Source organism: Canis aureus, chromosome 7 (assembly GCF_053574225.1).
Source record: "Canis aureus isolate CA01 chromosome 7, VMU_Caureus_v.1.0, whole genome shotgun sequence".
NCBI lineage: Eukaryota > Metazoa > Chordata > Mammalia > Carnivora > Canidae > Canis > Canis aureus.
Genome location: NC_135617.1, coordinates 63,939,908 through 64,415,587, shown reverse-complemented (window position 1 = coordinate 64,415,587; position 475,680 = coordinate 63,939,908). Strand labels below are relative to the sequence as shown.

Below are 475,680 nucleotides of genomic sequence, written 5' to 3'. Positions count from 1 at the left end.
TCTCTCTCTGTCTCTCATGAATAAATAAATAAAATCTTAAAAAAAAAAAAAAGAATCCAGATGCCCCTGGTGACCCTCAGATGTGGCTGGTACTTCCAGGGGCTCCTGGCTGGGCCTGGGGACCTCAGTGTGATGGGGAGTATGTACCTTAGTAGCAGCTCTAAGTGAGAGACAGAAACATTCGGGGTGAGACACTCTGCAAGTGGAAGTGACCTCTGCAAGCCCTACCTGGCCTAGCAAACTGTGATTAGAGTCTTCAAATGCAATGGTGCAGGGTGAGGCAGAGGAGCTCTCTCGCCAGCCCCCGGCTTTGGTCTGATGTGAGGGAGCCACGGAGCAAGGGTTCGGTAGCCAAACTGGACCGGCTGCTTGCTGGCTGTATTAGTCCTGACAGCGAACAGCAAATCTTTAGTGAGTTTACCTAGAAGGTCTCTGGAGGTGGAGGAGGACAGTCTGTACCTTCCCCCAGTCCTGGGCAAACTCACCTGGGAAGGGAGTGGATTCTCTCTCTGCATATGTTCCAGCCTCAGATGCTGCCTTTGTCTCTGGGTGTGTATGTCGATTAGAATTAGCTGCGGTTGTGAGCGACAGAAAAGCCCAAACTATATTGTAGTAGATAGGGTCGACATTTATTTCTCTCTCCCACAAGTGAAGTCTAGAGGTGTTCAAGTCCAGGATTGTTATGCAACCATCAGGAACCCGGGCTCTTCCTATCTTACTGTGTCACCAATCTTGAACACGGCCTCTTCCTCAGGGTGCAGCACTGCTGCCAATGCTCCAGCCACTATATCAGCATTGCAGCCAGCGAGAAAAAGGAGTAGCGAAGAGGAGCACGTGCCCCCCTACCCCACTGCTACGAAAAATCATGTTCTTAAGTCGCACAGGATACTTCTCTGTGTATTCAGAATTTAAGCATATAGCTGCAAATAGCCTCAAGGGGAGATTTTAAAAAATGTAGTCTTTAGTCTGGATGATCATGTGCCAAGCTTAAAACGAGGGGTCTTGTTGCTGAGGAAGAAGATGGAACACATACTGTAGTATATAACTAGTTGCCCTCTCCACAGCATGAGACCTGAGTAGAGGGTTCTGGGTGCTGGATGATTCCCATAGGCTCCTCCGGAGAGCATCCTGGCTGTGGCGAACGGGGTTCTGCTTCCCCATCCGGGCTCTGCCTCCAGCTTTGGGCCTTGAAGTTCTCTTTGGAGCTGTGGTGATAGGAATACGATCTCCCTGGTGTCTCCAGCAGGGAGAGGATGAGTTTGATGATCAAGGCCAGCCACGCCATCCCAAAGAGGATCCATAGGGACACTGTATTCTTGTACCACAGCGGGTACCTCCGGGAGGGGTCCATCCCTGGGGGAGAGGCAAGGTCAGAGGATGGAGGCCTGGGAAAGTCAAGGCCACTTTCCCAAACAGAAACAGTGACACATGACTTGATACACAGGAGCAGCATATGGGACATTCAAATTGGTCTGAGATGGCTGGCCCTGTGGCCACCTCTGTAGGACTCTAGGAAGCCTCCCTGGCTTGACACCATGGGTTTGGAAGCTCAGTTTCCTATTTGTCTTTCTGAAAGACTCTGTGCTCTATCCCAGTGGTTCTCAAAGTGGGGTCCCTGGACCAGAAGCAGCATCGCCTGAGCATTTGCTAGAAATGCAAACGGTCGGACCCCACTCCAGACCTACCGAATACAAACCCTGGGAGTGGGCCCAGAAATCTGTGTTTTAATAAGCCTTCCAAGAGATTCGAACGCCCTCTCTGTTGTTTGCTTGTCTCCGTGTTTGGTTTCCTCATATCTAAACAGAGGCAACTTGCCAGCAGCTTTAGGAAGAACAGATGGAAACACCGGAGTTTGTATCCTGCCTCCATTCTTCCTAGCTGCGTGACTTGCATCTGTCTGAATGTCCCTCACCTATGAAATGGGGAAAATAATTTCTTTCCAAGTCCTTGCTTGGCTTTTGGGCTGGAGTCATAAAGTTTTATCCCAAGGGCCTTATCTACAACTCCAGCCTCAATTAGCACACCTCTTCCTGCTGAGTGCTGTGCTCCTCACACGGGCTTTCTCCTGTTTATTTTTTCAGCTATCAACGGTCCAGCCCCAGGGCCTTTGTATTTGCTATCCTTTGGGCTCAGAATGCTCTTCATTTCCAATTCCCCTTGGCCTAGTTAACTGCCCCTTGTCCTGCAGATAGATCCCAGCTAGTGTTCACTCCCAGAGATGAGACTGAGACCCTCTGTTACACTCTCTCACAGCCCGTGGGCTTCTGCTGGGTGAGTTACTTATTCTTTCTGGGCCTCAGCTTCCCCATCTATAGAGACAAGAGGTCCACCTTCCAGGACTGTGTTCAAGTATCTAAGTTTCTCAGAAGGCGGCCTGGCTCGTAGCAGGTGCCCAAGACCTGCAGCCTGGTGACTGTCTTAGTTACCACTGGTCCCTCACCTAGTCAGGACTGGACAAGTATTGGCGGAGGGAGGGGACAGATGGAGGTCACTGGGAGGCTTAGCTTGCTCCATAACTTAGTTCTTCCTTCTTTCCTAGGGGTTTATCTTGCCTCCCTCATCAGATTGGGTTTGTTCAAAGGGCAAGATCTGACTTTATATTCCCTCAAAGTCTTTCCCTGTCTTTGTGTCCTGTCCCACCACCTTTCTATCCACCCTCTCACCCTGTGCCTCTGACCCCAAGACAACCTCTCTTCCCTGTCATTCAAGCCTGGGCCCCTCTCCTGGGTCCCAGCTCGGGAATGAGGCTGCTGACCCAGACCCCACCTCGCCGCCTGGCAGGAGCCAGGATTGGATTAGGCTGATTGGGTTACGGGGCCGAGATTCCGCTGGCGGTCCCAAATGAGATCAGCGGTGAGCCAGCTCTCTGGCCCTGCCACCCACCAGTTCTGCTTGCTCCTGGCAATCGAGGGGCGGAGGTGTTCTTCTCCCCTTTTATTTCATTTTTTTTAGCCGAAATCATAAGTGGCGGGAGATCTGGCAGCTGGCAAGGCGCTCCACTGAGTTGCAAATGCAATTGGGGGACGTGGCAGGATGAGGCCGGGGAGGAGCCCAGGGTGCCGCTCTGGCCACGGCCTTGGCCTTCGGGGAAAGAGGAGTGGCCGTGGAGACAACACCTCTGTGATTTCTGACGCTGGGGCAATGGGCACCCCGAGTTCAGGGGGTGGATCTCAGCATTTCCATCCAAGGAGAGAGCTTGACCTCGTCCTCGGAGGGCAGAGAAGGCTGAGAGACACATGAAGATGCGGGAGTGGGGCTTGTCTCCTCTAACTGTGGAAGATCCTGCAACATACGTGTCCTGGCTTGGGAGTCCGTCCTCTCCCTGCTTTTGGCTTGCCTGCTCCATGAGCCAACCTCTCTGGGCCTGTTTCTCCTTGCACATGAGGCACTCAAGTGTGGTCACTTGCCACAAGGCCCTAACCAGAGCAAGTGGCAAATCTCTGGAGATGTGGTGAAGGGGATGGCTTGGCCCAGTGCCCCTTGAGGGGAGTGGTCTGCCCAGAGGGCTTAAAGGGCTCCTCTTGTGGATTTGTTTTTCGTTTTCTAAAAGATTTTATTTATTTATTCATGAAAGACACAGAGAGAGAGGCAGAGACACAGGCAGAGGGAGAAGCCAGCCCCATGCAGGGAGCCCGACGTGGGACTCGATCCTGGGCTTCCAGGATCACGCCCTGGGCCGAAGGCAGATGCCCAACTGCTGGGCCACCCAGGTGCCCTCCTCTTGTGTATTTGAACCAGATCTCCTCAGTCAGGATGTCTGGTGTGGAAGGAGGCTCTGGGAAGTCTTTGCCCTATCTATCTATCTATCTTACTGCCACTCCCCGCAGCAGGGCTTACAGGAAGCAGGGACCCTGATCACTGGTCCTTGCTCCAGCAGTGGGGCTGTGTGGATGGCATTGGCCTTCCCTTGGTGCTGGTAGAGGCATTTCCTCCCTTTTGCACTGTATCCATGTCTAGAGGTCTAGAGAGAGCTGTCCCTCCTCCTGCTCATCCTGCCTCAAGGGACTGTGGTACCTCAGGATGTCCTCACAGAGATTCCCCTGCAATCCCATAGAGGCTTCTAGAAGGCAAGATGCCGGGGGGTGGGGGGTGGGGAGGGACTGCTCTCAGCTATCTCCACCCAGGACTAAACTTTGGGGGACCTGGTGATCAGTGGGCATGAAGAAACTGCAGCTAAGAATCCTATTCCCCCTTTCTTCCACCTCTCCTTGCAATGGACACCCTCAGATAAGCAGGCCTCCTGGGTTTAGGACCACCACTGGGGCAAATCCTGAGTTTCCTGCTCTGAGCTCTGGTTGTTTTGGCAGACTGCACCAGGACCTGTCATATCACACAGGCCTGGGCTGAAGCTGTTACGGTGGAGTCCCTGGTGGCTCGGGTGCAGGGCAGAAGAGAGTGCAGAGTAGAGAGGGAGGCAGGGTTTAGCCACACAGGGGTCTCTCACATGGATTTTGGACTCTATCCTGACTATGGGAAAGCACTGAAGGTTTTCAGAGGAGCTGGGCAGGTGAAAGATAGCACCTGTAAATTTTAAAGATCCTAAGAGCCAAGGTGGGGACAAAGATACAGGCTGCTCAAATCCACGGTACCATTCCACTGTGCTCTGTGTGAAAGGCAACCTCTCAAGGGTTGTCCAGGGCCCGGCTTGTGTAACCAGCCGTATACGACAGCCCGGCCTGGATTCGAGGAGATGGCAGTCGGAACACAGAGGAGAGGAAAGATCCAAGAAGTCATTCTCTGAGCTGTGAGGGGGGCAGATGTGGCCCTTAGAGCCACTGGTCTCAGCTCTCCTCAGACACATCTCTCCACTTTGAGGGTCGGAGCGGGAGCATACCCAGTTGGAGGAAACTTTCTCAAAAATTTCCTTCCAGAGCCACAGGCTCCCTCTCAGGATGGAGAATGTCAGGAAAGGACAGTAGAGGCCCCTGACACAGGGCCCTTCTTCCTAAGGAAAGAGAGGTTCAGGGAAGGGGACCCTGCATACAGGTGAGAAAGCCATCACCAGTCAGCCCTGCAGTCTTGGTCCCACAGAATGTCCCTCCACTGCCACCTGCTGGCCACCTGCCTTGGCTTTACTATGCAAGGCCAGTGGCTTCTGAGCCCCTTGTCTTGCCCACACTGGGTAGTGACTGCTGATTAAACCTCACCCTGGGCCTTCTGGACCACACAGCCCTTCCTCACTGGCACTCAGAGTTTGTCTGCCAATTGTTTTCCAATGGGGACCTAGGGGAGCCTGAGATTTCCTGAGTCTCCCAGACTTTCCTGCCTAGTCCCTGTGGTCTGTGGTGTGGAACACATGGTCCTCGGCCCAGGGACAGTGGGAAGCTTGGCATTTCTTGGGGCAGGGTGAAGTAGGGAGGGGAGACCCTGGGACAAGGAAGGATCAAGGAGGGAGGTCAGAGGCACCCCTAATTTGGGGGAGCACTCATAACAATAGTTGAGCCTTGGACATTCTCACTGCTTGTCAAGAAGGCCAGGAGTGTGACTTAACAGCCAGCTCCAAGAACTGGGGTCAAACTCCAGTTGTTACTTTTTAGCTGGACCTTAGCCCTCTCACACAACAAAGCAGGCTGAACTTGCCAAGGACTGTGTCCTCTGGACTTTGGGCCTCCAAGCCCCCACAGGGCTTGGCACGTAGCAGGTGCCAGCTGATGGAACAGGCAAGTGGAGGCCGGGCAGCTGAGTGTCCAGGCCAGCCCTCCCACCACCTGCAAGGTTCTCTCACCAATCACATAGTCGCCAAAGCCCACGGTGCTGAGGGTGATGAAGGCGAAGTAGAAACTCTCCACGTAGCTCCAGCCCTCCATGTGGCAGAAGAGCAGCGGGGGCAGCAGCAGGAAAAACAGGAGGCCTGAGAGGAGGGTGCTGGAGCCCACCAGCCACCGAGCTTTGGCCGGGTCCTGTGGGTATACATAACAACCCAGCCCACGTTGGCTTCTACCTAGTGCTGGGGAACAGACAGCCTGGGGGCTGCTGAGCTGGAGGCAGGATGACCCCCCCCACCCCAGTAAGAAGGGGCTGCCCTTGGGGCCCCTTCACCTAGTCTGTGTTCTCCAGGTTCCTGGGCAAGACCTTGGCTGGCTCGTACCCTTCCTGTCCGCCAAGTGCCATGGTGTCTCCCCGACTGATACCCCTTTATTGCTAAAGATCCCCATTCCAGGCAGTGGCCTCCAATCCCACCACATCCCCACCAGTAACCTTGATTCCCAGAAGTAACCCCCTCTTCAGGGCCCCCTATTCCCACTACCTCCCTCATCCTAGAAGTAACCCACCCCACCCCTTACTCCAATGGCTCTTTCACCTGCCAGGTGCCCCCCAGCCTGCGGGCACAGCGGTGCATCCCCTGCTGCATGAGATGCCCAAGTCGGTTGAGCACCACGAGGTTGAGCGGGATCCCCACAAGAGCAAAGAAGATGCAGAAGAGGCGGGCGGCCATGGTCCGGGGGCTCAGGTTGCCATAGCCTGAGGCAAGATGGAGGCAGATTAGGGGACCTCACCCCACCCCCCTCCAGACTCGGCAGCTGGTATTCACCGAGGCCTTTCATTCCCATGCCAGTACTGTGCGGGAGGCTACTATTCCTTTCCTCCCTCAGGCCCACCTCATAACCAGCCTTCCAAATGGGGGTGATGCCTCGTGTTTTACAGACTGGAAAAGTGAAGCTCCAGGAGGCTCAGCAGTGTGTGTGAGCTCAAACCTATGAAATGTGTGAGACTCCCTTCTCTCCCTTCATTTCCCCCTCTGTGGACAGACAGAAGGACATGGACAGGGGCATGGAAGGGTGTGGAGCCTCCAGGAACTACCCCTCCTGGATGGACTGCACCATTCCAGCCATCGCATTGCTACCTGCAGGCTCCTGTTGCTGGGCTTGGCCCCCAAGCCAGGCATCCCTGGACAATGCGGCACTCCTAGCGGGCATTGTTGTTTGGGGTTCCCACCGCCTGGCCTAGCTGAGCCTTGCTCAGAGCCACCCTACAGTCTTGGCCTACTCAGGCCCTTCCGTCCCTCTCTGCTTTCTCACGTATCATACCTGCTTGGCAGTCTGGGGCTCTCACCATCTCTCCAGCTCCTTTGTCCTTCAAAAACCTCCCTCCCCTCCCCCGATACATCTCTTGCACATCTGCTTCTGTCTTGATACCTGATTTCCAGAGGGCCCTAACTAGCACATCTGGGCTCCCTCTCAAACCCCTTGGGGGTGAAGGGTGGTAGATGGACAATCAAGTGCCCTAGGGGAGGTGGAGGTTGGCTATCTTCTCTGTCATGAAGATGAGGGATGGGGAGGCTAAGGGGAGGATGAGGCCTTCCTTAAAGGATTCCATTAGCCTCGGCATTCTTTCCTCCATCTTTTCTCTTTACTTCTGTCCCTCTATTTCTGGGTCACCACCTGTGTCTTGTCTTCTGTAAAATGCAAGCCTCATTGTATTGTTTCTCAGGTTATGAGCCGTCATTATTCCTTGAGTCTGCTGAGGAAAGCCCAAAGTCTTATCCAGCCCATCTCCGAGCTCATCTGGGCCCCTACTTTCCCAGTTCTGGCCACACTCCTGCCCTGCTGAACCCCCAGACCCCCTCCCACCTCTGTGGCTTTGAGCATGACTCTCCCTCTACCAAGAGCGTGCTTCCCTCCTCACTGCCTACACTTGGTGGCCCAGGGCTGCAGCTCCTCCAGCATCTGTCAGCTTTGAGGGTAACCCACTGTATAAGAATGATTTGTTTCCAAGTCTGCCATCCTCAAGGGTCATGAGCCCCTCAAGAGCACAGGCTGAATCATAATCAGCTTTATATTCTCACCTCATAGGTTCTTACCTATGAGGTGCTCACCATAGGTGCTCACCTTCATCAGTGAAGATGTGTGTTGAATGAGTTTAAGAACAAAGGAATGAATGAATGAATGAATGAATGAATGAATGGAAAACACAGGAACAAACGTGTGCATGGATGAACAGATGCCTTATACCCTGCCGCATCCCCCCAGACTGGCTCAGCACTCCCACATACCCCATGCTCACTTGTACTGGTGGTTTGCACTCACCCTCACCTTACTGAGGGGTCTCAGAGGGCATAGTCTCAAGAGTGGCCAAAGCATGCACTAGAGCATGGGCTTTGGAATCAGAGGTGCTTCCTGGGTTTGAATCCCAGCTCTGCCCCTTGAAGGCTGTGGGACCTTGGGCAAGTGGCTTGGCCCTTCTGAGCTTCTGTGTCCTTGCCTGTAAGATGGGGATGTGGACATGTACCTCACAGTGTGCTGTGGGACAAAAGGAGGCAATGGGGTGTGTCATAGATGGGGATGAGCACCCTCAAGCATCAGGTATACAGAAGATGCTAAAGGAACATTGGCTTCATGAATGAATGGATGAATGACCCAACTCCTCCTAGACCAGCTTCTGGTGTGAGGACATCAGCAGCCTCCTCTAGAGCCCCATGCATCCTCCACCTTTTGGCCTTTCTAGGTTCTTTCATCTGAAAAAGGAAACCGTCTTTTGGCATCCAGGCATAAGTGTCTCAGTAAGCCTCCCTGTCTGACTCCTCGCCAACCCCTCCTCCTCTAGCTGTGGGTCCTCCCAAGTCCTATCCTTTGTCCCTGGGTGTCTTTTCTAACCTGTGGAATGGTGCCAACATTCCACCTCCAAAGCTGGGAGGAACCCCGTGAAGCTTCTGCCTTTCTCAGACCTCCATTAAGTGAGTTTTCTCCTCCCCATTATTCTCAGCCAGCCATAGGTCAGCACAGTCAGTGGACATCAGTGAAGCCTTCAGTTCAATGCTTGGTGACCATGGCTCCAGTTGGCCGCCCACCATCTACTCTTTCACTTTGCTAGTCCAGCCCTAGGATATCCTGAGAGGGCCTGACCAGGAAGGAAGGCCTTGTGTGATTAGGCTGCTCTGAACCTCCTCCAAAGTCAGCCCTCATTTCCAACTCTTTCCAGTCACCTGGTCCTCCTTTCTACCTCGGGGCCTTTGCACTTGCCTCCCTGCATATTTACATGACTTTCTCCCTTATTTTGTTCATGTCTTTGTTTCAGTGTTACCATATCAGCAAGGCCTTCAATGGACACTCTATATACAATAGCCCCCATCACTATCAGACCCCCTTACCTGCATTATTTTCCTCTAAGCACGTCCCACCCCCTGAATATTGCCTATGTATCTGTTTGTTTGTTGGGTGTCCTCCTTCAGTAGAGCATCAGCCTCCCAAGGGCAGGGACCTGCCAGTTTTGCTCACCATTGTTCCCCCAGAACAGTGGGGCTCCCCCAGCTACTAAGTCTCTTTGTTGAATGAATGCATGACTAGATAACTGAACAAATGAGCAGCCAGGGATGAGCTTCATAGGTGAGGGACAATTTGGGGGCTCAGGCCGGTCTGGCTGGTCTAGAAGTGTTTGAGGGCCTGTCAGACCCTATTTCATTTCAAGGCTTGGAAAGTACAGCCCTTACAGGGTGCTGGACCCAGGCAACAGGGACACCAAGGAGGCAGTCCTCTGCTGGGCCTCTCAGATTACTCCTTTCTTCCCTCTTGGAATGTTCCATAGGTAAGTACCCCATCTCCCGTCTCCACCCTCCTCTTCTCTGCATCCTCTTTGTGTGCACGTGTGCGCACACGTGCGTGCGTGATGTCAGAATGCCAGGGTCATGAGCTTCCCTACTGTTCACCCCAAAATAAGTGGGGTCCTCTCTTTCTTCCTGTTGTTTGGAATTCCCACTCTAAGGTAGAATAAACCTTCTGAAGGTAGGCAGGACTGGAAAGAGAAATATTGTCCCCACTCTGGATATCAAGTTCTAATTCCACTTCTTACTAGTCATGCAACCTTGGGGAAATTGTGCAACACCTGAGTGCCTCAGTTTCCCCCTCTGTAACATGAGAATAATAAGTCCTATCCTTGCAGGTGAGGCCATATGGACGAAATGAAATTTCAATTGTAAACGTGCCCCCCACAGTTGCCTAGTAGAAGCAGACCATGTGTGCAGTGTGGGGCAGGTTCCCCCTTGCTCTGCCCTCCTTCCCTCAGAGAGGGCTGGCTCGGACCAAAATAAAAGGAAGGGATGGGCTGCCAAACTGGAAATTTGCTGGGCCAAAGTCACAGGCCTCGGGCAAAGGATGTCGGAGGCGTTGGGTTTAGAGACTAAAGACCCCTACACCCCTGCAGTGACTGTGCATCAACATCACCTCCTGCCCTGGGACTCAATAAGCGCTGGTGGAATGGGTATTTTGGGAATTAATGAATGTGTCACTGTTTGTTGGGTGCCCGTTGAATGTACTAGGCCCAGGGGGTGTAAAGAGGAATAAATACCATTCTGGCTGGTCCTTCCTGGGTCACAGGGTCCGTGGAGCTCTGAGGGGCATCCCAAGCACGCTGGCCTCAAGGTGGAGGACTGCCCAAGCTCCTGCGTAGCCCTGACACCCGCTTCCAAGAAGCATTTGCTGATTTAAAGCTGGATGGAGACTCCTCTAGATGGAGAGGGGCCCTTGTCTGGCTCCACTCTTGGGAGGGCAGAGGCAGACAGACACCAGATTGCTACTGAAGAGGATCCCAGCGCGAGCTGATGGAGGTGGCCCTGGCCAGCAGTGGTGTCAGCCTGCCACCTGCTGGTAAGTCTGGTGTCGTGCAGGGGCGGGGCGACTCAGAGGGCCGGCGACGGGGCTCTGCACTTGAGTTAGTTCCCGGGTTTCAGAGCTGGAGGGATCTAGGCTGCTCTTCTCCTTCCCTTTCCAGCAGCTCCCAGGCACCTGCCCAGGGCAAGTTCTACCTTTGCTCTCCTGAGGCAGGGCTAGGGACCCGGGAGAGAGACCTGGCTCCAGGGGTCCCTGTGTGAGGGAGGAAGGAGGCTTGGGGAAGGTGGTGAGGGGGTGCAGGGGTGCCTTAGGGAGCTGGGAGAGGCCTCCAGGGGTGGCCACCTTTCCCCAACGCTGAGAACAGGGGGTGGAAAGGCTCTTTGTGAATTTCTGCTCCTCCTTCCTTCCCAGGTTTTCCTCGCCCCCCATGGGCCTCCACCCCGGGCTCCGCGTGGGCTGGGCTTGGCGCGGGACACTTATAAAGCCGAGAAGCGTCCTTACTGCTGCACCGGGCAGACCCTCTGCTTCCTGCAAGGTCGCGTGACGCAGAACCCTCCAGAGCAGCGCTTCTCAAACTTGCACAGAAACCCCCTAGGGGCTCTGGTAAAATGCAGAAAGTGATTCTGCAGATCCCAGGGGAGCCTGCGATCCTGCCCACAGGTGGTGCCCCCTCTGCGGGGCCTGACGACACTCTGGGTCACAGGGCCCTGGTGACCCCTCCCCTCTGAAAGGCATTGGTCCCCTGTCCCCCATCCTTTAGGGGGGAGGCCAGGCTCCTCAGTGCCACCCACTCTGGTCCCACCCTGCTCTTACCAATGGTGGTGACGGTAGACACGGAAAAGAAGAAGGAGCCCACGAACTCCCAGCGCCCCATGCTGGTGGTGTTGCCAAGGACAATGTCCCCACTTTGGTAGGCTTGGATGATGCCCTGGGGGAGAGGTTGCAGTGACCACCAGGCTCTGGGGGGCAACTGGGCCCCTGCACCCAGACACATACACATGTGTGCATGAATATCGTGCACACGTGTGCGTGCAAACACACACACACGTCATGGACAATCCTCACAACCACTCTTTGATCTCAGCCCTTCCAGGGCAAGGAGGCTCTTCCCCTCCATCCAGGACTTCTCCAGGGGGCAGGGACCATGGGGGGCAGGGACCACGGGGGATAGCTCCTCCCCTTCCTTACCCTAGGGCTCAGGTCAGCTCAGGATGTCCCACCAGCTGGAAGAACACCATGCCTTCCCCCCTCCCCTGCTTACTCCTATCCTTGCAACAAGCACTGCCGGGCAGGACGTGTGGTGTTCCAGGGGTCCTGGAGATGTAAAGGACAGGACCTCTGTCCTCAGTAGGACAGAGACAAACTGCGCTAATAGGGTGCGGTCAGTGCAGCTTTGGGCATTAAGGCAGTATGATCCTGGAACAAGATACCCAACTTATCTGTGCCTCAGTTTCCTTATCTGCAAAATGAGAATACTAACAGCACCTACTTCCTAGAGCGGTTGGGTGGGTGAAATGAGGTATTCGGTGTAGACTTAGAACAGTGCCTGGGACATGGTAAATGTTAGCAGCTGCCATCACCATCACTGTTACAGATATAATAATAGGAGCCCGGGAACACAGAGAGGAAGGGTGTTCATTCTGATGGATATAGAGGCAGAAGGCTTCATGGTGGGGGTGATGGTTTAGTTGAGCCTTCTTTGATAGGCAAAAAGGACTGTTTCTACTGGAAGGCCATTTAGGGAGATGGGCCCCGGTGGGCAGAGCCTGTGGGGCAGGACGGGGCCTGGGATCTAGTACAGGGAGACTGAAAGGCAGCCCGGAGCCACGCCATGCTTGGCTCTGCCGTGCCAGGGATGGAGCAGCAGGCCTCTCTGAAGGTCACCCAGCAAAGAGGAGGCAAGATCAGGTTTGTGTTTTCCCTGGCAGCTGGCAGCAAGGTGTTAGCAGACCAGAAGTGGAGAGACTCTTGCAGGGGTGAGTGAGGGAGAGGGCCTGTATCCTGGCCCCAAGTGGTCCAGGAGGAACAGAGAAGAAATGCTCAGAAGCCTAGGCCTCTGGTCCTATTTGGTGGGGGTAGTGAGGGAAGCCTCTAAGAGCACCGTGAGAGTGTGTGGATGCAGGGAATAGGTGGAGGGTCGGGGTTGGGAGGAGGAGGGCTGCTTGCTCCTGACCTTGGGGGAATCTAAGGCTTTTTTTTTTTTTTTTTAATTTATTTATGATACAGAGAGAGAGAGAGAGGCAGAGACACAGGCAGAGGGAGAAGCAGGCTCCATGCACCGGGAGCCCGACGTGGGATTCGATCCTGGGTCTCCAGGATCTCGCCCTGGGCCAAAGGCAGGCGCTAAACCGCTGCGCCACCCAGGGATCCCAAGGAAGTTGCATGTACTCAGGGGGAGGTCTGGGCTGGAGACACCAGACCCTTATCTTGGGCATGCTGGAAGCCACAGCGTGGTTCAGGGAGGTGTGACGTGTGAGTGGAGCACGAGAGGTTGGAAGAGAAGCCTCTGGAGATGAAAGCCCTGCTGGAACTTTGGGGAACACCCTTCTTCCCTCAGATCCCTTCTGAGCCCCATCTTGGTGGTTAACAGGCCCAGCTCCCTGCCTATGCAGCCAGGTCGTTGTATTTAACCTCTTTGAGCCTCAGTTTCTTTATCTCAGAAAATGGGATGATGAAATGGTACCTACCTGTGAGGCAGGTGAGGACAAAATGAGTTAATACAAGTTAATCTCCCCAGAACAATGCTTGACACACAGTGACTGCTCCACAGAAGCACTCATTGCTGTCATTGTCCTCATTGTCATCTTGCCCGGGCGGAGGCTGCGGGAAGGGAGGTTGGCCACCTCTGCGAAGGGGCTGCTGCCCAGCCTCCAGGACCAGGCAGTCCTGTGTATTTGTGAAAGTGTAGAGGTGGGGGTGGGTGGGTGGAGGCGCCACCCCAGGTCCTTAGCAGGGACAGTCCTTCCCCTGCCCCGGCGGCAGGTCCAAGGGCTCAGGACTCTACCGCTGCTCCAGTGCCTGCTCACTTCCCCCCAGAAACATTCGCCTGCTGCCTTCTGGGGATTGCCTTCGGGTGGGCCGCTCTGGGACTCAGACTCCAAGGACTCAGACTCGGCACCGGGACTGCGGGCTGGGGATTTGGGGCCAGGGGTTGGGCTGTGGGGCCCGGGGAACGAGGGGGGTCCCGGGACGTTAAAGCATGCCCGGTTCGGGCGGGCCCCAGTCGGGGGTGGCTTGCGCGAGCCGGGGGCGGGGGGGGGGGGGGGAACCTCCATCCATCTGCTAGCCCCCCCCCCGCGAGCCCCCCAACCCTCCCCCCTCCCCTTGCCCCACGCCCCCCGTGGCCCCCCAGCAATCCCCCCCCCCCCGGCGCCCTCACTGCCCCAGAGCCCCCCCCGCGCCCCCCGCCGCGCTCGCCCCTGACCCGGATCAGCGAGTCCAGCGCCGGGCCGTCCAGGCACGTGAAGTTCCGCAGCAGAGCCCACTTGTCGCGCTGGAACCTCGCGCTGGAGTCGCGCGCCGCGGGGCTCTCCAGCACCCAGAACACGCCGGCGCCCAGGGCCAGGTAGGCCAGGTAGGCGAGCAGCAGCAGCAGCGTGCCCGGCACCGCGCACTCCGGGGCCCTGGGGTCCCGCGCCGCCGCCGCTCGGGCTCGCGGTCCGCACAGCGCCGGGGAGGCGGGGAGCCCGGCGCCTGGAACCATGGACCCGGCGGCGCACAGGGCGGGCGCGCGGGCTCGGCTGCTCCCCTCGCGGCCACCGGCCACCGGCCACCGGCCACCGCCTGCCTGCGCCCCGTCTTCTCAGCCCAGGAGGCTTGCCCGGGAATGGGACAGCCCGGCCCCACCCCGCAGCGGGATCCAATCCCAGGGACAAAACGAGGCCGGAGCTGTGGGCATCTGGCTCCGCCTCGAGTGTGTGTGGAGGGCGCACCCCCCAGGCCCAGCTCGGGGAGAAAGGCCGGGCTGCGGGGTGACCCAGGCCCGAGACCCAGGGGGCCTCAGCTGTCCTACTGCAGCAAGCAGTGGGAGGGACTCCTGGAGACTGCACGCCGCAGGAAGAGAAAGTAAAAGCCAACTTTATTGTCTCAGGGCCCCAGCCTAAGTTCCTGGACCTTGGGACTATCACCAAGGACTTGCCACCTGTCAGGTCCTCCCTGGAGCTCTTGAAACACCCCCCTTCCCCCTGTGTACAAAGTTGAGGGAGCCCAGCTGATCACCACTTGCCTATGAATCTGGGAGGCAAGAGGATCCTTGACCAGTGGGCTTGTCCATTCCCTGCTTCTGAAGAGGCTCCCCACCTCCCTTCCTGGAGGAAGGGTCCAGGGCATGAAGGAGTCCCCTGGGGGATCTTCAGTTTCCCAGGCTTCTTCTCCATATCAGCAAGTCCCGGGGTGTAGATCTTGTCTACAAGAGGTCAGGTCTCTTGCTGCTGTAGATCCTTCCCTGTGCGTCCCATCTCAGCCTCCTCTGCTTTGCGGCCTTGCCTCAGTCCTGTCCAGGGCCTTCCCAGCCATTTGTGGGCCTGCCTTGATGGCAGAGGTAGGGGCAGAGGTCTGGAGTCCTCGATGAGGTTGGGCTTTGGGTGGACTGGTCTCAATCTCTCCTCTCCTTCTGGCCAGAGATGTCACAGTCCCGTAGGAGAAAGGCCAGGGCTGCAGAGCACATTCCCAAAGGAGGCCTGGCCTCCATGGAGCTCGTTTCCTGGGGATCTCTTGGGATCTGCTGGCTCCCTGTCTTCCCAGGGTGTGTTTGGAAAGGCTCTTAAGACAGGTGCTCAGAGGGGGTGATGAGGTCAAGGGGTGTCCTGAGGAATCAGGGGAGGCCACACTCAGGAAAGTAGGTGGGACACCCAGGAGCTCCGCCTTGTTGACGGAGAGCTCTAGACCTCTGGGCAAGGGGAACTGCTTTGAGAAGCAGCTGTCGGCTTCCTGAGGGCGGATAATCCTGTTTGCACGTAGATGCTCCAAAGTCCTTGCCCAGCCTCTCTCCTTGACCTTCCCTGCTAGTCACCCCCATGGGCTCTTGTCAGACCCCTCTACCCCATCATAGCATCTTGGTACCGGGTTGGGACCTCTCTGCTTGTCTAGTCCTTCTGGTGGACGAAACGTGCACGGAGAGCAGGAGCTTTCACTGTTGGGTCTCCCAGAGCCTGGCTCTCTCCACACAGTGGGGTGGGGGCCTGAGCCATCACTTTGTGCTTGTATCAAATGAGCTGAAAATAAAGTCACCCTTTGTTTGCAGACCTGTATGAAGTCTCCTGGGTGGGGGGACACAGGGAGGGCACCACGGAGATTTGGCCAGAGTGATCCATGTCTGGATTCACACTTGGGCGAGGGCCTTTGGGACAGCAACACACGTCTCACTCCACACACATCTGTCATTCATCCTGTCCTCCAACCCCTTGCAGTAACTTGCTTGGACATCCCACCTCCTTTGCTCTCTGGAGAGCTCCTGAGGCCAGCCCTGGCTGGGAAGGGAGTGGGGAAAGACATGGAACAGGAAGTCCAGAAGGCATACAGGGGTGGGGTGGGGGAAGCAGGAGGAGCTCCTGGGGCCACTGGAGACCTCATGCAGAGATGGGGATCTTCTGAGGTCTGGGGAGCCCATCCATCTCGGGGGCTCCTCCGTCCTTGAGGCTGAGTCCCCTGCTGAGAAGCCAGAGCTGGGAGCACCTGTGTAGAAGCAGGGGGCCTAGTGGGAGGATCAGCGCCAGCCATGCCAGGCCCAGGAGGATCCAGATGGCGGCCAGGCTCCGGTACACGGAGATGTAATGCTTGCTGGGGTCCGTGCCTGGCAAGGGAAGGAGACATGATAAATGCCACAGGGGTCCCTGCCGGCATCTCCATACCAAGGATCTGCAGTGGAGGTCCCTGGGGGAGAGGGTCATGGGTCCCGGGGCCACCGATGTCTAAGGATATTGTGATAATCCCCAGAGGCCTCACAAACCATTTGTTGCCCTCAAAGAACCAGGGACTATCATCTGATTCTCACTACTTACCTCCTGCTGACATCTCCCCATCCCCCCCAATCCCTGCGGCCCCTGCCCGGAGATACGTGACCGCCTTGTTCTCACCGACAACATAGTCCCCGAAACCGATGGTGCTGAGAGTGATGAAGGCGAAGTAGAAGCCTTCCCCGAAGCTCCAGCCCTCCACGTGGCTGAAGACCATGGGTGGGCAGATGAGAATGACCAGTGTCCCCAGGGTCAGGAACAGAGCCAGGCCTAGGATCTGCAGCAGCTGGGAACAAGAGAGTCTGTGTCTGAGTCTACTTGGAACGCCCCAGGATGGAGGAGGGGGGAGACAAATCTGGGAGTGGAGCTGGGCCATGGCCACGTTCCCTTTTTTGGCCTGGAGACCTTTGGGCTGGTGGTTGTATTCTGTGTGTGCGCTTTTGCTCAGGCCAGGGAAATATTTGGTCAGAGGGATTTCATGAGTGGGTCAGGTTGGAATTTGGAGACTCCTTTGGGCCTGAGGGTCACATCTGGTCAGGCCTCCTGGGGACTCAGATCTGGGATGGAGGACGGCCATCTGAACTATCCCAGATTCCTCTGCACCTCTGCCCTCCCTTACTGAGCCTGGCTTTGCAAGGGGCTGGCCAAGGGGGTGGGCCCTGGGGGAGTGCTGGGTGGCTTGGAGTTTATTTTCAACGGGGCTGGAGTTCTAGGATGACCACAGAGATGCACCACCCAGATCCCCCTTCAAAGAAGACCTTGTGGACCAGCCGTCAGCCAGTGGCCTCCAGCTCTGAGCATCTTTGAGGCATACCTTGGCTACAGAGAAGTGCCTGGCCCAAGGGCACACCCTTCCCAGGGAGGCCACCCGGTGTGTGATTGAGGCCAGCATATGGCTCTGGCCAGTTCAGCCCCCTTGTGGGACCCCTCTGATGGCCACACACGTGCTGCAGAATGAGGGGCCTGTCCAAGTCTTTGTTCCAGCCTGATCACAATTCAGCTTCTGCTTCCGCGTAACCCTTTCCTCCACAAGTATCTACCCCTCAGACCCTGCCCGCCGAACTGTGGCTCAGTGTCAACTTCTATTTTCACCCCTCAACAGAGCTCATCCCAGCAGGACTGTAAGGAGGAAGGGGCCCTACCTGGGAGCGCCTGGGCTGCTCCTCCCACCTCTCGAGGGTAGCCAGGTGGGCGTGCAGCCCTGCACCCAAGTGGTTGAGGAAGATCGCGTTGAGTGGGATGCCCACCAAGGCGTAGAAGACACAGAAGACCTGGCCTGCCTCCGTGCTGGGTGCCAGGTTGCCATATCCTACAGGGCAAGGAGGAGGGTGCAAATGTGGAGAAGCGAGAGTTCAGAACTGCCTCCCCCACAGACTGTAGCAGAGGGTGGTCTTCTATTACCTCTGGGGGGTAGAGGGGAAGCTCCTCTGTTTCCAAGAACCTTCTTCCCCCCCCCCCCCACTAGAATGATCTCTATTTGTAAGACTCCTGCTTGTCTTGGAGGGCCCATCTCCAATGACACTGCCTCTAGGAAGCCCTCCTGACTGCCACCCTCCTCCTCTCTACTAGAAGTGATTCCCCATAGTGCTTAATGTCATTCCTGTCTAATTGTCTAAGTTGCCCTGTACTATTGTTTTTTGTGTGCTTATCTTATTCCTCTTCATTGGATCAGAGGCTCCTGGAGGTCTGAGCCTGCCTGGGTCTGATCCAACTCCCTCCGCTTCAGTTTTCACCCAAACTCAAGGAAGATGTGTAGAATTGAACTGAATTGAATGGATGGGGAAACCATGAGTATCGGGGGGTCTGGGGGCTTCCTTGGGAGAGGTGGCATGGGTTTTCTAGGTGAGGGGGTGTAGCAGATGCTGTTGGTGATCTGTGCCCTCGGGACACCTGGGATACCACCTGCAGCTTGGGGGGCTGTTCCTGTACACACAGGTGTGGCTCTCCATCCCAAGTCCCTGCATCTCTCTCTCCCTGGGAGTTTGGCTTGGTCTGTGGGCGAGTTTCAAGTACTGGAGAGTTGGCTCATCCAGGATCAGCTCTCAGCCAGCAAGGGCCGGAGTCCGTAGCTAAGTAGCCCCGCTTCCTCGCTCCTCAAGGCACCGTGCTAAGGCTGGGGCTCTGCTTGGCCTCTCAGAGGGTCCCAGGGGGAGCGAGGCCAGTGGCCCGAACTAGGACCCTGCTCATCAGTGTGAACCTCGCTGCCTCTTTTCTTTTCCTGTCCTATGTTCCCACTTTTGACTCGTTCCCGCTTCTCGACTTGCACTTCCTGGAATCATCTCCTAGATAAAACCACATCCTGGTCTCAGTGTCTGCTCTGGGGAGCCCAAAACCAAGACAGGGGCTTTGGGGAGGCCCTTCCCCACCCCGACCCTTTACCTATGGTGGTGACAACCGTGCCTGCAAAGAAGAAACTGCTGCCGAAGTCCCAGTTGCTGGGGTTGGTGGAGTTGCCTTTGGGGTTCACACCCTTCACCCAGGCTTCCATGATGACCTGTGTGAGGGCGGGGTGGGGGGTGCGGGAGGAAGAGGTAGCTGATGGCCCCTGCTGGTGACCAAGCTCTCTGCTGGGTGCTTTCCTCTGATCTCATTTAACTCTATTCTTAGAAGCTCTCATTTCCGTTTAGTAGATAAGGCTATCGGAGTAGCAAAACGATTTGCCCAAGGTCGTTGGGTTCCAGATCCACTGCTTGTTCCATAGGCCAAGGCTGGCTGAGGTGTGGGCTGTAAATGTGGGCTGGGGGAGGGGAAAGGGGCCTAAGGAGGAAGAGGGTGTTGAAAGGGTGAGCCAGGTGGGAGATGCTGCCTATGGCCAGCAGTGGGAGGCGTAGGTGTGTTGTGAGGACAACGGGAAGATTTCAGGTTGGATGCTCCCAGAAGGGCTTCCTGGGGAATGTGGAGTTTGGGGGCCGCAGGGAAGCCATGGGGCTGCCCTCCCACAGGGTGGATGGTAGAGATAGGGAACCCTGTGTTCTCTGAACTGCCTGGTGAGCTGGCTGCTTTGCTTTGCTCTTTGCTATCCCCTGGTGAGGCCCAGTCCAGGCCTATAAGAGAAATTCCATCAGAGGCCAGACCAAAGGTCAGAGGTGTAGCCAGTGTTGATGTGTGGTATGTTGTATGTATGCGATGTGCATGGGTACTCTGTGTTGCATGTGTGCAGGTGTGTTGAGTATGTGTTTACACAACCTGAACCCTTGTGGGCCCAAGCCTAAGCCCCTCTGTCCCTGGGCCCAGCCCTCTTGGAGATGGTTAGGGATCCCTCTCCAGTCTGCTCCCCCAGGGCCCTCTCCTGTCGCCTTGCATTGTCCCAGGCAGCACACAGCCTTGCCACTTGATAGAGCTCCCAAATCAGGAGGAGGCCGTGGGGGAGGGGGCCACTGCAGTTCCTAGTTCCTATGGGAACTGATTCCTCGCTGCCTGGGTGAGTGTGCTCCCTGCCAGGGTGGGGTGGCCCTGGTAGGCTGGGCCTGTCTAGGAGTCATGACACAGGCTGTCTGCTTTTCTTCACTTTGGCAGAACTGGTCCCTTCAGACATGTGGACTTTGGTCTAGCTCCCTTTCCCACACCCCTAGAGAGGCCAGGATGGAACATTCCGGAACATGCTCGCTCTCTCAAGACCCTCACCCTTGGGACTAGCACTTGCCCTAGGGCCACGGTCAACCTGAAGCTCTCCATCCTGCTGAGGAAGGGGCCTTGATTCGGTGAGGGTACTGAGTGTGGGGCCCCCAACGTGACCTTCTAGTTTTCTCTAAGCATCCACATGTGATAGAGAAAGTCAGACATGAGTCCCGTGAAACCAGGCAAGGCTTTTTTCTTATGGAGGAGTCTCTAATACTGCTTCTGGTGCTGTTAGTAGCTTCTTCCTCTTGTACTAGTCTCGTATGTTCTGGAATCCTATCCCAGCATTCTTCCTATTGGCCAGCCATCCCCTGGCCACTGAGGCTCCCCCAAAAGGAGGCTGGGGAGGCCAGGGTTGGGTGTTGTTAATCAGTGGCTGAGGCTGCCATCGTCATCGTTTACAGAGCTAGTTAGATCCCTGCTACCAATCCTTCCCACACCCTCTGGCTCTGGGGTTTCACCTCTGACGCTAGGCTGAGGGAGGAGGAGGTGTCAGGGCCTCCAGGGCAAATGCCTTATTCCGGAGGTCTTGGGAGGCTCCAGAGCCCTTCTCAGCCCCATAGGGGTGCTATGGCCCCAGCCCTCTACTGGCGGAGAGCAAGGAAGCCTCAGTTCCCGGGAGAAAGGGCCTGGACAGGTCTCTCACATCTGCGGAAAATTCTCTCTGACCACCCAGCCCACCCCTCATCTTCTAGGCCAGCTCTTCTCCATCTTGAGGGTATGGGCATGGACTGGAGGGCTTTTTAACGATAGGCTGCTGGCCCTGTCCCCAGACTCCTGGTCTGGAGTGTCCGGGGTGGGGTGCGATCGTTGGCGTTTCTAAGGGACCCCCAGGTGATGTGTTGCAGCCGGTCCACACTTTGAGAGCTGCCACTCTCGGTTGTGTCCTGCCCACCCCCAACCCAGCGCTTCTGCTAATTTGCATGGCGAAGAGCAACTGGCCTGGGGGTGAGTTCTGTCTCTATCACTGACTGGGCAGTCTTGCCAACACTCCACTCCTCTGTGCCTCAGTTTCCATCTGCCAGCAGGAGCCGGTGATAGTAATAGGTTATTATGAGGAAATACACCTAAAAGGTGGCTCCCGAGGATGGATCGTGACTGCTCTGACCCCATCACGGTGACCCCGTTCTCCACTGTTTTAGGCACATCGTAAATGCTCACTAAGTGCCAGTTATCTTTGCGGTGACTCTGCACTCGGCTTGTTCCTTTGTGGTTGGTGTTGTCATTCACAGCCTCCCCTGATCTCAAAGGCGTTCACAACACCCTGGTTTTGCCCTGCTTCTAAGACAGAGGGCGTTGGGGCCTGCTCTGCCACCAGAGAGAGCCCCCTACGCACACCTTGCTGGCCAAGCTGTCGCCCGGGCCACTGCTCACCAGGCACCGGGAGACGACAGAGGATTAGCAGCCCTGGGGGTGCGGGAGGGGGAGGGCAGAGCCTGGGAGAAGGAAATTTGCAAAGTGTTGATAGCACTGACACACAGTCCACGTTTATGCAGCAAGCAGCAGCTTAAAAAGGGCTTTTGATTGGCTGCAAATGTCTGCAGCACATATGGGGTTATTCTCCTCGCCTTCTAGATGGGGGAGATTTGGGACCAGTGAGTGTCAGCGACCTGCTCAATGTCACGCAGCAATCTAGTTCTAGACCTGGGGCCAGAATCCAGCACCAGTCCCCCCCACGCTGCTTCCAAACAGGGCATCAGGCCCCGGGGCGTAGCTCTGGACCTGCCGCAGGAACCCCCATTCCGCCCACCATCCCACACCAGCAGCTCCCCTTCACCTGCACAAACTGCTCCAGGGCCCGCTGGTCCAGGCAGGTGTAGTTCTCCAGGAAGCGCAGCTTCTCGAACTGAAATTGGTCTCTGGACTGAGCCTCCGCCTGCTTCTCCAGCAGCTGGAAGACAGTGGCGCCGAGCAGCAGGTAGCAGACGTAGGCCAGCAGCAGGGGCAGCACCCGGCCGCCCCGGCAGCTGCAGAGCCTGGCTTGGGGCATGGTGTGGCCAGGACTTGCCAGGACCCTGGGGCTGCCTACGGGAGGAGAGGTGGGAAGCCCCCGGGGACCCGTGCCCAGCCTCCTGCCTGCCTCGCCCTCCTCGTCCTCCTCGGCACAGGTGTCTGGAGGCTGCGGAGTCTATTTGAACAGTGCAGCTCAGCTTGGCTGCACTAAGTGGCTCCAGTGCAAACAGGCCTGTCACCCCCAACCAGCCTTTTATTTTTTTTTTTAAACTTTACCATGGAGAGCACCAGTCAGTGGCATGGACCCCTCAAAGAGAGTTACGGGGTGCTCCTGAGGACCATCTTGTCTTACCCTCTGTCTCTAAGTTGGATAGATGTTTCTGGATCAAATCAGATGCTTCTCCTTTGTTCTGCCCAGGCCTGAATGGGTGCCCTCCGCAGCCCCCAGGATTTCACCCATGACGCTTCAGGCTCCCAAACTGGGAAGAAGTCAGGATGGTGGGGAGACCCTGGGTGGCACAGTTGGTTGAGCGGCTGACTCTTGGTTTCAGTTCAGGTCATGATCTCAGGGTCCTGGGTTCGAGCCCTGCATCCAGCTCCAGGCTCAGTGTGGAGTCTACTTGAGATTCTATCTCTCCCTCCTCCTCTACCTCTCCTACTCGTGTGCGCTTTCCTTCTTTAAAATAAATAAATAAAATCTTAAAAAAGAAATCAGAATGGGAGTGAATATGTCTTGTGCCCAGTTGCCCTGGCTACAGAATGGGGCCGGGAGGATTAATCTGCCTATTGGGGGAACCCGAAGATAAGTAAACTGGGTGACAAATCAGAGCAAAGCAAATAGACACACAACAGCCTCCATCAGGAGCAGCACCAGGGTTGACGCTCCTCATCAGTGGGACACATTTGCTTCATAGCTTTTGCTGATAGTTTTCTGTGCTTGAAAGCCTTTGGCAGTTTCCCTTCAGAGCATACTCTATTGGTAAGATGTAGGTGTGGATTAAAAAAAAAAAAAAAAGCTAAAAGTATATCCTGACTTGAGATGTTCACAGTGGCTCGCTCTGGGGAGTGCAATCGAGGATGTTTTCCTCTCTTTCTCTTCTTTGCTTGTGTGTGAATTCGCAATAACTTCATTGAGACATAAGCCACATATCATTCGCACTTTCATTTATTTATTTTTTAAAAGATTTTATGTTTTTGAGACAGAGAGAGAGAGAGAGAGAGAGAGAGAGAACCAACAGGGGCATGGACAGAGGGATGGGGGAAGCAGATTCCCCTCTGAGCAGGGGGCCCAATGTGGGGCTCAATCGCAGGACCCTGAGATCATGACCTGAGCCGAAGGCAGGGCCTTAACCAACTGAGCCACCCACGTGCCCCTCATTCACACTTTTAAAATATACAGTCAAATGGTTTTTAGTATATTCAGAAGCATGCAACTCTCCCCACAATCCCCTATCCCCACAAGCCCTCATCCCCCATCCACCCAGCCTGTCCTCGGGCCTCTGGCAGCATCCATCTGCTGTCTCTGGGTTTCTCTCTTCTGGACATTTCATAGAAATCCAATCGTATTGTATGTAGCCTTTTGTGTCTGGCCTCTTGGTGTAATGTTTTCAAGGTTCATCCATACTATGGTGTGTGTCAGTACTTCATCCTTTTTTTTTTTTCAAGATTTTATTTAGTTATTAATGACACACACACACACACACACACACACACACAGCGGCAGAGACACAGGCAGGCAGAGGGAGAAGCAGGCTCCATACAGGGAGCCCGATGCGGGACCGATCCCAGGGCTCCAGGATCACTCCCTAGGCTAAAGGCTGCTGCTAAACTGCTGAGCCACCCGGGCTGCCCCCTTCATCCTTCTTTATATCTGTGTCATATTTCATTGTATGGATAGTGCAACATTTTATTTACCCATTTATCAGTTGATAGATGTTTGGGTTGTTTCTACTTCTTGGCTATAATGAGCAATGCTGCCACGAATATTCATGCACAAGTTTTGGTGGGGATGTATGTTTTCATGTCTCTAGGAGTGTGGAGTGCTGGTCGCGGGTCACTCTAAATTTTTGAGAGATGCCAGACTGTTTTCCAAGGTGGCCGCACCATTGTACCTTCGCACTGGCAGTGTGTGAAGGATCCAAGTTCTCTGCTCACGTTTTCCTGTGATGAGCTGTGGCTGCAGGACAACACGAGCCGACTGCCTACATCCTTTCCCTCCTTCCTGGCTCACGGAGCCCCACTTGTGTACTTGTCAGCCCCAGGCAATGGAGCGTGATTGGTCTAACCCATCATGATAATCCTGCTCCCCCTGCTCTTAGCTGGGTTCCCAGGGGAGCAGCCCTGAGGGGGGATCTGTGTATGAGCAGCAGAGCAGGGGAAGGCTGAGAAGAATGTGGGGCAAGCGAGGCCAAACAGGGGTCGACAGTCCCAGCTCAGCCTGGTTCCTGGAGACCCCTGATGGGGACTGCACGCCCCGTGAGTCCCAGGTGGAAGCAGGGGAGCGGGGCTTTCGTCATCCCACACCAACTGGTTGTTGAGGCATCTCTGCCTCCACACACCAGTAGGCAAAATAGCTCCAGTAGGCTGTGGGCAGTGCACTGGAGCCCCAGGTCATTGGGAGGCCAGGCCATCGGAAGCAGAAATACTTTAAAGGAGGGGAGAGGGGGACAGAAATGGGGAGGGTATCAGAGGATTGACAGTGCCCCTTGCACCCACCCACGTTCTTGGCTCCCTTGCTGCTGGGGCGGCCGCGTGACCCAGCTCTGGCCAGTTAGAGGTGTGCAGAGCCTGCTGTGGGGGTGTGGGGTAAAGCTCTGCCATCCCCGCCCTGCTGAGGGCTCAGCTGCGGCCCCACCACTCCCCACATGGAGAACCGGCCCTGCCCAACCACCTCGCGTCCTTCAGGGAACGGTCAAGATTGTTGCAAAGACACTCAGCTGATTCCTGCACACACCTCTCCCTGGATCTCAAAAATGTTAGAAACTTAAACCCTGTTTGTTCAAGCCACTGTTAGGTATCCTGTTACTTCCCAATGACTATACACGTTTTGGCCATTGTTGTTGTTAATTGTTCAAGGTTTATTTGAGTTGGAAGACACATGAACACACTGCAGTTATCTTAAGTAATTGAAACAATTTGTGGTAGGAAGCTGGGAGCCGCTGGCGTTCTGGAACGACGGAGCCCGTGTCTTCACTCCTGCTTACTATCAGGCTCTGTCCCCTCTCCTCGTGGGGTGCCCCCCTCACTCGTCCCAGCCAGGCCGGCCATTCCCTCCCTGGCTCTGCCCCAGAATTTCTCTCAAGGCCGGTCCCCTGGCTTCCCCTTGGCGTCAGCCGCTGTTGTCCTCTGCTTCTTTCTCATCATACGTCTTGCTTCAGATCATCTGGGCGAGGCCACATGTCCAAGAGCCCCTTTTCCCATGGGCCACTTCACAGGTGGCGAGCGATCCTTGAGTCAAGTGCCAGCTTCAGCCACTCTGGCCCAGCCAGGGGTGTGAGGGCATCATCCGTGCAGGTGTCACTTGGTGTCACTGTGGGGAAGCTGATACCGTGGCCTGTATGTCCAGGACAAGGGAGGGGAAGAGAGAGACGTAGAAAGTAAAAGCCAGGGGGAGAATTTTACCATTTCAAGTACGGGAATGATAATGTCGTGGGGGTACGGGTATAGTGTCGTGGGGTTCTTGATCTGCTCTACGGCCCAAACCAGAACAACAAATAACGGGGAGCTGGGGTGCAGCAGGATGTGGAGGCTGCACATGGGGACATGCCAGCGCTGTCACCGGCGCTGCCTCTGCGTCCTCCGAAGCACCTCATGTCATCCCTGGGCGTGGCACCTGCCTTCTTTGCCATCTTGCTCCTTCTGGGTTCCTCGAAGCCACCTGGGGCCAAGCTGTCCTGTATGAGGTTCTCCTACACCCAGAGCGTCCCCCCCGACTCGGTGCTGTGCTGGGATGTGGCCTTGCCTTGGAGGAGGAAGGAAGCATCGAGATTCACAAAACTCACCCTTGGCTGGTTTTTCTTTGTGGTCCGGGAAGATGGGGTGACAGAGTGTTGGCCACCATCTTATCATTACAGACTTGCTAGTTCTTGACTTTAAGCTCCGGTTGTAGTTACACCTGCAAGACCAGATAATGATCAAATCCTCTTTTATTGCCCTAGAGAAGCTCAACGTGTGAAGAGTTCTGTCGTGTATCATTTGGAAAGCTCATCCGTTGGCGTCTGCGGGATCTCAGGCAGGTCTTAGCAACCTCTTTAGCCCGAGTGCCCTTGACGGGTCTGGACACCATCCACAGGTAACGGCGGTGGTTCTAAGGTGGAGGGAACTGAAGGGAAGGAGCACACCTGTGTGGGAGAAAGGGGTGGGTGCAGGGGGCCAGAGGTACTTCTCTGGTGTGCTGTGGTGGAGGGAGGGCTGGATGGGCCTTCACTAGAGCCTCCCTCCATCATCTCAGGTCCTGGACAGGCTCACTGGGGGACAAGACACTCCATTCCCTGGTGGCTGACCTACGGAGAATCTTCTGTGTGTCAGCAAATGGTCTTCCCCCTTGCCCGGCTGCTTGCTCTCCCCTTCCGGGTCTCCTTCTTCTGCTTTACTCTGGTGGCACCCACTGCCTGTGTCCTGTTCTCACGCTCACTTTTCAAAAGACACCCAAAGACCTGGCTGGAGTTTAGGATCGAGTCCTCTTCAGGGGCACTTCCAGTACTCAGGAAAGCCCCCAAGAGCATGTAGTGGTCATGCTGCGTGGTCATGTAATGGCGGAGTTGGTGGATGGGGGTCAAGCCAAGAGGCCCACAGAGGCGATCTTCTTTCTCTCTCCCTTGACTCATTCAGCACACACTCATGCTGAGCCCTCTGTGCCTGGACCCCTGTTTCTGCCACTCCCTCTGTTGGTTGAGGCCTCACTCTGTCGGGTTTAGGGGAGAGCCCTCATGGCCATGGGGACCTGCCCTGCTCACCCACTGCTCTGTCCCCTGCTCTACATCTTCTCACGTGGGCACCCGCCGCAGTGAGTGATGGATGGACACGGGGCATGATTTATGATTCCTTCCAGGGAATGATTGCTTGCTAATGGGCAGAGCCAATTTGTGCTCCCCGAGTGGGGAGGGCAAAATCAATTAATGGAGAGTCTAACCTGGCCAGGCCTGATGGCAGAGTGTGGCCTGACATCCGGCCGTGATAAGGGACTTTCTGAGGCTGAACTAATAAAGAGATTGGAGGAAAAAGAAGAAAAACAAAACCCCTCTCAGATCAATTTCGTGTACAATGGGCAGAGAATGCAGAGCAAACAGAGCAGCTGGGCACGGGCCTCTTTCCGTCTGAATGAGCCCCGAGATAAGGAAGAGGACAGGCCGCCACCCCGCCAACCAACATCGGTATTCACTCGGGGACTCACTCGATAGGCACATATCCGCGCAAATGAGAAAGGGCACGTTCCAGACCGGAACTAGAGGGAGAAGATAAGGCTTACCTGCCCCAGGTACGTGCCCTGTGAGTAAAGGGCAAGAGGAGAGAGGGAGCCCTGCTTTCTGACCCTGCCTCCCTGACCCCACCGGATTGGCGGCTGCTCGAGGCCAGAGCAGCAGGTTCTGCATGTGGCCTTCTGGGCTCCTGGATGTGCTCCTGGGTCCCCCCACCATGAAGGGTGTCAGAGAGTGTCCTGGGTGGAGGTGGGTGTGGCATAGGTTTGTTGGGGGCCTCACCCTCTTGGCCAAGAGAGTGATCTCTGGGAGCTCCAGCCCAACTGTGTGGCCAGCAGAGAGGAGGGACAAAGCTGAGGGGTGATTTGAGGGAAAGGCTTAAAACAAACAAACACAGCTGGTATTGACCTTGTTCAGATTTTCCATTGTTTTTTTTTTTTTTTAATTTTAATTTTTGGAGCAGCAGGATTCCTTTCTCACATGCCGTCTTTCCCCGTGCCCCAGTACGTAGTACCATGAAGAGTGGAACTCTAGTTGAAGTTGGAGAGGGGGCTCCCACTTTTACTGGCTCCAAGGCCTTGATGGCAAGAATCCCTCACTCGTGATTTTGAAATAAATGCCCTTGCTTCAGTTGGGCTTACCTCAGATCAGATCCTGAGGCAAAATCTGGGTGGGGGCAGCTCATGTGGGAAGTGATCTCAGGAAATAATCCCAAGATAGTGGGGAAGAGAGACAGGGGGGCGGTCAGTATGAGGTGAGTTATCGAACAGGTGACCTCTGGGAAACTGTGTGGGACACACTTCAGAGTTGTCCCACAGGAAGGCGAAGAAGGTGGGGTTGTTTATCCACCAGCCCCCACCCCTCATTAGTTGGGGATTGTTCCAGGAGGGGTTAACTTCTGCGTTGCTGGCCTGCCCTGCATTGGGGTGGAGAGTGCTCTTGTGGCCAAAGAGAACTTTCAGGTAGGGACAGACAGGTACCTGAGACAGGAGACCCTTGGCATGGATGGGGGCTGTTCACTAAAGCTACATGGGACCTCCAGGTGAGCTGGGGGACATGGGCAGGACACCGCCAGTGTCTATCAGACTCTTAATTCTCTACTCTTTCTTCTGAGTCATTGTGGTTGGTAAGTCCTGCAGGGCAGTAGCTTATCTGTGGAACTTAATGAAGGAGTGGTTCAGCTTGTAAGACAAATGCCCTTGGGAGATGATAGGAATGGAAATGCAAAGGGGTCATTAAGGGATCTATGTCTCCTTACATCTGCATATTATGAAAAACCCAGAGTGGTAAGATGCATTAGAGCAAAATCAGAAATAAGCCCAGGAAGACATGGACCAGGATGTAGGTGTGGAGTGTTGACCAGGTACAGCCCATCTTGGTGGAGCCTCCCTAGGGCCCGGGAGACATAGTGATTGGAGGAACTGGGAGTACAGATAAGGTTAGGGCTGCTCCTGTTTACATAAGCAATTCGATTGAAATTGTGCCAAATTCATGAGTCCACGTGAAGTATCATTGTTTTATTGGTGAAGATTTGGAATGTAGTAGAGAACAGGTACTCATGGATTTGTTTCTTGTCCATTCAATGGGTCCAAAGATCCTTCGTCCTGTGTCTGATATTTTTCCTATGTGAGAGTCACTCAAGTTAGCAGGTCAGCACCATTCTGGTAGTCTAGTCTTGAGCAATGTTGTGAACGGAATGATCTGTTCACCAAGCTGTTCTCCCAGAACCAGGGATTGACCAAGGGGCCCCAGCACAACTCCATAGGCATTAATCCTAGAGTACCTTGGAGCAACTGGTCAACCACCCCATGCAAGAATAACCTGAAGGAAGAAAAGAGAATGAGGTCCACATGAGAATGGTCAGTGATGCTGTTGGCCATGGCAGGTCCCAGCACTAGAGGGAGATTTAGAAGCTTTCTGACAAGGCCCTTCAAAGTGTTGGGTGCTCTGAGGCATGGTTGAGGGCATCTTCTGGCCTGGCTTTAAGGAAAGTCATGGGAAAGGCAAACCCAAAAGATATTTCAGAGGAGAGATGAGAATAGTATCTCACACCTGGGACAGGGAGTGCAGGGGGATGAGGCTGGTCTGGGGAAGAGCTGCCTTCTCAAGACTAGGAGTTGAGTGAAGTAAGAGGGAGGGATCCCTCATCAGCTTCCTGCTTGCTGGTTGCTCTGAGTTTCCCCCAATGTGCATACAATGGGCTCAGCCTTGCTTGCTGGCACTTGGCAATGGAAACCCGAATAGAGCAGCTAACCCTAAAAAAGTTTGCCACTTCCTCCCTTGCCCTTACAGCAGCATCCAGGCCCATAACCACTGGCTACTTTCCACACAGGAGATGGAACCCATGTCAAAGGAAATGCTTTTTCTCCTCCCACATTTTACATGGATATTTTCAACTTCTAACATTCACAGCCAACTTTTCCACATCTCCTGTGCCTTGTTGCCCCAGTAGACCCTTGGACACACATCATGAAATACTCTCCCTCCATATTCTTTGATGGCTCAAATCTCCCAAGTCCCCTTATTTGCCATGCTCCTCATTTCTAATTGACTGCTCAGCCCCAGCCCTCTTCACATCATCAAACCCAACCTGCCATTCTAGCCCTAACCCTGCCTCTTACCCCCCTTGACAGTGAGCCCAGGCCCATCCTATCCCACCCAACTCCTTCTGAGCTCAGATTCCCTTATTTGTTTGTTGTCCATCTCCCTAGTTAGAATATAAGCTGAAGAGGGCTGGCACTTTCTCTGTCCTCATGCTCTGAGTCATTGGAACTCAGTCATTCTTGGTGGCAGATTCCTTGATGAACGTGGAGCCTGACATGGGGCTTGGTCTCACGATTCTGAGCTCGTGAGAGCCGAAACCAAGAGTCAGACACTTAACTGACTGTGCCACAGGGGCCCACCCTTTAAATGTTTTTGACCTTTGTTTAGAAACTCACTGAAAACAGTTTGACTCTCTTGAGGCTTACTTTTTTTTTTTTTTTTTTTTTTTAACATGTTGTCAGGTAGGACCAGAATAGCTTTGATCAATGGCTAATTTGGCCTCACGTCCAAGGCAATACCTTACGGGATTTCTGTTCAATGACTCTTTTGTGAGAAGGTTTCTCAACACTGTGGCTGTTGGGAGTATGAACTATTCCTAAACCTGTGTTATTTCTGGAAATTGTTTTGCTTGCTCCTTTCTGGTGGTTCTTTCCCTGGCCCTGAGCGATTTCCTCCCTGAGCAGCTTGCGCTGCTCAGCCGTGAGCCGAAGCTTTGACAGTACCCTCTGGAGATCTTTGGAGTGTCTGCTCTCAGTCTGCAGCGCTCGCATCTCTGGTACTTGGCCTTGCCCCTGGAGGCCACCTTGGCCTCCTGGGCCACCAACCCTCTCCTTGTTCAACTCAGGAAACCACTTGGCGCCCCCTGGTGGCCTTTCCCTGAACTGGGGCCTAAGCCCCGCACGCGGTACGTTGTAGCAATGGTAGGGCTCACCTCATTGTTTCCCTTCTCTGGCGGGTCAGTGTCCTCTAGTGCCTTTTTCCAGCATCTGAAAGCCATTGCCTTATACGTTTTGTCTAGTTTTCAGTTAATGAAAGCAGGAGGGTAAATCAGGTCTATCTATGGCTCTATCATGGCCATAAGAAGTGTCCTACTTTTTCATACACAGCTAACTCTCAAGGGCATTCCGTAGGCAGCATGGAAGCAGAGTGAACTCTGAGAAATTCCACATCTAGTCATATATTATGAGAACTGTAAGGGCTGGAAGTCGACCACAGAGACTGGACTCTGTCTCTGGATTTCAGTATCTGTGTCTGTTAGCTATTGCTACCATCAATGCTCCATAACAAATCACCCCAAGTCTCAGTGGCTTATGTCACCAAGCATTTCTTCTTATGATATTGGGTCTTTGGGTCAGCCACGGTTCAGCTGATCTGGCCTGGACTTGAAGGGGAAGCTCTGCTCCAGGCTTCAGGTCTGCTGGGCCCGGCCCCAAGCTGTAGGCTGGGCTCAGATCTGCTCTCTGTATGTTCTGGGATGTAGGCTGAAGGGGCAGCTCCTATCCCCGGCATGTTCTTCTCAAGGCAGATCCCTGGAGTGCAAAGAGACAAGCCTGAGCACAAAAGTACATGTCAGGCTTCTGCTTACATCATGTTTGCTAACATCCCATTAACCAAGGCAAGTCACAGGACCAAGCCCAAATTTAAGGGGTTGGAAAGTATACCCTGCTGCCATGAGGCCATGGCAAAGTTTTGGATGTATAATTTTATTACAGGGGTAAAGTCTTAAGACTGGTTATTCATTCTACCAGTTTCTCTATCTGCTTCCTACAAATCCCTTTTAGCAAGATCTGAGCAAGGCCTCCTCCTAACATCTCCTGTCAAGTGACTAGCAGAGCAAATTGAATTCTAGTAGGGACTGGGCTGGAGTCACTGGCCAGGCTGCTTTCCAGAAGATGTTTTGGAGAGCTCCACAGTTTGGCCTGGAGTGAACTCAGACGCTCTACTGAGCTCAGGATTGCTGCTGGATAGTCTTTTTTTGGAGCATTGCATCCATGTCTCCCATTTTAGAGGCCAGTGAATTAAGGGGAAGACACTCCGTGCTGGAGCACGTGTCCATGTCAAAGGCCCAGCTTCCATTGTTGGGGGGCACCTGGAGAGGGAGCTCCCTGTCTGGTTGCTGCACACACTTTGTGTATGGCTCTCTCCCGGCAGGATGCCATGGCCCAGCTATCTGTTTTTCTCTCTTCATTTCCTCTTCTGCCTTTGTGATTACTCCAGGACTGTGGGTTCACACTCTGTGTGGGGCCATACCACACATCTCTGTCAATAGGGCCTTTGGATCCGGAGATAAGTTCTCAGCAGGAGATCCAAAGTCAATAGACTCTAAGCAGCTCTAGAAGGCAGAAGGCACTAAGGTGTGCCGGGTACCCTGGTGCTGTCTCCAAGGGGCTCTGGCCAACTCCACGCTGCCTTCAGCATTCTTGAGAGTGCATGTCTGTTTGCTACATGTGTGCCCTATGGACTCAGAGAGGCTTCTGGGATCAGGCTGTAAGGGCTCTGTTTGACTTTCCTGGGTTCTACATACTTTATGAGGACTTACTATGAGCCACAGAACTATGAGGGCCAGAAGCTGGCCAGAGAGACTGGACTCCGCCTCCATGGGCCTCAGCCTCAGAGCCAGGTTAGAGGTGTGGGACAGATGCGAACCCAAGAAGTAGGAGATCTGGCCACTCATTAATTGAAGGAGTATTTATTCAGTACCAACTTGTTCTGGGAACACAGTGATGAGCAAGACATATAGGTCCTTGTTGTCATGGAGCTTAGAGTCTTGGGGGAGGGGTGGCAGGCCATAAAAAATAAGCAAATAAAACAAGATGATACGTAGTGATGAGGAAAATAAAAAAGAAATGGGGGTGGCTCTAGTTGGACGATCAGGGAAAGGCACCCCCCCGGTAGGGGGCAGGAGGGGACACTTGTTACAAAGGAGTTATTAGAAGCCGGCCCCTCCACTTAGTTTCAGTTTTCTAATATTATCAATGAGGAGTGGATTAGAGGGGCTCTATGGACAGTCTGGCTGTGAGATGTGATCCTCTACCGTCTCCTGCCCGATCCTTTTACCCAGTCCTGGATTGGGGAGAAAATAAGCCAGTTATATGTATTTTCTCTCTGTTCTCTCTCCAGGGTGGCAGGTCCTGTATTTATAGGACAGAGATAGTGGGAGCGGGAGACGAACGCTTTTGTTCACTTAGCTTCATCTCAGGTGCCATTCGTCTCCCCCCTCCACACCCCTCCCCAACTGTCGCTGGCTTGGGATCTTGCCGCCACTGCCCTTACGCAGGCCAGGTGGCAGTTCTCCAAGGGCCTCCTGAGGACTGGCCCACCATCCCCTGGGTCTGTATCATGCAGCCAGGCCCTGGAGTGCTGAAAAGGTTCACTGAGGTAAGCCCCCGGCAGCTCTGTTCCCCTGGTAGGAACGGGAAGTCAGCCCAAATCCTGCAGAGCCCCAAGTGGCTGGGTAAGGATATGAGGCCCATGGTGCCCTCTCAAGCTCTCTGCAGAGCCCCTGGGAGCCGTCTACTGCTCTCGGGGTGCAGCGATGTCCTTGGACCCTGCTGGGTGGGGGGCTCCCTGGAGATAGGCTGATTCGGGTGCTGCCTGTGGGTCATCAGGGCCGTGAGGGTGATGGTGGAAGGTTTGGTTTGGGAGATCAGGACTGACCATCAGGATGCTTTGTATTCCACTGCTTTGTCTTTGGCTCCAGCCCCCTGTCCTGCCTGGCTTGCCCCAGCCATTCCTGGGCCCTAAATCTGGCTGCTAGGTAGTTAAAAATAACGGATTACCCTTTCTCCCACATTCTACCAGCATGAACTTCCCCTGCCACTACACTAACTCATAATATCCCAGTTTTATAACCGACTATGTGAAACACCACGACAAGAGTGAGCAGAAGCCCTTGACCTGCCCCCGGCACCCTGGCACTGTGTGGTCCGGCCAGCAGCTCCAGCACCCACGGCAAGGATGGCGTCAGAAGCCCTAGCCCCAGCCTCGCTGGCAGCCTCCAGGACCCTGTCCTGAAGCAAATGCAGCCCCTCCTGTTGGAACCCAAATCACGAGTTGCGCCCAGCAGCCTACAGATCACGTCTGAAGCCAGGATGAGTGAGAAAAGACACCTTCCTTCACCTGGACTCCCTTCTTGCTGCCACAGTGCACGGCTGGACATCTACTGGAAACCTGCAAGGAGACGGGATGTTCTTGGTGAGGCTGTGCACAGGGGCACTGATTTCTCCCCGGATTGAAGGCATGGGGATGAGGTTCTGGGGCAGTGCGCCTCCCAGGGCTCCGACTCCCAGGGGCTGCACTTCTACCCCCAGCTCTGAAGGACGATGCCTCCTTTGCTCTCTGCAGAGGCTTCATCTCCTGGAGCCAGGACCAATACTCATTGCCCAACCCCACGGTTTTCACAGACGCTCCCTTCCTAGATTCTCCAAGAGATTCTCTTCTTGCTTTTTGCTCCTGATGTTTATTATATTGCAGGGTGGCTCCCCGTGACCTCATGATTGGACATGGAGAAGGGTTCTCTGGCCTAAGAACCAGGGCCCCTGAGTTCTAGCCAGGACAGTCCCCAAGTCCCCAAGCCGCGGTGTAACTGGGCAAATCATGTCAGTTCTCTGGGCCTCACTTTCCGCATAATCCAGACCGATGGAGCTGATGATGTACCTGGGAGAAGAAAGGGAGCGAGCACGGCTCCTTGCTTCTCAGAGTGTGGGTCAGGGCTTCCCCAGGGAACTTGCTGAGAAGCGCAGAACCTTGGCCCCCAAGCCGGATTTACTGGACGACTAAAAATCTACATTTTAACAAAATCCCTAGATTTACTGGCACATTGACATGTGAGAAGAAATGGTATGAGTGACAAGCAGTTAATTTGCTTAAAGTTTGGCTCTCATAGTAAGAGCAAGAAGGCTTGGGAACATAGTGTTTAAAACCACTGCAGCGGGGGCACCTGGGTGGTTCAGTGGTTTAGCGGCTGCCTTTGGCTCAGGGTGTGATCCCAGGGTCCTGGGATCGAGTCCCACATGGGGTCCTCGCAGGGAGCCTGCTTCTCCCTCTGCCTGTGTCTCTGCCTCTCTGTCTCTCTCATGAATAAATAAAATCTTTAAAGATAAAAATAAAATCATTGCAGCCGGCAGAGAGATTGAGGAGTGGCACAACCGCAGTCACGTTGAGCATAGCCACGGGGACCTGGCCCTGGGCGGGGAGTGTAATTCCCCACGACACACTGCATGTGGGAGGTGTCCGGGAGGAAGAGGTTGAAAACAGCTCAAGGCCATGAGCCCTGGGTCCTTTAGATCTAATTCTGAGTGCAAGACCCTAAGCTGTTTAATTAAATGGAGATAGTCCTTATTTTTCGGACATTTCTAGCTGTTCTGAGTCTTGAGGTGGGAAGGAAGGACACCAGGCACCCCAGAGCATAGGCAGGAGATGCGTTCCAGTCACTCTGGACTCCTGCTTCCCAGCAATGCTGCACACTGGAACCCCCTGGTTGTGGGGGTTGGGGGTTGGGGGTGCTTTGGAAATCCCAGTGCCTGGGCCCCTCCCAGGACTGATGAAATCAGACTCTCTAGGGGTGAAAGATGGGGCGGGCAGGTGATACCAATGAGGAGCCAGGGTTGAAGCCCACAGCTCTTGGCTCTCTATTCCGAGGACTGTGAGGGCAGGAACCGGGGGCTTGGCAGCCCGGGCCAGGATTAGTAGGCGTGGCCGTTGGTGAGGGGCAGGGGGTCTGAGCCAGCTCCCACCTCCACCCCAGCACTGTCACGACCTCCCACAGACACTTGCCAGCAGTGGTGACTGGGGCAGGGCTGGGCTGAGGAAGGCCACGGAGCGGGTTCAGAGTGCAGTGCCCCCACAGACACAGGCCTCAACCCCAAGGAGGAAGTGCCATTTATTTACCTGGTGAACCCCAGTCCATGGGCAAGAGGCAAGTGGTGGAGCTGTTGATCTACCCTGGGATTTCGTGACTATAGGATCCCGGACTGGAGGGTATTGCTACAGAGAAGCCATTGAGAGGAGATCACCCTTTGCTGGGCTGGGCCAGTTCTCATCACAAGGGCCAGTTTCCCCGCTGATGGTCCCTGGCACTTGGCTCTTTAGACGGGACTTTCATGGACATTATCTCAGGAGGGGCTGGCCACCCTGACGAAGGCAGATGTGTGAGGGGGCTGGGGGAGATGACCTGCCCCAGGTCACACAGGGCCGAGTGTCACGGGTCACACCGCATTTGGGCCTCCTCCCTCCCAGTTCTAGATTCTTTCCATTTCTTGGGGATGGACCCTGCACAGAGGAGAGCTGGAGGGTTTCTCGGAGTGGGGATGGAGGAGTCCGGGCTGGCAGGGGGCTCTGAGGGCATCTTCCTGGCACCAGTCGGAGACCAGGGCATGGTGGCCGTGGGGGTCACACCAAGGTTCCTGTCCAGATGCAAGTAGCTCCAAGCTCAGGGATCAAGGAAGATTTTTGGTTTTTTGAAGCACTCTAGGAAGGGGTTAACCTAATTTTCTCAGATTTTTAAAGCCGTCCTCGGCAGTTAGAAACAGCAGATTTGACACCGTGGATGACAAACGCCCCGTACGGGGGACATATACCTGTCTACACGTGCTCCTGGCAGGGATTTAAACGTTCCACAGCTTTTCCATGAATCCTAAATCACCTAGATTCATCCTGGCCCTTGGTGCGGCGTAAGAGCCAGCGGGCGAGGCTTACGTTAAATCACCCTCTCCGGGCTCCTGCTCCCAGGCCGAGAGTCACAAATTCCCCATAATGAGGACTCCCGAAGAACCCCAGACAGACAGCGCCACTAAATTAAGAGCAGAGGGAGCCCCGGGCAGGGGAGAGGGAAGTGTTTGCTTTGGCTGACGAAGGTGCCTGGGGCCCGGCCCACGTGTTTGCCTGACAGGGAGGCCTGATAAGTGGGCTGCGTGGTGGGATCAGCCATCTGCCGCACGTCGGGGAGGCCGCACCTGCTGGCCCCTGGTGGGACAGGGACCCCTTGTCACCCTTCTTCCGCTTCCTTTGCAGCCTTGTGGTCACCAAGAGCCCAAGATTATTTTGCTTTCCCTTAAGAACAGAAATTGAACCCTTGAACTTTTGTTGTGAGGAGCTACTTCCAGGCTGCTATTTGTTTGGAGAACAAAGCTCCCCAGCTGCAGGGACGGTGGAGGCCAAGAGGCAAACACCCGACGGACCACCGAGTGGCTTCTCAAGACCGTGTGGCCCTGTGGAGAGAGCGCAGGAAACCTGGGTTATCCTGGCTCTGCCATTTGTTAGCTGGGCAAGTTATTCAAACTTGGTGTGCCTCGGCTTCCCCACCTGTCAAGTGGGGGATCAGACTTGACCCCATACCCTAAGAGGGCCCCGCCTTTCAGCACAGCTTTCTGTACCATCTGGGCACCGAGGTAGCAGGAGGATGCCGTCCCGACGTAGACCTCGGGCTCAGGCCTACTTCTCTGAGAGGGCTGGAAACAACGTCTTTATTATGTGGGCAAAAGCACAGTAAACAGAACTTAAAAATGTTGCTTATGTGTAGACTTCTCGAGGGGACGAATAATGGTTGATTTCTAGGCATTGGTTCCAGGGGAGGGGAGCGTCCCAGCCCCAAACCGCTCCCTCCACCTGGGTCCCGGATGCCATGGCCTCTCGTCCTCTGCAGGCTTGGTTCTCTCTCCCACATCACCCACCTGCCTTGTACTGCACCCCTCCTCCCAGCGCCTAAACACGTCGGTGGAACCACTGCCCCTCCTTAGCCCCAGCCTGCCGGCTGCCCCTTCCCAGCTCAGCCCCTGGGACAGCTGCCCCCACTCCCCTCGCCTGCTCCTGCTCCTTCCTTTCCTTCCTCAACCACCGCACGGGGCCTGTCATCCTCCCGGGCCCCTGCCTACGGGGCGCTTGCCCGGGGCTGCTGGGACATGCACAGCGGCCAGCGGCCAGCGGCCCTTCTGCGCTTCCCCAGCCTCCTAGCGGCCCTGGGCTCTACTGGCCCGTCTCCCCGGACCACGTTCTGCCGCAGGCCTGCCTGAGGCCACCCTCACTGCGCTGCCGGCCCTTCTCTCACCCTCGCCGAGCCCTCCTATAGCTCTGGCTGGATCTTTCTGCTCACCTCCAAATGACGGGGTGCCCAGGGGTCTGTGTCAGCGATTAGAATAACCCTGCTTGCTCTCTTAGGGCTTCTACACAGGACATGGTTCTATACACCCCTCGGACCTTCTGCGGAGCTCCAGACTCAGGTTTAGGGGCCCAGTGATCTCCTTTGGGGTCTCCAAGGGCTTCTGCAACATCAGATGGGCCCACTGGCACTCTGAATTCCCTCAGCAAATTCCCTCTTGTGTCCCCCCCTCCCTGCCTTTCTGCCCGTGGCATCCGCATCCTATTAGCAGCTCAGAGCAGGTGCCCACGAGCCCTCCTAGCTCTCCTCTCCCTCACGACTCACGGCCAGTCTGCCGCTAGGGCCAGGCTCCCGTCGCCCTCACCTGGACCTCCCCAGGAGGTCCTGGGCTTCACAGCCTCTGCTGTGTGCAATGGCCAGAGTGAGCTTGCCAAAGCCTGTCAGACCAGCTCACACCATGGCTTCAATTCTCCAGTGGGTTCCACTGCACCTGGAATAGAAGCTGAGCTCCTTACTCCCTCCCACAAGGCCTTTTGAGCGGGCTCCTGCCCCTTGCTCAGCCCTTCAGTGACTCTGGCCCCCTTCCTTCCCTCTAGGACTGTTCATTTTCTTCTCCTTTTGCATGGAACCCTTGCTCCCAGGACACTGTGTGTCCACTCTATTCTTACTATTTAGCTACTAGTTCAAAGCTCTGCTCTCCAGAGAGCTCCCCACCCCAGCTAACTCTACCCGGCTGCTCTCTACAATGTTACAGATTTTCGCATTTCTGTAGTGCTTACCAGGCCTCAAGTGATCTTAAGTGTTTGTTGGTGACTTCATTGTCTGTCTCTTCCCTACCTCCAGGACATCATGGCCTTGACTCCGTCTTGCTCATGGTTATGGCCCCAGCACTGATACAGTGCCTGGCATACAGAAGGTGCCCAATAAATAATAGTGTTTGCTAACAGATTGGCTGTTTAGTACCATTCAGTGTCTGATATGTATCATTAGAGGATTTGGGGAGTCATGAGGTCTTGGAGATCACAGAATATGAATGTAATTTTTTCTTTTCTTTTTTAAACAAGGAAATTGAGGAGAGAAGGCAAGGTATGGTGGCAGTTGGTGGCAGAAGCTGAACTATCTCAGACGCGACAGTGGTGCTGATCCCAGTGGTGGAGAGAGAACAGTGGGCAGGTTGGTGTCTCAGCAAGGGTCCCTGCTTGGTGAGGATGACGTGGCAAGGACACCCTTTGCTTGAGATGGCCCATCCATGTGCAAACCTTCTAGTGTGTAAACTGCAGAGTTGGACGTGAAACTGGATGGGGGTCTCTTGGGGCAGGTGTCAATCATTAGGGGATCCAAGTCCTCCATTTCGGCCATTAGGATGTTGACACGGGAAAGCAATGCTCAGCCCATCTGGTAGCCTTTGGCTTACTGGGACGAGGTTAAAAGTAGGGCTGGGGTAAAGGGTCCTGGGTCTCATCCCTGTGGGTCTCTGGGCAGATAGGAGTCAGGAGAAGAGAAGGCCTGTCCATAGCTGGGGGGCAGCTGCCAAGAGGAAGATGGGGTGGGGAGTGAGTGACAAAGGCCAGGAAGGGCCTTTGCTTTCTCTTCCTGCCACACCACAGAATTTCTTCTTTAACTGTGAATGGGCCCTTGAGGCCTGAGCCTTTAAATGGTGTCTACATCTGTAGCTCATTGGTAAGAACCAGGATCCAATCAGAGAGTGGTATTTCTAGCCAGGGACTCAAGCCACCAAACCTTCACTCAGCTCCTTCTTGTATGGAGAAGGCTGAGAGGACGAGAACTGGCTTTGGGGACAGAGAACACAAGGAGGTGAGGATCTGCAAGACGGAGGGAGGCTTTCCCAAGCAGGGCGGCAGCTCCCTGGGCCTGCCGCCCTCGGGCCTCTCTTGGTGTTTGTGATGCTGCCTCCTGGAGCCTTTTCCAGGGGGAAGCAGAGGCCAGGCACGTGTGAAGTGACCACAAGTCAGTTCTGTGGTCCCAGGAAGATGCAGGAAGCTTCCTACCTCCTTCTCAGCTCACTTCTTGCTCTGGCCTTTTCCCTCCTGCCCCCAAGGGTTGGTGAGCGGAGTGGGGTGACCTGTGGCCCTGGAGGAGGTGCACTTACATTTCTTCTGCAGAATGCTCTGTCTGGCCTTGATGAATGCCAGGATGTCAGAGTCCGTCTGGCTGTCCCCGGTGAGAGGGACGGATGATGCTGGCCTCTCAGGGACACTGAGGACAACCACATGTCACACATCACTACTGCACTTGGACTCCATGCTTACCTTTCCCAAGTGCTTCCCATGTTCAGCGACCAGATCTCACCCAGGAGGCTGTGAGACCACTGTCTGCCTCCTCACCCCTCTACCAAGTCTGGGCAGAAGCCACAGCAATCCCTTCACATGCAAACGCATCATGCCCTCCCCCTGCACCCCGTCTTAATCCTGTTAGTGGCTTCTCACATCCTTCTTGGAATGGAACTCAGACTCTCCTCCTGTGTGATCTGCTGCCTCCACCCCCCCCCCCCCCCCCCGTACTGTGCTCTGGCCTCTCTGCCATTCTGTTATTCTGTTACTCAATAACATGAGTCCCTTCTGCCCTCAGGTCCTTTGCTTTGGCTGTGTCCTTTCCCTGGACTGCTCTCCTCCAGGACCTTTGCATGGTTGGATGCACTCATCAGCAAATGTGCTCAGCACTTTTGCTGTCCCCCCCCCAAATCCCCACCCCACCTTACCTAAAGCAAGCCCATTCCACCTGGGGCCTGTCTCCTTCAACACATCTGCCTTGTGTGGCCCCATCACCTACCATAGCTTAGCTGCTTGCTCTTGGGGCAGATAACTATTCTCTCCTCTCTTCGTAAAAACATGATAGTTAGCTGAATACGTTGCCATGGCAATATAGAAAAAAATATACTACATTTCCCAGCCTCCTTCGCAGCTATGCCTCCTTTGCAGCTATGTGCAGTCAGGTGACCAGGTTCCAGCCAATGAAACTTGGAAATCCCACAAAGAAGAAGTGTGGGATTTCCAAGAAATTCCCTTAAAAAAGGAAGAATGTATGTGCCTTTCTCCTTCCTCTTTTGCCATCCAATATATGCCCTCTTGGAGAACATTCAAAGCAGTGCCCTCCCAGCCTCCCAGGCCTCCGCTTCATACAGTCACTCCACACAGCAGATGACAGTACCCGCTGTCTTAGAAGACAGTGAGGACAGTACATAATAAAGGGCTGTTCATCATCACAAGTAATTATGTTGGCATCCAGCTGAAACCCTTGAGAAGTGCTCTGGCGGGACTGTGCCGGGCTCTTCTCTCTGTCTGAACTTGGAGTCGGTCTTGGCTGGACCTCACCCTGGGATGGCTTGGGAGGTGAGTAGAGTCTTGCTGGGGGAAGAAGGGTGCTCAAGAGTTCTAGTCAGAGGGCATAGGAGCACTGCTGGGGAGAGGCCTTATCGGCTTTGCTCCGTGACCCGCACATACAGCCTGTTATTCTGTTACTCAATAACATGAATCCCTTCTGGTCTCAGGGCCTTTGCTTTGGCTGTGTCCTTTCCCTAGACTGCTCTCCTCCAAGACTTTTGCTTTTCTCAGAGGGAGAAAACTATGCAGCTTTGGGACTCAGCACCTGTGAGAGACTGCAGGGATTTGCTGGGGTGCCAGGGTGGAGGCCTGCCCTGAGCTCTGTCTGTGCAGCAACCAGGCAAGGGGCTCCTGAGGATGTGGGGTAAGAGAACCACCCCATCCCACCCATGGTGGGGGCCGTCAGGGGCATCAGAGGGAGGAGGAGACAGACCTGCTTTCCAGGGAGGCGCTGGTGCTGTTGTGTTCCTGGCTGTGTGGGATGGGGGAAGGCGAGGGCAAGATTTTCCTGGCATTCACATTGCTGCAAAAGAAAAACGACAAAAGGAAAAGGTATGAGAGGAGATTTACGGGAAAGGAATGTAGGTGCATGTTTAGGAGCTGTATGGATCGAATGTTCGTGTCCTCCCAAATTCATATGCCACAGCCCTAACAACCAAGGCAATGGTGTGTGGAGGTGAAGCCTTTGGGAGGTAGTTAGGTTTTGTTGAGGTCATGAGGGTGGGACCCCCAAGAGGGGATTGGTGCCCTAATGAGAAGAGGAAGAGAGCTCTTTCTCTCTCTACTATGTGAGGACACAGTGAGAACACGGCCTTCTGCAAGCCAAGAATAGGGTCCTTTCCAGCAACTGATTTTGTTGGACCTTGATCTGGGAATTCCAGCCTCCAGAACTATGAGAAATAAATAAGTTCCTATTATTTAAGCCGCCTAGTCTATGGCATTTGGTTACGGCAGCCTGAGCTGATCACAACAGGAGCCAGGAATCCTTTGTCAATGGACAGTGTCATGGGGAGCTCATGGGTGGCTCACACAATGGGAATTTGCCTCTCACAGAGGCTGGGGGTCTGAGATCAGGGTACAGCATGGTCATGTTCTCACATCGGTCCTCTTCCAGTCCTCTTCTGGCAGCCTGACACATTCTCCTTGGGTTCTCATAAGATGGAAAGAGAGTGAGCTAGCTCTCTGCCTCTTCCGACAGAGACACTGGTCCCCTTCTTGAGGGCTCCACCCTTGTGACTTAAAGACCCGCCTCCAAATACCATCACATCTGGGATTAGGCTTCAACAAATGAATTTTTAGAGGATGCATTCTACCCCTACCACCTCCTGGCAAATTCATGTCCTTCTCATTGTGCAAAATACATGCCTTCCATCTCACCAACTCCCAAAGCCTTAATGCGCCTGAGCATCAACTCTAAAGTCCAAAGTCCCATCTAAATCGAATATAGGTGAGACCGGAAGTCGAATCACACTGAGGTGGAATTTCTCACCAGCCGTGAACCTGGGAAACCAGACAAGTTATGTGCTTCCAAAATAAAATGTTGGACGGGCATAGGCTAAACATTCCCATTTCACAAGAGAGAAAGGGGAAAGAAGGAAGGAATGATGGGTTCTAAGCAGGTCTAAAACCTAGCAGTGCAAACTCTGTGAGATCTTAAAGCTTGAAAATAATACTCTCTGGTCCAATGTTCTGCCCACTGGACTCACTGGGGTGATGGTCCTGTCTTCTGGACCCATTGAGTAAAGGGCCTGCTGGGCTCTGTAGGGCCGGGGTCATGCCCTCATGGTTCTGCAGGGAGACCTTGCCCCTACAGCTTTGGGTAGAGGCTGTCTGGTCTGTTGAAAGCAGGCAATTCCCTCCACTTTTGAACTAGAGGAGGCAGCCGGTATCATCTCCCAGTTGCCTTCCAGGCCATTCGTCCCTTAACTTGGAAGAACAGTGCATGTCCACAGAATAGCTGTCATTTACAGACACTGTCTACTCCCCAGATCCTGGAAAGTGCTCTGCAAACATCATGCCATTTGCTCCTGTCAATAGCCTCATTATCTTCATTACAAAGGTGAGGAAATGGAGGCATAGGAAGGGTAAAGAAATTCTACAAGTTACCAGCTGGCTAGTGACGGAATCTGAATCTGCCCCACAACTCTGGGAGGCGTCAGGATCCATGCTCTCAGCCATAATGCTTTATCCGCCAGATTTGGCTCTGTGGTGTTCCGAGGAAGCATGTGCTGGGGATGCGCTGACCAGCCCCTGCTCCCAAGTGGCCAGTCGGACCCAACAGCTCAGGCAGGAGAGGATTTGCCCATTGACCACCTTGCCTTGGATTCTTGGTTGCAAACAGCAGAACCTGACACTGCCCCTTGGGGAGTGAAAAGGCCAAAGCAGCCCCAGGATGCCAGTGATGTGATGGGATTCTCTCTCTTGCTTTGTGATGGTCCTGCCTAGATGCCATATCAGAGCTGGAAGAGACCTAAAAAGTCACCTGGTCGGAGCCCTCCTTAACAGATGGGGACATTGTGGGGGCACCCCACGGCTGCGAAGTGGGCTAGGGTTAGACGGGGGCACTGGCTTTGCCTAGCCTGCACCATCACAGGCCGTGCATCCCTCCACAGGCCGGACAACCTGCTGCCTCACCCACGAGTGCAGCCCCTTGCCCTGCTCCAGCCCTTTGCCTTCTCCCATCTCAGCTAGCCACAGGGCCTTTTTCCCTGGGTCGGCCTCCACAGGTTTGAGACTGTGGCTCAAACAAACAGGAAAGGAAATCAGAGCCTGGGAATCCCCCCCCCACCCGCCCCGCCTATTTCCCTGCACCCCAGAGACTCCATGGGGTGGTCGGTGGTCTGGGGAGAGTAGCATCTGTGCTGTCTGGTCGGGGGTGCTATCAAATTAGAAGCAGCCACAAGGTGGCAGGCTCTGCATGCTTTTCTTTGGAGAACAGTGACCAACGATCAGGGCTCCTTCTGAGTGGTCCTGGGGCAGACTTCCATTCTGCAGGTGCTTTAATTACATTGCATCAAAGTCAGTTTGCAAACTGTAGCAGGTCTTGCAAGATCAGGTCACTGGCACTCAAATGGCTCATTAACTCAGTGGATTCCCTGTGGATTCCCAGTGGATCTTTGTCTAAGATTCCAGTAAGCATCCACAGGTACAAACTGTTGAGGGTTGGTAGTAGGTGGAAGAGGGGTAGAGGTGGATGTGGGCAGGGCAGAAAGGTGTTGTGATCACACCATGGAAAGATGGGGGTATCTGGCACCCTCAGCAGTGGCCGAGATGCCCAACATGTTGCCACGACCATGCAGGAGGATTGCACAATGTGAAGGCTTGGGGGTCCTGAGGGAAATGATTCCTCCAGTCTCAAAGCTGCTCAAGTGTCCCTGGATTTCACAGCTCAGTTTCTTAACCCTCAGGGGTCACACCACAAATTACTTTTGTCTTCTTTCCTGACCAACCAGCCTTTCACACTGCATTCATTTCTCTCATGTTGACATTCCTTCTGGAGAAAGAATACACTAGCCATCAGAATTAACTATCTTTTTCTTAATAAGGATTAATAAGTAGTATTAATAATTGGCCTCCTGGGTTGCCAGTCAGAGTGTCATGATGAATTTAGTGTGATCAGCCCGCAGGCTCTGGGCATCCCTGAGGAAGTGATGAGATCAGGTTTCTTTCAGAACCTGAGGAGCAGAGGACCAGCCCCAGGCCTGCAGTGAGTCCATCTGGAGCAGCCACTCTGGAGCTCGGGTGGAAACAGCCAGCAGACTGTGGCTCTCTCACCCCAGCAGCTCTTCAATGGCACTAGCACGTTTACCTGCTCATGCAACAATAGTGTCAGAGGGACCTTGATGCATCTTAAAGACAAGATGAGGAAATCCACAAGGGGGAAGCTGCCTTGTCTGAGAACCTGCTGCTTGAAAGAACTATAATGAGTTGTTTTAGACATCTTTGTGAAAGTATAAACTGAGGATACTCCTTGCAGGTAACCAATAGCGGTCTGATGCACACTTCTGAAACCCAGTGCTTGGAGCTGCAGGGTTAAGGGTTTCTTGGCAAGCACATCAGGAATCATCTTCAATTGGGATGTCTCAGGAACATCCAGGAATGCCAAGGCTCTACTTCTAACACAGGTGGGTGCTGAGAGGGGAGCATGATTCTTACAGTGATTCCCCAAGAAGATTCTAGGAGGCCCTGCACAGTGGCTGGTTCTTAGGCCTTTTCTATGGTGGACACTCTCTCACAGAAGCTGGCAGGCTAATGCTGGTGGCACAGGGGACAGATGGACAAGCAATACAGAGAGGCAGTCTTGGCTGATAGAGAGCATGGAGGAGGGTCAAGAAGACAAATAAAGAAGAGGGAGAAAGGGAATGTAAGGTGGGAATAAAGATGAGCAGAGCCAGAAGGTGGAAGAAAGGGATGGGGAAGAATGGAGCGCAGGAGTGAAGCAGAGAGAGGAGAGGAGGGAGGGAGCGGGCGGTGGGGAGAGAAATGGGAAGAAAGGAAGTACCACCACTCAGCTTGGAGTCTGAAGTTCAGGATTAAGCTGTAGCTCTCCACAAAATCAACTATGGAGAAATATCCCTTTTCTTGGGACACCTGAGTGGCTCAGTGGTTTAGTGTCTGCCTTCTCCTCAGGTCGTGATCTAATGGTCCTGAGGTTGAGTCCTGCATCAGGCTCCCTGCAGGGAGCCTGCTTCTCCCTCTGCCTGTGTCTTTGCCTCTCTCTCTCTGTGTATTGTGAATAAATAAATAAAATCTAAAAAAAAAAAAAATCCCTTTCCTTTTCCAGGACTCAGTTAGTTAAATGAGGAGATTGAATTCAGGGTTTCTCAAGAGAAGTGGTGGCAGCCAATAGCAGGAAGTTCTGGTTTTCCAATCAGAGGTTGGCTTTGTAAGCAAGTGTAGGTGTATTTGCTGAAAATCCTGGCACAGTTGTATGAAATAGCACAGAATATGGGCTGGAAAATGCCACTTCCTACTAAAGCAACAGAATAGACATGTGTCCCTCAAGGGCAGTCATTGATGTGAAGAGTGAGCACAGTAGCTGGACACTGAGAGGCCTGGGTTCCAATCCTGCCTAGCCACTGATTAGCTGGGAGACCCCCAGCAAGCAGATTGAATTCTCAGAGCCCAAGTGTTCTCATCTGTAAAATGGGGATGATGATATATATATATATTGCACATTTGCTCAGTGCTTGGCCTACAAGGCCCTCGAGAAATGACAGGGTACTATTACTATAAGAGAAGAGAGCTAATGCTATCTCCTTGGGGAATTTAAGGACACCAACAAATAATTCTCAATGCCAGGTATTGGCAGAGAATGTCTGAGAAGCTATGATGTGTCCATCCTGCCTCACCCCTGCTAGAGTCTTGTGAGCTCTTTTCTGCTAGCGTTATAAAGCATGTAGTAGGTGATTTCTTTGTCAGAGGTGAAGCCCCTACTCTTCTCCCTTTCTCTAGTAGGGACCTTTTCCTCTTACCTATTAGAAACTTTCTGACTATAATTCTGGGTATCCAAACTGCTGCATGGAGGGAATTTAGGGGTGCCAACTACTCACAGTTGAAGTGTCTTAGCAAACACTGTTCAGGACGCTTGGTTGGCTCTGCCGAGTTAGAGTCCAACCAGAGCACTAGCTGCCACTGGACATGAACAGCACTCCAAGGCCTATCTGGGCTATCTCCCCAATGGCTCTCTTGCCAGTGGTCACCAAAGGGGCCTGGGCTAGAGTTCTGGGAGCAAGATTTTGAGAAAAGCTCTGATGGCTGATCTGATACACACCTTTGAAATTCAGGGTTCTGAACTTCACTTGGCAGGCTTAGTCTATTCTATCTTATAGCCCTGGAATGTGTGTACTGGGCCTTGACACATACACACAAACACACACACATGCATGTAAATGCATACACACACATGCATGCACACAGTGTATTATCTTTGAAACAAAAGAAAACTTATGAATGGAGTTTCCTATTTGCTGGGCAGGATATTTCTACCAGTAAGGATCTCTGCAAGAGATCTAGAAAAGAGGCTGGGGAAATAATCAGGGGCTCTGAGACTCATAATTGGGAGGAACACGTATGGTTGTGTGGGACACATGAGAGGCTCGGGACTGAGCCAGAGCAATGACCAGGGAAAGCCCTGTGCTTTTGGCCCAGCCATTTAAACATGTTCTGTGTAGTCCAAGAGTTTCAGAGGGAAGCAGGCAGCTATACAAGGGTTGCAAACTCAAGTGTTCCAGAGGTTGGCAGGTACCTGAGTCAATGCCCAGAGAGGACCAGTGTAGGACACTAAGGCTAAGCTACCTGTATTGCCGTAGAGCAAGTCTACTTACACTGCCTTTTTAAAGAATTTAAATTGATAGACCTTTTTTTTTTTTTTTTTGAGAATTTTTAGGTTTACGGAGAATTGAGTAGATGGTACGGAGAGTTTCCATACAACTCCCCTCTCCCACCTTGTAGTTTCCCCCATTATTAGCATCTTGCATTAGTGTTGTACATTTGTTACAACTGATGAATCAATATAGATACATTATTGTTAACTCAAAATCCATAGTTTATCTAGCAGTTCACTCTTTCTGTTGTACAGTTCTAGGAAATTTTAACAAATGCACAATATCATATGCCCATGATTACGTATCATACAGAATAGTTTCACTGCCTTAAAAATCCCCAGTGTTCCCCCATTCATCCTTGCCACCCCTCCTCTCTCACCCTGGCGATCACTAGTCCTTCTACTGACTCCATAGTTTTGCCCTTTCTAGAATGTCATGTTGGAACCACACACTATGTAGCCTTGTCGGATTGGCTTCTTTCACTTAGTAATACGAATTTAAGCTTCCTCTATGTCGTTTTATGGCTTAGTACCTCATTTCTTTTTAGCACTGCAGAATGGTTCATTGTCTGGATGTACCACAGTTGGTTTATCCATTTACCTTTTGAAGGATATTTGGTTGCTTCCAGTTTAGGGCAATTATGAATAAAGCTGCTATAAACATCCATGCATAGGTTTTTGTAAGGAAGTAAGTTTTTAACTCATTTCGGTAAATGCTAAGGAGCATGACCTTTGAATTCTCCGGTAAGAATATGTTTAGGTGAGTAAGAAACCATCAAATTGTTTTCCCAAGGGATCATACCACTTTGCATCCCCACTAGCAAAGACTGAGAATTCCCGTAGATCCACAGCCTCACCAGCATTCGTTGATGTTAGTGTTTTTGGATTTTAGCCAGTCCAGTAGATGGGTAGTGGTGTTTCATCGTTGCTTTAATGTGCAATTCCCTAATGACACATGATATTGAGCATTTTGTCATACACATACATCTGTAAATCTTCTTGGGCGAGGTGGCTGTTTCAGATCTTTTGCCCATTTTTAAATTGGGCTGTTTTCCTTATTTTTTGAATTTTAAGTTTTTATCTATTTTGGATACAAGTCCTTTATCAGATATATGTTTTGAAAATATCTTCTCCATTCTGTGGCTCACCTTTTCCTTTTCTTATCAGTGTCTTTTGCAGAGTGATGTTTTAAGTTTTAATAAAGTCCAGCTTTTTTTTCTTCTTTTATGGATCTACCCCCCTGCCTTTTAAAACTCCAGGCTAACTAAACAGAACATACTTTGCCAGCTGCAGACTCTGGACTTAGGGGCTCAGATAGAAGGTGGAAGTGGAAGTGCTAAAACTAGAACACAAGTGGAAGTGCTGGCACTGAGGGCCACGATGGGAGATGTGCAGAAGTCCAGGGAGAATGTCGATCAAGTGGTGGAGGGCTAACTGGCTGGCTTTTATTTTATTTTATTATTTTATTTCATTTTATTTTATTTTATTTTATTTTATTTTATTTTATTTATTTTATTTTATTTTATTTTTTAAAGAGATGATAGCATAATGTATAGACTTGTGGAATTACTACACTGTATACCTGAACTAATATAACAACGTGTGTCAACTATGCTTAAAAACACCAACAAATGAATAGTTTTAGGTTTACAGAAAAGTTGCAAAGGTAGTACAAAGGGTTACCATGTACCTTATACCCAGTTTCCCTTATTATTCAATCTTACATTGGTAGGGTATATTTGTTGCAACTAATGAAACAATACTGATACATTATTATTAATTAAAATCCATACTTTGTTTGAATTTTCTTAGTTTTTACCTAATGTGTTTTTTTTTCTGACCTAGGATCCTATCCAGGCTAGCACATTATATTTTGTTGTCAAGTCTCCTTAGGCTCCTCTTGTCCGTGACAGTGTTGTTTTTTTTTTTTTTTTTTTACATTTTTCTTGTTTTTGATGGCCTTGATAGTGTTGAGGAGTACTGGTCAGGTATTTTGTAGGATGTCTCCCAGTTGGGACTTATATGATGTTTTCCTGATGATTGGACTGAGGTTATAGGATTTTGAGATCATAGAGGTTGAGTACCTGGGTGGCTCAATCAGTTAAGCATCTGCCTTCGGCTTAGGTCATGATCTCAGGATCCTGGGATCGAGCCCTGCATCAGGCTCCTTGCTCAGGAGGGAGACCGCTTCTCCTTTTCCCTCTGTCCCTCTCCCCAGTCATTCTCTCTCTCAAATAAATAAAATCTTAAAAAAAAAAAAAGACCATAGAGGTCATGTGCCATTCTCATAACATCACATTAAGGGGACTGTCTGGCCTCCCCCCCCTCCACCACTACTACCTCTTTATAAGAGCTCTCTTTCACATTTTCCAACTTGAGAGTTTAGCTCCTATTCAAACCCGGTCAAAGGATTGCTCCTTGGTGGCAGAGGCCAATGTCCCCATCATGCTACCTTGGCCTCTGTCCTGACAGTAGTGGATCTCTTTGGGGGATGGAGGATGGCCGAGGCATGCTTCTTTGGCTTTACCACCTGAGTTGTTCGGTTGGAAAGATAATAACGTGGATGGCATAGAAGGAACCTACCTTCTGAAGGTGGTGTGGGCATGGGGGAAGTGGAGTCCCTCTGGATCATGCCAGCATTCAAGGGAACTGGCTCTGGACTGCCCTTATGTGGAGGCCGTCCTCATAGGAGGCTGCCCACATCTATCCTGAATCTGTTCTAGGACCAAGTCTTTGATCAGAGCTCCTCTGTGTCCTGGTAGGACTACCACACCCTGATCTATCACCAACATCCCCCCTCTGTCCAGTTCCCCTTCTCTCTCCCATGCTACTCTCCCTTCCACCTACTGCCAACCCTTTCTTCCTACACAGGGGGCAGGACCATGGCTTAAGCCATGGCTAAGCCACTTGGCTCTTGGTGTCACAGCAGTAGGTCCGCTGGCAGTCAGAGCCAGGAGAAAAAGGACTAGGAGGTGTGCCCAACACCATTGCTCAAACACACCTCAAAGCCACTGGCTTGAGTATCTACAGCTAATGTAACAGTACAAGTAATTCATCTTCCTGGATCCGGTGGCCCATAGAGACACATTTAGAGTAGCAAGAGGAGAGGTAGGGAAACTTTTCTGCACCCTCACCCTGTTAGCAGAGTTCTCTCCTTACCTTTTGTTTAAGAGAGGCTGAGATGTTTCCTGCTGGAACTCAGGCGTTTGGGGAAAGGGCTTCACGTGACTGAGTGAATTCACTGCTGGAGAATTTACCTGTTGGACCAAGAAGGAGTTTCACAGTGTTACCTCGAATCTACTGACATGGGAAAATGTCCTTGATGTAGTTCTTAAGGTGAAAAAGCTAGCTCTGGAAGTTGTTATATACAACGTGTCGGAGAAAAATTAATCTAGACATTATGATGACTGACTATAATGATGGGCATCAAAATATTCTCCTTGGATGGTAGGATTATGGATCATGTTTGATTTATTCTTTTTCCTTTTCTGTGCTAGAAATTTCTCTATTTTAAAGACAGATTGAGCCTCTGTGGCTTATTTGTAGTGGGGAAAAGGTGTTTAAAATGCAGTCTGACAATTCTCCCGAAGTCCTCTCCGGTTTTGCCTCCCCTTGTCCTAAAGAGATGCTACTGGAGGTAGGAGAAATCCACTGAGCACTTCAGGTAGAGGAATAGCTCCACCGTGGTGCCCTAGCAGCCTTGCCCGTCTCCACACAGGCCTCAATTGCAGCTTCTCTGAGTCTTGGCAGAAGGCCCTATGATTCTCTCAGAATGTGAATAGCTGCTCCAAGGCTGTTTCCCACTTGCCTTCCTATCTCCCCAGGAGGTGATCATGGGACAGTTTCTCATCACCTCCCATGTTCTGATGAAGTTCAAGGCTTTATGCCTTGCTCTACTTAGGGTACATTAGCAGGATAGAAAACTGCCTAGTGGCAGCCTGGAATTCACTCCTCAACAACAGGGTGCCCCATCATCCCTACTGCAGTCATCTGGTCTGTTTTGTTTCAGTGACATCCTGTGGGGCAGAGGACACATGGAGCTGACATCTTTGGCTACTCTAGTTTTCACTGTCTATATGAGCAATACACTGCTCGAATCCAGCAGCCTTGCCTTGACTCTTCCTATGTCACTCACACAGGATGAGTCTCATCATCTACTGTTTGGTGGCTAAACTCCCTTGGGCACCAGCAGGGGCTGATGGCCTCATCACAAAGGGTTCTTCACGGGAGAACAGATAGAACCCAGAGGTACTGGGACCATAGAAGGGAACCAATGACATTTTTAATTTTCCTAATTCCTCCCTGAAATTTAGCATTTCTTTCAACAATATAGCGTAGACAACAAACGATAGCAGTATATGTAATATCAGTGACTTTGTCACCATTTAGAAATCACAGATATTTTCATGTCATATTACATTGTTGCAGAAACCCTGAAATACTGTGCTCACCATCACTTTGAAATTATGTTAAATATTGGGCTCACTCTTTGGGTCTTATCAATACATCTGTAAAGTGGTATACATATTATTATACCATAACTTTGCTTTAAAAATATTTTGATAACTTTATTTCTGTTTTATTGGTCTTATTGGTTCTGTCTTTGTCATCTCGTGTATTAAATTTTATCCAAATATTTTTCTCTATTGTCTGGTAACATGGCTACTTGGTAACATACTGGTTACTGCTTGGCTGTGTGTCATTGGCCAAATAACTTCTTGGGCTCTCAATTTCCTTGTCTTTAAAATAGAGGGATCAGCTGTGCCTCTCTGAGGGTTCTGCTAGTCACACCAGTGATATTATAATACGTATCTCATCACTTCCATTATGCCACAGCTGAGGAGTTACCAGAGGAAAATTTGAACCGGGGTTTGTATTACGCTTCTTAACAAGTCATTTTAGCCTTCATAATATGATAGAGAACTTCCAGGAATCTGTCTAGCAAATACGCAAGCATTTATCTACAAATATGTTTCCAGTGCAAAACTAGAAGCAACCTAGACGTTAAACACAATAGAAGATTAGGCAGATTAAAATAAATTCATATGATGGACGAGTGACAGCCATTAGAATGATGTAGAACAATAACATAGAAGGGTAGTCATGTGATTCAGTGAGGCCCAAAAACAAAAGCCGTTTGTGGTACTTGAAGACTGATATGATTCTATTTTTATAAAAACAATGGAAATATATGCATAGGACAAAAAGATAAAATTATATGACCAACATGCTAATGTTGGTTATCCTTAAATGGTCAGGTTATGGTGATTTTTACATCTTTGTGTTTTTCTCTATTTTCCAAAATTTCTATAACATATATAAATTATAGAAATATATAGTTATGTATACATACACATGTACACACACACACACACACACACACACACACACACACATATATGACTGGTAAAAAACAGTCAATATTGTCAATATGGTATCCCAGAGAACATTACCCAAAGCAACAGTGGCAAATACCTTGGTTTGGGCACAGCTTCCATCCCCCACATTTCTATGCATCAGGTGCCAGAGCACAGAGACAATAAGCCCCCAGCCATTTGCCTTCCTCATTATTAAGATGAGCACTTGCCTTATGAGCCACGGCTGAGAGCTCATGGGCCTATGGGTGGAAGCCCCCACTCTTCTGCCTCTGACAGCCTCTCCCCGCTTGCCCTGACATCGCCCAGGCCACAGGAAGGGGGCAGGCTCTGGGGCAGTGAAGGGGGCAGCTGCTAATACCTGCAGGCTGGTGGCTTCCTCTGTCCACCAGGCTTCAAACTCTTTCTGCAGCTTCACCTTGGCCTTGTCCATGAGCAGCTGCAGGTGCTCGATCTCCACCTTCAGGGCCTTCAGGTGTGTGAACATGGTTTTATACCTACAGTGGAATCAGGGAAGAGTCTTGAAGGTCACCAGCAGGGAGGAAAGGCCATGATGGGAGTGTCGCTGTGGGGCCTGTGCCTCGGAAGGCTGCCTGTGCCGCTGCCACATAAACTCACTCAGCCCTCTACACAGTCCTATGAAGATGATGCTTCACTTTACAGATTCGGAACCTCAGGCGTGGAGAGGTTATGTAACTTGCTCTATGGCACGGGGCCAGTAAACAGAGGGGCCAGGATGTGAAAACCAGCTCTGGAAACCAGTCTAATGCACCTTTCTATTCCACTGGTTCACCTTTGTGTGGAGGACAGAAGTGTCCATACGTTTGTTACTGCCTGTGTAAGTTTGGGCACGACGGAGCAGGAGTTGTCCAACAGGAAACAGTTAAGTGGCCAAACTGCAGACACAGCTTGGCTCCTGAGATAACCTTGAGGTTGGAAATGTGGATCAAGGGGACAACACATGGTGGAATAAAGACACAAGAAAGATGGGTTGGAAGGAAACTGGGAAAAATAAACAGAGTGAGGGAGAAAGAGGATAATGCAGTGCCAAATCCAAGGGTGGAGAGCAAACTGTGGCACATCTGGGAGGGTGGCGCAAGGCTTTCTGGAAGGAGGATAGCTGCAGGACAAGCCCCAGTGCAGTTATGGGGAGAAATCTGAGGGCCAGCTGAATGGGGCTTAATTCTGCTCAAGACTTGGGTAGTTAGGGGTGTGTGAGTGGGGGGTGGGGGTGGGGTTAGGGAGAGGCCAGAGGCCTGGGGTTTGCTCAGGGGGCATGCCTTGCCAGCCCAGGGGTGGCACGTGTAGCATTGCCACCATCAGCTTCTCGAGGGCTAGGGAGGTGACTTGTTTGCTCTCCCCAGAGCCTCTCCATGGCATGCAGGACATAGCAAACATTGGTCGAAGTGTCCATCAATGAATGAACGATGAGCCTGGCCTGGGGCGTGAAGTGAGATTCTGTGCCCATGCTGAGTATCAGTTGTGGCCATGTGTCTGCTCATGCCTGAGGTTCCTCACTCTGTTGGTGAAGTCATCTTGGGATCCTAAATGGCTGCAAAGAGGGTGTGAGGTTCTGAGGACACCCTGCAGGTGAGGAGACTCAGGAGGGAAGCTGAGGCAGAGGCGGTGGGTGGGGGGAGGTGTAGATTGGCAGGAGGGAGACCTCAGCGGTCATATTTCTTGACTCCCCTAGATGGCAGCAGTAGATAAGCCTCATTGCTCCTGAGCTGCAGCCCGGGACCAGGGACCAGGGGCTGGTGAGGATGCCAACAAGCAAACCTCTGCATGGGCTCCCCAGCCCCCTGGGCCTTCTGCTCCTGATTCCAATCTCACTCAGCTTATGGTCCCTGCATCCCATACCCATCTGCTCAAAGGCAGCACACCCTCCAGCTATTTGAGGACCCAGCTACTGGACCCACTTCCCAGAGCAGCTCCAGCCCTGGGTTGGGGAGTGGCCACTCTGCCTAGCCTGCGCAGCTCCAGGTCATCCCTGAGAGCCCAGGAGGCTGGGTGAGGTGAAACGAAAGGGTACCTTCTCTTTTCTTCCTCCAGTTGTGATCGAAGCTTCTCTTCCAGCAAGTCTGGCATCGAAGGCATGGCTATGTTTTCTGAGACGCCTGTAGAAGGAAGAGGCCAATGGGTTACTCCAACAAAGAAGAAAGGTAAAAGGAGAAGTGGGGTACTTAGGGCAGAGGACAGAGTAAAGTGTATCCCAAGACGAAAGGGGACTCTGTGAGTACCTTCCAGGGCCTTCGGGTGGGAGTCTGCTTTGGCCCCCTCCTCTGGACGGCGATCTCTGCTCGGCTGAAAGCCTGTGAGGAGAGGCTTCCACGATTATTCGGCTGTCCCTCCCACAGTCCAACATCTGCCACTGGAAGAGAATTCCTCCTTACATTGCTACTAATCCTTTTACTGTTGAGTTCACTTATTTCCTCTTGAATCCCGAGGGAAGATGCAAAATAGCATTTTCCCATCCTCTGCTGCAGAGCCCCTCACAAACCAGGAAGACATCACTGAACTGTCTCACATTTGTCACATCTGTCTTTGCACCAGTGGAGGTGCTAAGAGTCTCTGGCCTCAGATCATGTTTCCTATTTTTGACTTCCCTCCAAAGCCAAGGTTCCCACGCCTCATTGACCCAAGCAATGCTAACACGCAGCCAGAGCTGAGAACACATTCAGGTGCCCTGCCCGTGAGACAGGGCGACGGGAACGTGCCACGCTCTGGGTGAGGGCTGTGTTCCCACGCATGCCGACCACTGCTACTGGCTGCCTAGCTGCCTGCTTGTCTGGGGCCTGGCCTCTCCCAGCCTGCTGGGTGGGGCCAATTTGTCCCCCCAGGAGTCACTGTGGTTGCTCTGCATTTCCTAGCCTCACAGGGGGCATCTTGGAAGTCACACAGCTCTGCTTTTTGCTCCATGTAGGGGAGAACCCACTTTTGGCCAGGAGCATTCTGGACAAGATCAGACTTCATCCTTCTAGTACTCATTTGAAGCATTGTTGTTCTCATTTTGCAGAGAAGGATACCGAGGTTCAAAGAGGTCAACTTGCCCAAGGCCACCCGGCTAACTTCAGGAATCCGGATCCAAATCTAGCTTTGTTTGGTTGCAAAGAGGCTTGGTTCCAGAAATTCCTTCTATTAACATTTCTGACAGATGGTCATCTGCTTTCTGCCCAAATATTTCCAGGGGGCAGGAGCTCACTACTTTGCACGGTGGCCCATTTCATTGTGGGTAGCTCTGTTTTCTCTTCCTTTGGGCTGAGACCCACCCCACTAACTTCTTTCCACCTCTACTTTGGGTCTTTGGAGCAGCAGAGCATGTCTTCCTTCTTAATTTGATGGTTCTTTAGAGATTTTCACAACAACAACAACAACAACAACAACAACAACAACAACAAAATAGTGTACCAATTATGCATCCGGAGCTTTATTCTCGGGCTAGCTCTGCTTACCTCCCTCATCTAAGGGCTCAGTGACAGGGTTGCTTTCTGACTAGTCTCAAGGATTAGAGTCTAAATCTGGACCTAATACTCCAGATAGGTCTGAAAGGGCCAGGGTAGAGAACGGCCCTCCAACCTCTTAAAAATGCACGTTCTATATTTCTATAGCAGGTAAATTATGAACAGTGACCATTTATTGAATGCCTGCTATCTGCTAGGTTCTCACAAGTTCCTCCAGGCACGGAGCTAGATGCCCTCACCTTATTGCTAATTCTCAAACTAACCCAGCAGGGAGGGTCTTACCATCTCATTTCCGTTAGATTCTGAGGCTCAGAGAGGGTTGTGAATAACCCAGGGTCACACAGCTAATGAGCAGAGTTGGGATTTGAACTCAAACTTTGCTGGTTCCAAAGGACTCAGGGCATATACCAGGCAGCTCCCCTGCCCCCTGCCCCCCAACAAGTGCAGGTATTTTTCAACAGCTTTGTCACTGTCATGGCCATGTCAGTTTGTCACTGGCTTCTATGGAGCTTGGGTTTATTTATTTATTTATTTATTTATTTATTTATTTATTTATTTTTATTTTATGATAGTCACAGAGAGAGAGAAAGAGGCAGAGACACAGGCAGAGGGAGAAGCAGGCTCTATGCACCGGGAGCCCGATGTGGGATTCGATCCCGGGTCTCCAGGATCGCGCCCTGGGCCAAAGGCAGGTGCCAAACAGCTGCGCCACCCAGGGATCCCCGGTTTATTTATTTTTTAAATATTTTATTTATTTATTCATGAGACACACAGAGAGAGGCAGAGACACAGGCAGAGGGAGAAGCAGGCTCCACGCAGGGAACCTGACATGAGGCTCGATCCCGGGTCTCCAGGATCACATCCTGGGCCAAAGGCGGTGCTAAACCGCTGAGCCACCTGGGCTGTCCGAAGTTTGTGTTTAAACACTTGCATATTTTTATGAGTGGCTGTCAAAACACATCCTATTTCAGCGTGATTGTTCTTTGGATCCTAAACGCCACACTTCCCATCTTTTGGGGGTTAAGCCTCAGCCTGTCATGCCTCTACTCTGTGCCTTTTATGTCATTGTCTAACTCACTGCACAATATGCAAAGCAGATTAGGAGTCTCTCCTTTCTCTCAGTCCAGGCACCTGATACTCTCTCTCCTGCGTGTCAAGTGACAGCTGTCTCCCATAAACTGACTGGATGAGTGTGTGATTCCATCACCTGAACACGGGAGATGCAGATACCATTGGATTCGCCAACTGAAGATGCCAGGTCACCCATGCTGGTGCATTTTTTGGCCCTAAGGAGTTGGCTGCCTGGCCACATTGCCACCCCGGCCGCCGCCCCGCCCCCCCCCCCCCCCCCCCCCCCGGCACAGGTACCGGGAGCACCTGGAGAGCAGGGTCTGGTCCTCCTGCTCTTCGCATTTCCCCTGGGCTTTGTTCAGGCTCCCAGTGCAGTGGACACTCAATGCTAAGTGTGTGCATGGCCCTTGCCCTCCCTGAAAAATGTGATAAACTGGAAGGCAGTATCTTCACATCAAACTGATAATGGTAGGACCTGAAATGGACAGAATGTTTCGCGGTCACTTAAGAGGTTCAGAAATGAGCAAATCTATCTTCCAGCCGGTTGAAAAAGGAAAGCTGCGAACCTCCTTCTTTGTTTGAACACTTTTTGGCTCCACGCCAAGGAAGCCCCTGAGAGATGGGGCGAAGGCCCTGATCTGTAGTGGCTGGCTGGGCACCCCGCAGACGCTGGCTGCAGGAGAGACCGCCGGGGCCGCAGCAGGCGTCTCACCCAGCTGGCCGAGGCTGTCCCTAAGGGCTTCACAAGGGGAGGCTGAGGTGACTTGGTTTCCCATCTAAAGGCCGTGGCTGCCCAGCACGAGTGGGGAGGCCCTCTGCGGGAGAGAGTTCTTGCTCCACCCCATCGCTCCACTAGCCCCATGGGGCTAGTGTGTCCCTTGGCTCCCGTCTTCCCCTTGGGCAGGGCATCTTGCAGGCTTCCCTGGCAGATCACAGTGGCAGGTGCCTTGGAGATGCGTGGGTGGCCTCGGGCAGAGAGAGCATTACTCTGAATGCAGCTGACCCAAGAATAGGAGATGATGTCAGCTGCTGTCTGTGGGGCATGCTCTCGGTTCTATTCTCTGTGCTGCCTCATTTATTCCTGTCATTCCGGCTAGCAGATGATATCACCTCTGTTTTGCAGACAAGGAGACCAAAGCTTGGGTGACCAGGAGGCTTGCACCATGCCATAAGCTACCAAATGGAAAAGCCAGCTTTGAATCCAATGGCTGTCATTCATTCACTCATGTAACAAATGGGCTGCCCCCATTGCAGGGGCGGCCTACTGGGGAAGGTGGACACTGAATCCACAAAAAAAGCTGAGTTAACGTAATGTTGAGTTGACATGGGACTGAAGGGCACCATGAGGAGAAAGAGCTGGATAAAGGGTGGAGGGCTGCTATGTTAGGGTTGAGCGGTCGGAGAGGCGTCGCTGAGGAGAGGCCAAAGACCTGAATGAGGGGAGAGAACAAGCATGCAGAAATCAGGATGGAGAGTATAGCAGCGAGTGCAAAGGGCCTGAGGTACATCTGCTCGGGCCTTCTGAGGAACTGCAAGAAAGCTAGTGTGCCTGGGAAGGCTGGTCGGGGAGAGCAGTGGGAGCTGAGGCCAGATCATGTAGGACCTTGTAGGCCCTGGTAAGGATCTCAGCTTTGAGGCTAGAGCATTTTGAGGACAGAAATGGCTTGATCTATTCCTTTGATAACTAAGCCAAGCAGTTCTTTGCCGATCCAGACAAAGCTGCTCCAAACTAAAGAATGGTCCGTGTGAGCTGGCGCCAGGATGCTGTAAGCCTATTGAAAGGATGTGGGAAAGAAAGCTGGGGCAGGGGACCTCGGGCAGCTGGAAGGAGGGCACAACATATCCCCAGGACACAAGCTGTCCACGTTGTCATGGCAACCAATGGGTTATTGCCAAAGGTGATGTTTGCTCAGTGCAATGCATTGTAACCCCCCCAGGAGACAGCCCTGGCTGCTTCTGATGCTTCCTGAGGTGGGGCTTATCAGTCTGGTCTGAAGAGAAAGAGGGGCTGGGGACTGAAAGGGGACCCAACCAAAGCGGCTGAGCAAGAACAGAGGAAGACAGAGTAAGTGAAGGCCACTGGGGCTTTGTAAGTCTCCATGCCCACTGGGACTGTGGCCAGGGACAGGACCTCCAGTCACCTGACAGGAGGCACGGGGGGGCCTGCCTTTCTATCACAGGATTCTGGCTGGGCCAGGAGCACAGGGGGCCAGAGCCCTGAGTGGCCTATGAGGTGACACTGTGACTCCGCTCAGGCGGCTGGCTCCAGAGCAATACAAAAGCAAGAAAGAAGGGTTTCTTTTCAGCAGCTGTAGATATGAATGTCACACAAGGAGGGAGCCCTGAGTGGTCACATAGTATCTGAAACTTCAAACAGGGCACCCTCAGTCCCAGGCTGACCCCACCTCTTGAAGTGTCAGGTATTTGGGAATTAGCAGCATGAGGACAAAAGAGGCCCCTGCTGGGAAGGCTGGCTCCCTGTGGGCCCCTTCCAACCTGGTGGGATTTGGAGACACTGAATAGACCATTATAATTTCTCTTCCTGCTTCCCCATACCCTCCTCTTAAACATAACATCATGTGTGCAGACGCGTGCGCGCGCACACACACACACACACACACACACACCTACACCCTAAAACTCTTCTACAGTCATTCAGTGTCTGAAATGTGCAGGATATTATTTCTTTGGGTCAGTGGCTCTCTACTGGGTGTGCACATGAGATGCTGGTAAAAGCACAGAGATAGCTGGGCCCTGCTCTAGCTCTACTGAGCTAGAGTCTTCCAGTAGGTTCCTTGGGGACTCTGATGATCAGCCCTTGCTAAGAAACACTGCTCAAGGCTCTGCACCCAGTTTCAATGCAAGTACTCTGTGCAGGAGTTACAAGGAGTGCAGAACCCGCAGAGGATTTGATGGGATAGTATATGGGGCTAGTGTGTCCCTTGGCTCCCGTACACTTCCCAGACTTCTGGGAGCCACAGGGGGGAAAAGGGGCCCAGAGGTTTCCAGCAAGGAAGACACACCCCTTGCAGGGCTGGAGCTGCCTGCGCTTGACCTTGTAGACAGTAGACAAAATGTGAGATACCCACCGCAGGGCTGCTCAGATGGGTCAGGTACCTCCTGTGTCTTATTTTAGACAATTTTCACAGCCCCACGACAGATGGGGAAACTGAGCTCAGGGGAAATAGTCTGCCCAGGATCACACTGCCAGTAAAGAGAGCTGGGGTCAGGACCCGCCTCTGTCTCACTTCAAAGCTGGTGTTTTTTCCTCTGGAAGTGATTCTGATAATGAAGGAAGCCCTGGGGCAGATCACTGAAGTCTGTATTGACTTGTCCTCGCATTTGAAGGCAGGCGGTGCCCTTTTTCTGTGAATGCCTTTCAGATCTGGGGCTGGGGCGGAGAGAAAGCCCCAGCCTCTCCCGGAGTGCTGACCTGTGAAGACTGCCCTTTACTAACTGAAACCATGGCCCGAAGCCTGATCCCACTTGGTATTTGCTGCTTGCCTGCTGGGTGTTGAGGAAGCGTCCTTAGGCACTGTCCTTTCCCGAGTCCCGCCGCCCTCGGAATACCCAGGGCCAGCCTGCTCTTCTCCTGGACTCTGTGCTAGGAGCCCTAGGTAAGGCAATATTGAAGTGTCCAACGACGTGCCAGAGCCACGAGGTGCCAGAGCCAAAAGGGCTTCCAGAGGCTTCTGTAGAGCAAAGGTTAAGGGGCCTGACATGGCGGTTGCTGGTCCCCCCAGTGCCCTGAGTGGAAGGAAGCCATGAGTGATATGGCCCTACCAGGGCAGACAAGGCCTCAGGGCCAGGGAGCCACTGCAGCCAGTCTCCTCAGCTATCCAATAATAATTCATTTGCTGAACACCCACTCTGGGCCTTTTGGGGCTAAACTATCTCACAGAGTCATAGATCACTCAGCCTCACCTGTTTGAGAGGTCACCGTGTCTATTCTTAGGGAGATTGATGGTGTCAGTAGCTCAATTACCACAATGGTCAGCAGCTCAGAGGCAAGGATTCCAGCTTTCCAATCAGACCATTTCCTGTTTAATGGCTCAAATTTATTGTCAGCTGGAGTGATCACACGCTGACAGGCACTCAGAGCCACCATCCATCTTGGTGTGGATTTTCTAACACCTTAGCTGCCTGTGGCAGGCTCAGGCTTAAGGGTGTGATGAATACCCTGTGAACACGTGGCTGTGGCCGATAATCTCTCGGGCACACCCCCACAGCCACAGGTCCAGCTGCCGTCCCCCCAGGGAGTGGCCATGCTTTAGTCCAAGCAGAACCGTTGAGTAAGCCTTTGTAGAGCCAAACGCAGACCTGGACACTTCCTATAGAAAGCCATCTGCCGTCTCCTGCTGCCCGAGCAACCTCCCCTGTTCTACCCTGGGCTTCTCTCTGCCCAAAATCACACCCCTGGGAGGGCGGCCCCTCTCCTTCTGCATCTGCCTCTCCTCTTCCTCGGTGTTCCCTCTGGAGGAGGCGAAGAGTGCGGAGGGTCAGCGTGCACAGGGTCCCTGTGGGCTTGCAGGCACACCCCAGGAGCATACTGCAGATGCACGAAAGACATTCCTAGTGCCACTGCTTGCTTCAGCTTGGCACAGGTTCCCCACTGCAGTCACCTCTGTTGACACAGGAACTCTTCTCTCTCTCCATACAACTTTCTGCTGGAGCCCCAGATCCATCTATGGTTTGCAGTCAGTATTCTCTGGTTGTAACCACTCAGATCCTGGCATGGGGACTTTCCTTCAGAGGGTCCAGATGCTGCTCCTGCCTCCTTTCCCTGGCCCATTGAGGCTCCTTCACTCCTCAGAGGCGAGCTCACATTTCTGAACACAAGGTTTCTCTCAAAGCTGGAGTACCCTGGTAAGCCTGTCACTGCAGCCTCACTGACCAGTAGTGACCACAGGCCTCGGTCTGAGTGGCTTTTCAGATGGAAGTTAGCAAGAACCTTGGCATCCCTAAAACCCAGTTACATCTTTGTCACACTGGAACAAGCCATTCTGGAGTGTTCTCAGGACACATGTGACCTTGTGGGAAGGCAGTTTCTCTCGTGCCTGCAAAAGTGAGCATGGGCCTTCCTCTTATAAAAACCCCTAATGGTGATGGTTACTGGGATCTGGTCAATTCTTCCGGCTGGCTTACAAGAGACATTTCAGGACGTTAGGAACTGAGTTGAGGATCCTTAATAAAACCGTCTCCTGCCACTTTTAGAAAACTTATCTGCTACTAGCCAATTTGTAAATCGGTCTGCTCCTTTCAAAAAAATTTTATTACATAGTAGAGTCAAAAGTGAGTTTTGAGACAGGCCACACAGTAGAACTGGCACATTTTCAAAGTGCAATGGCAAGAGCTTGCAAGACAACCAAAATACCCCACATCAAGAAAAGTGCCAAAAGAAATTTTTGAAGGGAATTTCTTTAAACAAAGTTAGCAGTTTATATCTAGCCCATTTTATCCTCTTTACTAGGGGTGATGTATATGGAGGTTCTTCTGCTTCCTTCAAAGGTCTTGAGGGGGTTTGAAGACCACTCAGAAAGGCTTGGTAAGAATCCTTAGAAATTTGTGCATGTGTGTGGGGTGTGTGCCATGTGCGTGTGTGTGTGTGCACACACAGTGGACAGAAATCTGATTCCCACTCAAGAACTCTCAAGCAGGGTATGGGCTGATGTGCCAGGAGCAAGACCAGAGAGTTGTCACTGTGCTCTCATAGAAACAATGTGGAAGTGTAGCTATTCCCATCATGGCTGATTTCAAGCTACCAACATGATGTTCCTAAATCAGCTCTCGAGGCCTCTGTGAGCTGGCGTTGGCATACCACTTACGCCCTCTAGCACTCACTTAGAACACAGATCCTTTTTAATAGGGTCACCCAGAGGGGTGAGGGATCTAAGGAGAGAGAAACCTGGCAGTGGACCACAGGATGCTTGGGGGCTGAGCCCTGTGCTTATCTGTTTTGCACCCCTAAGTGGATCCCCCACACCTGCCCTGTCTTCTACTCTCCTGCTACTTGCCCCAGGAGATGGCTGGTGGAATAACAGGCTTCCTTACTACCCCTTGCCTTCCAGCTGGGCTCAGCCAGTGGTGAGCATGGGCAAGTGACTGGAGGGGTCGAGGGGAGAGAGGCTGAAATGCCATGAGCTGGATGCACTGCTTGACTAAAGGCTGTAGCTCCGATCAGATGGCCTGAGCCTTTCTGCAGAGCCCTTTCTGTCTTCAGGTCCTGGTAACTGCACTTCTTGCCCCCTTGGGTCTAGGGGCAGCAATGCTTCTTGCCCTGCTGTTGTGTCACAACCTCTGTGTTTCCCTGCATTCTGCTAACACCTTTGTCGATAGGCTTTTATTTAACTCTCTTTCCAATACCTAATTTGATTTTTTTTTTTTAAAGAGAGAGAGAGTGAGCAGAGGGGAGAGGCAGAGGAAGAGAGAGAATCATAAGCAGGCTCCACCTCAGGGCACAGCCTTATCTGGGTTCAATCTCATGACCTGAGTTGAAATCAAGAGTCAGACGCTTAACCGACTGAGCCACCCAGGTGCCCCACCTAATTTGAGTAATCTGCTTTGTATTTTGATCCTGAGCCACAAAGGCTCAAAGTGGGTAAACCATTGTCCAAAAAAGGTACACTGCATCAAGGCAAGGGACCTCTAGGGACCCATGAAGTTCCTCAAGTGAGGAAGAGTCAGCTTGGAACATCTCCTGGGCCCAAAGAACTTGCAGACATGTTACAAAGTACCAGTCAAGTGAGATCTTTACCAGCTGCCTTTCCTCCTTCTCTCCAACTCCTTCTTGGAGTCAGGGGAAATTGAGTTCAGTAGGCTGAGAGAGGAAGTGTCTTAGAAAGAGAAGGAGCTCACTCTATCCCTTTCCTCTTTGCAGTTGGCCTCACCCAGGGAAAAGGAGAGAACTCTTAGCTTTGAGTGAAATTTGAATTGTTGAGATTGTAGTTATCAATATAGAATGACCAATATTTTTTGGTTCTTACTTGTTTTGTTTGTAAATAACAGCGAATGAGCATCTGAGTTGCTGAGCTATCCAATTTGCATCCAAGGACGAGGCCAAATTGTCCCCATTGCAAGGACATAAAAAGTGAAAGAACAACAAAAGGTGGCCTTGCAAGCGCCTCCCCTGCATTGTTCATGTGTCAGGCACATCATCTTTAGCTCTTAAGTCCCTCCTAGTGGATACAAGGCACCTAGAGAAGGAACTGAGAAGTGGTAAATTTTCTGTTCTCATTTTTAAGTAAAATGCTCCTGACCCAAACAGTAGTGAGGAAGTGAAGGTTAATCAGAAATGAATCGGGATTTAGTTTTTACGACCACTTCTATCATGGGGATTCCACCACACAGTAATTTTTGTTTGATCTCTGAATCCTTGGAATCTAATCCTTCATCAAGTTCTGGAAATTATTATAAACTATTTCAAACACGAAAAAGTTTAGAGAGTGATATAAATAACACCCACATACAGCCTCCGTATTTTGAAAAATCTCGATAGTGCACCACACGTGCTTTGGTGTGTATGCATGTGTGTTTGAATGAGAACGTTGCAAAGCTGGGGAAGGCCTCCTTAGCATCCCCTTCCATCCACTATCCCTGCCCCCCAAAGGTAACACTGTCCTGATGGTGCTGCAGACCTTCCCTTCCTGCTGGCACATTCTCAGCCTTTATCTCTAACATCCCTTAAAATTACTTCATTACTTAGCTATTTCTTGACCTAAGAGAAGGTGACAGAGGTGTTCTCTTTGTAAGTTTTTGTTGGACTGTACATGTGTATATACGTTTTCTGTACTTATGTTATCTTGCACCATAACACAAAGCTCCCACTCCCCTCCCCTGATACACAGTATTGACGATTTTGGAATTTACATAAATGGCATTATTCCACATATCTTTCAGCGATTGTCTTTCTTGCAATCATCATTGTGTTTCTGAGATTTATTCATATTACTACATGTAGTTCTAGTTTACTCATCTTGAATCCTCTATGGTGTTCTATTTTATGAATATATCATATGATATGAATATATCATAACTATATCTCATTTAATCTGTCTGCCTATCCAGGGGATCTTTGTGTTATCTTTTGTTCTTCTTTTTGTTTGTTTGGCTGTTTGCTATGATAAAAATGATGCTGGTTGTCTGTTGGTAGGTCTTCCCCAAACTCATCATCAATTTCTTTGGGGAAATGAGCTTTTGGGGAAATGAATCTTACTCAGCTCCATTACTCATGCAACAAAATCATTCCTAGGGAACACCAAGATCTGTCCTGGGCTGGCACAAATGGTGATTTTTATTACTTGTGCCAGGTGGAAGGGCCAGCCGGAGGGCCAGCCACAATATGTTTTAGCCTAGCAGATGACATCAAGAGGCCAGAATTTTGTCTTCTAGATATTTGACTGTGTATATGTTCATTATGTTTATTGTATGTTATATATGTTTGTTATATATTTGTATACGATTGTCTTTATATTTGTGTTCCCCAACATTTGTATGTTGAGATCAAATTCCCAATGCAATGGTATTTGGAGGTGAGGCTTTTGGAAGGTAATTAGGTCATGGGGATGGAGCCCTCGTGAAACCCTTATAAAAAGGGGTCAGAGATCTAGCTCACTCCTTTTTTGCTGTGTGAGGACACAATGAGAAGTTGGCACTCTGTGACCCAGTGAGGGCCCCTCACTAGAACCAGCGTACTGTCACCCTAATCTCCAGCCCTAGCCCCTGGAACTTTGAAAAAATTAATTTTTGTTGTTAATCTCGCACCTAGTCTATGGAATGTTGTTATAGCAGCTCCGACTGACTAGGGCATTGATCAAATGCTTAATTCATTCAAAGTAGCATCCACGGTTCTCCACATTTGCATGATGGATAAAATGGCCCTGGCAACTGGTAACAGGATCATCCTTAATTTAGTGCTCAGTGGGAGAGACAGTGGCTGTATTTTTCATGGTAGAGTGATTAGTGGTGCCTGTGAACACCTGTGGGTGGAGAGACAAGGTGAATGTGGAAATGTGGTGACCTCCATGAGTTATGCCAACTGGTGCTGTTGGCCCAGAGCTGTGGCAGGGATCCATGTCTGCTGCATGGGCATCTGGTTGTCTGGTCCTGGTCCTCAAAGTCAGGTTCATGATGATTTGCTGAGCATCTACTCTGTACTTGGCTCCATCATATACACATCTTAACTGGCACTCAGAGCAGCCCTGGGGAGCTGATCTTCTCTTGTGGACAAGGAAATGGAAATTCAAGAAGATTGATGGACCAAGGTCACATGACTAGCAAATGGTAGAGGCACGATTCAAGCAGGGCCCTCCTGATTCCAAGGCAAATGTTCTTTTACTAAACTATAGCTGCAGTTCAAGGCTGATATCCAGAGCCTCCTTCTGTTCTCCAGAATGGCTGGTGAGGAAGTCTGAACTACCCAAAGGGACTTGAGCCTTGGTAAATGGGAACTCAGCAGGGAAATGGGGTAGGGACTCCTCACTTCTAGGCTCCATCTTGAGCCTGGGAATCCGGCCAAATTTGGCCTCATGTCACTGATGCCGGTCCTATATTCATAAGCAGCCATGGATTAGAATTGAATCAGGTGGTGAGACTTTATCACTGGTCTAACAGAGCCAACTGAGTCCTTCTGGAGCCAAATGAGATACCATCTCAGCCTTTGAGGCAGCTGCTTCCTTTACATTCTGTCTTACTCCAGGGGTCAATATTTTGATCACTCCTTTCTGAGAGGATGAAGGCACTTCTAATCCAAGCCCTTATGCATCTCCTCATCAAGTCTACATTTCCTGCATGTCTTAAGGAGGTCTGCATTCACAAAGAGGTAAAATCATGGCACCTGAGGGCTGAGGAGTGTTAGATTCACTTGTTCATTCAACAGGCAATCAGCAAAACGCCAGCTCAGTTTCAGGATGCGCTGGGCACAGGATGTCCCTTGGTACAACTGCTACATTTTATAGATGTTGGAACGTAGGCACAGATCAAACACTTATGGAGGACCTACTGTGTGCCAATTACTGTGCTCAGTGTTGGGGAAATAAAGATCCTCTGTCCAGTGGGGAGAAGATCACATAATTATCATACAATGTGGTGGGTCTTATCCTAGAGGTACAGAGCTCTGTGTGAGTCCAGAGGAAACTCAGCTAGTTCTGGGGAGGGAAGCTGGGAATATGCCTCTGGAAATGTCTTAAAGCCACAAGGTCTGAAGGAAGATGTGCTAAGAGCTGCAGAACCTTTTCTCAAACAAAGGCTTCATGGCAAAAAGAGAAACAAGTTGCTTTGGGTGAATCAGGGTGGGCAAAATCCTGGGGCCCTGCTGCTTGCACACTGGCTCCCCTCACCCTTGCCTCACACTCCCTAACAACACGTAGGTCCCAGAGAACCCATTCTGAAAACCACTGAGCTAGAGAATGCAGTTCTATCCCAATCAGTGGCTCCTCTCCAAAGCCTGGACCTCCTGGTTTCACATACTGTCTGGATCACACTAGGTGTTCGGTGAAGTCTGATAAATGAATGGATGACACTTTGGCCTTTTGCTTTCTCTCAAGTTTGGTGCCCAAGGCGGCAGAATTCTAAAAAGGCAATGCAAGATTCAGTCTTAAAAAACAGATTGGAGAGTAGCAGGGATTGTACCACAGACCACAGTGGGAATTCTATTCAGGAGAAGAGAACCCCTCAGCAGACTCCAAGCTGGAACAACACAGTAGAATTGGCAGCCTCTGGTCTTGGTGGCTCTCCCAACCCTTCTCAAGGCCCCTACTGGGGACATGGAGCTGTCCGTGCCCCATTTTCAGGGTCAACATGGAGCTGTTGCTGCCCCATTTTCAGGGTTAGGTAGTGCATATCACCCAGTGGCAATCCAAAGATCCAGGTGGCACTGCAGCCACAGAGAACTGTTCTTGGGTACTTCGTTGTTCAAAGATCTCTGCTCCTGAGGTGGTGAGAGGGATACAGGAGAGAGGAGAGGAGAACTAGTATTCAAGAGGCTAGTATTGGGGATCCCTGGGTGGCGCAGTGGTTTGGTGCCTGCCTTTGGCGCAGGGCGCGATCCTGGAGACCCGGGATCGAATCCCACGTCGGGCTCCCAGTGCATGGAGCCTGCTTCTCCCTCTGCCTGTGTCTCTGCCTCTCTCTCTCTCTGTGACTATCATAAATAAAAAAAAAAAAAAAAAAAGAGGCTAGTATTGGGGGCGGGTGGGATCTCAGATGCATTTGGAACCTTGGCATGTGGATGTCATGTTCATGGATGTTTATTTATTAATCATTATTGTTTCTATCTTCTGTAACAGTATATAAAAAACATGCCTACAAATAGAGGCAATGAAACATTCTAGTAGGTTATGTTTACACAGAAGTTGGGTCAAGCGGTAAAGGCAGAGAAAGGTGTGGAGTTACCCAACATGGACAGCTTGTGAGCTTCTCAAGGGCACTGATCTCCCCACTTCCATCTATCACAGAACAACAGAATTAACTGACCACCAGCCCACAAGGGGCCAGGCCAGTCTGCATGGCAAGTGATCAGTGTGCAGTTCCCTGGGGCAGCATCATATCTCAGTGGGCAATGTCTGTAGCAGATTTACTCAGACAGCCAGACATTCTGGAGGCCCTCCCTGAGCCTGGGCCAGAAGCATGTGTACCCAGAGGAACAGTCCAGCACAGGGCAAGTGGGCAAGGGATTGAGAGTGGGGTGATACAGATTATGTACTCCTCAGTCAGTTAGAAATGCTGAAGAAGGGATCCCTGGGTGGCGCAGCGGTTTGGCGCCTGCCTTTGGCCCAGGGCGCGATCCTGGAGACCCGGGATCGAATCCCACATCGGGCTCCCGGTGCATGGAGCCTGCTTCTCCCTCTGCCTGTGTCTCTGCCTCTCTCTCTCTGTGACTATCATAAATAAATAAAAATTAAAAAAAAAAAGTTAAAAAAAATAATTATTAAAAAAAAATAAAGAAATTCTGAAGAACTAGAATGACTGCTTTGGGGGCTTTCTTTTCCTAAGAGGCCTCTTTGACCCAAACTTCCTTGTTCAAAAATATTCAGTGGCTCAACTGCCCATAAGATAAATGCTCAGATTCAAGGTGTTCAGTGAACTGGCCCAACTCACCATTTTAGATTTTTCTCTCCACTACTTCAGATAACTGCTCAATAAAGTCCTCTCCCTCTACCCTCCACACACAAAAACACGTACCTCATGTATACCTACCCACACAAAACCTACACATCATGTGTCCCTACATACACAGACTCCCACCTACACCCACACTGACACACCATTCCCACACCATATATACACACACCCCACATATCCCCACACACCCCCCACCAATACCACATACACCCTACATACCCCTGATAAATGAATGGGGCATTCATCACACATGCCCCACATACATCTGACCACCATGCACACATACCACACACACACACAGACACTACCAACTTCCACATGACAACTGCCTCCCCACTCTTCTCTGAGGTTCTGACTCCTGCCCATTCCTCATGGTTCAGCCTAGACTGTGGCCCTGGTGACAAATGTCAGGGGCCACTTCCTCTGGTAAGTTCTCAAAACTCTCACGGCTTGTCTCTCTCACCTGACACATTTCATATACTGATAGTGCCACGTGTCTCTTAAATCTGAATTACAGGCATTTTGTAGAGTTTTGATTGTGAGCAGAACAACAGCCTGTCACTGATCAAATATTGCTCAAAAGAGACAGTTAAGAGAGAGGCAATAGCCCATATTCCCTGCCCCGGCTTCTCTTGGTTTTATTCTTGTTCTGTGAAACCATAAGAAAGCAGAGTACCTGGAGCAGATTACCTCGGCCACTCACATAAATGTTTTCAATGAGTTATGCTTTAATGTCAGGCTTCTTGCTTTTATAGAGGGTCGATAGAAGAATAATCTGGTATAACAACATTTCGGCATCTTTTGTAAGACTGCAGTTGAAGACATCGTTCACTGTGTCACTCAGTGTCTTTTAATAAGAATCTGAACAATAAATTCTGGTTTTTATGTTTAGTTCCAGGAAGAAATTCTATTTCTGTGGATAAATTAGTACGCTTCCTGTTGTCAGAAAATGAAACCTATGTAACTCCGGGTACTTCTCATTTTGCTTGGTGGCTAAATAAGAGACAGCCAAATTTATTGCCTCTGTATTGTAATTGGCTCAGCGGTGGTGTCCAGAAGCACTTACTCCTTCTACTTCTTTTAAATGGACTTATTTTATGTTCAAATGTCTCTTTATACTTTTGCAAGATGTGTGAGTCTGGAAGTTATCTGGGGAAGCATTGATTTGGCCTATTTATTGCCTGCGCTGGCCGGTAGTGGTACAGAGATGAATTTGATTGCACCCAGCTTTCCAGGAGCTCACCTTTCAGCATGGAGAAGATAGCCATGAAAATACACACTACAAAATAAGGCTGGTGCCTTCTGGAGGCATGTGAGGCTGGAGGACAGGCCAGACTTGGGGAGAAGGGGCTAGGTAAGGTTTTACGGCAGAGGCCACGGTTGAGCTGGTTTGGGGCTACAGTAGAAAGAGGGTAGTGAATAGGATAATATATGTAACTAAATCCAAAATTAGGTAAATAATTCCCTTTTAATGTGTATTTCCTCTTATGCTGGCTAGGGTAGAAATCCTTTGAGGGCAGGCATTGGATCTGTGTCCCTCTGTGAACTGAGGTACAGTAGAGGGGTTATGCACGGGCTCTGGACACACGTGTTCATTGCATCCCTGAGCTGAACAAAGTTAGGCAGGTTCACTTAACCCTTTTGGGATTTAACTCTAAAATGAGGATAACAGTAGTATCTCCCTCATGGGGATTCCAGAAGCAATAAAGAAAAAACTACACATAAAGAACTTAGACCCAGGCCTCGCACATGCCAAGTTCTCAAGGATCATTTGCAAATCAAACTTCAATTAAAAAAAAAAAAAGGAAAAAAAAAACATTTGCTGATCAGCCTTATCTGCATTACTGCATTCAGGGCGATACAATAAAGGGGTAAACCATACACAACTAAATGCAGCAAAGTACTCTCAACTCAACCAACTGAATCTAGTTCAATTAATATCGTTTCCAAATGATGTCTCATTAAAAACTGTGTTGTTTTCTTGTTTCCTGAAATGGTGTGTGGGAGTAGGCCCTCCTCTAAGATAGGAGGAACATTTGTTTGTCGATGATATTCATATAACTGGTCATTGACATTTCTCTTAAAGGAACTGAGACTCTGGCTGTTACACCCAGGGGCCCCCTGGGCCGAGGGCTTCTCCTGCCCCACATCTGTCTTCCCTGGTTTCCCTGTCCCCTCACCTTCTAAAAGACCAGGGTTCCCTGGGTAGGCAGTAAATGAAAAGAGAACCATCATCTAGATATTCAGCTAGGAAGAGGAAGAGTCTTCATAAGAGCACACACATATGCACAAAACTGACCTTTCAATGGCACTTATCTGGATGCCCAAGCTATCGTGATAAATGTTGGACAACCAGTTCTCTGGGAAAAAAGCACCCCAATTTATAATAACATTTGTCAACTTCTGTGGTGTAAATAGTCCCAGTGGGCTGGTTTCAAGCTGCCACTGTGATGTCACTGCATGTGGAATCGGGAAGAGATGCACAGTAGTAAACCTTAAGACAGTATTTCCATGATACAAGTATAGTAGTAGTAAGTAACCTCAAGAGCTGTGATAATAATAAAACATAGTAAACAACAGGTGGTCTCCAACTTATGATGGTCTGACTTAGGATTTTTTGGCTTTAGGATGGTGCAAAAGTCATACCCATTTAGGAGGAACCACACTTTGAATTTTGACTTTTGACTTTTTCCCAGGATAGCAATAGGCCGCATGATAGGCTTTTGTGATCCTGGGCAGTGGCAGGGGGCCACAGCCCCTAGGCTGCTATGTAAACAACTAATAGACTCACAACCATCCCGTACCCATACAACCATTCTGTTTTTCACTTTCAATACAGAATTCAATCAATTACACGAGCTACTCAACACATAATTATAAACTGGGCTTAGAGTTAGACAATTTTGCCCAACTGTAGGTTAATGTAAGTATTCTGAGCATGTTTAAAGTAGGCTAGGCTTTTGGTGGGGACTGGTGACTTGGGGACCCTACTCTTCTGCCATCTTGCCCTGCCTCTGCCGGGACACCTGCACCCCAATGTTTATAGCAGCAATGTCCACAATAGCCAAACTGTGGAAGGAGCCTCGGTGTCCATCGAAAGATGAGTGGATAAAAAAGATGTGGTTTATGTATACAATGGAATATTCCTCAGCCATTAGAAATGACAAACACCCACCGTTTGCTTCGATGTGGGTGGAACTGGAGGGTATTATGCTGAGTGAAATAAGTCAATCGGAGAAGGACAAACATTATATGGTCTCATTCATTTGGGGAATATAAAAAATAGTGAAAGGGAATAAAGGGGAAAGGAGAAAAAATGAGTGGGAAATATCAGAAAGGGAGACAGAACATGAGAGACTCCTAACTCTGGGAAACAAACTAGGGGTGGTAGAAAGGGAGGTGGACGGGGGGTGGGGGTGACTGGGTGATGGGCACTGAGGGGGGCATTTGATGGGATGAGCACTGGGTGTTATTCTATATGTTGGCAAATTGAACACCAATAAAAACTAAATTTATAAAAAAATAAAGTAGGCTAGGCTAAGCTAGATGTTTTGTAGGTTAGGTGTATTAAGTGCATTTTCAAATTAACAATATTTTCAACTGATGATGGGGTTATCAGGATGTAACTCCATTGTAAGTTGAGGAAGATCTGTCATTAGGAAGTGATAAATTTTGAGTATTTATTGCCTTTGTTTTTAAATATGATTTATTTAATTATAATTTTCTATAGTTTAATTTTTAAAAGAGATTTATTTATTTACTTGAGAGAGCAAGCGAGCATGTACACCCTCATAGGGAAGGGGCGAGAGGCAAAGGGAGAGGGAGGGAGAATCTTATGCAGATTCCCCACTGAGGCCAGAGCCCTATGCGGGGCTTGACCCCATGACCCTAAGATTATGACCTGAGCCGAAATCAAGAGTTGGATGCTTAACTGGCTGAGCCACCCAGGCACCCTTCTAAAATTTAATTTTTAGCAACAGCTGTGTCTTACCATAGCTTTCCAAATTTCCAAAATGGTAATGGTTGCTCCTCCAATAGGTGTGGAGCTGGCTCCAGCGCATCACTGGATCTGGATTTCCTCCGCCAATCTACAGCCTCTTCCATATGGAAGAGCGTCTCTTCTGTCACCATTAAATCTTTGCTCCTCTGAGATACAAGATTGCTTTTATATATGTTTTCTTGGGCATGCATCCACTCATACACACATAGATCTATTCTTATGCAAAATACACAAATAAACCTCTCCTGCTCAGTACCCCGAACTTAGCCCAGAACAACCAACCAACGTGACCTACACTTTCATGGAAACTCAGGAACATCAAGGCAAAAGAAAGAAACAATACCAAAAGGGAATACTTAAAACGGAGGGAAAGTAGAGAGAAGGAGACAAAGGAAAGAACAGAGAGCAGACAGGGCAAGAGCAAATGTCATCACTGCCCCATTCCTTCGTCAGAAGCCCCAACCACAGAACACCAGGATCTACTCAACACCAAATATACTGAGCTGCTCTGGGTCTCACCGGAGCCCTGCGTCCTGGCCCTCAGCCCCAACGCCAGCCTGAAGGGTGAGGGTTTAGGCAGGAAATGGCTCTATAAACAATCTGATGCAATGAGAGCTTTCCCTCCATGAAAAGAATTCTGAAATGTGGTCGCCAGGGGACACATGAGCGCTGGCGGTTCCAGAGCTCTATCAGAACAAGCTCCAGAGAAGTTTGGACTAAAAACATGGCATTTAAGCTCAAAATGGCAGCTGGGAGATGTTAACACTTCTTCTCTAATTGGGATAGTATGCTTTTAAAATAAATAGGTATTTCAAATGCTCTTAATTAGACTTCCATCCAGAGTGCTTTTCGTTTGAAGTCTGCTGATTACTTCAGGCAAAGCTGAGCCCTGTTGAACCTGACACCTGCTGTAATTCAGGAGAAGGCTCCCTGGGAGATGCGCAGAATTACAGAGAGGACATGCAGCCATTTCCCAAAGGTCCGGGACTGTCTGGGACCGGGGGTCAGAGAGGTTGGAGCATCTCTCATCCTGAAAGCCTCTGAAATTGACCAGGGGCTTCCGGTCATTGTCTCTAGTCACTCAGCATCATGATGCTAGAGAAAAGGCAGACGGCAGCCCTCAGATGCAGGGCATGGTGGCAGTCCTTAGGGATGACGCCCCATCCAGTGACCTACTCGTGAGGCCCGAGGGTCACCTTGGCACAACTGCCCAGCCAGAGGTCTTTATGCCCTTCCCTAGCCCAGTCCCATGAGTTGGGGCCCGGGGGGAGTTCTGGTTGCTTCCTGAGGAGTATCTCAGCTCTGATTCTCTGCCTGCATCTCTGGCAATGGGAGGGCGGGCCTGGCATGTTGATCTGACCTCTGAGTGCCAGGGCCAATGGTGGGAAGCTCAAGCTCGGGTCAGTGTGCCTCAGGCTTCGTGGTTCTATGTTGGATGCAACCAGTGGCTATGTGATGTGATCATTATTATTACTGAAACTAAACAACCCACCTTCCTAATAATCCAAATTACTGGCATTCAGTGGGTCATCTTTATGACCCTAGGGCTCTCCTCCATCTTCCCTCTAGAGGTCCTGGGTGCTAGACTTCTCTAACAGCAGGTCATTGCAGGGGCCAGGCCACCTCAAGGGGAACCCTTTGTGTGGAACACACAAATTGCTTATTTCATCAGATCTCTCTAAGTGCTTGGGCTCAGGCCAACTGGAGAGGAAACAAGGTGGTTGTGCTCTGGACACCTGCCCGATCAGCCTTTCTTGGAGCTGAACTATGGGACTCCCAGGTGATTTCCTTGGGTCCTCTAGCAAAAGGGGGCATTTTCTGGGCATCTGAGTGGCTCAGTGGTTGAGCATCTGCGTTTGGCTCAGGTCGTGATCTGGGATCAAGTTCTGCATCAGGCTCCCTGCAGGGAGCCTGCTTCTCCCTCTGCCTTTGTCTCTGATTCTATCTGTGTGTCTCTCATGAATAAATAAATAAAATCTAAAAAGGGGGGGCATTTTCTACAGCTGTCCATTGCTTGAGAGGTGCCAAGGTCTTCTTTGGGCATCACTGTGTTGATTAGTGTTTGGATTATTAATGTATTAAGTGAGTCCATCATTGTTGGCGGTGAATAGCATGGGGGCTAAGAGCACCAGGTGTGGACTCAGAGACCTGGGTTCAAATCTTAGTTTCAACACTTCCTAGCCATGTGATCCTGGGCAAGTCATTGAATTGCCCTCACCCAGAAACATGCACTCACTTCTTTGGACAGTCACGAGGCAGAAAAGAGACTGTGCACACACTGTAGTGCACGGGGTGGGGGGCGGGGTGTGGTTCAGAAAACAGTAGCTGTTCTCATCACCAATGGTTGCATGAGTATTAGTTGGAGTAGCTCTGGAAAGTTCAGAGTAGAGCCTTGAGGAGCGGGACATGGGGTGAACTCGGGTTGAGGTTAGGGGGAGAGGTCAGGAGGAGGAGGCAACAGCTGGGAGCAAGCACACAGGACGGGGGTAAACTGGCCCCAGAGGGGAGGGGCATCCAAAGGAGGTTTGCACTGACTGCAAATCTTGCCTTCCTTAACATTCTTGAGGGTTCTAGATGGATTATCTTTCAGTGGGGTCTAGGTTTCTGAGACCACACAGCTTGGATTACCTTCACCTTCTTCCTGTGCACTCTGTACCCACCTAGAGCTACTTGCTGCATATGCCTCTGGGTGATTTCTTCCTTCAGGCGACCTGTCAGACACAAAAGAAAGCCACTAGTGAGTTTCCTACAGGCTGGAGGAAGACTTTTCCTCAGAAGCGTGTTGCAAGTATCAAAACAAAACACAACACACACACACACACACACACGCACACAAAACCCAAGGTAGAGTAAGGAAGACAAAAGTGGGCATAGCTTCCAAAATGAGCCCTCCATGCACTGGATGGTGTTGGAAAAATAGGCTGCTGTGCTGGTGCCTTGGCTCATCAATGCAAATATACATTTCACTTTGGGGTTCAATTAATCTTTGGGTTCAGTTATCTTAGTCTGTCACTCATAACCTTCTTTAGGGCCCTGGTCTCTTTAGTAGTTCTATTATTAATGAAAGAGGAGGCAGGATTTGATCTTTTAATAATTTACTGGGTTACTTTTAAATCTACTTTTTTGTCTTAAGTTGTGTGAAACTGTGTCAAGTAAAAAAAATGGTGATTTTAGTCAATGATAACCTTAATATGAACACAGCAGTTCATCATTTACTGTGAAACTTATATTATTTTAGGTTGCACTAATAAAGGTATAGTGTGTAGTTGAAGGGAGGTGATGGTGATGGATGGACTCTGAATATGCATTCTGTGGTGGTTAGACCACAGCTGGCATTTGTTCTGGGAGCGACTCTTCATAAAAAATGTTAGTAAAATAGATATAGGGGATCCCTGGGTGGCTCAGCGGTTTGGTGCCTGCCTTCAGCCCAGGGCGTGGCCCTGGAATCTCGGGATTGAGTCCCATGTCGGGCTCCCTGCGTGGAGCCTGCTTCTCCCTCTGCCTGGGTCTCTGCCTCTCTCTCTCTCTCTCTCTCTCTGAATGAATAAATAAATAAAATCTTAAAAAAATAGATATATGTATAGAAAATGCTGAGGGGTCTAAAACCATGCCATATGAGAAATATTTGAGGTGATCCGAGGTGTTTAGATAGAGAAGAAAAGACATGGAGAGGGAAGAGGCTCAGAGATAATGGCTGTTTACAAATCTGAACAGAGTTGGGGTGCCTGGGTGGCTCAGTTGCCTAAGTGTCTGCCTAGGCTCATGTCATGATCTCAGGGTTCTGGGATTGAACCTCATGTCAAAATCCCTGCTCAGCGGGGAGTCTGCTTCGCCCTCTGCCTCTGCCCCTCCACCCTGTTCATGCGTGTCTTCTCTCTCTTTCTCTCTCTCTCTGTCTCTCTCAAATAAATAAATACAATCTTCATAGAAATTTTTTAAAAATCTGAAAATTGTCATTTGGATGAAAGAACAGATTTATTTTTGACTTACTCCCGGGGGCAGAAGTCAAGTTGAAGACAGACAGACAAGGGGCTCAGTAAGAGGAAGAAATAGTTCACAATGAGGATTGTCTCAACATGGATTAAGTTGTCTCAAGCTGGACTACATTTGCCCGCAGAGCAGGGAGTCCCTTCCCGACAGTGCTCAAGCAGAGGCTGTGTGACAGTGTGTGGAGTGTGAGAGCGAGGACCCTTGCCCCGCGTAGGACTTGAGGCGAAGTGACCTCCAGGGCTCCTCCAGCTCTTTATAATTCTATGATTTCATCCTTGAAGGGGGGGAGTGAAGTCACACCCCCCTGCCCCACCCCCACCCTCACCCCGGGGGCTTGTTTATATCTAAGGGCTCAGCACACTTGCTAAAATGTCAGAGCTGTCTGCGTCACATGTCCCATTTGGGAGATGCGATCCGGCCACTGGGGACCCCGAGAAAGCCTGGGAACTTCACTGCTCCCTTGTCTAATGCATTCCTTTCTTCACATAAAGTACATCTGACACCTCAAAGGCTGAGGTTCTGAAAGATGAGGGGACAATGATGCAGTCACAGGAGACCCTGTCACTCACTGAACCTTCTAGAACACCTCTAGAATGGTATGTATGACTGGGAGGGACTGCAGAGGTCATTCATTTTAACATTCCTGCCCAATTCAGCAACCCCTGTTATTACTTGTATGGCTTGTATGCATCCAGGCTGTGCCACTGATGGAGCTATATATAGGCAATTATTGATGTGATGTTGACATTTGCTTCCCCGTAGCTTCCAGATTTGGACCTCGTCGGTTCTCTGGAACAGCACAGAAGAAGGATCCTCTCTTATTGGCAGTGGGGATCTGGAGATGCCATGATTTCCCCACTTGGACTTGTCCTCTCTGGATTAAAGTTCAGCAGCAACTTCAGTCCCAGTTGGAAGCCACTGTTTTCTGGTGTGCTGGAGTGCAAGTTTGCACCGTGCCTTCCACGTGTCCCCACTGGAGAGGACTGTGCACAGAGAGGAAGCCAGGGATGGGGCATAAGCAGTGCCTATGCACCCTAATTCCAAGTGGGGGAGGGTAAGAATTTAGGGAATGCATTGGGGAAAGGGGAGTGCGAGAAGTGGAAATCTGGCCCAAGGGTGAGAACTGGACCAGCCTGGCACCAACAGTAAAATGACTTGAAACCCAGGTCAGCCACAGCCACAGATGGGGTCTTGTCCCCACTCTGAGCAATATGACCTTTATTATCTACATCAGCAATGGACAGAAGATGGGGGACCGGTGGTGGCGGTGCTGGGCTGAGATTCCAGTCTATGTCCTACACTGCTGAATTGAGTTGTAAAGAAGCATAGCACATGTGTTCTTCAAATAAGAGGAAGTAGTGCTGTGACAAATGCAACACACCATTTAGACATGACTCTTGATTTAGAGGAGGTCATTAAGGGCTTTCTCAAGCCCACAGCAGGGACGGCCAATGCCGCTGTGGTGCCTGGCCTGTGTCCTGGGTATCTGGCATAGGCGCCTTACACGATGAGCCTCTTCTGTGCCTGGCTGCCTCCTTCCTGGTGAGACCAGATGGGGATTTGCTCCTTGGGAGGACACACTGGGCTGCGTTCCTCCTTGAGAAACTATGTCCCCGATGAGACTCCCGACAGCCCGTCTGCCTGACCATGGGCCGCCTCAATGATATGTCTTCTCAACTATGTGCCTCCCAACCTCATACCTTAATCCTGTAGGTTCTCAGTCTCGGATGTCATGATTTTGCCCTGCTCCCATTGGAATGACTCACCGGGCTCCCTTCTCCAAACCCCGGGGAAGCTGTTTTGCAATGCTTAGGGTTAAAGATTCTCCATGGCCCCCAGCTTGGGAAGAGCTGCTCACTAAATAAGGAGGGGGATTTGTCACCAGGAATGCCAGTTCCATAAGCTCCACAAACAAAAATACCTACTCTCAGGACAATGAGCCATCTCGAGGGGACCACAGGCAGGTCTTTATAATGCACATATTGATAAAGGTAGGTTAAGAATGTGTGTATGGATGTTCAGTTTTGGTGAATTGGCTAACGTTGCCTACCACATGATGAGTTTTTTGAGATCTTCCCAAACAAACTTCTAAAAATAGCCTTATGGCTGACACCTTATTGCATTTTCTAACACAGTCATTCTTCATGTGAAGATAACAGTCTCTGCAATCGGCTAGATTTTGCAGTTCTACAGGTTTTGGCAAAAGATGTTGAGGGGAAAAGCAGAATTCACTCAGCATGCAGCTTGCTGTCATTAGCATGGTGATAAATTTGCTGGTTTTGGCCTGGGTTCCTGGACACATCCCCATCCCGAGGTATGGTAAAGAGATGAAACAGAAACAGAGAACTCCCAGCCTGAGGCAGGAGATGGTCAGGGAGGGAAGCCGGGGCACAGGGAGAGGCTCTGCTGGTAGGAGAGTGCTGGTAATTAGTAATTTGGTTTCCAGTAACTCACAACAGCACATGCCAGGAACACCTCCCCCCACCCTTTCTGATTCATTGATTGACAGAGTGGGGGTGTTAGCAGGGGGTGGTGGGGTACTTGGAACCTGCCACCACCCATGGGGAGCTCCAGTGGAGACACATGACCTTAGAAAACGCCACATGTGAGGTAATGTGGTGTAGAGTTTTCCTGTACCAAGTAGTTCATATAAAAATACTATTATCATGCAGAAGCAACAGTTATTTTTTACAATCATAGTCTTTTGTATAAAACAATTTTCCTTAAGCTTCACATTTTATTTTGCATGTCTGTTAGTTTGAAATTGTTCACTAAGTAAAAGCTGCTTGCCTGATCCAGAACAGAGCTCTTCACTTTTGACTCCCCCTCTATGGCCGTCTGCGGGCTGCCTGCACAATTTCTGTGATGCAGTTCCTACTGAGGATGTTGACATCACTTCCAGGCAGTAAATATTCCTTGCTCGTGCACTATATGCTAAGTCCTGTGTTCTAAGTGCTGTGTGAAATATACAAACCTTAACTAAGAAGTCTCTTCTAGTCCAAAAAAGTTAGCATGATACACGGGACCACAAACAGGGGGCCCGCGTGCTCTTCCTTGGAAAAGCTGGACCCATGGCAGACCTTGTTCTTCCCTCATGGATGGTTTGCTTTCCTGCTGAGCCTGAGTTTGGCTCTTCAACACAGCACTTTGGGCAGCTATAACCAGTCACTGGGAGTTGGCCTTGAGATGAAGCAAACCTCTTTGCCATTTTGGTTAAACTGGAAGATAATTACAAACTTGTAGGTCTAGCAGAGTTAAGTCCAAATCCCAAGTCTGCTACTTCTAGTAGGGCAGGTTACTTAACATCTCTAAGCCTCCATTTTATCATTGGAAAAATGGGTTATAATAAAATAACTGGAATTACATGATGAGATGAGCACTCGGTATTATACTATAAGTTGGTAAACTGAATTTAAATAAAAGAAAAAAAGAAAAAAAGAAAAAATAACTGGGATAATATCTGTTTTTACCATGTGTTAGCATATGTGATACACCAGACTGGTTTTGGGCATGAGGGCACTCTCAGACATACTGAAAGGACATTATATTCATAAGATGACAGGACCAAAGGGCAAGTGCCTAATGTTAAATCAGTGGTAGACACAAGTTTAGAGGAGGAAAGGTGGGTTAGTGGCATTAGGAAAGGCATCATTACTAGTGGTGAGCCTTGGGTGGATTCTGAGGAGAGCAGAGGTGTTTAAGGTGAGGGTGGGGAAGGCACCGCAGTCAATGAGAACCGTGGGGGCCACAGGGTGGAGAGGCCAGGCATATACTCGTTTGGGGGAAACATTGGAAGGGAAGGCTTGAATGGAGGAGTAAAGCTGGGGTAAGACTAGAGTCCAGGGTCCTAGGGCCCCAGGTCCATTACTCTGGACTCCAGTGAAAATCTGAAATCTGTCCTTCTATTTGACTATACTACTGTAGTATCTCAGTAAAATCAAATTAAACTTCAGTAGCAGGATTAGGGTGTGGGGAGAGGACACAGAATGATGTTGCCTGCCTGAGGGGCCTCTTTGAAAGGAAGGTCTAGCAAGTGGGTCTGAATTCAGAGTGTGGATTTCAGTGGTGACGTGGATGCCAGTTTCTTTGTACTCTAACACAGACGACTGTGATTACTGAAAGGTTAGACTCCCTAAAGACCGTTTGTAAGGCTATTTGTAAAATTAATGGGCCTAGCATAATTTATGTGTATAATCCTTAGATGAATTTCCAACAAACAGGAGTATGAAAATCCTTTGAAGTCTTAAAATCAGGCACATTCATCTCCTCCTTGCTAATATCCCTTTCATCAGGTTGTATCTAAACTTGTTTGTATGATTTGAAAATCAATTGAGGGAGAACCCACCTCTTCCCACCATAGCAAAGGTGGATAACATGAAGAGAATATTCAGACGACTTGGCTGGATTAGCTTTTGAGACAGATTTCTGAAGACCAGAAGTGGGACAGAAATGCAGAATGGTCAGAAGAGCCTAAGCTTGCAGCAGGCAGGGCTCCAGGGCCAGAAACAGGGAAGTGACTCGAAGTACACCATGCAAGATAGTCTGAAGCTGCAGGGTGGGAAGAGAGTCCCTTGCCACCCCACCTGTGACCAAAAGGGGGCTGAAGAGAAAAAAGGTGTTGCTACATGTTGCCTAGGGCTACGATTCACACCCTACTGCAAGCCCACAGAGGAAGAAGGGAACCAACTCCGCTTCTCTCAGTTGCAACACTGAGTTGCCCACTGAGGCTCTGCCCAGATGGGCCATATCCAAATATCACTGTAGAACAGTTACTCCAAATTGTCTTCCAGATTGGGGGCCAGGATAGAGATAGAGATGGATAAGCACAAATGGACAGAGGGAAAGAGAAAGAAATAAAAATGTGTTTCATTAAAAAGGGACCTGCCCACAAAAATGCCAAAATGTATGAATAAATCTAATGCTAAAAAAAAAGATAGTGAAATTAATAGCTGGAACATGAATTCATTAGAGATGAAAGTAATTTTCTGGATAGACAGATACAGACATTTATTGATGCAGACTCACAAAGGGTTGAATTAGTCTTACTCTTTAGTTAATGGCACATTATCCTTGTCAGTATGGATAAAGCCCTGCACATATGTAGGTGTGTGTGTGTGTGTGTATATCTATGTATGCATATATGTGTGAGTATATATATATGTGTGCATGTGTGTGGGTGTATTTAACCCTATGCCTATATTCCATCTCCAATTCCCTTTCCCTTATGCCTCTAACAGGTGACCATTCTAATCAGTTTGATGTATACTCTTTTATAGTATATATTCTTATAATTCATGTTAAAGTTTTTTGTGCAATTTTTAAGCTATGAAAGCAATACTGTGCTACAGATCCCATTCTGTTTCTTATTTATTTACCAGTACTGTGTTTCTGACATCTACCCATTTTGTTAGTCCTCAATTTCTAACTACTAGATACATCACATAGTGTGTACCCTAACATTTTACTCGCCTTCCCCGAGGGTAGAACAACTGGGCTGCCTCCCACTTCCACTAACACAAGCAGTGTTATAATAGTCATGCTGGAACATGAAGTCTTGCAGGCCCGTGAGAGACACCCCTGCTGGGTCTCAGCAGATCTATATTAATTTGAGGCGCTCCCTCCATAATGATGGTACCACTAGAGACAGACTTCAAAATAAGTATGATAAGAATACTCAAAGAGATTAATGACAGCTTAAGTTTTCTTTAAAAAGAATAAGAAATCATACGACAAATAGGTATGAATAAGAATGAAACAAGAATAGACGGACAGGAAAAATGTTTAGAAATGAAAAATAGAGTCATTGGTACAAACAATCAAGAACATAGAAGGAATGAATAAGGGAATAAACCCCAGACTGGATATGCATATATTTTTAAAATATTTATTTATTTATTTAGAGTGCTAGTGGGGGGAGGGGCAGAAGGAGAGAGAGAGAGAGAGAGAGAGAGAGAGAGAGAGAGAGTCTTAAGCAGGCTCCACACTGAGCATAGAGCTTAATGTAGGGCTCCATTACTTGATCCTGAGATCATAATCTGAGCCAAAATCATGAGTCGGATGCTTAATTGACTGAGCCACCCAGCCCCCCCTAGGCTGGACATATTTTAAAGGTGAATTAGTGATTGAAAAGATAATATGGAAAAGTCACCCCACACCCACCCCAAACATGGAACAGAGAGCAAGACAGAAATGGGAAAAGGCAGTTAAAAGTCCCAGAGGGGAGACTGAGAGGCTTTGTCACATATCTGACAAGAGTTCTAAAAGAAGGGGGGGCTTCTGGGTGACTCAGCTGGTTAAGTGTCTGCCTTTGGCTCAGGTCATGATCTTGGGGTCCTGGGATCAAGCTTAGGCTCCCTGCTCAGCAGGTAGTTCGCTCTCTCTCTCTCTCAAATAAATCTTTGGCTCCCCCCCAAAAAAAAGAGTTCTAGAAGAAGGGAAGTAGGCATGGTAAAGAAGCAGGATTGGAGGAGACAGCAGGTGTGCTTTCCCAGAACTGAAGAAAAATGTAAGCCATTGGGTTGCAAGTGCGCTTGGAGCATGGAGCAGTGCAAATAAAGACAAATCCAGCCCTGGACCCATCACCGTGCAACTGCAGACCTTCAGGGAAGAAGAGCCACTGGCCCCAGCTGCCAGGGGACCTGCAGCAGAACTCCTTGGACAGCAGCCCACATCTCAATCACAGCAAGGGGTGCCAGGACAATGGAGAGAAGCAACTGTCAACCTGAATTTTATACATAGTCCAATTTTCATTCATTGATGAAAGCACAGTAAAGACATTTTCTGTTATAAGAGGACTAAGAGCATTTACCACCCACAGATACCACTCCCCAAAAAGGGGTCAACTGAGAGGCAACCAATCATGGAGATTCAGTACATGGACTCTGGAGCCAGGTGCCCTCATTTACGTACCAGCTGGGTACCAACTGTGCACCATTGTGCAAGCTACTGAATGGCTTGTGCCTCAGTTTCCTCATTTACAAAACAGGGATGGTACTAGTATCTGCTGTGAGGACTGAATTAGGTCAATATGTAATGTGCTTAGAAGAGTGCCTGGGATATAAGAACTGTGTAAGTATAAAAAGCTACTATGATGATCAGCAAGAAGAAAAATTAACATAGAGAAATATGTAGGAAAAAGAACCAGTGATGAGTATAAAAAGAAATAGATATTTAAGTAAGAATACTTAACTGTTGATCATAAAATCTCTCTATGTCTGTATATGAAAACTAAAACTTGAAGCCATAATAACAAGATAGAGATAAGTTGAGGGGATGATCAATGAGGAGGTGGGTAGGTAGAAGGTATATTTGCAATAACTACAGACATTGTTAATAGTTACTTTTAAACTCTAGAAGAATAAATACATACTATAACAACCAAATCAATAGGAGATCAGAAAAAAGGCAGCGGGGAGGACTACAGGCATGGAATGCTAAAATTTTAATAATTCAGTAGAGCAGGAAAGGAGGAAAAGGAAGCAAAGAAGACAATGGGGGAAAAAGGGCATGGATGGTTCTGTGTTTGGTCAAACAGTCGCGAGAGCCTTATATATGTGTGTATATAACTCTGTGTGTGGCACACACACACATGTATGTGGCCATATGAACATGTAGATAATTTTATTTTTAATTAATTAGTTTTTGAGCATACACATGTGGGGTGGGGCAAGGGGCGAGGCAGAGGGTGAAGGAGAGAGAATCCTAAGCAGTCTCTACACTCAGCATGGAGCCTGACTCGGGGTTCCATCTCATTATCCTGAGCCAAAATCAAGAGTCAGGACATCCAACCTATTGAGGCACTCAGGCACCCCTGAGCATGGAGGTATGGTGAATGGACACCTATAAAGCTGTTACAGAGGGTTGCCTGAGGGTGGAGGATGAATCAGGTAGGAGAGGTAGGAGCCAAGCAAGATGAAAGAAAAATGGTACGAATGATTTAGGATTTATGTAAAAGTCTCCTTATGTATATTTATAAAAAGAAATTAAAATTTAAAAACCACTGCAATTTGTTTCCTTGAGAAGGGATGGGATGTTACTACAGCATGCTGACAGTCTCGACTGGGTACCTGTCCTGTGTGCTGATGGAAAACATTCAGGGCCTGAGTCCTGGGCTCAGGCCCTGGGCTACCCCAGGGCTGTAGCGAATGCGGGCTTCCAGCTTATCTGTCAGAAGTCTGTCGTTGCACAGGACTGCGTGCAAGAAAGGTGAGGGTGGAAGGTGGAGAGTCAGAGGAAGCCCAGAATGGGAGCAGTAACCCAAGGGCTTTCCACCGGCTTGGGCTACGGGAGGCCCCAGAGAAGCCTTCAGCACTCCCTGGGATCGGGGAGGACGGATCCTTTCCTGGATTCCCTAAAGAGAAAGGTTCAGTGACAGGGCACTGCGTGGGAGACCAGGAATGGCCTAAATGCCGGGCAAATGTTTTTAAGCCTTCTCATTCCAACATGACATTTCAATTCTCCAGATTCCAAGACTTTTCTTCTACTTGGTAACATTATTAAGTCATGGAGAGAGGAAGAAAAGCAGCTCATCCTTAATATCAATAATTTCAAGACAAACACATTGTAACCTGCCTTGATTTTCCCCACCGGGATTTTCTCAAGAGCCCCCCATCACCTTGGCCCTATCTCTCAGAGGAGGATATGCTCCATAATTGATGAGCATTTCAGCTCAGGATGAAAACACCAGACAGCAGTCTGGGCTTCAAGACAGCTCCTTTCTTATCACCAGGACAGTACATGATGATCACATTTTGGGAGAATGCTCTCATTTATAAAAAATGACCAAATTATACCATGTCTGGGAGACCTGATTCTTTTCCTATGGGACATTCATTCTGGCTACCCAAGTAATTATAATAATCATACGAGATTAGCACATTCTGTCTGAAGCTTAGGCATTTGGCTATTGTATACACTTAATTAAACTAAGGTGCTTATTGATAACACTATTCCAGCATGTGATAATATTCCATAAACATATTCAGAGAATTAAGTAAATAAGCACATTTATGAAAAGCTCAAATATATCTATGTGCAAGTAGGTAAGCATAAGGAAAATTTTCAGCTCAGAAACCAGCACGAATTGTTAAATACTAAACATCTCGGGGAGCTGAGGGCTCATGATTGTGTTGGCATCCATTCAAAAGATGTTACTTTAGATGCTTGGAAGTTCTTATCTCAGTAAGGGAAGAATATAACCAGCTTTCAAGACCTGCCCTGGAGGAGTAGCTACAGATCACAATCCTTCTTTCCATTTGAAGACATGGGTCTGGTTGCCAGGGCTGCTATCTGGGGCCAGGGGAGGGTCCACGCAGCATGGCCTCTGACTTCCAACCAGAAGCTCCAGAAGTAGCCCAGGGGATGCTCCCAGAGGTACCTGGGCACATTCAAGCCTCCTCTGCTCCAGTGTGAGTGGGGCAGGTATAGTCTAGTTAACGCCGTTGCCCTCAGCTCACACTGGAGGCTAGTCTGTACAGGCCCCTCGTTAACTGTGGATGTAGAGGTCAGGTCTACAGGGATATAAAGTAAACCCCAGGCACTAAGGTATTTGATTTGGCAGTGTATTTAGTTTTTAGATGAATTAAAACATGAAATTTTTTTTTTTTTTTTTTTTACAAATAGGGGGCCCCCACATACTAAACCTTTGCCTTCTGATCATTACTCACCCTCAAATTCACTTACTTTCATTAGGAACCGGGTCTTTCATATTCCCTTATATAGTCAAAGATGATTGATTTCTGTAATTGGAAGTAAATGACTTTTTAATAAGCTTGGTTGAAATGCGGGTGGTAATAGTCCTGTTTTCAGAGCCTGGGATGATTCCTACCCTCATCCTTCTATTTTGTTTTTCTTCCAGAAAATAGCACTAGAACTCTTCCTTTTTCTATTTCTGTTATGGCTCAATATTATCAGAGAGGAGAGAGGAAGAAAGAGAGGCAGAGACTCGCCGACCATTTTGTAGAGGATGCTTTACAGAAATGACATGGTTCAGGGAGACTATAGTTTCCCCTCCCTGAACTTGAGTTCTGTCTACATGAAATGCTAGTATGCATGGCTGTATTTCTGTAGGGATTTCTATCCCAGCTGTTCATTTTGGGGGTAAGTGGAGAAGAAGGAAACCAAGGGAGTTAGGACCAGAGAAAGGAGGAAAGCAGACAGCAACACTGCAAGGGAGGTTTTTGCTGTGAAGCTTTGGGAGAGATGGAGGAGGTTGAAGGGGGACGTCCACCCAGCCCAAGAACTACTTTCTTCATTCATTAGAAGGGGCGAGGAGGGGAACTGGGGAGTTGGAACGTGTGGAAACAGGATCGATGGCACAGGTTTCGGTGCTGTGTCTCTGGGGAGTCACTACTCCAAGTGATAAAATCAGGCAGGGAACACTCAGAAGAAAAACAGACACAGAGAAGGAATTGCCATAATATGCAAAGACAAAAATAACTTACAAGCTTCATGTTGAAACTTCTGGGGAGACAGATCCTGCAAAAACGTATGTCAGTGTATTAAAGGAATAATAAGTGGATGTTAAATATACACGAGCCATTATGACAAGCCGAAGATGAATTACATGCTATGATATGTTCTTGAGTGTCTCGGTTCTTGTGTTTTGTTTTGGTGAATATACAAATATTTGTAGGGCATTTCATAAGTTTTCTTGCAAACTCAATCTTGTTTTTTACATAAAGTCTAGATCCTTAATTATGGCTTTTCTTATCACAGGGGTGTTCTGGTCCCTCATGGTTGGGGATAAATGGGCAACTGAACTCTACAAATTAGAAGACAGGACTGGGGATCCCTGGGTGGCGCAGCGGTTTGGCACCTGCCTTTGGCCCAGGGCGCGATCCTGGAGACCCGGGATCGAATCCCACGTCAGGCTCCCGGTGCATGGAGCCTGCTTCTCCCTCCTCCTGTGTCTTGCCTCTCTCTCTCTCTATGTCTATCATGAATAAATAAATAAATCTTTAAAAAAAAAAATAAAAAAAAAAAATAGAAGACAGGACTGGACAGTGTATATCCCAGGGTCCAGCAATTGTTGAGAACTCTGTCAGCAGAAGCTGTTTTTTCGTTCGGCTTGTGGAGTGTGTTGGTCATTAGCTGCCCTAGGGGACTGGCAGGGGCCAGGCCAGCAGACCTTCCCATTCTTTGAACTCGAGGAGGTTAAAATGCTCAGCAATAGGAGCAGCTTCTGCCTCCTACGGGAGAGTCTAGATATCATCTTCAGGGCAAACAGCTCTGCTTGAGATAATCTAATCATTTAATGGACCATTTGAGGTCCGTGTATATATAAGGCTAAGCTCCACTGTTCTTGGGGAAGCTCTAAAAATGAGATAACCAAAATGCAGGGGTTTCAGAAAAGAGTTAGGTGTTCTGTGTTCAGAAATACACCCTGGAGGTATGTTTCTTTAGCAGAACTATGTGCCTACACAGCTAGACATTTTTTTTCCCCCTAAATCTCCATGTAGATTGCCCTATGCCTTAAAAGTACTGTTTGTGCTTAGATCATGTGATTGTTAATTTTCTGGGTCAGTGTGGCTAAGGTATGGTGACCAGATGTTTGGTCTTTGGTCAGACACCAGTGTAGATGTTGCTTTTAGATGTGATTAACATTTTTATCAGCAGAGTTTGAATAAAGCAGACTACTCTCCATAATGTGGATGGGCCTCATCCAATTAGTTGAAAGCTTTAAAAGAAAAAAAAAAGACCCAGGTTCTCTGAGGAAGAAGTAATTCCAGAATGTCTTGGGAGTTGAGTTGGAACAGTAACTCTTCCTTGGGACTCTGGCCTGCAGACTTAGCCTGCAGATTTGCACTTGCCAGCCTCACAATCACAAGAGTAAACTCCTTAAAGCAGTCTCTTCTCTCTCTCTCTCTCTTTCTCTCTCCCCACACACACAGACACAGACACACACACACAGCCCTATTGGCTTTGTCTCTGGAGACCCTAAAACAGGTGGCATGGATGTGTGTTCTTGTCCAAGCACTTGCTCTTGCACTTTGAAAGCAGAGGACAGACCACGGTGAGATAAATGCGCAGGCCTACACTAGTCCTCACCTTGCACATACGTGGAATCTCTTATTTAGGTACCAAATGGTGATCATAATAAAGGGGAAAGACACTACTGGGTATTTAGTGAGTGGCATCCGGTCTTGGATGGTAAAGAACTGCCCATCTCAACAGGTCAATGACATCCCCGCTGAGAAAGGAATGCATGGTGAGGAGCTGGTCACTGGGTGCAGCCCACCTGGACTAGCCAGTTGCTTATGTCCTTTAAGACCAAATAGCCCAGGGGCACCTGGGTGGCTCAATGGTGGAGTGTCTGCCTTTGGCTCAGGTCATGATCCCAGGGTCCTGGGATCGAATCCTGCATCAGGCTCCCTGCATGGAGCCTGCTTCTCCCTCTGCCTGTGTCTCTGTCTCTTTCTCGGTGTCTCTCCTGAATAAGTAAATAAAATCTTAAAAAAAAAAAAAAAAAGGACCAAATAGCCCAGTGTCAGGGAAAACAAAGTACCATGAACTATTGTCAGGGCTATGAGTCCAGACAATGACCTAGAGAGAGCAAATATGTAAAGAGGCAGTTGGGCCTGCTGGCAGTTTGGCCTAGCAGCCAAAGCAGGCTGCTACTCAGGAGGCCTGGCCACTTGGTGATGATGGCCCTCCAAGAGCCTCACTTCCAGAAGTAGCTGTTAGCTCCTGTTAGCTACTCTCCATGAGCCTGAGCCTTTGGTAAGGTCTTATAAAAGTCTTCCTGGCCTAGCCAAATGTGGTAGCCAGGGAAGCAGAATCCCTGGGGCTGGAGCAGTGGCTCGCAGCAATGTCGCCATCAGAGGACAGCAGGCCCCTGCAGTGAGCAGAGAGATGAGGAGGCCAGGGAAGATGAGGGTTCCTGGGCCTGTACCACAGAGCATTCAAGATGTCGTTCTTGGAGATCCTCTCAGAATCAGTCTGGGGACTTGTTTTGAGATGAGTGGACTAATTTTTAACAAGAAAGTCAGTAGGGACTTCAGCCATAATCATTTGGGAATAAAAAGGTGACAGCCCTGTTTGGCTGTCACTGGCTGGTGAGGCCAGGGGTACACGAGACTCCCTGGGAGGAGCTTCCTCTGATGCTGTCCCCTCCAGGAATGAGAACGGAGGGCTTATGCAGGCAGGTGAGAGGTTAGAAGATCATGTGACTGGAATAGGACAGCGTCTTTCAAATATGGCCTGGATGATTCTATTCCTAGCTGGTGCCAATCCGAACTCCAGAACTGCTGAAGAAATGAGATCTGGTTAAATTTGTTCTTTTTTACCCTTCTTAAAAATATCAAAAGCTAATATTTTGCAGACGGTTTTGTGCTGGCCACGCTGGCCAGGCGTCGTGGTGTCCAAGACAAACACACCTGATCCACATTTGGTCAGCATCGGGAGGCCCAAGGAGGCCAAGGAATTAACAGAGGAATCCAAGGATTGTTCCCTATCCTGAAAGGCCTCTGCTTGAAATAGCTCTTGCTTTGGAGGACTTGTGTGAGTGTGTGGCAAGCAGGGGGAGCAGGGCTGTGGGGGAGAAGCTTGTGAATCCATTCAGGTTCATATAAAAGGATTTTGATGCTGATCTGTCATTGGAAACAGATCTGAATCCTTCTTCATGGTGATGAATATTTATAACCTTTCCTCTTCAGAGTCCAGGGTGTCAATGAAGAGTGAATGTGTGTGACATGCAGTTTTTGGTGAGAACTTTGCTCTGGGCCTTAGGATCTTGCCTGCTGCAGACAATATGCTTGAGGTCATAATTTTGTGTACCACAGAATCACAGAAATCTGGTTTTCCACAGGATGACGCGTTAGTGGACTAATGTGAGCGATCCTCTGGGGGTTGTTATTTTAACAATGAGGGGGCGTTTAGTGGGATTGACGGTTTCTACCTGGATCTCAGCAACTCACCAACTATGTCAGTATGACAGATGAATGACGGGCGCATTAAGATCTTGCATGTTCAGCAAGAAAGTGATGGCTGAGCATCTGGATGGCAAGCGGGGCACCCGTAATTCCTGACAGTGTGACATTATCAATCCTGACAGGGGCTTCTAGGAAGTTCTCAAGGGGGCCCGAGGCCTTCCTGCAGTTTCCCAATGCACTTCAGTGCTCTCCAATCCAGCCCACATAGCTTGCTCAGTTTTCTCTGTCTTCCTTCGACCATTTGAGTTGTGAGGACCCCCCATCTTAATGTGGTGTCTTCCAGGAGCAGGCCCCAGGACAAATAGCTTATTCGGGAAGTGAGCCCTGGACAAACTGATGAGAATGAGGGGAAGTGAGATGCCAAGGGAGCAATAGCAGTCCAGCTGCCAGCTGTTCAATCACACTGGGCACCTCTGTAGGACCCACGCCTCCAAGTTGTCCCTCCTGGTGGTGAGGGAGGTGGGGTGTATATGTACCAACTTCCAAAAGACATGGTTTGAGGCCTCCTGTGTGGGCGAGGGGCAGGCTGGGGAAGGTGTTAATTCCCTGGCGCTAGCGTGCCCTAGTGGAACTGACAGTTTCTACCTGGACCTCAGCAACTCACTAATGGCCAGGGAATGCTCTCAGGAAGACTGGAAGGTGCTAGCAGATGAGGCTATGCTAGCGTCCACACACGGTACACAAGGGGATATGGGTGACGCTCCGACAGCATCTGCTCTGGCTTTTACTTCTCGTTCTTCATCCTCCTTGTCTGAGAAGGATCAGAACCTCCTACCGTTAACGTGGTCTCTTACAAACAGAGCTAACTCCCTGGCAACGAAGCCAACAGAGAGAGAGAGAGAGAGAGAGGCAGAAGAAATGACATATCCCAGCCAGTCCATCACCTGATTTCTTATAGGCCTGGCTAGTATTTTGGGGACCAAGTTTCTTTTCTGACCTAGCAGTTAGGAACGCCTGTAGCAGTCACTAGTTTTCTACTGACCATATTTTAATAGAAACCGGATTGCCCAGTCCCTTGGCTCCCATTCTGCATGCCAGGGGAAGCTACTATCTCTCTTACTATCTCTGTTTCCCTTTTGGGGTGACACCTTGGAAATGAAGCTCTGACAACAGGAGCTCCTTAATGCTTTTGCTGACGGATCAGTTTTCGCTCGGTGCAGTGGAAGGAAGGCAGCGACGTGCTGCTATGACGGTGGATGTCACTTTGACCAACCCTGGCAGAGGTGGACACCATCTGGGGGTGTGAGGGACTTAAGCCATTTCAAGGACTCAGGACAATGCAAACAATGCATCCTCCTCGGCCTGGATCCTTGGGCCTGTTTTACTCCACTCCCTGCTATGCCTGGTAGAAACTGGCAGCCATTTAAGAAGTCTGGGAAAGACATCCCTGGCTGTGGGTGTGGGTATGTTGGTGGTGGTGGAGGTGACCTGATGAAATACTGCTCTGTGGATAGAGACTAAAAAATAAGCGACTGTGGTTTAAGTGGGACAGAGATCAAAAAAATCTCCTGAGGCTTGTTTAAGAAACCCACACAATTTGCTGGGTTGAGCATAGTAGGGGGAATTGTATTATTGATGATTATCTCTGATAAGATGTCTTCAAATCTTTGACAGGACACTTATTTGTGGTGACACCAGCAAAGCCAAGCGGAGAAGCCCTCACTGTGTGATATATTAGGGGGCTCTACACAATATCCACAGGGCTCAATCCTAGGAGTCTTTGTCCTACTTCTCAACCAGCTTCTAAGTCCCCTGAGGCTGGGACTCTTGGGATGTGCATGCCTGCCTCCCTCCCCCGCCCCTTCCTCCCATGGCCTTAAACTTAATAGATGCACAATCATTGTCAAATAAATCAATCACAGGACTCAGAGTTTCCGCTGATATTCCCGATCATAGAAGGAAGGCCTCAATTTCCTACTGTTTCCTTCTAATGCCAAATGGCCCAAACTCAGGAAAAACTGTGTTAAGGCTTGGTGTTCAGCAGCCTGAAAAATTCACCACACCTGGAACCTCAACTCACCCACAATTGCCTAAGACCTCCTTCCTCTAGAAAAAAAAATTCTGTTCTCTACCTAAGATTCATTTCAAGATGATAGCTGAGGTACGTTGTTTAATATTGCTTCCTGTCTTCTTTCTTTGGCTGACTCACAGTTTTATTTTTATATTAAATTAACACAGTAAAATTGACTTGGGGGTGTGTGTGTGCGTTTGTGTTCCTGGGCAGCTCTATGAGATTTAACACATACATGGATTTGTATAACCACTATTGCAGTCAGGATTCCCTCAAGTTCTATTGCCCCCAAAAGCCCCTGGTTCCTGCCCAGAGACTGTATAGCTTTATGAGACTGGCTTCATTTACTTGGCACAATGTTTCTGAGGTTAACAAATGATAACATAGGGACGCCTGCCTTTGGCTCAGGGTGTGATCCCGGGGTCTGGAATCGAGTTCCACATCGGGCTCCCTGCATGGAGCCTGCTTCTCCTTCTGCCTGTGTCTCTGTCTCTGTCTCTCTGTGTCTCTCATGAATAAATAAATAAATAATTTTTTAAAAAATGATAACATAAATTATTACTTCTCTAGGCTAAATATTGGTTTGTATGATATGTCTATGTTTAACTTTATAAGAAATTGCCAATTGTTTTCCAAAGCTTCTGTAGCATTTTGTATCCTCACCGGCAATACATAGGTTCTAGTTGCTCCATACCCTTGCTAGAATTTGGTATTGTCAGTTTAGAAAAAAAAAATTAAGCTATTTTAATAGGGGGTATAGTGATATCTCAGCATTGTTTTAAATTATATCTCTCTAATGGCCAATGATGTGGAACATCTTTGCATGTGCTCATTCAACATCTGTACATCCTCTTGAGTGAAGCGTCTGTACACCGGACACTTGAGCCCCCATGACTCCTTTTTTAAAAATAAGTGAGCTGTGGGGCACCTGGGTGCCTCAGTCAGTTAAGTGTCAGACTTTTATCTCAGGTCGGTGAGATGAAGCCCAGTGTCAGGCTCTGTGCTCAGCAGGGGATCTGCTGGAGATTCTCTCTCTCCTTCTGCCCTTACTCCCATTCTCTCTCTCTCTCTAATAAATAATTAAATCTTTAAAAATTTACTTGTTTTCCAAGTATTAAATTTTTGGAGTTTTAATTATTTATTATATTCCGAATATAAGTCCTTCATCAGATGTGGTATTTGAAAATATTTTCTACCAGTCTGTCACTTGTCTTTTTATTCTCTCAACAGCATCCTTCATGGAGCAAAAGTTTTAATGATGATAAATGCAGCTAATTACCTTTTTTTTTCTTTTGTGAACTATGTTTTTGGTATGATATCTAAGAACCCTGGTCATGGAAAGCTTGTCTGATGTTTTCTTCCAAAATTTCATTGTTTTACATTTTACATTCAGATCTCTATTTTGTCTTAAATTTTGTATGTGGTAGGAGAATAGGTTATTGTTTTGCCTATGGATATCCGATTGTACTAACACTGGTTGTCAAAAAGATGATTCTTCCCTCTTGCACTGGCACCTTTATTGAAAATCAGTGGCCTTCAACGTGTGGGTCAGTTTTTGTACTTTCTAACCTGTTCCATTGATCTGCATGTCGATCTATTTGCTAATATCAAAGTTGTCTTGATTACAGTAGCTTCTAGTAAGTCTCAAAATTGGGTGTTGCGAGTCTCCATCATTATATTTTTATAAAGTTGCTCCGACTATTCTAATTTCATAGCCTTTTCGTGTAAGTTTTAGAATCACCTTCTCTGTAACCACCAACAGTCCTACTGGGATTTGATTAGAATTGTATTAAATCTAAAGATGAGTTAAGGAGAATTGACATTTTTTCTGTATGGACTCTTTTAATTTATGAACACAGCATGTCTCCATTTACTTAGGTTTTTTTTTGACTCCTTTTGTTAGAGTTTGGTAGCTTTCCTTCCATATGTTTTACTAGTTTTATATCTATTTCTTTAATTTTTAACCTCTATAAGTTATGTATTAACTAATATATGTGTTATGTAAGTATATATTTTAAAGTATGAAATGAGAAATATTTAGTTTTGGTTGTCAATTATTCATGATTAGTATATAAAGTATGATTAACTTTTGTACATAGACCTTGTATCACGCAACCTTGCTAAATAAACCCCTTTATTGCTTCTTAGAAGTCTCATAGATAGTTGGGATTATCTAAATAGACAAATATGTCATGTGTGAATAGGGACAGTTTTGTTATTTCTTTTCAAATTTTATGCCTTCTTAATATTTTTCTTGTTTAATTGCACTGGCTAGAACTTTTGATATTGTGTTAAATAGGAGTGGTAAGAGTTAACAATCTCAATTGTTGCCAGTTTTAGAGAGAAAAGTGTTGTCATCCACCAGTAAGTATGATGTTAGCCATGAGTTTTTAAGGTTGCCTTTCATCAGGTTGAGGAAAGTCCCTTTTATTTCTAGTTTCTAGACTTTTTATTGTGAATGAATGTTAAATTTTATAAAATATTTTTCTGCTTCAATTGGTATGATCATGTGTTTTTCCTTCCTTAGCTTGGTAATATGGTAGCTTATACTGATTGATTTTTGAATACATCAGAATTGTCTTCCTGAGGTAAACCTCATTTGGCTGCATTTTTTTTTTACGTATTGCTGGATTTGATATGCTGGTATTTTTAATATATATCTATAGGGGATATTAGTCTATAGCTTCCTTGTGATGTTTTTGTCTGATCCGGTATTAAGATAATACTGTCCCCATAAAACATGTTGGGAAATACTCCTTGTATTTTCTGGAAAAGATTGTGTGGAATTGGTATTATTTATTTTTTTAAATATTTGGTGGAATTCTATAGTGAAGCTATCTGGGCTAGAATATTTCCTTTTGGAAGACCTTTAACTATGAATTCAATTTTTAAAATAGATGCAGAAGTATTTAGTAAACTAACTTCCCTTGTGTGAGTTTTGATAGTTTGTGGCTTTCAAAGAATTTGTCCATTTTGTCTCAATTGTGAAATTTGTATGGATTGTTTGCGATATTCCCTTAACCTTTCAATAATGTAATGATACCCCTCTTTCTTTCTTGTTATTGGCTATTTGTGTCTGTTTATTTCTTTGCCAATCTAGGTAGATGTTTATCAATGTTACTGATGTTTTCACAGAACCAGTTTTGGTTTCATTGATTTTCTTGTTTTTCTCTTTTCATTGATTGTTGCTCTTATTTTTATTATTTCCTGTCTTCTGCTTGCTTTTGAATTATTTTGTTCTAGTTTCTTAAAGTGGTAGCTAAGGTTGTTGACTTAGATTTTTTTTGCCAATATATGTGTTTAATGCTATAAATTTTCTCCTAAGTACTGCTTCAACTATAACCCACAAATATCTATGTGTTTTATTTTCATATTCCATCAGTTGAAAATATTTCTAATTTCTCTTGTGAATTTATTTTTGATTTACAGGGTTTTGGGGGGAAGCGTTTAATTTCCAAGCTTTCAAAAGTTTTCCATTATCTTCTGTTACTGATTTCTGGTTTAACTCCATTACTGTAAGAAGACACATGTTAGTATTATTTCACTTCTTTTAATTTTGTTAATGTTTGTTTTATAACCTAGACTGTGGTCTGTTTTGGTGAATACTATACGCACAACTGAAAACAATGTATATTGTACTATTTTGGGGTACTGTGTTCCATAAATGTTATTTATATCTGGTTGGTTATCAAGCTGTTCAGTTATTCTCTATCCTTGTTAATTTTAAGTCTATTTGTTCTACTGATTACTGAGAGAAGAGTATTGACATCTCCGACCATAACTGTGAATTTGTCCAACTCTCAGTTGTACAGTTTTTGCTTCATGTATTTTGAAGTTCTGTTTTTAATATATACACATTTAGAATTGCTAGGACTTCTTGGAGAGTTGTCCTTTTTAGCCTATATCATGTTCTTCTTTATCTTTGTAATTAATTCTAAGTAATTTCTTTGCTTTGTATTTGACCTGAATTTAGTATAGCCATGCAAGATTTCTTTTGATTAGTGTTTGGATGGCATATACTTTTCCATCCCTTACTTTAATCTATCTTATTATTATATTTAAAGTAGGTTCTTGTAAATAGCATATGGTTGGATGTCTTTTAAAATACTTTGCCATTTTCTCCCTTTCAATTGGTATGTCTACACTGTTTATATTTAATGTAATTATTGGTGTGTTTAAATTTAGGTATACCATTTTCTTGTTTTGTTTGTTCTCTGTTTTTCATTCTCTTTTTCCTTTCCTATCTTCTTTTAATTTGAGTGTTTTTAGAATTCTATCTTAATTTATTGATTCAATTTTTGATTATACTTCTATGAATAGTTTTTTAAGTGATTGCTTAGGGGTTACATTATGAATACTTCACTTTTCAAAGTATACTTAGAATTAATGCTTTATCATTTTGAGTGGGACATAGAAACCTTATCAACTGCAAGGAGCAGTGAATCTCTGGTATGTTAAAGGGTTTATGTGTATAAAAGGGCTGGGGCAGTGCAGTGACCAAACAAGCCTGAAAAATGATGGATTAAACAAAAACAGTTGTATGAGGAGATTTCCCAGAGAGACTTTGAGTAAATCTATGCACATTATTACTCTTTAAAGGGGAGGGTAGACCATTTAGCATCTCTCAAGCTTTCTGATCAGAGAACTCCTTGTTTATGGATTTTTCCCCCGAATATACTTTATAGAAGGCTGCCTTCTATGTAGTAGGTGCACCACATTTTTTTGAACTGAATTGGCAAAGGGTAAGTCTTAACATTTTCATTTGTTATTCCTCCACTTATTTGAGGACAGTATGTTTCTCTTTGTTTTTAATTTTCTTTTAACTACTCTCTTTAGACTTTCTTCCCCTGTAATTATCACCATCCTTTCTTATCATTGCTTTATTAAGTCTTTCTGCCTTCCACACTATAAGAAATGGGAAGGCAGGTTCCCCACTTAGCTCCATGGGGCATGTTCATTAACAATCTTTAAGAATTGGGTGTCTGGGGATCCCTGGGTGGCGCAGCGGTTTGGCGCCTGCCTTTGGCCCAGGGCGCGATCCTGGAGACCCGGGATCGAATCCCACGTCAGGCTCCCGGTGCATGGAGCCTGCTTCTCCCTCTGCCTATGTCTCTGCCCCTCTCTCTCTCTCTCTGTATGACTATCATAAATAAAAAAAAAAATAAAAAAAAAGAATTGGGTGTCTGGGTATAAGACTGATAAATCACTGACCCCTACCTCTGAAACCAATAATACATTATATGTTAATTAACTGAATTTAAATAAAAGAAAAAAAGAAAAAAACAAGAATAAGGTCCAGAATGAACCTGCCATGTCAGAGGTGACCCAACCAAGGCACTCCAATGGGTGAGAATGTCACTACTGCCATGTTTTGGATACTGTCTCTCCACCTGCCCAGGATCACATTGGCTTTGCTGACAGCCATCACATGATCCTGCTGACTCAAAGCTGGCAGCCAATTGAGATTCCCTGGCCCTTCTACACAGGGAGTTGCTTCTCCTGATAATCCTGATACTTCTCCCTACTTTTGCATTTTCTTTTTTTTTCGGTAATAGTTTTATTGAGATATAATTTACATAGCAAAAAATTCACCCATTTGAAGGGTATAGTCCAATGAATTTTGGTATAGTCACAATTGTGCAACTCTCTCCACAATTAATTTTAGAACATGTCCATCATGACAAGAGGAAATACTGCACCCTTTAGTTAATACCTCATGGTCCCCCAGCCCTCTGGACCTAGTCCATCACTAATCTACTTTCCTTCTTTATAGCTTTGCCTATTTTGGGCATGTCATATCAACAGAATCATATGTGATCTTTTGTGACTGGCATCTTTCGCCAAGCATAATGTTTTCCAGGCTCATTCATGTTGTAGCATATATCAGTGATTTATGCCTTTTTGAATAATATTTCATTATATGGATAGAGTAGAATTTGTTTATATATTCATCAATTGATGGACATTTGGGTTGTTTCCACTTTCAGCTATTGTAGAGAATGGTGCCGTGAACATTTGTGCACAAGTTTTTATGTGAACATATGTTTTCAATTCCTTTGGGTATACACCTGGGAATGGAATTTCTGGGTCATGTGGTCACTCTGTGTTTACCTTTTTGAGGAACTGCCAGAATGTTTTCTAAAGTGACTACTCAATTTTGCATTCTCACCAGAAGCATACCAGAGTTCCAATTCCTCTACATCCTCTCCAACACTTGACTTTTGGAGAAAAGAGGTCATAGGGAGTATGATGTGGCATCTCATTATAGTTTTGATTTGCTTTTTCCTGACCGCTAATGATGCTGAGTATCTTCATCTACTTATTGGTCATTCATATATCTTCTCTGGAGAAATGTTTATTCAAATCCAATGCCCATTTATTAGCTGGGTTATTTGACTTTTTATTGTTGAGTTAAAGTATTTTTTTTACATTCTGGATACCAGACCTTTCTCAGATATATCATTTGCAAATATTTTCTCCTATTCTGTACATTGTCTTTTTACTTTCTTGGTGGTATCCTTTCAAGCACAAAAGTTTTGAATGCTGGTGAAGTCCAATTTATCTATTTTCTCTTTTTCTGCTTATGTTTTTCATGTCATATCTCAAAACCATTGCCAAATCCAAGATCATGGAGATTTAACCCTATGTTTTCTTTTCAGAATTTTAAAATTTTAACCTTTGATCTATTATGAGCTATTTTTTCCATATGGTGTGAGGTAGGGTTCTAATTTCATTCTTTGTAATGTGAATATCCACTTGTCCCAGTGCCATTTGTTGAAATGACTATCCCTCCTCCCTCATTTAATGGTTCGAGTATCATTGTTGAGAATCAATTGACCATAGATACATAGGTGTATTTCTGGACTTTCAATTCTATTCCATTGGTCTTTATGTCTTATCATTATAGCAGTTCTACATTGTCTTGATTAGTGTAATAAGTTTGAAATTGGGAAATGTGAATCCTCCAACTTTGGTTTTTATTGTTGTTGTTGTCTGTGCTTATTTTTGTTTTGTTTTGTTTTTACTGAAGTTCAGATTTACCAACATGTAGTATAACACCCAGTGCTCATCCCATCAAATGCCCTCCTCAGTGCCCATCACCCAGTTACCCCAACCCCCTGTCCACTTCCCTTTGTTCGTTTTCCAGAGTTAGAAGTCTCTCATGTTTTGTCTCCCTTTCTAATTTTTCCCACTCAGTTCCCCTCCTTTCTCTTATAATTCCTTTCACTATTTCTTATATATATATATCCAACTTTGTTTTTCCTTTTTAAGATTGTTTTGGCTAACTTCATCCCTTGCATTTCCATACAAATTTTAGGATGAGCTTGTCATTTCTACAAAGAAGCCTGCTGGGATTCTGATAGAGATTGTGTTACTTCTGAAGATCAATCTGGTGGGTATTACCATCTTAACAATATTAAGTTTTCTGATTCATAAACACAGGCTATTTATTTAGATGTTTAATTTCTTTCAACAATATTTTATAGTCTTGAGAATATAAGTTTTATACTTCTTTTGTTAAATTTGTTCCTAATATTTTATTCTGGTTGATGAATTAGTTTCTTAATTTTTCTCTGTTCCTTGCAAAGTGTATAGAAATACAATTTGAATTTTGTACATAATCTTGTACCCTGCAGCCTTGATGAACTCTATTAGTTCTAATAGTTTTTTTTTTCTTAGTGAATGCCTTAGAATTTTCTATATATAAGATCATTTTATCCATGAATAAAGATAGCTTTACTACTTCCTTTCCAATCTGGATACTTTTTATGACTTTGACTTCTTAATAATAAAAGCAGAACTTTACATTTATTCTTATCACATTTAATTCTGTTTGTTTTAACCATAGTTCAATTCTTTTAATTTGGATAGTCTTCTAATGCATTTTATTTGCAATTCATCTTTTTATCCCCAGCAGTTGGCACATTGTCTCATGTTTTGCATTCAATAAATGTTTACAAGATTAAGATTATGGTATGAATATTCAGTTTGGCAAGGATATCTTTTCTGTTTTTTATTTACAAATGTTAAACAACAGGGGTACCATTAAAATTTCTGGGGCCCTAGGATATCAACGTGGTGGCAGTGGCATCAGAAGCTGCCCTTTCAGAGTACCAAGAGGTCACACCAGAAGTAGAAACAGCAGTTTCGAGAAGCAATGGAAACATTTATACTGGCCTTGTAGATACTAACTCCGGAAGATAGAGGAGGGGCATTCTCATTTGACTCAGGCAGCAGATGGCACCCAAGAGGTCACTGCAGGAGAAGAGGATAGCAGGCTGCCATTATGTAGGAGGAGAGACCTTGGTCATTTACAAATGTGAAGTGCTTTCTATGGACTCTTAAAATTAATGGAGGGGAATACTCTCAGTGGTCTGGGGATTCCAGAATAAAAAGTAGGGGTGAAAACCAAATGTGAGTCAATTTGTCTCAGGCTGCTGTGGTGTGGGAAAACTTAAGCTACACATGCAAAAATCTCTCTGTAACAAATTATTTCTTTGATTCTTCCTTCTCTTCAAAATGCTGAATGATTTTTCTCTTTTCCCCTCAATATTAAACCCCTATACTTCCTGCTTTGCTTCTTCAAACCCCACACTATCCACAAAACCTTGCTGTTGGCTTCAGTGCTCACCACTGACTAGATGTGACTGTAGCCCCTCAGATTCCACTCTCCCATCACAATCAATTGATATGTTCATTTTTTTTGAAAGTATTTTTCTGTGTTTTTCAGATTAGATAATTTCTATGTTCTTCCTTTAAGTTTGCTAAATCCTCCCTCTTCTCCATTCTTTTCTTGCATCCATTGGTTATTTTATTTTTCATTTATTAAGTCTCCATTTGGTTCTTTTTATATTTTCTGTATTTTTATTGAGACTTCTTGTCTTTCCATTTGTTTCCGGGGGGTGGGGGGGGGGCGGGCAGTGTCTTCCTTAATTCCTGAAACACGGTTTTAGAAGCTGCTTTATGTCTTTGACTTTTAATTCTAACACTATCCAGTTGGGGGTTGGTCTCCATTGATTGATTGTGTTTTTTCTTTTGAGCTAAAAGTTTTTGGTTCTTCTTATGCCAGGTAATTTTCAATCACATCCCGAACATTTTCAGGGTCTTGTTTAAATTCTAAGAAGATCACTGGGTGTTTTTTGTTGTCGTTGTTTCTTTGTTTTAGCAGAAAATCAGCCTTGTTAGGGTCAGGTCATAAATTCCAATAGTCTTCTTTGGGCTGTGGTTCCAGTGTCAGCTCTGTTTTTGAAGGCTTTCCCATGCTATTCAGATTTGGCCCATGTATGTGCCGCTCAGGGGCCAGTATAGGACCTGGGTGTTGGCCTACGTCATAGCAGGATTGTCAAAGCCTTTGGTGTGCTATCTGGATTCATGCACGCTCAGCTTGAAAGTAAGGTCTGTATGTAAACAACTTTATGAAGTCACTGTCTTGATCTTCTTCCTCTCTGGGCTCTACCTAAAACATTATGACTCCTTGAGGTCCACTTGTGGACTCCTCAATTCCGCCATGTAATTCTAATGACTATGTCTACATTTGAGACCAAGTGGTAGAAGGATGGAGACAGGACAAAGCACTGGGGAGTTTCCTCATGTTTTGGTACCACAGCTCCCATAGTTTAAGCAAAGGAGTCTCTCTCCATCAGAGTTTTAGGTTTCTGTTTGTCTGCTTCTGCTGTCACTGCCACCAGAGATTTTCTGGGGGTGGTGACTTGATGGTACTTTGAATTCTGGTCTACTTCCCTAAGTTGCCTGCTATCACTTATTTTTCCCAGTTTTTAGCTAGCTGCTCCATGCATTGTGTCTATGGTTTACAGTTGCTTCCAGTGAGAAAGACAAGATAGAGTGTGATTACTTACCTTCCTAGGAACTGAAATCTAATACTAACTTTTATTATAGGTAAATGTCCATCTCACTGGCCAGTTGTACAGTTGGGTCTAAAAAGTCTCATCTATAACATTTGCTGCATTTCTCTATCTCATCCTATGGACAGACAGACACTATCTCCCTCCTTCACCCAGTTCATTAGCCAATTTAATTAATTAATTAATAGATTTTATTTATTTATTTGACAGAGACGAAGAGAGGGAGAGAGAGCACTCCCACAAGCAGAGGGAGTCGCAGGCAGAGGGAGAGGGAGAAGCAGAGCAGAAAGCCTGACGTGAGGCTCAACCTCAGGACCCTGGGATCATGACTTGAGCCAAAGGCAGATGCTTAACTGACTGAGCCACCACCCAGGCACCCCAGCCAATTTTATTTATATTGCATTTAATTCTTTATCACTCCTCAGACAGTTATGCTTACATGATCTTTGGGCCCACCCACCAGACCAATTCTCAAACACAGAATCTCTCCATTACCTCTCCTGCCTCTGGAGCACTATAGATCTATCTTGTCTCAAATCCACATTACAGAAACTTTAACAGCCCGAATAGGGTGATGTACACAATCCTTACTGTGTTCATATTATGTCTTTTGTCATTCAAAATTATGTAATCTTAAGCCGTTTTCATTTAACTCAGGAACAAGATCAGAGAGGCTATTAATGTTATGAGCTAATAACGATTCAGAGGCTCTAATGAATACAGTAAGATGAGAAAATAAAATACTGAGTGTAAATATTGGAAAACAAATTTTCTTTTGTGATGAACATGACTGCATTTCAGGAAGACCCAAGAAATTATAGCAAGAAAAAGCCCATTAAAATTAAAAAGAGAATGTGGTAAGATGACTAGGTATAGGAAAATATTTTTTTAAAATAGATTTTTCTACCCCTGGAAATAGAAAAAAATATTCCATTCACAAAAGCAGCAAAAAATATAATATACTTAGGAAGAAATCTTACTCCTTGGACTCTTATTCCAAAGACTGGCAAACTGGGGCTGGCAGGCCAATCTGTTCTGTGGTCTGGTTTTCTATGGCTTTGGACTGAGAACTAAGAATGTTTTTTTAAATTTTTATAGGACTCTGAAAAAGAATAAGAAGAATATGCAACAAAGACCTTATGAAGCCCACAACGCCTAAAATATTTACACTCTGGTCCTTTACAGGTAAAGTTTCTTTAGAAGTAGAAGCACCAGTATATAAAGATACATGTGCATACTGCAGCATATTTGATGTGTCAGAAAAATGGAAATAAAGCAAATACTTGTCAGCTGGAAAATGATGGAATATATTACACTACAACCATTCCATAGAATATTATGCAGTCATTAAAAGGAATACGATATAGCCATATATGAAATTGATATAAATGAAATTCATGATGCAGTGAAAAGCAGGATATAGAGAAATTGTACATGTTTATTTTTATCTTTTTTATTATTTTTTTTTGCAAGACAAGCAACCCAATCCCCCATATAAGTAAGTGAATGTTAATATAGTTATGTTAACATGGAGAAAGAATATGAATGTTAGATTAAGGGGCATGAGCATTTTTGTAGGCCTCAGAGGTTTATGAGTGGGAGTGAGGAGGAGAGAGATAGGCTGGAGCTGTGGTTTAGGGATATGAATCTTTATAATGCAATCTTTACTACTTATTACCTGGAATTCTAATATAATGGTGGCCAACTTCCTATTGGCAGACTATTGCCAAACCTGCTATTTTCCTTACCACCAAACAGTCCCCCAGTGTATTTCTTGTTTAGAATCAGCGCCCATGGATTGTTCTTTGGCATTTGAACAGCTTTGTGGCTTTGGCAGCAGTCTGACTCAACCCTGACTCTGAACTCCTTCCTCTGTTGCAATCCATCCTCCCCCTCCTAAGTGACAAAAGCAGAAAGGTATTGCCATTACTGTCTTGTTGAGGACTGCCTGCTTAGGGAGTCCCCATCACACACTGATTAGTGCCTGTTAGGCCAAATGCCTCTCTAATTCAGCTCTGCCCCCCATAGAGATGGTTTATGGCCTCCCAGGTGTTAGACCCCTTTTTGCATATGACACTGCCTCTGTCATGGGAGCTAATAAAGGTTTTGTTCTAGTTATCTCACTGGGAGTAAAGTATAGCTAAACACTCATGCCTCATCCCCATGACATATTTTGTCCATTTTTACGATACTGGGTATTTACTTATGCAGGAGTATATCTTTTCATAACTTTCAAATATAGACCTGCTCTTGCTTTAGGTTATTGCTATAGGTGAAAAATAAACTATATGTCTTTGATATCCTTTGTCTATTAAGTTGACTTGGTACATTACCCATCTCTGGAGTCACTCCTTAACTGTGCTTTTGTCTTCCAACATAAGGGAGTACCCAAGGACCCTACATTCTAATTATTTATTAGGAGGTTTTCTGGACTTCACCATCATCTCACCATATGTTAATAAGTTGTTTTGCAAAATACAATGAAATTTTTAAAATATTCAGGCATCGTTAAAGATAACTTCAATGAAGAATAATTTAATAAAATCAGTCTTCGTTCGCCTCATTACAAAGCTTATGTCTTCAGCAATAAAATCACCAGACTTGTGGTCTGGTAAAAGGTCTAACATTCTGGAGGCAGAAGTCATGTCCTCATGTAGTGTCCAGGGGCTACAAGACAAATGATCGGAAATGGTCATATCCAGTTTTGGCCCATATGTGTTTTGGTGAGTTACCCTGGATTATCTTCTTTGGGGGCAGTGCAATGGGGAGGCAGGGTGACAGATAGCCAGATGACAGTGCAATGGTGAGGCAGGGTGGATAACTCCCAGTTATAGACAGTTTCCAATAAAGAAGAGAGGAAAAACCAGTCTTATCTGAGGCAATTTTTAAAACTTAAGGAAAAGCAACTGTCCTAGAGTTCTTCCAAAAATCTTAAGAGAAAATTAAAACAAGTGGCAGACTGGAAGAAAACATCTGCTACAGACTCCATAGACAAAGGCCCAATATCCAGAGGACACAAAGAGTTCCTACAAATCAAAAAGAGCAATTCAACCAGCCAATGGGCAGAAGATATGAGACACATGAAAAAGCATTCAATTCCACCAGCTGTCAGGGAAATGCAAATTAAGACAATAATAAAATACCATTTTTTGCTCTCCAACTGGCAAAACCTAAAATGACTGATATTATCATGGATAAGCAATGGGGCAGAGGAATGGGTACTGTCACACATTGATGGGCATACAAACTAATGAAACCCTTTTGGGAAGGCAACTGGGAGTCCTCATTAAAATTAAAAATACACATCCACTGTTGTTTTCCCCAATTCTTCTTTGAAGCATCTAACTCAAAGAAACACTCACATTTGTACACAAAAATGCATGCATTGCTTGTGACAGAAAGAAATTGGGAAAAAAGTGAAATGGCTGTTACAAAGGAGTAGTTAAATAGATGATAGTTTATTCATATTTACAAGTAGCCCCATCAAAAATGGTGAGTAGTTGACCCACACTCACTGTTATATGAGAAAAGCAAGGTGCAGAGTAACATGTACATTATGGCCTTATTTATGCAACAAAACAGGGTATCTTCATATGTGTCTGCTGACTGGCTGTGTGTGTGTGTGTGTGTGTGTGTGTGTGTGTGTGTGTTTGTGTGTGTATGTAGTATCTATCTATCTATCTATCTATCATCTATCTATCTATCTATCTATCATCTATCATCTATCTATCTATCTATCTATATATATATATATATCATCTATCTAAAAATGCACAAAAGAGGATGGAAGAACACGCATCAAATTGTTGGAAGTGGTTACCCCTCTCTGGGGAGGGGGAATAGTTGGTATTGTGGAGAAGAAATTAAGAGGGCTGTCAGATTTTGATATGTATCTTCATGTAGTTTTTGAACATTCTACAGTGAAACTGCACCCATGAATCACATGTACAATTAAAAAGAGTCAGAAACTAAATCTCCAAAGAATTTACAACTTTCTAACTGCATATCAGGGGAGACAGCCTAGGAAGGTAGGCCTGCCCTTCCTTCGCTAGCTTAGCCCTTCTCTACCTCGTGCCAATCTCTCTGCCTCCTTCCTTTATTATACTGCTGGAAGGAAAGAGGGGGTAAAAGCTTCCTTCACTGGTTCCTTTTCCTTCTTTTTATCATCAACTTGAACTCAGAGAGAACATGTGCCCTTCCTGGGTACTGATACAACAGGAGCCTAACACCTTTGTTCATAGTTGAGTTGTGAATTTTCCTGCCATCCAAGGGCATTGACCTTGGAGCCCAACAGAAACTGGTTCCAGATCTGGCTCTACCCCTGACTAAGCAATGCATTAATTAGCATGTTTAACCTCCCTGGCTCCAGCTTCTTCATCTTTATTAAATAATAGGTTAATACTTGTATGTCTATCAAAGTTAGTTCTTATGATTAACATGGTGGGGACTTCACCTCTTTGATTCTTGGTAGCCCAAATTCTGTGCTTGGACACTCAATGGCTGGCCTTGAGCTGCTCTGTTTACTCCCAGTCCTTTCAGGCAACCCCAATCTGTCCAAACATGGATACCAAACTTCAGGGAATCCCATTGGCACTCCGGCTCACCCTGCCTGTGGCTGCCCTTCCAGTTTGCTCAGGCAGGTGCCCAGAGTCCTGTTGTTACTATTTTCCCCACACAAACTGCTGGGGCTGGGCTTTTGTTCAGGATATGCTTGACTGGTGATGCAGCCTGAGCATGCTCGGGAGCATCTCTGCTTTTTAAATTTTGTTCAAGAGCTGACATCTACCTGCTGGAAGGGGAGTGCTGAGTCTCTGAGGATGGATAAATGTCTTTGAATGGTATCTGATCCCCTCCTCTACAGGTCTGGGCTTTAACTAGCACATCTTGGCATGGAGCTGCACATGCGTATTTTTAGTCTGGCTTGGGTAAGTTGTGGTGCAGACTATGTGTTAGGGGGTGGGGCTGGTCCACAGGGTCGGGCTACTCTAAGAAGCCAACAGCAAACCCAAGCTATCTCCACCTTGAACAGAATGACCACTGTAGGGGAGGGACAGTCCCACCCTTGTGTGCCCTCTGATTTTGAAAGCTCTTGCTGGTTTTCGGCAGGGAGCTCATCAGTGATTTCAGGGTGGCTGGCAGTAGACACAATAAATCCTCTGCTAGTTTCAGCTCTTCTCTGTACAGCATAATTGACAAAGACCCTACCTACTTCTAAGCCAGGTTTAATTATTCCTCTTGTTTAATTGATATAAGATAATGAAATTCACTTTCTCTCCTTAGAGGTGAAACAACAAATCTTTCTCTGGCAAATCAGTACAGTGACCCAGCTGGTTCTGGGTTTGAAGACAGCCTCCTTCAAAGAGCCTAGATAGATGTCCACTGATAGATGAATGGATAAATAAGATGCAATATGCAGACACACACACACACACGCACTTGTGTCCGCACACACAGTGGAATATTATTCAGCCATCAAAAAGAATGAAATCTTGCCATATGCAATGATGTGGATGGAAGCAGAGGGTATTATGCTAAGTAAAATAAGCAGTCAGAGAAAGACAAATACCATATAATTTCACTTATATGTAGAGTTTAAGAAACAAAGCAGATGAACATAGGGGAAGGAAAGGAAAAGGAAAATGAGACGAAAACAGAGAGGGAGATAGACCTATAGACACTGAACTTCAGGGAACAATTTGGGGTTTGCTGGAGGGGAGGTGGGGGGGAAAGGGCAATGGGGTGATGGGCATTAAGGAGGGCACTTGAAGTAATGAGCACTGGGCATTATATGCAACTGATGAATCACTAAATTCACCCTTGAAACAATACATTAAATGTAACTAAATTGAATTTAAATAAAAAGTTTAGTATATGTGCTGCCGAAGCGAGCACGAATTTAAATAAAAAGTTTAAAAAAAGCCTCCTATTCACAGAGTGCGGAAAGGACCCTCAGCCTGCAGAGATTACCCTTTTACAGATACACGCCTGTCATTCCCCATCCGTGACCTTCCTGGTTTACATAAAAGTTGGCACTCTTCTGCAGGGTTACTCAGATATCCAGATAATCATATCTGCTGGCAAAGTCACTTTTGAAATACTTGTATGAAAATTATCATGTCAAGGATGTACATCACTGCTCTGATGAGATTAGATGCATCAGCTGCCTTCTGAAAGTCTGAAATGACTCTCGTATGAGGGGAAGAAATTTTATTTTAAGGCATTTCATTAAACCAAATAGGTGTTGGGAAGATTGGTTCTTTGCAAAAGATTCTACTCAGGGCCTCAACTGATGCCATATTCCACAATAAAGCCTAAATGAGTTGAGTGGGAAAAATAGACAATAAAAAACTAAAGAAAATTTAGAAAGCTTTAAACAAATACTCAGCAATGAACAACCCATCATTATTATTGTTCCAATGACCCTTTCTAAGCACAAAAGCAATAAAGGAAGTCATAAAAGAAAAGATCAATGGATTTGACTATATAAAAATAACAAAATAGAACCCTATATATTATAATGCACTTTACAAAGATTAGTCACTAGTACTGTTGGCAAAACACAGGCGAAATGGTGTGCTGCTTCCTTTAGACCATGAAAATGAAAGAATTGCTAGAACTTTATAAGAGTTGAATGAACAAAAATCATTAGAGCTCTCTGTAAGCTAAAGCCAAGAGGATACAGGATGTCAATCGCTACCCCAGCAATACCCATTATTCTTTTAAAAGGTAAACCTCCCCTGCTGTCGAGGTGGCCTCTTTCTGAAAAATGAGACCACTTTTCCTCCCCGGCTGCTGGACCAGGAGTGGGTTTCTGACCTCAACACAGTTTTAAGCTGGCCAGCAGGTGCTGTCCTCGAGGCCAAGAAAGAATAGAGTGGGTCACTCAAGTTCTCTCTCTCATAACTCTGAGCGAAGAAATAAGCAAATGATTAGCTCATTAACCTTGGGGATAGAGTGTTAAAGGAGGCTTTCAGGTATAGCTGCGGCAGAATAAAGGCAGGGGCAAAGGCCTACGGTCAGCAGGAGTAACAGGTTGCAGGAGCAAGCATGCATAGAGGTGGCAGGAGGCTCTGAGGGAGGCGTGGGGAAGGTGCACTGGGCTCCAGAGCTACACTGGTTCCTGCCATCCCCCTGGTCCTGGCTCTGGTTTCCATTTCAGCTTGGAGGGGTCTCAGACCTTACTACTGTATATTGATGAAATTCTTGCATCCTAAGCCTGAGCTAGCTCAACTGGGTTTCTATTTCTGAAAATTGAAAGAGCCAAACTAAAAGTGATTGTTTCTGTGACCCAAAGCCCAATTCAGAGTGATATGAGCTTCATCCTTGAGAGGCAGGAATGGGCAATAATTACAGTAAGTAGAAACCCTAATGAATGGTGTTTATGTTTTCTGGAGAACAGGTTCTTTTGCACAGAAGGGGCTGGTTGGCCTGGAGACTGACTCTAATTGCTGTTAGGGGCATTTGCTCACCCTGTGAGCCGTCACCACCCCTGTGAGACCCTGTATCTCAAAGCCCTTGTCTTTGTTTTGATTCTCTTTGTGTCTAGGGCTATTTGCCAGCCTTCCAACAAAAAACTTTGTTTTCTAAGAGAAGATGCCCCATATGGAGGTAGTTTAAGTCTATAAAGGAACATCCTCCATGGTAAATTTAAAACTTGCTTCTCCAGTCTACAGTGAGTTTGATTGGTATGGCTCTCCTGAATCCACCCAGACAAGGCCAGATCCCAGACCCTGGTTCGTATGCTAAGGTAGGACTTCGGGAAAGCAGCCATCCATCTTCGTTGGCTGTCATTCCAAGCAGATCATGGCTTTCTTTTTTATACATGACGATTATTAGTGTTCCCTCTTGTCAGTTAATATACTCTACAGCCCTCTGGCTTGCTCAGATCATTTTTGTTTGTTTGATCTCTAAACTATGACAGCAGAGCACTCAATCAACTCTGTGAAGACATCAGTCATGCTGGTTATAGGCTGTCACTCATATTGCTGCATGTCTTGGAGTTTCAGCATTATAGATTGTTACAGAAGGGACCTCAAGAAGTCAGCTTTGCCTTTTTTGTTTCTACATTCCCTGAGTCATCTCAGAAAGATGTCTATCTATCCTGCTTTTAAAGATTCCTAGAATCTCTAACCATTTCATTACCTTTTGGACACAATATCTTTTCATGTGATTAACTGTATTTGCAATACAACTGAAAATTACTTTATCCTTTTTTTTAAAAAAAGATTTTATTTATTTATTCATGAGAGGCACACAGAGAGAGGCAGAGACACAGGCAGAGGGAGAAGCAGGCTCCCTGCAGGGAGCCCAATGTGGGACTTGATCCAGGACCCCAGGATCACACCCTGTGTCAAAGGCAGATGCTCAATCACTGAGCCATCCAGGTGTCCCACTTTCTCCTTTTTGAAACTCTTTAAAGATGGAATTACAATTTGTTGGTCCCTCTGTATGACATTAAGTCATATACTGTCAGCTCGCTTCAGACTATATTCCTTGGGCAGAAACCAGTGTCATGCAGCAGGCTCATTTGCTCATGAAGGATTTTTTTTCTCTAGCAAGTTAAAGTTGTTGCACCACCAAGAAAAAGTCACCACATAGAAAGCTTGTGGAGCTGAGCCTAGTCGGCCGTAGAGCAGCACAGGACTGTACACATTCCCTTCTCCCTGCATTCCTTCTCCGGGTAGGGAGTGGTCAGTGCTCTTTCATAGAAGAAAGGGCTTCTTTCTTATCATGTGGCTCTTCTCATCTTTGTGCATGTCCTTCATGTTTCCACACTTCAGTGCCTCAGCTCTTCCTTATGCCCTCTTCTCTCACGAAGCCTCAAATTGGAAAAGAAATCTGGTGTTTTAGATAGTGTCTCCCCATGTAGGAGGAATGTAACATTTCCTTCTACTTATATCACTGTTTTTATTAGGATTGTAATTGGTTCTGTTAGAGCTCTAGTTATGAAGTTACATAGGTTTTGAGAGGTCATCCCAATCTCAAGTTTCTCACAAGTCTGATTATTTTTTAGCATGTAATTCTGCACTTCGGTCATTACAGCAGAAGCACTGATACTTAAAACCGATTTTTATATTTCCCATGCACAAGCTCTCTGTTTTATAGGATAAATTACTTTAACTGTTATCATTTCTCATAGGATCTACAATTCATTCCTTTATAGATGACTTTGTTTCTTTTTTTTAAGATTTTATTTATTTATTCATGAGAGACACAGAGAGAGGCAGAGACATAGGCAGAGCGAGAAGCAGGCTCCCTGCGGGGAACTTGATGCGGGACTTGATCCCAGGACCCCGGGATCACGACCTGAGCCGAAGGCAGATGCCCAACCACTGAGCCACCCAGATGCTCCTGACTTTCTGTTTCAAGCCACAGAAGAATTTCTGAAAGGTCTGCAGTGAACTTGCTTGTTCTGTGTCCAGCATTTCTTCCTTTGGAGAAAGATAACTCTTCAATTCCTTACAAATCTTGTTCAGTTTACGTGGTTCAGGCAGGTTAAGCTGCTGCCTGAGGAATGGGCATAGCCTTTAGGCTCAGCCAATCAAAGTATTTCGTTCCACTTGGATGGAGGGATTGCTTTAGAGATGGACACATGATCTAAGCCAGGCTAAGCATTCTCCCTCCAGGGACTTTTTGCCAACATTGCTGGGAAAGATCACATTTACTGGAATTATGAATTCCAAAACCATGTAAATTGAGAACTTTCAGAGGTACCTTGTCACTAGATGGGGTGAGGCCATCAGGGAACTTAGTCAAATAGCCCTGAGAGATGGAAGGTAGGGGGAGGGGGAGGAGGAAAAGGAGGAAGAGGAAGAGGAGGAGGGAGAGAAGGGTACATGCAAAGCCAATTGTACTCCTTGGACCTGCAGGTTACATGAGATAGTAAATTTCCTTCTACACTTATAGCCAAACTTAGTTTTGAGAATATAGTATTTTTCCACTTGAAGGTAACACATTTCTGTCTTGTGGTCACTAATGACTTCTACGCTTGCCCTTAATCAGGGTTTCTCTAGTGCTTACTGGAGCCTGTTTGCATGAAGCTAAGTACTTCATGACATCCATTCCTACTAAACCTCATAGAAGTTAATGCTTTGAACTCTCTCATGTTTTCTGAAGCATCACTAAACCCATTCCATTGGAATTGTATGGAGCCTGAAAATACAACCCCACTATTCTATTTTCTAAACCAAGGAAGATGATGGTTGAAACCCATGTGGGGCACTGAATCCTACCAGGGCTACTGCAAATCCATAGCATATCTTTCTGCAAACCAGAAAAAGTCATACCTTTCTAAGGACACATGCAGCCCTGAGCTGATGCATATGGAAATGAGAGCAAGAGCAGGCTGGGTTTCAGGCCCCACTGTCCCCTGCAATTGAGCCCCAATAGGCACAAGGTGACCTGTCATTAGTCATGTGACAAAGACTCTTTTCATCCTCTTGGGCTGTGTGTGCATGAGCTAGGGTATAGTTTGAGCTTTTTGCTGGGCACACCAGATAAGGGCTAAAGATTCACAAGACCTGAGGGACAGCTGAGTAAAATCTTAAACTCAGAAGACAATGTCAAAGTCAGATAAATCCGAATTTATGGAGATCATAAACTGTATTGAAAAGTTTTGGAGTTGGGCAGAAATGGAATTTAATTTCAACTTGTTCACATAGAGGGAACCTCACTAACACAGCATTTTTTAAAATCTTCAAAATAATGATGATTCCCTATTTCATAGAATCTAGATTATGTTCAATGTTAAGACTAATTTTCATTCCAGAGGTTCGTAAAGTGTGAAAAAATGGCCAAATGTATCTTGATTTCAGAAGTGTGAAGACTAAAAATCATGATCTAGAATCTATGACACATGGTAATAACCCTGCCTCCCTGCCCCCTGTACAGGTCATGGCTCTTCTTTGCAAGGATTAAATGAGATAGCATATGTCAAGTTCTTGACACAGCACAGTCAGTGCTCAGTACGTGGCGGAAGATGTCTTTGGGGTGGCTGTTACTTGGAGATAGTGCCAAAGAGTAACAAAAGAATATACTTAATTCAGGTTTTCATAATCTAGTGAAATTACCTGGATTTTCATCTTTCTCCTACTCCCAGATAAGCTACTAGAAGCCAACATGCACCAACAGGTCCAGAAGCAAAGCTTAAGGGAAGACACCAGTACAGAAAAGGCACCTTACTGAAAATTGTCCTATTTATCCCGTTGATGGAGACCTGGATCAGAGAAATGATTTCTCAACACCCAAATGTGTAAGAGAAATATTTTATTAAAGAGTGTTTTTCAAAGCGGGGGCGCGGGGTTGGGGTCCTTTGAATTTAGAGTAGGAGAAAGAAACCTTTCAGAGTGTTTTGTTAGCTTTCTAGTGTTTGCTTTTCCCCTTTACCTCCTGCTAACAGCTACTTCCATTACCTTTCCTGTGGTTTTTGAATTGATCACTGATTGGCCCGCTAGTGAAAATCCTTCTGTGCAGCATGTTGTGAGGTTAGTTTTCATTTAGGCCTGGAGGGGTCGGTGGAAGATGAAGAGTTAAGCTCTGTCCCTTGACTCCAGAGCAGCCAGTTCTGGGACTGATCTAGGAGGGGACCTTATGCCAAAGGACAGCCCCTCATCGTTCCTTGTTGCCAAAGACAATGCTGCCAGTAGTAGAACACTCACATAGAAGAACGAACGCCGAAATTCTAGTAAGTGAAAAATGGCCTGGTTGATGCCACTGCTTTTAACTGGGTCTAATTCTTTTCCCCTAGTTTGGGCTCAATGGCATTTTTAGAGATATGATGAATGGAAGCAGGGTATGTGTGAATGTGTTAAATACACAGCCCATGTGATGAAAAGCAGTCTAACACTCTTGTGTACGGGACACATACATACAGTGAAAACAGCTTTCCTACAGAAACAAAAGACTACTTTTTTTTGAGGGGGGAGATTTTAAATTGACTATTTCTTTCATTTCTGATTTCAATGGATTTGAAATCAGAATTGATGTAAATGGTGTACAGAGAAGGACGGAAAAGGCAGCAAGAGTTTATCTACCTAGTTTGGGTTGGCTTGTTACAAGAAATGGAAATAATATGGAAGTTTTGGTTGACTTATTATGTCATGTAAAATTAGGTATGATGTGGTTATAAGTGAGTTGTTAGCCTTTAGGAATTTTTGAGGATGAAACTCAAGTGACAGTCCTAGATCACAATGTCAGAGAAAACGAATTACCCAGGAAGGGACCTGAACTTAAATCACATGGGCTGGTTGATCTGTAGTTCACAAGTACAGTTTTAATTTCCTCTCTGCAGGCCAATTCCATGTGCACTTCACAGCATCCCATTCCTGCCTCGGGGTACAGAGGCAGGATGTGGCACAGTTTGGGAGCGGAGCTGAGTCACAATCCCACACATGTGATGGTACATCTTTGCCAAGCTCCCACCTCCTGACTCTTGGATTCACTAAGTCTAAGATTTCAGTCACTAGGGACTGAAAATTCCACTTCATTTAATTTCTCCCTAGGAAAAATTGCACTTAGAAAGGTCACAAGTCTCCTGAAAGCAGTTTCCTTCAAGATTGCCTTGGAAATTTTAAATTTAAATGTGTGTACAAGTTCCACCTTATACTTTCTTCATCTCAGCCTTGTGTTGGACATGCAGTGGTGATGGGCTACTTCCTGGGGCCAAGCACCAGGACAGCTTGTTCAGTAAGGAGGCCGTCTCAGTGATCCAACTCAACCGGGCCCCCTGGGATCAAAAATACATTTGGAAGATGGGTGGCCAGGGGATGGATCTTAGTCTGCTCTTTGCATAAAGTAAAGGAAGAGGGATATTGGCTTTATTAGCACCACTAAACTAACTACTTTTTTGGTAGTAATGAATGCTTGAATCTCAACATTGGTATGAGGTCTGCTTGTTATGATCTAGAAAAAACAAAGGTTTACTTGCCCAGGGTTTCTGCTAGCAAATCTGGACTCTTTGTGTGTCTAGATCATTCTCTCCAAGAGACCAATTACAGCTCTCATGCACTCAGACCCTGGCTCTTTGGGCAGGGCAGCCGTAGAGCCACAGGGCAGCTTCTGACTTGCCTCCTCCTGAGAAGGTGGCAAACTGGATCCATGAACATATGATATTGCACCCAGACTATGGAGAATTAGGAACTATCTGTGACAACAACCTGTACTCAGAGTGAAAACATGGATTACTATAGGCCATTGGTCTCTTTCATCATGAGTCTATTTCATTAGTGTTGGAATGAATAATTTTACTTTGGTTGAGAGAGTTATATATTTTTCAAGAGAAAAACTTTAAATTACTTTTTGGGGGAGAAGCTGTTTCTAAAAGCAGTTTCTTTTCCCTCTTATAAACAGACCTCCAGGGATAAAAACAGACCACTGGGTCCTTTGAGTCCTACAAGGCTGGCAAGTCGGCCCTGGACACAGTGAGGCCTCCATTCTTTCTCTGCCCTCCCTTCTTTCCAGGCCACCCAGCCAAGTGGGCCACCATGACCCTGGGCTGCTCCTTAGCCCTGAAGTCATGGCACTGCCAACTGGGCACTGACCTAGAACCAATTTCTTTATTGCTTTGGGTCACTGAACCCTCTGACAATCAGACAAACTTTGGATATTATCTCCAGAAAGATGTACACACCCTTAACACCCAGGGTTTTTTTCTTTTTTCCCATGTAGTTTTAGGGGTTTGGGAATCCAGGTCAAGAAAGGAGTTTGTAATCTTTGTGGGTTTTTTATTGTTTCTTGTTTTGTTTTGTTTTGTTTTTGCCAGGAATCCTTCTGGCAATCTGATGAAGCAATGAGCCTTGTCTCAGAATGATGATTTTTAGGGTGCACAGAATAAAAAGAAAAAAAAAAACATTGGATTTTAAGAGAAATCAGTTATACTGAAATAGTTAACCAAATTTTAAAACTTTTTGAGATACAGAAATACCTATATGCTTTTATATAAATGCATTAAATAATAAGATCTCACAGTGAGTCTAATAACTATCATAATTTAGAAGTACTGACAAGTATAAAAGATACTTAATGATATCTGCCACAATGGGCTGTGAAATGAAAATGTCTGCAATTTCCAGGGGTGACAGGTGTTGCTAGTCCTACTGGGGTCACCTGCCTACATTTATCACTGAAGGTATGCTAAATTGCAGTTAGAGGTTGGTGAAAATAAAGGCTCATTTTCCCCCTATCGGAGTTCCTAGATCTTAGGTTAAGAACCCCTGGGACCAGAGGGATTCTCTGCATGGTGCTGGGCATGGCTCAGGGCCCGGCTGCCTCAGGCTGCAGAGGTGAATGTGAGACTCCTATTTAGAGACAGGGTGCCTGAAGCTGCTCTAATTTTCCACATTCTGTAGGAAAAGCCAAAGGGAACACTCCAGTGGCTTACTTATGAGGGGAGGCGGGTGGGGACAAGGGAAATGCGGGATGTCAGCTGTGAACAGGGAGGTAACTTCTGCCTTCAGAGCTGCCTCAGCCTGGAAGATAGGACTCTGGGTGTCTTCTAGCTTGGGAAGAAGGAAACATTTTCTTCTCACTTTGACAAAAATATGAAGCATACTTGTATTGGGTTTGCCTCCTGCCTTGGCCTCATCTTTCCAAGGACGCTCACCTAAGTGGCAGAGTCCTACTGGGCAGCCTACGCCCGGGAAGGCACAGAGGCTCCTTTGCCTTCTCCTCCTCCCACTGGTTACCGAATGGTACTGAAAAATGTATGCCTGTGTCAGAAATGCTAAGTATAAACTTTGTGGGGTGGGGGATGTAAAAGTGTTTCATAGCACTTGAAAATATGAAACTCCACTGTAATCTTGCCATTATGACTAGTTGAGCTATGGTTGAGGAACACCGGAGGGAAAAGCAAAAGTTTCTCATTGGGATGCTAGAGCTCAGGCCTGCGTGAGGATGAAAAGTTCAAGTTCTAGACAAAAGAAAACACTTTTCCTGATGGATAGTAGGAGAGATGACAAACTTCCAAGGAAAGGCACTCACAAAGCAGCTTCCTTGGCAGGGACATCTTGAAACCCGGCTTCATGGTTATTTGGAGGGACATCATGACCTGATTTTCACCAGGAAAATGGTCTGTGAAAGAGGCTCAAAGAATATCATCTGCTTACCAATTTTGCTTCTTGTTTCATTTATACTTTCTCCTAGGGCCTTTGCTTCAGAAAATCTACGGGGGCAGGGGGAAAGAAGAAGAGAATTTAATGTTTTCTGTTCATCCCAAATTAGTCTTTAAAAATAATAGAGATTATAATCTCTATTATAGAATAATAATAATTTCTGAGAACTCTCTAAGAAAATTTAAAACTTTATGGAAACACGTAAAAGAAAATCTAAATAAATGACATGTATTAGGCTTAAAAAGAGATAAAATTTGTATTAATTACTGCTATCATGAATTTTTACTTCTCTATCCAGCACAGAATATTCATTCTCATATTCTATAATTTAGTACTTATAATTTTGAGTGTTTTATCATGCAAGGGTAAGACTTTTGTACTTTGCTGTGCTCTATTAATCATAGCACCTAGATCCTACAGTTATAGTCGAGAATGCATGCCTACTATAACTTAAGTAACATTTTTCTTCCCCCTGATTATAAAGTAATAGGTCAGAGGGTGGCAAACTGTGGCTGGTCTTTGAAACACATTCAGGCCACCACCTACTTCTGTAAATGAAGTCGTATGGGAACACAGCCACTGTGATTCATTTATACATTGTCTATGGCTGCTTTCAGATTGCATTGGCAGAGGTGAGTAAATGTGACAAAGACTGTGTGGCCTGCGAAGCTGAAAATATTTACTATCTGGTCCTTTACAGAAAAAGGTTGCTGATTCCTCTTGTTTATGATGTTAAATCACATTTTTAAAATATGAAAACAGAAAAAAAAAATCCCTAATAATCCTCCCCAGAAACTAGCACATTTTGAGCTCCATCCAGTCTTTTTTTTCTACTCAGTTTTTATAGTTAAGATCATACCATGCATACAATTTTGTGCTTTGATTATTTTTCACTTAGCAGTATTAATCCTTCCTCCTGCCATTAGAAACTTGTCCATCGTCTTTGATGGCTGTCTACTAGTCTGCCAGATGGTTGTGCTGGTGTCTTCTTAATGATTTCTATGTATTTTCCAACAAATATGACTGAGATGCTTGTTGAGAGCCCAACTTTGTGGTGATGAAGCGCTGTAGGATATGGCCTACGTGAGAAACATGCATTCCAGTTCTCTATACACTGTGGGCCTTTAAGAAATGTCAGTCTTGGGACACCTGGGTGGCTCAGTGATTGAGTGTCTGCCTTCAGCTCAGGTTGTGATCCTGGGGTCTGGGATCGAGTCCTGTATTGGGATCCTTGCAGGGAGCCTTGCTTCTCTCTCTGCCTGTGTCTCTGCTTCTCTCTGTGTGTCTCTCATGAATAAATTATAAAATCTTAAAAAAAAAAAGAAATGTTAGTCTTTCCCTTCTCCTTTTTGCCATGGGATTTAAAGGGCAACCGAAAGGCTATGAAACAAATCCCTAATATGTGGCTATAGTATATCATTATGCTACTGTGGATAGCCCTGGCTAAGCCATTGGACTATGCCCAGGGAGGGGTGGGTCTGTCTGTTGAGTGGAGAGTAGTCAGGAAAGCTTCCTGTACAAGGTAGGATTGACCTGGTTTTTATGGATGCATAGGACGTGCTAAGAAAACTCTACCCACCATCACGCTTCATTAACTATCAACCCTGGGCCTATTTGATTTTAACGATCTCCTCTCTCCTCATTGTCTCTCCACCACCCAGACCTTTCTGGACCCCAGTAAATCCCAGGTATCACGTCATTTCATCTGTTCAGTTCTTTGGTTGTGTAGATTTTGTTAGAGGAGGTGGGACGAGGAGGGCATTCCAGGCAAGGGAACGAGGTAAGCAGAGGCCAGAGTGCTGCGATGGCCGTGTGCGTGCTGGAGGAGAAGTGGGAATGACGTCACTGCTATTATCCGAGTCTGGCTGCTTGGCCTGTGACTGCAGACGGGAAGTTTCCAAGGAAGGGACTAAATTTCCTCTCAATGTTAGGTTTCTTGAGACTCCACCCCAGCTCCCTTATTAGGGTGTCTAGGCTCACGACAGATGTATGGAAGGTGCTCTGTTCCGCTAGGGCCTGTCACCTTCTGGAGAGACGTGCAGCAGCCCCCTTTGATGCCGTTGAGATGGAATTTGGTTCAGCGGACATTCACGGCAGTCACTGCGCTGGGCCCCGTGGGTTCACAGTGGCCTCTGCCTGCTGGGCAAGCGCACCTGAGGAGGGGTCCAGGCCGCTCGCAAGAGGAGGGCGATTTTCATCCTGTAAGTTCTGCCAAGTGGTGGGCGGACTGCGAATGCCCCAGCCCTAGGGCTCCACAGGGTTTGCAGACCCTTCACTGCCCAGCCAAGGGCTCCTGTACGCCTCTTCCCCTAGCATTCCCTCACCCATTTGGATTCTCGAGCATATGGAAGACACGAGGCTGCTGAGCTGCTGAAATTCATGTCCTTTCTGGAGGACACCAGAGTGGAGAAGAGAAAGGCGGAAGGAAGGTGTGGGAGGCGTCCCCGCGTCCCCCCTCCCCGGCCTGTCCACATTCGTCCTGGAGGGCCCGGCGGAGGTTGCTGCTGAGCGCCCAGGTCCACGCTGTCCGGGGAGAGCCGAGCCGGGCCCGGGAGCCAGTGAGGGAGGCCGGGAGCCGCTCCAGACCCTCCGCGGCCGGCGCCTTGCTAAACCGGGCTCTCCCGCTGAGAGGTGCGGCCCGAGGGCTGCCCCGCCGGATGAGACCGTGTCCCCTGCACTCCGCAGCTGCCACCGCTCCAGGCCGCCCCCCCCCCCCACGTGTCCCTGAGGTCTAGTTGTCAGGACAAACTCTGGACTAAGGGAGCCCAGCCCCGAGGCGCAGAGGGCGAGAGCGCAGGGGAGGCAGGGGACCTGAGGAAGAAGGGGACCCCGGCTTCTTGCACGTTCTCCCCCCATACCTTCCCAGCCCCGGGCTCGCTCAGCCCCACGCCTTCCCCTTCCTCCAGCCTCGGACTAAGTTCTGATCACGAGGGGGAGCCTCCGGACTTGCTCCTGCCCCGAAAGAGGCACCTGCCCTTTAATGATGCGGCTCAGGGAAGCAGCCTGGGCCCGAGGCGGTGCACCCGCGGCCGGGGGGGAGGAGGCCTGGCCTTGTCAGGGGGCGGACCTGGGGTAGGGCCAGGGAGGAGCCTCGGTGACTCAGCCTATGAGCCCCCAGGGTCTTCCCCTGGCGCCAGGGCATTCCTGTCTGGGGGTCGGAGGCCTATGGCTCATTCTCGAAGGGCAGCGTTGCCAGGGGGCAGTTCCAGTGTGGGGCTGGCAGGCTGCTCTGTCCCCTGCACGGGAAAGTCCCTACCTCGGGGCAGAGCCTGGGCTTGGAAGGGGAAGGAATGTAGTCCCGGGGTGCTCTTGCGCGGCCGGGCCTCCCGGGACACCCAGGCTGCCCGGATCCCACCGCGGCCACGGCGCGCCCGGTGCTGGCCACTGGCCACAGAGCGCAGAGCCTCCTCCTGCTCGCGGGCGGCCGTCACCCCGGCCGTCACCTCGGCCCTCTCGCCCGGCTGCTCCTTCTCAGCCTCCTCTTCTGCGGCTGTTCCTGAGATGCTGGGAGTTGTGGGGCTTTTGTGGCGACCCTCTCCCCAAGCTGCCTCTTCTCCCCGGCACTCCACCACGGTGCCTTCACTTGTCATCCCCACCGACAGCTCCCGGATCTCCGTCCCGGCCCCGCTTTATTTCCTGACAAACACTTCTAAGGAACTGATTACCTCCCACCCCAGAAACCCCTTCCCTTCCTCTTTCCTTTCTTCATCTCACTGCCAAGCACAGACCCTCACCCACTCCAGCCACCTGCACCCCCTGCTCTACTCCTTCCTCCGCTAGCATCCTCACTCAAAACACCCACTCCCCATCCTACCCCCGTCCGGTCCTCCCTACCTCTCACAGCATTCCACCCCGCTTCCTACCTACTCTCCCTGCCTGGGAGAAGGAGCAATCACCCCACCCCACTACCTCCAGGACACAAAGGCTTGGCTTGCAGGGCTCCCTGCATTCAGGCCACCTGCCTTCGGGCCATTTCCCACACTTCTAGCCTGAGCAAGCCTTCCTAAATGCAAACCTGATCTCATTATTCTCCTGCTTAAACTCTTCAAGAGCTCCCACAGGACCACAGGACAAAAACCCACATTCCTTAACAGGGCTAACCAAACTCTCATGCTCTGGCTGGTGTGGACTTCAGCAGGATTTCCTCTCACATCCCCCTGCCTTTCTAGCCTGGCCTCCGTTCCATCAAGTGTCACACCAGCTGACTTCAGGGCTGCTCCCTTTGCTTGGAACGTCTTTCTTTCTTTGGCTTCTTCCTTCCTTTCTTTCTTTCTTTTTCTTTCTTTCTTTCTTTCTTTCTTTCTTTCTTTCTTTCTTTCTTTCTTTCTTTTTCTTTCTTTCTTTCTTTCTTTCTTTCTTTCTTTCTTTCTTTCTTTCTTTTTTTCTTCTTCCTTCCTTCCTTCCTTCCCTTTCTTTCTTTCTTTCTTTCTTTCTTTCTTTCTTTCTTTCTTTCTTCTTTCTTTCTTTCTCATCTTTTTAAAGTTTTTATTTATTTATTCATGAGACAGAGAGAGAGAGAGAGAGAGGCAGAGACACAGGCAGAGGAAAAAGCAGGCTTCATGCAGGGAGCCCGATCCTGGGTCTCCAGGATCACGCCCTGGGCAGAAGGCAGGCACTAAACCATTGAGCCACCCGGGGATCCCCTATTTGGCTCATTTCTACCCAGCCCTGTGATTTCAGCAGAGATGTCTTTTCCTCTACACAGCTTTCCAGGGCCTCACAGGTCTACAAGGAGTCACTGTGGTCCTCAGCACCCTGACCTTCTGTCATCACAGGCCTTTATGCGGGAATTGCCTGCTGACTTGCTTTGTCCCCTTTCTCAATATTGTAAGCACCCTGAAGACAGCAACCACATTTGCTTAATTCACACTTGCATCCCTGGGGCTTAGACTGGGGGCACACATTTAATGAGCATTCTATACCTATCTGCAGCATAGGAGCAGCAGCATGTGAGCCAGCACGTCACACAGGCACTGTGTGCAGCGACATGGACTCGAATGCCCAGCTGGATCTCAGAGTCCTTGTTGTAAGATTAGGATGAGCTGTCTCTCAGGGTTGGGTTGATGTGGGAAGTACATGCATACAAATGTCCTTCGTAACTGGATCAGGACCACTGCCTGGCAGGGCAGGGATGAACTGTGATGAACTGTGAGGTGGGCAACCACAGATGGGTGTCATTTGCTGATCCTTTCAGCAAACCAGAAGGTCAGAGGAGGGATCCTTGCAAGTCCATGGTCAAGGACATACCCAGGACAGTTGCTGAGTTCCTCAACTTCAAGGGGAATGAAAAGGATGGAGGTTGAGGTAGGATCTCATGTACCTTCCAAGACTAGCTCCAGGGAGAATCCCAGGCTGCCCTTGGTATGTGTTGGGCAGATATATCACCACTAGGGGAGCAGCTGAGGAGGCCTGACACCAGGCTCTGCCCCAGGGCAGTTAGAACCACAGGCAATTTGCTGGGGACCAGGGGCAGCAGCTGCTTTAACCTCTGGACTAAGGGGAGTTGCTGGTGTTCAGGAGCCACTCAATCTTCAAGAACCTCTTCTATCTATTCCCTATCACTTCAGCTGGCCGGTGGGGAAATATGTCCTTGGAGGGCAAAGGGTTCCTATGACACCTTTCCTAGTCTCCTGGTCTAGAGCAATTAACTTAATATGTTGATTATTTACAGAGTGAATATGCGGTCCTCTTCCCTGGCAGAGAGGAAGGGAGGCCTGCATCTATGCCATTTTCTTCCTCTGTAGACCTGTCCCTGGCACGACACCTTAACTGCCTCTGTTATGCTGCCGTGAAGATGACGGGTGGATCTTCATGGCATTATAAGGACCTTTCATTTCCCTTAGCCTTTACTTTCATACCAATATTTCTTTTCTATTCCATCTTGTTTACCTTCAAGGTGCTGTCCGCTATGGTGTCCTGTTGAGCTGTTCATTCCCTGAGTCTCCAGGAGCCTGCTGTTGCATTCTCCTGCTTCTAGAAAGTAGGTCTTGAGCAGTTCACTTGGCTGCTAAGACTTCTCGAAGTCAATTTTGAAGTGTCATTCTCAAGCCAAAGAAGTTATTTTTGAGTACCGTTTTCGTGGCCAGCACCGTGCTAAAAACTGTGGGGAGGCTAGGAAGATTCTAATCTAATCTCTGCTCTCAGAGTTCATAATTCTAGTTCAGGAGACAAGGTGTAAATACAAAAAACAAATGGAAAAATAATAAAGGTTAAAATTGAAGTCTAATAGGAACCAGGGAACTCCTATTTGTCATGGATGTTATTTCCAGATGGTGCCATGAGATTGCTCTCCAGCCTTGGTCCAGTTTTCCTGTTGGTTTTAGATTGCTGTTCTATTCTGTGTCTGAAAGATCCAGTGGAGTGAAGGGGTGCTTTTCTTGGTCGAGTTCACATTATCATTGCCTTTGTTTCCAATTGCATTTAATCTCCCTATTTCTTTCTTCTTTTGTTATTTAATGGAACTCTGTGACAGAGGGATTCAGTTTGTATCAAAGACCGGCCACAGAAAGTTAGCTGTGTCGTGCCTGGGCACTGGTCTTTGCCAACCATGGGGTCTCCAGCCTCTCCTCATATTATTGTATACTGCGACGATGAGTCACGCCTGAAAAATGCTGTGATTTTTGAATTGTAGTTGTCTTCCCCTGAAAAATGCAGCTTAAGAATTTGTTTGCATGCTCTTATTCAGCAGAGGATAAACACCTTCTTAATGTGCCAATGCATTGCTTCTCTTGTCACAGACATGCAGCACAACCTCCCCCAGGCTGGGGGCTAGGGTTGAGAGATACTGGAAATTGCCTGAGAGGACAGCGAATGGTCCAGGTAAGAGGGAGAAGAAAATCTTTCTATCCAGTAACACAGACATGTATGTGTGAGCCACCGATCGACCCCTTTGTCCTGTAGCTCCGGGTCAACACTTGCACTCTGGGGGAACTGAAGGATCAGAAGGGATCCTGGGCCACCAACAGTACCTTCACTTGGCCCTAGAACCTCCTTGCTGTGGGCTAGAGTGGCTGAGCTGGCCCAAGGCTCATGCATGGAGGCAATCAATCCCTTATTTTGTTGACTTTGCCAACATGATGACCCAACTGGAACCATGGATGGTAGAGTTATGTGATGTGAAAAGTCGGGAATGAATGGTGGGCCAGGACTCTGGGTCCTTGTTGCTGGAAGCTACCAGAGGGTGAGACTTTCTCAGGGGAAGTCTCCTGGGAGCAGAGCGAGAAAATAGTCCTTTAGTGCCATCCTGCCTAAAACCCTTTGGTGCATGTCTGTGTTCCTAGGACAGGCCAGCCCCCACAGATGGTCCGTGTGGTGCTCCAGTCACCAGGGAAGGCAGCAAGTGCATGGAGGGGATCAGGGTTACCGTAGACCATTTCCTGAGGTAAGGGTGGCCCTATTTTATATATGCTGTAGGAGCGCTGCTTTGCAGTTGTTTTCACAGAAAAACATATTCTCTTAGTCCTCTGCTCTAAGCAATTATGAGCACGTAATACCTAGTAATTGAATACTCTTCACGAATGCAAGCAAAAGCTCCAATCTTGAGAAAGGGGTAGATCCTGGTTATACCCACACTCCCCCAGTACGAGCTATTCCTTTAATGATTGTTATTACAGTAACATTAAACAGATGTAGACATTTTTAAAAATGTGGGCTGGTCTCTTGACTTTCCATTTGATTTAAAAAGACTGATTTACTGCTGGGAAAAACCTTTTCAGAGGAAAGCTTTGTGCGAGTTTCATTAATTCCCTTGCCCTATGGCCACAAGCATGATGGGGCCACCAGTATTACCAGCCCATCCTCTGTGATTGGATATGTTTCAGCCCAAAAGCACATTTGTCATGGGGTTGTCAGAACTCTACTGTGCTAGAGTTAAGTGAGCTCTGTATTAAGAGGATTTGAAAGGCCACATCTTCAGCCCTGCCATCCCAACTCACCCTCTCGCTGGAAACAGACCTAAACGCAAGAGTATAAACCAGAACCAGGAACCATACCAATTCTAGAATAATTCTTGAAGTACCTGGGTGGCTCAGTCAGTTAAGTGTCTGCCTTTGCCTCAGGTCATGGTCCGAGAGTCCTAGGATAGAGTCCCTCATTGGGCTCCCTGCTCTGTGGGGAGTCTCCTTCTCCTTCTCCTTCTCCCTCTGCCTGCCCCTCCTCCACTCATATTTTTTTTTTCTCTCTCTCTTTCTCAAATAAAATAAAAAAAAAAAAAAGAGAATTTTCCCTAAGCTAGTGGTTCTTCAACTTGAGGGTGCAAAAGAATTACTTGGTAATTGGTTTAGCCCATAAAGTTAGGGGATCCTACCTCAGAGGTTCTGGATCTCAGGGACTCTGCACACTGTTTAGCCAGTGGTTTTCAAAACTGGTTGCATGTTGGAATCTTTAAAGAAATGGATACTTAGCTCCTACCTAATTAAATTAGGGTATCTTAGTGTCAGGCCCAGTGTTGAGAGCTTTTACAAGCTCCATGGGTCATTTTAATATGAAGCCAGAGTTGTCAGGCACTGGTGTAAACTACGAAGCCTTGGGTGAGGACAAGGCTGAGGGCCCCTAGAGGTTCTTACTGGATGAGGCAGCTAGTGTGACAGGCTCACACAGACAGGCATTCTGCTCCAGCACGTCCAGTGGACTATCCCAGAAACAAACGGCTTACCGTGGGTACACATTAGGTTTGTGAAACCCCAGGATTCACTCGCTACAATTTGTGTGGATGTGCCTATGTCCATTTTTGCAGGGAGAGGTGTCCTCAGCTTTCACTAGAGTCATTTTATTTCCTTTATTTCCTTCCCTGGTCCTTGTTTTATTCATTTATTCATTCACACGCCCCTGTCCTGCTCTCATTCTGCTCCTTCACCAGGTAACCATTCTTACGGTTAAAGTATGTGACGGTCTATCCTTATGTTTGGCTGTTTTTGTTTGTTTTGTGTGTATCTCTTTAGAGTCTCCATGAATTCTATGATCTTAGTGCTACCTGTGTTGGCATGTGTACATTCATCCATTGCTCCTGACTTCACGGGCAGCTTCCCCGAGATTTTACCTCTCTGCTTCCCCAGTGATGGACACCCGGGCTTCCAGCTCTCCTCAGCCACAAACTGAGCTGCCGTGCACATCCTCACATACGTCCCCTTCTGAGCCCACATGAGAGCTTCTTAGGAGACACACCCAGAGGAGGAACCACGGGCTGGATGGGCCACGTGTACGTCTTTGGACTACAGGGGGTGCAGTGTGGCTCTCCAGACGATTGCTCCTGGCGACACCCCTCCCACCATCGCTGGATCCCTAAAGTGATCTGAGACCCCCACTCACACGCCACCAAAGCGAGAATGCTGGTGGGTAACAGTCAATCTTGGCCCTCAGTGCTGTTTGCTTTTCCTTTTCTTTTTCCAGCTCTACCCTCTTTCCTGTTCCCTGTGACATCTGTATGTAACCTCAGCTGCCACCTTCACGACTCTTATTCCACTTCAACTTCCACAGGGACAACAGAGGCCATCTTTACTTGTCTCCCTTCACTTCGAAGAGCATCATTTGCAGCTTCATCTCGCCCCATTTTTCTCTCCAGGCTCACCTCACCGGGATCTTTGATACCCTCCCTGCCAGACCTTCTCTCTGAGGCCTTGCTGGGTCAGCTCCACCCCTGGGCTGTCAGTCTGCCTGCCTCTCTCTTCATAGGCTTGGTTCTGCAGCCTATAATGTTGGCCAATTCTCTCAACAAACTTCCCTTCTTGTTAGGCCTCCCTTCTTCCTCCTTCAAATGTTTGTTGTCTATCACAAACTTTCTGAACACATGTTTGCATGTGCTCTGCTTGCTCAGCTCTTTCTCATGTTCTCCGTCACTCCCAGCCCTCCGACCTGTGGTCCCCAGTCGCCTGCTGGCTCAGGGCCCTCCGTCCAGCTATTCCCCACTTCTTTCTTTCTAGGGTCCAACACCACTCGCAACACGCTGCTTGGAGCTGCCTCCCTTCTTGGCTTGAAGGACAACATGTTCTCCTGGCTCTCCCCCGCTTTTCTCTCTGCTTCCTCTCAGGCTCCCTGATGGCCTCCTCTCCCTCCCTGCCCCTTAGAGCTTCCCCCCTGCTTCTACCCTCTAGACTCTTGCATCTCCACATGTTCTCCTGAGCTTGGCCACCTCTTGGGCTCTCTTGAAGCATTTATAACCATACGACTCTCAAAACTGGCTCTCATTCTAATTCAACGAATTGGTTTTGAAAATTCACAAGTCTTTGTTTGTGTGCCAAGATCCAGAATCACATGTGACTGAACGTAACAGTTCATAGTCCACAACTCTCTCTTCTGAACCCTAGACCCAGGCACCCCGCAGTCTTTCTGTTTGCCACAGTTTGAGGCTATGCATCTACATCACAGATGAGCTGAAACGAATTATACACCTCTAGGTCTTTTTCTAAAGGGTTCAAGGCTGGCCTGACAGTATGTCAGCAGGCGCTGCTGCCCACTCAGTCTCCACTGGAGAACACACCAGAGGCCTCTGCGTCAGGAGAGGTGTGCAACGTCTACTCCCTCTGAGTAGGAAGTGCAGGGCAGCCGCAGCTGGAAGGTCTAGAGTTCTGAGACAACAATTTGGTCTATAGACTTATTTTCCCTTGCCTTTGGAACAGTGTGATATCGACAGTCACAGGCAGAGGGGAATTAGTGTAAGTAAGAAGTGACAACTGTATACAAAGTCAGTGCTGTCAGAACAGACCCCGCCATGATGTTGCTTACCCCACAGCACAGGGCTGAGGAGGTTTCTATGGAGGAAAGTCCTACCAGGCTGGACATAGTTCACTGTGAAACTGAGTATGCGTCGTGCCTTCTAGAAGTTGGGTCAGGCGGATTAAGGAGAATGGAGTAGCAAGTTTCCTTGAGGCTGGGCGGGCTAAGCCTCGGAGGACCAGTGGCACTCTGAGCCAGCCTTACCTCTGCTTCAAGATCTGTTTGTTGTCTTCGATGGTGACGCTGTCAGCGTGGTCCCTCTTGAAGATTTCAAAAGCCTCTTGTCGTCCTAATGACATTTCTTCTCTCATCCCTGTTTGGAGACACGGGGAAATGGCCTCAGTCGCAGCATCAGGATCCCATTAATTTCACTGTCACTTTAGTGGGACTGCAGAGCCAGCCCTGGTTCTAAGATGCTCACAGCGGAGAGTCTCCTGACCAGACAGGTGGCCCTGGGCTCTTCCAGCTGGCCACCGACCCACCACGGAGGCCAGTCCAGTGACACCCTGCACCCTGTGGGGCTGTGCCGGTGCATGCATGTGACTTGTGGGGGGTGGAGTTTGGAATGTCTGGTCAGAGGAAATGAAAACCAGAGCACCAGGTCCTGGATTTGCTGAGAACATCTGCAAATGCACTTTCTGCCATCATTCAGTGCCGCATTTCTCCCCGTTTTCCTGTTATGCCCCATTTTGGTTTTCTGTTAAATTTCATGCTGAATTTCCAGGCATTTAGTTGAAAGAAATACAATCCACACTGGAAGATATAGAATCTAGAAAATTCTACCCTTAGTCTCCATATAATGTCTCATCCTTGTTTCCTGTGTCTTAAGGAGGGGCTTCAGTTCTTACTCAGAAGTTAGGTTCTCTATCACAAGACCCATGAGCAGGTTGTGTTGGAGGCTCCTAGTTCACGTCTAACCTCAACACCTCATGTTGCTATGGTCACTAGGTGCCAACCCTCACTGCTGGGCCCTGTTTGAAGGCCAAATTCTGAAAGCCAGAGTCAGGACAGCCAGGGACGTTGGAGTGAGCAAGGAGCATTCCTGTACTGCATCCCTCTTCCATCCAGCTTCCCAGAGCGAGGGTCAATGAAGGCCTGTGCCTGGGACTCTCACCTAGGTTTGTGCCTAGGTGAGAGTTGAATTCACAGCTGGATTTTGGATGAATTTGTAGTTTTTTTTTTCAATGCCTCTTTTAAAAGCATTGATTCCTTTTCCCCATGTTTTCATCCAGTTAATTCTACTTATCTTTGAAGTCCTGGCTGAGTGTTACCAATCCCTCAAAATTTCCCTGAGGCCCAGGCAGCATGAATCCTCCCTCCACTATGTTCCTATCAATGCATCTGTAACACACACAGCCCAGTAGACACTGTTACTTCACATGACAATCCTTGCTGGTGACAGGTACGTTTCCAGGAGGTAGAGATTACATTTTTGTGAATACCTAGTGTCTTGTCTGGCATTTAGAAGGTGCTCACCATATGTCTGTTAAATAAATCAGGTCAGGAATGAACCAGGATTGACAACGAACCTTGCTCTAATTGCCACCTGAACATGATCCAGGGCGAGAGGGGTTTGCTGTGAGGCTTCAGGTTCTGGAGATGCATTCATGTGGGCCACATACCACATCTCCTCTTGCCTGGAAAAAACCCGCTGAGTCTCATCACCAGGCCTCGGGGTGAGGAACTGGACCAGCCCATCTGACACCAATTTAATGATTACTGTTGATAAAAATAGTACCATGAAGAATGTCTGAATGGTGAGGCACACAAGACACCCCACCCATTTCCAATCAGAAGCAAATGGGCACATCTCAGTTTTGTCTCCACATCTGTCCTGCACACTCCAGAACTGGGTTGGCCTGGGAATGGGTTTGTGTGAGACTCAGAAAGATGAGCTCTGCTGCATGAGAGACATTAACCAGGGGACACTTTTTATCCAGCAGAGCCCACCAGGAGCCAAGGGACTCATGCCATACCTCTCCCCCACTCTTGGTCTGTGCCCAATTCTGACAATGTGTGCTTTTCACTGCCAATTAAATAGCAACAGAGGGTAGAGGGAGTGAATCTCTCTGGAATAGAGTTGAGGACGAGGAGAGCTCCATGGAGACCACATGGGAGCCTGCCTGGGGGATCCCCCAAATTGCCTCCCACAGAGGAAGTGATGAGAAGGCAGCAGCAGCAGGGGGCGGGTGGGGGGGTGTGGAGGGAGTGTTGTTCAAAAGGCTTCAGTGAGGGAGACGGGTTCATGGCCTTTTCTCTCCCAGGCTCGGCTTTCTTTTAGAGCTGACAGTCCGAATTGACAGCTGGGTGGAATGGAATGGCTGTGCTGCAGTTTCTCAGGGCCCATGGCACTGTTACAGCAGTAGGTCCCAGAAGAATTTATGACCAACTGAAAACCCCACTGTGTTTTCCCCAAGATGTAGAGGGGCCTGAGTAGTTGGAACAGAAAGAACATGGAGTACACAGAGGAGGGAAATCCAGGAAGGTAATTTACTATCGTTTTCCAGAGAATCTTGAAAGTCTTGCTAAAAGTATTTGGAGCCGGCACCGTATCACAGTGTACAGGAGTCACCAATTTTCAATGACTTAAAATTCAGTAAAGTATGCATTATGAGAAAGTTACACTGGAAGCACTTAATACTTCTGGTGATTTAGGAGATGCCTGGGGTCTTGCAGTGCTAAGGCTTATTGTCAGGAGTATGGCAGGTATCAGCTTTCCTCCAGTGACGATGGAGAGTATTTGGCATTGGGGTTCTCTGATGGTGGTGAGCTCAGGTGAGTGGACATTCATGTGAGGGCTATAATTGTGGCAGCCAGCATCAGACATGTCTGCTCAGGGAGGCCAAAGGGCGGTTGCTTGATGATGCCCATTGTCTGAAGGAAGAGAGGGAAGCCTACTGAAGAGCTGTCTTCCCCTCTCAGGATTTAGAAAACAGCTTTCTCGTCTGGCAAGCCCTGGCCTCTGAGCACACAATGTCCACATTAGAAGGAGTAAGAGCAGTTGGAGCACAAGCTAATGAGATAATCATCTATTTATTTATTCACTCCACCAATATTGATTTATCTTAGGCACTGTGGTTGGCATGTGACAGAGATATAAACTTGAACAAGAAGATGAAAGCTTTGATCCTTGCCCTTAAAGAATTGAAAGTCTAGTGAAGGAGAAAAAAATGTGAACAATCACAATGAAAGCTGCTGTTTGCTGTAAGGCAGGCCTGTGTCCAGTGCTGGGAAACAGAGAGGAGGACGGTCAGCTCTGTCAGGGGAGACTGGGAAGGATTCTGAGGGATGAGCAGCACATGGCAGGTGGAGAAGTGGAAGAGGATCCCAGATGGAGGGGGCGGAGGAGGAGTATGGGTTAAAAGGGCAACTTGATTAATATGCATGGTTCTGCCGCCCAGTAGGAATGGCCTTTGGAGAGAATAAAATGAATTTCTTACATACTTTATGCTAATCACCGTATCAAGTGTTTCCTCACCTATTAGGTCAGTTAAACTTCTTCATGATCCCTGGTCAAGTATCACTTTACAGATAAAGGAACAGAGGCTCAGTCAAAGAAATTTTACAAAGGGGTAAGAATGGTCTGGCTTCTAGAAAAGTCAGCTCTGCTCTCAGATCACTCTTTCCAGGGAAAGTCTGCGTGAGAGAGGAGGTAGTTGGTGGGCCTGAAAATGACCTGGTAGGAGTAGATCTGCCTGTGAGATTATACTCTTATTACCGTCTATCTTGTCCAAAACTTTGAATTTTCTTTTCAGTAGCACAGAAAAAACTGAACCATGAATTTTGACTTACTATCTCTATGATTATTTCTAGAATTTGTGTACTCCATGGGTGGTAGTGTTTGTTAGTTTTGTTTGCTGCGGTCTTTCTAGTACCTGGATGGTCCCTGGCACATAGGAGGAGCTCAAATTCTTTTGAACGAATACATGAATGCTTCACATGCTTGATGCTCTTCCCTTGAGTATAGCATATTGTGACATGATGAGGGAAGTGCATTCACTGCTCTTCCTCCCTCCACCACCACACTGAGTGGGTGCATACTCTGTGTAGTGTGATTTTAGAAATTCACACATACACACAAGAAATTCAACACCATCTTCTCCCACCACATGTCACTGTGCTTCACAGCCCGCCCTTAGAGATTCCAACTCCAAGAAGCTTTTATAAAAATGCAAATGCTCTGGAAGGCATCGCTATCCTAGAGCTAGCAAAGACAAACTCCACGATTTGTTGACAATTAGCTAACAGGTCCTGCAAAGAAGAGACATAAGATGGTGTCTCAGGCTGGTGCCAAAATGGGGAAAATCTGAGCTTGAAAGTGAAGATGTGATGGCAAAGACAAATTGTGCCTTCTCCCCAACTTTGTTTAGTCTGTCAGACTCAGCTGCTCATCAAAGCTGAGGACCTTAGGAATTCCCCCTTGCCATGACCAATTCTAGCTCTCGGTCATTTCCTTTTAGTGAATTTCAATCCCAGGTCCCCGTGTCGAATCCCAGAAAATATGGATGACTCAGAGAAGCCTGCTGGTCTGCTGAGACACTGGACTGTTTAAAACCTGGAGGAGAGCAAATAAAATTTCAAACAAAGCAAAGCAAAAACCAAAAGACAAATAAACAAAGAACCCTAAAGAAGAGGAGTTTTCTCTGTCTGGGTCCCCAAAACACAACATCACAGTTTCAGGTGGTGAGTTAGATGGAAAACACTTCCAAATCCTAAAGGGGCAGCCTTTCTTCTGGATATTGATACTTTTTCTGAACAGCATTTAGGCAGAAATGACAGACAACAAGGCACTCACAGAATCAGCCCTGGAGTGGGGCTTCTGAAAATGTTAGGCATACAAAATTTTTAGGCGCTGGTCCTCATTCTTAACGCTCTCTTTTTTGCCATCCTGAAATCTGGGCTCCTTATTTTGCCGAAAAACATCCATCAGTCCTTTTGGAAGTCCTCCCCACCCCCCCAACACAGGGTCCCATGGAAACCAAATGGAAAGGAAAAACATTGGAAGTGGAGAGTTTATGCTCCTGCCTTTGGGCCTGCTGTCTGATTTCCTTTAGTCTGGAGCACGAGGGCCAGAGCTCATTTTCCTGGCTGCTCCAAACAACCTACTGCTGCTTAAGCTATTGCTTAAAAATGGACAAATATAAAATGATGGAGAGTTGTGTTATTCAATGCTGAAAAATGATTTCTCAGTCAGAGCCAAAAATATCTTTTCCTTGGGAAACACATCTATTCATGTGGTGCCTCAGTTCCTCCTGACTAACGAAGGAAGGGGAGAAAAGAAGACCTACAGGGAATGAGGAAAAGTGAATGGTGGAGTGGACGCTAATGAGGAAGAGGGCATGGATCACTCCAGCTGGGACTAAATGCAAGAGAAGGCTCAGTGCTGGGTGGGGGATGTTCAAGGCTGAGACAGAGAGGAAGCTGGATGTGGGAGGTGATTACATGATTTGTGGCTTTGTAGCAGAACCTTTGAAACCAAAGGTGAGGGAGTGGTTTTGATACAGTGATATGATGAATCCCTACAATTTGTAGAACGTGGAAGTGCAGATAGTAATGAGAAGCAACAGGCAGGGATAGAGTGTGGTTTTGTATGATATCAGATATAAGGTTCTATATGCATTGAAATTTCTCAGTAAATGCTGACTTAGGTGAAATATACAAAAATATTCTCATATAATGAGAAAAGATTTCCATCCTTTGGTATGTAGGGAAGTTAGGATGAATGTATCAGTGGGAGGGAGAGAAAGGAAGAATTTAGATGAGAGGAAGGGATAATCTACCAAGGCAGCAAGAAACATAAAGATCAGGAGGGAAATGAAAGAAAGGTCTGTGGTCCAGCCCTCTTGGGAATGGTGCTTGGAACAAGGATGTCCCCAGGGCCATCAAAGGAAATGATGGTTATAGTCAGAAACCCTGGGGTGGAGGACAGGTCAACCGCATCTAGCATGGAAAGCAAAGGGTCCACTGGTACGGGACTGAATACATTCATGAGATGAGGAAGTGCTGAAAGATCTTATAAAGAGAAATGGCCCATCTCTCAGAAAGATTAGGAAGGACATTTGAGATGCTTTACATTCCTCCTCTCACTGCGGGGAGGATGCTGTCATTTAGGATGGAGGAGGTTTCCGGAAGTTACATGGAAGACCTGGATGGCATGCATATAGCCCCTGCATTCCCACTTTCCTTCCTCACACTTACCAAAGACATTGTCAGGCAGCCTGTCACTCATCTCCTTTAACAGATGGCTCCCAGATTCCTACCCAATCAAATGACAATTGCTGTTACTTTCACGATTCCTATGCTTCCGGGGGAAAAATAACTGTCTAGTTCTACCACCTTAGGAACTAAGATGCAGGTGATTTTCCCCAGGGAGCAGCATCAGGCCCTCAAGTGCCCAAATCACTGAGAGTGGCTGGCTGGGAGTAGATGCCAAGAAGCCCTCTGTCCATGTTTCTCCACCACCAGGGTCCTGGAGGTCGCCAAAGGAAGCAGCGCCATGTGCCATGGCTCTGTTTACTTTAAGGGCCAGGAGTGGCTCAGCTACAATTTGAGGGGTTGCTGGGCGGGTACAACAGGGTATGGAATCTGAGGACGAGGGGGAGACAAAACCACTTAGCCACGGCCAAAGTGACTGCAGATGTGAAGACCAAGAGTAGACCTTTTGGGGTGACCAAGGACACTTGCCCAACCTACTTCCTGCTTTTGAGTGACACTTCTGGAATGAGTCGGTGCCCAAAGCCTTGGGGTTAAAGGCCTATGTTCAAACCAGAAGATACCACCTGGGCTAAAGTCCTCAGATTAGGACTGGCCTTGGAGTTTCCTAAACTGCCACATGAAAGCCATCAAAGGAGAACCTTTAATTTGTAGATTCTTAGGGCTGGCTTGGACCAGGCTGAAGCATGGTAGGCTTGGCAGGGGCCAAGGGAGTGGAGTAAAGGGAAAATCTGAAGTGGAAAGCCACGGAAACCTTAGGAGACCCACCCAGTAGTGGCACCACATCTAAATAAATCAAATGGGTTCCTGACTCCTGGTGCCAGAGATCACACATCCCACCAGCAAGCCTCGCCGGCCCAGCAGCGCAGACCATGTGGGCTGGGTGGAATTAAGGGGCAGTGTTCAAGGCTGGTTGTGTTTCTCTTTCGTCCTGGTAACCATGTCTGATTCACCCTCCTGCTGCAGCTGTATCCTGGATGTTGGCCTTAGTGGGTGCTGAAAGGCCCAGTGTGCCAACTGCATGGATGGACATGGAGCCCCTGGAAGAATGGCAGCTGCTTGAGGGCAATGGCCCATTTCCAGCAGTAACATAAAGCCTTGAAAATGTGGTCCTGAAGATCATCTGCTAAAGACCTTCATTTTCCTGACCTGGCCTCTCTGGGGTTTTTATTTTGTGAGGGTTCTTATTCAGGACAAAGTACCCATGTGGGTTGCTTAGAAAAAATCTGTGGACAGACACAGGCATGGAGCTTGGAGAACAGCCTGGGTCATGTTGGCATTTCTGTGTTTTGGAGTTAACTCAGGAATCTGGAGGCTAGCACATTTCCATGAAATAAGACAGCATGCTGAGGCTCCTGCTGCCAGGCAAAACTGGATCTAAGGAGTCCTTTCCATCCATTGTAGTCCCGAGATGTGGCAGCCTGGGTGTCCAGTCAGTCCCATGCCCAATATTTGGACCAACCTTGGAAATCTGGGTGGAAGGACATGCGTGCTCTAGCTCTTTATGGATTAAGGGACAGTTGACCGAGAGGGCCACTGAATAGAAGAGGCTACAAATTCTGCAGAATCTGAAAAATACAGGATTCCCTGAGTTTGAAATGTCCTGACTATTTCCAAAGGCCATGGTTAACAGGGTTCTGTTGACTGGCTTCCACTCCGATGAGTTCAGTTCTCCTGTCAGCCTGTGCTTTGGGGGGCAGTGGCTAGAGCATTGTTCACATGCCCTACTGTCTGAAAAATGAGGCAGGTTTTTTTTTTATCTGTAGCAGAATTGGGAAAGAATTTCACTGTAGCCTCAAATTCATTTTGATACATACTTACGAGGGAATTAAAAAAATACATTCTAGCCTAGTAGCCCCTTCCCTGAAATGCATGTAGATTTAATTAAAATTCTGTTTCTCTGGCTTGGAAGTAAGCAAAAGGCTATATGGAGTTTGGGTATACTTGTATTCATTCTTTGGGGGCAAGAAAAGGAAGGGGAAAAGCATTTTTGTGTCTTCTATGTGATAGGCACTGTTTCATGCTTCACAAATATGAATTCACAGATATTAACTCAACTAATCTTTACAACAAGTTTATTGGCACTAGTGGGGGAGGAGCTAATGCTTATTGAGAACTTCACATGTACTAGAGGGATTACATATGCTGTCTCATTTAATTCTCACAGTGACCCTGTCAACTAGGTAGTATTGGGCCTGTTCTATAGGTAAGGTAATTGAGGTTGAAAGAGGTTAAAAAAAAAAAAAAAAAGAAAGAAAGAAAGAAAGAGGTTAAAAGTGACCCCAAGACAACAGTAAAATGGCAAAGCCATAACTTGATCCCAGGTTTGTCTCACTCCAGAAACCTCCTTCTGCATACTGTGTTGCTAAGGGAAAATCATTTGCCAGGTAGAAACGATCTCATTAATGCCAGCAAACCACTGAGGTCAGACCTATGGGGCCAAGAGGTCAAGAGAAGAAGGCAGTGTTGGGCTGTGAGTTGGGATGTGTACTGAAAACCATGAATGCACATGGCAGCTCAGAAGAGCTGGAGATGTTCACGAATGGCAAGCTGGGGCAGGTACCTGATGGCCAGGAGGAGCTGCTTGACCTGGAGTCCCAGGTCCTGGGTAAGGATCAGAGGGAATGGGAGGGTTGTAATGGAGCCTTGACTCTCTGCCATGAGGACTTTATTGGTTAACCAACTAGGTCAGGTCCAGTTAAGTAATTATCTTTCCCTAATCTACATGGAGCTTGAGTTCTGAAGAGTCTCCACATTCTAAGAGTTTATGCACTTAAAATGGTGGTGTTGGACCAAAGCAGGGAGATACCACGAGAAGAGGGGTAGGGTCTAGGTTCCACGAGTGTGGATTTTGGCAGAAAAGAATTTCCCATCCCCACATGAGCAATAGCCATGAGAAAGAGGTGAAAAAGCTCCAAGGGGCCATCATTTTCCCCTTGACCCCTCTGTATCCTGACTGCTTTTTCTCTGGAAAGAATTTCATTGTTTAAATGTAAAATTTGTTTATTCACTGAGGCAGTGAGTCAACCGGTGAAGCAGACCATTTGTCAACAAGTACTAAGTATCTGCTCTATTGACAACCCTCTTCTATGCATAGTGTTACACATAAATCAAAGAAATATTATCCTTGACCTTGTGATAGAAAGCACTGGGGCTATGAGAAGGTCAAACCTCACGTTATCAAGCAGGCGAACACTCATAGACAAAGCTTTGGTGGTAGTATGGTGTTGGTGGTGTAGGTGATTGCTAGAAAGTGAAAGAAGGGTCGTGGTCTGCAATCTGCAGAGGGCTTTCCAAGGCAGGGTTTAGAGAAATTGAGGAGCAGGAGCTGGAGCAATGGAGGCCAGTGTCACTCCCTTCACAGAGGGACACAGAGAACACAGAGGCAAGGTCATAGGGGTGGGGAGGCGCCCACCATGTTCAGGGACTGGCACAGAGATGGACTAGGAGGACCTTAGGGTTTCCTTTGACTGTGGGGGGAATTGGGGTCCAGTGACCTCCAGGTCCAGACACCACACCCTTAATGAGTCCCCCACATCCCCAGGGCATTTTCAGGCAGAGGCACACTAGCTTTAGTGACAATAGGCTTGTCAGGCTATTCTCCCTCCCTCAGATGGAAAAATATCTGCTTTAGAGTGTAACTCTGGGCTGCTCTTCTACTACTCTTATGTAGTGGTTGGAGAAAGGCAATAGAATTCAAAGTAGGAGGACATGGGTTTGAGTGCTGGTTTCACTTACTAGCTATATGACCTAGGGTCTGCCATTTAAATTGCTTTAAGTCTTAAGCTCCTCATCTATCAACTGAAGCTAATAAAAACTCTCGTCTCTTAATATTATTGTGAAGTGTTAATAAGACATGGTGGCATTTTGTGCATCTCTCCATTTTGGAACTGCTGGATACCTTTGCATGACTACTACATCTACGCACCTTCCCCCCTCCTCCCCCGCCCTCAGGCCATGAGTTCCAAAAGTCATGTGATTTTGCCTTAGACATTTGTAGCTCCAGCTCCAAGCTCAGTGCCTGGAACATTGTAGATACTCCAAACAAGGTTTGTCAACGGAATGAATGAACAAGGATGAGGTATCTCTAGTTAACTTGTTTTTCTTAAAAGCATTATTGGTTAAACTGTGCGTGCATCTCTAAGGCAGTTTTCTATGTATACATTTTACAGTAATAAAACTGAATATGGCAGCTATGAATCATTTATTTGAAAGTCTGACAGAATGAATAAATATGGAATACACTATAAAAAGTGAAAGTGCAAAAATGAGTTATTATTGTAATAATGAGTCATCTAAAAACCTACCCACGTCAAACTGTTTAGAGCACAAGAACTACTTCAGTAGGAGAATTCTGAAGGTAGTTGCTAGTTATGAGTTAGCAATGGAGGAAGAGAGAGTGGTTTAACTGTCAGGTGAGCTCCACTGCTTCTGTGTTCTCTGCTTTCTGACCCAACCAGGCTCATTCCACAGTAGTAGCCTCATCTCATTGGGTAGATAAAGGCAACAGGACAGGGGCTTCCTCATCAGCCCTGACTGGTGGACTCACTGCAATCCAGGCTTTCCTTCTGGTGACAGTGGATCAAGCATCCACCATTTTATCAAAGGCCAACTCCCTCTACCTGGGCTGTGGTTCCCAAACTCCTCTGGGCTTCTTCTCTTATCCCTTCTCTCTTGCCTGAGCAACTTCCCCCTCTTCTTTGGATTATTTCCATCACACAAAATAATATTTTAAAATTCAAGTTGAAGTGGTTATACTGAGATGTAGAAATATCTGAATTTGTAGGTACAAAATGGAAGATTAAAGCATTCAATGTTCACTGGTCTTGATTTTATTAACAAAAAAGGAGACAAATTCATCTATTTATAGAGGGATGACATAGTAAGAGATTCAGGGACATTTAGATATCCAAAGGAAGGAAAAAGAATACTGTTTAACAATATCTCCCCCCACCCACCCACCCATTAGCCTTCTAGTTATCTTCTTATTTCTCTGGTCCCTTTCCAAAAAAAAAAAAGCCTCATCAGGGTTGTCTATATTCACTGTTTCTGTTCCCTTACATTCCATTCTCTCCTCAATCTAGTCCAGTGGAGTTTCATTCCCTTCACTCTGTTGCAAGTATTCTTTTGACATTCTCAGTGATCTAAGCATAGCTAAAACCAGTGGTCAATTTTCTGTTCTCATTTTAGTTGAGCTCTCAGACAATGGTAGGGCAGTAAAGTCACCAACTATTCCACATGCCAACACCCAGTTCCTAGGTCCCCTGCAGGTGAGGAGGTGCATGTTACTGGTGTTGGCCAGTGGGTTGTGAGTGGCTATGCTATGCATTACCCCTTGGCTGAAGCACTGAAGACCCGCTGTGCAATTTTCCATGCTCTCTCTTCTCTCACTCTGGTGATTGGTGTAGTGTCATCCCAGATACATCAGCCTGGTTGCCTGGTGATTGTGGACTAGAACCTCCATCCCTCTGACCCTCAGTGTTCATACAGTGTGAATGAGAAATAGATGCTATTATGATAAACTACTGAGAATTAGTGCTAATTTATTACCAGAGCATAACCTAGCATAGCCTGACCAATACACACCACTGTTAGACATAGTTGACTCCTCCTTTTTGCCTAAAGCACTTCCTTCCTTGGCCTTCTGTGATATCATTCCCTCCTGATTTTTCTCCCACCTTCCTGGCTTCTTCCAACCTCCAGATGTTGGAGTGCAGTAGGTCTCAGTCTGGGCACTCTTCTCTTTCAACAGGTGATTTCATTTAGTCTTGTGGCTTTAAAATGTATTATATACCAATGGCTCTAAAATTTATATCTTTAGCTCCAACCTCTCCATTGAGGGTGAGATTGGGACATTTAACAGCCCACTTGAAATCTCTACTTATGTCTAATTGGAATCTCAAAGTTAACATGTTCCAAACCGAACTCTTAATTTCATGCTGTTCTAAAATCTGCCCCAAGATGTTTCCCCTAATTGTTTCCATATCAATAAATGGTACCACTTGCTCAAGCAAAAAATCCTAGAGCTCATCCATGATTCTTCAGACAACCAGAAGATTCTGTCTGAAATCTTTTCTTTTTTTTTGACATCTTTTAAAAGCATACCTTAGACCTCTTGGTTTCTCTCTGTTTCCTTGTTTATCCCAACTTAAGTCACCATCATTTCTTACCTGAAATGTCTTCTGCTTTGCCAGCATCCATCTTGCCCTCCCAGAGCATATTCTCTACATAGCAACCTGAGAGATTTTTTTAAGAACATAATCATGTCACTCCTCTGCCTCAAACTCTTCAGTAGCTTCCCATGGCTCCTGAACAAACTCCAAACTCCTCAGTCTGGCAGACCTCGCATCATGATGTCTGCCTATATCTCTCCCTCCTCAGGATCCTCACACATATCCTTTGTTCATGTCTTCTCAGCTCACCGGCCTTCTTTTAGTTCCTCAAATATGTCAGCCATATTCCTACCTCTGGGCTTTTACACTTGTCTTTTGTTCCTTCCATCTGGAATGTTCTTTCCATGAATCTTTATGATATCAATTTGTTATTCAGTTTCAAGCTCACATATTACCTCCTCTGGTCTCCAATCCACTCCAACGGTTTATGTTATTATTTCACTTTATATCCTTCCTAGCACTTGTCATCATAAGAAACTACATGTATATATGTATTGTACAGAACGAAAACTCCACAAAGGTGTATCTGTCTTGGTTATTGCTCCTTTTCCAATGCTAGGAGGGAAGGAAGAGATTATGCTCTTAAAAAAATCACTTAGGCAAGAAAGAGAGGAGGGCAAGAAACAGAAGCCATGGAAGGAAGGAAAGAAGGAAGGAAGAGTAGAAAATAGGAAGGAAGAGAGAAATAAAGGAAGGGAGGGAGGTAGGTCAACAGCTGCATTGGAAATAGGTGTCCCTAATATATACCAGATTTGCACCCTTGCTTCCTGCCCTCCTGCTCAAAACCATACTGCTCTCCTAGGAGAACCTTGATGCCTGAGTTTGAGATCTCTCTCCACACCCACAGTCAGAATTTTTCAAGTGCCTCTCTTTCTGAAAAACCTAGCCTGGGTAAACTACCATGGCTTCCTGCTCACCCACCCCCTGATTAACCTCACCAGCTCACTCCTCTATCTCTCTCTCCTTTGGTTTTCACTTTTGTGGTTGTTTGTTTTGTTTCTGTTTTAGGCATAATAAACCTATAAATAATTATTTCTAAAGGGAGCCAAACTAAACTCCACACCTAAATGATGAGTGGGCTTGTGAGAACAGCTCTCTTTCCTTTTCCTGGAAAGAGCTTCCATTTCCAAGACACAGAAATGACAGTCTTTGAAGATATCTAACATTATTTCAGAACACCACAGGGTTAGCCAGTTAATATCTGTGCCTAGCATTTGTACATTCTCAACAAGAGTACCTCTCTTACTACACAAGAGAGGTAATTTGCCATTATGAACCATTTATAATAAGCCATTCAGGAAGGCTTCTGAGGATTTTTTCTTTTACAGATGTATGATCTTATAGGAATTCTTAGAAGAATACAATTCATGCAGAAAGCAAGTCCTAAAGATTTAAACCCCATAGTTTTGCCTAATAGGGAAGAACATCTATAGAGTATTATTTACTTTTCCTAATTATCAAAGTATAGCTTGTCCCTTGCAAAAAACCGGGAAATAAGGAAGCAGGAAAAAAAAAATAACTCACAATTCCTCTACCTTCCTTCCAGTTTCTTCTATGCTTTGTTTTATTATAGAGTTAAGATAAGGTATACATAATTTTGTAGCTTGCTTATTTCACTTAACATTATCTCATAATCTTTTTTCCTGAATCATCAAAATTTTTTATAAATATTACTCTTTGTGGCTATGCAATGTTTCCTAGTTATAGTCTATTCTCTAGAGTTAGAATTTTACATCATATATATATATATATATATATATATATATATATATGCTATGTAAATAATGCTGCAGTGAGCATCTTGGTGTGTAAATGTTATTCCACATTTAAGTACTTAATTAGTTAATTAACATAAATATTTTCTGAAAAAAAAAATGTTTTCTGAGTGCCCACTATATTCTAGTTATTGTTCTTGGAGCTGGTCAACAAAGGCTTATTTCCTTGGAATGCTGACAGTCTACTGAGGGTGACAGACAAGAGAAACAGATTAAATACACACTATCAATTAGCTCTGTGAAGAGAGGTAATGCAAAGTTAGGGGATGGAGAGATCTGAGTGATGCATGAGACTTTTCCTTAGGGGGTTAGAGGAAGGTCTCTCCAAGGAAGTGGTATTTACACAAAAGCATTTTGGATTATTTATGTAGGCTAGACTCCTAGAGGGAGTTTCTGAATTAAAGTTGTTGCTTTCTAGGAAGCCAGTTTATTCCCTGACAGCAGTTCTCAGCAGTGCCTGGAAGAAATAACAGTTATAAAAATGTACCCTACTAGGGTATGATCTTGAACAAGTTACTTAATTCTTGTATTCCTTAGTTTTCTTTTGTGAAGTGGAAATAATTATGCCTTTATGTGTACATGTGTGTGGGTGTGTGTGTGCGCATGCATATGTGTGGTGGAGGCAGGAGGATTGGGGGTGGCCATGGGGATGGGATATTTAGGTTCTTGCATACCAGAAAGACTAGATTAGGGAGCAAACACACGTCTGTGAAAAGAGAATGATCAAACTGTGAAATGTGTGCAGGACATTCCAGTTGATGCAAACCTAATTGAAAGAAGGTTCTGGAAGATGTGGCATGGACACATACTGTGCTTGGCGCAGAGTAAGTGGTTGGTAATGCAGACTAAGTAAAAGAAAGACTCCAATCTTTTGGGAAGAGCTTATTGACACTGGGGAAGCTGAAAAGGGAAGGTCAAAGATGACTGGTCACCACATAGCAGTGCAGTGTGGCTTGTGATCTGTCAATCAGATAAGCTTCTTTTCATCCAAAAGCTTACAAATAGGTGGTATCTTCCATTTACTAAACTAGAAAATGGGGCTAGTAATATTGGCCTCATAGGGTCATTTTGAGAATTAAAAGGGATTGAAATATGGAAAGAACACAATACTGTGTCTTAGTCACAGTAGGCCCTCAGTAAATGCACGTTTCGCTCCTTCATCTTGTAGATGAATTCAGTAGAAAAGGATCTGGGATAGTAAAGAAGTAGCTCAGTGGGATTTAAATAAATTCTCTCTCTCCAAATCCCAGAACTAGGTGGTGTATTTGCTTATGCACCTGCATTTAGGTATACTTTTGAGTTCTCAGATCTATAGTAATAAAACTATTCTGTTGGATATAAGAAAATTAATGTGTGCTGCTGTTGACAAAAAACTCCAAGGAAGGAGTTCCAACGCCCTAGTTTATGGCTGATCATAAACAAAGTTATCAAAGGCATCTATTTTAGCATCAGACATAAATGCTCCCTTCATTTAAAACGATTAACTTGATTTGGAAAACAGCTGAAATCACACCTCCTTATTTCCTCTTGGTCCTCCCAGAGGAGTTTCTCCCTCATATGAAGATCCCTTCACCTTCATTCTCCACCCCTCTCCTTTGGCTCACTCCCCTCCATCATGTCTTTCTGATCTCAGCAGAGGCTCTTTGTAGGGTCTTCCAGACTGGACATCAGGCACACTCTGTTTGGGTAGCGCATATCTGTATGGCGTAGGACACACACATTGAACACGACAACCAGTATCATTCTTCCTTTTCCCAAATTCAGTGATGTCCAGGGTTCCTAGCCAAGGTGCAGCCATAGATCTGTTCCATCTACTGCTGGGCTCCTAGCTCCTACTTGTGTCTATCTTCTACTCTCTCTGTCATCTCTCTTCACGTGGTAGCAGCACATGAGCAGCTCTTCACTCAGTACTTGCAGTAATAGCTTTGTCTGACTTCTTTCCCCAGTGTTTAGTTTTTTTTTTTTTTTTTAATCCTGTCTTTTCTTTAAGCCAGAAGCAGAACTGGATTGTGGGAAAACAATGCCAAGGCCATGGGGCCCTGACTGCTGCCATCTGCTACAATATCAGGAACAGGAAGAAGGAGAGGGTGCTAAAAGTTAAGTAGATGAAGTAGTTAGTTGATGAAGAGGATCTAAATTTAATTTGCTTAAAAGCTTCTCAGACTGGCATTCATCTGTGGTAGAAAATGCTCACTGGCAGATGCTCTAGGAGTTGGTTAACTGTTTGTGGTTCACATGGCTGGATAGAAAGAAAGACTCCTCTCTGTCCAAGCCCAAGAAGCTGCCTGTCTTCACTGGGTTCACTAATGAGCTTTGGGTTGCCTTGGGCAGTAATTTGCTCTCTGGATAAAAAGAATGCAAAGAGTGAGCAGGCTGAAAGCCCCTCTGGCTGGGTTTCCTCTTCTTACTAAACAGCCAGGCTTTGAACTTGTAATTATGAGTCATGGGGCTCCCAGTCTGGCACAAAAGTGACTCATTTTAAGCAAATTATCAGTTTTTGCCCTGTTACCAAATTCTGTGATCAGCCATTCTGTATTAAAAAAAAAAAGGAACAGTTTTATTAAAAGAGCAGGATGTGTGGAAGGAGAATGAACTGCACTATGCTTTCCAGACGTATGGACCAAAGTCAAGCTCAGGCCCAGTGTAAGCCAAGCAACAAAATAAATAGCAAAAATGGCACAGAAAGCAAACGATCAGGAAAATTCATTTCAGAACAGATGCAAAACCAACTTTTGCAGCCAACAGCATACGATTCCTATAATGCTATGATTCCAGGACATTCTTCCCTGCCTGCTTTCCAACTCACTTGGACCTACTGGAATTGAGGTCAAGGAAGAAATATCTTTCTTTGGATTGATTTAACTCACAATTTTGTTAAAGAGTCAGTGCTGATAGATGCTTCTGAGTTGCCCAAAGTTAGTTACTTAGACAGATGGACTGATAGAGCAATCATAGTAAATAAACATGATCTAGTGATGAGTCTGTGGTGGAAGGAGAATTCCAAGGCCCTCTGTTATAGAGCCCTCTCCTGAGGACACCTGCTACATTAATGGACTTTGGTTGAGGAAAAATTTGATATGGTCATTACTTCTTTGTCAGTTGTAAGAATAGTAACTTATCTGAAAAGACAATTTTTCTTCTCTGATGCCTTGGATATGGTTAACACTTTCCTAAAACAACAATAAGGAGAAATGGACTGAGAGTGAACTGGAATGCTGTATGGTCCAAGTGTGTGTTGTTTTTGAAGAGTGGTTTGAAATTTCTAATTAATTACTTTAAATAGCTGCCCATTCACCTGCACCACTGTAGAAGATACCACAAGCTATATGGGGGAACTTGGCTCTGAGTTAAATTGTCTGACTTACTATGATAAAAACTCTCAATAAAATGGATATAGGTGGAACATACCTCAGCATAATACAGGCCATATATGGCAAGCTCACAGCTAATATCAGACTCATAAGTGAAAAGCTAAAAGCTTTTCCCTTAAGATCAGGGACAAGACAAGGACATCTGCTCTTACCACTTTTATTCAACATAGTATTGGAAATCTTAGCCAGAGCAATTAGGCAGGAAAAAGGAATAAAAAGCATCTTAATTGGAAAGAAAGAAATAAAACTGCCACTATTTATGAAATACATGATTTTATATTTAGAAAACCCTAAAGAGTTCACCAAAAATTGTTAGAACAAATTCAGTAAAGCTGTAGAGAACAAAATCAATATAAAAAATTCGTTGTGTTTTTATACACTAACAATGACTATCAAAAAGAGAAATTAAAAAAAAATCCCCTCTAAAATTGCATCAAGAAGAAATAAAATACCTAGAATAAATTTAACCAAGGAGATGAAAGACCTGTACACTGAAAATTAAAAGGCATTGAAGAAAGAAGTTAAAGAAGATACAAATGAATGGAAAGATATTCTGTGCTCATGGGCTGGGAGAATTAATATTGTTAAAATGTCCATATTACCCAAAGTAATCTAAAATTCAGTGTTATCCTTATCAAAATTCCAAAGGTATTTTTCACAGAAATAGAAAAAACAACTCTAAAATTTATATGGAACCAGAAAAGATCCTGAATAACCAAAGAAATCCTGAGAAAGAGCACAGGAGAAGACATCATGGTCCCTGATTTCAAACTGTACTACAAGCTTTGGAATTAACAGTATGGAATTGGTATAAAAACACATAGATCAAGGGGTGCCTGGGTGGCTCAGATGTTTAAGCATCATCTGCCTTCAACTCAGGTCATGATCCCAGGTCCTGGGTTTGAGCCCCGTGTCAGGCTCCCTGCTCAGTGGGGAATCTGCTTCTCCCTTTCCCTCTGCCCCTTCCCCTATTTGTGCTCTCTCTCAAGTAAATAAATAAATAAAATCTTTTAAAAAATCAACAGAACAGAATAGAGAAACCAGAAACAAATCCACACATGTATGGTCAATAAATTTATGACACAGGAGGCAAGAATATACAATGGGGAAAAGGGCAGTCTCTTTAACGAATGGTGCTGGGAAGCCATATGCAATAGAATGAAATTGAACCACATTTGAGTATTTATCTGAAAAAAGAAAAAGAAAACTCTAATTTGAAAAGTTATATGCATCCTTATTGTTTGCTGCAGCATTATTTATAGTAGGCCAAATACGGAAACAATCTAAAGGTTCATCGATGTATAAATACTACCCAGTTATAAAAAAAAATAAAATCTTGTTATTTGCAATGTGGATGGACTTTGAGAGTATTATACTAAGTGAAATAAGTGTGAGAAAGACAAATACCATATGATTCTACCTGTAGCTGAAATCTAAAAAACAAATCAAATGAACAAACAAAACAAAACTCATGGATACAGAGAACAGATTGGTGGTTGGGAGATGGACTGGGAGGTGGGTGAAAGGATAAAGGAGTTCAAGCGGTACTAACTTCCATTTATAAAATAAGTCACGGGGATATAATGTAAAGCATGGGATCTACAGTTAATAATATCGTAGTGCAAATGTGAAATTAGCTAAGAAAGTAAATCTTAAAAGTTCTCATCCCAAGAAAAAAAAAATGAACTGCACCTCACTGACCCAGCCTGTATAGGCATTGACTACTACTACCCCCTCCCAAGCCTAGAATGACCCCACCAAGAAGAAAGAATCTAAGGCATGCTGGGAAATGAACGGAAATTGTTTATTATAAAATGTAAAAAAAAATTGACTTATAAATTTTACATCCTTTCCAAATTACTTTCAATTTAAAAGTTCCTTTCTTGTTTTTTGAATCTGTTATCTCTCGCCCCTTACATAGAAACCATGGTGACTAAATGGTTATACTTGTATGTTCCCAAATCCCCAAATAAAATCCATTAATCAATCACTTAATGTTTTTTGAATATCCATCTTCTATGCTTTCTGCTCATCACTGTAGTTAATAAAAATTCAGCGAAATCCATGAAAAGTAAAGGAGAATATAAGACTCAGCAATTATCTCTTCATTGGCAATTCTAGTACTCATTTTTCAATTCTCATACTTCTTGTCATCTCTGTAGTATCCTTAACTATTAAACTGAATATTCCTTAACTGTTCAGTTTAATATTCAGTTTATTCAATATTCCTTAATTGTTCAATATTTATTCAATATTCCTGAATTATTCAGTTTAATATTCAGTTAAATATTTAATATTTAGTTAAGCTGGATATTAAACTGAATGTTTCCTACTATTAAAATTTCATTCTCTTGCATCTTTACACAGTTCCCTTATTATTCTCCTTTTATGTCTCTGACTGTTTATTCTGAGCCTTCTTTACTGGCTGCTATACTGTCTGCTTATCTGAGCTGCATAACTGACAAGGAGACCAGTGGGGATGGAAAGGAAGTGTTGAATTCAGTACACACTTCTGATGGAAAATGATGACTAGCTGGCTGTGTGAGTATATATTAGAATTTCTGTGTTACAAATAAAGGAAACTAATCTTTAAGCTGGCTTTGAAAAAATGGATTGTGTCGGGTAATTAGAAAATGCAAAGGCAATGCTGGTTTTGGCATTCTTTGAGACAAAGGTTCAAAAAGCAAAAGCAAAAGACTGAGTTAAAGAAATCAATCAAAATGTAGCACAGACATCTAAAGAGATGGGAAATATGAATGAGAGGTTGAGATGTGAGAGATAGAATAATAAGGTCCAACATAGGTCTAGTAGGAGTTTCCAAAGATGAGAATACAGAGAATGGGGCAGACTCAATAATTAAAAGGATAACGGCTTTGTATTTTCCTAAAATAACAAATATGTAAATCCTGGTACTTGGGAAGTACAATAAATTCAGGGCAAGAAATATAAAAACAAAACTCATTCTCCAGGCATAAAATTGATACCAAGAGCACCAAAGACAAGAGAATCTTAAAAGTAGACAGGGGTTTAAAAGGCATATTGTTTATTAAAGAATGATAGATTGACAGCATACTTCCCAATAATAATGAAAACAAAAAGATGATAGGATAGTGTCTTTAAAACACTGAGAGAAAAATATATCAACCTAGAATTCTATACTCAGCTAAATATACTGTCTCAATAATTGAAAGATTTACTAGAAAAAATGATTTAAAATATTGAGAATTTTAAATAATATGGTTGGCCAGCTTAATCTAAAGAACACATAAAAATCCTATACCCACAAATAGGAAAGAAAATACACATTCTTCTAAAGCATACATGGAAAATTGACAAAACCAAACAAGTACTAGGTCCCAAATCAAATATTAACAAGTACAAAGATTTAGTCATAGAAACCATGTTCCTTGACATAGTGTAATAAAATTAGAAATTAACAACAAAAAGACATCTTTAAAAAGTCCATATGTTTAAACATTTATAGAACAACTCAAATTTACTTGTCAGTCAAAGCAAAACTAAAAAAGAAAGTAGACACTATAACAATGTTAATGTTTTCATATAATATCTTGTGGAATGCAGTGAAATCAGTATTAGTGGCATTTCTATAGTTTAAGGGTTATGTTAGAAAATAAAGATGACTGTACGTTAATGAAATAAGCATATACTTTGAGAAGGTAGAGAAACAAAATTAGAATAAATCCTTTACAAGGAGAAAGGATGTAATATGTTCACATTATCTGCCTGCTTAGAGAAATATCCTGCTTATTCCTCACTTTGCCCTTACAGAAAGTCCAAATTCTAGCCTCGATTCCAAGCAACCTTCTCTAACTATAGAAAATTTTCACCAGTATCCAAAGGCACTGTCTTTTTGTGCTTTTGCAATACTACCTTCTCATTTTGGGAGACCCATTCCTATGTGGCAGGGTCCAACTCACTCTTCTAATTTCAGTTAAAGTGCTACCTCTTCCGGGAAATCTTTTATGACTCCTCCTGGCAATTATTAACTTTATTATTGCATTCTTTCTCGTTTGTTTCAATATACAATAAATTTTTGTTATATGAACGTGAGCATGCACACAGAGTAAGAGTGCTAAACTGGATGATCAAAGAAAACTTTTTGGAAGAGGTCAGCTTGAAGTTAGAATTTACCTAAAGCCCAGCCAGATCTTGTTTAAGGTCTAACCTAATAGCAGTAGGAATAACAATAAATCATAATTAAAATGTATTGAGCACTATTCTGTACCAATTAACAGGTGAGGTGAGAGGATTCTTCATGTGCAGGGGATACAGGCAGTATGAGTGAGGCCAACCCTATTGGTTGGATAATCTAAAAACCATCCCCAATCCTCTTAACCTTTGTTTTCCCTTTACTCTAGACAATCACTGTTCAATAAAAATATAATACAAGTCATATATATAATTTTAAGTTTTCTAGTAGAATGCATTAAAAAGGTGAAAAGAAACAGGTGAAATTAATTTTAATTACATATTTTTAACCCAATAGGTTTTAAATATTATAATTTCAATAAGTAATCAGTACTTATAAAATTATTAAGATACTTTACATTTGCTTTTTACATTAAATCTTTGGAATCCATTGCATATTTTATACTTACAGCACAGATGCTGAGTTCACATTGGAAACATCATCTATATTTTATGTTTCATTAAATTCCCAATTGTTCCAAACAACCTTAAAAGTTTTCCGATAACCAAAGTGAGAGCTAAAAAATATTGCCCTTTAATATTTGCATCCATATTGACAAAACTGGTTAATGAAATCTTTATGTATAATAATAGAAACAATTTATGCACCTGTTGACAAGTGTACTACAATACAATAATATCTTGTGCCATGCAAGATTAAAGTGAAATATAATTCTGTCAAAACAATAAAGTTGTATCTAGTAGAAAAGTGTTTTTTATTGCATCCATTTGATATTTAAATTAATTAAAATTAAATAAAATTCGAAATTCAGAGCCTCACCTGCACTCACCATATATCAAATACTCCATAGTCACATGTAATTAATGGCTATATTGGACAGTGCAGCTCTAGAGGCTGGAAAAACCAAATATTCATGTTCCCAGACTTCCTTGCACATTAAAGTGGTTGTATGATGTATTTTTGGCCAAAGAAAATGTGTGAGAAATTTTGGAAAGGTATTCTGATCCTGATTTTCTGATAAAGGGGTAATCGCAAGAAGAGAATTTGCTAGCATTATTCCTTCCTCTGTCTTGCTTTCAGTGAGCATTATGTGATCTCTGGGCTATTGCAGGCGTCTTATTACCATGAGACAATCCACAAGAATAAAAAAATCAATACATCAAGAATGATGAAGCAATAACTTAAGATCCTGATGATAATTAATGAACTGTTGTACCAACTCTGAGATTCCCTGCCATTTAATTTCATAAGAAAATAATGTCTGTCTTTATAACTTACATCATTAATAGTCAGATAAAACTTGCAGCTGAAAACATTCCTACAATGTGTATGACACACTGGGAAAAGAGACAGTAGGCAGCATGATCTGGTTAGAGGTGTTTGTTGAAGAATAATGGTATATGTTGAAGAATAATAAGCTGGCAGAGATGGGGCGGAGCCAGATAATGGAGGGCCCAAGAGGTATCTCAACTGAGAAGTCGAGAGTCATATATCCTGTCATAGAGACTTTATCATATCTATCTTTTCTATAGTAGTTTGTATATGTCAGTTTTTGGTTATTAAATTATAAAGGCTAGGGATTTTTACAGAGAAAGTTCAGTAAATAGTCATTAGCTGAATGATTAGATACAGAGCTAGAGGGATCGAGACTCAGCCTTCAGCATAGATCAAATGTTTAACATTAGAGAAAACCCAACAAACGAAAGCCCTCAGTGAGGAAACCTGTTAAGGGTTCCTGTATTAATGTGTCAAATAAAGTCTTTGGCCTAACTTTTATATCCCATAAACACCTAAAACAAAAAGGATCACATTAAATTGAATTTTGCCTAACCCTTTCTACTTTCAACTTAATTACTAGGTAGCACCTTTATCCTTCCTGTGACATTTGGCTTCTATTTTCATCTCTTTGAATATGTAATGCTAAACCTCATGGTGTTCTTTCTGTTATTCCTCCTAATTCAGCTCCCCTATTTTCTCATCTTTATCTCACTCCCACAGTGTGAAATCAGGCCTCTAACTCACCACTTGAATACTGTGCAAACCTCTATAGTTAATCTGCCACCAGCTTCATCAACTTCAAACTACAATCCAATCAAATTCTTCTGATACTGTGTTTCAAAGAACAGGTAATTTTTTTTCCATATTTTAAAATAACATTCTTTGGAGACTATTTGGAATTAACTTTTAAAGGGAAAAGAAAAAATAAGATAGTAAGACAATGTAGCAACAAGATAGAGGATAGTAACTATATTTTAGTGTATCTTCACAAATTTTTTCTATGCAGGTTTAGATCTAGGTAACATAATTGAAATATTATAAACCAAACTTTGCATTAATCCTTTTTATTCCTCCTCATATCATAAAGCATCTCCTGTGTCATTAAAAATTCAAGAATGTTAAAAAAATAACCATATGAACCTATCAGATGGCCTCTTGAACTTATTTAACCATATTTTTATATCACCACTTCTCTTTTCTGAGTCCCCACAGGGACTGACAACTGCCTTTTGTATTAAATAAAAATCCATACTCTTGGATCCTGTCAGGTGCTATCATTCTACATCTGCCTCTACCCTCCAGCTGGTGTTTTGTGTTCTAGCCAAATAAATTGGTTCGCTCCTTCCCATACACAACCTACCTCTCCTGCCTTTGGAGCCATCATTCATTTTCTTCCTCTTATACCCCCTGCAAATCATCGCTCTTCTTAAAATTTACCTCACGTGTCATTCCAAAATCTCCCACCATCTCCTTCTTTCTATCTCACGTATCCTGCTTTATCTAGTGCACATGTTTATGACTTCAGCAGTGTGCTCGTTGTTATTTATGCTTCTACCAATGTATATGGTCAGGGACCTGCATGGTGGGCTAAGCCCAGTAGGAGTGAGGCTAGCAGGTCAGGGCCCACATCTTCTTGATGCCCTGTTGCACTTTATGAGGTCTGGTCACTTTGGAAAGGAAGTGTGGGGTAGGACTATTCTTATGCTCATAGTTGAGCAGCAGGGAGTGGTTAATGTTGGCTTGGCTATGATTAACAAGATAGACTATCAGGCATTTGGAGACCATCTGCATTTCCAGGCTAAATGAAAACATATTTATTTTGGCTGCTGAGTATCTGGAGGATGAGGGAACCTCTGAGCATATGGGAGGCTTACCCTCCTTTTGGAAAAAATGATCTCAATTAAATCCAATATCTGCTTTAGATTAGCCAGTGTGTTAAGCATAAGCTTGTGCACTAACTTCAGGGCCCCAGTGAAGTTTCCCTACTTTTGCATCTAATGTTTCTTTATCTTATATGGCTATTCTTTTATAATTGAAAATTGTGAGCATCTGGTTACAGGTTGAATCTGAAATATAGAACAATCACTGGCTTCCTCCTACTCCTAAGTCTTGTCAGGCCATCACTTGGCAAGCTTGCCTCATACAGCCTGGATGCCAGAAGGTTGAAGTGGCCAGGCTAGACCAGGTGGAATGTTTATGAACACCATTTAGTGGAGCAGAACAAGACCCCAAAGGAGCTCACTGGTCTCCGGATTGTGGGTGATCATTACAACTTGTTGAATTCAGTGCAGTGATACATCTATAATGGATTAAAGTCCTTTCAAAAACTGCCCTTTAAAATCGGTCATTTGTAAAATCCCTGTTAATGTACAAAAAACAAAAAAAACAAAAAAAACAAAAAAAAAAAACCAAAAAACAAAAAACAAAAAACAAAAAACAACAACAAAAAAACTCTGGGTTACTAAAAGCATGACTATGCCAGTTTATGGCAAAAGAAAGTTACATGCAAACTAGGTTTTGTGCAAAAGGCTGGATGGGAGTTAGCAGCTTTAAGATGTATCTGTACATTTTAATTGGTCAAGACTTCTCTCCTAGTAACCCACTTCTCTAAATATTTCTGGCATCACCAGATGGCAATGTATTACTCATTTCCAGAATAGGCAATGGATTACTTTGCTGCTTCTGTAGGTAGACAGGGATGTTGTACCCTAGGTATGCATAAGCCTTGAAAGAGGCAACCCTATTCTCTAGTTGCTAGCACTGCTGGCCATGAAGTTATGAAGGGAGGGCAAGGAAAGGCTAGCTCTTACCAAATGCATGACACAGACACATCTTTGGCAAGTAAAGAATTTTGGACAAGTAATTCTCATCTTTCCAAAACCCAAAGCAATGATTTTGTCATCAAAATGCAATACACAGTAGGTAACTGAGAAACAGCTGCCAAGGGTGAAACTTCTGAATCATCCTTGACTTCTTCCCTCATCATTGGCATTTAACTGGTTACACAAACCTTTTGATTTTCTCTCATCTGGATCTATCCCATCCATCTCTTCTTTATCACCAATACCATTGTCTTGATTCAAATCTTCATGATCTCATGCTTAAATGACTGTAGCTCACACCTTCCACATTCTCCCTGACTCCATTCTCACCCTCTCCTCAGGCTGGTCAGGAGTATCCTTCTAAAATAAACCTGATAGTTTAAGCCTCTCTGAGGCTTAAGCACTTTCAGAGGCTCCTCAGTATTTATGTTTATACCATAATTTCCAAGCCTTATGGATTTAGCAACTGGGGCCCAACCTAAGTCTTTTCTTCTGCAACTCCCCCCATATAGTACATCCTGTGTTCTGACTTGTGTTGCACAGTCAAGTGCTTCAAGTCTTATCAATGTTTCACCTATCATGTTTTCTCAGGCCTCTCTTCTTTTGGCCCACACCATTCCCTATTCCTCAAATGTTCTTCACCACTTCTGTGGGATTTATTTCAAGAGGCAGCTTAGATGTTGCTGTCCTGAAGTCCAGCCTAATGCCTCCAGGCAGAATGTTACTCCCTCTTCTCCATGGCACAGTATTCTCCACATGCCTCCCTCATCCCTGCCACATTACATAGTAAGGGCTCCTTTATTTTTATACACTTCTTTGACTTTTCTGTGAGCTCCTTGACCTCAGGACTTTGTACTCCAGGAACTAGCACACATGTATAGTGTTCATTCATGTTTGCTGAATATGTAAATATGGTTGTGGAGAAAGTTATTATGATAAACAGTATTATGTGACAATAAGACTAGCTTGCTTGTTTCCTTCCTTCCTATCAAGAAAAGGTACCAGAACACTTTGGACTTTCTGGAAGAACACAGAACAATGGTTCCTCAGTTAAAAATCAAAGATAAGAGAGTTGGTATGTCCAAAATGGTGATATGAGGAGCTCAGAGGGTCTTTTCACCAGCAAAACAACTACAGCTTGTGAAAATTATATAAAAAATTTTAAGTCCCTGGAAATTATCCTAAGGGCACATGGCAAATGGAGAAGTATTTATTTAAAGATATCCACTAAATCTTGGTAAGAATATCAAGAGCTTGTGGCATTTGAACCATGACTCTCTTCCTCTCATTCACCTCAGGGTGATGGAAGTTGTACACTGTGTGAGTGCAGATTAGAACACAAGGCTCCCTCTCCCCATATCTCCCAGTCTACTATTACGGTATCTCTCTAGGAAGAGCAAGCTAGCATAATTTCTCAGACCTTCTGTGTTGCAGGAGCTTTATTCTAGGTAAGAGCTGATGAGATGTCTGGGACTCCCTTCCTCTTATCCCCCACTTGTAAGGCAGAAGCTCTACCCCAAGAGTAGTGGCCCAAGAATGCTGGGTTCTGATCATCTCTGCCTCAGTTTGCCCATAAAATGATGGTTCCATACTGGAAGAGGCAAGGTGATGAGGGAAAAGGCTTCTGCTCCTGGCCAGCATTTCTTCCACAAAACAGGAATGTTGCTTCAAGAGATACAGACCATTGTCCCCATCCTCAGTTCCAGAGCAGCTGCTCAGAGGCTTAGCTCAGGTGAAGAGGCAGGTATAACAATAGAGAGCTTCACCGCTGTCCCAGGGGAAATTGTCTTATTTAGAACAGAAAGAATGGAAATGTTTAAATCTAAGGATGCTATTGAAACAATGGAGATTTAGTGGTAAGTAATTAAAAGGAGACTGGTAGCTCCATGAAGGCAACAAACTAAACAAGCTTAAGTTTAACAGAGATGAGACAGAAGTTTAACATAGAGAACCAGGGAAACAGACTGTTAATAAGAGCCCTCCTGGGGTTAGAACAAGCCTTGAAACCTGGCCTCAAAGACTACTGTAAAAGGGCTGGATTTAACTGCATCAAAATCTGGAGCAATAATAATTGCTCAGCCCTTAGAAACGACAAATACCCACCATTTGCTTCAACGTGGATGGACTGGAGGGTGTTATGTTGAGTGAAATAAGTCAATCAGAGAAGGACAAACATGATATGGTCTCATTCATTTGGGGAATATAAATAATAGTGAAAGGGAATAGAAGGGAAGGGAAAAGAAATGGGTAGAAATATCGGAAAGGGAGACAGAACATGAAGACTCCTAACTCTGGGAAACAAACTAGGGGTGGTGTAAGGGGAGGAGGGCGGGGGGGTGGTGAATGGGTGACAGGCACTGAGGGGGGCACTTGACGGGATGAGCACTGGGTGTTATTCTGTATGTTGGCAAATTGAACACCAATAAAAAATAAATTTATTATAAAAAAAAGAAATTTACTAGAGGGGCTCAATAGATTTGAACTGACAGAAGAAAGAATGAATGGATTTGAAGAAAGATCATCAGAGATTATGCAATCTGAAGAACAGAGAGAAAAGAAGAATAAATAAAAAATAATAAACCCCCAGAGAAATGTGGACACTGTTAGTATATTAACATACAAGTAATGGAAATACTAAAAGACGAGATGAAAAGGGCAGAAAAAAAATTTAAAGAAATAACGCTGAAAACTCCCCAAATCTGATTAAAAAAGATTAATCTATACATCCAGGAATTCAATGAATTATAAGTGGGGTAAATACAAAGAGATTCACATCCAGCTACATCATAGTTAAAATGCTGAAGGCTAAAGACAGAGAAAATTTTGAAAGCAGTAAAAGAAAAATGACTTGTCATGGACAAGGGAACCTCAGAAAGATTAAGAACTGACTTCTCCTTAGAAATGATGGAGGCCAGAAGACAGTGGGATGATATATTCAAAGTCCTGAAAGGAGGGAAAAAAACCCCAACCACCTGTCAACAAGAACTTATATCCAGCAGAACTATTTTTCAAAAATTAAGGTGAAATAAAGACATTTTTAGATAAAAATGCAGAGAATTCATTGCTAGCAGATCTGCTTTACAAGAAATACTAAAGGAATTTCTTTAGGCTGAACACAAGTGGATCCACATATTAATTCAAATCCACAAGAGAAAACAAAGAGCACCAATAAAGGGAATTGTGTAGGTATTTATAAAAGAGAGTACATTACATATTTCTTCTTTTAACTTGATTTCAAAAGTAATAGCATAAAACATATTTCTTCTTTTAACTGATTTCAAAAGTACTAGCATAAAACAATATGAACGTAATTGTATTGTGTGGCTTATGACATACAGAAATCTAATATGATTGACAATAACAGCACAAAAGAGGTAAGAGGTAGGTAGGGGCAAAGCTGTTTTGGAGTAAGGAAGTGACCAAGTTACACAAGATGGTTACTTGAATCCACAGGAATGAATTCAGAGAACCAGAAATGGTAAATCAGAAATATAACAAACTCTGTAAATATATAATTGCTTTCCTTTCTTCTCTCAGCTTCTTTAAAATACACAATTATATAAGGGAATAATTATAACAATGTATTATTGGTTTGTAATACATACCTATGTAATATTTGTATTAATAGTAGTGCAAAGAAAGGAAAGATGGAGTAGAGCTATATAGGATTAGCATTTTTATATCTCACTGGAATTACTTAGTATTAGTCTGAACTAGATTCTGAAAAAGTTAAAAAACATATATGTGTGTATGTATACATATCTACACTTCAATAAGATAGACATATCATGTCGATATATCTCTATCTTGTTGAAGTATAGTTGACACACAATGCTACATTAGTATCAAGTGTACAACATAGGAATTCAACAATTCTTTTTTTTTAATTCAACAATTCTATAGCTTAAGCTATACTCACCAGAAGCATAGCTACCATCTGTCACCATACAACACTATTACAATATTATTGACTTTATTTCCTATGCTGTATCTTTCATCCCAGTGACTCATTCATTCCATAACTGGAAACCTGCACTTCCCACTCCCCTTCACCAATTTTGTCTTTCCCCCATTACCTGGAAACCACTAGTTTGTTCTCTGTGTTTATGGGTCTGTTTCTGCTTTTGTTTGTTTGTTGGTTGGTTCATTTGTTTTGTTTTTAAGATTCCACATAAAAGTGAAATCATATGGCATTTGCCTTCCTCTGTCTGATTTACTTCACTTAGTGTCATGCTGGGCCTCTAGGCCCATCCATACCAAAGCAAATAGCAAGATCACATCCTTTTTAAAAAATGGCTAAGTAATATTCCGTTATATATATCCCTTTATCCATTCGTCCATAAGTGGACACTTAGGTTGCTTCCATAATTTGGCTACTGTAAATAATGCTGCAATAAACATAGGGGTGCACGTATCTTTTTGAATTACTATTTTTGTTTTGAGTAAATATCTAGTAGTGAAATTATTAGATCATATGGTATTTCTATTTTATTTTAATTTTTTTAATTTATTTATGATAGTCACACAGAGAGAGAGAGAGGCAGAGACACAGGCAGAGGGAGAAGCAGGCTTCATGCACCGGGAGCCCGATGTGGGACCCGATCCCAGGTCTCCAGGATCGCGCTCTGGGCCAAAGGCAGGCACTAAACCGCTGTGCCACCCAGGGATCCCGGTATTTCTATTTTTAAATGAGGAACTCCATGCTATTTTCCACAGTGGCTGCCCCAATTTACAACACACCAAAAATGCACAAGTGTTCCTCTTGCTCCACATCTTTGCCAACACTTGTGATTTCTTGTCTTCTTTACTCTAGCCACTCTGACAGGTGTGAGGTGATATCTCATTGTGGTTTTGATTTGCATTTCCCTGATGAGTAGTGATATTGAGCATCTTTTCATGTTGGCCATCTGTATGTCTTCTTTTTTTAAAAAAACTTTTTATTTATTTATTTATTTTTATTTTATATTTTATTTTTTTATTACTTTATATTTTTTATTGGAGTTTGATATGACAACATATAGCATAACATCCGGTGCTCATCCTGTCAAGTGCCCCCCTCAATGTCTGTATGTCTTCTTTAGAAAAATGCCTCTTCAGGTCCTCAATCTATTTTTAATTGGATTATTATTATTATCATTATTTTGGTGTTGAGTTGTATAAATATATATTTTGAATATTAACCCCTTATCAGATATGCCATTTGTAAATATTTTTGCCATTCAGCGATTTGCCTTTTCATTTTGATGATAATTTCTTTTACTATGTAAAAGCTTTTGATTTTGGCATAGTCTCAATAGTTTATTTTTGCTTTTGTTTCCCTTGCCTGAGAAAACATATCTAGAAAAAGGTTGCTAAGGCTGATGTCAAAGAGTTTACTGTCCATGTTTTCTTCTAGGAATTTTTATGGTCTTAGGTCTCACATTGGTGACGGCCATTGAGGGGGACTCTTGACGGGATGAGCACTGAGTGTTATTCTGTATGTTGGTAAATTGAACACCAATAAAAATTATTTTATTAAAAAAATAAGTTTTTAATCCATTTTGAGTTTATTTTTATGTAAGATGTGTATCTATCCTTTTCTCTCTTTTTTTTTTTAGTAAGCTCTAGGCCCAACTTGCTCTTCTGACTGAGCCAGCCATGCACCCCTATAAGATGTATATTTTAAACCCAAGCAACCGCTGAGAAAATAACTAAAAAATAAATAATAAAAATTATTAAAGGATAAAGCAGTTAAGGAGGAAGAAAGGAAAAATAAAGATAGGAAACAAAGTACAAGGGAAGATACAGATTCAACTATAAATAATAATAGCATCAAATGTGAATGAATAAAATAATCCAATAAAAAGCCAAGATTATCAGATGGATTAAAAACATGACCCAACTATATTCTATAGGAGACACACTTCATATGCAAAGATACAAATATGTTGAAAGTAAAAGTGTGGAAAAGAAAATCACACAAGCAACAATCATAAGAAAGCTAAAAAAGCTATACTAATGTGAGATAAAATAGACTTTTAAAACAACAAAAAAATGTTACTAGAGATAAAAAGGAACACTCTATAATGATAATAGGGTTAATTCAGCAGGAAGATATAACAATTACATGTATACAGCCAGCACAGAGCTGCAAGATGAAACAAACTGACAGAATTGAAGGGAGAAAAAAATTTAACAATAAAAATAAAATAAGATAAAAACAGAGAGGAAGGTGAACCATGAGAAATTTTTAACCATAGGGAACAAACTAAGTGTTACTGGAGGGGAGTTTGATGGGGGAAATGTGGTAATTGGGTGATGGGCATTAAGGAGGGTACTTGATGTAATGAGCCCTGAGTGTTATATGCAACAGATGAATCACTAAATTCTACCCCTGAAACTAATAATATACTATATGTTAACTAAATTGAGTTTAAATAAAAATTTTAATAGTAATATTTGAAGATTTCAATACCCTACATTCAAGAATGGATGGAACAAGTAAGGAAAAGATCAACAAAGATAAACAACAACAACAACAAAGATAAAGATAGAGAAGACTTGAACTACATTACTAGTAACTACATTACTAGACCTAAAAGTCAGAATTTTCCTTCACAGAGCAATTGTATATTTTATGTGGAGAGTGGAAATTGCAGCTAATATAAAACCATCAGAAATAAATGAAATATATTTAAATAAAAAAAAAGACATCTATAGAATACTCTAACCAACAACAGCAAAATACACCTTCTTCTCAGGTGCACATGCAATATTCTCCATGATAGACCATAAAGTAAGCCTCAATAAATTTAAAAGGACTGAAATCACACAAGATATGTTCTCCAACCACAGACTAATGGCAGGGAAGGACAAAGGGGATCACAGAACAAAGTATAGGAAAGGACCTGGAGTTGGCATAGCAGGGCCAATGGAAGAGCAGGTAAGGAGGCAGAGGAGGGAACTTCAGGGTTTGAGGTTCAAAAATCAGGGGTCTAAGAATAATTTTATATGGATGAAAGATCAACACAGTAATAGCAGTTTGCAGTCTGACAGTACAACGTGGCTAAATACAACCCAAACACCTGTCTGGTAGCTCCTGAGCCAGTAACACAGGCAGTCACAGACTTCTCTGTAGAAGCATCTGGATTGGTCACAACAGAACATCCAATGATGTATCCTAATGAATTCACTTGTCTCTAAGCACGGCAAATTGGAACCCCTTAGAGGACTGTTCTGGAGATTATCTAAGGATGATACCTCTGATACCAAGAATATGATGATTAGGAGGGGATCTCTTTTCATGCTCCCCAGGTGATGTGGAAGATATTGTACATTCACGGGTTAGTTAGGTTTGGAAAGCAACATATTTTGGGGAAGGAAAGAAGAGTAATATGTCATTTTTTTCACCTACACGGGTAACCATCTCCTGACAGATGTTCCCACTATTCCTGTAAGTGAAACAGTTGGAGAGAAGCATTAACTCTTTCCATCAGTACACTTCCCAGCATGCACATGTGCTTTCAAGGGAGCAACAGGCACTCACTGCCCATATTCCTTTGTACACTGACCTTTTTAAAGGTGGGTTCCTTTAAGATCATATTGCTTTAAGATGATCAGATTTTTCCTTTAATGGAACACCACAGAGCTCTTTTTCCCCTTGACCTTTTAATTCAGGTTGAATAATAAAACTTAACATTGAGCTGTGATTTGATATTACAACACCAGGGATGCCAAATCTAAGGCCTTGAGTTTCCAGAATATTGCAATTCTTGGTCCAGCAAGATTTCAGGATGCAATCTGGAAGTGTTTTAAATGCCAAAAGAAATGTGACACCCCTCTCTTCTGTTTTCATTTCCTTTTCTCCTGTTCTTCTTTTCCCTTGGTATCTTTTATAGTCTCCATGTTTCCTCCTTGAGGCAGTCTCTCCAGCATGTGGACCAACCTCTTCCCAAGGAAGGCTCTGCTGTGTGTATTTGCTGCCGTCTATTTTTGCTTCCTGCTCTTTGACTGCCTGACCTTTCTTTCCATTATGACTTTGTGGCCCACACCCAGCCATCTTATTGCCTTCTTGTCTAGTGATGAGATTGGGCACTCCATGTCTTAGGTTTTACCTAAATGTTGTCATTTTTAGGTTCTCTATTCATGAAGCCACATGTGTTAAGCAAATGTGCACCTGTGATGGCTGCAGGCTATCTAGAGACCCTCAGGTGTCCTGATCCTGAATATCTTCAGGAGAGGTTGAGAGTAGTAGACATCCTCTCCTAGCACATCTGGAAACCAGCTCAAGGCAGGAAAGGTATAAGTAATTCAAGTCATGTATTTCTCTCAATGGAACTACTTTATCTCTAGGAAAGGTAGATTCTCCCAAAAATGTACCTTGGTCTTGATAGGTATTTGCTGAGCATCTAAATTGAGGGGACACATACATGGTCTTTCTAAGGAATGAACAAACATGAAAAAAACTCATAGAAGGTAAATTGTAAATACACTGCCCATCCTTATTCCACTTTTTAATGAAGCTATTGATACTGCTGACACATCAAGGAATTCCAACTGTATCATAAAGCCAAGGAATCCTCACACATATGGCACTTAGAATTTATGTCTGACAGCACTGTATCCTAATACAAGCAACAAGAAGTCCCTCCCTGGACCCTGGTTCTCTAATCCTCTTCTAGCTTGAGTCTTCTTCTCCTTCACAAGCAAACTCCTGGAAGAGCTGTCAGTGTTCTCTGGCTTTATTTCTTCAACTATTCTTCACACCTCATTTCGCTGCAGTCTGGTTTCTATATTCAGCACCTCATTGAAACTGCTCTTTTGAGGTCACCTACCACCTCCTCATTGCCACACCCAATAGTCTTTTTTTAAAGTAGACTTTATTTTTTAGAGCATTTTTAGTTTCACAGTAAAACTGACCAGAAGGTATAGTACAGATGTTTTTCAAATATTCCTGCCCCTACACATCCACAGCCTCCTGTATTATCAACCAGATGGTACATTTGTTATAACTGATGAACCTACATGGACATATCATGATCACCCAAAATCCATTAGTCTACTTTGGGGTTTCCTCTTGGTGTTACATATTCTATGGGTTTGCACAAATGCATAATGGCATATATACACCATTATAATATCATACAAAGTAATTTCATCATCCCTAAAATTATCTGTGTTCTCCTTATTTACACCTCTGTCCAACCAACCTCTGGTAATCACTGATCTTTTACTGTCTCCAAAGTTTTGCCTTTTCCTGAACATCATATAGTTAGAATTATAAAGCATGTAACCTTTTCAGATTGCATTTTTATAGCTTTTTCCCCCATTTTAGCACTACATAATATTCCATCGTCTGGATGTACTATAGTTTATTTATCCATTCATCTATTGAAGGACATCTTGGTTGCTTCCAAGTTTTGGCAAATTATAAATAAACCTGCTATAAACATCCATGGGTAGATTTTTGTGTGGATATGTTTTCAAGTCTTTTGGGTAAATACCAAGGAGCACAATTGCTGGGTTGTATAAGACAATATTTAGTTTTGTAAGAAATTACCAAGCTGTCTTCCAAAGTGGCTGTACTATTTTGTATTGCCACCAGCAATGAATAAGAGTTCCTGTTGCTCCACATCATCCCCAGCATTCAGTGTTGTCAGTGTTCTGGATTTTGGTCACTCCAATAGGTATATAGTGATATTTAATTGTTTTAATTTGCATTTCCCTGATGACATATGATGTGGGGCATCTTTCATATGCTTATTTGCCATATCTTCTTTGGTGAGGTGTTTATTAAAGTCTTTGGTTCATTTTTTGTTTTATTGTTTTCAACAAAGATCTGTTATGAAGATAGAAGTGTTTTCTTCTTTTTTAATTTAAATTCAGTTAGCCAACATATAGTACATAATTAATTTCTGATGTAGTGTTCAATAATTCATCAGTTGCGTATAACACCTAATGCTCATCACATCATGTGCCCTCCTTAATGCCCACCACACAATTACCCCATCTCCTCACCTACCTCCCTTCTAGCAACTCTCAGTTTATTTCCTATAACTAAGAGTTTCCATGGTTTTTCTTTCTCTCTGATGACTTCCCGTTCAGTTTTCCCTCCCTTACCCCATGATCCTCTTATATTCCAAATATGAGTGAAACCTATATTAAGTGTTTTTCTCTGGTTGACTTATTTCACTTAGTCTAATACCCTTCAGTTCCAACCATGTTGATGTAAATGGTAGGTATTCATCCTTTCTGATGGATGAGTAATATTCTATGTATATATATATTCAACACATGCAAATAAATAAATGTGGTACACCACATTTACAGAATAAAGGATAAAAATCATATGATTACTTTTATAGAGAAAAAGCATTTGACAAAATTCAACATCCTTTTATGGTAAAAATACTCAACAAGCTCCATATAGAGGGAATGTACCTTAGCATACTAAAGGTCATATAATGACAAGCCCACAGTTAACATCATATTTAACAGTGAAAAACTGAAATCCTTTCCTCTAAGATCAGGAATAAAACAAGGATGCCCACTTTTGTCACTTCTACTCAACATAGACTGGAAATCCTAGACAGAGCAATTAGGCAATAAAGAGAAATAAATAGAATCCAAATCAGGAAAAAAAGTCAAATTTTCTCGGCAGTCCTTCCTGGTGGCTCAGCAGTTTAGCGCTGCCTTCAGCCCAGGGTGTGATCCTGGAGACCCGGGATCAAGTCCCAAGACAGGCTCCCTTCATGGAGCCTGCTTCTCCCTCTGCCTGTGTCCCTGCCTCTCTCTATCTCTGTCTCTGTGTCTCTCATGAATAAAAATAAAATCTTTAAAAAAAAAAAGTCAAATTTTCTCCGTTTGCAGGTCATATGATGTATAAAACGTTAAAGACTCCACAAAAAAATCTGTTGAAACTAATAAATGAATTCAGTAAAGTTGTAGAGTAGAAAATTCAATTGCAACAACTTAAAACAAACTGAAAAAGAAATTAAGGAAGCAACTCCATTTTCCATAGCTTTCAAAAGAGTAAAATACTTAAAAATAAACTTCACCAAGGAGTTGAAATATTTTTACACCAAAAACTACGTTACATTGATAAAAGAAAACAGAAAAAGGACAAACAAATGGAAAAATATCCTCTGTTCATTGATTAGAAGTCTTAATATAGTAAGATGTCCATGCTACCCAAAGCAATTTATAGATTAAATGCAACCCCTATCAAAAACAATGGTACTTTTTACAGAAAGGAAAAAAAAATCCTAAAATTCCTATGGAACCACAAAAGACCCAGAATAGCCAAAGCAATTGTGAGAAAGAGGAACACAGCTAGAAGCATTACACTTCCTCATTTCAAAATACATAACAAAACTACAATAATAAAAACAATATGGTACTGGCATAAAAACAAACACGTTAGACCAATGGAACAAAACAGAAAGACCAGAAAAAAAAATCCATGCATATTACAGACAACTAATCTTTGGGCATCAAAAACACACAATGGGGAAAGAATGTACAATCTCTTCAATAAATAGTGTTGGGAAAATTGGGGGCACCTAGGTGGCTCAGTTGGTTAAACTTCTGCCTTCGGCGCAGGTCATGATTCTGGAGTTCTGGGTTTGAGCCCTGTAACGAGCTCCCTGCTCAGTGGACAGTCTGCTTCTCCTTCCCCTCTGTCCCTCCCCCTGCTTGTGTTCTATCTCTCTCTCACAAGTAAATAAATAAAATCTTTAAAAAAACAGTTTTGGGAAAATTGAATAACAGCATGTCAAAGGAAGAATCTGGACCATTACACCATACATACAAATTAACGGAAAATGTATTAAAGACTTAATATAAGATCTGAAACTATAAAACTCTTGGAAGAAAACAGAGAAAAACTTATGACATTGGTCTTCCAATGATTTTATAGTTATGACACCGAAAGCACAGGCTACAAAAGCAAAAATAGACGAGTATTGAAGATTTTTTTTAAAGATTTTATTTATTTATTCATGAGAGACAGAGAGAGAGAGAGAGGCAGAGACATAGGCAGAGGGAGAAAGAAGCAGGTTCCCTGCAGGGAGCCCAATGTAGGACTCGATCCCAGGGCCCTGGGATCATGACCTAAGCCAAAGGCAGACACACAACCAGAGCCACCCAGACATCCCAAGTATTGAGGATTTTTGCACCTATGTTATTGAGAGATATTGTTCTGTAGTTTTCTTGTAATGCCTTCATCTGTTTTTGTTGTTAGGGTAATGCTGACCTCCTAGAATGAGTTAAGTATTACCTCTGAAAGAGATTGTGGAAAACTGGTATAATTTATTCCTTAAATGTTTGATGAAATTCCAGTGAACCACCTGGGCCCATTGTTTTAGAAGGTTATTAATTATTTCTTTAATAGATATAGGCTTATTCAGATTGTCTATTTCTTCCTCTGTAAGTTTTGGCAGATTGTGTCTTTCAAAGAATTGGCCCATTTATCTCATCTAGGTTATCAAAGTCATGGGCACAGAGTTGTTTATAGTATTCCTTTATTATCCTTTTACTATTCATGGGGTCTGTAGTGATGTGTCCTCTTTCATTGCTGATATTAATAATTTGTGTTAGCTGAGCCAGAGGCTTATTGATTTTATTGATCTTTTCAGAGAACCAGCTTTTGGTTTCATTAGTTTTCTCTATTGGCTTCTTTCTCTATTGGCTCTATTGGCTTCTAAAAAATTTCATTGTTTTTTATTTCATTGATTACTGCTCTAATTTTTATTTCTTTCCTTCTGCTTACTTTGAGTTTAATTTGTTCTTCTTTTTCTAGTTTCCTAATGTAGAAGCTTAGATGACTGATTTTAGATCTTTCTTCTTTTCTAATATTGCATTCAATGCTATATGTTCTCTCTTAAGCTCTGCTTTTGCTGCATCCCACAGAATTTGATGTTGTATTTTCATTTCATTTAGTTCAAAGTATTGTTAAATTTCTCTTGTGATTACTTCTTTGACCCATATATCTGTAGAAGTGTGCTGTTTAATCTCCAAGTATTTGGGGATTTTCCAGTTATCTTTTTGTTCCTGGTTTCTAGCTTAGTTCAATCGTGTTAATATGTATTCTGCTGTTTTTGGATGAAGTAGCGTATAGATGTTCGTTATATCCAGTTGAATGATGGTATTATTGAGTTCAACTATGTCCTTACTGATTTTCTGCCTGCTGTATTTGTCCATCTCTCTTCAACAGAGAGCTGCTGAAGTCTCCAATATAAGAGTTGATTCATCTATTTTTCCTTGCAGTTCCAGCAAGTGTTGCCTTAAGTACTTTGACACTCTTGTTATATGAACACACATTAAAGATTACTATGTCTTCTTGGAGAACTGACTCCTTTATCATTATATGATGTCCTTTATTCCTGATAACTGCCCTTGCTGTAAAGTCTGCTCCATCTGAAATTAATATAACTGTTCCCACTTTTGATTAGTGTTAACGTGGCATATCTTTCTCCATTCATTTACTCTTAAACCTATATGTGCCTTTATATTTAACATGGGTTTCTTATAGACAACATACAGTTGGGTCTTGTTTTTTGATCCTGCCTGACAATCTCTTTCTTTAAATTGGTGCACTTAAACCATTGACATTCAAACTGATTACTGATATAGTTGAATTGATACTTGTTTATTACTGTTTTCCATTTGTTGCCTTTTTGTTATTATTTTTGTCTTTCAATTTTCTGCTTTTGTTATTTTAATTGAGCACTTTATCTCCTTTCTTAGTATATCAATTGTATTTTTTTCACTTTTTTGAGTAGTTGGTCTAGATTTCCAATATACATTTACAGCCAACCCAAATCCACTTTCAAATAACACTATACCATTTCATTGGTAGTATAATTTACAATAACAAAATAATTCTAATTCCTCCTTTCCCTCTTTTGTATCATTGCTGTCATTCTTTTTCACTTATACATAGGCATATGAATATATATATACACACATGTATAAGAATATATATACACATATATGAATATATATGCATAAGCATACATAATTAAATAAGTGTTTCTATTATTATTTTGAACAAACTGTTATCCATTAGAACAATTAAGAATAAGAAATAAAAGTTTTTTCACTTTCATTAATTCCTTTTTCAACACTTTTCCTTTATGTATATCCAAGTTTCTGACCTACAGCACTTTCCTTTTTTCTAAAGAACTTCTTTTAACATTTCTTGCAAGGCACATCTACTGACAACAAATACCCTTAATTTTTGTTTGTCTAAGAAAGTCTGTATTTTGAAGGGTAATTTTGCAGGGTTTTGAAGGGTAATTTTGCAGGGCACAGAATTCTAGGTTGGTGGCTTTCTTTCTCTCAAAACTTTAAATGTGTCACTCCACTCTGTTCTTCTTTGTATGGTTTCTGAAGAGAAATTGGATGTAATTCTTACCTTTGCTCCTCTGTTGGTAAAGTGTTTTTTCTTCTCTGACTTCTTTGAGGATTTTCTTTTCTATCTTTGATAATCTGTAGTTTGAAAATGATATGCTTAGATGCAGTTTTTCAGTCATTTTTCTATTTGGTATTCTCTAGGCTTCCTGGATCTGTGGTTTGGTGTTTGAAATTAATTTTAGAGAAATTCTCAGTCATTATTGTCTCAAATATTTCTTCTCTTCCTTTCTCTCTTCTGCTTCTGGTATACTCATTACACAAATGTGAACACCCTTTGTGGTTGTCCCACAGTTCTTGAATATTCTGTTCTATTTTTATCAATCTTTTTTCTTTCCAGTTTTACAGGTTTCTGTTGAGATATCCTCAAGTTCAGAGATTCTTTAGCCTATATATGTAGTCTCCTAATAAGTCCATCAAGGGCATTTTTCATTTCTGTTGTAGTGGTTTTGTCTCTAGATTTTAAAAATTCTTTCTTAGAATTTCATCAATCTGCATACATTGCCCATCTTCTCTTGCATGCTATCAACTGTATCCATTACAGCCCTTAGGATATTTATCATTGTTGTTTGAAATTCCTAGTTGACAATTCTAAAACCCTTGCCATATCAGTGTCTAGTTTTAATGTTTGCTCTATCTCTTTGAACTGGTTTATGGTGTGTGTTTGTTTGTTTGTTTGTTTGACTTTTGGCTTGGAGAGTTCTATGTTGCCTTTTTTCCCTTCCTTTTAGTGTGTCTTGTAACTTTTTCTTGATAGCCAGACATGATGTACTGAGTAAAAGAAACTGCTATAAATAGCCCTTTAGTAATGTGGTGGTAAGGTATGGGAAGAGAGGAAGCATTCTATATACTACTATGATTAGGTCTCAGTCTTTTAATGAGCCTATGCCTCTGGTTAATGAGCTTCACACATGCTTCTCAGCTTCTGACACCTCCTGCTCCCACTTAGGTGGGACAAGATTTCAAGAGTGGGCTGGAGCTGGGTATTTCATTTTTCCTACATAGAAAGCTAGAAAGTTGCATTTGGGCATTTATCTTCCTTCTGGTCAGTTAGGGTCTGAAAAAGCCCCAGCAGGTCAGGCTCATGTTAAAGAGTTTCTTCTGAGGGCAGACTTTGTTAAAAAGAGTGCTCTGGCATATTTCAAAATATTCCTTTTCCCCTGCCCCCATCATAAGCATTAGGAGATTTTTCTCCAATATTCTCTGTAAGGATATAGTAGAGCTCTTGGAGGTAAAATTCACAAAAGTGTGGGGGACTCCAACAATTTGTTGATTATGGTTCAGGTTCCCTACCTTGCTACTGTTTCCTATAAAAATGTGTGCGTATGGGTCTCTGTTCCAGTAAATCACAGTTCTTTGTAGTCATCTGTCTCTCCAATTCTGAAAAGTCAGGGCCCTGTGACTTCACTTATTTTATGGATCTAAAAAGAATTGTTGAAGTTTGTCCAGCTTTTTACTTGCCATTAGGAGAGAATGAAGACTTCCAAGCTTCTTACATCCTGGACCAGAAACCCCAATAGTGTCTTTGCAGTCCTCATCTGATTTGATATCATGAACTAATCCCAATTCTGCTCTCTTGGTTTTCAGGATTCTACATTGGTGGTTGTCCTCCCATTGCCCTGTCTATCCCTGCCCAGTTTTCATAATAAGCACTTTCTCTCCTTAAACTGGCATTGTTTTCTTTCTTACCCTCTAGTTAGAAACTTTCATGTCTCTGGGTGAAAATATAATTCAAAAATTGTCATTCTTAAAATGGCAAATGATAAATGACCCCAAAAGATTAATTGTTGGTGTTTTTGCTTGTACATTATTGGGGAACTAAATATAGCCCCATATTGTAAAGAAATAGTTGGTCCCAGCTGCAATAAGAAATCAGAGATTTCTAGGACTTTCCTATAATACCAATTAAAAAACAAAACAACCAATGACAACACTACTCCCCTCCTACATGTTCTAATGTGACCCTCTAGTTTTTAAAATTGTAGCTGCCTGGGCTTTCATAGTCTTGCTGAAAAATCAAACAGTCCAGATTTTCTGCTCCTACAGATGAGCCCTGGCCAAGCAGACCAGTGTAATTCACACTGCCTCTGATAAATCCATCTTACTCTTTTTGTTTTAATGTAACTGCAATGCCAATACCACAAGATTCTCCAATAATAAAAACATTGCACATTTTCCAATCAGTTACTGAGCATAAAAATTTCTACTTTCTAGGCATTTGCCTAAAAAGAAAAAAGGAAAAAAAAAAAAAGAAAAAGAAAAAAGGAACAAAATTGATTTAGGTAGAAAAGATTTTGTTAATGTTTCTGGATGTGTGACATGACAAAACCTTTTAAGAATACTGAACTTCACACTTTTCTATACATTCTCCAGTTTAATAGATGTACAAGAAGATTTGCTTCATGTTAATTTAGTGGCTTTGAGTTCTGTAGACCCACTGCTGCTTACCTGTGGATATTGAGCTTAAGAAGTTGGGCTCTATGTATCAGGAAGAGACTATATATTGTATAATATACCTTCCTTACATTGACAGAGCATTGCAATTGATTTTTAGGATGTTTGTCGAGACGTAAAATTGGTTAAAGTGAAAAAGAAAGAGATAAGCTTTAGTTTTTTGCAAATTTCCCTTATCTGAAAAACTTCGTTTACCACTAGTACAGGATAAATGATTCTACTTGATATGAGGCCAAAAAAATGAACAGAAATCAGGGGTAAAACATGGGGTATATTTATCTGTAACTTTGACTTTTAGCTTTATTTTCCCTGCAGCTGTAGAGCTTCACTGATTAATTTGGTAACTTGAGTATGGTAGAAAGCTCAGGATACAACCTTTTTCAATGAATAATTTTCTTTGTGGAAAATTCATTTGAGTTCTGATGCAGGACCATGATTCTGACCATGACAATATCACCCACTTCTGTTCTTTATTTGGCCTTTGGAAAATCCAATCCTTGGAAATAATAGATGTGTACTTCCAAAGAGGTTTCATATTTTTTTCTGTGTTACTCTGTAGAAAAGCTTTTATCTGAAAACAGGTAATGACTGGGGGAAGGAATCTTTGACAAGGGAATGTTCAAACTGGCAGTTATTTTTAAGAGTTTGAGATATTTAAAAATCTTTAATTATATGTAAGCCATGACTATACACTAAGTAAAATAATTAATAAATATATTACCTATCTGGCCATTAACCTATTTATTCTTGAAGCCAATTTCTTTCTTAGTTAAGAGGTCTCTTTAATTGCAAGCATCTGGTAACTAAGGTAACTGCTTATTAATTAATACATGCTTAATAAATTTTGTCTTTACTTGCATGAATGAAGTACATCTTAACAACCTTATATTTCATTGCAGAAAGCTTGAGTCTTCAATATTTCCATTTTTCCACGGGGATAATCACTGATCACAAAAACATGATAATGAATGGGCTGGAACTGATAAGTTCCTCCTGTGAATGGTCATGTGAGAGAACAAAACAAATCTTTAATGGAACTGTGTGTTGTCATGTTGTGGCTTGTGAATTATGAATTAGCAAGTTTATCTCTAGGTAATAAGTAGCAAATCTTAAAGAGTAGTTTCAGTTCTAACTTATAGTTGAACCGCCTTGCAGTGGACCTGTTGCCCTGTGGCATCATCACCAGGGTGATCATCCAGAGGCATCAACTACTCACTTAACCCTGTTTGGATCCAGCACAGTTGCTATGGATTCAGATCATCACAAAACAATTTTAGAATGATTCTGTTGCTGCAAGTGAAGGTAATGCTTCTTTTCTGGCACTTCCTCAGTGCCAGGATTTCTTCCCTGAGACCAATTTTACAATAAGCTAAGAAACAAATCCTGGAAAGAGCTCCAGTTTGGGGTTCAGAAGACCCGAGTCAAAGTCTCCTCTTTATGAAGTATGTGACCTTGAGCAAGTCATTCAACCTCCTCTGGCTCCTCTTTGTGTACAAAATGGGTGAGTAGTAGAGATGGAAATAACACACAGGGTGTTTGGAGGAAGAGGTGACACAACAGACACAGATGTATTAAATAGACTGTTAAATGTTGAACATGTGTTAAAGCTGTTTCTTCTTGACTTGCCATTTTAACACCCCCCCCCAAAAGTAACAATAGAAAGGAAAAGAATCAATAATAGGAAGGTTGCAAGTATCTTAATTTTCCAAGTATCCTTATTTTTAATAGCTCATCTCCAGATCCATTTAAAATACTGAGTCCCCAGTCACATTATTTTCCTAGATCCCTGGCAATATTCATTAGTGTTTTTAGTTATAGAAGGTCTGGAATCAGGATTCTAACTTGAATTTCTCTTTATTTCCTATCTTCTTTCTGCTTCCCTGCCTTTTAGGTGGCTGTCACAGCTGACCAAGCTCCCGGCTTGACGTGATCTTATATTCTGGGCTGTGATTGTGACTCTCGTTGTCTAAGGGGGAAGGGGGAACTCCATAAGCAGGTAGAGGGCTTCATGTTTCTTCTGGGTAGGCTTTCCTTTAGGGACTATGGTTAAGTTCATGCACAACTGTTAGATCAGTCACTTCAGGTAAGAGTACACCATGGAGGTTCTGCTGTGTTCTTGCTGTCATTGTTCTCACCTTCTGCCTGTCTAGCAGTGACTTCTCTTTGAAGACAGCATAAAACAAACAGTTGGCAAACGTGCTGTTGGAGAATGGAATTCCATATAATTCATAAAACTAGCAAATGAATGATCAAATGTGCTTTGCTATGACTCACAGTAATTGATGTGAGAACACATAGAAACAGCAAAGAAAGAAAGAAACTCAGGCTTCAGACTCCAGCTAGTGACAGTTTACACTGCCACAGGATCTGAGTTCTGGGTGTTCTAAGGATAAATGAAGTGGAAGGAGCCTGAGGAACCCACACGCTGGAGCCTTATTGTGCCCTTCTAATTTGCTACTAGTTCTATGGAAACCATTTAATCATACTAGCTCCAAACCACTCTTTAAATGAACAAGAAACCATGGAAAAGAGCTATGGGATTCCTTCTTCCGTTTCTGGGGATGAACAAGGTATTTCATCTAAGTTTCTTCACTTTTCAACCTAAGGAAAGTAATTACTCACTCTTAGAATATGGCATGTAATCTTTGAACATACATATATGTTGCTTTTATATCTACTCTGTAAGCTTATTCTATCTTATGCTGCTTCAGGGAAGACTCATATCTAATTGAGGATTTATAGCTGCAACAGCATGACGATGTATTCAGTGACTTACCTACTCATTCATGCAAACATTTCTGGGGTTTATAAATCTTGACTGAAAACCTGCTCTGTAGCAAGGCCTTTGGGGAGGTTCTGGGAGGGGTGCAGAAGTGATGAAGTCAGCCCCCTAAGAAGGAGTTTAAAATCCCCTGGGCCCGTAGACATATGAAAAGATGTTCAACTTATAAGAGAAAAGCAAATTAGAGCTGCATGAAGATTTCACTAATGGAGCAGAAAAGCCCCCAAAGTGATAACCATTGTGTTTGCAAGGCTGTGGGAAAGCAGGCGATCCCAGGTATTGCTGGTGAGAATGCAAATCAGTACAACTCCCTGAAGAGGGCAATTTACAAATCTCCATTAAAACTATAAATATATGTGGACTTTGATGCAATGAGCCCATTTGTGGAAATTTATTCTGTGGATATACACACACATACAAAATGGTATAAGGGCAAGTTATCTTTTGCAGCACCATATACAATATCAAAAGGATGTTAGAAAACACATCCATCAACACAGTTCTGGTTCTCCACATAATGTAAGACGATGCAGCTGACAAGAAGAATGATATGCCAAAATCGTTAAGATCAATTCTTAAGCGAAGAAAGAAAAAGATCAATTCTTAAGGGAAAAAAGCAAAATCCAAGGGAGATTAAATAGGCTATATTATCTTTTGTATAAAAAAGAAGAAAGATTAGAACATACTTTAATATTTGCCTGGATTTGCATAAAGAGACTCTGGAAACATACATAAGGAAGCCATGAAAGTGGTTCAGGGTGATGATGTTGTGGGGTGGGGCAGGTGCCAGGTGGGAATGAGACCAATTGGGACAAAGGCGGGAGCAAACTCCTTCCTTCACTGTACACCTCTTTATATTGTTTGGGTTTAAGAGCCATGTGGATGTATTACCTCTTCAAAAAATAAAATAAGTATGTTTTTACAATTTTTTAGGAAAGACACACACATGTTCCAAGAATATGTACAATGCACACTGCTGCCTTACTTTCTAATTAAATGTAAAACTCCTTGAGGGATGAATCACATAAGAGCCTTTTAAGCTAATCTCTTAGTGTTTCCCTCTCCAATTTCTGTTATAAACCCTTGCCAGATTAATCTTCCCAAATACCCCTTTAGACAGATTGCCAGAAACGTTTCCTTATGGTCTCTGCATCAAATTCAAACATCTCTTTTTGACTTTTTAGGGCTTTCCACAAACCCACCCACCCTCCCAACTGATGCAATCTAATGTCCACTGTTAAGACTCCCAACAAGAACCTTGGGCTCCCATCAGGCTGAGTTTGCCATTTTTCTTGAGCATTTCTATCCCTGTGCCTTTCCTTGAGCTATTTATGTCTGGGGGTGCCTTCCACCCTGCCCTCTGCCTATCCTGAGCCCCAGTGTCTTCCAAGGCCCCTCCCTTCCCTAAAGACTGTGCTTCGAATCCATACTGATCTATTCCTTGTGACCTCCAAGATACTTACCATCAGTATTTCATGCTTAACTCTGATTCCATGGTGAGATTGTTAGGTCCTTAAAGTCAATGGGACCTACAATGGGATACTACCTCCCCTCCCCCCCAACACACACACACACAGACCCTGGAACCCTTGGCAGGCAGCACTATCAATCACACGCATCTCCAGCTTTCTGGGCCCCACCAAGAATAGCCATCCACATCACAGCTATAAGGACTGGCCAGACCCCAACCCAACCCTCACTTGCTGTTTAAGATAGGGGTCTAGAGATCCTGAGTCCTGAGCCAAATTCTCCAGTGTTCTATTAACTGTTACTTGCATACCAGGTACCGTATCTTGAGATCAAACTGAAATCCAGACATTACTGGTAGTGTCTGCTGAACTGGAGGGTGGTCCCATGAGGAGCATGTTTGCTTGTCAGTCCCCACACCACTACCACCAGATAAGGGAAAAGGGAAGAAGGCATTTGAGGCAAGAGAGAAGAGGGTGCAGTGTCTGTTCCCAATCCCTCTGAGCCTCACGTCTGAGCACTACAGAGTGAGAGACAGCAGGTCAGACCTGAAAGGTCACTTCCAAGAGGATGCCAGGAACCACAATATACTATTCCAGGTCTGTGAGCGAGCCATCTATTCATGCCAGTGTGGCTCTGGCACAGTGAGAGGTGGAGAGAAGGTAAGGAAGCTCTGACATTTTTTTGAGTTTTACAGCTTTGAGGAGTGCTAGAAGTAAGAGCCTGACCAGGGTAACTCTGGCAAGGGCAGGACAACAAGTGACTTCTCAGGCCATGGATGTCAGGGAGGGGACCACTGTGGAATTACAAGAAATAGCAGTTCTTGAACAAAGTAAGATACCCACAAGGGCTGTCAGAAATCTCTGGGTGGTGAAGGGATTCTGGTTTCTTCCCTTGCTCCCTCTCTCTCTCTTCCTTCCTTCCCTTGCTTCCTCCCTCCCACCTGCCCTCCTTTTCTCCTTCCCTCCCTCCCTTCCTCCCTCCCTCCCTCCCTCCCTCCCTCCCTCCCTCCCTCCCACCCTTCTTCTCTCCCTTCCTCCCTCCCTCTTCCCTCCTACCCTTCTTCTCTCCCTCCCTTCTCCCTCCCCCCCTTTTCCTTCCTTCCTTTTGATAAATAGAAAATTAAGGATAATCAAAGTAACAAATTACCTAAAACCTTGATTTTAGTTAACAGTCTCATTCTTCCACTCCTTCCCTCTGCCCTTCTACAAGAGAAATTATGAGTGATTCATAAAATAGTCAACAGAGTTGACGTATTTTTCTCCTTTCTCTCTGGCTCTCTACTCTTTGGGGTGGGGGAGAAATAAATGGGGCTGAATCGGCAAAATATAGTCTGAAGGAGAAGGAAATAGGAAAGTATTCGGCTAGTACACAAACTGAGTGAATAGTCTAGAGTCGAAGAATGCCCACAAGCCTTTCTTGTGTGCACCAAGGTCCTCTCCCTCCAACGGCTGTTTTCCTGAAGCTCCTTCCTCCATCTTTGCCACATACAACCCCCAACCCAGTTCCACATCTGATTTCTGCAGCCGAGTTTATGAGGAAACAGTGATTTTTAAAAAGATTTCCCACCTGCCACATCACATTATGAGTCATCACACTGGGGTGTACCTCTGGCCGACGTGCCAAGTTTTCTCTGCTAGCATTTCAAAAGGCAGTCTTTCACTCATGATAACAATTTGAAATCCACGGATACAGAGCAGGTTTTAAACTCATGCATTTCAAGCATCTGAAAGAGATCTAAGGTTTGACCCCAACATTAAGGGCACGGCACTGAAATGTTTCGCTGCTCTTCCAGGCCTTTATCCAGGACTCAGAAGGAAAACTCGAGCACTGCGGCTGTAATATCCAGGATATTAGCCCTAAGAGAAAAAGGAAATGGAAAAAAAGCCTACCAGCATTGCAAGATCAATAAATGAAATGAGACAGGCTCTGACGGAAGACAAGGTATTTAAAAGTGACATTTCATGGTGACTAGTTGTTCTATTCATTCCAGAAACATTTATTGAATTCTGACCGAGGGCCAGGAACCAGGGATAAAAACATGAATCAGTCATATTCCATGCTCTTCAATTCACTGTGTGGGGGAGGCCCACACGCGTGTAAACAGGGGTTTCAGTGCAGTGTGACACACGATAATGAGGAGGAGGGCGTGGAGCGAGGGGAACACTTTGAAAAGGACTTACTGCTGCCAAAATTTATTCTGTGCTTATTATACACCACTCTACACGTGCACCTGTGCATTTCTACTTTATCTCCCTAGTGTGTTGCAGGGATCACGCTTTCAACTCACTCATTTTGTTTACAGGGTCTGCTCTACAGCAGATGCTTGATAATTATTTAATTAGGTCCGCAATTATTTATTGAGCAGCTGGTACCTGGTGTAAGACAAGAAGTCGAGGAGGCTTACTATGATGAATACGTTCATCCCCACATGCAGTGAAAATGGAAGGCGCGATGTGATAAAGGATCATAAAAGCAATGCAAACAGAAGTGCTGTGGGAATGCATGGCTGGTGGCGATCTGTCTGCGAGGATGAAGGTATGAGTTGTGGGAAAGAGCAAAGAGCAGTATGGACAGGAACCAGTGGAAACAAAGTGTGGTGGGAGGTGGAGGGACAGAAGCGGGAAGTGCGGACAGGCCCATGACCTGTGGAGGACTTTGAACTTTATTTTCCAGGCAACAAAAAGTCTATGGTTGATTGATTGACAGAAGTGATAAATTTCAGGAGCCCCAGATGTGTGCGAAGCTGGCAGTATAACTGGAGTAAACCAATTACTGAGAGCCACCTGGACCGTGAACGTTGGTGGGCTTGCTCCATGCATTAGGCGACATCCCCTCTCCTTCAGACTGGGCCTTTCTATGTAAAGGTAACACTATTCCTTCATTCACAGGCCAGGCCATAGGGCAGTCGGGTGGCTCAGGTGGTCAGCCTGCCATTGTGACTGGCCTCATTTCTGCCCCTCCTCAGTCTCCTGTCTGCCTCCCCGAGGGAAGCCACTCTTGCCAAGTCCACACAATGTGTCCCCTGGACCCCTTTCTCTGGCCCCTTTTCTCCACTCTGACCACTCCCTTTACCAGCTTCTCTCTTCCCGGCAATTCACTGTCACCCTTCACCCACGGGGTTTTATTTACCCTTGGCCTAAAGATTTCCCCATTTTGCAGATGAGGAAATTAAATCTTTGTGAGGTGATGCAACTTGCCCACTGTCACACTGCCAGTAAGTATGGTTAGTAGAAAGGGACCTGCAATGGTGCCCCCAGGGCTGGGACACTGGGTTATTTTCTAGCAGTGACACTAATACAGTCTACACAGAGTGGGTGAGATTAACTACCTGCACAGTTACTTCATAGATAGGATGTCTCCAAAACTTAAGAAAGGAAAGCTCTAGAAACTTAAGGTATGATGAAATGTGAAAATACTTACAGGTCTCCTAATCAAAGAGATCATCTCCGATATTTTATCTAAAATCACTGTCTCCATCCTCCCCAACTCTCAGTGCTCTGACTGATTTTCTTCAAAGCACCAATGGCATCTTTGCTTACGTGGTCACTAACTGTCGCACTTAGTTGAATACGAGTCCCTTTAAGGCTGGAATCTTGTATCTTAGCCACACTCTAATCTCTGGCACTCAGAACAGGGCTTGGCGCACAGTAAGCAATGGATTAATACAACCAATAGTTTCAGGATTCTCCAGGAAGAGCTTGAAAAAGCACCACCCGCACTCCCACCTCTCAGTGGGGGATTCTGATCTCTGTCCCCTTGGTTCATCAGCTTGTGGAGAGCAGCTATCACAAAAGGTGTGTGCTGTCCCCTCAGGTATGTCGGACCATAACAAAGGGGCAAGCCACTGATGAGTAGCCTGAACAAGGATATGGACACATTTTTAGAAAGAATGCCCCACACAAGAAAGAACAGTAAAAGGGATCCCTGGGTGGCGCAGCGGTTTGGCGCCTGCCTTTGGCTCAGGGCGTGATCCTGGAGACCTGGGATCAAATCCCACGTCAGGCTCCCGGTGCATGGAGCCTGCTTCTCCCTCTGCCTGTGTCTCTGCCTCTCTCTCTCTCTCTGTGACTGTCATAAATAATAAAATGTGAAAGAACAGTAAAAGAAAGAGTGAATGCTTATATAGCACTTTGCTCCTTTCACCCTGCCCTGCCAGCCTCATGAACACCTTCTATTCACACTTTCAGGACTCAACAGAGATGCCCTCCTTCTCCCAGAAGCTTCCCTTGACTCTCTGGGTCTGGGTGAGGTCTCCTTCCTGTGTATCTGAAGCTGACTACTATCCCTGCCTGTTTCCTGGGTGGTGGGCTCCAAGAGCCTAGGGACTATATCCAGTCCCTATAACTTATGTTAATATCTTACTTAACTAGGACTCCCTAAAACCTGACATAATCCTCGGCACTGCTTGGCATTTTGTAAATAACTGTCATATAAGCAAATACCTGTTCAACCATGTACATATTCCTACTGGAGGGACATTGTTCCGACTGGCTATTCCCTAACCAAACACTAGAATTCTGTCTTGGTTGGTAAAGGTAAACAATATCGTTAATTCTTGTCACTTGACATTTTGTGATTTATAGCCCTATCTATGTGGGTTTAGTTTACATGAGTAAGTCCCCATTAATTTCATAAACTCTAATGTCTTGATTGCATCCATCTGATGCTCTACTCTGATAGTCTTACTTTGCTCCCTGACATCAATTTTAAGTGCCCAGGCCAGTATCTGAAATCTGAGGTTTTTGGCCATTAATTATTCGGATTTCTTTTGCAGGATTTTTGTTTCCTTTTTGAGGCTCAGCTTTGTTTTTTCCTAAGGAAAGCTATTAACAATTTCCCAAATTGTTTTTGTTCAAAATCACATGAACTGGTGTTCATTGAATACATCTGTTAGTTTAAAAAAAAAAATCAGGGGGTAGACATGGCAATGGACTTGAGAGAAATCCCAGCTGGAACTGACGTCTGCACAGACATGTGTAATTACTGTTATCATTAAAAATAACCTGAGATTATTTCTTACTTGTTGCCAGGATAGAAAATGAGCAATATTAGCAGCTGAGCAAAAACCTCCAACAGGAAAAGTGAAGAACAAAAAGGGATGATGACCATGACCAGGGCAATAGTATTTCAATGCCTTCAAGTGGCCACACTGTTACAGGATGGAGCATTGCCCTCACTGACTGGCTTCATCAAACCAAGAAAAAAGCTGCCAGGGAGAGCCACCTGAGGAGGGGACGGAAGGATAAAGGTCTTACAAATGAGCAAACCAAACCTTACAAAACTACTTACAAGAAACCTAGAGGCACTACGGCTTTATATTGTTATCAGTCTTTTCCAAAGGAAAAATTAAGGTCTTCTTTAGAGCAGGAACAGACTCCAGGGAACGACCCAGAAAGCAGAAGGCGGAAAATACATTCAGAAATGAACTACTGGTGGTGTATGTGACCCGTGACATTTTTGTTCTTTTTATCCTCTGGCCACATTTCACTCTTGGATATATGTAACTGTTCTTACTAAATTAAATGGAAGTTAAATGTGCATGCTCAAAGGACAAATTTGGCCTGAAGTATCTCTCCAAAGATATTAATAAAACAGGAGAAGTGAACGTGATTGTTGGGCCATCAGAGTTCTTGTTTCAGATGAGAAATGCCAGGACAGAGAGGAAGCATTGTGCTATGTTCTCCTCTGGAGAGGCTCCATCTCTGCATTCCCTAATGTCAGTGGGTTCTAACACTTAAATGTGTCCACAGAAGCATCATGGATTCCAAGTAAACCTTCTGATCCCCTGCAGCAGCAGGCTTCTAGACAATGTGAAAGCAGAAAGCCTTGTGAGGTTGTACAACTAGGGAAAATAGAAGCTTTTTTTCTAAAGGAGGAGAAGTGAGTCATCATACCTTTCTTGATGAGAGAAGTAGGGATGTTACATAAGAAAAAGTATAGGTTTGAGAATCTAAACAAGTAGTTTTTGAGTCTGGTGTCTGTTACTGATAACCTGCTTGACTTTGTGCATGCAGCAAGTGACTTTGCTGTGCTAAGCTTTGTCATCTCTAACATAAAACGGTTGCTTGAGAGGATAAATAATATATCTTTAGTTCTAATATTCTGAGACTTTATGAGATCTAAAATTACCTATAAAAGTGTTCTACTTTTTCTAGTAATTAAAGGAAATGATACAAGTTATAAAGGGAGGAAAAAAGAAGTTAAAACAATATCTGAGAAGATTCTGACAATACTCAGGAAAAAAAACATACTGAATAATAGAAATAATAATAACATGAGTAATAATAATAATAATATTTTATTTAGCAAATACCTGGCTGTATGCCAGGCACTTTGCATTTACCATCCCTAGCCCTCACTATATTCTATACCTTAGGTGTGGTGGATTGTATTTTTCCAAAGATGGACACAATGCTATCTTCCATCCCACGTGGAATTTTGTCCCTATGTCATCAAAAGGTAGAGTCTAAGTTCTTTGTCTTTGAATCCGGATACTTGTGACTCATTTATAACAAACAGGATGAGCAGAAGTAATTCTGGATGGCTCCTGGGTCTAGATCATACAAAGCAATGCAGCTTCTGGCTTGTTAGATAGAATTCTCACTCTAGAAGACTCTAGCTGCTAAACAAGCAATCTGGATGCTTATATGCTGGGGGCTGTCATGTTAGGAGAAAGCCCATGCAGAGACCACAATGGAGAGGTCCTGAGACAATGGGAAGAGGGGCCCAGACAGCTCTCAACTTCTTCAGCATCTTTTTCCGCCACTGTTCTAGCTCTAGCTACCATCTGACCACAACCATGTGAGAAGCCCTAAACCAGAACGACTCAGTCAAGCCCTTACCAAAGTCCTGAACCAGAGAAATTAAGGGATAATAAAATGATTGTTGCCTTAAGTCACTAAGCTTGGAGTGGCAGCAAATAGCTAACTAGTAGATTTTGGTAACGTTGCTACCTGAAATTAGGGCATTGCTGTAAACAAAAGCCTGTAACATGTGGCATTGGCTTTGGGTCTAGACAGCAGTAGGAAGCCAGAAAGGACTTGAAGAGTCTGTTAGTGAAAGTCTACGGAGTTTTTTGTTTTGTTTTAACATTTTATTTATTTATTCATGAGAAACACAGAGAGAGGCAGAGACACAGGCAGAAGCAGGCTCCATGCAGGGAGCCTGATGTGGGACTGGACCCTGGGTCTCCAGGATCCCGCCCAGGCTGAAGGGGGTGCTAAACCGCTGAGCTACCCAGGCTGCCCACCTATGGAGTTTTAAAGAGAGTGTTAGCAGAAGCCTTGAGGAAGCTATTGATGAGGGCTTCCCAGGTATTGAGAGAGATATTATTTGAGCTGGAGAAATATAGACTCATGTAGTGGGGGAAGTTTTGCAAAATTGTCACCAGCAATAATGTGGTAAGTAGTTGTACCTAATGAATTCAATGACTTAGCTAGGGAGAGTTCTAGGAAGAGTGATAAGGGTGCTTCCTGATTTCTTTAAGCTGCCCATAATATATATATACATATTTAAAGATTTTTATTTATTCATGAGACAGAGCGAGTGAGCACACACACACATAAGCAGGGGGAGGGGCAGAGGGAGAGGAAGAAGCAGGCTCCCCACTGAGCAGAGAGCCCAAAAGGGGGCTGGATTCCAGGACCCTGGGATCATGATCTGAGCTGAACACTTAACTGAGACACCCAGGCACCCCTAGCTGCCTCTATTAAAATATTAGATATTGATATTAAATGAGAGAGTAGAAAAATGAAATAAAGAACAAGGTCCAGAAAAATCTTTTCAGCCAGCAAAGTGTTCTTAAGGAATGGCTTCCTGGAAAAGATGACATCCAGAGTGGGATGGTAAGATCCTTTGTCAAGATCTCATAAAGATCAGGGTGCCTGAGTGGCTCAGTTGTTTGGCACCTGACTCTTGGTTTTGGCTTAGGTCATGATCTCAGGGTGGTATGATCAAGCCCCCATTTGGGCCCAGACTCAGTAGGGAGTCTGCTTCTCTCCCTCTGTCCCTAGACCCACTCCATACCTCCTCTCTTGCATGCACTCTCTCTCCCCAAAACAAATAAATAAATCTTTAAAAAAAGACCTCCTAAAGATCTAGAGTGGTATTTCTTTGACCCTCTTAGACAGACAAAAGTTCTCCTAAGGATTTTAAGAGCATGTCTCATAGATCCTTATTGTTAAATAATAGAGCTTCTAATGATTTTAAGGGTATCATCCCACAGCAGCCTCACAGGGAGCCCAATGTAGAGAAGGACTCATCTTTGAAGAGATTCATGGGTGTGGGTTTTTTCTAACAGAGTAGATTATATACATTGGTATGCAGGTAGGCCATAAAGCTTTTAAGGAAGTTGTATTAGTTTGGCTTGAAGTGGACAGAGATAGTATGAAATATAAAGAAACCTTTAGATTCTCAAATGTCTGTAGGTAGAAAGTAAGCTAAGTCACTCAGTTGTAAAAACAAAACAAACAAAAAAAGTTGCTCAATTGCAAACACAGGGCACTTCTTTGCGGGGCGGGGGGCGGGGGGTGGGAGTGGGGGGAAGGATGATCCAGAGACTAGAACCAAGGGCAGAGCCAAAAAGCTATGGAACCCAAATCCTAGGAAGTCGAATTAGGTTCTAATGAGGGATCTGAAACTATATGCCTGGTTAGACATTATAAAGGCGGAAAGGAACCCCCCTTTCTTTTAAAAGGAAATATCTTACTGAGGCGGGCACTTGACGGGATGAGCACTGGATGTTATACTATATGTTGGCAAATTGAACTCCAATAAAAAATATACAAAAAAAAAAAGGAGTATCTACTGCACTTATCTGGGTTTGTCACTAAGCTCCACATACCCATTGTATATTATATGTGAGGAGGGCAGGTAATGTGTCTCTACTGGTCTTCAGTTGGATAAGTATGGCACTCCCAGAGAGGTACCCAAGGAAGCTCTCCAGATTTAGAGCCTAGACCATGAGCCTAATGCTTGCTGCAGGCTCTTGATTTTTATAGGAAAAATTCTAGCTCAAAGTACAGAAACTATCATATTTAATATCTAGATTTCCTTTTCTCCTTGACATATAAACTATTAACTATGACTCCTTTATAACTGAAAATAAGCTCCTTTGGATCAGGAATGAAGCTTCAATTCACCTAGTATGCAGCTCAGGATCTTACATTTATTAAACATATGTTAAATGCTTGATGATAATTAAAATGGTGATGAAAGCCTTGTGCCCTTCCTTCTTCTGCAGAACCTAGGGGGATATATTTCTTCTAGCTACAGAATTCTTAGTTCAATCCTGGATGACTCAGAAACTATTTATGCAAGATAATTCTTGTATATTTTGGAATTTTAGGACTGGAAGGGATGTAAGAGATCCAATAGTTCAACCCCTTCATTTTACAGATGAGGACATTGAGGTTTTATTGGTCAGTGGGATGATTTGCCATACTGTGGTTAAGTGACTTGCCCAAGGTCACATAATTAATGACAGAGCCCAGACTAGAAATTTCTTCTGTCTTTCCATCCCTGCATTCAACTCACTTTTCTGAGAACTTTTCATTTGTGAGGCATATGTTTGATTCTCGTCTTTTTTGTTTCCCCTTGATATTCACTACATGATGTTATTAAATAGAATCAGGTAGTAGAGAGACATCCAAGCCAGTCTACTTAGTCCCCTTTTAATAGTTCTAGAAAAAGTCTGATGGGTAGAAATGTTAAAACTTGCCTTTGGCATGGTATTGCCTGTATTTGGGATTATTTAAGCCAGATAGTTTGTGTACCACCTTACCACAGATAATCAAAACCTAAGTAAATTGGCTATTTTCCAAATACAATACTTTTCTTTCTCAGATGGCCACCTTTAAGTTGTATAAACTCCATTTAATTCAAAGTTTTACAGTCATCCTTCTTACCACTGCTTTGGCCTATTCCTTGTCTGGCGTTTCTTCCCAAAACCCATCACTGCCCTTTAGCAAGATGAAGCTCAACTTGGAGCTCCTCCTGGCTTGCAGAACCTTCTTTTGATCTTTTTCTGCACAGAGCTTGGTGAGGTCTTGGCATATTTCATCAAAATTTTCTCCACCCCTGGCACGACACCTCTTATTGCACAATGCCCTACATGAGGACTACTCTGTTTCCAAGAACACTTAAGAACTTTCTTGATATTCCTAGGAAAATTTCACTAAAAAACCCACGACCCTTTTAATCCTTTAGGATTTTAAGTGTGGAATGTGGATTCTCCCATCCTTATCACTTTCTTTCTTGTCCAGAGTTTGTTATTGACTAGATACATAGTTTAAGAAAGTTAAGAGTGATATCTGATGAGTGACTCTGGGTAGTCCCTGGTATATCATTATGCACTCAAGATAATTTAATATTACTTTTAGTATAAGACTGAATACTCATTCAATTGACTAAGTTCTGGGAACATTGCTTGGCTTTATCATTTGGATGTTTATATATTAAGAAGTAGATACAGCCTCTTCCTTAAGAAGTTTCTAAAATAAAAGGTTTATAATGAAATGAGTGACAAAGTAATATTCAACACCAAATAAGAAAATACTGTGTACTTTTTTTAAAGGTTAAATAATCATAGGCATTTTTTGAGTACTAGAGAAGGGGCAGACACTTGAAAGAGGATTTTTGTAAAAGAAATATGGAGAACTGTATCATTCAAACAAAAGCATATGTTAAATTTGATCACAAATCAATGCTTTCTTTTATGATTCTGAATTTTTGAAAGAAAGTCTAATATTCAAATGTAAACTAAGGAGATATTTTATTCACAGGCAGAAAAACTATGGTGATATTTTCTTGTTCTAGATCCTTGTCCTTCTTGTAGGGAAAAAAAATCAAGATCAATAAATGGTGAGGTACTCAATAGCAAACAGTTAAAATCTTAAGAAATGCCTCTAATGACTTTGTAGGAAAAAAAAAAAGAAAAAGAAAGAAAGAAAGAAAGAAAGAAAGAAAGAAAGAAAGAAAGAAAGAAAGAAGAAAGAAAAAAAAAAGAAAAATTAATGAACATGATAAATCCACAAAAACTTTCTAAACAGGCAGGGTAGTTGCCAGGATCATCTTCAACCAGCTTCCAAGCATACTTTTTGCATCAGGGGAATTTCTCAGGGGAAGTGGAAATGGGGACACCAGAGGCCTCTGAACTGCCAAATTTATTTAGGGAAAGGAAATAAAGGTGGAAAAAATGTGTATCCTCAGCTCCTATACCCCATGTTGGTGGTCACTTCCAACCAACTAGTCACCAACATTTTCCGCAGATGAGATAGATGCATTCTGAAGCAGCCACAAAATGGGCAAATTACCATAATTAAAACAGTTTCCATAGAGTTCTAGTTCCTTTAAGGCACTAGTGAAGTGATAACTGTGAGACTCAGTCTGGGCTCTGCTCTCCATGTCTCTATACTTAAATGAAGCCCAAACGGCAAAGACACACACGATTTAGCAATTTGCCACATCAAAACACAGCAAAAGTCCCTAGATCGAGGGGAAGAGAAATGGCTTGGTACAAACAGGGAAATAATGGGCTCACCGGGTGCTAAGCAGCATCTATGCCCCCAGACCTAACTTAGACTGAGATGTAAGCTTCCTAAGAGCAGGCAAAGTGATCACCATCTCTATACTCTGTATCTCTGTCTTCATTGGCTACTTTGGTGCCTTATATCAGCATTTGCTGCAATATGCTGCAAGGAGCAGTGAATCTCTGCTATGCTAAAGGTTCCATACATATAAGAGGGCAGTGCAGTGACCAAACAGCCTGAAAAATGATGGATTAAACAAAACAGTTGCATGGGGAGATTTCCCAGGAGACTTTGAGTAAATTAATGTACACTATGATCCTTTAAAGGGGAGAGTAGACTATTTAGCATCTCTCAAGCTTTCTGATCAGAGAACCCCTTGCTAATGGATTTTCCCCAGGACAATACTTTATGGAAAGCTGTCTTCTATGTGGTAGATGCCCACATTTTTTTTAATTTAAAAGATGTTTTGTTTAATCCAATATATGCAAATTATCATTTCAACATTTTTTTTAAATTTATTTTTATTGGTGTTCAATTTGCCAACATACAGAATAACACCCAGTGCTCATCCCGTCAAGTGCCCCCTCAGTGCCCATCACCCAGTCACCCCCATCCCCTGCCCACCTCCCTTTCTACCACCCCTTGTTCGTTTCCCAGAGTTAGGAGTCTCTCATGTTCTGTCTCCCTTTCTGATATTTCCCACTCATTTTTTCTCCTTTCCCCTTTATTCCCTTTCACTATTTTTTATATTCCCCAAATGAATGAGACCATATAATATTTGTCCTTCTCCGATTGACTTATTTCACTCAGCATAATACCCTCCAGTTCCATCCACATCGAAGCAAATGGTGGGTATTTGTCATTTCTAATGGCTGAGTAATATTCCATTGTATACATAAACCACATCTTCTTTATCCATTCATCTTTCGATGGACACCGAGGCTCCTTCCACAGTTTGGCTATTGTGGACATTGCTGCTACAAACATCGGGGTGCAGATGTCCTGGTGTTTCACTGCATTTGTATCTTTGGGATGCCCACATTTTTTGAGCTGAATTAACAAGAGGATAAATCTTACCCTTTTCATTTGTTATTCCTCCACATATTTGAGGACAGCATATTTCTCCTTGGTTTTTCTTTTCCATATTAACTACTCTCTTTAGACTTTCTTCCCCTGTAATTATCACCATCCTTTTTTTATCATTGCTTTCTTAATTCTTTCTGCCTTTTACACTGTAAGAGTTGGGAAGGCAGGTTCACCACTTATCCCCATGAGCTCTCTCTTCTGAGCATGTTCTTTAACAACCTTCAAGAATGGGGTGTCCAAGCCGAGAAGCAGACTCTTAACTATGGAGAACAAATTGATGGTTACCAGAGGTGAAGCGGGCAGGGGATGGGTGAAATAGGTAATGGGGATTAAGGAGTGCACCTATTGTGATGGGGGATATATGGAAGTGTTGAATCACTATATTGCAGTGAAACTAATATAACACTGCATGTTAATTATACTAGAATAAAAAGAAAAAGAATGGGGTGTCCAGAATGAATCTGCCATGACAGAGGTGATTCAACCAAGGCAATCCAACCAGTGAGACTGTCACTATTACCGTGTTTTGGACACTGCTTCTCTCCATCTGCCCAGCATCACATTGGCTTTGCTGGCAGCCATCACATTATCCTGCTAACTCACACAAAGCTAGCAGCCAGTTGAGATCCCTGGGCCTTCTATGCAGGAAGCTGCTTCTCCTGAAACCTTACTTTTGCCATTTTCTTTTTGTTTATGTGTTTGTTTAAAGCAGCTTTATTGAGATGTAATTCACATAGCATAAAATTCACTCACTTACAATGTATAATCCAATGGGTTTTGTATATTCACAGTTGTGCAACTATTGCCACAATTAATTTTAGAACAGTCCATCATGCCAAAAAGAAACACTGTACCCTTCAGTTATTACCACTCACTTCTCCCAGCCCCCTTGGACCTAGGTGACCACTAATCTACTTTCTGTCTCTATAGATTTGCCTCTTTGGGGCATGTCATATAAAAAGAATCATATATGGTCTTCTGTGACTGGCATCTTTCATTGATGTGAAAGGCTCATCCATGTTGTAGCATGTATTAGTAATTCATGTCTTTTTGAAACTGAAAAATATTCCAATGTATGGATAGAGCAGAATTTCTTTATATATTCATCAACTGATGGACATTTGGGTTGTTTCCATCTTTCAGCTATTGTAGAGAATGGTGCCATGAACATTTGTCCACAAGTTTTTGTGTGAACATCTGTTTTCAATTCCTTTGTGTATATACTGGGAATGGACATTCTGGGTCATGTGGTCACTCAATGTTTACCTTTTTGAGGAACTGCCAGACTGTCTTCCAAAGTGACGGCTCCATTTTACATTCCCACCAGCAGCATACCAGAGTTCCAATTCCTCCATATCCTTTCCAACTCTTGACTTTTGGAGAAAAAAGGTTGTTGAGGATGTGATGTGGCATCTCATTGATTTGCTTTACTGTGACCGCTAATGATGCTGAATATCTTATCTTCTCATCTACCTACTGGTCATTCATATATCTTTTTTGGAGAAATGTTTATTCAGATCCATTGCCCAGTTCTTAACTGGATTATTTGACTTTTTATTGTTGGGTTAAAGTATTCTTTACATATTCTGGATACCAGACCCTTTTCAGATATATTATTTGCAAATATTTTCTCATATTTTGTACATTGTCTTTTCACTTTCTTGATGATATCCTTTGAAACACAAAAGCTTTGAATGATGGTGAAGTCTAATATATCTATTTTCTCTTTTGTTGCTTATACTTTTGATGTTGTATCTAAAAGCCACTGCCAAATCCAAGGTCACAGAGATTTATTGCTATGTTTTTTGTAAACATTTTGTAATTTTAGCTTTTGATTCATTTTGAGCTAATTTTTGCATATTGTGTGAGATAAGGGTTCAGTTTCATTCTTTTGAATATGAGTATCTACTTGTCCCAGTGCCATTTGTTAAAAAAAAAAAAAACTATTAAAAAAAAACAAAACTATTTTTCCCCCGTTCAATGGCTTCGGCATCCTTGCTGAAAAAATCAATTGACCTTAGATATATGGGTTTGTTTCTAGACTGTGAATTCTATTCTATTGGTTTATATGTCTATCTTTATACCAATATAGTTCTGTCTTGATAACTGTTACTCTGTAGTTGGGAAGTTTTGAAGTTGGGAAGTGGTGAGTCCTCCAACTTTGTCTTTCTTTCTTTCTTTCTTTCTTTCTTTCTTTCTTTCTTTCTTTCTTTTTTTAAGATTTTTATTTATTTATTTATGAGAAACACAGAAAGAGAGAGAGAGAAAGGCAGAAACACAGGCAGAGGGAGAAGCAAGCTCCATGCAGGGAACCTGACGTGGGACTCGATCCCAGGTCTCCAGGATCACGGCCTGGGCCGAAGGCAGCACTAAACCACTAAGCCATATAGGCTGTCCTGTTTTTCTTTTTAAAGAACATTTTAGCTATTCTGGTTCCTTAAATTCCATATGAATTTGAGGATGAGCTTGTCATTTCTACAAATAGCTAGCTGAGCTTTTTATAGAAATTGCATTACCTCTTTGGATCAATTTGGGTAGCATTACCATCTTAGTAATATTAAGTCTTCTGATCCATGAACATAAGCTGCCTTTCCATTTATTTACATATTCTTTAATTTCTTTCCAACAATGTTTTATAATCTTCAGAGCATAAGTCTTGTATTTCCTTTATTAAATTTGTTCCTAAATAATCTATTTCTTTGATACTGTTATAAAAGGAATTGTTTACTAATTTTATTTTCAGATTGTTCATTGCAAAAAATGTAAAAATACAATAGTTTTTTATATGTTAATCTTGTAACTTTCAATCTTGTTGAACTCTTTTATTAGTTCAAATAGTCTTTTTAGTGGATCATTTAGAATTATCTATCGTGTCAATGTCTGGATAGAGGTAGTTTTACTTCTTCCTCTCCAAACTAAATGCTTTTTAAAAATTTGCCATTTTAATACTAAGAGCAGAACTTTACATTTATTTCTGTCCCATTTAATTTTGTTTGTTTTAATCCATAGTTCTGTTATTTTAATTTGGATAGTCTTCTAGTGAATTCTGTTTGAAGCTCATCTTTTTATCCCCAGCAGCTGGCACACTGTCTGGTATTTTGTATCCAATAAATGTTTATAAATTATAATTGTGGTATGAATCTGTAATTTTGGTAAGCTAGCTATGTTCTGTGTCTTTTATTAATAAAAATGTTAAGCAACATGGGTGCCAATAAAATTTCTAGAGTACCAGGATATCAGCATGGTGGCAATGGCACCCAGAATCTGCCCTTTCTCATTACCAAGAAGCTACACCAGAGGTAAGAGATGGCAGCCTCAAGAAGCAATGAAGGTATAGCTATTATGAAAAGAAGTATGACAGTTCTCAAAAAGTTAAAAATAGATCTGTATAAAATACAGCAATCCAATTCTTGAGCATATATCCAAAGAAAATGAAATCAGTATTTCAAAGAGATATGTGCACTCCCCACATTCACTGCAGCATTATTCAGAAAGTTAAAAATGGAAACAACCCAGTGTCCACCAACAGATCAACGGATAAAGAGGGAAAATGCATACAAACACACACACGCATATATACACACTGAAATATTATTCAGCCTTTAAAAAGAAGGAAATCCTGTCATTTGCTGCAACATTGACAAACCTGGAGGACATTATGCTAAGTGAAATAATGCAAGCACAGAAAGACAAATATATTATGATCTTACTTATATGAAGAATCTAAAAGAGTCAAACTCATAAAAGCAGAAAGTAGAATCGTAGTTGCCAGGGAATTGGGGGTTGGAGGGATGTTAGTTAAGGGGTTCAAAATTTCAATTATGCAGAATGAATAAGTTCTAGAGATCTAATGTAGAGCATAGTGACTGTAGATAATAATACTCTATTGCATTCTTGACATTTGCTAAGAGAGTAGATCTTAAATGTTTTTACAATGCACATAATAAAGGTAAATATGTGAAGTGATGGATTTGTTAATTAGTTTTACTGTAGTAATCATTTCACAATGTATGCATATATCAAAACATCATGATATATACCTTACATGTATGTGTAAACTGTACGTGTGTGTGTATATATGGTGTACACACACACACACGTACAGTTTTTGTTGATTATACCTCAATAAAGTTGGAAAAAATCTAAAAAATGAAAAAAGAGAAGCAGTGGCATTTCCACTGGAGCAAACATAGGCATTGGCCTTGTAGACACTAACAGCAGAGGATAAAAGTGAGCCATCCTCACCTGGGTTGGGTAGCAGATGGCACCAAAGAGGCTAGAGCAGGAGAGAGGGGGAAACAGCTGCCATAATTAGGGCAGGGTGTGGGGGGAGAGACCTCAGTCATGAGCATATGTGAAATGTTTCCTAAGGACTCTTACAATTAATGGAGGGGAATAGTCTCGGAGGCTGGGGGCTCCAGAATAAGTAGTAGGGGGTGAGAGCCAAATTTGACTTATTTCACCCCAAGCTGCTATGACATGGGACAACTTGAGCAACACATGCAAAGGCCTCTGTCACAAATTATTTCTTTGATTCTACCTTCCCCTCAAGATGCCAGTCCATCTTTTTCTTTCTCTTAATTATGAACCCCCGAGCTGCTTGCTCTGCTTCTTCAAATCCCATACAACCCACAGCCTATGACGTTTTGGCTTTAGTATTGACCATCTACTGAAGGAGATCTATCTAAAGTCCCTCAGATCTCACTGTTGCATCACACTTCATTTGCCCCATATCCAAAGGATGGACAGAAATCATAAGGGGAGGCACAGCCTTCCACATCTGGACTGTGAGCTCAAATGGCTTAGTTGCCTCCCATAATAACAGTGATAGTGATAGCATTGCCAACATTCCTTAAGTGCTTATTCTGCTCAGTCAAGATTTTAAACACTATGTATTTGTGTATGTGTGGGTGTATCTTTAAGACTCACAGTAACCCTCTCAGGCTTAAGAAGCTTTCCCTTTCCTTGCAAAAGGCAGAGCCCACACTCCTATACCAGCCTTACCAGCCTTCCTGCTCACATTCACTTGAAAGAATGAAGTTTAGATAAAAATGAGCCCCCTATTTTCAATCACGACATGTTAATAGGGTAACCATCTATTTCTATGTGAACATCTTGTTTATGGACAAACTATGCTCAATGTCTAAAGTCAACAGAAGCCACTTAACAATGGTAAATTAGTAGTATTTTCAGATTGAACCCAGAATGATGAGTACACATTTAGTTATTATGTGACTAAAATGAGCCAGAGCTTGGGTTAATACAGGTCTACGTTTTAGGAACTCAACTTTACTTTTTCAAGATCCTTCAGAAAGCTAGCAAGGAATTCTACTTTCACTTAAAGTGCTCAATCAAATTGCTTAAAAAATCTAAGTCTTGTACCAGATTTGCAAAACCATCACCATGCTAAAATAATTGCTAGGGTCACAAAATGAAGATTGTACACTGGAGTTCTAAGTTCCTCCTCCACAGGGCGGCAGCTGGACTATACTACACATGGAAAACTGCTCATTCTACATCAATTCCCTTAGTTCCTCAGTGACAGGAGCCAGGCTGCCAAAATTCAGCATCAGGATCTGGTCCAACATAAACACCCAACATTATGTGGCTAATGCACTGAATTAGTGCCTCTTTACTCAAAGATGACTTTCCAGATCCAAGAAAAGCATATCTGTCGGCATGAAAATTGGAAGGTGTCAAATAAAGCCGATGCCATTCAAGTCCGTTGTCATCAGCCAAATCTGAAGAAGACCTGAGGAACTGCAGGTTTCTGACAGACCCATTGCTTAGGCTCATCAGACCTTCTTTTTCATCTCCCAATATCTAGGCAGATGGCTCTACAGGGAGAGGAAGGGATTATTTGATCCGCTTACCAGTGAGTCAATTCTAGAACAAAGCACAGTGTTCAAGGAACCTCTCCACCAGCCTAAGGCAGGCTAGAACTAAACTTTGTTTCATACATTAAAAAGTAAGAAATTTCAACCATAGTGACAGCTTCTGTGTGGCCCTATGGGGTCAGACCTCCAGATAGAGCCATATTGAAGTCACTTTTCACAATCCATCACTCCCCTTCCTTCCCCAAGCTCATGTTTCCTAACTTTCTTTAATGTTCTAATATATTTTTTTCTCTCTGTTCTCTTTACCAGGCAGCACTCTCCTTGTTTTCCTCCCCAGATTTCTGTGAGTGAGAAACATCTAGCAGATTACAAATGATTGTGGTCTAGTGAGTCAACTTAATTATTTTGGAAACTCATACTTGGTTGTTTATCTTCAAAGGAAGTTTATATCCTATAACTAGGAATCTATGATATCTTACTGAGAGGAGAATTCTGTGATTCTCAAAACTTAGGATGCATCAGAATCATATAAGGAACTTGGAAAAATGCAGTTTGCCTGTGGTGGGGCCCACATGCACCAAATGCCCACATGTGGCTCAAGATTTGGCATTTTGACAAACCTGGCCTTGACAGAGACCAAAACCTTCCCTCCCTCTCAATATCTGGGCTCTGCACAGTCTACATTTTCAAGAGCTCCTCAAATGATTCAAATGCAACTGAGCCACACAGACCTCACTTAAAAAATACTGGTCCACACAGTTCTCTCATCTTGCTCCAAGAGATCTCCCTAATCAGCTGTTGATAATTCCAAAGCCCATTAGGGCAGACATTCTTCTCTTCCTTAGCAGATGCAAAGTTGAGGGTGGGGAAAGCTGGCTGTTTAGGTGAAGAGAGGGACAGAGTGCTCGAGCAATTGAGGCTATAACAGAAAAGAGAAGGTTGGATGACCACAGACAAATTTTGACTCCTTCGCAATTTCTTTTAGAGCAAGGGTTAGCAAATTTCTTCTGGAAAGGGCCAGGTAGTAATTTTTTTTTTTCCTTTGTGGTGCTATATGGCCTCTGTTGCATCTGCCCAATCTGCTCTTATACTATGAAAGGGGCCACAGACACGTAAACATATAAACATGACTGTGCTTCAGTAAAACTTTATTTATAAAAATGGGGTGCTGGCCATGGGCTGTGGGCCATAGTTTTCTGATGCCAGGTTATAAGGTCAATATTATAAAGAATAACTTTAAACAAAATTCTCAGAGAAGAGATGTTAGGGCACTGAGTTCTACCTGCATTTTTGAAAATTATTTAAAAAACAACTGGACAGTAAAAAACTCACTGGCACACTTGCTGAAAGTGGACTTCTCTGCAGATAAGGGATATTCAAGCCCGCTGGCCTCTGCTGTGAACACACAGAAGAAATAAATAGAAAGGGGAGGAAAAAAAGAAATACCAGTTTAAAAAATAGTTGATAAATGCTTTAGAAATAATGAGTAACCACTCATCACTACAGAAACTGTGATATAGAGAAGCTATATAGAAAGAACAAGGAACCTAGAACCAAAGACCTTCATTCAATTCTCCCAAGTGGGCTGGGCACTGAGCGCAGCTAAGACCTTGCCCTTGGAGAAACCGAATCCCATGTGGACAGATTCCTAACCAGATGGTTGGAACTGCGTGTGTAAGAGTAGTAGAGACCCAAGAGAGGATGATCTATCTCAGCCTGAAAGTGTGGGAGGGCTTTCTAGAGGGGTGACACAAACAGAATCTTGAAAATAAAAGAGAAGTTGTCTCAATGTTTTAAAATAAAGGGGGAAAAGAGAGGGCATCACATGAAGAGGCAAACACCATGAGCAAAAACATGCAGATGAGAAACGGCAAAATGGTGATCTCAAGCCTGGGAAGAAAGCAGGTTCAGGTCACAGGGGGCTGCATCTCCCTGCAGGTGCCTGGCATATCTGGTTTACTACCAAGTGGGTCACAGTTCCCCAAGGCTCAACAGCCCCGCTTCATCCCCTCCCCTGTACACCTCTATAAACAGTTCCTTTAAAAAGCCTCTGCAAATATCCCAGCTGAGCATGCCATCTCTGCCTGATTCTTGCTGGGACTGAAAAGTTTGGATGGAAAAGCACCCCCCCACTCTTTGGGCCAACAGTAGGAAAGTCCGTTTTTCTCAGAAGAAACCCCACTTCTAGCCTCTTCAGCATCCCTTGGATAGCCTCAGAGTGGGTGGTAATGAGCTCCAGGTAGCAAAATTGGTTCCAGTCTTTCTGGAAAGTGCTTACGATTTAGTTTGGGAGCTAGACGTGTGAATTACTTCTCACAAGAAAGAATGAGGAACTGCTTGATAGAGGTACAGGCAGGGTACTGTGGGTTCATGAGGGAGACGGTGGTGAACACTGGCTGGCGATGTCTTGTCCCACCCAGGGAGAGGCAGTGTGATGTGTGGATGCATGTTTGGGATGGGCCATGACATCTGGGGTGGCTTTGGAAAAGGCAGAGTGGTATGCACATGGAAGATGAGGCTAGAAAGTGAAGTTGGGGCTGTGCTGTGTTCAAAGTATGGACTCTAATGAGTCAGGGATGGGAAGATCATGAAGGTAGCTGAGCAGGTGAGGGACATCCATGCAGTCCTATGGGAAGTTCACCCAGTATGAAAGTGATGAAAATGAAAGTGATTAGAGATGGTAAGAATGGACACAAAGAAACCAGATGCAATAATACAGGTGAGAGATGAGGGGATGGGAAAGAGAGGATAGTCTCCAGAGTTCAGGGGTAGAACTAGTCAGAATAAATAACCACGGTGGTAGCGGGGAACTAGGTGGTGAAGGAATCTGAAATTAAATGAAGCTTTTCCACCACAACAGCTGTTGATGTCATTAACTGAGGTAGAAAAATATGGGGGGAGGAACTAGGGAATTGGTTAAACTGGGACACATTTCCCTAAGGGGGTGCACTGAAGCACCCTGGGGGTTTTGGCTTGGTACTTACAGCATTATGATTTGAAGCCAGTTGCTTAACCTGTCTCCTCCTCAGTTCCCCATCTATAAAATGGGTAATGTTACTTACCTTATGGAGTTCCAGAAAAATTAAATGATAAGGCAAGCAAAAAGTTAGCCAAGTACCTGATATATAAAAGTGCTTGATAAATGTCATTATTGTTGCAAAAGGGTCATCTTGACAGAGATGGGAGTGTGGGGTTGAAGACGGGGACAGCCAGAGGTAGAGATTTGGAAGTTGTCTCCAGAGAGAATATAGTTGAGTTATGAGAAGGGCTGAAATCCATTAGGGAGAAGAGTAGAAGGAAATGGACAAAGATCTGGGAGCTGAGGATTTGCGAATTTGTTATAAGCAGATCCAGCAGGGTTCCCCGCCCCCCGCCCCGCCCGGAGTGAGGCCGCATCCTACCACTTGTTCTTCTCAGGAACAAGAAGTTGTTCTTCTCTTTGGTGGTCCACCCAGGTGCCATGAAAATCTCAAGTTTTTGACAAAGATATTTTCTCCAGATATGACATGCCTTCTGTCTAGTTACTTAGTTACTTAGTTACTCCAGATATGACATGCCTTCTGTCTAGTAACTTAGTTCCCAGGAGCCTGGACTTGGAGACGATGAGAAACAAAAGTGGAACAAAGTCAGGGATTGGGGTCAGGAGAATTCTAGCAGCAGCTGGAGCAGTCTTGCAAGGTGTGGGCCATGAGTTAGCCATGCTGGTTCTCAGGGCCCAGCCACAAAGATGCGAGAAAGTTTGATAACCAATGGATGGAAGGAGGAGTTCCAGATGCTTAAACTAGTAACCAAGAAGCCAGTATAAAGAATTAGAAATAAAGAAAAGGAACTTTCTTCTCTACAGAGGGATGAAAGGGGTGATGGTGGTTGGAAACAATGTTTTTTTTTTTTTTGAAACAATGTTTTTTTTTAAGCTATATTCTTTCCTTTCATCCTGACTCTTTTCTGTTGTGTATATAGGATTTCGTGGATGTTCTAGTCACCATCCTTTGTTCGTGTGCTTGTGATGCTGGTGGACCATGAAGAGGGCACGTATTTCCAGGTTTTCTGATAGTTGCCCATCCATTTCTTTCTAAGCCTCTTGAGTTAGGGGTCTCCATGGCCTCCCGTCTGTGGGCCACACCTGTCTTGGCTGCGGCAGGCTGCACATTGGCAGCCTTGGTCCCTGTGCTCTGGCGTGAGTCTCACTACCCTATGTCAGTGTTCTAATGTTCCTGGTGGTGAGCCTGGGCCCTCTTCTTCTTCCCTCCATGTGGACATACATTATGTGAAAGAAAGCATTTTGCCTCAGCTTCTTTGCCTACTTCTTCAGTTCCCCATTGGAATGCAGTTCCATCTTGAGCTTCATTCACCTTGGCTGGGACCCTGACATCTTCGCCCCCTGAATATTCTTCAACCTAAAGGACTAGCTTCTATTTCTTGTACCTCTAACCACAGGCTAAGATCTTATTACAAATTGCTGATGAAGAGCAACAGGAATGTTTCTGACCTGACTGTGAGTTCAGCCTGCCTCTAAGAAAGCAGTCCACTAAAATTTGGTATGTGAGCCAGGCAGATCTATATATTTTTGCTTTCATTTCCCAATTAGTACTTTGACAACCCAAAGAAAGTTGGTACCATCTCAAGTGTTATATAGATATGGGAAGTAGGGCTCAGAGAGGTTAAATGACTAGCCTGAAGTTACACAGCTACTGAAGGCATAGACATGAAGATTCTAGTACCAATCCTCATGACGCCAGAGCTCATGTCCTCTCTTCCATACTTCAATGGGAAGCCTCCTGCTGCTGTTTCCGTCTGAGTTTACCATGATACTTGAGCTCCCACAGCAAGTGGTCTGGCTGCCTTTTTGTGGGGGGAGTCAGCCAACCCTGCAACTAGGTGTGCTTCCCCCAGTGCTGATGGCATCTGCATTAGGTTTCCTCCTTTCCCTTCCTACCAGCCTCCTGGGTGTCTGAGCTTGCCCAAGTCCTGCAAGCAGCGGATACTGGCAGGCTGATGGCTTTAGTCTCTCAGTCTCTACTCATCACAATCCAAAACATGCTGTAGCATCATTGCCCCAAAGCTAAGGAAGCTCAAGCTTTAGGTCCCTCCCTTGCATGAGTCCCTGAGAGGTAGCATGGGCACACAGCCATGAGGTGTATTTTCAAAAGTAGATATTTTAATCATAATCAGTCAAGACCACTGGATCTTTCCACTTGGACTTCCCCTCCATTACACTTCCTATCTAGTCCAAAATTGTGGAGCAGTGGAGTGACCACTGGCATTTGGGGGTCTGATAAAGGAGAGCATTTAATCTGGTTTTAGAGTAATATAGCTGCATGGTTCTTAGTTGCTTCTGTTTATGCTTAAGTTATTGCTACCAGTCCTGGTGTAGGAACAGTTTCCAGCAATACATTCTCCACTCATTGCGCCAACCCACCTGGCGCTCTGGCATGAAGATACAGCTCTGGAGACTATCCTACGATACAAACATGTTCTGCAGCACCCAGCACAGGAAGATATTGGCATTGGGATAGAAACAAGATTTAAATGTAGGAACACAGAGATGGGTCTGTGCACGTAGGCAACTGCTCCAAATGTGATAGCTCGCATATGAAAGAAACGTGATGGGAGTTTCCCTAAATTTGAAAATTCTAACCACCTTCATGACATTAACAAGGACAAGTTGCAAAGGTGAAAGCATGTTTTCTAAAGTGCCAATAACAGAAATAAGTTTCAGCCAACATGTTTAGAAGAGAAATTGAGTAATCTTTCTATTCTCTCTATAGGAAATAATATGACAAAATGGTTATGTGAAGTAGTAATCAAAGATTATGCAGCAAGAAACATAGAAAAAGTGTCACAGAGGTGTGTCAAGCAGTTAATTAAACTATTATATTTTTGTGGATTTTGTTATTTGTTAGCTTTTTAAAATTTGTAATGTGCTATGATGCAGTTCTTTTCTCATTCATAAATATTGAATTTCATATCTACTTCTGAATAATTATTTTTGAATTATTTTCTTAAAAATTACCCCTCCCCCCAAATTCATAAGCTTCAGGTCTCAGGAAACCTAGATTATTCTCTGATAGTGGAATTTACAAAAGGGTTATCTATTTCTATGTAAAAAGTCAGCAGGGTTTTTTTTATTTTAAAAATGATTTTTTATTTGCTTCAGGAGGTTAAATGGCTCAAATGAGGAACAAATCCCTGTCCTTTCCCTTCCTGGTGCCAACTATGAACTGGCCTCTTCCCCCAGGCATTAGCACGTAGGCAGAGAAGGACATGACATGAAAGATTGGAAGAAAACTCTTTCATGTACGGCACAGAGTTGGAAAAGAATGCAAATGTGTTCGCTGAGTGTATATTAATTACATGTACACATAAATACAAAATGTGTAAGAGATGGGGTGCCTGTGTTGGTAAGCATCCAACTCTTGATTTTGGCTCAAGTCATGATCTCAGGGTTGTGAGACAGCTCCAAGTCAGGCTCTGCACTGAGTGTGGAGCTTTCTTGGGATTCCCTCTCTCCCTTTCCCTCTGCCCCTCCCCAGCTTGTGAGACTGTGCTAACTCTCTCTCTCCCTAAAATTAAAAAAAAAGTATAAGAGTATAAGATTTAATTTTTCATTTCTTAGGATAACTCTGGGATGCAAAGAAATGAAATCATTCAAACTTCAATTAAGTCCACCAATATTTGCCTTGCAAACAGCACATATAGAAGCCATATATAATATTCACATGGAAGAAGATGTCATGAAACACATTTGATTATCTCATTTATGAAACAACTTGGATGACGTTTCCAAAAATAATCATCCAAACTCAAGACTTTTCATCTGGAGATAATTCCCCCTACTACTTGGTTTAACCATTTTCAGTTTAAATGAATGGATAGACAAACGGAAAGTAAAAGCACTAATTTGAACTTGACTAATGATGGAAAAATCAGCATTGTTTTCACTGATGATTAAAGTGAACAAACCAAAGAAAAGCTTAAATCATGTTTTTATGCTACATTGTGATACAGTGGATCTATAATAAAATAAATGCTCTGAGACCTCAACTGGAAAGAGAAAACTATGAAACCTACTAATTTTCTTAACTATGTGAAAAAAAATTTTCCTATATAATGCACATTAAACTCATGTGGATTGGAATGAGGTAAGGAAAATATTTCAATTATGAGGACTGGATTTCATTCTATACTTGAGGCTCTTCTTATAAGCCTCATTCTGTTTGCTCAGACAGAAGGGCTTTATCAAACCCGAATGTCTAGAAACAGGAATGCAGGCTTTCATAGTTCAGGGGGATTTAAGAAGAGAACTAGGTGATGTCATGAATAAGAACCATATTGCACAATGAAAAATAGAGGAGTTTAACACCAACATAGGCCTTGTCCATGTTTGATGTGGACTCAGATAAGACTGGCTGACTCCCCCTTCCTCAGCTGGATCACAGTCACTTGCTGCTGTGGTCCAGGCCCGTTCCCTAGCCCCCACCCCAAAGGTGTTCCCCCTGCCATCCTTCACAAGTAGTTTTTGCCCCACAACTCTTCCATTTATACTCTCTTGGTCACTGCTCTCTTTGATTCCTATCATTAGACTTATGATGCATTATTCAAGGAGAAAAAGAAAATTTCTCCCACCTACTCTCTCAAATATTTCTCTTACATTGTACCTCTGGTCTGACAACCCAGAATGCAATAGACAGAATTATCACAAAGTGATGTAGGAGATGCAGTTACTTTATCTCTTCTGCCACAAACAGGGAAGGAAAAGCTGCAAGGGTACCCTCCCCACTGCCAGCAGCTATAAAGAAATATTGCTAGGTCAAAACTTCATGGACAATAATTCCATCAATGTGGGAATATCTAAATCACCTGTGATATAACCACATTTATGCATCATTTAAAATGACTGAGATGGATCTATATGTATGACAATGGATAAACCTCCAAGACACATTATTGAGTGAAAACAGAAATTTCAGAATGACAGCATTTACTCCAAAGTAAGTTTCATGAGGGCAAGGATCATTGTTCTATTTAGAATTCAACTATCAGCATCTACAACAGTTCCAGGGCAGAGTAGGCACTTAAATATTGCTGAATTTGCTGAATATTGAATGACTATGGAGCAACTCACAAATATATTCACTTTAAATAATATTATATATTCTCTATGAATTTATTGTATGTATATATAAATAAAAATAGGTACTTATATATAGTAAATATAAATATATTTATATTCTTTAAGTAATATATAAGTAATAATATACATTATGTAAATAAAATTTATATTATTCATATATTTTGAATTATGTATTATATCTATATAAACATATATGTATATGTAAGTAAATAAACATGTATATGTAGAAAAAGGGAAATTGCACACATATATATAAAGAATAAGTAAGAAAAATGATCTCATACACATAATTCTAACTGGGAAGGTAGGGATTGAGAGACTGGAGTGGGTTGCTAAAGGAAAGTTGGTGCTACTTGTAAGGTTTTAATTTTTTTTTTAATTTTTTAATTTATTTTATTTATGATAGGCACACAGTGAGAGAGAGAGAGAGAGAGGCAGAGACACAGGCAGAGGGAGAAGCAGGCTCCATGCACCGGGAGCCTGACGTGGGATTCGATCCCGGGTCTCCAGGATCGGGCCCTGGGCCAAAGGCAGGCGCTAAACCGCTGCGCCACCCAGGGATCCCGGTTTTAATTTTTTTACAGGAAAATATGGGCCAGTATTACTTGTAAAATTTAAAGTTCTATGGAATAATTCTTGCTAAGCTACGTGGATGTTAAAGACACATGTGACATAGAAGAAACTTACAAAATCCTTCTACAGGCTGCACACAGCAAATTTTGGGTCTGTCCTGATAATACACTTCCCAGATTTCTGCACCTCTTCCCAGAAAGCCAGCTGTGGTTGGTTCCCCAAGCCCTTTCCTGCTCTTTCCTGATACAAGTGAGCCCTGGGAGGAGTGAGCCCTGGGAGGTAGGCGCAGTCACATTTCAGAGTGGTATGCTTCCTTCTCCTTGCTCTCTCACTATCCTTCTCCCACTGGCCAGCATGCTGCTTTCCAGGCTTCTGGAAAATGGGCCCTCACTACTAAGGACCCTGCACACACATGACATTTCCTCAGATTACCTCAGTTTATCTTAGCTAAGAAAGAAGCTGAACAAACGAAACACACTAAGGTAGAATGATAGATATTTCTAGCTTAACCTTCTTGAGGCTGTTATCCCATTTACCCAAGTGAAACTGAAACTAACATGATTTCCAGCTTAGGAGAGGACTATCTGGAGCAGAGCATCCCTTGCCCCCACCAGAGGTCTCTACTGTTAGGGACATGGAAAGGATGGAAAGGAGAGAGAGTTATATTGAGAATCTGGGCTGCAGCAGGGACCAGCTGACCATCTTGCACCTTAACCTTTGGCAGATTTGGTGTGTGACAGTGTATGACACAGACTTATGGGACTTCCTCTCTATGGATATGTTAGTTATCAGAAACTAACATACCAGAAACTATGTCACCTACTGCCCTTGGTGAAAAATGGGGCTTTAAACTCTGGAGTCAATTTTCTGTCAAACAAAACCATCCCAGAAAAATGGCTAATTGAACGTGGAAGCAATGAGTCTGGGAATAATGAGGTCCTGTGGGCTCTATTTGCTAATGGCACGAACTGATTATTTCACACAGCATATGTAATTAAAATGGAAGGGGTAATGAGCAATGATGTTATGAAATGAATATGCTAACCAATTAGGTTTTTACTTCTGCTTAAAATTTTTTTTAAAGAGCCTATCTATTGTATATCCAAGCGAACATAATCGGCTTAACAAACCTTAATGAGTTCGGAGAGAGCAATAGACCACTGAATCCTGCCTATCTCCCTATAGGGCATTATCAAAAAACCATCTCGGGTCTTGGTGAGAAAAATCTCTCTCTCTCTCTATCTTTCTCTCTCTCTCTCTCTCTCTCACACACACACACACACACACACACACACACCACATTAGGCAAAGCATCACTTTTCCATGATCTCATACATATCAAATGCTGTTCTGATCCTGCTTGTGTTCACAGAATAAAATGGGTCACAGGAATTCATTGAGACTATAAGGGCCAGATAAATGCTAGAGGACAGCAACCCAGTAGCTGCCAGACTTAATGGAGTGGAACAAAATTGAAGTTTAACTTATGAGTCAGTAAATCAACCATTTAGATAGTTCTGGACCAGTAAGTATGGCAGGCCATTCGTTTAATTTAGTATGGACTAAGAAGACTAGAATAGGACATGATATACTAGAAAAGCACAAAGGACAAAAGAGTTGGTGTGCACATATGTGTATTGTGTGTGAGTGTGGTGTGTGTGTGCAGTATATTGTGTATTGTAGTGTGTGTGCATTATAGTATATGTACACGTACATATATTTACATGGCTGTGATTGATGGAAATGATTAAGTCATCCTGTGTTATCTGAGTTAAGTGATGAGCATTGCAGACTAATGGTTTAAAAGGCTCAATTGCTCTTTCTTGTATCAGTGGACTGTAAAATTCTAAGGCGACACATCTCACTGTGAGTTTGACTGTAATATGGGAGAATGACTGAATAACATAGTGCTTGAAATATGAAGTACTATACTACAGCCTTGTAAAAAGAATATGTCAGGCATTTGCTTGTGGTCACAACTATCAATTTCTAATGAAAATAGAAAGATATTATACCTACATTCAAAAATCCAGATAGTGTTTATGCTCAACTAGATAACTTTTAGTAATTAGACATGAAGAGTGAGCCAAGAGTGAGTCAATCATTACATGGTAGTACTTCTTGGAATAACCATTGTCTGACACCCATTAAGCTCTTGTGGATGAAGTCATTCACATGCTGCAAAATGTCACCCAAGCCATCCAAATGGCCAATGCTGAGCTCTAGAGAAGTAAAACTAAAAAGAGTCTTGTAAACACATCTCAACAGTACAATTAGAGAGGGCAACTCCATCACCTAAAAACTCAGGGCAGTGATGAGTTGGTTTTTATATGCAATGAAGATGGGAACACTGCAGTGTTAAATATTAATATACCGTGTTATACCCACCAACTTTGCAAAGGCCTATGACATCATTCACAGAACTGAGCTATGGAAGCTTCTAAGTCTGGCTGCCTTGAGAAGTTCATAAACATCCACAGGCTCTCCTGATTGTATGGTTAAGTCAGAGTAGGAGTACTTCAATGGAAGAGAGTGCTATATATTATAGTTCTACTTTGGTTTGTCAGCTTGAGGAAACGAGGTTCATGGTATTTCTGGGCATATAAAAAACTTCTGATAGAAATAAGCTACATTATTAATGAAAGCATTGGTTATAGACCTTATTTCCAAAAATGACCATATACAAATAACTGAGCTCTCGGAACACACTCACAAGATATGGAGTTTATAATGCCATGCCAGTACTGGTCACTGAAGATAAATCTGAAGAATAGATAGCTGGATAAAGTAGCATTGGGTGAACTCTACATGGAGCAAAAAAATGTTCATGGGGAATATTGTATAGCAGGTGTTATAGAGAGCACAAGCATCCCATGAGATACTGAGAGGCATTCTGAGGCAAAAGTTTGAGAAATGCTATGCATTGTAACCCTCCTGTCCTCCTGCTAAGATCAGAAACTTGCAATTCTACCAGAGTAGAAAGAGACAGATATAGAACAAAGGATAAAAAACTGCTTTGTTTGGTTCTAGCATAAAGATCACACTTGATGGGATGGGCACTGGGTATTATACTATATTTTGGCAAATCGAACTTCAATTAAAAAATACATATCTATATATAAAAAAGATCAACTCTACCCCCCCAACAAGAGTCCTGCAGCAGTTCCACTTGCCCATAAACCCACACAGACCCCCTATTCCTTTTCTGGAGCAATTTCTTTTTTTATATAATAAATTTATTTTTTATTGGTGTTCAATTTGCCAACATACAGAATAACACCCAGTGCTCATCCCGTCAAGTGCCCCCCTCAGAGCCCGTCACCCATTCACCCCCAACCCCCGCCCTCCTCCCCTTCCACCACCCCTAGTTCATTTCCCAGAGTTAGGAGTCTTTATGTTCTGTCTCCCTTTCTGATATTTCCCACACATTTCTTCTCTGGAGCAATTTCTTAAAGGCTGACTAGAAACCCTCATACTAAGGAAATATCACAACAAAGAAAAGGGCCAGGGTAGTGTTGTCAGATAAAATATAAGATTTTCCAGTGAAATCTGAATTTAAGATGAATGACAAACTTTATGTTTTAGTATAAGAGGGTCCCATTCACTATTTGGGATGCAGTTACACTAAAAGGTCATGCATTGTATATTTTCTCTTTTTATTTTCTAAATCTGACAATCTCAGCCAGAAGGCACATCTTTTTTTATCAGTTTTGGGACAGTACCCCACACAGGTTCATGAGGTTCAACATATTCAGAAAATGGATTGCTGTAGGACTCCCACAAAATGTCTGTTCATCAAAATGAAGTACAATCACCGGAAGCAAAGAACTTACCAGAGTCACAGAAGCATAACTAGAAATTGGAGAACCAAAAGATCAGCTTGAAATGCAGCTGGAGGGAGTGAGGTTGTTAGTATTTCTGTGCAAAGCTTTCTGGTTCAGGGAGGTTAAGAGGTAGAATAACAGGTGACAGAAAGCTTTTCAAACAATGACTTAGGGTCTAATGAAAAGACAAACTTCATGTGTACAGTGAAGCAAGGCTCACTGTTTCCCAGGTAGTCTTTGGCGCCACACCCACTCTGCCCCTCGACATATACACTGATTGTAGTGAATATCAATAACACAAACATGAAAACCAGCTGAACTGAACTGTAATAGGAGCAGAGTGGTAAATTCTGGCTTGGATTGTCAGAGCAACTGATAGATGTTTTACAAAGATCATGTCTTATGCTACAAATAAAGTCAGGGTTCATCTATCATGTTTCCAAAATACATTCCCTGTTGAACATAGTGACAGAAACTATTTTCATTTTTGTTGGTATAAATCCCAGAAAATTGTATCTTCAAAAGGAAGTGCTGATGAATTCTCAAACTCCAGGGTGAAGGCAAATGCTGTAGCTCAGTGCAATTATTGTCTCTCATTGCAAGTTGAAGTCCGACTATGTGATGGCCAGAGGGCAATGACAGAGTTAACTTTGTCAGAGAGAAGGTTTAAAGATTCTCAGCTCTATGCCTGACCCAAATCAAACAGACCAGAAAAAGAATCTCCTTGATTCAGTTCTTTTCCTTTTGCTTTAGTGTCTCTATGTTACCTCCAGAGGGGGCTCTGAGGAGGCCTCTGAACACAAGACCTATTTAGGAGCTTACAATTTAGGAAATGCAATACCCAAATTCTAAGTATCTGACTTAGGAATGACCCCTATCTACAAAGCCACAAAACTGCCAATGATGCGAGTGTTCCCATCACTAGGAGAGTGGCTGCTATCGCTAGAATCAACCAGGACTCCATCAAGAGAAGAACATGTGGGAGACATACAAACTGCTCCCCATAATGTGAGGAAAACTCTACTAGAGAATTTCCAGCACCTTTCCTAGCTTTCCTGTGCTCTACCTTTGTCCTAAGCCCACAGGTCCTGTGTATTTCACTGTAAGTGGAATGTTCCAGGAGCCAACTGATCTTTCTCCCCATCCCCATTCCAAAACATCATTCAGGGAGAGTTCATGTCAAAGGAAATCATCAGAAGCATATCATTTAAAAACCAGTAAGAGACTGAATCTGCCACACTTACCAGGCCTGTAGCCTCAAAGATAGTCAATCCTACCATGACTTCTATCCCTATCATCTTTGGCCACCCACAAAATGCAAGCCCCTAGAGGCAACTGTCATCTCACTTATTATTCTTTACTTCCTTGCCCTACCTCAATGTCATTCCACCCATTCCTCCTTCCACTGCTGGCCTCCCTGAGAACCTGTCCTACTCTGCTCTCTGGACCTCACAATCATCGTTAATTAAGCTCTCCCACATGGTCAACATTATTATGGAATACCACCTTCAGCTCTTTCTCTTTAGTGAAATCTGACTTTTCCTTCAAGGATATTGACTTGTCATCTGGAGCCTTCTCAAGTAGAAGATGTTCATTCTCCTGTAGTGTAAATACTAGAAGGGCCAGAGATAGTGTGGCCTTTTTCTGAGTCACCAGTACTATTTCAAAATCACTATTTTTAACACCAAGGCCCAAATCTTTCTTCCTTTGAGATTTGTGCCATTTGGTCCTGCTGCTACCCATTCTCCGATGCTGCAACTTAAGGTATATATTAGTCCAATGAGTGAACAAACCACCCAGCTACCCTAAGCAGACTTGGGCTCCTGGCTCACAGTTTTTCTTTCTGCCCCATTTCCTGCCAATATCCTAAATGACTTCAACACCCACAAAGAAACTCCGTTTAACAATGCTAGCCTCAAAATTTTTTCACTTCCAATGATCTCTGTGACTATTTATGCCTCACTTCCTCTCCTCCCACTCTTCAATCTGGTACAGTGAGCTTTCTGCTCCCTCACTCTGAAATTGCTTTGGCAAAAGTCACTGATCACTTCCCATCTAAATCCAATCGACTATGCAGTTCTCATCTAACTTGACCACTCTGCAACATCCAACACTGTTAACCACATCTAGCTCCTTAGAACTCAGCGGCTTCTGAGATCTCGCTCTCTCTTGACCCTCTCTTGCCTTTCACAGTTCTGCTTTGCTGGTTCTTCTGCTTCAGCCTACCCCATTAATATTGGGGATCCTAAGCATTCTGTCTTTGATCCTTTTGTCCTCTTTTTCCTTGCTACATATCTCCCTGGACCACCTAGTCCACTCTCATGGCTATAAGTCAGTGATCCGTGTCTCTAACCCCTTGTCTTGAGCACTAAAGCTATGTATTTACTAGCTTAGACACTTCCATTTCATACTCCATGTCAACAAATCCATAATTAAATGAATAAATTCTCCTTCCAGACCTGCTTCTCTTCATGGCTCATGGTCTTGGTAACTGGGAGTCATTCCCAATTGTTTATCTTACCACTATTCTAACCAGTTGTAGTCAGTTCTCCTTCCTATGCACCTCTAACATTTTTCTCATCTTTTCAATCCCTAGTGTGGCTGGTTTGATCCAGGCTCTTATAATTTCTGACCTTGACTGATACTACAACATCCATTCTACCTTCCCCACCTAGTTCCCAGTTTACTCAGAACATTGCCATTAATGATCTTTCTTTAACAGAAATATGACCATACTATGCCCCTATTAAAAAGTTATAATGGTTCCTAATTTCCAGGACAATTAAGTTCTAAGTTTGGAAACATGGCTTTTGAGCTTCTCATGAGCTGTTCCTCTTCAGCTTTATTTCTTGGTAAACACAATTCTATCCACAAAACCCTACAGTCTGGCCAAACCAAAGGCTTGAGCCATCATAAACATGCCATGTTCCACATTTCCATGCTATTGCTTGAGAAGTTGCCTAGGTGCTCTGTCTTTTGATTCCCTTCTCCATTCATTCTCCCAGACAGTAATGTGATTACTCTTTGAAGATTTTGTTCAAGTACCACTTCTTCCATACAAGTTTTCCTAAATCTACCCAGAAAGACTTGACTGTTACTTTTCCATGTCCCATAGTACTCTTTGTGCACGTTCACAATAGGTCCTCTTCTAGATTATAAACCCTTTAATAGGTACTGGGTCTCATTCACTAGCATAATAACTGGTACATAGCTTCAACTCAATGTTTATTAAATGAATTAATAAGAGCCATTTCTCCTGCAGCTAAGAATAGTCCTTCACGCTTCCCAGAGCCTCTGTAGTAGAGTATCTTAAACTCTCCACATCATCCAGAATAGCACAGTACTTCATGTGTTCTACAAAGCAAATATACAATTGGTGAAAAAGTAACATTTTATTGCCAAAATCTGGGCAAGATTATGTAGGGACAAGCACATGTACACATGAGTGTATGTGTGCGTGCGTGCGTGAGAGAGAGAGAGAGAGAGAGAGAGAGATTGAGTATGCTTCTGTTCCTCTGCTCCCAGAATGAAAGAGCATGTGTTCTTGACATCCCAAGGAGGAATGCAGAATATATTTTATCATGAAAACAATGCTGAAAATAGTAATTGGATAATACAATTCCTATATTTATTCAGCTTTATGAGTCATATTACTATAGAGCAATATTATGAGCTGTAAATGACATCATTCAGCTAAATTTAAGCAGTGCATTGGTACTTTGGATATCCTGAAAAACTCACTACCTGTAGTGGATACTATGATGTGAAATCCAGATACCTCTTCAAGAATGAAGAACTTCCAGAATAAAATACCTATAAGTTTAAACAAGGAGGTAAAAGACCTATATATAGAAAACTACAAGACATCAATGAAAGAAATTCAAAGAAGAACATACAAATAAATGGAAAGATATTTTGTGTTCATGGACTGGAAGAATCAACATTATTAAAATGTCCATGCTACTTAAAGCAATCTACACATTCAATGCAATCCATACAAAAATTTCAATGGAATTGTTCAGAGAAATAAATAGTCATAAAATTTGTATGGAATTACACACACACAATAGTGAAAGCAATACTAAGAAAGAAAACAAAGCTGGAAGAGGCATTGTGCTCCTCAATTTCAACCTATGCTATAAAGCTATAATAATTAAAACAATGTGGTATCATCATAAAAACAAATATATAGATTAATGGAACAGAATAAGACTCCAGAAACAAACCCACACATACATGGCCAGTTAATTTATGACAAAAGAGGCAAGAATATGCAATGAGGAAAGGAAGAACTTTTGTCTCTTCAACAAATGGTGCTGGGAAAACTGGACAGCCACATGCAATAAAATGACACTGGACCACTATCTTACAATGTACAGAAAATTAACTCAAAATAGATTAAAGATGTGAACATAAGACCTAAAACCATAAAACTCCTAGAAGCCAATAAGAATTTTTGAATCTAACGCCAAAAGCAAAAATAAACAAGAGGGACTACATCATACTAAAAAGCTTCTGCACAGCAAAGGAAACCATTGACGAAATGAAAAGGTGACCTACGATATAGGAGAAGATATCTACAAATCATATATCTGACAAGGAGCCAATATCTGAAATATAAAGAACCCATACAGCTCAAAAGCAAAGCAAAACAAAACAATAAAACCTCCCAACAATCTGATTAATAATGGGCAGGAGATGTGAACAGATATTTTTCCAAAGACACACGGAGGGCCAACAGGCACATGAAAAGATGTGCCTGTTTGTCCATCAACATCTTTTAATCATTAAGGAAATGCAAATCAAAAGCACAATGAAATATCACCTTACATTTGTAATATTGGCTATTATCAAAAAGATAAGAAATAACAAGTGTTGGCAAGAATGTGGAGAAAAGGAACCCCCTGTGCATTGCTGGTGGGAATATAAATTGGTACAACCACTATGGAAAACAGTATAGAAGTTCCTCAAAAACCTAAAAATAGAACTACCTACCATATATCCCAGCAATTCCACTTCTAGGTATTGATCCAAATAAAAGGAAAACACTAACTCAAAAAGATATATGTACCCCCCATGTTCATTGCAGCATTATTTACAATGCCAAGATATGGAAATGACCTAATGTCCACTGATGATGAATGGATAAACTGTGATATGTATGTAGATAGGTAGATATAGATAGATATTATGCAACCATAAAAAAGAATAGTTTTGCCATTTGTGATACCATGGATGGACTTGAAGGGCATTATGCTTAGTGAAATAATTTAGACAGAGAAAATACTGTAGGATCTCTCTTATATGTGGGATCTAGGAAAAAAAAAAAAAAAAAAAAAACAATCCCAACAACTCATAGATACGGAGAATAGATTGGTGATGACCAGAGGTGGGGATGGGGAGTAAGGAAATAAAATTAAGATTAAAAAAAAAAAAAAAGAATGAAGGATTTATTCCTCCAGCTCCTAAGACTACAGTAGCAGAAAGTCTTCAGTTGTCAACCCTCTTTGGGGATTTTCTCAGCTGAAGAAAGCTGCCTCATTTAAAGCCTTGCCTCCTTTCAGGGGCAGGCCCATATCCAATGACTAATCATCATGAAGGTAGAAAGACCCTGTCCCATTGCCTCAACTAGAGACAACTCTAAAAGATCTGCTCAGTGTCAGAGGCCCTGAGGCTTTTGTCAGGACTACATCACAGCTCAGGCTTTTGCTCTGCCAAGTCCAGCATTCCTCCTCTCATTTCCACAGCTGTTGGTCCCCAGGGCCCTCTCTAATAAACATCTGGCTGAGACTCTGCTTCCCAGGGAACCCTGTATATGGGAGAATGAAAGCTGAGCTCTAAATAGTCACCTGAAAAATTAATTTTTGAATGTAATGTTTAATAAAATAAAATGACCTGTGTTCTGGCACAATCTTCATATTTATGATTCTTTATCCTAGAGTCAAAAGATAGGGTTCCCATGCCCAGAACCATCACTAACTTTCTGTTGCATACAAATACATAACTTTGGGCACTTGGTCTTCTATGATTGGTTGGGGTCCTCTACCAGGCCTGAGTGGGGTCGCTTCTTGCAGGAAGTTTTGAAGGAGATTTGAAAGTATCCCTCCTATAAGAAGAATCGATTTGTTTTTTCTTGGTGATTCTAGAATAATACTCATTCAAATTCATGGAAATAAACATACAAGCAAACATACAATGTAGAAGTTTTTCCCATTCAGGCTCATACTATCTGGCTACAGCTTCTACCGTCTCCTCCTTACTGCTATCAGCAGTCCTCACCTTTAGTCATTTCGCTGAGCACTGACCATGGTCTTCCTCTACATATCTAACCCAGCAATTTTACTGTCCATAGGCAATAGGACACTTCTTGGACACCTCTAGTTCTTTGATTATTCCCCATATTCAGAATCTGTGTTCCCCTTCCTGACAAAACTGTTTTCATTTTTCCCCCTTCCTGATAAAACTGTTTCCCCAAAGAATATGGAACTGATGATTGACTAGGCTACAGTTTTGGAGTAATCCTCAACTCTCCAGGCCCTTTTCTTGAACATTCTCATTATACTAAAATATAGCTCTATCTATCTATCCCCAACTAGATTAAAAATTCCTGAGATGCTTATAGATGATAACTTCCAAGGGGGTGGGTAGGTAATGTCACATGGCAGCTTATGGGTATCTGTTGAATCTAACTGAATGTCAGAAGTTGAGTCCCATCTAGGACCATGCTGTTTTCCTTTAGAAAATACATGACTCCTATTTGTTTGTTTACTTTTTAGGTTTGAAGACCTAAATCACAAAGATTATCAGATAAAATAAATGGACATGGGGGTAAGCCTTGATTTTAAACCTAAAGCAGAGATCTGTTCTAAGTTTCTCTCTCTCTCTCCTCTTTCTCTTTTTTGGGCTTCATTTATTCATTTCATCTAATCTATGGACCCTTCAAATTAGAGGAATGCAAAGATGTATTTCTCAGAGGTAGCACTTGGAATAACCTCAATACTGTCCCCTGCAGAAGTAAGATTGGCCATGTAGCTACAGGGAAGGCTAAGGTCCATGTATTGACTATCTTTTTAATAGAATTTATAGAGAAATGCAAGGACACAAGTGTGGTCAGTTCCAAAAGCGAGGGTAAGATGGATCATGAGTGGTTTTGAAAGCAAGAGGTGAACATTTGTGCCTGAGGCTTGCAACAAAGCAAGTTGGAAAAGATCTTAGAAAAATCTAATCTCTATTCTTTTTCTCTGGTTTTATTGGGTGAGTTTTGCTCTATTGATTTTTCTTTGAGCTCTTCTTTTCAACTTCATGGATGATGGAGTATATTAAATCTTTGTAACAGTAGCTTTTGGTCCAGAGAGCAATCATCCTTTGAGCATGAGTAAAGCAAACTCAAGGAATGGACTCCAGGTTTGAAGCAGCATGCCAGAGAAGTGCCAGCTTCCCTGTTCTCCTGTCCACCAAGGTGCATCCTTGGTGCCAGAAGAATGGGGAAAGCCAGGAAGAGGGAGAAGAACCAGAGATGCTTATGCCATGGAGAACTGCTGTAGGCTCTCTCTGTTTTAGCTCTTCATGCTCCCTGCCTTTTTTCTATCTCCATCACTCCCAACTTGGACTACTCTAGCTCCTAAACCATATACTCACAGCTCCAGGCATCTCATCTCCAAGATATTCTAAAGATTTCTTCCACAAATACCTTCCCAGAGCACAGCTATCACCATGCCATACCTCTGTCTTGGTGGTTCCCTACAACCTGGTGAAGGGAATTCCCTGGTGTGGCATTCATGGGTTTTTGTAACATGGTAAGAAGTTAAAACAACCTGAAAGCATAAAAGTTAAAAGGGGGGAAATTCCCATCTATTCCTCTACTCCCTCTCCCTGAAGCAGCCATTCCAACAATTTCCCACTCATTTTTGTAATCTTATGTATTTGGACTTCCTGTTGCTCTCCAAGGCCCCAGTGAAACAAGTACCCTTGCCAACTCTACATATTTTTCCTTGTTTTCCTCTTCCCAAGCCTTTACTCATAATATTCTTTAAACATGGAATGCAATGGAATGTTCTTCCCTCCGTCTTTGTCCAAATTCTACCAATCCTTCGAGACCTAACTTCCATGTCACTTGCTTTGTAATGCTTTCCCAATCTGCTTATTAAAAACCCCTGCCTTATCCTTTGACTTCCCATAGTATTTCTTCTAGCTCCTGCATATGGCACTTGTTACTTTATTCTCTGCTCTTTGGGTACCAAGCCTGCCTCTGCTATTTAAACATAAGTTCCTAAGGGCAGAAACCATTTCTCAGTTTCCAATGGGGCCCCCTCCAACCCCTACCCTTGGATCTTCCATGAACATAGTTGGAATTCAATAAATTCTTAGTAGTAAATAAGAGAAAAGAGCCTAGAGCCTCCAGGCTGTGTGGCTTTGGCTTTGGCTTTCAGTTCACCTTTTAAAATGCCAGTGACATCACCTTGATGAGTGGGTTCAGTTAAAGGATGTGGTGAATCATCAGGGGCTTTTGGAATACTGACTGGTTCCAGGTGACTCTCTACAACACAAAATCAGAGAACTAAAAAAGTAAACAACAACAAAAACCCAAAACCAAACAAGAAAAACAAGCTATCAAAGTCCTGCTATTTAAAGAGAACCATATGAGTCTTTTCAAAATGTGGAGTTGAACAATCCCTCTCATTACTTCAATGAAACCAAAACAGACATTAACCTTCAAAAAACCAAGAAGCCCCAAAGCCCCTAACCTTCCTTCCTCTGCCTTGGCAGGCTGCTTGCACAATGACTGTGTGGGGCTCTCTAGTGAATCATGAATTTAGTTTCATTTTCTTTTAGTACAAGAAATTTGAAAGAAGTCATTTTCAGCCTGAGGTGAAGGTGAAGGGGAGAAGGAGGAGGGTCATCAGAGGGGAGACAGTTTCACAGCAGTTCCAGAGTGGAGGAGGCCAAATCTATTTGCTTTCTGCATTGAACGCAGCCCAAAGGATGGTTAATAGAAATGGACAACACCTACATAAGGCAGAAATCTTTCAAAACAACATGCTTATTATTTTTTTGTATTTGGCTTGGTTTACACAAGCTTCTTGTATAAAATAATGCAATAATAAAATCCTAATCAGCTTCTAGGATCTTAAATATTGTAACAAACTATCCCATTACCTGTTGCTTTGTAGCCCTGATTCATCCACAGCGGTTTCATCCTATCTGTAGTTTTGCCAAAAAATAAAATCAATCCTTCATCAGTTTCTCCTCCAAATGCTTAGATCATGATCAATCCATTTGTGAGCCTACTCCTATTCAAAGTTATTGCTAGAACTATATCCAACGACAGTTAAAACAACTCAAAAATCCTTTCAACTATAAGGCTCTTCTCCAAAACTCTTTTACCTCATTTGTACTTGGACTTTACAAACAATTTCCATTATTTTTTTTCAGTGATTTTCTATTCAAGTAAACTTAATTCATTCTTCAAATAAAACTACAGTCTGTCTTGATAGTAGTATCAAGGGAGGAGAAGGGTTACTGAAAAAGTTGACTATAATTATGAGTTAGGAGAGAGATTATGAGACGCTGTGGGGAAGGAGAATTATGAGAAGGGAGATGGTGTGGGCAAGAGAAAATAGAAACAGAAAAGGTCTGGCACACAGCAAGGGGTGGGGCAGTGATATCTGAGGCCATTTCTGCACCGGCATAATGGTGCATGTCTTTACAGAAGCTCAGTGAACAGTTCCTTCAATCGTGAGCATGGGGTTCTCACATGGGTACTGACTGTGACTTTTCCTGTCAGCAGAGATGCCAGGCTCTGCTCTCTCTAGCCAACAATGCCAACTGCTGCACTGTTCCTTACCTCTAGAAGGGCTTCATCAGCCACCCAGAGACCTGGGGCCCATCCTTACCCTTATTCCCCACAAGAGGGGAGTCACCAAGCCCTGCTCACTCTCCCTCCTAAATGCTTCTGATCCCTACCTGCCCCACTCTCTCTCTCATCATCCTCACCCTTTGGCCTGGACCACTATACTACAGTGGCCTTCTAAGCAGTCATGAATATTCTGTGTCCTCTGACAATCTATTCTGCATGTGTGGCTCAACCTGTCTTCCCAGCCTCTACCTGCCCACATCCCGTGCATCTTGGCCTTTTCACTTCCTAGAACGCTCCTTTCCACCACAAAAGCTCCAAAAGCTATTCAAATGATTCCTTCTGCTTACAATATTCCTTCCAGCCACACTCCCACCCTCATGCTCCTTCTTGGATTTTCTGATCTTAAATCAAGGTAGGGTTCTCTGGCATGTGCCCTGTCAGTAATACAGAGGTGTACTTTTGTAATTAATCGTTCAAAGTTCTCTTTTCTATTGTTCACTAAGTGCTCTGAGATCAGAGGTCATGTTTGTCCTCGTATGTTCTTGTGTAATAGGGGAGGAAAACAGGAGCCTATAGGATAAAGATTAGATGAGTTAATTCAAGCAGGAAACTTTGAATAATACCTGATATATATCTAAGGGCTATGTGAGCTTTAGTTATCATAGTAATAATTAGCGTGGCCCCTAGAACAAAATGCGTATTCAATAAATATATGTTGAATGAATAAAGGAATAAATAAATTGATGGATGAACTAATGAATACACCAATCCACAGGGCCTCATAGTTCTTAGGACCAACTGTTACCCATAAGAGTATAGGAATGCTGCAGGGAAAACAATCATAGAGAGAGATAATTGCTTTCTCTGTCTACTGCCATCATGATAAGTTGTAAAAAAAACATTTTTGGTTTCCTTTGATTTTGAATTTATTCTACTGTGTTGCTAAATAAATATTCAAAGCAAGGAGATTTAGAATTAAGAGATAAAAGGATATAATATCATGAAGTATATTTCTAGGCTTTTTGACCTTGTCTTTATTAATTAAAAAAATACCTTTCTTAATGAGTACCATACTCTAATTATTCCCAAGCTAAATCCTTCAGAAAACCATGCATATCAAGTTGCCCATCCCAACAAATATTTATACAGAAAATTTCAACCTAAGTTGGCAAAAAGGGGAGGTTTACACCTCTTAGTTCTAGTCCATTTCATATTTCAGATTCCTCAATGTCTTCAAGATGAGGAGCTTCAAGAGAAAGGCATCAATCACATGACTGTACATCATACTCTGCTGGTCTAACAGGAAGAGAAACTAACAAACCAACTTGGGTCTCTAGTATGGTTCTGTAGTTGTAAAACTGACATACTGGTCAAAAGCTACAAGTGGGGAAAGTGCCTCTGAGTTGATCCAACCCTGTCAAATCTTACTATCTGACAAATTTTTGTTCATTATCCTTTAAGCCAGATTATGATAATATTTTTAAATTATTTTGCTGCAGATAGCTTACTTGGATTTAGAAATAAATACTGTGTCATCACATTGGCAATGCAATATTTGTCCTTATTCCTTCCCTCCTCTATCAGAGGAAAGGTTTTGTTCCTTTCTCTAACTTTAATTTTTCTCCAGTTGCCCTGGATCCATCTATTTCTGCCTCTGAGCTCTAGGACAATTCATACTTTGTGTTTTCAATTTACTCATCAATTTTGGAAACTTGTATTTAAAAGAATCGATAGTAATTAAAATAATTATAACCATTAAATTGTCATTTATTCACCCTTGCATATTTAAAGCCAAAAGAGGCTATGCTGAACTCCATTAAGGACCATAAGGAATGCCACACTTGTTTCTTCTTCTTCTTCTTCTTCTTCTTCTTTTTTTTTTTTGAGGACAAATGACTTGGGGATTTTTATTATTGCTGCTGCAGATGCTACTGGTACAACTTTAAAACCTCAAGAAATATTAGTAATAACAACAATGAGAATTATAATGATGAATAGAATGATAAAATTATGATTGTTTCCATGTTTATTTACTTTTTCTATACATAAATAATTTATGATAGCCTACATTTTCTCATTTAAGCCTATGCTTTCCATACTTAAGATAATTTATATTTATAAATAAATATAACTCACCTGTTTTTCTGTGGAGCAAACTGGATCTGTACCCAAAAGTGCTGACATCCTGGATCTGTTTGGGAGCTGAGGATGGCAACGTCCTCAGACCTTCTGGGTTCCCAGGGGGGAAGGGCAAGCTCTGTGAGTGTCTACATTCACTTCTATCCATGCTGGATAAGTGGAGAGCATCTTGAGCTTTCTTCTTTTCCTTCTTTAGCATATTGACTAGAATATCTGAAACTTGATTTAAGGATTTAGTGACACAACTAAGTTGCAATGAGCAAAACACTAATATTTCACTTGAGGTTAATATTCCCAATGATATTTGCTATTTGTCATATGGTAGAGAGACGGTTGAAGACTTCAACTTCCCAAAGTCCTTTCTCTAGTTATAGACAGTTTAGGAAGCAACTGGTCTTTCTTTTTTTTTTTTTTTTGCAACTGGTCTTTCAATATGGCACCATTATATGAAAACTTAGCAGACCAAAAGGTCTTTAAAGTGTTCTGAATTTAAACAAGTAAAAACTTAAAATTTTTATGAAAGATTTTATAAGAAATAAGGTGAACACTTAGTAGGAGCAGGTAACAGAGCTATGTATGTATCTGTGAACAAATAAGACTTGAATCTAGGATGCTGCTCAGGAGGCAGCAGGAGGAGTGGAGAGGGAGAACATCAGAATCTGCTCAGCTGGCAGACAAGCCAAATCAGTTTGGTGGCCAGAGCACCCCTACATCAAACCCATGTTTGCTTAGCATACATTAGAATGGGATTTAAAGTCACTTTTTTTTTTTTAAGTCTCTAAATCTTGGTTCTAAATGGAACTGAGAAGAAGTGAATTCTTAGTATAGACACAGTATTTGAAGTGCACCTTTTGGTGGGCTGTTTCAATATACTGGGAGCACTGATTAGTGAAAACATCTCTGCATGCCACCCTACCTTGCTGTTCTTTTGGGCTCAAGGTGCTCAGAACTCTAAGAGATTTCTGCCATCACTGAGAGAAAAGAGTAAAATCCCTCTTGAGAATCTCAGAAGTTTAAGTGCATATGCAGTAAGATGAACTGCAGGCCTCCACCATCCCCAGAGCTGGCTTCACTAAAACAGGAGTGAGGAAATATGGAGGTGGTGGGGAGAGAAGACTACAACTCAGACACTCGTTCTTGGTCAGGTATCACGGGGGTCATTTGACTCCCATCTTCCTCTTCAGCTTTGACTCCAACCTCCTGGAGGTTTCCAGAAGCATAATCACTCTTTCTCTCACAGTCCCTGATGTGGCTTCCAATCTTTGCCTCAAAAAAAATGTGTCCTTACCAAAGGAGGTGTCTGGGCCTTGGCCTGGCAGAGAAGAGAGCTCTGCCCATGTCTTCCACTCCTTCTACAGAACTGATTATCCATAGCATTGGATGCTTCCGGTGGCTCACATGCTGCCATGGCAACATCCATTTGCTCATCCACTTGACCGTATTCAGTCAGCTTATACTATATGCCAGGCACTATTCTAGGCAGAGGGATGGAATGATGAAAAGGCAGTCAGTTTCTTGCTCTCATGAAGCAGATGTCCTACTGGGAAAGTCATATCTCATGCACATATACCAAACATTAGAGGATGAAAGGACAGCTAATTTTCAAAAGGTTAAGAATGACTGAGTGGCGACCCTACATTGGGTGCTCAAAAAAGGCTTTCCTAAGAGTGACATTTAAGCTGAATGACAAGAGGCAATGGCCAGAGGAAGAGTATCTTAGCAGAGTTAATAGCCAGCACTAAAACCTTAAGGAGAAGGGCCTTGTCAGTGGTTCCCAACTGGGGCTATTTTACCACCAAAAGGATGATTGGCGGTGTCTAGAAGCATTTTTGGTTGTCATACTGCAGTAGGGGGAGAGGGAAGTACCACTACTGAAGTCTAGTGGGTAGAGGCCACTAGAAAGGCTGCAAAACCTCCTACAATTCACAGTGGAATCCCCACAACAGAGATTTACACAGCTCAGAATGTCGAAAGTGCCAAGGTTGAGAAACGCAGTGTTAGAACAACAAGGAAAAGGACACTGTGACCAAAGCCTAACACATATGGGACAGAGACATAAAAAATGCAATCAGGGGCTTGGCAGGAGTGCAGTCTCCTAGGGCCTTGTGAGCTGGAGTAAGGAGCTGAGGTTCATTCTAAGCATAATAGGCCCTGGAGAATTTAGCCACAGACATGCAGCATTCTGATGTGCAGATCAGAGAACAGGTTTATCTTCTTGCCTACCTCCCTTCTTCCCACCTTTCCTTTGTCTTCTTCCCCTGCCCATTCTATTTCACCAGGGCTTTTGTTGTGTGGGGTACTAAATGACACACTGTTAGTTACATGCTTGGTGAGCGGGTGTCTGACCTTTACTCAGGCTGATATCACTGAAATGACACCATCTTCACTCTCTTTCCAAGAAGAATGTTCAATGTCAGTCACTGTCATTTTAGTTACATTACTGTCTTTAACTGAACTCAAGTATTACCACCTGTTTTTCCCATAGACCAGATCTTTCTCATTCCTCCTGCCCGTCTTTGCTTTGGTGGTTCTACAAACGAGATGTGAAAATATCCTCCAATCTGCCCATGAGAAACTTCAAAATTTCAACAGCCTTTCTTGGACATTAGTCCTTGATGAGTATAAGCTTTGTGATGAGTAAATCTGAGCAGCTATTTTTCCTTCTTGTGAGTTTGCCCATTGTCTACAGAGTCTTATTTATCTCCCATTGTATTATTTACACCATGTGCTCAAAAGTGGTCCAAGCACTTTCCAGTAACTTACCTTACTGGCTTTGCTCCGCATTGTGAGGTTGGCAGGGCAGGCTTTCCCTCCTACTACTGAAAAGTAGGAAACGATTTCAGTGCCTAGCTGTAGAGCTAATGCATGAAGAACTAGGATGTCAATCCAGGTGTGAACTTTAAGACCAGTGATCTTTTCACCATGGCCCCTACAGGCCATCAGTTTGAATACAAGTCTCAGAAGGAAGAGACCCTGCTCAGGTCATTCCCAATGAGTAGAGAATCTAGGGCAGCTCCACATGAACAGTGGTACCTGGATTTGGCAGTCATTAAAGGAGATGATGTATGTCTCTGTCACTCTTTTGTTTGAATAAACATACATGCACAAACCCAGACTGTTTCCTTGCTGTCATAGTTCATCTCATCCCTCCTATAGGCACACACATTCATAAGCCCAGAAGGGGATTAACAAGTTGGTAGGGGTGTTTAGGGGAGAAGATCCTAAAATAGGATCAAGGCTAGGAAAAGAAGCAGAGCTCAGACTGGGGCTGGGGCCAGGCCTGAGGTCTGGGCTGGGAGCATCCCTGGAGATGGATAGGGTAAGAGAGAGGAAAAGGAATGTAGGGTGACCCTGTGGGCAGCACTCACAGACAAGGCCTCGTGTGGGAGTATAATTCGCAGCTGAACCTACTGTTGCTGGCTGGATAAGAAAAGCAGCTAAAACTTACTTGGATCAGGCGTACAGGGTCTGCTAATACTCAGCTAAAATTAGAGACTGAGGTTAATCAGGCAGTGTGCCTACCTTGTATGTGGTTTGTATTTACCTCTTCATTAATGGATGTCCTTCATGTAGGTTATTTTTATGCATTTTTTCACATTAGCTGAAGCTAAAAGGCCTGTTAGTAATTTTTAAAAATGAACGAAAATGCCTGTTTATAAGAACTGACCAAAATAACTTCTTGTGCACGTTTAAAGTCTGCAAATGTAATGAAAATGTCAAATCTCTTACAAGAAGCTTGGTAGATAAAAATAAGAAATGAGACTGAAGAGATCCTGAGGAGACCTGAGGTCTAACCCACCCGACAGGGGCTCTTGAGAAGTAACCACCCTGTCTGCAACTGGAGGCAGCCCCCATGGGCTGCTTGCCCCCACAGCACCCCAAACACCCCACCTCCTAGAGCCAAAAAGGATTCTATCTTGAACACTCATCTATACTTGCTTCCAAATTTAGGAACATTTGTAAGTAGAACCTAAAGCAGTAGATCTGGCTTTTAAATAAAAAGTTACATTTAAATCAATCTCTGTTCTTCATAAGCTAAATACCATTTGTAAGTTTTCAGCCACCATTTGAGTGTCGCCCACACACCAGCCACAAATTCTGGGCCTTGGTGAGGCTGTGGTCAGCCCAGTGTCCGGTCAGTCAGCTAAAGATAACCAGCTAACTTACTGGCTCAGAACTAAAACAGAAAGAGCACCTCAGAGCAGTCCAAAAAATGTATTTCAAAAAAAATCTCATGTTAAGAGAGGGTGTAAAAAAGACCACCCTTTTCAATAAACTGAAGTATTCCTCATAATAGTAACTGTATCTAGCTAAAAACAAAGTAAACGTGTCTCTTTTATAGCAACTGTGTTTCTCACTGGTCACTACATTTTGTTTGTGGAAGAGACCTCTCCTAAATGGAAAGCAGCAGTGTGAACTGGAAGCAGGGTGGGGGCCGAGGTGATGTGGCCAGGGAAAGACGCGGAAGTGTTCCCCCTTCCTCTTTCAAGCTGGTGGAGGGTAAGTTTCTAATCGCTTTGGAAAGGATACTGATTTCATTATCCCTCTGCTGTAGAATGTCTCGGAGCTTTTTGTATTCTTCCTCTTTTAATGGTTCTTGGCAGTCTTGATCTTTGATTTCACAGGAGACTGTGCTTTTTCCATGGATCTTCTTGTCATTCAATAGTTTCTGTAAGATGAAATAAGAGCTTAGAGCCCAAACCTCCCTTCCAAATCTCTTAGTTTCTTGGACTCTTTTTTGCCTTCGACAATTTCTTGCACACATCAGGCATGCACGTCCTTTCTTGCCTCATCTCTGCATTCGGCTGCCTTACCCTCTTACCCTCTCTCCTCCCCATCCTCATCCTGTCCTCTGCTTTCATATCTCTCCTTCCTTAAACTCAGAAATTCCTACTCGAACATTATCTCCTCTTGAACTCTTTTTTCTTTCTCCTGAACCCTATACTACTTGATTCACACTTTTAAAAATGTCACTTATCATGTGTTCTAATTATTCTCTACATATATGTCTTCTTCATGACTTACATATTCAATTTTGCTTCCCCAATGCCTAGCCCATAGCAGATTCACAATAAATGTTTGTTATCGTAGCAAAGAATGTTAAATTACAAGTGAAATAGAAATAAAAGTTAATGATATTCCCACTGTGTCATCATGAAAGGTAAAACATAAGGCAGGGAAAAACTGAGGGTTTATATGGATAAATTTAAACTGCTGGGAAAAATGCAGGACACAATTTCCTTGATATATGTTGAAAATAAATGGCTTTTGAATATGCAATTATTCTGGGTACAAGTTAGAGATTCCTGGCAAAAGAACTACAAGTCCATGGTCTGAACTTATTCACTGGTTAGGTAAGATACAACCTCTGAAGAAATTCAGTAATATTCCCAACCTTGCTCCAAGATCATACCATTCTGAACATGTGAAGCTGGATCCCAACCTTTTAAGAGCTGGTCAACTAGGCAAACTTTACTGTAGTTCCAACATGGCAGACAAAGGCTTCTACTAGAGAAAATGCTGAAATTTACCTTTAAATGGTGGAAACAGTGATGAATTTTACGCATATCAGTGCCAACCTCTAGTCTACTCTCTGGATCTTGGTCGTCCAAAAAGGATGTTATTAGTTTTTCCAGCCTAAAAATACATAATGTATGAGAAGTAACTATGAGCTAGAAACTTTAGAAATTCCAATGGCATTGCTTGGTTGGTTAACATTCGAAGTATGGGATATTTTACCACTTCTTTATGGAAATATAGTTAACTGATTTAACTATAAAAATTAATGGGAAAGAAACATATTGACAAAGTGAAATCTGAAATGGTGCAATTATTTGACTACTTTCCAATAAATTATCATACACAGTTTTCAACTGAAGAATCATTTGATTTCTACAAAACATGCATTCCATCCAAGCTGAATTTCCATGCCTCTGTGCCTAGCTGCCACAATGCCAGAGAAAGTAATGCCGAAGTTTTCTTTTTATTAGTTTTATTAAAGATTCATGCCACTCCACTGTGGAGTTAGGACCTCAGTGATGCTCCACAACCCTGTTACTCATCCTAGTTGGCTTATTTTTTTTAAGTTTTTATTTAAATTCCAGTTAGCTAACATATTCTATAATATTAGTTTCAGTTGTACAATATAGTGATTCAACTCTCTTCCATACATCACCCTGTGCTAATCAAGACAAGCGCCCTCCTTAATCCCCCTCACCTGTTTCACCCACTCCCGCCCACCTCCCCTCTGGTAACTGTCTATTTGTTCTCTAAAGTTAAGAGTCTGTTTCTTGTTTTGCCTTTTTCCCCCTTTTGCTCATTTTCTTTGTTTCTTAAATTCCACATTTGAGTCAAATCATATGGTATCTGCCATTCTTTGAAGGACTTATTTCACTTAGCATTATACTCTCTAGCTCCATCCACACAAATGGCAAGATTTCATTCGTTTTTAGGGCTGAACAATATTCCATTATATATGTAATATGCCACCTCTTCTTTATCCATCCATCAACTGATGGACACTTAGGCTGTTTCCATAATTTGGATACTGTAGATCGTGCTCCCATAAACATTGTGGTGGACAGCACCATTCAAAAGAATGAAATTGGACCATTTTCTTACATCATACACAAAAATATATTCAAAATGGATTAAGGACCTAATTGTGAGACCTGAACCCATAAAAAATTCTAGAGAAGAGCACAGGCAGTAACCCTCTTTGATGTTGGCCATAGCAACTTCTTTCTAGATATGCCTCCTGTGGCAAGGGAAACAAAAGCAAAAATAAACTATTGGCACTCTATCAAAAAACAAAAAAAACAAAACAAAAAAACAAAACTTCTGTACAGAGAAGGAAACAATCAGCAAAACTATAAGGCAACCTATGGGATGAGAGAAGATATTTGAAAATGATATTTCTGATAAAGGGTTAGTATTCAAAATATACAAAGAACTTATAAACCTCAACATCCAAAACCCAAATATTCCGATTAAAAAATGGGCAGAAGACATGAATAAACATTTTTCCAACGAAGTCATACAGATGGCCAACAGACTGTGGAAAAATGCTCAATATCACTGATCATCAGGGAAATATAAATCAATACTAAAATATCACCTCACATCTGTCAGAATGGCTAAAATCAACAACACAATAAGCAACAAGTGTTGGTGAGGATGTGGCAAAAGGGGAGCACTGGTGCATTGTTGGTGGGAATGCAAACTGGTACAGCCATGTCAAAACATGTATGGAGGTTCTTCAAAAAGTTAAAATAGAAATATTCTATGATCCAGTAATTGCACTACTAGTTTTTAACCCAAAGAACACAAAAATGCTAATCCCTGGTTGACTTCTATTCTTCACAGTGGCTCTTCCAGGTCTTTCCACAGCACCCAAGCCTACCATGACTCTCATTCTGTCAATATTATAACTTCCCACTAGACAGAGAAAGTCAATCCTGTTACATATGGATTCTTCCAGTTTCCTCTTCCTTCACCTCCCAGAGCATCTCTGCCTCACCACTCAGGCTCTCTTCTTTCTTTTACATATTTTGTGTAATATCCTTCCCTCCTCCTCATGGCTGTCCTCTCTTCTGGGGCTCTTCTCAGGCTTCTGTCGGGTTACCTCCTATTAATCACCTCCTTTCTCTCACCTCATTGTCACCTCTCCATACTGACTCTTGTCCCTCTTTTTTTCTATTGTAAAACAAAACAAAATAGAAAACCAAACACCTCCCCTTGGAGGGAGCATCCATCTACTCTATTCTGAAGTCCTAGCTTGCCTCCTGTGGTTTGTGCATTTGGGCACTTACTACAGTCCCCAGTGCACTTCAGAGCCAGCACACCACCTTAGCTCCCCCATAAGTTAGTTTACAAGCACCATGAGACCCTGCTTGGCTCTTATTCATCTTTATGCTCCCCTTCCCCACCCCACCCTGTATCTAAAGCAGCGCACACATCACGTTCTCAGTACAAATGTGTTCATTATTAAATGGATTCATTTCAATGAAAATTATTCTCATCTATGTTGAGATGGCATTCTTTTTAAATTTTTATTATTTATTATTATTTTTAAAGTATTTTATTTAAATTCAATTTGCCAACATATAGTATAACACCCAGTGCTCATCTCATCATGTGCCTCCTTAGTGCCCATAACCCAGTTGCCCCATGCCCCCATCCACCTCCCCTTCTGCAACCTTTTCCCTTATAGTTAATTCTTTATAAGGAAGGTATAAAGACTGCAAAGAGTATCTAACATGCTAAGTATCATAATAGAGCAGCAGCATATCTTTCTCACATTATTATTATTTTTTAAAGATTTTATTTATTTGAGAGAGTGAGAGTGAGAGCATGAGAAGGGGGGAGGGGCAGAGGGAGAGGGAGAAGCAGAAGCAGACTCCCTGCTGAGCAGGGAGCCCAAGGCGGGGCTCCATCCCAGGACCCTGACATCATGACTTGAGCTGAAGGCAGACACTTAACCGACTGAGACCCCCTGGTATCCCATCTTTCTCACATTATTATGAAAATATTCCTATTTTCAGCATCTTTTTTACTTGTACATATTTCCCTTCTGCTGTTACTATCAGCTCACTCAAAGTAGATGCAATGATTTCCATCTATAGCAGCTTTGGACTTCATTTTTATCTCTTCCTATAATCTGTGACATGTGACAGCTGATATTTACAAGTGTGGAACAATTTACATTGTAATTTTTAAGGAATTTGTTCAGGTGGAGGAATACTGGTCATCTGCACTATTTGCTGATTGACATCATGTTTCTTTGTAGAATAGAGCTTCGAACCACCAGACGCACTGAGAGATCCATTTCTGATACAGAGATTTTTAAAGGCTTTTTATATAAAATATTATAAAAATACATGTGTATGAGAATAATTCCAAACAATGTAGATATGAATAAATTAAAAAGTAAATGTGCCTCTCTGTCCCCCTCTCCCTTACACCTTGCTGCCATTCACATCTCCCCTATTCACTCTCAATAGCTTGGGAGATCCACTGCTAATAGTTAAAATATGTTCATCAAGCTCTTAACCGAGAAAACACCTATATCCCTATGTTTTATAGATTTTGTGTTTGTCTTTACAAAATTGAGATTACATTCTGAATAGTATTTTGCACCATTATTTTTCTAAACAATGTATCACAGATCTTCCATGTTCATTTTATTTCATTTTTAATGCATTAATGTATTTCATTATGTATTTCATTTTAATAGCCATGTGTATTCCATAACATGAATGTACTGATCCTCTCATGATGAACATTGAGGTGACATATTCATAGTTGCAACTTCACTCTGTAACCTTTGACAACTACATTCACAATTTCCACTTAACCAGGCTTCAAAAAATAGTAATGGTTATCTACTTGTATTTCCCCTGAATACTTTTCCCAGAAATTCTGGAACTCTTAAAAATCCCTATTACTTCTAGGATATACCCATTCTTTGGAGTAAAGACATTTTGTGGTTTTCAGTGTCCATAATATTTTCAACAGACACTATTAGGTTAGAAGTTACGAATAATCAATTTTTCCTCCTAGTTTTTTTTTTAAGAAGATGATTTCTTCTGTATAGTTTAATCAGAAAGCATATATTCTAGGAGATATCCCATGAGGGAGGGCTGAAGTGGAATACTAGTTTGTAAGAAAGCATTATAAGATACAAGCCTGCTGATAATCTGAGTGACCACACACAGATCACTCAGTCCAACTGGGCTTTGGCTGTTCCATCAAGAGTCTTGTCCTGAAAAATAATAGTGCAGGTTTACAAGGAGGACCAGGAACTTCTGCCTAAATGAAAGAACCAGGTTGCTTTACCCTTTTAGTACAAAACTAAATCTGGTATAAAACTAAGAATGAAGATCAGGACTTTTGATGTGCAGTTTTTTCTCAATGCTTGAGACCACAGAGCCTCTTTAAATAAGAAAAATGCCTCGTCTTTCCTTCATACAGTTGATTTATTGTAGATTTTATTTTCTTATCAACCAAGGACTTGGTCTAACAATTAAAATGCAGAAAAATGCCTAATTCAAATGTTTCTCTTGTACTCCTTTCGTAGTTAAGAGTGAACGATTGACCCCAAATTCCCTGCATTTTCCTATCTCCCAAAATAGTTCCCAAGTTCATACCTAGTCACTGCTCCCACTGAGGGGTCTCCCAGATGCCAGAACCCTGCTGGATAAAGAAGAAGAACTGTTTGCAGAAAAGGCTCTGTAAGGAGATTAAATGAGTACAATAAAGTCTGTTCTTTAGGAGAAAACCAAGTAAACAAACAAACAAAAAAACAAAAAAAATCTTTTACTTTTTCCCTATTTTCACTAGAAGAAAAGAAGGAAGAGAAAATAATCCTAGGGGAGAAGTAAAACCTAAATGTGTGCCATTCAGTTCTAGTTCATATGGACAGGAAAGATCATGGATAATCTACCTATTTCTGAACACATAACCTGGCTGATGGTGGGTGACTGGTAGATGTCTGATGGCTCTGCCTCTCTCCACCACCTTGACTAGCGAGATGCTTCTGACAGCCTGTAGCCTAGTCCAGAAACTTTACTGTATTAAACATTTGATATCTGAACACATAATAAGAATCTACTGTATTTTCTAATATGTGTTTTACCACCTTGAGACCACTTTAGTCTTTTCTTTCTGCTCCCAATATTCCTTGCCAAAAAATGAAGCTTTTGCCTGCAGCCACATGCTGGTGGAAATTTAGGTTGAATAGTGTGAATAAAAAGGTAGAGCAAGTAATTATCATCAACAGTAGCTAATATTACTTGAGCCAGTACTGAATGCTAGATACTATTCTGTACCCTTTAAATACATCATTTCCTTAACACTCACAAAAACTAGATGAGATATTTACTATCATCATCCTCTTATCGTAGGTGAAGGAACTAAGGTACAAAGAGGTTGAATATCTTGCCCAAGGTCACACAGCTAGCAAATGGCAGAGTTAGCATTCAAACTCAAGTGGGCTGACTTCAGAATCCAAGGTTTTAAACACTATACTTACCGTATTATTGCAAAATTACTAAATTTATCTAAATACTATGCTGGGCAATGTATTTCCAAAAGGAAATAACATACCTATGAAAAATCTTTGAGGAGATATAAATAGCTGAATAGATAAGCAAGAAATAACTGAGCAGTAGTTGCTTGGATCTTAACGAGGCCACTGACCATCACAGTTTGTAAAAGCAGAAATTGAGAAAGAGTTAGAATTCTCCACATTAGCAAAGTAGTTAAATAAATTATGGCATAGTTATGTTCATAATAAGCAACTATTTAAAATAATAGTGAGGGGCACCTGAGGGCTCAGTGAGTTAAGTGTCCAATTCTCAATTTCAGCTCAGGTCATGATCTCAGTTCTTGGGATTGAGCCCTGAGTCTGGCTCCATGGTTAGCACCGAGTCTGCTTGAGCTTCTCTCTCTCCCTCCCTCCTGCCCTTCCCCCTTGCTCTTTCTCAAATAAATAAATAAATCTTTGAAAAATAATGGTAAAAATGTATATTTATTGACATTAAAAATATTTACACTAAATTATGATAGGCAAGCAATCTCTTTATAGGGATTTTGCAAGTACTGTATAACACACCCAAAAGACAGAGGATAAGAAATTTTTTAAAGGAGGAAGAAAAGAAGGAAGGAAGGGGGTAAGGAAGGAAGGGAGGGAGGGAAAGGAAAGGAAAAAGAAAGGCAATCCTGAGACTTCTACCCAGTTGTCTTTGGCTCAAGAACATTTATTATCACCTTGTGAAAAGAGAAACCAGTGATCTGAACTAAACTGGTTCTTCTACAATATTCTTATGATTATGTTACATTTAACTGTTTATTAAATTAAAATCACTGTTTATACCTTGAGTGTGATTATGATGTTCTCATTGTTCCGAATTAATCTTTGTTAAAAAACTTTCATGAGAATGTTCACATTGGCATTAGCTTTTATTTTTTTTTATTTTTTCATTTTTTATTTTTTTGGCATTAGCTTTTAAAAATGGGTTAGAAACCATAGGTCTTGGTGTTGATGGTGGGAAAGCTGGAAGAAAAGAGGAATGGGGCATTACTAAGAACATACCTAACTTGGGGCATGGAGACCCTGGCTGGTTCTTAACCACAGGGAGCTAAAGGAGGTGTGTCCCGGGGAGGGACAGGAGAGTGTGCCTTCACAAAGGTGGTACAAACATATCACAGGTGTCCTTCAGCACAGTATTATTCCAAGGAACTTATAAAAATGAGGCCAGGGAGTCCACAGCAATGGAAACTCATCTTCTAATATTGAGCTGGAAAGAGTGATGCAGATAAAATACATCCCCATTGGTGGGTTAGGGCTGTTTTGTGGTAGAACCATGGAAATACCTAATATCCCCGAGAAGAAAGCTCTTAGTCCATCTGGCTTCTCACTGGATAGGCCTATTCAGCTTACTCCAAAAAAACTAGGAGGTAGTTTTGATATAAAAACCTAACTGATACTAATTTTGCCAAAAAGTATCAAAATCTGCCTGACTTCTGATTATTTTGCCACTAAAGATGGTTCCATCAAGGATGGTTTGTCTCTTGCCGGAGTTAAGCAATTTGGATGCTAACAAACTATGGTTACATACTAACATGAGCAAAGATCTCAAAAGGAACTGGAAAATAGTGATAAAGAGAGAAGAAACTTGAGGGCAGCCCAGGTGGCTCAGCGGTGTAGCACCGCCTTCGGCCCTGGGCGTGATCCTGGAGACCAGGGGTTGAGTCTCACATCAGGCTCCCTGCACGAAGCCTGCTTCTCCCTCTGCCTGTGTCTGTGCCTCTCTCTCTGTGTCTCTCATGAATAAATAAATAAAATCTTAAAAAAAAAAAAAACTTGATTACTCAACTTCTAGGAAGATGAAAACTAAATAGGAAGGATGGGAGAAGAGTTGCATAATTTTTAAAAATTGGTCATGGTGGATAAGAAATGTGGCTGAACTATTAGGTTGAAGGATCTCAACTATTAACTAATTTATCAACCTCTGTTGTTACAAATTTCTTAGTTGTAAAATGTGCAAAAAAATTGATCTCTAAACTCTGTGAGCTCTGTGAAATACAATATTGCAAAGAACAAAGAGTGGATACTTATTGTCTGGCTCATTTAATGCCTTGAGATGCAAAGTGTGAACAGTAAGCCACCCTCAAGGCATCACCTGAGAGCCTTTTTAGAAATGTAGAGTCCCATGCCAGACCCACTGAACCAGAACTCAGGCCCCCTACCAGATTGCTGAATCTGTACTTCGACAACAACGTTCCTGGGTTATCTATGTGCCCATTAATATTTAAGAAGCACTACAACAGGGCAATCTATTGTTCAATACTGAGTCAAGAATATATACACATTTTTTCAGCCCTGGAAACCAAGCAAATAAATAACTTGAAATGTTAAATGAAAGAGTAACTAACATCTTTTGATGGTCAACTATGTCCTGGCCACTGTGCTAGTTACTTCACATCTTTTTTCTTATTTAAGTGGAAAAAGAATTAAAGAAAATCTCATAGTCTGGCTTTCTTTATAACTGCCTTTTTCCAATTATTTTATTATTACTTTTATTGAACATCCATTGTATGTCAGGCACTCTCATATGCATTTTGTTATTTATCTGGACCATAAACCTATGAATTATTTTCCCTCTTTCATAGATGAGGACAAGAGAGCTCAGAAGTTAAGCAACTTGCATATTGTTACAAACTTAGAAAACTGAAACATAAGGATTGGAAACAGGTCTTTTGAATCAGAAATCCCCACTTTTTCCACAATATCACAAAGCCCCTCAATCAACACAGAAAAATGCCTTGCACTTGCCATTTTCCCTGGTATACTAAGTTTGCATTTTCAATTCAAAACTTTCTGCAGATTTATTTTTTAAGAAGTAAAGATGCAAACAACAAGGTCAACTTTGTGTCTGGCATCTCCGAAACAAGAATTTTTAACAGGATGCAACAGTGGGGGTTCTTGAGACCCAATGATAGAGGGCAAAGGAAGGTCTTATTTTGACTTTCCTAACATGACAGGCCTCTTTTATGGGGTGTCACCCTCTAAAACATACAGTGTTGGGATAGCACGTAATTTACAAAAGGAAAGTTCAGATAAGAACAATAAATTCACAATTTATGATTAACTACAATCCACAGGACACAAAAAACTGAAGGCTGAAAGTGTGCCAACAGGACCACAACCAAAGGAAACTATACAAATATTTTTCAGGGTCATTAGTTTCAAGTTTGTTTTTTGTTAGATTCTGCTGAAAGCAGCATTCCCAATTGGCTTAAAGGTGGTTCCTTCAAGACTTTTTCTTTTCTTTTCTTTTTTTAAAAGAATTCTCTGGCCTCTGACAAGTATCATATACATTATACACTCCCACAGCTCTAATCAGAAAGTGAAAGACATGGAACCTCCTGTGCAAGGGATTGAGGTCAATGTCAGCCACTTTGTTGGAATGAGCTCTTCTTAATAACAGTAGGGGGCCAGAAACTCATGGTTTCTGTATTGCAGAAGAAATTCTTATGCAGAGTTTACCTTCAAGATTTGTCTGAGTAATGAATATTTCTTTACTTCCATAAAAGCACAATTATATGACACTTCAAATGCATAGTTGCACAACTGCTTGGTACTTTGTGTTTTGAAATGGCAACTGTAAAAAATCCACATCAAAAAGCAGACTGGTTTGTCTCTTTAATGGTGAAGGTAGAGCCTATTTATAGGAAAATGCATTTGTGGCCATGTACTTCAGTTTATGGAATTCTCAGAAACTATTTTGAAATGATTTTTAAATAAGCTAAAACAACTTTGAAGATACCAAAGACTTTTTGATTTTTTGTTTTTATTACTTTTTTTTTGTCACCCCCACCCCCCAGCACTTTAGTTTTTTTTTTTTTTTAACAGTTTTAAGTAGGCTCCACTCCCAGTGCCCAGCTTGAACTCATGACCCTGAGATCAAGACCTGAGCTGAGATCAAGAGCCTGCTGCTTAATTGAACCACCCAGGTGCCCCTCAAAAGACGTATTTTAAAGGCTCTTTTATACTGTCATGATGAAGGCCTTTGAAAAGTTATAGAAATTGATTCTGTTTTTGTCAATCCAGATATTTATATACCCAATTTAATGGCATATATTTCTTTTTTTTTTTTAATATTTCTTGATACAATCAAACGTTGTAACTTCAGACATAGGAAAGTTCAGTGGTTTAGAACAAATGTAAATAAATAAAAATAACATAAACAATCTGCAGATACTAATAACTACCTCTTTAAATTCTAATGTATCTTTTGAACCTTTTGTTTGCTGTAGGCAAACACTATCTTATTTGTATTTCCTGTAAACAAGAATACTCATCTACATAAATCCATAATAAATAAGGAATTGACGTACTAAAAAGGGAAAGGTGATAAGGTATGATGGGGGCAGAAAAGCTAGTTTGCAAACAGCATAGCTGGAGGCAGGAAAATATTATAAGAGACGAGTCACATTTGGGAAGACAGCAATGATAGTGAACAGCAACAAGCTAAAAAAGGTTTCCTGCCATTGTCACAGAGGCTGGAGGAACTGAGAGAGAAGTTAAACCAGGGAAAAGAGAGACAGATACCTAAGGCAAGAGGGAAAAGGTGAATTGGATTAGAATTCACAGAGGCTACCAGAGAACCCCTCTGAGCAGAACACTGGGGACCTTGAGGAGATTAAGTGTGGGGATTGAGGCAAGAGAGAAGGAGTGAGAGGGGAGAGAGGCAGGAGGGGAAGGGGCAGGGACTGCGTGGGGGTGGGGGAGCGGGGGAGACAGGGATAGGAAAGTGAGGCAAGAAGAGGATGGAGGGGAGAGAAAGGGAGAAGAGAGAAAGACCTCAGAGGGGTAAAACCAGAGCCTACTCATGGAACAAAAATTTACTAGCAAGTTTGGAGGAATAGGGCCTTTGGAAACCTGCTGGGCTTTACCCTCGCTACATGGCTCCATGGTTCAAGTTTCCTGTTGACAGACTCTCCTGGCTGTTCATTAATTTAAAGGTATAATGAGAGCTTTAGCACCCCTTGCTCCAACTCTCGAACTCCTTTTCTATAATTGTCTTGTATGAAATTATACTTGTAGATAACATGAAACTTTAGACATAAACATTTATCATCTGGTTCCTTTGGTAAAAATTTTGAATGATAGCCTTGGTTAATGCACAAAAATACAGAAGATATATCTATCTATCTATCTATCTATCTATCTATCTATCTATCTAGATATATATATGTATTTTTAATGAGAAAATTGTAAAAATTTTAAGACAGATTTTAAGATTCTGGTATGTAAAAATACAACGTAAATCCTTCCTGTTTGATAACAAATGTTTGTTTTATTCTATCATACAGAAAACAGCATATAGCTGTATATGAACCATGTGTATGAACCACGTACAGAACACGTGTTCATGTAATGTGAATCTAGAGCAAGTTTATATAAATTGAACCATACATTAGCACCGAGTTCTATATTAAATTGAAGATGGGTTTGTAAGGTAAAAAAAGAGACCCTGATATGTGATAAAAATCATATCAAAGCCTTAATAAATTCCATGTTTTTCTTAAAAATGACCAATAAATTATTAAAACAGAGATGTGGGACCTATATAGAGAAAAGTAAAAATTTAGGAAGGGACCAAAGAGGACAAGAACACACTGGGAGGTTTATTATGCTCCTGAATGGGAAGATGCATGACTGTAGCCTTTCCCTAAATTTACCAAGAAAAGTTAAAGTAAATCCAATAAAAATCCCAATGCATCTTTTTTTTTTTTTTTTTTTTAAATACATACACATATAAACTCACACCCCAGAAAATTTTGTTTATGTTTTTGGGAATGAAGGGTCCCCAAATCCTGACAAATCTGTACATGAATCCAACAGGCTGAAGATGCACATACATATTGATATGAGAAGATGTCACAATCGAATTAAACCACAGGCTAAAAAACAATAAATAAAGGGCGAGTTCATGTTTATGAAAATATACATTTATATGTATGCATTGAAATGTTGAAGGATTATAACCAAATAATAACAGTTGTTGTCTTTGAGTGGCACAATTACCAGCAGTTTCTATCTTCTTTTTGTTTATCTGTCCAATTAGCACTTTTCCACAATGAATGTAATAGTTGGCAAAATAAGAAATCATAAAATCCCTACATTCTCAAAGCAAAATTAAAAGAAAAAACAGCAGATGAAATTCTAAACGTTAATTTGTAGCATTTCATGTTGCTTGCCCTCAAGATGATGGTAGGTGAAAGAGATATACTTTGTTTGCTATTAGATCTTGAAATGAATTAGGTTCTTTGGTTAAAACCCAAAGCCATTCCTCAGTTGCTTCCGGATGGGTTTGATTTGTTAATATTACCAAATTACTTATTTTATGGTCCTGATTACACTGGTTGGTGGTTAGTTCTGCATTTGTTCATGCATCCTTTGAGCAAAGTGTAAAGAACCAGGTGCTAGACGTTGCTATAATTTTTTCCATAGGTGCACACTTTCACACTGTGGGTTTTCTTTAAGTGGCATAAACTACATAATACTATAATTAGAACAAACATGTGTTTCAGGAAGTCTTTAAAAATATCCAGTTCCATGTATATGCAAACTTTTCCCGTGAAAAGGTTATTGGGGAGAGCAAGAGAGAAATACAAATATTCCTGGTTGTGATGATAGGTCTCATTCCTTCTTCTAAAATAATTCCCTGGAGCTCACAAAACCCAACGAACAAAAAGCATTAACAGTGAAAAAGCACTGAATCACTAGAAGAATGAAACAGTATGTTCATGCTTTCCCACTCAAGACTTTCTAATTTAGAATCAAGAACTTGGACTTCTGAGGCAAGGGCTGTCCAGGCTAAAAGAATCCAATGTGTTAACCATAGTTCAACGAATAGAATTGCAATTCACGCCTCATCCATCCCCTTTTCATTATCTGCTTTCAATATTCATTCATTTGGCCTATTAGAACCCAAAGCACTTAAACTTTAGGAGAATAAAATAACCATTAAAGTATGGAAACAGCCCTAACATGGAGACAGGCCTTTTTAATCATATTAGATAACTATGTCTTAAGAACTCAAATGCTTCCATAAACTACCCAAGGATAATTAACACAAGCTGTAGACCATGCTTTTAGTTTTTGTTTTAATATCTTCAAAATGTAGTGTCAGGACCAAAAACACTTTGTACCAAAGTGGAGAAGCCTCATCTGTAGTGAATTATATATCTCATGAATGATTTCAGAGACCCGATTTCTTATAAAATAAGAGAGTGAACATTAGCCATTAATGACCTCTGGGATATGTAATCCACAAAACTTAGGTTAGCTTTATAGCCAGCCATATTAGAAGCTAGAGTAAGGATGCCTAGGATCCAAGGGATGGGAACTTGGGACCACTTTAGCAGATAATCTGTCAATTTATTTATTTATTCATTTATTTTTGTAAACAATGCTTGATTACTTGGGCCACTTCTCTTCAGGAGGTGTGAATTAGCCCATTAGTAAACACTAATCATGATATATTTCTCATTCTCTACCCACTGAGACATTTTAGAAAAGAGCTAAATTTGGGGCTTAAATTTGTCACTGCATAAAGGGAGACTAAGATGACAAGAATAAAAATCAAGAATGTGCCAAGTCCTTCATTCTTTTTTTTTCTTTAAGATTTTATTTATTTATTCATGAGAGACACAGAGAGAGACAGGCAGAGACATAGGCAAAGGGAGAAACAGGCTCCACGCAGGGAGTCTCATGCGGGACTTGATCTGGTGACCCTGGGATCATGACCTGAGCCAAAGGCAGGTGCTCAACCGCTGAGCCACCCAGGTGCCCCTAACTCCTTCATTCTTACGTTTATTCATACAGCATTTACTGGCTGACTACATGAAGAAGGTGTTGGGTACACAAAATGATGAGACACATTCAAGTCTATCGTATTCACCTTAAGTTGATCTTAAGCTTTAAGAAATCTTTGAGGTTGTGTTCAATGGTACATTTTATATAAGAAAAAAAACATAAATGTCAATTAGTTGTTTTCAAGGCAAAACTAATCATGGGAGTTATGCAAATAAAAATAAAAACTCTGATCATACAAAAAGCTGAAATCAGGTTACAAATATTGCATTGGACACACTAAAAGAACGACAAAAAATTGTTTATCTGAAATTCAAATGTAACTGGATGCCCTGCATTTTTATTTGCTAGACCTTGCCACCCTAAGCTGGAAGCCAGAAAGCCCTCAGGTGATCCAGCTCCACACTGGTCAGTGGGTGTGGGTGGCTGGGATGCCTCGACGGGGCACACAGGAAGGCACTGGCAACTGCGGCCAGGTTCCTAACCCACTTGCTGGTAATAAAGACAGGCGAGGCCCAATGCCACTATTCTTCCCTCGGAAAATAAAAAGTACTGCAAGCACTGTCCACAGCATCTAAACGTTTCCACACTAGTAATAATAATAATCCACTACACTTTCAATTGATTTTAAAAGCTAAAACCTCAGAGAGTGATAAAACTGTGGAGAGCCTGAGGGGAGCGAGAATTTGTACAGGCTGATTTTCTCAGGAAAAAATCCAACTTGGTAGAAATCTTTTGTAAGCCACATCATTTCTCTGGATCTGTTTATGAATCTCTAAAATAGGAAGACCAGACTGTGGCTTTGCTCATATCGATCCTCCTCTATCTGAAGTTCTTCCCGTCTAACTTTCTTTCCTAAATTCTGTCTTCATTCATGGGTCTGCTAAAAGTTGTCCCTGAACTTCCCGCTCAAAAGTAATTCCTGCCCCTCCAACTATCCCAGCACTTCTGTATCAAAGATCACCTTTTACCTTGTATTACAGATATTCATGTACTTGTCTCTCCTACAAGACTGAAGCTCCCTAAAGCCAGAATCTGTCACTAACTTCATCTTTGTCGTCCCTGTCCTGCCATCCCCGCATAAAGTAGCTTCCTTTGTTTAATGCCCCTGCTGTGGGCCGAGGCTTTTCCTTTGTGCCTCTGAGGCAGCAGCCTTTTCAGAGGCAGAAGTTGTTGGATGGGCATTTTCTGATTCAAGTCAGACTCTCTAAAATGTCCTGCCTTTGTACAGAGCTGAGCTGTAGCAAGCAGAAATAAAAATAGCTACAGCAAGGAAACTTCTATTGCACACACTGCCGAGGTGGTGTAATTGCAGTAGAAAGCCTGCATCTTTAAAAGGCTGATTGGGGGGCACTTACGGACTGAGCAGATAAGTTGCCTTACCAACAAAAGCATGGATCGACATTCAAACCAGAAGGCATGGCCAGTGTGGGTGCAGAGGGGAGGCTCACTTGAACCAGAAAACAAGACAAAACCAGATCCTGAGCAGGGCACCTGGGGGGCTCAGGAGATGAAGCCTCTCACTCTTGGTTTCAGCTCAGGTCATGATCTCAGGGTCCTAGGATCAAGCCATGTGTCTGACTCAGTGCTCAGCGAAGAGTCAGCTTGAGATTTTCTCTCTCCTCTCCCTCTGTCCCACCCCCACCTCTCTCTCTCTCTCTCTAACAAACAAACAAACAAACAAATAAATAAATAAATAAATAAATAAAATCTTAAAAAAAGAAAAAGAACCAGAACCATGAAAGAAGGGTACCTAACCTAGAATCAGGAGAAACTCTATTCTAGGAGAGGATCGACAGCTGAAGAGACCCATAGGATCAGTTATTACAAACCTATATATTATTTGCAAATAATATTCATGAAAGTCATAAAGTGTTTTCAAGAAAAGAATACCAAAAATGCTAAAACATGACTATCATACTCAAATCTTTTAGGAACAAATATGTGCAACCTGTGCTTTCCTAAGTCAGCAAGGAAACAACAGTGGTCTGGTTCAAAGCCCAGCTCAGCCAAGGAAGAAGATTCTGCTCAGCACCTGGAGCAGTGCCTGGGGAAGCTACAGGCAGGCCAGGGTCACCCTGGGAGTCCCCAAAGACTAAGTAATGTCCTGTGTTTATGGGATCAGGCATGCGGTGATCCCACGGTTTCTCCTCAGTCATCTGAGCTAGTTGTGTGACATATTCAACATAAGCCATCTGAGAACAAGTTCCTGTGAAATCAGTGATACTGACTGAAACAAACAAAAAATCCCATACATTTCCGCTATTCCCCTTCGGCTGATAACAATGAAGAATGAAGGCATGAACTTTGGAAAAGTTAGTCATTTGACCCAAATGGTGGCTAATAAGAATAATTAGAATCTGTCCCTGTGTTTCTTAGCAACTACCTCATAGGTTAGTGGCCTCATGATTACTTGAACTGTGAGGAATTTCATTATTGGCATGAACTCTTGAGTTTTATCAGCTGTGGTTACTTCTACATAAACTGTCTCATATTAAAATAAGCACTGGTTAATATACTTCTAACACACCAAAATTGAGCCAACAGCAGTGGGTGGATATTTGCTTTATGGCCCTGTGTTCCATCTTAGTTCAGAAGCCAATCCCTTAGGATAGAAAAGGGGATACACTGCCCCATGAGGGGAAACATATAGGTCCTTTCCTTGTTTCTTATCATTCTAGATAAGACCATCTCTATATGACAGAGTGAATGAACAACAGTGAAGATGATCCAGAATTCCAGATAGACCTTAGTTTCTGACAGTGTAACTACAGAAAAATCAAGCCGATTCTAGAACGCTGCTTGAGTTTTGCTCTATAATCTCCTCAGAAACAGGATTCAGGTGCAAGTCATCACAACGCCTTACATCTTTGTGGCTCAAGGGCCACAGAGAGACAAAACAGGATTCACATTCTGACTCTGCATCTCTTCTTGCTAGCTGCATGTTATCTGCCTCGTGAAGTTACTGTGGAGTTTTTATTAGATTTTGTATATAAAAAATTAATGCAATGCCTATCCAAAAATACATTGGATACATGGCATTTATTTTTATCATAATTATTACTGCATGTTTGCTGAGTGGTTTGATTATAACTTATGGAAAATGTTGTAAGTTAGAGAATAATGCACTTCTGTATCATTAACATATTTAAATACTGTTATTTCATCTGATCATAAACTGATAGGTGCCCAATGCAAAAAGTTCAAAAAATATATAGAATGAAAAAGATTACTACAATCCTAGAACCCAGAGATAACACTGGGAATTCTGGTGTTTACTCTTCCAGACTTGTTTGCAAGCGTGTGTGTGTGTGTGTGTGTAAGTGCATACATAAGAATGCATTTTTTTGTTGTTGTTGTTGTTAAAAAAGTAACAGAATACAGTTTGGAAGTATTCCTAGGTCAATATTTACATAGGTCTTCACTGACATTGATAATTACTGTATTATAGTCAATTAAATGAACGCATCACAACCCAATTCCCTATTATAAGTGACGTAAAAAATAACTTCATATGTATATCTTTGTACATTCATCCTTAAGGATAAATTTATAGAAATTAAATCACTGAGCTAAAAAGCATACCTATTGAAAAGGTTTATACAAACGCTCTTTAGGACTGTCCAGCAAGAGGGAACAAGCTAGACATGTTACATGGGATTTACCCCAGCCCTCAGGACCACCCTGCTTTGGCCCTGTCCACTCTCCCTACAGTGTAGGAGCTCATGTCCTCCCTGACATGGGATATCGTACCAATAAGACTGGCAAAAAATTGCATCTCATTTTAATCTGCTTTTCTTTGATACTTAGCAATTCCTTGCTCTGCTGATGGTTGCTTTCTTCCTCCACACTTCTAGGAAGAGTTAATGGTTATTCAACAGGGAACACGAGGAAAAGTGAGATGTCCAGAAAAGAAGCATGTGGCTGCAAATTTCAAATAGGGTTTCAGATTCAATAGCAGAGTAAATATATAGTACTCTGCACAGCACCTGCTAGGTGACTGATCTGGAAAGCACATGGATGAAGAAAGCAGTGGAAAAAGCAATGATAATAAAAGGTGCATTTATGAACAAGAAGGGAAAATCAGATTTCTCCAGGAAACTGAAGAAATTATACACCAGGCAGTAGCTATCTTGACATTAATAGTGACAAGTTCTTGTGGTTGTGGTAACGGTCACCCGTAAGAACAGTTCATGACAAACACAGAGGGAACCATAAGGAAATTAGGCTGGGAGGATGGGAGTGAGAATGAGGAATACAGGCACAGCTTGGAGCTAGTGTGGGTTCAGTTCCAGACCACCACAATAGAGCAGATATGACAATAAAGCGAGTCAAATGATTTTTTTTGGTTTCCCAGTACACGTAAGTTGTGTTTACACTGTATTGTGGTGTTTTAAATGTGAAATGCCATTATGTCTGAAAAAGTGATGTGTATGACTTAATTTAAAAATACTTACTGCTTAAAAATGCTAGTCATTTGAAGTTTCAGTGAGTCATAATCTTTTTGCTGGTGGAGAATCTTCCCTCAATGTGGACAGTTCTGACCAGGGTGGTAGTTGCTGAAGGTCGGGGTGGCTGTGCCAACTTCTTAAAATTAAACAATAATGCAGTTTGCCATATTGATTGGTTCCTTCTTTCATAAACAATTTCTGTGTCACATGAGATGCTATTTGATAATCAGCATTTTACCCACAGTGGAATGTCTTTCAAAGTTGGAGTCAATCCTCTCAAACCCTGTTGTTGCCTTATCAACTATGTTTATGGAATATTTTAAATCCTTTTGGGGTCATTTGAACAATCGTCACAGCATCTTCACCAGGGGTAGAGTCTACCTCAAGAAACCACTTTCTTTGCTCATCCATAAGAAGCAGCTCCTCATCAGTTCAAGTTTGATCATGAGATTGCAGTAGTGCAGTCCCATCTTTTTAATTCCAGTTCTCTTGCTATTTCCAACACATCTGTACTTTCTTCCTCCTCTGAAGTCTGAACCCCTCAAAGTCCTCCAAAAAGGTTGGAATCAACTTCTTTCAAACTCCTATTTATGTTGATAGTTTGACCTCTTCCCATGAATCATAAATGTTTCCTAATGGCATCCAGAATGGTGAGTCCTCTTCAGAAGGTTTTCAATTGACTTTGTCCAGATCCATCAGAGGTTTCACTTCTATGGCAGCTCTAGGCTTATGAAATGTACTTCTTACACAGTAAGACTTAAAAGTCAGAATAGCTCTATGATCTGTGGGCTGCAAAATGGATGTTGTATTAGCTGGCATGAAAACAACGTTAATCTCATTGAACATCTCCATCAGAGCTCCTGAGTGACCAGGTGCATTGTCAATGAACAGTAATATTTTGAAAGGAATCTTTTCTTCTGAGCAGCAGGTCTCAGCAGTGTGCATAAAATATTCAGTAAACCACGTTGCAAACAGATGTGCTGTCACCCAGGCTCTGTTGTTCCGTTTATAGAGCACAAGCAGAGTAGAGTTAGCATAATTCTTAAGGGCCTTAGGATTTTTAGAACGGTAAATGAGCACTGGCTTCAACTTAATGTCAGCAGTTGTATTGGCCCCTAATGAGAGAGTCAGCCTATCCTTAGAAGTTCTGAAGCCAGGCACTGACTTCTCCTCTCTAACTATGAAAGTCCTAGATGGCATCTTCTTCCAATCTATCGTAGATTGTGTAGCACCTTTAATAATAATTGTAGCTAGATCTTCTGGATAATTTGCTGCAGCTTCTATACCAGCATTTTCTGCTTCCCCTTGCACTTTTCTTTTTCTTTTTTTTTTTTTGTTACAGAGACTGCTTCTTTCCTTAACCCTCATGAACCAACCTCATGCTTTCAAATCTTTCTCCTGCAGTTTCCCCTCCTCCCTCAGCCTTCATAGAACTATAGAGTTAGGGCCTTACTATGGATTAGGCTTTGTCTGAAAGGAATGTTGTGGCTAGTTTAATCCCAGACAACTAAAATCTCCATATCAGCAATAAGATATGTTTCACTTTATCATTCATGCGTTCACTGGAGTAGCACTTTTAATTTCTTTCAAGAACTCTTCCTTTGCCTTCACAACTTGGCTAATTGTTTGCTGCAGGAGGCCTAGTTTTTGGCCTGTTTTGGCTTTTGGCATGTCTTCCTAAGTTTAATCATTTCTAGCTTTTGATTTAAAGTGAGAGATGTATGACTCTTTTATTTGAATACTTAGACATCACTCTTGGGTTATCAATTGGCCTAATTCAATATGCTGTGAGTCTCAGCAAATAGGGAAGTCCAAGGAGAGGAAGAGATATGGGATTTTACAGCTGGTTGGTAGAGCACTCAGAACACATACCACATTTGTTAAGTTTGCTGTCTTATATGCGTCTGATTTATGATGTCTTAAAAGTTACAATAGTAATATCAAAAAGCAGTAATCACAGATCACCATAACAGATATAACAATAAGAAAAATGTTTGAAATACTGTAAGAATTACCAAAATATGGCACAGAGAATTGAAGTGAACAAATGCTGTTGGAAGAATAGTGCCAAGACAATTGATAAATCTTCAATTTTTTAAAAAATGCAACATCGGCAAAGTGCCATAAAGTACCATAAACAAGGCATGCTGTACTCCAAGGAAGAGAGTACAAAAACACCCAGTCTTGACTGAGTCATCACTGAGCTTAGCTCTTTAAAGTTAGGTCACTAGAACTAGACAGGTTGTTTGCTAGGCCAATCAGGGCAGGCTAAGAGCCTGTCCTTGAATGGTCTTGGGGATATCTGTCTTTGGCCTATAAGGATGTAAAGCCAGACAAAAAGCAGGGTTTCTAGAAGAGCCTAAGAATGCAAGGTTAGAAAGGCTCCGGATGCTCGGGCTATAGTCAGTTGGAGGCGGAAACAGGATACTTGCATGAGGCATCTTATATTTTGATATGCCTCTGCTGGGAGTTGGATGTATACCATAAACTCAGATTTTCATGTTATTTGGAGATAATTCTTCATTATGTTGTGCCAAACTAAAAGGTCTGTCAAACCACCAGTTTTGATAGGTGTAGAATTAAAAAGAAGTAGGATTTATACCAATGTTTAGCTGAATACAAAATCACCATCTCATAGCCTAGTGAATGATACAAATTACCCTTGTTCCATTTGGGAGCATTCTTAACTTTACTGGCACTGGGAAGTCCTACACTGGGGTTCTTTAACAAGAAAAAAATCTTTGTAATTTCTCACAAGTTCTCAGATCTTTACTTGAATGTCGGGGGGATGGGTATCCATCCTGTACACAGAGGAGAAGCATGGGTATCCATACCGTACAGAGAAGCTAAAAAATAAAAGCCAGTTGTCTAATTCTAGATTCCACACAATGTGGCAGCAGTTCTGAGAGTCCTTAAGTGCTTTCTTTCATATTGAACATGGATAATTCTTGAAGCAGGACACTTTTGCATTTTATTAAGAAAGCTTGATCTATACAGACAGATATTTGGGTAATTAATTAATCTTTATTTCATTAAGTACTCTTTAATCCAGGTCTTTATTGCTCTTTCTGTACATGATCATTTACTTGTCTTAATCTTTAGTTGTTTTTGTCTTTTTTTTTTTTTTCAAAAGCAGATATCCCATGTCCTCACATAGCTCCCTTTGGCCAGGCACCATGCTTTATGCTTCTACATCTTTGCAGCTTCTAGCACAGCGCTGTGATGTGCTTAATAATACTCAGGGACTGACAATTAAGGTCCCGGGATAGAACCGAATCTCTAATTTTCAGTTGCAGCAAGGCTGAGGATTGGAACAGAAGGAGAAATCTCTACATGTCCTCTCCTAAGCCTCAGGGGATGAAGCCAAGACAAACTGTTCTCTTGGCTTGTTCATCTCTCTGGAGCCCACAGATTTGTAAGCAAATGAGCTACATTACAAGATATACCCAAAGGTTAGGTTCCTAAGGTCATAGGAAAAGTTAGCCTCCTCTCCTCCCCACCTCCAAAAAAGCAAGTAATGAAATAAAATCCTTCTCAGTAACAACCACCACAAAATCTCAACTCAATCCATCTTGTTCACTTACAAGATTTTAGGAGGTTCACTAACAATCGCATGTTTGCGTATTTTTAGTACAACTTATACAGATGTTGAAATGCTAAGTTCAGAAAATGGGAAACAGAAGGTTTTGTTGACATGTCCAGCATTGGTAAGAAAGAACAGATAATTCAAAATAAAAACAACTGGGAAGTACCTGAAAGAAGTATGAAGGTATTATAATACAGTACACTGTTCATATCAGAGAGATGCAGGGAATTCAGGCTGCTGGGGATCCTGAACAATAGGGGGGAAGAGGGAACAAGAGTTTGGAGGATTCACCTTGATATTGGATAAAACATCTACAAGTCCCTGGCAAAGTTACATGGGAAAAGCCTTCACCACTATCATTCAAGAGAAAGCATCTGCCTTTTCCTTCTGGCACATTTCTTGTGCACCCAGATACGGGCATGTGCATACACATATTGTTTTCTCTTTTATGTCTGTCTCTGTTTTCCAGGATTTCTGGAAGTACATGCTCCTTCTATACTTACACACACTATATTGTGTGAACATGCATTTATTATTTACAAAGATTTTATTCCAATTTATAATTTTATTTTAAACACAAATAGAAACTTTAGGCATCAATTCTCTTGATTGATGTTGGCTGCTGCTTTATCTTTAAATTTCCAGATTATCTTAAAAGTTTCAACAGATTTTTCTCACTTTGGGAGTATTTGAGGGACTTTTATGGTTCAGGAAGTAGACGGTAAGATAGAAAGCAAACAAGTCCGATTTGGAAGCATTTTATGAACATTCCATTCTGGCAATTTATAGGTTTTGTTTTATTTAGCTGTTTAGATATACAGCCTTATATCAACTGAATAAGAAAACACCACTCTTAAGTGACTGATTAATAATACACAATATTATAGCCCAAATATACAAAAATAATACAAATATTAACTATAAAAATAAAGTTAAAATTCCAGAAGCAGATGTAATTTAGATCTCAGAACCAACTATGTGGGTTGTGTAATAATTTGCTATATGCCAAGAGAGAACATTTGCTTTTAATTCAGCTGTGAAATTTAGTGTAAAAGCAGAGTTAACAGAGAAGGGCTTTTTTCCCTGCTGTTCATTACCTAAGTGAAATGACTTTATTTTGCCACTTAGAGGTGTAAAATAGACAAGTGGCATCCATTCTTTGAAAAAGTAAACTTTAATTTTCAATAGAAATTTTAGGAAATAGAGCCATATAAAAAGAACTGGAAAACAAAAGCAAAACACACTAGTAATTCCAATAACATTTTTGTGGTTTTTCCTTCTAGTACTCCTTCATCCTGCATGAATGTGTGAGTGTGTGTATAAAGAGAGATATTAAAATGTAATTTGCTCCTTTGTTTCTAAGTAAAGAAGCCTGACAAAATATCCAAATAAGTAAATAGATTCTTTAGCACCAGTAAAAATTATATCAAGAATCATAGGGAAATAATAATAATTTAAAAATAATAATAATAAATTGTGTTTAGTGTATAACATGGATTTCTTTATGAGGATAACAGCACTATGGTGAGATACCATTATTCCTCCCATACAACGGATTAATACCTGGGACACAAAGAGATGATATAATTTGCCCAAGGTCATATATGTAAAATTAGAAAATTGAGGGTGGAGTGATCATTTTAAGATAGTGCATCTCCATAGGCTAGAAGACAGGTCATGATTAGAATTCATGACTCAGTTTATTCCAATAAATTTTCTCTGCTTCATCTCAGTGACTCTGGACAAAGTTCAAGAAAGAGTTTTGGGCAAAATTCTGAATATTGCAAATAATTCCTCATCATTCACACTCATAAATCCTTAAAAGGCCAAGCACACATGGATCCCAAACCAATAATGTTGAATAGGAATGTCAAGAAGTGCTTTCTATCAACAGAGATTAGTTTTGAGGGTACCTGCTCACACCCAATACCCTGGGGCTGCTCTGAGTGGAGGCTCTAGAGAGGTAAGAAGGCAAAAGGACACCTGGGTGGCTCAGTTGGTTGAGCATCCAACTCTTTGATCTCAGCTCAGGTCATGATCTCAGGGTCATGGGTTCAAGCCCCACATTGGGCTCTGTGCTCAGCATGGAGTCTCCAGAGATCCAGTCATGCTCTCTCTAAATAAATAAAGTCTTAAAAAAAAAAAAAAAAAAAAAGCCAGAGATGGAACTTAGACCCTGAGAGAGTTCACTAATTCATTCAACACATTATTTATATTCATGGGCCAGGTACTGTTTTAGGTGACAGGGACATAATGGCAAACAACACAGATAAAACCCAAGTCCTCACAAAATAGGCAGAGATAGACAATGGATAATGAAACATTAAAAATGCTGTTGCTGTTACAAAGAAAAATGACTCAGCATAAAGGGGATAAAGACTAACAGGGGAAAGTGTGTTTTAGATAAGGTGGCCTGGGAAGAAAGTCTTTCTGATAATATGATATTTGAGTAATGAAGTGAAGGAGGAGCGTTTCAGTGGAGGGACATCGAAGAGGCCAGGGTGAGGGAGAAGTTTAGGGGAGGGAAGAGGGCTCTAGCAGTTGCCAGGGGCCAGACCAACTGTGGCCCCTGCAGGTCTTGGGAAGAGATTCTGAAGAGTCAGAGATAGTCCATATTATCATTGTCATTGGGATAATTTCATCCATAATGACAAGAAATTAGGCACAAACTTTCTTGGGGTTTTTCTTTTTTTTTTTTTTAAGATTTTATTTATTTATTCATGAGAGACACACAGAGAGAGGCAGAGGGAGAAGCAGGCTCCCTGTGGGGAGCCCAATGTGGGACTTGATCCCAGAATCCTGGGATCATGACTTGAACCAAAGGCAGATGCTCAACCACTGAGCCATCCAGGTGCCTGGGGTTTTTCATTTTCTGATGAGCAATCTGGTATAGGAAAGAGGTCAGTCATATTTCAAACAATTTTCAAGAGGTTGTTCAGACTCCTGCCTGGGCTTCTCTCTCTCTCTCTCTCTCTCTCTCTCCTTCTCTCCACAACCTCCTCTCTATTTCTCTCTCTCCCATACTTTCCTGAAACCCCTTCCTCCCTGTCTCCACAGTGAAGACTCTTCCAGAGAACAATCAGGAAAGCTCATCATGTCAGAGAATTTACACAAATAAGTTATGATTTTGAAACATATTTTTAATAGTGGCTTGACAAATAAAACCACTCTGGAGGCCAGTGAAAATAAACTGAATATAAAAAGGATAAAGTGTCCAGATGTGAGTACTGACAAGAGATTGTCCTAGAAAGTCTGGTTTGGTATCTAATCCTCACTAGAATTGTATTAACGCCAGTATTGTAGGGATTTATTTGTTTGTTTGCTTCATCTCATTTCTGGAATAATCTGAGGGTGCGGTACAAGACTTACCAACATGGTGATGGTATATCTCAAATTATATCAGATGGTCTTGATTTTAATTGTTCTGTCCCATACTTCGGGGAGCAAGTTATCAAATTTTAGGTTTAAGAGAGCCACAATATCTGGAGTTGAAATCTGTTTTATGGTTCTAATCCAGTTCAAGCAAATTGAGAAACTGAACCCAATTAAACTTTTATTAGACTCGTCGAATATAGAAAAAAATTGAACTTCAAGTTAACTGTGGTGGAAATGACTTCTGAAGTTACCTTGAAATGCTTACTGGGAGAGGATGAAAGCACTGATGGGTTTTCAGTGTATCTCCTGACTTCCTCTATAAAGTCTGCCCTCCCTCTTCCCTTTCCCTTTACACAAACTCCCCTCCCCCGCTTGGCCCTGAGCATCTTTGATAGCAGCTCAGCATCACCAATAAGCATGTAGGTCATCTACCCCTGGCTCCCCACTGCCAGCCTCCCAGGTCCTAACAGAGCACCTGGCATGATACCATCAGTACTCAACCAGTGTTTATTCACTAGAAAGAGTGAATACAAGTATAAATTACTTCAAAGTGAGGTTCAATTGGTGGGAAAATGAGGATTTAGGACTCTTCCTTCAGGTATATTTATTTACATATAAGTTTGGATATCATAAGCTTTTATTAGTATAAATCCATTCTTTTGAGACAAATTCTGTGTTTGTGGGTCTGATAATACAATGTGCTTGATTTTTTTTTTTTAAGATTTTATTTATTTATTCATGAGAGACATACACACACACGGAGGCAGAGACACAGGAAGAGGGAGGAGCAGGTTCCCTGCAGGGAGCCTGACGTGGGACTCCATCCCGAGACTCCAGGGCCACACCCTGGGCCGAAGGCAGACACCAAACCACTGAGCCATCCAGGGATCCCCTGTGCTTGATTTTAAACTATAGTTAGTCCTAAATTATTTAATTTGACAAAGAATAAAGAAAGAAATCCCATCAGATAACAATCTCCAAATAAGCCCAAATAGAGAGTGTAGACAGCCCCAAGGATAGAAGGTGAAGGCCTGCCCTCTGTTTGGTACAGAGGCCTGAGGGCCTGAGGGCCAACTCCAGCACAGCTGCCAGCTTTACCAACCGTTTCAGTCCAGAAGGATGGCATTATTTCCCATCAGGAGCATTAAGCACAGCAAGAGGAATCTGGGGGGGGGGGGGGATCCCTGGATGGCTCAGCGGTTTGGCGCCTGCCTTTGGTCCAGGGCGTGATCCTGGAGTCCTGGGATTGAGTCCCACATCAGGCTCCCCGCATGGAGCCTGCTTTTCCCTCCTCCTGTGTCTCTGCCTCTCTCTCCCTCTCTCTCTCTCTCTATGTCTATCATAAATAAATAAATCTTAAAAAAAAATTAAAAAAAAAAAGAGGAATCTGGGGACCCTACTCAGTAGGAGTAGGAGGTAGTATAGGTAGTATCATTGCAGGAACCATTTTCCATTTGGTAAAATGTACACGGAACAAGGGCCTTGTTTGCTTAGGGTGACACGTGCCTGCATGGATTGCAGTAGCTCCATATCTCCAATTGCATGATTATGTGCTCATGAACTGGTCCAATAGCTCTTAAGCTTTTGCTGCTGGCGTTTTAACGTAGCCTATGCTTATTTCTTGCTGTATTAATATTCACTGCATATTTTCTGATTATGTGTCACAAAATGATACAAATTAAGGTGCCGTGTATGTTCACTGAAAGCAGACATGGCCTCAGAGGCCTTTCAGTGTGGTGGAGGACACAGATAACAAGTAGACAATACCCCAGACATGATTGTAGCCAGAGGTAAGTGTTCTGATGGAAAAGTACAGAAAAGATGAAAACCTGTCATGATGTAGTTGGGGCTACAGATGAGCTGAGGAGGAATAGAACAAGTTTAAACTGCGGTTCGGAGGAGGAATAGAACAAGCAAAACAAGATGTATGTTTGTGCGTCCCCATGCATGCACAGGTCACCTCAGTCAGAAGGCAGAGGCAGCTGCATGTGCCAAGGCCCCAGGGGTAGAGACAGAATGAAACATTTAAGGTACTAAAAGGCCAGTGCTGGTGAAGCCTAGGGGTAATGGGGGGAGGAATGTGAAATGTGGCTGAAAACACAGGAAAGGGTCACACTGGGGAGACACTTACAGGTCATAGAAAGGAATTTGGTTTCTTCCAGAGAACAATGGGAAGTCAGAAGTCACTGAGAAGTTTTAAGAAGAAGAGTGAAATGATAAGAATTGTACTGTATAAAAAAGGAATATTCGGGCTGCACAGAAAAAAATGTTAGAGGGAGCAAAGTGGATTCAGGAAAACCTAGTATGATGCCATTTTTACCCATAAAACAAAGTAGTGAAAAGAAGATGACAGAGGTTTGGAGGCGGTGTGAAGTGGTCCAGTCCAGGACGTGTTTTGAAGACAGGGTCAACAGGACTTACAAATGGATTGGATTTGGGCAGGGTGGGGAGGCAGGTAAGAAGAAAAGTAGAGTCACAGGTAACTTCCAAGTTTCTGGCCAGGGACACAATAGGGCTCAGAGTGACACTGACTGTCACACTGGCTAACAGCAGAGACCAGGTCTGGAGAAAAATGGACAAGAGTTCAGTTGGGTGCAGGCTGAGTTCAGAGCACGCTGGCAGGTAGGCAATGTGATCAAGAAGTGTGGCATTCAGAGAAGAATAAATGTGGGCTAGCCAAATAAACTGGGGTCCTCAGGGTGGCTGTGGGTGTTGATAAGATCACCTAGGAAAGAATAGAAAGTAGAAAGGGAAGGAGAGGACATAAGACAGTGCCTTGAGGAACAGCAACATGAAGGGAGGAGAATCTGCCAAGGAGGCCAAGGAGCTATCGGGAGAGGGCAAGTCCCAAGAGGAGAATGTTTCAGTGAGCGGGTGGTTAATCACAGGGAACACCGCTGACAGGTCATGAAAGATGAGGGCTGAAATAGACCCATTACGTTTATCCACTCATAGGTCATCAGTAACTAGGACACTTGAGTGGAGGGGGCACAAGCCAGATCGGAGGGTGTTGAGGAGGATGGAAGGGAAAGGAGACCATGAGTCAAAGCAACTTCTTGGAGTAGCTGGGTTAAAAGAAGGAAAAAAGCAGTAGGTAGAGGGGGAGGCCAGGCCAAGGGGGAGTCTTTTTTTTTTTTTTTTTAATGTGGGAAAAAACTTGAAGATTAAAAAAAAAGAAGGATGATGGACGTTCCTGAGATGACAGAAGGGACTGGGCCTGAGAGCATGATCGGTGGGCGAGGGCAGCGCAACGCAGGAGAGAAGACACAGTATTGCACTGGGAAGCGGGGACAGATGCAGGTGGGCAGACCTGTCGGTCTGGTGGCAGAGCAGGACACTGAGGAAGTTCCCCTCAACTTGTGCATGTCGTTAAAAAATATGCCGTGAGCTCCGAGGGGCTTAGAGTCAAAGATAAGTTTCTATGATTAAATGAACCACAACAAAATTTTACCTAAAGGGAAATCCCTCACTGTATGGTTTTGTTCTACTTTCTTTGCTATACTATAATGACTGATTTTTAACTTTTCTATTACCTTTTGTCATGCAGATTTTTCAAGTTTTTTTAAAGGTCAGGTTAGTTGAGGTTAAATTTATAGATAGTAAAATTTTTAACTCACCTTTCTTATATGTGTAGCCCCATGCATTTTGACAAATGTGCACAGTTATGTAATCTCCACTAAAATCAGATACAGAATATTGCCATCACCCTAAACAATTCCCTCTTGCTCCTTTATAATCAATTCCTCCTTCCCCCTAACCGGCAACCCTGGCAACCACTAATCTGATTTCTCTTACTATACTTTTGCCTTTTGCAGAATGTCACATAAATAGAATCATATAGTATGTAGCCTTCTGTATCTGGCTTCTGTTACTCAGCATAAGGTTTTTGAGATTCATCCAAGCTGTTGAATGCATCAATAGTTCACTCCATTTTTTACTGCTGGATAGGATTCAATTGTATGGCGGTACAACCATTTGCTCAGCCACTCACTGGTTTAGGGTGTTTCTAGTTCTGGGAGATTTTGAGGAAAGTTGCTGTAAATATTCATGTTGAAGCCTTTGTGTGGGCATATGCTTTCATTTCTCATAGAAAAATTCCTAGTAATGGTACAGCTGAGGTTTATGGATATGTATTACATTTAATGTTATCAGAAGTTGCAAAACTCTTTTTTCAAAGTAGGGGCTCCGTGTATCATCCCCATCAGCAATGTATGAAAGTTTCAGGGTCTCATTCTTAAAGCACTTACTATTACTAGTTTTAAAAAGCTATTCTAATAATTGTATAGTTATCATTACACTAAGGTTTTAATTTGATTTCCCTAATGATTAATGATGTTGACGTTATGTCCTCATTTGCCATCTGTATATCTTCTGATATACGTCTGCTCAAATATTTTGTTCATATTATTGTTTATTTTATGATTGAATCGTGATTATTTTTAAAGTATATACTGGATACAGGTCCTTTTTCAAACATGTGTTTTGAAAATGTTTTTTCCTAGTCTGTGTTTTTAAATTTTTCTTAAAGTCTCTTTCAAAGAGTAGGTTTTTAAGATTTTGATGGACTCCAATTAATAATTTTTTATTCCTTTATGGTTTGTGCTTCCTATGTCCTATAATGTTTTTTTTTTTTTTTTTTTTTTTTTTTTTTTTTTTTTTGCCTAACTCAAGGTCACAAAGGTTTTCTCCTATCTTTTCTTTTAGGGGTTTTATATATTATAGTGTATATTTAGGGCTATGATTCATTTCAAATAAATGTTTGTACAGAGTGTAAGGTATGGATTATTTTTCTTTTCTTTTACAAAGTCATTTTTATCTATTCTATGTCCTTTGCATTTTTCTTTAAAGATTTTATTTATTCATGAGAGACATGGAGAGAGAAGCAGGATCCTCAAGGAGAGCCTGATGTGGGACTCAATCCCCGGACTCTGGGACCATGCCCTAAGCTGAAGGCAGATGCTCAACTGCTGAGCTACCCAGGCGTTCCAGTCCTGTGAATTTTAGAAGCAACTTGCCCATTTACACACACACACACACACACACACACACACACACACCCTGCTGGAATTTTGGTTGGTATTACATTAAATCTATAGATCAATTTTGGTAGAACTGACATCTCAGCATTAAATAACCCAATCCATGTACACAATGTATCTCTGCATTTAAGTGTTTTTTATTTTTTCTCATCAATGTTTTATCATTTTCAGCATACAAATCTTGCATATATTTTGTTAGATTTATCCCCAAGTATTTTGGATTTTGATGATATTATAAATGATCCTAGCTTTTTTTTTTCAATTTCTAATTGTTCGTTGTTAGTATACAGAAATACAACTGAGTTTGTATATTGACCTTGTATCCTACAATCTTGCCAACCTCATTTATTAGTTCTAGTAGCCTTTTTATTGTTTCTGGATGTAGAAAACATGGGCAAACATATTGTCTGCGAATAAAGATAGTTCCATTATTTCCTTTCCAATCCTTTATGTGTTTTATTTATTTTTCTTGCTATATTGCACTGACTTAATCTCTTACTATGATGTTGAACAGGAGAGGTGAGAAAGGACATCCTTGCCTCATTTTCAACTTTAGGGGGAAAGGATTCCTTGTTTCACTATTAAATCTTAAATTAGCTCTACAGTTTTTTTGTAGAGACACTTATCAAGCTGTGGAAGTTCCCATCTATTCTTAGTTTACTGCGGGTTTTCACCATTAGTAGATGCTGAGTTTTGTACAATACTTGCCTGCATCTATTGAGATGATCAAATATTTGTTATTGCTGTTTTTAGTTTGTTGACACGGTGAACTTTATTGATTGATTTTTGAATGCTAAACCAGTCTTTCGTTCCTGGAATAATCCAGGTCACTTGGTCATGACTTATTGTTTTGTTGTGCATTTGGTGGACTCAATTTGTAAATATTTTATTAAACATTTTTATTCATAGAGGATGTTGTTTTCTAGTTTTCTTATAAATATATTTGTCTGTTTTTTATATTAGGCAACATTGTCCTTGTAAAATGAGTTGGGAATTATTTCCTCTGTTTCCTGGAAAAGTCTGTGTAGAATTGGTATTACTTATTCCTGAGATGTTTGGCGGAATTTGCAGTGATGCTATCTGGGTCCGGAGTTTTCTATGTCGGAAAATTCTTAGTATAGATTCAGTTTCTCATGTAGGTATAGGACTATTCAGTCTCTCTCTTTCTCTGTACCTTAAAAATTTGTCAAATTCATCTAAGTTAGTAATACATTGTTATAAGTTGTTCATAATAGTCCCTTGTTATCCTTTTAATGTCTCATCTTTCTACACTGTTTACTATTAACACTATGAGTCATAAAGAAAGGGAGGTATTTTTTTCCCATTGGAAAATAACCAATGAATGGAGTATTTAATTCTATGTGAATCAACATAAGGAGGGAATGGGGATGATGTGGCCAAGTAAAAAGATAAATTCAGTTGGCAAGCTGCCTATGGTGACTTTGAATGTAGGGAGATGTGGTATTGTTGATTCCAATTACTGCCTCTTTCAAATCAGCTTGGAGAATTTCTGAGCTGGTTTATGAACTTGACCAGTATTATGTCAACTCAATACTAGTCACTCCAAAATTTAAATCTTCAGCCTTTTAAAGTTCCAGAATTTAACCTGGATATTGTATATGCCTTCATCGTGTCGAGAACTGAATATTTCTTATTCTCAACCAGTTTCTTTTCCTAATCTCTGATAATCCATCTTAAGTCTTCACCTTTTGCCATTCTCCCTTCTTTATCTTCTATATTTGTAGCCATCACTTCTATTGAATCTTATCTCTTACTCTGTTTTCACTGTCGTTACTAGAGTCTTTTTCCTCATCATCACTCCAAACTCAATGGTAATATCATCCCAATTTCTCACCCCTGCTCATTCTATTTGCTGCTGTCACATCTATTTGTTGCTATTAGTAATCATAAAGAAAAAATCTTCATCCTAATTCTTTCATGGTCATCCTATTAAAACTGCAACGCCTGCTTCATTTTTCTCTTTGCACTTTCTGCACCCTGAAATGCTCTGTATTTTATTTATCATGTGTACGATCTCTCTCCCCATCAGAATGAGGGCAAAGGCTTTGTTTTATTCATTTCTATATCTCTAGCACTTAGAACAGTGCCTAGTACAAAGGAAGAGCACATGAAACATTATTATATAAATTAATGAACTGCAATACTCTCAAAGTACAGTGTTTCCTAGTCATAGTAAAATAAAATAAAGTAAAATAAAATAGTAGCTCTACATACAGTATTCATAACCCATCATGCGGTCACTGTTTATGTGTCTAATCCTATTCCTCAATTCTTCCAGGAGAACTCCTGGCTCCTGACAGGTCAGTTTTATTCAGATCCTCCTAGTTAGTGCCTCTTATATGCAAACCTCCATACTGATTTCTTCCCACTGCTCCTTGCCCCCTCAACAGACACACACACACACACACATGCATATGCAGGCATGCACACACACACACACACACACACGCACACACTGTGCTCTTTCCCTCTCAGCACCTTCCTTTATGTGGTCTCTCATCTGTATCTTAGAGTGGTATCTGCTTCATATTGACATCCTTTATCGCTCTTTTAGCTTGCTCAATGGTGATAACTGCAATGACTTCCCCATTTCTGAATTCCTATATAATCTAGCTTTTTCTTATCATAGATAATGAGTAAAAAACTATTAAGCCATGTGTAATAAGCTGATATTAGATTTAAAAACATGGAGCTGAAAGAGTGCCCAGATGGCATTTAGTCCATTTCGCTAACTTTATACATGACGAAACTCAAATCTAGAGTCATTAAAAACCTAATATGAGTAGAATTAGAACTATAATTAAGGTTTTACAATTCTCAGTGTCCACTTATTCTTTTCACTAATATGATATCTTATTCCGTGTTTTATATATATATGCATATATATATATCATTTGTTATATAACACACAAATATATATACATATATATATATACATTTGTGTATATGCATTATGTCCCCACTTAAACTCTCACTCCTTAGAGTTATTTTCTGTGTCCTATATTCCTTAATAGCTAAAAGTACCTATTTAGCATTTAGCAGGTGCTTAATAAATACAAGATGAAGGATTAACTGACATGCAAAATATAACTAAGGGAAACAAGCAAGGGGAAGACAAATATTATATAAAGTCACTTATGTGTGAAAAATAAAAAGTTGGACTCAGAGAAACAGAGAGTAGACTGGTATTTGCCAGGCGCTGAGGGGTGGGGGGCATCAGGGAGATGTTGGTGAAAAGGCAAAAACTTTCAGTTATAAGATGAATAAGTTCTGGGATCTAATATACAGCATGGTGACTATAGTTAACAATAGTGTATTGTGTACTTGAAAGTTGCTAAGAGAGTAGATCTTTTTTTTTTTTTTTTTTTAAAGATTTTTATTTATTTATTCATGATAGTCACAGAGAGAGAGAGAGAGAGACAGAGACACAGGCAGAGGGAGAAGCAGGCTCCACGCACCGGGGGCCCGATGTGGGATTCGATCCCGGGTCTCCAGGATCGCGCCCTGGGCCAAAGGCAGGCGCCAAACCGCTGCGCCACCCAGGGATCCCAGATCTTAAACTTCTTACCACGCATACACACACACACACACACCCATACACAAACACACGTGAATGATGTGAGATAACATATGTGTTAACTAACATTACTGTGGTAATCATTTCACAATATATACATATATTAACTCATCACATTATACAGTTTAAACTCATACAATGTTATATGTCAATTATGTCTTAATAAGGCTGATGGGAAAACAGAAAAAAGAAAAGGATCCAGATGTTTGAAAGTTTACTTTGGGCAAATTTGAGCCCTCGAGAGTCAATTCAATTCCATCTCAGAAGTAAAATGTTGCTGTGCAGAAAATATTCTACTCATTTAGACTTGGGCCAGGATATAATACTTCCATCTTAGCCAGAGATCTACAGGCTTTTTTTTTTTTTTTTTTTACAGAGAAAGAAAGAGGTATGTGTTTAGAGAATCAATCAGAATCAAATCTTCACCCAAGAAGCTCTGTATAAACATTAACTTGGCTATACAGCCTTCATCCAGCTGTCTCTTTTCAAATTTACATGGGCTGAAAAAAAAAAAAAAAGATGTAAACTAAAAATATCACAATAACTGGAGGCTGACATCTGCAATCCTCTTCCGTTGAAGCATCCAAGTCAATGCAATAAATATTTACATTAAGAACTGAAATGTTAGGAAATAGTTCAAAAAAATTTGATAGGTCTAAATATTAACATACATCTCCAAAGTGTCCAATGCACATAACAGAATGTAGAATATGTTATCTATTAAATATCTGCTTTTTTTTTTTTTAATATCTGCTTTCTGACATCCTTCACAGAATCCTTAATAGAAATGTCCTTAAGCCATGCCAGTCAGCATAAAGCCAGGAATCAGCAGGACAGAGAAGCAGACTAAAGTCACTACATTTCTGCCATTTGTCCTGCCAAGCCCTGACTCTTCCTGTCTCCAACACCACCATCCCCTTCCCATCATCACCATCCAGGGAGTCCAGGCACAATGAGAGACTGAATCTGATTCACATTCTTATTCCTGAATAAATGTCCAGAGGCCCCAGAAGTCATTAGCACAGACTAATGATATTAAATAGTCCGCCACATTCCAGCGAATTTTAATTTCTCTTTTACTTTAAGATGATAAAGGACTTTTAAATCTGATGAATTTTCAGTTCTGCCAATATTCAATCTAGTGAATTATGGAGAAACATAACTGTCAAAACAATATAATGAAAGTCATAACAAAAACCCACATTATCTGAATAATCCTCACCATCAGTATGAACAAGCACTAAGTTACTGGATCACCATGAAACCCTATGCTTTGTTTTGGCTGGGCTTTGTTTTGGCCGGGTGGGTATAACATTTTGCCCTGTTCTCCTAGCTGCCCATCAGAAATCATTCATAAACTGTAATGCTATATAGCATATCTATCTTGACAAGAGAGAGATCATTTCACTGGGAACTGCTTAAGTTTACTCACCAGCATGCGAACTAATTTTCCATGAGGATCCTGAGCTCAAAATTAATCATTACTATCTCTGCAATCTCAGGTTTTATTTATATCTTCTCATAACACTTACATTTTGCATCGTGATTACTTGTGCTTGTGTCTCTGTCAGTGTCACTAAATTGTGAACCCCTTGAGACACGAATCTAGGTTTTGTTCATCTTTTGCTCATCTCTCAAGGCCTCGGGCAGAGTTTTGTGAATACTAGAGGAATAATAAATGTTGAATGAATGAATGAATGAACCAATTGCCCAGAAAAACTATGACAGCCCTGCATCCTGTCTATATAGAATCTGTTCCAACCCACATTTATATATTTGTTATCTGCGGATCAATAGGAACCAACTACATCTAAGAGTCTCTCAGTATTTTAAATCGGTTGTCACATTTTCATCTCTCTCCAGTAGACCCCCCCAAACTCCTATGAATGGCAAATTTGATTGTTGTCAATAACTTTTCAGCAGAACATCTGTGTATGTGGGAAGTGGCAAGTTAGTAAAAGATATAATGTAAATATAATACAATATTAAGTATCGGAAAGAAATAACATCTGCTCCTTATTGCTTTTTATACTTGGTAGCATTTTTCTTTTTGTGAAATGTAGTCTGCTGTACTCTCTTCTAGAAAGGGACAAGGGTGGTTAACTTACTGTCTCAAAGTTAGTACGTCTGAAAAATGCCTTGTTTCACATTCGCATTTGAATGCTAATTTGGCTAGATACAGAAATCTCCATTCAAAGTCCTGTTTCGTTTTGTTCTGTTTTGTTTTTCAGCACTAGAGGTTCCTGTTTCCAGAGAAGGTGGATAAGAAGTTTGCTCTAAACCAGATTCTTGATTGTTAATATTTTTCTTCTCTGATTACTTTTGGGATTCTTTTTTATATTCTGAGGTCCTAAAATTTTTCTACATTATTATACAGCTTAGCACATGGTAACCCTTTTGTTCTGGTCTTTTCTTTTCTTTTTTTTTTTTTTAAGCACTAAGAAATTCTTAGATATTATTTCCTTAATCATTGGCTCCTCTGTGCTATCTCTATTTCTCCTTTATAAACTTCTCTTTGTTAGATACTGGTAAATCTAGAGCTATTCTCTAGGATTCTTTTCTTTTAAACTTTATCTTTTCTCTGGAAGAATTCCTTACCTTGCTCTTCCTACCTAATTTGCCCTTCTGTTTTTTCATCCATTAAATTCTTTTTCTTTTTTTTTAAGATTTTATTTATTTATTCATGAGAGACACACAGAGAGAGGCAGAGACACAGGCATGAGAAGCAGGCTCCTTGCATGGATCCTGGGTCTCCAGGATCACGCCCCGGGGCTGAAGATGGCGCTAAACTGCTGACCCACCCAGGCTGCCCCATCCATTAAGTTCTTAATGGTAACAATTATACTTCTTCTTTTTTCAGATCTCCTCTTGAGTCTGTTTTATAAAAATAAAGATCCTGTTGTTTCATGGATGTAATGCCATTTACATCTCCAAAGATATTAATCATTCTTCATATCATGTTTAGTTCTGAAGCCTTCCAAGCTGTAAAGGCTTCTTGTCCTGATCTTTCTCCAAGTTGGCCATCCTTGTACTTCTAGTTGTTTCCGACTGTGAGCTCATCTTTTGAAAACTCTCTGTGATCTGAGTTTGGGCAGCTGGTCCTGGAAGAGGGGCTGAGCAGTGGTGGTTGCTTGTGCTCCCTGCTGTTTTCAGTGGCAACAGGGGACGGGAAATGTTGAGGACAACCTTACAAGCCTTCAGAGCTTGTCTGGTCCCCAATTCATCCTGAGTATCATCAGCTACCTGGGTCCTTTCCCTATTTCTCCATCCGAAACTCTGACCTAAATAAACACTGGGTGGAGAAGGGAAGAAGGAGCACATAGGACTCAAAGGACAAACTGCTCCCACCAGCAGGGCTCTACTAAACCCTCCAAGGCCAGCCCTTCCCCCTCCCCCCTCCCCCCCCCCCCCCCCCCCCGCCAGCGTGCAGTCACGAGCTCCTGGTGGTTCTTGGTCTATCCTTTCCTCTTGCCCCACCCTTCAATCTGCCAGGAATTCCTTGAAGCCTCTAGTCCCTTAAGAGGTTTATGTCTTATTCTTAGGTGTGGCTAGAGATTCAGATGTTTCTTTGTATCAGTACTATAATTTCTTAGATTTGGTGCAGTGGAGGGAACCGACATCTTGAAACTACCACATGCATAATCTTATCCTTAAACAGAGCCTCCTGAGCAACAGATAGGATATACTGGAATTAGAGAAAACTCTGGTACTTATTTGGTATGCTGGCTGTTTCCCTTTTTTGCTCTTGGATCCAATTTCTGGTTTTCCCCTCTTTGACCCTGTATCACAGGAAACTACATTCCCTGACTCTCCTAATACTTGCTTTCTGGGCCAGTTCAGCCAATGGGCCTCCCAGGTGGAAGACTGGAAATGGTGTGAGAGAGAAGCTAGGGCTCCCCGCCAGGATGATGCCTCTGATCACATCTGTGGCTCTTTGGTGGCCCCAGCACTCACTGGGCCTGCTAGCTCCTGCTGGTCAACTCTAGTCTTAGGCTTTATTTTATTTTTTTAATTTTTTTTATTGGAGTTCAATTTGCCAACATATATCATAACACCCAGTGCTCATCCTGCCAAGTGCCCCCCTCAGTGCCCATCACCCAGTCACCCCAACCCCCCCTCCCACCTCCCCTTCCCCTACCCCTTGTTCATTTCCCAGAGTCAGGTGTCTTAGGCTTTAGTAACAGAAGCTTCTACCATCATCCCTCAGGTTCCAGGGATATAGGGCCCCCTGCTGTTCCTGATCTTTGGGGTGCTGTGTATTTCTTTTAATATCATCTCCTTACAACAGATTTCCTGTTAAATTCCCTTTGTTGAGAGGCCTAGTACGGTTTTGTTTTCCTGGCTGAACCCTGACTTGAAGATCAAAATTCTGAAGAGTTATCTTCAAAGGTAATGGTAATTCCTTTCTTTGAGGGGAAGGGAGCATCAGAGTGAAGGAATTTCAACTTGGGTTTCTCTGTATCTCAGCGATCCTGAGCTATTTCAAGAAATGACAGGGAATTCTTCAAAATGTGAATTTTGGCAATATATTTCATTTTAATTGCATATATGCCACAAAGCAAATTTGCAAGGAAAGGCTTAGGACCCTCTCCTATTATTAAACATAGTGTTCTGGAATTACGAAATGGCATGCTAGAGGAGTGAAAGCTTTGATTATAGTGGAAACCTTGCTTAAGGCCTCCTCAAGCTTTAGACCTACTTCCAGGCACAGCCATGAAACAGTTTAAAGAAAATATTTTCATCATCTCTATTATTTACCATTTTCTCTGTTGGGAGAGGATTAGGTGAAATGATACTAAAGCCTTAGAAAAATCTTGTGTAGCTCTATTTCTCATTTGGAAATAGAGAATATCACTGCCTTCTAAGCCCAGCCAATTATTCACTCCACAAATGCTTCATAAACTGCAAAGAAACAACAAGAAAGCTCACCACTGTGGCTCACGATCAGAGAGAGAATGAGAGCCACATTGTGCCACCGATATGCCACATGGCTGCAAATATAAAAGGCCCTGAACGATGCCACGCTTGTAGAAAAGCCCTGAATCCCTGCTTTCATTCCCATTTTGCGTGTCTGAACTATAATACATGGGCCATCTATTTATTAAAGGAGAGAGCTTACCTTGGCATGGGATAAACTGGTGCTTGCAGCAAGATGCTTTTTAATACAAAGGACGTTTCTTGAATTCCTTTCAGATCTGAGATCCACAGCTTACCAGTGTTTGGTGTGTATGTTTTAAAATTGCCTGACTATTATACGATCCCTTCTCTTCAGCTGGCATGAGAAGGATATTCCCATCCTTTATATGCTCTGTTCTTTACTTCCTCAAAGCTGAGGCGGCAAAAACACTGCCAGCCTTATCCAGCTTTTCGTGGAAAGCCGCCACTCTTAACTGGCGCCTAAATGCAATTTCAGACTGTCCCCAGAGACCTTCATGCTTTGAGGTGAATTCATAACATTAGGGCCAACAAAGAAGTTAACACAAACTTTCACTGTTAAAGAAAAAGAAAAAAAAGTCTGCAGGCTTACTGAAGGAGCTCTGCGTCTGAGAGTGCCTCTGTCCTCTGCTCCCCAGTGAAAATGGCCAGTTCATCCTTCAGTTCTTGGATTTCTTTTTGAAGGCGTATAATCATCTACAAATGGCAAGGTGGGAGAATGAATGTCAGCTCCTCATTAAAGGGAATGTGGTGACAGAGAACATACATCTCTGAAAATTACAAACAATTGTGAGGATACAAAAACGTACAGAAGATGATGTAAAAGCCACACCTGTATCTACCACTAGGCTTTGTGAAATCTTAACATTTTGTCAAAATTGTTCTAGAATTCATTTTAACAAATAAAACATTACTTATATAGCCAGAGCCCACAATTCCTGTTCTCTTTCTGTCCTTCCTGGGGTGATCACTGTACTGCATTTAGTGGGGAGCATTTGTCTGCATGTTTTCATATATTTACTCCATCTGGATGGATATAATTGCAAATCATATATGGTATCGTTGGCAATGCTTTAAATTTATGTAAATGTTACTACCACATGGAATGGCAACTTGTTTTTTCTTCCTCACATTGTTTTTGAGATTATTTATATTGCTTCATGTGGCTCTAGTTCATTAGTTTCATGGATATATACTATTTCAGTAAAGGAATATATCACAATTTATCCATGTCTCCTGTTGATGCACATTTAGGATTTTCACTTTTGCTATTATAAACAGTGTTGCTGTGAACACTATAAATCTCTGGGCACATATGTGAGTCACTCTATAGGGTCCACTTAGAAATAAAACTGTGTGGTTGTAGAGTATGTGCATCTTCCCTTTAGTAAATATTGCTAAACTGCTCTTCAGAGTAGGTGTATAAACTTACATTCTTTATCAGCAACATGTATATATTCTTTCCTGTTTCCCCAAATTTACTTCACCACGTATGTAGTGTTGACAGATAATTTAATGTTGCCACTTTGGAAATTGTAAAATGGTACCTCATTTAGTTCCAATCTGCATTTTCTGATTATTATGGAGGTTGATTATCATTGCATATGTATATTGGCTGTTTGGGGTTCCTTTTCTGTAAATTACTTATTTACATTCTTGCTCATATTTCAGCTGAGTTGTTTTATTCTTCCTTATTGATCTGCATGCAGGTTTCTTTATATATGAATCCTTTGTTAGTTTTTTTTAATTTAAAATTTTTCTTTACTTTGAGAAACAGCAAGAGAGAGAGAGAGAGAGAGAGAGAACAGGCAGGGGGAGGGGCAGGCAGAGGGAGAGGGAGAAGCAGGCTCCCTGCTCAGCAGGGAGCCTGATGCAGGACTCCATCCCAGGACCCTGGGATCATGACCTGAGCCAAAGACAGATGCTTAACAGACTAAGCCACCCAAGCACCTGAATCCTTTGTTAGTTTTATGTAAGATACATAGATTTCTTCCAATCTATACCATGTTTTTAATTTTCTGGCATTCTTTCTGTTAAGTGAAGATTTTAAGTTTCAATATATTTATTATCGACTTCTTCCATTATGAGTTGCATTTTTGTGTCTTCTTAAAATCTATTTTACCTAAAACCAGAGGAATATTTCCCTATATGTTCTTATAAAAGTTTTAAAGCTTTGCTTTTCACATTAGACCTTTGTTTTGTATAAAATATGGGATATAGATCTAATTTATATTTTATACAACTAACCATGCAAGGTTTGCTATTATAATTCTTATATAACATGTTTCTACATATAAATGTGTCTTTTTCTGGGCTATTGGTTAAAAACATTATGTTCTTGACTATATAGGTGGCAATACTATGCTATTCTAATTATTATACCTTAGGAAATTTTGACATCTAGATAGAACAAGCCCCTTCCATTTTATTCTTTTCCAAAATAGATACGGCTATTCTTAGTCATTTGTTCTTTTGTATAAGTTTGAGACCCAGTTTGTAAAATTCCACCAAATGTCCTCCTCAATTTTTAACTGGAAATAAATTTGGTAAGGGTAATTTGGTAAGACTTATCAAATTAGTGATGTTGAATCATTTCATTCATGAACATAGTATGGCTTCCTACTGATTCCTTTCAATAAAGGTCTATCATATTCTCTATAAATATATGTTTAATTATATATTTTTCCTAGAATGTTAAAGTTTTTGTTGCCATTATTAATGAAATTTTTGTAAAATTACATTTTCTAATTGTTAGCTTTTGATTTATAGGAAGGTGAATAATTTTTATGTGGGGATTTTGTACCAAATAATTTTCTGAACATTGTTTTGTTTGTTTATCATTAAATATACTTAGATGTTCTAAGCAATCAAATTGTCTGCAAGTCACGACAGATGCTTTCTTCTTTTCAAATCCTCATACTTTTTTTTTTTTTTAAATTGTCTCTGTCCTAACTAAGACTTCCAAGTATAATGCTTCAGACATTCTTATCTTATTACTTCTAACATTTCACCTTCAAAATGTTTGCTGTAGTTTTTGGTTGATACCCTTAATCACTTTAAAGCTGTTCACTGATATTCATAGTTTGATGAGTCTTTTCAAACTACAGATGAATGTTTAATGTTAAAAATGCCTTTTCTTCATCTAGTGATGTGATCATATAATTTTTTCTCTTTTCAACTGTGAATATGATGAATCACCTTGATTCATGTGATTTTCTTTTGTTATGAACTACTTCAGATATACAAAAAGATATAAAGGATGTCTTGTAAACCCACTACTTAACTTAAGTGAACACCAATATACCTACTACTTAGCTTAAGAAATAAAACATTACAGATACTTTGGAAGCCTGAACCTCTCTGTAGAGCCTTCTCTAAATGAATCCCTCATTACCATTACCTGAAATATGGTGTTTATTTTTCCCATGGCTCTTTCTTTTGCTATATACATTGACATGTTTTCTAATGATACACTATCTTTAAATTCTTAAAATGAGCTCAAATAGCTCATGCTACCACATATCATAGTAATAATCATATAACCATGATACAAAATTCCTAAAACAAGAATTAGCAGGGTGAATTAAATTTATATTCTTCCTTCAATATTTACTAAACTTAAAAAAACATGGAGTCTGTTCCATCCTTCCCTCCTGCTTTCTTTCTCTCCCTCACTCTTCCCTTCCACCTCTCCTTTCCCCTTTCTTTTCTTCCTCTTTTTTTCTCTCCTTTTGGTAGCTTTGTTCTTATTGAGTCTATTTATTAGTCATAGATCTATTGATGTTTTAAAAAATTCTTCTTAAAAAAATAAAACAAAACTCTTCTTGCATTAGCTTCAGTGTTATGTTTTTATAGAAAATTGTACATTTTGTTGTAAAATGTACTGCCATAAAGTCATTCAAACTATTTTATTGTTATTTGAAGATATCTACTGTATGTATAGCTAAGTCCCCTTTTCATTCCAAATGCTGAGTTGATTTCTGCCTTCTTTATTCTTTTCTTCATTAATCTTTCCAGAGATTTTCTCATTTTATTAATAGACTAAAAACTGAGTTTTGTTGCTCCTTTCCACTGTGTCTTTGCTTTGGGTTTTATTTTCAGTCATTTTTATACTTTTTAATTTCTGTCTTTCTACTTTTTTGTATTTATTCTGTTGTTCATTTATCTAACTTCTTGGCTTGGGGTTTATCAGACCAAGGGAGTCTGTAAGTTTGAATTTCAAACCCATGTGAACCAGAGCCTTAGTTAGGATTTCAAATTGCGAGGGAAACCGCATTTTACTTCACCTAAAGTCTAAGCTAAGGCAGATAAGCTTCCCTAGCTTCTCCCTATGCTAGTGGGCAGATTGATTTCCTTCCTGGTTCACTCTTGCACTGGTTTTATGTTGGGAAGCAGACAGGATGTCAGGTCCATCATCCATCTTCCAAGGTTCCAGGGCTCCAACTCTGAGGTCTTTCTTACAATTCCCTTCACCCCTTTACTCCAGAACGACTGCAACTTCAGCTTTGTTTTTGGGCCCTGGGGAATTCCCTTACCTCATTCAACCTCAGACATAGATTTCAAAAGTGCTCATTAAATTTTATATATAGGCGGGGTTCAGATTATCTCTGCCACACTGGCAGGACCAAAAGCTCCAAAGAACAGGATACTGAGTATTTTGAATATGTCAGTGCTCCTAGAATTTCATTTAAATGAACAGGATTGGGTGGGTTTGGGTTGTTTGCTTCTTTTCAGAAACATACTCAGAATCATCAAGCTCTAGAGTGAAAATCCCTAGGCAGGAGCTACGTGCATCATTTGTTTGTATCGCCTCCCCCTACTAAATTAATATTGATGACATATTTTCTATTTCTACTAAAGCTTTCAAACTCAAATCTAACAACCAAATTAACTTCTGTTACTGAACAGAAATCTCAAAACTAAGCCAACTTTTCATGATTTTGAGATTATTACAGTCACACCTCCCATCAGATTACTGTAGAAACTTTGGAATGAGAGCCATCCTTAGGAGATTGTGGCCCATGCTGAGTCACCACAGACTCTGGCCTCTTCACAATTCTTCTATCACCTTGTCTTACTGAGGTATCAATACTTGTAAAGAGAGCAAATTACAACCCTGGCAAACCCGATCCTAGAGGGCTGGCTTTGGATTCACCTGTGCCATTGGAGTTTTAGAGTAAAATATTGGAAATCCTATCCAAGTTGTGTTTTGGGTGGCTGTGAGGGCAAATTTACAATTGCCACCTGTGCTTGAGAAAAGCTTTGTCCATAAAGTCATGAAGTCATATCAGTTTTTAAAAGCCATTAATTATAAAAGAGACCAGGAGATAATACTTGTCAATTGCCAGATTGCTCTGCACCAGGAAGGCCTCACTATTTGTTCAATTAGCAGCTGTCAGCTTTGATTCAGGTTTCTCTCTTCTTTACATTTCTTGTAGCCCTACATCAAATACATGACAATGTTCACCTTTCTCTACATTCCTCAAGTTCCCTCAAAGTCTCTCTAGCCAAATTTAAAGAAAAACACCTCTCTAGCACTTAATATGTTCATTTTCCTTCAATTACACACTACTTTCTGTTTTTGGGCTAACGACTCATGACTGTCTTTCTCAGGCTGCTCTGTGATGCTACAGGGCTGCTTGCTGGTGAGGCACGGATGGCAGAAGAATTCATCCTATGAGTTCTCTTCCACTTGACTCATGCCTTTGAATTCTGACTCCTTCTTCCAGTAAGGGCACTGTGTGATGCTGGTGTCTGACCAGACCTGTGCTGGAAAGAGACCCTGCCTCACCCATTTGGTTTCTCCAAAGATTTCCATTTGAGCAGCTCAAGCTCCTGAGGAAAGCAGAGTAAAGCCAATAACCCCATTACTCTTTTAATCTCTTTTGTCTTTATATGTCTGTGCAATGGTTTCAGGGGATACAGAACAAAAATCAAAAGGAAACAATTAATATGAGTAATAGAGAATTTGAGAAGGCGCTTTTTTTTGGAATTTGAGAAATTTATAAATGAAATATTATTGGTGAGATTTCACACCCTTTATATAACACATACTGCTAAGCTTACGCCAGCTTATGTTCTAGAGAAAATTTTAAAAGCTGAGTGATTTGAAAAGTAATATAATCTTAATTTGGCAATGTACAAAATTAAAATATTTAATTTCTACATTTTCAATGTTGGTGTAAGTTGATTCCATGTTGTATTTAATTTAGAGAAGACTAACAAAATAGAGAGAAAACATCTGCATTTAAAATGAGGATCTGAAAAAAAAAAATAAAATAAAATAAAATAAAATGAGGATCTGAGTCATGGAACTTGCAAATATTTTTGCTTTAAAAAAATTCACTCTAATAAAGCAGGATGCATTGTTATAAAACTAGAAGTTTGGCTATTTTTCCATGGACTCAACCAATGATTAGTTTTTTAAAAGATTTATTTATTTATTTTTAGAGAGAGAGAGAGAGAGAGAGAGAGAGGGAGAGACAGCAAGTGTGTACAAGTGCCGGAGGAAGGGCAGAGGGAAAGGGAGAGAGAGAATCTCAAGTAGACTCCTTGCTAAGCCTGAAGCCCAACACACGGCTCGATCTCAGGACCCTGAGATCATGACCTGAGCCAAAATCAAGATTTGGATGTTTAACTGACTGAGCCACCAGGTGCCCCAATGATTAACTTTTTAAATCTCTAAAGTAAGTAACAGGACAGTTAACGCTAAAAATGGTTCAACTATATAACCTTTACAACTTCTGTCTCTCTGTTAGCTTTTATAAAAGATGGTCTAAAAAAAAAAAAAGATGGTCTATTATTATTATCTCTAGATTGTTAAACTGGTATTTTCTGAAAGGGTACCACCTGCATGTAAATATAACTAGCCATGACTGCATAGCACATGTCCTCGGGACTCACTACACATTCTAGGAGTGGACTGATAGGACTGCAGGTGGGAGGCCCTTGAGTCAGATCATTTGCACTTGAATCCTGGCTCTGTCACATATAGGAGGCTGTGACTCTTAACAAATTATTTAACATTTCTATGCCTCAGTTTTGTCATCTGTAAAGTGGGGATAGAGATGATATCTACTCATAAAGTTGTGAGAATTAAATAAATTAACATGTTTCCAATATTTAATACATTGCCTAGTACAAAGGACATGCCTCTTGAATTTTGCTGATTTTTGATCTACTTTGATTTTTTTTTTCTAACATAGTTTAAGTTCAAATTTGCTTACTAATCTGGGATCGATTTCTTCATTAAGAACGGCTTCATTCTTTATGAGTGCCACTCGTTGTGCAAATCTGCAGGTCGATATAGACTCCTAGAAAGCAAAATAACTCCTTAAAATGTTATGGCTCAGAGAGATAACAACTAATTTTTGTTCACAGAAGAAAGAAGCACACCTAAAGAGTGACATGTACAAAATACAATGAGGAAACATACCTCCAAATTAGGAATCTTTGCTCTAGGACATCATTTTGTTACAGTTTTACTTTGGCTTTGTAAAATGACCAGTACCAAAAATGTGGGAGATCATGAGCTCCTACGTGGTGACTGATATGTATTTTTCAAGTACTGATCTATTAAACCAGAACCACATATATAAATCATAATCATAGCAGGTACTATTATAATCCACAAACATGAAAGACTACAAAATAAACATTTGTAACAGGCCAAAAAGAGGCTTTTCAAGGCATCTTCGAATGCACTTAGGGCTTGGCCTTGTTTTGGAAGACACCCTGCCACTTCCTGTTTTCCTCTTCTGGAGAAAGTTTGGATTCCAAGCACTGGACTGAAATGCATAAAACATGAAGCTGACTTTAAAACAGCCCATGAAAGCCAGTCAGTAGTCAGCCCCTGACAAAGCATCCTGTGTGCTGCACTCAGTGACGTGTCTAAGGGACACATCGTAGAGATGCCTCCAAGGTATCTTAGTAATCAGGAACAGAAGGGAACAGAAGCTAATCAGTCTCCTCTCTCATGTCTTCTGGCCAAGATGACTAACCCAGTAACAGGCTTCCCAAAATTTGTGTATGAGCCTTCTTCCTATCTCCCAGGCTGTGTGAAGTTCATTCTCAAATGGGGTAATTATAATGCTGGCAAATAAACCAAAACTATGCTCTCTGTAGGGTGTTTATAACCCAGAGCATATCCCAAACAGCTGAAAAGATGGAAACCCACCCAGGAGCCTCAACTCCGTCTCATAAACTAGCAACAGAAACTCAGATTGAGATCTCCAGAAAGAACCCCAACATACGTCAATATTCCTTTTCTCTAAAGACAGTGTTGCAATCATGGTCGTCATGCAGTTCCCTCCCAAACTGTCTCTTAGGACACTGGTCATCATGGAGTTCCTGTAGGGAATGTGTGCACGGTGTTTTTCGGAAAGAGCAATGATCACCTGTGGCACAGTAGAAAAATAAGGGCATTAGATTAGCAGAAAATGCACATCTGATGCTCAGCTAAGCTGCAACTGCAGTGAACATTCAAACAGAAATCATAATTGAATGCAGGCTGACATCTAAAACTTGAGCTCAGACTAAATATCTTAACAAGATTTGGTACAATAATGGTGGAGATGGAGGGAAGTAAACTTACCTAAAACATAACCCATGAACACTGTAATTTTTGGACAGATGATATAACTTGGCATAGAATAGGATATATTATTATCCTGTTTTCAGCCATTGGAAAATTCATGTAAATCATGATCATGCCAGATTTTTATAATCCTATCAAAATTGATCTATACGACCCATCTTCAAGGTAGAAGATGCAGAGCAATAAATAAGAACTATGAGAGACAGCAGGGGTTAGTGGTGGAGACCCAAGAATCTGGTACCATATTGTCCAGGTCCAAATTCTAGCCTTACTAGCGCATGTCACTCAACATCCCTGTCTCAGTGTCCTCAACTGTAAAACACAGAAAAAATAATATTTATCTTGTAGGGAGTTGGGATAATTAAGAGTTAAAATGCACAAATTACTTTGAAAAGTACCTAGCCCAGTGCTGTACAGGTGTTTGCTACCATTCTAAGTGATGGGTGAAGTTTACATTTGTTCAGCTAAGGCTCACTTGCCTTACTCTTCACTTAATAGGAAGGTACTAGCTGGATGAAAGGCTGCTGTGGACTTGTCCCCAAACGGAGCCACCAGGGGCTCAGGGTTTTCCTGGGAAGATGAACCCAGGGCTCGGATGTCTATCCCAAGCATCAGGAATAAGGTACCCACAGACCTGGGCATCACAAAGGCCTGACTCTTGAAAATACCTCTGCTAACACCTACCATTGTTCTAATCTTCCTTCCTCTCAGGTGTGTAATCCCCACCATCAGAACTCCTACTCCCTTGGTTTACAAAACAAGATTGGTTTTTTTTTTATAATAAATTTATTTTTTATTGGTGTTCAATTTATCAACATACAGAATAACACCCAATGCTCATCCCGTCAAGTGCCCCCCTCAGTGCCCGTCACCCATTCACCCCCACCCCCCGCCCTCCTCCCCTTCCACCACCCCTAGTTCGTTTCCCAGAGTTAGGAGTCTTTATGTTCTGTCTCCCTTTCTGATATTTCCCACACATTTCTTCTCCCTTCCCCTCTATTCCCTTTCACTATTATTTATATTCCCCAAATGAATGAGAACATATGTTTGTCCTTCTCCGGTTGACTTATTTCACTCAGCATCATACCCTCCAGTTCCATCCACGTTGAAGCAAATGGTGGGTACTTGTCATTTCTAATGGCTGAGGAATATTCCATTGTACACATAGACCACATCTTCTTTATCCATTCATCTTTCCATGGACACCGAGGCTCCTTCCACAGTTTGGCTATTGTGGCCATTGCTGCTATAAACATCGGGGTGCGGGTGTCCCCGTGTTTCACTGCATCTGTATCTTTGGGGTAAATCCCCAACAGTGCAATTGCTGGGTCATAGGGCAGGTATATTTTTAACTCTTTGAGGAACCTCCACACAGTTTTCCAGAGTGGCTGCACCAGTTCACATTCCCACCAACAGTGTAAGAGGGTTCCCTTTTCTCCACATCCCCTCCAACATTTGTTGTTTCCTGCCTTGTTAATTTTCCCCATTCTCACTGGTGTGAGGTGGTATCTCATTGTGGTTTTGATTTGTATTTCCCTGATGGCAAGTGATGCAGAGCATTTTCTCATGTGCATGTTGGCCATGTCTATGTCTTCCTCTGTGAGATTTCTCTTCATGTCTTTTGCCCATTTCATGATTGGATTGTTTGTTTCCTTGGTGTTGAGTTTAATAAGTTCTTTATAGATCTTGGAAACCAGCCCTTTATCTGATACGTCATTTGCAAATATCTTCTCCCATTCTGTAGGTTGTCTTTGAGTTTTGTTGACTGTATCCTTTGCTGTGCAAAAGCTTCTTATCTTGATATTTTAAAGGCTGTTTGGGACAAAACCACTGGTCCTGCTTTAAATTAATGACCAGAGATTTTACTACAAACCAGATACCTTGTGATATTTCTCTCAAAAATTACTTCTCCACTCTCAGAAATGAAGCCTTCACATCTTATCCTTTTGTTTCAGACCTCCACCCAGCCTCTCTCCCTGCCTTCAGTCTTAGCTGATGGCCACATACCCTTCCATTAGAAGTGAGGAGCCTGACCATAGCCATCTCCTGTCCCACCATCAAATGCCCCCCACACTCTGTCCTTCCTTGTGTCACCAAACTGCTCCTTCTAAGGCCAGTGCCCCATCCTCTCCCTCTTCTTCTCTCATCTACCTTGCTCCTACAATTAACCTTTCTCTTCTGCATCAATTTCCCTCTCTCACCTAGATCATTCTCATCCTGCATGCCCACTAGTCTAAAAACTAAGATGGCTCTTGCCAAGGTTATCAGCAACCCCTGTTGTACTCAAAACATTTATTGCCATCTTATTAGATCTCTGAGTTGAGTAAGCATTCAACACAGGAACTCACTGCCTTCTTTTGGAAACACTTTATTCATTGATAACTAGGGCACCACACTTCCCAGGTTTCCATCTTTCCTTAAATACTAGTTAACGAATCCTCCTTTCCTTCTTTCTAAATTATAAATATTGGAGTGCTCCAGGGCTTAGTCCTTGATCCTCTTCTCTTTCTTATCTATACCCTCTCCCTATTAAATCTCATCCAATCACCTGGCATATACATATATCCTGACATCTCCCCCATCAGCTTCCACCTGTTCCCTGAGCTGCTATCTCTGTGGCAACCCTAAATCTCCACTTGGATGCCTATTCTTGATCCTCTCTCCCTCTCTCCACAAATCTGATTCATTTCTGGGCTCTCCGATCATTCTTAATGGCACCACCATTCTACCTAAGGGCACCGGCCACAACCCTGGGCATCATTGTTATTTCCCCTTTCTGAAATGCAATCCATCAGCAATTTCTACTAGTTTTACCTAAAAGACTTGCCCAGAATTGGACCACTTTTCACACTTCTTCTGCCACCACTCCAGGTTAAGCATCTATCATCCTTTCCTTGAACAACTACATAAGGCTTTGACTCAGTCCTTGTTTCTCTTTTTCCCTGCTCTGCCCTGGTCCCTTGGTCTACTTGCCACAGAGAAATCTTTATAAAATATGTTATATCAAGTCACTTCCCTGCTCACAACATTTCTTTTTCTTTTCTTTTTTTTTTTTTGTAAAATATTTATTTATTTATTTATTTATTTATTTATTTACTTATTTATTTGAGACAGAGAGAGAGAAAGAGAGGCAGAGACACAGGCAGAGGGAGAAGCAGGCTCCATGCAGGGAGCCCGATGTGGGACTCGATCCCGGGTCTCCAGGATCACGCCCTGGGCTGAAGGCAGAGCTAAACCGCTGAGCCACCCAAGCTGTCCCATTTCTTCACCTTCCTGAAACATCATAATGTTTCAACTCCTGCATGATCTGGTCCCTGTGTACCTATCTGTCCTCATCTTCTCTTGTGCTTTCATAGCCCACATTGGCCTTCCTATTGCTCCACCATACCAAGATTGTCTCCACATCCACCACCTTTGAATTTGTTGTTCCTTTTATCTAGGATTATCTTGCCCAGATTTTTTATAGCTTCCTATTTCACATCATTCAAATCTTTGCTCAAACCTTGTCTCCTCACAGAGGCTTCCACCGAACACCTTGTCAAAAGTAATGCATCTACTTCATTTTTCTTCCAGTTCTTATCACTATGTAAAAGTACATTCATTTATTTACTTTTTTTTTTTTTCAATCTGCTTCCTCACTTGGCTTTCAGCTTCATTAGGCCAGGGACTTTGTTTCTCTCATTCACTGTTCTAGCCTACTGCCTAGAGCAGCATCCAGTCCCCAGTCCAGGGCAGAAACTACGTTGTTTTACTAAAATAGGTTAACCCCCATTTTAGTTTCACTTCCTATGAAGCCACACTTCCTGGTCTCTATTACAACTCAATGGTTCTATGCAAGACCTAGCTCTGTCAAAAGGATACCCTTGTGTGGGATTGGGAGGTGAGTGATGAGAGCTGGTGGCCACAAAGAAGAAGATCAGATTTATAGGAGAGTGTGGTGGCAAAGGCATCTGGTTCCTTTGAGGCAGCTGTAGGAACTTTCTGGAATCCAGGACTTAATGTCCTGAGTGCCAGCTAGGGATAATGGTAGTGTTTTGCAGAGCAGTTCAGTGATGTGGTTAGATGTGTCTCCTGTTTACTCGGCTCTCAGCTGGGTAATATTCAAGCTCAGTTTTCGAACTTTTCTTGAGGTTCTTTATATTTAATAAACTCTATGCTGCTTAAGTTAGCTACAGTAGGTTTTCCATTTCACAACTAAGAAATCTAATACATGTTCTCGACACTTTTATGTGAAATAATTTAACAAATAAATGAGTAGATTAATTGGCTTCACCTAGACAGCATGAGGATCAGTAGTATGGGATGAGACTTGGTGGAACTGAGTTGCAATGTCACCGGAAAGGAAGTGGGGAACATGGCAGACCCAAATCTGAGTGGCAAGGTGGTAGCAGGGGGTGTTAAACAGAACTCCAGACCCAAGGAGCCAGGAGGACAAATGAAATGCCTCTAACAAGGCAGGCCCAAATACCAAACACCAGATCAAACAGGGGTTGGTCTAACAGATGTGCAGAGAGGGTGGCATTACTACTTATGAATCATAATTAAGTATCTGACAATGTTCTAAGTACTTTGAAATTCTTTCATAAAACAAATGTCATTATTTTTTTCCTGCTCCAGGAAACCATATTAATATCTCTTCTATTCAACAGCTTTATGACAACTTAGATGACATAAACGAGAATATGCTTATTAAACTCCCTGTTGATATTAAATTCACTGGGGTTAGTTAATTTGCTTTTAGTTGCAGTAACAGAAAATGTAACGCAAACTGGATTTAATCATAAGGGAAATTTATTGGCCCATATAACTATAATAGGAAAGGCTCAGGTTACATATGAACCAAAAGGTCAGTGCTACCATCAAGGATTTACTTTTCACCAATGTCTCTGCTCTACCTTCCATGTTGTAGAAATCTGCCTCTTTTCATGGCTGTAGTATGGCTGCCAAATGTCCTTATTTATAACTTATGTGAGAAAGTTCTCTAATCATTAAACATACATCCTGAGCTTCCCTAGGGCCAACTTGAGTCATGGACCCATCTCTGAACCAATCACTCTAGCCAAGCCTCCAGCTGGCTTAGGCAAGGTCAAGGTCTACCCCTGGAGCTGGGACGGGCTCCTGGTTGCTACTCCTGCAGTAAATGTTGTAGACGCAAACCAAATGTCCTTTCCAGAAAGGGTTCTAAAATTGTTCAAGAGAATAATTAAAATTCAAAATGGGACTATGGATTAGAAAGCATGGTCTTTAAAAATACAAAAAATAAAAGCAGAGTATAATAAAAGAAAGAACCTAGGACTTAGAGGCAGAATCAGCTGTCCCACTTGTGTGATTTTAGGCAAAGCTTTTAAATTTATCGCTCTGTTTCCTCACCTGTAAAAGTGGGATTAGAATACCTGCCTATCTCACAGAAATGTTTTAAAGATGAATAGAGATTGTTTCTGGGATAGTAAAACAAAAAAGTACTGATGTTAGCAGTGGTATCCAGGCTATGTTCTTTAGGATCCCTCTGGACACTTGTTACAGATGTATAAAGCCAGTCCTGGGCCATTTCTCTACCAGAGGCTCTGAGTAGGCATCTTTTCAACAATAAGGAATCTGAAAAATACCAGAATAAGCCCAGATCCCTTGGAGAAGATACAGATCTTCTGAGTGAGGCAGAAATGGCCTGTATTCAGGAAGAGAGGCAAAGTGGATTATTCTTTATGGGCTTTGGACTCTCTAAATTGGGCAGGAACCAAATGATCTGAATGGCACAGGCTAAGGAGGTAGTTCTACAACCTGGATTTTTAAAAAATGTTTACTCTCATTTTTGGTTTCATGTATAAACAAAACAAAATGTTCCTGAAGGCATTCTTTAAGCAACAAAGAGTGGAAACTCACATTATACTTAATAATATCTCCAAGTACCTAGAAACTATTCTTAAAATCAATAACTCAGATTACTATTTCATGAATTAAGGAGATTTTCTTTTAAAGAGCTCAGAAGCACATGGAAAATTATCCTTTGGAAACTGACAATGATTTGGAGTGGTTACAACTGGCACTAGCACATTAGCTTTTCTCCTAAACACACATATTCAGTGGAAGCCAAGTGGAAACTGAAACTCTGAAGTCCCACTTATGGTGGATAGCTGGCTGAAGGCGACCCCAATTCTGAATTTCGCAGAGGAAGAGAGCAAACACTCTGTTCCTAGTGGTTTCTCACTTGATGTTTGGGCTGACAGAGATGAGGGTCACACCAGGAGCACTTGGGGAGGCTTATGGTTAGAACAAGTATGCATGACCCCTTTCTTTTCTTCCATGGACTTAATTTCTAGGGCCGAGATTTACCCTGTTATTGTGGCTTAAAATGTTTTCGAGGAGGCTTTTTGGAAAGAGTATCGCATATACAAGGATAACTCCAAAACCAACAATACTCTGACAAACAGAAATTTATTAACTTGTGAGCACAATAAGGTGCACTCAACTCAGAAAGGCTATACCATGCAAGCAGGTGTAAGATCCACAATTATGGCCAGAAGGGCAATGACATTCTGCATGGAATTTCTATAACCAACGTGGACTGGCAATGTAAGAAAGGTTACCAAATTGTCTATTTCCTAGGACATCTCCATCTATATATTGAAACGGAGATGGAGAGGATGTAATTAATTACAAACACTTACTTGAATTGCTCACAGCATTTATCTGACTGTATGTAAGGATTTGTTTATATGCTTTGCTCCTTCACTGGATAACAGGATAGCACAGACTAGTTCTCAATCAGGCATTTATCCCCATTGCCTAACGTAACTCATAGCACTTTGTAAACACTCACAATTTGTTGAATGAATCAGTGAATGAATGAAGGAAGGAAGTGAATTAAACCAAATTGTGACACTTCCAGTCTTGTTAGCCCCATAATCAAGTCCTACATAAAGAAAACCTGGGTATAAAAGTCCTTGAATTCTGTTATTTCATTAATAGTATCTACCTCTCTTTTTATTATTCTCACTCTCCTGTACTTTGGTTCTTCCTCGTTTATCTCTTTCTGTGTGAAATTCCAAAATTTCTCTACTACCCACCTACTTCCTCTCTTGCCACAACTAGATTTACTCAACTCCATGCATCTATGCCCATATACTGTAGTTTTCTATATTTATGTCCCTCTTCCCTCTTATGCTCATCTTCCCCTCCTCCCATCTCTGTTATGCTATAACCTCCAGGAAGATACTTGTAGATCAGGGTAAGTAGTTGTAGTGTAAGTAGGAGGCTGTAGTGGTGCATTGAGTGAATATGAAACAGATAATTGACATTCAGAAAGCCAAAGGTCAATGACATGTGAGTATTGCTGTGGTTCGGCTGAATAGAGCCCCCGGGCTCAACTGCAGCTAAGGGCTAATGGACTCCCAGTTCCCACTGCCTGACATGCTCTAACCCCAGCCCTGCCCAGTTCCCTCCAGTTGTTCTGTGAGTCTCTGCTTAATATCAGCCCTGAGAGAACTTTCATTCCTTTTCTCCTCTTCAGCCAAAGTCCGATCCCCCATTACCAGCTCTCCTCACCCCTTGGCCTTTCTCTGCACAACTCACCTGGATTACAGCCAAACATTTAATGGCTATTTATTTCATGCACATCTCCCTGCAATGGTCCCTGAGACTTTTGGCACAAGGACCATTTCTACTTTGCTTGGCACCATGCTCCAGTGTCTGGCATAGTCCTCAAACACACTACTGCTCCTTGTAAATGTTCGCTTAGTAAATAAATTCATTATATAGAAAATCAAATTCACAGAGCCACCAAGACCACTCACATGAGGCTGATGCTACAGGCATTTTGAAGAGAAGACATGTGGGGAGAGGAAGAGTTTTAATGAGAAGTAGCAGCTTGCAAGGTTGTGTAGAATGAAGAGAGAGGATAAGGGGCAGAATGTTTTTCTTGAGTGATAACAAATGGTGAAAATTCTGATTTAACTAATGAATATAATTTTGTATGAACAGATGGGCATAATAGGAATTTAAGCAGGGAGTGCTGCCATCAGAAACAAGTAGGTATATTTCTTTGAAATAAAACACTTTGAGTACAGTCCATTATGTTTTCATATCAATGTTTTATAAGTGTCCTATTAAGTAAAAAGCTCTGTTAAGTAAAAGTACTATGTAATAATTTGAGCAAGGAAGAGCTAGGAAAGCTGACTCTCGTCAGAAACACTAAAATTGTCTGAACACCATGGAGCCCATTAATCTCTGGGAACTGCATTACTGGGGTTCATTTAGTCAGAGCCTAACTGCATGCACCTTGTTCAGATACAGCTCCCTTAGGTTTCTCTCAATCTGCTTGCTCAGCCAACTTGACCATTAGAAAACATTTAACATCAGGACAATCTCAGTCTCAGAAGGGTTCATTAGGCAGTAAAAAAAAAAAAAAAAAAAAAAAAAAAAAGGGTGGGGGAAGGGAGTTCTGTTTGTTTTTTCAAATCTTTTAGCCTCCAACACTCATTAGCAAGTTCTTCTGCCTTGCCAATATACTCTGGACTTCTCCACTCCACTTTTTGATCATGCTTCTCTTTTTTTTCTCTCAGAATTTGGAAGTAGTTGCCATCTTTAACATTCAACTCACAGCACTTTACTCGCAGAGCTGAAAGAACTTGAGAAATCATTTAATTTAATATGCTCATTTTAGGGATGAGGGTTTTTTTCTGGAAAATTTATTTAGCTAAATTCAGATGAGCTTTCTTTGCACATGGAGTCAAGTTTGGAAATCAAAAGTAGAGCACACACTGGGGTAGACTGTAATAAACTTGGGGTAGGGGTTGGCAGAGAAAGCTAAAGTCAAAAGAACCTTCCTAGGATCACAATCAACAGCTAGACAAAGTCACCAGAAGCTGAAAAGATACTACTACTACTAGTACCACTACTGCTAATAATAATAATTTAGACATCTCTAAATTATGTTCTCACAACTAATCTACTAGCCTGAAAAGGTAGGTCCAAGGAGGCCATTTATACCCTATATTCACACCCATTACAAATTTTACAGTGAAAACAATAACGTATAATGAGAGAAAACATGGGCTTTGGAGCCAAAGATTCAAATCTTCACCTCATCACTAGCTGGTAACCTTGAGAAGGCCTCCAGAAGATCTGAGTTTTAAAATCTATTAAAATGGGAAGACTAACATCAACAATGTAGGGCTTAAGGTTTAAACAAAATGGTATATACAAAATGCTAGACCTACACCAATATTCACAGCAGCATTATTTACAATAGTCAAAAGGTAGTAACAATCCAAGTATCCATTGATGGATGAATGGATAGACAAGACATGGCATGCGCACATAATAAAACATTACTCAGCTTTACAGAGGAATGAAATTCAAATACATGCTACAACATGGATGGACTTTGAAGTCATTATGCTAAGTGACATAAACCAGAGAGAAAAGGACTAATATTGTATGATTCCACTTATATGAGTATCTAGAACAGTCAGGTTCATAGAGACACAAAGTAGAATAGAAGTTAGCAAGTACTGGGAGCATAAGGAAACAGAGAATTATTGTTTAATGAGTATAGAGTTTCTGTTTGTGGTCATGAAAGAATTCCGGAGATAGATGGCGATGAACTTAATGACCAGAATTGTACACTTAAAAATGATTAAAATGATGAAATTTATGTCATGTATATTCTGCCAAAATAAAAGAAGGAAACAACAAAATAAAGATACCAGCAGAGTGCCTGATGCAAAGTTTATCAGCAAATGATAGATACAGTTACATCCCATTGTGCCCATTTTTACCTGTTCTAAGTAGTGTAGGGACAAGTTGATATACTTGGCCTCTGTTAGAAGTTGGCCCCCTACTCCAGTCTTTGCAACTCGTTCTGAACCAGCCAGGTCAACTAAGTGAAGTTTGGCATGCCGGACAGTCGCAGATCCTGGTTCTTTGCTTGATAAGTGAATAGTGAAAATGCAGTGGGAACGAGTTGAAGCCTGGTTCATCGGAGTCTATAAAAAAGAAGTTGCAAAACAAAATTAATGTGAACAATGAGAATCTTTGCAGGCTATCAAGAAACTTAGATTTATGTTTCTAATGCTACCACATTTCCAATGAAGTCAATACTGTCAAACTCAACAAAAACACTTGTAGCTGAGATCTCTTAAAGTTAGTTATTTTTCACATATTGTCTCTTGAGTGACTGACAACAGATATGGATGGGTAGATTCAGAAAGTGAGGAAAGAGTTCAAATGAAGTAAAGCTTAGGTTCTCTTACTAATATGATAACTTGATTTCATTACTTGACCACAGTAACCTTGACCCATCTTAATCTTGGCTAGCCATATGGCAAATGCTCAGTGTGAATGTCATGGGGAAAAAGGTGAGAACAGATGCACTGGGGGAATTCATTACACACTTGTAATAAACACAACTCTCAGTCGAGGATGCCTGGTATCATTGCTACTACCCAACAGTGAATGGGGGTTCCAGTTAATGTAATAAATAAGAAAAAGAAATACAAGTTATAGTGACAGGAAAAGAGGAGATTAAAGCAATTATTATATATAGAAAAATACGGTGGTCTATGTAGAAAATGCAGGAGCATCTACAAACTATTAAAAACTAAGTTTAGCAAGGTTGCTGGATGCAAGATCAACACACCAATCAAGAAATTTCTAATAACCCAACAATAATTAATTAGGAAATGTAACATTACTTACAATGGCCACAAAGACAATGATGTAACAGGGGATTAATTTTATAAAAATGTGTGATTTGTAGAGAATATGATATTAAAAGATACCAAAAGAAAACCTGAGTAAAAGGTGTCCTGGATATTAACATACCATATCAGGGATAGGAAAACTAAAAATTCATCTCTATATTAATTTCTCTATATTAACCTATATATTCAATGCAATTGAAATAAAAATACCACACATTACATTTGAGGAACAGAACAAATTGGTTCTAAAACACAGATGGAAGACCCAATATTAAAAAATAACAAAAATAATTCTGTTAAAGAAGAACAAGAGAGAGGGACTTGTCCTGCTATACATCAAGGTATACCATAATGCCTACAGTAATTAAAACAGTATGGTGTCACTGCAGGAATGGATAATGAGGTCAGTAAAACATGCTGGGCTCATTTAGGAATTCTGTGTAAGATAGAGGAGACATCACACTGCAGTGGAGAAAGGACAGACTAATTAACAAATGATGCTGAAATAACTGGTTCTCCATCTTGAAAAAAAATAAATTTAGGTTGCTTTCTCATATCAGACACACAAGTAAATTACAGAATGTATTAAAGACTTATGTATGAAATTACACAATTTTAACACTAATATAAGAAAATATGGAAGCACATCATAGTCAACCCACGGTAGTAATGGATCTTTTTTAAATAAAGATTTATTTATTTATTTGAGAGAAAGAGAGAGAATGCAAGTAGAGGGAGGAACAGAGGGAGAGAATCTCAAGCAGACTCCCCACTGAGGGAGGAGCCTGATGTGGATCTCAATCTCACAACCCATGAGACCATGACCTGAGACAAAATCACAAGTCAGATGCCTAACCAACTGAGCACTTCAGGTGCCCCGGGTAATGGGTCTTTTATGATAAGACATTAAACACAAAAATGGATTGAAAGTATTTGACCAAATTATCCAAAATTGAAGAACTTCTGGCTGATAAAATCTACCAACTAGTAGTAGGAGATTGGGAAATGATATTTGCAATTCATATGGCTGACAAAAGATTAATATTTGAAATAAAGAACTCCCACATGTCAATAAGAAAAAGACAACTCAGAAGAAAAATGAGCAAAGGATATGAACAGGCAACCTATAAAGAGGAAATCTGAACATGCTGAGTATTTTTTAAAAAATGCTCAAACTCACAAATAATCAGGACAAATAATTAGACTCATACCAATAAACCATTTCATTTATGTCCATCAGACTGGCACAACTAAAAAAATAACAAAGTCTAATGAAATAAGGTTTGTAAAGATACAAGGAAACAGGAACTTTTATATACTGCTAGTGGGAATATAAATTAACCCATTTTTGAGAGCAATTTCACAATATGTGGTAAGGTTGTGATGTATATAACCCACAACCCAGCAAAAGACCACAAGGTGTATTTCCTGGAGAGAAATCTGGAATAAGGAACACCAGGAGAGAGAAGGGGGTGGATGATATACACACATATGGTCATTCACTGCAACACTGTTTGGGGATAGCAAAAAATTGGTGCAAGATGTATAACCTAAATGAACATCTGTAGTGGAAAAGATGAATAAACTAGGATAATTCAAACTATAGAGAAGTTAAAGTGAAGCACCCTTTGGATAGATTGACAGATGGGATTTATGAAATGCTGAAGAAAAATAGCATGTTAAAGAATGATATAAACTTAGATGATCAAAATGATATTTGTGATAGAATTTAGGTAGAAAAGCAATGTTATGTAGAAAATTTGTTCTTGGTTCTGTAATTTAGGTCATTAAAGTATAAAAATATGCACTGGAAGGACACAGCAAATTAATAATAATGGTTGTCTTTGTGAGGAACACGAAGCAAAAGGCCAATGAGAGGACTTCAATTTTGCTTGTAATATCCTAGGTATATAAAATTATCAGAAGCAAATTCTGATACCTAAAGATAAAAAAATCATCTAAAAATATTCCAAATGAATGTTCATATAAGTAAATATGTGCAACTCTCCATCTCTGCAAAATGAGATTTAATGAAAGAATTTCCATATGGATGCACATGTATTCAGATAGGGTAACACACTTGGATGCTATTTTAACTAGAAATTCTTTCTGTAAATATGAGTTCTTGATATATGCCATTGTTGATTTACACCAACTAGCAAAATACACAGATGTCAAAATACTGGCATTGTTTTGGTGATGATAATGTAGCGAGTGAGTTAAATAGGCTGAAAATATGACCCATTACTTGTTGCCACAATAACCATACCCAGATCTGGCCAGTGTGTGATTTTGCATGCTGAAGTGGATCAGCAAATAACTGTGCCTGTAAAACCGCAAACTCAAATTTAGAACCTAAGTTGAGGTGTCTTGAAAGTGACTGGAAGTTATTCGCAGAACTTAAACATGGGTTTCATTTCACTGTTATATTCGCACAACAATAAATCCTACAGTACTGCCACAAAAGTCAAATTGACGATCGATATAAGCGAGTAACACAGAGGCCATCCCCAACAGCTGTCTTTAGCTCTTCATGGATATACTGAAATCACAGTAAAATGTGGCCATTAGCAAATAACGGAAGAATGTACCCATTTCAAAGGAATGTGAGATTTACATCAAATTAAATTGTATTTCTGGAGTCTGTAATTAAAATGCAGTAATATGCTGTCGGAGTCCATGCCTACAATTTTGTAACTTCTCATAAATATTTCCTGCATGAAGTAGTAGTTGGTGTCCTCTTAGCTAAAATTTTCTTAAACCTCAGAAAACATTCTTTATGTGTAGCTGTTTTAAGTGTGATTGAATGTGCTGGTGTCTGCTCGGTGTTTATTCAAGGGTGTCTTTATGCCTCATAAGCATGCCCCTACATTCGTCCTTTTAAAGGTAAAATTGTATTAAAACATTTCTGAAACTGCCCAAGAACAGATGGCACCATTTAGGCAGATTCATTCAAATTTAAGCGCACATTTTAAACAAATGTGCTCTTGGCACTAGAGCCTATGTCTTTGGAAAAATTTTAGTGATGATTAATCATCTGCATGCAGAGAGCGTTCATATTTTATATCAGTCTATGGCTACAGCTCTGCATTAGGTAGCACAAAGACTGGGAGGAAAATAAGACATAGACCTTGCCCTCAAGAAATCTGTAATCTAGTTCAAGAGCTAAAGACAAAACAAGTGAAATGAGAGTGAATGATGTGCAGTAAAGAAAGTGGTCTGTTCTCAGAATAAGCATCCTGATCCTCTAGGTAACATCTAAGAATGTTAACCATCCCCTCATTCTGGAAGCTCTCTACCCACCCCACCTCTCCTTGGTTTCTAGAATCAGACACTGTTCAGGCACCTTTTTTTTTTTTTAAGAGTCAGAGAGAGAGAGAGAGAGAGCTCAAGTGAGTGGGGGAAAGGGCAGAGGGAGAGAGAGCATATTAAGCAGGCTCCACACCCAGCATGGAGTCCAATATGCCCCTTGGTCTCTCAACCCTGAGATCATGACCTGAGCCAAAATCAAGAGTCAGAAGCTTAACTGAACCATCCAGGCGCCCCGTGTTGTGACACTTGCTAACTGCTATCTCCTTTTCCTTTGTTGGATCCTTTTCTCTCTAGTACCTAAAATAATCATGTCCCAAACTGTGATTATCATATTTCTTCCCCTTGGAAAGCTCTTCTCTATAGCTCTGATTATCACTGGATAGGCACTCTAGTGTGATTAAAAGTCGCATACTAATGATCTTAGAATCTGGTATTGGAATACCTGGTTTCAAGTCCTGGTTCCGTCATTTACTAGTGTTTGAATCTTAAGCAAATTTACATAATTTTGGTTTTCATGTCTTGGCAATACTATAACAAGACTTGCTTTGCTGGGGCACCTGGGTGACTCAGTTGGTTAAACATCTGACTCGGTTTCAACTTATGTCATGATCTCAGGATCATGAGATCAAACGCTGTGTTGAGCTCCACACTCAGCATGGATTTGGCTTGAGATTCTCTCTCTCCCTCTCCCTCTGCCCCTCTCTCCACTTGTACTTTCTCTAAAACGAATAAATAAAATCTTTTTAAAAATATTTTATTTATTCATGAGAGAGAGAGACAGACAGACAGACAAAGACAGAGACAGAGACAGAGACAGAGACAGAGACATAGAGAGAGAAGCAGGCTCCATGCAGGGAGCCCAGTGTCGGACTCGATCCCGGGACTCTAGGATCACGCCCTGGACCTAAGGCAGGCACTCAACCACTGAGGCACCCAGGGATCCCTGAATAAATAAAATCTTAAAGAAAAGACTTGGTTTGCTGCAAAGAGCTATACTGAGTGTTGAAGTGGCCCATGAACCAAAAAAAGATCATATAAATGTCCATCCCTGTTGATATTCACTATATTCAGATGCCTCCCTTACTCTCATTTCCAACCACAATTTCTCTGTACACTAGATTAGAATGTCTATCAGCTTGACTGACAATTGTCTCTAAAATGCCTTGCCAGCATCTTGTACCTAATATCCCCCAAAACTACCTTATCACTTTCCCTCATTCTGCGTCCTACACATAGATACCCAATCCATTCTAATCCTGTTGAATTTACCTCTACTTCTCTCCAAATATCCTTTATCTGTCACTTAGGCATGGCATTCTCTACTTATTAGTGTCCCCATATTTACTCTTGCATCCTCCAATTGTTCTTCACCTTGCAGACAGACAAAAATTAAAATTAAAATTAAACAGAGTAATATTTTTAAGAGATATTTGATTATGTAAATCCTACTTACATCCCTGAATTAAACTATCACACTCCCTAAGACTAAATATCTGTAGTTCCTTCAAGTGTGTCTTAAGCAGGCACTGTGACACTTTGAATTGCACATATTCTTTCTAACATAGCCTAACCACAGCAGAGGACACTGGAATCTGGGCAATCTAAATCTTGTGTTGCCAGTGAGTAGCACTTGAAGTTGCCGTATTTGCTCTACCCTTTTACTCATGCTCTGAAATTTGTTTGGGAAGTGCGCGTGTGCACTTCCACACGCACACAGACACTTTATTTGATGACTGATTTAATTAGAATGCTACAGTATCTTGAGATAATTCTGGAACTGATTTTTTTTTTTGCAACTTTGTGCTATCTACAAATGAGAATATCCTCATCCAAACAATTTGTAGGACATCTCATAGAGCAGGACAACAACACCACATGAACACTCCTATTCTCTATCCTATTAGGTAACAGTTATGGACATTTTCCAATTGGCTTCAACCCAAGTACTTTCATATTCCTTGAATTTCTCTTTATATCTCCAAGGATATTTTAAGAGACTTTTATTAAATAAATTGGGTTCATTTGACCTATGAATTTTTATGACCTTATCAAAAAAGTGAATGGAATAGTTTATGGTGAATCAATGTTGACTCTTTACTAATTGCTTACTGACAGTTATTTAAGAATCCTTGATCAGATTCTTGTCTTAGGGCTTCGTGTCAAAAATATTAACTTGTCATTTTCCAAATATGTTTTTCTCTTTGTAAAAGTTGAAAATAGATGACTTTCTTTTATGGGGCATAAGTCTAAAAACCCAGGCTCCCTGGGTCCCTTCTAGATTTATCATAATAAGGGCCATTTGAAAGGTTACCTCTCTAACAAAGGCTCTCTACTTCCTTCCTCCTCCCACCCAGACTTTGAGTTCCTTGAGGCTGAGACTATGTCTTATACATCATTGTAACCGTAGCATAATATAACATGCATTCAAAACCACTTATTTAATTCTTAACCTTATTATTTCTAGCTTTCTGGAAACTCTATGGCATGTGCCATAATTTCTAAAAATCTCCATATATTTGGAGACCACATCTGAAAACTCTTTTTTCCCCCCAAACTCTTTAAGTCCACAGAATACAACTTATTTAAGTCTAGAAATTAAATTTGGAAAAGTAAGACCTACTCAAATCTGTCTACCTATCTTGGGCTTCCATTATTTTTTGTGCCTGATTCCAGGGCTCTCGGACTAGCCTCTACATCTTCAACTGCCATTTCTCTTACCTAGAATGTTCTTGCTGGTCAAGTATTGTGTAGCATTTCTTACTGGTAAAGTATGCTCCTTTTCTCCTTCTCAAATAAGCCTATTCAAAATTCACTTATCTTCATGAATTCCCTTGGACTATTCTCAATTGGCATTAGCCATTGTGTTCACAGAAAGGACATTTAATGTTTGTGCATATAGTAGATCATTAATATCCAAACTCTGGAAAAAGCCAAAGGATGGATTGTTCCAAATGGATTTTTAAATGTTCACCATTTAAAAAAATGATGACGTCATATGAATAATTTGCTATAGTGGCCAGTGAAGGGCAATGGTGTGATCTATGAGTGTTTTGGTGGCCAGCTCACTTTGTGTGGTATAAAAAGCAGTACACATTATAAAAGGTGACTCAAAAAGATCCTGTCAGATGATGGTGACTTCAAACTCTCTATACAGAAGGAGCTTGAAGCAGCAATATGGCTGAGGCATGGTACTTAAAACTGCTTTTGCAGGGCACTTTTTATAATACAGCATTAAATCAAGAAAACACCACATGCCCAAAGTGAAGACAAAAATTCCTTCTCCTGCCCTCCAAGCCATTTATTGGCTCTGGCTGGGCTACCACTACCAGAAACTACTTCATAAGTATAAAAATCTCAAATTTCGTTGAACAAGAATCATTTTCTACAAAACAGGAGATATTGGTAGGCTGAAAAAATTTTTTGAAAAGAAATGGTATAGCTATAAGAATCAGACAGTGTTGATGAACATTCTCAAAAGGCTGTTTATTCATCTTCCCTTTTAAAAAATATTTATTTATTTTAGAGAGAGACAGTGCAAGCAGGGAGAAAGGCAGAGGGAGAGAGAGAATCCTCAAGCAAACTCTCTGCTAAGCACAGAGCCCGACACGGGACTCAATCCTGGGACTCTGAGATTATGACCTGAACTGAAATCAAGAGTTGGACAGTTAACTGACTAAGCCTCTCAGGGTTTCTAGAGATGCACAACAACTAATCTTGATGCTCTAAGATTTCATTACATATATTCGTTAGTTGTTGTTACACACATTCTTTTTGGCAGATCAATAAGGATCCTCTGTGAATTAAAATTTTCACTTTTTTTTCATTGTTTCATGATAGGGTTGGTGTGTGTGTGTGTGTGTGTGTGTGTGTGCGTGTGTAGCCATTTTTAAGGGTGAACAATTTGATTTTAGGGGCAAGAATTGATAAGTAAAATACCATGTTGTGTTTATATAATATACTATTATGCTTTTGGTAAAAAAAAATTTTTTTCTTTTAGTTAATATCATGTTTTTAAATCAATTAAAAAACGGTTATAGATAATATGGCCTACAGAGTTCAAATAATCTCTTTAAATTGCATGTAACATTATTTCTAGGATCCTTTGAATGATTCTTTATTTCTTATAAGCTTATATTCCATTCCTATGTAACAAAATCTTTTTTTTTTTCAACAACTCTTCTATTTTGATGTGAAACAGCTCAACAGGCATTTCCACTATACTTTAATTTTTTTTTTTCCACTATACTTTAGAATAGGCCAGGTGAAGAAAATCTCTTAGACTGAACAGAGTATATAATATATACACTTGAGATTCTTTAAAGCACACCAACTAAAGAAAAAAGAGCACTGCAGAATCCAAAATTCAGATTTCCACTCCAATTCTCCTTGTTTGATAACACTTTCTAGCCAGATAGCCTAACTAATCTGTTCCTCTGGTCGTTTATTCTATCTGAATTGAAGACTAAAAATACTGACTTCTATGTGTTTTCTAGGTTACCTCAGCCTTTCAGGTTAAAACTCACTCTTAATTAAAGATTCCCTAGCCCTTCTACACTTGGTTAAATGATTCTTCCCATAGCAAACAGGTCAGATTAGAAGGCCCACTACATCCTTGATGTACACTAATTCAGCCTGGAAGTGAGGCCTGACCAAACCTAGTGGTATAGCACATGACACTTCCCTGATCTTCCCTGGGGCTGTTTTAGATCATTAGTGACTAGCAGCAAAATATCCCCAATTAGAGAAACTTCTGTTGGAATTAATGATCCTAAATAGCTTTTTTTTTTTCCTGATTTTTCTCTATATACGATACATGGCTTTTAGAAAAGTAGTCAATATCATTTTTCCTAGTTGCAGGATTTCTAGACCTGGCATATTATCAAAGTAGTTTTGTAAAAGAGAAAAATAAATTAGCCACACAAATTTTGTATAAAATTTAAAAGCAAGCTTTGGAACAACCTGGAACATATAATAAGAATATTCTAGCAAATATTATTTACCTTTCTGATAATAATAGCTTATTATATTTGATTATATATACCTCCTAACAAGTCTGGGATCAATTTGAAAGATTTTTTTTTTAACTTTCACATCCTCAAAGATTTATTAGATGACTTAATTTTAGGAAAACTAAATGTTAGAATTAGGGATGGCTCTTCTTCTGCTAGATGTCAGAGTTCAGAAGATTGCCTCCTGATGGGTCATTACTGTAGGATTTGACAAATGAAAATCAAGCACATTTATATAAAAAGCCAAGTATGCTAAAATTGGCACATATGCAAACTGAGAAGGAATTTTACCCATATCTTAAATCAGAGTTCCGTCCGACTATCATCTCTATTTATCATTCTTGAACAAGACTTCATCACATCATCACCAGAGCAAAGGTTTGCTCTCTGAACAATGGAAATTATGATTCCAAATGTTCTCCCCCCTTTTTTTACTTGACTACAAGAAGCATCATAGCTAAATTTATTCCTTGATGGCAATAAGTAACTCATCCCTGTTATCTAGCACACTTTGCACCTTTTAAAATGAATTTAACCCCCCCCCTTTCCTTTTAAAATTCAGTCTGGTTTAATAATTTCCATGTGTGACCCTATACATAACCGGAACCACAATATTATAGGGCCAAAAAGTCTAATGATCTTCTCAAGAGTTGACAGCAGTTCAGTAGATTTGTCTTTAGGGAAAACCTATTTTATACACACTCCAGAGCTCAAGATTGTAGGTAAACTGAAAATAGCTTTTGCTCGCTTGTGTACAGGCAATAAGATCGGTACTGATAACATGCCAAGCAGAACTCAGATATAAATTTGTATTATTTTATTCTTAGAAAAGGAGTTTATCCTGTCAGATTGACTGTGATAACTCTCAATGCAACGTTTGAGGTCAGACATCAAATCAGTAACAGACATGAATTTGAGGACCATGTCACTCAGGGGAAGGAAGAACTCTAGAAGCACAGAAGGCAACTGCTAGATACCCTGTTTCACTCTGTTGTATGGTCCAATATTCTCTCCACATTTTGAAGATTCCACAGTTCTCTCTATGGCCATGAAGATCTCTTGCTGTTACAACTGGCAAGACTCCAAAGGGCATACCCAAAACATGATCAAATTACATGCTGAAGATTTTTGGTGGCTGTTAAGACCCCTGTCCCTTTCCTCCTAGCTTGAACCAATATAAGGATTGGATGCAAAAGTCAGCCTGCCAAAAAATTACAAAAATGTATCAGCAAGAAATGCTAAAAGAATAGCTTCTGTGCTTAAAATGACAGCCAAAATGGACTTCCTGCCAGTTCCTGCATGTGTATTCCTGATTTGTAAGATAAGCCAAAACAATCTGAGTTATTATCTCAGCTTCTTATAGGAATACTTTTACTCAGGGACTAATCCTACGCCTCTCTGCTGTCTGATTCATCTCTTCTCTCCCCTCTCTTTTTTTTTGTTTCTGTACAGAGAGATGCTGAGTCCTAAGAGCAGCATCTTCCCAAGACCCTTTTTTGCTCTCATTCACCTGGGGAAGTCAGGGAGGGAGAGAACTCCTCCAGCTTCTCCCCTTGCTCACACCCTCCCATCTCCTGCCACTGCCTCTGCTGCCTGAGACCTGCCTACAGCGAGCAGCAGCTCCCAGGGCTTGCTCATTGCTCTTTGTAGGTGGTACCTTCTCTCATTTTCTGCATCCTTATCTCTCCATGTTTCTTCCTCTTTTTTTCCTCCTCCCCTTCCTCAGCTGCCTCCTCCTCTTCTTCCTCCTTCTTTTTTGCTTCTATTGGCACTTTCATCTTTACAATGGCTTTCTTTTCCTCTGTCATTTCTTCTCTGAGTTCCCCAAGTTTGCTTTTAATCTTCTTCTCTTGTAATCCCTTTTATATATATATTTTTTAAGCACGGAATTACATATTTAAGACAAGGAAGTACATTTCCTCTGCTCCCTGATGTAATCAGTCTTCAAATATATGTTTCTTAGTTACCCTCCACCCTATTCCCTTTACATGGATAAGTCTTAGCTGTTTTCTTTCTGATAATTTTACCTCTGAACACATCCATCTTTTTCCTAAAGAATAGTCTGAGGGTTGGGTGACTTTGTGCCCTGAATACTTTTACTTTATATCTGTTATGTTCTGGGCCTGAAGAGCATATACCTTCCTCAATTTTTTTTTGCACAAACAGGCCTGGGATAATATAACCCTGTAAGTCACAAACTCCTTGAACTGCATTCATTAAACACCATCTTTCTGGCCATGAGCCAAGACCATTGACCATAAAAATGACCCGTCTTTCAGGTTTCTTCTTTGGATCTACCTTTCATGGAGTAGAATGAATATCTATCTAATACTGTCCCCCTCCCCCATACTTGCCTGTGTTCTTAGATCTCATCACTGTAACCAAAAGATCATTGGATTTGCATTTGAGAATTGTGATCCTTTCTTTAAGGGGAAACTGTATCCTGCCTGAGGTTGGAGGGTAAATGTGCTGGCTCTCAGCACCCTCCCTCACCATAATTCAAATTTCATAATATTTGGCAGCTTTTCTTATGGTTTGAGGTTATGGCTATTTCCTTGTTTCACTGAAGATGGCTTTTTGTCCTCTGTTTTTTATATTTTGTTGCTGTTGTTGCGGAATTTCAGTAACAGAGTAAAAATTATTTTCTTCTGCTATGTTTAATCAGAAATGAGAATTTGAAAGATCAGTAGAACTCTGGAGCTAAACTTTTACAGTCAAAAAAATTATGTTTCTCTCATCATGTACACAGAATATGTGCATTTTAACTTTCTGATAATGGCTATAGCAGATCAGTTCATTTATTTTAATAAATAAATGTCTCACAGTTTGTGCAATACTACTAATCAGGCTAAATGAGAGCAGAATGCAAACTATATGTTATGTATATATATGTTATAACACAGCACTATTTTTAAGAAACTATATATCTCATATATAAAATATGAAAAAGAGAAAAAAATGCCTGACATTTGGTAAGTGCTCAAACTTGAAGTTTCCTTCCATAAGAGAAGAGGTTAGAATTGTCAACACATCTGCTGAGGTTTCTGCTTGCCTATGGAGACTTACTAATAAGGGACATTATTCTTATAATAAGAGCAGGACCAAAATGTATTTTGCATGCTGTGTTTTTTGCTCTTCCTACCCTCACAAATCTTTGAATAAACTTGCTAATTATATACAATTAATATATCTTTCAAACAAAAATCTGCGGGGACATCTTAGTTAGTGTCCTTCTAATGGTTTTGCAGAATAGGATCCCTGGGTGGCTCAGCGGTTTGGCGCCTGCCTTTGGCTCAGAGCACAATCCTGGAGTCCTGGGATCAAGTCCCGCGTTGGGCTCCTGGGGTGGAGCCTGCTCTCCCTCTGCCTGTGTCTCTGCCTCTCTCTCTATGTCTATCATGAATGAATGAATGAATAAATGAATGAATGAATAAATAAATAAATACCTTTTTTTAAAAAAAGGATCCTGGAATGCTAATTGCAACCTAAATCGTCATTTCCTACACATACCACACAAGATCAAGGCTTAGAGTGTTGTTAACAAACACAATCACACAGTAAAACTGCTCTTTCTTTCCTGTGCTGTACTCATATTATTAGATCACATATCCAGCACCAGTTGTTCCTATGACTGGCATAAAACTACCAACTCCACCCACACCCTGTCTCCTAGCTGGCTTTGCACTCCCACAGGGTCATACGGTCACTCCACAAGTTTGATAATGTGCAAAGTCTGAGAAATTACAAAACACATCAGCGTAATTCAGATAAATCTACTGTTTTTATTTCAAGCAAAGAATTAGGTGGAAAGACCTCTAATAGCTTCTGGCAAAATAATTTATATATCCCATAAACATTGTTGATAGGCTGATTATTTGGAAAGTAATCTCTTCCAAAAGGTCTGGAGTATCACAAATTTTAAAATGTCAAAGTTGTCTGGGATGTACTCTGTCTGTACTCACCAACAGGCACGGTGTACCCATAAAACCACTCTCAATTCTGGGCCTGAGATTGTAGGTCTTATCCCCTGAAATCACCAAACTTCCTCTCCCCATCAATGCCACAAATAATTAATGAATGACGGACCAATTAGTTGATGGGGTGCTGAGAGAACAGAGTTGAACAGGACAATAGCCTTATCTTTAAATAATTGTTAGCTGAAATCTTTAAGGTCTTTCCAAATGTCATTTAATTTAATTCTTACTATAACCCTGGAAAGTAGGTATCATTGTGCCTATTGCACAGGTTAGGAACTACGGTTCATATTGGGTCAGTGACTTGCCCAAGGACATATACCTGTCAAGGTGGAGCCAGGAGAGGAATAGGAGGTCATCCCCAAAGCTCTTGCTCTTCACCACTGCCTGGTGGGAATGCACAGTGATAGTAAAGAAGCCAAAGAATGGACACCAACACTGACTGGAAGAACTTACTTGATGATTTGTTCAGGGAAGGAAGGGAAAGAAAGCAAACCACTTACCAATGGGATCCTGGACTTCCCCAATGTTGGCACAAAGTGTTCTCTTCTCACCAAAGGTCCCCTCAAGCAGTGTTATAACCAATGCTGTATACTAGATATACCATATCATTCCTCCTGAATTCATCAAGGTCAAGGGCTACCCCAGGTATCAATCATATAAGAAATTATATTCTAGGTTATCTGGATACTGGATTAGTTTTCCAGGGCCACCATGATGAAGTACAACACACCAGGGGCTTAAACAATGGAAATTTATCATCTCATGGTTCTTAAGGTTAGAAGTACAAAATGGAGGTGTTTACAGGGTTTTTTCTTCCCTCTGAGGGCTGTGAAGGAAGGATCTGTTCCAGGTCTCTCTCCTTGCTGATAGATGAGAATTTTTGCACTCACATGGCATTTTCCCTTTTTAGTATATGTCTCCAAATTTCCCCATTTTATAAGGACACCAGTCATATAGAGTTAAGGCTCATCCTAATAACCTCATTTTAACTCAAAGACCTCTATAAAGACCCCACCTCTCAATAAGGTCACATTCTGAGGTACTGGGGGTTAGGACTTCACCATATGAATGAAGAGGAGGGAGAAGGATATACTTTAACTCATAATAGACACCACTATGAAGTTTTGGTAGAAGACATCCCAGATACTATTCTCTTCTGCAAAGAGCTTATAAAAGAGGCTTGTATTAGTCTAATGATTCAGCCTGAGAAAGATTACAACTCTTAAGATGAATATTTAATGATATTTTTAATGGAAGCTACTTCTAGAGGGAGGATTCAAAATGAATTCTGATTTTGTTAATTCGGGATACCCTTTTTCAAGATTCAGGTAAAATCCCCATGCCCCAGAAATCTCTGATAAGATCCACTCCATCCTGATAATGATCATCCCTTTTCATGTCCCAGATCAAAACGTGAACATGGGGTGGATGCTACTGGGCATCAAATTTCAATTCAAAGAAACAAAGTGCTTTCTAATACGTAGAATTATTCATCAATGAGCTATTGCATGTCTAAGGATGGCAACTAAGGCAGAAACCATAAAATAAAAAGACCCACTTTGCTTTGGTAAAAAAAAAAAAAGAAAGAAAAACCAAAAAGAAAATTTATAAAATTTAAAAATATTTACTAAATATATGACAAAGGAAAAAAGTTATTATCTTTAATGTCCATTCATTCAATGATTATTTACTGATCCCATATTATATGTTGGGTTCTGTTTCTCAATATGGTGGATGTGAACAAGACCAAGTCCCAGCCCTCATGAAGTCAACAAATCAACCAGACCTACCCTAATACTCCAAGAGAAAAATAATTAGAAGACATAAAGACATAAACAAAAACAGAAATGCAAATGGTAAATAAAATGGTAAGTAAAATAAAAAGTTAGTATCCAAAGTAGTAGAATTGATACAACTCAACACCCAAAAAATAATCCAATTAAAAAACAGGCAGAAGACATGAACAGAAATTTTCCCAAAGAAGATATACAGATGGCTAAAAGACACATGAAAAGATGTTCATGATCACTTATCATCAGGGAAATCCAAATCAAAACTACAAAGAGAATTTTGGTTCTGTACCATTTTTTCTTTTGGGAACTATACTTATTTGCATATTAGACTTATTCATTTTAACTCCTATCTCTTTTAGAGATAAAAAATTTAAAGAGATAAGGGCTGACAATTTTTTTAAAATTTTATTTATTCATTCATGACAGATACAGAGAGAGAGAGAGAGAGGAGAGAGAGAGAGAGAGAGGCAGAGACACAGGCAGAGGGAGAAGCAGGCTCCATGCAGGGAGCCCGACGTGGGACTCGATCCCCAGTCTCCTGGATCACACCCTGGGCTGAAGGCAGTGCTAAACCGCTGGGCCACTGGGGCTGCCCTGGCTGAGAATTTTCTAAAAGTAATGAAAGACTAGACTCTAGAAAAGCAGAAAGTATAATGCATACCTCTGAGCAGAAAAGCAAATTTGAAAAATGAAACCACACCTAGACACACTAAGAAGCTCAAAAAGTAGCTGGAGAGAAATGACAGATTATTCGCAATTGTGAAATTATAACAAACTTAACATCAATGGAAATCAGAAAATAGTGATCTACTATCTTGAAAGTGCAGAGAGGAAATAATTGTCAACTTAGAATGGTCAATCTAGCAAAACTGATTTTAAGAAAGAAGGCAAATAAGGACATTGCAGATATGCAAAAATTGGAGAATTTACCAATAGTTCTTATCTAAAGAGTTTCTAAAAAGTATACTGCAGATAGAAAGAAAATGATCCCAGGGGGAGCCAAGAAATACTAAGGAATGGTAAACAAAGAAATAGTGACTGTGAAGGTAAATCTAAACAAGCCATGTCTATATAAAATAATAATAATGTCTACTCATGTGGGTTTTTTCCAAGGGTACACTGAAAGACTGAACAACAATGACATGTAAAGTGACTGAGTAAATAATTGAGTTAAAATGTAAAAACAAAACAAAATAAAACTACAATGACATATCACCTCCTACCTGTCAGGAGGAGGCTAAAATCAAAAGCACAAGAAACAAGTGTTCATGAGAATGTGGAGAAAAGGAACCCTCATGCACTGTTGGTGGAATTGCAAACTGGTGCAGGCACCATGGTAAACAGTATGGAGATTCCTCAAAAAGTTAATAGAATTGCCATATAATCCAGTAATTGCACTATTGGGTATTTACCAAAAAAATACAAAAATACTAGTTCAAAGGGATACATGCACCCCTATGTTTTATAGCAGCATTATGTACAATAATCAAATTATGGAAGCAGCCCAAGTGTCCAACAATATCTGAATGGTTAAAGAAGATGTGGCATATACAAACAATGGAATATTACTCAGCTATAAAAAAAGAATGGAATCTTGCCATTTGCAACAACATGGATGGAGCTAAAGAATATAATGCTGGGATCCCTGGGTGGCGCAGCGGTTTAGCGCCTGCCTTTGGCTCAGGGCGCGATCCTGGAGGCCCGGGATCGAGTCCCACGTCGGGCTCTTGGTGCATGGAGCCTGCTTCTCCCTCTGCCTGTGTCTCCGCCTCTCTCTCTCTCTGTGTGACTATCATAAATAAACTTTAAAAAAAAAAAAAAGAATATAATGCTAAAAATGAAATAAGTCAGAGAAAGACAAATATCATATGATTTCTCTCATATGTGGAATTTAAGAAACAAATGACAAAGGGAAGAAAGAGAGAAAAAGAGAGAGAGAGAGAGAGAGAGAAACCAAGAAACAGACTCTTAACTATAGAAAACAAACCGATAGTTACCAAAGGGAAAGGGTGAGTGTTTGGGTGAAACAGGTGATGGGGATTAAGGAATGCACTTGTGATGAGCACTGGGTCATGTATAGAAATGTTGAAACTACATTGTACACCTGAAACTATTATAACACTCTGTCAACTACGCTGAAATTAAAATTAAATTAAATTTTAAAATTTTAGATTTGCAGGTTTTGCATTCATTAAGCATTTCTGTACGTACTTACTGTATGCCAAGCACTGGTCAAGGTACTAGGGACTCAAAGATGAAGAAAATATAGAAAGATCTTGGCCCTGAAGGAGCTTAATCCAGTTGGCGGCAGGAGGGGTGGGGGAGAGAAATGTATTTTTTTAAAATAGAGTTTTGTATGTGTTCTAGCAAAAAGAAATAAAATAAAATGCTAAAATGCATATTCCTGGGCTCCGTTGCAGAGATTCTGAATTCATTGATCAGAAATGGGATCCAAGAAACGGTTTCTTGACTACCACAAGGTATTCTAATGCAGGTTATCCTCGGGTCACACTTGGGCACAGAATGCTCTAGACTATAGGTGCGACTGAGCCAATGGTTCCAGTCCAAAAGGACTGTGCAGGGCTTAACCATCAAAGGCAGAATGTCTTGATCAATTAGATTTGATTAATTGACAGAAACACTTCAGTGGTAAAATAGAAAAGTATCAAGTCATACTTGCTACTGGTGCGCTTTGACACTAGGTCACACACAGTTCAGCTTGTACAGTTTATCCTCTGGCACAACAATTCAACTGTTTAAAAAACTCACCCTAAGGACATAATCAGGTTTTATTCAAAACATTAGTAGGATTACAGAAATTATTTATGAGTTCTGAATAAATAAGAAGAGGACGAAGCTACTCTTAATTACTTTTCCTTAGAATGCTGGCTGTGAATAGAGAACACTAAAGGAAAGAGCCCTCTACTTTGTGTCCCACAGATTCAGACTCTGTTTTGCAAATGTTTTCTGGTTACCATGGCAACTTCTGGACGTCTCTGTGTAAATGGGAAATTGGGAACCTCATTTTTAAAAAAAATGATTAGTGTGTTCTTTTTATCCTGGTAAGCTCATTCTGTGCTGACAAATTACATTCTGACAGCTAGGTTGTAATCTAAAACATACTTTTTTAGAGGCTCTGAATAATAAAGTATTTCCAGGGATTGATAGTTAGTCTTCATTTATATTTTTATGTATTTGCTTTCAATGAATTCAAGAGATAAATGGAAGCCCTAAATACTTGCTATATTTTTAAATAACTCAGAAATATATCCTCTCTTGAAAAAAAAGCGACGTAGTTCAATTTGATTATTGTGTACTTGTGAGAGGTAATAAAAGGCAAGAGCATAAGCTTCTAAATCAGTCAGACTTGAGGCTGTACCCTGGCTTTGCCACTTGCCAGTGTGTGTGACCTGGGGCAAGTAGCCTGATTCTTTGAGCCTCAGTTTCCATCTGTAAAAGAAGAATCAAAAATTGTATATACATATAGAAAGTGTAGAAAGTGTCCACAGAAGTGTCAAGTCTATTGATCAGGTTCTCAATATAACAGAGTAACTATTATTACCAAAGAAAAAAATAAAAAGCAAACAGAAAAACATCTAAAACCTATCAGACTTAGTTTAGAAGAAATCAGCCTTATACAGAAAAAATGAATAAATAAAAAATAAAGCACAACTAGCATTATTAGGCTTGAACTTTGTCAGGTTTTAGCTATTTATGATACTATTATTAGACACTCAGCAGTAATAGGAAAAGACTGTTGGAATTCTGTAAGGTGGTGGAACATGACAGATACTCTGGCACAACGATGTCTGAAGTCCTCAAAACTTCAGAAAACAATAGTCTGAAAATATGCAGTCAGCTAAAGTCAATGCGTAACTTGGAAATATCAAATAGCCAAGCTTTTAAGCTAATAGAGGTCATGGTGAACCAGGGCCAGGGGCCCTCCATAACCCATTCAAGATGAGGGAATATAATTGTGAGGGGGAGGCCTTGGTTTCTGTAGGGATGAGTCACCTCTGGAGGAAAGTTAGCATTGTGGCAGGAACAGGCTTCACTACCTGTTTTCTAATAGCATTTATGAATTTACCTTTTCTCTCTTTCATAGTCTCTTGGTGGCCAGGACTCAGGAGTATCCTATATCTCTAGGTTTGCTCTTTATTTTTATTTGTTTAAAGATTTTATGTATTTATTTATGAGAGAGAGAGAGAGAGAGAGAGAGAAAGGCAGAGACACAGGCAGAGGGAGAAGTAGGCTCCATGCCGGGAACCCAACGTGGGACTGGATCCCGGGACTCCAGGATCACGCCCTGGGCTGAAGGCGGTGCTAAACTGCTGAGCCACTCAGGCTACCCAGGTTTGCTCTTTATTAAACTGTGTATGGAGAATTAGGATTTTCTGTAGGCATTCTAAATCTTTTGTCATTATAGTCTCTAATTCTGCATCTGCTTCTACTTTTTTAATCTTCAATTATCATGACAGATAAGAGCATTATGGATGATCACATGGGCAATTAATGCTGAAGCAAAACACAAATGTAAAACATTGGGAAGTAAAAGATATTTTGAAATTAAAAACTTCATAAAACTTGCTTTATTTATTTATTTTTTTGTAATAATAAATTTATTTTTTATTGGTGTTCAATTTGCCAACATACAGAATAACACTCAGTGCTCATCCTGTCAAGTGCCCTTTAAATGAAAATAATAATTTCAAGGTTCTTAAATCCATGTTATATGTGGCACATAAGCTCAACCTATATAAGTTAGTCTACTGAAAATCATTCATGCAGAACTGGTAAAAAACAAAAATAAAAACAAAAACAAAAACAAAAACAAAACAGCAAAACTAAGGACCCAGAACAATAACATATGTCAGCACTATGCTTTCACTATCTGAATTTGGTTTCCATTTATTCATCTTATATCTTAGGCAGTACATTTTGGAGAGTAGAAATGGACAGGAAGAAAAAGTCAGTTGATAGATATTTTCTCAGACTACTTATCTTCCCAGCTTACTATCTTCACCTACTGCTTATTATCAGATATAAGGTAAAACACAGAACTCAGGGAACATGGTTTAAAAAGGAAAGTGCCAAGAATATACAATGGGGAAAAGACAGTCTCTTCAATAAATAGTGCTGGGGAAAGTGGACAGCTAGATGCAAAAGAATGAAACTGGACCACTTTTTTACACCATAAACAAAAATAAACTCAAAATGGATTATAGACCTAAATGTGAGACCTGAAACCATAAAACTCCTAAAAGAAAACACAGGCAGTAATCTCTTGGACATTGCCCTTAGCAACATATTTATGGATATGTCTGCTCAGGCAAGAGAAACAAAAGCAAAAATAAGCTATTTGGACTACACCAAAATAAAAAGCTTTTGCACAGCAAAAGAAACCACCAACAAAACAAAAAGGCAACCTAGTGAATGAGAAAATATATTTGCAAATGATAAATCTGATAAGAGGTTAATATCCAAAATAGACAAAGAACTGATAAAACTCAACATCCAAAAAACAAATAACTCAATTAAAAAATGGGCAGAAGACATGAACAGACATTTCTCCAAAGAAGATATACGGATGGCCAACAGACACATGAAAAGATGTTCATCATCACTTACTGTTAGGGAAATCCAAATCAAAACTACAATAAGGGGATCCCTGGGTGGCTCAGTGGTTTAGCACCTGCCTTCGGCCCAGGGCATGATCCTGGGATCACGGGATCGAGTCCTGCATTGGGCTCCCTGCGTGGAGCCTGCTTCTCCCTCTGCTTGTGTCTCTGCCTCTCTCTCTCTCTCTCTGTGTGTGTGTCTCTCATGAATAAATAAATAAAATTTTTTAAAAACCCCCCCACACAAGACAAAACTACAATGAGATATTATCTCCCACCTGTCAGAATGGCTAGTATCAAAAAGACAAGAAATAACAGGTATGGGAGAGAATATGGAGAAAAGGGAACCTTTGTCTCTATTGATGGGAATGTAAAATAGTACATCCACTGTGGGAAACAATATGGAGGCCCCTCAAAAAATTAAAAACAAAACTACCATAGTATCAAGTAATTCTACTACTATTTACCCAAAGAACACAAAAACACTAATTCAAAAAGATATAGGCACCCCTATGTTTATTGAAGCATTATTTATAATAGACAAGATATGGAAGCAACTCAAATGTCCATCAGTAGATGAATGGATAAAGAAGATGTGGTATAAATAAGCAATGGAATATTACTCAGCCATTAAAAAGAATGAGATCTTGCCACTTGCAACAACAGGGATAGACCTAGAGGGTATCACGATATGTGAAATAAGTCATACAGAGAAAGACAAATACTATGTGATCTCACTTATATGTGGAACCTAAAAAACAAAACAAACAAACAAAACCAAACAGACTCTTAAATATAAATAACAGTTGCCAGAGGGGAGGTAGATGAGGGATGGGCAAAATGGATAAGGGGATTAAGAGGTACAAACCTCCAGTTATACAGTCAATAATACTGTAGTAACATTGCAAGGTGCCACTGGTGACCACACTTCTCGTGGCAAGTATTGAATAATGTATAGACTTGTCAAATCAGTACACCTGAAACTAATACAACATCGTATGTTAATTATACTTCAATTAAAAAAAAGCAAAAATGTAAGTGCCAGTGATAACAGTATGCTGTTCATTTGGGCAACTGTTCCCACAATACTCTCCCCACCACCATTTCTTTATTGCAATATCACTGGGTGACAGCCTCACTGGGTGAGAGCTTTGTGACTCTCCATCTCCAATCAGTAACTGTTTGGGGTCAGGGCCTCTGACATGCTTAGTCAGTCCTGGCTCCTGTCTAGGGTACCGAGGTGAAATACAGGCCCAGTTAGGTCCAAATGTTAGATTAACAATAAATAAGTTTTAGTATAAATACATCCCAAATATTGCACTGGGGCATATTTATACTACACACCATGGCAGTATTTGTGGATCTGCCAACAACAGCTGCAAATACATACAGCACTTCTCATGTTCCATGTATTGTTCTAAATGCCTTATACATATTAATTCCCTAAATACATGAAAATATATGGATATGAAAACATATGCCAATATACGGATGATCTGAGGCTAGGAATAATGAATTGTATATTTTTAAAATTTGAAATTGTGCAAAAACTTCTATAATTAAGGCATTTTTAAGGCATTTCTATAATTATGTTTTTATTGATTATCTGCAAACTACTACTCAAAAATATAAAAGTTAAGAGCCTAGACTTCAGTCCCTGCTCATTAACTAAGCTGAATGACTTTGCAAAAGTCTCAATTCTCTGTATCTAGGTTTTCTTATCTGTAACATAAGATTTGGATGAGATTATTTTTAAGGTTGTGAGGTCCCTAAAATTCTATCATATCTTATAATATGGAAAAGCAGCTTGCAGAGAAAAGTTTATTACCTCTGCAATCATTCTGTTGGTGTCTCCTAAGAAAAGTAGATTCAGAGCTTCTTCTTCTGTGGCTGCCTGATGGAGAGACAGGTTTTTCAGGTGAATGTTCTGATCAGGATCCTCCAGTATTGTCACTTTCCTAGGGAAATGGGGAGCAACAAAACAAGGTACTTTGAGAATAAACAGGACTTGAAGTTTTATAGATTTATTTTTAAAAAGCTGTATAGTACTACGTCTTGAACCTATAAAATCAAACAATACACAAGATACTATACAGTACTGGAGTCACATCAAACACTGACATTCCCTTGACAGTACTATTAAATAGTTTGGGGGCTGAAAAGTATATCACAAGCTCCTGATTTACAGCCATCTGTCTTTGCAATAATCGGATCACTCAATCATACATATTCTTGCTGAATTAAAAGTACAAATAGACAACCTTCTACCTATATATCAGGAAAGTTGTTTTTTTCTCTGTCAAAATTCCGTTTCTTACATAGGTAATACACTAATTCTTCTAATTTTTCCCTTTTGTTCAATTTCATATCACTTTCAATTTACATGACCTTTCAAATTGGTTAGCTTATCAATTTAAGCATGCTGGAAATTGAAGTATCTGTCATCCCTCCAGCAGCTATTACCTTGTCTAGTTTTCTTATCAAGGCGAGTTTTAAAATTCTCAAGAAGTCTTATAATAAAGGTCTAGTTTGTCATTATTATTATTTATTTATTTATTTTTTGCAACATATCTTTTCCCTCCATTACAATCTTACGGTCAAAGCTTTAGGTCTGGAATTACATTCATCTATTACAACTGCCTTCATGGGACGCCGACATCACTTCCTCCCCAAGTGAATCTTAACCCTGTTTCCAGAGTTGTTTCGTCAATACTCTCCTTGGAGTCCTTTTAGGACTTTTTGCAACTGAATACAATGTGAACTCCTTATACTCTGCTTCAAAGGCCCACAGATTCAAGCAATAACATTACTAGAGAGAGTTCCCTTCTGCCTCTCGAGTTTTGCCTCCTTGATAGTCTTAAGAATTGTTAAGGAAAGAAAACCTTATAATTCGCTAGTATTGCCAAAAAGTACCTCTGCGTATCTGCACTTGCTTAAGGCATTTGGAATTGATGATAATAAGTGAAGGCTGGCATCATCATCTAGTATTACTTTTCCTTTAAAAGTATAAGTGGCAAATCGACGTATCACTTGTCTATAAAAACACATTTAGAATGCCTTAAAAATAAAGATTTTGCAAATATCATTACTTTTCATCCTTCCCTTTGGTAAGGAGGTTATCTGGGCTTTCATATGTAATTTGTGGGTACTTCAGATACTAATTGCCAGAAGAAAATGTAGCTCTACCAGCACATCTGTGACCAATATGTAATAATGTACTCCTTTGCCAAGTTTTGGACTCCTTTTTGTCTCCTTCAACAATACCAACTAAGATGGAAAAAGATCTCTTCCCTTAATGAAAACAAGTGTATTTTATTTATTTTTCAACAAGACTCATAAGTGAGCTTATTAAAAATGCTTAAGAGTTGAAAAATGCTTGGAAAACACGAAGGCATTTTTTAACTAAAATGGATGAACTGTGTTCTATTTTTAGGAACCCTCTTAATTCCTTAAACTTTATATCCACCCTGATCTTCTAAAGTGCTCAAGAAGGTTTAGCTAAATTAAATCACTAGGGACACAAGTCAGAAATTCTTCCTAAATCCACAGATTCTAGATGTAAGGAACTAAGTAATACTGGAAGGAAGATAAAAACATGAAACAAGTGATGAGATGGTATATTAAAAGTGAAAATAGAAGAGAGGTCTTTTTCAACACGAAGATAAAAAACAAGTTCTCCAACTCTGAGGCAAAGTCATCCATGATACATGTTGAATGACCAAGCCAGAGAGAGCAAACTCAGAAGAGGAGGAAGGTGGGGGAGCAGGAAATGATTCAAAGAAGCGAATGCTCATGCTCTTTGGATATCCAAAGTATGCCAGGCACCAGCACTGTTCCATTTAATCCAGTTGTTCTCACCTTGGCTGCACACCAGAACAACCTGTGGAATAAAAAGCAAGCCACAAAACGCTGGCACCAGGTTCCATCCTAAGAGATTTTGGTTTGATTGTCCTGGAGACCTGGTCAGTATCAGAATTCATAAGAGCTCCGAGTCATTCTAATGTATAGTCAAGGCTTCTAGTGAAAGCCATTGGCTCCATCTTTTAAAATCCTGCAAGGTAGATATACATGGGGGGTTAGGTTTCTGGTTTTTTTATATTTACTTTCCTCACAGTTCTACCCCATGCCCAAAGGGGAAAGTTACTCATCCTATTGGTTGCAGGAAGTTACTCTTGAACTAAATCTACCAATAGGCAAGGTCACTGTGAATTTTAAAAAGCTAGTCATTTCATGGGAAATTTCTTGTTTCCCTCCCTGACTTCCCATAAGCTGAAGGGTAAACTAAGGCACCCATCAGCCAACAAATAACTAATGCTCAGCTGGGGATTATTACAATCTATCTAAATATCCATGGGGTTTAAAACACTGCTGAATCAAAAAACCTAAATGCTGGTGGGAACTCAACATACATACATCTCTCGCCATTGCTTCACTGAAATAAGAAAGGCAGAAAACAAGCGAGTTTGGAATTCTGTATGTGTTCGTTTGTTAGCCCAAATGGGTCACTGATTTGGGATTACAGTTGCATAGAATAGTTAGAAGCATAAGGTAGAAAGCATGAAATGTCATCAGAGGCATTTGGCTAAGCTAGTGCTTTCTTCTAAATCATTCAGAACCTTTGATCTCTATTGTGGGTACTTCAGAACTCCCACACTTCTGTATTTCCTTCCAGGTGCTTGCTCAGCTTTATCACTTTGACCAAAATACAATTTGCACATGCTGCCCCTAGTTTTTTGTATAGAACTTTCAGCTATAGAACTTTTCAACTTTTGTGACCCATCACTATGCATCTCTCCGATGCTTTTCTGATATTATGTTTCCCTCACAATTGTCTGATTTCTTGCCCATGGAGGTTTTGAAAAGTAAATAAATAGCATTGTTGGTATCCAATTTAGTTTGGCTTCTTTCATGGCTCTCTCTCCACTTAGGGATCATCTGTGGCCACCCTATAAAAGGCTCTACCTCTAGCATCCTTCTGGAACCTTCTGTGGTGCAACTTTCTCCAGTCAGGGTCTCCCTTGCCAGTTCTTCTGCTCAGATTCTTTCTTGGTTTCTGCCCAATCCCTTGGGCATGAGGCTTTGTACTTTCCTTCATAGCCCTGCCTACCCTCACTGAAAATCCCTTTGCACTAAGCCTGACAGCCAATGCGTCTGCCCCATCCACTCTCATGCCTTTGCTCACAGAAGCTCAGCCTGAGCCATGTCCTGCGTACTAGCTCTTGCCTAGGTAGGCTAATCTGAGAGTGACAATATTTTAAACTTCGCTGCTAGTGGAATGTGTTTTCAAAGGTGGAGGAAATAAGAACCATTAGCAAAAGTTTCTCATCAAGTTGCTTCCTTCCTTGGCCTTTTCTTTCCCTCTCTCTCTCACAAATCAATAGCTATTTCCTGAATCCTTAGACTGCCACTCAATTCTGACTATAATTTTCATGGGCTTGAAGGAGGGCTTTATTAGAGTTTCTTAAATAAACATCCTAATTCCAAGATGGAAACCCCCCAAACTATTTATTTGATTCTTTTTGAAAGGGCCTGTGAATAGTTTTCCCTACAAAATGTTTCTAAAATGTTTAGATTTCAAGCAAAAAGTCACTGATAGCCTTAACTTGGACACCTAAGTGGAAAAGTTCTGCTAAGTATACTCGGCCTGCTTAATGATGGGGAAGAAGCAGGCTTTGTGTTTTCTCTGTAAACAGAGAATCTTTTCCATTTGGCTAAGTAGTTGGAATTTGTAGACTCTTTCTAACTGGCTGGAAGACAGAGAAAGAGCAATAGCCAAGCTCTTGTTCTCAATAATGGAAGCCATCAATGAAGTCTCCCCACACCCTACCTCCACAACATTCCGATACCACCAACTTGCTGAACAGGAACTTTCCAGGAGTTACTGCAATGAATCTGGTTTCTCATTTTCATGTTGTAAACATGTGTTGCCATGGTGCATTCTAAGTTTTTTTCTCCCTACTTGCAAATGGCCCATGTGCTTGGGCAGGTGATGTGCTGCACAGCAGCACCATGTCCAAGAGGGTGCAATTCACATCATAAGTTTGTGTATTTACTATGAAAAATATCTGTCAAGGGCAGTAAAGCATCTTCTAACAAAACTAGCATATTACAACAGTTTTCCAACAGATGGCAGGGGCGCCTTTTAATAATTCACATGAAGGTGCTATCCAGAATAGAAGTAGCCCTGTCTAGTCAGTTACCTTGATTTAGAGAAATATCAATAGTAGGCAAGCCTCATGAAAATGGAAAGGGGTCCAGTCAGGTTCTTCTAAATAAATGGATATGTTTCACATGTTGTAAACACAATCACACTATTCATTTTAATGGAGAAAATATTCTCTAGTTCAGTGGTTTTCAACCTCTTTTTTTTTTTTTTTTCCTACTCTAAGACACCTTCTCAGAAGCTCTTTAGGGTAAAGATTTGAAGAAAAGAGGAGACACAATTTTTTAGGAGACATACATTAAGTGAGCCATCCTTCTTGCATGTAAGGAATTTTAAAGGTTGATTTTCTTCATATTGACTAAAAATCTAAAAGATTTCCTCTGTTACATAAATAATTTAAACATATCCCTTGACAAAGCTTTCCAAACCTGCAATATATTTTTATATTGGTCTTAACCTAAACAAAATGGACTAAAAATAATTGATTTTTTCCCATTTATTGAAAATTCTTTCTAGTAACTTGAAAAATATCTTTATCATTTCATCTAATACTATATCTTTTTACTGATAATGAAGAATATAACCAGTCATGTGACATATTAGAAATTAAGTTATTTAATTTCACCTACTAAAAATATCAGTTTCTCTAGCAAATATTTAAGGAATAAATTATATCAATTCTCTATAATCTCTTTTAGAGGAAAGACACAAGAACTATTTCCTAACCGATTTTATGAGGCCAGCATTCCCTAATACATTGCAAGAAAACTATAGGCTACTATTTCTCATTAACACAGTAGCAAAACTCCTCAACGAAATATTAACAAGTCAAATCCAACAAAGTTTAAAAAAAGAATTTATGCCACATCCAAGTGAGATTTACCCCTAGTATACATGGTTGACTTAACATTCAAAACTCAGTTAATGTAACCCATCATACCAAGGCTGAAAAATAAAAATTACATGTTCATATCAATAGGTGCAGAAAAAGTGACGAGATCCACCACCCATTACATGATAAAAACTCTCAGTAAACAAGGAATACAGGGAAGCCTTCTCAACTTAAAAAAGACTACTACCGGGATCCCTGGGTGGCGCAGCAGTTTAGCGCCTGCCTTTGGCCCAGGGTGCGATCCTGGAGACCCGGGATCGAATCCCACGTCGGGCTCCCGGTGCATGGAGCCTGCTTCTCCCTCTGCCTATGTCTCTGCCTCTCTCTCTCTCTCTCTCTCTGTGACTACCATAAATAAATAAAAATTAAAAAAAAAAAGACTACTACCAAAAAGCTACAGCTAACTCAAAGTATTCCCACTAAGATCAGATAGAGGGTAAGGATATCCCTCTTCCCACTGCTTTTCAACATTGTACTGGAAATCCCTGCTAATGCAACACTGCAAGGAAAGGAAATAAAAGGTATACAGATTGAGAAAGAAGACCTAAAACTGTTTCTGTTCCCAGATGACATGATCATCTGTATAGAACACTGAAAGAACTGACAACACAACTCCTAGGAGTAAGAAGCAATTACAGCAACTTTGCAGGATACAAGGTTAATATATAAAAGTCAATTGTTTTCTTATATACCAGAAATGGATAAGTACAATTTTGAATTAAAGACACAATACCATTTACATTAGCACCCAAAAAAATGAAATACTTAAGTATAAATCTAACAAAATGCACAGAAGATCTCTATGAGGAAAACTACAAAAATTTTAATGAAAGAAAGCAAGGCACCAAATAAAAGAAGAGATATTCCATGTTCATGGATAGGAAGACTCAATATTGTCCAGATGTCAGTTCTTCCCAACTTGATTTATAGATTCAATGCAATCCCAATAAATTCCTAGTTATTTGTGGATATTGACAAAGTGATTCTACAGTGTATATGGAGGCATCAAGGACTCAAAATTGCATGGTTTTCCAAAAATGAATATTTTACACATCAAATACTACGCTTTCACTGGTACTTCCTTCTTACACTAGTGACTTTGCTAATTTCCAATTATATTCAGCCATATATATCATGTTCCTTCTGGTGTTCCAGACCCACAAATAACCCATCATTTAATGAAATGCCATATTTGACCTAATTCCATATAGTAATTAGAGAGCCATATGTTAAAAAATTTATCTTCTTTAGAGCTACCAACTTTTTTCCCAAAGCAAATATTTTTCCTGTCTTTTTTCAGATATATTTGCTTTCTCATTCAAATTTTGTAGTTGCACCATCAAAATTATGTGGTCAAGTTTTCCACATTAGAAGAAATTATAGGAGTAATTAGATCTAGAGGCCATGGATTTCTAATTGTGGAAAACCATAGAATTTCCTGTCAGAGAAATAGCTTTATACACCTTTAAGATTATGCTATTGCATTTGGCGAGTTCTGAGATTATTTACTTTTATTTATTTTAATTTTAACATAAAGTTTACTATTTTCCAACTATAAAAGTCATACATGCTTCTTGTGAAAAAGTTTGAAAATTTTTAAAAAGTAGAAAGAATTTTAAAAAATAAAAATGGAGTCCCACCACAAGGACAATGATAATGCATTGATATATTTCCTTAAAGCAATTTTCTTATATGTATTTTGCAGGTTTGTGGTAAAATATAAGTGCATGCATGTTATTATATCCTTTTGTATTAATAATACATATTCTCCTATTTTTTAAGATGCAGGTATAGGGAAGGAAATAAGGGATTCATATTGAATATTTTTCCCACGGATAATTATTTGTGACTCACAGTGCAGGCTACCTTTATGGGATCTGTCCTCCTCTTCTGTGTAACTATTAAGCTCTGATTTTTGTTCAGGGAATTATGTAAAAACATTTGACTTTCCCAGACTCCCTTGTAACTACAACTGGCCATGTAATATAACTCTGGTCAATGACAAGTAAGTGAAAGCAAAGGATAAAGTTCCTGAGGAAGACTATTAAAAGGAAAGGCTCAGTTAGCATATGCCTGTTTCCTTATTTTTTCTTCCAGGAATGTGGAAGTGATGCTGAAGATGCCACATGAAGACTAAAGCCACCTGCTAAGAATGGCTTCAGCAGAATGATTAAAGGGAGCCCCAGTGGCATTCTGGAGCTTCTATGGCAGCCCTGGATCCAATCTCTAGAATCCTTACTGTGTGTGCAGGGTTGGTGCAGGGCAGGGGCAGGGGCAGGAGGCAGGGGTGGGGGTGGACAGACTATTTGGTCAAGCCACTGTAAATTGTTATAAGCAGTTGTTAGTTAATTCACTAATGAAAATGTTCAATCCAGTAACTGAATACCTCTTCCTTTTATCCATATTAAACAGTAACATGCTATAGAATATGATTCTAGTTTATCTGTTCTCTCTTCTCCATCTAATTCTCAGGTGGTACATTATTATTAGGCTTCACCTAATTTGAAGCATGACATCATTGGTCCTCTCTCTCTATGTTTCAAACATTTACTCTCTCTGGTTGTTTATCCTTTCAGATAAACTCTGGACTCATCTGTTTTTTTGTTTTTTGTTTTTTCTTAATAATAAATTTATTTTTTATTGGTGTTCAATTTGCCAACATACAGAATAACACCCAGTGCTCATCCCATCAAGTGCCTCCCTCAGTGCCCATCACCCATTCACCCTGACCCCACGCCCTCCTCCCCTTCCAACACCCCTAGTTCGTTTCCCAGAGTTAGGAGTCTTTATGTTCTGTCTCCCTTTCTGATATTTCCCACACATTTCTTCTCCCTTCCCTTCTATTCCCTCTCACTATTATTTATATTCCCCAAGTGAATGAGAAGATATAATGTTTGTCCTTCTCCGATTGAGTCATTTCACTCAGCATAATACCCTCCTGTTCCATCCATGTTGAAGCAAATGGTGGGTATTTGTCATTTCTAATGGCTGAGTAATATTCCATTGTATACATAAACCACATCTTCTTTATCCATTCATCTTTCCATGGACACCGAGGCTCCTTCCACAGTTTGGCTATTGTGGCCATTGCTGCTAGAAACATCGGGGTGCAGGTGTCCTGGCGTTTCATTGCATCTGTATCTTTGGGCTAAATCCCCAACGGTGCAATTGCTGACTCATAGGGCAGGTCTATTTTTAACTCTTTGAGGAACCTCCACACAGTTTTCCAGAGTGGTTGCACCAGTTCACATTCCCACCAACAGTGTAAGAGGGTTCCCTTTTCTTCACATCCTCTCCAACATTTGTTGTTTCCTGCCTTGTTAATTTTCCCCATTCTCACTGGTGTGAGGTGGTATCTCATTGTGGTTTTGATTTGTATTTCCACGATGGCAAGTGATGCAGGGCATTTTCTCATGTGCATGTTGGCCATGTCTATGTCTTCCTCTGTGAGATTTCTCTTCGTGTCTTTTGCCCATTTCATGATTGGATTGTTTGTTTCTTTGGTGTTGAGTTTAAGAAGTTCTTTATAGATCTTGGAAACTAGCCCTTTATCTGATACTTCATTTGCAAATATCTTCTCCCATTCTGTAGGTTGTCTTTTAGTTTTGTTGACTGTATCCTTTGCTGTGCAAAAGCTTCTTATCTTGATGAAGTCCCAATAGTTCATTTTTGCTTTTGTTTCTTTTGCCTTTGTGGATATATCTTGCAAGAAGTTACTGTGGCCGAGTTCAAAAAGGGTGTTGCCTGTGTTCTCCTCTAGGATTTTGATGGAATCTTGTCTCACATTTAGATATTTCATCCATTTTGAGTTTATCTTTGTGTATGGTGCAAGAGAGTGGTCTAGTTTCATTCTTCTGCATGTGGATGTCCAATTTTCCCAGCACCATTTATTGAAGAGACTGTCTTTCTTCCAGTGGATAGTCTTTCCTCCTTTATCGAATATTAGTTGACCATAAAGTTGAGGGTCCACTTCTGGATTCTCTATTCTGTTCCATTGATCTATGTGTCTGTTTTTGTGTCAGTACCACACTCTCTTGATGACCACAGCTTTGTAGCACAACCTGAAATCTGGCATTGTGATGCCCCCAGCTATGGTTTTCTTTTTTAAAATTCCCCTGGCTATTCGGGGTCTTTTCTGATTCCACACAAATCTTAAAATAATTTGCTCTAACTCTCTGAAGAAAGTCCATGGTATTTTGAGAGGGATTGCATTAAACGTGTAAAGTGCTCTGGGTAACATTGACATTTTCATAATATTAATTCTGCCAATCCATGAGCATGGAATATTTTTCCAACTCTTTGTGTCTTCCTCAATTTCTTTCAGAAGTGTTCTATAGTTTTTAGGGTATAGATCCTTTATCTCTTTGGTTAGGTTTATTCCTAGGTATCTTATGCTTTTGGGTGCAATTGTTAATGGGATTGACTCCTTAATTTCTCTTTCTTCAGTCTCATTGTTAGTATATAGAAATGCCACTGACTTCTGGGCATTGATTTTGTATCCTGCCACACTGCCAAATTGCTGTATGAGTTCTAGCAATCTTGGGGTGGAGGCTTTTGGGTTTTCTATGTAGAGTATCATGTCATCGGCAAAGAGGGAGAGTTTGACTTCTTCTTTGCCAATTCGAATGCCTTTAATGTCTTTTTGTTGTCTGATTGCTGAGGCTAGGACTTCCAGTACTATGTTGAATAGCAGTGGTTGAGAGTGGACATCCCTGTCTTGTTCCTGATCTTAGGGGAAAGGCTCCCAGTGCTTCCCCTCATCTGTTTTTAAAGTCTTTAAGATTTTGCTTGGAATTTCACTGAACTCTACATATGAGAAGAAGTGACCTCTTCAAGGATCACACTTCTCATTTGGAACCAGACTAACAGCTCTCCATTTACCTTCAAAGTCTTCTTTTATTTCTCACAAAAAAAATGCACTACCTATATTGTCTTCACAAAGACCCTGAACATTTTCTCTTCTTTTGCTATTGTAAAACGGATCTATTTTACCATTATTTCTTCTAACTGGGTTATTCCTAGGGCTTCCTTCTTAGATTGAGTCACAAATGTACTAAAAGATAATAGACGGTCAGCCAGCCTGAGCAGCATTAGTCTGCTCTCTGGTTCACAATAACTAACTTTCTCTTTGTAAGATGTCTTCAACTGTCCTAGAACTCACTCTGAAAACACAAGGTCAGCTATATAGTTGGCTAAACAACACATAGGCTAACTGCTATGGAAGTTTCAGAGATTAGATGGAATGCCAAGATACAACATGGATCTCCTAGGCAACGGCACCAGCAGCCCCAGCTCTGATGTGGGATGGATGGAGGTTAATATCCTGGTCCATCTCTTGGTGGGGATGGAATCTTAGAGAAATATTACACTATCTATGTGACCCTCAATTTACTCATCCATAAAATGTAGATCATGATACCCACTTCCTCAAGTCAGATACTCCATTGAAAGTCCCTAGGATAGGGACCAGCATACAATAGGTGCCCATCTCCCTCTCTGGAGAGATTTCTCTGGTATCCCTAAAAAGAACTTTTCCTAGGTAGATGAAGGAAGGGATTAATACAGACCACCTGCATTAGAATCACTTGGGATGCTTATTCAAACATATTTGAATTTTCTGGAGGTGGGGGCCAGGAATCTGCATTTTTAACAACACTCCTGGTGATTCTCATACATAGTTATAGTCTCATACATAGCTAAATGTCAAGTCCCTGGATTATGTATTCCAATTCTGTTGTTCTTTTTACTCCTGTGGCCACTTAAATGGTCCAATAACTTCCCACAATGCTCTGGAGTCTCTCGGACTCCCATCGATCTCATCCTAGCCCTACATGCTACTGACTGATTTTTCTTCCTAAAAGGCAGTTCCAATCTGCTATGCCCTTGAATAAAAAATCTCCAAGGGCTACACCCTTCTGCCAAATCCTTACATTCCTGCCTTTCCAGTCCCAATATCCTCACCTACCCCCTAATTGGGGTATAGTCAAACAGCTCTATTAACTGACACACCAAGCTCTATGCTTCTCCCTACCTTTGTTTCCACATGAATGCCACATTCCACTGATCCACTCCTACCTCTTCCTTCAAGGATTATTTCATATACCACCTTCTCTGTGAATCTCTTTCCGATCACTTGACCTAATGTGAGTTCTTTCTCCTTTAAGCCCTAGTCATTCTTTGTGCCTCTCTTGTGATGTTTTTCACATTCCACCTTGTGCCATGTTGTACTAGGTTTACCTACTCTGCTATGAGTTCCGGGAAAGTAAAGACTATGTTGGTAAACTAAGAGCCTAGCACAAAGTGTGGAATCAAGCTGGATCTCAGTAAATGTTTGTTGAATAAATGAATGATTCCACATGACTAAGCTGTAAGCTATGAGGACAGACACTGTACATTACCTTTTTCTGTAACTCCTGCAACATTTAACACTGTTTCATATCCAGTAGGTATCAGAAATGTGATGAATTAAACTTAACATCTCTCGACTTTTTTTCCATTGATGACAAATTATTTTACAACACAGCCAAGATTTCAATACTGGATGCTGGAGTTTACTGACTTTTTTCTAACAGTAATAACCATGGCCATCTTTGGAACCTTAAATGCATTATGTATCCCTATTTAGGAATACTAAAATTACACTAAAGTAAGGTGACTATTTTCCTTATGGTTAAGACCAGTAGTTATACTATTTTACTTCATAAGACATACTTAGATTCTAACTATATTCCCTTTATAGCATATGACATAAGGACTTTCAAAAATAGATGTTTTATTTTCATTTAAATTACTAAATACAGAATACATTAAATACACATATGTCTCTATACAAATATATAGACACTTTTAAAAATAAACTTGGTATTTTGTGATCATTGTAGATTTGTATGCAGCTGTAAGAAATAATGTACCCATTACCCAATTTTCCCCAATGTTAACATGTTGTAAAACAATATTAAATATCACAACCAGGACATTGGCATTGATACAATCTACTGATCTTATTCAGATGTCCTAGTTTTGCCAGTGTGTGTGTGTGTGTGTGTGTGTGTGTGTGTGTGTGTTTTAGCTCTATGGAATTTAATCACATGAGTAGTTTTGTGTATCCATAGCCACAATTAAGATACAGTATAGTCTGTTACCATAAGGATCTCTCACCGGCCTTGTATAACCATTCCCACTTCCTGTCAACTACTCAGCTGTTATCTACTTCTATAATTCCGCCATTTGTAAGATATTCCACATTGTGCCTGGGTGGCTCAGTCAGTTAAGCATCTGCCTTTAGCTCAGGTCATGATCTCAGTGTCCTGGGATTGAGCCCCTCATCAGGCTCCCTGCTCAGTGGGGAGTCTGCTTGTCCCTCTCCCTCTTCCTCTGTGCTCTCTCTCTCTCTCTGTCAAATAAATAAAATCTTAAAAAAAAAAAAAAACTATTCCATAAATAAAATCACATAACATATGACCTTTTGGGATTGGCTTTTTTCACTCAGCATAATTCTCTGGAGATTCACCCAAGCTGTTAAATTTATCAATAGTTCATTCCTTTTTGCTGTTGGTGTCTTATTAACTAAAGGTCCATAGCCTCTGTTAGGGCTCACTCTTGGTGGTATACATTATATGAGTTTGGACAAATGCATAATACCATGCATCTACCATCATACTATCATATAGAACAGTTTGCCCCAAAAGTCCCCTGTGCTTCACCTATTCATCCCTCTACCATTCCTCTTCCCAACTACTAGCAACCAGTGATCTTTTTATTATATCTACACTTATGTCTTTTTCACAATGCCTTACAGTTGGAATCACACAGTATATAGACGTTTTATGTCTTTTTGTGGCTTAATAGCTCATTGCTTTTTGTTGCCAAGTAATATTCCACTGCATGCATGTACCACAGTTTGTTTTTCTATCTGCCTACCATCTTGGTTGCTTCTAGTTCTTGGCAATTATGAATGAGGCTGCTATATACATTCATGGGCAGCTCTCTGTACTGATATAAGTTTTCAATTCATTTGGTTAAATACCCAGGAGCATGACTGCTGGGTCATATCCTAAGAATTACGTTTTGTTTTTTTAAGAAACTGGAAATTGACCTTCAAAGTGACTGTACTATATGTCCATTGACAGGTGAATGGATAAAGAAGATGTGGTATACATATACAATGGAATATTACTCAGCCATCAGAAGGGATGAATACTTACATTTACATTGACGTGGATGGAACTGGAGGGTAATATGCTGAGCAAAATAAGTCAATCAGAGGAAGACTATTATCATATGGTTTCACTTACATGTGGAATATACAAAACAGTGCAGAGGATCATAGGGGAAGGGAGGGAAAACTGAATGGGAAGGCATCAGAGAGGGAGAAAAATCATGAGAGACTCTTAACTATGGGAAACAAACAGGGTTGTGGAGGGGGGGTGGGGATACGGGGTAACTGGGTGATGGTTATTAAAGAGGGCATGTGATATGATGAGTACTGGGTGTTATATGTAACTCATAATTATTGAATTCTACATCTGAAACTAATGATGTACTACATGTTGGCTAATTGGATTTAAACTTAAAAAAAAAAGTGGTTGTACTATACTGCATGAATGAGAGTTCCAGTTTCTCTACATTCTTGCCAGCATTTGGTATCACCAGTTTTTTTTTTTTTAGATTTTTGCCATTCTAGTAGGTGCATAGTAGTTTTAATTAGCTATTCCCTAATCACAGATGATGTTGAGCATCTCCTCAAATGCTTATCTACCAACCATACACCTTCTTTGGTGAGGTGTCTGTCCAGATTTTTTTTCTCATTTCTTCATTGGATTGTTAGTTTTCTTATTGTTGAGTTTTAAGAGTTCTTTGTATATTTTTTTTCTTTTTTTTAATAGTTCTTTGTATATTTTAGATACAAATCCTTTATTGGATATAGGTCTGGTAAATATTTTCTCAATCTCTGGCTTGTCTTTTTATTCTCTTTACAGTGTCTTTGACAGAGCAGACATTTTTAATTTTAATGAAGCTCAACTCATCTATTTTTTTCTTTCACAGATCATGCTTTTGGTGTTGTATCTCAAAACTCCTTGCCAAATGACTACAGCAACATTTGCAAAAAGCAACTGACTTTAGTCCGGTGCCCTGACATCATATATACAAAGTCCACAGGAAATCTGTAGGCAAACGATTGAGTAACAGCAGAGAGTTGGAAGTCATTAGGATATAAAAAAACTAGAAGCAGAAAAGGCAGAGTGCTCCTGAGAAGAGCATCCAGCAGGTGATTTGGAGGAAGCTATGTTGCTGCTCAGTGGTAAGAAATCTGTTACTGATGGCTATTGTTGTGCAACATCAAGATGACCTTGAATTTGATTACACATGGTTATGCCAAGTATAAGAATGTGGAAGGGATCAAATGTGCATATTGCCATTGTCTTTCAAAGAGATGACTGCAAGAGAGAATCAAAGTCAACAGACATTTGCCTACTATATTTTGGATTGTATTCAGAGTGTTTGGGACATTCCAGCTTGCAACAAAGAAACCAGTCAACCAGAAGGATAGGATTGCAGAGTTAGGGCTTGTCCGGGTTCAAGAGTGTGTAAAACCAGATTAATAGTACATACTCTTAATCCAAACCAGGTACAACAGAAGTCACATGCCATTATGAAGAATTACTTGATAATCATAGTAAAAGACAAACCCTTTAAAATCCCAAGAAAGTCAGCAGAGTCAATACCAGCCAAATCCCATCATCCCCACACCAAAAGACTGCAATCCTTGAGTTTTTCTGGAATTTTGTAGTATTGATTATATTTGAAGTTAGTAGGTTATCCTCCTGGGATATGGGAATCTTCTTTTATAATGAGAATCTTTTCATTTTTCTTTTAATGAAGTTTGTTGTCATGTAATTATATTCCAGAATGTAAGATAAGGACATCTTTCTATCCACTTTTGTATGCCTATGGGCCGGGGGAGGGGAGGTTAGTTCACTGAAAACATCTGTTTTGTAGCTGAGGTCACTTCTGACTTGAGTCAGTGAACTCATCCTCCAACAGGACAAAGCTACCATAGAAGGAGCTGTAGTTTAAGATAGAAAGCTAGTGACATCTACAGAGACAATCTGATCCACATGGAGAACCATTACTGAATGTCAGACATGCCAAGAAACACAAAGACATACAGTGAATTAAAGCACTGTTCTTGCTCTCAAGAGGCTTAAGGCTCTTTTCTAGGAGGAAAATATAAAATATCTACATCACTTATTTTTTTGTAAACAGGAAAAGAGTCACCAAGTAAGTCCTATCCTGTGAGGTCACCAGTTTTTGATCTTTGAACATTGAAGTTGGAAGGTTGTTAAATATTATATAGCCCAATGCCTACATTTCATACACAAGGAGAAACCAGAAAAGTGAAAAAAATATATCTAAGATTGCAGGGTTGGGACTAGAACTCAAATTTCCTGACTTGTAATCACGTGCTCCTGACTATATTACACTGCCTCTCTTAGAGGTCAATGACTTTTCTCACCCCTGCTTCTCATAGACTGTACCTCGTTAGGTCAATTAGACTCTGATTCATAGAGCTCATGCTGTTTTTCCTTTACATGCTCATCTTCAAAAAGTCCACTTCACAGTTTCAATTTGATAGATAATTTTTTAAAATATTAAGAACTTACTCTGGCCTACGTGGTAGAGAGACTACCAACTCAAGTAAGACATGCTTCCTATATGTGAGGAGTTTATTGTAAATATCAAGTAGGGTACTCTCAGACACCAAAGTTGTGTATGTGAAACTCATTACCATCACCCAATCAAGTTTTCTAACAGAAATTATCTTTTTTAGTTAATGCTTCCTTAATTCTCTGGGTCCCACCGTAAAATCTTGAAGCTATTTTTGCTACTCTGGCATGAAAGTGAGAGTATGTGGTTTTCAATCCCTGCTGTACCATTAACAGATTAGTTTTGAAACCCTAGGCAAGTCATACCTCTTGGGGTTTACTCTCCTCAATCAGTAAAATGCAGAGAGTGAACTGGTTCTAATTTACCTTCTTTTCAAATTCAATCAAATCCAAGGGGAGAGGCATAATTAATATATTTTATTTCTATCTAGTTAAGTAGCTGACTAGTTAGCTATCATCTATTTATTTTCTTACGCATAGCTCTCAAGTTTTTCTCTCCTCCTCCATGTTTGTCAGACCCAAGCCCTTCACTTCTGGATTATTGCTAAACCGGCTTCAAGGTCTTCAGTGCACATGTGACTTGTTAAAAGCAATTTTAAGCAAGATTTAGCCTAGAGGTCCACAGGTTAGACTGGAGGCTAGAAAACTAATTTAAAAGCCTATTCAAATAAAGATCAATCTCACAACAAAAGCCCAACATTCAAGTCCCTCAAAAGCTGGCTTCTGTTGGCCTTTCTGATTTTATTTCACAACTCCTCAAGATGGGCCTTTTTGACCACATCTTCATGTTGGTTTATAATTTAAATTCAATTAATTAACATATAGTGTATTATTAGTTTCAGGGGTAGAATTTAGTAACTTATCAGTTGTATATAATACCCAATGCTCATTACATCATGTGCCTTCCATAACGCCCATCACCCAGTTACCCCATCCCTTCACCCCCTCCACTCCAGCCACCCTTAGTTTGTCTCTTAGAGTTCAGTGTCTCTTATGGTCTGTCTCCCTCTCTGTTTTCATCTTATTTTCTTTTTCCCTCCCTTCCCCCTATGATCCTCTGTTTTGTTTCTTAAATTCCACATATGAGTGCAAACATATGATAACTGTCTTTCTCTGACTTCTTTTGCTCAGCATAGTACCCTCATGGTCAATCTTCCTGTTTTTAATGTTACTGTTCTGAACCTTCCTCTGAGAAATGTCTCACTTTTCTGTAAACTTAATTCCAATAGTTTCCTCAAGACTAATTTCTTCCATGGAGTCAGGTGTTTCCTTTCTCTTCTTATATTATTTAATTAACGATAATATTTAGAGTACCAACAATCATCCCCTTTCCTAACTCCCTCTAATGAATATGGTTGGCATGACAGAGATGATATGTAAAAACTCTCAGTCAACATTAAAAGGAAGAAAGCATATAAAGGTGATGCAAAGAGTATAATTTATTTTCTTTAATATTTCCTCTTATTTCCTTTGCAAATTAAAGCAAGCAACTGGTTACTGGTCTTAGTGATAGAGGATTAATACATGTTTTGAAATTGTTTTAGAATATTTAATAAGAAACTTAAAGTACATTTTCTTGGCTCTACCAACTTCTGATAATATGAAGATGTCTGGACAAAAGGATATGAAGTATTTCCATTAATATGCAATTTAGGCAGATGTTCAAACAAGCAGTGAGTAATGTTATACAAATGCTGGCAGGATAACTAACTCAGTTAGTAGGTAAGCTCTGAAGACTATTTATATTTCAGTCATGACGCAATCAGTGCCAATCTGACCAAATGATCCTCAGTGTCAGTCTTCATAACAGTAGAAAAGCAATTGGGAAAACAAAGTTTTATTTTCTCCCCTTTATATTCTCTTATTGCTGCCTGAGCCCTAATTTGAATCCCCTCCTCAGAGAAAAGTCACAACTAGAGGAGTAAAGGGATTGATTCAGCAAGAGTAAAGTAGTACTGGCATATCCCTTCAGTCTTCTCAGCACTGGCTCAGAAAACATTCAGTGCATTCTCTTGCACCAACTCCAAAGGAGATTTTCCCAAGAAATGGGTTTTAAGCAACTTAAGTTCCCATCACTACTGTCTGTTTGTCATAACTGAAAAAGTATCCATTATATTACAAAAAGATTCTGTTATCCAGTATTTGTTAATTATGATTGAGACCAGAAACATACAAAGTTTCAAAGGAAACAATTGAAGGGAACATCTGAAAGTGATTTTCCCTCCTTCTTTGTTGTTCTGCTACTCACGGCAAATCTTCCAAACTGGAGGCTTCATGTCTTGGATCCAATAGATCATAACCACATTCATTGTAGATTTCCAAATAGGAAATGTGCGTTGTATGTATTGTGCTGCTGTCCTGATTGGAAAAGGGGAAGACATTGTTTAATGGCTATAAATAACAATTCAGCTCAGAAGAGGATGAACACATTTATCACTACAGTTCCTCACAGCTTTCTCTCCTTTACTCTCTTTACTTTGTATGGTTTCCATTTTCAGTTCGTGACACTTTCAAGTTGCCAGTTACCATATGCATGAAGCTTTTTTTTTTTAATGGCCAACACCCATGATTACAAGCAACTTTAGTCTGTTGGGTTTTTTTATTGGTTCCACATTATACATAAAGAGTCAATATACACTTAAAATGAGCCAACTTGGTTGCAGAACTGTATAACACACCATTTTTTACTTTCCAGACCCAAAAAAGGTTACTATGAAAAAATAAACTTACATTCTGTGAATAGTCTATTCATAAAAGAAAACAAAATCGTTACTTCAGTTTAAACTTCAGTAGCAAAAGTTTCCATCTTCAGTCATAGTTCTTTTTTTTTTTCACTTTTGCAATATTCAAATTTTCTGATGACACAAATAGATAACAGACAATACTGGATAAGGGAAAATGAATCCCAGGGGACAAAAATAGTTTAGATCAATCAAGTAACAGTAAGAGTGGACATTCGCAGCTCACTGCCTATATCTTATCTGTTGGGTTTTCCTGGCTCACGTGGCAAATCAGGGATATTGAGCTATTGATTTGAGAGAGGTATATTCTGTGGGTCATTACTGAAATGGAATGACACAGGCATCAATATAGTTAGGATAAAAGTCAAGGTGATAGGTCCTGTCTCAGTTCTGTTGGCAGACAAAAGGACCTCCTCTCTCTGAGATGAAATGAAATGGAACTTTTTCAGATCTCAAGAAAATTCCAGGGTCAGTTTTTAAGACCAAATATCAACTGATAGCACCTTCTACTTGCTTCTCCCCCCCAACCCAAAAAAAAAAAAACTTTCATTTTGACAAATAGAGTTTTACTTCTCATAAAGGGAGAATCTCTTTGTGTCTTATGGCAAAATGGTCGGCAGATTGTCAGAATGTCACAAAGAGAATTTGCTCACAATGACCTTTCCCTTGATTCTCACCCATATCCAAGACAATCCATTTGACAGATAATATTCAAAGGGAGAGGGGACAAAGTCACAGAGATGGGGGAGAGAGCAGAGGCCTGCAAATCCAGAGCTGGAATCTTAGTCCTACTTGCTATGAGCCTCTATGATGTTAGGCCTCAGTTTCCACACCCATTAGTGAGGAAGTTGAATAAAGAATCCCTATATGTTCTTTAGACTAAAATTAATATGATCCTCTGGTCCTAAAGTGGTTCAAACTATCCAAAGAAAAGCATCAACATTTCATAAAAACAAAATAACACCTGAAATATTAAGGCAACTCTTAGGGAGCACATGACCAAAGTAAAACACTCAAGCTACAGCTGAAATTCCACATTCTGGGTGTCTGGGGAGGTGATAGCATGGACTGTCTATGGACTAAGCAAATTTCTCCCAAATGCTGGAAATCATTTGCTGATGCAGGCGACTCTGGCTGCTTATCCTTTTTGTTGTTGTTGTTGTTAAATATTTTATTTCTTTATAAGACACACAGAGAGAGGCAGAGACATAGGCAGAGGGAGAAGCAGCTCCCTGTAGGGAGCCCAATGCCAGACTCAATTCCAGGACCCTGGGATCATGACCTGAGCCAAAGGCAGATGCTCAACCACTGAGCCATCCAGGTGCTCCACTGGCTGTTTATCCTAACACTCAGCCTGTTGATCAGCTCAGTATCCTCGGCATCATTTCAATAGCATTCTGTGGGTTATGGCTTGGCTTAGCACAGGTATCAGAGACGATAAATACTAGACAAACTCTGCGTGGTCTTTAGTCTGATCCAGTTTTCCCTAAAATGTCCCATGAAATAACATGTGCAAAAAGTGTTCCATGATCAACATATATGCTGTCTCTCTTTAGAAGATTCCCAGAGCATGTTAATAGGCCACAGGGGGATCATTTAGCAACTTCCGGAGATCTTGTTCAAAACTAACGTATTTCTAAAACTTATCTGAACATATTGGAAATATCCCATCTGTTACAGTTTGAGATTTTAGCAGACAGTTCTGGGCTCCTCTTAGCACCAGAAAAAGCTGGGTTTGAACACTGGATCTGCCATTTATGACTAAGTGATCCTGCATTCTTCACAGCTGTTTAATTACAGAATTACGGAGAATAAACCTTATCTTGCAGAACTGTTGTGACAGAGATATAGGGTTCTGTACCTAAAATCCTGCCAAAGAGTCTGGCTCTGTAATAGGCCCCAATAAATCTCTGCTGCTGCTACTGATACTATTATTGCTAATGTTACTGTTTTATTATTTCTAAAGGCCTCCAAACAGAGAATTCAGAATGTGAATATAAAAGGAAAGGCAAAAAAGGGCAAAAACAACAGCCAACTTGTATGTTCATCTACAGTGGACAAACTCTCTTTCTTCCAGAAATCAGAAGGAATCATAAGTCAGGAAAATGGCAAGTCCACTCCCCAGAGATGATGGGGATAATGCCTTTGGCTGCTCCAGCTTCTGCGTTTTCTGGACTTTTATTGGAATACACACTTAAAAGTCACTGAGCAATGTGGCAAGCTACCTTTTCTTATTACTCCTTTTTTAGTGGTTAGGATTGCCAGACTGTAATGTAACACACATGTTTCCTGCAGACAGCCTTTTCTCCTGCCCCCAGAACAAGTCTGAACCTCACAACACTCAAAAATAGTGGGCAGTAGTTTCTAAAATAAATGGAATCAATTGTCTTCTTTTCAAATCATCACAAATGTGCTCCTATCACACTCACAGGCATTATAGGAGCCAGTATGCAATTGCTCTTAGTTTATCTTGAAATAAATACTTTGCATAAGTCAAATATTTCCTTTAAGAGTTCTAGAGAGCTCCATGTGGCCCTCTAAAGCAATTGACTGGGGGCATCTGAGTACCTGACTGCATTTTTTCAGCTACACTGTGGACAAACTTAATGATGAAGCTCACATTGCCTCTGACTAGTTTTGCTGCAGTTTAGTTTGATTATAATGAATGTGTTGTGCCCTATCATGGAAGTCTGTCCTTTTACAAAGAGTTGTCCTGGCTAAAAATTGGTCCAAGGGGTTCTCTCCAATCCCAGGAAGTGATTTAGGATTATTCAAAATGAAACGAGCTTTAGAATAATGTCAATGACAGGCAGATATAAAACAATGGACCCAAGAGATGATAGGTACTTGGGAGATATTTAGACTTTTACTGTATTTTGGTACCCATAGACAAAATTTTAGAAGGGATAAATATATTTCCTGTGAGGAAAGGATTTGTTTATTTTGTTTAACTTAATCAGGGAAATTGGTTTCATTTGTTCTGTTTCAAAGGCTTCTTTGAAATCAATCAGGATCATTTGGCCACACATGTGTATGTGTATTTGTGTGTGTGCGTATAAATATAGATATTAATGGCTGTAGTAATTGAGCTCATTTCCTAAGCATATACTATGTGCCAGGAACTGGACCATATCTTTAGATACAGTATGTTCAACCCTCATAGCAACTCCACAAGCCTGAGACATGGCCACATGCTGTAAGCAGCACACTTTCTCAGAACCAGGTTGGCCCGCACCAACTTCAATGATCTTTCCAAGACAGCATGCTTCCACATTGGGCCACAGCAGCAAAAACTATTAGAAATCATATTCCCAGTTTGTGAAATCTGGGAACAAAACAAAACAGCTAATGTCGGAAATAAATGAGTAAATGAAAAGACAGGATATGAATCCAACATATACACTATACTCAACTCTTTCTCTTCCACATTTTCTGGCATGCAGAGTTGGCATGTTTGAGCTAGTGAGAGATGAGCTGAACTAATGGGTAATTGCTACTTTATGGATGGAAATGAGAATTATGCAGATCTCAGCAATTTCTTCTCATCTTTGCAACTCAAAATGCAAAAAGCATACATTCGAGAAACTTTGGAATAACTGTTACACTGACCTAGTTAGGGCTTTTGTTATACAGAATTAATACAACTAAGTAACTGTAGGAACTTACAGTACAGATGCTCGAGATCCTCTAGTACCATTCAATCCCTACTTTCAGAGAAGGGAAAACAGAAACCCAGAGAAGTTAAGGGACTCACCATTGTTTAAATACAACCAACCAAATAAAGGCAGCTTGAGACATAGAGGCAGTGCCTACAGAGGTAAAAAGCACAGTTTGTATCACACAGACTTGGGATGGACCTCCAAGTCAGTAACTTACAAAGACCCAGAGAAAGATATTTTGACTCAATTTTCCCAACTCTGAAATTGGGACAAGAATACTTACCTTGACGGTTGTATTAAATACCTATAAGGCAATAGACACTTAGAGACACACAATAAATGATGCATATAATATAGAGAACTCCTCTTCATAATAATCTTAAGCGCAATAGGATTTTTACTCTGGTAGACTCTCTTGGGCTTCTATTACAACTGTGAAAAAAGTACAATCTCATCATCTTATTCAGTGCTTTAGTAGTCGAAATAAAGATGTCTTGGCAAAAGGACATCCAGTTTCTTAAGGAGAAATATAAGACGTTAGTTGGTAAAATGTGTTATCTGTTCTTTTAACCTCCATTGATGGATCACAAGGAACTCCCTTTGAGCCTTTGCTGAAACAGCAGCCCTTTATTGAGAAGCACCTGAATTTCCACTTCTTCAGCAAAATCCTAAACTTTCCTTAAATATAAAGGCCAGAGTCACTGGCCAAAAATACTCCCTCATTTAGATATAATGTAATAAAATGTCACAATAAATTTTTTACCCACCATAAATTCCTGCTGAATATATCAGATAGAAAATGAACTTAAAGTTCCATACCTTTTGTAATTGCTCAAAAATGTATGACAGTGTCCTTGGGATGATGCCTCTGTCACTGTAGCGTTCTGCTCCACCCGTGATGGTGAATGTTTTCCCACTGCCCGTCTGCCCATAGGCAAAGATGGTACCATTGTAACCTGCCAAGACACTACATAAAGAAATGGCACGCTTCTAACATCGAAATGGCTAACTGCACGAGTATTAAATGGCTAGTATTCTAATAGCAACCTTGTTCCACACTATTGGAAAGACATTTATAGAAGTATCTATATATGTGAATATCTAGCTAAAATAATTTACTTTTTAAAAATTCTTTTTATCCAGGAGTATCAGCACACCAATCTTTTTCTTAGTAGGTTATCTGTAACTCAAATGGAGTCCGGTCATCTTAAATATTTTCTTCATCTGAATACAACTTTTCTTTTCTTTTTTATAAAGATTTTACTTATTTATTCGTGAGAGACACAGAGAGAGGCAGAGACACAGACAGAGACACAGGCAGAGGGAGAAGCAGGCTCCATTCAGGGAGCCCATCGTGGGACTCGATTCCGGGCTCCAGGATCACACCCTGGGCCGAAGGCAGCGCTAAACCGCTGAGCCACCAGGGCTGCCCTGAATACAACTTTTCTTTAGAATACTTTTATATTTCACAAAAAGTTGCAAAGATAGTACAGAGTTAACACTGTTAACAGAGTGTTAACACAGAGTTAACACTTAGTTTCCCCTATTGTTAATACGTTAATATTTGTCATTTGTCACAACTAAAGAACAGATAGTGATGTATTGGACATTTTATTAAAAATGTTCTTGGTTTTTATACAATGTCTTTTAATCTTTTTTCTGCCTTACTGAGATATAGCTGACATATTACAAATGTAGCTTTAACATGTACAAATGTGATACATAAATATACTGCAAAATGAGTCTCACATAGGGTTAATTAACACATCCATCGCCTCACAGAATTATCATTTTTATAAGTGGTGATAACATTTAAAATCAATATTCTTGATAACTTTCAAATGTATAATAGTCACTGTGCTGTACATTCAATCTATAGAACTTATTCATCTAATAACTGGAAGTTTTTACCCTTTGTTCAATATCTCCACATTTCCCCCACCCACTAGCTCCTGCCAATCACCATTCTATTCTTGATATCTATGAGTTCAGTTTTTTAGATTTCAAGTAAACGAGAATGTACAGTATTTGTCTTTGTCTTATTTCACTTAGCATAATGTTCTCAAGGCTCATCCACATTGTTGCAAAATGGCAGAATTTTCTTCTTTTTATGGCTGACTAATATCCCATTATATATATACACATATATACACACATTTTCTTTATCCATTCATCCATCAGTAGACATTTAGGTTTTTCTATGCCTTAGCTATTGAGAATAATGCTGCAATGAACATGGGGATGCAAATACCCCTATGAACTTTCATTTCCTGTGATTTATATGCAGGAGTGGCATCACTGGATCATATGGTAGTTCTAATTTTTAAAGGAAACTCCATACTGTTTTCCATAGTAGCTGCACCAACTTACATCTGCACCAACAGTGCACAAGAATTCCATTTTCTTTATATCCTTGACGGCATTTGCTGTCTCTTGACATTTTGACAACAGCTATCATAACAGGTATGAAGATATATCTCATGTTTTTGGTTTGCATTTTCCAGATAATTAGAAATCTTGAACACGCTTTTATATATCTGTTAGCCATCAGTATTTTTTGTTTGGAGAAATTTCTATTCAAGTCCTCTGTCCATTTCTTAACTAGATTTGTGCTTCACATGTGATCTATCCAGGAGAATGTTTCATGTGTGCTTGAGTAGAATCTGTATTCTGCTGTTGTTGGGTGAAATGTTCCATGTATGTTCCATTAAGGTCCATTTGGCTTAAGGTATAGTTCACATCCAATGTTTCCTTATTGATTCTCTTTCTCTCTCTCTCTCTTTAAAGATTTTATTTATTTATTTGAAAGAGAGAGAACACAAGTGGGGGAAAGAGCAGAGACAGGGACAAGTAGACTCCATGCTGAGTTTAGAGCCCAATGTGGGGTTCAATCTCAGGACCCCAAGATTATGACCAGAGCCAAAATCAAGAGTTGGACGCTTAACCAATTGAACCATGCAGGCACCCAGTCTCATCACAGTTTTGATTTAAAGTCTATTTTGTCTGATAAGAGCATAGCTACTTTTGCTTTCATTTGGTTTCCATTTATTTGCATGGAGTATCTTTTTCCATCCCTTCACCTTCAGTTTATGTATGTCCTTAAAGCTGAAGTGAGTCTCTTGTAGGCAGCATATGGTTGGGTCTTGTTTTTAATCCATTAGCCACTTGATGCCTTTTGATCGGAGAATTTAATCCATTCATATTAAAAGTACAGGCCTACAAATATCAGCTTATTCATTGTTTTCTAATTTTGTATTTCCTTTGTTCCCATCCTCCTCTTTTACTGTCTTTCTTTGTAAAGTGATTTTCCCTGTGGTATGCTTTGATTCCTTTTTCTTTGTTTTTTTGTGTATATACTCTTATTTTTTACTATTCATTCCATTTTTTATGTTTTTAATGTCATAATTTACTTCTTTTTATAAGTGTATCTCCATTATTAAATTACTGTAGTAATAGTTGTTTTTAAAACTTTTGTCCTTTAACCTAATAGTAGATTGAGTAATTAACGCAAACCATATTATAGTATTAGAGTATCATGAATTTGCTTATACTTGCATTTACCAGGATGCTTTATATTTTCATGTTTCAGCATTTCTTCTTATAAGATAGGTCTAGTGGTAATGAACTCCTTCAGGTTTTGTTTGTTTGGGAAAATCTTTGTTTCTCCTTCATTTCTGAAAGGCAACTATGCTGAGAAAGTATTCTCAGCAGTTTTTTTTCCCCCCCAGAAATCTGAATATACTGTCCCACTCTCTCAGGGCCTATAAGGTTTCTGCTGAGAAATCTGTTGATAACCTTATGAGGGTTCCCTTATTATATGGCTATTTTTTTCTCATGCTGCTTTTAAAATTCTCTCTTTGTCTGATTTTAGATATTTTTATTTTAATATGTCTTGTAAAAGATCATTTTGGTTCAAAATTATAGGGTCATCTATTAGCTGTATGAACATGGATGTCCAAATCTCTCTGCAGATTTGATCATTCCAAGCCATTATTTCTTTAAATATGCTTTCTGCCCCTTTCACCCTCTCTCTTACTAAGACTTTAACAATGTGAGATGGTTTTCTTTAGTGGCATAATTCACAAAGGTTTTCTTTACTCTTTCTTTTTTCTTTTTGCTTCTCTGACTGGATGATATCAAATGACATATTTTCCAGTTAACTAATTTCTTATTCTGCTTGATTCTGTCTGCTATTAAAGCTTCGTATTGAATTGTCAATTTGATCACTGTGTTTTTTAACTTTAGAATTAGCTTTTTTTTTATGGTTTCTATTCCTTTGTTGAACTTCTCATTTTGTTCATGTATTATTTTCCTAATTTCATTTAGTTGTCTGTGTTTTCTTGTAATTCACTGAATTTAAGAGTATTATTCTGAATTATTTGTCAGACAGTTCCCAGATCCATTTCTTTAGGGTCAGTAAATGGGCTTTATTAGATTCTTCTGGTGATCTCATGCCTGTGTGGGTAGACCTGGATACTGGGGCCACAGTGGCTGACTAGGCACTGGGATCTCTGGGATGGGCCCAGCATCTGGAACCACAGGGGCGAGTCCAGTGCTGGGACAGGCTGGTAGTCTGGTTTCACAGAAGCCAACCTGGAGGCTGGAGCCACAGGTGCCAACCTGGAATAAGGGCCAGCAAAGAGTCTTGGGCTATGGAATCAGCTTACAACATAGAGCTTCAGGGGCCATGTTGGGTTTGCAGTGACCAGTGTGATGCTGGGCAGGCCAGGGGCCTGGGTCTATGGAGCCAGCTTCAAAGCTCCAGCTGCAGGGGGCTGGCCAACACTGGGGAGGGCTTAAAGTGTGGGTCTGATGGTAATCTACCAGAATACTGGAGCTATAGGAGCCACCCAAGGCCATGCCAGCTGGCCAAACAGGGATGGGATAGAATCCTGGATTTCCTAGAGTCTGCTGGAGCCTGGTATCATGGGCGCTGACTGGGGCCATGAGAGTCATCTGGCTGCAGGGTAAATCAGGAGCTTGGGTTTATGGGAACCTGCTGGTAGCCTACTGCTGCAGGAGCTGCTTGGGACTACAGTAGCAGGCAGGTGGTAGGGTAGGCCAGGGGAGTAGATGCTAATAGCTTGTCAAGAACTTGGTACCTTGAAGTCATGTGGTGCCAGGGAAGTCACCTGGGGCCATGGGAGCTGCCTAGGGCCACTGGAGTCAGCTGATGCTGGGATGTGCCAGCACAAGTATCTACAGTAACATCAGGTGCTCATTGCAGTCTCCTCCCATGGGGATGGTGTCTCTTTCAGTGCTAGGATGCTCAGGCTTCAGGGATGCTTAATGGGGTAATGCCAATCTATCTTTTCTACCCTCCTCAATGTGTCTTTTCTTTTTTTCTGTGCCCCACCACAATGCTGTAATTCCTCACCTGGAGTATTTTAGCTTTTGTGAAGGTATTTTCATGCTTGGTTGTTATTCAAATTGATCTTTCTGGGAGGCTAGAAATTCCTGTATTACTGTTTTGCTGAAATCGCTCTCTAATTAAATATTTTCTTCATCTTTAGTATACTTTATAGTACATGTTGAAAGTAAAAGTTCTGATGAAACCATACCTCCAATTTGGCAACCTACAAATCTGACACCTGGCATTTCATGGGGCAAATACTCATAACATGTAGTCACCTTCTAGAACACTAGGTACAGAATGCAGAATATTTACCACTGTATACCTTGAAATGTAATTCCCTAATTTAACATTAAGCTCCAACTATAAACCCTCTAAGGATTCCCCTCCTGAATTTTCATGGAATGACTTTTTGGTAAGATAGTAATCCAGATGTGCTCTACAGTTGTACAGAGCAGCCTTTGATTTAATTGTGGTCATAAGAATGCTGGATTTTCCAGACTTCAAGTTATATTACAAAGCTGTAGTAATCAAAACAGTATGGTACTGGCACAAAAAATAGATACATAGATAGATCAATGGAACAGAATAGAAAACCCAGAAATAAACTCTCACTTCTACAATCAGTTAAATCTATAATAGGGAGGCAAAAATATACAATGGGGAAAAGACAGTCTCTTCAACAAATGGTATTGGGAAAACTGGACAGCAACATGCAAAAGAATGAAACTGGACCACTTTCTTATGCCACACACACACACACACACACACACACACACACACACACAAAACCTCAAAATGGATCAAGGACCTAAATGTGAGACCTGAAATCATAAAAATCCTGGAAAAGAACACAGGTAGCAATTTCTTCAACATTGGCCATAGCAACATTTACCTAGACATGTCTCATGAGGGAAGGGAAATAAAAGCAAAAATAAACTATTGGGGTTATATTAAAATAATAAAAAACACTACATCTGCACAGTGAAGGAAACAATCAACAAAACTAAAAGGCAATCTACAGAATGAGAGAAGATGTGTGCAGATAACATCTTCAATAAAGGTTTAGTATTCAAAATATAGAGAGAACTGATATACCACTCAAAAAACAAATAATCTAATTTAAAATGGGAAGAAGACACGAACAGACATTTCTCCAAAGAAGACATGCAGATGGCCAACAGACACATGAAAAGATGCTCAACACCACTCATCATCAGAGAAATGAAAATCAAAATTACTATGAAATATCACTTCACACCCATCAGAATGGCTAAAATCAACAACAGAAGAAACAACAGGTATTGGAGAGGATGTGGAGAAAGGGGAACCTTCTTACACTGTTGGTGGAAATGCAAGCTGGTGCAGCCACTGTGGAAAGCAGTATGGAGTTCCCTCAAAAAGTTAAAAATAGAATTACTCCATGATCCAGTAATCACACTACTGGGTATTTACCCCCCAAAATACAAAGACACTAATTCAAAGGGATATATACAATCCTATGTTTATAGCAGCATTATTTACAATAGGCAAGTTATGGAAGCAGCCCAAGTGTCCAACAATAGGTGAACAGACAAAGAAGATGTGGCATATACATACAATGGAATACTATTCAGCCATAAAAAAAACAATGAAATCTTGACATTTGCAACAGCATGGATGGAGCCAGAGAGTATAATGCTAAAATAAGTTAGTCAGAGAAAGACAAATACCATACAATTTCACTCATATGCGGAATTTAAGAAACAAAATAAATGAGCAAAAGGCAAAAAAAAAGACAAACCAAGAAACAGACTCTTAACTATAGATAATAAACTGATGGTTACCAAAGGGGAGGTGGAATGGATGGGTGAAATAGGTGATGGGGATTAAGAAGCATACTCATCATGATGAAAAAATGAAATTTCAGAATTTCAAAAAGAAAAAGAACACTAAACCTTCTCACCACCATCTCTCTTCCCTCTTCTCCTCATGTCCCCTTCCCTTTCCTTCTCTTCCTTCCCATCCCTCCCTTACCCCATTTCCTCATCATATAGGCTTTCCTAGTACATCTTGGATGATTCAGACTTTCACAAGTGGATCTTTCTTCTACATTGTACAGAATAGCAAACTATTATAGCATTATGTTCTTTTTTTGTTACAAATAGCTCCTTCATCCCTGAGATGTTTTCATCCAACCAATTATGAAGATGTTAGCTAATGGTGTCTTCATTGTCAATGGATGCTTAATAGATGGCTCCTCTGAGAATCACCCCTCACTGTTCACACTGGGATTCCTCCTTTAATACTTCTGCTGAGATACTGCCCATAGTTCTGTTTTGCTATGCTTTCATGCTTGTATGGTAAGTGATTTATTATCATCACGCCCTCTTAAAACACACAGGTTTTGCTTAGAGCTTATTGTGAAGTAATCAGTTAAGTCCCGCGCACCTCATACAACTATTAAACTAAGAATAATATTTATAGCAACAATTCAATGAATCTTTTGTTATGTAGGTAGAAGGTGTTGTTGGTGCTTAAACACATTAAGTGAACAAAACGGGATAACTGATGTGTTATTCAACTTTCCATTTCCGAGAGGCTTAATAATTTTTCTCCATGTCTTCACATAGAGTTGGAACTATAATGATTAATTTAGCTGGATGATTACAGAATCTTTCTGCTCAACAGCATTTGTCACCAAGGACATAGCTATGTTCCATTAGCAAGTATCATATGAATATACAATATCTCTTAACCATAAATGTCCTAGGTAAATGAAGTCGATAATTTTAAGAATCAAACCTTAAACATTTTTAAATTTTTTGATAGAAAATTTTCTAAAATATATTAGGCTTTCCCTGTCTTTAAAAGCAAAAAATTTATAGTTTAGCATTTTCATTTTGACTTAGAGACAGCCTAAGGAAAGTGAGTACTGTGGCATGCTACATTGGCATCTGCTGATTATTATGGTTATTTTTTATACTTAAATCTTTTTCACTGCCAGTTGTTCTAGTATACTTTCTTCTAATGTGTGCTTCCTTTCCTCCTATCTGCTGTGGTAAACTAAATGGCAAAGTTAGCATGGTATTTTTTTTTTTTTGTAGCATGCTATTTAAAATAACAAAGATGTAGGTTCCACCAATACATACTCTATGGCTATTTATTTATTACATTGCTACAATAAAAAATTAAATAAAAAATGTAAATTGGCAACATTTATCTCCAATTCCTTTCTGTAGATCATTCTCAACTTAATCTTGTGCCTCTTCCCTATTGAACACTGGACAATTTTGTATGCTTGTAGTCTCATCCATTCTAAGAGAAAATACTAGTTCAAAATAAAGAGAAATGGTGGAGTAAGGACCTCTGAAAATTCACTCCTCCACAAGAATAATGAGAACAGTGGCAAAAATTGTCAAAATCAACTTTTTCAGAATCCTGGAAGCTATCCAAAGGCTCACAACAATCCAAGGAGTGTTTACTCAAGTAAAATGGCTGAATCTCAGGAAGGGTGATGAGTTTTGTGACATGTTAACTTGACCATTCTCACTCCCCTCCCCAGCTCCATGGTAGCCTTGAAAAATAAAAGACTTGCAAACACATAACCATGAAAAACATAAGTACAGCAACCACTGGAGGGGGTGGTACAGGTTTGGAACTCCTCCAAAAGTCTACAGAATTGGACTTCTCTCACCTGTCTTGCCTCACTTATAGTACTTATCTTTGTTTGACCTGACTCAGTTTATTCAATGAAAAAAAGTCATATCCTGGTACTTGTTGAAGACAAATCAGTGGTAACTGTTCAACATCCCAGTTGCCCTAGGCTGCAATACCAGTAGGCAAACAAGAAGGTGAACAAAATCTTAAAATTAAAATCTGTAGAATACTATGTCTATAAGGGGCTTTGAAAAGTTATGGCATATTTTTGGGACTCTAGAAGACCATACATATGTACAGAGCTGTGTGCACGTCCAGGAGAGACCAGAGAAGGTCCTATATCTTATCTATGGCTGGCCTTGAGGCCCCAAACAAGCATGAAGTTAGAGATAAGACAAAATTATAAACTTCCAGAGTACTGAATGGGTACCCCAACACAGAGAGCATTTTATCAAGGCTCAGAGTGATAGGTTCAAGGGATTTAAAAAATATCTGTCCAATCACTAACTGACCACAAATCTTACTGAACAGAGATTTCAGAGGTTGCATACAACAAACAGTACAGGCTTTATAGATTTAGTCCATAGAATTTATGAAACAAATAAGCAGCCACAGCAACAATAACAACAACAAGAAGCATTGGAGAGGGTTGGAATCTGAATTCCAGAGCTATCATATCATACTACTTAAAATACCCAGTTTTTTAAAAAAAAAGACGTGAGATGCAAAAACAGCAAAGTATTTCCTCTGCATAGGAAATAAAAAGTTTAATAGAAATGGGTCTTAAGGAAGCCCAGATTTTTTAATTCTAAATAAAGAGTTTAAGTTTGGGGTGCTTAGGTGGTTCAGAGGCTAAGCATCTGCCTTCAGCTCAGGTCATGATCCCAGGGTCCTGAGATTGAGCTCTGCAGCACAGGGCTCCCTGCTCACTGGAAGCCTGCTTTTCCCTCTCCCTCTGCTGCTTCCCCTGCTTATGCTCTGTTGCTCTCTCTGTCAAATAAATAAATAAATAAAACCTTTTAAAAAAGAGTTTAAGTTTGGTATTATAAATAAGTTTGAAGAACAAAAGTAAAGCATGTTTAAAGGATTAAAGGGAAGTATGAAAATGATGTTTCACAGAACAGTGAGTATGAATAAAATGATAAAAATAATAAAAAAGAATTTAAAAAATCTGGATTTGAGAAGTATGATAATTGAAATAAAAAATTCACTACAACAGCAAATTTGAGTTGGTAGAAGAAAGTGAAGTTCAAGATTGGTCAATTAGATTATTCAGTCTGCACAACAGAAATGATAAAGAATGAAGTAAAATGAACAGAGAAATCAGAGATCAACATTTACATAAAGTCCCAGATGGTGAGGGGAGATAATGTTTACAAAAATGATGATAAAAACTTCCCCAATAAATCTACGTATCTAAGATCAATAAACTCAAACATTTCTAAAACTAAACACATCATAGCAAAACTGTCTAAAGACAAAGAAAATCCTGAAAATAGCAAAAGAGAAGTAAGTAATCACACACAAGGAATCATCTATAAGATTAACAATGGATTTCTCATCAGGAATCATGGAGGCTAGAAGGTAATGGAATGCATATTCAAAATGCTAAAAGACTAGTTGGGCTATCTTCCTTTGCAAAAATTAACCTGTCTACCAAAATTTATATTTTAATTTTGTTTTCTGATTATTTATTGCTACCATGTAAAATTTAATAGATTTTTCTATATTAATCTTGAATCCTAAAACCTTGCTGAGTTTGTTTACTGCTACTTATCCTCTAAAAGTGCATTACCTAGGATTTCTATATATAAAATCATATCATCTACAAATAAACATACTTTTACTTCTTCCTTTCTAACCTAACACACATCTTCTTATACACACACACACACATATATATATATATTATATATATAAACACACACACACACACATATATATATTACACATACACAATGGATATTACTCAGACATAAAAAAAGAATGAGATCTTGCCATTTGTAACAAGGATGGACCTAGGGCGTACTATGCTAAGTGAAATAAGTCAGACCCACAAATACCATATGATTTCACTTATCAGTAGATTCTAAAAACAAAACACATGAACAAATAAACAAACAAACAAAAAAACCAGACTCTTAAATACAAAGAACAAACTGATGGTTTCTAGGGGAGATGTGGTGTGGGAAGGGCAAAAGAGATACAAACTCCCAGTCATAAAATAAATAAGTCGCAGAGATGAAAAGTATAGCATAGAGAACATAGTCAATAATATTTTAATAACATTTATGGTGATATATGGTGGCTACACTTACCATAGCGACCACTGAGCTACTGAGTAATGTATAGAATTGTCAAATCAATATGTTGTACACCTGAAACTAATATAACTTTGTGTGTCATTATACATCAATGATAAAATTTTAAATAAATACATAAATAAGCATACATCAGAGATTTTGAGAGAAAAAAAGTAGGCAAACGATTTGAATGAACATTTCTCTAAAGAAGATATGTGATGGCACATGAAAAGATACTCAACATCATTAGTCACTAGGGAAATGTAAATCAAAATCACAATGGGATTCTCATTTCAAACTCACTCTAGGATGGCTAAAAAAGAAAAAAAAGACAATTGTAAGTGTCTCTGAAGAAATGGAAAAGTTGGAAACCTCATACATTGCTGGTGGGAATGTAAATTGTGTAGTTGCTTTAAAAAGGTTTTGTAGTTTCTCAAAATGTAAACACAGAGTTACCATAAATAAGATCCAGCATCCTGGGTATATGCCAAGTAGAATGGAAAATTTGTCCACACAAAAACTTGTAATGAATGCTCATAGTAACATTATCCATTATGGCCAAGAAGTGAAAACAACCCAAATCCATTAACTATTGAGTGGATAAACAAAATGGGTTCTATCCATACCATAGGATACTATTTGGCAATGAAAAAAAATAAGACACTGATAGTATGCTACAATATCTGATCAATGTTCACAACATGCTAAGTGAAAGAACCCACTAATGAAAGGTCATATACTGTATGGTTCCATTGATATGAAATGTCTACTATACGTAAGTCCACAGAAACAGTAGATCAATCAGTGGCTGCAAGAGGCTGGGATAAGGGGAAAGGAGGAATAACTGCTAATGGGTATGATACAAGGCTTCTTTCATGAAAATGTTTTTAAAATTAGATTATGGTCACTGTTAGTTGTGCATTTGTACTATAAACTACTGAACAGTATGCTTTAAAGTCAATTTTCTGATATGTGAATAATATCTCAACAAAGTGTTTTAACAATAACATAATAAAAAATCTATCCTACATTGGTATTAATTAGATGTGCTTCAACAGCTTAACAGTAGAATTTTTAAAAGACAGAATAGTAATTAGTAAAAGGAATGAAAAGCTAATGATAAGTTTCAGCAGTGAACAATGGGATGGACATTTTTGGTGAGAAATATTTTTCAACTTCCTAAAATCAACAATGCAGGCAACTGCTTAATACATCCCAGCTAGAGACAGTCCTGATATGTAAATAAATCAATGTTTTATAAACCAGCATTTGGTGATCAGATGAAATCTACAGAGTAGAAACCCTCTCCTTCCTTTTGCAAAATACATTTTCCCTAGAAATTTAAATTACAAAGCTGAGATATTTTGTCATTTCTTACTTTAAATATTTGCATGACTAAAACAAAAATAAAGCTTTTATCCTCTTGGAAATTATAAAGTATTACTCCACACACAACACATGTACATTTCAGGAAAAAATAGAAACCATTTAAGTTTAGCTTTTCACTTTTATTACTCTTTAGTTGTTTAACTAAGCCCCAAGTGAAGAAAACTGTCTAGAAGTATCTCCAATAAAGTGAGACCTCACCAGCTTTAAGAATCTCTTTATACCATGTCCAAATCAAAGCAACCAACAAAAAAATTACTGTGATGATAATTTAGTTCACTGAACCAAACAAATGATATTTTAGTTCCTCAAATCTGAAGACACAGGATAGCTGAAAACAACAAGAGAGTAATGGGATCATGGATTTTATAATTGGTATCATCAGAGGTCTTTTAACTACTTTTTGTTCAACAGAAGATCTCTTCAGGGCATTTCTGAAAACTGGATATCTGAGCTATGCTAACAGCTGCTAGATTTGGGAGCAGGATGGAATCGGAGAATCCAGATGGATTCATTTTTGAGGAGGGGGAGAGAGAGGTGAGGTGGTACTTTAAAAGATCATGCAGTTAGCCTTAGATATATTAAGAGTCTCAGAAAAAATACATACTTATATTTTATTTTATTTTATTTTATTTAAAGATTTATTTATTTATTTTGAGAGAGAGAGAGACAGCAAACGAGTGGGGGTAAGGGCAGAGGAGAGGGAGAGAGAGAATCTCAAGCAGACTCCCTGCTGAGTGCGGAGCCCAACATAGATCTCAATCTCCCAATCCTGAGATCATTACCTGAACTGAAACCAAGAGTCAGAGGCTTAATTTACTGAGCCACTCAGGTGCCCCCCCCCCCATATACTTATATTTTAAAAAACTGTTTATTGGAACTAAACCAATTTCTTCACTCAGAAAATACAAATAAATCAAACAATAGGAAGAACAGAATTTTTCAAGCTAACAGAAGTTAGACTATATTGATGTTCAACTTGACTAAAAATCTTTGCTCGAGGCGACAAGACTAATCTGGAATAAAATTAAGGCCTCTGTTTTAAATATAATTACCTTATTGCTCCATCTTGCATCTCTCACAGTTCTAAAAGCCCCAGGAGCTGAAATTTACTTATTTTGATTTATTTTTGATTCTTCAAACAGTTCATTGCTTTCCATTGCCGCTCAGTTACTAGAATAAAATCCTTCCTGCTCAGGCTCAGCACCTCTTTGGTGTGGCCCCGTTGTCTTTCACAGAGACTATGGGAAGACTCTCTTTCACAGAGCTTTAATGACTTCACTTTCAGAATATTTCTCTGTGCATAATTCAGCAGCCTGAATTTTTAGGAGGAATTTGAACCAAAAACAATAGCAACTCCTAGTTAACACAATTAACACAACTCAATTTTACCATATACAAAAATAATCTTCCCATCTGTTATGCAAATGAGCATGCAACTTGTAAAATTTCCAGCAAAATTTGGTCATGGGGCATTCCCTTTGCTACAAAGAGAAGGAAGGAGAAAAGTTGGGAGAACTACCTTTCTAGGGAGCTAGAGCAGGCAGCAGACTGGGAGAGCTATAGTCTTCGCTCAGCAAGCTTCCTTAGTACCTCTTCTTCTGGTAACAGCCCTGCTGCCAGCCCATTCTTACAGCTCATGAGGAGCAGGCTGTATGGGGGGCACCGATCCAGGCTACCTCATTCCACCATGGTCATGCTACCTCATTCTACCATGGTCCTCTGCAAACCCAGCCCCAGCTGAACAACTACCATTCCAAGATGATGTGCCTTAAGCAGAACAAATAAGAGTCCCTCCCATATAGATTTTGAGAGGAACAAAGCTCTCTTTTTGCTGAGGTCTTTAAACCACGGCTGCCAGGGGCCATGTCTCTGCCCTTCTGTACAAAGAAGCAGGGCAAAGCAAAGGTCAGATGGGTGGAGAAGAAATGTTGGCTGTGTCAGGTACTTAGTTTAAGTAGTAACAGCCCTGCTTTTCAGAGCACTCCCTTCAATTCTCTGAGCTGACCCAGTTATATGAGCCAAGAAATCCTCTCTTTTCTTTGAATTGGAATTCTGTAGTAATTAACCAGAAAGGTCCTAACTAATGCAAAGTTTCTAAAAGACATCTTTTATACCTTGGTGTAGACCCCAGGTCTCAAGCTGGCAGAGAATCTTACCTATAGGAATGTCTAAACTTATCTCAATGTGGATGCTTTTATGTGGGACACATGTTCTCTAGTTTGCCACTGTCCCTTAAACTCCCCATTGTCTTAGACTCACTTTCTTCCCAAATGCATGATACCTGTCTAGACCTGAAGGCAGGGCTGCATCGCTGCATGCTGAGGAAGAGCCAATCTCGGTATAGGCCAGGTGAGCGCCACTACGCCCCCAGACATGCACAATGCTCAGTCATCCACACAAGCTCCTGCGAATCATGCCCCCTTGAGGTATAACATGGAAGTCCTTGTTAAGGGCATCTGAGTTTAGGTCCCCTGGTTTAGACCTCACCTCATCTCAAAGTATGTTCTGGAGCGAGATCATTTGAAAGTCTTGAGTACTTCGCTTGTATGATATATATGTTGATGGAGTTGTGAATCCTGACACAGAAATAAAGTAGGTTACATAGCTAACCTCAGTTGACCCAAATCAAATCATTGGTTATTTGGGGGGAAAGTAATATCTCAGGCAAGGATATCCAGATTGGATATCCTTGGAAACAATGAACTACACATCTAAAATATGTTTTTGTCAGAAAAATAAAACTGCAAATGTGGATTAAGTGGTAACTGATACACTTGGGATGATCATTTACAGCTTTTTTGGTAAGTGACTGTGGGCAAACTGGTTATTGGACTAGGGTCACAGATATGAAGCTGCACATTAAATTTAGCCAGCAGAGCATTTGTTTGTCCAGCACTGTCATTTTTTTTAAAAGATTTTATTTATTTATTCATGAGAGACACAGAGAAAGGCAGAGACATAGGCAGAGGGAGAAGCAGGATCCCAGGACCCAGGGGAATCGACCTGAGCCAAAGGCAGATGTTCAACCGCTGAGCCACCCAGGTGCCCCAGCACTGTCATTTGTAAAGAAACCCAAACCGAATGCTCTTTGCCCTCAAGACTAATGCTCTCCCATTCAGGCACAGACACCACTACTCCTTATTACTCTCAGTGGCTTACTACAGATTAGTTGCCTGCCCTCTACAGAATTTTGAGTTTTGCAATCACTAGTATAAAGCAACACAGATAAATGCTAAGAGATAGCACTACAATTAAGAAGGGAAAAACTAAACTAACCCATGAGAATGATGTGCACATAGAGAGCTCTTCCAGATTTTGAAATGTCATAGGCAATCCCCTCACAGTCAAACACCTGAGGAACAGACTGGGTATCTCTGCCATCATTGCTCACATTTTATAAGTCTTAAAATGGGATAGGAAAACAGGAATTTGGGGCTTATCCTTCTCAAACAGTCACTTTGGCACAATCAGGACTTCCACTCTTGGATATGTCACAAAAACAAGATGAGCAAACGCCTGTCTTGAATGGTTTGCAAATTTTCCTCCCTGGATATGGTGGCCTAAGACAGAGGATATTTTGAGGTTCTTTCCAGCTCTCTGATTCTCAGGGATTTGTTCGCAGTTCTGTCCCCACTACTTCAAACCTAACTTTGCAAGAGGCAAACACATCATGGGTTATATAATCTAAACAGTCTCCCTTGAAATGATCCTCAAGATCTCAAGCACACTAAGCAGCTTCATATCCATAAGTTCATGGACCAAATCCAGGCCAAAGTGCTCTCTCAATGAGGCTGTTTATTATTTCCCAAGTTCCCGAAGAAACCATTTTGCTTTAGTATTAATAATAAGCAGCTTAAAGCTGGAAACATAACAGAGATGCATGGAACTTTAACAGAAGAAAATGACCCCTTCTGAACACAATCCAGCTCTGAAATGTTTCAGTTGGAAGTCCAGTAGACTGTATAAGAAAGTGAAGGCTGCGTTTTTATCTTATTTACATTATGAAAAATGCATTTACTGCAGCATTTCTGACAGATTTCTTTTCCGTGACCCTCGAGAATAAACACTTAGATTCATTAAACACATAATCACTCTCAGATGACCATCTAAGGAGGCAACTCAAATGAAACAACAAAAGTTTTATACAGTAATGTGGAAAAACCCATTGTCTATGGGAATTTATTTGGATGGAATCTTGCAGAAAGTCCGAACTATTACTTTGTGTTTCTTTTGTAGGGGCACAAAAGAAAAAAGAAAACACTTTGCTAGAAAAATTCTAACACTTGAGTTTTCTGTCAGTAAATTGATCGACCACATTTTTTTTCTTTTTTTTTTATAAATTTATTTTTTATTCGTGTTCAATTCGTCAACATACAGAATAACACCCAGTGCTCATCCCGTCAAGTGCCCACCTCAGTGCCCGTCACCCAGTCACCCCCACCCCCTGCCCACCTCCCCTTCCACCACCCCTAGTTCATTTCCCAGAGTTAGGATCGACCACATTTTTAAAGCACTGATTATATTATATTAGAAGCCTGGTACTGTGTTCTATGCGAATTTACAAGAGAAAAAAACAAACAAACAAACAATACAGGTAAAAGAAAATAATTAGCAAGATAAGTATCTTTAAATAGATGAACATACATTATGCATACATAATCTTTAATTTACATATTAGTCATTAACCCCCCCCCCAAAAAAAATAAAAAACAAAAAAACCAAACCCAAATGGCTTATTTATAAATGTGTCTGTAGAGAGATGAATTTATAGAAAGTCCTCTGTGAGGATTTCCTGGGGATTCCATTTTCCCTCACAAGGCCAAGTAGAGCTTTGGGACTCTCCAGCTGAGCAGGGAGCAACAGAAATACAGGAACCCAAGAAGTAGGGAAGATAGGTAGGAAAGAAGGGACACAGGGTTGGGGGGGCCACCTCACTGGGAAGCACTGTCAGAACAGCTCTGCAAGAGGTGGAGAGTGGGAAACAGAGGAGCAGGTTGGTGGGGGAGGGCAGCAGGGAGTGGCCATGGGTGTGGAGGATCTGAGAGAAGCAGCAATGAAAAATGGACACTGAAAAGGACTGCAAGGCATTACAAATGTATTCCCCTTCCCCTCGCATTTCCCTGAGAGCCTGAATAGATCTGACTTCTGTGTTTCTTCAAGAGTGACACTGTACACAGACTGGACCACATACATCTGAGTTACAAGCCTTTTTCTCTGTACTTGGAGTCACAAGATTATTTGCTAAATAAAACCATCTAACTTGATTTCAATTTTGTGTGAAATAGAAGACAATTTTCACATTCTTGGGCAAATCCAAACACACTTCGATTTCCATGGACAAAAACGAAGAGGGGTGGATAATGCTATTTGGGATGGAAAGATAAATAAGGATACATCTCATGAAGTTACTAATCACTCTTCACTGTGGTTTTAGTTATACCACGTGTACACAGTTCTCTGATGAGATTTAAGAGCTGCGAGTCTGAAGCAGAAAGGCGTGACCTGTTGGGATCACTCATAAAGGAAGGAAGGGAAGGAGGAGAAAATGAGGCAGAATGTGTGGGCCAGATCATTATTCAACTTTCTGTTCAGATGAGTAATGGCAAGCTCATCCTGCAGGCCATGGAGAGCCACTGAAGGGATTATAGAGGGGACAGAGAACCAATTCATGACTAGTGGTGATGAGGGAAGCAGGAGAGCCGAAGTGGGAGGCTGGGAAGACATCATACAAGGCGCCTTCTCAGAGCACATTGTGAGATAAGACGTGAGGAGAACAGGAAGACATGATGAGGACAGGAGGGAACAGTTAAAAAACTTTTGTGAGACCTCACCCCAGTGAGAATGGTAAAAATTAACAAGATAGGAAACAGCAAATGTTGGAGAGGATGTGGAGAGAGGGGAACCCTCTTGCACTGTTGGTGGGAATGTGAACTGGTGCAGCCACTCTGGAAAACTGTGTGGAGGTTCCTCAAAGAGTTAAAAATGGAGCTACCCTACGACCCAGCAATTGCACTACTGGGGATTTACCCCAAAGATACAGATGCAGTGAAAAGCTGAGATACCTACACCCCAATGTTCATAGCATAATGTCCACAATAGCCAAACTGTGGAGGAGCCTCGGTATCCATCGAAAGATGAATGGATAAAGAATGGATAAAAATGGATAAAGAATGGATAAAGATACAGATGTGGTTTATATATACAATGGAATATTACTCAGCTATCAGAAGAGACAAATACCCATCATTTGCTTCAATGTGGATGGAACTGGAGGGTATTATGCTGAGTGAAGTAAGTTCATCGGAGAAGGACAAACATTTTATGGTTTCACTCATGTGGGGGACATAAAAAATAGTGAAAGGGATTATAGGGGAAAGGAGAGAAAATAAGTGGGGAAAAAATCAGAGAGGGTGATAGAACATGAGAGACTCCTACTCTGGGAAACGAACAAGGGGTAGTGGAAGGGGAGGTAGGTGGGAGGATGGGATGACTAGGTGACGGGCACTGAGGGGGGCACTTGACGGGATGAGCACTGGATGTTATACTATATATCGGCAAACAGAACTCCAATAAAAATATACATAAAAAATTTTTTAAAAACTTTGTGAGACACACATCCTACTATTAGTTTATGAATAGTGTAATTGAAATACCATCTTATCAAACACTATTAACAATATGGTCTCTATAAACTAAAAGCTCTCTAGTCTTAAAGCAGTTAATAAAAATTTACGTATCAAAATTTCTCTGTCGTACTTCAAACTCAGTTTGATCAAAACTGAACTCATTAATTCCCATCTCAAACATATTCCTCTTCCTTCATTCCCTAGGGAATTTCTCCTGAGACTTCTCTCTATTATCCCCACTTTAAGATGGAAAAAAAATGGAATCTGAGAGGAATTAAGTACAACGAGGTCACAGTAAGTGATAAGACTATAATCAAGGTCTATTTGATTTCAAATATAATAGTCTTTCTACTACCTAATGAAGTTTTCCATTGAATCCAAACATCATTTTTTTAAACTTAATAATCCACTGTGTTCATTAGAATCATACCCAGTGAAATATTCATCTCAAAGTTGCTTTCTTCAAAAGTTCATAGGAAAAAAATAACTAGAAGTCTTAGAGAATAAGTTTACTGACTTCATTTATTTTTTTAAAATACTTTATGTATTTATTTGACAGAGAAAGAAAGCATAAGCAAGAGGAGTGGCAGGCAGAGGGAGAGGGAGAAGCAGGTTCCCTGCTGAGCAGGGAGCCTAACAAGGGGCTCCATCCCAGGACCCCGGGATCATGACCTGAGCTGAAGGCAGATGCTTGACTGACTGAGCCACCCAGGCACCCTACTGACTTCATTTAAAAAATATTTGTGAGAGCTATTCAAAATAAAAAGATTAATATAATAGATTAGGTTATATGCAATTAAATTACCCATTCCAATACTTTTCATTTGTTCTCATATTAAAGCCACAACTTTTTTGTTCACACTGCATGTACTGAGCATCTTAGGGGTATGAATGTAGTGCAGTTTTATAATCCTTTCATCCAAAGTACCTTGATTTGTATTAATTATATAGCAAAAATCCTGCAAACACTTCAAAACACTTGCCACTAAGATGGTTAAAAATAAGGGTAGATAATTAACAACAAAAATCTGTTTCACCCATTGAGAGAAAAAAAAGATGTGCCTTTATGTTAGTAATAGGATTAACAGCGTAGAAGACAGAACAGAATGGCTAATCTGTTTAGGGTCTTACTCCTGGAGGTAGCTAGCTATCAAAGGGAGAAAGTACCAGAAACTTGGAGGGACAGCCTCTAGGAAAGGCAGAAGTTTCAGAGCAGAAGAAAGGACTCAGATATTTGCCTTAATGTCCTTTGATGCCTAATCTATAAACTCTTCAATTCCCTATCTGGAACCCGAGGATCACAAAGGAATTGAAACTTGCAATGAGTGGATAAATATACTTTACATAAAAGGTAAGGTCAGGCTGGTGGAAAGCTCTTAAGATCTAAAAAAAGAGGGAAGGGCAGAACCACTTCTCCCCAACTTCACAGTTAGCTGACTGTTAAAGAGGAACAACAGAGGGCTTTGTGAGGCTGCAAAAAAAAAAAAAAAAAAAAAAAAAAATAGAGAGAGAGAAAAGAAAAGAAAAAAGAAATTCCAGAAAATGTCGGTGTAGGGTGGTTTCACAGATTTCTCTAGGGAGAAAGCTGGGAACGTGGTCCTCTAATGCACAGGAAACAGAAAAACTCTTGAGTACAAAATGGGATACATTAGGAATGAAAGCAAAACCTTTGAAAGAAATTCTCGAATTCTCCAGGTTCTTTCAGACAACAGGAACTGGTTCATGAATATGGCCCATTTTGACCCTGTGTTCAAGGTAGCAATGCAGGACTTGTGGGAGCATATGCAATGGCATTAACACGCTGTTCTTCACAAAGATGACAAGAGACAGAGTGCAACAGCAATGTAAATGCGCTTGAGGTGAACAGGTGGAGAAGCCAGGCAGTCACATTTACTGATATCTACAGTGAGGACAAAAGGGCACAAGGATGGCAGAGAACAAGCCTGTCCTCAAAACAAGCCTTTCAAAGAAAACAGGTCATCCTACAGGAAATTCCTCAGCTCCTCTCTCCACCCCCTATCTCCACCCACACATACATAAATTTATCTCCATTAGCTCCATCACTTCCTCCTCTTTGGTCCTAGAGATTGGTCCTTCTCTCTAAAGTGAATCTTTTCTCACTAAGTTCTATATTGTTCTTTCTCCTACCTCCCTAGGGACCTTTCTTCATCAATTAATTTGTCCCCTGTACTTTTGACTCCTTCCTTTCTATTCACTGCTTCCTCCTTAGAAAACAAGCAGACTCAAGTTTCTCTCATTGAGGAAAATATTTTCATTTATTTTTGATTACACAAGTAGTTCACAAAAACATGCATATATGCCTGTTAAAAAATTTTAAAGTACCATAAAGTTGAGTCCCACTTGAACATAATTCCCCTCCCCATCTTCAAATTTTCACCTTAATCACTGTTATCCCTTTTGCATGCATGCTTATAGACTTTTTTTTAACATAAAGCATTGTTTTATGTCTTTTCCCCCTTTTATTTTTTTAATAAATTAATTTTTTATTGGTGTTCAATTTACCAACATACAGAATGACACCCAGTGCTCATCCCGTCAAGTGCCCCCCTCAGTGCCCGTCACCCATTCACCCCCACCCCCCGCCCTCCTCCCCTTCCACCACTCCTAGTTCGTTTCCCAGAGTTAGGAGTCTTTTTCTTCTCCCTCCCTTATATTCCCTTTCACTGTTATTTATATTCCCCAAATGAATGAGAACATACACTGTCCTTCTCCGATTGACTTACTTCACTCAGCATAATACCCTCCAGTTCCATCCACGTTGAAGCAAATGGTGGGTATTTGTCGTTTCTAATGGCTGAGGAATATTCCATTGTATACATAAACCACATCTTCTTTATCCATTCATCTTTCGATGGACACCGAGGCTCCTTCCACAGTTTGGCTATTGTGGACATTGCTGCTATAAACATCGGGGTGCAGGTGTCCTGGCGTTTCATTGCATCTGTATCTTTGGGGTAAATCCCCAACGGTGCAATTGCTGGGTCCTAGGGCAGGTATATTTTTAACTCTTTGAGGAACCTCCACACAGTTTTCCAGAGTGGCTGCACCAGTTCACATTCCCACCAACAGTGTAAGAGGGTTCCCTTTTCTCCGCATCCTCTCCAACATTTGTGGTTTCCTGCCTTGTTAATTTTCCACATTCTCACTGGTGTGAGGTGGTATCTCATTCTGGTTTTGATTTGTATTTCCCTGATGGCAAGTGATGCAGAGCATTTTCTCATGTGCATGTTGGCCATGTCTATGTCTTCCTCTGTGAGATTTCTGTTCATGTCTTTTGCCCATTTCATGATTGGATTGTTTGTTTCTTTGGTGTTGAGTTTAAGAAGTTCTTTATAGATCTTGGAAACTAGCCCTTTATCTGATATGTCATTTGCAAATATCTTCTCCCATTCTGTAGGTTGTCTTTTAGTTTTGTGGACTGTATCCTTTGCTGTGCAAAAGCTTCTTATCTTGATGAAGTCCCAATAGTTCATTTTTGCTTTTGTTTCTTTTGCCTTCGTGGATGTATCTTGCAAGAAGTTACTGTGGCGAAGTTCAAAAAGGGTGTTGCCTGTGTTCTCCTCTAGGATTTTGATGGAATCTTGTCTCACATTTAGATATTTCATCCATTTTGAGTTTATCTTTGTGTATGGCGCAAGGGAGTGGTCTAGTTTCATTCTTCTGCATGTGGATGTCCAATTTTCCCAGCACTATTTATTGAAGAGACTGTCTTTTTTCCAATGGATAGTCTTTCCTCCTTTATCGAATATTAGTTGACCATAAAGTTGAGGGTCCACTTCTGGGTTCTCTATTCTGTTCCATTGATCTATGTGTCTGTTCTTGTGTCAGTACCACACTGTCTTGATGACCACAGCTTTGTAGTACAACCTGAAATTTGGCATTGTGATGCCCCCAGATATGGTTTTCTTTTTTAAAATTCCCCTATTTTCCCCCTTTTAAATATCTTGTTTCATACTATACACATTTTGGAGAAATTTGTTTTTGTTCATTCAATAGGTCTAATCACATCAGTAGATCCTCCTCATCATTTTTAAATCTAAGTTAGTATAGCATGTCACAGTGTAAATATGTAACTTAACCAGTCCTCCATAGATGAAGAGTTGGAGTCTTTCCAATTTCTTGCCATTGCAAGCAATGCTGGAAGAGGCAAGAACCTTTACCATTTCTCTACAGTAGATACTCTGAAGTGAAATTTCCAGATCACAGAACAGATATTCTTGGCAGTTTTGATAGATATGCACAATGATGTCCTTTAAAGTGACCATACCAAAGTTTATGTGCATCTGTAATGAAAGAGTTCCTATTTTCCCAGACTCTCACTCTTGATATTACCAGGTTTTTATTGTGCCACCTTAGTGAGGGGAAGAGGTCTCTCATATTTCTAATTTTCATTTACCCGATTGCAATGTGATTAAGTCTATTTTCATATTCACATTAAGCATACTTTCATATGTTTATTGACTAATTATGTTTCCTCTTTAGGGAACTGCCTAAAAGCCTGCTCATGTCCTTTGATTGATTTTGTAATAAATTATTTGTCCCTTTCTTAATTGGAGGGGTTATTTCCATGTTATGTATATTAAGCTTGCCATATATTTTATAACTTCTTTCAGACAGTAGCTTACGTTTTAATTTTGTTTATGGTGGCTTATATTGCCCAATTGTTGTTGTTGTTTTTTTTTTTTTAATCAAGTCAAATTTGGTTTTGGCTTTTTCTTTTTTTTTGGAGAGCATGCAAGAGGGTGAATGGGGGAGGAAGAAAGAGAATCTTAGGCAGGCTCCACACTCAGAGGGGAGCCCAACGTGGGGCTCGATCTCATGACCCTGAGATCATGACCTGAGTTGAAATCAAGAGTCAGTCACTCAACCTACTGAGCTACCCAGGCGCCCCAGAGAGAGAGACAGTCTTAAGCAACTGTGCACGGGGCCATCCAGGTACCCCCTTTTTTAAAAGTAGGCTACATGCCCAATGTAGGGATTGAACTCATGACCCCAACCCCAAGATCAAGAGCTACATGCTTTACTGACTGAGCCAGCTGGGCACCCTGGTTTTTTTGCATAGTATGTCATGAGGAGAGCCTGCTGTTTTCCAACATCAGAAACATGTTTCCTCCATTTCCCTCTATTTATTGCTTTATTTTTAATTAGTTATTTAATTTATCTTATGTTTCTTTTTTTGAAGAACATGAATTAGCACCTAACTTCATTTTTACTGAGTTGGTAGTTAATTTCCCCAGAACCAGTTATTAAATGACTCATTGTTCCTCCACTCACTGAAAATGCTACTCTTACCATAAGCTAAGTTGTCATATGTACATGAGACTGTTTCTGAAATATCCATTCTATCTTATTAATTGAGTTGCCCATTTCTGTGCCAATAACCACACTATTTTCATTATCATAGACTTATAATACGGTTTTATATTGGGTAGGGCATCTTCTCATCTTTGTTTATCTACAAAATTATCTTGGCTATTCTTGTACATTTTCTTTCTGTGAATTTTAAAATCAGTTTTGTCAAGTTCCAATTGCTTCTAATTTATCTGACCACAGACTTCATTTTTCAAAGATCAATGTTCAAAAGAACACACTTCACTGATACACTGGCTTAGGCTATAGCTGGCTCAAAGATTTATTTTGTTTGGTCAGTAGAGTGCTGACCCGTTCATGTTTTTAAAAACGTTTGACACCCATCTGAGAGCCAAAAGTAAATAATGAATGTGCAACAGGGTGTGTGTATGTGTGTGGTGGGGTGTCTTTGCTTTCCCAAATGGCAACAACTGGCTGGAGCCAAGTAGTGACTGTTTCTTTTATTTATTTAGGCCCTCAGTCCAAGTTCTCCAGTTTCTGAATTTGGCCTGTTCACTTATTTGTGCTATCTACCTAGGCTCTAGACAGACTTCACCTCTGAGAACCCTGCATTACAATAATATCATCCTCAATAGTCTTGTGTCTCTCCAAGTCATCCTTTCTCTATATTGCTATGAGAATGATTTTTCTATAACATATATATATATGGCCACCACTCTGATTTCAATTATTTGGCAACTTCTGACTAGTTTTAGGATAAGATCCAGTTCTCTCTGTAGGCCACATGAAGCTTGTCATCACCTGAAATATTTTTCATGTGCCATTTCCCATTATTTCTCCCTTTCTCTGGCCATTGGACCTGTCTACAGTTCCCAAAAGATTTCCACATATTCATCCATTCTTGACTTTTCACACAGAACAACTTAAATTCTAGTCAACCCACCACTTATAAGTTTCACCCTCCAACCCTCTGCCCCAATCAAATTTCTTCTTTCCTCATATGTGTTTGTATAACACCTACATCTTCAAGTCTCAGACACAATTCCATTACCAACTGCTCTTTACAGTTCTTCCTGACTGCTTCTCCACTGTCACTTTCACTTAACCAATGTCATCCCAAGAATGGAGGTTCTTCTTCTGTGTCCCTTCTCCACCCATTATACTTCCCCCTCAATCAATACATGACTGATTTTCTTTGTCTCTTTGACCCATAAGACTGTGTTCTTCTTGTGATCAGAAATCCTCTATTAATCAAGTCATTGTCTCTTAAGCCTAGGACAGGGTAACTAGGAGTCTACAGGCATTCAATAAAACCTATGGAATGAAGGAAAAGACTGAAGAGAGAGAGACAAAGGGAGGGAGAGTTCAATGAATCAATCACTGCCTCAACTCTTGGGTAATATATATATATTAATATCAATATATATATATATAATCACTATTTAGGGACGCCTGGGTGGCTCAGCAATTGAGCGTCTGCCTTCGGCTCAGGGTGTGATCCTGGAGTCCAGGGATCGGGTCCTGCATCGGGCTCCCCACGGGGAGAATGCTTCTCCCTCTGCTGTGTCTCTGCCTTCTCTCTCTCTGTGTGTCTCTCATGAATAAATAAATAAAATCTTTAAAAAAAAAACACAAGAAAACAATAAGTTTGGTGTAAGAAATTTAAAAAAAAAATCACTATTTAAATTAGTAGCATTGTCACATGAGCAAACAAATCCTAAGGAGAGAGTGGAATTAATCTTGTCCTCTATTTAACAAATACCATAGACACAATCACATAACGGTTTCTCCAGCAAACTCAATAGTTGTGCTCTGTCACATATTCTAAATTTAAAGTTCTTATTTTGCCTTTAGCCAAGATATTTTTAGATTTTCATTTCTAAAATAATAAAGGAGTTTGATGACAGTAAGTGATTAAATATACAAATATTTGCTTTACCCACCATTCTTCAGCAGTCTGTAAAGTTAAGACAACCTGTACTCAAGACTGAAAAGTGCTCTTCGGCACATATGAACGTTCTTCTCGCATAGGAAAGGTCAATAGGCTATGCCAGCTTCAGCAGAAAACAAAAAAGTGATCTCAACAAGATGCCTAAACCCTAAAATCACATTTATAGAACATCGTTAGTTGTATTAACCCTATTTTGGCACTTTTAGTATCTGTCTAGCAGATTTGTGCATGCACATATAAAACACAAAATTCCATTAATACAGCATTAAGGTTTCAAGTTTAAACATATAGGAAACTGAGAAGTTTTGGGCCTCATAACAACCTTAATTCACCCACCTTCCATATTCCTTTTTAAAATTTTTTTTTTTTTTTTTTTATGATAGTCACAGAGAGAGAGAGAGAGAGGCAGAGACACAGGCAGAGGGAGAAGCAGGCTCCATGCACCGGGAGCCCGACGTGGGATTCGATCCCGGGTCTCCAGGATTGTGCCCTGGGCCAAAGGCAGGCGCTAAACCTCTGCGCCACCCAGGGATCCCCCACCTTCCATATTCTATATGTGTTAAGTTCATATACTAAAAGTTTAAGCATTGAGCTGGAACACAAAAAAGACACATATATAAACAGTCCAAATTCTCACATTTCTTAGGATGTCTACTTTTATTTTCAAAGAACCACACATTAATATGATCTATTTTCCATATACATAATGGATACATGCAGAGAGGAGTTGGAACTGAGCCTATTTCATTAAAATATTCAGGAGGTTTAAAGTTGAATATTCACACTACATTGAAAACATTTCTGCAGTGCATTAAAAAATGCTATGTATTTTTAGTATATTCTTAGTTTAGAAAATTAAAACAAAAACACAGAAAGTACCTATTTCTCAAGTAAGAAAAGACATGATCTGATTCGTTATCTTGAAAATTCTGCAATGGTTGAAAGAGCAAAAAAAATTATACCTGGCAGTCTTATTTATGACATCTTCTTTATTCTACTTATTATTTTATTTTCTCCCTAAACTCTCTTTATGCAGAAATTTTAGAAAGAGTTCTGTCAGCTTGGAAATAAGCATCTACCTCTTGAAGAACATCATTTGTTTCACAAATGAGGAAAAAAAAAACCCTTATTTTGTTCTACTACTGCTTGACTCATTATATTAATTTCGGTATATTAAGTATATTATGACTCAGTATATTAAGTTTGGAGTTATACATTAAATAATTTCCCCATGAGCCGAGGCCAAGCACACATATTTCCACCCAAGGGGAAAAGTTTAGAGTGAATGAAAATAAAACTCAGTAATGAAGGTCTTCACACAGAGGCAGTCAGCCAAGCTACAGCGTAAAAATCCAACATGGTGTGTGGCTCTCACTTGAATACGTGAAAAAGAACTACTAAATCATTTAAGTGCCATGGGCTTTCTTTTGGGTTACAATGAACCACCAAAACTTTGGGCTAGCAGGACCAGTCTGGTTTGTCCTTCTGCTCTCAGGTAGGCCTACTGAAGCTATCCTGGACAGAGGAGAAACAGAAGTATGTTTAGAGCCTGCCAAGAGAATCCACAATTGCTCCTAATAACTCACTCTAGTATTAAATAGCTCTGTCAAGAAATCTTCCCAGTATCTCCAGTAAATCCTTTGTGCTGAAATTTAAACTGGAAAACTGGCCCCAAAGTGACTTTAACATGTGGTCCCTTAACCTGGAGGTTATTTTGTACCATAAAGGCTTATACAATAGGACCAGTTCTCTATGCATTTTACAGCAATTTCCCAACAGTTACTTAAGAGTATCTGGGCCAAGAAAGTGCTACATATAGAAAATATATGTCCTATTTTGTTTCAGTATTTGGAATATCATCTCATTAATCTGGGTTTCTTTCTTTAAATGTGGCCATAAGTCTAAGGCCAGCAAAGCAGCTAATTACAGAAAATGATCAGTTCCATATATTACCACAGCACTGATCAGTCAGCAAACTTGCTTTTTCACCATATTAATGTTGATCTGCTCAACTACACAATGATCTGAGTCCATAAAGTTGTATTTTGTATGACTTAGCCTCAAAGAAATGGTTTAAATTTGGCCTGGCTAAAAACTGGCTATGTTGACCAACCTAGACATATCACATCTACCCATAAGTTCATGTGCATAGTCATCAAAATTGTCAGTCAAAAATTTGTTGAAAGCCTATTATCTATCCCTTCATTCATCCATTTTTTCATGCATTCATTCCAACAAACATTGATGATTTCCCTTCTTCCACAGCACTGTTCCATGTATAGTATAAGTAAGTAAAAATCTAAAACAGGCTTTAAAGAGCCAAATTTTGTTGAGCTAGGAGCCCTAATATTCAGTTTATTCTATGCAATGTCATCAGTCTAAACATACACAGTACTGTGTCCCTCGTAAAAGAACTTCACAGCAACTTCAAAACGCTAACAGCATGAGATAATAACATTGTCTAAGCAGACTAATATGATCCAGAAGCTTCCATTATCCTTTTCAAATAAGTAAAAAGTTAAAATACAGTTATTCTGGTCAGCAAGGACATTATGCATGATTCCATAATTACACCAAGTTTTCTAAGGCAAGTGATAGTTTCCTTTTCATTCCCTGTAAATCCCTTGAAAGCATCCTATAATGCCTCATACAAAAAGTTGGTGCTCACATATTTCTTTCTTGTACTGCGGCTCTCTCAGTGAGAGCTTCAATATCCAGATTGGTCTTACATGCACTGCAACTGTTAAACTATGGAAACAATCACCCCCAGAAGGCTGATAATACAGGAACCTATGCACAGTGACTTTCGTTCAGTCTGTCTGAAAAGACACATCAAAATCTAGCATTTCAAAAACTATTCTAACCCTATAATTCTATATTGACAGAAGATTTAATAACAATAATATTGTTTTAAATGGGTAGGCTAAATTTTTCATCAAACTTCACTTCTACCATCTTTCAAAGTCCTTTTGTGATTCTATTGCCACACTAGTCCCCTTGATTTGCATCTCTTTTAATTCATTTAAAAAAATTTCTCTGGTTATAGAAACAGTATATATTTCTTGCCAAAACACAGAATACAGTGAAAATTCAACATACTCCATAACCTTGTCCTACAAAGATAATAGAGGTTAACATTTGCTGTGTATGCCTTTAGATTTTTGTTGTGTCAAGAATGCTCTTTTTCTTATATTTTTTTCCTCCACTAAGTCTAACCTCGAACCCATCTTATTGTCAGGGCCTGATTTTTCTCCACTCCTAGAATCTAAAGTATATCACCTCACCTCCAATAGTAGAACTGGAAGCAAATGAAAATCAAAGGACCAGAAAAGGAGTTAGAGAGGCACACAGAAGGGGAAAGAATAAAAGAAAAGGGTATAAGAGGCAGCAGAGATGTGGAAACCAGTAAGAGCATCTTAAAAGAACCAAAAAAAGTCCCTTCCCATAAAGAAGCTGATGAAGTTAGATCCATAAGTCACTGCCAGATTGATGTCCTCTGAACCTCACCCCCTCCCACCACCACCACTACCACCAATCCTTCACCACCCAGACCAGGAGCCATCTTTGAAAAACACAAATCAGGCCAATCTCTGAGCAATCATTCATCATAGGAATATTTTGATAGCTCAACCTAGTAACTTCAGCCATCCAAAGATAGCACAACTCCTTACCTTAATTGTGTTGGTGACTCTGCCCCCCAGGAAAGATTAAATAAATAAGAATAGAGATAACAAAGTAAATCAAATCCACACCCCTTATACTTTTTATGGAATATGTTTAAAAGTAATTTTCACATCACTGGGCTATTCTAGGTATGTTTACTTAAAGAGTTTGAAATACTTAGGAGATTATGATTTCAATTTGACACATGCAATTGATTTTAGACTTGTGATATTAAATTGGAAAGTGTAAGAACATTTGATTTAATTTTGGAAACAGTGCAGAAATGTTTAACAGAGGTTGACTTACTACGTGTATATGTTTGATCATTATTTTTTAAGTTGCTTATGTTCTTAGAATGATTTCTTGTTAGGTTTGTAAGTCTGCCCCACCAGGCAGTTGAGGTGCTTGAGAAATCAGATATATTAAATGTGTGAAAGAGGTGTAAAATGCTTAAGGGAATTGAATTACCTAAACAGGGATCAGAACTAATTGTTCAGAGAAATTTCAACTTTTAAATTTGAATTAACCAAATGTTAATAAAATAAAATATGAAAGAGTCTGTTCTTATTATATAATAATGACTCAATTTAAAAATAGACTCATAAGATTTGTAGGTTGAAGTAGGTTTCTGGATGAACAGCTTTAATAGATTAAATATTAATTTAAAACCCAATTAAATGTAAGAAGTCCCTTTTAAAAATTCCTCTTGGACAATAAAACGCTCAAACTGAAAAGCAAACTCCAAGAAAGCAGGGATTTTCTCTGCCATGTTTACCCTGGTGACCTCAGAGCCTAAGACCATGTCTGCAAGTGGCTGGCAGTCAGAAACACTTGCCAAATGAATACAAGTATGTAGGACTTTGAGCTAGGAATCCATCTGGAGCAGTTTCTTAAACTTCAGCTTGGTATCACTAAGAAGATCAAATTAGAGCAACAGTCACACCAACATAAATGGAAAAACCTGTGTTCTAGGATATGTGTAGATTTAAGGAAAGTAAAATTTTGGAACAAGATCTCCAAGGGATGCTGCAGGAAGCCAGAATTTTAAGTATGGGACTGTAAGGATTTGTTCCCTGACTGGGGATTGTAGATGGACTATAGGGTAAAAAAAAGAAGTAGGGAGTTGGATAGTACATTGTAGAGTAAGAAATAAAGCTAACCAGCCTCAGGGTTCTCTCAGGGGGATGGCCCATGCGCTACTGAAACCAAAACAGAAGCACATCCAGTTGCATGGTATTGGACATGTAGACAAGGTCAGAACGATTATAAATACGGTGCACATCAAGCTCCAGAGGGTTTTGAAAGGAATGGAGCCAAGATGGCAGAGGAGACCATCTCTTCGAGGCCTGAGCTGGAAATGGAAGTAATGACAAGGAATAGTAAGTAAAAGGATAGAGACAAGTCTGAGGAAGTAGTTGCCTTTTATCCTCTTGTTTAAGTTGTGAGAGTTGGCATCTCTTAAAGATGGAGACTGAGGAGAATATTTTATAATGACAGGAAAAGTGAGGATTGGGGTGGGGAGAGGCAGGGAAATCACCTCAGAAGAGGGAGCACAGCTTTACAAGGGAAATCTAAGTCAATTCAGTGTACCCAGCATGTGCCAGGTGTTCTATGAGCTGAAGATACAACAGTGACCAAGACAGACAGGTCCCCCCTACCCTCATGGGGCTTACATTCTAGAGAAAAAGATTAGGATCAGAAGTAAAAGAAATGCTGTATATAACACAACTCCATGTGGTGGTATCAAGAACCATAAGAAAGCAGGGGAAAGAGACAGAGAACGAAAGGACTTCATAGGACTGCGGGGACTGGAAGGAACAGATCAGGGAGTCCAGCCATCATTCTGGGGGTGGGAGACAGAAGACTGAGGAAGGAGGGAGGAAGCTGGGGATCCTGGGAATCACAGTCAACCTTAGACAACAGCATGACAATTACCTCTAATTTCCCCACTTGATGGCAGCCTTGATTCTGAGACTAAAACCTAGAAAGCTTCTTTTTACCCCCCACCCCTCAGCATCTCACTGGCAGATGGTCACATGTGGGAGGAGCTGTCATTACAGGATCTCTCCTAGTATAGCTAAATAAATCTGAGTCCCTTGGCCCCCAAATGCACCGTATTTTTCATGATAGTTGACTTTACATAAAAGTATGTGAAACATGTTTGGCAGTGAATTAGTTACATACAGAAGAAATGTGAGCTGACTATGAGCAAGATCAATTGCAAGCACGAGAAATCTAAAAGGAAAAAAAAAAGCTAAAACATGTTTCTTTTCCTCCTCTCTAACTGGAGTTCAAGTTGTGAGGGTAACAAGTCAGAGAGACCTCTTTACATTGCCTTTCAAAATTTAAATAAATCCTTTGTCCCCTGTGTGATTTATTTTAAGCTTAGAAAATTAGAAAAGTTAAGCATTTAAATGCACTTAAATAACCAAGAGCAATTTCCTTTAGGTTGTCTTCAAAATTAGAGTGATCATAGGATGAGTTCAAACACTGACTCATCCCAAAAAAAAGGACATGACTTGACAAACTAAACTACTTAGAACTCTTGCCCTCAAATGCAAAGAATCCTCAGAAGTCTCTCCCTACTGAACAACTTCCCACAGAATGCAGAGACCCAGTATGATTCCAGGACCCTGATAAAGGGTCATTCAGCCTTTGCTTGAATACTTCCTGTGATGAGCAGCTCATAACCTCACAGAACAACCATTCACTTTGGGTCAAGTTTCTTTTTTCTTTTTTTTAAAGATTTATTTATTTATGATAGACATAGAGAGAGAGAGAGGCAGAGACACAGGAGGAGGGAGAAGCAGGCCCATGCCGGGAGCCCGATGTGGGACTCGATCCCGGGACCCCAGGACCGCTCCCTGGGCCAAAGGCAGACGCCAAACCGCTGAGCCACCCAGGGATCCCCTGGGTCAAGTTTCATTGCCACATTAAGCATTCCATTCCAAGAGCTGCAGGGTACCTCCTGGTAACTCTCCCTAATCTGTTCTGCTCTGTTCATCAGGTCCTCCAAATTAAGTTAATTGTTCTTTAAATCTCTCAAATAAGAAACACAAATGCAATTACTAAGCTATAATTTTAGGTAATATTTAATACTGATTTCAAAGTATTAAGATGATTCTGTAAATACACATTATTTAAGCCCCCTCTCAGTAATGAAAAACGGCATCTACTAAAAACCAGATTTATCTTGAAAAATCTCTAAAATTAAAAAAAAAAACATTGAGACATTTATTACCAAGATTAAATATTTAGCACTTGGGACTATACCATAAAATCCTTATTTTAGTTAATGTCCACAAAGTAATTTGAATATTTGCTTTTCAAAATTATTTATTTATTTTTACTTAACACCTGTACATTTGATTTATGAAATCAAGGGGAAACTATAATCTCTTAAAGCATTTGCTTAGATGTTATGAGAAGTTGCAAAAACAGACCCGAGGAAAAAAAAATAAATGAGAAAATCTAACAAAACAAACCAAGTTAAATGTTTTAAAGGTCACTTTTTTAATTATGTGACAAGGCGCCTATTATGTAAATAAATCTCTGCTCTACAAGTCATGCTATGCCCCCTTCCACCATTCTGATTAGTAGAGGAAATGGCTAAAATCATTCAAAGGGGCACCTTTCTTTCTGAGTTCTAACATTAAATACTCTTCCATGAGCATTATGCAAAGCACACACACACATATGGATTTATCCAAGACATAGAGGTTCTCCACAGAAGTTAAAAACTGACCTGCATAATTCATCTAAGTGCCACGTCGCTGAGGTGCTGAATCATTTCCTTTGCTTTAAAATACTTTCCACATCTCACACAGGTCCATTCTCAGTTTGTTTTCTTTTGAGAATGTTACTGTTCATTCATAGACAGCTACTTTAAAAACAGTAATTGGAATAATAAATCCTCAGGTTTTTTTTTTTTTTTTTTTTTCTGTAGCCTGACTTATCTCTGTCCTGTGGGGCACTTAGGCTTTGTGCCTCAAACAAGATGTTAATCTGGTTCCCAGGAATAGACTAGACATGCTGAGAGGTGTGCTGGCACCTCTGGTGACACAGCTTGGACCTGCAGTCATAGCTGGCGGCCAGACTGGGACAGAGATGGCAGGTGCTGGCTGAGTGGGCTCCTGGGTACCTGGGCCCAGAATCCAGCACACTCAGACTTGTAGAAATGCTGCCAATGATGGCAAACTCCATGTTTTTTGCTCCTCTGCCCTTAAAACTGCCTTTCTGACTCGCTCAGGCAGGAGTGGGGGAAAAGCAGATGACCCACTCTCCTGGAGATGCTGAGAAAGGGTCCTGTAGTGGAAAAAGCTATCCCATGCCCCAGCTCAGCCAGTAAGAAAGTCCCCACTCCATGGTGACACTTTGGGAAGTCCACAGGGCTCTGCTTCTGAGAAAGTGTGTGATTGTCGCCTACCTCTCCATACTCAAGTCTGTATTCATTAGCTCAAGCTGCCATTAACAAAAATATCACAGATTGTGTGACTTGAGCAACAGAAATTAATTTCTCACAGTTCTGAAGGCTGAAAGTTCAAGATCAAGGTCCAGCAGGGTTTGGTTTCAGGTGAGAGCTCTTTTCCTGTCTTACAGATCTCTCTCTGACTTTGCCCTGTGTCCTCACATGGCAGAAAGAGAATGATCTCCCTTTCTTCCTCTTCCTATAAGGCCAGAGTCCTATCAGACTAGGGTCCCACTCTTATGACCTCATTTAACCTCACTTAACCTCCTAAAGACCCTCTCTCCAGATACAGTCACATTCAGGGTTAAGGCTTCAACAGATGAAGACGGATACACCTTTCAGTCTATAGCAAGTAGACAAGAAACTGACTGAACAGAAATGAAGTAGCTCATAAAATCTCCAGGAAATTTAGAGTACCAGACTGACAAAATAGGCAGGAGCAGAAGGAATCTACATCCAAAAACATTCCCAAACTATACCCAGAACCATTCTGATTAGGCCCCACTGCTACCAGTGGATGCCACAGCCAGGGCTATCAGCCTATGTAGCCTAGAAAACCAAACACCAGGGTCATGGTCACTGCCACTACCACCAGCCTCAGTACTCACTTTCTCTACCTCTGGCAGTCCCGATTCAACATCCCAGACATCTGGTAAGTATGCCTCACTCAGAAGCCAGTACCTTAGCTGCAAGGGAGGCCAAAAAGGCAAGATGTGGGCATATTTTATCTGTAATACAAGATAGGTCCTTCCTCCTACCAAGATTCAGATGGTTCACAGTTCTCTAGACATGGGGAAAAGGTTCAAACGCTAGGGAGACACTCCTCCAAATGACAAAAACCCATGCAATGATTAGCTCCTATTATAGATGATAAGTTAATGGTTGGTGTATGTATATAATTAAAACAAAAGTTTAATGAAAAAACATCCTGATTACAGCCATGGATTCTAATATTGTCCCTCTCTTCTATTTTACATTGTTAGAAAATTCTGATCATAAACAAGTAAATTGACCTTATGACCTACTAGATCAGGAATAGCAATATGAAAAACACAGGACTACAATTAAAGTCAGGAGAAATGAAAAACATTTGGGAAGTGACCCAATTTTCAGTGAGAAAGGATAAAGGTGTCGGCTAGGATACTCAATGTGGGACTAAGGCACCAGGTGCAGATATGAAATGTTTCAGAGGGAAATACTGACAGGACTTCCTGCTTAATGAAGGTTGGTTGAGGTTATCAAGAAAAAAAAAGTAAAAATCAAATCTAAAATTTCTAGTCCAGATAAAAACATATCCCTTAACTAAATTAAGCTCTTTCACTGAAAGTGTGGTTACATCATTAGTTTGCCTAACAAATTGTCAAAGACTAGCAATAAAAAATTAGCTGAAGTCTTGGACCAAGTAGAAAACCCTGGATAAAAAAGACAACACAAGGGAGGACCAGGCCAAAAAACATAAAATTGATATCAGACAAGTATATTACACTATCTTTCTGGGAAAGAGGAAATTTGGAGAAGAGAAAATTTGACAAAAATTTTAACCACAGGGATACATAGTTAGAATAGGGCTAAAAAGCAAATAAAATATGAAAGTAACCTAACATATGTCCAATATTGTTAATAATTCTCTATTGATGTAAAAATATTCTGAAAATTTGGGAATATAAAATACCACAATGAATTTATTCAAAAAAGATTATAGAGAGAAGAAATGTGGAAATTAGCCTTGTAAAAATTTTCCCACAAATCAGTTGTATGAACTCACCTGATATGTCTACGGCACAGCAAGAAAAAGAAAAGAGGGTAGATGTCATAAACTAGCAATTAGTGAGAAAGAAGCTGATCCTGAGCAAAATGCAGAAAGAGATTACCATATGGTGGCTTATTTACTTACCTGAAGTTTTCCTCTACCAGATGTGAGCATCATGAAGGAAGGAGCTGTGACTTATTTTTCCTATGTCTCTGGTATACACAGTATACACAAGGACACATACATAGGGTGTACTTAAGAGATATTGGTGGAAATAAATGTGACTGAGCTGAGCAAATTCACTAAGCACAAGACTTGGGAACCAAGTTGAAATGTAAGTCAAATTGAATAGCAGAGTTGGACGTATCTGTAAGCAATTTCAAAGAAATGTGATCAGTGTCCACTGACATAGGGATCTTTAGTGGCATATCCTGGACTATGTGCATGGATTGTTCTGCTTTAATATTTTTACCAAACACCTATGGAAAATCAAGATGATATGTACTTGAAACATACAAATGATACAGGTCTAGGAGGTAAAGCTAACATACAAGATAACTGAGTGAGGATTTTTTTTAAAGCTAGAAGGAGGGATCCCTGGGTGGCGCAGCGGTTTGGCGCCTGCCTTTGGCCCGGGGCACGATCCTGGAGACCCAGGATCGAATCCCACGTCGGGCTCCCGGTGCATGGCGCCTGCTTCTCCCTCTGCCTGTGTCTCTGCCTCTCTCTCTCTGTGTGTGACTATCATAAATAAATAAAAATTAAAAAAAAATAAAGCTAGAAGGAGGAACCAAACTAATGCCAATAGCTATAAAAACGTAACAGATCAATAGAAAATCCTGCAGCTCAATAGTAACAACAAATAAACTCACTGCATTAGTACAGGACAGGGAAACGTAAAATGTAAAATATAAAATCTGTCATTATGGTTGCCCAGAGTGCTTGAAATTGCTCCCTCTAAAACCTACTTAGAAATTCAGTGGGCACCTGGGTGGTTCGGTTGGTTAGGCATCTGACTCTTGATTTCAGCTCAGGTCATGATCTCAGGGTCCTGAGGTTGAGTCCTGTATCAGGCTCTGCGCTTAGTGGGGAGTCTGCTTCTTCCTTCTTCCTCTCCATCTGTCCCTTCCCCTCTCAAATAAATAAATAAATATTTAAAGAAAAGAAATTCGGGAGTGTGGGAGTAGGAAAAGAATGCTGGTATCAGTAATTAGGGTTTAGGCCAATGGTAACTGGGTATTTGGAAATGAAATTCCTTATAAACCTGGGCCCATCACTAAAATAACAAACAAGAAAAGAAATTCATATCTACCTAACAGCATAGGAAATGGCAAGGAAACTTGTCTGTCTCTGCCTGAATTGTAAGTAGGAAAAGAAAAGTCTTCTTTTAACATTTGTAATCATTGACTCATCTACACACATAATAGAGGTATAAATTTATACTACCCAATAGTTTTGCAAATCTCAATCCCTGAAATTAATACAGAGTGGTTTGAAAGTGATGCTAGCCCTGAGGCAGAAGGCAGAGGCAAAATTTTTTGAATCTAGCCTAGAGTCACATGCTCTTAATGGTATAGTATAGGAATCTGACAGACAAAACTCCACTGAAGATGAGCTCACAGCCCAAAACAACAAAACTCATAAAAATGCAATCTGCCAGAAAAGAGTCAGTAGGTATACCAAACAGCAGGTCCCCATCTATAAGAACTTTTAATATACGGACTATGCAATAAATGTGTTTAAAACTACTAAATACTTTAAATCAGTAATAAAAATACTAAAATAGCAAGACACTATGAGAGCAAGAACAAGTAGAAAAAGATGATTGGGCAGTATTTCTAAAAATGAAGATATAATCATTGAAATTTTAAAAACTCAACAGAAGGTTATACAGGTTGGACGTAGGTAAAGAAAGACTTAGTGGGCTAAAGGAGATATCTGAGGAAATTACCCAAACTGCAACAAAGAGCAAATACAAAGATATAAAATATATATTTTTGAAGTTTAAGATATCACACAAAATACAAAGGAAAATGTGTGTTTAATATGAGTTACAGAAGTAGACACTAACGAGAATGGAGGAAAAACTATTCAAAGAAAGAATAGCTGAGAATTTCTCAAAATTGATGACTGACATGAATCCTCAAATTTAAGAAGCACAAGTCCTAAGTAAGATAAATAAAAATAAGTCCATATAGAGGCAAATCATTATGAAACAACAGAACATATATGCAAAGAAAAGCTCTTAAAAACAATCCAAGGAAAGACATGGCCTGAAAAAGACCAATTAGACTAAAACAGACTTCTCAAAAACCAACGTTAAAAAGTGATGGAATGATTATCTTCAAAATACTGAGAAAAAAAACCATTGACCAAGAATTCCATATTCAGCATATTCGTGCAAATCCAATGAAATTAATACTGAAAGTGTGAACCATTCACAGATCCTCTCTGAAAGAACTACCAAAGGATGTGCTTCAGGAAAAAGTAAACTGAAGCCAGAAAGAAGTAAAAGGAGACAACACTGAGCAAGGAAATTAGGAAAATATGGGGAAAGTTAAAACATTCATTGGTTGTTTTTTTAAAAATAAAATAACAACAAGGACTAATTTGAATCATATAAAAACAAGGTAGAATTAAAACATTTATCAATGGTAAGATAAAATGAGGGGAATCTGATTAACATTAATCACACAGATCAGGAGATGAGAAATATCAATTAATTCTAGACTTTATCAAGATAAGTATTCTTATAAATTTTTAATGATAACTAATAAAAGAAAAGAGTTGATATAAAACCCTTACATAAGAAGTAGAGAAAATAAGGAAAAGTTTATTATCAAAATAGAAGGTAGGAAAAGAGGGAGACAAAGCAAGGGCACAGGAAAACAAGATAAATAGAATATAAATATGATAGAAACAACTTCAAATACCAGTAATCACTAACTCAAGCTTGGGTGACAAAGTAAAAGTTATCCATTTGTCATTTTTTAAGAAGATTTTATTTACTTATTTGAAGGAGAATAAGAATAGGAGCAGGGGTAAGGGCAGAGGGACAAGCAGACTCTCTGATGAGCACCAAGCTTGACACGGGGCACAATCCCATGACTCTGAGATCATGATCTGAGCCATAAGAATACAGAAAGTATGGAAGCAAAAAAAGGTGAAATGTATTTTTTATTTATCCCACTTAGTGCAAATATTCACATATTTTGTTGTGATTATATCAATGGGCTTGATTACTGCATGCTGGCCCAGACCTTTAAGTGCTGTTAAAAGTGCTGTTAAATAGTATAATTCTAAACACATACTGTGGCCTTTTGATATGGGCCTAGATGATTTTTTTTTAATAGACTTTAGTATACAAAGAATTGTTAGAGACAAAATCAATCACTACATAGGATAAAAGGAAAGCTTCTCAGGAAAATGAAGCAATTCTACACAAACAACATAACCTCCAAATATATAAGGCATAAATTGACAGAATTACAAGTAGAAATACACACATCTGGAAGTTTTTACACACCTCCTTTGGTTCTTGATAGATCAAAAAGAAAAAAAAAATCATACAGATATAACAAACTTGGACCACAATGTCAACAAGCTTGAATGAAAGGACAAACATGGACTCCAGCATGGAAGTTAATTAGCTCTTAAAAGATTTTAAACAATCCAAAAAAGATCATTGGGATCATGCATCAGGTGGAGAGTCTGGTCAAATGGTCTCTAAGATTCCAACTAACTTTGGGATTGTTTAGTCTAGTTTCAATAAATATTTCACTCCAAGATTTAAAATAGAGGCTTCTTTTTTCCTTTTTTCAAAACTGGGTAAAGCTCTACGATGAGTTATAGCTTGAGGTATAAACCTCAACATTCCCACTGTTTTCCACTTTGAGTTTGGTGTGGGGTGGGGATCACCATGCTAAACCCAAAGAAAACTTCATGGGTGTAGTCCAAAGGGAACCAAATCAAACAAACCAACAATTTTGCACAAATTCCCATGAGCCAAACCACTGAATTTCACTCAGCAACAAAGACATATATTAGACCCTCCTCACCAACTGGAGCCAAATTTTCCTAAACCTCAGACATGTCAAGGCACTGCTCAGTTTGAAAGATGAGCAAAAAACTACATTTCAAAATAATTAACTTGAAACTATTCAAGTTTCTGTAACATTTTGGAGTCTTTACAATACAACATTTTGGAGTTTTTACAATGGAATAAAATTAGAAGAAATAAATCATAGAAGGCCCCGGTCTCCTCTGCCAGGCAGCAATATTTCCTCCCAGACATTCACCACAGGGAAACAAACAAACAAACAACAATAACAACAACAAAAAAAGAACTTGTGTATTGATGTTCAACAAACAAATGACAGCAGCATTCTAGAAGGAAAAATAAATAACAAAGCACATGTTGAAATAATATAATGGGTTCAATTTACAACTAACATCTTTGTAAAGACAGACTTGGCCCAAACACCAGTCTGCATATACAATTATAGTTCTACTGTTATAAAAACAGATAAGGACAAAAGGAAGCCATCATTTAATTGGTTCATACTGTACCTACTTGTGTGGAAAATAGTGCTGTGTGTACTGATGTATGTATTTACATTTACAAATTTATGATATCTCAGTGTCCCTTTTTAGAGATTCTAATTAGTTTATTTACCTTATATCATTTTTAAAGGAAGTATTAGGGAGGAATTAACTGCACTGCTGTTTACCTGGATCACCTAGGGTGATCCGGGAAGGGTGAGGAGGATAAAAGAAAAAAGTTAACAGAAGAATCATCCATCCCATGAGTTTCTAGATCCTTTGGCCTTTTCTTAAATTCCATTAGGCTTTTGTGCACATCCTTCCATTTTTCTGGATGTAGATGGATCTTTCTGGCATGTCTGCCATCCCAAAATGCCCATGCTTGTGAATTTGAGATTAGTTTTACAATCATTGCATAGATATCCCATGGCAGGGCTTCTTTTCTTACATAAAATCTATTAATAACATAATGGCATACCTTACAAAGTGCTGGCATCTCAAATAAAGCAGACATGGTTAGTTTTAATCCAAATTTTCAGTTCCTTGAGAGCACACATGGCATCTTAATATTTGTCAGTTTCCCCACTGCAAGGGTCACAACACTTCTAGTGAGTACGCACTGACTGCTTTAGTAAACTGGCCTTCAAACAAGTTAGAGTTTACAAAGATAGATAGGGGGATGCCTGGGTAGCTCAGCAGTTGAACGACTGCCTTCCACTCTGGGCATGACCCAGGGTCCTAGGATCGAGTCCCATGTCGGGCTCCCCACAGGGAGCCTACTTCTCTTTCTGCCTATGTCTCTGCCTCTCTGTGTGTCTTTCGTGAATAAAAATTTTTTTTAAAAAAAAGATAACTGGAAATAAAAGATGAATAAGATAGCACCAATAAAAAATCCACTGAAGTATATGTAAAACTGAAGAATGGAAAGGGGTCAGGTATGTTTTGAGGGGGCAGATTGTGCTTCTGGGTAGAGGAAGACAAGGCAGGCTTATCAAAGAAGACCTTACTCTAGAAACTAAAAGACAGAGAAGGCAATAAAACAAGCTAATGTCCCACCTTGCTTGACAGCTTGACACAGACTCGAAATAATTGCCCATTAAGCAAGCAGCTTTGTTAACAAGAGCAGGATAAGAAGCAGTGGACAATGGAAGGAATAGGCTAAGGTAACTATAGAAATAGACACTACCAATCCATAAACATATATTTAAAATAGTTTCTCACAGGTACCCTTAGATCAGGTGAAATGGGGAGTGGAAGGGAGAGTAGAGGTGAGGGATGGGCAAACTGAGTAAAACACGTTCAGATGAACGTGATTACGGTATGAGAAGCACCGTGTATTAAGTATCACAGGTGCCAGGGAAAGGGTATAAATACTGCTGTCTGTGAGAGCCAGAAAAAGTTCTTAATAAACGACTTTAAAAGTAACTCAAGACATTTTTATATAACATAACATTTACGTGGCTCATAACATTTGAGCATTAAAACAGAATTCTGATGATCTGATTTGAACACAATTACCATTACAATGAAAGAAAGATCGTTTTAATGTAACAAAGCTGTTGCCACATTTCCGAAGAGGATGCAATTAAAAACAAAACCAAAAAAACCTTCACTGCTCTGTTTACAACAAACTGTCAGCACCAAATACTTCATAATAGGAACTGTGTTCTGTTTTGTCTTGTTTTTTTCCGGGCCCTTGTTTGTGTATTTTCCCATGTGTAAAAACAGCACCTGATGAAGCACCTTTCCACGCTACAAAAAGTGGGAGGGAACACCGTTTAGCTGAAACTTTAAAAAAGTAAACCTAGAATCTTCTCATCACTAAATATAAATCACCTGTTTATCATTCTCTCTTCAACTCGCCCTTCCTCTTCCCCTTCCAGTACTCAAATCACTCAGCAAGAAACACACAAAACACCCAGAGCCAACATTCCATGTAGAACATTTGGGAGCCGGGACAAGGCAGGCAGGAGATTCCCTACACCTCACTCTCTCCGCCATTCAAAGTCCAAGCTTTTCCCTTCCCATTCTGCAGAGATGTAGAGAATCAGCTATTTGACCCCCAGTTCTGTAGACTGGAAATGCAATTTCTGGCTCTGTGACAAATTCCACTGTAGCAAAGCCAATAGCATGCCCCATGGGGATTCACTATAATGGGATTTTAACTGTTTGGTATTATGCATAAATTCAAGGAAAACTAAATCTCAGGGAATGGTGAATATCATAAGAGCTACAAGTTCAGAAGTGTGGGATTAAGAAAATCCACTCCTCTTTCCTTTCAGAGCAAAAAAAAAAAAAGAAAAAAACGTTCATGGAGGTAAACTAACGAAGCTCTGTCAATTCCCTCATTCCACAGACATTTATGAGTGACTACTACACACCGGGCACTGGCTGAGGCTCTGGGAATGTAGCACTGAACAAGAGAGAAGAGGACCCTGCTCTCATGAAGCTTCTGTTCCAGTTGTGGGCAGACAGACAGAAAGTAAAACAGAAATGAATAAGGAAGTGCTAATGCTAGGAAGAGAATGAAAACAGGTGACATGCTAGAAAGCAACTGGATATAGACCTGTAGGTTAGGAGGTCAGAGGAGGCCTCTTGGAAGACATAACATTTAAGTGGAGATCTGAGTGACAAGGAGGATGAATACCTAGGCATGAGATAGCAGGTCTGATGGCAAGAATGACTTTGGCCTATTCTAGAGACAGAGAGAAGAGCACTGTGGTTGGGGCAAGGGGAAGAAAGTAGATCTGAGGGGCTGGCACAGGCCAGTTGTGGAGGGTTTTGTAAATAATGTAAGGGAATCTGGGTTTTATTCAAAGTTCAATGAAGAGCCTTTGTAGTACTGTAAACAGGGAAATGACTGGACCTGATCCACATTTTTAAAAGCTCATTTTGGCTACTGAATGGTGAATGGACTATGAGTGGGCAAGAGAGAGGGCTGTTGCAACATTGCCTAGGGCAGCATCTGTGAAGACAAAGCAAAACTGACTGATCTGGGAGATATTCTGGAGTTCAGTGGCTAGGACTTGCTGATGGGAGAAGAAAAGAGGCATTAAGAATGACTGGGGCGGACAGCCCCAGTGGCCCAGCGGTTTAGCGCTGCCTTCAGCCTGGGGTGTGATCCTGGAGACCTGGGATCGAGTCCCATGTCAGGCTCCCCACATGGAGCCTGCTTCTCCCTCTGCCTGTGTCTCTGCCTCTCTCTCTCTGTGTCTGCTGTCATGAATAAATAAATAAAATCTTTAAAAAAAAAAAAAAAAGAATGACTGGAGCCATTTACTGAGACAAGGCAACTGGAGGAAGATGGATATGGATGAGAATCAAGACTTCCCTGGGGGTACCTGGGTGGCTCGGTTGCACATCCAATTTTTTTTTTAAGATTTTATTTATTTAAAAAAAATTATTTATTTATTCATGATAGACACACAGAGAGAGAGACAGAGACAGAGAGACAGAGACCCAGGCAGAGGGAGAAGCAGGCTCCATGAAAGGAGCCCAACGTGGGACTCGATCTCGGGTCTCTAGGATCACACCCTGGGCTGAAGGCGGAGCTAAACTGCTGAGCCACTGGGGCTGCCCACACATCCAACTTTTAATTTCAGCTTAGGTCATGATCTAAGGGTCCAGGGATCAAGCTCTGCATTGGGCTCAGTGCTCACTGGGGAATCTGTTTGAGATTATCTCTCTCTCCCTCTCCCTCTGTCCCCTTCTCCTCCCCCCTACACTCACTCTTTCTCACTCTCTAATAAATAAATAAATATTTTTTTAAAACAGTACTTCCCTAAAACATGTTACCTTTCAGATGACCACTAAAAATCCAAGCAGAGATGTCAAGAACATGATTAGATAGATATAAAAGTCTGGAGTTCAGAGAAAAGATCAGAGCTAGAGATACAGGTTTGGTAGTCAGTAACATAAATATTGTATATAAAACCATGGAAAGAACGAGATTCTAAAGGCATCAAGAAAAGAAGAGTTAGTCCAGAGATGGAGCCCATCAGGGTTAAGGGCTAGTGGAGAAAAGGAGGCAAAGAAGACAAGGAACTGCCAAGTGAGTGAGGGAATAGGATAGTTTATGAGTCCATTTAGGCCCTCTGGGAAGGTGAGACCAAGGTGGGATTAGACATACAAGAGAAATATAAGGATTAGACATACAAAGACAAGGGGGCAGGAGTAGGTAAAGAGAGTTTTAGACCTTATGTAGGTTTGACATCTATGAAAGAAAGAGGGATGGGAGGACTGCATAGGAAATGCTTCAGATCACAGCTCAGTTCTAAGGGAGACTTGGCCTGGCCAAGGGGACTTTCCGATCCAATGTTTCTTTTGGAGGAATCTTATGTAGTAAAAGAATGACCCAGTTCTAGTGCCCCATCATGCTCAGCTATTCATTGGAAACACACCAAGGAAGCCAGGACTGTGTTTCCACTGTGTCAGATCTAAGGATATGGCGCCTGAAGGCTTCAGTCAGCCCTCAACCCATAGGAGAGTCTCATGAAGGAGGACCTAAAAGGCATACCTCCTCCACAGCCACCACAATGTGACGTTATGTAAACCAAGAGTAAAAGAGTGTTTCAAAGAGGAGGGAGAAGTTAGCTCTGTCAAATGCTGCTTAAAGATCAGGTAACACATGGGTGGGCATGTGATCATTGTTTGTGACAACATGGAGGTCACTAATGATCTTAACAAGAGCAGACTCAAAAGGGCAGAGAAGAAAGAAGCCCAACGGGAGAGAGTCAAGGAATGAACAGAAAGTGAAGAAGTGTAAACAAGAGGACAAGAGGACAGACAACTCTTTTCCGGTAGTTTTGCTGAGAAAAGGGAGCATTGAAATGGGAAAAAGCTGGAGGGGATATGGGTAAGCACGGTCATTGTTTAAGATAGGAGATACTAAAAAAAAAAAAAAAAAAAAAGATAGAAGATACTAGAAAATACTGATGAGAATGATCCCATAGATCCGAGAAATTAACAATGCTGTACAAAGAAGAAAACTGCAAGTGCAATATGCTTGCAAGGGGAAGAGAGGAAGACCTCAAGATACAAATGGAGGACTAGCCTCTGGCAGAGAGAGGAGAGCTCTATAACCATAACAGGAAGGAAGCCACAGGATTAAGGACAGATGTGGGCTGGTAGACTTGGTGGTAGGAGGATAGGTAGTGCTTGTCTCATTGGGTCTATTTACTCAGTGAAGTATGAAGCAGCTGAGAGCAAGGAAAAAAGGAAGGGAATATAGGAAGCTTGAGAAGAATTAAATTGGGAAATAGTCATCTCTGAGACCAAAAAAATAAACATATCAGGAAAGTGTACTAGGACTCTCACTACTCTGGGTGCCTACTTGAGGTGTGTGGGCCTGAGTTTATGGTGAGACTAATCAATGCAATGCTCTTCTGTAGCAATAGCAGAGTCCTAACTGGAGGCATGGCATAGGTGGATGATTAGGTTTGACAAGACAAGGGGTTTTGCTGAGTATATGGCAGGGAAAGACGTGGAAGGATAGTGGCATTTCTTGGCCATGGATCCAACCCCACATGGGGTTCAGGAGTCATAAATGGGTAAAACTGACTGCAGCTATACTGGCTGAATAAGTATAAAGAGCTATAGCTCTTTAACTTTCCACACCCCTAGAAAAACTTCTATTCATTTTCTTCTCCATTTGGGCAATCTCTATACTTATTATTCCTCTGTTGCTAATTAAACTCACAGATATCAATGTTTATAATGAATACAGTGCAAAACTCTGCTGCATAAGTTTGTTTTTGTTTTAATTGATTTTAATGACTAGGTTTTTGAAATTTTGTTATTTTAGAATTAGGGTTGGATTTTAAAACATTGCTGAATTTAAATATCCCGTGTTTGGATGGCAGATGAAAGAGCCTTTTGATGAAAATAAACAAAGTAGCTCAACATGACACTTTCTTCTTAAGTCTTTGCCAGGACAATGGAGTAAATCATATTTGGTAAGGTGTTTAGCTTAATAGATCTGTCTAGATTACAAATGTACAGAAAACGGTAATTTTTTTTAAATTTTTTTTAAACGGTAATGTACAGAAAAGATACTACCACATTGATCTTTTTTTCTGGAAATTTGCCCCAGAATTATCCTATTTGAGCACATCCTTAAGAATTGACTTAAGATATACCATAAGAGACTCTTGACTATAGGGAACAAACTGAAAGTTGCTGGGGGAGGGGGGCGGGAAATGGGTGAGGGGATGGGGTAACTGGGTGACAGGCATAGAGGGCACTTGATCTAATGAGCACTGGGCATTATTTGCAATTGATGAATTATTAAGTTCTACCCTTGAAACTAATAATACATTATATGTTAACTAAATTGAATTTAAATAAAAATTATTTTATTATCTTTTAAAGATTTTATTTATTTATTAATGAGAGACATAGAGAAAGAGGCAGAGACATAGACAGAGGGAGAAGCAAGCTCCCCGTGGGGAGCTCCATGCAGGACTTGATCCCAGGATCACGCCTGGAGCCAAAGGCCGACACTCAACCACTGAGCCACCCAGGCATCCCTAAATAAAAAAAATTTTTAGAAGATATACCTTCTTCATACAAAAACATTTGACCAAAAACATATTATCTATACCAATCATGTGGTGAAATGGAAACTTTTCAATAAGCAGCTTTCTCTTACAGTGTTAAAGCTACAGTTTGTTTCAGAATAAATCACAACACCAAGGTAAGTAGTTTGAGAGAATATAAATGATTGCTTGTGCTCACAGATTTAAATTTCTGATCAAATTCCCAAGTTTGGCAGTTGAAGCCTGTGGTAATAATGGGGTTCCAGGCAACAAGAAGAGAGAACTGCCAAGAAACTCTGGCCTTCTCACATGACCCAACCGCCCACTTTAGAAAAAATGACTGGGAAGCAAATTTGTCAAGAACAGGACCTTCGCTATGGAATAACCACCCCAAATCCAGACTATAAACAGCCACTCATTCAAATGCACTATTTTTAAGAAGAACACCTGAATCACAAATGTATGTTTTTCTTCTTTGACCTGCTAAACATCAACTGCATTTTCAAGTTTGCATATACCTGAGACCGGTGTAATTATAGGCTATCATCCTATGAGGTTTTTATGATCCAAGGATCCCAAAGAACTGCAACAGAGCTTTTTCTTTATTTGCACTATTTTAGCATGAAGAAATGAAGCTACACTTTAGGAAGCTGCTGTGTTGGAAAAAATGTTAACTGCCAAATAAGCCAGTCCAGAAGCAGCATAGTGTAGCAACCGAGGGTACCTAGAGTCCAGAATCAACATAGTGCAGCTGCATTCAATAGCAGCACCACAACATCAGCCCAAGGGGACGGAAAATATGACAGGTTCCACCACAGAAGAAGATGGCAGACAATGAACAATGAATGATGTGTGGTGACTGTGGGAGGCAGGGCAGAAGAAGACACATCCTCAACACAAAGCAGACAACAGAATGATGACTATGTCAGCTCTGGGAACAAACTGACAGAACCAAAATTATGTAAAAACTAGGTCATTGTGAGAAATGAATACTAACTCCTAATGTCAGGCTCTTAGGAAGAGAAAGAAGCTAAATTTGAGCCTTTGATGAGTTCGTATTTTAAAAAGAATACTTAGTTATGGGCAAAGATTTTTTTCGAATAGGGCTGAAGAGAATAAGTAAAATTTGAACTTCTTATTTCTACACATCAAAGAATATCATTCTTTCAGTCTTTCCTGGGTAACAGAAAAAAAAAATCACACTCTTTTGAAGTATTCAGATTAAAGTTCTAGGTAGGGAAAGAGCACTGGTGATAATTTGATCAATCCATATGTGTCATCAACACGAGTAATGTTAATATATTTTGTTATTATGAATATTCCCAAAACAGTGATGAAATCACTGCTGCTTATATCATCATACCCGGGTATAGAGTAGTGGTTAAGATTGTGTAGGCTGGGGATCCCTGGGTGGCGCAGCGGTTTGGCGCCTGCCTTTGGCCCAGGGCGCGATCCCGGAAATCCAGGATCGAATCCCACATCGGGTTCCCGGTGCATGGAGCCTGCTTCTCCCTCTGCCTGTGTCTCTGCCTCTCTCTCTGTCTCTCTGTGACTATCATAAATAAATAAAAATTAAAAAAAAAAAAAAAAGATTGTGTAGGCTGGAGCCAGGTTTTAATCCTGGCTTCATCACATATTAGCCCTACCATTTTGCAGGTTGTTTGTGTTTCTGTGCTTCACTCTCCCTTCCACTAGAATAAGGACACTATTTGTACTTACTTCTCGTATGGATGAAGGGATTAAATTAGTGACACTATGTAAGGCACTGTATCAGTGAGGATCCCAACAGGAAATCGATGGTACACTCCATTCACTGAGAGCTTATTTATAAAGATGTGGGATACAGGGAAGAGTGCTGAAATCTTAGGGCTGGGAGTGGTGAATTTGACATCACCTCTAGGCTTTAAGTCATAGACAGTAGGCTGCCTTGAGAGGTAATTTGTCTTCAGTCTGAAGCAAATAGCCAATCCACGGTGAGTTTGCAGAGAGGAAAGTAGAGGGGAGAAATGTTTGATCTCACTGTGCCTTCCCCTCTGATCACCTCCTGGGCCCTTCCATTGGCTGAAACCACTCAGTAACTGGAGGGCAGGAAGCAGATTGATGAGCCCCACTGCCCAGGCCCAACAATGGGGCAAGACCAGGTGGAAAGGGGAAGACAAGAGATCTGGAGGGGCAAGAGAAGAGATCCAGCTCAAACACTTATATGTAAAAAAAAAAAAACAAAAAAAAAAACACTTATATGTATTGAAACTATCTGATGATTTTAAGCTTCTTCACTTCCATAAACATATATTAACTGTAATTCATTACACCATACCAATCAGTGCCAATCTTGAGATTAAGTCAGCCGGACTGCAGTTCAAGATTAACACAACCTTATTTTCATTTTGATACTGACCAGGGACCAGAAATTCATTATTTACTCAACTTATTATGACCCAGGAGAAAGAATGAGAAAAGAAATGTCATGGGAACTAGTTGTAGGCTTTCTTAGATTGCCTCACAAGAAGCTTTGACAGTATCTTATAACCAAGTCAAACCCATATCAGACATATTCTCCAGAGCCCTGGGCTTCTACAGCAGAGCAAACAGAGTCATGAGGAGAAAGCAGATGACTATACAGCCTGGATTTTTATTTACATGAATAAAGGCTATCTAATTCTAAAATATATGCCCTATAGAAAATGCTTGGAAGTAGTGACCTGATACCTACTTTCTTAACTTATTTATCCCTGAGAAATGTACTGTAAACAAGGTATGAAAATCTTGAATTATGAAAAAGTTTATTTTTAAGCACAAAATGTGAGAATTAAGTATCAGGTCCATGAAATGCTGCTGTCACATAGTTTAATAATAATATACATTTGCATATAATTTTGGTCATGAAGCCAAACAGAATGCAAGGTGCCATTTTAAATGTCGTTAATAAATCACATTTTTCTTATCTAATTAATGCAAACTGCAAGAAAGTATGTGTCATTTGATAAATGAGGAAAAGTTAAAACCTTCCTTTGTATTTACACAATTAGGACAGTATTAAATTTTTATTAGGAATAAACTTTATAAGGTAACCTTTACTATAATACGGTGATATAAAAACTAAGATATTACTTCCTTTTAATCTACATGCCAAACGACTGCATACTTTAAGACCCCTGTAAGGGGGTTTTCATTATTATATTATGGTGAAGGGCAAGTGCTTCTAAATGGGGATAAACACTGAATTAAGGTATGGATGTAAGCAAGACTAGAGAAATCGGCAGAAGTCAATTCTGGAAAGTCTTACGTGTGAGGCCTTGAGTCAGGGCCTTAAACTTCATTCCGAGGACCACAGCAAGTCACTGAAGGTTTGCAGCTGGGTGTCAAGCACAGACACTGCCATGCCATTTGGGAGAGGGATCATGAGGAAGGGCCGGTGGGTGGGTGAGTGCATTGGGCTGATTCAACCAACAAAGAGAAGAGAAGGCTGTCTGGGTGGAAGTGGCTGGGGGCAGAAGGAGATGCAGGGACAGCAAGCCAAATACAGGACAATATCACAGCCTGTATCACAAAATACAGGCTGGCAGTAGGGTTTCAGTTCAGCCCCATTACATTTGAATTTCAGATAAATTATGACAAATTTTTTGGTATAAGTATGACCCGGGCAACATTTGGGACATATCTATACTAAAACTGTATTCGTTGTTTCTCTGAAATGCAAATATAATGGGGCACCTTGTATTTTCATTTGCTACATTGGGCAACCCTAGCTGGATGTGAATTAGGAGACAAGCTTCTAAAAGAGGCTGACTGAACTGGAGACAAAGGCTGATGTGGTAAACTTAATTAAGAGAAACTCAAACTTAAAATTGAGGAAAATGAGTCTTTCTAGGCTCAATATATTTTTTTTTTTTTTGGAACCACCCAATTCCTCCAAAGTAACCACTGCCATTCTTTTCATAACATGATGGCCATAAGGAGACAACACTGCATGTTAGCTTAGCATAAGGTCACTGGAATAGGTCACTCAGAATTCTGCTCTACAAGCATATTACAGAGGAAGTTTCATACCTGCTTTCCCATCTGTATTTCTAATCCTAGAGAGGTTGAAAACATCAGGTAAACTGCCACACAACTTTTTCTATATAAAATTGTGATATACGACTCGTCACAGTGAGGCCTTAACCACATTTGAACATGTTTACGGTTCAAATAAAATATGTTATGTGTTTTTATATGTCTAACAAAGAAGAATGATGGTTATATCACTGAGATATTTCTGAACCTCTGTTCATTATTTTGTCAAGTAATCTCTAAGGGGAAATATTTTTACCATTCCCACACTTTTATAAATTTACTTGAGGCTACTTAATATACAACCCTATTTTACTCTTACTGTTCCTTAAAGGATTTGCAATATGTGAGGTGAAACAGAAAAGTTTTACTCGATAATTTCTTTTCATGAGAGAAGAGGGTGCTGTACGTAATATATAGAAGCCTCACTTTTAAAAGTGACGCAACAATGCACCAGCAGCTAGTTAGGACAAAAATGAAGTAGGCTCTCGGCAGCAAGAGGACTATCAGAAACTCTTACCCAACACTTCATTTAGGGAGGAATGGTGGTAGTAATAGATGGCATCTAAAAAAGCAGTGGTCACATGCAGTATTAGCGCAGAGCCACACTGCCTAAGTCCACATGCACACAGGCCCCTGCAAAGTCAGTAAACACCAGGACTCTGCGAAGATCCACCAGGAGGCACTGTACAGCATGTTTGTGGCCTTATGTAAGAGAAGGAAGGGAGCTCTTTAGGGTACCGAACTAGCACAAATCCAGAGAGAGTAAGACTTTTCCTGCATTGGATCACACGATCTTCCAACACCATGACCAATGTTTGCTGTACATTTAGGAGATAAAGTATGAGGCAGAGACTCCTGGTTGCCTCCCAATGGCCATCCTCCCTTCTTCCTTAGTAGCCACACCCCAGATTTTAGCTGGGCACATGGCCAACTATAGGAATTACATTTCCCTCCTTACTATGTGGTGTGGCCATATGACTAAGTTAAGGCTAATGAGGTCCAAGTGGAAATGTTGTGTGGAACTGCCAATAATTCTCTTTAAAAAAGGAGCAGCTACAGCCTTCTCCTCTCTTCTTCCTGTTGCCTACAAGGAACATCTTCGCACTGGAGTTCAAGCAGCCCTCTTGTGCTACGAGGTGGCATAAGATAAGGATGGTGGGACAGGAGAGAAAGTGCCTGAGTCCTGGTGGTCATGGAGCTACCACCTTGGACTGCCTACCTCCAGGTAGCCTTGGACTGCCTACCTCCAGGTTTCTTTTATGTGAGATAATAAACACTCATATCTTCAGACCACTATTAAGTTTTTCTGTTGCTCACGGAAGAATCAATGCCTCATTGATTCAACTAGAATGTATACATATGTGTGTAAAATACTACAAAATGTTTATAGTCTAACACATGGTGGAAACCTAACATACATATTAGTTCTTCATTATCTAGTATAACTATAATAAGCCCCAAACATACAGACATTTGTAAACCTCCTATTATTAGACAGAGGAGCTTCTCATTTGATTACCACAGAAGGAAACAGCCAAAATATGAACAAGCCCTGCTCTTGTTCTTCATTTTCTATAGTCACCCTTGAATGTCCTCAAGCCTTAGCTATCGCACAGGTTTTTTTTTTTTTTTTTTTTTTGCACAGGTATCTTCACATTGATTTTGTTTTGTTTATTTTGCCTACATATTCAAGGCAGAGACTGATCTGTCCAGCTTCTATGCCCCCTTCCTTCTGGCATTGCCACTATCCTGTCCTATGGCAGAACCTTTCCCCACCTCCAAGTGGTGTGGGTAGGGCTATCAATCAGGTTGGGGAGATCCAGGTAAAGAGAGAGTACCCCATCCTCCAGTGATAGTGATTTGTGTGGGGATGGCCATGTAAATCTAGAACCTCACATGATCATTCTACTGAAGCTAGTAAGAGACATAAATATCCAACTTTGAGGATAGGGGTTCTACAAGCCTATAAATTTGGAGCTGCTGGCCACATAGAGGAAACTGAGTCTGGAGTCAACACATTTCTCGACTTCCTAGTAACATAAGCCATAAAGTCCTTTCTCTTGGATTTGTGGTAGGTTTCTATGTCTTGCCATTGAGAAAGTCCTGGAGACTAATATTAGACTGGTCATTTTTCCATGGTTCAATGATATTAAAGATAAAATAGATCAAGAAACTATAGAATCAACAACTTTGTAGTATCTATCTTTGGATCTTCTTTATACCATAAAATTTTCATTCATATTACTCATATAATATTATGAATATCACACAGAAATTGAGAAATCTTTGGAGCCATGCTTTCATCTAATACGATATGAAACTACCATCATGATTTTCAACCTTGTAATTATAATTTAAAGAAGCTAATCAAGTTTTTATGTCATATCAATATTTAGAAAATAGTTTTGGTATATTACTTAAGGGTTTCATAATTTTGGTGGCTTCCTTGGAAATCCAAATTTTATTGTCTTGATATAAATACTCTCTCTACCAGAAACATACAGAGAGCACAGTAACTTTCAGAAACAATTTCTCCCATTAAAAAAAAAAATTCCATTTTTTTCAAAGTGGCATGTAGCACAAGCTTATTTTTTTTAAAAAAACGATGCTTCCTAGTTTAATAACAATCCTGATTTTGTCTCAGTGAGAAAAAAAATTGGTGTCCTCATGATAAACCAAAATTAAATCAGAAATAAAAAGAATATTGATGGGATCCCTGGGTGGCGCAGCGGTTTGGTGCCTGCCTTTGGCCCAAGGCGTGATCCCGGAGACCCGGGATCGAATCCCACATCAGGCTCCCGGTGCATGGAGCCTGCTTCTCCCTCTGCCTGTGTCTCTGCCTCTCTCTCTCTCTCTGTGACTATCATAAATAAATAAAAAATTTAAAAAAAAAAAAAGAATATTGATTTTCAAAGATCCTAGTGCTTGAGAGTGAACACAAGCTAGTAAATGAATTTATGCAGAGCTGTGGATGAAGAATATTTTATTTCTGAATAATTCCTGACACAATTGCCTATTCACCTAAATTAAGAATGAAAATACAGACACTCTTAAGTGAAAACATACTGTACTTCTATTATCATTTAGATTGAGGCTAAACAGGGTCTCATAGGAGATAAATATTCTTAACAAGCAAATAAAGAATTCAGCCACTGGGGTTTTCTTTTTATTTCAACTGTGTAAGCTTTTATAACAAAGTTTTTAGAGTTCTGAAAGCCTTTTATGGCTACAATTATATGAACAACACAATTTAATTAGCATGCATTGAGTATATGGTTCTATAATGGGAATTTTCATTAATTAACATAGATGGAAATACAAAAGCATTAGCTGTAAACAATTTGAGGAATCAAGAATCTAATTTGCCTATTGTACAACAAAGAAAAACACACTGCAGTTATGTGAATAATTTCGGCTTGCATAGCGACCGCACGTTTATCTAACAGTTTCAGACTTCATTCATTCCACTAATATTCACTGGGTTTCTAGCATTATTGATGCTTGGGAGTCATGAGCAAGCTAACAGAATAGAAATCCTACATTCTAATTCTGATGTTCTAGCAGAGCAGATAGATGATGTACAACAGACAAAAATGCAGAGTAAGATATGAGGGTCCGTGGTAGTCAGGGAGAGGGACAGGATGCAGTTTTAACTAGGGTCATTGGGTGTGCTCATTAAGAAAGTGACATTTTAGCAAAAACTTTAAAGAGGTAACAGTGTGAGCTATGTAGGTATCTGGGGGAAGAACGTTCCAGGCAGAAAAAACATCCAGTGCAAAAGCCCTACTTGAGGCTGAAGATTTCTGGAGTATTAAAACCTGAAGCATAGTGACTAAACAAAGAGAAAAAAGGAAGAAAGCTTTAAGGTAAGTGCCCCTTTGTATAGAAAAGGGGAGCAGATCTTGGAGGACCTTTTTGGCAGGGCTAATTACATTATTTGGGAGACCCAGTGCATGATGAAAATGCAGAGCTCCTTCATTCAAAAAGAAAAAAAGTGCTGTTAGAGGTATTGAAATACCTTAAAAGTACTTTAGTATTCATAATATAGGGGTTGCTTATAATTCAAAGGATAATGGTATTAACATGAATGATGATAAACTTTCAACTGGCTAAATAAATTGGTATTATAATTTTATACATACAAAACTTTATTATTAGTTAATACTTATATATTATATATAATTTATAAAAATACTGTATTAATATGTCTTGATTGATCATATAATTTTCCTGGCTTACTTTTACTACATATTCATTTATTAGATCACCAAATTTATATCTTTCACATCATTTTCAATTGATTTAACTGAAAGTCATCAGCAAATGCAAGATCATAAATAGTTTTGTTGTTTCAAAAATTTATTTTCTTGTGATGAGAACTTTTTGGTTGTAACCTCTTAACAACTTTTAAATATACAATACAGTACTGTTAACTGTAGTCACCATGATGGGCAAAGGTGGTCAAAAGGTACAAACTCCAGTAAGTCATGGGAGTGTAACATACAAATAATTTTTAATAATTTTTACTTTCAAAAAAGATTTTTGTGCTGATCCACCTGTCACTGGGGCTATTACGAGTATTTTATAGGCTATGACAACATTGAAATACATTGCTTATAAATTACTTCAAAGTATAAATTTTAGTACATTTAAGCTGACGAATCTTATAAAATAGTTTCTCTATTTTAGAGAAGATAAAGACTGAACTCTTCATACAAATCAATTTCATGTAAGTTTGAGTGTAATTTTAAATGCAAATATACCCAATGCATTTTAATATTTGCTCTGACAAATATTTGCTCTGACATCTCCTATAACTCATGGAGGTAGAGTAAGAAACTAGAAGTGGCTTTCATAATATGTGCATAATCCAAAACACATATTTGTGTTTTATCACTATATCTATGATTAGAAGGAAATCTTTCATTTTAAAATTATCTCCTTCATTAATTGGTTCATCTGAAGTTTCATATACAAATAGCGTCCTTTTCTGTTGAATGATCTTTAATTTCTGTTTCGAAGCTTGTGGACATGTGCTTTTCTTGCAACGTTTTCAAAACTGAAAATTCTAACCTCTAAAGAATTCTAACTCTCTGATATGATAACTCTCTGATATGGCCTTGATTTAATTAGATGCACTTGGTCAGAATGAACAAAATCCAAGGAAGCAAGAAAACCAGTGCAATGGTCATATGTTTACTTTTATTTTGTAATAGCTTATTGATAAAGTTTGTTCCCTGAGTGCCAGCAGTTCCTGTTCTGTTGCTCAGGCTGGAGGGTTAAATATTACACACTGTTAGGACCAGCTCTGGGGATGCACAGAGGCAGTCAGCCTCTTGTGGCTGTCCTGGTGTTGGCCCCTTAGGAAGCCTCTGCTATCTTGCATGGCCACGATGCCCTTCTGCTGATGCTAGAGTGGTCACACTCCCCATCTAGTTGCAAGTCCCAGCATGCCCAACCCGTCATGGCCCTGTGGTGACCTGAACTGCTCTGAGGTGTACAGCTGGCCAAATGCTACTGGGTGGACACTGCCTGCAGTGCCCAAGCCCGTGTGTATGCCAGCTGCTTCCTGGACCATGAGCATATGTGCACCCTGCTGCTCCAGGGATCTCCTCTCTTCAGGAATATGCTTCTTTGTCCCGCCGGACTTCGCTTACAAAATGAAAATTCAAATAGTAATTTATTAGGAATTTCAAGATGGCAACAGCAGAGGATTAAACCAAGCCTGGAACCCTTTTCAGTGTATGGCTCTGAGTGGCTACAGAGCCAAGGTCGATGAAGCTAGAGCTGGTTCTGCGTCATCATAAAGAGCTGGGCTTCTTCTCCAAATGAAACAGGGAGCCACTGAAAGGGTTTTGAGCATATAAGGGACACGCTACATTTCAATTGCAGTTACTAGGGAAGAATATCAGTTTTGCATTTCTCACCAGAGAACTGGACTCAAACTTCTTAGATTGAAGCATTAAACATGATTTATACAACCATCATGTTGCTTTTGAACATTCAGTATACTCAAAAGTAATTAAAAAAAAAAACACTACATTATACAATCTCAATATATACACTTTTTATTTTGCAGTCACATCTCAACAAAACTGGGGGGAAAAGCTAATTTCTAAATTTTTACTGAGGCCAATGTTAGGTATAAACAAATTAGATCAAGCCCACTTATAAAACATGGCCTTGATTTAATTAGATGCACTTGGTCAGAATGAACAAAATCCAAGGGAAGCAAGAAAACTGCAAGAGTATGAGGACATGTAGAAACAGGGATTTCCCCCAGGCCTTTCGCACACTTAGGACCTTCCCTGTGTGTATCAGTCATGAGCTGGCCAAGGCTATGAGGATTCATAACTGTCACCACCACATAGTCCACGGTGACCCCTCAAGAGTCTCGTTCCGTACCCGCACTCTTCCAGCTTCTGCTCCTGCCCCAGCGGTCTGCTTTGTCCAGAAGTGCCCAGTTTATTCTGCCAAGAGTGACACTCAAACAGCCCCAGCCCATTTCTATTTGGGTAACACGTTTAGCACTGGATCCGCCTCCTAAGTCCTGGGCATCCTTGCATTGCTGTCCTTGACTCAGATTCCTTTTTCTGGTCCCATTGGTCCCATGGCTGCCAGAAACAATAGCACAGGGTCACAACCATCCCACTGGAAACTATGGGTTTCCCCCTTATCAGAATCTGTGAGGATGGCAGGTCTGGCAATGACATCACTGAATGCTTGCTCAAAATGTCTTCTGATGCAGAGCGTAACATCTTTCATTTCAGTCTGTCATCATGGCTGAGATGCTATCAGTCTTGGCCTGATTTTGGCAAATAAGGATCTTTTTATAAAATAAAAATTCCTCCAAGAAAGTTAAGAATGTTAAAACTTACTTTCAGTGCCTGATAGATAGCTTGCACTCAATAAAGGTTAGCTGAACGAGTCACGGATAATGGTTAATTTATCCAATCTAATTGTTTTCCTTGGAGAATAGCTACATTGAATGAAGACATTTTATGGACAAGAGGAAGAAACATCACCTGGAGGATGTGAACATGTGACAGAGCCCAGGAAAAGGGCACAGTGAGTACAGAACCACAGAGATCAGAGATTCTGGAGCACAGGAAGAAAAAATCCAGGAGATGGGAAATAAAAGAGAAGTTGCAATTTCACTTCCCACACCTGCCCACCACTCTCCCCCAACACTGACCAAGACAAAACCAACACCTCAGTTTTGCCAATTTATAATGGCCAAAAGGAAAGAGTTAACACCGTTGGATACTTCTGAAAGTCAAACAGGAGGAGGCCTGACAGTTGCCCGCTGATTGGGTGACACCAACATCCCTGGTGAATTTAGCAAGGGTAATCCCAGTGAAATGCAATGAAATATATAAACACAGCTGTGTGATAGAGCAATGTGAGGATCAAAGGACTAGGAAAGAAAGATCTATTCTAGTCTCAGCTCTAGTGATAGCTGCCGTGTGACCCCGGGGAAGTCAATTAAATGTTCAGAGACCAGGGTGCCTGGGTGGTTCAGTGGTTGAGTGTCTGCTTTCGGCTCAGGTCATGATCCTGGGGTCCTGAGATCGAGTCCAGCATCTCCCTCTGCCTATGTCTCTGCCTCTCTCTCTGTGTCTCTCATGAATAAATAAACAAAATCTTAAAAAAAATAAATGCTCAGAGACCCAGTTTTCTCGTCAAAAAGGGGGACAATAATGCCTTTCTATCCATGAGGTTGTTGTAAAAACTGAGATAATATACATGTGCAGGTGGTATGAGTTTGGCAAAGCTCCGTATAAAATCAAATATATTCTCGCTGTTACCAAATAACAGTAATTAATTCTGTTCATGTTATTTGGCCAGAAGTACATTAAAAATCTGACCAAAAACACCTGGCCAAGCATAGGAATGGCCAAATTCACCAAGAATGACAGAAATTCTTCTAACAGAGATCTGCTCCAAGTAAAGCAACTTTTAAAAGAAGACATTTAGATTGTGCACTAACTAAATTTACTGCTGTGTTTACCCCAGCAATTTAAACAACATATTTTAACTATGGTTGTACTTTTTGCCAGTCAATTGTAAATTCAAATAACTATAGTAAAAACCTTGCCAGTTGCAATCAATCACTGTACATCTGTGTAGGAAGAATTTTCCAGAAGGCTTTGCATTCCATTTGCTTTCTTTGTATATCATCTTTTGGGAGGATAAGAAGGTGAATAATAACAACTGGAAATATCTCTGGATCATCTGGGACTGCGTCCTCATGTCCCAAAGTAAAGATCTCTGATAAAAATGTGGATTTGTGCCTCAGGAGAAACTAAATCTAACAAGAGTCAGGGGGTAGGGAGGGAAATCCATAAAGAAAAGCCTTCATAACTTGGTAAAACCCTGGACTGGAATGAAAAATCTTTGTCTAGAAAACTACTGGTGAGGAGCCAAAAATGGGTGAGAGTTAACACTTCCTGAGCCCACACTGTGTACTGGGGCGTGTGTTTTTCATGTCCAGTTTATCTGGTCCTCAGGGCAAACGAAGTAGCTATTAGGGAGCCATTTTCCCACAAACAGATAAAAAACTGAGACATGGATGGAGTAAGTAATCTGCTCAAAGCCACAGAACTATCAAGTATTAAAGGTGGGAGGTGAACCATACTTTTATGGCTCCAAAGTCCATGGACTTGACATGTTACAGAGTCTCCCTCAATTATTTCTTTAGAGAAAGTGTTTAAATTCCTGTAATCTTAACTGATTAATTACCTTAGCCAAATAGTTTCTGATTTCTCTGTTACTTTTTAATTGTCCTGTAAATAATAACAATAGAGTATTAAACCCAGACAGGTGCCCTTCGGAACAAGGGGCCCCACACATGGGGCTCACACCCAGGAGGCCTGCCCCAGCATGAGGATGAGGTGCTTCCGCTCATTTTACAAAGACACAGCATGGAAATTATAAACCCACACCAAAATTTCAGAATTGTAAAGTTGTTCACAGTACAGGTCAGATCTCTGGAAAAGATAACACGCAAGATGAATACCATGGGTACCCTCTGTAAAGCTGTCTGCCTAGATCACACAATCTGCAGCTTTAGTTTTAGTTTAGTGTATTGGAAGCACGTAGAGGCCTTGTTAGAACAGACTGCTCTGATTTAGCAGGTCTGGGGGAGGCCAGAGAATCTGCATGCCTCCCAAGTTCCAGGGTGACCACTTTGAAAACCACCAGACTAGACAAAAAAAGCAGCTATCTATTGTGTTTAGATTCACTGAAAAGGCCTCTGTCCAAAAAAACAAAAAACCTCAGGGAGGAACCAAAAGTAAAGCTCCTTTTACAGGAAACAGAGCCCATCACTATGCATTCAGCAAGAAAGGGAAGCTACAGCCCCTAAAGGATAATCCTCTCCATACTGATCCTCTCACTCAACAGTTACTCACTGAATATCCAATATATACCCGACGCTGTCCTAGGAGCTGAGGTTATAGCAGTGAACACAGATGAAAAGTTCGTGCTTTCATGAAGCTTACATCTGAGTGAGCAGAAGCAGGGAATAAACAAATTTAACAAGTAAACACTGAATAAAGTATGTTAGTTGGTGACACATGCTCTAAAGAAAAATAGAGCACGGTAAGGATAAGTGTGGGGTGGAGACTGTTACATAGGGTGGTCAAGGAAGGTCTCACTGAGAAGACACTGGAGCAGAGAACTGTAAGACAGGGAGGTATAAGCCAGGAGCAAGAGAGAGTTCCAGGCAGAGGGGATAGCAAGTGCAAAGGCCCTGAGCTTGGAGCACACTTGCTGCGTTTGAGGAACAGCAAATATAAAAAAGAATGTTCTTAATTACTTATGGACAAGGAACCTTTTCCTATTATCCTCAAGGATTAATGGGCAAAATGATACTGAGTATGTGAACTTCAAAAAACTGGGAAGAAAATATGCAGATAATTTCTCTTCATCTCAGTACCACAATATTTCAAGAATCCAGTCTCACATAAAATGTAATTACAAATCACATCGGGTGTTTTTTTTGTTGTTGTTTTTGTTTTTGTTTTTTTTTCATTTCCAGTCCTTTACCTACTTTACTTTTTTTTTTATTTTTTGGTATTTTTTTTTTATTGGAGTTCGATTTACCAACATATAGCATAACACCCAGTGTTCATCCTGTCAAGTGCCCCCCTCAGTGCCCATCACACTGGGTTTTGTTTTCCTTTTGGATTTTGTTTGAATCTGCTTTCCTGTCAGGGTGATTGCTGAGGAGAGAAGCCCAGATGTTTTCAGGCTACAATCAGCAGAAATGCGGGTGTCCTGTAGCAGAAGTTAGCAGTGCTCCGGCCCCTCTCCACTCAAATTGACTCCCTGTTCCCATTCATGCAAATGACTTCTTACTGCAAGAGCCTGTGGCCCTCTGCCCACAGGCTTACCATGCCTAAGAGGCTGGGTTAGTCCATGTACAGGTGAGGCTAGAAGCACCCCGGAAGCAGCCCCTAACCAATAATGGACAGGTGTGGTTGAACAGAGGAGCTTCTTTGCCTCTTGGGTAGAACAACTCTGAGGCATGCTCTCCAAGTCCTCCAAAGAGTGCTAGTGGGATTGAGTCCCAGCTGCCCAAAGTGGTAACCTACTCTTTTAACGTACCTCCTAGTGGCTTCCTTTCCTTCATGGTCTCACTTCCCCACTCCCTTGCTTGTGCTTCCTGGGCTCACCTCCCCAATACAGGACCTTCACAATCCTGGCCTCAAGGTCATTTTAGTAGGGGTCATGCCAGCCTAAAACAAGTATCTTCTAGCTAAGGAGTCACATCACTGAGAGAGAGAGCACCTCTGATCCCCTAGTCAGTCTCTTTTATTGTCTTTTAAATTTAAGCAATACTATTTATTTTTACCACTGTCCCAGTGATTTTCACTTGTATCTGCTCTGTCAGAGAACTAGTGGCCTCTGCAGTTAAACTGCTTCATATAACTCTCAGACCATTTTTAGAGGTATTTTATCAAGTCACAAACAGCTTTAATTTAGTTTTCACTGCGAAAATGATGGTAGCATGCAATTTCTTGAATGGCCGCTCCTAAGAAGAGACATCCAAATTTAGACTCTTTTGTTTATCTACAATAGTAAATTTCATTATTTTAAGTGTGCATCCTCAATATGATCTGTGTTTGTTAGGTGGACTGCTGTGCTCTCTCCAAGTTCACAAGGTGCGGGTGGCATGGCAATATGATCCTTATTAAGATTTTGGTGGAACCCCCTCAGGTCATCATCTTATATAATTCAGTGGGTTTCAAAAGCTGATAGGTGTTCCTGTTTTTAAGCACAAAACCGTGTCTTCAGTTGAAGATACAATTTAAAAAGTGCTATACTTATTTATATTTAAGAATAATAGTGAAATCATAAAAGGTAGAAATGTAATGTTATCAGGAAATACACTAGAGCAGGAAGTGGAGCCAAGCACAGGTACGTGCTTATAAACAATCCATCTGGTGAAGTAAAAATGTAGCCAGAAGTTGAACAGATCTGTGGGAGCCAGTGGGTTTTTGCATAATTTGGTGATGACCAATACTTTCTGCTTAAAAGCCAAATTTGAGAAAAATAAAGTGTTTACTGGCAGGCATGTTGTGATGAATGTCTAATGGAATTAGCTTTACTGAGTCCCATGGGGAGAAGTCCTAGTATAATAGTTTAGATTACCAAATTTGCTAAATAGAGGAACATCACAGAACAAATGACACTAAAGTTTTCAGGCCCGGAAATGTTAATGTTTTATTTTGAAATACTTACAAATTTTCAGCAAGTTGCAAAGAGAGGACAGCGTGGCTCTGTATATCCTTCACCGAGTTCCCCTCAATGGTTATTTCTTGCATAACTATAGTATGTTACCAAAAGTAGGAAGCTGACACCAGGACAATACGTATGTAAAGTTCTGTGTCATTTCATCATATGTGTAAGTGCAAGGAACCATCACTGCAATGAAGACACAGAGCTCTTCAAGCATCACCAGAGATCTACTGATGTTGACATATTACCATTTTGAATAATGTATGGAAACCTTTCTTCCTTCTACATCCCTTAACCCTCCTTTGTTTATAATGTAATTGTCATCAGACAATGCTTTATTTTTTGCTTCATCAAACACGGTTTTTTAGACTGAAGAGGAGAAATGAGTTTATTTTATGAATGCACATTTTTGCCCTTTGTGTTGTTCTCTCTTCCTTGCTAGTGTTCCAAGATTCATCCTATTTTCATTTCCCTTTTTTTCAAGAGCTTCTCTTATTGCTTCTTTTGGGGAAGGTATATTGGCAACTAATTGTCTTAGGTTTTCCTTTGTCTGAACATCTTTATTTCTCCCTTTATTCCTGACAGATAATTACACTGGTTATACCATTCTGGGCTGACAGTTCTTTTCTTTCATCATTTCACTTGAGAATATTCTACTTCCAACTAGATTTCATGATTTTTGATGAGAAATCCACTATAATTCAAATTATTCTTTTTTCCTATAGGTAAGGTACCATCTCTCACTCATTGCTTTCAGATTTTTTCATTGTCTTCAGTGTTCTGAAGTTTAACTATGATATGTCTTAGAGTGGATGTGAGCTTATCCTGTTTGGGGTTTGCTCAGTTTCTTAAAGCTCTAAATTTATGCCTTTTGCCAAACTTGGGGAGTTTTTAGACATTACTTCTCTGAATACTTTGCAACCCCTCTCTCTTTCTCCCCTCCTTGGGGGTTCTGATGGCAGGAATGTTAGATAATTTGCAATAGTTCTTAGGGGTCCCTGAGGATCTGTTCAATTTTTTTCTAGCCTATTTTCTTTCTATTGTCCACATTGGGTGATTTCTATTGTTAACCTCTTCAAATTCATTGATTCCTTTCTCTGAGCTCTCCTTTTTGCTGTTGAGCCATCCATCAGATTTTTTATTTCACTTATTGTACTTCCCAGTTCTAAATTCCTACTTGGTTCTTCTTTATTTCTTTTATTTTTTTGCTGAGACTTTAAATCTTTTCATTTGTTGTAAGCATGTTCTAATTGCTCATGGAAGCATTTCTATGGTGGCTGCTTAAAATCCTTCTCAGATTATTCCAGACCTATGTCATCTATGTGCCAGCATCTGTTGATTATTTCGTCTTATGTAAACTGATGTTTTTCGATTCTTGATATTTCATATTTGATGCATGATTTTCAATTGTATCTTGGATAGCAAAGGTATTGTATCATGAGATTCTAGGTCATACTTCAATCTTGTTTTAGCATGCCTCCTCTGACACCATGCTAGCAGGAAGAGGTATCACCTTACCACTGCCAGGTGACAGTGAAGATCCAGGTTCCCCATCTATCCATCTTAAGACCTGTGGGGGAGCCTCGTTCCTGTGGGTGAGGGTGAGATTTCAGGCTCCCTTCTAAGCCTCATCTGACACCTTCCTGGATAGAAGAATGAGGGGCACCATACTGATGCCCACTGATCCCACAACAGGGTGAGGAAAGCCTTGTTACTGCTAGATGGTGGTGAACTCTATGATCCCATGTGACTTCTGATGACAACTTCGGGGAGGGGAGAAGGAGAAGTTGTTACCTTCAAGTGGTAACATGTGGGGATGAAAAGTCTTCCCACTCCTCTGATACCACCCTGGCAATGGTGGATTCAGTGCCTTGTGATAGCCAGGCCTTTGCTGTCAGGGTGGGGCTGGGGATTTTCCCATGGTATCTGGAGGGAGTAGGGCAACTAGTATAGAAAAGTTTCTACTCACTGCGTTGCCCCTTTCCTAGTCTTCTGACTGTAGAGAATAGACTTTTCTTGCCACTTTTTCTGAGCCTACTATTATTGGTGTTTCTGGGTCTGTTCCAGTCTGGGATACATGAGGGGGAAAAAAAACACCAAAAATCCACGTCATTCCTCAGGTCCTGAGGTCCCCTGGCCAGTCTACTTTTTCCTCATCTTTCAGAATCTTCTTATGTTTCTTTTATATATAATTCCCAGAGTTTTTACTTGTACTTAGTGAGAGGAGAAGTGTGTCTGCTTCACTTTGGTCTGAAGCCATAAACTACCGGGCATATTTTTAAAGTGGAAAAAGGATACATATGTCTAATTTTTTTCAACCCTTACACTGAACAAGGCATTGAAGTTTACAAAGTACATTTGAATACACTATTTCTTTTCATCCTCAAAACAGTCTTGCTTGGTCTTGTTGGCATCTCCCTTTCTCTCAGGGGATAACTGATTCCCCTCGATGGGAAGTCCAACCCAGAGTCTCACAATAACTCAATCACAGGGCTGATGCCTGAATCAGATTATTCCACTGCCACACTGTTGGAACCAGACAAGGGAGAAGCATGAGTACACAGAGGTGAAAAAATGGACAATGAGATTTGAGTTTATTTTTTTTAAGTACTTTTTTGTGGCTTCTCTTCTACCCCATTCTGGTCTTCTTGTCTCTGCTTATGCAGCAGGACTGAACAAGCTACACAACCAGCAGCATCAGCAGCAGAGCCTGTATCCTAGAAGCACAGGTTAGAGCCCTGCGGGGGCTGGACCCCAGCGCCCTGGGAGTATGGGACTGTGCCTCCTGTAAGACCTCCTCTACCAAGCCCTGGCCTCCCATCCAGCCAGAGCATGGTCCAAATATTCTAATACAGACTTCTCCCTAGGAGCTCCCAGTGGTAGGCCTGGGAACTTGCTTTTTCCCTTCATCGTCTTCTCAGCATAGACTGAAAGATCACACTTGGTTGTTCAATCCCGATAAAATCGAAAGTTAAAAAGAACTGGTTCACAGAGTGACTAATAGCATCATCACCTGGTTGGCCTTGTTGTACTGCAGATGCTTTAGCTGTCCAGTGGCAGCTGGGGGACTTCTGTCTTTGGCACAACCAATTCCCCTGATGGTGTGCACTCTTCATTTTGGTCAAACCATGTTCCTCTAAAGCACTAAATTTCTAAATTTTTCCAAAAGCACTCACTGCACATAAATTTCCCATATCCTAAGCTTTTAGGTAAAACATAAGATTAGATGAAAAGCTGAGATTCTGCAGATTTACAAGTGCATGTGATAGAATCTTAGGAAAGTCTAGAGTTTAACATTCTCTCTTTAAATGCTTACGTAAAATTCGCACTCTAGGATAATGTACCATGTTTGGCTTGTGGCTTCAGGCATCACCTTGATAGACCACTACATTCTCTCAAGATATATGCACTCCAGCTTGAGAAGCAGAATGCTGGGTGAAACGTCACATAAAACCACAAATTCCTTATATCTGAAATGAATATAACATTGCATGACAACTACACTTCAAAAGTACATTTTTAAAAAATCTACAGGCTCTTTCATATGATTTCATGATGCAATCCATGTACTATACACATTTGTGTACCTACTAAATATTATCTTTACAAAAAACTAGTCCAACATCAATGAGCAAAACTCATATGGCAAAAGGCTCTTTTTGCACGTTACTAAACAACATAGGATATATTTCAGAAAAAGTTCAAAAGGGGTGGAATGATGAGGTACTTCCTGGAGGAGATGTACCAAATAATAAACAACTAACCACAAAGATTCTTTTACTTAATCTCCAATGACACAAATGTAAAGCTTTACAAATTCTCACCACTGGTCATGCAGCTCTGTAGTCATGCAGTCACATCCCTCTTTGATTTAGGTAGGAAAAAATGAGTCTGAATTAGGAAGACTCCTGAATTATACCATTTTGGAAAGAAATAGAACTAATTTTATTTTGGTTTAATTGTATGCAGTAGCCAGAATTAAGCTACAATGTGTCAACCAACAGAACAGGTTTAAAAGGACCTGGTGTGGAGTGACCAAATTTAACCCTGGGCATGTACTCCTGAAGATTAATCTTCATAGGGAACACCAGGCATTTCTTAAAATCACCAAATATCTGAGGAAAATATGTACCAGGAAAGCAACAGTAGAGCATAAACATTTAAAAAAAAAAAAAAAGACATACAGGAAAAAAGCCAATTCAAAAGAAGATAATAATTGTCATTCAGAGTGAAAAGGGAGGACATCACATCAATAGACAAGAATAAACTTTTTCCCCCATCTCCTAGGAGTGAAAAGTAAAATTGCTAAAATTAAAAATTTAAGAGGCAGGTGGTAGAGAATGCATACAACTGAAAAGTAAATTACCAATGATGGGAGACTGAGCTAACAAATTCTTTCAGAACTCAGAACCAAAGACAAAGAGATGGAAACTAGGAATGGACAGTTATAATATTTGAAGGTGAGAAGTGGTAGTTTTAGAACTACAAGTTCCAAAAAGAGAAAATAAACAGCTGGAGGGTAGAAAATGATTTTGTTAAAATTATTAAAGATATTATCAATATGATGACCTGACCCTTGAGCTTGAATATAAGAGTTTTCAGACTGAAGTGGCTGAATGAGGCAAGAATACATGAATATATTACAAAACAGCCATATCTATACTACACTATCAATAAGTTCACTGCTATGAAACAAAGAACAAAATAAAAAAATCCTAAAAGCTTCCAGAAAGGGGGGGGGGGGAAAGGCATTTCCCTAGAAGAAATAAGATCCAGATCAACACTGACATCTTTTCAGCAACACTGCAAGCAAAGAGGCAATGGGGGAGTATTTTCACAGTTATGAGAGAAAGGAAATGTTTAAGCTAGAATTATTCTATACCCAGTCAAATTCCATATAACTGTGAAGGGAGATAAAAAGCTTCCAGAAATTCCAGTCTTGAACTTTCTAAAAAAGTATCAAAGGATGATGACCAGAAAAGACAGAAGGAATCCAAGAAGTGGACATAAGGGGCATGTGGGTGGTTGAGCGGTTGAGCGTCTGCCTTTGGTTCAGGTCATGATCCCAGGGTCCTGGGATCAAGTCCCATATCAGGCTCCCCACAGGGAGCCTGCTTCTCCCTCTGCCTATGCCTCTGCCTCTCTTTCTGTGTCTTTCATGAATAAATAAATAAAATCTTAAAAAAAAAAGAAGTGGACATGAGTATATGAAACAGTGATGAACGAAGTAATAAATATTAACTCAGAGATAAATTTAAATAAATGCTATTAATAAAAATGGTTAACAACAATTCAGAACGCAGTTATCAGTTGGTCTCAATACTGGAAATGACCTGGAGTAGGAAAGACAAAGTAAAAGTGAGCAAAGTGAGAGGCAGATGGAAAAACTTTAGATATCCAGAAAAAATACAAATGAGTTTAAATAATATCTGAACTTAAACTATACTGCTGCTGTTGAAGTACAACATACACTATAAGGGAACAAATGGAAAGCAGCACCAGCAACAAGTATAGTCAAACCAACAAACAGCAAAACAAGGAAAAACACAAAAAGTATGGTAAATGGAAAAAGTAACTTAAGAGAGAAAGAATAGCTCCAAACCTCATTATCATGATCCTAATAAATATAAACAGGTCAGAGTAATCAATTAAAGAGCAGGGACTCTGAGTGGCTGAAAAGGGAAAAGCGAGCTATGTTTTGTTTAGACCATACTTAAAATGTCACAGGGCAGTTGAATTAAGAGATGGAGAAAGATAAACCAGATAAAGGCTAACAGAAAAAAAATTAGCAAAAATAGTTTCATGAAAAATGGGGTGTAAGGAAAAAAAGTATTAAGGACAAAGAGGGGCACCTGGGTGGCTCAGTCAGTTAAGCATTAAGCATCCAAATTGATTTCAGCTCAGGTCATTATCTGTGTCGAGAGGATGAGCCCTGCTCTCCATGAGGGACAGATTTTCTCTCTCCCTCTCCTTCTGCCCCTCCCCATGCTACCACCATGTTCCTTCCTCTCCTGCTCTCTATCCCTCTCTCCCTCTCTTAGAAAAAAAAAAACTATATAGGACAAAGAGGAATGTTTCCTACTGGCAAAAGATAGGATTCACTAAGAAGACTCAATAGCCTGTATAAAAATGCCTGTCGTTCTTGAAATCTTGTCATCATTAGTTTGGGTGTCATTGTCAAGCCAGTGAACAAAACAAATCCCAGTCTTTGTGGAGCTTTTGTTCTAGCAGAAGACAGACCGAAACACTAATAAACAACCAAACTATACAGAGTGTCAGACGGTGATAAGTGCTAAAAAGCTAAAATAAAACAGGGAAAGGTGAAAGAGAGTGCAATTTCAAATGCAGTTAATTAAGGAAGGCCTTACAGAGAAGGTAACATATGTGCAAGACTCCAAGGCTGAGGGGACAGCCCTGCAGATTTCTGAAGGAAAACAATTTCAGGCTGAGGACCCAGCAAGAGCTGGAGGGGTAAGGGCTCAAGATGGAAGAGCTTGTTAGTAATGGGAAGAAAAAACCAGATACCCATGAAACAGAAACTAAGGCTCTCTCCCTGAATGATTTTAGTAAGTTTCAAAATAAAACACACAATGCTAGCTATCTGAAAAATGACATAACCCAAAAGATTACAAAAAGGAAGAGAATTTTAAAGATGTGTGACATACAGTCAAGGAGACTGAATTTAATCTGTAGAAGTTACTGGATTGGGACTATAACTAAAACTTTAAGCCAAAGCCTACTGGACTGCATTTCACCCACTGTGTAGGAAGACTGTATTAAAAGAGAAAGGCTTAGTTTGAGTAGGATTCATAAAACTGAGGAGCTCAAAAGACAAAATGTGGCAGTGAGTTTCCAGCAATGCCTGTGGCAAAGGGTATACTGATCAGTGGAACTGAAAAATGGGTTTATTTAACAGGTACAGATCTTCCACCACTTATAATAGGGTTCTGTCCAAGAAACCCACAATAAGGTAAAAATGCATGTCATGAACCTAATTTACCAAACATCACAGCTTAGCCTAGCCTAGCTTCAGTATGCTCTGAACCTCATGTTGGCCTACAGGTGGGTAAAGTCATCCACCACAAAGCCTGTTTTATAATAAAGTGTTGATTTCTTCATGCAATTTATTGAAAACTGTACTGAAGGCAAAAAAGGGAATGACATATGGAGACAGAATGATTGTAAGTGCATCAGTTGTTGACCCTTGTGATCACATGGCAGACTGGGAGCAGTGCTCACTGCCTCTGCTTGGCATCACAAGAGAGTACTGTACAGCATATCTCTAGTCCAGGAAAAGATCAAAATTCATAATTTGAAATAGGATTTCTACTGAATGCCTATCACTTTCACACCATCCTCAAGTTGGAAAATCCTAAATTGAACTATCGTACGTTGGAGACTGAACGTTTTTCATTTTAATCCAACTGATATCACAATGGGAAAGCAACCTTAAGTAGTGATAATTTCTCATAAAGATTTCCTACAAAAGGGGGGTGTGCTTATCAAAGAGGCTTGAGTGTCTGGTTCCAAAGACAGTTTGCCAATATATGCTAATAAAATGGCATTCTGATTTATTCGGTACTCTCATTGATGTTTGCTTCTAATAGTCACTAGCCTGGAACTATCTGAATATGTAGAAACACAAATGGCCTAGAAGCTAAGGGCCAAGCTTTGAAAAGTGGTTATCACACAAAGGTAGAGCTAGGTCAACCATTAGTAGCCCTCCTAGGTGTTACCAGGTACCTCATCCTTCATCACTCTGACCATATGTTGGAAATTCTGTATTGAGGAAAGAGTTCTGGACTTAGTGCTGTGATGTACCAGACCCAGGACTCTACTATCACTAGCCATGCAATCCTGAGCAGTGTGCTAAATCTCTCTGATCCTCAGAGAGTTACAGAGCCTTTAAAATGGGAGTAATGTGGCTAGTCTGTCTCTCTCACTGGTTTGTTTTAAGGTTAAGAATCTAAATCTAAAACAAACAGCTATATGAATAGAAGGTATTAATACACGCCCTGCAGCAATGAGTATATGACTGATATGCCGAAACACATTACCACAATTATCTGAAAATGGAAGACAAAGTGAAAAACCACGAACCCACCAAACAGAATATAGGCAATCCTACCTCTCGGCAACTGGTTTGGCAATGTTTTCAAAAATGGTCTCTTGGCTTGCGCCCTGATCAAAAATCTTTTGAAATCTGTAAATATTAAAGTAGTAATTATTTAAAGACTGAGCTGTAAACACAATTGGATTAATATTTTTTCCCCAAAAGCTTTGTAAATTACCCCATATTTACATCACTGGGCTTACCTAAGCTGACACAATGTTTGCCCTGTAGTCCCCACCACACTGCACCGTTGTACCCCTGTATACAAAGGGTGGGTAAACAGTATTGCTTTTGACAAGATCTGCACAATAAATCCCTCTGAAAAACTGTCGCAGCTTTGAACCAAATAATAAACTGTGTGTTCTTTAGCCCTCAAGAGGGACAGTGTCTGCAACTGGCATCAAACTCGAATCCAGATAAGTGTGTGAAATTGAAACCCAAGAACAGGATGTAAACAAGCCAGAGAACTTCTGATGTCTGACCTGTCAGGACAGAATGCAGCTGTGAAATGTACGATTTATCAAATTTGGCAAACTGAAATCAATTTTCCATCAATAGGTGCTATGTCCTGCTGTTGGACACTTACCTCTCGGGATAGTTTTGCCCCATTTGGTTAATCATGAATCAAAAGTCAAACAGTAAGTCAAAACGGGCCTATACTGCAGAGAGGTATCTTTATCAGACTGGCAAGGCCAGGGCCATGGGGGAGAGACTAGATGGTGTCGATGCTGCTCCTCTCACAGTGGCACTGTGACTGAGCTTAGTATGCGATCATGGGCACAGTGGGAAACCAGCAGTAACTCTCATGGTGTGGCAAGTTGCCTACCTACTGGAATGCCCCTCATTAAAAGATCATGAAAAAGTAAGAGAGAGAGACACACAGGGAGAAAGAGGAGGAGAGGGGCCAAAGGGAAGAGGTAGAGGGAGAGGGAGAGAGGGGGAGAGAGGGGGAGAGAGGGAGAGAGGGAGGAGGGAGAGAGGGAGAGAGGGAGGAGGGAGAGAGGGAGAGAGGAAGGGGGGGGCATAAGCATATAGGGCAAAATGGCAAAATAGGGCAAAATGGCAAAATGATGGGTGAATCTCCCACCAAGGGCAGAGGAGAGGCTACTGTGTTATTCTTTCAACTCTTCTGCATATTTAAGATTTTTCAAGATGAAAATTAGGGGTAGTGTGGCTTTAAAGCAAAACCTTTAAAACAAACATTTTGAGGGCATCCCAAGCAACTTTCAGGGTGGCTCAGGAACTTCTGGTCTCTGTTTCCCTTGTGACTTAAAAGTGAGTCGGGCGCACATTCAATTAAAGGAGTGACTACATGAAATGTGGGGCTGTTTTCACTACCAAGGAGTTCAGAAGGATGTCTGGGGCTGGGTGGGAAATACAAAATGGAATGAAGTTCATGGTCTTTAATCAATATTAACTGATTAATATTAAGCTGTAAGCCTTATCAACCTCCTTTTTGAGGAAGCAAATAATAAAATTACACAAAGAGAGAGACTGTCAGACACTGGCTACCATGTTTTTAGCAGGCAAGATTATATCTTAGACAGCAGTATTTACCAATTTGCCTAGAACACTCCTTGAAACGCTTTAGGTGCATCACAGCTTCAGATATGAACGCTGACATAACAGGGTACATGGCCACTCAATTGCTCGTTGGAGTACTACCTGAGTGCAGCAGTGCTTCTGAGGATGGTGATGATAATGTTGATTTGCTGGTGATGTCTGAGTGAACCCATCAGCCATTCCCAACTCCCACTTCCCTAAATAATAGGAATTATGTCTATCACCATGTAAACCGAAGAGATGGCAGGAGTTTCAATGAATCATACAATGGTCACTAAAGACCAAATATCATCATCCCAAAATATTTTGTTTTATATAATGTAGTTACACAGAAATTTGAAAAGTCATTATGATCAGCTAGCTTTTGAAAACCATGCAAGAATAAAACAGAATCATAGAGTTTAAAGAATTCAGTCAAATCTTTTCCAGAGAAGGAGGTTGAGGCCCAGGGAAATAAAGCAATTTACTCCTGGCCCTGGAGCTAATCAATAACGTACTCTGAGACATAACTTCGGTGTCCTGATTCTGAGAAGGTGCTTTCATTTATTAGGAAGTTGTGTAGGCTTTTTCTAAACTCCATTTTGAACTTGGCATATGCTGACCTTTTCCCACCCCAAACTTGTTCCTCCTGGTCCTCTTCATCCTACTACACGACAACTCCATCCTTCCAAACGTTCAGCCCAAAGCCCTTAGGGCATCCTGACTCCTGACTCCTCTCTCTCTCTCTCTCTCTTTTTTTCTCTCTCTCTCTCCCTTTCTCTCTCTCCTTCTCTCATTCTCTCCCTGCTCTCCCTCCCTCTGTTACACTCTATATCCCACCCATCTGATAACTGTCAGCTCTGACCTTCACAATACATCTAGAATGCAACTATTTCTCAGCATTTCCACTTGCTACTACTCCAGCCCAAGCTACCAGTTTCTTGCTTGGTCTCCCTTAAAACAGGCTGCTCTTACAGTCTATTTTCTACATGCCAGGACAAATGATCCTGCTAAGACATAAGTGAAACTATTTCATTCTTCTGTTCAAAACCCTCCATTACCTTCCCATTAACACTTTGGGAAGAGAAAGTTTACAAGGACTTTTCCCCAAAAGAATCCTTATGATGACTTATAAGGCTCTCTACGATCTAGACACTCTGCTGCCCCTTTGACCTTCTTCTCCTCCAGCCCCACAGACCCTTTACTCTTCCTCAGACATGCCAGCACTCTACCATCTCAGGGACTTGCTCTAGGAATTTCGTTGGCCTAGAATCCCAATCCCTCGGGTATCTGAATGTCTGACTTCCTCACCTCCTGTAAGCCTTTGCTCAAATATCACCTTCTTGTGACAGCTTCCCTGACTGCCCTATGAAACACTGCAACCATCTCTTTCCTTGCCCCTCTTCCTGGTACTCCTTATTGTCCTGCCTTATTTTTCTCTGTGGCACTTAACACTTTTTGATATATGTTGTACTAAAGGATCTGCCTATCTACCTCCTCCCACTAAAATGTAAGCACCATAAGAGCCAGACCTTTGTTGCATTCCCTGCTATATTCCTAGCCATTAAAACAGCACACAGCAGATGGTCAATAAATATTAATTGATTGAATGGATGAATTTTCTTGGGAGAAAACACCCTTAAAGTATTTAAATATTTATCTCTGAACATAGGTATAAGTGAAATACTTTATTAATTTCTTTATTTAAAATGCTAAAGCAGGGACACCTGGTTGGCTCAGCAGTTGAGCACCTGCCTTGGGCTCAGGTCATGATCCTGGGTCTGGAAACTGAGTCCCGCATAGGGCTCCCTGTAGGGAGACTGCTTCCCCCTCTGCTATGTCTCTGCCTCTCTCTCTGTGTTTCTCATGAATAAATAAATAAAATCTAAAAGAAATATAAATAAATAAAACAAAATGCCAAAGTCAATATTCTTAATCCAGAGATTTAGAAAGAATGAGTAAGAGATTTAAAAATAAGCAAATAACACATTTTCAATGAACATGTTTAAATGCACTGTTTGTGTCTGTATTATATAGAGAATACTTTGGAAAAGGCCAATAGATAGACATGTGGCCAATTGTTTCCTAACAATCACATAGAATCATGCTGAATAAAACGTTTCAGCAAATTGTGGCTTTATAGAGACTGGCCTCACCCAGATGTCATGAAGTCATAGCTACTGAAGTATGTAGCATGCTTACATCAGTGGAAGAATGCCTGCTTCAGAAAGATTAAATCATGCATTATTAAGGCTACTCCTTAAAGATCAAAATGAAAGGCAATGGGGAGCCAAAAAGATAGGGTTAAGGACCACCTCACCACGCAACCATGTGCTAGCAATCCCACAGTGCTTACAGTAAAAGGAGACCAAGAAGATGGGGTGGAAGTGGGAGGACATACATAAATGAGACACAAAGGAAAACTGTCAAGACCAAAGAGAATTTTTATAAGACATAAATAAATAAATGTATGTATATATGTATGTATGTAAATAAGAAATCTCGAGAGAACCATAAAAAATATCTGAGTTGGTTTTATGCAAAGGGCAAGGGCAGAAACAGTATGAAAGCAGAGCCCAAGCAAAACAGCCTAAAGGGAAATGCAAGACAGCAATTAGGATTCCTGCCATTGGCCCCAGAAATCCACTACCTAAATTTAGGCAGAGATCAAATACAGCTTTAACTTGGGCTCAGACTTCTTCGAAAGTCAAAAGTGGGGATGGAAGAAATAGCGCAGTCTGAAACTAGAGAATAAAGGCAGCATAAAGGAGCCCAAATCCCCCATTTCAAGGCCTGGCTACTAGAAGAGAATTTAGACCAAATGCACTGATGACAATCCAGGGGTGGCTGTTAGGTACACTTGACCCAATCCCTACAGTTTAGTGCTGTCCAAGAGAAATATAATGCAATCCATATATGTGAGTGTACATGTAATTCAAAATTGTCCAGTAGCCACTTTTTTAAACATAGAAACAGGTGAAATTAATTTTCATAATCTATTTTTAATCCAATATAACCCCAAACTTTAGCATTTTAATATGTAATCAGTATGAAAAAATTCTTGAGATGCTTAACATTTTTCCCCCCACACTAAGTCTTCAAAAATCCTTGATATATTTTACCCTTAGAACACATCCCAGTTCAGGCTGGCTACATTTTAAGTGCTTAAGAGCTACCAGTGGCTAGCGGCCACTTCCTTAGACAGTAGAGATATGGAGTGTGCTATGAGATCCATAATATCATTTATGTTATAAAGAAGGCTGTTCTATGAAGCATACAGGTTATATCTTAAGTTTTTTAACTTTAATAGAGTTTCGTCATACACTGAGCTTCCAATAAGTGCTAAACCAGAGCGGGCCAAGCAGGAAAAGGACAACACTAGATAAACAGATGTAACAAAGAAAGGCTGGGATCTTGGGACAGCATCTTGGATACAGAAACACACCGTCTTTTCAACTCTGGGCCCAGCAATGAAAAGACAACTGAAATCTACCTACTAGATGAAACAGAGAATTGCACTACATTCTCCCTCAAGAAATGGCGCCAATGTTTTCACAGTGGATATTAATACAGTACCAGAGTTAGTTCAATAGTGAAACAGAAACAAAGGCAAAAGATAAACTTACTTAAATTTGTAGCTTTCTCGCTTATTATTCACAAATCCATCTGCCAGATCGCGAGGTAAGATAATTTCCAGGTTAGGTGTTAATTTTTCATCTTCATCTATGGAATAAATCTGCAAATACGAAGACAACAAATGAATATAGCACGGTAAAATTATGGCTTGAAATTTGACCATGTTATTATGATAGGCATTGTAATTGTATAAAAAATTGCACTTTCTAGATAAGCCATAATATAGTATAATTTGGATAATTTTCCTCTTTGAACTGGGCACAGACTCTAACAAGTATATGAAACAGAAAAAGGAGTAAAACCTAAATCAATGCTCTACCAAAAGCTCAGATCTCTTTGAATGATCTAGTATTCAAATTTGAGCATTTGAGTGTCTCTATTGTTGAGAAACTAATAGTTCTGAGAGCAGGACATTAATCTACGCGCTGCTTTGGAATTATGTGCCAGAAATTAACATCTTCCTACAACCAATAAGCATTTCTGAGCATTTACAAAGTGGCCAAAGCAGATCAAAGGACTAGGTCTGAGATTTCTCAGACAGCTCACAAGAATGCTCTAATTCAAGTTATATTCAAAGCAGCCCAAGTTTCCGTGAGACATATTCAGGCATTTGATAAAAGACATGTGGTTTCAAAAGACATATGTAATTCATGTCTTTGATGTCATCTTCAAGGTTCTCCTCCCAGCTCAGCCACTAATTAGCAAGGGACCTGGGAGAAATCACTTAACCTCTCTAAACTGATATGGAAATAAAGGGTCTTAACCAACCCCTTTACAACTGCAGTTGTCTGATTCTCTTCAATGGTTACCTACTCCTTTATTTACTGGTCAGGAAAATCAAGACTCAAGCCTATGGGCAGATCATGTGGAATAAAGAATAGCATAAGACATGGTACCCAAAGACTTGTGTCCAACACTGAGCTCAATTTACCAGCTGTGTGACCAGCCACCATGGTCTGAATCTCAGTTCCTTTATACATAAAATGAGGAAAATATAATTGCCTCCCTTACAAGATTGCTGTGGGGATAAATGATGTCATGGAAATGGAAGCATTTTGTAATGCACCATAAAAAATGTTAGTCATTAGATATAGAGTTTTTTTTTTTTTAAGACTTGTTGTCTTTCACTAGGAAATAAAAAGTCTTTCTAACAGGCAATACTTCCTATTTAAGACTCATTTAGATCCTTGATTGGGGGGGGGAAGGTCATATTCTTAAACAAATAAAAACTTACCTAAATTTCCCAAAAATAATTTTCCTAAGCAGATTTCCTATTAAAACCTCTCACTTAAATCGTGAAGAAATCATGCAAAAAATGGTCTTGTAAAATAAAATTATTTGTAGAAAGTAATGGCATCAAGTCTGAGACTTTCTGTGGCTAGATTTTCCCAAGAGACATTTAAAAATTATATCCTGTAGGGCACTACACTAAAAAAATAAAAAATAAATAAGTTAATGGCTAGACAGGTGAGGGAAAGGGGTGTATAAGACATGAAACATATAAGAGTGAGGCACTCCTTTAAATTTGAGTTACACGTTTTCAAAAGTTCTGTAACACTCAGTGCTCAGAAGACAGAAAGGGCCATCTACTATTATGGTAGGAACAGTGACCCTCTACCTCTCTGATTAAGCCATTCTATGGGATCCCTGGGTGGCGCAGCGGTTTGGCGCCTGCCTTTGGCCCAGGGTGCGATCCTGGAGACCCGGGATCGAGTCCCACGTTGGGATCCCGGTGCATGGAGCCTGCTTCTCCCTCTGCCTGTGTCTCTGCCTCTCTCTCTCTCTCTCTCTGTTACTATCATAAAAAAAAAAAAAATTAAAAAAAAAAAAAAAAAAAAGCCATTCTATGAGGCATTAAGAAAGGTCCCTCTCAACCAGAAAATGTGTTTAGTCTAATTGATGGACTCTTTACCTCTAGTCATAACAATACTTATTTGAGACAGTGCTTTTTTTTAGACCTGGAAGGCAATTACAAGAAATGCAACGATGAATGTGAACATCATGTTTTGGAAATGTACTAATACGCAGTATACAAGTGAAAAACCTCAAATTATCAGAGGTTTGTCTTCTGCATCTTCTAAGTTACCACTCTATAAATTACTATAACTTACTTTATAGTGCCTTAAGGAATAAGACTAATGAAGTAATGGAACCACAAAATGAAGAGGAAAGAAAGAAAAATATCTTTGAGTCACTCCTGGTTGAATGTTACAGGCAAAGAAACAACCAACCACACATCTCTCAGGAGCAAAAAGATAGGGTGCTAAAAGTGGGACTTCTAAGGGAGAGCAGGGATATACTAACTCAAAATGTGTTCATCTGTATTCTCTCATTTTTGTGTATGTGGTATAATGTTGCATCTTCGTAAGAATCTGCCATTATAAAAATACAGTAGGACACCTAAAAATACTCCCTGGAGTATCAAACAAAACACTCTACAGAATCCTACCTAAGAAATGCAAAAGAAGGTACAGTAACCAAATACTGCACTTTAAGAAAAGAGAAAGTTCAAAATTACATCCAATATTCTCCATCAACCCCCTACCTCTGCCACCCCCTCACCCAACCAATCCTCTAACATTACCAAATCCAAGCACCTGCTTCCCACTGCTGAGTCTATGTAGACAAGCTCAATATTTTTGGCTAAGAATCTGTAAGAGGTACAGAGGGACTTTACATATAAAACACTGGGTATATATGATGCCCTTTTAAAAATCTTCTTGTAAGTGAATACAAGAGGAGAAAAAAATGGGAAGATATCCATGGTTCCTTCCTACACTACTTTATTCCTTAAAAAAAAAAAAATCAGTATTTTCTTCTCACGCATCTTCTCCTAAAGTAGTTTATGAGTAAAAAGGCTTTTTATGGTGATGATGACAAAGACTCCATATTCTTGTTTCAAATACATAAATTACAAGAGGCAAATGCTACATTATGATATATGATGATGTCACATACATACACACTGTAGATATGGAACAGATATAAAATATTATTAATAATATACCCATTGCAGGCACTCGTGAGTAAGACCGAGATTGATTGCTCTTACCTAAGTTCTCACTTTGGGAAGCAAAAAAAGTTTTGTCCGAAGAGCCAAGAACTTTGTAATAAAAAGCCCTTCACTAAAATCAGGGCTCTGCTACTCACTGGGTGGATGACTTGGCCACATTATCCAACCTGAGACTCTGTTTCCTCACCTACAAATATATGGGGAAAACGACATCCACCTTGCAGCATTCTGCAAGTGGAGTATCGGAGATTATGCAGACAAAACACTAAGGGGGACGAACGACTCTGCTCTTTCTAGGGAGGAAAAACCAACAACAACCATGTTTTGAAGCATATAAGAAACACACCAAGTATCTCTGCTCACGGCAAGGGCAAGGTCTTAACCTCCCTGCGCGTCTGAGTTTCACACACTGGAGGAAGCACCTCGGTAAATGCTCAGTGTTTTCTGAATGAAAAGTCTAGGTGTGTTCTTTGCATCGGGATGCACAAATACGTATACCTGCAAAAAGTATTATGCTGAGCCTTGATGTATGTGCCGCACAATGAGGATGTAGTTAGGCAACACACTCCTAAGGGCCCCCTGGGCGCAGAGCCGCAGCCTATCTGTCTACTTACAGTATCTGTATCATCCCAGACCCGCATGGACCTGCACCTCTTGCTGGCACGCTCTGCCCGGTGAGACGCGCATCGCGTTGGGCTTCCCTGCGTGCGGAGCTTGCAGCGCCCCGTGACCCCTTCCCAGAGAGGGGTCCGCAGGGTGCAGGGTGAGGCGCGGCCGTGAGCCGAGCGTGGCTGGGTGCACAGCGTCCGGCCCGCGGGGCGCTGCGGGGCGGGCGGCGCCCTGGGGTCTCGGCCGGGGTCGCGGACTCGGAGCTGCAGCCGGCGCCCTGCGCGGAGCCCCCTCCCCAGCCCAGGCCCCCGCGAGCCGTCCCTCCCCTGCCGGGGAGCCCCCGCCGCGCCGGCGCCCTCGCCGCCCGTACCCCCTGTTGCTGCTTCCGGACAGTGGGCTTCACCCTCGCGAAAATCTGTATGGTCTGCTTCACCATCGCCTCCCGGCTCTGCACTGACCCCTGACCTCTCTCAGGGTCTGGCTCCCGAAACTCGGGACGCCCACCGCTTCCGTCTAGCCACAGTCTTAGCAACAGTAACCAGGGACGCTACCCAAGTTGCCCCGCGCCAGCCAGGGCCGCCTCCTCTCCCCGATCGGTTGCTGACTGTAGAGGGGCGGGAGGGAAGCACCAAGGGGCGGGCTTGGGGAGGGGCCGAGCGGAGAGCGACTGCGCACGCGCCGGGTCGAGTTCTGGGCACCACGTTTAGCTCCACAGCTGGCCTACAGAGTGGTTAATGGGGTGACAACCACCATGCCCTGACCGGTTTCTTAATCCAGCCTTTCTCTGTGCCAACACCTCTTACTTAGCACTGAAGTCATTCTGGTTTTTATTATTCATTCATTGAAGAAATGTCAATCTGTGACAAGCAATATGCTGTCTGGGAATGATCCTGAGCTGAGCACAACTGTCTCTGCAAACTAGAGATGAGGGTCTGAGGATGGAAGCAGCTTTTTTTTTTTTTACAGGAAGTTACAAGTTACACCGGGGTTGGGGGTTGGGCATGGGATTCTGTGGAAGGCGCCTCTTCTATCTGTGTTGGACGAGGCCAAGACTGGAAGAGAGAGGAACAGTTTCCCATGCAATGGCACTGTCAAGAATGGATGGGCTCCCTTGTGCACGGTTGGTAGGAATGTAAATTTGTGCAGTCGCTATGGAAAACAGGATGGAGGTTCCTCAAAAAATTAAAAATAGAATTGCCATGTGATCCGGCAATTCCACTTCTGGAAGTGTATTCAAAAGAATTGAAATCTGGATGCCAAAGATATCATTGCACTCCCATATCCATTGCAGCATTAACCAAGATGAGGAAAAAGCCTAAGTGTTTATCAGTAGATAAGTGAATACAGAAAATGTGATATGTGTATATATGATTATTTAATATATTATTTATCTTCTATATATAATGGAATATTTTTCTGCCATTAAAAGAAAACACAAGAAAATCCTGCTATTTGCAGCTACACAGATGAAACTGGAGGGCATTATACTAAGTGAAATAATTTACACAGAGAAAGGCAAATAGTGTCTGATCTCACTTATCTATGGAACTAAAAGAGCTGAATTCATAGAAACAGAGAGTAGAATAGGTGGTCACAGATTGGGGTGGGGAAAATGGACAGATCTTGCTCAAAGGGACAAATTTCCAGTCATAAGACAAATAAGTTCTGAGAACCTAATGTACAGCATGGTGACAGTAGTCAGCAATATTGTGTTATACACTTGAAAGTTGCTAAGACACTAAATCTTGAATATTCCGTAAATGGTAATTATGTAAAGTGATGGAGGTATTAATTTTATTGTGATAACAATTTCACAACAGATGATCCCTGACTTATAAAGATTTTTTGTTTTTGTTTTTAGATTTTATTCGTTTATTCATGAGAGACAACAGGGCGGGGGGAGGGGGCAGAGACACAGGCAGAGGGAGAAGCAGACTCCCTGCAACGAGCCTCATGTGGGACTTGATCCCAGGACCCTGGGATAATGACCTGAGCCAAAGGCAGATGCTCAACCACTGAGCCATCCGGGTGCCCCTATGAAGGTCTGACCAGTGATTTTTCAACATTATGATGGCACAAAAGTGATATGCATTCAGTAAAAACTGTACTTAGAATTTTGAATTTTGATCTTTTCCCAGGCTGATGATATGCAGTATCATACTGTCTCATGATGTCTCACAGCAGCAGGGCACCACAGCTTCCAGACAGCCACAATCACAAGGTTAATTAAACAACCTATACACTTACAACCATTCTGTACTCATACAACCATTCTGTTTTTCACTTTTGGTACAATATCCAATAGATTACATGAGATGTTCAATACTTAATGATAAAATAGACTTTGTGTTAGGTGATTTTTCCCCCCAACTGTAGGCTAATGTAAGTGTTCTGAGCACATTTAAGATAGGCTAGGCTAAGCTACAAATGATTGGTAGGTTAGGTATATAAAATGCATTTTCAATTTGTGATATTTTCAACTTAAGACAGATTTATTGGGACATAGCCCCATCATAAGTTGAGGAAGATATATCTATCTATAGATAGATAGAGTCATCTATATTCATCTATATTCATCTATACATGAATCAAATGATCACATTCTACACCTTAAACTTATATGTCAATTAAATCTCAATAAATCTGGAAAATACACACATACATGCATGCATACATACATAAGAAAAGGTGAATTTCTTGAAAGACACTGTTAGCACATGAAAAGATGTTCAATATCATTATCTGCCAGAAAAATATACATTAAAACCACAATGAGATGTCATTACACATCTCTTAGAATGGCTAAGTTAAAAAATAGTAACAAAACCAGGTCCTGACTGGAATATAGAGAAACTGAATCACTCATACATTACTGGTGGGAATATATAATGTATCATGGACAATGGTATAGCCATTCTAAAAAACAGTTTGGCTGTTTCTTAAAAACTAACGATGCAACTACTGTAAGACCCAGCAATTATGCTCATGGACGTTTATCACAGAGAATTGAAAACTTGTGTTCACACAAAAAAACCTGCACTTAAATGTTCATGGCAGCTTTATTTGTAATAGCTCCAAACTGGAAATTACCAAGATGTCCCTCGACCAGTGAGTGGATTAAAAAAAACTGTGGAATACTATTCAGCAACAAAAATGAAGGAACTACTAGTACAGCTTGGGTGAATTTCCAGGGAATTACACTGAGTGAAAGAAGCCAGACTCAAAGTCAAATACTGTATGATTCCATTTATATAACATTCTTGAAATGACAAAATTATAGAGTCGAAAAGGAGATTAGTGGTTGCCAGGGGTTAGGGAAGAAAGGAGGGGGTAAGTTGTCTATGGCTATAAAAGGATCCTGGTGATGGACTGTTTGTATCTTGACTGTGGCAGTGGTCACAGAAATCTACATGTGTGATAGAATTATGTAGAATGAAACATGCACACACAAATGAGTGCATATAAAGCTGGTGAAAGTTGAATAAGATGGATAGATTGTATCAATGTCCATTCCTTGATTGTGATGTTGTATTATGGTTATGCAAGATGTTACCATTGGGGGAAATTAGGGGAAGGGGAAGCAAAAATCTCTCTGTATGATATCTTACAACTGCATGTGAATCTACAATTATCTCAAAACACAAAGTTTTTGAAAAGAAACTCTTAGAGAACGAAAAGAGAAGCCACAAACCAGGAGAACATTTTTTTGCAAAACACTTATCTGATAAAGAACTTTTATCTAGAATATCTAAAAACTCTTAAACTCAATAAAAAATAGGAAAACAACCAATTTATTTTTTTGAAGGAGGGATCAAGGTTTCAACAGCTCCTTCCCCTGTTTAACATAAGACGTTAACATAATTAATCATTAATGAAATGCAAATTAAAACCGCAATGATAGGCACTTGGGTGGTGCAGTAATTGCACATCCAACTCTTGGTTTTGGCTCGGGTTGTGATCTCAGGGTTGTGAGATCTAGCCTGACTTCAGGCTCCATGTTTAGCGCAGAGTCTGTTTAAGGCCCTTTCTCCTCTGCTCCCCCACCCTGTGCTCTCTCTCTCTCTCTCTCTTAGTATCTCTCTCTCTCTGTGTGTGTCTCAAATAAATAAATCTTAAAAAAAAAACACAATGAGATATTACTACAAACCTCTTAGAATGGCTATAAATAAGAAAATAAAACTGGAAATACCAAAAGCTGGCACAGACAGAGAACATTTGGAACTCTCAAATATGGCAGGAGAGATGCAGGATGGACTGGTCACTTAAATAAAGTTGTATATACACTTACTATATCACCCAGCAATCCCATTCCTGGGTGTTTATTTAGTGCAATGAAAACTGATGTTTCTTCAGAAAGGTAAACATGAATGATTATTAAGGTTTCATTCACAACTGCCCTAAACCAGAAACAAAGTAAATGTTCCTCAACTGGTGACCTGGATAAACAAACTAACACATATATACAATAAAATTTTTTTTTATTTTTTATTGGTGTTCAATTTACTAACATACAGAATAACCCCCAGTGCCCGTCACCCATTCACTCCCACCCCCCGCCCTCCTCCCCTTCTACCACCCCTAGTTCGTTTCCCAGAGTTAGCAGTCTTTACGTTCTGTCTCCCTTTCTGATATTTCCCACACATTTCTTCTCCCTTCCCTTATATTCCCTTTCACTATTATTTATATTCCCCAAATGAATGAGAACATATAATGTTTGTCCTTCTCCGACTGACTTACTTCACTCAGCATAATACCCTCCAGTTCCATCCACGTTGAAGCAAATGGTGGGTATTTGTCATTTCTAATAGCTGAGTAATATTCCATTGTATACATAAACCACATCTTCTTTATCCATTCATCTTTCGTTGGACACCGAGGCTCCTTCCACAGTTTGGCTATCGTGGCCATTGCTGCTAGAAACATCGGGGTGCAGGTGTCCCGGCGTTTCATTGCATTTGTATCTTTGGGGTAAATCCCCAACAGTGCAATTGCTGGGTCGTAGGGCAGGTATATTTTTAACTGTTTGAGGAACCTCCACACAGTTTTCCAGAGTGGCTGCACCAGTTCACATTCCCACCAACAGTGTAAGAGGGTTCCCTTTTCTCCGCATCCTCTCCAACATTTGTTGTTTCCTGCCTTGTTAATTTTCCCCGTTCTCACTGGTGTGAGGTGGTATCTCATTGTAGTTTTGATTTGTATTTCCCTGATGGCAAGTGATGCAGAGCATTTTCTCATATGCATGTTGGCCATGTCTATGTCTTCCTCTGTGAGATTTCTGTTCATGTCTTTTGCCCATTTCATGATTGGATTGTTTGTTTCTTTGGTGTTGAGTTTAATAAGTTCTTTATAGATCTTGGAAACTAGCCCTTTATCTGATATGTCATTTGCAAATATCTTCTCCCATTCTGTAGGTTGTCTTTGAGTTTTGTTGACTGTATCCTTTGCTGTGCAAAAGCTTCTTATCTTGATGAAGTCCCAATAGTTCATTTTTGCTAATATTCGATAAAGGAGGAAAGACTATCCATTGGAAGAAAGACAGTCTCTTCAATAAATGGTGCTGGGAAAATTGGACATCCACATGCAGAAGAATGAAACTAGACCACTCTCTTTCACCATGCACAAAGATAAACTCAAAATGGATGAAAGATCTAAATGTGAGACAAGATTCCATCAAAATCCTAGAGAAGAACACAGGCAACACCCTTTTTGAACTCGGCCATAGTAACTTCTTGCAAGATACATCCACGAAGGCAAAAGATACAATAAAAATTTGAATATCAAATTTATTATGCTAAGTGAAAGATGCCAGACTCAAAGTTACCCACAGTATAATTCCACTTATATGACATTCTAGAAAAGGCAAAACTATAGGGATAGAAAACAGGTCAGTGTTTGCCAGCGCTAAGGGTAGGGAAGAGGCTAACTGCAAATGGGCATGGGAGAGTTTGGAGGGTGAGTGTTGGGACTGTTTCATATATGGATTATATTTGCAGTTACATGACTGTATGTTTTTGTCAAAATTCATAGAACTATCTTATACACTTAAAAGTGTGAGTTACACTATATGCACATTATACTATTATAAGAAAAGTCCCTCCCCCACCCAAAATTGGATGGGTTATGAACAAGTGTGGCAATAGCAGAGATGGAGAAGAGGAGAGAACCAGGTATTTATGAAATAGATTTTAAGATCTTTTTCCACCTGATTCTGGGTAGTAAGAAAGAGATGATTTAAGACTGGACAACATCAATACCTTGGCTATTGTGAGTAATGCTACAGAGAACGTGGGAGTGCAGATAGCTCTTCAAGATACTAACCTTGTTTCCTTCAGAAGTGGGACAACCTAAGTGTCTGTCTATGAATGAATAGATTAAAAAAATGTGGGAGATATGTGTATGTGTGTGTGTATGTGTGTGTGTGTGTGTACACAATGGAATAGTACTCGTCCATAAAAAGAAGATCTTGCTATTTGTGATGACCATAGATATATCTTGAGGGTATTATGCTAAGTAAAATAAGTTAGAAGAAAAATACTGTGGGATCTCACCTATATGTAGAATTTTTAAAAAGTTAATCTTATAGAAACAGAGTGGAATGGTGGTTGCCAGGGACTGGGGAATGGGATGGGGATGGGGGTAGGGAAATGGGAAAACATCGGTGAAAGGGTACAAACTTTCAGTTATAAGATATTCTGAGGATCTAATGTACAGCATGCTGACTCTCGCTAATAATACTGTATTGTATGCTTGACAGCTGCTAAGGGAGTCAATCTTAAGTGTTCTCACCACAGAAAAATTTAAAAGGTAACTATGTGAGGTAATGCATGTGTTAATTAGCCTGACTGTGGTAAATGTTTCACAATGCATATGTATATTAAATCATTGCATTGTATAATTTAAATATATACAATTTTATTTTTCAAGCACTCCTCAATAAAGAGGAAGAAAGAAGAAAAAAAGAGAAAGAAAGAAAGAAAGAAAGAAAGAAAGAAAGAAAGAAAGAAAGACACCAGAGCTCCCCCTCTACCATGTGAGGACGTAGTGAGTAGTTGGCCAGGGTGTGGGGGTGACTGGGTGACAGGCACTGAGGGGGGCTCTTGATGGGATGAGCACTGGGTGTTATTCTGTATGTCGGCAAATTGAACACCGATAAAAAATAAATTTATTATTTAAAAAAAGTATTCTGAAAATTATATGCCAAAAAAAAGAAAAAGAAAGGAAAAGAAAGAAGAAAGAAAGAAAGAAAGAAAGAAAGAAAGAAAGAAAGAAAGAAAAAGAAAGAGAAAGAAAAGAAAGAAAGGCTGAGCAATTGGGTGTATGGTGCAGATATTTACCCAGATAGGTAAAATAGGTTAGAATGAAAAGGTGGGAAATGAGGAGCTGCTGTTATATTAGATGCCATATGCCCATGGGTCTTCAGTGGGTAGCTGAATAAAATTTAGGGAAATGCTCTAGCTAAAAATATGGATTTAGGAGTCATCACAGAATTTTTTTCCCACAAAGTGACCAAGTCCCTCATGAGGAGTGAGGCTGCAACCCTAGTGCCCATGGGTGGAGATGGAGGAGGTTCTCCAAAAGGGACAGAGAGGAACAAATGGAGAGAAGGGGTCGGAGGGAGAAAGGGGAATGCTGTTGTCATGGAAGCTGAGGGAAGAGAACTGTTAAAGAAGAAAGTGTTCAACAGTGTTGGATTCTAAAGAGGATGTGCTGAAAATGTCCATCCACTTTGACAACTGGCAAGTCACTAGTAACCTAGCCAAGGCTCCCATGGAGTGATGGAGGTCTAAATCAGACTGCAGGAAGCCCAGGAGTAAAGGGAAGGTTATGGAGTGGAGGCTTCCAAGAGGGACTACTTTTCCAGAAGCTGGATGTTGTAGAGTTGTGAAGAAGGAAAACACAGGATAAAAGCATGAGAAACCCAGGGTCAGGAAGGGTCTTGTGTTCATGTCCAAGGGTGGGGGGGAAGCAAATCCAGTAAGGAAGGGGAGGTTGAAGGTACGGGAAAGAGAGAAGAGAATGTATGTGTGTCTAGACAGTTGGCAACAGAGAATACCAGAGAATGCAATGGAGGAGGCAAAAGAGCCAAAGGTATTGGCAAAAGAGTGTTGCAAATGTTGAATCATGAGGTCCAGGCTGCTTAAAGATGCTATTGACCTTTGACATGGAGGAGTGGTGTGAGGTTAGGAGGGAATTCTGTGTGTCCCAGATGTAAGAATTTGATACTTCCTGTCTTAAACTCCAGGTCATATGATCAAAGGCATCAATGGTTGGAAGTGTGGGTTCAAATCCTGTGTGCATCACACCCGAAGGTATGACCTTGGGTAAGTCATGGGATGGACAATTGATAGCAGCTACCTCATGATGTTGGCATGCAGGTTACCTCCTAGGGAGCAGACACGACCACATATGTATGTACATGAGACATACTGAAGATTACAAACTCAGAGGTCTCCTGTGCCCAGACTGTGTAAGTGTGCCAAAACAGGCCTGTGACAATAGGGAGTTGTCCCACGGTGAACTGGAGGCTACATGACCTCAACTAAAAACATTCACGTTCGAAACAGTTAAAGCACAAGGCTGCCTAAAGAAAGCACATTTGTGAGCCCCGGTTTACAGCCTCTGTTTCTGTTCCTGGAAGAGCCGACTTCAATAACTCCCAGGCCAATGCATCTGACAGGTTTACCTAAATCTCAAACAGATGGCCCTAATGGGTATTAAATAAGTTCTGAGATTAAATCTCCAAGTTACAGTGTCTTTCCCACAACTGGTTGTATATTCAGTATTATTATTTACACCTTATCTACTTGCTTAAATGTGGGAGTTAAGATGCTTTTAAATGGTTGAAAAGATTCTTGGGCTCTGTAGTGCCAAAGTAACATATAATTGTACCACACAAATTAGCCAGGGTTTATAGGCCTCAGATCTGAAAGAAATTAAGCTGTGCCTGAAATGGATTAGTCCATAGGCAAGTGAGTTGGTTTTTGTTTGTTGGTTTTTTTAAGAAAAATTGAAACTGTGCCCCAGTACTAGTTTTCAATGACCTCTTTGGCTGTTGGTGCTACAACTATAAAATGCATAATTTTTCTTTGTAAGTCTGACGGGACCTGTTAAAAATTTATGGGCTGGTAATTTTGATATTATAGAATATGTACATAAAATTACCTAATTGAAGTATACTTTCCCTCCCCTATTTTACCCATGGCTTTGGAGGATTTGTGATAGCTCATTCTAAAATCTTTCCTTGCTACAATATGACACTCCCCCCCCCACCCCTTACTATCAGATGAACAAGCGTGTTCACACAGGAATGGTAGACCTTCTAATAGGACACAAAACGTTTGATTGGGGTCTTCCCCTATAAGTTTACTCCAAGAAGCAAGACCAGTAACCAGAATTGTGCTGCTGACTGGCAAATGGTAATATTAATAGAACAAAAATCAATTGATATAAACTGTGTCTCATTCAAGCTGCTCCAATCCACAGTAAGAATATGTTTAGGGATAATCAATAGGACATCAGGCATGACTCCAAGTGTCTCTGATTGAGGATTTTAAAAGGATTTAAAATTCCTTAGGAATCCCTTTCTCATCTGAGTACCTGTTCATCCATCTTATGCATGGTCACTACCAGAGGCATCCCCTGATTCCCGTCAGTTAAAAAAAAAATTCACTTATTCCATTGTTTCTGAATCAAGTAGAGAATACACAGAGCATTTTCTGGTACTCATTAAATGCTAAATAACAGCAACATGCTGTTAAATTGCAGAGCAAGCGTACCGCAAAATCTGTAATATATGATTTCAGCAAAAAATTTCTTTTGAGAATATGTTCGGCTAATTTAAAGCATAATTTCATTAACATAACCATCTTTGCACACATAGCAGAGTGGAATTCATAAAACTTTAGCAGCACTTGGGTTTACAGGATCTCAGTGGGAATCATTGGTTTCAGTAAACTTGCACTACCTCCCTTTTCCTATCAGATGGCGGGATGCAGATTTTTGACACCATACTGGGTTCTCTCTCCTTTGGGTTCATCCCTTCTTTGGCTGAGAGGCAGAGGCTCTTTTCTTCCCATTTTGTCTGATCCTCTTCCTGCAGCCCTCCTGGGGCTCCTCCTGAACAGCAACATCAAAGTCATTTATGGCTGAAAGCTGGTGGCCAGCCATATGGAATTACAGCCCAGGCTCTCGCCGGATTACAGAGTGTAGCATATGAATCAAATGACAGTGCCATGACACGGAGGGAAGGCTGGTAAGGCCTCCAGTTTTGAATGGAAAATATGACTGTTTGTGTATTTATACACAGGCTCCTCATAAACAACCTGAATGTTTCACCAACATCCCAATGAAGCAAGGGATGGGCTGAGTTAGAAATAGCTCCAGAATGCCTCTCTTCTAAGTAAATTACCCACCCTGTCCTATCTTCTCTGGGTGTTTAATGTGTTTCCCTGCATATTTCAGAATTACAGGAAATGCTTACCAACAAATAACATAACTTAAGACATCAAAGACAAGGGTTCACATAGCAGGGTTCCCTTATCTAACTCATTATGATTACCACAAAATCCAACCACATTTCACCCATTCTGAATCCAGTCTCTAAGCCATCCAATCTACCCAGACCTCTCCTTCCCCATCAACCGTTCCCTTCTCACGTGCCTGTAGTCTGGCTTTCATCTCCCACACTCCACAGAACCTGTTTAAACTTTGCCCCTCCAGAGTAATACCTTCTGTCTGTGTGCCCTGGAATAACATCATGGTAGGTCCAGCTGCCCAGGCTTGACCTCAGAGCTGTCCCTTGCTGTGCCATGTCCCTTAGATAGCTATATTCCATTACAAAGTCCTGAGGATCCTGCCTCTCAAATATTTTTGTCTCTTCCCCATCAATTCCATGCCTACTGCTTATTACCCGAGTGTGACTTTTTGTGTTTGTCCAAACTAGCAAAGATCCCCTGACTGCTTTTTTTTTTTTTTTTTTTTTTTTTTTTAAGATTTTACTTATTCATGAGAGACACATAGAGAGGCAGAGACACAGGCAGAGAGAGAAGCAGGCTGCATGCAGGGAGCCTGATGTGGGACTCGATCCCGGAACTCCAGGATCACGCCCTGGGCCAAAGGCAGGTGCTAAACTGCTAGGCCACCCAGGGATCCCCCTGACCCTGACTGCTTTTCTTGCCTCTAATCTGGTCCTCTCCTTTATCCCATCTTCTACACCTGTTACTGGGTTTCTTTATACAATGCAAATCAGCTCATGACACTCCTTGTTTGAGAACCTCCAAAATGTCCCTGTTACAAATAGAATCTAGTCCAAAGGGCCTTCATAAACTTGTCCCAAGCTGTCTTAATATCAATATCACAGCCCTTCTCATTTCTTATACTCCTGCTTCCCTGAGCTTCCATTCCAGCCACTGATTTCCTGAAGTTCCTAAACATGCCATGCTTTTGCGTGTCTCCATGACTTTGCCCATGCTATTCCTTCTGTGTTCAGTGCCATGTTCCACATTGTCCATTAGGAAAATTCAGCACCCCTTTCAAGATCTGACTCAAATGTCACCTGCTCTGAAAAGACCATCAGCCTCATGTCCCTTAGTCCAAGTGAATGACCCTCCTCTGTGCAGCTACATTTTATGTTCCTTTGTAATAGCACTTCTTGTCCTGTCAGTGTTGCCTATATGGATCTGTCCCCCCATCACACTGTAGACTTTCAGGACTACTGCCACTTCCTGTTTATATCTCTATATTCCCAGTGATGGACAGGGATTTAGGCACATACCAGAGATTTCTACATGTCTGATGAATGAATGAGTGGGTACATAACTCATTGCAAGAAGTCAATAAAATCAAACTCTTACAATTTAAAATGTTTATCTGAGGTACATATTTCCATGGTGAAAATTACTATCTCTTCTTACCTATGAGAACAAAGATAATTTACAGACTGAGTAGACACTGAACAAGAGAAAGAGTGGAAACAAATACAGCATTATTGTTTCAATTTCTGAATCCTCTTTCTTCAGGCACAAAAGGATGGTTACAAATTTCCCAGGATGATAAAGGGAATATGGTTAACATTTGTACCAGTGGAAGATAACAGAAAGGGTATGATAAGTATAGAAGCAAAGTAACCCATTGTTAAATAAGTGAGTTTCATTCAGGATGTCTGGGACCCATTTAATGGATCTACGGATGAACTCATTTTTAACTTAAAAAGAATTCAACATTTACAAATAATCAGTTAAATGATTACTCACCTTCTTTTGTTTCATATTATAAAAGGCTTGTTCTGAAGTTTGACAAAGGCAGTCTTTGGTGCTTCAATCAACTGCTCTTTCTCCTCTTCTATTTTTATTCCCCCAAACACTAAAGCAACGCTTTCTAAATTACACAGCCCGTTGCACTGTTCTCTCTCCTCTTTCCCTGGCCCTTTCTCATTGTTCAGGCTCAGGTGGACTACCTCTTTCTCTGAGAAGACTCTCCTGATCTTCTCAGACTACATACAGAGCTCTAGCTACATGTACCTTTAGCACCTAGACACCCCTATCATATACTTACACCACTGTCATTATTACCTGTTACACTCTACTTACTCACCATCAGATTCTCAATCTATGTATATAGCAAATTCTTAATAAATACGTAGTTAATGAAAATTGATATATTTGTTGAATTGATGAAAAGATGCCTGGTAAGGGAAAGGAATCAACATTGTCCTAGACCTGACTTCCACCTCAAATAGACTTTAAGGCAAGGGTTTGGTTGTAAGGAGTTTATTTGAGATGGGAGGAAACCGAATGATGGGTGCATTTATAGATAGATTGTCATTGTGGGAAACTAGGGCACAATCCCACACAGGACCTTCTGAAAGACTGTGCATAACACATCTCAGTCTTGTTCCCTCAAGGGGTGAAGAGGCTGGAGAATTTATCCAGCAGCTTTTGCTCCTCATTATTTCAGCGCTGCTCCTGAAAATGCGAACAACTTCCTCCCCAGCACTTCTAGCCCACTTGGTGTACCAACATCCTGATGTTCCAAGAAAGCACATGGGTAGAGAGAGGTCCAAGTGCCTGAGGTAGGATGCTGTTGGCATGCATAGGTATGTCCATAAGAATTGCAGTGACATGTGGAGTGAACTGAGGAGATATGGATGAGTCACCACCAATGTCTTCTACAGGAGGTACTACTAATGTTTTTCTTCTGAATTTCACTTAAAAAATGTACACTGGAAAATTACCAAATCGTTCTAAATCTTACATAATAACCTACCTTCAAGTAATAGTATCTACCTCTAAATAATAGTGTAGTATCTTATATGGTCACAGGAAACCACATGAGATTTTGTCTTATATAGGAGCACATGACATCCAATCTCTGAATAGATGCTCATAGGCCATCTTTACCAACCAACCATACCTTTGGTATTACTTACCTCCTTAATGATCTCTGGTCTACGTCTGTACTGTGTTTTAAAATATCAATATATATTTACGGTAATATTCAATGTTTTTTAGATGCTAGACATCTGTACTATACATTTCCCCCTAGGGATCAGTTGTCAAATCAAACATATTTTAACAAAAAGCTAGCATTAACTCTCCCAAGCAACAAGCTGGTATTCCATCTACATGTTATACTTTTTAAGTGCCCCTTGGTCAAACGATCTTGAGAAATTTTGTCCTGAAGTCAAGCCCTACAGAAAGGTTTTATTGACTTTCCACTGTCTATTGAATTAAGAACTTCTTACCAAGGCACCCAAGACACCTCACAAATTAGCTCCAACACTTGCCACTTTTTCTCCAAACTAAGTCATTGCTGTTCTCTCCACACAACCTGCTTACCTATCTGCACCCATGCTATTCTGCTTCCTCCTGACCTGACCTCTCTTCTCTCCCATCTCTGATCCCTGTCTACTAAATAGTGCTTATATTTTAAAGTCCATCTTAAGTTCCCTAAGTTTTCATTTCTCATCATGTCTACAAAATGATCTCTCCACTTCCCTGCCTTGAAGCACCTTGCCCCTATGTGCACTTCTCTTGAAGCTCTTTATATAGACTGCTCTCCAGCATACTGTTTAGTGACAATGTGTCATTCTCCACTCTAGACTAAAGGCTTGCTATTTTATCTTTAAGTTCCTTCAAGAACAGGAGCCCTGACTTTCATTTTTGTATACTATACTACCTTAGCAGAGTTCCTGGCACATAATACTCAAGCGTTAAATGTTTGTTGAACTGCATTTTTTTTTCAAAAATGTAGAACTTTATTTGCCTATTTATTTGTAATAGCATTTCAGGTTGTAAAAGAACACAAGCTCATTGTAATTAATTTTAAAATGCAAAAAAAATCATAATGAAGAAAATGAAACCCATAATCCCATCATCCAGAGGCAACAATGTTAATGTTTTTTATGGTCTTTTTCTTTCTGTGTCTCTCTCTGTATTTTAAAGGATGGGTTTTATTACATATACAGTTCAATATTCTATTTGTTTTACTTCATATTACATTATGACTGTTTGCTCAGCTTATTAAATATTCTTTGGAAAGTTGACTTCTAGGGACTTCATGATACTTCATTGTAAGGAGCCTCACAGTTATATAACAATTTCTTACTTGGTGACAAGTTGTTTCTAGCTTTTAGGTATATTTAAGAAAGAAATTCTGCTATAGACTGCCTTCATAATTATTTTTAACTGCACGGCTGATAATGTTTTTTACATAGATTCTGAGAAGTGGAATTATTGGGTCAAAATAGAAACTTTTTTAAAAAGATTTTATTTTTTTTACATTTTTAAAATTTAAATTTTTACATTTTAAAATTCAATTTGCCAACATACAGCATAACACCCATTACTCATCCCATCAAGTGCCTTCCTCAGTGCCCGTCACCCAGTTATCCCATTCCCCTGCCCACTTCCCCTTCTGCAACCCTTTGTTCCCTAGAGTTAGGAGTCTCTCGCATGGTTTGTCTCCCTCTCTAATTTTTCCCACTTAGTTCCCCTTCTTTCCCTAATAATCCCTTTCACATTTGAACTGCATTTTTAAAATTTATTTTTAAATTTACATATAGTAAAATTCACTTTTAAAAATGTACATTTCTGTGACTTTTGACACGTGTAAATACATGTATAAAGATATAACCATCACCATAATTTGAATGTAGACCAATTCTATTACCCTCCAAAAATTCCCTCATGCTATGCATTTGTCCTCAAACTCTCTCCGTTTCTTTAGGCCCCTAACAACCACTGACTAATCTATTTTCCATCCATTTGGTTTTGCCTTTTCCAGAATGGCATGAATGGAATCAAATGTTAGGTAGTTTTGATTCTGGCTTCTTATACTCCTTGAGATGCATTTGAGATCCATCCATTTTGTTGCATGTAGCAGTTCATTCTTTTGAATTACTGAGTGGCAGTCCATGGATTGATGGGCTATGGTTTGTTCATTTATTTACTCATTGTAAGAAATAAGTCTTCATTCATGCAGGTTAACGCTTAGTAGTAGGATTGCTGGGTCTTGTTGTTAGTAAGAGATTAAATTTGTAGTAACTGACCAAAACTATTTTCCTTTTTACAAAATTTTTTAAAGATTTTATTTATTTATTTATGAGAGACACACACACACACAGAGAGGCAGAGACACAGGCAGAGGGAGAAGCAGGCTCCTTGCAGGGAGCCGGATGCGGGACTCAAACCTGGGACTGCGGGATCACCACCCCAGCCAAAGGCAGACACTCAACCGCTGAGCCACCCAGGCATCCCACCAAAGCTATTTTCCAAAGTGTATCATTTTGCATTCCAACCAGCATTTTTGAGAATTATACCTCTTCCGTGTCCTCATCAACATTTGGTATTGATACTTAGAGAAAACAATTTTCTAGAATTCTATTGTTAGTAACTCATGCAGTTATAATTTTTATTCTCCTAGTGACAGATGATGTTGGGCCTCTCTTACTGGGCTCCTCTGCCATCTGTACATCTTCTTTGGTAAAGTGTAAACCTTTTGGCCACTTTTTAATTGGATTGTTTACTTGCATTTTGTTAAGTTTATTTATGCAGGCATAAATACATACATATATGAATATGCATATGTATGATGTACAAACATTCCCTCTAGTCTGAGGCTTATCTTTTCATTCCCTGAACAGTGTCTTTTAAGAGTGAAAGTTTTTAAGTTGCTAATAAAATCCAATTTATCATTTTTTTTTTTTTTTGACGGCTCGTGCTTTTACTGTTATAGCCAAGAACTCTGTCTAATTCATGGTCATGCAGACTTTTCTACTGTTTTTTTTTTTCCTATAGGTTTTATAGTTTTACATCCATAGCCTGAAATTTAAGCCTATCATGCATTCAAATACATTTTACTTCATTTTTATATAAGATATGAGGCTCATTGAATTGAATTGAGTACCTTTGGAGATATTTTGCTTTACCTTATAATACCCTGCTTCCAGTTTGACCATTGCAAGCTTTAAGATGCTCTATTTTCTTACATCAAGGTTAAAACTTTAGGACAATATTTGAGGCTGGGTAAATATGAAATGATGAAAGCTTAATTTTGATCAGACAAGAAGAATACAATGAGTCTAAATAAAGAATAAATTGCAAAGATATTGAAATATCTAGTCCTTTCTTTGACAAGCAAGTATTGGTTGGCAAAATCAACATGTAGTATGTGTGTTTATATTTATGTATGCATCATTCATTTACACACACACATCTACACAGTCTTAAATATTTCCGAGTTGCTGCCGCTCCCTAGAGCTTTAAGTCATAATTTTACTTATTCAATAATTTCAGCTACCCTTTTGCCAGAGGCAGGAGATTTTGGTTAGTGGCTTTAGAGTTTGTCACAAACTGTCACATTTTTTCAGTTTATAAAACGTCCTTGACTTGGGTAGACCAAAGATGGATTTTCCATTACATCACTCAGAAATGGATAGGCCTTTACATAAACACACTTAGACATTTTATCCCAACTTTCTCTTGCTTTATATTTCACTTCCATTTTTTAATGGCACTTTTACTGGCAACCAGTGCATCTGGTTTTGGAGCTGCTGGCAGTGTCAAGAAGCTTGAGTGCATTTGCCTTGCCATATACCAGCCAGAATGGCAGTGTGACTTTTGTGCTAAGCCAGCTGAGTTTTGAGGCCTGAGGCATCCCCACCACCTCTGTACACTATGAGACCTTCACACAGAGCTGGAAGCATTTTAAATTTCTTGGATTTACGATTAATGACTTTCTTACTGTTGTCAATTCTTATGTGTTTATGGGTTCACTTAATATAACACTGTCAGGATAAGGACTAAAATATTATCCTTGCATTAAAAAAAAGCAGTTATCTAAGCTAGCCTTTACAAAAAAAAAACCAAAAAAAACAAAAAAAACACCACACACACACACTACTTATACATCTACACCCGTTCCCTTGCATCTTGGTACTGTCCAGGACCATTGGGCAATGGAGGGGTTTTACTCTCTTCCAAATTCCACTTTAATGGCAATTGGCCTGACCAATGGAATGTAAGGAAAATGACATGAATAGGCTTTTACGTATGCCTACATGGATTGGCTTGCATGCTTGCACCCTGTGATCACCCTAGGGAACAGCAGGACCAGTTAACTTCTATCCCTTCAGTTTGGGCTCAGAACGTAACACATTCACCTTACCCAAGCCTGACCTGCAAACTTGACTAAACCAGCCAACCTCCAACCTGAAGCAGAGCTGTTCTGGCCAGTTCACAGACCAGTAAATAAGAAAAATAAAATGTTTGTTGTCTATAAGCCACTGAGTTTTGTTACACAGCATTTTACAGCAATAACTGGCTGATAAACTTACCCGTCTTCCAGTCAGGTTTCTCACGGACAGTAGAGTCAATATAAAACCCAGCACAAATTGTTAATTTGCTAGGATGAACACACAAGTGAATATTTGCAGCCATGAATCAGTTGGGTTACCATCTTTTCATGGATTTTTTTTCCTGCCTTAGCCTATTCTTCAAGAATCTGCTCTGTACTCAGAATCTTTTTTAATAGGATTAGTCTGTATAGAATTATAGAATGTAAAGCCTATCATTTATTAGGTGTCCTTACTAGTGCTAGGTCCCAACAACTGCAGCATCTATCAAATTGTCATGTCATGATTTATACATGAGCAATGGCACAGGTTCCAAGCCATAAGAACCAGGCTTCTTGACAATAGAAAAAAAACATCGAAATTCAGCCTTTTTCCAAGAATAGAAATAATCTCTGATCATTAGTTATTGTTCAAGCGTCCATTGCAATGTTCAGTGAGCACCAACATGAAATTACAGGCTGTCCCTTGCTTTACCTATATCCCCAAAGAGATAAATGCATTTCATGGGATTCCTTCCTTCATAGTTACTGGTACATTTTATAGATACATTACTGGGGTTGGCCAGACCTCACAAGTATATTTCCTTACACCTAGATCTTTAGCTAGATAATTTTAATTCAAATCTTTTACTATAGTGTGCTATTTCAAAATTTAAGGCTATAGGTTGATACTCCCTTTAGAAACATATCTCAGAATAATATGCCATTATCTTACCAGGGAAAGTTCCCAGGTTACCTTGAGCCCCAGATTTGTATCTTTACGACAAGGTCAAAAATAGTTTTCCTACTTTTAATAGGAGGCTTGAATTTGTAAAAATAGTCACCCAGAACATAAAAGTTATATTTACCCTTATAAAACATATGTTGGCTCTGTTCATTTCCTCAAAGCTCACCTCCCCTTTCCTGCCTTGATCTTTTCTACTTCTCATCCTGCCATTCTCATCCCATCCCTTCCTTGAATCAGATTGTTTCTTTTCTGACTAGCCAAACACAGGCAGATTGGGCAAGACTTAATTACGTGAGAGATATTTAGCTTACAAAAGTAAACACTAAAGGAGAATATTATAGACACCTTTATATATTTGGTGGCCTTTCATGTAGAAGAAGGAGTATGTTTGTCCTGCGTTGCCATAGAATGAATGGCAGTACACCAATAGCAACAAAAAATCATAGGAAGGAAATTTGGGCTTAATTACCAATCTTTCAGACAATTGCTAACGTTCAGTAATAAAATAGAAAGCAATGAACTTTCCTCATTGGTGGATGTATTCAAACTTCCCAGGCATGATAGAGACAATAATGCCTATGTTTCTAAGTAATTTCCAACTCTAAAATACCATGATTTGATCTATTTGATTCTCTATAGTTTATTAATATGAGTGTACAGTATGGGATAACATCAGCCATAACATTTTTATGATTATATGGTTAAATGAAAAAGACAAGCAGAATTTGTAGTCTTGAATCCAAAATGTCTTTTGAACAGTCCTGATTCCTGTGGAGTCTAAATTAAAAGATGTTATGTAAGATAGAAAGTATTCCTTTTTTTTTTTTTTTTTTTTGCATTCTGCTGGCTAATTTTTCATTATACCACAGCCTGATCTCCACTGTTCAGAGACAAATACATGTATATCCTTATGGTTGAGATAATGTTAATATACTACTTCCCACAGTGGTCCTAAAAGGAGCTTATTATCTCCTTTTCTATTTTCTGACCATAACATCTTTTGGGTTAAACTTCACTTAATCTAGTTATATTAATATATGGATTGTGCTAAGAGACATACTTTCTATATAGTCTTCTTAAATCAATAGTACAGTCAAAAGGAACAAAAATAGTATATAGTGATTTCTCCTTCCTTCTTAAAAAAAATCTAAAGATCAGATTTTACAAATACATTTAAAACTTAACTTGACCATTCAGATTATGTAGTTTGAAATTTGGAGTTATTTTCTTCTATCTACAGAGAACCTTCAGGAAATCCTTCATTGTGATCAACAGTGATGACCTATCTCAGTGTTTGAAAGTACTTTTCCTGAGGCACCTGGGTGGCTCAGTCAGTTAAGCATAAGACTCTTGATTTTACCTCAGGTCATGATCTTAGGGTTGTCAGATGGAGCCCCATGTATGGCTTGTGCTGGGAGTGGAGCCTGCTTAGGATTCTCCCTCTTCCTCTACCCCTCGTGCTTGTGCATGCTTTCTCTATATATCAAATCAAATCAAATCAAATCTTAAAAAATGAAAACATCTTTCCTGAAGGATATTTTTCCTGGTGGAGAATTCTAGGTTAGCAGTTATACCCCCCACCCCACCCCCACACACAAATGTCATCAATCCATTGGCTTCTGGCTTCCATTGCTACTGTTGTGAAGTCAGCTGCCAGTCTAATTATAGCTCATTTTAAAGAAGTCTCTTTTTTCTCTGGCTGCTTTTAAGATTTTTAATTTTTTTTTTTGTCTTGGTTTCCTGTAGTTTCTCTTAATGCACCAAGTTATGAGTTTCCTTTATTTATCTTGTTCTTGATTCAGTAAGCTCCTTGAATGGGAGCATGAACCCCAGATTGATGCTTTTCATCAGTGCTGTCAAATTCTCATACCTTATTCTTCAAATATGGCTTCTTATCCTTTCTTTTTCACTTTTTCTTCTTGAAAGCAACCGAACATCCTAAAATTCCTCATTATATACTCTAAGCCCCTTACCTAGTGTCTGTAGTTCTATATCCTATTCTCTTCACTTTATATTATATTATACACATAGCGTTAGTTTCCTTACTTATAATTTTGATATTTGTATAATATTTTGTTAATCAAAGGAATGACAGTTTCCTCATCTATCAGATGGGATATTCCCACCTTTTGGGGCAGCTGCCTGGCTCACAATGATAATCTTCTCTTCTTAGAGTGGACCCTAAGTAATTATATCTGTCCTCCTGGATCTTTGCAGTGATTATGACTTTAAAACTAATGTTAGTGTAGGGACGCCTGGGTGGCTCATTCAGTTAAGCCCCTGGCTCTTGATTTTGGTTCAGGTCAGGGATCAAGCCCCATGTTAGGCTCTGTGCTGGACATAGAGCCTGCTTAAGATTCTCTCTCTACATCTCCCTTTGTCCCTCCCCTCCAACGCACATGTATGTACACACACTTGTGTACTTTCTCTAAAATAGTATTAATAATAATAATAATAATAATAATAATGTTTGTGTATGGGCTGGGTCCTGAAGACCCAACCACTTTTCATGGAAAATGAAATCAATTGATAGGTATTGTGTGTGTTTACATTTTCTATTTATATTAAAATATATTTGTGTATTATACATATAAAAATAAAATAAAAGGTAAGGTAAAGGTAAAGTGGTAAAACAAATATTTTAATGAGCTCTTACTATGTACCAGGTCCTATTCTAAGTCCTTTAAATGTATTAACTCATTTATTTACTTATTAATTTTAAAGATTTTATTTATTGATTTGAGACAGAGAGTAGAGAGGGAGAGTAGAAGGAGAAATGAATGGAGAGCCCAATGCAGGGCTTGATCCCAGGACCCTGACCATGACCCAAGCTGAAAGCAGACATTTAACCAACTGAGCCACCAGATGCCCCCATATTAGCTCATTTAGTTATCTCAGTAACCCTCTCTGATAGGTATGATTATTATTACTAATTTACAGATGAAAAAGGTGAGATGCAAAGTGTTGAATAACTTTTCCGTGGTCACACAATTAGTAAGGTGCATGGCCAGAATTCTAACAAAGCAGTTTAGCTCTAGAATTCAGTTTCTTAACTATTACTTTATGAAAAAAAAAGGGAAGCAGGAAACAAAAATAAAACAAAAGTATCAATAAGCATGACTCTACCAGTCTTATTGTCATATCTTCCTTGACATTTCCAGTGCCATTCTGTACCAACCTTAGAGAACTAGGAAAGGAAAAATGGGAAGAGAAAAAGGTGTTCAGGGTACTATGGATGTGTAACAAACCACCTAAGACTTAGTGGCATAAAACAATCATTTATTTTGCTCATGGATTCTATGGGTCAGGAATTCAAAAAGGATAGAGTGAGCAAGTCTTCACAGTGTCTGGAGTCTCAGCTGGAAGACTTGAAGCAGAGGAGAGGGATCATGTAATCATCTGAAGACTCCTACTTACTCTCTTTCATACGTAATGTCTGGCTATTGATGATGAGCATTAACTGGGAGTTTCAGTAACTCTCCATGAGGACCTCTCCATGAGACTTTCCTTATGGGGTAGTTTGAGCTTCCTCATAGCTTAGATGGCTTCCTCCAGAATCAGCCACTTTCAGATAGAGTAAAAGAGAGAGAGAGAGAGAGAATAAGGCTGAAACTATTACCACCTAGGTGGTTAGTCATATAGCATATTTTTCTGCCATTTTCTGTTCATTGAACCAATCACAAGCCCCCATGCAGGCTAAAAGGAGGAATAGCCACATTGTAAGAAAAGAATAGGAGATGGTATATATACTGGAAAATATAATATGCCTCATAAAAAATATATAAAAGTTCATTTCTGCATTGTGCCAAAGCCAATAGAAATAAAAGTGCTGATTTAGGCACTCTATAAAATGTGAATGATATTCTTTTTTAACCTAAAAATATGTTTAACAAGAAAAAATTCATCTTTACCTAGAGTAATAGCAGACAAACAGATATATTAATTTAAATAAATGCAAATGACTTTACAACTAACAATCCTTTATAAATATGTCTTGAATAATTCATAAAATGCATTCCAATATTTTAGAGTAGGATACTCATACTGAAGGAATAAAAATATTTGATTTTAAATATAAAGACTGGTTTTTATACCCAAGAACCAAATTGAGAGTGAAGCAGTAGGACAATGTTTTTCATCAAGCAAGCAGATTCTTTGATACAAAGGCATATCTGAAAAAAAAAAAGGCATATCTGTGTTGGCAATTTGGTTCTTAAGTATAAATTATGACATAAGACAGGCACTTTGGAGAACATGTAATGAGTTCTTAGTGTCACTGAAAAACAATGACAACAAAAGATGAAACTTAAGAGAAACAAATACACTCTTTCAACAAAAGTGGTCAGTCATTGAGACCAGATTGGGCATTTTATTTATTAGGTGAAACTAATGCCTATAACAAACCTACAGCTTATGATACATTGTGCCTTTTTAAAAAAGATTTTATTTATTTATTCATGAGAGACACAGAGAGAGAGGCAGAGCCACAGGCAGAGGGAGAAACAGGCTCCATGTAGGGAGCCCGCTGTGGGACTCTATCCTGGGTCTCCAGGATCACACCCTGGGCCAAATCGCTGAGCCACCCGGGCTGCCCATATTGTGCCTTTTTGGTATGGCATCTTAAAAGCCTGAAATATTAAGGAATGTACTGTGTTTGTTGGCTTTCCCTGGGATTCTAGTTTCAAGGTCAAATGTAAAGCCTGAATGGTAAAGAAGAAGCTGGCTTGTCAGTCTTCTCTATGTCTCAGAAGGCAATGCCACCCCTTTTAGATCATCTCTGTGTATTATGCATCTGATGAGATGGGACCAATTTTAAACTAAACAGGCTCAATAAAATCCAATTCAGGAAGAAAATAAATATGTATTAAAAATAAATCCAAGTCCTCAGTGTGTCCGAAAGCATTTGTGAGCAACTAGCAAGATTTTTCTTAAAGAAAATTAATCATAATTACAGAATTTAGAGGCATCAAAGCCAGACATAGACACAAGAATGGACAGTCTTTTTTTTTTAAAAAAAAAAAAGAATGGACAGTCTTATCCAGAACATGTGGATATGTGGGTGGGACCAAATGCTTTATGGGAGCCTCAGTAGATGTTCAACTCCCTCCGTGGGAGAGAGGACCAGGAAGAGTTGGGACCTCTTGCTGGACCCCCTGCTCATATCCACTCAAGCCCTTGGGGATGTGTGAACTCCTTCACCTCACACTAAGTTTTTTGCCTCTTGAATCTGGCAGCAATACCTTTAAGAACAAGAACAATGACAATTATGAAGCAAGATGTGGTAATTCTGATAACTATATAAGAATCTCTGTGTGTGCCTGTGATTTATCCTGATAATCAGCAAGGTTATACAGAGATCTTCGGCCTGTATATTTTTTTTAAGTCACAAGGGTTTTCTTTTATGGTGGTAGGAGTCTGTTTTAAGAATTGCAAGCAGTAAAGAAATAATGTGAACATAATTTAATAGAGCTTGTGTAAACCAGAAGTAAATCCAAATTTACACATGGGTAAAAAAAACTATAAAGGGTAACTATGCAAAATCCTTCCTCTTGAAAGCGATTTTTAAATAATGTAAAAATATAGCTTAAGCTGAAAATCTTGGATTTGGAAAAAAATCCATTTTGCATGCAGAAGGAAAAATAAATTTCTGATGGATGTTAATACATTTTACTTTTTTGCAGTGATATTCAATTGCCAGAGACAGTTCTGAAAGCACGTCTTTGGAGACATATCTAGCTTAGTGGTGGGGCATTAAGTTGGAGTCCCACTGCAGCATAAACTGTGGATACTGACATGGTGGCATGCTCCTTCTTTCAGGTCATCCTGGAGCTCTTGGGTAACATTCAACTGGAGGATAGCAAGGACATGCCATTCTTTGGGGAGAAAACTCGGTAAGATTTTATTTCAAGCTTACCCAGGGTTGACATGGACCTAACATAGTATAGGGTTCCTTCTCTCGTCTGACAGTGGAACCAACAGCCCACTCCAGCCCTCTCTCACCTGGTGCTATTGGGTCATTCAGAGAATGACTAGTTGTCCACATAATGCATTGCAGGGGGATGCTACCCAATATTGTCAGAAAATATTGTCTGTTTCCACTTCTTAATAGCTGCTTCTTTTTTTCTCCTCAATGGTTTTCAAAGGCCTCATTACCCATTTGTCAGTCTCAGCCAATAAGCTCTTTCCCTCTGGCTAGAGTTTTATAGAGCTGCCTTTCTCTTTCATAACTCAACTCACTTGTCAGACCTAGTTCAAGCTCCTTCATCTGTATTTCCATGTAGGAAGGCGGTTTATGAAAGGGCCAAGGGGCCTGCCTCATTTCTTTATTGTCTGGAACACACCCATTTTGCAAGGAATTGCACAACATATTAATGGCTTCTGAAAATAATGCTTACCATGCCTCTTGGAAAATCAGGATGAAATTCACTTCAAATAAAATGACCAATGCAAGCTTAAAAAAGAAACACACAAGAAACTAACTTTTTTGAAACAAAACAGAAGCCCTTTTGGCCTGAGCAGCTTCCTCAAATTTACTTCGAGTCAAGGCTTATTTTAGAGACAAACAACCCAATAGACCTTTGTAGACTTTTCCTTATCCTAGGAGGGCAATGAATTATCTGGTTCCTTTTCAATCATCCCCTAACCACCCCAGGATCCATATGCTGAAATAGTATAGAATCTACAGGACTGGATTATACACTTCCTGTAATCAGCTTCTGAGATTTAAAGTCCCTTGCAATTCTAAGAGTGTTTAGTCCATTGTCATGCAGATGATAAATCCTCAGATACTATTAATTTGCTATAGTTCAGCTTCCAGTTATATGACATAAAATAAATATTTGACAACACAGGCTGGATTAAATTACCTCTGTGTAATAATCCTGACATTCAGAAGCAGAATTTCCAACGTCTTGAGCTACTGGAAAAATATATGAAATACAGGGAAATTCCTTCCTATCAGCACATAAATAGTGAAACACTCTCTAGGGAAACTGACCCTCATTGGGCTACTCGTAATTAGTTGAGAATGTATTTCAATTGCTAGGATCCCTCACATCAAACATACCAAACTCCCTGTACGGTCCCAGCCACTCATATAGCTTCAGCCATCTCCTGAAAGTGTATGATTCTCAGATCACTGTGCAACTGCTATCCTTTTTACAACCTCTACATCATTCATTCCAACTCTTTAGTGAAACCTCCACCTGAGTGCTCAACAGCCAGCTCAAAATTAATATGTTCAAAGCTAAACTCCAAATCTGCTCTTCCTCATATTCCAAATTTTATTTTATAACACTATCCTCCCTACTGGACCCTAGCCAATGAAACCTTGTCATTGTTCATGACATTTCCTTCAATCTTATTCTCTAGAGATTCAGTTACCATATCCCGTCTTGTTTGCCTTCTTAGCTTTTTTTTTTATTTTTAACAGTTATTTGAGATTCAATTTACATTTCATAAACTCTCCCATGTTAAATATGTTTTTCAAAGTGTCTTAATAAATGCATATTATCGTGCAACCATCATCACAATCCAGTTTTTTTTTTATCTTTTTATTTTTTACAATCCAGTTTTAAAATACTCTCATTACACCAAAAAGCTCCCTACACCTCTTTGCACTCCCACTCTGGCCTTGGATAACTATCTACCTGTTTTTACAGTTTTGCCTTTCCTAGAGATTTCATGTAAATGGATTCACACAATAGAAGTCTTTCATTCCGGCTTCTTTCATTTTTTCATATTTTTAAGAGTCATCCCTTTTGTTGCTTGTATGAATGTTTAGTTCCTTTTTATAGTTGATAGTATTCCATCATATGGGTATACCACATTTTGCTTGTCTATGGATATTTGGGTTGCCTTTTCAGTTTATGGCTACTATAACTAATATTGCTATGAACATCCTCATAGAAATCTTAGTGTGGATAAAGGTTTTCATTTATCTCAGGTAGGCACCTAGGCCTGGAATTGCTGGTTTATGTGGTAAGTGGGTTTAATTTTTAAGAAACTGCCAAATTGTTTTACAAGTGAGAGGTTGTCTTTTACAATCCTACCAACAGTATATTTAGGTTCTAGTTTTTCCACATCCTCATCAACACTTGATACAGTCTGTAGCTTTTAAAAGTAACCATTCTGGACAGCCTGGGTGGCTCAGCAGTTTAGTGCCACCTTCAGCCCCGGGCTTGATCCTGGAGACCCAGGATCGAGTCCCACGTCGGGCTCCCTGCATGGAGCCTGCTTCTCCCTCTGCCTGTGTCTCTGCCTCTCTCTGTGTGTCTCTCATGAATAAATAAATAAAATCTTTTAAAAAATAAATAAATAAAAGTAACTATTCTAATAGGAGTAATGGGGCATTTCATTATTATTTAATTTGTATTTCTCTAATGACTAATGATGTTGATTAGCTTTCCAAGAAATTTGTCATCCATTTATCTTCTTTGATGTGGTATCTATTTGACATGTTTCTCTCTCTGTCTCTCTTTTTTTTTTTTTTTTGTTAAGTTGTTTGTCTCTAATTGTAGAGTTGTAAAAGTTGTTTAAATTTTCTGGATACAAATCCTTTATCAGGTGTATGTTTTGCCAATATTTTTGCACAATCTGTGATTTGCCTTTCATCTTCTGAATATTGTCTTTTAAAGAGCCAACATTTTTAACTTCTTAGCTTTTTTGAATCTAGCTCATGCTTCCCTTCCCAGAGTTACTTCCTCAAATTCAGTTCTTTCATTCTTGGCTAGATTTCTGCAGTATCCTACAGAGCAGTCTCTTTATCTCCACAATGCATTTTCTAAAATGCCGTTTGATTGCAGGATTAAACACAGATTCCTTAGCCATGTAAAGCCATGCATCTCTGGAGGGGCACCCTTAGATCTCTTCCCAAAGAACCTGTAGTAGAGAGTATAGCTGGCCAACAGCCTCCAGCTACCATAGCTGTGGATCCACCATAGCACTCACTCCAAGGCTGCCTGTGCTCTAGACTGCACCTAGACAATGACTGAGCATGGTGGCAATACTAGGGCCGAGCCAGCCTGCACAGTACAAGACTCTCCTGAAAGGCAACCTTTGCCCAGGAACTCCTAATCAGCCTGGCCAAGGCTTTCTCAGGACTTTGCTGCAGTTGGAAGCCTTTCCAATCCAATCCCTCCTTCTCTCTTTCCTTTCACAAGTGTCAAACCTATATCACAGTCCAAAGGCTGCCCTAGCCTTTGTCTGTTTCTTTTCCCTTTATTCTTAAAGATGTTTTATCCAATAAATCTCTTGCATGTCTAGTCCTATCTGTACATCTGTTTCTCAGAAGACCCAAACTGACACAGCAGGTAAGAGGCCATTCTTGACTCAGATCCCATTACAATTTTGCTTACTCCTTTGTCATTAATGAACTGTGTCCACCCTTCCCAAGTACCATGACCAGGGAGGAGAAAGGGCTTCCTTGCTTTATTCAAGATTCCTCTCTTTTGCTCAAACTCCTGAGGCAGCAGAAGAAAGATCAGTCTGCAATATTAGACAAACTATAATAATGTGAAAGCCTTGTTGGGGTAGGAAGAACAGGGACTCCAAGGAAAACTTAGCCCCTGTCCTATATATACCCCTAGCACCTTCTTTTTAGCTAAGAATGTTGGAAGGAGAAAAGGAAAAATATGGCCTTTCTCCCCATTGAGGTTATTCACCCTGTGCCCTTAGATAAATTCACTCTTACTTTACAAAAATGCTGCTTCTGATGGTGCTCAAATGTTAGAGGGGTTTCTCCAGCGGTGAGAGGGAGCAGAGGGAAGTGAAACGTGTATCACCAGAAGACCCTCACGGGATTATGAAATTATAGCACTCTGAGTCTCAACTCAAACCTTCTAGACATGACTCTCTAGAGAGAGGCACTGGGAAAAGTATTTTTAACAAGTGCTTTAAGTAATTCTGAGGATGTTTGAGAAATGCTGTTAGAATGATGAAGATCATGGATGGGTACTAAAGCCAGCCTGATTCAGTTTCATTTTTTATTCTGACCTTTGCTAGCTGTGTAGTCTTGGACACATTCCTTAACATTTCTGTGCATTAGTTTTCTTATCTGTAAAATGTGATAATGAATAGTACCTCCTACATAGGTTGCTATGAGCACCCAAAGAGTTAATGGTTGCAGGATGTAAGATAGTATCCATTATGCAGTAAATTGTTCAATAAATTTTAACTTTTTATTGTTTTTATTGTCATCATCATCATTATCATTAGTTACAGATTGAACTCAACAAAGATCATGAACACCTGCCAGTCTTATGCGAGGGTCCCATGAAGAGACAGTGTGTTTGTGAGGGTAAGGCTAGGACGTACAAACAATCAAAACCTGACATCTGCCCATAACTTGTGAGATTTTTCTTACCCATCCACTTTCTTCTATCTAATCTCCATTACCCAGGGCATGCATTTGGCAGCTATCTACCAGGATTAAAAGTGGGGTCTCTGTTGGCACAGAAACAAACTAACAGTCTTTGATCTTAGCTTCAGAGGGGGTCTTATGTGTACAGGAAAGAGTCTCTGAGTTGACGGATCACAGTTCAAATCCCAGGATATCTCATTAGAATAGGGCATGACCTTGAGCAAATTATTTAAGCTCTCTGAGCTTTTGGTTCCTTAATTTCTGATTTTTTTTTTTTTTTATTTCTCAGGGCTATTGTGAAGCTTAATTGAGATGATGTATATAAACTTAAGGCACATGGTAGGGCTGGAGAAAGAGCTGTCCCATTTTGTTTTATTCACTAAGCTAACTCGTCCTCAGAGCTTGAATGAGCCCAGCTGTATCCCTGTGAGAGCAGAATTGCAAAATCCAAAAAGCTTCCCCAAATTGCCAGATCTATAACTCAAGCAACTCATCTTCACTTTGGATATCTCTGTGACACATGGGACTTCCTATTCCTTATTCTTAAATTTCCTTGTCATTTACTCCTGTAGTTTGAGAGTGGCAGATCCAGGGACATTTAAAAATACTAATAGAAATATATCTCAGCTCAATAAATTCAATTATTTCCCCAAACTTTGGCTTTGGATTCATCAACATGATTTTGAATTCTTGCCCTCTGCCTCTCTGTTGAGCACATATGGCCTTTATAAACATGTCTTCAAAGTGTTTTCAAAGTTTTCAAAGTGAACTTTGGAACAGGATAGTAAGTAATATCACCAAAGCAGAAATCATTGGTAAAATAGTCTTTTAAGCAGGCTAATATGTTTTGGACTTTCATGTGTCCAAATTTTAGAGGAATGTATAAACTAGTTGGTATAAATTTTATTAGAAAAATTTAAACATTTCTTAAAGTAGTTGCCAAAATGGTGCCTAATTTAGAATTGTTCTTTTCATCCTAGTTTGCAAGAGATTTGCTATGGGGTAAGGTTATATAACAGTGATTACAAATCAAAATTTACATCTTACAGATTTCTAAACTTAAAGAGAAAATTGGTCCCCAAAAATGGATTGGAAAGTACTTGAAAGCTTTGTGAGATGAAGGGTAGGATTATGCAGAGATAGTAACAGGCAATTCGTAACCCTTTTGCTATTTTTCAAGTGTGATGGTGAATTCCTACAAGTTAATAACACATAGAAATAAAGATGTAACAAAACTCTTTGGTGTAGATAATGAAAACACTAGAATATTCTAGTGTTTAAGCAATTTATGTTCAAAGGTGAAATACAAATCATATAAATTATATGATTGATTTATTTAAACATGAGTCTACACATCAAGGAAAAATGATTTCTGGAGGAATAAAATGGAATTCTCCATGTGGCTACCAAGACAACCCTTGAAGAAAAATTGTACCTACTAGATAAAACTAGGATGGAGTCACACTACAAGAGTGGAACACCAGTTCCTTGGAAACTTAGCTACAGCTGATTCTTGTGTCCTTATACAAAAAGAAGTGGTTGGACTGACAGGAAGAAACTTCTTTCTTTGACAAAATGCAGCAAGTAAGTGGAATTCTACCAAAAGGAGTTTAAGAAATGCCAAGTGGCTGAGGGCTAGTGACATAGCTAGTGCAGCAGCCAGCAAACCCTCTCCTTTCCTGGTGTGAGCTGGCAGGCTGTTGAACAGCTTCCTGCCGAAATTAAGAGATTTAAAGCATGGCCCCAAATGCAGCCTGGGATAGAGAGATTTTTTTAATAACAGCCTGTGTTTTAGTTATTTATCATTATATAATAAATTATCCCAAAACTTAATGGCTTAAAACAACAATTTATTTTTCATAATTTTGGACTCAGTTGAGCAGCTTTCTTCTCCATGTGGTATCAGCTGGGATACTTAACATTCAGCTGGTGCTTGGGCTGGCAGGTCTAGGAAAGCTATGCTTACAGTTCAGCTGACTTAGTGCTCCTTCTGGTCATCGCTCCATGTGTGTAGCTTGGTCTTCCTTATAGCATGATGGTCTCAGAGTAGTCCAGCTTTTGACATGGCAGCTGGTTTTGCAAGGTCTCAGAAGTTAATACTCATCATTTCTGTTGCATTCTATTGGTCAAAGCAAGACCATTCTATTGGTCAACCTGCCAGCCCAAATTCAAAGGGAAGAGAAATAGATCCCTCATCTTAATGGAGTAACATATACATACAAGGAGGAAAAGAATCAATGGTAGCTCTCTTTGGAAAGTCTCTACCACAGTCTGAGAAGGTGGGGCTGGCAGTGGACAGCTTTTGGGGAGAAAATGAAATCAGATTAAGCAGGGGAGAGCCCTATCTGGAGGGAAAGGTGGTGTGAAAAGCTTTTTAAAGCATGGAGAGTTGGGCACCAAAATTTAGGTAGAAGTTCAGTGATACAGGAAGTTAATCCTGAGGAATCCCACAGGATAGGAAAAAAGAGAGCTGAGAAAACTAAACTAACATGAATTAGATTTGCCATAAAACTATGTCGTTTTTTAAAAAATCATTAAATATCTATACAAATACAAGGCCCATTTGTACCATCTTTATATGAATGATGACTCTCAGCTTGTGGCTTTAGGAAAAGATCAGGGAGGTGAGTGGCCCAGAGAAGATGGGGCCAGAAAAACAATCAGCTGTCTGGCCCTGTTCTGTTTGCAGTTGGCTTCCCTGTTGCTGCTTTTGAGCCTTCACATGAAGTAGCCAGTGGTTCTCACAGGGGAGATAGAAGTGCCTTCCTAGGGAGTGCTTATAAATGTGATCATCCTAAAGACTTTGGGTTGTGTAGGAGTGCTAATGGCATTTAGTGGATAAGGGCCAGAGATGATAAACATCCAAATGCCCCACATTTGAGGAGAATTGTTCCAGCCAAAATGCTAGCAGTAACCCAGTTGAGAAACACTAAGGTAGAAAATTGGCCTGATGTAGAATAGTTGGGTGGAAAACATGGAATTTGGAGGATACAAGGACTGTGAGATCCCATGATAGACAGTTGTCTTATGGTAAGACCAGAGTCAAGCATGATGCTAAATTGTAGGAAGTATGGTGCCTATAGAAGACACACTCTTTAGATCACATACCAAAAAATCCCACCATTGGAAACATGCAGTTTCTCACTTATCTCAACCTTCCTGAAATGTTAAATGGAGAATTTATAAAGGTTATTTATAGAAATAAGGCTCTAACATAGTCTTTAGAATGCTTCCTTCTGGGTATTGGCTTTTCTCTGTAATGGTGTCCTATTTTTGCAGTTCTTGTTTAAAACCAAATATTTTCAGTTTTGCTGTGAAGAGATGTTTCTGCTAACTTTGTCTGGGATCACATTTTATTCTTCCCTAACGCAACCGATTTTCCCCCTGTGTCAATCAACTAGGTCTACATTGTCTGTCACATTTAGTGTTTGATGGTAGTCGAACCTGGCTTATGTTAAAAACCTTACATGGGATATATAAGTTCATTCTCCTCCAGAGTGACATTCACCTTGTGCCGTAGACACATACTCTTGCTTTATCTAAGAAAGAAGCTTAAGTTTGGGAGTCCTAACTGGTCTTCTCAGAAAATTGCCCTATCCCGTCTCCAATCTCTTACTTCTCCTTCTTTCTTTTTATGCTTTCACTATTATATGTGGCCATGACTAATAAAGAGATTTTCTCAGAGGGAGGGGAACATTCCATGTGAAGCTTGGTATTGTCCATCCTGAGGTCTGGAAATGGCTTAAGAGTTTGCTGCTGTGTGGTCAGCAGATGGGAATCATAACCCAGTAGTGGCCAAAGGGAGAGAGTATGTCTCACCCACTCTTAAGTTCAGAAAGTTTCAAATTTTAAAGGCTTTTTAACCTCTTCTAATTTGTCAATGGATAATACAGAATAGGCTCAAACAACAGTGATTTAATTGGGTACATTGACATCTGCTTTTACAGATTGAATGTAGTGCTTGGATATTTTACTTGAGTTCATGTTGACCATGTAGAAAGTCACTGAGAGAAGGAAGCTCTAACAGATGTAGTACAGATTTTTATTATCCACACATTGAATTACCTGTGACAAATTTGAAATCCCCACTTTATTTCTTCTTCCATGTAGCACTTATCTGGACTCCTACCATTTATGGTTGGTTGATGTGTGCTCTGGGAACGCAAACTCATTTTAGTGCATTCTCTTTGATGGCTTGGAAGGCATTTGAGACCACGCAGAGCCCCAGGGTCATGATTATGAACAACAATTATTGTACTGGAGATTTACAGATGTGCTGGTTACTAGAGGGTTGTGGTTAATAGAATGTTGAACAACAAAGAGTTTATTGTATAACTGAGGAGGAAAAAGCTCCCCAACAGCAAAATACATAATCTCAGAAAGTCAGAGGATCTGGAGGAAAACATATGAAGTTGAGTCTTTCCTTTATAAAATTTTTTTTTTGTTCTTCCAAATTAAATGGTTAGAGTTTTAAAAAGTCACCCTGTAGGAAACAAGCTGCTTCAAAGGAGAAAGAGATCAAATGTAGATGCAACAAGCCAGCATCTCCCATATGTAAACTCTTTTCCACAATATGGTTAAGCATTTGGTGAAATCTGATTAACTCAGGTCACCAGGGAACTGTTTAGTGGCTTTTTTACTTCATGGCACTGATTCAGTTCCCATGGACCTCCTACTGCACACAGAACATCAGACCTGATCTTTTTGTGGAAAATTCAAAAGCGGTTCAGGAGCTATCATGACCCTCTACACTTAGGCATTGACCTGACACCACCTTTTAATACTATCATTTGCCTTGGACTCTGGTAAACAGATATCTAAATTGGATCCTGTTAAGAAGTTCACCAAAACCTAGAAAAACTTCATGGTGGTAATGCTAATACATCAGAACAGATTTTTTTTTTTTTTCTGATCCATTTCCCAAGACCAGTGGAGTGAGCTGTGTAATAGACTGAACCCTACTGAGTTTATTTCATCCTGGCTACAAGACTGCCAGGCAGCTGGTGTTAGAATATATTTCTGTCTAGTGGCTTCTCTGGATATCTTGGACTTTCCACTCTAGATCCATTCCCTATTTCCTCCTATCCTCCCCTGTTTCCTGGGGAGATTGACCTCAGATTTGCCTGATGTGAGGGCACCAGCATGGGGAGACTCAAAGAGAGGGAGGTCAGCTTTGCCCCTCCCACTCCTGGTGTCTAACCTGTGGGACCCACTTCTCTTTACCGAAGTCTGCAGCTCACTCTGTCTTCTAGCTTCTGGTAACCACTTTCTCCCTTCAACCTTTCAGGCCTAGGAATTGTAATAACTCCCTGCTGTGGCTAGCCAGCCCCCAAGACATAGCACTACCTTTTGTGGATTCTTTCTCCCACCCACAACTTTGGAAGAAGCCTCTTCATTAAGCTGGCTTTAAATAAGTTGGTTGTGATAGCCTGTTTCCTGCTGGAACTCTGAGGAACTCAGACTTAGCCCCACCTGTCTTTATATGTAACTCTGCATTTCTCAGGCTCTACTATAATAATAACAAATACAAAATAATATTTCTCTGTTTCCCTTCTCCCATGTTCCTTGGCCTGACATGTTCCCTTGATGTGAACAGTTAGATGTGCTACTTTCTTCCCTTCCTGCTCCAGCTCAGTGTGCTGACTGTTCTAACCATCTCAAAAGGCAGCAGTGCCAGTTTTGCCCCTCATGGCTTCCCTAGTTCAGCTGCTGCATAGTGTTTGGGCCACTGACCCTAATGGGGACTCTAAAAGCACCTCCACAGTTAATACATAATGACTTACAAACTACAGCAGCCATCCCCAATTCGGGTTGCCATGCCCTACTCCTTACACTCTCGGTGTTCCATGGAGATGATACTCTTCATCTTTGCTTGCTCTTTATCAGTAGAGCCCTTTTGGCCAAAGACTCAGGCATGAGCCCAGTAGAATGTTTCTGAGTTTAATCACAGATAATACACCAATCTTAGAATCAGGCCTCCCTTTGGCTTATTAGCCCCCTGTCCTTAAGTCAACTTCCCTACCTCTACTTATCCTTCCCTGTGTTCTTTCTCCGGAGTCAAGTTGCTCATGTAAACAGTGCCCTGTTTGGCTGTACTATTATTTATTCTCCCAGACCTGCCTAGAAATGTCTGGATCCCAAGGGGAATACAGCTTAGATTCACTTGATACCTTCATATGCTGATCGTTCTACTTTCGCCCCTGGAGACTCACTCTGCTCTTGTCTGCCGCACTCTGAGCCTGGGAAAGCTGAACTCTATGGACTCCATCACCTGAGCTTCCTTATCCTCTCAATGCCATTTGGGCCTAGGCAATAGAAGGTGTTGACAAGACATCAGTGAGCAGAGAGAGAGAGAGAGACTACAGAGTGCTTATTCCCCACCCCTCTCTGCCGGGGTGCTGTTTGGCAGTAACTGTTCACTCGACATATGGACCCAGTTCCCACCTCTACCAAGGCTATAGTTTTTGCTACAATCTGCCAAGAGTGCCCTCCTTCAGCCTTTTCAGTCCCAGCATGGTAGCCAGAATGGTCTCCCCAAATGACCACATCCTATTCCCTGGAACCTGTGAATATTGACATGACATGGCAAAAGGATTTTCTCAGATGTGATTAAGGTCATGGATCTTTTATTTTATTTTTTTGAGAGAGAGAGCAAGATAAAGAGAGAGTGAGAACTAGCGGGGGGGTGGGGGTGGGGCAGGGGCAAAGAGAGAAAGATAATCCTAAGCAGGCTCCATGCTCAGTGCAGAGCCTGATGCAGTGCTTTATCTCACGGCCTTGAGATCATGACCTCAAGAATTGAGTGCTTAGCTGTCTGAGCCACCTAAGCACTCAAGGACATACCATGTTAGCATAGAGTACCTAGGATTATCCAGGTGGTCTCAATCTAATCACATGAACTATAAAAGCAGAGAACTTTCTCTAGCTGGAGTAAGATGCAGCAGTGGAATAAATCAGAGAGATTCCAAGTGTGAGAAGGATATAATACTGGTGCTAAGATGTTAGGGCCAGAGAGGAGGAGGTTCTAGGAGCTAAAGGCAGCCCCCAGCTGACAGTCAGTAAGGAAACAAGTCTCTATCCTAGGCTCATAAGGAATTGGATTTTGCCAACAACCTGCATGAGCTTGGAAGGAGACTCATTCACAGAGCATCCTGAAAGGAACATAGGTTTAATAGCACATTAATTTTAGCCTTGTGGGATGAAGTAAAGGACCCAACTGAATCATACTGCAGGTAGACTTTTGATATATTCAACTGTGATAGAACAAATGGATGTCATTCTAAGCCACTAAATTTGTAGTAATTTGTTATGGCAGCAGTAGAAAGCAGAGGTGGTAATAGCTTTCCATTGTTGCTAGTCTTTGGATGCAGCATCACTCCAGCTTGTTCCCTTAACTCTGCCCACATTTTGTCTTTACATTCTTTTTCATTATCCCATCTGAACAGCTGCTTTTTTCCTCCTCGTGCCCAACAGATATACCCTGCTCTATTTAAAAATCCTAAAGATACTCATCCCGATATTTGCTAAGTGGTCAGGACATATGTTTTATTTATGCAGTTTCTCTTTTCTTTCTTTTTCTTTTATTTAAACATGAGTATAGTTGACACACATGTTACATTAATTTCAGGAGTACAACATAGTGATATGACAAGTTTATACATTATGTTATGTTCATCACAACTGTAGCTACTATATGTCCTGATTCATCACTATTAAAATATCATTGACTATATTCCCTATGCTGTGCCTTTTATTTCTGTGACTTATTCATTCCATAACTGGAAATATGTATCTCCCACTTCCTTGCATCCATTTTTCCCAACCTCCCTTGCTCCCTGGCAACCATCACTTTGTTCTCTGTATTTATAGGTCTGATCCTGCTTTTTGTTTATTCTTTGCTTTGGTTACACATATAAGTGAAGTTATATGGTATTTGTCATTCTTAGTCTGATGTATTTCGCTTAGCATGATATCCTCTATGTCCATCCATGTTGTGTTAGCTGGTAAATCTCATCGTTTTTTATGGCTGCACAGTACTCCATTGTGTGTGTGTGTGTCTGTGTCTGTGTGTGTGTGTGTGTGTGTACCAAATCTTCGTCGTCCATTCATCTGTTTATGAATAGCAACAGGTAGGTTGCTTCCACATCTTGACTGTTGTAGATAACACCGCAGTAAACATAGAGGTTCATATATCTTTGAATTAGTGTTTCATTTTCTTTGGGTAAATGCACAATAGTGGAATTATTGGCATATATGGTAGTTCTATTTTTAATTTTTTGAGAACACTCTACACTCTTTTCCATAGTGGCTATACCAATTTACATTCCTACCAACAGTGTATGAGGTTTCCTTTTTTCTCCACGTCTTCACTAACACTTTTTATTTTTTATATTTTTGATGTTAGCCATTCTGACAGATGTTAGATGATATCTCATTGTGGTTTTGATTTGCATTTCCTTGATGATGAACATTTTGTTGATGATGATGTAGTGATGTTGAACATCTTTTCATGTGTCTGTTGGCCATATTTATGTCTTCTTTGGAAAAATGTCTATTCAGGTCCTCCACCCATTTTAAAATCAGATTGGCTTTTTTGGTGTGGAGTTACATAAGTTTTTTTTTTTTAATATATAGGATATTACCCCTTGTTGGATATATAATTTGCAGATATCATCTCCCATTCAGTAGATTGCCTGTGTTTCATTGATGGCTTCCTTCACTTTGAAAAAGCTTTTTATTTTGGGGTAGTCCCAATAGTTTATTTTTGTCTTTGTTTCCCTTATTGGAGAGACGTATCTAGAAAAATGTTATTAAGGCCAATGTCAGAGAGATTACTACTTATGTTTTCTTCTAAGAGTTTTATAGTTTCAAGTCTCACTATTAGGTCTTTAATACATTTTGAGTTTATTTTTGAGTATGGTGTAAGAAAGTGGTTATATTTCATTCTTTTGCATGTACTATCCAGTTTTCCCAACATCATTTGTTGAAGAGACCATCTTTTCTCCATTGTACATTCTTGCCTCCCCCATTGTAGATTAATTGATCATATAATGGGCTCTCTAGTCTCTTCCATTGATCTATGTGTCTATTTTTGTGACAGTACCATATTGTTTTGATTACTACAACTTGTAGTGCATCTTGAAATCTAGAATTATACCTTCAGCTTTGCTCTTCTTTCTCAAAATTGCTTTGGCTATTCCAGATCTTTTGTAGTTCCATACATATTTTGGGATTATATATTCCAGTTTTGTAAAAAAAAATGCTGCTGGTATTTTTATAGTAATTGCATTGAATCTGTAGATTGCTTTGGGTAATATGGACATTTAACCCATATTAATTCTTCTAATCCAGGAGCATAGAATAGCTTTCCATCTGTTTGTGGGTCATGACATGTTCTTGATACACAAAGTATAAAAAGTTTCATCAGCGTATATAAGCCATGTGTCCCATATAGCCCAACATGTACTAACTTATGAGGGGATTTGAACACCAACTGGAGATTTTATGTGAAGGGTCTCTGATCCAAGATAATTTTTCTTCTTTTACCTCCAGGATTTCTGAGGTCTATCTAGAATAGAATGAGAACAAAAATGAGAAAGATACGACATTTAGTGTCTTAGAATGTGCGTGAGAACTTAGCCACTCTGAGACCAAGGTGGGCTAGGCAGGTTGCTGCACCAAGGGTAATACAAGATCTGAGTCCCGTGTGTAAATGCTTCTTTGACTGTTGTAGATCTGCTCATGAGCATGAAGCATACCTGGCCCTGCCAGCTATCTCACACATTGAGTTCCCTTCACAGTCCAGATGAGATAGTATAAATGGATCCATGTTGCTTCTTAAAGATCTGCAGGTGGTGGGTCTTTTTCATTTGCCAAACACACTTAATATTGAGAGGCTGTCCTGCTGTCTTTGCTCCCCTGAGTTTATAAATGCGACATAACATCAAAGCCTAAATGTAGACTTTTAAAAATCTGCTTCTGGTCCAAGAGAGAGAATTAAGGCTGTACTTTAGAAAAGCAATGTGGTAAGCATTGAAGGCACAATGAAAAGACAAAGGATTGGCTTTCACTTTACTGTGAAGTGAAATTCCCCTTCATTTATATTCTCCAGGGGTCATTTGGGTGTTGGGCATTTTCACTGGGACCTGGACCATGCTTCCATTACAATAAGCCATGGATGTTGTGTCATAAAGCTCTGCAGCTTAAACCAGAGCACAGACTAGACACTTCACAGGGCCTTTGTTTCCTTCACCAGTCACAACCAGTCCTAGACGTAATGGGTAATATGTCACTAATTATAAACAAGCAGACAATGGAGTTTGTTTTTTTGCCCTGAGAATCTGCACTCGCTCCTAGTCAGATGTGAATGCATTTTCAAATGTAATAGAAACCAGAGCTAAGTGCTTTGGGGCTTTATTATGTGTGCAAAAAAGAGGAGTAAATGGAAAACTCAACCCAAGTTTTAAAAAATTGAGTACCCACTATGTGTGGATTGCCTTATATATATTTTCTCTAGCAAGTAAAATAATCCTGCAAATTTACTATGATCTCCACTATCCCTAGTTTATAGATGAGAAAACCAAGATTCAGCATGGCTCTTTTCACTTGGGCAGGGCCACCCAGCTAACAAGTGTTGAAGTTGGAATGAAACATTATGTCCCTCTGGCTCCAAAGCCCAGACATCATGCATTTCACCACACTGCTACACCAACTAATTTTCCCCCAGAATTTACAGATATTTAACTTTCTTTTCAGGTATGCATTACTGGGGCTGGAAGGAAGTTCTTACTCCATTTATTCTTTTGCCTTCCCATGAAACTAAATCCACAGTACCTCAGATACATCCTATTTCTAGAACTTTCTCCTAATGGTTCTCACTGCCTTGAAGTCTTTTCTTATGTCTGACCCAAATAGTCCTTGCTTTACTTGGAAGCCTTCTTTCTTGCTATGCTTTTGCTGTAGAGGGAGAATAGCTAAGCATCAACTCACCTCTCAGACCTGTGGATTGTGAAGTAGCTGCTTGCCTACTCCTCCCCTCAGTGGAGGGGAGAACTCATCTTCTCAGACCAGACAACTGAGCAGTCAGAGAACATCCATCTTGTCTGTGGGAACTCAGTATAAGCTTTAACCTTTCCTGACCTCTCTAGTCTGAAAATTCAACTTAGTATAAATCTTCAGTATTCTTAACAATCTTCTCCACACTTCTGCTTGTCTCTCTACTCCCTGTCCTACCAGCTGATTCCCACCATCCTTGAGTTAAAAGATAGGTTAAAAGACAGAAATGGAAAATAAGAGGAATTGAATTGAATATAAACAGCATTGTATTAAATTCCTTTTTTTATTGAAAAATGTCCTTGTGGAGATCAAGCTGGTAGGAATATAGAAAGTCAGGGGAGATAAAGAGGCCTTCTCTCCTGCCTGGCACTTCAGGTATCACTAGACACACCTGGCTGAGTATATGAGCAGCTCTATGAAGCCCCTGGTGTGTCTGGAGGATCAAAATGAAGCCCCTACACAGGCTGGTCTCTTTAGAAGGAGTCTTATACTCATCTGGGAATGAGAACCCAGCTGAGGGAGACTGCCCACCATGGATGGAGATCAGAGGGAAGATTGGGCAGCGTGGTCAGTGGTTGGTAAGAGTATTCCAGTGTAGGACTAGCAAGGCTTTGAAAGTGAGCCAAGGCACTGGATGGCAAGCCTCAGGCTTGGTTCAGAGGAACCACAAAGGATACCAGGACATTGAAGATCTGCGAGCTGATTTGTTTCCCCATATTGGCATCTGATGCTTTGGATGTGCTAAGAAAGGGACAGAACCCCACATAAGCTGTGCTCTCACTGTGCTCTCTTCTGCTCTGTGAGATCTCCCTGAGATGTTCTATCCCTTCCCAGGGCTTTGGTCTCCACCTTGATCAAGATTGTCCTCCCTCCACTTTGATTTCTATGTCCAGCCTGGAATGCTTTCCTGTGCAAGAGACTCCTATTTTAACAACCACCGAACATGTCTCATAGGGGGCCCTAAGAGTTTAAAATCCCAAACTGAGCTTGCCATTTTCTCCTCTTCAAATATCCTTCTCCTTTATTTCTCATGTTGGTCTTTGGCATGATTCTTTCCAATTCTTTAAAGTGGGAGAATTCAGAATCCTCTGATTAAGGGTCCTTTGATGCCCAGACCCCACTTGTCATCCACAACCTCTATGTAGCTGTCTTAGCTCGGGTCTCGTTCATCTCTGTTGAGCATTAAAACAACTCACCTTTGGCTTCTCAACCAATCTACCATTGAACCCAGCCTCCATACAGCCTGTGTTGCCCTTCCTAAATCTCTAGATAACAGCCATGTCCTGCTCTATAGCTGTAGAGGCTTCCTTGTCTGTAGGACACAGACAAGAACAGTTGGTCCTTCATACTTCAACCTACAATTTACCTCCCTAAGCTCATAATCCTTCAATCCCCTCAAACCCTGCAGTCTAGGCTCTGGGATCAGCTTGCCAAGTTTTGAATCCTGGCTTCTTGGGCAAGTATTTAGTTGTTTTTATTTTTTCCTAAGGGTGAAAGACTCTTAGGAGGCATCTGCCAATCTCTGCCACACCCACTGATAGACCCTCCAAAACTGCTAAAGTGATATGTGTATGTTTATATGCACATACACACATAAATGCATGTAGACATGTATACGTATATGAAAGTATCCTCTGAGCACTTACCCTGAAGGTAGGTAGAGTTCTAAATGCCTTATGCACATCATTTATTCCTCACTCAAGTCCTCTGAGGTGGCCATTATTATTAGCTCCAATTTACAGATGAGGAAATAAAGGCACAGAGAATTTAAGAACCAGCTCAAGGTTGCAGAGCTAGGAAGTAGCAGAGCCTGGCTATGAACCTCTGCTGTGGAACTCTGGAACCCACCGTTAACTATGATGCCATATTTCAGACCACTGCTATATTCCCTCACAGTGTACCTTCTGGGTCTGGGAGACCCCCTCTGCCTGGCCAACCTGGAGATTTTCTTTCACCACTAACTCTTCTATATTTTAGAGCCCTGGAAAACCAAAACTGGGAGAGCTCTTGGCTCTGGTCCAGTTTTCCACTGTTCAGAGAAGGAAAGTGACTTATTCAGAAACACACAGGAGATCAGCAAGGCCCAACACAGAATTTCCACTTTGCTTTTGCTTTATTTTTCTGGATATAAGTTCTCACTTATTAGCTCCTTGTTATCTCACTTCTGATTTGAGATTTCTGCAAGATCTACTGTATTTCAGAACAAAAGGGAAAACATGTAGATGTATACATCTACACACTCAGTTATGTAAGTAAAGATACATCTCCAGCTTTTCCATTGTGAGTTCTCTATCCCCAGTCAAACCCTACTTTCCTCTCCCTGGGCTCCTAGCCATAGCATCCTTCCCTAGTTCTTGTTGATTTTATCTAGGCTTGAAATGTGGATGCAACTACAGTGTGCTTCAAAGAGCTAAATACCTTACTATGACTGTGCTCATCTGTTACTAATGCCCAGCGAATGCAAACAAGGACTAACAAAAGCAGAGAGATAAACACATTTAAGCCAGACCGATTTCCAGAGAAATAATTTAAAGATGGTTCAAACAAGCGCTTCAAGCACACAAGAATAATGATTTCCCCATGGATACATTGTGTGCTTGCTGGCACTATAACTTTGGCCTTACATGCAGAATCCCATAAAAAGTTAGGGCAAGATAAAAAGAAACAAGTAGTGCACAATGGAGGGAATCCATTTGTGCTGCAGCCGAATATCCCCAAATCTGCTGTCTGGGGCTTCCATACACATGGAATGCTGCAAATCCAATGTCTATGGAAGTGTCATGTATGGCTGTTGGGGTACATGAAGACAAGACTCTACTTCTTGCTTCCCTGTGACTTTTTTGGAGTGAGCTTCTTAGCCTGCTCACAAGGTAGGTTTGCCCATGTTTGTCTCCTTTTTGAAGAAAAAAAAGAGTGCTAAAGCAGACATGCAGTTGGGCAGTGGGGAAATGGCCTAGATCCACTGAGTGAGACCAGAGTAAGAGACTGATGCTGGTGCAGCCTACCTTTCTGCCCCTCAAAACCACTGGAGACTACATGAGGATTTAGCCACCTTAAAGGGGTTATCTGACCCTGATCCCCAAAGATTCCTTTCGGGTATTCTCATCACTCTACACTAGCTCCTAAGTCAGCAGGGGAGATTCAGGGGAAATCAGTATGACTGACTCTATCCACTTTGATGCCTCCACCAAAAGACGAAGATTATTTTTTTGCCTCTCATGCCTCTCGTGCTTCTCCTGAGGCAAGTGGCACAGGGTAGGCATCAGTACAATCAGAAGCTGTTGCGCCCAAGATTGTGAATCCGAGAAACCACCAAGGAGCCGACACTGATGCAAACACACGAGGGTTTATTTACAAGCTGGAGCTTGGGTCCAAGTATACCCGACACAGCGGAGCAAGGACTTGGACCCCGAGACTAAGAGGCATAGCAGCTTTATAGGGGCCAGTGGCCCATGGGATACGCAGAAAGTTGCACAGTCATGTCGGTCCACACGCAGGTGGCCAATTGAATTACATCTTACCCTATAGTATCCATTTGAGCTGGCCTATTACTTTGGTCAGAATTGGCGGCAGTTTTGGCGGGCACAAAGCAGGGTTACATTGTTATGAGCCGATTTCCGATTAGGGTGTGCCCAGCAGCTTGACTAGGGTGGGGCAGCGCCTTAAGCAATAAGCAGGTTATGTGGGGGTCATACAGCAGGTGGCAGGTGTAGCACAAAATGAGTTAGTCCTGCTCTGCTTGTCCAGGGGTAGGGGATTTTTGTTAAATTTCCTGGGTCCCACAGAAGCATCTTCTTTGCCACCAAGGAATATGGAAACCACTTCAGCTAATAATGAAAGCAGTCTTTAGAACTGTCATATAATGCTATCCTTTGATTCAATGGCATACTATAAAACTGACTATCCACTTTCATCTGTTCCTAAGCCCCCCACCAAGGACATCATCAATGATAGTGACAACCTTGAAAAGGTCTACCTCAGTGCTTCCTTGTCTAGGGTTTTTAGGCTGGGGGGGCGTCCATCAAAAGTGATGAGTTGTTCTCAGTTTCAAAGAAGGATGAGTTGTGTTTCAAGGAAGATTTTTTAAAAAAGATTTTATTTATTTATTCATGAAAGACACCAACAGAGAGGCAGAGACATAGGCAGAGGGAGAAGCAGGCCCTGAGACCATGCCCTGAGCCAAAGGCAGACCCTCAACCACTGAGCCACCCAGGCGTCCTTCAAAGAAGATTTTTTAAAAAGCCTATTTTTTCAGTAATAAGACTATACATGTTGGCTAAAGAATACATTTATTTGCTTATGGCTAGAATTATATTAACTCTGGATGTCACAATGCTATTGCGTCCTCCTCACAAGTGTTGATTGCTATTGATGGCACTTTGGGACTTGCTGGGACTTTTTAGGGCACCAGATCTAGTTGTCAGAGCTGTTTCCCCCCGCCCCTTTTTCCCCGAATGTGCATCCTGTCCAATTCCTCACTGCTTGCTTAGGTTTCTGAGAGGCATGATAACTGCTCCATTCTTGAGTTCAGAGTTCCTGAATCCTGTTATCTTTCCCAAGCCTGAATTCCCTGTTTACCCATACACATGGATGAGACACTAGAGAGAGAACAGGATGAGCACACTCCTGGTCTTCTTTCAAAGGTGTCATTAGCAAGGGAGTTGATAGGGAACTCAACAGGACTTTATTTTCTCAGGGCCTCAGTGTGGGTCCAAGATACAGACTGAGTCTCCTTACTGAGATATTTAGGGCAAGTAGATAGGTTGTAGGGGCAATCAGGATCCCAAAAGATTTAATCCATTACTGGATCAGGCTAACATATGGATACAGAAAGACACCTGAGTTTGAATGGCCAATCACAGAAGGAGGGCTATGGGACACTTGCTGGTGAGGTTGAAAAGTGCTGCCTCACCTTGTGTAGGCTTCACTCACTGTCCAGAATAGGGAGGCTTGGCTGGCCCCATGGGAGAAGGACCCTATGGGTCCCTGTTACATGTTTGAAGATGGGTTTGAAGATGCTAGAGTCAAAACCAGGGATTAGAATGCTGCACACCCAAGAAAGAGTCTTGCTTCCTCTGAAAGGATCAAGTCCCACAACACAAAGTAAAGACTGAATTGCAGATTCAGTATCTGGCTGGAGGAAGGGAATTTTAACAGCAACATTAGCAACTTCCCTTGCTCTGGGCTCTTGCTTTGACCTAAGTGTTAGTTAGAATTCCCCAGGAGCAGATCTGAGACAATGACTTGTATATGAGTAGTGTTTAAATAAATTGCTCAAGGAATGCCCCTAGAGGACCTAGAAAGCTGAATAGGAAAGGTGAGAATGGGGAACAAGGAGCTGCCTCAGGCAAAAGGCTACAGGGAGGAAAGGATCAGCCTGATTTGGCAGGAGACCTCTGACCTGGAAGTTTTGTATCTGAGTGGCCAAAATCTGAGTCAAATGACTTGGGCTTTTCTACTCTCCAGGCCATAATCATGTATTAAGGGCCTCAGAGGTGGGGAGAGCACCCTAAAACAATCCTCCCAATTTTCTGTGGGAGGGAGCAAAGTGGCTCCAATAGCCAGAAGAGAGGTTTCCAAGGATGAGTTGCAGATATAGTTGATTGAAATCACACATTAAAAAAAAGGAAGGGGTAAACAGAGACATGACAATGAGGGATCCTAGGGGACTGCCTTGAACATTAATGTTGTCTGCCACTACCCAGCTTCCTTTCATGGATTCTTCTCTGTGACCTGGCTTGTCTGGCTTGACCAGGCCCCGAGTCTCTGGTTTGGAACAGGCCACTCAGACTCTGATTTGAAGAGCACATTCTTCTACCCCCTCAGTCACAGGTCCAAGGGCTGATGGTCTGTTCTAGAAGAGTAACTATCCCGCCATTTGGATCACACCCTAATTCTACTGCAAACACCAGCAAGAAATGCCTAGGGTCTGTCTACACATGCCAATCCAGTACTGATGCCCTGCTAGTTAGGATTGTTCACACCACTGCTTCTTTTCATTGTCCTATTCATAGGGTTTTTCATCTATGTGCATGACTTTCTAATCGCCTAGATTTATCAGATGAAAAGATGGAAAACAATATATCAATGATTTGTGTCAAGTGAAGATAGCCATATCCTTTAAAGAGCATATATCAGTGCTATCCATTCTACGGCTGTTCATGTTGGTAATAATAACAATAAATAACATAAAATAATTATTATTCTAACAAAAGTAGTTAGTATTTTTTGTTCCATGCACTGTCTCACATGCATTAAATTGCTACCATTTCAATTGTTCCCATTTTGCAGAGAAGCAAATCAAAGCACAGAGAGGTTAGGTAACATGGTCATAACCATATAGTTACTAAGGCATAGTGAACAGATTCAAACCCAGGTCTGGCAGGCCCCGAATTCACATTTTACTCACTCACATTTCTGCCTGATGTTGGTTGCAGTTGCACACATGCTAAAATGCCCAGAAGTTTGACAAAACTTTGCTGGCTTTGACAAAACAAAGCCAGCAGAATTATGGATTCACCGCTTCAGAAGGGGATAAGGTGTCCGAGGACACTTAAGAATAACAATAAGGTGGAGAGGGTGCTGGCCCTCTGAGTGACTACTCTCTGGCCTTGTCATAAGGCTGATGACAGGTGCATGCCCAACCTTAATGTAAGCACAGACAGGTGAACAATGGATGAAAACTCCATGTGTGGATAAATATGGTACTAGCTCAACTTCAACTCGTGTTCTTATTTACACTTCCCCAATTTTATATAGTGTGTATGAATTTTTCCTTAGCTTCAAAGGAAAGTTTCTGTTTTTCAACAGAAATAAAGAGAACTGGAAAATCCACTGACAGTGGCTTTGCAACATCACACATTCTGAGTGTACATTTACAATAGAATGGTAAGAATTCTCCTGTTGACATCTCTACACTTAGGGTCATGGTGTCCATAACATTTAGCCTTCAGGGCAATAAATAAAAGGACATGGCCTAGAAGTGGATGAGGATGGTATTCTGTGAAAAAGGGAAGAATGCTGATGAACTTCAGGTTTTATTTTTTAAACTGACAACGCAAATAATCTGACTTGTTGAAAAGGCTTATCTTAAATCTAAAAATGACTACTTTCTCCTAAAAAGGGAGACAGGGGAAATAGAAATAGCTTTCTGTGGGTGATTTATAATGTGAGCTATTTGTGGAGATTAAGACTGTCTACCTGGGTTTGAGTAATTTGATTACATAAAAACTTGAATGGACACAAAACAGTTAATTTGTTGGCTTTCTGGTTGACCTCTGTATCATCATTTTCTCTCCAGAGGAGTTCTGGCAACATTTATCTGGGGTGGCCACTCAGTTGTGGTATAGAGCCTGCAATAGCACTTAGTTCCTCTTCCTCCCAACAGACCCTTCCTCAGGGTCTTTCACAATGGTTGCCTTTGAACCCAGAAATCCTCAGTCTTGTGGGCCTCTGTCTAATGTCTCCAAGGAAAATGCTGGAGTCTCTCAGAACAGAGCAGAACTGGAAGGGGAGAGGTCATTATCCCAGAGCTGACTAAATTGTGCTGTTTAGTCTGTAAAGCAATTAGGTCTGCTGAGTGTAATGTGATGCTTTAGGCTGGCTGGCCTTTGTGGTCCATGTCGATCTGTCAGTTCTCCGTGGGCACCAGCACTGAGTTTTCCAGCCAGTACCTTGGTCTCCCCGACCCAAACAGATGCTTCAAAATAGATCAGTTTCCTCTTAGGAGTTGAGTAGCTGTGTGTACAAAGGGCCTGGACTTGGATCCTAAGGACCTGAGTTCAAATTTCAGCTTTAGTTCTTTCTTGTTATTTAATGTGAAATATGGCCAAGTCATTGCAGCTGCCCAGAGTAAGTCTCCATGGCATTAAATGGGCTTCATCTTCTCTACTATCCAGGCTTAACAAAATTTTGCAGGGCTGGCATGGACCTGGCGTCTGTTTAGAGTGCTATGTGTTCTCCTAAATCATCCAAGTCCCTGCGGTGTGGCTGACTGCTACTTGGTTGGCAGCAACCATATTCAGAAGATCTGACATGGTTTCTATCTGCTTCTTGAGAATCCTGGTTGGCCTGCAGACCTCCATGGATATCTTTCCCCTACCATTTCTGTAGGTCTCTCCTGGTATTCTTTTTTTTTTTTTTTTTTTTTTTTCTCTCCTGGTATTCTGTATCACAGCATCCTGGCTCTTTCCTACAAACCACTTAGCCACAGTTTTTATTTTCCTTGCTTACTTCTTATCTCTCTTCCCTACTTGATTGTGAGCTTCATAAGAGTGTGAATATAGTTGCCTTCATCACACTATCCCCTACTGGTCAGCATAGTACCTGGTATCTCAGGTACTACTCAGTAAATATTTTGTAGGATGGATGAATGAAAAATAATAAATATCTAATAGGCAGACAATAGGTAGAATGAGGTAGATGCCCTCCTCTTTGCTTGTCTGATGAAGGCTTAAGGTCAGAGTCATGTTCTTGGAAGGTTTGACAGGGCAGCTTCATTCTTGGGTTCACTTGATTTCATCCTCACATCCTCTATACCATGCATAGACTTGGACTCCCTACCTCTGGACTTCTTTTACGTGAAGCAGAAATAATCTGTTTCATTTATGCTGCTGTTATTTTGGATTTTCTGCTTTATGCACCCAACATTTATTTAGTTGACACATCAGGAAATTTATGTTCAAGGGCAGCTTCACTGGGGGGGGGGGGCAGAAGCTGCTTTAGAACAGCAAATAAAATAATGAGGGTCCTTTGTGTACTTGTGAGGGGGGAGGAAGGATTCAGCAGAATCTTGGGTGTGTTTGGTGCAGGAGGGAGTCTCTTTTCCCCAGTGAAAGATAAAGCACTAGGAGGACTCTTGCTACACTGCACATTAAGCCAAGCCTACTTTGCTCTGTGTAGACTCCAGCACACATTTGTTTTAAATTATTCTCTAATTGCTTAAGTGTTTGTGGTGTCTTTGCTCTTAACTTGGGGGCCTGAAGAATGGAAAGAGGGAATCTCACTGTCCCCATCCTGTTACCCCCAGGATAGAGACCCTCACAGAAACTCCCATTTCTAGGTCTAGTGTGAGGACAGTTGGTCAGAAAGCCAAGCCCCCTGGATGTGGGGAAGTGGACTGCTGGGCTCCCCTTCTAATACTTGGTGTTGTGTTGGGAAATCTGACTGTTTTGCTTTTGTGGCAATGCTAACATATACCTAATTAGTCTGTTTGTCTTAATATCCACCCACTCTTCAAAAGAAAAAGAAAATAGCTGGGACTTAAAATAGTTCAGTTGTATATGTGGGAACCATTGCCAGAGCTGTAATAAATACCAAAACCTCTTTTTGGTCTTTGCTGGACTTGCTTCTGGGACAAAAAGTTGCAGGGACCTAGCTGATGGTCTCTCTACTGGGATCATGGGTGGGCTCTCATGGCTGCAGGGAGGGAGGGACACACATCTCATGGAGGTTAGGAGTCCCCACCCTGTCACGGCCTGTCACAGATGGGAGAGACCATGAAATCATGGGGATCAGTCGTACAGCTTTATAGCTGATTGTAGATGGGGGAGGGAAGAGCAGTAAGTTGAACATGTCTGATATTCCCTCCTTTCTCTTAATAGTTAGAATCAGTCACACAGAGTCTAACCTCCTTACTTAATTGACAACCCTCCCATGAGCCGCACCATGAACTTTTCTTACCCAAATCCAGTGGCTTCTAAATTCTGTTCATCTGTAAGAACAGCTACTCATCTGCCAAACCCTCACTCTGTGCCTTGGCCCTGTCTTTCACACATGTAGTTTATGTGATAAGAATCTTTATAAGATTGCAACAATCTTATAAGGTTATATTAGATAAGTATTATAACCACTAATAGTTATAATTTATAGATAATTATTATTATTCCATCTGAGGCTTGGAGAGATTAAGTTCTAAGTGACTTGTCCAAACTCACACAGCTTGAAAGTGCTGGGGCTTAGATTTGGGTCTAGGTAGTCTTGCAATCTGACTCCAGAGTCCCCAGTCTTAACCACTGTTTACACAGCCTTCTAGACTTTTAATATCTTAACTATTCTGTTCAAGAAATCCAGTACTACTCACCAAACATCAAAAGACGATATCCCTGGAGTGATCTTTCTTTGGTGATGATACAGTCACATAGATCTATTCATAATTTCTGATCTGCTCCACTTTGTGGCCATAATTGTGGCCCATGCTTAACGCATATAACTTAACTTTTTTTTTTTAAACTCCTGCTTGCATAGTTTTGAATGAGACTCAAAATGAGAAAGGGCATCTCAACAGATCCAGGCTGCTGTGCAAGCTGTGTTGCCACTTGGGCTGTATATATAGCTCAGTATGTTCAATGGTGCCTGAAGTATCAGTGGCACATTGGGATGCTTATGTGAAGCCTGTGGCAGGCCTTAATTAGTGATTCACAGCAATGATCATCAGAATTTTGAACAGATATGTCATTTTATATGGATAACTATTTTCCTTTGAAAACAGCTTTGGCTTGCTCGTTGGCTCTAGTAGAAGCTAAATGCACTTAACTATGAACCAGCAAGTTACAAATGGGACATCAGCAGCTCATTATGAATTGGGTGTTGTTAACTGTCTGATATGTTAAAACCATAAAGTTGGGCATACCTGCATCATTTCATCATCAAATGGAAGTGGTATACATCAGATTGGGTTCAGACATGTCTTAAAGCACAAGTAAGGCGCATGTTGCATGAACAAGTAGCCCAGAGGCCATGGCCCATACTCCTGCAAGGCTCAGCTTCATGGGCATGTGACCTGGGTATTCTCACAGAGCCTATGTTCAGATGGACCCCACTTTGAATGTGAACTGGTACAGCCACTCTGGAAAACTGTGTGGAGATTCCTCAAAGAGTTAAAAATAGAGCTATCCTACGACCCAGCAATTTCACTACTGGGGATTTACACCAAAGATACAGATGCAGTGAAACACTGGAACACCTGCATCCCAATGTTCATAGCAGCAATGTTCACAATAGCCAAACTGTGGAAGGAGCCTCGGTGTCCATCGAAAGATGATTGGATAAAGAAGATGTGGTTTATGTATACAATGGAATATTCCTCAGCCATTAGAAATGACAAATACTCACCATTTGCGGGATCCCTGGGTGGCACAGCGGTTTGGCGCCTGCCTTTGGCCCAGGGCGCGATCCTGGAGACCCGGGATCGAATCCCACATCGGGCTCCCGGTGCATGGAGCCTGCTTCTCCCTCTGCCTGTGTCTCTGCCTCTCTCTCTCTCTGTGACTATCATGAATAAATAAATAAATCTTTAAAAAAAAAAAATACTCACCATTTGCTTCAACATGGATGGAACTGGAGGGTATTATGCTGAGTGAAGTAAGTCAATCGGAGAAGGACAATCATATGGTTTCACTCATATGGGGAATATAAAAAATAGTGAAAGGGATTATAGGGGACCGGAGAGAAAATGAGTGGGGAAAATTAGAGAGGGTGACAAAACATGAGAGACTCCTAACTCTGGGAAACGAACAAGGGGTGGTGGAAGGGGAGGTGGGTGGGGGGATAGGATAACTGGGTGACAGGCACTGAGGAGGGCACTTGATGGGATGAGCACTGGGTGTTATACTATATGTTGGCAAACCAAACTCCAATTAAAAAAATACATTAAAAAACCAAGTGGACCCCACATTTGGTTTTATGTTCCGCTGTCACCGTCTTGAAATTCTTAATAATTTTTGAATAAGGGAACCTTCATTTTCATTTTGTTCTGGGCTCCACGAATTGTGTAGCCAGTCCTGCTCTTGCTTTATTGCCTCCTCTGTCTTAACGTGCATCTATGATTGCATGGGGAGTTTTCAATGACCAGCTGACTGAAGAAGAAAAAATTCAAACTTGGTTTATATATGATTCTTGCAAGATGCTGACATCACCTGAAAATGGATGGCTACTAAGCTGTAGCTCCACTCCAGAGTGTCCCTGAAGGATGATGATGAAAAAAATATCCTTTCAGTGTATGGAGTTATTCATCTTTCCTGGAAGAAGAGATTGCCAAAAATTGAGATCTGTAGTGATTCATGCAGAGTGGATAATGGTTTGGCTGGATGGTCAGGGACTTGACAAACTTGACAAGGAGGCCTGGGAAAGAGGTATATGAATTGACTGCTCTGATGGGCACACAATGTAAAGATATTTGTATCTTTGCTCACCAAAGAATAACCTCAGTAGAGGAGGAATTTAATAATCTGACAGAAAATATGTCTCATCAGGTGGCCTTCTTCCCCAGCTACCTTTCCTTGACCCATTGGCTTGTGAATAATGTGGCCATGGTGGTAGGAATGGAGGTTAAGTATGGACGCAGCAGCACAGACTTCCCTTTACCAGGGCTGATCTGACTATAGCCACTGCTGAGTGCCTAATATGGCAATAGCAGAAACCAACAATGAGCACTTGACAGTGTACTATTTCTTGTGGGGACTCAGCCAGCCACCAGTTCAATTGTAACAGACTGCTTCCATCATGGAAGGAGGTAGCACTTTCTTCTTATGGGAGTAGTTTCCTTGGATATAGATTTGCCTTTCCTACCCATAATACTTCTGCCAAAACCACTCTGTGGAATTACAAATTGCCTTGTTCATTGTCGTGGTATTCAATAAAGTATTGTTTCTGATCAAGGAAATCGTTTCACAGCCAATGAAGTATAGTAATGAGCTCATGCTCATGGAGTTTCCTGATCTTACTCTGTTCTCCATCACCCTGAAACAACTGACCTGATAAAATAATGAAATGTCCTTTTGAAGACATAGTAATGGCATCATCCGGATGACAATACCTTGCAGAGATGGGGTAGTGTTCTACAGGATGAGGATTCTATTCTAAATCAGTGACCAATATACAGTTGACCCTCGAACAACATAGGGATTAATGGTGCCGATCCCCACATGGTTAAAATCTGTATATGACTTTTGGCTTCCCCAGACTTGACTACTAATAGCCTACTGTTGACTGGAAGCCTTATCAATAACATAAATAGTTGATTAGAACATATTTTGTATGTTATGTGCTAATTATGCACTGTATTCTTACAATAAAGTAAGCTAGAGAAAAGAAAATGTCATTACGAAAATTGTAAGGAAGAGAAAAATATATTTACAGTACTATCCGGTATTTACTGAAAAAAAAAAATCCATACATGAGTGGATCTGTGAAGTTCAAAACATGTTGTTCAAGGGTCAACTGTATAGTGCTTTTTCTCACATAGTCAAGATTCATGGGTTCTTGAAATAAGGAATGGAAACACGACTGTGTTCTCTCACTATTAGCACTAGTGACCTCACTAGTGAAACTTTTGCTTTTTGTCCCTACATATTTGGACTCTTCTTGTCTGGAGGCCTTAGTTCCAAAAGAAAAATACATTTACCATGGCAATGATTCTATTAAACTAGAAATTGAGACTGCCTCATGACCTCTTTAAGCTCCTCAAGCTAGAGAATCAATAGGTAAAGAAGGACTATTGTGCTAGCTAAGTGATATACCACCTTATCAAGGGGAAATTTGTTGCTACTACACAATGGGGGTAAGGAGAGATATACGCATATGTCTGGAATGCAGGAGACCCCCTGGGGGCATCTCTTAGTTCTCCTCTGACAAAAATCAATGGTAAACTACTGCAACCAAGTACAGGTTGTACTGCTAGTGATCCAGACCCTTTAACAATAAAGGTTGGGTCACTCCCATCAGGTTGGAAATCTTGGCTTCCTGAAAATGCTTATTGAGGGCAAAGGGAATGTTGAATGAGTAGTAATAAAAGATAGTTACAAATACCATATACAACCACATGACCTGTTGCAGAAATGAGGACTATAACACAGTAGTAGTTCCCCCTTATCTGTGACTTTGACTTCTGCAGTTTCAGTTACCCATGGTCAACTACCGACTAGAAGCAAATGATCCTCCTGATGTATCATCAGAAGGTAGCCTAACGCTACATCACAATGCCTATGTCATTCACCTCACTTCTTCTCAACGTGTAGGCATTCTATCATCACGCATGATCACAAGAAGGTTGAGTGCAGTATAATGAGATACTTTGAGAGAGAGAGACCACATTTATATAACCTTTATTACAGTATATTATTGTAATTACTCTATTTTATTAGTAGTTATTGTTAATCTCTTACTGTACTCAACTTATAAATAACTTTATCACAGGTATGTATGTATAGGAAAAGACATGGCATATATAGAATTTGGTACCATCTGAGGTTCAGGCATCCATTGGTGGCCTTGGAACATATTCACTAAGAGCTACAGTTATTTCTTCCTTATTCTATGAATATATTAACTTATTTTTCTCCTTTTCTTCCCCTCTCCCATTTATTTACACCTAACATTAGACAATAGTAGTAGTTAGCTTGATATCTCAGTCTTTAAGTTACAAGATAGCCCCAGATGAACTTGACTCAGAAGAGGAATGAGCATCACCTAAAGACAAATAAAAGAACTCTGTATCTTCTTTTACAGAGAAAATTACTGTGTTTTTGGTGATAGATGAAATAGTTGCATTATGAGGCAAAGAGTGATCTTGCTATTGTCTATTTGGATGTTAAACGTGATTGAAAAAATATGTCTGGATGCCAAGTTGTCATGGGGTAGACTGTAGCGGCATTGTATTATGTCAACTAACTTGGACCTATGTTTCCCAGAATTCTCTTCTCTGCATGCTTCCAGGTTAAGTTTGGCCACAAGATAAATTTTCATAAGATTTGAAAGGTAGAAGTGAAACTGCAATCATTTTGTTATGCTCTGAAGGTTGTTGTAGGGCAGATGCTGTTGCACTCAAGTGCCTTGTGATTGATATGCTGGCTCATCTTGTTGGTGAGAGGTAGAAGCTAGGCACCCAGTTCTATCATCTCCCACTGGATACCCTCCTTCCTTCTCTTAATCCTAAACTAGGTACATGTGAAGCTGGGTGGTAAAGGTGATAGCTTATACTGTGGGATCTTTGGGTCATTAAGAACAGAGGTGGTGAACTATAGACATGGTTTTAGTCTGCTTTTCCAAATTCCAGCTGAACCTTAGTTTCCCCAGTTGACATCCATCCTCCCTTTACAATTTCTAGCTCTGCTGACTTTGGGCCCAATATAATAATAGAAGTAATAGTCTTAGATAGATTGCATGACCATCCTCCAAACTAGGTCTCATTCCTATAATACATTTCTTTCTTTCTTTTCTTTTTTTTTTTTTTTTACATTTTTTAAATTTAAATTCAATTTGCCGGGATCCCTGGGTAGCTCAGCAGTTTAGCACCTGCCTTCAGCCCAGGGCATGATCCTGGAGTCCTGGGATCGAGTCCCACGTCAGTCTCCCTGCATGGAGCCTGCTTCTCCCTCTGCCTGTGTCTCTGCCTCTCTCTCTCTCTGTCCCTCTCTCTGTGTGTCTCTCATGAATAAATAAATCTTTAAAAAAATAAAAAAATAAATAAATTCAATTTTGCCAACATATAATACCCAGTGCTCATCCCATCAAGTGCCCTCCTCATTGCCCATCACTCAGTTACCCCATCCCCTCACCCACCTCCCCTTCTGCAGCCCTTCGTTTCCCAGAGTTAGGAGTCTCTCATGGTTTGTATATTTCTTATTCTATATCATGCATAGTGTGGTTCATCTTCCCTGAGTGAACCCTGACTCATACGCCTAGACCAATATAGTCCTCCCTCAAAATCCTTTTCTATTCATTATCTACTTAATCTTAGGTAGATATTACTATTGTCATTTTGAAGATAAGAAATTTGAAATCAGAGAGGTTAAGTAATATTCCTGAAGCTACATAGCTATTAAATAGCCAAGCTAGGACTCCATGCCAGGTCTAAACCTGAGTTCAAAATTCTTCTGTTTCCCAAACACTTTGAATCTGTAATTCTTTATACAGCTGACTTTGTGTTCTGTCCCTCTGTTTCTGATCCTTGTAGCACCAGAGGTGAAACTAAAAACTAGTTTTCATGAAGGTGATCATGAAATCAACTTTACTTTTGTCTCTTTCTACCCTTTCACCTCTGCAACATGGAGATGGGTGTGTCTTTTTCTGGCTGCCAGAAAAACTGTCAGGCCTAGTGACGATTCTCTTCATTCGTAGGCAATAGAACATTCTACAAACATGTTAGAGAGTAAAATACCATTTCTGCATATTAATTGGCAATTCTCATTTATATTTAGAGTAAGACTCTCTCTCCTTCTCTGACCCCCCTCTACCCATCTCCTCCCACTTATGTGCCATCTAACTGGCACATAGGAAAAAAAGATGTGGTTACTATGCTTCTCTCACTGTAGCCTGAGATCTCCTGCTTGTCCCTCCAGGGTTAGAGCTGGGGAGGGAAGGAAGGCAGGAAAGCCATTTTGTTTTTTAATTTTATATTATTTTAATTTTTAAAGATTTATTTATGTATTTATTCATGAGAGGCACACACAAAGAGAGAGGCAAAGACAAGGCAGAGAGAGAAGCAGGCTCCTTATAGGGAGCCCAGTGTGGGACTTGATCCTGGATCCTGGGATCACGCCCTAAGCCGAAGGCAGACACTCAACCGCTGAGCCACCCAGGCGTCCCTTGTTTGTTTTTTTAAAACAGTTTTGCGTATCATAGTTTATATACCATAAACTTCATCTGTTATAAGTATATAACTCAATGATTTTTAGTATATATAGAGAGATGTGCCACCACCATAATTTCAACTTTGTTAGAACATTTCCATTACTCCAAAAAGTGTTCTTGACCATACTTTCAGTTAAGCCCTATTCCTTCTCCCAGGCCAAAGCAACCACTGATCTGCCGCCTTCATAAATTTGCCTTTTCTGGATACGGAATCATATACTATGTGCTATTTTATATCTGTATTCTTTCACTTACCATTAATTTTTGATGTTTATCGGTATCATTATATGAATCAGAAATCTGTTCATTTTATTACTGAATAGAATCCTATTGGATGGCTATATTATTCACTCACCAGGTGATGAATATTTGGATTATTTACAGTGTTTGGCCATTATGAACAATGCTGTCATGAAAATTCACCTATATGACTTTGTGGATATATCTTTTTATTCTAGTGAGTTTGATCCTAGAAAAGGAATTTTTGAGTCCAATGGTAAGTTTATATTTAAGTTTTTTTTAAAGATTTTATTTATTTATTCATTCATGAGAGATAGGGAGAGAAAGAGAGGCAGAGACACAGGCAGAGGGAAAAGCAGGCTCCCTACAGGGTGCCCGACATGGGACTCGATCCCCAAACTGGGATCATGCCCTGGGCCGAAGGCAGGAGCTCAACCACTGAGCCACCCAGGGATCCCTATATTTAAGTTTTTAAGAAACTGCTGACTGTCTTCCAAAGAGGCTGCATCATTTTTCATTCCTATTAGCAATGTTTGATGAGTACAGTCTCTTCACAGCCTCACAAAGTTCTTTATTTTAATACCATTATAGTCAACATAGAGTGTTAAACTAGTTTTGGGTGTACAATATAATGTGTTGTCTGTCTTTTTAATCCTAGCCAGTCTTGTGGATGTATAGAGGTATCTCACTGTGGTTTTGATTCTCATTTCTCTAATGACCAGTGATGTGGAGTACCTCTTCATGTACTATTAGCTATCTGTATAACTCCTCTCCTAAAATGTCTATTCAAATCTTTTGTCCATTTTAAAATTGGATTATTAGTCTTTTTCTTATTGAGTTATAAAATTTACTTATATTTTTAGATATAACTACTTTATCAGATATAGGATTCACAAGTATTTTCTCCATATATGATTTGTCTTTTCATTCCCATAGTGTCTTTTGAAATATGAAACTTGAAAAGTTTGATGTGAAGTCCAATTTGTCACTTTTTTTCTCCTATGGATTATGCTTTTAATGTTGTATTTGAGGACTCTTCGCTAAACCTAAGGTCACAAAGGTCTTCTCCTATTTTTACTCTAAGTAGTTCTACAGTTTTAGTTCTTTAAGTCAATGATTCAAATCAATTTTTTTCCTGTATATTTCCAATTGCTTAGCACCATTGGTTGAAAAAATATGCTTTTCCTATTGAATTGTTGGAAATCAATTGTATAGAAATGTAAAGTGTTATTTTTGGATGTTCAGTTCCATCCCGTTGATCTATAATATAGATCGTATGTAGATTCTATATGCCCATTCTTCTGCCAACACCATGCTGTCTTGATTATTGTAGATTTATAGTAGGTTTTGAAGTCAGGTAATGTAAATGTTCCAACTTTGTTCTTCTTTCTCTTTTTTTTTTTGTATATTTTTTTATTGGAGTTTAATTTGCCAACATATAGTATAACACCCAGTGCTCATCCTGTCAAGTGCCCCCCTCAGTGCCTGTCACCCAATCACCCCAACCCACTGCCCACCTCCCTTCCACTACCCCTTGTTTGTTTCCCAGAGTTAGGTGTCTCTCATGTTCTATCACCCTCTCTGATATTTCTCGCTCATTTTCTCTCCTTTCCCCTATAATCCCTTTCACTATTTTTTATATTTCCTGAATGAATGAAACCATAAAATGTTTGTCCTTCTCTGATTGACTTACTTCACTCAGCATAATACCCTCCAGTCCCATCCACATTGAAGCAAATGGTGGGTTTTTGTCATTTCTAATGGCTGAGTAATATTCCATTGTATATATAGATCACATCTTCTTGACCCATTCATCTTTCGATGGACACCGAGGCTCCTTCCACAGTTTGGCTATTATGGACATTGCTGCTATAAACATTGGGGTGCAGGTATCCTGCCGTTTCACTGCATCTGTATCTTTGGGGTAAATCTCCAGCAGTGTAACTACTGGGTCATAGGGCAGTTCTATTTTTAACTCTTTGAGGAACCTCCACTCAGTTTTCCAGAGTGGCTGTACTGTTCACATTCCCACCAACAATGCAAGAGGGTTCCCCTTTCTCCACATCCTCTTCAACATTTGTTGTTTCCTGTCTTGTTAATTTTCACCATTCTCACTGGTGTGAGGTGGTATCTCATTGTGGTTTTGATTTGTATTTCCCTGATGGCAAGTGATGCAGAGCATTTTCACATGTGCTTGTTGGCCGTGGCTATGTCTTCCTTGGTGAAATTTCTGTTCATGTCTTTTGCCCATTTCATGATTGGATTTTTTGTTTCTTTGCTGATGGACTTTCTTCAGAGAGTTGGAACAAATCATCTTAAGATTTGTGTGGAATCAGAAAAGACCCCGAATAGCCAGGGGAATATTGAAAAAGAAAACCAGAGGTAGGGGCATCACAATGCCTGATTTCAGGTTGTACTACAAAGCTGTGATCATCAAGACAGTGTGGTACTGGCACAAAAACAGACACATAGATCAATGAAACAAAATAGAGAACCCAGAAATGGGCCCTCAATTCTATGGTCAACTAATATTTGGCAAAGCAGGAAAGACTATCCACTGGGAAAAAGACAGTCTCTTCAATAAATGGTGCTGGGAAAATTGGACAGCCATATGCAGAAGAATGAAACTAGACCACTCTCTTTCACCATACACAAAGATAAACTCAAAATGGATGAAAGTTCTAAATGTGAGACAAGAATCCATCAAAATCCTAGAGGAGAACACAGGCAACACCCTTTTTGAACTTGGCCACAGCAACTTCTTGCAAGATACATCTATGAAGGCAAGGGAAACAAAAGCAAAAGTGAATTATTGGGACTTAATCAAGATAAAAAGCTTCTGCACAGCAAAAAAAAAAACAGTCAACAAAACTAAAAGACAACCTACAGAATGGGAGAAGATATTTGCAAATGACATATCAGATAAAGGGCTAGTTTCCAAGATCTATAAAGAACTTGTTCTTCATTTTCAATTTTGTTTCATTTATTCTAGTTCCTTTGCATTCTATACGAATTTTAAGATAAGCCTGCCAATGTTTTTTTTTTTTGCCAAAAACAAACAAATACACAAACTTTGGTTAGATTTTGATAGGAGTGCATTGAATCTATACATCAATCTTGAGAGAAGTACCATTTAATAATATTGAATCTTCCAGTCCATGAACACTTAGAAGTAGAGGAGTCTACCCTATTTGTGGCTTCACTTTCCATGGTTTCAGTTACCCATGGTCTCTTGCAGTCTTGAAGCAGATGGTCCTCCTTCTGACATACTGTCAATAGTAGCCTAATCCTACATTACAATACCTATATCATTCCCCTCATTTCATCACACCATGTAGACATTTTATCATCTCACACCACCACGAGAAGGGTGAATACAGTACAATTGATATTTTGAAAGAGAAACCACATTCATGTAACTTTTATTACAGTATATAGTTACAGTTGTTCTATTTTATTATTAGTTGTTGTTAATCTCTTACTGTGTTTAATTTATAAATTAAACTTAATCCTGGGCATGCATATTTAGGAAAAAAAACATACTATTTATAGGGTTTAGTACTATTTGTAGTTTTAGGCACCCACTAGGGTCTTGGAACATATCTCCTGCTGATAAGGGGGGTACTACAGTATGTTGTTTGATTTCCAAATACTTGGGGACTTCCCAGATTTCTTTTTGTTGTTGTTTCATAATGTAATTCCTCTGTGGTAAGATATCATACTTTGTATGATTCAATCCTTTCAAATTTATTGAAACTTATTTTGCCCAATGTATAGTCTTTGCTGAAGAATGTTCCAGGTGTGCTAAACAGAAAGGGTATTAGAGAGGAAGATACTTCCTAATGATAAATTGGTTACCCAATGGCTGCAGATTATCAGGCACACTTGAAATATTCTTCAGAAAAGACCATATACTAAGTCATAAAACAAGGATCAATGCATTAAAAAATATTGAAATTGCACTAAATATGGCATTTGACCACAAAGGAATTCGATTGTAGTACCAAAGTAGACTTTAATACACACACACATACATGCACATATATACCAGATGTTAATTATGTCAAGTTGGTTGATAGAGCTTTCAAGTCTTCTATATCCTTGCTAATATACTGTTTAGTATTTGATCACAGTTATTATTGAATTTTCTATTTCTTCTTTCAATTCTGCACTTTTTACTTTGTGACTTTTGAGTTCCCTTTTTTTGTATCTTTCTGATATATTGACTATTTTATCATTATGAAATATTCTTTGCCTATAATACTATTTCTGGTTTTGAGAAATGTATTTCCTTTTTAAAATATTTTATTTATTTATTTATGATAGTCACACAGAGAGAGAGAGAGAGGCAGAGACACAGGCAGAGGGAGAAGCAGGCTCCATGCAGGGAGCCTGACGTGGGATTTGATCCAGGGTCTCCAGGATCACGCCCTGGGCCAAAGGCAGGCGCTAAACCACTGCACCACCCAGGGATCCCGAGAAGTGTATTTCCTGACAATAATATTGCCACTCCAGATTTTTTGTGGAGGCTATTCGCACAGTATACTGTTTTTCCAAACTCTTACTTTCAACTTGTTTGTGTCTTTGACTCTAAGATGCTTTTCTTTCAGATAGCACACAGGTGATTCTACCGGTTCATTCACATGTACTTATGTTTATGGTTGGATTTACATGGACTGTTTTGCTATTCTTTTCTGTTTGAAACAAACAGCGTTTTTTGTGTGTTTTTAAGGAGTTTCATTTTAATTTCTTTTTGTTTTAACTATGTTTTGGGGATTATTTTGCCTAACATTTGAAGAATATTTTTGCTAGATTTAGAATTTACTAGTTAAGAATGTTTTTCTTTCAGGGACTCCTGGGTGGCTCAGTGGTTGAGCGTCTGCCTTTGGCTCAGGTCATGATCTCAGGGTCCTGGGATTGAGTCCCACATCAGGCTCTCTGTGGGGAGCCTGCTTCTCTCTCTGCTTGTGTCTCTGCCTCTCTTTGTGTGTCTCTCATGAATAAATAAATAAAATCTTTTTTTTTAAAAGAATATTTTTCTTTCAAGCATTTGAATATATCATTTTACTTTCTTCTGGCTCCACTGTTTCAGATGAGAAGATAGCCATTATCCTATTGATACTCCTTGCATATAATGTATCTTTTTCCCCTAATTCTTTCAAGATTTTCTCTTTTTCTTGTTTTTTTTTTAAGGATCTGACTGTGATATGTCTAGGTCTGAATTCCTTTGTGTTTATTCCACTTAGAGTTTTTAAGCCTCTTAGATCAGTAGCTTAAGTAGATCAGTAGGTTATCATTAAATTTTGGAACATTTATGCCACCATATATTCAAATTTTAGGGGATCTATTTCTATCTCTTCTCTCCTGGGACTTCCATTATATGCATATTGGCATAGTTGATGTTCCATAGATCTCTGAGGCTCTTCTTTAGTTTTTCCCTCTTTTCTTCAGATTGGTCATTAAAAAATTTTTTTTAAAATTTTACTTATTTTTTTAAGAGGGGGGAGGGACAGAGCAAGAGGGAGAGAGAGAATCTTAGGCAGGCTCCACATCCAGCATGGAGCCCAACTCGGGGCTCAATCTCACAACCCTGAGATCATGACCTTAGCGAAAATCAAGAGTTGGATGCTTAACTGACTGAGCCACCCAGGTACCCCCTCCTTACTAATTTCTATTCATCTATCTTAAAGTTCACTGATTCTTTCTTTTATCATCTTGAATCTCCTACTGAACCTTACAGTGGATTTTTCACTTTAGTTGTATTTTTTAAATCCAGAATTTTCATCTGGTTCTATTTTTTTAAAAAGATTTTATTTATTTATTCATGAAAGACAGAGAGAGAGAGAGAGAGAGAGAGAGAGAGAGGCAGAGACACAGGCAGAGGGAGAAGCAGGCCATGCAAGGAGCCCGATGTGGGACTTGATCCCGGGACTCCAGAATCATGCCCTGGGCTGAAGGCAGGTGCTAAACTGCTGAGCCACCCAGGAATCCCCTGGTTCTTTTTAAAACTATGATATCTACATCCTGATTAAAAATCCCTGTTTGTGGGGCACCTGGGTGGCTCAGTGGTTGAGCATCTGCCTTCAGCTCAGGTTATGATCCTGGGGTCCTGGGATCAAATCCCACATCAGACTCCCTGTGGGGAGGTCTGTCTGTGTCTCTCCCTCTCTGTGTGTGTCTCTCATGAATAAATAAATAAAATCTTAAAAAAAAATCCCTATTTGTTCATTCATTGTTTTCACTCTTTCTTTTAATTCTTTAGAGATGGCTTTCTTCAGTTCTTTAGACATATTTAGAACACCTACTTTTAAGTCTTTGCTAAATCAAGCATTTGAAGACATTTAAACAATTTCTATCAACTGCTTTTCCTTCTTGCATATGGGCTACATTTTACTATTTCTTTGTGTGGCTTGTAAATTCTTTTGTTGAAAATTAGACATTTTAGATGACTTTTTGTAGTAACTTCGGATTCTTATCCCTTCCCCTCACACTAAAAGTTGCTGTAGCTGTTATATTTTTTTTGTTTGTTTTGTAATCTGCCTTGGCTAAATGTGTGAAACCTGCAGTATATGGACACTGATTTTTCTGCTCAGTTTTGTTTTTTGAATATTCTTACTTCTATTTATAAAACTGGCTCCCAAATGTCACCCTTGTGTCTTCTTAGTGGTCAGTAAGTGATTTAACATAGCCTCAAACAGAGCTTCAAAGATTCCCATTATTCTTACTTAAAGTTCATCATTTTTTGAAGGATAAACACCTCTCAGATTGTCATATGCCTTTAGTTGATTTTCAGAGTGCTGAAATGATTATTTTTGTCAATTTAATCCAGATTTATAGTTGCTTTGGGGGGATAAGGTATGCTAATCTCCTTACTCAGCCATGGTTGGAAGTCCCTCCTTTCACAGAGAAGTTTTTACTTGACTGGGATAGTTGTAAAATGGCTTGAATTGAAATTGAATATATCAGATTATTTTTCCTGTGAGCCCTTGGGTGGATTCTTCAGAAATTACTCATTTGGGCCCCTGCAACTCCTATGATATGGGCTGTGCATTTTCTTCCTTCATCTGCTTCTCTCCCACTAGTTTGGTTTTCCAATGGTCCATTCCACATCAACTCTTGATACTGGGGCCCCATAATTCTTCCAGGTAGTTCTCTTTGATAAGATCTAAAAAGGGCTCCTGGCTCACTTTCTCTCCCATGTGGCCTGCATATGGTCATCATCAGGAAACATGTATTAATCCATGTCCTAGCAATCTCAAAGAGTGCCAGCCTTCCCAATAAAGCAACTGCTCTCCTTTGATCCACCACGAAATCAATTCATCATCTGTCTCTTGCCCTCTAGATTTCCAGGCTGGAGTCCAACACTATCCACAATTCTTTGCTTTGGGAAGCACTTAGTGAGGTCCTTGACTCATCACCCTCAAGCTGTTCTCATTGTGGGGGTAAAGGGAAGGAATTCTAGTACAGGTCTCTCAAGGAAATCCTCCTCATAATATTCTTTCTCAATTCCACACTTCTAATTCTTTTAATAGGAAGGGGTTTTTGGAGGCATAAAACCAGTACCCAGATATTTCCTTTTGAAAATCTGCTTCTCACTCTGAAACATTATTTTAGAATTTCTTATCTATTGCATCTTGCTGCCTCATTAAAAATTCCAATTCAGCATCCTGTTACACTTGTGTTTATTTTTAGAAATTTCTTATGGTCCTCTTCAGACTAAACAGTGTTTCTTAAAGTTATGGACTGCTCACAGATGTTATGTGAAAAATGGGTCCTATGAGGAAATAACTTCAGGGAATTGTGCTAAGCAAAGATAGGCAGATCTCTTTTTCTGCAGGCCTTCTCAGAATGTTCAATATGCTAATGCACATTGTATAATTCCAAGGCAGGTGGGGCTTATAGAATACATAGTTTTTATGAAATGTATTTGACCATGAGGAACCCTCCCTCTACCTTTTTGGCAAGCCTTTTAAAGGGGTTAGCATTCTGTAGAGCACATTTTGGAAATATTGTCTTGAAAGGTACCAGTAAAAAGGGAAGATATTTTCTTCTTCATCCAGAGAATTCCCCTAAGGCAGGAAATGTGTTACTGCCTTTTACCTCCTGCTAATCACAACAATTCTGAAAGTTTTGTGCTTTTTTTTTTTTTTTAACCTGAAAGTAGTAGATCTGGAATGCAAGGTCTCTACACTAGTCTAAATCCTTATTGATGGGAACTCCATCTTGTTCATCTTTGCATCTCCAAGGCTTACCACAGCGCTTGGCACCTAACTGGAGTGAATGAATGAATAGCATTAGAGGAGGATTTCTCCTCCTCCTTGTCCTCTGGCTCCTTATCTTTCTTCTTCTCCCCCTTCTTTCTCTCCTCTTCCTTCCCTTCCTCCTGCTTCTTCTTTTTCCTCTTCTTCAAACAAAGTAAGAAAAAGTCTTCCCACCAGAGTCCCAAACCACATCTATACAGCAACCAAATACACCTATTGGGTGTCTATGAAACTCTCCAGTGTGTGAAAACCTGTGCTTCTGCATATTTACAGGAGAATTCATTAAGTGTGCAAATGTCCTGTGCTCTTTCCAAGGGCAACCGGGTGGGTTTTATCTTTCTTTCTATCTGTGTGTCTGATTGTGTACACACAGCTGAAAAGACGAGTTACTGAGAAGTTTCCAAAAGAAATGAATGGGATAAACCAGATTGCCAAGTTACTGAGTGGTAATTAAAAACAGACTCCTAACATCATCACTTTGCCATTTTTAAGATATTTTCCTTTAAAAGACAAAACCAGCAAATGATGAAACATGTCATGCTTCTCCTGAAGTCCCTTAGTCTTACACCAGTCCCTGCTCAGTTGTACACACATATATATGCCAGCCCAGAGCCACACATGCTTGAAGAATGTAAGCAGTCTCAAATTATTTTTCAATGGAGAAAAGTATGTGTGTGTGTGTGTGTGTGTGTGTGTGTGTTACCCATCCTCACCCTCAGTAGAGATCAGTGGGAAGATTCCTTTCTTTCACATTTCAAAATAAAACTTTATCCTGAAACTAAGTGAAATACTTGGCCCTGAGCATTATTTTTCACAGGGGTTGAGCTACTGAAAATGGGACTAGAATGAGAGTTTGTATGCTGCATTGTGAGTGTGCAAGTATTCTGACTCCAGAAATAACATGAGCAGCTGTGTCTACTAGCAAGCATGGCCTTCCCCGGCCTGGGGACCTTAGGCTCTGATCACACATTGTCTGGGGTGGGGGTGGGGGAGGAATCCCACCTCGGTCCCTGTCCACTCAAGTGCTCTATACACTGTGTGATATTCCATCCTACGTCTGGCCAGGTGCAGAGCCTCACTGGCTCTGCTGAGGGGGGCACATACCAGATTAGACACACGCGTGGCCTGCCTCACCGTGGGGGTGGAGGGCCGCCGCCACAATGTCCAGGATTGTGTGTCTTGTGGTTAAACACTTAGGGTTTTGACGTAGGCAAAGGCAGCAGAGCCGACCCTCAAAGCCGCTGCAAACAACCTGAGAAGGCTTCTCAAAAAATGCAGTCCTGCGCCTCGGAAGGAGACAGCTTTTATGGGGCAATTTTCCAATTGCTGCCTATTTGGTGTGGTCATGTCTGATCCCGAGGAAGTTTCTTAACTCTGGGCAAAGATGTTTGCAGAGAACTGGATACCAGGAACCTGGTGAATTGTACATTAATGTTAAGTGCATTCTCGGCGTTAAGAAACACAGAAGCTGTGTGTGTTGGAGGGGGGTGGGGTGGGAAATGGGAAAGGACAAAGAGAAGGACAAGCATGCAAAAATAATGGTCATCTGTACAGTACAAACATTCTGTAATTCAATTCTCACTTTGCACCATGGAGTTGATCCTCCTGTTAATCTGTATTTTTCAGAGAAGCCAAATGATGCTCTTACTCAACTGTAAAAGCCAGAGCTGGGATTAGAAATTAGATTTTCCTGATACCGTATTTGGAGGCTTTTCTACTATACCACAATGAGGACCTAAACCATCCTCGAGCAGTTTATGTCCTACTGATCCTTTCCAGGAAGAAAGTTTGGTAGCTCTGGACTTTTTCTCTCTTTAGTTGTATCTTTGGATGTTACTGTCTGAAAATAGAATGCCGGGAGGCCTGTTCTAAACAATGGAGATTGCATCTCTTATTATAAGTGAGAGAAGTGGGATGGGGACTGTGATCAAAATGCCTGATGTGTGATATGTCCCTGCTGAACTGGGTCCAGTTTAGAACAAGCTTCTTCCACCTTCTAGGCATCAACAGTGCCCTTGATGCAGAGTTTGACACGTTCCTGAGCAGAGCTTGGGGGTCAGTGGGGCAATTCTGACAGCTTATGTGGTAGGATCAGAGAAACATCACAAATCAGTGATCCTTTCCTTCCCTGTCTCAGAAAAACTCATTGGAGTAGGGACTTTCAATCTGCTTTGCCTTATTTCAACAATCCTCTGGGATGCAAAGATCTTTGTCCCATGTTGTTGATGAGGAACATTTTACTAGGGTTCTCCAGAGAAACAAAACCAACAGGATGTGTGTGTGTGTGTGTGTGTGTGTGTGTGTGTGTGTGTGTGTGTAGATGGGTAGATAGGTTTATTTTAAGGAATTGGCTCATTCAACTCTGGAGGGTTGAGAAGTACAGAATCTGACGGGGGAGGCTGGCAGGCTGGAGATCTGGGGAAGCTTTGCAGTCCAGGTCTGAAGGCCATCTGCTGGAAGAATTCGGGAGATTAATTTTTGTTCTATTACTGCCTTCCACTGATTGGATGAGGCCCACCCACATTATGGAGGTTCCCTAATTTAATTATTAATCTGGACCTAAAACATCTTTAGAGAACATCTGGAATAATGGTTGACCAAATATCTGGGCATTGTGGCTGAGCCAAGTTAACACATAAAATTAACTACCACAAACACGAAGCTTCAGTGAGTTACCTGCCATCCTGAGATCACACAGCACTGAAAAGCAAAGCTGGAGATTTAATCAAAGTCTCTGATTCTTTTTTTTTTTAAAGATTTTATTTATTCATGAGAGATACAGTGAGAGAGAGAGGCAGAGACACAGGCAGAGGGAGAAGCAGGCTGCATGCAATGCAGGGAGCCCAACGTGGGACTCCATCCCAGGTCTCCAGGTCTCCAGGATCCAGCCCTGGACTGAAGGTGGCGCTAAACCGCTGAGCCACCGGGGCTGCAGAAAGTCTCTGATTCTAATGAGTTCTCTTCATGATCTTTTTTTTTTTTTTTTTAAGATTGTATTTGTTTATTCATGAGAGACACAGAGAGAGGCAGAAACACAGGCAGAGGGAGAAGCAGGCTCCCTGTGGGGAGCCCGATGTGGGACTCAATCCCAGGACCCCGAGATCACAACCTGAGCCAAAGACAGGTGTTCAACCACTGAGTCACCCGGGCACCCCTTTTCGTGACCTTCTATAGCCCATGTCAGCAAGTCAAGGAAAAAAGGCATGTTATCCATAGAGAGCCTTATCTTGTTTAGATAGCATATTCACTGGCTTCTCATTCATTCTCCAAAAGGTCTTTGCTAAGTGCTGCGAAGGTCCATGCAGTATAGACCGGGAGCGAGCAAGGAGGGAACTTTGTGAAGCCTACTTCTCCCCATGAATAGACTGAGCCTTGGAAGTACGTGGTCGACTCTGGAACCTGGGACAAGTTTGGTGAACTATTTGAGGATCTCTCAGTGAAGAGGTAGACTTTTCTAGGTGAGAAGTGTGGTGTACAGTCTCACTGTGTGTTCAGGGAACCTGCCTGGTTAAATCAGCTGATGACTGATGGGTAAAACAGGTGGGGCTCCCTCCCTGGCTCTCTTGAAAATAGGAGATGCCTAAGTACCTTAGAAATCTAGGGACACCTGGGTGGCTCAGCAGTTGAGCCTCTGCCTTTGGCTCAGGTTGTGATCCCGGGGTCCTGGGATCCAGTCCCACGTCGGGCTCCCTGCAGGGAGCCTGCTTCTCCCTCTGCCTGTGTCTCTGCCTCTCTCTTTCTCTCTCTGTGTGTCTCTCATGAATAAATAAATAAAATTAAAAAAAAAAAAAAGAACTCTATGGGTTGGGGAGGGAGGGTGGGTGGAGTGTGAATCACATGACCTTGGAAAGGCCCCTGCTACCTTCTGGACTCCTCAGGGCTTACCAGCCTCAAAAACAGCTCCTTAGTCTGAAATCCACATGTTTTATGAGCTTCTGTGGCTCCTTTTCCCAACAGAACCCGAGTAAGCTCACCTGGACAGGCATAGACTC

General features: G+C 41.4%; 4 protein-coding genes and 2 long non-coding RNA genes across 31 annotated transcripts; 3 read left to right on the top strand and 3 right to left on the bottom strand.

Moving 5' to 3' along the window:
• Nucleotides 1-607: 607 nt before the first annotated feature.
• Nucleotides 608-14,262, bottom strand: KCNK17 (potassium two pore domain channel subfamily K member 17). Its single transcript, XM_077904152.1, has 5 exons — nucleotides 13,969-14,262; nucleotides 11,358-11,472; nucleotides 6,302-6,462; nucleotides 5,726-5,900; nucleotides 608-1,353 (listed from the first exon to the last, which is right to left on the bottom strand). Exons 1-5 carry the CDS (start codon nucleotides 14,245-14,247, stop codon nucleotides 1,046-1,048), a joined length of 1,038 nt encoding a protein of 345 aa, XP_077760278.1. The 5' UTR covers nucleotides 14,248-14,262; the 3' UTR covers nucleotides 608-1,045.
• Nucleotides 14,263-15,197: 935 nt separating this feature from the next.
• On the bottom strand, nucleotides 15,198-22,205 carry KCNK16 (potassium two pore domain channel subfamily K member 16). The gene is made up of 5 exons (XM_077904153.1): nucleotides 21,894-22,205; nucleotides 18,878-18,992; nucleotides 17,641-17,807; nucleotides 16,619-16,784; nucleotides 15,198-16,335 (listed from the first exon to the last, which is right to left on the bottom strand). Exons 1-5 carry the CDS (start codon nucleotides 22,104-22,106, stop codon nucleotides 16,112-16,114), a joined length of 885 nt encoding a protein of 294 aa, XP_077760279.1. The 5' UTR covers nucleotides 22,107-22,205; the 3' UTR covers nucleotides 15,198-16,111.
• A 3,020-nt stretch (nucleotides 22,206-25,225) lies between these two features.
• LOC144317565 (uncharacterized) lies at nucleotides 25,226-35,097 on the top strand. The gene is made up of 3 exons (XR_013383574.1): nucleotides 25,226-25,582; nucleotides 26,227-26,360; nucleotides 33,832-35,097. It is a non-coding gene; the product is annotated as an uncharacterized LOC144317565 (long non-coding RNA).
• KIF6 (kinesin family member 6) lies at nucleotides 25,936-407,163 on the bottom strand. Of its 20 annotated transcripts, XR_013383558.1 has the most exons (26): nucleotides 406,937-407,163; nucleotides 402,935-403,044; nucleotides 397,782-397,856; nucleotides 327,121-327,268; nucleotides 322,150-322,259; nucleotides 304,008-304,137; nucleotides 281,547-281,753; nucleotides 271,427-271,570; nucleotides 270,401-270,487; nucleotides 263,767-263,870; nucleotides 224,836-224,941; nucleotides 223,835-223,973; nucleotides 219,302-219,517; nucleotides 215,744-215,845; nucleotides 129,632-129,740; nucleotides 118,712-118,767; nucleotides 76,476-76,526; nucleotides 55,199-55,283; nucleotides 53,528-53,663; nucleotides 50,951-51,048; nucleotides 41,900-41,989; nucleotides 40,236-40,342; nucleotides 36,984-37,238; nucleotides 34,150-34,200; nucleotides 30,962-31,559; nucleotides 27,915-29,307 (listed from the first exon to the last, which is right to left on the bottom strand). XR_013383558.1 is itself a non-coding variant. In XM_077904142.1 (24 exons), the coding sequence occupies exons 1-23, from the start codon at nucleotides 407,000-407,002 to the stop codon at nucleotides 34,190-34,192; spliced, it is 2,487 nt and encodes an 828-aa protein (XP_077760268.1). In that variant the 5' UTR covers nucleotides 407,003-407,161; the 3' UTR covers nucleotides 27,915-31,559; nucleotides 34,150-34,189. The 20 variants fall into 20 exon arrangements, 7 of the variants coding, with proteins under 7 accessions (XP_077760265.1, XP_077760268.1, XP_077760269.1 ...); XR_013383557.1 differs by having other exon boundaries at nucleotides 27,915-31,559; XR_013383559.1 differs by lacking the exons at nucleotides 27,915-29,307; nucleotides 30,962-31,559 and adding an exon at nucleotides 32,704-33,093.
• Nucleotides 78,460-114,852, top strand: LOC144317560 (uncharacterized). Its single transcript, XR_013383555.1, has 4 exons — nucleotides 78,460-79,796; nucleotides 101,066-101,140; nucleotides 104,709-104,795; nucleotides 114,709-114,852. It is a non-coding gene; the product is annotated as an uncharacterized LOC144317560 (long non-coding RNA).
• LOC144317564 (uncharacterized) lies at nucleotides 123,082-184,815 on the top strand. 7 transcript variants are annotated; one of them, XM_077904150.1, is made up of 10 exons: nucleotides 123,082-124,021; nucleotides 125,455-125,536; nucleotides 125,998-126,098; nucleotides 153,129-153,256; nucleotides 173,231-173,576; nucleotides 173,967-174,071; nucleotides 178,120-178,268; nucleotides 178,693-178,862; nucleotides 179,050-179,191; nucleotides 181,358-184,815. In XM_077904150.1, exons 1-4 carry the CDS (start codon nucleotides 124,001-124,003, stop codon nucleotides 153,234-153,236), a joined length of 312 nt encoding a protein of 103 aa, XP_077760276.1. In that variant the 5' UTR covers nucleotides 123,082-124,000; the 3' UTR covers nucleotides 153,237-153,256; nucleotides 173,231-173,576; nucleotides 173,967-174,071; nucleotides 178,120-178,268; nucleotides 178,693-178,862; nucleotides 179,050-179,191; nucleotides 181,358-184,815. The 7 variants fall into 7 exon arrangements, 2 of the variants coding, with proteins under 2 accessions (XP_077760276.1, XP_077760277.1); XR_013383572.1 differs by having other exon boundaries at nucleotides 123,320-124,021; nucleotides 178,670-178,862; XR_013383569.1 differs by having other exon boundaries at nucleotides 123,321-124,021; nucleotides 178,630-178,862.
• Nucleotides 407,164-475,680: the final 68,517 nt, after the last annotated feature.

Bases quoted from the DNA above. Each gene is read 5' to 3' on its own strand.
- KCNK17 (XM_077904152.1), bottom strand. From the start codon at position 14,247: ATGGTTCCAGGCGCCGGGCTCCCCGCCTCCCCGGCGCTGTGCGGACCG. The intron at 11,473-13,968 runs GTCAGGGGCGAG...CCTCTCCCCCAG, and splicing joins CGCTGGACTCGCTGATCCGG to GGCATCATCCAAGCCTACCA. The intron at 5,901-6,301 runs GTGAAAGAGCCA...GTATACCCACAG, and splicing joins GGCTGGGGGGCACCTGGCAG to GACCCGGCCAAAGCTCGGTG.
- KIF6 (XM_077904137.1), bottom strand. From the start codon at position 407,002: ATGGTGAAGCAGACCATACAGATTTTCGCGAGGGTGAAGCCCACTGTC. The intron at 271,571-281,546 runs GTAAAAATGGGC...ACTGTGCCACAG, and splicing joins CCCTACACTACTTAGAACAG to GTGATCATTGCTCTTTCCGA. The intron at 51,049-53,527 runs GTATTAGCAGCT...TTGGTCCAACAG, and splicing joins AGGAAGCCACCAGCCTGCAG to GTAAATTCTCCAGCAGTGAA.
- KCNK16 (XM_077904153.1), bottom strand. From the start codon at position 22,106: ATGCCCCAAGCCAGGCTCTGCAGCTGCCGGGGCGGCCGGGTGCTGCCC. The intron at 17,808-18,877 runs GTAAAGGGTCGG...CTTGCCCTGTAG, and splicing joins CACGGTTGTCACCACCATAG to GATATGGCAACCTGGCACCC. The intron at 16,336-16,618 runs GTGAGAACAAGG...TTCCCTTGCCAG, and splicing joins TTTCGGGGACTATGTTGTCG to GCACGGACCCCAGCAAGCAT.
- LOC144317564 (XM_077904151.1), top strand. From the start codon at position 124,001: ATGAAAAGGATGGAGGTTGAG. The intron at 124,022-125,454 runs GTAGGATCTCAT...CTCTTGTCACAG, and splicing joins TGAAAAGGATGGAGGTTGAG to ACATGCAGCACAACCTCCCC. The intron at 126,099-153,128 runs GTAAGGGTGGCC...TCACTCCCACAG, and splicing joins ACCGTAGACCATTTCCTGAG to TGTGAAATCAGGCCTCTAAC.